General features: G+C 44.9%; 2 protein-coding genes, 2 long non-coding RNA genes and 2 pseudogenes across 6 annotated transcripts in view; 2 read left to right on the top strand and 4 right to left on the bottom strand.

Moving 5' to 3' along the window:
- Positions 1 to 118,651: 118,651 nt before the first annotated feature.
- Positions 118,652 to 119,218, bottom strand: LOC144820219 (mortality factor 4-like protein 1 pseudogene; annotated as a pseudogene).
- A 51,036-nt stretch (positions 119,219 to 170,254) lies between these two features.
- Positions 170,255 to 298,057, bottom strand: LOC144819644 (afamin-like). Its single transcript, XM_078677457.1, has 9 exons — positions 297,893 to 298,057; positions 259,252 to 259,315; positions 250,166 to 250,298; positions 219,752 to 219,969; positions 217,387 to 217,522; positions 207,046 to 207,140; positions 182,521 to 182,656; positions 181,311 to 181,510; positions 170,255 to 170,417 (listed from the first exon to the last, which is right to left on the bottom strand). The coding sequence occupies exons 1-9, from the start codon at positions 297,996 to 297,998 to the stop codon at positions 170,264 to 170,266; spliced, it is 1,242 nt and encodes a 413-aa protein (XP_078533583.1). The 5' UTR covers positions 297,999 to 298,057; the 3' UTR covers positions 170,255 to 170,263.
- On the top strand, positions 252,046 to 256,113 carry LOC144819642 (uncharacterized). 2 transcript variants are annotated; one of them, XR_013607490.1, is made up of 3 exons: positions 252,103 to 255,072; positions 255,177 to 255,248; positions 255,346 to 256,113. It is a non-coding gene; the product is annotated as an uncharacterized LOC144819642 (long non-coding RNA). The 2 variants fall into 2 exon arrangements; XR_013607491.1 differs by having other exon boundaries at positions 252,046 to 255,072; positions 255,177 to 256,113.
- On the top strand, positions 281,036 to 415,174 carry LOC144819645 (uncharacterized). The gene is made up of 3 exons (XR_013607492.1): positions 281,036 to 281,260; positions 325,125 to 325,318; positions 414,227 to 415,174. It is a non-coding gene; the product is annotated as an uncharacterized LOC144819645 (long non-coding RNA).
- Positions 415,175 to 469,715: 54,541 nt separating this feature from the next.
- On the bottom strand, positions 469,716 to 470,904 carry LOC144820218 (uncharacterized; annotated as a pseudogene).
- Positions 470,905 to 513,333: 42,429 nt separating this feature from the next.
- Positions 513,334 to 566,431, bottom strand: part of LOC144818522 (RNA-binding protein 43-like) — a 260,825-nt gene continuing 207,727 nt past the window's right edge. Inside the window, exons 2-4 of one of the 2 annotated variants that reach the window (XM_078676032.1) lie at positions 555,473 to 555,683; positions 518,024 to 518,118; positions 513,334 to 517,934 (exon numbers count right to left, since the gene is read on the bottom strand). In XM_078676032.1, the coding sequence (XP_078532158.1) occupies positions 517,149 to 517,934; positions 518,024 to 518,118; positions 555,473 to 555,683 (1,092 nt within the window). In that variant the 3' untranslated portion in view covers positions 513,334 to 517,148. The remainder of the gene's footprint in view (positions 517,935 to 518,023; positions 518,119 to 555,472; positions 555,684 to 566,431) is intronic. The other variant, XM_078676030.1, reaches the window with a different exon arrangement.

The raw sequence follows: 566,431 nt of genomic DNA, 5'->3' as shown, positions 1-566,431 counted from the left end.
CCGAAAAAGTCCCAGCAAGTCTATGCATATCCCTGAAAGTGATGGTGTTCAGGCCTTTAAGTGGCCCGAGTCAATCCAGGTCTCAGAACAGTCAGTAATTAAAAACGGACATTGAAACGGGTCCCTTTCGGGCGATATCCTAATGTCCTAAACTGTACAGGCAAAAAACACAGACCGGGTAAACAATCGCTGTAAAAACCGCTTAAGTAATCTAGGCCAGCGTTGCAGTTCCTATTTACATTTGAGATGTTTTACTTAATCCTGCATTCACCGAAAATGTTTGCTGTTTCAACAATGTTATGGTTTTGTAGTTTTTTCGTGCAGCATATTAATCTTGGATAGCGCTTACTGTGAACTGTGACGTCACTAGGACTCAGTGAGCTCTGGTTGTGAGTTGGTATTTATAATCAGCCACAAGTGGGAGCTCTGAAGTTAAGCCTGAAGGCAGTGTGAGTTACTCAATCTGCCTGTCAGTGGCTCATAAAACGAGTACAAAATGCATGCACATCCAGTCCTTGGCCTCTCTGCAAATCACACAGATTATAGGTCATGTGTGTCAAATGGAATTGTGATTCTATGCAAAAGCATGTAAAGGAGGTACACAACTGTGGCAATATTGGCAGTGAAAGTAAAACAAAACACTGCTTTCTGGTGAATGGGTACATTTTGTGTGTAGTAGTAGTGAATAGGAGACAAAAGGAAGTGCATGGATGAGAGAGTTAATAGAGAGTGTTGCAGAGGAAAGAGATGATGTGTGAGATGTGCCAATGAAAGATTCAGACAGATGTGGGGAGAAAAGGAGCATACGTGAGTAACAGGGAGCCTGCAGAAAAAAATGCTTGAGACACTTCGAAGACTACCGTCCCGTTCACAGACCTTTCAATGTTTATTTGACTCATACTTTCAAAATGAGAAAATGTTTTTCAACTCTAATAAATCCTTGTTGTTAGTCATTTATCTGATACTGGTAACAAGCATTGGCCAAGCCGATAGGTTGGCTTCTTTTAGGTGTTGCCAGGGCACAAGACCTAAAAAAAAAAGAAGTGGGGGAGACTAACCCAGTTAGGCAGTATGCAAGTGACATCACGGCGTGTGACATCACAGCGCACTATATCATGGCGCATGACACCACCAAATGACATTACAGGAATTGACATCATAGAAAGTGCCATCATAACCCACAACTTTATAGGATGTGGCACCACAAGAAGTGACATCAGATCTAAAGCCTGTACATATATGTTAAGCAGGTCTATCATGTGTTCGTTTGAGCGCATTGCGAGGATAATAGCACAGTGGGCTATGGAAGTTGATATGTGACTTCTACACCTTGTAATGCCCCAGTTTTATGCAACACATCCTGGACATTCATTTACAAATGTATATAATTTATTGTACATGTAATATGCACGTGTTGATGTAAAGCGCTGTGACGCCCTGCATTGGGGTCAGTAGGGCTATACAAGAAAAAATAGTGGTACTTAAATTATTTCAACGCCTCCTCAGGGGAAATAACCTCTATATACATGCAATTTGCTTTGTGTAAATACTGGGAAAGACCAACACATCTGATTTTCTTATAGAGCCTGCATATCTCCTAAACAGGGACTGAACGAAGTGAAAAGCCGCCTCTCTTAAGTAAATGTGAAGACCTAAGAGGGTTGAGCCTTTGTTTCCCCTCCACTTCATTTACATCCAGTGTGAGGCTCCTGACTGCTCCCAACCAAGAGACTCGAAAAAAAGAAGGCCTATGAGTTTTAAAATAAGGGTGGGCGGTGGACTCTGCTCCGCTGGCGGAGTTTGCAGATTTTTGCCACTCCGCTTTCCACAAGGAGTTCACCCAAAACCTCCAACCACCACCAACGGAGCGAAACTTACTGCTGCGAAAAAGCAGAGATGCACAAAGCCCTCCAGACAACAATATCCTTTCTGTGCGGGGACCTGGGCAGTGCACTTGTGTTGTTGCGTGTGCCTGCGCGCAGCTCTCTTAAAAAGCTGCAGTTTACCCCTCTCTGCATTGGCCCACTGCAAGTATCCGGTAGCAGCAAAGAGGAGGGAGCATGGAGCACGCACTGGGCTCTGCAGTGTACGCAAGCCGCCTGGAGCGTCAGAGAGAGGTGGGTGAACAGAGGCGTATTTCTGTGCTACACAGAGGAATAATTAATTATTTGAGCTAAAAGACGTTCTGCAGGCTTATGTGCAATGTTTAACGGCAGGCTAGAAAAATACGCTACTGCCCCAAGATGGCAGTGGGGCAATTAGAATTAGATGACAGGCTACGGCAGGTGTGTCTGTCTTTTATTTCCATTGCTGCTGGTGATCGGTGAACTGGATCACAGAGGCCTCTGCTTTTTATGTCTCGCCTAAGCCATCACGTTAGCCATGCTTTGGCGAGATATTAAGTAGGGCTTGCAAAAGTGCTCAAAAAAGGTTTTTCCAGGCCTATTGCCTACAGTGCCTGTGTGTGGGAGCGTGCACATCGCACACCATTTGGCAGCCTGTGAGCCTCTCTTCGCACTCATGCTAGTTTGCAGCCGGCACCAGACTTCAAACACTTCAAAGGAATCTGCTCCCCCGCCCCCGCTGAGCAATGCAGAGAGCTTGTTGTTTACAGACAGCACCCCTGCTGCTTTTGACCCACCATGTCCATCTCCCTGCTCTGTTGTTTCACCCAGCCCCTGCTTCAGCCATGTCCTGCGCCCTCACTCGTGTTCCCGAAGGCATTGGAGTGCTTTACATGAGCACCATGAACATTACACTGACACTTTCACTTGTCCCCTTTTTTTCCAATTGCACTGGGGAGATTAAGTGATTTGCCCAGGATCACAGCATATCGAGCCACCGCCGAGAGTTGAACCCAGTTCCAGGGGCAGCAGCTCTACCTTAGACATGCATTCGTTGTGTTAACCCACTAGCCCCTGACCCGCTTGCCGCCATGGTTTTTAACAAGCCCCCCTGCTTTTAAAACACCACCTGATCCTGCTCCCAGCAGTGGCATATCGAAATTTGAGCCCCCCCCCTTGCAAACTACGGGATCAGTGGGGGCTTATTTTCCTATCCTGTCAGCGCGTTAAGTTTCACTTTTGTTTTTAATTATCGTGTCAGGGCGTTAGGTTTCACTTTCACCGCCGCTAGTCATCCGGTAACCCTCACAAGGGAGGCGCACTGGTTTTCATTCCAGCTGCACCATTTTAAATTTGCATTCCTTGGTCCCTCCCAACGTGCGCAGCAGGGACAGGGGGTTTATAATCTGCGCATTGCCGAGAGCTTGTTGTTTACAGACAACACCCCAGCTGCTTTAGACCGACCACGTTGTTCTCCCTGCTCTGTTTTACCCAGCCCCCTGCTTCAGCCATGTCCTGCGCCCTCACTTGTTTACCCGAAGGCATTGGAGTGCTTTACATGAGCACCATGTACATTATACTGACACTTACACTTTCCCCCTTTTTTTCAATTACACTGGGGGGATTAAGTGATTTGCCCAGGATCACGGCATATCGAGCCACTGCAGAGAGTTGAACCCAGTTCCAGGGTCAGCAGCTCTACCTTAGGCATGCATTTGTTGTGTTAACCCACTAGCCCCTGACCCGCTTGCCACCATGGTTTTAAACAAGCCCCCCTGCTTTTAAAACACCACCTCATCCTGCTCCCTACAGTGGCATAAAAAAATTTGGAAACCCCCGCTTGCACACTACGGGGTCAGTGGGGGCTTATTTTCTGCCACTGGCTCTCTGTTGATTTACCCACCCCTCGTCTCAAAACATACATAAGTGATAGAAAAGAGCCTAAGCGCATAATCAGAAAGTCCATATTCCAGGAATACTCCACAATAATAGTAATACAAGCATTGATAAAGCCGATCGATCTCACATAGGGGAAAGCTAATCTAATTGTCAATGCTTCTTTTCGTATAGGACATTTTTCCATATAGGACACTTTTATACAATGTCCTACTTGCTTGTTCTAGACAAGTCCATTTCTCTGAGGTTATTGCGGGTGTTAACTTAGAGACAGTCTCTTGGCCTTAATTATTGCAAGCTGCTTTGGGCGCCCTGTTTGTTGTTAACCAATCGTGAATTTCCTTCACTCATTTAAAAACAGAATTATATTGTTTTTCCCTACAAAGGGAGAGCCTCCTTTACTTTGTAAAGAAGATATGTGTCGTCTTGTAAGCAGGTATCTAAAAAAAAAAGTGGGTGCTGCTCTCGGAGATATAAATAAATAATTAATAAATATCCACAGTTGTAAAGCGAACAATCACCCGTAAGGGTCTCCAGACGCTGGGGGACGTCGGGAAGATTAAGCAAGCTATTGCCCAGTCACATGGTGCTGGGCTAATCTGCCGCCGGTGGCAGGGATCAAACCGTGATCCCCAGATTCCGGAGTCAGTTGCCCTAGCCGCGGCGCCACACCTCTTCCTCAAGAGTTATGATACTTTCAAAATTGCTTGTACAAATTGCATGCCCTTTAGATACAGTCAGTCAGTCAGTCAAATTACTTTTATTCGATAAATTAATATCATAAAAAGACATGGTACAATTATACAACAGATTATTTACACAACATAGCCATATACACGATAAAAATATATTAGCATAAATATTTAATAGATGCATGATTAGATTGCGATGGACTCCATTAACCCTCTTGTCTGCGTTAATGCCGTGATCAGGAGAAGAAGTAAAAATCATCCTATTCCCGGTTAGCTAAGGCAGATGGCGCACAAATACTTCTGTTTCTAAATCGTACAGCAGCTACAAGAAAGCTTGCAACAGAAAATATGATACAATGTGTACTTAATTTTTGGAGAAACAGAGGGGCTGGCCTAACCTGTATGAACCCTGCCTCCCTCAGGATAGGTAACAAAAACTTTTTCCTGAAAGCAGTATAAAGGTCGCAGAACATGAGGAAATGAAGAGTGTCCTGCGTCGAGAAATTATCGCATCTACAGGGACTGGCCTTTTTTGGGGTGCACCAGTTATGAAAAAAACCTAGTGATAAATGAATCAAATTAAATCGAAATCTGGTTAAAAGATGCCTGTGAAAGGGGCGGTTCACTATTGTGAGATAAAGTTCAGGGCCAGGGGAGCTGACTAAGACATAGTTCGCTCTAACAGTAGGTTTCCAGATTTCTACCTCCTCTCTCTCTAGCGATAACAAATTCATCATGGCATTTTTAGTCTGTAGAACGTCCTTTCTTGTGATAGTCTCCGGAGAGTGAAAAAGCTTGGGACGCCCTATTTTGTTAAAGCTAGAATTAATATAGGTGAGCCAGGGAATCTTACTGACATTATCCATCAGGAGACAATCTTTAAGGATGGTATAGTTTATGGAAATTTCTTGGTTAAGCCAGGTCTTCAACCAATATGTTAATGGATCTTTAGATACAAAGCTCAGTGTGAACGATGTGGCTTGTACACACACAACCACACACACACACTCAACCTCACACACAACCACATACACACAACCACATACACACAACCTCACACACACAACCACACACACAACCACACACACACAACCACACACAACCACACACAGAACCACAAACACAACCACACACACACATGCACAACCTTACACACAACCACCCACAACCACACACACAGCCACACACCAACACCCAACCACACACACACAACCACACACACACAACCACACACACACAACCACACACACAACACACACACAACCACACGCACACACAGATAACCACACACACACACATTACCACACACAACCACACACACACACAACCCCACACACAACCCCACACACAACCACAACACACAACCACAACACACAACCACACATACAACCACACACACACAACCACACACACAACCACACATACAACCACACACAACCACACACACAACCACACACACAACCACAACCACACACACAGCCACACATACAACCACACACAACCACACACACATAAACACACACAACCACACACACAACCACGCACACAACCACACACACAACCACACACACACAACCACACACAACCACACACACACAACCAAACACCCAACCACACACAACCACACCCACACAACCACAAGCACACACACAACCACACAAGCACACACACAACCACAAACACAACACACACAACCACAACCACACACAACCACACACACAACCACACACACAACCACACACACTCAACCACACACACAACCACACACACCACACACACAACCACACACACAACCACACATACACAACCACACACACAACCACACACACAACCACACCATCAGTGCACACTTTCACCAGGCACAGACACCATCAGTCGTCAGTGCATACTTTCACTGGGCACAAACACCACCACCGTCAGTGCACGCTTCCACCAGGCACACACCACCAGACGTCAGTGCACGCTTTCACCAGGCACACACACACCACCAGCTGTCAGTGCACGCTTTCACCAAGCACACACACACCACCAGCTGTCAATGCATGCTTTTACCACGCACACACCACCAGCCGTCAGAGCACACTTTCACCAGGCACAAACACCACCAGCCGTCAGTGCACGCTTCCACCAGGCACACACACCACCAGCCGGCAGTGCACACTTCCACCAGGCACACACACCACCAGCCATCAGTGCACAATTTCTACAGGCACACACACCACCAGCCATCAGTGCACACATCAATTGTTAACGCATCCACAATTAACTATTGCAGCAATCGCAGTATGGCACACTTTACTTATTTTATAATAATATTAAAGATATTTATCTAAAGCGCAGCATGCCACCATTGCTACAAAAATGAATACACTTTTTTTGGCCTACAATTAATATACTTTTGTTGCAATTGGTGTTGCAATATTTAGCAATGCCAATAGCTCAAACAAAATAATGCGAGACCTATTGCATTGCAAATGCTTGTCTAATTTTATGTTCACCCCCAGCCGCGCCACCCCCGTTCCGAGTGACCCGCCACTGCCAGTGACTCAGGTAGAATGTACTATCTTACAGGTTAAAAGTTCAAATAACACCAGGGTCCACAGAGCTTTCCAGCCTTCTAAGATAGTAAATTGGGAGCTATTAGAACTGGTAATTTACAGCACCTAGAAATGGAAGATGAGTGAGGTGAAGCACTATAGAAGCACTATACAATAAAAACATTAGGGCGTGCCGTGTATATGGTTATTATTAATGTAATTAAACACTCCTGCATAGAATGACGTATCAGGTGTTCCTATGTAAACACATAGATCTATGCATATTCCATTAACACAAAACTTGGGAAAGTCAAAAATGCTTTCAAATCTGACTTTATTTCGCACCCACTATGAAGTGACTAGCTGTGTCTTTATTTCTGATGAGCAAAGTGTAAAGTTCCTTCTATGCTCATAAAAATTCTGGCAAAAGAAATTACTGATTGTCGATGGTTGTCCATGAAGTCAGGAATTTGTACCCAGACTGAACTGGAGAGAGGAAAAGAGTTGCATATTCACCCTGCTGCTACTCCTTGTAAGAGACATAGGCAGGAATGCGCTGTATTTAAGGCAATACAGTGCATTCCTGTCCTTTCCCCTGCGCTGGCGTACAATGGGCAGCAACGCAAGCATCCTTGCAGCATGGTGTTTTGAGAGGTCTTTTCCTCTTTCTATGTGCGCTGCAGAATGCAGAGAAGAGAAAGAGGAAAAAATGAGGAGAAATAAAGATATTTCTCCTTGTTCGCCTCTCCTGGGAAGGCAGGAATATCTTTTTGGTGTATTCCCAGGTTTATCAGTTCTTGTAAACTGGTAAAGCAATGGAGCAGTGCACTACCGGGGTATAGTGGCATTCCATAATGAAGCACTTACTTCGTTGGTACCAACTTTATTCAAATAGATCCAAATGAACAGAAAACAGACATCAGCCAACATGTTTCGTTCCAGAAGTGCCGATACGCACAGACCGCCAGGCTAAGGCTTCACACTGTCGGCCCTTATCATGGAGGCCCAAGCTACATTTTCATTGATGACTACAGATTGAGGTTGATTGGACCTTATTCTTAACCACTTGTGAAGGCTTTCGATATACACTTATTGCCCTGACGAAGTTAATTTCCTTGAACGAAACACGTTGGCTGATGTCTGTTTTCTGTGCATTTAGATCTATTTGAATAAAGATGGTACCAACGAAGTAACTGATCGTGCTTCATTATTGAATGCCACTATACCCTGGTAGTGCAACGCTCCATTGCTTTACTAGTTTTGGTTCCCGAGCAGGCGGGTTGCATCCCTCAACGGCGGTTGCAGGAGCAGGTTGTGCACATCATCTAACCAATTGATATTTGATTACAACTTGGGTGACTACACTGAGGCTTGTGCGGCACTTGCAGTCATCTGTTGGATCTTTGTTCCTATTGAGTTCTTGTAAACTGAGGAATTCTTCAAAATCCAATGATGCTACTTGGGAACACCCATGCAACACCCATGGAAATGCTTTCCTGGCATAAAGTAAAGCAAGGCTGCAATTTGCGCTGCCTTACATTATCCAAGGTTTATGAAGCCACACAGGGGTACGCAAGAAGGCCTTGCGCGGCTTCTTAAATCTAATTTTTCATTTGCGTTGCTCTTGCACCATGTTGGGTGGTTCAAGAGCGACGCAAATTGGCTCATAAATATGCCCTACAGTGACTGTGAATGAGCAGTGCCACTGCATGCATCCTGATATCAGCAAACTGTACCGGGACACTGGTGGGAGGATTTCCACTGCAAACGTAGATCCTGTTTGAGCTCAAGAACAGCAGCAGGAACTGCAATCCAGATGTTCCAACAAAGCCCACTGGGAAGTGCAGTCTGTCAAAAAACGATAGTCTGAATTTTTTGGGAGGTCCAGCTGGCCTCCTTTCAAAACAAGATTCTGAAAGTCCATAAATTAAACCTTGCCACCAAGGAGAAGTTCTTGCCTTCGTGCAAGTTCCATAATAGCACATCTGCCTGTGAAGGCGGTGATTCTCTCATCTGCACGACAGACATCCCTGTGGAAATAAGACACTGTTGTGTGATGTATTCCTATAGGTTCTGAATCGATCCCCCTATTCCTGGCCCTATTCTAGTTAAACAAACCGACAAGTTAACTAGCAGTCAGCCCATGAGGCAGAAAACCCCCATGATGCAGATACCGTTATCTGACGCAGTCACACTACGGCACAGGAACGTGTTATCTGATTAGGTCATAACGCTTGCGATCTAATTAGACAAGCGATATTCCTCCAGCCCCTGATAAGGCATACGGAGTTCTCATAACAAATCAAACCTATGACAACCTGGGCAAAACCCTGCGGCCATTGTTTTGATTTCACCGAGAACTTCAGCAAAAGAATGTGCTAACGAGCAAGTCGTATGACATCCTTATTGACGTATCTATGTCCATCCTTACGTCAATCTCGGCACCTTAAAGGTATAAATATTACTGATATTGCCCTATGCAAACACACGCGGTGGTGACGAGACGGAGCAGCCATACTTGCCGAAGCCCAGAGCAGAGCAGACCCCGCTGGCACAGCCCCGCCTTCCTGACGCGCTGAGAGCGAGACGCGCTGCTTTCTCCTGCCGAGAAATCCAGCACCGGCGCTTCCGGGTAGCCCTCGCAGGCAGCATGGAATATCGAGACCAGAGAGAGAGATACCATCCCTCATTCATCCTAACTTCCAGGTACAGAACTGAATAACCCCTCACAGAGAATTCTTTAGTTATTCACTTGGCAAAACAAACTTAACTTAAACTGTAACTTTCTATTCCCGCCCACGTATTAGGCTTAGGTCAGGTACACGGGGTAGGCGTATTTAGAAACACCAGTTGAGTACGTTTAGTCAAATGTATATGTGTATGTAATATATTTTATTCATTTTAAAACATCTTATGGCTTAGAAACCATATCAATGTTTTTACAGTATTATTTTATACTATTGCTTTTAATGTATGCACTTTACTTAGCTATAAGTATTGCAATAATATCGATCCATTTCTCTTGTATGAGAAAAGAGACTGATCAATAAATAACACCTTTTTATTGAACACGCCCGTCTCTTCCTTTTCTCTACAATCTGATGAGACTAAGAATGCACGTACTGACTGAGTAAAATAAATTGCCTTTTGTTCACACGACTCTCGAGATATACTCTTGATTAGGGTAGAGCAAAGTTGTCATGTTCTATGGTTGTCAGAAACTAAATCCCTTCTTGTCTAATCAGGGAAGTTAAGTCCTTCCTGAACATTCGAGAACGTTTCTAGTGAACTCTGAGCTAAGCTGGCAAACCCAAAACTTTAAGTCTAATATCGACAGTAGTAGACCTAGTTAACGTCCGGTCTAGGCCTTTACTGCTGAAGGTATTATTCCAATGCGCAGAGCCTATTGGGATGATAGGAACTACACTACATGGCACCCAACGCGTTTGGAAAGGGCGATAAAACTAACGTAAGACATTTAGAGTAACTCAGTCGTGCTTTCTCACTCAGACCCCTTTTCCCTTAATACTCCAAAGACGTCTGGAGTGGGTGAAAGGTTATATCCGCCAGACCTCGCAGGAGGGAACTCCTATGTATGGTTCTTGGTATAAGTCAACGTTGAAGGATACACTGTTCCAAAACATTGTGCATCTAATCTTTGTTTCCTTAAGAAACCTGACCTGCAAACAAAAGAAATAACCATCCTGTCGGTAAAATGGACAGTGATGATGAAAGAGAGACAGTTAGAATAGCAACTGAACTCGCAGCAGCTGATGCTACTATGCAAGACGCAGACCCGGATATAATACTCATTCCGGTCATCAAAAGGAAATCTATAACCATAAAACTTATAGAAAATGGACTGACACCTAGAGGTGGCACAGTCATATTCGTAATTGAGGCACACGAATATCGGCAGACAGAGGTATACTATTCATGGATACATTTTCCAGCAGCAAATGCTGTAACAAAGTACTTCCACTATTACAAAATAGAGGAACCTCCTGAAATGTACACTCCTTTCGAGGAGGTGGAAGTACCACTCAAATTTCAAGAGCACCTGCTCTTATTTGATGGCGCCCTAAAACATAATAATCACATCACCAGGCTCGGTCCTTTAGGTAGACCAGGAGCAACGTGGCCGGTCCTAGCCGGATACACACCACATCCAGACATCGACGGGATGTCTGCAGCTAACCTGTTAACACAACTAAAACAATTAATAAAAATACATAGACAATTAGTCCAGTATGTGATGCGGACTTCAACAATTCAGCCAACGATTAAACTCCCACAGCTGACCCCTCACCAGGGGAACACAAATAAAATTACACCACAGAACATCCAGTCCTGCCTAGGTAAAGTACCGGCTAAACGGGAACAAATACCATTCTGGTTGGCAAAGAAAATCACCCAAATAGAGGCGGTGTTTCCTGACACCACCCCATTAGAAAAACACAGGATTCTGACTATCTGTCTTCCAATGGGAATCGCACCACACATTGAGGACTGTGACACTTGGGGTACAGTCTTTGCTTCCATCTACACAAAAACGCACGGTGTTCCATCCATTTCGGTAATACCAGATGTGCTAAAACAAATTCAAGATGAATATGGTCCAGAACCCGCTTTAACTCTTGGTATGAAATTACTAAAAGACTTCAAGCAGGTCTCGGCTATATTATTAGCCAACATAAAAGGTGAAGCAGCAAACGTGGCGATCCGCCAGAGGTTAAAAGAGACAGATATAGCAGACCAACCAGCTGAAATTGCCAGAATCATAGAAAAATCCTATGAGGAACTAGGTAGGGATAGTTTAGGTGGAATACCAGTAAAACCACAACTGATTGAAAGTCCTGAAAAAATATTTTTTAATAATAATTCTACATCACTAAAAAAGAACTGGGATGGAAACAAACAATCCAATCCTAAAGAAAAGAAATTCCAGTCCAGAGGAAGGTCTCCTAGGCGAAGAGAAAAATCTCCAAACCAAAGACACAGGTCACCCCAAAGTGACCCCTCTGGGAAAAGATACAACCTTAGAAATAGGGATAATATAAAGAAACCTGATAGATATCAAGACATTGATACACGTCCCTCTCAATCTTTTCAGACTTCCTCGCAGAAATCGGACAGAAGAGGACGATCAGAACAAAGAGAAGAGCACACCAAGTCCAAAGACAAGAAACCTGCTCAGCTAAAAAAGAAATTACAATTTCCAAAGAAGAAGGTAGCCAGCATTAAAATAGTTAACAATGCCGAGAATTCTGAGGACACAACTGAAAAACGGGGAATGGGCTCAGACAATGCTAGACAGCGCAGCAGAAGTGAGCATAGCTCGCAAAGTCCTTATGAATCATCTGGAGACAGTGGACACGAATGAATATCTTCAAGTGGAAACTGCGGACACCAGAGTTAGCAACCCTCACAAAATATACGAAATAACATTACGTATAGAGGGGGATAAGACTAGAAAAATAAGGGGACTATTTTGGGATAATCTCTCCAAGGGCTATGACATCCTTCTAGCTGAAAAAGACTGGCCACCAGAGTTTGTCAGGGCGTGCCCTCATGGCGAAGAAGTAATTATGCCTGCCTTCTCAAATCATATCCCAATTCATAAAAAATACACACTTGCTAGAAAGTGGGCAGTAGCTCAAGCTCCTGCTTTATATAAAAATCACGTAGGATGGGATGAGGAATCTCCTCCTCACAAAATCCAGTTAAAATCACAACCTACTGCACAAAGGCAGTACCCAATTAAACAAGAAGCTAAAAAACAGGTAAATCAAATACTAGATCAGCTAGAATACCAGGGGGTGATTGAAACTTGCACCTCACAAATGAACAACCCTTTGTTTCCGGTCTCCAAACCAGACAATTCATATCGTCTAGTTTTGGATTACCGACACCTTAACACATGTTGCAAAACTTTTGCAGTGCAAAACTCACATAGTGCTGCACTAATGAATAACATAGTGCGCAAAAAATACAAAACAACATTAGACATCTCTAATGGATTCTTTTGTCAAAACATAGCACCAGAAAGCAGATATTTAACTGCATTTTCAATAAATGGCACTCAAAAACAATTCTGTAGGTTAGCCCATGGGTACAAGAACAGCCCGGGGGTATTCTCAGCGAGAGTAACAGAATTACTACAAATATATGATGATGAAGCATTATCTTATGTCGATGACATTTACTTAACAGATGATGACTTGGATACTCACTTGAAAAGAGTGAACACCATAATACTTGGGTTCGCAGCAGAGGGTTACAAATTCAACTTTAAAAAATCCAGAATTGCCCATCTGACAGTCCTGTTCGTAGGATATGAATTATCAAATATAGCCTGGCTGACAATTTTCTAGAACTAGAAGAATTAAAAAATATAGAATATGAAAAAACATATCCTCTGCCAATCGACATTCTGCCTTTACGACATTACGCCTGTGTAATTTATACAGACGGACATGCTCAACCCCCCGTTTGGGGAGAACAAGCATACAACCCCACATGTGGGATTACAAAAGAAGTGTGGCGCGGAGGTAAACTAAAACCTCTACTAACAAAAACACACTCAGTAGACACTAATTCAGAACAACAAACTGAAATATTAGCTTTGAAAATGGCGCTAGATAATGCGGATCGCGAATTCCCGACACTTATAGTGTCAGATTCATATTACTGCGTCAAATCATATAACAAAGATTTGCAGACATGGATTCTAAACGGTTACAAAGATGACACAGATGCACCAATAAAGCAGAAAATGCTCTGGGAACAAATAGCTCTTTTACAAAAAGAACTACCAAAGACTCACGTGACACACTCACTGAGTCATCAGCGTGATGGCGTTCACGTTGCAGGGAATTCATTGGCTGAGACAGCCACAGCGGTAGCTACTAAATCGGCTTCCGTAGTTCGAAAAAAGCGTACATTAAAATATATTGACGGTGAAACAGTGCTGGCAGTGAAAACGTCATCAAAAGGCGACTGCTCAGCGTTACCGATCAACTATCCAATCACTTATACATACATAATCGATGCAAACTCCGTCCCTTTTGCTCGAATCCCTGGAGTGGGGGATAGAGTGATTCCAAACATGGACAGGAGAAACTTGTTAATCGCAGACGCACATATGGGCGAGGGTCTCAGACACCTCAAACTAAAAGATTCCCTGGAAGAATTACAATCACGGTACTGGTGGCCAGGCATGAGCCTGCATCACACCATGTTTGTAAAAAACTGCCCAAACTGCAACAGAGATCGCAGTGGGGAGAGAAACAGTTTAATACCTTGTCGTTTTACTCCAGAAAAAATCAAGAGTAAAAAGGAAGGGTTGCGATTAACATATACAGGCTAGTTTCCACTTATAATGTAGATCACCAGCACTCGGCTGACGTCTGGACTGTTATACAAAGATTTGCGAGTCTAAATGGCATATACGCTAAGAGCATGCTACGTTTGACCATTGTCTTCACTCTAGCCCACCAGCCTGATGGGAAACATGGCCAAATGAGCATAGCACAGCGGGAATCTTCTCACTTCCTTCCTGAGGGATACGGGATGGTGTAAAGAAAAAACCAAGGCATAAAGCAATCTATAACGGAAAGGATATTAGGTTCGGGAGCTGGGTGGGTCAAACATCTAATAAGTGTCCAACGTAGTCTAAATAACTTGCCAAGAAATTCTCTGAAGGGATTCAGTGCGTACGAATTATTATTTGGAACTAGGATGTTGATCTCTGACATTGATAGTCAGACTTCAGTGGTGAAAGAAAAAAGCTTTGATATCAAAGACCGTTTGGCTATTTTGCAGGACTTAAACAAAACAAGAAAAGACCTGAGCAACATAAAATTGAAACAACAGCCAACAACCACTGAAGAACCACCACCTGTCCCAGCAAGACCTGTCTGGATTCCAAAAGTCGGGGATCTAGTCAGGGAAAAGATCGCGGTAAAGAAGGAATTTGGGCCTTCTTACAGAAAAGCAGTTCCTGTCTTGTCTGTCAACGGGACAAGATCAGTTGTACTACTGCCACTTGCTGGTAAAAAGGAGAACCGAGTTGTATCCATCGACCTGGTAAAACCACAATCATGTGGCCGATAACAAACAGTAGGCCAAGTGGACTCCCAATAAGTAGCAGAACACCAAGTTTTGCTACCAGTACAGAGGTCCTAACTAAGAGGCTAATCACATTCGAAACGCCTACAGAAGAACAACAAGGACTATGCAACAATGCAATGGAACTTAGACCTCTGAAAACCCAAATAAAAACATTTAGCAGAGACACACCAATCTATAATGAAGTACCAAGTGAAAATGCAAGAAACAGTAATCCCGAAGCAATTGGAACAATTGACAGAACTGCATCCGGTTACTTCATAAACTTTGATGATTCCTCTGAATGCTTCAGTGAATCAAAGACACAGCCATCATCAAAAACCTTTAAATATAAAGCTAAAGAACTTTTGAAACAACTGAAAGAAACATATCTGATTTCTCCATGGATCGAATTTTGGGTGGGTTTTGGTGCATTTATCCTCATACTTTGGCTCATCATGGTACTAACTTTGGGACGCTTCATTGAGGGAAGATATGCTAAAATTGACACAGCAAGTCAGAAAATCAACTTGATCCTCAAACCACACACATCTTCACACGTCGAGAAAAGAGAACTTTCTTCAGTCAACTTCACAGCCAATCCGATACCGGGTGGGGTAGCCTGGGACAACACTGACTATGAAATTTATGGTCCGGTCGAAATCCTGAAATATCCACACCAAATTAAGATCTCATTGAGTGACTTTGCAAAACCGAGCTCATTTGCTGATGTTTGGGACTTCGAAAGCATTAATAATATGATGTCTGACTTAGTAATGTCTGCTAAATTTACCAAACATGATTATTTGCAGGGTTCTACAAATTATGATAGTATGTACTGTTATAACCACTATGGTAACCATTTTTTACATAAATCTGCACAACCTAGAAATGTTTTAAATTATAATCAATGGGAACATTGTGCAACACCTCCAAAAGGAAGCTCAAGAACCTTCTATGACAAATATTCATACTTTTCAGGTTTTAACACAAGTAATGCTGAAGCATTTTATTTCAAATTGTCAAACAAAACAGGAACTAAGACCATGATAACAAACACAAAATTGATATATTCAGACTCATTCTTTGAAAAAATGAATACTTTTGGTTTTGATTATTGGGACAAAAATGTTGAATTGAAAAGTGTTTGGGGTACAAAAGAATGGCAAGTGCAGGGTATAGAATCTATGTTTAGAGCCTGCATGATCCCAGAACAAATGATATTTTTAAATGACACTGTTCAACAAACTACCTGTCTTGGCCTAGCCAAAATCAAAGACTTAAATAAACCGTCTATTCCAAAGCCAACAATGAGCAGCAATAGCTCTACAGATGAAGAGATAGACGTAAATTATGTATTAAACAAAAACAGAACACATCCTGATTGAAAACAGTGTTTGATCTGGCCCACAGACACTAATAACTGTCAAGACAGATTCCTGAACAAAACACAGGGGTTCAAAATGACCAGGCCAGACCCTAGATATCCTCAAAGACATCACCCAGGGATAATAACCACGTACAGTGTGGGCAAATTGTGCCTTCAATGGCTACAAACTTCCACACTGACAGAAATTAAACAACACCTAACTTTACTTACTGATGGTGCTGACTTGCGTGATTTCATTATGGGACCGCGCAAACAGCGTCAAAAACGTTTCATAGGGGAGGAGCCTAGCTCGCGACCGAGATGGCCGCGTTTTAGCTCGGCTCCGTTCAACCACCTGTTTTCTTCGATTATCCTGTATTTCTCCTGCCCCGGGAAGCCCTCCTTGCGGTGTTTCGGTACCGCGGGCACTTTGCGGACACTTACCCGTTGCTCCGGTGATCCTGGGTGCTGTCGATCCTGTGCGGTGGTCCCGCTCGGAGCCTTCGGGGCGGACTGGCCTGGACCTCCTGGCAGCGACGGGACGTGACGGAGCGCGATGGTCGGCCCTTGCTGGCGCTGTGGATCTGGTTGCGGGGGCTGTAGTGCGAATAGGCCGGCTGTGCCCGTTGGCGGACCCGACTGGCCTGGGCCTAGGGGTGCGGACGCTGCCTCCTGCGGGAGAGCCTCCTCATTTATCCGGCTTGGTCCCCCCTTTGTTCCCCGGCCCGGCCATTTTGGATTTTTCGCCCGGGCTCGGAGAACGGGGCCGGCGGCACGAGGGGGCCGCCGAACATCCTTCTTCTGGTGGGTCTCCTTCCTGCCTTGGGGCGCCCCGCCGCAGTTCGGCTGACCTCCTTTTGCTTTGGTGTTGCTCCGGCCGGGGCCCCCGGCGACCGAGGGCTTGCTGGGCTCCTAAGATGGCGGCCGACCCTGGGAGTCTCTGCCGGGCCTGGGCGAGCACTGGGGGCCCGCCACACGGCCCGGATGTCGGATCTTGTGAAGGGTTTCCTGCACTTCAAGTTGTCCTGGATGCACTATACTCCTGGCGGACTTCCGTGGCTGTGCCTGTTTCCCCTGTGGAGGCGGACCCACTTTTTGATTTATGCGGGCCCCCATCGTTGGATTTTGCTTCCTTGTTGCAGGGTACGGCTGGTGTGCTCCTGGTCTCTGTGCCTCCGGCGGAGACCGCATCCTTGAATTGGAGACTCTCCGACGCCCTTCGTCGTCCTGCTTTGTTGCCTCGGCCGCTGGTCTGCGGTCCGTTTGCATCCTGTCCAGGCCTCGATGATCCTTTCTGTTTCTCATCGCGTCGGCTCCCCGGCCGGGGCGCCTGTGCCGACCCAGCTGGGCTTGCCTCGTTGGACTTGTCCATAGAACTGTGCCTGCGGTGCGAAGATTGTACCGTAACTTTTTTATATTCTCCGTATTTTCTTTCACGTTTCTCCTCAGGACTGCCGCTGGATTTCCTCCTGAACCCTGTGTCCCTCGTCGTTTGGACTTTGTTTGTTTGGATGATTACAACCTTGGACAAAAGCGGACAGGGCTGAAATGGCTTATTATATGCGGTAGTCTTGTTTTTGATCTATGACCGACATGTGCTGTTGTGATGTTGCGTAACTTCGTGGGACTCCTGAAACTTATCCTGATGTCGTTTAACTTCCCGTGGGCTCTGCCTCTCCCCTTTTCACAGGTGGTGGGATGGTTGCAGATTATCCTGTTTTTTGCCCTCTCCCGTGTGTAATGTTCCTTCCTTTCCCTGGCCCTTCTTTTTTGCCTTTGTTTCTACCTTGTTTCTTTCTCCTATATTTCGGGTTCTATTTAGGGCGACAGGCACGCTGCTGGGGGGTTGGCCGTAGCCTTCTGCAGGGGTGTAGGGTGGGCTTGTGGGGTGGGTGGGGGGGTCTGTTGCTGTTTTTGGGGGATCTTTTTCCTCCTTTCTTCTCCCTTTTTGGTTCTATGGCCCTTGTGTATCCCTTCTTTCGGGGCTCTGTCTCGTCGTCTGTCCCCCTGGTGTCTTTCTGGGGTATTTTTCCGGTATCACGATGATTCTGATTTGCTGGGTGTGTTTTCTGTATTTTCAATGTCTATTTTGTACCGGGTTATTGTTTTCCTGTTTCGTCGCCCGGGGGCGGGTGTTTGGATAAGAGTCCCTTCCTTTCCTCCTTCTCCCTTCCTTTCCCCCCCCCCCCTTATGCGGGGTTCTTTTCTTTTATTGGGGGTCCGTTTCGTATTGTTCTTGTATTTGGGTCCTTTTCTGTGCTGTTCGGTGGGACAGGTGGTAGCTGCGGTGGGCGGGCATTGGACGATGTGTGCGATGGCCTTTCCTCATGTCTGTTGTTTTGACCGGTGCTTATTGGTCTGCCTACTTCGTATTTGTTTCTCCTGTGTTTTTTACGATCATTGTATTGCTGCCCGCCGCGGCCCCGCCCCTTTGGTTTGTCTCCCGGCCCGCCATACTCCTGTACTCCCTAACCCGTCCTTTAAAAATAAGAAAACTACCTTTTTTAATTCTTATCTCCTGTGATTGCTCTAAGATGCTTGTTATTTCTCCTGTTTCTTTGCCTTTGTGTATTGTGATACTCTGTGCATTGCTCCTGACATTCGGCTCTGTGGTGGCCAGCCCGGTGGGTTGTAGGCCCGTATTTGTGAGCTCTTTCTGTACAATAAAGGTTTTCAAAAAAAAAAAAAAAAAACGTTTCATAGCAGCCTCTGTATATGCAGCATACAATGAGGCCTGGAAGGTTACTCAAATTGAAACAGCAGAGAGAATACGGGAAATTGACCGTATTAATTTGGAAAAATCACTTTCTGTAGTGGACAATGGGTTAATGACTCTGTCCTCCAGAATTTTTTCTTTGGACAGCATTGTGTCTTCAGCAATCGACATATTATCGCAAGACTTACTGTTATTACAACACGGTCAGTCACAATTGCGTTCTATTGTACAGCTTGGCTGGACGTTACAAAATCTACGTTCAGGCTATGTGCCTTGGCGTTTAATCAACACAACGTCACTATTCCAAATCTTTAACCTTACTGATAGACAAATCAGTATGGCACACAAGGGTGCTGATTATACAATCTTGAGCATTGAAAAACTCGAAAGATTACCAGTGACAATGTCAGAACGACCTGTCAGTGAATGGATAATACATGGGATAATAAATATTCCAATCTCAACCTTCAGGTTTCAATACTGCCAAAAATATATACAGGCTGGCATGTACGAGAAATTGGGAAAGGGGTACATTAAAACAACATGGAACCTGCCCTATTCACATGCATGTGTCAGTAATAAAGGACAGAAAGTGTTTCTTAGTGGCAATAATTGTGCGATGTCACTAAGCGGCACGCTTCTGTGTAACGGAATTAGTTTGCATGGAGCCTGTGAAGGGAATTCATACAACCTTTCATGTCACCAGCAAGGCGCACCTGCAACAGAAATAGAACCATTCTTTCAAAGACTCTATAATGGGAGTTACATTCTAATTGTAGACCGCAGATGTTGTAGTCTTATGCCCGGGACTCCTTATCTCGTAACTACGACTGCGAAGGTCAAGTGCTGTGGACGCTCATTGTTCCCCAGCTCCTTTCCAGACAGGGAGGCAAGGGCATGGCCCAATTTGAAAATTACTTCTATTCGAATAGATACTTTGAGCAGAATGAAAACAGTGCTTCTTCAGACGCCTACAAGGCTCACGTCATCAAAAGAAACGTATGATCTACAAGTCGCAAGGACGACTGCAGAGATACATTCGTTGTTATCAACTAATTCCCCCATACATTTCGCAGAAATACTAAACGAAATCTTAAATATTTCTGATACCAATGGGGTCTCAAAGGTATTTAAGACAGTATTTTCGATGGCATTAACACCATTCAAAGCCATACTGGGTATTTTTCCAGATTTCGTCCATTCGATTTTTGGCGGACTTCCCCTGATCTTGGGACTAATTGCAGGAATCCTATTCTTGGTCCTTATTTTTCGTTATGGCAACCCATGTCACAGGCAAAACTCTTGCGACAAGGGAAGAAACAATCCTAGCCATTGGATACCGGGACCGGATATCAAAAATCCTGGGACTCTCCCGGCTTAGAGACCTGAACATTACTTGGTTTCTATCATTTCGACCAATGTGGCAAAGATGTGTTTTACCTGTATTGAGGTGTCTGCTATGCGGAGAAGAATGCGTGTTAGAACCTGTCTGACGCTACAATCGGATGCGCCAATGGATGCAGAAACATTGTTGAGCCCGATCAAGGTTCATGCTTTGTGCTGCCCTCAAAGGCTACCAATCCTGATGACGGCATTCGTGGAAGCTTCACCACTACGATTGATGGGTAGTGAAGTTCAAGATGAAAGCAGCATCGAACAGGTACGACCTTCTGTCAGCAATGCGAATCAGAATGTCAATGGAGACAATCATGCGCACGAATGCATGATTACACCTATTTCCGAGTTAGTGGAACTTTCCCAGGAAGCTGTTGACAGTTTTTTCGAAAGCCTAAATGATATGATGTTCTCACCAGAGCAGAAATAGAGACTTTTGAGCAAGCTCGCACACGGCGTTCCCTGAATTCGGCCTTCAACTTTAAAAATAAAGTCACATGAACAATTTTCCCTCCAGTTCACGGACAGCAATTTTTTCAGCAGCCCCAAAATATTTTTGCATATTTTTCGGGACACTATCTTCTGCTTAAAGTAAGAACTATTCTTAGAGAACTAAGGTTTCTAAATTTTAGATAGCTTATAGACATTAGCTGCCCGCTGGTATGTTCATAAATATTTATTCTGTGATGGAATGGTCTCGAACTTTTTTCTGTATTAAGAGCCATTTCATGTGTAATTCTCATATACCAAATAGCAATAATGTATACAAATGTGATTACTTTGGCATTATTCTACAGCTTGAGTGCATACAATACATATGACTGCAATTTTTCCGTATATTGGAAAATTTCAAAATGCATTTATGTATTTTGGGGTGGTAAGGTATACACTATACTCTATAGTATGTTTTACTATGCATAGATTAGTAAATATGTACATAGTTAGCGTGGAGTGAGTGTGATGTATTCCTATAGGTTCTGAATCGATCCCCCTATTCCTGGCCCTATTCTAGTTAAACAAACCGACAAGTTAACTAGCAGTCAGCCCATGAGGCAGAAAACCCCCATGATGCAGATACCGTTATCTGACGCAGTCACACTACGGCACAGGAACGTGTTATCTGATTAGGTCATAACGCTTGCGATCTAATTAGACAAGCGATATTCCTCCAGCCCCTGATAAGGCATACGGAGTTCTCATAACAAATCAAACCTATGACAACCTGGGCAAAACCCTGCGGCCATTGTTTTGATTTCACCGAGAACTTCAGCAAAAGAATGTGCTAACGAGCAAGTCGTATGACATCCTTATTGACGTATCTATGTCCATCCTTACGTCAATCTCGGCACCTTAAAGGTATAAATATTACCGATATTGCCCTATGCAAACACACGCGGTGGTGACGAGACGGAGCAGCCATACTTGCCGAAGCCCAGAGCAGAGCAGACCCCGCTGGCACAGCCCCGCCTTCCTGACGCGCTGAGAGCGAGACGCGCTGCTTTCTCCTGCCGAGAAATCCAGCACCGGCGCTTCCGGGTAGCCCTCGCAGGCAGCCTGGAATATCGAGACCAGAGAGAGAGATACCATCCCTCATTCATCCTAACTTCCAGGTACAGAACTGAATAACCCCTCACAGAGAATTCTTTAGTTATTCACTTGGCAAAACAAACTTAACTTAAACTGTAACTTTCTATTCCCGCCCACGTATTAGGCTTAGGTCAGGTACACGGGGTAGGCGTATTTAGAAACACCAGTTGAGTACGTTTAGTCAAATGTATATGTGTATGTAATATATTTTATTCATTTTAAAACATCTTATGGCTTAGAAACCATATCAATGTTTTTACAGTATTATTTTATACTATTGCTTTTAATGTATGCACTTTACTTAGCTATAAGTATTGCAATAATATCGATCCATTTCTCTTGTATGAGAAAAGAGACTGATCAATAAATAACACCTTTTTATTGAACACGCCCGTCTCTTCCTTTTCTCTACAATCTGATGAGACTAAGAATGCACGTACTGACTGAGTAAAATAAATTGCCTTTTGTTCACACGACTCTCGAGATATACTCTTGATTAGGGGAGAGCAAAGTTGTCATGTTCTATGGTTGTCAGAAACTAAATCCCTTCTTGTCTAATCAGGGAAGTTAAGTCCTTCCTGAACATTCGAGAAAGTTTCTAGTGAACTCTGAGCTAAGCTGGCAAACCCAAAACTTTAAGTCTAATATCGACAGTAGTAGACCTAGTTAATGTCCGGTCTAGGCCTTTACTGCTGAAGGTATTATTCCAATGCGCAGAGCCTATTGGGATGATAGGAACTACACTACAGTTGCACATAGGTACAAGGGGAGAAGAACTCTACCTGTGCTTTCTGTGTCACAGAAAGAAGTACTGGCCCATCCTGGCAGAGAGTGTTGAGTGAACTTGAGCAGGAACAAAGGTTTGCCATGCGTTGTAAACCCAGCGCTATTTATTTAAGAAGGCCCGGGGCACACGACAGCAAGCATGTAAAAAATTTTAAAAGCAGTTTAACACATTTAATGCAACGTTTGCATAATGTGCAGGTAGTTTTGCAATATTGCATGCAAACTATGGAGCTAATCCTTTATGGCTTTCATTAATCAATGAAAAATTGATGTGTTAGGGTGATGTTGTACTTCTAATAAAATGGAGCCATGCTCATTATAAGGGCCCCCTTTGCTGTTGGAACGTCACTTTTTGTGACGTTCCGTGGCACAGGAGCCTGCTCCATATTCACGAGTCAGCACTAAGCCACTTTTTCGGACTTAATGCTGCCTCGTAAATATGGTTCCCTTTAACACAGTTTTTTGTATTAAAGGGGCGTGCAATGGGTGTTTCTGGGTGGCGTTTCCAAGCACCATCCATGGCATTTCGGCACTGCCCCAGATTTACGTGAAATCGTAAATCTGGGGCAGCGTCAAAACTTTACGCATCCCCCTAAATCGCCTGACCATTTTGAATTGATCTTTATCAGCAGTACAATGGTGAAGAAAAACTAAAATAAAGTGACGGGTGGAAAGATAGAATAAATCTCATCCACAGATAATTACTTGGGCTGGATTCCAGGCCATCATGCTTTACTCATTATACCACTCCAGACAGAGACAAGCCATATTCAAATCACTTGGTCCTGCTCCAAGAGGAACAGATGAAGCTGAACTGCCAGGTCAGGCCAGTGTCCATAGGACACAACTGATTTAAGGCTTTTGGGCCTAATCAGTGAGGTACAACTTAAGTCCGACGTCACATTGAGCATCAAACCCATTTCTGGGCACATATGTTGCACTTAGTGAGTCTCACTCAGAAAAACAAAAAAGCAGTGGATGGAATACTTGAATTGATCTCAGTTACTGGTAATTAGTCGGGCTGTTCATCAACTTTTTTCCCACCATGCCGTTTAAGATAGAGACCAGCCACGGGCACATTTGATTTGGCCCTGCTCTGACATGAACAATCCAGCATGCAAGCCCCTATAAGAAATTGGGTCATTAGTTGAGAGGGGTGAAAGCCCCACATAAGTAATAAACTCAATGCTTGTCAGGGTGACCCAAAAAAATCACTAAATAAACATGTGCTTAGCCCTCTGGTAGCTTGGCACAGAAGCAGACAGGCTTAATTTAGATGTAAAGTGTAAAGTATTTATGCACCACTCAAGCAGCAGTAAAATTAAAACACTACATAAGTAAAATCCCAAACCAATTTAATAACATAGAGTAAAGGTTTGTAAATCAAATGACACCAACATGATAAAATTCTAATGGGTAGAACCGTAGTTATGAGTTTTTTTAAAGTTTTCAGTGAAAATAGCACCAAAATGGACAAAGCGCGACTTGTGGGTATCAGGTTGTGCTAGAAGAGGTTAAAGTCACACGTCCAGATAGACAGAGCGCGGAATAGACACAGGGACCAGGTTCATCCTGGTAAAGAGTTTACTTTCTCTGAGTCCAAGTGTACGCAAGGAGCCTCAGCTGGGGATTCGTATTGGCAAAGGCTGCGATGAGGTCATTGTTGGGGCATGCAACAAGCCGCCGCTGGTGCTTCGCATAGACAGGAAATGTGACGACCAATACTGAGGTGAGGATCCTGCTCACTGTAACAAAGAGCCACAAACGTATGGATTTTAACCTATAGTTGCAGTCATAAGTGGGAGGAGTACACTCTGATTCCAGTTAACACTCCAGGTCCTAGGAGGCACCGCTTGGGGATCAGGACTCTCTCCAGCAGGGGCCAGCAGCAGGGCTCAGGCATGTCTAGTTGTGCTGGCCAGGTGGGCAGTTGAGGGGAAGTTTCTAGATACTTGGTGTGTCCCTTTAGTTCAAACAGCTCAGCCAATTGACACATTGAGTGACTTCTGGGGATCCTGGGTTCAAGGCAAGGACGTCCAGTCTTCCTTCTTCAGACAGAAGGGTAATCCATCTTCTGAATCTCCCACAGATCCAGGAGTGTTCTGATGAGATGTAGTGAGGATGCCCCTCTTATGCCCAGTGTAACCCTGTTGGTGGGGGATGCCCCATTAGGCTCCAATCTGTCTAGCAAGTCAAAGACATGTGTGAGCTTCGTTTCTCAGTGGCAGGGCAGTCAGCCTTAGAAGTCAGGAAGTTGTTGGGCACAGCCTTTAGGCTACCCTTTGAGCTCAGGAAGGGCTAAGTACAACCCCCACTCCTACGCCATCCTGCTTAGGAAAGGTACAAGCTGCCCACACCCAAGGCCCTTTTTCCAAATGTCTGGAAGGAAGACACAGCATATCATAGGAGAACTAGTCACAGTCATAACGCAGGATACTGGCAGATAGACCCAATGGCAGTTTAAAACTGTACTACAGACTGCAGAGGAAGGCCCGGGGGCTATTTTAGTGGAAGGCAAAATGAATGCTGTAGCATTTAATTTACAGGCCCTGGGCAAATGTAGTACCATATACTAGGGACTGACAAGTCAATTAAAGTTAACAATTAGGTGTACACTAACTTTACCATGTTTGCGGGAAAGAGCACAAACACCTTACCATGGGTTAGCAATGTTAGAGTTAGCTGAATCCTACAGCCAACAAAAATGAGTTCAGTAAACAACATAGGGGAGTGAAGGTGAAAAGTCTGGGGGAATAACATACTAAGGATATAAATTCTAATAGTCCCCCTCTAGATGGGAACACAACAAACCCAGCAACAATTTCTGTGCCTCAATGCAGTGGTGCAAAGTAACAGAACAAGGCTTGCTGCACTACTCTGTCATTTCTTTCACAGTCATTGGTCTTTTTCCACTCAGATCACAGTTTTGCCAACCAGATGAATTGTTTTTGGGGGCATGACTGATTAGCCAAAGGCAGAACATGGAATCGGGTCCTCTACTTGCGAGTGTCCCCTTATTGTTACTCATCACAAGGGATCACAGAAATATTATCGACTGACAAAATATCGACTACCCAAAATATCGAGGAAAAAATATCTACAGACAAAATATCCAGTTTGTATGTACAAACAGGTAAGTACAAAAATATCGAGTACAAAATATCGTTTACAAAAATACAGTTGTAAAAAATATCGACGTTATTAAAAACAGTGTTAAATTAAATTAAAATTTAAAATTAATTACTAAAATATACTTTAAAATACTTCAATTAAATTATAATAATTAAATATTTATTTAAAGTTATAAAAAGAAATATACCAATCATATTTGGTAAAACATATATATATATTAACATAATATAATTACATAATATCCAATATTATTAACGTACAATAACAAAATGTAAAAAATACTATTCCCAATCCAGTGGGTGCAACAGTGAGGAAAGCGTTGGATAGCGTAGGGGTAAAAAATACTATTCCCACTCCAGTGGGTGCAACAGTAGGGAAAGTGTTGGATAGCGTAGGGGTTAAAATTACTATTCCCACTCCAAAGAGTGCAACAGTAGGGAAAGCGTTGGATAGCGTAGGGGTAAAAATTACTATTCCCACTCCAGTTGGTGCAACAGTAGGGAAAGCGTTGGATAGCGTAGGGGTAAAAATTACTATTCCCACTCCAGTGGGTCCAACAGTAGGGAAAGCGTTGGATAGCGTAGGGGTTAAAATTACTATTCCCACTCCAAAGAGTGCAACAGTAGGGAAAGCGTTGGATAGCGTAGGGGTAAAAATTACTATTCCCACTACAGTGGGTGCAACAATAGGGAAAGCGTTGGATAGCGTAGGGTTTTAAATTACTATTCCCACTCCAAAGAGTGCAACAGTAGGGAAAGCGTTGGATAGCGTAGGGGTTTAAATTACTATTCCCACTCCAAAGAGTACAGCAGTAGGGAAAGCATTGGATAGCGTAGAGGTAAAAATTACTATTCCCACTCCAGTGGGTGCAACAGTAGGGAAAGCGTTGGATAGCGTAGGGGTAAACATTACTATTCCCACTCCAGTGGGTGCAACAGTAGGGAAAGCGTTGGATACCGTAGGGGTAAAAATTACTATTCCCACTCCAGTGGGTGCAACAGTAGGGAAAGCGTTGGATAGCGTAGGGGTAAAAATTACTATTCCCACTCCAGTGGGTGCAACAGTAGGGAAAGCGTTGGATAGCGTAGGGGTAAAAATTACTATTCCCACTCCAGTGGGTGCAACAGTAGGGAAAGCGTTGGATAGCGTAGGGGTTTAAATTACTATTCCCACTCCAAAGAGTGCAACAGTAGGAAAAGCGTTGGATAGCGTAGGGGTTTAAATTACTATTCCCACTCCAAAGAGTGCAACAGTAGGGAAAGCATTGGATAGCGTAGGGGTTTAAATTACTATTCCCACTCCAGTGGGTGCAACAGTAGGGAAAATGTTGGATAGCGTAGGGGTTAAAATTACTATTCCCACTCCACTGAGTGCAACAGTAGGGAAAGCATTGGATAGCATAGAGGTAAAAATTACTATTCCCACTCCAGTGGGTGCAACAGTAGGGAAAGCGTTGGATAGCGTAGGGTCAAAAATGTATTAAGAGTAATTAGGAATTAAATATAATATAATAATTAATCAATTAAAATTACAAATTAATTTTAATTATTACAATTATTTAACTATTAATACAAATTAATTACAAATTAACAAATAATAATTTAAAATTTTATAATTTATTTACAATAAATTAAAATTAAATTCAATAAATTGATTTTGATTTATTTAATTATTTATAAATACATTGCTTCTCATCCTATTCCCCTATAAACCCACAACCCACTACAGAAAATTAATTATTAAATTGACATAATTAGCAATTAATCAATTAAATATAATTAATTAGCAATTCTAATTCAATTAATTACCCATAACATAATTAATTAACAATTAATTCTACAATACCAATAAATATGTTTGCATATTTAATTATTTATAAATAAATTACTTCCCAGCCAATTCCCCTATAAATCCACAACCTGCTACAGAAAATAAATTATAAAAATTAACATAATTAACAATTAATCAATTAATTTAAATTAATTGCCAAATAAATTTTTATTAATTACCAAATAAAAATTAATTAACAAATAATTAAAAATGTATAACAATAAATAAATTTACATATTTAATTAATTATTATTAAATTACTTCCCACCCTATTCCCCTATAAACCCACAACCCGCTACAGAAAATAAATTAGAAAAATTAACATAATTAACAATTAATCAATTAATTTTAATTAATTGCCAATTAAATTTTTATTAATTACCAAATAAAAATTAATTAACAAATAATTAAAAATTTATAACAATAAATAAATTTACATATTTAATTAATTATTATTAAATTACTTCCCACCCTATTCCCCTATAAACCCACAACCCGCTACAGAATTAAATAACGCAAAAATAAAAAAATACAAATGTCATTAATTATTATTATTTATAACATAAATACACACTTTTCACACATATAATAACATAAAAAAACACTATAAAAATTCAATATTATTAAAAATTAGATAATTTTAATAACCTATATTATATACTTTAATATTTTAACTGTCTATATTTTTAACAGTCGATATTACTTTACTTACCTTAAAAACGATATTTTTGCTGTCTATATTCTGTCCAGTCGATATTTTGTCCAGTCGATATTTAAAACTCGATATTATGTCCAGTCGATATTTTGAAGTCGATATTTTGACTGTGCACCCATCACAAGATGTTCTGAGTCTTTGGATTCATGATCTTAGTTGCTGTTATGTCCTCGAATTTCTTGACATACACACCTCCCTCCTTTTGCATGCTGAACCTACATTACTCTAGTACTGCGTCACACATTCCGGTCAGTGCTCCTTTCTAGGTCTGTGTTCCTTGCACCTCTTCTTGCACTGCGTGAGATTACAGCCTACTTTGCTCTCACATCATGCCTTTCTATCAGCATACATTCCTGAATTCTTACTCCTCAAGATCATTGACCTTTGTTAATTTTCTTTCCCGTGGCCATATTCCTTGCACTTCTTCTACTCAACAGGTAACTATTCCCCTCTAACTCTCTCTCTTTTCTTTGTCTGCTTGGTTTGAAATTGTGCAGCCTGACTGTTTGTCCGCTGAGAAGAGTAGGTAGAACACTAGAGTAACTGAGGAGCAATTCTTTTTTCTGTCTCTCTCACTCTCTTCTCCTTTATGTGTCCTTCTCTCTCTCTCTTCCTACCTCTTCCGACCTCCAATAGCAAATGCCCTCTGCCACCTCAGTTGGGGCCCCGTAAACATCTACCTGCCCTGTGGCTCCGATAATGGGTGATGAGAGCAGCAATCCACAGCTGGACACTGAGTTGACTCAGAACTGGCGGAAGAACAGTGGAAATGGTGAGGAACAGTGAGGAAACACTACAGAAGTACAAGAAATGGGAAATTAAATCTGAAAATTTCTAATGCCCAATGAATGCTGAGGAATATTTAGGAATACTAAGGAATTGGTAGAAACGAAGAAAGTGTGTACAAAAAAGAGAAAGGCACAGGGAAAAAAATTAAACTGTTAAACTTTCTCTGTGATGCTGCGAAACGGTAAAGCAAAGCAGAATTGTATGGGTTCTGTTTCGTTGGAGAAGAAGGCCGAGAAGCTGTCTCCTCTTGTTTCACTTTAAAATCGTAAATTGCGCTCACCCCTAATGTCTGCCCATTACAGGCAAGGACTTTAGGGGCATATTATCAAGGACGAGTGATAAAATGATCGCCGTTTTATCGGCAGGAAACTGCCGATAAAACGGCGATAATGGGCTTGATAATACGCCCTTGTCAATTCCCATAGAAGCCCATGTGATGGTGTTAACATGGGCTTCTATGGGAATTAACAAGGGCGTATTATCAAGCCCATTATCGCCATTTTATCGCAGTTTCCTGCCGATAAAATGGCGATAATTTTATCACTGGTCCTTCATAATATGCCCCTTAGACCCTTAACTATAACTATCCTCAAATTTTCCGATCTCGTTTTTTTTTTGTTTTGTTTTTTGGGGAGCACGAACTCGATGCGATGCCCGTAGAGTACTTTACATGAGCACCAGTAAAGTTACAGATGGACACATTCATTTTTGGTAGGCACATGGAGATTAAGTGATTTGCCCAGAATCAAGGGATGTTGAGCGTCCCTGCTGAGACTAGAACTTGGGGGCATATTATCAAGGACGGGTGATACATTATCGCCGCTTTTATCGGCAGGAAACTGCCGATAAAACGGTAATAATGGGCTTGATAATATGCTCTATAGAATTCCTATCGAAGCCCATGTTAGATGTGAAGACATCTAACATGGGCTTCGATAGGAATTCTATAGAGCATATTATCAAGCCTATTATCGCCGTTTTATCGGCAGTTTCCTTGATAATATGCCCCTGGGTTCCCCAGCTTCGAGGGCAACCCGCTCTAGCTGTCCAGAGTCAGACTGAGCTACAGGGCAATAAGGCAGTGCCCGATGTGCTGGTCTGACAGATCAGTACCTGTGCCGCTTCTTCAGCAGTTTTTTAGCCTGTTTTATGGCAGAGTGGGACGGTTTTTACCACAAACATCGACTGCAGCAAATACAAATCAATGCAGTCACCCTCTTTGCAGAATACCAATAGAGTGTGTCTTTACACGTTTAAAACTGGCCTAATATGCGAATTGGGGCCACTGTTTTTGCTACCGGGGGGCATATTACCAACCAATAGAGATAATTTTTGTCTCTAACTTGTTTAGAGACAAAGATTATCGCCGCAAATCGGCGATTTTTATCGCAGATAAACCTTGCTATTAGCAAGGTTTATCGCAAATGCGATAAAAAACGGCCGCAATGCATGAATATCGCTGAAAACTCAGCGATATTCATGCATTATCGAGCAAAAGCTCTTAGCCATGTTATCCACCTCCCATTGGATAACATGGCTAAGAACTGCTCCTGGGCAGGTGTTAGCTTTTGGAGATATTCGCGCTTAGCTTAATTTATCGCTAGGAGTGGGAGATACTTTTTTGAAGAAGGCTATTCAAGATCTCAGCTGTGTCACAGGTTAATATCACTTCGGGGTAAATAGTGTTCAAAGGTCAGTAAATATTTCAAGTGCTTGATGACATATAACAGACACAAGGGAAACATAAATCATTCTTACCTATGCTTCAAAACAGCATCCACATGGTAAGAAAGTTCGCAGCCGGTGTTGGTCTTTCCTGCATACAAAATATAAATATCCAAAGACATTATAACAAAATACTGCTTTTCTTCAGAAAATATCATTGCAAAAATATTAAAGTTGGAAATACATTAATAAGAAGGTAAATCACACTTAGCGCTGCATACAATTAAACGTGAACAACTTCACACTGTGGTTAACATGCCACCCGCTGAACTTTTATCACAAGTTTCCACCCAGTGTTGGTTTAAGATGTAGGCCACTGAAGGCAGCTGCTTTACAGCATCACCACAAACAGCCATAAGAGGGTATCAGGTTGCAGCACAAGTGCTAAAAAAAACATAGCTGCAGAAGGAAAGGGAGAGCCATAAACCACAATGCCAGTTGACCAGTGGTTCTGAAACTTCACACACTGGAGCTGCTTCTACCCAGAGTCAGGGTTTAAGGCAGCAGTTGTAATTAATTATGCAAACATTGTCTACTAACAGATAAATGCCCTTTTGCTTCAGAAAATCTTTTCCTAGATTAATTTTCTTCAGGGACCCTTTTATGAGTGATCACATGTAACTTGTATAGTTTTAAAACATTATGGGGTCCATTAGGAAGGCGGTCAGACTTCAGCCCGCCTAGCATCCTAGGGGTGCTGGGACCGGCCGCCAGTGGTGCGGCGGTTCTGCACCACCAATTAGGATGTGACCGCCACTCTGGCCGCCGCATCCTGCATATTCAACATTGTAGCGGGCAGTGCCGTGAGCAGCACCCGCCACAATGTAGAAAATGCATGCCGTGCATTGGCATGCACAACGTGACAGGCAACGTGAGGTGCCTGCCACCTTGTGTATGCCAATGTAGAGGGGTACCATGGATACCCCTAAGTGCAGCCCTCCACCCCCCGGGGGCCCACAATGCTCCCCCAAAGCGATTCCTGCATGCCTTTCCATGGTGGAGTCTCCGCCATGGAAAGGCATAACATCGCCCACATCTGCCCGCCATGCTAATGGGTCCCTATATGAGGAGTAAAAGTATATTTGGGGAGAACAATATTAATTATCCAAGCTCATTATTAACAGTTAATTTGAGCCTCTGCTCAACCATATTTTTTGGCCCGTTCCAAGTTCTCCAGATAGGGAGGTTAACTGGACCTGTGCTGATATCCACTCTCACAGGTTGCACCTCCTGATGCTCAGTGGAGAGCCTTTAGTTCACCAATGACAAGTGTTACCTTCTGGTTAATCCCAACCCAGGGGGCTTATGACCACAACCCAGGGAGCAAAAAAGCCAGAGAACTAATTCACCAAATACGAGATATAAAAACAATGATCTTTGAAAGGCTTTATTTTAACCCGTACACCTTGTCATGGCTAACATATTCTGCATATATTGCTGAATAAACCCCCTGACGAGGGGGTAGTCACCTGAAATGCTTCAGGGATCAGGGAGCTAATGAATAAGGAAGCTGTAACAAGAAAAGGAAATAGTGTAGAAATAAAATTAAATTATTCCCACCATTTAAAAAGAAGTGAAGTAAATAAAAAATAAAAATTAATTAATAATAAAACCAGATGAAAGTTGGAGTGAATGATTTTTTTAAATTAACAAAAATATGGTTGAAGTCAAGATTGACACTGGATGTCTTGCAAATGTAAGGGAAGACACTAATCCCTATTGGGGCATGTGCAGACTGAAGTTACTATAAGAACACGGTGATCAGTGGGCTATACCCAAACATGCACACAAAGTAAATGAAACAGATATTAGCCACATTCTGACATGTCCCATTTGAACTCACTGCCTGGTGTAAATCGTGGGCCCTTTAGTGAAGAGATAATTCTTAATACTCCAGTACAACAACAAGGTCTTACTGCCCGAGAACTTGATGATTGGTTAAGAGGTATAGATACCCCGCTAGTAGTGGAAACCCTGGAACAAGAAGAAGAGATACTCAGGTCCCAGTAAGGGAAAGAACACTAGATGTGGCTAAACTGAAATTAAAATTAGAAGAGATGATACTGGGAACTCTTGGCATGTCCAAATTAAAAGTCTATCGGGATGATGAACTATTATACATGTGTAAAAACATTACTAGACGTGCAGGACAAGCTCATGAAAAATTGTCTGAATTGGCTCACAGATATGAAATTGACTTGCAAAAATCTAAAGCCTTGATCTTGGTAACATGAGTCCATCAGGAATAAAGTTACAGGATTCATTGCCTATGTTAAAAAAGGGAGTGAGTTGAATAGATGGAAAGGAAGGTGGGCAAAGAAAAAGAAACCAAAGAAAGTTAGAGTAGAACCTCCTTTGTCTGGGACTTAGGAAGAGGATGAGGATATACACATGCTTCCCATGAGAGAAGTGCCTGGTGGGGGTTATGTCCACATATCTAGGAGCAGGACTGACCTTGCATCATTTACAAATGATTTTCAAAAACTGAGAGTGCACCCTGTGGTATTCTACAGTCAGGTTGATCGGTTTGTAAAGATATCAAAGGTTTTTTGGAATGATTTGAATACCTGATTTGAAATTGTGGTTCCAGGTGATTTGTGGGTCAAATGCTAAGTTGCTGTGGATTGGCCCGAGAGGGAGCCACTGAGATATCCAATATTGCATGTTCCATCACCAGTAGCAATGAGAAAGTATCAGCAGGTGATTATATTTTTGAAATTGAAAAATATATCTTAAAGAAAAAGAGTGGTTCAACGTTGATAGAACAACCCAAGAGTCCAACTAAATAATATATGCTTACTATGGGAGACTGTTGCAGGCATTTCAGCAGTATAGTGGGACAAAAACTATTGATTCTTAAGGCATGGGACATTTTGTGTACAGGTTTGTGCATGGATTAAAACCTGAGATTAGTTTGATGATTCAGCAACACTTGATTTAGTGGCAGAGTAAGCCCATTGATGAGATATTGAGGTAGGCAATATATTGAAGGATGAATTAGAAATGAAACATAAGAAATAGAAGCAAACAAGGTTTGAATTAACGGTTTGTTGGGAATGCTGGTCCCATGCAGGGAGTGTATCAGCAGGGAGGGAGTTTCTGTGATGCAAGGTAGTAATGAGTTTCAACCACAAGTTAGATGTTGTAGTGTTCCAATTGATCTAAGTATAGGGATCGATGTGGAGACTTTGAAAAAGTCGAATCCTTGCCACATCTGCAGCAAGTTGGGGCATTGGAAGCAGGAATGTCAATTCAATGCTGGTAACATGGAACATGTGAATCAGATTCAGAATGGTGGATTTGTACGCTCTCAAGGTAATAATATGGTTCAAACAGAGCAAGTACAGAGACCAAGAGGCCAAAACTACAGCGTACCCCAAGTTCAGGTAATGCAGGTTCCAAAAGCCCTAATGGCACAACAAAATGTGACTGTACAGAGATTTAATTCAAACCAAGTTCCCAATGTAAACATCAATCCTTTCATGAATCAGGGTACTTCTCAACAGTACTCTATGATACAGAAATATGAGGATGACAGCTCAGTGATGGGCCTGAGAGGGTAGGAGGATTGCATGCTTGGTACAACCTTAGAGGTAGACCAGAGTTTTCCATTCGTGAATGGCGAGGTGAATGGTTATCCCATTTCATTCTATATAGACACTGGAGCCACCCAATCTACTGTGAGTACCCAAACTATTTCTCTCATGAAAAAGAATCCAAGCTGTAGGAGTTGCAACCAAACAAACGACTAGCCCGTTTTAGAAGGAGTACCTGTGAAAATAGGGTTCTTCGAGGAGAATCACCAATTTGTGGTGTGTGATTCGAGTCCTGTAAATCTACTTGGACAAGACCTTCCATGCAAACTAATTTGCTCACTATACTATACTATACCCTAAATGGCATAGAATTCAAGACTCATGATGAGGACATTGTTCTTTACATTTTTAAAACAGAGGACAGAAATCGGACTTTACCCCATGTTGACAAAATATTATCAGCCCCCAGAGCTTAGAGACATCGGGGCTTATTTACAAGCCCCTTGCTCCACTCTTGCATCATTTTTAGCCGCTGAACCGCAGCGGAAATTCTGCTGCGCTGCGGCGGTTTAGCGGAGTCGGCGGGGCCACGTCAGCCAACAGACGTTCGCAGCACTACGGAGGTAGTGCTCGCAACGGCCGTTGGCCGCCAAACGCAGTGAAGGGGTTAACATGGGAAAAAGTGACATATGGGTGATGCAAGGGGCTTTCAAATAAGCCCCACAGTGTTACCTTATGTTTGGGACTATTCAGAGAAAGATATAGGTTTCATACAGGGTGTTGGAACAGTCCACATAACAGTGAAACCTTATGCTTAAAAACTTAAGAATCACACAATACAATCTGACCCCTACACCTGTTGCTGGGATTACTCCGGTTATTGACTCAATGATTGAGCAAGACATTCAGACAGAAATTATAGGGGGGTCCATGCAATCACCCATCATGGGTTTACAAAAACCCAATGGGAAATACTGCATTGTTCAAGACCTGCGAAAAGGACAAATCCATTGTTGTCTCTTGCTCTCTAGGGTACTGAATCCAGATGTGATTTTGTTTCAGATTCCATGGGAGGCAGAGTGGTTGACTGTCATTGACTTATTCCAGCCTTCTTCTCCATACCGTTGATTGAAGATAGCCAGTTCCTCTTCACATTTCGGTTCAACAGTTGTGTTTTGCCATCGTGCCAAGTCCCACAAGGGTATATGAGGAGTCCATCAATCTTTAACCAGATACTTAAGAAGAATCTGGATTCCTTGGTAATAACCTATCAAACAGTTTTGACCTATTGGTGGCATCAAATACTCAAGAGGCTTGCAAACGAGACACAATTGCTCCCTTGAACCACTTAGCTGAGAATGGACATAAAGTGTCCCCGACCACGTTGCAGTACTGTCAGAGAGAAGGCATATACTTAAGAAATCACATAGAGAAAGGAGGGAGGAAAGTGTCATATGAGAAAATATTGGCAATTTTGAAAATGAATCTGCCAACTACTCAGAAAGAAGGCAGGATGTTCTTTGGAAAGGTGGGCTATGGTCGACTATGGATTCACAAATTTTCTCTAGTGACCAATCGTATGTAGAGGCAGACCCACAGAGACGTGTCAGATCCGGTACCATGGGATATCAGCTGCATGCATGCCTTTTCAGAGCTGAGAAAATGTCTCTTTCATGCCCCGGCACTGGGAATGCATGAACATAATAAACGTTTTGCTTTGTTTTGTAGTGAGAGGGAGGGCTGCACTCTCTCATTGCTAACTCAGATGCACGGGAATGCTCTCAGACCCGCAGCCTATTTTTCAGCCACAGTTGATCCAGCAGCTGTTTCTTTGCCCAGCTGTCTCACAATTGTGGCATCCACAGGTGTCAGTATTGAGCTGTCCAGGAGCATTGTTATGAGTCACTCTTTAACCCCTTAGCTGTGGTGGCTATTCCGCCGCAGCGCTAAGGGGGAGGCGGGGCCGCGCGGCGCTCCCGTACTCATGACGGAACCGCTCCGTCACGGACCTCGGGTGAGCTGTGCTTGTGACAGAACGGTTCCGTCACGGCCCCGCCCGCTCTTTAGAATGTCAGCACAGGCGCGGAATTCGCGCCGCGCAGGCGCGGCGAGCGGGCCGTGACGGAACCGTTCCATCACCGGCACATCCCACCCGAGGCTCGTGACGGAACGGTTCCGTCACGAGCACACAAAGGGTTAACAGTCTTCAGTCCCCATTCCGTGGAAGTATTGTTAACTCGCACCAGAACCCAACACCTTACCAATAGTTGTCTCTCTAAGTATGAGCAATTATACTTGGTGCAGATAATGTCACCCTCAGGAGATGCACTGCTACTCTCTTGCCAGTACCTGGAAACAATGTTACTGAAGGTGATGTTGAGAATGACTGTTGCTGAACTATGCACCAAGTCGAGACCTGCCATTCAAGATGTCCCACTGCCTGAATCAGATTATCCGATGTTTCTTGATGGCTCCTGTTTAAGAGACCAAGAAGGAAGCCTGAGAGCTGCCTACACAGTCTGTACTGTCTCAACTGTGGTCATCCCAGCTTCAAAGAGTCATTTCTGTACAAGTAGCTGAATTGATTGCTTTTACATGGCATGCTGTGTTGGAGACCAGCTGAGAGCAACCATTTTCACTGATAGTCAGTATGGCTTTGGAGTTGTTCATGACTTTGGACAGTTAGGTCGCAACACAGATTTATTACTACTTCAGGATCACCAATTCAAAATGGTGAGAGGGTCCATAACCTGTTATAGGCATTACAACTGCCTGCCCAGATTGTGGTTGTGAAGTGCGCTCCACACTGCAATGAAACTATGTTACTGTGCGCAACAGATATGCAGACAAGACTGTTGTTCGATATAGTGCCCTGAATTTCTGTACCTTTAATGGGAAGTGTCAGAATGAAAAGCAGGATGCAAAAAATTGCAACCTGGAATTAATTACAGTTGATACTTGGAAATAGGTTCAATGGTTGCAGGAGGAAGTATCAGAAGCAGAATAGCAAGGCTGGATTACAGCAGGTTGTGTCAAAAGAGATGAAGACGGCATTTGGGTTTCAGGAGATGGAAGACCTGGGTTGCTAGATAGCTTGTTACCTCCAAAGGCGAGATATCATCATGGACCTGCACAAGTAGGGAGAGACACAATGGTGCGATTGTTCAGGCAAAAATGGTTTAATCCTAGGTTCAGATTGATGGCTGGAGGGTTGTGTCACAGATGTGTTGTGTGAAAGCAGCAGAATGTAGGCAGAAGATCAGCAGTCACACTGAATCACATAGGGAGACCAGGAGGTCCCTTCCACAGGATACAACTGGACTTTATTGAGGTGCATGTGTGCAATCAGCTGAGATATGTCCTGATGATTGTGTGTATTTTCTTGCATTGGGTTGAAGCTTACCTGATCAGAAGAAGTATTAGTCTCACAGTGGCTAAGTTGTTGCTGAGGGAGTTAATATCAAAGTTCAGTTTCCCAACTTTTCTAGAGTCTGACAAAGAAACTTGTTTTAATGATGAGATCCTGAAGTTGTTGTGCTCAGCATTACAAGTAGAACAGAGACTACATTGCAGTTACTGACGGGAAGCCTCCGCAATAGTGGAAAAGGTCAATGGGATTTTGAAATCTAGATTGCCTAAAGTGTGTGCCTCAACATCTCTGCAATGGCCTGATACTTTGTCTCTTCTGTTGATGAGCCAATGCAGTACTCCGGATAGGAGAACAGGATTGTCTCCCCATGAAATCATCCTAGGCAGAGCTATGAGACTGCCAGCTGTGCCTGCAAATGTGCTTGTGTATATTTCAAAGGACTGGCGGATGTGGTATGTTCTGTGTCTCACAGGTTGGAGGGACTAAAGTCCTGACTCACAGGAGCAGTGCAATGACGTCAGTCATGGCGACTGGGTTATGGCGAAGAAGCACATGTGCAAGTCGTGCATGGAACCTCAGTGGTGAGGTGCCTTCCAGGCAATTTGGAGATCAAAGAGAGCTAGAGTACCCTGTCAGAGATACTCCTCACCTGAATGGACATATATCTTGCTGACAAGTGTCTAGGAGAGAGCATTTTGTCCATTTTGCTATACCATTATTTCCTCTATGATGCCAATCTAGAGCTAATGCTTCAAAATTTTCCACTAACCTATGCTCACTTTTCTCTTCCGCCCTTTGAGGTGTTTTTGACTGATTTGGTGCTTTAGCCAGTTTATCTCTTTGTCTGTCTTCTTCTGAAACTATGAATTTATTTATTAAGAAACAAGTTAAAATATGTCTATGCACATAAGCTGTGTCTAATATCATGGTATGTCTAAAGAAATGTCCCACTATCTCTCAGGTTTTAGCATCAGGTTGATCATTGAAATGCTTCAACACAGAAACGTCTGAAAATACTACGTCAAGGTTTGAGTAATAATATTCAAGATGACCTTTTCCATAAAATTACCTCCGCAATAAACTACAGGTAACTCCATATGTCAAGGAGAGATGATGTTATATTATCCCCTCAGCAACTCATGCAGGAAAATTGCATGGAAGCGTAGCAATCCCTAGTATCCATAGTGTCAACATACTCATAAAGCAATTTAGAATTAGCATTCAATAAATAGTTTTCTCTACAATCATCTACTTGTAAGACTTTCTCATCTATTGCAGGTAAACAATTGTTAGTAGGAAGTGGTGTTTGAGGCCGGAAGAAGATGGCGGACTGAGGACGCTGAGGAGTGGCAGCCACACCGGAGGCTCCCTACCTACCCTACTCGGCAAAACTCATGACTATTCTGAAAGCAAAGGGATGCATTCAAGAGAACAGTGCTATTAGATACCAGATATAGAAGGACTAAGGAGTTAAAACGAGAGAAAGCAACTCACCCCTAATTTGATTTTTGTGTGCTGGTTCAACCTTTCCGGCTACCTCCGGCTACATTGTCTCCATCGAGCTGCTGCGACGGATGCTGCGGCTTTTCCGGAACCCCCTGTTGATTGCTCGTCACGCGATCCCGCGGTTAGTCTGCGAGTTGGTGCTCAGTTGGTCTGATCTGTGGCCACGGCTGTGTCTGCTTCACACTCCCGCGGTGGTGCTGGTGCTGGAGTCACCGCCTGTTTCGGAGTCCACAATTCCCCTTGCAGAATTCCTGGCGCGAGGGTCTCGAGCGCAGATGGCACCGAACAATGTGCCCAGAGCGACCCGCGCAAATAAGTACGCCGTCGCGGAGCCAACGACGGTTTCCACAACTGACCTACTCCCACTGGGTAAGCAAGTTCTTCGGCCGCCGGTACTTGTAATCTCGGACATTTCTGTTATTAAGGGTACTGTTAAGAGTGGGCCAGGTAGTTCTATCAAAAGCGGCAACCGATGTAAGTGATACAGTTGCAGCTCATCGAGGTAATAATGTAGCCGTTCCTATCAAGGCGGCATGGTCCTTTGTGATTGACACTGCAGATTCGTCACGGGGCCTGGATAGTATCTTTAAAGCTCCCCTACTAACAGATAAAGAGACTGATATTCTTGTGACTATGGGGGTTTCTGATAAAATTAAAGGTACAGGGCCAGAGGAGGGGTCGGTGTCTGAAACAATTCTCCTGGAGCCTATTAACTCAGAGGGCGAATATACCTCGACTCACATCCCGGATAGTTCAGAGATATGCGACTTTCAGGTACTAGTCCAACGGACCTTGATTCTTCCAGAGATTGTCCTGCATCACTGACGGGCTCCTCTTCCATCAATAATATACCTCCAATGCCTTCTTTAAATGCTATAAATACTATCTCACCTACGCTACCACCTGTGTTTTCTCCAGCACCCGTCGGTTCTGAGCCGACCCCACCTACAGAGGCAGTACCCTCAAGCAAGTCAATATTAAACTATACCAACTCTGCCTCTAGCTCAGTTTCTTCTACACCCCTCGTTTCATCAGTACCTATGATATCTGATCCATCAACTTCAGTTTCAGCTTCTGCCACTCTGGGAGTACAAGAGGTTATCATCTCTCCCCTTAATATCATCTTACAAACTTTAACTAGTCGCCGTCAGGAGGCTCAAGAACACTTTTTGCAGCTGCGGGAAGACAACAGCAAGCTGCAGAACTCTTTGCAAGAGATGACTCTTAAACTGGGGGGATCTCATAGGAAATTGAGGATCTACAACACAGGGTAGTTAATATAGAAGAAGGGTCCGCCCGTACAGAATTTGTTGTGAACCAACATGATGCTCAGATTATGTGCCTACAGTTGAAAGTTGAAGACTTAGAAAACCGCCAAAGACGATCAATTCTGAGACTCTTTGGTATACCCGAAGGAGCAGAAGGGTCAGATCCTAGGGCCTATGTCGTAAAATTATTTCAGAAAGCATTCCCAGATCTTTCCGATTGGGATTGGGATTCCCAACTCCAGAGAGTCCATAGATTACCTCTAGTCCAGAGGAACAAGGAAAGCAAATTCCCCCGTCCTTTCCTTATCTATTTTGGGAAATTTTTATTAAGACAAGCGGTCTCTCTGAAAGCGCGGCCTAACTCTCCTGTCATAATAGAGAATCTGTCTTTTTTTGTACGTTCTGATCTTAGCAAGGCTACGATGGATAGACGGTGGAAGTTACGTAAGCTCATTGACCCATTCAAATCTCTGGGGGGGCAAGTATTCTTACAGGAGCCTGCCCGCCTTAAAGTTATTAAGGGTGGTCACACATATTTTTTTACTGATGAGAGGAAAGCCGAGACTGCGCTCTCTAAATTTGCTTAACCAAAAGGGAAGAGAGGTTTAGGGATTTAGTCTAACCTCTAAAGAGGTCCTGTTTCTTCTCTGACCCTTGTTTTTTTTTGCTCTCCCTGTACCGATCTTCCTTTTTCTCCATTATCATCTCTTCTTTTTCCTTTTATAACTACATTCTCGGTTTCTTCTTTTGTTTATTTTCTTCTGGTTTTCTTTTTTTTCTTTTTCTCTCTTCTTTTTATTCCCTTGTAGGGTAGTAGGTTGAGCCTCAGGCAGCTTCTCTCTGCAGCTGCCTATTCAGCGGCAGCAGAACACAGAGGGGTGTTCCCTCTCGAGAGGGGAGAAGGAGCTGGGGGAGGGGGGGCGGGTTCTCTGGGGGGTGGTTGTGTGAGGGGGAATATATTTCTGAATAAAGCAACACGAGAAGGAGATCTGTTGAAATTGATAGGGGGGAGATAATTATTTGTTTTTTCGAGCAGAATGATAAAAATGACATCATCTTTTTTTAATCTTTCGGTTAAGATGTTTAGCCTGGTATGTTGCGGGTCTTATTAGCAAGAATAAAAGACGACTTGTTCAAGAAGAGTTAAGAATGTATGACCCACATCTAGTTTTTTTATCAGAGACTCATATTGCCCATAAAGATAGGAAGTTACTGGGGCAACTCGGTTTCGATGTTACAATCTGTTCTGCATTAAATGCCTCAATTAGAGGAGTTGCTATTCTCAAAGATAAACGACTTAGAGCAGGAACTGTTAAAACCGCTTTTGATAAAGGGGGAAGATGGGCTACTGTGCAGTTTTCTATTGAAAAGTGTAAATATGTATTCTGTGTGGTTTATGGGCCAAACTCTGATGACTCTACTGTCTTTGATCGACTAAATATGGAACTTCTGGATTTGGAAGGGGAACTTGTTATTAGGGAGATTTTAATTGTATAATGGATTACCAGCGAGATACTACTAGACATGGTGCTTTTCAACGTATGCGCAAATCACGTGCCTCTATTTTAGAATTAGGTTGCATTCACAATATTAGGGACATTTGGCGTAGTATCCATCCCAACACTGCCGGTTATACTTACTATTCTGCGCCCCATAAACTATGTTCCCGCATCGATATGGCCTGGGTTGCTGACAGTGTAGTGAACACTATCTCTATTGAGATATGCCCACGTGTCATTTCGGACCATTACCCTATTCTGCTCACGTTTAATACTCCACAAATCCACCAGGGTCCGAGGATGTTCTCCTTTCCCAGGCATCTATTATCAGACATAGGGTTAATTTCACAGCTTAAGTTACATCTTATAGAATTCATCAAAGTTAATCTCAATTCCACCTTATACACTACAGTTTGGGATGCCTGCAAGGCCAGCATCAGGGGGTTCACCCAACAATTTGTTTTTAGACAGAACTCTGTGCGCCGTAAAACAAACAAAATGTTGACCACCAATATTCTATCACTAGAACTGCTATTGGCTGATGCTCTACGTTTAGGCTCCCCCAATGTGGTTGAACTGGGGTTAAAGTTAGGGCACCTAAAATCAACTTTAAAATCAATATTTAGGGAAAAAAGTAGCGCGAAATTACACAAATTTCAAATTTCTCAATACGAGAGTGGAGACAAAATCGGGAAAATTCTGGCTCATAAAGTAGCGGACGATAGAGCTAATACCCTGATCAAAAGTCTAAAAGGCTCCAATAACACCACATATGATCAGCCGGCACAGATATTAGAACAATTTGTGGAGTTTTATAGTACTTTATATACTCTGGAAGACCACCCCAGCCCGGCTAGAATACAAGATTACCTGGATTGTAATATTAAAGAAAACCGAGGAATACCCGGGCTAGATCAATTGTCTGATCACATTAGCCTGTTAGAGATCAGGCAAGCCATTTTCTCCCTACCATCGGGAAAAGCGGCTGGGGAAGATACTCTACCTGTAGAGGTATACAAAATCTGTATTGATGAGCTATTACCCCTTTTTCATCAGGTCGTCAGATCTATCGGTGAAAATGGGAAAGCCCAGAGTTCCTGGAATATAGCTAAATTGGTTTTCTTTCTGAAAAAGGGTGAACCTGCTGATGAGTGTGGGTCATATAGACCCATCTCTCTAATAAACACGGACGCCAAGGTTTTTGCAAAAGTTTTGGCCACTCGACTCTCTCCATTCATACCAAAAATAGTCAATCCCCAGCAGCATGGGTTTGTAATTGGAAGGGACACTATTGCTCATATCAATATGGCTATAACCGCCTTTGATATAGCGGAGACGGATTCCACCCCACTCGGTATGATTTTGCTGGATGCTGACAAGGCTTTTGACCGAGTGGGGTGGGATTATCTCTGGTCTGTAATGTCTACTATCGGTTTCGACGGCCAATTTGTCAGATGGATCCGAGCTTTTTATGATAGTCCTATAGCGAGAATCAGCTATGCTGGCTTGACATCTTCCACTTTTGCTATATCTCGGGGCATTCGGCAGGGGTGCCCATTGTCATCCCTGCTGTTTGCTCTCTCAATAGAACCATTTCTCCATGCCCTACAGACACAGCCCCGAATAATCCCCTTTATGTCGGGCTCCAACTCCCTGAAAATTACGGCATATGCCGATGATTTTGCTATCTACTCCACTGATGTTTCAGAAGCATTACAGTGGATAACCGCAGAGGCTAGCAGATTCGGAGCCGTCTCTGGATATAAATTAAATATAAACAAAACACAAATAATGCAAATTACAAACCGGTGGCAGCAATATCAGGGATCTGTAAGATTGCCACCTAGTTGGGGGTCAAAATTTCTTCTTATTTTGGCATTCTGTAAAACCTCCTTTTTTCATCCCAAACTGTTCTTATGGGGTAATCCAGGACTTCCTGGGATTTTTAACGATGGTATGGCAAATATATGGTCTGCTCATGGCATAAAAACACTAGGGGATCTATATGGTATTCACGGCTTTTTGGATTTTGAGACACTCAAAAATGTATACAATTTGACTGAATCAATGAGATTTAAATATATTCAAATTTATGATTTTCTCATACGCAAGATGAAAATACGTGAAATCTTGGACTCTGACATTTGGAATTGTTTCTATTCACTTAAAAATAAATCTTTAAATAGTGAAGGTTATAAGTGTCTCATTGCCTATAAAATCAGTGACTGCTCTAAACTAGCGGAGAAATGGAGCACCAAGTTGGGGATTAATATAACTCCTAATAAAATTGCTTCCTCCTTATGTAATATCAACAACCTTGTTCAATCTTCGAGTCTAAGACTTCAGCAATTTAAAACCACATGTATGCTATATCATACACCTGAAAGGATCTCCAAGTGGTCTACAAATAGCTCTTTTAGTGATCGTACTAAATGCCCCAAATGTGATTTAGTTGCGGCAGATCTGGAACATATGTTGTTTTCCTGTCCGGCTCTGACTGAGTTTTGGTCAGCTCTGGACAAGATTCTGAAACTAAAATTGGTCATGTCGCCCTCTCTCATGGCATCAATAGTATTATTAGACACACACATCATCACTATCCCGCAGCAAGCCCTAGTAACCATCTTATTGTCATGTGCCACACTAGCTGTTGCCCGAGCCTGGATCTCCCCGAAGCCCCCTCACATCATGGCATGGTGGTCACTGGTCAATGAAATTTATTCTATGGAGCACGCTCTAGCAAAACTAAGAGGTGTCCGATCATTATTGAAATTTGATAAACTTTGGGGTACTTTTATATAAATGTATATAAATGTTGGTCTTAGCTCTGTAAATTAACGGGGTAAATCCCCCGCAACGTTATGGAGTAGTGTGGCTCAATGTGGAGAAGTGTGGCTCCATGGTTAGAGCGGCAGACCCTAATGCAGAGGTCTAGCCCGTGACCAGGGTTCAATTCCCCGCCTCGGCGGGTCTTGGGTTCAAAAATTCCATGGACCTGATAATTCTGGCCTTGGTGCCTATTCCAATCATGGAGTCCCACTCTGCAACTCTGGGCAATAGCTTGCTTAATCTCCACAACGGCCCCTACAATGCTAAGGATGCCTGACCTCCACCTTGGGGGTGCCCAGGAGTGGACACCTCACAGGGAAAGCCAGGATGGGTTCCACAGCGGTATTCGTACAAGCGCCTTGAGACCCTTGCGGGTGAGTAGTGCGCTATACAAGTATCAATCAATGTTTCTATTCTTATGTCTTGATTTATATAATACTGAACTGCAAAAAAATTATTTCCATTTTCATTCTGCTACATTGTTTATCTCTCCCACCTTGGTATGTTTTGTTTTGTCAAACTGTATATATATTATTTTTTTTCGTGTTGTCAATAATAAATATTTTTTTTTTTTTAAAAGGAAGTGGTGTTTGAGGTGTACCTGTAGATCTAAGCTCCTCTACATAAGAAAGCTCGGGCAAACTCAACGTTACAAGCAAAGCAATGAGTACTAATTTCACAATGAGAAATACTCCTACACATAAGCCTCTTTGTCTACCAGTATTAGGTTTAGGCTTCCTGAGGTCTCAAATGTTAGACTATTTAAATTAGAGATTGCAGCACAGTTCTTTCAGTTTGTTTCCACTTGCACAAACAACACACAAAGTTCAAGTGTCTTTTTAGCACAATATATGCAGATGATCTTCATGAGACTTCCTTAACCCTACTCCTTGATCTTCTATATGACAACCTTACACCCCTTCAGCAGATTTGGGCCTTGGTACTCTTCTTAGTAGTTTAGGAAAATCTATGACTTTCTTTCTCTAAGAAATACTCAGTTTAAACTCACTAATCATCATATCCAGGATAAATTGATTTAGTCTGTTTAGTGGCACTGCAATTTCAAAACCCAGTTCAGCCACTAAGTTTAGTTCAAGGATTCTTTATTCAATGCAAATTGGTATAGCAAAATGGCCAAAATGCTCTCTCCTAGACACTTGACAGCAAGATATGCAGCCGCGGTACGTCCATTGGGGCGTAGCCCCACTAAGCCTGGACGCACCGTGGCAAGTTGCGTTGGAAGCTATAAACATTTTCAATTAGCGCCACAGCGCAGCGCGGGACACACAGGAGGAATAATTTATTACGGTGCGTGCGCAGGGGGTGGGGGCGGGGCTGCTTGTGGTCTGCTGCTGTGAGTGACAGAATCAGTCTCTGCAGCAGGCCAGCAGCACACTGTGCGCATGAGAAATACTGGGCTGTGACTTGCCCAAGCATGCGCAGATGTGTCATCACAGTGAGGCATAATAGTAGAGAGGGTCAAAAGGGGCCGGGGTGCTGTTTGAGCCGGGCCCCGGGTTTTACAAGGTCCGCCAGGGCGAGTACACAATGTGCCCCCCTAGCCAATCCTGGTACTGCATGCAGCGCCAGGATTGGCTGGTCCACCGCGCAACATCCATTATTGGATGCCCCGCGTGGGTGGGAGCAGAGTGGCAGACACTGCAGCACTGTGGATAGATCTGGCCAATCACTGTGTGACTTCAGCATGAAGCCAGCAGTAATTGGCCATTCGTTCGGGACGCGCACGCCGTCGTGACGTTGTGTGTAAGTACTGTTTCTAGAACAGAACTACTGTACTGTCGTTGCCGCCATGTGCAGGGCCAGAGAGTGACTGTGTGACTACGTACTAGAGCCAGCAGCCGCCTGAGCCCAGCAGCAGACGTCCGACCAGGCCGACTCGTCAGACTCGTCACAGTCTCAGCTGAATCACACAGGTGGGTGCGTGCTGCGAATCATGCTTGGAGAGGAGATCGTCTCCGTCAGCGTGACGGCTGCTATGCCACATGTAAGATTGCCAGGATTTAGTAAAAGCTGACCCATTGTAGCCGCTGTCATTGCAAAAGCAGAAATCAAGTCCTTATCCAGTCCACCTAACAGCTGCAAAGTGCTCAAGGTACACACTATCCACTTTAATTCACATCTCGCTATTCCGAGATGGCCACCCTCTTTTTGACCTTCCACGCAAGCCCTGTCCTGTCAGTGCTATGTTATATACAACAACACTACGCCACCGCTTATTTCCAGTTTCGGCCACCTTTGAGTGGGTCCTTTAAATATTAATGTTTACGGTCCTTTAAATATTAATGTTTACAACTTATATAAATTTTGTAATTGAAATATATAGACAGCGAAGCTTTCGTATGTTTGGGTCTGTAAATAAAGCAGTGCAATAATTGTACAAACCATGATGGAACAGTGCGGTACTCGAAGCACCTTTAGCCACTGAAAGTTGGCCTTGCCATTCTGGTTTTAAAATGAGTTCTGTTAAATTACCCAACCAAGAAGCAGCGAGTGATTGAGCAAAATATCTGTCCTGTCCAGTTACAGGGAGCAGAAGCCGGATTATGTGGGCTCTTTGCTGAAAAATGGGGGAGACGGCGGCGCTCAGGGTCCGCGCTGTGCGCCGCTACACTTTTCAGCAGGACACGGATGAGCTATAAGATCTGCTGAGTGTGTATCCCAGAGGTGCGTCGTACTCACAAACCGGCTGTGCTGATGCCGTAGCTCGGTACATGAACAAAAAGGGGGTTCATAAATATTGAACGAGAGAAGATTGATCAGTGAGGAAAAGATGTGGGAGGGAATGTGCAACCTTTACTGCTGGCGGGTATCGTAAGTTTTTGTTTTCTTCCAGATTCGTGGTGTTCCAATACTATCTAGCTGCATCTTTGCAAAGTAGTTCCCTTTCTCGCCTTTGGAATGTAAAACTACATGTAAAAGATGATTTTGTCGGGTTGATGACATACTAAAAAGGATTATTTGGGGTGATGGTTGTGGGGACTGCTGACCGCTGGGGGGCCAGGGGTTGCTACCAGTGCACGCCGCGAGCATGCACAGAACTCACACACACCACAGAGTGCTGGTCTGGACAGGAAGTGCCGTGCCACTTCAGTCCGTTTATTTATCTCTTTCTGGCCACGCCTGGCCAGAAAGTGTTACAATGTGTGGCAGTGCTTCCGGGGCTCAAGGGAGACCCTCGGAGCACTAGAGCGCTACAATGGTGTAACAACCCTGACATAACTTTAGAAAGTAAGCTGTTCCTGGAGAGCACCGAAGTGTGAGTCCAAACGGCAGGAACATCTCTCAAATTCAGCCATTCACCCAACGTCCTACCGGCCAAACCAAAAGTATCGGGAAGGGAAGTGGGGGAGAGGAAATTACCATTGGAATTTCTATTTCATAACACCACTGTTGTACAGTGTGCTTCGGACGCAGCTTTACTCAACTCGTCAGGGCTATCTTCCCTATCTTCATCTTCCATTCTCTTGCAACCTTAACATTGTCACTCGCAGTTTGACAATCATTTGTTACTCTCTGTCACTAGTCATCTTATGTAATTAAGCTTCCTTTATTTGCTTTTACAGTTTTCCTTGGTAAGAATATTTGGAATGTCCCATTCTCCACCCTCACAGGAAGTCTTATGCGTACATCTCCTGCTCTCAACTCTGGCAGCTTTGCTCTGTATACTTGGCCATATCTCATTTTGGATTTGGTTTGTTTTGCTTCTACCCTCTTCGTTATGGGGACATAATTTTAAGATCTCATAATGTCATTTTTGTTAGGACTTTTGTTCAAAAGCCAACAAAGTTATATATCTGAGGATGGTCCCCCTCCTCTTAGCAATCTAAATGGACTGACGCCTGTCACAAAATGGACATACACAGTAAGACCACAACCTTTCCTTGATGGCCTGTTTAATTGGCAACTTGTTTCGATGGGCCAGGCAAACGCTATCTTCTAGGTAGTGGTCAAACCTCCCTGAGGCCTTTGCTCTGTGGATCATAAAGGGCCATTTTAATGTGCTTCATTGCATATGTGTTCACATTTCGGGGATTGGTCCCACAATATCGGAGGTTTTCAGTTTGAAGGAAACTTATATAACAGGTGATTGAGTGGCCTTAACATACATACATAAATGCATAGGCATGCACAGGGAGAGTTTTCCACAAACAAAATTTAGGACTAAGCCGGAGTGTAGCAACTGCTCTGTAGACATTTGCTATGCCAATGCATCAGGAGGAGCACTACAGGTTCGGGTTCTACAGGGACATAGATTCTGTAGCATTTAAACATTGCAGTACAATGTTCTATCCTATGTTTGTTTCTATGAAAGAAGAAGGTTGTACCGGAGCACATGCATGAATAGAGAAATCTAGTGACACATTTGGGTTTGTTATGAATTGGAAAGGTATGTACATTGTGATACATCTAGATACTTTGAAAAGGAGTGAATGTAATAAAAAATCGGATTTTCGGTAATGCAAATTTTTGACATTATACTCAAGCTTTGAGTGATGCACTCTGAATCTTATCACGGTAGTGAAAGACAAATTCGTCATCACGTTTTTTTTTCTTAATTCTTTCACCTAGCCACCGTCCTCCATTGTTCTGGCAAGTAAATCGAGCAGTTATTTTTGTTCAAAGAAGCCATTGTAAATGTTTAAGTTCTTCAGGGTATCTTTAATTGACTCTATAATGATAGGCTATTTTACTGACCCTGGAGAGGAATATGCCTTGGATATTTCATCTTACCAGTGGGTGTGACGTGGTCCTATGACGTGTATTGCTTACAGAGAATCAGGTTTCAGACCATTTGGTCACAAGCTCCTCTTGCTCAAATCTTCACAGATGTGTCACTTTAATAAGCAATGAAAAAATGTTTCCAGGGATCATTAGATGCAGAGTGATTAGCACTGAAGACAATGATTGCAGAGATCATTGGATGCAAAGTCTTACCCCCTGTTATCTCATTTGTCCCTTCAGTGCCTATAGTGGAGATCGTGTGGCTTAACAGCCAGAGCAGCTGACTTTGGAACTGGGGAACCACTTTAGATTCCTGGCCTTGGCTCAACATCCTGTGATTCTGAGCCAATCACGTAATCTCCCCATATGTTAAAAATATATATATATATTTATATCATGTTACTGTCATTTCTTTGCTCATGCAAAGTGCTCTGAAAGTCATTGGACCATGTTTGTTGCCCATGGATGGGATGCGAAGTGTCTTGTTCGTATCGTACTTTGAGATATTCAACAAAATCACTTTGCACCAAAGGTAGTCAAGCTCCACTACCTAGATGAATTCTTATTTGAATGAGAACCAGATCTGGCCCAGTGCAGCGGCCTAGCAAGTTGAGCCTAAGCACCAGAAGCAGTCAATCCCTCACCCCCTGGAGGATTGACAAGAAGGACCAGTATTATGGTAAAGGTTTGCTGTACATTACAAAAAATGCGCTGTCCCACCTGTGGATGAAGTGTTTTAATAAACGTTAATAAACTGTGGCCTTATATTCCTAAAATTAGTTTCTTTTTGGTCACTGGTACTAATGCAATCCTAGATGGGAATGGCTCCAGTGCAGGGTCATGCGGGCTGCACTGAAGATGCTGGACCAGTCAAGCGACTACATTTTGTCGAAGCGCAGGCAGCCATTGTTTTTTATTCACTCCTCTGTCAGTCCATGCACGCTTGTAGCAGTTTCCACCAGTGCCACCACTCCTCCTTCAGTGTTCTCGTCATGATAGCTCCACCCCTATGACTCACCTTCTGAAGAAAAATAAAATGATAACAAAATAGTTTTATTATTTATTTTATTTTTCGTGTTTGCAGCTGCTAGCAGCGGTGGCACCGCTCCTCTGCCATAACGGAGGAGCCGCCACCGATAACAGGTCAGGAATAGCACGATTTCCTAATGCATAGGTGCAGGACTAGTTTTCATTTTGCATATGTGCAACATCACATTTGAATGATGTGCGTTTTTAGAGAACATTTCACATATCATGAATGGAGCAACACCACTGAATCTATGTTTTAGTGTTAAGAATGGAAATGAAGGCTGTTTCCCAACTGCTGTGCAACTTCTTCTACTCTTAGAGCTGAGATTTTCATGAGAGTCTTATAGACTGAATTAAGCAGCGTAATAGGAAGGAATGTATGCAGCTCTGTGGTTATACTGAATAAGCAGCTACCTATGTTATGTCATCTATTAATGTAATAACTGCACTTTCACAATTGCAAACCCCCCTTTTGGGGTTCAGGCTCGCTTGCTTCGCTCGCTCGCTACGGTGCTGTATGCAAATTACTTTGCGCCCACCACTTTCAAATGTCACCCACCGTCCCTGTGTATGTCCACTCTCTCCCTTTGAGCAACAAAGGCAGAGCAGCGACTTTCCTTGCTGCTTTGCATCCAAGTTTAGTAAATGTAGGCCTTCCTGTCACGGAGCACTGTTTAACTCCACACTCAACAAGGGTCCGGGCTTGAATGTCAGCCGCAGTCTGCAATTCTGAGATGTGGTTGAAAGGTACATCAGTGCTTCTAAAACGGCATGCTCTTTAATGGAAAAACAGTACAGCAGTAACAGGTCGCCATCTTGTGGAGAAATTCCAATATTCATCCTAAAAAAAGGCCCTTCGTAAAGAACATTTCCAAAACAATTCAGCACCCAGTGACCATACATTTTCTCTATGATCCTACTGTAGGTATCAACGAAGGACTTATATTTAAGGCAAGAAAGAGCCGCGCTATTTAGAAAAACTCATGCATCAAGGCAAGAAGAAATGGCTTTTGCTTTCTGATTTTTTTGTCGAGTGAATATTCAATAGCCTTCATCATGTATTTTGTAGGAGATAGTGGATCAGAACGTAACTCGATGCAGAATTTATAAAGTCCTGAGGAAAGTGAAAAAGTGATGTGTAGAATGTTTGAATGCCTCTGGTAATTACTCAAGCATAATCCAATACATTGTTTATTGCCCACCATGCCACCTCAGAAAGGAGCTAGCCATATGCGAGGTAAATTCTTTCCAATTAACTACTTCCGGTGTACACTCTATAGCCTTAATCCCTCCCAACCAATGAGAAGGAATAATTCGAACAATAAAAAAAAGACTTCGAGATGAGACGGGTTCCCAGCTTTTATAAGCAACAACGTCCTTAATCTTGAGATGCCTTCCATGTACCTGTGTTCTAAGTTTCTGCTTGGGATGTTATGTACCTACGTTCTGGAAGTTCTCATTTTAATATATTTTAAGAAAGGAAACGGGATTTCCTGGTAACTGTAGAATGATAGTATTGGTGGACATTGTGGGCTACATATTCTGTAAACACCTGTAACTGCACTGGAAGCCTAGTCAGAGGAAAATGGATATTGTTGAATAAAAAAATTGTATTGAGAAAGAGACATTCTAAAATTAATGATTGCCATATATTACACCAGTTGGTGAATATTTATAAATTGAGGAAAAAACATTCAGCAAATGTGTCTTGTGTTGGTCTTACCACAACCTTTGACCTCGTGGATATGGGTAGACTCTAGGCATAGATGCAAGTATAATTGGCAGTGCCAATATATTTATTAAAATTAAGAGTGTAACTCAAAAAGATTCATTAATTTAATTGAGAAAGATTGGAGTACTGTTCAGACACCATGACCCAGGATAAGCTCAAACAGGGATTCATTGGTGCCCCAATACTCTTTCCTTTGCAAACTGCTGAAGCACTAACTGTGTTTGAACAAATTAGGGTATTCCCCTACTCCCCTCAAGCTAGTTCAGGATGAAATCCATAGCGTATACTACATGGAATACCCTATATTATGTGATCCCACTCCCGTAGGTGTAAGCGGTCTCTGAACCAACTGAATTTGTACTGTGGATATACACACCTATACATTAAAAAATAAGAGCAAGATAATGAAAAGTAGACCAACCCAAGACGGTAATGGTACTTGATAAGTGAGACAGTAGACTTTGGATGGGAGACAACCACTACGATGCAGACATAACAACTCAATGCCTTTACAAAGCATCCATTACAACGCAGACACTATTACATTGCATGCCATTACAACGCATATACCTTTAGAACGCGTACTATTACAATGCATGCTATTACAGCGCATGCCATTACAATGCATTGGTAAGTATAGCATGGCAAGTATTTCTTAGGTTGTGTTACTCAATTTTAAATAATATTATAATTATTTATAGTATTTTTATAAATATTATTATTATTATTATAGTTTATATTTATTAAAAGGGAGATTTATATTATATAAATAGTAAATTATATATAAAAAGGTTTCAGTTAAAAAATAAAACTCAGGTAATAATATTAATACTGGAGTATGTGTAACAAATAATTAATTTAAAAGTTTGTGATATTTTAATATTAAAAGGGAGATGTGTATTATTTTAATATTAAATAATGTAAAGAATGGTCATATTAATTTTTTTTAAACTCGGGTTTGAAACTGAATACTAGAGTAACTTAAAAAAAATATGAGATTTAAAGGTTTGTAAGAATAGTGATAATAAAAGAGATAAATATTATATTTAAATTAAATAATCTAAAATAAGGTGGTGGTAATTTGTTTAATACTAAAGTATTACAATTAATACTAGAATATATAAAAAATATATAATTAGAAGTTTGCGATAATGTTAGTGAAAATTATAAATAATTAATGAAATTAATTATACTTGGATAGGAATTGATATTCAGATTTTTAATAAAAAGAGTAAATAAAAGGTAAAATCGTTTTTGAAAAATTATGGAGTTAAAAATATAAAAATGTATAATTTTTAAAAATAGTAATAAATGAGTAAACATTTTAAATATAATGTAAATAGAATATAATAAAATCAGATATTTTAAATAGAAAAAAGAAAGACCAGAGATGTGAATTAGTATTTTATGAATTGTATTGACATTTATATAAAAGTTTTGTATTCAAAATAAAATATACATAAATATTGAAAAAATACTTTAATATTTCTCATATCATACACAAATAAACATAGATATTTGTATGTATATTAACATTTTAAAAACATTTTTAATACTTTTCCCACATTTTTCTATTGAAGTCAATGGGAGATAATGTCCTTTTTTAATTCTTTCAGTAAGACATGGTGTTACCGCATAAACATAACTTTTGTCATAACGAGGATCGTCGCATTACAGATCAGATGCAAGGGAGAGCTCCGTCAAGGTAAGACAAATTTAAATTAATAAAATACATTACTGGTAATGTTTACTGTAAGGAGAGAGGTGGGAGGTAGATAGATATAGTAAATGTGTTTTTGGTAGTTTTAATGTGTGTTAACCAACTAATTCATTCCATAACAGGTTATAGTATTAGGCCCACGTCGGGTTTAATTCTTTCGTAACATGTTTTGTTAATTAAAGTTAATAAAAATATATATATATAATAAAAACTTTAATAAACAAAACAGATTCAAAAGGTATCTTTTTTACTTTTTGCGATTTGTTTTACAAAAAATACATGCGTCATCGCGGTTAGGTGTATTTTTAAAATTATCAAAAAGTAACATCTTCTTTTTGAGAAATAAGAAGATCGATTTCTTATTATGTTTTTTTGGGAGTTTTTGAAAGTACCACTTAAATTTTTTCGAGATGGAGTTTCGGGGAAGGATTTTGGAACTTTGAAAGGATTTGGAATAGTTTTTTAAATAGAATGGATTGCTTTATTGGACTTTGTTGCGTTTTTTGCCGACAAAAACACTTTTTCAGGATTTTTTTGGGGGTGCGTTTTTTTTTAGGGATGCACAGACATTAATTTTTAAAGTAATGTGCACATTTTAAAAGATTAATTTGGGTCGTGGAGTTTCAAAAAAGAATGTGGATTATTTGTAATGGATTCAAAAAAGACTAAGGACTATTGGTGAAAAATTGGATACTTCGTAAGTCCAAGAGTTGAAAAAAGAAGACACCTCAAGGTAAAAGAAACATTTTTTTTAGGGCACAACAGGCAAGTAAGAAGATAGTGTAGGTTAGAGGATGTGTGCAACATTATCAAGGTAGTCTGAAGCCACCATCAACGAAAAATGTTGAATTGCACCCAATAGTCTCTCGGAGATTTCCTTTGTTCTTTTTGATATACGTGGGTTCAGACTACCTGTTAATGAATCTTACCTTGTTTTGAAGAGTTTTCTTGAGGTTTTTAGTTTTGTAGACCAGTTTGATTTATATTGTGGTCTGAAACAGTTTTTAAAAAAAATTATTAGATGTTGGTGATTTTTGGTTATGGAAGAACAGGTGTAAGTTTTGCGCTTTTACAATAGTTGTTGGGCCACATGTTTCACACTTAGGAATTGTGATTACTAAATTGTGATTTTTAAGAAATCGCAATTTAAGAATCACAATTCCTTACACATTCCTTATTTGCGACTCGCAAATCGTGGGTCGCAAAAAAGGAAAGGCTTTCCATAGGATTTAATGGAAATTGCATGTGCATTCCAGTACCAAATGTGTACTCGAAATCGCGTATGCAATTTCAATGGTGCAAGGGTGTCAAGCATTTAAATGCTTGGCACCCATGCACCCTTGAAATTGCGATTCCAAAACATTTCTTTGCTACTCCTAAACTGAGAAGAATCCTAACTTTACGACTTTCGGTATTCACGAAAGGCATTTAGGACTAGTAAAGTTAGTAATCCTAACTTTACTACTCTTAAATGCCTTTTGTGAACACCGAAAGCCTTAAAGTTAGGATTTTGTCTCAGTTTTGGAGTAGTACCACTCCTAAATGCCTCTTGTGAATACCGAAAGTAGTAAAGTTAGGATTTTGTCTCCAATTACTTTTGTGAATTGGGCCCATTATTTATATATTGAATGACTGTGTTGTGAAGTGTGTTTTTATCAGGTCTTTTTTAAATTTCGAAAATGCTGGAAAATAATTAAATTGTATTTGTTCATTAATTTAAGGATATGTTTTACCTTTTTACTTGGAACTGTAGCTAGTAGTGTTTGAGTTGGAGAATTTATTGGCAGGCAAAACGCATGTGGTCTCTGTAGAAGTTTTACCACTGTTTTCAAAATGCTGGTCGGCTGCTTTTATATGTTTTTTTTAGTTGAACGATAATTTTTTTGAAAATATGTTTTGTGCATATTTTTTTTAAATGTTTTTAATGCTGACAAAATGTGTAGTTATTTTTAGCATTTTCTAAATCTACATTTAAAAAAAAAAGATTTCTTGTCTGCCATTTTGGCGACCTGCGGGTCAGGGTGCATTCATAGAAAGCGTTGTAGGACTTTCGTTTAGGTGTAAAGTAAAATGGTGGTTTATTTGTTATGCTGATGTTTATTGTCATTTTTTTTTATAATATCTTTTTTTATAGTTTTTTTGTTATGTTTAATTGTGTTAAGAATTCTTTTTAGGTGTACTCTTTAATAAAAATATGTTGCCAAATTGTTTATGATTTGTATTTTATTAAATTGAACATTTTTTATAATATTGTGTTGAAATTAGTATTGTTTTAATGCATTTTATTATTAATGAATCTAATATTTAAATATTAAATCATTTAATAATTAGTTGGATATAAATATATTTAGGTGATTTCCGTAGCTTTTTTTATGCTCGAATATTTATATTAAGAGTCAGATATTAATTTGATACTCAGGTATTAATTTTAAATACCCGTGAATGAATACACTACCCCAGCCAAAGCCCATATTTTTCCTGCATCCCACCCCAGAGGGAAGTACATATTTTTAACATAAATGTATAGAAGTATTTATTTTAATACTCAAATAGTAAGTTTAATACTCAGGCATTAATTTTATATACCCGTCTTTTAATACACTACCCCACCCAAAACCCCTATTTTCCCTGCATCCCGTCCCAGGGGTTATTACGGATGTATGATGTTACAACGCATACTTTTACATCGCATGCCTTTACAACGCGGTATTTACAATGAATACCATTACAACGCATAGTGCTTTTAGGCGCTGGATAGTGATTTATTTAATTTACTATTCCAACTCCAGTCCCCGTGGATAGTAGGGAAGGTGTTGGATAGTAAATTAAATATATACCCTATCCTAGAGCGCCCCCCAGCGCAATGTGTTGTAATGGTTTGCGTTGTAAAAGTTGCGTCGTAAAGGCACTGCGTGGAAAAAGTTGGTTGTAAAGGTTGTACATCGTTATTACACTTTAAAAAAATGTGTTGTAATGGTATGCAATGTACAAGTATACGTTGTAAATGTATGCGTTGTAATAGAAGTTTTAGTTCATTAGTACTATTTTTCGTTGTAAAGGTATGCGTTGTAAAAATCTGCAAATTAATGATAGCTGCGTAGTAAAATCTGTGTTGTAAAATCATGCGTTGTAATGGCTTGCGTTGTAACGTCATATATTACTTTGGATACTTAAATTGCTGTTTGTGCATCTACCCCGCAAGTACCCCACAACAACCACACTCTCTGCCCCCACCAACCACCTCAGCCACCCATGGTATGTCTGTACTCCTTCAGAAAAGAATACTTTTGTACCAGGTATGTGTAAAACAAATGTTGAATCCGGTCATTACTTTTCTGCCACAATCTAATGGGCTTTCATCGGTCACTATCACTTCCACCAGTCAGAAAACATCAAACACACACAGTAAAAACATTATTATTATGTAATGAAATTTGAAGACTTTCCTCTGCCTACAAAGCTGGCAGGTTATTTGTAAAAAAATTCTGTGCTGGTGAAATGAAATTACTACTTGTGATGATTTAATGATTGCCAAGCATATGCAATTAAATTGTTAAAATGTAGTTAACATGTTTCGTATGACCAATTAAATAGCATCTACCAAAACTTAAACACAAACTTCTAAAGTACTTCATCTGGATTATGGGAGACTCAACTTGCCACTCAAGATGACCAAATTAGAATGCACAATCTGATCGCAATATATGAGTTAAAGAACCCCCAGCCATACATTATAAAGATATTGGAAGTCACCAAGGCATTGACCATACAGAGGCATGCGATTAACGATCATGGAACTCTAAGGTGACTTGCAATATCTTTATAATGTACAGCAGTGGGTACTTTGTTAATAATATATGGTCACACTATCACCTTTCCCAAAAAACACTAAGGGGCTCATTTGTCCGCGTGCCATAGCCCCGGGAAATGGGACCGCCTGCAATGCATGCGGCGGTCCCGCAACTACAATTAGGATGCGCCCGCCACACTGGTGGGCGCATCCCACATTTTTAACATTGCAGCAGGCGGTGCTTAAAGCCTGCCACGCTGTACATTGAAATGCAGGGGGGTACCATAGGTACCCCCCATGTGCACCCCCATCCCCCAGAATCCCTAGGGGCCCACTACGGGCCCCCAATGTCGCAAACCGCATGCCTTTCCGTGGCGGCAACGCAAAACCCCACATGTATCTTAATATGGATGGCGGTGTCTATCAGACACCGCCACCATATTAACAGCTTTTCCGCCCGGTCGACAACCGCCCGGTCGACAACCGGCAGACGGTCTTTCCATCCGCCGGGGTCCCCCCGCCATAGTAATATGGCGGGGGAATTTGCATGCAGGCCGGAGGAAATGCGGGCGGATCCGCCTTGTGGGCGGTGGCGATCCACCTGACATACTAATGGGCCCCTAAATACTTGCTACGTTGCTCTTTTCTGAAAGAGACAGCATGTTTCCAGAACTTGAACCTTGAAGTAAAACGTAGAATCTCTAGTGCAAGATTAAACACACCTAAAAAGCAGTTTGGTATTTTTTGCAAAAAAGATATTAATATCAGGCTAATACAAGTCATAGTTTAAAAAGGGTACTGTAGCTTGGAATTTGTAGAAGCATACTGAGATATTCCGTCTTTTCTAGAATTACCTAAAGAGTGCAAAAAATAAATATGCTGCCATAATTCTATTCATTCTGCTTATAACTGTTCACCACAAAAAAACAGAGCAGAGAAGGTAAACCACGTTCCATTTTTTTAAACTGCAACTTTAATTATGCTCCATGTCCTGTCTCTGTTACCTTCAGGGATTAGGGGGCATCTGTATGAACATCCCTTTTGCGAATCCCAAACAGTGATATTTTGCAATTTGCATTTTGAGATTCGCAAATCATACATCCCGTATTTAAAAAATCGCTAATGTTTAGAGATTTCCTAAAAATCGCTAATTATTCTCAGAAACATGTTTTGCGATTCCTTAATTGCGAAATTTGCAAATTTAGAAATCGCAAAAGCGGGAATCTGCAATACAGGTGCAGCCAGATGACATCACAACCAGGAAGTGGGAGTGATTTGCTGTGCCTGATTGCCTGAGCCACAGTCAGAGGCTGTTTGGAGAGTGTGAGGAGTCAGCACAGCAGAGAAACCACCCCAATGGAGTCCCAGAAGCAACTTGAGGGGAAGGAGGGTGAAAAGAGGATGAGAAAACGCCAATTCTCTGACAAGGAGCAGGAGGTGCTCATAGAGGAGATGGTGTGTAGCCATGAGCTCATCTTTGGGAAAAAGGCACTGCGAGTCCTTGAGTCTAGGAAAAGAAAAATTTGGCTGGACATTCAAGAAAAAAGTCAATGCTGTGGATGTGACTCATCGCACTGTGGAAGAACTTCGAAAGAGGTGGTATGACATGCAGCAAAGGTCAAAGGAGAGGATGGCAGCCAGAATGAAGGAGGCGAACAAGACCGGTGGAGGATCATCCACAGCAGAACAGCCAACACCCCATAAGGAGTTGGTAGAGTCAACCCTTCTGCCTGAAAGCGTCAGTGGTGTGGCTTAGATCGACAGCTCCGACCCTGCAACCAGCACCCAAGGTAAGATGCATGCCAAACATATCTGCACAGATCCCCATCTCATGCACACTTTCGAGATTGCGCAAAACAGAAACAACACATGTCACTCCGGTCCACTTCTTACGGCACACCCAGCAATGCATCATGGGAGACGTAGTCAGATGTACGATAGTGTGTCCATGACACATAGGAAATCAAATGCAGCATGTGGTTCACTCATGGGGGAATAAGACAGTGTCAGAAGTTCGCCAAGACAAATTGTAGAAACTTTATTGAGTGCAAAATGCAGACAATGACACAAACTCATGCATTCCCCTTTACACCCACAGCACAATCCAGGGCACTTGATGACAGCGCAGAGGGAGATGACTTTGCAAATCCTGAGGACCAGGCTGATGATGGGGACACAAGTAGAGAGACAGAGGACACAACAATCATGCACAGGAAGTGCACACATGTGCCCCCACTACCTCCATTTGAGGATAACATAGAGGCCACAGGGGAGGAGAGTGAGCAGAGAGATGCAAGGCAGGGTGTGTCACACATGCATGGGTAGGAAACCCCACAAATGAGTGTGCCAGGAATAGAAAGACACAGGTCAAGGCCCAGCACCAGCACTGACACCGATGAGGAGCACACAGTCTTTGCAGGTCTTGAAAACAGCATGCTGCAGGTAAAGCGCCTACAACAGAAATCATTGTGCTCCATTAACAGGCAGCTCAACACACTCAACAAAAATCAGCGCTACATGGGGAAGGGCATCATGGCCATGGCAGGTGTCATACATGACCTCTGTGACACTCTGAAGCATAACCAAGACGCCAGGGAGAGGGCTGCCCAACGTGCCAATGCACGGCTGCATAATTACACAAAGGCGGTGAACCGCCTGTGCACCACCACCAGCAACTTGACCCGTCGCAGTATTACCATGCAGGTGGAAATGTCACACTGCTGAAAGGATATTGCAAGAGGCCTGGAACAGATCACCAGTGCAGTTGAGCAAATGCAGATGGCTAACTCCGGTGGCACAGCACTCATGGTCTCTGGGGAGAGTGAGGAGACATCAAGTAGGAGTAGCAACACTCCAACATTGCCGGGAGCCGGGCGGACGCTGATCGTCTCGGCTCCCGGCTCGCGAGTTGCTCGGGCCCGGCCCTGGGCGGATGCAGCTCTTCTTTTCGACCACTCACTTCGCCAACAAGAAGCGGAGCGAGTGGGGCAGGTGCGGAGAGACAGCGATCGCACCTGGGCTGGCGGACGGGCTCGATCTTCCGAGTTGGAGGAGGAGAGAGCGAGGCTCTCAAAATGGCGTACGGCACTACGCCGGGGGACTCCCCTGACTGCTGCGGCCGCTGGAGGTAGGATTGCGTCCTGCGCTACCCCGGCTTGTCGAGACTCTCACCGCAGCAGCTGGCATAATTTCCACTAGTTTTCATTTCAGTGGAGACCCCCACCGAGGGAATCCTCCCAGCGCCTGCCAGACTCTAAGATGGCGGTCGGCGGCGATTCTCGGATGGCGATCGCCGCTTCCACTGGCTCGCCCCAACTTCTCCCTGGCCTCCTGCTAATCCTGCGGCCCCCTCTTGGATTTTTGGCCTGCCTCCTGACCTGCTGCCAGTTTGGGGCCACTGCCAGTGCTGGATTGCCTTGTGGCCCTGCAACACAGGCCAGATCCCCGGACCACTCACCCCTCCCCCCCCACAGGGCACCAGGGTTCTGAATGTTTCCGGGAGCCGCTGCTCCCGGAATCCACACTGCTTGCGATTGAATCCACACACAACCCACCGGCTACCGTGCAGCGCCTCACGGCCAACGCGTGACCGCACCAACAGCGTCAACATGGCCTTCACCACCTGGCGCACTCTCACCCCCACCGTGACGGCTGACTGCAAGCTCTCCAAGATGGTGACGCGCCTGCGACTGGCCTCCAGCTTCATCTCCCACCTTCACTCCTGGACTTCTTGACTTTTTGCTTTGTCCTGACCGACACTTTGTTGCTGTTTTCGGACAGTTTCTCTGGACTCTAGCCCTCCTCCCATTCCCCCGTCCTTTTACCCTTTTCCCCGTGGATGTTCCTCAAATGTTCCCTCCCTTTTCTGCTTCCCCCTCTCTCCATACCCTTCCACCCCTCCCACCCTCCCTTTATGCTGTGACTGTATACACACTTATGGAACTCTGCTTTTTGACTTATTGTAATAACTCTAATCAATGGTATTTACTTTAGACCTTGCACCGTATACCATTCCTATGTGACCCTTAGAGTTTTTACAGTCATATCCCCTCCCTATGTATATAGAGATAACTCTAATCACTAGTATATGCAGTAGACCTTTGTATTCTCTACCATTCCTATGTGACCATTAGAGTATATCCGGTCTTATCCCTTCCTATGTATATAGAGATAACTCTAATGACTAGTCTCCTATGTGACTTTTAGAGTATATCCATGTGTATCCCTTCCCTATGTATAGAGAGATAACTCTAATCACTGGAACATGCAGTAGTCCGCTATGCTCTCTTCCATTCCTATGTGACTTTTAGAGTATATCCAGTCATACCCCTTCCCTATGTATATAGAGATAACTCTAATCACTAGTTTATGCAGGAGTCCGCTTTGCTCTCTACCATTCCTTTGTGACTCTTAGAGTATATCCATGTGTATCCCCTCCCTAAGTAGATAGAGATATCACTAGTATATGCCTAGAGTTTATCCATTTGTATCTCCTCCTTGTGTGACCTTATCTCTTGTACATTTGCAATTTTTTTCTGTTTGTACCTTTTTATAACGCATGTAATCCTAAGTCCGTATGTTTTCAACTGGTTCTTATGTAAGTCAAAAATTTTGCAAATTTGTTCTTCCGATTGTAACCTTCAGTTCTTATGGTTGTAACTGGGTCCTATGTAAAGCGCTCTGACACCTTCGGGTAAAGTTCGCGCTATATAAAATTGCATAAATAAATAAATAAAAATAAAGAAGCAAGAAGGCGCAGTGGCAGGCACGGTGCAGTACCTTGGCACCCAACAGAGGGCATTCAGCCTGGAGACCGACCAGCACCAATCCGTCACCGGAGGAGGTGAGCTGCACAGTGAAACAGTTGCGTCAATGGGAGATGCAACCCAATAATACATATTGAATGCTTTTTGGTGAACTACCTGCACTATGTGCATAACATGTGCTGGGTACAGCAACAGTAAATGTGTGAGAACCATGAATAAACAGAGCACTGATTTCAAACAATATTTTGCCCCATGTCATCATTACTCACCTAAAAGTAGTTTTGTGTGATCTCAGTCTGTCTCTAACGTCCGGCAGCTGCCCCAACTCCTGATGCTGGTCTGACAGGGGGGTACAAAAGGGGGTGGTGATGGACGGAGCATCCGAACCAATCATACACTCACACCCAGTCAAAAGATCTGGGTTTGATCCATCACCGTTCTTTAGCCCACTCCGCCACCCCAGTTCAGACATGGCTATATGCAAATCAGTCTGACCCTGTGCCTCATGGGAACAGTCCAGCCCGAACTGCCAAGCCATGCCTTCCCTGGACCGGAAACAAGCTTCCGAGGACCGGTTTCCGGCATTACATCCGTCTTCAGCCCGGCTTGCTTGAATCCAGTGGCAAAGTGAGCAAGGGACTCACGTCTGAGCATACCCTGCCACACTTATGGTGGCCAAAACGGTACAAAAGGGGGTGGTGATGGATGGAGCATCCGAACCAAAAAAACACTCACACCCAGTCAAAAGATCTGGGTTTGATCCATCACCGTTCTTTAGCCCACTCCGCCACCCCAGTTCAGACATGGCTATATGCAAATCAGTCTGACCCTGTGCCTCATGGGAACAGTCCAGCCCGAACTGCCAAGCCATGCCTTCCCTGGACCGGAAACAAGCTTCCGAAGACCGGTTTCCGGCATTACAGCCATCTTCAGCCCGGCTTGCTTGAATCCAGTGGCAAAGTGAGCAAGGGACTCACGTCTGAGCATACCCTGCCACACTTATGGCGGCCAAAGCGGTACAAAAGGGGGTGGTGATGGACGGAGCATCCGAACCAATCAAACACTCACACCCAGTCAAAAGATCTGGGTTTGATCCATCACCGTTCTTTAGCCCACTCCGCCACCCCAGTTCAGACATGGCTATATGCAAATCAGTTTGACCCTGTGCCTCATGGGAACAGTCCAGCCCGAACTGCCAAGCCATGCCTTCCCTGGACCGGAAACAAGCTTCCGAGGACCGGTTTCCGGCATTACATCCGTCTTCAGCCCGGCTTGCTTGAATCCAGTGGCAAAGTGAGCAAGGGACTCACGTCTGAGCATACCCTGCCACACTTATGGCGGCCAAAGCGGTACAAAAGGGGGTGGTGATGGACGGAGCATCCGAACCAATCAAACACTCACACCCAGTCAAAAGATCTGGGTGTGATCGATCACCGTTCTTTAGCCCACTCCGCCACCCCAGTTCAGACATGGCTATGTACGATCGGTGTACGAGCCGTACCCCATGTATGATCGGTGTACGAGCCGTAACCCCATTGTACGATCGGTGTACAAGCTGTACGAGCCATCCCCCATTGTACGATGGGTGTACGGCTGTAACACCGATCGTACATGGGGTACGGCTCGTACACCGATCGTACAATGGGGGTACGGCTCGTACACCGATCGTACAATGGGGGTACGGCTCGTACACTGATCGTACATGGGGTACGGCTCGTACACCGATCGTACAATGGGGGTACAGCTTGTACACCCCATGATCGCAGGGGTACGGTGCGTATCCCTGCGATTATGGGGGGTACGGACCGTACGGTGTGTATGTGTTTGTGTGCTTTTCCGTACGACTCGCCCTTACCTGACGTGGACCGTACCAATTGTGTCCTCATACCCCGGTCCGGATCGCACTCGTCGGGTAGTACGGCATGTGTACGAGTCGTACGGTATTTGTACGAGTCGTACAGCTCATGGTTTCAGCCTTGCAATACATACGGATCGCGAAGATTCGGACGGATTCACGGAATACGGATCGTACTTTGCGACTCGGACGGACGGGTACGATTCGTACAGAGAGGGCTCCGGATACAAATCGTACGGACGGTTTTTATCCCGAATCGGAATCGACCCCAAGGTGTCAGGTTGGATGTACAGTGGAAGAGGTGTTGTGCCACGGCTAGGGTGACTGACTCCGGAATCTGAGAATCACGGTTCGATCCCTGGCACCGGCGGCATATTAGCCCAGCACCATGTGACTCTGGGCAATAGCTTGCTTAATCTTCCCGACGGCCCCCAGCGCCTAGAGACCCTTACGGGTGATTGTGCGCTTTACAAATGTGGATTATTATATTATTATTACCCTTACCCCATGGGTGTGTTTCTGTAATATAGTATGGACTGTATACGTTGAAGAAAGTGATTACTTACACCAGGCGCAATATTTGTAAATTTGACACCGCACTCAGCGCGGCCCCTGTATAGCTTACTAAGACACTCATGTACCTACTCAAAGATCCCCTAGAGACTCACACACCCAGTCAGACACTTATGCACCCACTCACTGACCCACTCAGACACTCTTGCGCCCACTCACAGGTGCAGTCAGACTCTCATGCACCCACTCAGGCCCATTCAGACACCAATGCATCCACTTCAAATACACAATGAGACACTCTCGCACCCACTCAGAGACACACGCATTCATAGACCTACTCAGACACTCATGTACCTGGTCACAGATCCACTCAGAGACTCATGTACCAACTCACAGACTCACTGAGAGGCTCACACACACACTCACACAACCAGTCAGAGACTTACATAGCCTCTCACAGACCCACTGATAAACTCATGCATCCACTTAAAGATGAAATCAGAGACTCATGCATGCACTCATAGACCAACTCAGAGACTCATGCATACACTCACAGGCCCTCTTAGACACTCATGCACCCACTCACAGACCCAGTCAGACACTCTTGTACCCACTGACAAACTCACTGAGACATGCAAACTCACTCATTGACAAAGTCATACGCTCATGTACCCACTCACAGTACTGAGACACTTACGTACCCACTCACAGATGCAACCACACACTCTGACACTCTCTCACAGACCCACGCAGATACTTATGTGTCCACTCAGACACTCACTCATTGACCCACCCAGACATTCATGCACCGAGTCATAGACTCAGTTAGATACTCATGCGCTCACTCACAGAGCCACTTAGACACTCATGCACCTACTCTCAAACTCAATGAGACACATATGCACCCACTCACAGATCCACAGAGACTCATATGCCTACTCACAGATCTACTTAGAGACTCATGCACCCATTCACAGACCCACTCAGAGACTCATGTATTCACTCACAGGCCCACTCAGACACTGATTCACCTATTCACAAAACCACTCAGACACTCATGCATCCACTCACATACCCACTCAGGCACTCATGAACCCACTCATAGACCCCTACAAACATTACGCATCCAGTCAGAGATCCAGTCAGAGTCTCATGCACTCACTTACAAACCCACTCAGAGACTCATGCACCCCCTCAGTGACTCACCTAACTACTCAGACATTCATACACCCACACACAGACCCACTCAGACACTCATAAATGACCTCACAGACCCACTGAAAGACTCATGTTTGAGAGGCACAGTGAGACACTTATGCACTCACTTACAGACCCACTCGAACACTCATAGACCCACTCACAGACACACTCTGGGACTCATGCAGGTAATTATATAGTAATTTAGATACTTATATTCCCAGTGTGATGCACAGACTCACTTGTTTAAACAATGAATTTTGAATGTGCTGGTGTCTCTTGAATTCTTGGGTTTGTTTTGCGTATTAACAGGGGATTTGTGAATTTTAAAAAAAGAAATATGATATTTTAAAGGAAAATGGACAACATTTGGGGGAATTAGGGTGGCTCTGAGGTGAGCCCTTGTGTTGAATGTGTGTATATGACAGCTACACATAAGACAGGATGCAGAGTTTCAAGTTGCTGAGAAACACCCTGTTACCTTCATCTGTGAAGTGAGCTCCATCACTTCTGTACATTCCTTGCATGTCAAAACAAAAATTGTTGTTGTAGATAGAGCCCATATTATGGTCTCTGAGAAATTCAGAAACAGTTTTATTAACATGTTTCCTGGGTTTGAAAATCTGTGGACAAAACTGATTAGACCACTTCCATTTCTGCCTTTGGCATATGTTGGAGTACACCAAGGCAGTGTGAGGGAAAAGTGTCATTAATTGTGCAAAGGTTTCCTTCATTAGGATTTCAGGGCTAACCCAGTCAGTGTGCCTAGGTAATTGCCATCACAGTGCACAATCATAAGGTCAGGGGGTTAGCAATACACAATGCTGTCAACCAAAGGTAGTAATTGATGCCACTTTAACCCTCTCTGGCCAATACAAGAAATGTTCACATTAGGCAAACCCAAGTCCCTGTCAATGCCACTCTTTCTAGCAGACTCTCTATCCCAAAATATACAGCTGTGGCCTACAATCCACACTCTAACAATTTTTATTTCAAGCAGCAATAGCAGTAATAACAGACAGGAGAAGGCTGGAACTGAATGAGGCAGTTTCCGAAAAGAAAGGCAGTTAAAATGGAGGTGAGCTTCTGGTTAAAAAAATGATTAGATGCTGTGATGATGCAGGTGAATATAATTAGCTAGTGTTTTGAAGGAATAAGTCAGTAGGTCTGTGATTGGTTCTAATAAAAAAAAATGGTAATGCAGATTTGAGTATGCTTTTAATTCTGTACTTTAAACCACAGCTGCTGCAGATAATTTTGTAACTAAAATGGTCCTTCCAGAATGTGCGTCAAACTTATGACCTATTGATTCTAGTGGGTTGCTATGGAGACTCTACTAAGAGAGTTTTCCAGGGGAAGGGTCTTAACGAGAGTGTTGTCTGTTTTTTTAAATTAGATATGTGTTGATTTATTTTTGAAGAATAAAGGTTTGTTTCTGACTGAAAGCTTTCTTATAAATTGTAGTGTAGTTTTAAAGTCCTAAAACTACCAAGCTGTTTTTGGACATAGTTTTTCATGAATTCATTGCAACGATCATGAATTATTCACAAATATGCACAAACATCCTTCCATGCTGGGCTTCTCTATAAAAGTGCATGAAGGGTTAGCGCATACTAATCATTCAGAAGTGGAGTAACAAGAGTAAATTATGAAAAGCATGTTTTTATTTGATGCCTTCCGCAGTATCAGAGAGTGCGAAGTTGAAAAGCTTGTCATTAATGGTAGCTTTGTATGAGAGTGCAGTGCCATTCTGATGTTTAGTTTTCACATTTTCTGTTTAATTGAGTATTTAATGTATCTAATAAGTGCAAAACAAGCTATTTGACCAACTGACTCAATTCTCAGGTATGTAAATAATATTAAAGTTTGAAAAAAACATTTAATTGAAAAGGTAAATGTGTATGTGATGTTGATAAGAGTCAGTATGATATATGGTAAATAGTGTTAAGTTTATGAAGCGATGTATATATGGTTGTGTTAGTGTTTTTATATTTGTATTAATGGGTGAGTAAGTCTGTTTGTAGGTGTGTGAGTATATGACTGTTTGTCTAAGGCACAAACTAGCTGTGTAACAAGTTGCCTAACAATCTGTTGCGCTGGAACTGTATATTGCACGTGTTGTTTTACTGCATGCTGTAGTTGGTATAAAAACTGTTTGCTAAGCTTTAAACTTATACTTAATATGTTCTACAAGGTCTGCAACATTTTAGATGTTCATATATAATATGCTGCTCAAATAGAATATTTACTTTTGAACTCTGGGGCTTGTAGTGTTTAGTTCATCTTAAAAGAGCAGTACAAGTCACTAAATTGAAAGTGAAAAACTTGCACTGGAGCAGTACATAATGCATGAATCATATGAAACTTGGCAGCTATCTATTAGATACCCTTCAGGGTGGGTGTTGGTAAGTTAAAGGGCAGGTTTGTAGGTGCTTGGATAGTTAGACATGCCGTCTAAAGTAACAATGAGTCACATGTGTAGTTTGAGACTCCTAGGCATAGTTAAATATGCAGTGTTTCACATATAGTTCAGGTTTTATACATATGTAGGAATACATTATTGCTCATCTAGTCTGTGAGAGAGAGTCACAGGTATGTAGATAGTCAGTGGCATACCTATACAGAACTTATGTATGTCGCAGTTATTACATGTAGCTGATTTGAATGGTAAGCTTTATGTGGACTGAAGGACAGAGTGCTTTCTACTTGCATGTAGTTCAGTTCAGGTCAGTTCATAATCTTTATTTCGATCACCAGGATCAGAAAAGGCTTTCATAATAATATATAAAACATTTTGTTATAAAAATAAGCACCCATTTGACCGTAATACATAGCTATGTAAAGCTGTTACCGTTTAGAGCATAAAATGAATTAAAAGTTGATTATGTGAGGGGAAACCTTAAAGCCATTATGTTCACAAATATAAAACTTTTATTTCTATTTTAGTTTCAATAACATTTAAAATATGACTTTCATCAAAGATGTCATAAAAATATACAAATCATTGTCTTTAAAAAACAAAAAGTATGTTGAGCTCATTCAGACTTGTGGGAAACTACAAGATTTTGTTCATTATTAACGGTCTCTATCGAGTACCCAGCAGCATATACAACACTGGGTGTCTGTGGTCAGCATAGAGTGCTACCCGCACGGGTAGCACTCTATGCTGACAACATCCTGATATATACGTCGGACCCAGATCGATCTTTTCCCATGGTTATTAAAAGGGCGGAGGAGTTTGGGCGGATTTCGGGGTACGAAATCAACTCAAGCAAAACGGAAGCAATCACCTGGAACATCGCTAATACACAGCTAGTAGTGACTCCCGCTATGCGTTTTCTGGGAATACGGATCACTCAAGAAGTTGGAAACATTGTACAGACCTACCTAGATTGGGTTTTTAATGAATGTCGGAAGTTATTAAAATCTTGGACTTTTCTTCCACTTACCATACTAGGGAGAGTGAATTTAATAAAGATGTCCATTCTTCCTAAATTTACATTCATTTTAACACCATTCCCCTGGCCGTTGATCCTAAACAGCTGGACAAATGTCAGTGTGAAATTAACTCATTTGTATGGAACTATAAGGCGACTAGGCTGGCCTGGAAGAAGTTGAGAAGGAGGAGAGAAAAGGGAGGGCTGGCACTACCAGATTTACAATACTACGCTTGGGCGTTTCAGATGTCCCATTCTAGAATGCTCCTGAAAACACCAACAAGCTCCTCTACAGGGTCAATGTATAGGGCCATGTTAGTAGGGGCGGACCTGCCAATTGATGGATTCTTATTTAAATTTGGGGACCAGATGTTTTTTAAGAAGGTGAGGCTAAAGATTTTACAATCTTTGGCAAGAGCCTGGGCGCAGATTAAAAAGAGAATAGGGCTTTCCTACTTCTCAAATGTTGCCCCCCTCCTGTGGGATTCCCCAGGACTTCCACCATGTTTGAAGGACAGTTTCGCAATCCCCTTGAAAGATGCAGGGATTGTAAGATGGGGTGAGCTATTACCAGGGGGGTCAATGGTAGAATGGGATGAACTGCGTGACAGGGTAGGTCCGGCCCTGTCCAGATTTAAACATATGCAGCTCAACAGCTGGGCAAGGGCTATGGGTAGGAAGGGTGTTCAATTGGGGGTAATTAGCAACTTGGAACAACAGCTGGTAGAAAGGCAAGAAGGAGGCAAAGAGGTGGCCATTTGGTATTGGAATATTTTGGAGGAGGAGGACGGAGAGTTTACCCTTCCTGACAAGTTGTGGGGAGGCGACTTAGGTTTTCAATGCGAGGAGTTATGGATAAGATCTTTTATTCTTCTGTATAAAACCGTTATACGAGCTTGGCTGAGGCGTAGCCACCTCTTCACACTACATCGTGCCTACCTCTCCCCTCTAAGGTTATCAAAGTTCCAGCCAGGAAAGTGTTGCAACAAATGTAATCTCCCTGAAGCATCCAATCTTCATATGTTTAAAGATTGCCCTTCTATTAGTTTATTTTGGGAAGAAGTAAAGTCCTCACTAGAGTCTATCCTTAATACTACAGTGTCTATTACTCTGCCATTGATAATTTTTCGGATAGACGAAAGTATCACCGGTCAAGCAAAGTCTCTCCTTTTTTACGCAATCCTCCTGGCAAGACGGCAAATTTGTAAGTTTTGGGTTGATACCACGCCACCATCGCATGCAGGCTGGTGGACGTCACTGTACGAAACATCCATGGTGGACTTGACCAGATGCTGCAGTAAACAAAATCTGTCTTTCTGGGACTTGCTGGTTCAATGAAGATAGGATTTCCGTTTTTTTTTTCCCGGGTCCTATGTTTATGCCTACTATACTCCATGGACCTAGGGTTGTTGGTTTCCCCGGATAGAGTAACTTGTTCAACAGGTTGAAATATACCTAGATGGAGTAATTGCTGGTCCACACCCCCCTTTCCTCCCTCCTAGTGTCTTCCGGTTTCGTCTCCCGCCATCATGGTAATCGTGTCCGGGATGGGAGAGGACTAAGATCTCACATGTCTCTCAAAGTAGGACAGGCAAGGTGGTTGGCATTTCTTGGAAAGAGGGTAAGGCAAATGAGGACAAAAAAAAAACACTGGGTGTCCGTGGGCCTAATCTTTTTCATTTCACAGCCTGTTTCAGTGGTAAATTCGTATTTGGGCACCAACATTAACCTTCTAGATGGCAACTGCCGTGGGAGCTGTAATCAACTTAATCATTTTATCCCTGATTGTCCACATCCAGCTTAAAGATTTGGCAGTTGCAATAACACACAGTTCATCAGTATTTGTCTGCAATGTTCTCAGAGCAATAATGCTGGACCTAGTGCCCAAATTTCTACTCATGTTTTTAATCATTTTTCTCGTGGGGCCTTATAGGCAGGGCAGACAAATAAAATGTGTGAGTAAGTCTCCTCATGTTCTACACATACACTGCTTCTGCTATCGTTTGTGTTGTGCCATTTATGGGTGAATGATTTTAATGGTAAAGACCCCAGCCAAAATTGGAAGTATAGGCCTCTGTCTATTGGCTTGGATATGACATCCAGTATGGTTCATATTAGGAGCTGGGCTTAAACTCTAGGAATTTGCCTGTCAGTGATGAACTCTCAATGGTGTGTATGCTATTCACTGCAATCATGGACCATTAGAGCTCCTTCATTGTTTTTTTGAGGGGAACCGTTGGCCCACTGGGTCTTCCCATAGATGTCTCAGACCCATGTTGACCAGTGTGCTTCTCACCCTTTGCAACCAAAATATCTTGCGGGAGGTGTCGGTTTCCCAAACATCTTTAAGTGCACTAGCACACTTGTAACAGCTCAGAGGTAGTCCATAGCCTATACCAGAATGCTAACGGGTGATATCTTGCTATCTCGTCTATTCATTTGCATCCTAGGTCATAATAAATGGGCTTGAGTGGTGTGTTTTGTGGGAGTCCAGTGATTCCTCTCATGAATTTGTTTTGAACTAAGACTAATGGTTCCAAATTGCCAAAGCCCCATAATTCAGCTCCATTTAGTACACACTCTGTAACTTTGGTTCATATATCTTCAAGGCTGGGCTTATGGGCTTGGTATGGGAGGTCTTATGTTCTCTTAGTAGCACAACTGCCAATTAGGAGTACTTTAAATCTATAGTTTCTATCTAGTGTTTCCAGTTCAGTTTTTTTCCTTGGTAATTCCTAGGTAATTAAAAACATCAGTCTGGTCAAGGTGCTCATTGTTTATGTGAATACTACCCTTAATTGCCCGATGCTTGTTAAAAACCATAAATTTTGTTTTGCTCGTGTTTATCACAAGACCACAGGCCTTGCAAAATTATTCAAAGCGGTTTAGTGCCCATTGGAGGCCACTCACTGTTTTCGAGATGACGAATGTGTCATCTGCGAACATGAGTATGGGTATTCTAGTGCCTGCCAATGAAGGTGCATCTGTCGGGTAGGAGGAAAAGAAGTTGACAACCCCATTTAAAAACAATAAAAATAGTGTGGGGGCCAGAACACACCCTTGGCGAACTCCTTTGGATACATAGAATCGATTTGTATTGTTGCCCTGTGTGCCCCATCGCACCTGTGCGAAATTGTCTTTGTGGAGTCTCATAACTGTAGACAGTAGACCTAGTGGCATCCCTGGGTCACTTGGGTCTCTCCAGAGTTTATTTTGCAGGACCAAATTAAATGCAGATTTACGATCCACAAATGCGGCATAGATTAGTCTGCCAGCAATTACTACAACACGTCAATAAATTAATACAAAGCGGAAAACCTGATCAATCGTGCTCACATGGGCACGAAATCCTGCCTGTAACAATGTTAGTATTCGAGTCAACACCAATCTTGGCTTTATCTTTTGGATGGAGTCAATTAGGTTTATACGCCTATAGTTGCTGGGGCTGGATCAATCGCCTTTTTTATAGATCCGTAAAATGTCTGCCCCCCGCCTGGACTCGGGAATAGAAGCTCCACTGGCTATTGCGTTTGCAAACAGCAATATGTATGTTTGCGAGATAGCTCTATAATGCAAAAATTAATCTGCGGCGATGCTGTCAGGACCCTACACTATTCCTCCAGTGAATGCACCCAGCGCTGTTTCCACCTCACCTATGTTAAATTGCACAACTGGATCGTGTCGGAATTTGAAGTAACTCATCAGCTTCTCCTTTTACATCTTCTGCAAATTGTGATGGGTAGTGTGAGACCCACTTATCTGGGGCTACATGATTATGCAGGGACGGTGCTTGCCCTCCTCTACCCCATTTTACCATTTGCCAGGATTTTTGGAGGTGTTTCCCTGTATTGGCTAAGGAGAGATCTTGCCATCTCTGCTCATCCCAGCCCTTTTTGGCTTTCAGTTGTGTTGCTTTGTACCTCTTACGTGTTTGTCCAATACTAGCTAGATCTTTTGATTTGATTCCTACCGCTAATGACTTGTATGCCTCTCTGCCGGTCTTATTGTACCAATTGTCTTGTGTCGCTTTCTGCTTACTAGGGTCACTAAGAGGTTTTAGAAAATAAGTCTTAATTTTTCCAAACAGGTCTTCGTGTACTCTGGTTATAGTATTATTCAATTGTACTTGAGTGGGGGCGGATTCCAACACTGCCAGGGTGTTATTAACATCTGACCTTATTAATGAGAGCAGTTGTTCGTTTTCCATTATTTTATTCCATTTAACCCCCCTCATATCATTACAGAAGAGGGGGATTTTAGTCATACACTGCATAATCTGGATTTGGACCCTCATTTGCGCTGGGGCCTTCATTTTTAATACTAGGGGATTGTGGTCACTTTCTACTCTTTCTTAAACCTCCATGTCGATGAGGGAAGGCCACTGTTCCAAGTTGATAAAGATGTAATCAAAATGACTCATACTTTACCCATTGTTAAAGGTGTTTAACCCTGATCCATCTGATGGCATTCTCCCATTTACTGCCCTGACACCCCTTTCCATACACAATACTTTAAGTTGTATTGCGGCCTCCGTCCATTACTTGATCAGGGGTAGCTCTAGAGAGGGGATGTTCCATTGAGCATCTTCCTCTTCAGTGAGTTTGGCATCATCTTGATCCAGGGGTTCAAATCTAGTATTGAAATCACCTGCAATTACAATACTGGCAAATCCAGACTTACATTCCAAGGAATCCTCCAGATGGGAAAATGTGCTAGACAGTCTTCCCCTTGCATATACATTAAGGACTATGATTTGATCAGGGGAGCTTGTCTGTAAACAGATGGCCAAGATATCCGAGCTATCAATATACACTTCCTGGATCCTAAAACGTATATCCTGCTTTACCCAGATTGTTAGGCCACCTGATGGTCTACCCCTCTGTCCTCGGATTGACGGTTTGTAAAAATTAACATAGCCTGTGTGATGGATAAGGCTTGTAGACCAGGTTTCCTGGAATCTGCAGATGTCCTTGGATTCGATTAATTCGGACCAGTCCAAGGAATCTAGCTTTGACTGCAAACCTGCAATAGTCCATGAAATATATGATATCTGGGCTTCTTCCGAAGGAAGTGCCGAGTCTATGAGCCCATTAGGTTCATATAGGCTACCTTCCTTATTATCAGTGTTCGGCTGTGCTACATAGTCAAAAAATGACGGCTCTATGAGCCCTTTTGGTACAACTACACTGTCTTCCTCACTCTCCATTTGGGGGGCTGTGTAAGCAACTAAGGGCCAGATGTAGGTAACCAAATACCGGTCGGTAAAGGCCGTAAATACTAAATTTCGGCCTTTACCGACCTGTATTTGGCTATTGAGATGTAGGGGACTCAAAAACATCCGAATCGGTAAATTTACAGAATCGGTACATTTACTGAATCGGTAAAGTTTCCGAATCGGTAAATTCACCGATTCGGTAAATTTACCGAATCGATAAAGTTTCCGAATCGGTAGATTTGGCGATTCGGTAAATTTACCGAATCGGAAATTAAGAAATGGTAAAAATGACAAATGAGATGTAGGTGACCTCTTAAATACCGAATTTGCATGAAATTCGGTATTTAAGAGTCGGTATTTACCATGGATTGAAATCAGGTGGTAACCAGGTGCAGGCTATAAAAAAGGCCCCAAAATGCAACAGTTTCACCAGAATGGCGGCATTCTACGTGATTGCGAGGCGGCTACGGCTACAGGCAGAAGAAGAGAGGATCTGGAGGAGGGAGGAGCAGGTGTACAGGCAGAGGATCACCCTATTCCAGCTAACTGAGCCAGAGATCCTACAAAGGTACAGGCTAGACCCCCAAACCATCCTGGACCTTATCAGGGACCTCCACCCACTGTTAGACCATCCAACCCCAAGGGCGCACGCCATCCCACCCCATGTGCAGGTGCTGTGCAGCCTACACCTGCTTGCATCTGGGAGTTACCAGAGTGTGGTTGCTGCGGTAGGTGGGCTGTCCCAGAGCTGCCTGTCCCGTTTCTTTAAGAAATTCCTAGACGCCATGTTACAGAGAATGCATTACTACATCAGCATTCCTGCAACGCATGCAGAACTGCTCAGGACCAAGACAGACTTTTATCAGATGGCGCATTTCCCAGCATCATTGGCTGCATTGAGGGCACCCACATACCAATATGTCCACCTACTGCCACAGAGTACATTTATAGGAACAGGAAGTCCACCCACACCATAAATGTACAGGTGATCTGTGATTCCAAGTACATTATCACGGACATAGTAGCCAAATTTCCCAGGAGTACCCACGACTCTTACATCTTCCAAAACAGAGGGATCTACGCACGCCTGACAGTGGGGGAATTTGGCGAAGGATACTTGCTAGGTAACACACCGTGTGTAACTCCCTTGATACATACTGCAGGTGGATGTGTTTGTGTGCATGTGAGTAATGTTTTTCCTTGTTACAAATAGGGGACAGTGCATATGCCCTCCGGTCCTTCATCCTCACACCCTACCTCAACCCTTCAACACTCAGCCACAGGAGGTACAACAGGGCACACAAATCAACCAGAAACATTGTGGAGCGCACCTTTGGTCTGTGGAAAAGCAGGTTTCGCTGCCTACATAAAAGCGGAGGGGCACGCCAGTACACACCAGTCACCTGCTGCAAGATGATTGCAGCCTGTGCAATGTTGCACAACCTTGCGGTTAAGAAGGGCACTGAAGTTGATATCTCTGATTATGAGGACCATGATGACGAGCAACCAGTGCCTGAACCACACACAGCTGGAGTTGCCACACCAACTGATGGCAGACACAGACGGGAAGAGATCACACGCAACTTTTTTTAAGTAAGCAAAGAGACACAGACAGGTGTAGTATGCACCCAACGTAGTTTAATTGTGTCAATACGAAGGATTCTAAAGCACAAATGTGCAACACAAATTATTTACATACGATGATGTGAGTCCTGGGTCACTTCCCCATGAACTGAAATAATCATTTGCGTCCACGCTTACCAGTGCCAGTTGTTTGGTGCTCACTGGGCTCACTTTGCGTTTGGGCTGTAGCCTCAGCATGGCGCCTGCTGCTCCTCCTTGTCTCTGCGACAAGAGAGCTTGCCATGCTGCTCCTACTTGTGCTCTCTTCACTCTCTGGCACATCTAGTGCAGCAGTTTGTGCTGTTTGTGCATTTAACAGCGCCTCAAGAGCACTGGTCATCCTGGCCATGACCCTAGTGACATCATTACTGTTTTGGGTTAGTCCCTCCTGCATGTTTATGCACCCTGGCTACGCTGGACTCTGCTTCTCTTCTGTTCTAGTGTGTACAGTCTTTTTTTTCCTCCTCAGTTAGTTGTTACTATTTAAAAAAAAAAGGAAAATAAGAATATAGTTTAGTGCCTATTTTCTCTTTACCTACACTCTCTCAATATGACCTAATAATGTAGTGCACTCACTTCACTAACTAGAAGAGTTGTCTTTAAGTGGGGTTCTGGTGTCTCACTCTTGTCCTTTTAAAACTGCTTATGAATCTGCGACCAATTCTCCTGAATCTGTTCTTTTATTACTTTTCAGGTTTTTTGAAGAATGAAGGGAAGCAAGACGTTTTCAAGGGTGAGAATTACCAGTTATTTACATATGCAATACTCTTAACTCATCTCTCAGGTTAACCTCATCAGGTTCTTGACACCTTCTTATTTCTTATTATCTTTTGTCTTTCAGCTTGCAAGAATTCTGTAGCGTTATATTTATCAGGTAAGTTTGTTTTTAGCTTGTCACAATTAACCAAGACGTTTTTGTACTTAGCTCTGTTTTCTATGTAATCGGCTCCTCTGCACGAGCGGAACTCTCTCTCTCTCCTCGGACAAACAGATGGCTGCGTTAATCTTCAGCTGACAGGAAACGCGCACGACTTTTCCTGAAGCCGTCACTGCTTCTGAAAACTCTGCCGCTTCAGACTCGCGCTTGGATAACGCGCCGAGTCTCTGACTTAAATGCCGAATTTCGTTTCTTGTCAAACGAAATTGAAATAACAGGGAAACACTGGGGATTTTTCTGATTGACTGGGGGTTTACCAAGGACGTCTTCTCTGGCGGTTAAACTCTGGTGAAGTGCGCAGATGGCAGTGCGCTCGCGGCTCACCTCACCTTCTCAACAGCTTCGCTCAAGAGACTAGACCGCTATTCCCTTCTGGGGCACGGGCATCTTGGCAGCCATCTTAGTTCTCCTCAGATTCACTAATTTGGACCAAGTATTTACACCATATGTCCCTGGGCACGTTTTGGTCGAGTTTACACAACAGAGTCCATGAGTGGGTCTTAGGGTCCTGACAGTACCCCCCAACAAGGCAGGTTCTCTCTCCCTGGGTTTCATGGGAAATCGCTGGTGAAATGACTTGATTAATCTAGGAGCATGAACATCCTCCTTCAGCTCCCAAGATCGCTCCTCTGGACCATAACCCTTCCAGTCGATTAGATAATACAATCTTCCTCTGGATCTCTTTGAATCTAAAATTTCTTTTACTTCAAACTCAGTTCCTGTCTCTAACTGAATTGGTTTTGGGGGCGATTGAATTCTCAAATCCGTGGAAACCTTCTTTAATAAGGAAACATGAAAAACTGGATGAATTCTCAACTTATTGGGTAACTTCAATCGATAGGTGACCTGGTTAATCTTTTCTTTCACCAGGTATGGGCCAATAAAACGAGGTTGAAACTTTCGGTTCCCTTTTAATCTTAAGTTCTTTGTGCTTAGCCAAACTCGATCTCCTGTAGTCAAAAAAGGCCCTTCTCTTCTTTTTCGATCTGCGTTACTTTTGTACTTTTCTTTAGCTATCTTGAGATTGTCTCCCGCCTTTTGCTGTATTTGACGTAAGTGTGAAACTACCTCTTTCACTGCTGGGACTGATATATCCGATTGTCGAATGGTAGCATTCGGATGTCTGCCATAATTTAAGTAAAAGGGGGAGTAACCTGTTGAGCTATTCTTTGCATTATTGCGGGCAAATTCCGCAGTCCACAGATAATCCGACTAATTACCCTCCTCTTTAAAAAGAATCAGTCGCAGATATTGTTCTAATTCTTGGTTTACCCTCTCTGTCTGCCCATCGGTCTCGGGGTGGTAGCTGGTGGAGAATCTAACCTCGGTACCTAATCCTTCCAAAAAGGCCCTCCAAAAATGTGACACAAACTGAGTACCTTTGTCTGATATTACAATCTTGGGTATCCCATGTATCCTGACTATCTGGGAACTGAAATGAGTAGCTAACTGCTTGGCAGAAGGAACCCCCTCTAATGCTGTAAAATGGGCCATCTTTTAAAAGGCATCTACTACTACAAGGATGGTATCAAAGCCTTGACTATTGGGTAATTCGGTGATAAGATCGAGGGTTACAGTATGCCATGGATAAGGTGGTGTGGGTAAGGGTTGCAATAGGCCTTTTGGGACCTGTCATTCTGATTTTCCCTGAGGGCAGATCTCACATGACTTAACATACCTCTCAATATCCGAAGACATCTTGGGCCACCAATAGTGTCTCTTAATCAATTCCTCTGTCTTGGCTTCTCCTTTATGCCCAGCCATCTTATCATCATGGCACTCGCGCATCACTTGTAGTTGTAACTCTGTAGTGGGGATATACAAGGCATCATGGTAATAGGGCAGTTGCTGAATGATCTTCCTGTTCACATCCTCTTTTGCACACTCCTGCATAGCTTCTGGACTCATGCTGTCAGCGATATCTCTTTCCACATTGATTGAAGTCGTGACTCCAATTATCTTTTCGCTAGGAATGATTGGTTGGTTCTCTGTGAAAGTTTTCTGAGCCTCAGTGCCTATTCGAGATAATGTATCTGCCTTTCCATTCTGGGCTCCAGGACGATACGTAATCACGAAATCGTAGTCTGCAAAATACAAGGACCACCTCAATTGTCTGGGTGTAAGGGTTCTGGCAGTTTTTAAGAATTTCAAGTTGCGATGATCAGTAAACACTGTTACTTGATGTTGGGCTCCCATCAGATAATGTCGCCATTCTTTAAAGGCATCTTTAATGGCCAACAACTCCTTCTCGGTGATGGTGTAGTTGATTTCTGCCTGAGTCAGTTTTCTGGATCGGTAGGCAACTGGATGTAACTGGCCTGTGGTTTTGTGTCGTTGAGATAGTACTCCACCCACGGCTTGGTCCGACGCATCCGTCTCCACATAGAAGGGTTCAGTAGGATCCGCGTGTAGCAGGACGGGTGCAGTGGTGAAATCCTTTTTCAAGGCCTGAAAGGCTTCCTCCGACTCCTTTAGCCATTCAAACTTGGTTCCTTTCTTCAGCAGTTTAGTAAGTGGAAGGATCTTTCGGGAGAATTCCTTAATAAATCTCTGATAAAAATTAGCAAATCCGATGAAACCTTGGACTTCTTTTACACTCGTTGGAGACTCCCAGTTTGTAACAGCTTCCACTTTTCGCTGGTCCATTAGTATTCCAGTAGGTGAAATGACAAAACCTAAGAACTCCACCTGAGAAACATCGAAGGCACATTTTTCCAATTTGACAAACAATTTATTTTCTTGCAGCTTTCTCAAAACTCTCTTAACTTGTTCGTGGTGCCTTGCGACGTCAGGTGAGTAGATCAAGATGTCATCTATATAGACGATAGCGCACTGATCAATAAACTCTTTTAAGACGTCATTGATGAAGTGCTGAAAAGCAGCTGGCGCATTGCATAATCCATAGGGCATTACCTGGTATTCGAAAAGGCCAAATCTTGTCCGAAATGCCGTCTTCCACTCATCGCCTTCACGCATTCGAACTAGATGGTATGCACCCCTCAAATCCAATTTAGTGTAGACTTGGGCGCCTTTTACTTGATCTAGGAGAACAGAGATCAATGGTAAGGGATATCGGTTCTTTTTGGTGATCTTGTTGATGGCCCTGTAGTCGATACACGTCCGCAAGTCTTCTTCTTTCTTTGGCACGAAAAATAGCGGAGATGAGACCGGGGACTGCGACGGCCGGATAAACCCGTTGGCTAAATATTTGTCCAAATACTCTTTTAAGTGATGATGTTCCTTCTCCGTCAATGCATAAACCCGGCTACAGGGTAGATTCGCTCCTGGCTCCAATTCTATCTTGCAGTCATAAGCCTGGTGCGGAGGTAGTTGTTCAGCTTCCACTTCATTGAATACTTCTTTAAACTCCTTGTACTCTTCAGGAATTTCTTGGACGTTTATCACACACATGGAGTGCCCATTCGAACACAGAGATAAGGCTGGATTGTTTTCCAAAGGTTTCTCCCCGACACCAAAACAATTTTCATGACAATAATGTGAGTCCATTACAATGGTCCTAGAACTCCAGTCGATCGTAGGGTTGTGTTCAGTAAGCCACGGGAGACCAAGAATTAGTTGAAACTGTGGAGCATCTATTAAGTTAAACTGGATCTTCTCTGTATGTCCACCACTCGAAATCAATTGAATGGGCTCCGTGTGACTTACAATTGGTCCTGACGATAGATTGGTTCCGTCCACTGCCCGGACTGGCTCACTTCTTACCTTCTGGATGGCCTGGAGGCCCACCTTGGCCGCAAATCTCAAATCGCAAAAGTTTCCAGTGGCTCCTGAGTCAATCATGACCGATACGTCCGTTAGAGTTGTTTGTCTGAATCTCGCTTCCATGGACAGATTCAAATGTGGAGCCGCTGATTGCAGCGTATTCGCTATCTGATGTTCCTGTGGAGTCTTTTCTAAGATCGCACCCACCTGTTCAACTCCTTACACAGGTGGTGCTATTAGTTTCTTCGGGCAATTTCGAACAAAATGCCCACTGGATCCGCAATACATACATAAGTTACTAGCTCTTCTCTTATCCTTCTCTTCTTTGGATAAAGGCCCTCTTATTGTTCCAATCTGCATTGGTTCTGTTCCAGATTGGGTGTCTGAATTTCTTGCACTTTCGGGTCGAATTCTATCAAACCTAGGGGTTATTGTCCTAAAGTCCTTTTTCTTTTCGCCTCTTCTTTCTCCCTGGCGGAAATCTATTTCTAAGACCAAGTCTATTAAAGCTGAAACTTCAGTGGGTCGGTTCGGAATTTGGGCCAAAATGTCTTTTAATTCATCTCTTAAACCCCGATAAAACACTGCCGCTCTCTTACTTTCTGGCCAGTTAGTTTCCACGACCAGCTTATTGAACTGGGCCAGATACGCAATTAGATCTCGATTCCCTTGCCGCAGGTCGAGTAGCTCGTTATCCACTACTTAAGATATTCTTCGTCGGTCAAATATTCGAAGAAATTCTTAAATTCCTCGAAGTTTCTCAGTAAAGGATCATCTCGGGTAACTAGAGGCATTGACCATGAAGCTGCATCCCCACTCAGATATGAGAGAAAGAAAGCCACTTTAGACTGCGCATCAGGGAATATCGAAGGGCGGCACATGAAGTGTAAGGAGCATTGGGAGAGAAATATTTGCGCCTTCTGCGGGTCTCCGTTAAATCTTTCTGGAGGCGCTAATGGAATAACTGGGGATAGAGAATGTATGACTTGTGTGGTTGTTCTATTTGTGGCTTCTAATACTGGGTACATCGCCTCTCTCTCTAAGCTACTAGACTGCCTCAATCTTATCGCTAATTCTGCAGTCTCTTTCCTCACGCTGACTACCTCTTGTCTAAGATTACGATTTTCTTCTCTGACTGCTCCTAATTCCTTTTGTATTGCATCAAGAATGGTTCCTAAGGATTGTACATCAATTCCCTCCGCCATCTCTGTTCAGGTGCGAAGGCAACTTGGGCACTTCACTCTGTCAGAACTCAAAGCATAAAATCTCGTTGGCTTACCTGTTATTGCACGGGAACAGAGATGCTAGGTCCCTAATCCCTCTTAGCAATGCCTGGGGGTCTTTCTTTAGAAACTCCCAGTCATTACCTTAAGGGACGGGGGAATTGGATAAAATAATAAACAAAGAAAAAACAGGTCCAGACTTGGTTCCTTCGTCAGCTTCTTGCCCAAAACGTTCTCTTTTTCCTCCTCAGTTAGTTGTTACTATTTTAAAAAAAAGGAAAATAAGAATATAGTTTAGTGCCTATTTTCTCTTTACCTACACTCTCTCAATATGACCTAATAATGTAGTGCACTCACTTCACTAACTAGAAGAGTTGTCTTTAAGTGGGGTTCTGGTGTCTCACTCTTGTCCTTTTAAAACTGCTTATGAATCTGCGACCAATTCTCCTGAATCTGTTCTTTTATTACTTTTCAGGTTTTTTGAAGAATGAAGGGAAGCAAGACGTTTTCAAGGGTGAGAATTAACAGTTATTTACATATGCAATACTCTTAACTCATCTCTCAGGTTAACCTCATCAGGTTCTTGACACCTTCTTATTTCTTATTATCTTTTGTCTTTCAGCTTGCAAGAATTCTATAGCGTTATATTTATCAGGTAAGTTCGTTTTTAGCTTGTCACAATTAACCAAGACATTTTTGTACTTAGCTCTGTTTTCTATGTAATCGGCTCCTCTGCACGAGCGGAACTCTCTCTCTCTCCTCGGACAAACAGATGGCTGCGTTAATCTTCAGCTGACAGGAAACGCGCACGACTTTTCCTGAAGCCGTCACTGCTTCTGAAAACTCTGCCGCTTCAGACTCGCGCTTGGATAACGCGCCGAGTCTCTGACTTAAATGCCGAATTTCGTTTCTTGTCAAACGAAATTGAAATAACAGGGAAACACTGGGGATTTTTCTTCAATGACTGGGGGTTTACCAAGGACGTCTTCTCTGGCGGTTAAACTCTGGTGAAGTGCGCAGATGGCAGTGCGCTCGTGGCTCACCTCACCTTCTCAACAGCTTCGCTCAAGAGACTAGACCGCTATTCCCTTCTGGGGCACGGGCATCTTGGCAGCCATCTTAGTTCTCCTCAGATTCACTAATTTGGACCAAGTGTTTACACCATATGTCCCTGGGCACGTTTTGGTCGAGTTTACACAACAGAGTCCATGAGTGGGTCTTAGAGTCCTGACACATACTTATTATTGCATGACAATTGCTGGAGGCAAGGAACGTTGTAGCTTTTAAAACAATAATATACCTGCAAACTCGGCATTCACCCGCCCACACCTCCCAAAGTCAGCAGCTGGTAAAGTGGCACTGGTCACACTGCCCTAGAGCCGGTGCTGGCCCCTTGGCTGAATCCTACTAACCCAAGAAATGCAGCAAGTCTAACAGGGACATCTTAAGGATTTTGGGGTCCCTGGGCCAAACCTCTTTTGGGGGGCCCCTGTTCAGAACAGGCTTGAATTTATGATTGCATTTCAGCTCTTTCATGCTCTCTTAGGCCAGATCACTGACAGTATACAGGCGCAATTGTCAGAATTCTAAATGTGTTTACATCTTATGTTCAATGATAGTGATGTGTGTTATCAATGTTGTAACACATCATCAGTTCCCTAATATTACTGCAAATAATATCTGTGATGCACTCCCATTTCTCATATGTTTAGTCCTATTGCGAGCTAAAAGAAACCTTTTTCTGGATGTTGCATGAAAAATAAACATTTCTCTGCAGAAAGGCTATAGTAGACTCTCACACATCACCCACCTTAAAAATAAATTGAGGGATTATGCATTCAAAACAATCAGTTTAGTAATTATTCAAGGTCATCACAGCAAGACTATTAGGAGGCTCCCCTCAAAGGCTGGGGCCCTGGGCTAGTGCCCACTTTAGCTTTACCTTAAATTGTCTCTGAAGTCTCAACCCTGCCAAGTACCACGCATCAGGTGTTAGACTAACGCATTTCAGTGTGGTGGTCCGCATCACTGCACTAAAATGCACAGTCACGCATAATTGTGGGTCCTCAGGAGCGCTAGTAATCATGCACTCATACTGACTGATTGATTTTCACTGACTAACTTTTACTCCTGTACTTATTTTAACTGACTGACTTTAACTCCTGTGCGCTTATTTCTGTTTTCTACTGATTGCTCCCTCCAAGCAAAACAAAGCTGAGTCAGAATCGTAACTTTCATTAGATACAGGTGGGGCTAGGTAGTGGGTGTGGTTAACTTTAGCGCGGCAAGAGGGGGCAAAGCCATAATGGCTGAAGGCTGGAGTAGGTACATTAACTCCCTAACCAAGCGGTGTAGAAGCATTGATGGTCCATGCTGTCAAAGGCAACCTGGTGGTAATTTCTGAGTGACTGAGGGGGAATTGCGTGGAATGATACGGGATAAAGTTCATGCGCCCTGGGCAAGTATGACTTGATGGAATGGTGGAGCCGCCTATCGCCGTGGAGTCAAGTGTGCGACAGATGGGTTGAATATGTGACTGCTAGCCATGCGCCTCCTTAACCTGTTTCACACCGCGTCTACTAGGCCTCTTTTGGATTAGAATATTTACTTTCTACAAGAGGGCAAGTCGGCATATAATTGACAGAGCCGAGCCGTACATCCTGGTTGTGTGTTTGGTTTCCACATTGAAAAACATACCGGCCGCTTGTACAGTTTTCTTTAGGGGCCAAAGTGTGTCCCTTGCTCACTTTGCCACTGGATTCAAGCAAGCCGGGCTGAAGAAGGCTGTAATGCCAGAAACCGGTCCTCGGAAGCTTGTTTCCGGTCCAGGGAAGGCATGGCTTGGCAGTTTGGGCTGGGATGTACCCTTGAGGCACAGGGTCAGACTGATTTGCATATAGCCATGTCTGAACTGGGGTGGCAGAGTGGGCTAAAGAACGGTGATGGATTAAACCCAGATCTCTCGACTGGGTGTGAGTGTTTGATTGGTTCAGATGCTCCGTCCATCATCACCCCCTTTTGTACCAGTTGCATGGTGGCTGCCTCTGCCGTGGGAGATGCTTGTGTGCAGGGTGCTGGAGGTGTTGCTGTGCTGGGCTTCTTCCTCACTCCTCTCCCTTTGGGGTGGCCTTTTCTCCCTCTCCTGCATTGTCATGCCGGAAGTCTCTCCTGTGGACAGATATGGACAGTGGCTTAGTGGTGCTTTCACCGTGAATTCCTATAATAAATCACATTTAATTTGCACAGTTTCCTGGTCCTCCCCTTTTGTCTAATTGTATTGCGTACATGCCTGACATTCTTTCATGTTGCCTGCTCTGATATGAATACTTAATACTACAACTACCATCATGCATTGCAGGTGGATACAAAAGCCTGTACTGGAGTACCTCAACACACAGTCACATTAGGGGAGGGAGACAGGCAGGGGGTGGGGAATGATGGACATGTCCCTTACCTTTCTTTGATGCAGCTCGGGCTGAGCTGTCTGCATCACCACTTCCTACAACGCACTCTGGCTCCAGTGTGGACTCCACGAGGTCTTCAAGATCCGCGAGAGCAGGTGCCCTGTTCTTTCCACCACCAGTGGCATTGGCCTCTTTCCTTCTTGCTGCCAATTTCTTTTTGGTTGTGATCCTCAGATCGTACCATCTCTTCTTCAGATCGTCCACTTCCCTGGTTGTCACTCCTACTGCATTCACTTTGGTCTGGATCCCCAGCCAGGTGTTCCTCTTCACAGCCTCTGCTACCTGCAGAGACTGCTTTCCAAAAATCTTGGAGTAGTGCTTAACAACCTCCTCCACCAACACCTGGAGTTCACCTGTGCTGAACTTCATCTTCCTCTTCCTCTCTGCACCTTCCCTCTGGGAGTCCTGGGATTCCATTTCTTAGTCCTGCACAGCTCAGCTTCACAACAGCCTGTCAGTGTCTAACTGCTCTCCTGGGTGATCAGTTTCTCTGCACCTGCATGGGTGTGGCCACTTCCTGGTTGTGGGGTGGGGTGGATGCACAGGATTGGTTGCTTGCTCTGTTGGTTGGCTGAGGGGCGGGTGGAGGCACCTGATTGGTTGGGGGCTCAACTGCTTGCTTTTTTGTATCCCCGAGTCGGTATTTACCGATTCGGTATACCGATTCGGTAAATCCCATTCATTCCTATGGGCATCCAGGCCCATAGGAATGAATGGGATTTACCGAATCGGTATTTGCCGATTCGGTAAATACCGACTCGGGGATTCTGATTTTTACCGAATCGAAATTTTTTACCGATTTTTTACCTACATCTCATTTACCTTTTCTAAAATACCGAATCGGTAAAATTCTGTATTTTATAATTTGTAAAAATGAATTACCTACATCTGGCCCCTAATCTCCCAATAGCACCTTTCTGACAAACATTTAATTTTTTATAGCGCTAGTCATAGTTTACTCACACTCAGTTCTGTGATCTGGATGGTACACGCTCTTTGTAGCAGGCACATTAACCATCTGCGCTGTGTGGGTGGCAGGAGAGCCCATGTGAGTGCATGATGAGCAATACAACGGTGTGAGAGTAGGGTAAGAGGAGTGACTGCATGGTGAGTGAAGTGACCATATGAATGTGGGTGCTGATGTTAGTGCAGAGTGCGACGAATGAATGCATGGTTAGTTTGGGTTTGAGTGAGATTGCAGATTGAGCGCTAAGGGGGACAGGTGAGTGAAGTGTCACATGAGAGCAGGTTGAGTAGTGTGCTCGTGTGACTGCAGGGTGAGAAACAGGGTGAACAGCACAAGTGCATTGTGAGTGCAGAGTGATCACTGTGAGTGCAGGGTAAGCGAGTGAATGGTGGAATGCATGGTGATCAGTGTGAGTGCATTATGATCAGTGTGAGTGCAAGATGATCTTGAAAGTGAAGGGCGAGAATGAGGAGTGAGTTGTCTGAACACATGGTGCATTTCCAGACACTTGAAGTAACTCAGCATGTTATTGACGATGGCATAGGGTTTCAGATACAAGTTAAACTATTGCTATTATGGCGTTAATTAGGGATCGAGGGCTGAGGAAATAAATAATGTGCTGCTCCTGCAACAAACTTCCAGTCTTAGGATTAGGGTTGCCAGGTCATTATTTTGATGTCCAGACAGTACAAAAATAAACAGTCACCTAAAGCCATATTTTCAGCAAATATGAATAAAAAGCACTTTTAATTGTGTTCTAGGGCTGCCTGAATGATCCATGACTGATTTAAAGGGAACAAAGACAGAATAATACTTAGTCAAATTACAAATCAATGCATATTTTTTTATTTATAACGATATTTAGGGTCAAGACGAGGTCTTTGTAGGCTCTTTAAACAACACATGGCTGGCATTTTTCTTTTGATAACCCTACTTTATATTCCTTTTCACCACGAAGGAATAAGCAGAGTGGGGCCCAGGGGGTACTGGAACCAAAAACAAATGTAAGCCTCAGTAACCAGTTTACAAACGTGTGTAGGCGTGCTGCTTGGCAGCGGTGGGGAATGCAGCCTGGACCCCTTCTTCTGCCCATCAATGAATTAGAGGGCCCTTGCGAGCTGTGCGGGCCCCCGGTCTTTCGGGCACTGCTTTGTGTGTCCTCAGGTCTGTAAAGGAGGTGGAGCGGCCGCTCCATGAGCTGCACAGTGGAGGTGAAGAGAAGCAGTGGTATACGAGAGAGGCTGGCTCTCCCACTGAGAGCGACTTTCCCATCACGGGCACCACTATCTGTCTTCTCTCTTCCTCTACCCTTCCTTTTGACGTACCTGTCCCACCCAATACTCCTTCTCAAGAGGTACATTAACATCACACTTAGAGTGGTGCTTTTAGTCCAGAGATTGTCTCATACGCTCTCATCCCAACCTCTCCATAAGAAACCAACACGGCTGCTACCCTCTTGTACGTTCCATTTCAAATCCTTTCCCTCGCGATACTGCCACATACAAGACTGATTCCTCTCAGGGATACCTGTACTTGAAGCCTCCACCCCATCTGACCACAAAGCCCAAATTGCAGGACTGCACTTCCTATTCCAAGCACAGGACCTCCCCCTCCCCTGTAGCCACTGTGAAGTCACTGCCAGCCCCTCACCCCCCACCATCTGTGACTGTGTTGGAACTCTCTACCAGGCCCCCCTCCCCCGGCACCCCCAACCCTTTGAATTCATGTGGCTTATGTCATGAGTCCGGATGGCTGCTCCCATGTGAAGAGCTTTAAGGTGGAGAACGGGAAGCAGAACCTGCAAGTTATCTACCTGTGCTTTATGTGGAGCGGCATGAAACAAAAAGAAATGTGTGTAAATATGCAAATAGTCTTAAAAGACCTGTAATAAACTCGGGCGTGCTGGAGATAAGACTCCAGACACTGCAAAGCCGAGCCCACAACATTATCTGCCCCTCTCTATTCACAAATGAAATGCAGCAAGTCTACATGCACAAAGTGCTTCTAGACTTTCTGCCTTTCATTTGTTAATAGGGCACAACTGCAGGTCAGATTGTATGCCTTTGTTAAAGTAATCATTTTAATTGCAGGGCATGACGGGTGCTGCGATTAACATGATTACTTACAAAAATTTACAGAATCTGACAGTTATCGTGCCTCACGCATTTTAAAAGTGGCGGCTCGAAGGTCCTCAGTTGCCTGTGCGCTCTTTACATTTTTAAATGCACGCTATGGGAGACATAGATGTGCGCGCACCCAGGCGCGCACCGTAGAGGGCACAGTAGTCATAAAGCACAGTGGTGTTTGCTCAAAAGATGAGGGGTGTCCTTTTGATTATCAATAAGTTAGTTGTACACTTGTACATGCCTGTGCCAAGTACTACATAGAGTATACCACCCATAATGCATCTGAAATAAATATTCTCAAAAGCATAGATACTCTCACTCACTCAGTCAAACAGCGACAGATAGACTAATGATTCACCACATACTCAGAAAGCCCTTGTTTATGCAGCAGAATCAAAATCAGTTATAGACACACTTACATACCCCTCTATTTCCTAACACAGGCACTGAGGTATTTGTTCAGGCACTTACATACACATTTGCAGAGCCTTAGACTTAGTAACACAGAGAGTATATCATATATCGGCATGCTTACTTAAACATGTCATAGCAAGGCTACAGGTGGTTAACTGCACTCACTCAGATAAGTACCCAAGTACTGACACAACCTATTCTTCAATTCAGACAAATATTCCTTTAAAGAAGGGCCAGGTTTACTAGTGCAGAGCCTGTCTGTGCACTCTCACTGCGAGCTTGACTTGGCATGAAAAACCCATTCACCAAGTCTTAAACCCACCTTTTAGTACACATAGTTCATCTCTGAGATGAGCTGTATGTATACCATAATGCACAATGGTTTGTGTTTAAATGGTAAGAGATGTTCTTGTTGGTTTCTCTAAGTTACACGTGCACTTGTAGACTCGTATGTCCAATTAAACATTAAGATTCCCAATCATAGTGCGATTTTATATATCTGTTGACAAATACATACAGGCACTTACACACCCAGTCAGACAGTGACAGAGGGACTTACACATTCACTGACCCACCCACATAGCATTTACGTATCCAGCAGTAACAGAGACAGTTGCAGACAGAGTTGCATACCCCAAAACTCACAAAGTCAGCCAGTAATGAATCCATACAGCCACTTACAAACACATTTACAAACCCATAGACTTACTAAGACAACCAGTAATATAGCGACATAGTTACTTACTCATCCTGTAACACACTCACAAAAGATCTGATACAGTCACTCAGAAAAGTACTCAAGTAGTGAAAGTCCTAGTCACCCATGCAGACATGGATAAGGTAGTAAACCCAGTGAGACAGTAATGCATACCATGACGCAGACAGAGATGCAGAGACATAATCATGAAAATTAATAGAGTATGTTAGCTATATTATATTAAGACAACTGTTTATGTTGGTAGTTAGATACTTAAAATAGATAATCTGATAGTATATAATGAAAAAGTCAATGTACTAATTTTCTTTCTCTTCAGGCATCGATTTCTAGTGAAAGCAGATAGCTACAATGCCATCAAAATGTGAGAGAAGAAAGAAACATAGGAAATGATACTATCTTCTCACACCTGACAAACAAAAAGGGCAAAATACAGAGAAAGTGGTGAAAGAGAAAAGAGCTACTGGTAAAAGAACCAAGACATTTTTTTAAATAGTGTGTGGACAACTGGAAACTCAGCGACGTCAACTAAATAAAAAACTAAATTTGAGGTCAACTAAGAAAGGAGAAAAAGTTCATGATACAAAGACTAAAAAATGGTCGATCCAACAAAGCAGAGTGTTTAACCAGAGGACAGAGGCAGTTTAAGGAAATCAGAGTTAGAATGCTCCGTAATTTCAGAATCCAATAAGAACTATGAAGAAGTAAAAAAGAAAAATAGAAGCAGTCAGCCACAAGAATGTGTTCAGCCTATAGTTGATGAATCCTTTTCTCTCAAGAGGAAGCTATTTATTTTGATTCTAAGCAGAATGAGGACACTGAATAAATAGTTTTGTCTATGAGGAAAAGAAGCTTTGAATTACAGAGTTGAATGGAGACATGCTTCTAGTACTGAGCCTTTCTTTAATGAAGAAAGCTACTTCCAAGAGAATATTAGTCCATGCAGATTATTTGAGATGAAGGATGGTTGTCCTATTTCAAAAGAGGTGATGGTAGCTAAGAATGTTGATGAAGTGATAGCTGAATGAGGTACAGGGAAGGCGTAGACAAGTCCCTGTATTTTAATGGCACTGCATTCAGCAGGAATTTGCTGATATATTGAGAAGTTTCCTACATACCTTTCCATGCAAAAATCTGAAACAAAAAATAGGGATTTTTCAAGGATTAGATCCATGCTAAGTAAGGAACTACACTAATTTACAAGGACATTCACTAGTATGTATCTCAAAGAAAGTGTGCACAAGCAGCTTTCATCATTTCAGAATGTTAGCTATTCATCACACAAAAATGCGAACTTTAGCTAGGAAACTTTACTATGTCAAAACTCCTGCTCTGTGTTTAGGAGAAATGAATAGCACTCTTTTGCATAGTACAGTAGCAGAGGTAGAAAAAGTCTGTAAATATGTTCAGTTTTGTTTCTGAACAGGAGTGTAGGTAAAATGAGGACTTCGTTATCTGCAAGTGTTGTGGAACAGTGCACAGCTATTACTGTTGATTGTTCCACACGGCAAATTATATCTAAGTAGTGTTATGATGATAATAAAATGCCAGCTAAAGCAGTCCAGAGCAAGTTAAAATTAGTTTCAATCCCACAAGAACTTCAATATTTAAATGTTTGTGAATCAATTGTAATACAATTGTTACATCCATTCCGAGCTATTGTTTGTATGGAGCCAAAGACAAGAAAGTTAGCTCCAACAGAGTTACTGAAAGGTCTTAAAGGTAGAGTTGTGTAGTTGCCATTAGAATTCATGCCACATATTGAAAATGTAGGGGTGCAGAAAGATTTTGAAGAATCACTTATTATTCTAGTTAAAGGGGTCCATACCAATAGCAAAAACATATGGCAAGAGTTAGTGGATCTTAGTAAACTAAAAAAGCAACATTACACTTGGTACAAAAGTATATTTTTTATAAAGATGTAGATGTTCTTCAAAATGTAACACATATGGGGGATGACACTCATCATCAAGAGGTCAGATTGAAAAAGTGGATGGATCGAGATGAGAAGAAATTTAGAAACACTACAGTATTCATCCTCTGCATTCTAAAGAGAATATTGGTGATGCTATTGATCTCTTTCAAATGAAAAAAGCAGAAGGAGCTCCCTTGAGTGTGTGGAAGAAAAGTTGAGAAGCTCACTGTTTTCCACATCGGTTTTCTATTGGAGTAGGTGGTAGATATGATGATCGGCCTGTATAAATAACAGCAGCCGAGTACAGATCAACTAGACTATATTCAGAGCATACTAGATGTTGCCAGTGTATTCCCTATATATGTCATTTACTATTTGGGAGTGACTTGCCAGGACTTTTTTATGCAGTAATCCACATTTTTAAAACAGGAGTTAATCTACAAAATCTCACAGCAAGGGAATTTGTTGACAAAGTTCAAGGAAAGATGAAAATCTGTAATACAACTTGATTAATTTGATGGCGTGCCAACCTGGCACCAACGAGTATTGGTATATTCAACATGGTGAACTGAACTGCATGTTCAGAAACCTAGGTGTACCTACTTGGTTTCTAACACTCTGTTGTGCTGGGTATGCATGGGATGACCTGCTTGAATTCTTGCAAGAAGCAAACTTAAACACATAGGACTTCAAAGTGAAGACAGCTGGAGAAGTTTGCTCATTGGATCCTGCAAACATTTGCAGATATTTTAACCACAGGTTTCAAGCCATGATATCTTACATTTGTAACATAAGAAATACTCCTCTTAGTGAAGTAACTGATTTATTTTGGCGTAATGAGTACAAAGCTAGAGGTGCTCCACATATTCATATGCTGTTATGGGTAAAAGATGCACCCAAACAGACAGTGATCAGTCTGTCCTGTGTTTGATAGAACAGTATGCGACATACGCAATCCAAAAGACGGTGGTGGAAAGAACTTGAGACAAGTTCTACATTTTCAAACTCATAGATGTGGGAAGTATTTTTGTCGAAAATACAGATGCAAAAAGACAATTTTACATGAGATATTGTTTTGGATTCCCATGACCTGTTATTCTCAGCACTTTCTCTATTTTACATTGCCAGATTCCAAACTGTGCCTTTTGACAAATTGTTTAAGAAGGCTAACCAAAATAGGACTTACATCAAAATGCACATCAGACGTTATGTCCACATTGATTCTAGTAACAACTGGAAAATACTTTATAGCAATGCTACAACGATGCAGAACAGATGGTTCTAAATTGGAAACTCAAATTACAAACTTTAGATCTGGACAAATATCAATTTTGGGAAGAACTTTTACAACTTTGTCAATCATCTTTCACAAAGGAATTAACATAACATGTATATTTGTAAAGTGCACATTCACCTGTAGTCATCTTAGTGCTGAATAACAGGTGTTTATTGTTACCCAACTCAATGATACTAATTTCATCAACTTCAGAAATATGAAAGGCTGAGTGGACCCACCAGAATTTGAACCTGTGACCATGAGGTCAAACGCAGACACCGATAGTTGACACATTAGTCCACTAAGCCACCAGGCCCAGCCTCTAATTTAACCTCTGGACACTACAGTATTTAAAGAGCAGAATTGGATGGACAGAATGCAATGACAGCAACCTAAAATACAAACCAAAACTTCCATTCTAACTACCAAACTCTTATCTTTTCTTACTTCAACCATAGTTCTAAGGAGGAATTCTCGGAAAAAAACTGATGTACAGTATTTCTTCTACATGGTTCATCTGTCCTTTAGACATTTTTTAGCCTAGTGGGAGTCTTTAAAAGGTTCTTCAAAGTTCAAAAGTCCTTTTATCTTCCAGAAAGGAGTTAATACTACATCTACATACCACACTTTCTAACTAAAGTCTGAAACTGGATGGACACAATGCAATTAAAGCAATCTTAAGTAGAAACTAAAAACTGCCTTTGTAACTAAAGAATTACCCCTTTTGTTTCATCAACCAAGCTTCTATGTACTATTTGTGGAAAAAACTACAGAATGGGACTTTTTGTATATGGATCATCAGCATTTTAAACATCATTTGGCCTACCAGGGGTGATGTTTTCAAAAAAGGATCTACAACATTCAAAAGTCCTTTATATTTATGTGTAGTATTGTACCAGATTTATAAATTTAAGAAATATTTTTAACATAGGTTTGTTTAGATTAGTGTAGTAACTCCAGAAAAAGCAACTGATTAATGAATTGTAATGAGTGCAATCCATAGTGTCACTTATTTATAGAGATTTACTTTGCAGCTTCGTTTCTTTTTACAATCCATTGATTGCTTCTTCACCACTATTAAAGAATGAGGCTCTAATGTTTATGGTGAAGAATTATGAAAGCTGAGACAAGAAAAAAAGGAAACATTTTATTTTTACTCTATGGTGCTACAGTGTTACAGTATAACCAATGTGTATTGTTATGTTGCTGTAAAATTGAAAATGAATACTAATGTATCTTTGTGTTCTTTTTCGTTTTCAATAGCGGCTGCAGTTAAACATCTTTAGATGTCTCAAAACACTTCTTCTACTACAGAAATATTGCTTAGTGATATTCATGGAGAGTGTATTTAAACATAAAGTGCTTGCCCTCACTTTGTTTTGCCTATTTTATAATTAAATCATAATTATAATATAATAATATATATATAATCTTCTAGCAGTCGCCATAGGTCAATAAGTCAACGCCATCTCATCCTCTTGCTTCAACACCCTGCGCATGCTCCGAAAGATCTTTCGGTGGATCCCCACAGAAACCAGAAAGACGGTCACGCAGGCCCTCGTCACCAGCTGACTGGACTACGGGAACGCCCTTCACGCAGGAACCACAGCCAAATTTCAGAATCGACTGCAGCGCATACAGAACGCCTCCGCACAACTCATCCTCAACATCCCTCGCCACAGCCACATATTGGCACACCTGAAAAACCTGCACTGGCTCCCCGTCAGCAAGAGGATCACGTTCAGGCTCCTCACCCACGCACACAAAGCACTCCACGACATGGGCCCCGACTATCTCAAACACTGCCTCTCGTTCTACTCTCCTACCCACCAGCTCTGCTCCGCCAGCCTCGCCCTCGCGACCGTACCACGAATCCGCAGAGCCACCACCGGAGGAAGGTCGTTCTCCTACGTGGCCGCCAAGACATGGAACTCCCTCCCCGCTCACCTACGACTGACCCAGGACCATCTCACCTTCAGGAAACACCTCAAGACCTGGCTATTCAAGCAGTAGCGCCCCCCTCCTCTCCCTTCAGCGCTGTGAGACCCTCGCGGGTGAGTAGCGCGCTCTATAAATGTATTGATTGATTGATTTGATAGGTAGTTATAGTTAGGACTAAAGTTTCCATAGAAAAAGTATTTTTGTTTTGCCAATAACTTTGGCACAGCTTGACGAATCTTCACTAAATTTGTTTAAAACATGTCCCTTTTTGGTACAGCTGCTGTGCTCAAAGGTTGGGGTGATCCGTCAAGCGGGCCGACAAAACAGGGGGTCCCAAAACGTGTTTTTCCATGTTATGTATGTAGGGATTTTTAATTTTTTGAACATGACTACAGCCTGAACCACTGAACAGAATTACACCAAATTTGGCAGAAGCTAGATGTTGGTCCAAAAAGCGTGTGTTTTGTGATTTGTTGTAAATCCTTTCAGTAGTTTCATAGAAATTTAAGTTTAAGAAATATAGATATCTGTGGACACGAGTCCTTGCAGTGGACTTGCGGGTCCTACTGAAATTTGGATGGCTACCAACACTTCAACCAGGAAGTGTTGGAAGCCATCTTGGGACTCAGCTTGAAGCATAGTCCCACAAAAAAATGCAAAAAATAAAGAAATGGGGGCAGGGTAGGAACACCCTGAATTCCAAGATATGGTGGGGGGTCCCACAGGACACCACTGGGGGTTGAAAGCATTTTTTGTATTCAATTTTGCTGTGAATTCCTAGGTTGACAGGCAGATCCACGGCACAATTACAGACACGCGATGTCCTGCGCATCTTTTTCAGGAAGCCCCCGGGTTGGACAAATACCAGGAGCATGTGGGTATATTATAATCAAGGAAAGAGGCTCATAGGGCCCCCCCTAGGCTTTTGAAAAGCCCTAGGGACCACCACCTCCCCGGGGCTTTGAACTATACAGATGTGGGGGCCTGCCCAGCCCCCCATAGCCTCAGGGACCACAACCTTCATGGGGCAATAAACTATACAAATGCGGGGGAGCCGCACAGCTCCCCACAGGCCAGGGGACTGCCATTTCCCCAGGACTCAAATAATATAATGTAGGCGGTCCGTTGCAGACCACCAGGGACCGGAAACAACCGTTACAACGCAACTTTTACAATGTTACCCCTACACTATCCAATACTTACCAAACATGCAATGTAATGTTATGCGTTGTAATGGTATGCATTGTAAAGGTATTATGCTTTGTAATGGAATGCGTTGTAAATGTAGTTTTTAAAATGTAGTTGTAATGTCATGCGTTGTAATGGAATGCGTTGTAATGGATGTTGCGTTGTAAAAAATGTGTTGTAAAGGTATGCGTTGTAAAACTGTGCGTTGTAACGTCATACATCCCCAGGGACCACTACCTCTCCGGGGCAAATTCTAAAAATAGCCAAAGATGGCCCTGGGGACTGTTACCCCCCAGGGCTGGCTCCTGCTATGTGCCTGAGTTCCCACCCCAGGACATAGCTGTTTGCTATGGCTTGGTGGGAGCTTTACCACTCCAGCTAAGCCTTAGCAGACTGTGCTCCACTTCGATCAAGCACGAGCATTTTGCTCTCGCTTGCTGGAAGCAGAGCACAATTGCTTTGACACGTCGCAGAGTCCAGCGCCAACGCATCGAGGGGCCGCGGCAGAAGAGGATCAATGCTGCGCTGCGCATCGCCGCTGCACCGAAGATTGTCACCGCCCCGAGGATCATCAAATCGTGCCTGTGCAAGGAGCTTCCTACCAGAGAACTTGCACCCCAGAATCCATACAAGGTATCGCATCGCTTCCCATACAGACCGGATTCGTCGCAACATGCCCGCTGTGTGCAGCGGGGTTGTCGCATTACCTCCCCAGGGTCTCAGGAGTGACACATCGCTTGTTTTTCTACACTGCAGTTGCCGCTAGGAACTTTTGTCGCATCTACAGGTACTTTGGGCTAAAACTGACGCCACTGTGGATTATATTGATGCAAACCCTAGAACTCTTTTAAAATCACATTCTTTTTTTTTTTTTTAAACATTTTTATTTGCATTTTATTATAACTCAACAATACAATCATGTTATCATCAGCGCGCACTTCCCGGTCTCCCACCCTTCACTCTCCCCACCATACATCTCTAGTAAGTTCCGTGTCAATCCGACCCAGTATCCGAAGTGCTGTGGTGCAATAGTCTCTTGCTTCCGGTCTTTGATGCCTCCGCAGTGGAAGCATACACTGTCCTAACTCTGTTCTATTCTTGCAATCTTCATAGCCCCCATCCAACCCGTGATATTTTCTCCATTTGCCCCAGACCTTACGGAACTTCTTCAGGCATCCCCTCGCTTTGTAAGTGACCCTTTCAGCGGCCATGTAAAGGTCTAGCCCTCTCCTCCATTCTTCCAAGCCTGGCAGTTCTGGTGCACCCCAATACTTAGCTATGTCCCTCTTTGCCATCACCAACGCCAAAACCAGAAAGGTCAGTAGGGGACGTGCTAAGTCTACGTCATTCGTCATGCCTAGAAGGGCCAACTTGGGCTCAGGGCATAGAGAGGTCTCCAACACCCCGCTCATCTCTGTAAAAACCTTTCCCCAATAATCTTGGATCGTACGGCATGCCCATATAATGTGGTAGAAGTCCCCTCCCACTTCCTTGCATCTAAGGCACCTTGTGTCTTCCGCCCTGCCCATTTTATGTAGCCGCACTCTGTCATAGTACGATCTATGCAGCACGTTAAATTGGATGAGTTGCAGCCGGGACTTAATGGCCACTTCCCTGGGATGCATCAACACTATTTCCCAATCAATATCCTCCATGTCTCCCACCTCATTCTCCCATGTTCTCCTAAGTTTACCCAAGTCACCTAGCATATTGTTTGTTAGTGTCCTATATGTAAGTGATACCGCTTTTTCCCGTATCTGTTCCTGCAGGAGCCTTCCCTCCAGAGGTGCATAGTCCGGGAGCTCGTCTAGCTGAATCTTTTCTGCTCGACAGGCATGTCTTAACTGCGCATATTTGAAAAACTGTGTGCGGTGCAGTCCGAAATCCGACCTCAGGGCCGCAAATGATTTCAGGTCACCCTTGGTCACTATGTCTCCCAAGGTGGAGATACCTATATAGTCCCATCTCTGGAAGCTTTTTAACTTATTCAGTTCTGTTAGCCACACACAGTGCCAGATCGGCGTCTGTCGGGTGGGTTTCTTTCCCCAGCCCGTGCGGCTCATCGCCTTGTTCCACAGCTGTAGAGTAATACCCGTAGCAGGGAGAAGCTGTCCCCGTCTAGCACCCCCATATAGGTAGTACAGCAATGACCTGGTTGACATCCTATGTCTCTCAAGAGCATAAGTGGGGTGATCTGCCTGCGCATGTAGCCAATCATTGATTGGGGCTATATGTTCCACCCAGTAGTATGCCTCCAGATTCCGGAGCGAGATCCCTCCGCTATATTGATGGCGCTGGAGGGTGTTCAGTGCTACTCTGGATTGTTTACCCAACCATAGGAAGGACCTAAGTTCCGCATGTATTCTCTCAAATACTTTTTTCGGGAGTGGATAGTACTCATTCTGTAGGGCATATAAAAATGTGGGTAATGTGATCATCTTGAACATAGCCGCCCGTCCCAATATGGTGAGCGGGAGCTGCCTCCAGCGAGTCGCGTCCTCTAGGAAGTTCAATATTATCCGTTCTAAGTTCTGGTGGTAGGACTGTTTGCGATCCAGGGTATTTAAACCCCGCCACTGTTGTCAACAACCTTCCCGGGAGGTCCGGACAGCTTCCCCGCCCCTTAGGATCATAGAGGATCGACTTGTGCCAGTTTATCTGGTAACCCGCGTATCTGCCATACCGTTCCAGTTCCAAAAACATCTCCGGTATAGTGGTCTCTGGCTGCATAATGTACAGTAGGATGACATCCGCATAAAGCGATATTTTTTCCTCTGCGGAATCCATCGCCCCCTTCTGAATCCCCTAATGGCTACATTCTGGTGCACCCTAGCTGCCAGCACCTCTATCGTGAGGGCGAACAGGAGGGGGGGCAACGGGCAACCCTGTCGGGTCCCCCTCCAGACTGGGAATTCCCACGACATAGTCCCATTCACTCTCACCTTGGCTCTAGCTTCTGTGTAGAGCAGCTGTACCCACTTCCAAAATTTGGGGCCAAAACCGAATTTCTGTAGGACACCCTCAAGAAATGGCCAATGGACAGCGTTGAATGCTTTCTCGGCGTCGAGAGATAGAAACCAGTGTGGATCCTCTCTCCCTCGTACCTCTTCCAACCAGTTATGAGTGTCCCGGAGATTTAACCTAGTGGCCCTATCTGGGAGGAACCCTGTTTGGTCTAGATGTATTAGATCCGATATCACCGATCGAAGCCGTAATGCTAGGATAGTCGCCAGCAGTTTCGCCTCTATATTCAAGAGGGAGATGGGGCGGTATGACTCACAGTCGTTGTGCGGTTTCCCCTCCTTATGTATTGGAATTATTATCGCCATTCTCAAATCTGGGGGGAGTTTACCCTCTTGTAATGCCTCCTCGAATAGTCCCTTCAGGTGGCTTGTCAGGAGGTCCGCCGTGCGCTTAAAAAACTCCGCCGGGAACCCGTTGGGGCCCGGGGATTTACCCAGTCGCAGCCTGGTCAGGGCCTCGGAAATATCGTCTAGAGCATGGGTACTCACAAACTTTCTCTCGGGGGTCAAATTTCCCTCTGTCTCCCTCTCCCCCCTCCCTCTGTCTCCATCCCTTTCCCTCCCTCGGTCTCCCTCCCTTTCCCTCCCACCCTTGCTCTCCCTCCCTCTCCCTGCCTTTCCCTCCCTCTGTCTCCCTCTCCCCCTCCCTCTGTCTCCATCCCTTTCCCTCCCTCGGTCTCCCTCCCTTTCCCTCCCACCCTTGCTCTCCCTCCCTCTCCCTGCCTTTCCCTCCCTCCTTCTCGCTCTCCCTCCCTCTCCTTCCCTTTCCCTCCCTCCCTCCCTCACTTTCCCTCCCTTGCTCTCCCTCCCTCCCTCTCCCTCCCTTTCCCTCCCTCCCTCGCTCTCCCTCTGTCTCCCTCCCTTTCCCTCCCTCCTTTTCCCTCTCCCTCCCTTTGTCTCCTTCCCTCTGTCTGCCTCCCTTTCCTACCCTCCCTCTCCCTCCATTTCCCTCCCCCGCTCTCCCTCCCTCTCCCTCCCTCTCCCTCTCCCTCTCCCTCTCCTTCCCTTTCCCTCCCTCTGTCTCCCTCCCTCCTTCTCCCTCCCTCTGTCTCCCTCCCTCTGACTGCCTCCGTTTCCCTCCCTCCCTCGCTCACCCTCCCTTTCCCTCCCTCCCTCTGTCACCTCACCCTGCCTGTGTGTGCCCGGGCTGTGACAGCTTCCAGGCGCAGGCGCACACACACAGCCGCACCAGAGCACTTCGCAGGTCTTTTAAAGACCATTGGCATGTTAATGAGGCCTTCTTCACCTCTCAGCGCCCTTGCAACCCACTCTGACTATGGCAGGAATCGCCCGGCCCCCGCAGAGCAGCAGAGTCTCTGAGTCGCGCTCTGGTTGCTGACACTCTTAAAAAAAAAAAAAAAAACTGGGGTACAATGTCTGCAAGGTCCGCGGGCCACCGGGGAAGGCTTGCCGGGCCACCAGCGGCCCGCGGGCCGTACTATGAGTACCTCTGCTATGGAGGAACAAGGCCAAAGGCCAAGTTCCTTCATATGGTCTTGGTACTCTGGGGTGCCTTGCAATATCCTTTTAATGCAAATCACAGGGTACTTTATTTCTTATAATACATGGTCACTCCTGTACCCTTCCCACACACTGCTTAAAGTCCTTGGGTTGTTGCACTTTCATATGAAATCGATAGTATGTTTGCTGACAAGATGAATAAAAGTCAGACCTGTACCACAAAATTAAACACACCAAAGGGCAGTTAGACTTTTTTGCAAAAAGATATTGGAATCAGTTTAATACATGTCAGATTTTTTTTAAATGTTGTAGCGCAGAATGCAGAAGAAATATGCATGGACAGAAACAGAGATGATATATTTTTCTATAATTTCCTAATGCATGGATGCAAAAAATATATATATGTTGCCATAAATGTCTCCGTTCTGCAGATCATCGTTCATTCAGAAAATGCGAGGTTTCGTTTTTGCATGTTTAAATTGCAGCTTTAATGATGCTCCATATCCTCCCTTTCACCTTTGCCGCTGGCTCTGGCAGCAGGCGTGATGATGTCAGAGCTCAGCTGTAATAAGGCATTACAGTTGATCAGCTATGTCAGTTCTTTTTCACAGGCGACTAGAGACGTCACAAGTCGCCTACAGTACCGAAATCAGAGACACGCTTTAATAAAGGGATTCCAGGCTCTCCTATATTATAAATGCCCTTTTAATGTTATACTACTGTTGGACAAAATGAGCGTGCGCATTAAAATCCAAGCCCCCCACCCTTGAAATCGGCTCATCATAAATAAAGTGCAGGTTCTGAAATGCGGCTGGTGAGTTATTATTCAACATTAAATGTGCTCCTGAAAATGCTGCCTGATTTGATCGGAAAGTGGGCCTTGTCACAAAGATAGCACCAAGTAGAACCACTGACCTTTTGCAGGAATACACTCCCTTCTTTGTAGGGTACTGCAGTGGGTCTACATCAGCCAGTGCACAGAGGGTGCACAACTCCAGCCAATGGTGAGTGGGGTTGCGTCACGGCTGGCAGGCTGAAGTACTTCAATGTGTATGAGAGAAAATCTATTTGCGTACCTAAACCCCAATTTTGTGGGTTATAGACGTGGCTTAACGCTAGACAAAAAGGTTACTTTGCTTGTAAGCTGAACTTAAATGCTAAAACATCCTTAAGCATCAGATTAGGCAAGCACTAGTTAACGAACTGGTGGTTGAGTATAATGCAAAAATACCCAAGGGCAACAACAGTACTCTCTCGCTCCAACAGATGTTTCAACAACTGCTCTTATTTTTCAGGAGTAAGGTTCAGAGCTTCATCTCTGCTAACAGCTCTCTCCAAAAATTGAAGAGGAATTGTAATGACACCAAATGCAAAGGGCGAGCTGTCCCCATAGACAGCCATCCATCACACCACAGATTTCCCCAGGGACACATAGAGAGGTCAAACATTGGTCACGGGCCTTACTCTGTCCCAGGTGGGACAGTGGCACCACATTACTGAAAATGCTGAAATAGCATTGGGCAGGGTCGGCTTTAGCGTTAGTGGCCTCCCAGTGCGAGAGCCTTTGTTGCCCCTCTTCCCGCCTTCTCTAAGGATGCCTTCACTATTTCCTTTCAGTGCTTCCCCTCATTTCTTTATAGCCACCCTTTCGCAATGAATTGTTATTATTGCGATGCCCATTCTAATGTAGGGTCACAGAGCGCTTTACATAAAACGCACATTATTCAGAATCGATGAATCCTACAAGAGAGTAAATCCTTCTCCCTCCCTTTCCCTCCCTCTCGCTCTCCCTCCCTCTGTCTGCCTCCCTTTCTCTCCTTCCCTCCCTCCCTCCCTTTCCCTCCCTCCCTCTGTCACCTCACCCTGCCTGTGTGTGCCCGGGCTGTGACAGCTTCCAGGCGCAGGCCCACACACACACAGGCGCACCCAAGCACTTCACAGTTCTTTAATAGACCATTGGCATGTTAATGAGGCCTTGATCACCTCTCAGCGCCCATGCAGGCCCACTCCGACTATGGCGGGAATCGCCCGCCCCCCACAGAGCAGCAGAGTCTCCGAGTCGCGCTCTGGTTGCAGACAAGCTTTTAAAAAAAAAAAACTCGGGTACGATATCTGCAAGGTCCGCGGGCCGCCAGGGAAGGCTTGCCGGGCCGCCAGCGGCCCGCGGACCGTACTATGAGTACCCCTGGTTTAGAGTGATGTCAGCCTCCAGGCCTTGATGGGCCTCAGAGGGCATGGTCGGTAGTTCAATTGTTTCCATGTACTGTAGCGCCCCCTCACAGTTCCCTAAGTCTCTAGCTCGGTAGAAGATTTCATAGTGGACGGCAAACGCTTCCGCTATGTGAGCATCTGATCTAATCATCGACCCCGTGGGGTCTCTGAGTTGCTCCACCCATTTAGCTGCGTGCTCATTTTTACTTAGCCATGCCATTAATTTGCCCGACTTATCCCCCACATCATATAGACGGTGCAACGTAACTAATGCCTGGGTTTTGGCCTCTCCCGTGACCAACTCTCGATACTGTTTCTGCATGTCTGTCAGCCACCTGTCCCCGTCTCCTTCGTGATCTGGTATTTCCTCTCTAGGTCTAGAATGTTCACCTCCAGTGCTACTGTTTCAGCACAGAGCTTTCTCCTCTCATCCGCTAATCTGTTTTGTGCCCTGTCTCGCATTACCGTTTTTAGTGCCTCCCAGAATGTTACCTTTGACTGGGCCGTCTCTTCATTTTCGGCTACATAAACCTTCACGTCTGCTCCCAGACCCTTCAATACACTCACATTTTGTAAATCCCAGGCTGTCAGTCTCCAGGACCCTCTGCTCCTATCCCTTACCATTCCCACTCTTGCTAGCAGTGGGGAGTGATCAGAAATCCCTTGGCTTTATAATCCGCTGTGTCGTCTACTGCCAAGTTTTGCCTGGACATGAAGATGTAATCCAGCCTCGAGTATTCTTTATGTGAGCCCGAGAAGAAGGAGTAGGTCTTCTGATCGGGGTGTAGCCACCTCCACACATCTTTGAATCCCATGTTTGTAGTCATTTGGAGTAGGGGGGTCCGGGTCCGATCTCTGGACACCGTTCCCGTCCGGTCCAGCCCTGGGTCCATCACATCATTAAAATACCCCCCAAGGATCTGTATAGTGTCAGCTCTGTCTAGGAGTATATTTACCACTCTCTTAAGTGTGTTGGCCTGCAGTTTTGGCGGACATACACTGAAAATATTGTGTACTCACGTCTATTCCACGTCCCCTTCACCCCCACATACGTCCCCTGTGCATCCATCCATGTTTGAGCTACGTAAAACGGTGTGGTCTTCTTTACAATTATGGCTACCCCTCTCGAGCTCGTGGTGTATCCTGCATGTGCCAATACCTTATACTGTCCCCTAGCTAGGAAGGCACAATTTGTCCCCTTGAGAATCGTTTCCTGCAGCAGTGTTATGTCAGGGTTCAGCCTTTTAATATAAGAATTCACCAGCCCTCTCTTAATCTTACTGCCAAGCCCGTTGACATTCCATGTTAGTACACTGAATACCCCATGGTCTCTGTGATTTTTCATGTGGTCACCCGACAGTCTGATGTGTGAGCTGCATAGTATAGTCGGTCTCCTGCGTGAAGGTGTCTTTTGGAGTACTTGAGTGTGCGGCTAGCATTACAGGATGTTCCCCCCCTTCCCTCCCCAACTCCCCCCCTCATCCCCAATTCCCCAACCCCTCCCCCCTCTTCTGTCTACAACCCATCCATTCCGATTCATTGAACAGCCCCAACTTTTCCCCGCTCCCCCACCCCACCTTCCTCCCCCTTCAGTCCCACCATCTACCTCCCTCTGTGATAGGACTTATTGGCAGGAAAAGGTCTGTGGCCCCCCTGATGACCCTCTTCTCGGCTGACCTACCCCAACTTGTCAGTCAAACAATAACTAGTAAGGATACGTTCCCGCAAAGTCCACAGTTCTGTGTGGTGTTTCGTTATTGGAAAAGAAAGATACAATGACAATCAAAGAACACTTATATAATAATAAAAGTTAGGTGGCGTGTGAGTCACTTGCGTGCTGCCAGTCAGTCTAGCCGATATCTCGTCCATCCAGCTTCTTTCCTGCTCAGGTATTGAGGTCCTTACTCTCGCCCTGTACTGGAGCACTGTCCGTAGCAGGATCCCTCTCCAACTCATTGATGGCAGACACCAACGGGTGGAGGGACTGGTCCTCTTCCCCATCGCTTCCTGTCGTGGCACCTCCTGTGTCGTCCTCCTCCCCAGAGCGTTCCTTGGCGCAAAGGACACGAAATCCGGATCCTGCTTGACTGTTCTGCCGTGGGGAGGCAGTGTTCTGTTGCCTCCTAGAGGTCCTGTTCTGCAGGGGGCACAGCGTCGTTTGTGTCTTCCTCGTCCCCCATAGTCTGCGTCTTCTCTGTGGCTTCACCATCTCTCAGAGGTTTCCAGTTGTGGGGCCCTCCGTCCCCGTAGTTAGCTCACCCTCCTCACGTCTCCGGATTGGCGGGCGTTCCTCTAACCACTGCCATGCGTCATCCGGGTGGATGAAGAAGTACGTCTTTTCTTTATATATTACTTTGAGTTTAGCTGGGAAGAGGAGCATATATTGTACCTTTAGGTCTCTAAGTTTAGCCTTTACCGTGTCAAAGGAGCGTCTCATCTTCTGAACCTCTTGGCTGTAATCTGGGAAAATCATTATTTGCGAGTTTTCGACCCTTATCTCGCCCCGCTTCCTGCTTCTCGTAGGATTAGATCTCTGTCGGCAAAGTTGAGAAACCTCGCTATGATCGGCCTAGGCCGTCCCCCACCAGTGGTTTAGCCATGAGTGCTCTGTGGGCCCTCTCAATGATAAAGCAATTGTAGAATGTCGCTTGGGGCAGTGTTTCGAGTAGCCATGTGCGCAAGAACTTCGCCATATTGGACCCTTCGATTCCTTCCCTAAATCCCACAAAGCGGAGGTTGTTACGCCGCTCCCTGTTTTCTGCATCGTCCACCTTCCACTGCAATTGTGTGTGGGAGTCCGTCAGTTCTTTAACATCTTTCTGCAGGGCATGTATGACATCCTCCTCTTCGCTCAGCCTCGTTTCCGCTGTGGTGACTCTCTCCGTGAGGTTTCGGAAGTCCTGTCGCAGTAGGTTGACCTCCACTCCCACTTTTCCTATCTTCACCTCTAGGGCCGCTCGAGAAGCCTGAATATCCTCCCTAGACGCCTGTATTGCTCCCATCAGAAAGACCGTGTCCGAGCTCGCTCCTGTTTTCCGCCATAGCGGTTGTGTGTGGGGCCACCGCAAATTTATCTATGGGGCCCTGTTTTGGGGCCTTAGGGACCGCGTCTTTCTTCCCATGCCGGACCGGTCCCGCAGGCGGGGGGAGAGGGAGGGCGAGGTCTGTGTTCTTTGCGGCGTTCCGGCCTCCACTCCGGCCCTCGCCCGCGCCGTTTCTCTATTGGCCCTGTCTGGTGTTATAGGGGCCGACCCTGCCCACCGTACCCTGCAGCCGTGGGTGTCTAGGATTTCACACTTCTGGAGTTTTCCTCGGTGTTGTAGGGCTCTCCGCCACGTCAAGGCCGCGAGACACGGCATGGGCGACACGTGGTTAATGTACCACCAGTGTAGGGAGGATGAGCAGCGTGAATATGACCGTATCCCATCCCTGACCTGGTGTTGCCAGTAGTCTCCGTGGATCGGTGGCCGCTATTCCGGGAATAGCGGCCGCCGATCCACGCCGCCTCCCCAGCTTCTGCAGTCCTCCGATGTGCCGCTATGTCCTCAGTGGCAGGGGGGAGCACACCCAGGTTCTTACTCTCTCCACGGGCGTTGTCTCCGGGCCGCCGCACCCTTCTGTCCGTGGCCTGCCGTGGGGGGTGCACGCGTCCCAGTCCTGCTGTGTCTTCTCGTTGCGTGCACCGTCCCCGATTTCCAGGGCAGGCTGCCCGCGGCTCACTCACTGTCCGCAGGGCTCCAGGCACTGTGGGACCGCTGTCTCTATCCCCTCCGGACGATCGCCTGTCCCGGCTTCCAGTTCTGTTTACTCCGCATTGGGCGCCGCCATCTTGGATCCTGCTCCGGCTCTGTGCACTTGGACTTTTCCGACGTCTTCTGTCCCCGTACCGGCCCCCGAAAGTTGTCAGGAGCGGTCGCTAGGGTCTATGATCTGCCCACTACCATTTCTGTAGGTTTTAGGGGCTGCTGGATGGGGTAAGTAGTGTCGGATGTTGTCGGCTTGCCGGAGCTGCGGTGAAGTGCGGCTCACTCGGCCATGTTGCTGGCCACGCCCCCTTAAAATCACATTCTTGAACTGTGTATGTTTGATTTCTGTTGTTTGGTCTTGTGTAGTTAGATAAAGATACTTTATTTTTCTAAACGGATGTGGAGTCCAGTTGTGGTATTTTCACTGTGTTACTTTGAGTGTTTGTACAAATACTTTACACATTGCCTTTGATAAGCCTGTCTGCTCGTGCCAAGCTACCAAGGGGGTGAGCAGGGGTTATACAAAGAGTGTATCCCCTTTACCCTGACTAGAAGCAAGGGTCCCTATTTGGACATTGGTACCTACCTCTGCCAACTAGAGACCCCCAGATCTAACATTGGCGGTCAGCGGTGAGGATGTGAACTTGTATTTGTACTTGACCCACAGTAATTGGTGTACATCACTAGTCTAGTACAGACCACTACGCAACCACATACAGTGTTTTTATTTTTAATTCTATTTTTGAGTAACTCTTCAAAAGCATCATGTCTCAGAAGGCAGCAAGTGAAAGGGCAGAATTAGCGTTTCACATTGAGGATCTGTATTCTTACAAGGTTGAGGAGCTTAAACAATTCTGCAAAAATCTTGGTTGCCCTGTGAAAAGCAGCTCTAGGAAGGATGAGCAGCAGAGAGCCTTGAAGGCCTGGTGGGAGGCCTGGGAAGAAAATGATGCAAGTGGGAGGAATGGTTTTCCACCCCAAAATCTGTCCGTGAGCAGACCAGGCTCAAGGTCTGGCAGCAAATATTCCGGTAGGGGTCCCACTCCAGAAGAGTTAGAGGAGAATCAAAGTGTGAGAGATCACGAATTGGAAGTCATGGAAATCAAAATGAAGCAATTGGAAGTAGAGAAAGAAAGGATGGCAGAGGAGAGCAAGAATGCCCGTGCCCGGAAAGAAAATAAATAGCTTTTGGCTCATGAGTTGAGCATGAGGGAGCTGGATATCAAGGCCAAACAGGCAGAGTCTGGTTCAAATGGTGGCAGCGCACAGTCAGTGCAGGGGGGAAAAGTATATATCCCCAAGGATTTGGTACAGAATTATATTAGGAGTGAGGATATCTATACCTGGTTTACCTCTGGGGGGTTGGTAGAAGCTTTCCTGGCCTGTAATGTTCTCCCTGTTAAGGAAGAACACATGGACCAGATTCAACCACCAATGGCACGCACATTGTGGGAACATTTTATGTAAATAATTTTACACATAAATGGAAGTGTCACCAAACTACTTCCCTGAATTGTGATACCTGGAAAAACACCATTGAGGATGTTATACTTTTTTGTCCTGCCCAGGCAGAGATGGATTAAACTGCTGTGTACTCTTTGGGTGTGAGGCCATACCGTGTGGCTTACCGTATTCTGAAATGGGACAGCAGCCAGGTAGTGGCATTTGGTCATACTTTATACCTCTATATAGTGTGGCTATGTAGGAAAATGCAGGGGGTATTGTTTTAATTGGATTACACTTGTTTTTATTATTGATTAATTCTTTTACACATGTTCCACGATGCCCATAGGTCGACCATGTATTTGTTACTGCAGCACTGTACCTTTTAATGGAAACATGCTAGCTACTATATTTATATATTTTTTTAAGATAAAGCCCCTTTTATGGTCAATTACCTGTTTAGTAGTGATGGGCTGTGTTTGGAAAAAAAAATCCTTTTATCTGTTTTAATTGATTTTTCTGTTTGTGAAAATGTTTTTTTATCCTAATTATTTTAACAAATTAACATTTTATCTGGCAAATGTCATTGATCGTTTGTCTATAATGTTTTTACGAGCTTTTATGGGTTAAAGAACTGAAATAAAGACAACTAACTATATATATATATATATATATATATATATATATATATATATATACACACACATATATATATATATATGTATATATATATATATATATATATATATACATACATATACATATATATATATCTATAGGCTGGGGAATGGAACTTTTACGATCCTGTGCAGCGTGGCACACCTGAAAAGCAAATAAGAGTGCCTTGAAACTTGGGACCTTACTAAAAGCTAAAATAAGTTTTAATGTTGTTTGCGCATGGAACATTATGCTCTCGAAAGGACTACATGTCCCAGTATGCAAATTTAAGTAATCACGCACTGAGCGCAGCCCGCACGGGGCCGGAAATCAATTAAAAAATGCTGAAAATGCAGTGTAATCGAGAGTCTTTCATGGTGCAAACTGAGCAGCCTTTGAAGAAGGGGAAAACAGCCCTGAAACGCGTCGGCAATGAGATAATTACACCTGAGGGACGAGGCATGCTGAAATATATAGCCGGATGGTTGGTGAGCCACTGAGTTCCCCCTTGATGCTTTGGGCAATTTGTGTAAACATATATATATATATATATATATTTTCACCAAAACGATCCTTAAGCAATAAGAGCGCTCGACAGTGTGTGCTTGCCCGAGGGATGGATCAAAGCCCGAATTTCAATTATAAACACAATAAGGGGCAGCACAACCGGATACTTTTAAGAAGCTTTATTTCTCTAAAAGAGAAATAAAGCTTCTTAAAAGTATCCGGTTGTGCTGCCCCTTATTGTGTTTATAATATATATATATATAGGGAACTTTTGACGAAACAGGATTGAAATGAACTCTCCCGCTACATCAAGCTATCCAAGCTGTTTGTGTGTGGAATAAAGCCTTGCTCAAAGCAGCCCCGCGAGTTTGGCATGTGTTCTTTCACACGCGAGCCTTCATATATATATATATATATATATATATATATATATATCCAACGCCTCCTCCAAAGTAGGAAAAAGCACGGCACACTCCGGGGTTGAAGGTAAGGGCTTTATTAAAATTCAATGCGCGCAGTGCTGGCAGTCCCTCGAAACGCTAAGGCAGACGCATTTCAAGCCTTGCAATGGCGCTCATCAGTGCCTGTTCAAAGGGCTCCGCGCTCTCTGCGGATGGTAAAACAGGTGCAGGTGAATGGAAACCGCTCCCTTTATGACGATGTTATGCTCCTCCTCCAGTGGATGTTGTACTGGCCACTCGTGCTTTCCTCCTGCCAGGCAGATGCATGCTGGTACTTGCAGTCCAAATGGGGTGTCTGTACAGTGACTATGCACTCTCCACACCTAGTGGTGTCCCAACAATCTGGAAATGGGTCGCACTCCAGCTTGAGTGCCCAGCAGGACGACCAAAAGCCTTTACCCCAACTCCTTACTCAGGTGAATACTATCGCCTCCTCTCTCCCAATTACAGCCATATCTCGCCTTGGTGGCAGTCCACTCCGCTAGGGGGGGCTCCGTGGTATTTGCAGTTTGTGCAAGAAATCCAAAGGGGTTGCTGGTCTTCACACGGTGCACCAGACCGAGAGGGTGTACCGTTGGTCAGCGACCTGCATGCCGATGTAACATAGAACCAACGCCTCCTCCAAAGTAGGATAGGAAAAAGCACGGCACACTCCGGGGTTGAAGGTAAGGGCTTTATTAAAATTCAATGCGCGTAGTGCTGGCAGTCCCTCAAAACGCTAAGGCAGACGTGTTTCAAGCCTTCCAATGGCTCTCATCAGTGCCTGTTCCAGGGGCTCCGCGCTCTCTGCTGATGGTAAAACAGGTGCAGGTGAATGGAAACCGCTCCCTTTATGACGATGTTATGCCCCTCCTCCAGTGGATGTTGTACTGGCCACTCGCGCTTTCCTCCTGCCAGGTAGATGCATGCTGGTACTTGCAGTCCAAATGGGGTGTCTGTACAGTGACTAGGCACTCTCCACACCTAGTGGTGTCCCAACAATCTGGAAATGGGCCGCACTCCAGCTTGAGTGCCCAGCAGGACGACCAAAAGCCTTTACCCCAACTCCTTACTCAGGTGAATACCACCGCCTCCTTTCTCCCCATTGCAGCCAAATCTCGCCTTGGTGGCAGTCCATGCCGCTAGGGGGGGCTCCGTGGTATTTGCAGTCCGTGCAAGAAATACAAGGGGGTTGCTGGTCTTCACACGGTGCACCAGACTGAGAGGGTGTACCGTTGGTCAGCGACCTGCATGCCGACGTAACATAGAAACAACGCCTCCTCCAAAGTAGGAAAAAGCACGGCACACTCCGGGGTTGAAGGTAAGGGCTTTATTAAAATTCAATGCGCGTAGTGCTGGCAGTCCCTCGAAACGCTAAGGCAGACGCGTTTCAAGCTTTCCAATGGCTCTCATCAGTGCCTGTTCCAGGGGCGCCGCGCTCTCTGCTGATGGTAAAACAGGTGCAGGTGAATGGAAACCGCTCCCTTTATGACGATGTTATGCTTCTCCTCCAGTGGATGTTGTACTGGCCTAATGGTGGTCACCAGTAGGTAGTTATAGTTAGGTGCTAGTTTCCATATGAAAATCATTTTTTGCTTTCCCAATAACTTTGATGCCGGTTGACGAATCTTCGCGAAAGTTTCAAAACTAATGGGGCGCTCCGGTCCGCTCCTATCTTGTAAATTTTGGGGTGATTTGGCAAGCGGGGGCTAAGAAAAAAGGGGGGTCTCAAAACGTGTTTTCTCCATGTTTGCAGATTTTTCGGAGAAATAAAGCACTGAGAATCTAAATCATCGCGCTTCTGTGGTCTTTACCTGATTTAACTTCTGGATATGCACTGTGGTTCAGGACTGTTGGTTTCATTCAAATTTGGTGGAACGCGGCCGTTTCCACCATTACAGACCCTACTCTCGCATCGGGCTGACTTGTTGTGCGGCCGATCTCGCAGCTGCGACTATTCAATTAACCCGGAAGGAGTAAACGAGCAGCCATCCCCCCGCAGGAGAAAGAAACTTGGAGAACACATTTGGCGGTGGACTTGGAGTTGCCCTAGGAGAACCCAGCCGGAGTCGGAGGACCCCCGCGGGAACACCAGGAAGTCTTTGGGGTAAGCCGTCATTGCTCGGAGATCGAGTATTACTGTGGGTGAGAGCATTTGTGCATTAAGAGTGGGAGACAGCCGGGGCATACCAGCATCGGTGTCTCGAGTGCGTGTATATATTTATTTCTCCGTTGAAAATGTCTACATCAGCGGAGACGCTTCGGAATTGTGAAGCAGTAGCGGACGCTTTGTTTCTTAACCTCCTCACAACAAATGACAATATGAAGGTCACAAACTCTGAAAACAGCTCTCCAAATGACCTTAAAACTATGCTCAGAAAATTGGAAAAACTCCTACATACGGAGATCACAAAGTGGTGGGAGAAACACTCCCTGGAAAAGTATAAGGAAGTAGGACGGGTGCCACGGGGGTTGAGGGTTCTCATCGCACCATCATTTGAGAACCCTATCCCCCTAATGTTAAAAGAATGGGCAACTAATAATTTGGATGCCTCAATGAACATGATTTGCATATTAATAAAATATGCGGAAATAGATCGCAATGAAATTTTGAAAGAAATTGAACAACTTAATGGTGATCTGGAACAACATGAAAATAAAGAGTTTATAAAAAAATATAGAGATGAAATAGATGGACGTTTATTAAAGCATGAGGAAACAATAAGGACACGCAAGCAGTTCAAATTTGCACGTGACAAACGTGATTATGAAACAGGAAGAATTTTCACGTTTGCACACAAAGTTGACACAGCGAAAAGACAAGCGTTGGTACCCAAAGGCCCGGTACAGTCTGCTATGGATACACCTACTACAGAAATCTCAGAATCCGAATTAAGTTCAGCAACCAGTAGTGTTGACTCGGATGGGGGTAATCCTGGGTCATCAAATCAAGCACTGGTACCTACAAAATACTCTCCCTCTGAAGAATTGGGTTTTTGAATTGAGGCCAGACGCAGCACGCTCCAACCGCGGATCCAGCAACAGCAGAAGAAAAACGTGGAAGAAACAACAAAAGACGCAAAGAAAGGAGGAAATGTAAGAGGGCGAGGTTTTGCAAAGAGAGGCAGGGAAAGAAGCGGTAACCGGGCCTCATACAATTACTGTGGCTGATAATACAGTGGTCAATCTATCAGACACTGTACTCTCCAAAGCGGAATCACAATTGCTGTCCCTGGGCCTATCATTTTGTCTGAAGAACTCTTTCAACTATGTGCAAACCCGCGTTGACGTTTTTAAATTTATATGCAAACTCAAGTTGAAAAAGCATTTAAAATTGGCCAATGTCCAGGACCAGGCATCAAAATGACCAGTAGTTTGCAACCCACAAGTAAGTTCCAAGTAGCTGACATCAATGCTCTGAGGACAATACATGCGCTGGCAACCAATGATGATGAAGAGGGAAGGTCAACACAAGAAGATTTGCAAGCCATGGGTATAAGCAGTAACCTCCTGTGTTATAGCCATTTTAAACCACCATCCACATTTATACCACTAATGCCTAAAGACGAAATAGATGCTTTCAATGATATTGTAGTTGAAGAGTTTAAAGAGCTGCAATGTATTACATCCAGGAAAATGAAACTCCATAGGTATATGTAAAAACAGTATGCAACCCTTATGAAAAAACTCAGGAATAACTCCAACTTAATCATTAACAAAGCAGAAAAGGGTGGTAATATTGTGATCTGGCCCCGAACATTGTATATGGAGGAAGCAGAACGACATCTGAAGGATAATTTGTGTTCTAAAAAGGGATCTTTTAATGACATTAAATGCCTTAAAGAAACTGTGCATAAAGAATTGAATCAATGGAAAATGGAGGGGTTACTTAGCAAGCAAGAATATAACTTTCTTAGAAATAATTTTCTGGTGACCCCTACCCTTTACTTGATTCCAAAAATTCACAAGCAGATCACCCCAGTACCAGGGCGACCCATCATTTCTGCTCAGAAAAGTGTCCTGGAAGCAGTTTCTAAGTATGTGGATCACTTTCTTCATGATTCAGTAGAAAATGATTCTTCATATATAAAGGACACCGGACATTTTTTGTCTGAACTTAACAAGATCAAATGGGAAGAGGATTATGTTTTGAGAGCTCTGGATATTTGTACCCTTCATACTAGCATCAAGCATGCTGATGGTCTCAATGCAGTTAAATATTTCTTGGACCAACGTAATATTAACTACAGACAGCACAATGTAATGATTGTAAAAATGATACAGCTGTGTTTGGAGAATAACTTCTTTCTTTTCAACAAAGACATTTATCAACAGCAGAGGGGAGTCGGTATGGGGCATGTTTCTCCCCAACTTATGCATGTTTACGTGAAGGGTAGTGGGAGGAACATATCCTCAGGGGGACTCATAAGGTGCTGTTTGACTCCAATGTAGGTCAATTCTGGAGATTTATTGATGACATCTGTAGGTTATGGAGGGGCACAGAAGAGTCAGCTAGGAATTTTGTGGATGTCATTAACAATAATGATTTAAATTTGCAATTCATGGCAGACATAAGCAAATGTAATATTCAATTCCTTGATGTTGAGATCTATGTGACAAATAATGAAATCCAAACCATGTTGCATAGAAAGAAAACTGCAGGAAATGCCATTCTGTATGCCAGTAGCGCACACCCCGGACATTTGATTAAAAGTATACCGTACAGGGAATTTCTGAGAATGCGGAGAATCTGCAGTTCAAAAATAGACCTAGAGATATGCCAGATGGAGGCCCATGAAAGATTCCTAGCACGTGGGTATTGCCCAAAGGAACTAGAGCTAGCTAGAAGTAAAGCCAACAGTCATACTAGAGGTGAGTGTTTAAACACTACTGCCAAATCGAAAAAGAGAGATGTGAAAAACTTAGATCCCAGTACTAATCAAGCACAGATCAGACTTATCACTATGTTTAGTACGGAAGAAAGGTAAGTCAGGGGGATCATCAAAAAACATTGGCCACTATTAAAAACAGATATTACTCTAGCTCATTTACAACCTGAAGAACCATCAATCACTTTGAGAAGGGCTCCCTCTATGAGGGATGCCCTTGTGAAATCAAGTCCAGAGTTGGTAAGCTCTAAGAATTGGTTATCTAACAAAACTGGGTTCCACAAGTGCATCTCATGCAGATCCTGCAAGCTTGGTGTCAAAACCAGAGAATTTTATTTAGTGCATTTGATTCAAGACCGATCAAAATACAAGGTCTCTATACGTGCCGCACAGACTATGCGGTTTACGTACTAGAATGTACTTGCAAGCTAAGATATATTGGCAGCTCTAAACTACAAGCATTCAACCGCATTCTGCAGCACTTAAGGGAAATAGTTAATTCAGATGACAGTTACCCGGTAGCCCGTCACTTCAAATTGGTTCATAACAAAAATTTGAATGACTTGAGCTATTTCATAATTGATTCAGTTCCCAAGAATGTAAGGGGCGGCAACAGAGAGAGGCAACTAAGGCAGTTAGAAACCAAGTACATTCTATTATTAGACACTAGGATTCCTAAGGGGTTGAACACAGGGGAAAACTTTCACACTTTCCTTTAGAAAAAAAGTAGGAAACTTTACCCCCTGACCACATTTGTAGGTAACCCTGTATGAGTATGGAAGGTAAATTGCAGGTCCCTCAATGTAGTGTTGTATATCCATTGAGACTAGCTAAGGAGTTTCTGACTGCCCTGACGATATGATTAATTCCCCTCTATTACATCTTTAGGTAACTGTACATATTGTGTCCAGCTATTTATGAAAAGCAGTCCAGAGGTCTGTTTCAAAAACTGTATCTTGAAATATTTATATTGGTAATTTTGAGTGACCGTCACTATGATGTATAATGGTTTATAAGGATCAAAAGATTTTTTGATACTTAATGCACTTGCACTTAAATGTTGGGGTTTAGTTTTGATTCAAGAAGAGAATAAGAAATAGGGAAGTAAAATATCAAATTGTGTCTGCCTAATATCATTAAGCTTCCGCTACCTTAGCTTTCATGTTTTATTGACTTTTTTATCCTGGAACGTTTTGATAGGACATTTTAATATCAAGTGCTCCGTGATATTTTGCACTTTGCACTGTTTTGCACATTAGGAATTCTTTGCACTAGCACTTTATTATTCTTAGGATCCACCTTATGGGATATAGGCAAGGTATTAAGCCACTTGGCTTATAGGATAATGTGAACTAGTGTGCTGATCCAGTATTTTATAAACAGATGTAACATAGTCCTATTTATTTTGCTGCTTTGCTAATAATTACAAGTTTAACTTTGAAATAATATTTTTTACTTATTCTGTGTAAGGTTTGTATATTTATAAGATTTTAATTATTTATGTACCAATTACATTGTTTGGTGAGATCCATTCAATTATACTGACATTTGAAGTATTTTGTCTAGCTCTATTTCATACGCCGTGTAATCTGTTCAGCCAGGAAGTCACTATTTAAGCACCAATTTATTTCCGGGGGGTCATGTGATCAAGGCTGCAGTGACGCAGCCGAAACGCGTCATGCTGATTTTTCGGAGAAATTTAAATAAAAAGCAGATTTTTCGGAGAAATAAAGCACTAAGAATCTAAATCGTTGCGCTTCTGTGGTCTGTACCTGATTTAACTGCTGGATATACGCTGTGGTTCAGGACTGTTGGTGTCATATATATATATATATATATATATATATATATATATATATATACACATTACCCAATGGCGGTCGCCAGTAGGTAGTTAAAGTTAGGATCTAGTTTCCATAGGAAAAGCGTTTTTTGTTTTCCCAATAACTTTGACGCCAGTTGACGATCTAACTAATGGGGTGCTCCGGTCCACTCCTATCTTGTAAATTTCGGGGTGATTCGGCAAGCGGGTGCTGAGTAAAAAGGGGGGGTCCCAAAACGTGTTTTCTCCATGTTAATTCCCATAGGAAACTGTAGACACGGCTACAGCCCGAACTGCTAAACGGAATTACAACAAATTTGGCAAAAAGGTAGCCTTTGGTTCAGAAAGAACTCTTTTTGTTAAATGGTGTAAATCCGTTCAGTAGTTCCTACGAAATTTTTAAAAAAGAGGTCAAAAAATAAATTCCCATAGGAAACTTTAGACACTGTCACAGCTCGAACTGCTGAACAGAATTACACCAAATTTGGCATAAAGGTAGTCCTTGCCTTAGAAAGAAGTATTTTTCTTAAACAGTGTAAATCCATTCAGTAGTTGCTGAGAAAATCAAAACAAGAAAATATGATATATAGAGGCGCGGTGGATCCGCGCACCCTCCAGATCACGAGCTTCATGCTAATTGGCTGTCAACACTCCAAACCAGGAAGTGTTGGCAGCCATCTTGTGCCTCGGTAACCGAGGCATAAGAAAACAGAAAAACTAAGGCGCAAAACAAGAAAAGGGGGAAGGGTAGGAACACCCTCACCCCCTAGGCCTGCTCAGGGGGTCCCACAAGGACCCCCAGGGCCCCAAAAAGCATTTTTGTTTTTAAAAAAATTGGGCAAATTCACGTGGCATGTGAAAATTTGATAGCGGCCCCAGGGACCACCACCCCCGGGGCTTTTCATAAATATTCGCGGGTTCCGGTGCCCCCCCTAGCAGCCGGGGACTGCCACCCCTGGGGCTTTTATTAATAATTTGGCGGGGGCACACGGCCCCCCTGCTGCCCTGTGGACCGCCACCCCCTGTTTTTTTTAAAAGCAAAACACCTTTGTGGGGGGCATGAGCCCCCCCGCATGCCCCGGGGACCGCCACCTCTTCGGAGCACTAAGTATGTAAGTTCGGGGGTCCGTTATGGACCCCGAGCCCCGGGGACCACCACCTCCCCGGGGTTTCAAGATACGTTGGGAGGGGGGCTGTGTGGCTCCCCTCCTGGAGCCAGTGATGGATTTGGGGACCACCACCCCCAGGACCGGCTCCTGCATTGTCCCGATGTGCCCACCCCGGGACACTGCTGTTTGAAATGACCTGTCATTGCACACTGCTTTGCTTTATTGAAGCGAGAGCAGGCAAACCTGCTCTCGCTTCAATTAAGCAATGCAGATTGCTTTTCCATAAGGGGAGCTGCATGTCAACAGCTCCCCTTGTGGAAAAGCAATTCTGGCTCCGGTGGGACGGGGGAGCCGGCAGGGGCATAGCTAGAGCTTGTGGCCCCCGGGGCTATCCCTCAGGTTGCCGCCCCTTGGGGAGGGAGGGGGGGTGCTGGGGAAAAAGGCCGATGAGCACTTGAAAGATGTCCGAGAGACACGTAGTATTGCTGCTAATAGTTACCTCGATCATGCGAGTTACATGCACATACATGAGGGATTTTAATTTTTTCCCCTGAGAAAGTGTGACTTCTAGACGTTGAAATGTCACTCATAATTACAATGAAATTCTGAAAGTGCCACACATAGCAATCTGAAACCTTGGCAGCTATCATGGATGAGCCACAGACTCAGCCACCCACCCCTCTGAATCTGCTGCTGCTCACCTCTTACCTCACTCGCTCCAAGCAGGGTCTATGGCAGGCAGGGGTGGGTCCAGGAGATGCAACTTCATAGTTACCTGTGCTGAACAATACTAGCGCATTCTTTGCAAGGTACTTCAGAAAATCATGCAAATAGTTCAATAATAAAGCCAGACTCTTCTCATCCAGAGGTGTGTAGGCAAGCATTGCACCAATACGGACAAACAGTCCTAAAAGGTGAGGTGCTCCATAGACGTGTGACATCTGTGCATCTGGATGATCAGCCTGAATTTCTGCATACTGTGGCCCCTCAAACTTGTACAGCAGCTGTGTGCCGAGCATCACGTTAAAGTATTCCTTAATTCCAGCAACCACTTTGTTCACTGCATACTCCTTGTTATCTGTGTTGCCTCGCGATTTCTTGTAATTTGCATGATCCTGAAAAATGGCATCAACACTTTTTTTAGCAGGGAGATAGAGCTGCTTTTGCCTAGTTATCAAGTCCCAGCCATAAAACAGACACGGTTTGAGCTCCTCAGGAATCTTTATTTTCACTTCAACTCTGTTTATAAACGTTTCCTCATTTGTGCTCATATGTCTGTGTGCATGCGTGCACAAAGGTCTGTGTGTACATGTGAGCATATGACTGTATGTACATCTGTGTGTACTTGTGTGCACAGGTCTGTGTGTAAGTGTGTGCATATGTCTATGTGCCCGTGTGCCTACAGGTCTCTGTGCATGTGTGCGCACAGGTCTGTGTGTAATTGTGCGCATATGTCTGTGTGCATGTGTATTCACAGGTCTGCGTGTATGAGTGTGCACAGGTCACTGTGTATGTGTGCGCATATGTCTGTGTGCATGTATGCGCACAGGTCTGTGTGTACATGGGTACATATGTCTGTGTGTACATGTGTGCATATGACTGTATGCACATCTGTGTGTACTTGTGTGCACAGGTCGGTGTGTAAGTGTGCGCATATGTCTAGGTGTAGTTGTGTGCACAGGTCTCTGTGTAAGTGTGCGCATATGTCTATGTGTACGCGTGTGCACAGGTCTGTGAGTATGTGTGCGCACAGGTCTACGTGTAGGTGTGCTCATATATCTGAATGTATGTGTGTTCGCTGGTCTATGTGTACATGTGTGCATATGACTGTATGTACATCTGTGTGTACTTGTGTGCACAGGTCTGTGTGTAAGTGTGTGCATATGTCTATGTGCACATGTGCGTACAGGTCTCTGTGCATGTGTGCGCACAGGTCTGTGTGTAAGTGTGCGCATATGTCTGTGTGCATGTGTACGTACATGTCTGCGTGTATGAGTGTGCACAGGTCACTGTGTATGTGTGCTCATATATCTGAATGTATGTGTGTTCGCTGGTCTATGTGTACTCGTGTGCAGAGAGCATTTAGCTCTCCATGACACGCCTCTATTTACAATCGGGCCTGGAAGGTAAACCCAAGCCGCAGCACATCCTGGTCGCTGACTTTTCTGTCCCCTCTCGAAGAATGGCGGGAGAGGTCGAGGGCGCGTGTGAAGGAAGCAGAATCCCTTGCTATGATAGGATCTATTAGTCGTACTTTGGGTTGTCTATTTATATACACATTTGATTATTGCCTCTCTTTTTAGTTTGAAATGTTTCTAAGGTATAGCTAATGAGCAGCTGGCCTTTAGGGGTGGGCATTTGGGTTATATTGTTACAGTGACTTCTCCACGTGGTGCGGCATTGGGTCCCCTGGCTGCCATAGCATGTATGTTTAGTAGTTTCCACTTTACAACTGCCCTTTCTCAAGCTTCTCTTCATACGTTCCTTGCAGAAACTGGTGAGATGTGTTTTTTTATTAATACCTGTATCAGATGTGTCTTTGCATTTCGTTTGTATTGGGCAAAAAGAGCACGCCCGCTGTTTGGTGCACAGTGGCAGGCAGTGTATGTCACAGTTCATTGTCATCTTTTAATGACGCTGCTGCTGCTTTCAGCTCTGGACCAATCCTCAGCATTACAGCAGAATAGTGCATAATCTATGAGGCAGACCCGACAAAGCATGCTGTATGAGTCGTTTGACAATAAAGCCTATGCGTGTCTTGGTTCTGCAGGTGACAAGGAGAAAAGCTCCAGGGCGTTCTGTTTCCATTTCAGTTATGTTTTTTTTTGCATAGCTTTAAAGTTGACAGTCGGACTTGTCAAATTCTGGAGAACCAGGAAATTTAGCGGTCACGGTGTGTCCAGTATCCCACAGTTAACCAAGTGTAGAAGTCAGGACTAATTAACTAATTTCTGGACTTAGCTGCTAGGCGACACCTCTGTCATTTCACCGGCCTGGATTAGTTTCAGTGGTTTGTGGCCGCAAAGGGCCTCCCGTGCCACGGCCGCCTGAGAAATGGTGCCGCCTGGGGCGGACCGCCCCCCTCGCCCCCCCTAGCTACGCCGGTGGGAGCCGGTGGGGCCGTGGGAGGATTGGGGACCTCCCCACGGTGCCCAATGGATTGGGCCGGTCCTGGGGGATGGGGTCCCCGGGCCAAAATAAAAGGTTTTAAAAAACGGCATTGTGCTGGAAGCAATGCCCCCTCCATGCAGCACTCTACAAATGCCTTCCTGGCTTGTTGTAAGATGGGGAACTAATTCCCTTTGAATTCTGGGGGTCCCTGGGAGCCAACTAGCCCACCATGAACCTCCAGTATGCGCCAGGGAGCTGCGTTGCAGAGAGGTGTTCAGAGGCCACGCCCCTTGACACCTTACTGGAGGTACCTGGTGAGCTAGTTGGACCCCAGGGACCCTCAGGATTCAAGGGGACTTTATCTCCCAACTTAAAACGCGCCACAGGTCACGTTTGCACAGTGGTGAAGGGAGGGGGCGGGGCTGATGTGACATGTGTGCAAACCACAGTGCAAATACGCCTCGTAGTGCATTTTAAGAGATAGTTTTAATCCCCCTGCCCTATTATGTACTAGAGCCTTACAGAGGAGGTCACGCTAATCACAGGGGTACCCCAACGTATATTGTTCCATATTGTATGTAGGTGTTTTCACTGTATTCTAAGTGTATTTTACCCTAGCACTGGCTCTAGGCCTGGTTAGTCAGAGTCAGTTACCACCAGTACCCGTCTGAAAAAGTTGTGAGCACAGGATGATTTTGCAACAAGGCCTCTTTCTGCTCCTCTGTTGGTTTTTGCTGCATGTCTTGCTTCTTTCTGCACTTTTCTTCGTCTTTGTGGAATTCTGTTTCATCTTTCTGCATTTCTTTTGCTTTTTTCTGCGTGTTTTTTCTTCTTTCTTCACATGTCCTAGCTCTGTAGTCATAGTTAGAAACTAACATTTGAAAAACCATTGAAATTCACTGAAAAAAACATAGGTTTCAGGCACGTTATAGTTAGAAATTAGCATTTAAAAAACCTTAGAAATTCACTGAAAAAACCATAGGTTTCAGGCACGTTATAGTTAGAAATTAGCGTTTAAAAAACCTTAGAAATTCCCTGAAAAAAACAAAGGTTTTAGGGAAAGTTATAGTTAGTTGGACATTTCACTCATACAAAACCATAGAAATTCACCGGAATAGTTAGTTCAGCTAACTATAACTCGCGCCCCCGAAATGCACTGCTGATGATGTCACATATTACATGACTCATGACATGGTCAGTGACATCACTGATGACATCTCAAATGACATCACTGATGACATCATCCTTAAGATATTTTGATGCATCTTCTCACACCCTAATAAAACCTTTGATACACCCACTCTAAATTACAGACTGCATTCTCAAAACCATATACACTCCGACACCAATAACTACATACACACTCACTGATTCTTAGGTTTACACACACATCCACTCACTCACCCGTACAGTCACTCGTACTTATAGTCACTCAATACAGGACTATCATATGCACTCTTAAACCTATATAGACATTCACACATCGCCACTCATCCATAGAGGTACTCACACACCTAGTCAGTCATGAAATAATTAATCACACTGCCATTTTCTCACCTATACAGTATACACACACAAGCTCAATCACTCATACAAATACTAGCACATTCTTACGCTCTTATACAATCACTGATACAAGCACACACTCATCTATACAGCCACTCTCACAATCACACTCTCACGTATAGCCATTTACATACTCCAACACACATAAATACTGCCTTTCACATATGTAGTTACTCACACATGCACCATTGAGATTTACATTCACTCACTAACACATCCATACACACACTCACCCACCCACCCATACAGTACATCACAGATGCACTCTTGAAAACATGCACCCAGTGAATCACCCGCTCACACATCTAAGCACAGAGTCACACACACCCCACCCACACAAACACTCAGGCACCCATACAGATACTCAGACAACCAATCAATAACCCATATAGACACTAATGTAGCTATTCACAAACCCATGGAGCCGCTTACACACCAACAGACAGACGGATACAGACATTCACACAGTTTAGTCACTAACCCATGCATTCAGTAAGATACGTTTAATCACTCACTTATAGAGTCAGTCACGCACCTACTAAATCATCCATTCAGACACGTATACACCCACTCATTCTTCAATACACCTTGCCCTATATATATGAAACATATTTAAACTTTACAGAAACACACTCCTCCCCAATATATTTTATGTATTACAAAAAAATAATTTTACTCAGGCCTAGTGGGATGAGGTTCACTAAGATTCCTCAATCAATGCCAACGTTTTCAGCAAAACAAGAAATCAATTTCCCAAAGAAACTGGGTCCTAACTATAAATACCCAGTTTTTTTTTTTTGTGTGTGTGTGTGTGTGTGTGTGTGTGTGTGTGTGTGTGCGTGCGTGTGTGTGTGTGTGTGTGTGTGTGTGTGTGTGTGTGTGTGTGTGTGTGTGTGTGTGTGTTGTGTGTGTGTGTGTGTGTGTGTGTTAGTTAGTGTTTGTGTGTGTTAGTGTTTATGTGTGTTAGTGTTTGTGTGTGTTAGTGTAGAGCCAACAGTTAACTTTGTGAATAATTCCTTACTTAATGTACTACCAATATAAAAGTAGTACAATTTAGCTACGATGTAATGACTCCTGATATAAGACCAGGAATGCAATTGATGGAGCAAGGTTTCACACGTAAAGTGACTTGCTCGTACTCAACCCTCTCAATAATAATATTAATGTACTAACTAACATGTTTTGTCTTATTAATATTGCATTACACATCATATTAGATATCTAAGGGAAGCTTGTCAATGTGCTTTTACTAACTATAATCCGCTGGCACTAATATGGGTGCTGCTACGTTTCATGCTTGGTGGGAAAACCTTTGCTTCTGCGCAATAGAACTAAGATGGTTGTTATGTGTCCTAATGTGTAAGAAGCTTGCATCGCTGCTTTGCTAAGCTGTTTGTTTTTGCTTAATATCTAACTCAATAGTTAAAATAAAATAATGGGAATAGAGTAGAAAGAAATAGTATACAGTGCATTCATTTATTCTGTGTTTCTAAAACTGTTTCTTTTTCATTTTTTCATGTTACCAAAAATTACGGGCCTAAACGCTTTGCTGAACTCCATCTTTGGAGAAACTGCGCCTGTGCGACAAACGTCCGGAAGCCACAGAAGCGGTAGCCTTGAATCATGGCCAAGACGGACATAGAAGGCAGAGAAGAGTGCACTCCTTGCCTTGCTGAAGGAAGCTGAATTGATAAAATTGTTTTAAAATAATCATTGATACATTTCACTACCGGGAGGAATAAAGAACATGGGTAGATAAAGTTATGGGAGGGAACGACTTGAATACATGATTGACAAGTTGCTTCTATAAAAGTATGGTGTGATGGCTACTCCTCGTTCTTTGTCCAATAAAATTGTGGGATTCACACATTTGCAACATTTGGGGGTGGTACACTGACCTAAAAAATAGTATAACTAGGGTAGGCTTAGCTAGCTAGATTGGCCGACTTGTCTGAATAGCTGACCTGTCACTGACCTAACGCACTCAATAGGTGATCGGGAGCAGAGTTGCTGGCGGAGCACTCTGTCAGAAGATTCGATAACCCAATTGGGGTTCTGGGGAGGAGATCGTTGACCTAATCGGGGTTCGACTGTTAGCTGCAGAGAGGGTTTACAATGCTGGCATTTTGAACTTTAACTGTGGTGCTGGTCTTAGCCTGTGGTGGTCCTATCCTGATCCGATTTGGTCCGTAACCTGTCCTGATTCTGGCTTGCACCTGTTAATTTCTGCTGGCACCTGAACTTTGGGATTCTATTTCTTTGACTCAGCCTATGACCAGGGTTGGTCATCACACCGAAATAGGTAACTATTAAGTGTGGGTTTGTGGTAACTATTAAGTGTGGGTTTGTAGTAACTATTAAGTGTGGGATTGTCATTGTACTGTTTTCCTTTCTTTTACCCACCCTCTTTTTAAATGCTTAACGACATTTTCTCTCCAAATCATTTGAAATGCTTATGTTTTAAAATTCTGCATTAGTCTAAACAGAATAAGAAATTAATTTGAGTTTTCATGTTTTGAATTTTTCAAAAGATTTTTACTTAGATAAAGATTTTAAACCTTTCCCGAGTTTGTGGTTATTTATGAAATGTTAAATGTTATTATTGCTACCTATTTTCTCTCTAACTCCTTTGATCCTTTAGGACTTTAGGTATCGGTGACTTGGATTGGTAAGATAAATGGTATAAAATCCAAATGGTAAAAACCCCAATTGATTGAGTGTAGGTTTACCTGTTTAATGTATATAGAGATATATGAGCCCAGGTGAGTATGTTCAGCAGGTGAGCCTGCGCTCTTTCACAATGATTTCTGATGTATAGCCTGCGAAGTAATGACAGCATACCCTCTCAGGTATTCAAGCAATCTCTCAGGGTCACCTACTCATTTTACGTACTGTAGTCAACGCCATTTTGCCAGACTGTTGAAACATATTGTGGGTTTAACAGGCATTGTGTGTAATAATTGTGCTCTGTAATATAATTAAGGGAAAAAAGCATTAGATTAAACAATTGCATGAACAATTTCCTTTCTGTGCAGTCCTATAAGAGATGGATAAAAGTTATTTTCAAACTTACATGTTTGATACTTTTTATCACACCAATCCTTGATTTCAGCAAAGGGTGCCACTTAGAATTATGACCAGCTGCTCCTACAATTCAAACTCATAAATGGACCCCAGCCCTTTGTTTCCCTTCAAAACAGTCTAATGATGAGGAGGGCTGCAAGAAAAACTAAGGGGACACTGGTATTTACAAAGCCTTTGCCATTGCGTCACGCAAATGCGAGCAAGGCAATTCAAGGGGCTTAGTGAGATTGACTAAGCCAAGCAAGGTCACCTTGCATGGCTCTGCACAGAGTAATGCAAGGCAGCACAAGTTGCTGCCTTGCATTACTTGCTTTACTTTGCCGTGGAAAGGCATTCAATGGGTGGAGTGTGGGTGTTCCCAAGCATCCACCCATGGATTTTGGTGCATTCCCAGATGCACTAAGACTAGTAAAGCTGGGAATGCATTAAAATACTACGCCTTCCCAGGTGATGTCTAATGAGGAAAAGTATGCTTATTTCTCTCGTTTGTTCCTCTTTCCAGAAAGAGGAAAAAGCCTCAGAGGATTGTTTTCGTGCAGGAAGGTGTACCTTCCTGCACACAAACAATCCTGGCTGTAACGGAGGCACCCTTGCACTATGGCGCATATCTTAGTCTTTGTGGTGCATTCCTGCACTCTCCCTGTCACGCAACACAATGCGTTGCCTTGCTGCATTGCGTTAAGTGTCTTGTTAGTAAATCTGTCTCTGGATGTCTACTGCTTGAATCACATTTCTAAAGGGAGGAAGCTGTTCATAGTAGAAACTGAATAACATTAACAGAACAGGAACTCCCCTGAAGTGAGAAAGAACATGAATTTGCATGGTTGATGGGAAGTTATAGTCTGGAATAAGTCTTTTACTTTCAAAGGAGCTTCTGTTTTAAGTGAACTGGATTGTCTTGTGAATGTGTTCATTAAAGGAGAATAAAGAGTCAGTAGAGTAATCTACAGTCTTGATAAGAGGGCAAAGAAAGGGAACAAAGCCGTTTGGTTGTATGGCTTTGATCAAGGTTGTGTTCTGAGATTGCAGTTTTCCAAAATTAATGAGAATAATTTCCACATTTAGGTAGCCCACAAACTTACAGTCTGGATGATGTGTACGCAGTGTCTCAATAAGTCTACCAAAAAAGTTGATGACACTTTGTACACAAACGCTATCATACTGCTTTAATGCCAAGAAAAATTTGAAAAAATAAGATCATTATAGGCATATCTGTCCATCACTGGCATATTGGTGAAGTGAATGTGCTATTGGGTGAGCCATGTTCCAGGAACTCAATGCAAAAGTTAAATAGCATGCAGATCTTTAAAGGTCTCCATGTTTGAATGGCAGTGGTAGTACCGGGAGGAGACCATCTCACACATTGGTGTTTGTTGGTCAGACTTTAGTCAGCTGGACCTTGATCTTTGTCCTTCTGGTCAGGGAATTGATCTTCTCCACTCACCAAGAAGGACTGCTTCCTCTTCACTTAGGGTAGGTCATAACAATGTATCCTCTCTAGAGTCCTGTTACTGGCCTTGGGGGAAACAGCAACATCTCTCTGTTGTGATAAACGAAATCTCATTCAAAAATCCAGATGAAGGAGATCCTACAGTCTGAATGGGATCAGCTAGCCCCTCTTTGGGGGTAGCTGTACTTAGTTAGAAAGGAATGTTACAACTCTATTTATTATAAACCACATCTTGCCAAGCTTTTCTACCTTCTTAGTGAGCATTGTGGAAACCAGAAGAGGAGGTGGCTACAATGGGTCAATGGAATGTGGATTGAACTCAGATTCCCATAATCAAGGCCTGCTAGTTGACAGACTCAGCACAAATAGTGGGCCTTTGGTACTAAGACAGCTAGAACAACAGGGAAGCAGAGGCATACTTTTACAACTTGACAGATGTCTTTAGGGTGTCTACTCCAAGGGCATCAGTATGCCGGCTGTCATATATAAGTTCATGAACAACGAGAACTTGAAGACAAGCCACAAATTTGTGCACGTGCTTTCTCAATCACACACCACTTTTGTAACATGATGCCACCCACATAGCACCCTTCATAGGTATATGGAGGGAAGGTAAGGATCACTGTTATTTAGGACAACACATTGTAAAAGAAAAGAGCTGTAGGTTGCTTGACGCCAGCTTGTAGGTACAAAAGAAGGCCCTCTCAAAACTGCAGCCAACACAGGAAAGCTGGCCTATAGACTATGAAATCGTCCATAGAATTGTTTAGGCTAATCCTATATTTTTCTTCACAATATTACAGAGCACAATTGTCCCACACAATGCAACACCTGATAAGCCCACAATATGCTTCAACCAGAAAGCTAATAGTTACTATTGACTATACACTGTGGATTTGTCTATTGCACGTAGAACCTTGTTCTTTGCTCTTAAATATCCCAAAATATGGAGCACCTTCAGTGGACTCCGTGTTACGTAAGTCCACCGCTGGAAGAGCATAGGACAGGCCAGAAAAGAACATAAACAGGAACAGGGTAGCGCGACTTTTCTTGTCATACAAAGTCTCTCGCCCATAGACCTCTGCCGCTTACAGAAACAATGCAATCTCCAAATCATACAACATAATGCCTAGATTAAAAAAAACACTGCAATTCCCTAAGCCTATGATGGCTGTTTGCATGCCAAACTGTATGTTATTGGCATAAACTTGGCAGCCCAGTTTGTTCCATAAAACAGGTTGAGAAAATTCCACAGTGAAATGGCCAACGCACGCTACATACTATACTGCCCATGAAAAAATGCATAATTTAGTATAAAAAAAAGTGGTATATAAGATATCAACCTTCATTTTCACGGTCTGGCCACTGTATAAAAATATTTAACCCTACACACCCAGCTGGAAAGTAAAGTAAAGGGAATTATCCAGGTTAATTGAAGCAGGTGAAACAAATAAGCTTATTTTGACACCCACTAGCAGTATGTTCTAAGATGCAACTGAAACGAACTGAAATTATACTACAGACCGGATCCAGTGAAAACCGGTTTTAACAGGAAAACGGGACTAGCCAATGAGATTGGTTGTTTGCCTGGGTAATCCCTGGACAACATGCACAGAAAACAAATGGTCCTTAGCTCTACCTACCTATGTGCTGCCCATACCACTGTTCAGGCTTGAAACTCTCGGGTGCTGCGATCTGTGACAGCAAAATAGGACAGAGAAAAGGAAGAAGGGTCCTCATGCTGGACATTTCTGCATAAGATTGTAGTCATTAACATTTTGAACTGCGTCAATAACTACAATAACACAGCTGCATTTATATGTGTTCTGTAACTCATTGATTGTGTTACTTTATGGCGTGTCAGTAATTGGAGGCTGCTGCTCAAACCTCTAACATTCAAAGGGAAATACACTGAAGGTAAATAATGTTTAACCTTGCCTCCTGGCCCTAACTTGTCTGCCAAGGCAACCATCACGAGAACCGAAAGACCTGGGGCACTGCAACCTCGCTGCCACAAAGTAAACAGAAGTGTGAGTCTCTCACCTTTCATGCGGTGGAAATAAGCCAGCAGACTGGAAAATGTTCGAATTAATATGAAAAGCAGGATTTTCTAGTAAATAATTAAATGTTCCTTCCCATTGAATTCTTAGTGGGCCTAAATGAGATATATTGGTACAAATGCTGAGTCTATCTACCTACTTGAATAACTTCAATCAGTGACTACAAGAGAAATAGTCGTTGCTCATTTTTATAGGGCCCTGTACATTGCACAGGTGCTAATGAACATGCACAGTCAAATGAATGCATGCAATTTACATCACAGTGGTGGGAATATATTCAGATAGTTAAATCTTATTCCCCATAAGAAGGTACTTCATATACTTGTTGCCCATGTTCTATAGGGTTATTGCGCAGGCCATGCTGCACCTCCTTCAGGAGCTGAGCCCTAAAAGGCTTCGGTGATCTGGGTGCAAGATCTATACAGGGTTGGGGGGTTGCTGTGTGTTTAGGGAATGCGTTTAGCATAGAACTCCCACCCTAACTGCTTAACACGTGCTGGTGATTGGAGATTGGGAGCAGTGGCACTCGTTGGGCATTGGGACATATGTTTCATTGTCAGAGTTTGACCTAGCGCAAGAGAGCTAAAGGCAGAAAAGTGAGAAAGGATGAGGAAGAGGAAGGCAGGAAAGTAAATGCAAAGGGAGAAAAGATAAAAAAGAACCTGCAAGTGGTGTGGCTCACTGGTTAGAGGCGGCAGACCCGTAAGCAGAGGACGCCCCGGGACCAGGGTTTGATTCCCGACGCGGCAGGGTCGTGGACCAGGGTCAGCGGGCTCGATAATTCTCGCCTCGGTGCCTACTCCAGTCAGGGACCACACTCGGCAACTCTGGGCATTAGCTTGCCTCATCTTCACAACGGCCCCCCAGACCGCCGGGGATGCTTGGTCGCACCTTAGAGATACCCATTAGGGACCATCTCTCAGGGTGAGCCAGGACGGGTTCCCCAGCGGTCGAAGCGCGGAAATACTCCTCCGGGAGTTGATTCTAGCGCTATATAAACCTACAATTAAATTAAATTAAATTAAAGAGAGCTAAAGGCCTAAAAGGGAGAAAGAATGAGGAAGAGAAAGGCATGAAAGTAAATGCAAACGCATAAAAGATAAAAAGAACCTGAAAAAGTGAGATAAAGATACAAGAAGTGAAGGGCGGTGGGGTACAGAGGCAGTGGGTGGGATCAGGACTAGGCATCCCTGGTATTCAGCAACCCAAGCATTAAGCCAGCCAGGCTGGGTGTGGGGCCCTAAGAAAAACTTTGGGGCCCCAGATATATTTCTGTACAAATCAAATACTGTCCTGGATATAGAGAAAACAAGATGCTGTGACAGACGCCCCTCTCTTGGGCCGATAAAGGAGGCTCTGGCAGGCGTGCTCCACTATACTACGCATCATTTGACTGGCTGGTAGGTGTGCCTCTCAGGGAAACGGAAGTGACTGAAAAGGTATGTTCCTCCCCTCTCTCCAGGAAGAACTGGGCAGTAGGCCCCAGTATCCGAGGATGCTATATAGCAGCCCCGTGTATACTGTTAGCAATGGTGTAGGATAGGCAAACAACCATGATTTGTGCCTAAAAAAGAGGAAATACAAATAAAGAATAACATATAACTCTAGCTAATGCTATATGCAAATATGCTGGCAACAAAACTGCAGACTGTGACCTCGTATACCGAATCCACCCCCACCCACCCGTCGGGAAATGTTATCCAGAGTGAATATACACACTCCAACAAAATGGGTCCCATGATGAGGCAGTGAACTTGCTAATAATAAATTGTTATTCATATATGTCACTTCATGAAATAATTCTATTGCTTCTAACAACTATTAATAAGAGATGTTTTTATGCTTTCTAATTAAATGGTATTCCAGTTACTGATTTTGGAAGGATGGAATGCTGACTCAGAACCGGCAGGCCACCCCATAGCTCAGTGATGAGGGTTTAATTCACTGACCCATCCTGTCTGAATAGTTGTGATGGTTACGAGGTGTTGCTTCTTCTTGGGACAAAGCAAATGAACCAGGACGGAAACTAACTTCACTCTGGTGATGAGGGATAGAGTACTTTGGGTGACACTAGGATCCCACTGCTACCTGGTGCCACGGGCACCGACTCCCCAACTGAAGAGAGGTAGACACTCAGGGTCACAGGTATGTACTGTAAAATACCACACAGCTTGGTAAATAACCTGGAGGAATGATGCAGAACGCCCAGAGAGTAAAGAGCAGGAATTCAGTCATTATTGTAGTTACTGCCCTAAGCACAAGGACTAGATTTCAAATATTGAGGCATTCACTTAATAGTTGGCAAATGTAGGGCATCTGGCAAACATTAGTACATGCCCCTTCCACCACCTTCATTTAGAGGTTGGGGAGGGGCAGGGTTTCAACAGTAGAGCCTCAGCTAGCTCCACCACTAGAAACATCTGGCTTCATCATCAAAAACCCTTGATGTGACAGCCCGTCCGGACCTGGGCCAGCAGGTTTATTTGCTACAACATGGCTACCACACTGGATTTCCCTGCTCTGGACTACTGTGCTAAGGAATGACGGTCCTGGGTAGGAAAATCAATCATTGGCCAAGTTGCCCAGGGACAAACAGCCTGATTCATGAAGCGAAATAGCGCCCGCAATGGCTGCGAAAACGCAATTGCGGGTGCAAAACACGGAATCGGCATTCAAGTACGAAATAGCGAAATCGCTAAAAAATAATAGCGAGCGGAATAGCGATTACGCTGTAATAGTCGCAGACTCCGGGAAGTCGAGCATTAGCGATACTGAAATAGCGACCAACCACGGAATCTGCGAATTGAATAGCGAAACGCAATATTGTCTCAATCGGCATTCATGAAAGAAATACATTAGCGAAAAAGCGCTAAATCGCACGTTTGCGCGGCGCAATTTAAGGACAACTCAAAGCAGGTGGTAACCATAAAAGCCATGATTAACCAAAATTTGAAAAACTGTTAGCCAATCACCAACAGGTCCAGGCCTGACCAATCACACATAAGGACATTCAGCAGCAGCAATAGGCGTTCCACAATGCCTGGGATGTACATGGTGGTGAGGCGGCGAAGGCTACAGCGAGCAGCACGGAGGAGACGCATGAGGCAGGCAAGGATTTACCGGCAGCGGGTCACCTTGCTGGGGCAAACCAGAGAACAGATTTATGCTAAATACAGGCTGAATGGGGAAATGATCACCTGGCTGATACAAGAACTCGACCCCATCATGCAGCACCCAACAAGGCGAAACAATTCTGTGCCCACACATGTGCAGGTATTGTGCAGCCTGCACCTCCTGGCATCCGGCAGTTTCCAGGGCATAGTAGCCGCTGCTGGGGGGATATCCCAGCCCACCATGTCACGCTGCCTCCACACTTTTGTTGACGCCATGCTCAGCCAGCTCCACCGGCACATCACCTTTCCCACGAGCCAACAGGATTTGGACCTCACAAAACTACAATTTTATAATGTTGCCCATTTTCCCCATGTCCTTGGCTGCATAGACTGTACCCACGTCGCCATCTGCCCACCAGCTGGCACGGAGTATATGTACCGCAACAGGAAGTCGTACCACTCCCTCAACATACAGATGGTCTGCAATGCCAAGACCATCATCACTGACATTGTGGCCCAGTACCCAGGGAGTACCCATGACTCCTTTATCTTCAGGCACAGCGGACTCCACACACGACTGATCAGGGGAGAGTTTGGGGAAGGACACCTACTTGGTAAGTACACTTTGTCGACAATGTTACATTGCTATGAAGTAACTGCGCTGCACAGGCAATCAACATCTGCTCCTCTCATTCAGGTGACAGTGGCTACGCCCTACGGGAATACCTCCTGACCCCTTACCTCAACCCTGCCACACCTCAGCAACGCCGCTACAATGTTGTGCACATCCGGACAAGGAACTGTATTGAAAGGACATTTGGCCTGCTCAAGAGCAGGTTCCGTATACTGCACAAGACAGGTGGGGCCATGTATTACAGTCCTGCAGCGTGCTGCCGCATTGTGGCTGTCTGTGCAATGCTTCATAACATTGCAACCAAGCGCCGGATACCAGTTGACATCTCAGGCAGTGAATCTGAGGGGGACGACCGGCCACCAGCACATGCGCACCATGCACGCGGGGAGAACCCAGCTGAAGGCCACAGACGTCGCAACCACATCACAGCTAACAATTTCTAGCCCACCCCCTTCCCCCACCCCACATATCACAATTGCATGCAAACTGTAATGATTACACAAGGCGTATGTGTGCAGCAAAATAAATGTATTTGTTTGAATCACAAGAAAAAAGGGTCATGGTAACAACTATTTACAAAATGCAGTATTCATGCATACTGCATGAGACGGTTCATGGCAGGCTTAGCTTCAGCCTGCGCCTGTGTCCCTGACACAATGTCATTGGCGCCTCCGGCGCACAATTCCCAGGCGCCTGTGAGGCTCTTCCTCATCCTGGGCAGCTGTACCAGGCGTAGCCCTGGTGCTGCGCCTAGGTGGGGGGGCCTGCGTGGCAGAGTGGCTGCTGACACTGGAGGCACCCTCACTCGCATCATCTCCCCCCACAATGGCCGGTAGCACAGGTGCATGCAGTGCGGTGACGGCGGTGGTCAAGTGCTCCAGCACCCGGGTAATGTCCTCGCAGCACTGGACCAGTTGGTGCTGCTGGGTCAACGAGCGCCGCGCAAGCTGGGTGGTGGCATTTGCTGACACATAATTGGAGCGACTATAGGTGGACAGCCGGCTCAGCAGCTGGTGGTGGCGCCTGCTTGCAACACTGCGGTGCTTCACCAGCGCTGCAGTGTTGTCCTCCATAGCCGCCGTCATGCGGTCCATGGCCGCCGTCATGCGGTCCATCCGCTCGCCGACTCCCGCCACATTGCGGCCTATCTTATGCAGCTGGAGCTGGATGGCTCCTTGCTGCTGCGACTGGCGCTGGTGTATGCGGAGCATGCGCCGGTCCACGCTCATGCAGGCATGGAGATGCCCATTGCCCCGCCTGCTGTTGGGCCGCTGTGTAGCGGATGTGGCTGGCCCAGATCTTGTTGGACGTGCTGCAGGTGTTGTAGCAGCTGGTGTTGCAGGTGCGGCAGGCACTGGAGGCACATTGGTGGGGTGCCTGGCTCTGGCAGCCGGTGGGCCTGCAGATGTTGCAGCAGCAGAGGCGGGGGGCCTGGCCTTGGCAGCCGGTGGGCCTGCAGATGTTGCAGCAGCAGAGGCGGGGGGCCTGGCCTTGGCAGCCGGTGGGCCTGCAGATGTTGCAGCAGGTAAGGTGGGGGGCCTGGCTGCTGGTGTTGGCGCTGCCGCAGGGGCTGGTGGCTGGGTATCAGGTAGGGATTCCTCCTCCTGGGCCTCCTCATCGATCAGCAGCCTCTCGCTGTCACTGCTATCACCCGCACCTGTGAGGGTAAGTGGATACTCATTAGGTGCATGTGACTGTCAGACGTGCAGATGTTACATGCATGCTGGGTGTCATTCCCTGGGTGGCTGTGTATTTGCGCACTTTGGAACCTTTCTGGCCGCATTGTGGTACTACTACATTGTGGACATACTACGTCTCCCACAATGCTTCAGGGCATTTCCTGATGCACAACATAGGCATGACTAAGGGCCAATGAGTGAGCCTATTTGGTCAGGGGCGGTCATAGGGGACAGGGTCGCAGTCGCATGCCACTTACCTTGGGTGTCTTGGGTGGGGCGGGAGGAGTCCAGAGGGGTCACGCCAACACACGCCTCCCTCTCCAAGGTGTCCTCTACCTGGTCCTCCAGGGGGGTGTTGGGTGGGACAGTCGGTCCACCACCTCCGGTGCCTGATGCCTCACCAAGGCGCTCCGCCACCCTCTCCTTGGCACGCCCTCGGAGGTCGTACCACCGCTTTTTCAGCTCCTCCAGAGACCTGTCCGCAACGCCCACAGAGTTGACGCTGGAGGCAATCCCCACCCAGATCCTCCTCTTCTCCTGCTCTGGGACCCTCCGGGAGTTGGCACCAAACAGCTGGTCGTGGTTGGCCACCACCCCTTCTATAAGGTTCTCCAGCTCCTGCTCGGAGAATTTCAGTTTGCGCTTGCGGCCAGCGCTGTTGCTGCGGCCTGGCTGGGGTTCGTCGGACATGGCGGTCGCTATTTCGGCGGGGTCGGGAGTCGCTAACGGCGGTTTAGCGGCAGCTTTCGGTCGTGAACACTCGACTGATAGCGTCACTGTGGTGTTTGGGGGTGGGATTTGGCTGCTTCCTGGTTGTGATGTCATCACGGTGCTCGAAATGCGTCTTCCCGTTTTCCAGTTCCCGCGAGATTGCGACTCGCATTCCCGATCGCACGGGATTGCGAGTCGCTATCCCGTGCGATCGGGATTGCGAGTCGCTATCCCGTGCGATCGGGATTGCGAGTCGCTATCCCGGTCGCAGGTAGCCGGAAATAGCGATTTTTCTGCGTTTTTTGTAGGTCGCTAACGGCTTTAGCGCCCGCGTGCGAGTCGCTATTTTTTCCCCGAAAAGTACATGAATGCCGTTTTGCGTTTCCTCAATAGCGAGTCGCTATTAATCGCTATTAGGGACACGCAAAACGGCCCGTACATGAATCAGGCTGTAAGCTCCCTGAGCATCAGCGCCATTGCTTTTATATTTATGTGAATCCAACTCCTTCTTTGGGAATTGGTTTTAGAAAATTCCTATTCATGGTGGGGCCAAACAAACAATATGCCCACTCAACTTACTCTTCTGCGTTCAGTGCAACGGCCGGCCACACTAGCAGGTTCTCATGGAAAGTAAAGGGCCCTCTGCCATGGGATGAATGTGAGGGCTTATGTTGATTTTGAAGAGTTGTATGGAACACCGGTGGTTCCTTGTCACACTGCTAACAGAAAGCATGTATCTTCCAGAGCTGCCAGAGAAAGACCATTGAGTAGGGAGAAACCCCTTTCATAGTTGACAGCTCTATTAAAATACAAAGCAGAATAACTACACATAGAAAACCTTGCGATAAAAAGACCATTATATGTTATATATGTTATGTAAAGAGGGAAATACAATGTATTCATAACAATAAGGCACTGTACATAATTCTTGCAACAGCACAATAACAGTGATTATGGCAAGACATCAAGCCATGTTCTTAGATACTTTCTTCTTCAAAGCATACATAAACTCAATTTATGCTACTACTGAAATAATATTTAGCATTTGCAAGACTGCTTCTAAATTCCTTTCCCCATTCTGGTGTGTTATCGCTACTCAAGTGTAATATTAAAAATGCAACACCACTCTAACGCTTTAAGTTATTATTGTAGGAAAGTGGAGTATTATGCAGTGATTTTGGTTAGGCTTCTGTTGGACTTGGCCCTTTTCACAGAAATGTTTTGCTTTTTGCTTCCCCTAATTCAGGATGTCCCCCCTTGTAATGTAGTTGTATAGGCCCTGTGAGGTTAAAATGCCCTGGGTAATGTTAAAATTAATGCTAGGTGCAGGTGCCCTCTACACTCAACATGGCTGCCCCTGACCCCTGTTACTGCAGTGTGGTCTTGTTAAGGCGCATTCTAGTTGCCAGGAGCTGGCTGAGTCCCCATTCATTGTTGCCATTCCAGCCTGCCTTGCCTGCCCACAGTTAGAGTAGGGAAGCTCCTGGCACCTTCTAGAATAGGGGCGGAGCTTAGTTTTGCCGCCTTAGAGGGTGGTCACCTGACCTGGGCCTATAAAAGGAAAGGGAGGGAAACTTTCCAGTCAGTTGGGGCATCACTGACCTGGGGAACCCACGCAGGAGATTTAGGTGGTAGGGCCTAGTCAGGGACTTATGCCACTGGGAGTGACGGGACTTAGGTGCTGCCTCTTAAGTTGAGTGAGGTACCCTGAGCTAGCCCACTGATCTGGCCCGGCGGGAGGGGAACCCAGGGACCATCTACAGTGACCTGCAGAGGAATCCTGCCTGCAGCCCTCAACTCAACCCCCCTTCAAGTAACAAGTAACAAGAAACTGCTATTTACAAGGGCGCCAGAACCATCAAGCGCCAAGAAGAAAACCTAACTATCACAGGACTGCGGGAATTCAACCAGGTACCGGACTCTGCTACATGGCCCTGTCCTGCCTAGCTCCCCCTTGACTAAACTGCCTGAATTGCTGTTAGGCGCTCCCTTCTAAGCGCTAGAACTGTGAATTGCCCGGACTGTTAATTGTCCTGCCACTGTCGTGTGGCCTGTCCTGCCTTGCCTGGACTGCTAGACTGCCTAAACTGCCTTCCCACCGCTCTTCTGCTGTGCCCCTGTGAAGCGCTGGGTCTTTAGAGACAGTTGCTGCCCTGAGCGCTATACCCACTCAGCGCTGCGTGTGTGCCCAGGAGCGCTGCCACTTCGAAGCGCTTGTGCCCCCAAAGCGCCGTTCTGCCCTGGAAGCGGCTGCCCGACTTACCGCTGTTTCGCAGGAGCCTCGGTGCCTTCTTGTGCCCCCCTCAGCGGCCCTCGGTGCCAGGAGAGGGCCGCCGCCGCTTCACTGAGGGACGAGATCACCTCCGCAGCCCAGTGGCTCTCAAGGCCTTGTGCCTGGCGCTACGGCCCGGCGCTCTCTCGTGGTGCCGGTGCCGCTTTTATGACCCCCACGGCGGCCCCCGGTGTGAGGAGAGGGCCGCCGGAATACGAAGTGGGCCGCGCTAGGCCCGAAGAAGCCGTCCTGCCAGCCTCACGTGACGGGGGCGCGTCAAGCCACGCCCCCGCCGCGTATTGATTGGCTGCTGGGCCGAGCCCCTTCCAAGCGAGCCTCGGATTGGCTCTGGGGCTCGGCGCATGCTAATGCTGCCCCGCCATTGGTAGGAGTCACCGCTCCTTCCCCGTAGCTGTGCCTGATTGGCTCTGGGCCGGCCCGGAGCTCGGGAGGACCAATACCATCGACGAGGGGGCCCTGGAAGGAGAGCACGGGCCCTCGTCTAATCACCAGCTACCGGAGCCGCCGCGTGAGGCCTACCAGAGGGCCGGAGCCCTCCCCACCAGCTGAAACCTCCGCAAGGGCTCCCCGAGGAGCTGAGGAACCAAGGTAAACCCCCAGGGAGGAGGGCTGAAGGTCGCAGGAGGACCCGAGTCCGCCCCTCCCCGGGGGAACTCTGTTGTTGGGCCCCGTTGGCCCTATTTACCCACAGAAGGCCCCTGAGCTGGGCCGGAACATGGACTAAGCCCATTAGGGACAGTTGGGCTTGAGTGAAGTAGGTCCTTAGGCCCAAAGTTTATATAGATTTAAGTGAAGGTATCCCTGCTTGAGGAGAGCATTGGAATATTTCTACCTGCGCTAAGAGCTGATTATTCCCCTCGAAGGGAATGTTTCTCCCTGATCATTAAACTGCTATTCCTACTGGGAGTGATTCGGGCAGTGTTTATTCCTGTGAAAGCGACCTGCTTTCTTCTGTCTACTAAGCCTGCATAATGGGATGGTTAGCCCGGTTCGAGGAGAATGTTTATTTTGGGCTAAAGGAATGTTGCTTTACCTGATACCAAGGGTTATTACTGGGGGAAGTGGTTACCCCTGCGCAAGGTGATTACTGAAGGGTTTACTTCAGATACTGAGCTGTTCACCCCAGCCTCAGGAAATGTTTATGCTCCCTTGATGAAATGTTTAATGGGTCATTACTATTAAAAGAAATGTTTCTATTGATATAACGGGATGTTCATTCCTGCCTGATCGTGATAAACTGTTATTTTTCTGATCCTTACTGGAAGTGGTTCCTCAAATGTTATTCTGGCCCCAAGGAAATGCTTCATATGCCTAACCCAAGTTTATATGTTTAAGGCTATGCTGATTTATAACGTGATGAGGTGATCATGTTACTGCAGGCCCTGTTCCTTACTGCCTTAATGAAATTCCCATATTGCCGTAGGCACTGTTTATTTCTGCCTTGAGGGAATGGCTTTGAATTCCTGTTAAAAGGGTGGCCTGTTGCCCTGTCTATTTCAGCCCTACGTAAACGAGCGGTTCCAGGTTATAGGCCTCAATTCATAAGAAAGTTAATCTCTGATTAGGGGCTGTTATGAAATGCTATACCTTCAATGTAATGATTACTCCTGGTCAGTGCCATCTTTCCTAAAAGCCCACAGTTACCTACTGACAGGGTTAGTGCTGTGTCAGGAAACGTTATTTCTTCCATGACAGGGTCACTGCGTTATGCTGTGTGATTAAGGAATCACCCCCCTTTACTCCTGCTGTGAAATGACTATTGAAATATGATGCATTGATGATGAATGTTTTTCGTTTGCCCTCAGGAAATGCTCCTGATTAATTGGGGGAATGCACTGCTTATTCAGGCATCAGGTAATGTGATGGTATTTAATGCCTAATGAAATGCTTTACATCTAATGAAAGGTTTTATCCTCATTTAATGCACTGTTTATTCCTGCTAAAGAGTTTATGTAATGTTCACCCTTGCTTGGTGAGACGTTAATTGATTTGCCGACTGAACAGGTTACTCACCTGAAGCCCTGTGGACTCTTGCTACAGGATATGCTCATCCTTGCCTGATGAGCTGGTTGTCCAGGCTAATTCTTTCATGAAATGTTCTATTCTGGTTTAAGCCATGCTGATTTCTAATGCAATGAAATGTTTGTTGTGAAGTAATGGAATGCTAATTCTCCAATGAAATGTTATTGCAACATGTTAAATTGATTATTGAACTGCTCCCTTTACTCCCCTCTAATGAAATGCTTTGATGAGTAATAGATACTGTGATTTTCCACTCCTGAACCTTAATCTTATATAAAAGTTATTTGATTTTTAATCAAACTCACTGGAGTGGCGTCAGTCATTGCGTACCTTTTATTGTCTCAGTGGATGCGTGTGCTGTGTAGTCACTTAACACCAAAGCTTTTGGGTGCCTAACTGCTCGTGCCAGGCTACCCCCGGGGAACTGGTGACCCCAGTTCCTACAGCTTCAATATGCAATAATCTGACAATACCCCAAAATAGGTCCTGTGGATTCACAATAATACACCCCTAGCTCTTTCTTGGTAGTGTGGCACCGAGGCAGGTTTTACTACAAGAACATTGGTTTGGCATTTCAGAGTGCCAACATGGATGATAAGTAATTGACATGACTCAAAATAAATCTGTCACCAATTTATAAAAATAATTCAGATTTTCATATACATTTAGACACCAAAACAAACACTATTGGATTAGTTGGATTGGAGTTATGGATTTCAGAAGGAAAAATAAATCAGTACAATTCACTACTGCAAAACCTTAAAGCTGCGGTCAATGGAGAAAATATCCAGTGACACCCGGTCACTTGCAGGTTGATTGCAGAGGTACCATTGGGAGGAGGGAGTGGGTGGGTTAGTTGATACAGGTCCCAGGACCAGGCCAAGAAAGTCCATTAAATGTTACCTGGCTCATCGGGCCTGGGTGCAGAGTTGGCCTTGCGGTTCCTACTGCTGAAGCAGGAGCCGCAGGGGAGCTGGTTTTACTGCTTAGACTGTGCTGGTGAGAAAACGGATGCACAAAAACTACACCGGGGCCACTGAGATGGTGAGTTGAAGATGCCTCGGATTAGTAGTAGCCGGACTGACTACCAACAAGCCTTGGCAGTGGCAAGCTCAGCCTTGAGTTATTTCGACGTCCTAGAGTCCGGGGCAGAATGGCAGACACCTGAAACTTGATGGAGGTCAGGGCTATGCTTCCCACAATGCAATAGCCCATTTCGTTTTGGGTGATCCCTCAGTGGGCCCAATGGCCAGTAATTATTTGGTTCCAGGAGCATGCTTTATCTGCGGACTGCAAGGGACTCGTGCGACTAATCCAAGGCAGTTCTGAAGTAGCCTTTGGCTCTTACAGGTGTCCGTCTATCTGGGGGAACTGGTCTTTTGTCTGGGATGAGTTGCAGTTGTGCATTTGCAGGGTGGTTGCCACAGGTCAGGTAGTTGCGCCTTTTCTTTGTGCAGGTCTTGAAGTCGCAAACTCGGGTTTCTTATTTGTCCATTATGCAAGTCAAATCAGATCTGAGGTTCTGGTGTCAGGGCTGCCCCTTAAATCCTATATTTAGGGGTTTTAGGTAAGTGGGTGCAAGTAGCCAATTGGCTACTATCCCCAGTAGATAATCTGACCCTTAGGTGTGCCACCTTTGCTAAGCAGAACCCTCTATTCTGCAACTTTTCAAACCTTCCTTGGGTGTATAGGCCAGGTAGCCCACCCTAGGGGTGTGGCTAGCCTTCTGGGGGTGAACACCTCCTGACTTCCTAATTTTATCACCTGCCCCTGGGCAAATGTGCCTGTGGTAGGGGGTGGTTGTTTCCTCCTTTGGGAGGCAGCCTGGATTCATATCAGAGACAGCGTAAGCTTGATGTGCCACTTTACTAGCCATCCTGTCAGGGAGGGAGGTGCCACCTCCTCCCCAGGCAGGCCTTTATTTTTGACTTCAGGGTGTGTTCACAGTTCTTGGTCTTGGTGGTAGCAGCTGCAGGTTGTGAACCAGGTCACAGGAAAGGCTGAAGCAACAAGGTGGGCATGCCACATTAAATCTGACTCTGTGAAGAAGTCGAATTTGATAAGATGAGTTTTTAAAGCGACTTCTATCTATCCCCAATAGTTCCCCAAATATCTTCTGTCACACAGAGGTGGGTTTACATCCTGTGAAGGACAGAATTTATGTGTCCCCTTTGCTATTCTGGGGGAAAATATGGACCTCTGAGGATTTGTCGTTCTCAAAAGAAATTTTAAAGGATTGCATGAATCTCGACAAGGCCATGAATACCTTGGTTGCGTTATGTGAAGGAAACTTTCTATAAAATAGGTTTAGGACGTTTTTATGATAATCCTGACTCTATTAACTTGAACATGAAGAAGGTCATCAAGAATGCCTATCATACTGTTGTAGGATCGCTTAGGCAAGATACACCCACATCTATTTAAATGGCTATATTACAACAACAGTTTTATTTCTCTTTTACCACACACACGCAATGGCATTTTTATTTGACCAGATTTCGGTTGAAAATATTGCACTTTTTGGCTGCTTTTCCTAAGCAAGGTGGTTGGTGTGAGAGGCTGCCCCCTTGCCCATGTAATAGTGTAGCCCAACAATGCACAGTACACTTTGTTCTCTTCTGTTCACTTTACAAAGCCCCAAGAGATCGCTTTATTAAACCCCTTTTGAGGGATATTAGACCTTGCACATACACGGAAGGCTTTGAGTACCTGAGATCATTGTCAACTGCTGCTATATCTAGCTCTATGCTTAGTTTTATTAGATCTGCACTCTTGATTAGGAATCGCTATGAATTATGAACTTGTTTTTATGGATTTTATGTTTTTAATATGATATTGTGTATTTTGCTATGATCCCTTTGTGTGAATATGAAATAATATTAGTGATCTAGAGATGAGAAATTCACCTTAATGCACTGCACTTTCTAGATTCTTTCAATAATTATAGGGGGTTAGTGTGAGAGACTACACCCCGGCTTATTTAACGATCTAGTCCATCAATGTATAGTGTCATATCCTTTTGCTAAGATATAATTTACTCCCTTTGAACTGTCTTTTGTCCAAATGGCATGGTGGTTCAGATACTTATGATCTTTGTAATTTTAATCCCCAGGATTTATACCATGTTGTTTTTGTTTGTCCAGCCCTTATGGCACATAGGCGCAAATGGTTAAAACCCTTGTGCCTTCAATTGGGTATTTTTACTGCTTTTGATTTTATTGCAGCAATGCTTAATCCCCCAAACGAAATGTTTTGTTTTAAATTGTTTTATTTCTTTAAATGTTTTCTAACATTATATTGAATCTTCATTTATTTTTATGTAATCTTGTTGTTTTTTTTCTGTTAAACTGTTATGTGGATCTCAATAGAGTTCCGTTATCATAAATAAAATAAATTGAAAATTGTGTCATGACTTTTTGTATATTGTTCATTGTCTGTGAATCTTGGAATTTTAAATATGATCTGTGAAATACCATTTGTGATTTATATGTACGATATTTGATATTTGATAATTTTATTAGTATACTTTTATGATTCTCATCGAATCGAATAAAGTTATTTGAACTGAGTTGTTTGATACTTAAACATGACACTTTTCAATGGGACCAAAATCGAGCTGGCAACCTCGAGTGCTTAGATGTCAGCCCATGTTAGCCTATGGCTCCTTGAACACTGATAGTAGCCTTTAATGGAGAGAGGCTGATAGAGGAATATATATAAGCTTACACTTATATGTCCACACCCTTAATATAATGTACCCTGCCTCCACGGATCAGGACCCTACATAAGGGGCAACCAACATATATTATAAATTGTGTTGTGACCTTGCCAATCATGGTGAGGGCAAAGTTGAGCTTGAGCATTTTGTACTGCTCCTGCAGTCTGCAATTTAAGGACTGTTGTCATCTGTTTCCTTGGGTCACTCAGGGTGGCACAATAAGTACGTTAGGCCCTGGTGTCCTCTTGCAACTAAATATTTTTCTTTTAAATGAAAAAATTGATTACACTTGCATTGTAACATAGATGTATATTGGTGATGTGAGATTTTGCATTCTTAATTTGCAAGGATGGATCCCACAATGTGAAAATTCATTATCTTGCTACATTAAAGAACAATTCACTGATAAAATCTGGCTTTAACTCCTGGTAGCTGTGGACCAAAGCAGTGACTTTAGTCCAGAGAAATGTGTGTTAGTTAATTGAACAGATAAAAAATAATATTAAAGTCACAAAACAACATAATAAAATTCCCAAATGAATGTAGTAAGATGGAGGAAAATGTAATAGACAAAGTGACAGAAAAATTATCAAGATCAGATTAAGGGAACAGGAGGTCTGATTTTTTTGCGTTTTATGGCAAAAGCCCCAAGAAAACATAAAGCATCCATGCAAGTGAACAGTTGTGATTAACCAGGACCCAGGTGCCCTTTCGCTCTGACTGTAATAGAGTGTGAGTTGGGTAAGCCTAGAGGGCCATACCTTTCAAAAGTTTTACCTTGGAACTTATGGCCTCATTTAGAGATTCATGGGATGGGAGCACTACCATAAAATGGTGTTGCTCCTGCTGTGCCAAACTTGTGCTTACCCCATCGCAATTAGAGTCAGTGGAACTGCAGAATTTCCAACAGTGAAGCCTGAGCTGGCTCTACTGTTGAAAGCCTTTGACCAGAGGGTCCTTTTGCCACTGGGCTACCAGGTCATAGTGACTGACAGTCTGCTCCACTTATATCCCCCAAAGGCAGGTTTGGATCTCCAATTATGATGCTTTTTTCTGCAAGGGGAGTGACAGCAGTGCCTCTACCAAAACATGAAAGAGTACCTTCATCATATTTCTGAAAGTCAGCCTCCTCCCGTGCGCACTGTAGCCAGCTAGTTTCCCTTAAAGTCAGATATTTTGAATCCAGGTTCTTGCTAAAACCTTCAGTTTTGGCACCAAAAGCTCAAAGGGTACAACGCTGGATTCTGTAGCTGCCAATGTCTCTTTGCTGCCTTATCTAAAGTCCAAGTTTTACCTTTGGGCCAAAAAGGGGGGCAGCACAGACCACAGACTAGCTTGTTCGTATGAAAAAGGCCGCTTTCTTGGAAACAGGTGCACCTTACATACAAGTTCCCTTGGCCTGTGCCGTACAAAACTAAAACCTCACTAAATATTGTCGTCCTACTTTATCCCCCACCCTCTCCCCTAAACATGTTCCCCCCTGCAATAATTATAAACATAACTTGCAATTTCCTAACCTTTCTACAACTACCTAATTAGGTAAACTTCTTATGTTCTTTCATAACTGTAACTATACATTATTCTACCACAACTGACCTAGGAAGAACACCACAAAGAAACATAGCGCACCACACCAGCACCTGTTCCAGCGACAACGCCAATACAAAATTCCTCCCCGATGCACCTGCTCCCAAGAAAACTACTTAGCTGAAAAAGTAATAAGCTATCCAACAACAAACCCCGCAAAAACCAGCCGGAAGCTCGTTCTCTAAGGAGGGAGGGCGGGACAAAGCTAAACTGCTTTGTGTCCTCCCCGACCGGCTGTTGTGTCACAAACACCAAAATGGTGGCTTGTGACACAAGATGGCCGGTTATTAAACCCTCAAGCCTAAAACTAGCCCAACCCAATCCCAACGCCAGCCCAATGGAACGCAACCAGCCCAATGGGCTCTGGCTGCCAAGCCCAAAACTAGCTCAACCCAAGCTCAACAGCAGCCCATTGGAGCCCAACCAGCCCAATGGGTTCTGGCTGCCAAGCCCAAAGCTAGCACAGCCCAAGCCCACTGCCAGCCCAATGGAGCCTAACTGGCCCAATGGGCTGTGGCTATCTCCCGGGCTCAAAAATCCCCGGGGGGGCAGGCCTCCCGCTGGTCGGCCGCCCCCCAAGCCCTATTGGGCCAAAAAGGGGGGCAGCACAGACCACAGACTAGCTTGTTGGTGTGAAAAAGACCGCTTTATTGGAAACAGGTGCACCTTACATACAAGTTCCCTTGGCCTGTGCCGTACAAAACTAAAACCTCACTAAATATTGTCTTCCTACTTTACCCAAAACCCCCTCCCTTAAACATGTTCCCCCTGCAACAATTATAAACACAACTTGCAATTTCCTAACCTTTCTACAACTACCTAACTAGGTAAACTTCTTATGTTCTTTCATAACTGTAACAATACATCATTACACCACAACTGACCTAGGAAAAACGCACTCGGAAAGTCGACCACCGCCGCTTTCCGACCCCCCCGCTAGGACTCCTGGTGCGTAGGGTATCTGCACACCCCTATCGCCCTGTCCAAAGCCTCCTTCAACTGTACTATATACAATTCCATGCCGTAGCGGGACAGAAGCACCCCATCTTCCCTGAAGAAATACACTACCACATAGCGCAGCTCCGGATGTTCCATCCTTCCAAACCCTTCTTTGTCGCAAAAAACTCTCATGTCACCATTAATCTTCTTCCGCGCCCTATCTATGGCCGCCGGTCATTCAGCCCCTCTCCAACATCTCCTCGGTATAAACTCAGACCATATCACATGACATACAATTCAAAAGGAGGGAGTGGAGAGGGTGTGTCCACCTGGACACTGGGGGAGGATTCAGTCTCCCCAAGTACAGTTAAGGAAACAAAGAGAATCCACCCACATGTACAACAGGTGAAAAGTAAGCAGGCCCCCAGAATGGCGAGTGCCCCCCACACTGGTGGGAAGCACTTAGTGTTTTTTAAATACCCCTCACACATCATAAGGGCCCTTGGTGTCCTACTTCATCATAGGGGTCTTCGTGTCCCTCTACGGAACGCGGCGTGCTACTAACCAACGGATACGCGGAAGCACTGATGTAACCACTATGTGTGGTTTGTGAGGTTGGTGAGTGGTAGGGTCAGAAGTTAATGGTTCAAGTGAGTGTTAAAAAATACCTGGCGTGGGAGGACTAAAACAGTTTTAATAAGCCTCCGTGCTGGTATTATTAAAAAAGGTGTGATGGAGGTTGTAAGTGTATTTAATGTGCACAACCTCCTGTGTGCGTCAACATGTTTCAAAGTGTAAAGCTTTTTCTTCAGTATGGGTGCACAGATCCCTACCCTACTCACATGTGGCAGACGTACGCTGTCTCTACATAAGTAATATTATGTGTGTAAAAAAAGCCAAATGTGCCTATTTTGGTAGAACTGGCCTGAAAGTAAGTGTTGCCTTTAGTAAAAATGTGTTTAAATGAAGTCACATTGCATCATGAGCCTGCGAAGGTGTTTTGTGCTTAATAGCACTAAAGTGAGGAGGTACTGCCTGCCTGACAAACGCTCTTCTCGCAGCTTCCCACCAATCTAGGAAACACTCGCCACTCCAAAATCCCGCTTCCCCCTCGCCCACCACACATGTGGGCGGATTATCCCCGCCTCTCCAACATATCACATTACAACCAGATCACTGCCGCTGAATCGCCAGCAAATCCCGCTTCATTTGTTTCAGCAACACCAAGCCTTTGCATTGCACCAGATCATTTTCCCCTAAATGAATAACCAGGACATCCGGGCAAACTCCCCCCTTAACTACCTACTCAGCGCTGGAATTAACTCATGCCACCTCATGCCCCTCTTCCCTTGCCAATAACAATGAAAAAGCCTAGGATCCAATTATAGATTCAAATTCTTGGTCTTGTCCCATTCATATCGCTCCACTCGTTTCACGAAAGAGTGTCCTAAGATGAGGATGGACAATCCAGCTACGGTCGGTCCCGCCACCGCACCTGAAGAGACACATATGTGAGACAAGCGACAACAAATCAAGCCTCCTCCTCCCCGAAACCCCACATCCTGATGTATGTCTTATAAGAGTTCGATTTCCAACGCCCCAGTCGCATCAAATCCTCCCTCCCTAACCCTTCTTCGCTGTGTCTGTTGCTGCCCCTATACGAAAGGAGTGCGTCCCAAACAGTCTGGGGTTCTCACTCATAGCGCAAAGGGCGTGCCGCAGAACCCAAAGTAGTTGCGCCACTGACACCCGGCTACCCTCGGCCCGTCGAAAAACCTCACCCACCTCATCACTCGCCCTGGATGCCAGCATGTCACCCCACACCGCGGGGCACACTGCCTGATCCGGCACGGGTCCCATGACAACCCACTTCACCACTCCCCGTTGATCAGTCTTCGAAGGCCGCAAAAGAACCGCCACCTCCCTGGTCCGCAACTCCACCTCCCCCACCGTACCCCCTTTTTCCCTCTTGTCCCCATGAGCTCTGACACCAGAAAAGCCCCGAAATACATCCACAACATTAGCGTGGAAAACAGAATACCTTCCTCTCTGTTGCGCCAAATCTCCGGCATGAGCCTTATCAAGCCGACAAGAATCCCTGCCGTTACGAGGCGGCACTGCGAGGCATTGGTGCCTCGTTCCCACGCCCATCCTTCCAATAAATGTGCACCCAGTTCACCCGCTGATGGGGCATAGCCCCACCACAATTTTCCCATGAATGCTATGGCTGACAGCTTGCCAGCGATCGTCACCTTGGACATTCCTTTGTCCATCATTGCCAAAGTGAAGTGCACCACCTGCTCATCCCTCACCCAATGACTGTTGTGCCGCATCGCCCCACTGTCCAAAAAGTCCTGCCAAGCCTGCTCGTATGCCCTCCACGTTGAAACAGCCACTGACCCTCTTACCAGTTGAACGACCCTTTCTCTCCTACTGACTACATCCCTGTCGGCACCGGCGTCTTGCATTCATCCGCCTCTGTGGCTAGCCCATGGAACCTCTGCCACTGTGAACGAGACAAAGCATCCGCAAAATCATTGTCCACATGCCGGGCTTGAAACAAAATGTCATGTTCCAAACATTGCAGCACAAATACCCTCAACAACTTGAGCACCTGTGGGTCCCTGGCCGACTGCTTATTCACGACCTGTACCACCGACATGTTATCCACCTTGAAAATCATCACCTTTTTGTGTGCCAACTCCTCTGCCCACACCGTCACCGCCACCACCAGGGGAAACAGCTCCAAAAATGCAATGCTCCTCCCCCCGTTCTGCCATTATGGGGGCCAAACCTCAGCGCACCCCTTCCCCTGTCAATACAGTCCAACACCACCCACCCCCGCCACGTCCGAGGAGATGGTCGCGTCCCATTCCCACTCCTCCGGGGGGGCCATGGGAATACCTTTAAATCGTTCCAAGAACACCAGCCACATGAGCAAGTCTTCCTTCGTACCCGCCGACAGGTGCAGATGATGGTGCGGTAGTGTCAAACCGGACAGGGACACACCCAGACGTCTGCAAAAGGTTTGCCCGGCTCGCACCTCCCGGCACGCAAATTTCAGGTGCCCTAGGAGAACCTGCACCTCCCATACTGTCACCTTCTGCTTAGCCGACATGGTGTTGATCAACAGCAGCATGTGCACCTTCTTATCTCCCGGCAAATGGGCCTCCATGGCTACCGAGTCTAGTTCTATACCCAGAAATGACAGCACCGTGCTGGGACCTTGTGTCTTCTCTGGCGCCAGGGGCACACCCAGGTTGCCCATGAGCTCTGTAAAACTGTCCAGCTGCAGCTGGCAGTCCGCCAAACCAGGCAGTCCCACCAGGAAAAAGTCATCCAGGTAGTGCGTCACCGTCTCTTTGCCTGTGTGCCACGGAAAAACCCACTGCAAGAAGGCGCTGAACCGCTCAAACAAAGAGCAAGAGATGGAACACCCCATGGGCAAAGCTTGGACCACGAAGATGGATCCCCCGAACTGAATCCCCAATAGTTGAAAATCCTCCGGGTGTACCGGGAACAGCCAAAAAGCTGACTTGATGCCGCATTTTGCCATGAGGGCGCCTGTCCCCACCGTCGTGACCACCCGACGTGCCACGTCCACGGAGGAGTAAGAAACCGACGACAGATCGGCCGCTATATAATCATTGACAGACGCCCCCTCTGGTCATGACAGATGCTGAATCAGCGGATACTGTCCGGGCTCCTTCTTCGACACCACTCCGAGAGGGGAGATAATCAGGTCCTGAATAGGGGTTACTTGAAAAGGCCCCGCCATCCGCCCTTCCCGGACTTCCTTTCCCAGTTTATCCCGTACCACCGCCCCGTGTGTGCTGGCAGATTTTAGATTATCGGCCCATCTGGAAGCTTTCGTACCCTCATACCCAAGCCAGAAACCCTCCCGAAACCCCTGCCGGAGCAGTCCCGCATCTTCGGTCCGTGGATAAGACGCCAAGAAGGTTTCCAGCCGGTCCGGCGTATGAGCCTTTCCCCAGAAACCCCTGTCCTCCCCTACCTCCCCTGCCCCCGACTGTTGCCCCGCCGGCGCGGACTGCTGACCCTGACTGCCACCTCCCGTCCCCCAGCATTACACCACCGGGTGCCGCCCCGGCCGCCCTGCGCATTTGGAGCATTCGTGCCAGAACCTGCAATGTTGTCTCACACAAGCACCCTTGCTGTAGTCCCAACACGCTCCCACTATGGCACCAACGGTATTCCCTCCCTGCCCCACCCCACCGCGGGTGGGGCGGGTTTGAAAGGGGCGAGTCGCGAGCGGTAAACTGCTGGCCGTGTGTATCGTTTTGCCAAACTTTGCCCCCCCCCCCATGGTCTGCTGGTATGGATCTAAATCGATTTCCCCCCATTTTGCCTCCGGGTCCCAGGCCAAGCGTGCTCTAAACTCTTCGTCATAGTGCGACCAAGCGTAGCCCCCGTACTTGACCTGCGCCCACTGGATCACGTCCATGTTTTTAAGGGCGCAACAGACCGGTCTGTGTACTTTTCGCAGTATACACTGGCAAAGAACAAGAAACCCGCCAACCAATTTTCAATGTTCAGGGGCACCATTGGCCGCATAGCCAACTCCAGCTCCTCCTCCTTAGACCCCTCCTTTGCCGTCAGCTCATGATGCAGGAGCTTTAAGATATCCATGTACTCTCCTTTCCATATCATCTCCTTGGTGGCCAATGACAAGTGTGTCCCCAAGGGCTTCATAATGCTCATATACAGCAGCTTGCGCACCGGGACCTCATGACTCTCCTTACCCTCCTTGCCCTCCTTGGGTATCCCCCCTTCCGCCTTTCCACCCATCACCCCGATCGCACCTGGACCCGTCTCCTCCGGCCCCATCCGTGTCCCACACGTACGTTCCTTTATTCAAATGCACCCCCTCTTCCTCCCCCCTTGCATGTGTGCCGTCCGAGACCTTGTCCTGTGGGGCCGAGTCTGACCCGCTCCCCACCCTGTCCCGTGCCTTACCTGGCGTCAAGGTAGGCGTCCGCACTGGATCCCGCCGCCTAACCAGTTGAGCAGGGGGTCATCACTCTCTCAGCCTTCGGTCTCTTTCACTCACCCTGCAAGAAATTAGGAACAGCATTACTCTGATCCCCCCCATCCTGACCCTCCCCCGCCTCTGCTCCAATAAGTCTCCTTCCTCCACACTCTCCTCATCGTAATCCAACTGTGACGCGCCGTCCACCTCAGACTCCAGCCCCATGCGTTCTTGCCACAGGCCGCCCTCCGCGGGCACCAGCCTGCTCAGCCCTGCCCTTTCCCTACATGTGCGGAGCAGGTCACCCAAATCCAAACTCTCTCTCCTCTGCCCTGTGTGCCACTGTCTGGGTCCTGATCTGAACTGACGGACCTACGTCCCCGTCCCCCGGTAGCCGCATCGACCCATCGGGGAGGGGCTGGCAGGGACTTACTGCCCCGCCTCCTGTAGGATGCTACCGTCAGGTCCCTCGTGGGAGCGCGACCGCCCGCATGAGGCAGAGCCGGCCCATCCTCTCGGTGGATTGGAGCCGCATGCTGCTCTCCCGAGCACCTCGCCATGGTGTCTTGCTGAGTCCAACATGTCAGGGTTAAACCTGTTCCCCAAGCTGCCAAACCCACCAGTGCCCCACCGGGAGCCCCCCACCGCACCGGACGAATGGCCGCGATGGGGTAGACCGCCTGGCCCCAGGCCCCAGTCCCCTGCCCTGAGCACCCCACCCCCCTCCCCACAACCACCTGCACTTCCCTCCCCGTCACACCATACCAAGGACTCCAGCTCCTGGCGGACCGCGCCTCCCCCCCGGGTCCCCCGGCACCCCCGACACCCGACAATCCTGCCGGCTCCACCAGGCCCCAGCGGCCTGCCACCGATTGCACTGGTCCTCAGGCGCGTCCACCACCACTCCACCCCTGTTCTGGGACTACCGCACCACTCTTATTGCCCCGTTTCTGCTTGTGGGTGCCACCCCCACACACCCGCTTCACCCCCGCATCCCCTGCCCCTCCCTGGGCTCTGCCGCCCCCTCCTAAAACACCAAGGTAGGCCGCGGGGCAGCACCCCACTTCCCACCCTGCGGGCATTTGACAGGCGCGGCCGAGTTCACCTTGCAGCCACGCCCCCTGCCTCCGCTGTCACAATCTTCTGCGCTCGCGACGGCTCGCAGGTGATTACCCCCGCTGCAACGCCACTCGCTGCGCGCCTAGGAGGCCTCACCTTCACGTCGGGCCACAGCATGTCAGTGCGGCCCGCATCCTCTAAGAGGCGGATGGCCGCTAGGACACGCGGATCCTCCAAGCGCACCATCCCTCTCCGCCAATGGGCCCATGCAGAAAAGCTCCTCAGATCTCCTCGCTGACACCGCACACCGTCCCTCGCAGCTGGTGACCAAAGGCTCCCGCTGCCACTATCCTGGGATTTCCGGTTGGCTAAGGCTGGCGCCAAAACCAGGCAGAAATCACCACTCTAGTCAGAGCAAGGGAGTTACACGCCAAGATAACCCCTGCTCACCCCCTTGGTAGCGTGACACGAGCAGTAAGGCTTACCCCAGAGGCAATGTAAGTTAAGTATTTGCGCACGCACCCACCAACAACAACATCCAATGCCCCCCACAAAAGGAACTAAACACAAGGTTATATAAAAATAGCCTTTGTATTATACCAAACACATTAGATAATGAACACACACTTTACAATGTGCCATAGCCACAAGCAGAATTTACAGGGGATTATATACATGGGACAGGGCCACATGGACCACTGTCAGGAATAAGCACTTTTAGAACTAGCACTTGGCAGAATTAGCACTTTGTAGAAATAGCACATAGCACATATAATAACTATAACGCCAAATAGCAACTGTAGACCACAACCAGTAACCACTGGCAAAAGTTAAGTACCACCTATGCAATCCTAAACACTTTAGGCAAATATCACGCAGGGAACCATGAACACACTAGTATAACCCACACTAGATAAAACAACCTCCTAAGCATAAACATATGTCTAGAGGTATCAGAACAGAGTGCGCAAAACATTCTACACACAGTACATTTCCTAGCACCCTAAGAGGCACCTAAATCACATTTAGCGCAGAAATCACATCTAGCACATAACTCACATCAAAGTCCAGGCTGCGCCACTGCGCCAATACCTAAACGTAGCAGCTGCCCACTACTTACTGGGCAGCTGAGGACAATAGCAAGGGGCCTAAACGCTGCAACTGGCACTAAGTGCTGCGCAGCTGGGGAAGGCCAAAGTAGGGATGAAGGAGTGCGACTCACTCCTGAGTCCAGAGAACAAGTCCCTAGAAAAAAGGTCCTCAATGGCGCAGCTGGCCACTAATTGCTGGGCAGCTGTGAAGCAAATCTGCGACAGGGGCCCTCACTGGCCCTTGGAAACAAAACTGTTCCAAGCATTGGGGAGCCCTCTAGGCTCTGAATAAATCATGTGCATTTTGGGGGAGCCCTCTAGGCTATGAACAAATCATGCCCCAATAGTGGAGCCTCCGGGGGTCCTAAACACACCAATGCCCCTGGGAGCCTCGTGGGCTTTGTAAATAAACATTGCCATCACTGTTGGAGCCCGCAGGCTCAGAACGAACATACTGCACATGTGTGAGCCCTCGGGCTCGGAGAATCACTGGGGCTTGACACTGCCCCAGGGAATCGTTACTACAACGTGGGGGCGGCCCACTGCCACCTGGGGCCTCCCTAGATGCACCCCCTGCCCCGGTGCCTTTCAACATCAGCCGCTCCGGAGCCCCCCCAGCCCTCCCTGACTCACCGGCTGCTTCTCTGGGGGGCTCCTCTCCCAGGACTGGTGCTACTCCTGTGGCGCGGCGGGGGCATTCTCTGGCGGCTGCGGGGCTCTCCCTCAGTCATAGGAGCCCCGCCCACGTAGCTGCCAGTCTTCACCCGGTCCCCCATCTCGGGACCGGGACTTCGTGTGTGGAGCCTTCGTGGCTCCAAGGCAGAAAGTATTTTTCTCCCGGCAGGGCGCTTGGCCAATCCCAGGGCAGCGGCGGGCGGGACTTCCTTCGCAAACCGGAAGTCCCGCCCAGAGTCAGGCACTACGGTGCCTGACTTCCTATTTTGCGGCGCGAGGACCGCGGCGGTGAACATTTTCTTGGAGGCAAAGAGAGGGGTAGGCACCCTCGAGTTTAAGAGCAAACAGCGGGGTGGGCACCCGCTCTGGGGCACATCAAAACAGGGTGGGCACCCGTAATAATAAATAAGCAGGGCATAACGCAGGGTAGGCTCCTGCGAATTGAGGATACACGAGTAGCGGCCATGATGAAGGCAGGGTGAATCCTTCCACACACTGCAGGGTAAAAGTAAGGCGCTCCTAGGGCGCTAAAAGGAGCAGCAAGGTCCTGTAGTGTCCAAAAGTACAGCAGACAGAGTTTCAGGGCAAGGAAAGGGAGAAGGCAGCTCCCAGCAAAGCAAGTCCCCCTGTCATCCAGCATCCAGGGGCTGGGCAGGGCCCAGGGAGGGAAGCCTTCCCCTGGGCCCCAGCAGCAGCACGCCCCTGGTAGATTCAAGTCAGGAACAAGAACATTTTCATGGGGTCAAAGCCCCTTTTTTATACAGAGAAATCTTTTGTCTACAAAGGTGCAGGCAAGGGGTGAACCAGATACAACTGGTTCCTGAGCACTTTGTTTTGCTCAGCCCCTCTGCCTATTCACAGGATGGGTCAGGGACATCAGACACACCACAGGGGGTGGAGCCAGCATTGTGAGGGGAAAGCCCAGCCCTATTCAGGTCCCAGGTGCACTCCTCCCCGGCCATCAACATGCAGATCTCCCATTCACCACTGGGGCAGACCCATCCTGACTCCTGGAGCCAGGCACACCAGCCAGCTCCAGTCCATCACAAGCCAGACAGACACTGCACAGACAGGACAACTTCTAGAAGTGGCACTTCCACACTAGACACAATAACGCCGCACACATCATCACGCAGCATTTAATCACACGAGTCCGCACATACCGAACTCGCACCTGCACTCCCCATGCATCAGGAACTACCAGGGACACATACATTCCCCATGCATTCCTATGGGAGGGTAGGCCAATCTCACACATGCACTCAGAGCGCACGCACTTTACACTGCGCCACAGTGCTAAAGTGCGCGAAGACCAGAAATCATTATAATTATGTAACACTAAAAGGCAAAAAGTTCAGGGGTGAACCTGCCAGAAGGGCCAAGTACAACACCAGCGAAACACACAACAGAACGCCACCACACCCACCACAAAGCTACACAAAGCTAAAGTCAACAAAGCTAAACTGCCCAGTGTCCTCCATGACCGGCTGTTGTGTCACAAACACCAAAATGGTGGTTTGTGACACAAGATGGCTGGGTATAATACCCCCCAAGCCCAAAACTAGCCTAACCCAAGCCCAATGCCAGCCCAATGGAGCCCAACCAGCCCCATGGGCTCTAGCTGCCAAGCCCAAAATTAGCCCAACCCAAGCCCAACAACCCCAACACCAGCCCAATGGAGCCCAACCAGCCCAATGGGCTCTGGCTGCCCACCCCGGCCCAAAAACCCCCGGGGGCAGACCTCCCGCTGGTCGGCCGCCCCCGCCAAAGCCCTATTGGACTTAGTCACCTATTTGTATTTTCAAATGTCCCTGCAGAGCAAGGCAGAAACTTGTAACAGGGCACAGCTGCATAAGGTTTGACATCTTCAGGGGGAGTTTCCTCTGTAGTCTTTTACTTCACAGTAAAAGGTCTGAATGGACCAAATCTGGAACTAGTGCTATCAAAGCATGATTTGATAAACACTCTTAGGCACACGATTCTTGGAGAGCAAAGCATTTTATTCCAGCTGAAAGTGCATGATAAGTCAGAGTTGGCTAATGCATGTCTAACAGTTCTTCAATAAGCATAGGCAGATTTACCTTCCTCAAGTAATGAACATTTCCAGGCAGAGCATACAGACAAACAATAAACATTAATTAGTAGTACATGATAGCTCATCCTGGCACAATTGAAAAAGCAAATAATAAAGAAATATCCTTCCCACTATGGATTCAACCTTGATGCACACCAAGTCTGAGACAAGAACACTGTGGGGATCATTCCTAATAATTCTCCCAGCACAGGAAAGTCAAGATCTGCAAATTACCAATTTGCTTTTTCTAATGTTAACCCTGCTGTATGCTTGAGTACTATAGTGGTGCGGGCACGTAATCTAAACAAGATTGAGTCGGCTAGGTTGCCTAAATTCCACCCTAGATGTCCACAGTGCCAGCCAATGTTGTGCCTTTCCTGGGTAGCTGTAAGGAAGCAGGTCAGAAGGCATGCCTTACCGCCAATGCTTTAGCGAGTGCGGAGATACACTACACCAAATCCACTTGTGTGGAGTTTTCTTTAAGCACTAAAATATTAGCCATGTTCAAGGAGTATATCTGTGCAGCCTGGCAAAAGTCTTCATACTTGTTGAGGGCGGATCATGCAATGGCACCAAGCAACAGAATTATTATAAATCCCAAGAATCCTTGAAGTCTGAAGGTGAATATTGGATATAATTTTGCTCATTTTACAGCATCCCTGCTAGGCAATCATGCTACAATGTTGCAGTGGCCAGGACTCTGCAATTTGTATTCGTGACTCACTTTGGAAGAAGAGTTACTTTGTTGAAAGGTTGCTGAAGGACAGTGTGAATACAGGGAGGTGTTCTGGAAATCAAGTTGTGTATTTAAAATAAACTTTAAACAATTGATTGAACATTTGGTCTTTTTAGTTTAAGACCTTTAGGATCACTAACAGTTTGCGAACGTAGGTTTTTTTCAACATGAATATGAACAAAATAGCATCAAGATTGTGTTTACTTTTGATATGTATATATGAATCTGCACACAAGCTACAGGTATCAAGCAAGTGATACATTTGTTGTTTAGAATAAGTCTCATTGAATTTAATGAAAGTCAAATACTTTTCAGAGACAAGTTGGAATCAGCAACAGAAAGTGTATATCATGAAGTCCGAGGTAGTTTTCTCAGGTGCGCTTATGGTGATGAATTTATTTTTATCCTTCACTGTCAGGTAGTCAGATACATTTCAAGAGCACAAAGAGGTAGTAACACACGTTTATCCTTTTACTGTTAAGGTTAGATGCAGAGGGCCTCATTTATGAAAAGGGACGCATCGCTGCGTGAAAACAGCAACGTGTCACTTTTCACTGCGCCCTCCTTGCGACACCAATGATGCGCCATGTTTACAGTATGGCGCATCATTGCGCAAGGAGTTACAGATACGTCAGTATTTCTGACGTATCTGTATGGCGCAAAAGTGACGCATTGCTGGAGTGTGTCACAAAAGTGACGCAACTCCAGCAATGTATCCTTTCACATGAGGCAAGCCCCATGTGAAAGGGCCTGCGTCAGTCTTACGCCTGCTGTGAGGCAGGCGTAAGAAATTGACGCATTTGTGTCCTAGAAGTGGCGCAGTGAAATCTTATAGATTTCACTGTGGCATTTCTATGACCCTTTCTTGCGTCAGAACGCCCCCCCCTACATACATTATACCTGGCGTAGGTATAATGTAGCACAGGGGTTTACAAAGTGACGCATCTACCTAGATGCGTCACTTTGTAAATATGGTGCAACAAGGCACATTTTTTACGCTGCTGGTGCGTCACAAAAAGTGACGCACCGGCGGCATAAAAGTGACGCACAGCCTCATAAATGAGGCCCAGAATATTTATTGCAGATTATGAACATATATTCTGTTGGATTTAGAAACACTTTCTGACCTGCAGACATAATTACACTGCAGTGACGAGTGAGAGTGAATATATCTATTGTTTCTATTTTCTCTCTCATCACAGCCTCCTATCACCGTTTCCAGTATTGTTCAAGATATTATATTGTATGTGGTCACTGGTGGCTGTGGGGAGGGTTGTAAGAGTGAATCACTCTGGTTGGATTCAGAATATGAGATTATTGCTTCCTGGCCGTAACATTTTTCCAATCCTCCAAATTTTCAATGCTGACTAACACCCTTATCACAAGTACAGCGGTCCACAGGACCAGCGTACTTGCGGTGGCAGTCCAACCACCGCGAGTGAGCCACATTACGAGTGTGGTGATCAGACTGCCACAGGACCACTGCATCCACCGGGATCCTGCAATGGTGGTGCAGTGGTCAGGCATAGCAATATGTTGGAAGTGCCACTGCGGTACCACTGAGCATATTGCGAGTTGCCTGTTCACCACTTTTTTTAATGATGATGAGCCCACAATGGAAAGTGTGGCAGAGAGGCAGCAAAGGGGGCGCTAACAGCCCCCCTGCCAGCCCAGAGCCTAACAGTGCATACAGAGGGGCACATGTTGTGCCCCCTGTAAATTGGCAGTCCAGTTCCTGCATGGTGCAGCATGCACCAGATGGTGCATGCCGCAAAGTGTAGGAACATGCTGTGGCGGTGTCACAGTGGGGCCGGTCAAAGGCTCTCCTATGAGCCTTAGACAGGCACCACTGTAACACTGCCGCAGCACCAGCTGCCCACCAAGGATTCAACTCTGAATCCACCGGCCGGTGTGACCACAGCTTTGACGGACCTCCTGTGCAGCGCCGCCGTGGCGGCCCACAGGAGTACCTTCACACTCATAATTAGGCCCTAACTCTTTACTTTTTTCATATGCTGAAAAACCTCCTCTTAGTCACTCTTTTAGCTGTCAGACTTTTAGGGGAGACTCATGGTCCAATCGTACTCCAACAAGGATTACAACAGCATGCAGTGCAGCCCACTCCCAGCTGGATTCCTGGATCTTCAACATGATGGGTCTTTCTTCAGCTTTTCTTTGACCTTTTCCTTCCCTGGGGTTAAAAGAAGGCCAGCCAACTGGCCCCTCGATAGCACTTACAGTCTCTTGCTACAAGTGGAGAGCAGGTCACACCTCAGTGTTCCATTCAGGCAGATCCAGGTAGGACTTCTTTCTTCAGTTTCTTCATCAGGTCCAGTAACGTTCTATGGGGCTGGTGGGGAGTAGACAGTTTTCCAAAGCACATTAGCAATCGATTGGTCACGACTTTAACCTAATTACTAACAAAACCCCACAGTCCATCGTGGCTTCTTTCTCAGCAGCTCCTGTTTGCTTTCCAGAATTTTATTCCAATGTTCCCTTCTCTGAGGTCTCTTGTAAAGCAGGAAACTTGTCCCATATTTCAGAGCTCCAAAACCCCAACTCCATAAGAAACTGCCTTATTGAATTGAGGATCAACCCCTGTCACACCTTCCCTGCTGGTTCCTGAAACAGACTCCCTCCAACTATGAACAAAGACTGGATGAAAAGGTGCAATTTTTTCAGAAGCAACAAGAAAGTGTTTAAAGCCCCATACCAATTATGCCCTAATTGGTTAAAGTGAGGAAAAGCCAGTACTTGACCAATCAGGTGTTCTTCAGATGCCATAGGCATCCAAAGCCGCTCTCACATAACGTGACAAAGCAGCAAATGATCCTCTATAATAATACATGTGGGATATCAGTGTAGGCCCACTCATTGGGGTCAGCCCCCTCCAGTAAAAGCTCTGATCCCAGCAAAATGCATTATTGGTGCACAGTTTTAAACACTTTCTTGTTGGTCCCAGTGGTGCTGGATTAATTTTCATAGTGGGTGCTGTCTCAATGTTACATCACCAAAATCATAGGGATTGTGAAAAATCCAAGCGTCCACAAGGAACAAGTGTAGCAAATGAGTCACATCCATTAAGTAGGGATAGGGCAAAGGGGGTGATATGGAGCTGATGGTGTATTTTGGAGCATGCTGTTACAAATACATTACTAAAGCATGGTGTGACAGCACAATGTTGTTTACAGGCAGCATGTTTCCCACAAAATGTCTACGAAATTTGCACTGACATGCTGTTTTACTGATAAAACTATGACACAAACAACAGATAATGTGTGGGCTTTCAGTAAATATTTATCATTTACAAATCACCAAATAAAGTGTCTTGGCTTGTTTTGATCATATTCTAACCCTTGTTTCCATCACACTTGAGAATTACAAAAAAAGTGTTTCTTTTGGGTTTTCCTACCTGCTGATATTTTTTAAATTATTTATAGAGTACATTTACAGGAATTACATTTTCCCTTAGACATCCTTCATCTTTTCCTTTCTTACTCCCTATACACCTACCAGAATGTTATATGGTTCAGTTCACAAAGTCCTCTCTTTTTGAAGTCAGAAAAAGAAAAGTAAACACTAATCTCCATGTTCAAAGAATAAGCAGCAATTTGTCAAAAGTCTTAGCCTGACAATTGACCTCTGCCACTGAACACACAGCAAATGTGACAACATAGAATGAAAATATAAAGGCATCATTATTGCTCACTACCCAGCACCCCTACTTCCAGAGCCTATGGTAGCACTGAAGAAAGGATATTTGCACCTTTTCAGTAGGGCACATTATAGAACTGAAACATGTGGACCTCTTTACCAGGGTTAATTATTCATCAAGTTTTTTTAAATATACACTTTAGGCGACAATAATAAAGGATACCTTGCCCCCTAAGATAGCCCCCTTGTGAGTGTTTACAAGAGGACTACTCCACCTCATTTTTTGCATTCTTATAACACCCATATGTACTTCTACCCATAGCGCTCCCTTATACAAGATCCAAAGAGCTCAACTGCCACTCAGAGTTTAGCCCACTCCTCAGGGCATAAGAAGTAGCCCTGTGATGAAGCATGCCCCCATGTCAGTGGGTAATGGCTTTCGTCCTTAATAAAGGGAACCACTGAGCCAAGTAGTAGATCGGTAACTCACATTAGTCCACATTCAGTCATATTTTTTACTTGCGAAGGATTCCCTTTGGGCTCTCTTAGCTCCATAACAATTATCAACATCAGACCCAAGATTGAGATATTTATTTAAGCAATAAAAAGCAAGCCAAAATTATTAGACTTGCAAAAGTGAATGTACAAAGGTATGTGTTGACGCTTCACCCTCTTTATGATCTTCCGTGCACAAAATAAAAGGAAAGTTGAGAATTTTTGCTTCTAGTAATGACATATGGTACAACAGCCTCGAACAGGTAGCAATTGTCTATGACTCGAGTGACCCCCAGTAGTTGCTTATGGTACTGGTGCCTACTACAGAAAGCACTTGTCTGTCACTCAAGGCACCTCTAAGAATGGCTTAAGGTACTTTATCCTGTACTGGAAATAGTGTTTGTTGCTTTACAAGGGCATGTGAAAAAGGTATTTTAAAAAAGCATGACAAATTGCATTTGTCAATGCTTGTGTTTTCTTCCCCAATGCAAAGTTTCTGTAATGTGGCCCCACTCTCTAAATATAATCTATTCTAATTATGGAATTCAGAAAAGGTAAATGGTAAACAGGTATGTATTATAATGCTCAAAGAAAAAAACAATGTTCTTAACTTCACCTTGTGACGTCCTACTGCCCCCTTCCCTCCAGCCTCCCTCCCCAATAATTGTTTCTTAGTGTTCCTTGACATATTCATGTAAACTGTTCTTTCTTAAGCGCCTAAATACCTGTCCGGTGACAAGGAGCTATATAGACATTTCTAATAAATAAAAAGAGAAATATCACTACAAATGAATATAAGTTTTAATGCTCACAGACGATAAATAGGATAGGGTAACCTTTGTGAGTTCCTTGACCAACCTAAAAAAAGTAGATGCCCAGGTTCTTTTAGGAGTTCACAGAAATCCATGGTGACCTGCAGTATGCATATAACATGGAGTATGAGGAGTTTTTTGTCCTTATAATGTATGGTCACACTATCGTACTTGCCAAGAACAACATGCAGCTCCTTTGTCTCCCATCTCATCTGATGAAACAGTGCTTCATTTTGCAGACTTGGAGAAAATATGTTTAAGTGACAGCTGATGCTCTGCTCAGGACTTTTCTACCATTTCACAGTGCCTGCTGGTTGAGAAAGGAGGCAATGTGATATCACTTTGATATGAGAAATTATAGTTAACTCATCATGTCACTTTCACTTACAGGTGGGTAGTGATGCTGAACTAGACTGTAATTAGAAAACTAGAGGCAGTTTCTATACAGGGTTTGTGAGTTTCTTTGTATTGAGTATTGAAATAGGAATAGGATAATGTTTTTTTGCCACAGAATGGTTCCCAGTTGAGTAACGCTTGAGTGTCCATGTTATCTCCCGGGAGCTTTGCAGGTGGCTGGCTCTTTATGCAGTGTACCAAAACAAGGCACTCCATCTAAAAAGTCCAGACAACCCTTATTGGATTACCGAGTTTAAATTAATAATCCCAAATGAACTATTTTGTGGAAGTGTGGGAGAGCAGTTTAAGCTTATCAGAGGGTAGGGGTAAGCATTTGTTTTACACACAGAGCCAATAAATGAGACACACACTCAAGAAGAAATTTGAGACCAATTTAGAAAAATAGCATATTTTTACAGAATTTTAGACACCAAGAACTTTGTAATCAGGTAAGTACTTTAGCCGTTATCAATTTTTACAGTAGAAACATTAGAAAAGGACAGCTGTTAGATTTGAGGCATGAGCCTAAAATGTGGTAATGTTATCCTATGGAAGAAACATTCACTGCATATGGTCACTTCCAAACGACTTCCAGGACAGTCCTTCTGGGCTTAAGGTGAGTCCAAGAAAGCATCAAGAGTGAAGTTTTACCTGCCCTGGGGTGTTCGGGTGCCGAGGTGCTTTTAGCAGTGTTAGCCTCGGATACTATATGCTGTAGTCAATGGAAAAAGTACCTGTGAGAAAGAAACTGCAACAGGAGATTGGGGGACCAGTTCGACAGAACCCAAAGGGAGGCTCCACTCTTAGGGGTCTCAGGGCCACAGAGATACGGTCGGTTTCAATTGACACGAGGTGGTGGACTCTAAGGCATAGGTGTTTTGTCTGGCGGGTGGTCGAGTTTGAACCTCCCACGATTCTTGGTGCATCTGCAGAAGAGGGAGAAGAAGCACAGCAAGACAACTTCAGGCAGTGAGCTGGTCTCTGGTGAAGTCTTTCAATGTGCAGGATGGTTTTGGCAATGGGGGTGTTCAGCCTGAATCCAAACAAGCCTTGATGCGTTCAACAGGCTCTGGTACCTCGGGTATTGGTTTAGAGTGGCTCCTGGGGTTCCTGGCATCTCCAAGGTTGGTGAGGAGGGGATCCAACCTCCTGGAGCATGATGCCCTCTTCCTGCATGTCTTTTGGGTCAGTGGACCCGTGGTCAGCAGATCGATGTACAGGGCATCATGGTCGGTGCCTGCAGGCTGCAGAGAAGTGGCTCCTCCACTTCAAGAGAGATGCTGGCTCATGGATGAAGTGCTGGCCGCCTTCCAAGGCTTTTGGGTGATGCACAGCTGCAGGACAAGTCAGGTCCAGGTGATTGTCGGTACAGGAGCGAACAAGCAGAGTTTGCGCCAAAGTCCACAGCTAGTCCTCTGTTCTTGCATTCTTTGGCTCTTTTTGTCCTTCTTCCTTTGGAGTCAGATGAATCTGAGTTTCTGGTGTCAGGGGATTTCCTAAATGCTGAATTTAGGAGGCATTAAGGGCAGTGCAAGGTAGTAGACAATGGGCTATTTACCCTTAGGGTCACAACCCCCCCGATATCACAACATCCTGTGGGGAGTAGGCATAACCTTGTCCTGGAGTTCCTAATTCTACCAAAAACAAGATGGTGTGGAATCTTTTTTTCATGGAGCACATCAGGCAGCCCACCTTAGAGGTGTGACTGGCCTGGTATTGCAACATGCCTACTTCTATATCTAGTTTCCCGACATTCCTGCCTTAGGACAGGGGGTGGCATCTCCCAGGTCTGGGGGAAGCCGGGGTTGCATATCAAAGGCAGCAGGGGCTTTGATGCCCCTGGCCTTGACATGCTAAATGACTAGCCATCCTGCTGGAGGTGGTGTGAACACCTTCTCCTGGCCTCAGAGAGCGTGGGCTCTCATCTGGAGGGGTCAGAAACATGTCTGTGGTGGCAGGCTGGACAATTCTAGTCAGCCAACACTAGATAATAATAATAAATAAAAATAAAAGACATTTATTAGGCGCACAGCTACCCCAAACCGGGAGTCCCGGCGCTAAAGCAGACAGAGAGCGGGGCGAGAAGATGTGCAAGGGCTAGTTATTCCGACTAAAAAGCCAAGTTTTCAAGGACTTATGGAACTCTTATTCAGACTGAAGCAGACATAAATGGGAGGGTAATTTGTTCCAATATGTGGTAGCGCCCACCTCAAAAGATCTGTCTCCCATTCTAGTTTTTGAAAACTGTGGGGTGACAAGGAAGTGTTTGTTGTTAGATCTTAATGATCTGGATTGTTGATAGGGTCAGAGTCTCCTTCTAAGATAAGCCGGCCATCTTACTTTATCTGCCCGAAAAGCGAATGTCAGGGCCTTAAATTCAATTTGCTTTGCAATTGGCAGCCAGTGAAGTTGGAGATAAGGAGAGATGATGTGACGGAGTGGTGGGACACCGCAGACTAATCAGGCTGCGGCGTTTTGAACAATCTGGAATCTACAGAGCAGACCCAGTGGGAGACCCAGATATAGACCATTCCCATAATCAAGGTGGGAAGTTATCAACGCATGGACCACGGTTTTGCGAGTTGCATTAGGCAGATAGTTGATGAATTTCCTAAGGATTTTGATTTTCCCAAAGCAGGCGGCCGAAACTATTTGAACCTGCGTCGAGAGGGATAAATGTTTGTCCCATCTATCGCCCAAATTCTTGACCGAGTCCTTAGGTGAAGGGGCATTGCCTAATTCATCAGGCCACCATAGATTTGACAGGAGAGGTGAGGGTTGATTAAAAAACAAGACCTCGGTCCTATCCGCATTAAGTTTTAAAAGGTTGCGGTCCATCCAGGTGGCTGTGTTCTTGAGGCACTCTTTAAGTGCTAGGATTTTCAGGGGACACTTCTAGGGTGCCCTTTGGGTGCATGTCTTAATAGATCCACGACTGGCATTAGTATAGATGTGTTAAGACAAGGTGTTTGATACCAAACTCCATGGGTTTTCAGTAAAGCCATCATATAGTTGCGGAACTTGTAATGGCCAGTGCCCAGTACCAATACTTAAGATGGGTTCCCTATCCACTTGTACTATCTACTAGTTAAACTAGACAGCACAGGGGCAAATCTGCACATGCCCATACTTCTGTCATCACATGTAATATAATGCACTCTGCCTTAGGGCTATAAGGCCTGCTGTAGAGGAGGCTTACATATATTGCATGCAGTGTCTGTGGGCAAGGCATAGAGGGTAGGCGCCATGTCATGTTTTCTCACTTGTTTGCACCATTTTGTGCAGCCTGAAATGTGAGGCTAAATGAGTTTTGTTGTGAGTTCCTTAGGGTGACACAAACATGCTGCAGCCCTTAGGGAACCTCTTTAGTACCCATGCCCTAGGTACCAAGGGTACCATTTACTAGGGACCTACAGAGGTGCTAAATGTCTTGCCAATTGGGTACAATTGAACAGTTACCTTGTTTTAGGGAAAAAGCACTGACACTTTGGACCTGATTGGCAGGAACCTAGTGCACTTCAGTCAAAATATCAGGCAAAGAGTGGGAAGGACCATGTTAAAAAGAGGCACTTTTCTACAAGCTATACGTAGAAAACCCCTTGTTAGTGACATCTTCCCATCCATACATTTTTGTTGTGTATCTCTTCATGCCAAAACCACCCCTTCTACAAGTTGATTGCAAGAAGTAAGTTTGCTGTAGAGTTTTGTAGATAAAATGTGATGGACCTTAAGGGCCTGTCAAGATCTACTCTGACCCTGTCTCTTTCTAGGCTTCTCCGCCTGGAGACGCATTATACAAAGTGCCCCTGGGCGCATGGGCATATGCCCCTGGGGCACTTTTGCATTACAAAAAGGCCCGCAGATGCTTGTGCGGCCCTTTCTGTAATATAGATAGTACATATAGCGCTGGCACTATTACTAGAGGGTATTCCCTTATGTGCTTGCGGGCATGGCCCATGCAAATGAGGGAATCTCTTAGCCTCTGCGCCCATGTTATAGTATAGATGTGGGCTCAGAGACAAAGAAGCTGTCAGGAGGCGCACTGACAGTAAGTCACCTCAAACGTGGCGCACTGTCAGTGGGCACCCTGATAGGAGCCCTCTAGAGGGAGAAAGGGGGTTATATGGCCCCCCAGACATCCCCTCCCTTGCAGGCAGGTGCAGTCACTCACTGAACCCCCCTTCAAGGGGATCTCTAATGTAATCTAATCTCAAAACTTCACTAAAATGCGCTGCCAACAGGGCAGCACGAGTTAGCGGCTGCCCTGTGGGCAGCGCATTCAACATATTACGGCACATTCTTCTTGTTAGTGCCCAGTGTACCTTTTGAAAGGTGCACTCAGCGCTAACAAGGAGAGTGCACCTTATTTTATAATACGGCCCATGGTCTACAATGTTCTAGATAGAAATTTGTGACAGTTATTTGTGGATATAAATTAATAACTGAGGGACTTTCCCAGGACTTCCCACAATTGTTGCATTTCTAAACTTCCACTTTCTGCCACATTGTCAAATTCTTTGTCATCAGAGTTGAAAAGCCTCTGGCAATTGTTTGTGAAAACATGGTAGTGCATAGGCTGGGGAGATGTACTCTCCAGACCCTTATGGGAATGAAACTTCAGGACAATACATTGCAGAACATATGTCAGACCCTAGCTCAGTTTAAATGGCTAAATAACTTTTGATTTGTGTTCTGGAAATTGGTTTGCTAAACCCAATGTACTCCCTAATTCCTTTTGTAGTTCTCATGTGTTAAATCCATTCTTTGTTTAAAGGTTATTAGAGGTATTAGCTGCCTGAAATCTATCTTCTGGGTTGTCCCAAAGCTGCATGAGACGCCTTTGCTGACAACCCCTGTTAGGCAACCTTACACTAACGGTCAATCTTGAACATCTAAACTGTTGGAACTCTTGGCAGCCAATTTTGCGATAAAATATCAGGCACAGAGAACAGCACAACAAATTGGAAAGCTTTGCTTCTCCACCCTGGCTAATACTACAACTGAGAAATACCAACTACTCCCTGCAAATGCTGAAGCAGAAGTCTCCTCATGTTCATTATAAAGTGTGGCTCATAGGATTAATTGCAAAGTAAAGTGGGATCCAATTTCAATGCCTGTAATGTGACATTTCACAGGAAAGTGAGTGAGGACAGCTTCCACAGGCAGCAGATGTTTATTACCTGCATTTCTGTGGCTGGAGGATGGAGATCCAAAGAAAGATTTGAGCAGGAAGGTGACAGGGCTACTGTTAGAAACTCCATTCGGGACTTTGTGAGCAAGAGGCTGCTGTTTATACTTCCTAAAACACTGCCTTTTGATAGATGGTAGGGGTGAGGGGTGGAACAGCAGATTCTGAAGTGCAAGGCAAAGGGGACCCTTTAGGTGAGACCCAGCGTGTTGTCTTCCTTGATCCCACTGCATGTTGTATAAACCTTGCTTGGGTTGTGCCAATGGTCACAAAATGTTCTGTCTAATGTGTCCTGTGGTATATTTATGCGTGTCATGACTTGATGGTGACTTGATAGTCCTTTATAAAGCATATTTGTGCTGTGGTGGGTAAATGTGTATTGTTCTATTTAACGTATAATACTGTATGTTGGCTTTTTTGGTGGGAACAAACCAGAGAAAGCAAACTTTGCCAGATTTGTGCATCGAGTCATACATCAGATTACTACTTCAGAATACAGTGGGGCATATTTACAAGCCCCTATTGCCACCACAATGTCACTTTCAGTGACGTTGTGTTGGCGATAGGGACTACGCCTTATTTACAAGGCTGCGTTGAGCCACTTAACGTGGCTTATCGGTGCCTTGTAAATAAGGCACCTTTAAACGCTCTACTCAGTGTGAAAGTGGCAGGCAGTGTATGTTGTAGTGGGCGTTTCATCATAACACCCATTGATTTTGAACCTGCCCCTTATTTACAAGAGCAGCATAAATAGGAGGCAGCACCAAAATTAAAACATGGCAAAACCTGTTCTAAAACAGCAAAACGCCAATGATTGTTTATGTGCAGGAAGGTGCCCCTTCCCGCACATAAACAATAATTTAAAAAGAAATGCTGCTTTGCAACTTCTGTGTGTGCAGCATTAAGCAGCACACATAGAATTTAGAAAACAGCATTTAAAGATTTTTTGTGTGAAAGGGTGCCTGCGTTGGCGCTAGGCACCTAAATGTAGCGCTAGTGCAGCGGGACACGCAGGGTTGCACCATATTCTAGTAAATATGGTGCAGCCCTGTGTTTCTAAATGGAAGAAGCGTGCCGTTAGCCTTCTTGGCCTAACAACACCCTTCCCAACTTTCTTGTGTATATGCCCAACTATATCATTGAAAGTACTTGTGACCAGCCAGGATACCAAAATTACACAAGCACTGAAATAATACTTCACTGACATTTTCACAACAGCAAAGCAACAACCATATTAGGAGTGAAACATGTATAAGCTAATAATAAACTTGATCTTTGTGTCAACAGATTTACCATTGAGCAACGTGTGACTTTGTCTGCTTCATGGTCACAGAAGCAAATAATTGAAGGGTTTGATAACTTTGAAGTCTGAGTAGAGTTAGTGCAGTCAGTTTCAGAAAGATCTCAAACTTTACACCTTCTTATGCAGAGTGGGGTAGGAAGGCACGAGTCCACACCTCATTACTCACATGTAAGCATTCTGAAATGCAAATGTAGTTGCCAGCATGACTGGCAGGGAAGAGCTTGGTGCGGCCAACAAATAACATAGCGTACCACTGATGGGCATCGCCTATCATCATTTTAACATGCAATATCATCTACGATCAGAATCCTCTCAGCCTGCTAGACATGCATAAAAATAGTGTTGTAAAGGATCCAAAGGTAGTGAATTGGTAACAAGGTACAAATCAATTGGAACCAAAACCCTGACCTGAAAATTCTGTACAGCATAGCCTTGCAATAGGTTAGATCAGGGGGCTCCAATCTTTTGTGTAATAAGAGCTTCTAATTATGTTCAATTATAATCACTGTGAGCTCCAACAATTCACCCAAAATGAGCTTACATTTATTTTGGAAATTCAACCATTTTTTCTGCAAAAACATCAGCGTAAGCGTTCTGAAGATATATACATTTTTGTCTTGAATATACAATTTTGCGATATGTATGTTAATTCAACCAAGCAATTGGTTCCAATTTAGTAGGCTTGGACACAGAGGAGAGCTATTTGCAGTTAGGTGAAGAGGTACCAGTAGCTCATGAGCTACTCATAGAAGAAGCTTTGGTTAGATGAAGCATCATAAAACATATTGGACCGTGCACTGGTGAAAAATGTTACCACATCTGCTTCGCACCATTTTTGTTGCTTGCGGAATTGCAATCAGTGCGAGCAGATTATGCTAAAAAATGAGTCCAACGATTCACATTTTAATATTGCAGATGTGTATTTGTTTTCGTTGCTGTGGGGTGACCAGAAACCAATTCACTCAATTTTTGTCCTGTTGCGAAACTTTACTTTAAAGGGAAAACCCATTTGCTCCTTTCACTATATAGCAAACTTCAAAAATTTTGCACTATACATTTGTTCGATTATTTTATCCCAATGCCAACAGTTATGTGACAGAGCCCAATGTGCATACCAAATACCTCCCAGTGGCCCATGCTTGACATTTCAATATAAACCCAGTGTGAGAACATCAAATCAAGAAGACTTTAGGATTTAGAACAGGCGTCTCCAACGTGTAGATCGTGTACCTCTCCAGCTACCTGTGAGTAGATCACCTGTGTGCATCTCAAACCACTAATGTGAAATCCTTTGCTTGGTTATATTATTATTTGTATGTGTGAATTTGTATGTGTGAATTTTCAGAAGTCATAAACTGATGATTGGAGAAAAATGGTTCAATTTCCAAAATAAATGTAAAGCTCATATTTGAGCAGGAGACATTCATAACTCATTTTATTACCTTGGTGCCAGGGAATAGTAGCTATGGCTGTCATTTATTACCCATGTAAATGCATTCCAAAAGTATCATTTTTTTTTTTTAAATGTTGCTGCAGGCAACCCTGCCTAATGCACTGGTGTGATCACTGCTGGCGGTCTTGAATGAACTATCACACCACTTACAGTGGCTCAGGATAATTTTCATTGAATATAAGTAGCTCTTATTACATAAAAGATTTGAAATCCCTGATTTAGAACTTCAAAAATGTAATCATAGATTCAACAGTTCAGATTTCACACGTGACCGGTTGTAACTGGAACATGAAGTGCAACTAGTTAGATTAGGTTAAATATACAATGGACAAAGAGGCCTAGACTTTCATTAGATGTAAAGCTTTATAAGGTGGTTGTACATCAAATCACTGTGATATGCAAGTCAGGAATATTGAAAACAGCTCAATCAAGGAACATTGGTGACACTTGAAGAGAACAAGCCTGTGAATCCTTAGATGCACAACACTGATTGGCTGTGTTGCTAATAAAAGAGCAGTGACTCAGAATGATGTTGATGCTCTTATCTGTGTGTCTCCGTGAATATTCATAAGTACTCCTGAAACAGGAAAATACATTCGATTAATAACAATTTAATTACGATTTAAAGTAAATATTTGCATTGATCATCACAAGCTGAATCAGGTTTCAGTGACTCATGGTGAGCCCAGAGTCATGATGAAATTGACTGGGCCGCTGAAAGGGAAACAAGGCCATATCGGTAGCAGAATATGCACTAAACAGTTGTCAGTACCATTATTTTATATCTTCATACCTCCCAAAGGCTGCATTGGAAATTCTGCTTTTTCCTACTCTCTGTCTTTGAGGAAGACTTTCAGCCTTAAAGCACAAAGAAAAAGATGGGTTGCGTTGCGCTATATTAAAACCTGGAGAAATAAATAAATAAAGATCTACAATTACATTTTTTCATCTCACTTTGCAGGGTGAATCTGTTTTCAGTGAGGCAGAACCAGAAGTTGCCTTGGACAGGAAATGCCCGTTCAGGAAGGGGCGTTTCCTAATATTTTCTATTTTAAAGGCCTTTCGTTAGAGGTGAGAGGAGGTTGTCCAGTTGAGTTGCTTGAACTACGTGCTAAGGTGCAGAATAAGTGTACACATTCTGAGCTACTGATTACCATTTTCAATAGCGCCAAGAAGCGTCTCTAAGTTGTATTTGGTGTTGGTAAAATACCTTTAAAAATTAAAGTGAAAGTAAAAACCATAAAGTGGAGGATGTTTTCAGCAGTTCTTAAAACGAGAAGTCACCGTATGAGACTGGAGCGAGTATGAGATGAGGGTGTGGCTCAGAAGTAGAAGAAACATTGGGCCTCATTTATGAGGCCTTGCGTCAGTTTTGCGCTTCCGATGCGTCACTTTTTGTGACGCATCGGCAGCGTAAAACATGCCTCCTGTTGCGCACTATTTACAAAGTGACACATCTAAGCAGATGCGTCACTTTGTAAACCCCTGCGCTACATTATACCTGCGTCAGGTATAATGTATGCAGAGGGGGCGTTCCCCTGCAAAAAGCCTCGTAATAGTGACGCAGTGAAATCTATGAGATTTCACTGCGTCACTTTTAGGATGCTGTTACGTCAAAATCTTGCTGACGCAAGCCCTTTCTCATGGGGCTTTCCCCATGTGAAAGGATGCATTGCTGGAGTTGCATCGCTTTTGTGACACACTCCAGCAATGCGTCACTTTTGAGCTTACAGATACGTCAGAAATACTGACGTATCTGTAACTCCTTGCGCAATGATGGGTCATATTGTAAATATGACGCTTCATTGGGGTCGCAAGGAGGGCGCAATGAAAAGTGACACATCGCTTTTTTCTCGCAGCGATGCGTCACTTTTCATAAATGAGGCCCATTACGTTTTTAACTGTGACTATCTCTAGTACTTGAAAATCTGATACTGTTTCCAAAGTAACGTGTTTCTAATTGGCCGGCCTGAGTCTACTGTCTACCAGCCGCGGCCCGTGGAGGGAGTTATGGTGGGGCAGGGAGGCGGGGAGGGGGAGGGGCAGGGTGGAGGGTGCTAAAAACCAGCATATGGATAATTGCAGGTAAGTACACAATTTATTTAATAAAACTAAATTCGTAGCGTGCACAGCATCGCATTTTGCGATGCAGTGCGCGCTACGATAGCCGCCGCAGCGATGTGGTTAAAGGAAAAACTAATACCGAAGGGGGGTTATGGACTTTATAAAAACAGAAGAAGCAATGAAAACAACGAAAATGGTATATATTTGTGTTTTTTACAATTACAGCCATCATGTATAACAACACTCCTCAGACTAAACAGATTTAAATTCAATTCAATTCTATCTTTAATTACACAAACTGACATAAAAGCCCAATTTAAAATATACATTCATAAAAAAAATAAGTCAAAACTAAATACATTGTAGCAAAATCTTACATCATTATAAAACATTTATTAAAATCCCGTTCATTCATAATAACGCAGTTTAATACACATCCATAAAAACGAGGTTATCCTGTCCACCTCAATCAGATAAAAGAGCTAAGTGCTTCTAGAAGGTCAGGGTCAAAGGGGGAAATGCTGCCTCCGTAGTGTCTCGGACAGCTATCTGCTGACTGGTCTTTTGCCTGATCCTCCACATGAGAAACAGATAGTGTGAGATAGCAAAAACAATACTTTTCCTCACGCCAGATTTCCATGCCAGATTTCAAAATTCGTAGGGCCTCTGCATATTTTCTGACAACTATGTTCAGGCAGACCGGAAGTAACTATTTCCATCTTCCAATCAGCAGGTACATCTTAAGGATTTTGGAGGGGATGGGCCAAATGTATTTTGGGGGAATTTATGACATTACAACGCATACATTTACAATGCATGCCTTTATAACGCAGTTTTTACATCGCAACATCCTTTACAACGCATTCTTCTACATAGCATGCCATTACATCGCATTTTCAGAAACTACCTTTACAACACATTCCCTTACATCGCGTTATACCTTTACAACGCATACCATTACAATGCATACTATTACATTGCATTTAAGGTAAGTGTTGGATAGTATAGGAGTAATAATTACTATTCCAACTTCAGTGAGTGCAACAGTAGGGTAAGTGTTGGATAGTGTAAGGGTACTATGAGTTATAATGGTATGCGTTGTAATAACTTGCGATGTAATGCCTGCGTTGTAGTGACATGCTTTGTAATGACATGCATTGTAGTGACATGCAATGTAATGGCTGCGTTGTAATGACATACGATGTAAAGGTAGTGCGATGTAATGACTGCGTTGTAAAGGTTGTTTCCCATTTGGGGTCCCCGGTTCGGAACAACATTTGTTTTATGATCCGATTTCATCTGTTTCTTAGCTTCTTTGGCCAGGTAAAGGACAGTGCACAGGCACACTCGTCCAAATTCTAGATGTATGTACATTTAATATCCTGGGATAGTGATGTGTGTTTTCAGTATTGTAACACAGCAGCAGCTCACTAATATTACTGCAAATAATCTCTGTGACCTCCTCCCATTTCTCGTATGTGAGGTCCTGTTTAGATCTTTAAAAAAAATGTAAAAAAAGCTTTTCATGGTTGTTGCATCAAAACAACATTTATAACAATCTATTAAACAATTACAGAAGGTAATCAGGGCAAGGCTCTGCAGAACAGAGTGGGCTCTATTAGCGGGCCCCCTGAATAGCTGGGGCCCTGGGCCAGAGCCCACTTTTCCCATACCTTAAACCATCACTGCCAATCAGGTAGGCTGGGCAAAACACAGAGCATGCCCTGACCCCACAAGAAGGCAAAAGAAGACTGACCCTGCAATAGGCTAATTGTATACTACCCATAGTTTTCCTTCATAGTTTATTAATTGATTAGGGGGCTACCAGCAGATCATCTCATAAATTCTGGTTCCCCATCTTTTTCAAAGGCTCTCTAACGTACTTGATCCAAGGTATACTGCCTGAACCCGTAATACCTAAAACTTCCTCCAGCCCCTGTCGATAAGAGTGGAGCTCAGGGGTCACCCATAGCCTTCTCCAATAAAGGATTTGTCTCACTCCAATCCCATCAGGGATTAACCTGAGCCGCAAAAAAATATATATATATATCTAGCCTCAGGGGCAGCAGCAGGGTACTAGTAGTGGATAACCCTGTAAACTGACTCATAATTCGATTTTATGCTGCTACCAGGGTGGCCACATGCTTGTCGCCCCAAAGCTCCACGCCATAGAGGGCTGCTCCGAGGGCCTGCAGTTCGTATACTTGGCTCACCGGGGTGATTGGGCAAAAATGGGAACCACGTTGCACTTTAACCAACCCCCCCCCCCCCAGTATGTTGCTCTAGTTTGAGTCTGCACCTTTCAATGTGATGCTGCCAATCTAGCTGCTCTGTAAGATTCAGCCGGAGGTATTCAAAGGTGTGCACACCTTCCAGGGAGGTCCCATTAGGCTTGGATTTCGGTCTTGTGGAGTGACAAGGGTCTAGGACCTTCTATTTGGTTTTCGCCACATTAATTTCCAGACTCTTCTGTCTGCGAAAATTGTCAAAACAATCAAATATTTTCTGTAGCCCCATGAGTGATTTAGATAGTAGGAGGGTATTGTTAGCAAACATCAAGGTGGGTACCTTGATGCTTGCCAACCAAAGGGCATCAACTTCACATTGGTTCAAGCAAGCTATCAGATCATTGAAGTAAAGAGTGAAGAGGGTGGGAGCAAGGACGCAACCTTGTCTGACCCCTCTATTTACAGGGAATGGCTCAGACATCTTGCCCAATTGTCCAAATCTAACCTGGGCATAATTACGTCCATGAAGCCTCATTTAAATGAACAGAAGATGGTTCGGAACTCCCATATCAGCCAGCACCTGTGCAGCATGGATCTGGGGACCAGGTCAAATGCAAGCCGTACAGCTTTCAGTGCTGGAGTTTTTCTTGTTATGAAACACTGCTCCTCTCTCCAGTTAAGGTCTGATCACAAGTCTCCATGGTAAATAAAACCCCTGCTGATTCTGAGTCCTTTGGTCTCACTGCAAACGTAAATATTGGTTGCAGTGATAACGGGAACAATTACAACCTACCAAAACCAGGTGGACCTCATGTCCAGAAAACGGCCTTGATAATGGGAAGGCATGATAGAGATATATTTTATACTGAGAGGATTTCATTCATATTGTCATTAATATGTAACATATAAATGTACTATGCATTTAGATTGACCATAACTAGCGTGCCCCTGCATTTTAAAATGGCAAACGTTTAAATGCCATCCTGCTTCACATTAACACGTCTTCCTTTTCGAGGAAAAAACGAATTCCATCTGTATTATCTTGATGTGCCCTTGGTTTTCAATTCTCATAAGAAAATTTTTCTTTTGCTCAATCCTTGTATAATGTGCTAACGAGCTGTTGTGATGCACTTACAGAGTACAGCTTGGCCCAATGTATCTCATTATGTTGCAGGTAACTGTAAGTTTGCTTTCAGTAATCCATTCAACCGTTGAACTAACTGTAGGTATAGCGACGGAACAATCTTCAATCCCTGCTACTGCGGCATTCCTACATTCTTGTAACAGTAATGGACTGGGTGAGGGTAAGCAAATTTTGTGGAACATTGCTGGCTTGCGCTCCAGTCTGGATTTTCCAGAATGGTTAACATTCATCAATGATATTGATGTATGTATCTTCCAGGAGACCTGGCTGTGTGAACACCATTTTGCCCAGGGTTATTTAAACTATTTTGTTCCGGCTATCAAAGGGACGAAGGGACGACCGATGGGAGGTCTGGTTATTTGGGCCTGCCAGAGTCTAGCACTTACGATTAAGGAGGTATCCACCAGAAGTAATGACATCCAGCTCATTAGAGCGGATTTGGGTTCTCCGGGATGGTTGGACATTTACAATATTTATGCCAGGGGCAATAAGGGTGGCAGGTCTAAAGTTATAGCGGATTTGGATCAGCTCCTAGAAATGAATTCTGCAGATAACAATATACTTATAGCTGGCGACTTAAATTTAACCTTTGAACCCTTGGTTGCCCACAACCAATATCCTGGGGACGAGGAAGACAGGCTTACTGGGATACTGAAGTGGCAGACAGGGATCTAATAGTGGATTGTTCGCCTACAAGTCTGCTCTCAAATGATCTTCGTAGGCTCAAATGGGTGCATGTCATGGAGAATCAAGAGGCCTTGAATAACATTGGGGAAGAGACTGATAAAGTCATACAGGCCCTTGAGGAAATGAATAAATCAGCAGAAGGTCTGATTGAAGTAACCAAACTTCACGATAACCTCTTTTCGGTTATCAGGGATAATTTTCTGAAACCAGTAAGGAGGAATAGTGTTGCAACCCCCAAAACATTCAAATGGTATAACACTGAGAGTAGGAACGCCAGACTTGCTCTAGGCACTGCTATTAAAGGTAGGCATATGGAGGCCATTCGCACTGCCAGAAAGGAGTATAATAGGTTCATAGTAAGGGCCAAAAAGCTGTGGGATGATCGGCACTGGCAAGATTTAAAGGAAGCCAGTGACAGTAAAGACTCCAGGAAATTTTGGAACATAGTTAAGTGGGGCAAGGGGGCCTATCAGAAGCTCCTGAAAATAATGTTTCACAGGAGGACTGGTTGAATTATTTTAAACCACAATATGCCTGTAATCAGTTGGACAATTCATTAGTAGATCCTAGGCCAGTTTTTTACAAAGGTAACTTTTTTAATATCGACGAAGTTCTAATGGCCCATAGCACAGTGGCAAGTGGTAGAGCACCAGGACTAGATGGGGTCCCTGCTGATGTTTTTCTTAATAACAAAGAGCGTTGGGGCAAGTATATTTTGCTTCTTGCTAATGCTGTGGCCTTGGGAGCACCAGTTCCAGATTCATGGCAGGGAGCTGTTATAATACCAGTTTTTAAGAAAGGCGACAAATCGCAATCTGGCAATTATAGGCCCATACGCCTTATCGACACCATCCAAAAGGTGGTGGGGAGGATGGTCGTGAATAGGGTTCTTGATTGGGCAGGGGAGACTAGTGCCTTGTCACCCTTCCAGGCAGGGTTCCGAAAGTTCACTAGTACGATAGACCAAGTCTTCCGATTTACCCTTCTGCAATGGAAGACTGTGTTGCTGGGCAAAGGCAGTTTGTATGCGGCATTTGTTGATTTACATGCTGGTTTTTTCCAAGTTCCAAGATCTCGGTTGTGGGCAGTTTTAAAAAATCTGGACCTACCCTTATATCTGCTAACACTATTGATGAGGTTGCACGAAGCAAACTTTGCCAGGATTCAGTGGGGAGGGCAGGGATTGGTTACCTCTGACTTCCCTGTGCAGCGAGGGGTTCGTCAGGGCTGCTCGATGGCACCCACGCTTTTTACGTTATATATTAATTAATGGGGTGTACCCAAATTAGATCTGAAACCTGTAACTAGATGGACTGAGGATGTCATATGCTTAAATGCGATTTGTTGTGAAAGGGGATTAAGGGCACTAAACGGTAGAACCCCAAGTGACAAGATCGGGGCTAACACCTTTGACAACGGGAGATATAGCAGCAGGATTGACTATGTCATATGTAATATGAAGTTGTGGAAACTCGTAGATGATATGGAGGTTAAGGGACGAATCGAAAGTGACCACAATCCTTTGTGTGTGACCCACAAATGGTGGGATACTGAAGTGGCAGACAGGGATCTAATAGTGGATTGTTTACCTACAAGTCTGCTCTCAAATGATCTTCGTAGGCTCAAATGGGTGCATGTCATGGAGAATCAAGAGGCCTTGAATAACATTGGGGAAGAGACTGATAAAGTCATACAGGCCCTTGAGGAAATGAATAAATCAGCAGAAGGTCTGATTGAAGTAACCAAACTTCACGATAACCTCTTTTCGGTTATCAGGGATAATTTTCTGAAACCAGTAAGGAGGAATAGTGTTGCAACCCCCAAAACGTTCAAATGGTATAACACTGAGAGTAGGAACGCCAGACTTGCCTTAGGCACTGCTATTAAAGGTAGGCATATGGAGGCCATTCGCACTGCCAGAAAGGAGTATAATAGGTCCATAGTAAGGGCCAAAAAGCTGTGGGATGATCGGCACTGGCAAGATTTAAAGGAAGCCAGTGACAGTAAAGACTCCAGGAAATTTTGGAACATAGTTAAGTGGGGCAGGGGGGCCTATCAGAAGCTCCTGAAAATAATGTTTCACAGGAGGACTGGTTGAATTATTTTAAACCACAATATGCCTGTAATCAGTTGGACAATTCATTAGTAGATCCTAGGCCAGTTTTATACAAAGGTAACTTTTTTAATATCGACGAAGTTCTAATGGCCCTTAGCACAGTGGCAAGTGGTAGAGCACCAGGACTAGATGGGGTCCCTGCTGATGTTTTTCTTAATAACAAAGAGCGTTGGGGCAAGTATATTTTGCTTCTTGCTAATGCTGTGGCCTTGGGAGCACCAGTTCCAGATTCATGGCAGGGAGCTGTTATAAAACCAGTTTTTAAGAAAGGCGACAAATCGCAACCTGGCAATTATAGGCCCATAAGCCTTATCGACACCATCCAAAAGGTGGTGGGGAGGATGGTCGTAAATAGGGTTCTTGATTGGGCTGAGGAGACTAGTGCCTTGTCACCCTTCCAGGCAGGGTTCCGAAAGTTCACTAGTACGATAGACCAAGTCTTCCGATTTACCCTTCTGCAATGGAAGACTGTGTTGCTGGGCAAAGGCAGTTTGTATGCGGCATTTGTCGATTTACGTGCTGCTTTTGACCAAGTTCCAAGATCTCAGTTGTGGGCAGTTTTAAAAAATCTGGGCCTACCCTTATATCTGCTAACACTATTGATGAGGTTGCACGAAGCAAACTTTGCCAGGATTCAGTGGGGAGGGCAGGGATTGGTTACCTCTGACTTCCCGGTGCAGCGAGGGGTTCGTCAGGGATGCTCGATGGCACCACCGCTTTTTACGTTATATATTAATGGTGTTGTCACGCTTATGTCATCTGCAAACACTGATGCTCCTACCTTGGCTGGCATTAAGACACCAATTCTAATGTTTGCAGACGACACTCTGATTTTATCAAAGACCCCGAGTGGACTGCAGCATGTCCTATCTATTTTTGATAAATTTTGTGTGGACTATGGTCTGGAAGTTAACGTAGCCAAAACCAAGCTCATGGTATTTAATCCCCACCGTAGCTTCAAAAGCAAGATCATCATGAATGGGCATCCACTAGAGGTGGTCAATGCTTTTACGTATTTAGGGATTCTTGTGGCAAAGGACAGCAGATGGACACAACACATAGATTTGGCGGTACTAAGGCACAGGCAACTTGCAGGAGCCCTTAATTTGGAGCATAAACGATCCTTAACGAAGCCAATAAAACCCGTACTCCAGGTGTACGAGGCTAAGGCTCTCAGCTCAGCGCTATATGGCGCTGAGTTGTGGGGGTATGAGAAACTGAAGCCCCAGATAATATCGGAAAACAAGTTTTTCCGATGTATCACTGGACTTCCTGTGAGTACTCCCTTGCTTCCTTTGAGGTACGACCTTGGAAGGAAGTCTATTCTGGATCTAGCAAGGCTCCGTCCGATTCTATATTGGCGGAGGCTCTGGACCACTCCAGAGCCCTTTCATTATGCGGCAGATTTCCTGGACATTATTAAATCTGATGTTTCTCACAAAATAAGTTGGCTGAATGAACTTAGAGACACCTTAGTTGGCCTAGGTCTGCAAAAGTTATGGGAAACTTCGGAGACCGCACAATTTCCATCAAAAACGATTATAAAGGAAATTTACTGGGAGAAGGTGGCTCTCCGAAACTGGAACGGTGTTGACTCCTCTACTATGGCTGGAGGATTCCTAGAGGCAAAATTTACTCCACGTCTAGAGCCTTACTGGGATGTAATTACTAAACCAGGGGACAGGAAGCTTTTTTTCCAACTTAGAGCTGGTTCCCTTCCCCTTAGGTCTCTGACTGGTAGGTGGGGCAACCGAACTAGTAGTAATTGCCCTGCATGCAGAGATCATAAAGAGACTACTGGCCATTTTTTATTTGCCTGCCCGGCCTATGAATCACCAAGGCGAGCATGGCTAACTCCTTTGTGTAAGTCCTTAGGTACTACCAGCAGTTCTGAAGCTCTAAGAATTATACGCACTAGCACTTTAACTTCGATTTCAGTAGCTACTGCCAAATTCTTAGGTTGGGCATAGGTGGTTAGATTAAAGCTTTTAGATACTGATTGTTGATTGTCTTTGTTTGTAATGAAATATTAGATTTGTTAGTCAATGTTTTAAATGAGCAATCATAATTTAGAAGTCACATGTAAATAGCAATTGAGATGAATTTTTAACTTTTGGACTGTGTTTTAACCTGTTTTGTAATTAATTTTTAATCTCATTTTTAAATTTGTATTCTTGAAATATATGTTAATCTCAATGCTTTTATGAGTGAACCTCGAATAAAGCTGAATTTGACTTTGACTTTGACTTTGACTTTGTAAGTTTGATGGATGCCTAGAGTTGGCTCATTGCACAGTTGCTGAGAAAATAAAGAGCTTAGTTATCTACTTGTGCCTTAACTCTGATTAGTCTGTTAATGGTGAACCATATGTAAGTTTACCAAATGTCAGAATTGTGTAATTGAAACTAATACAATGTACAGGAGAATTCAGAATCTCTATTTCCTGACTTATGAGACGATCCTCTGTCAGCTTCATTGCCTGGATTTTAGTAGACGCCTTTCTTCCTGGCTTTTTACCAGACCCTTTTCCCCAACATAGCATAGGAGGGTGCTTCCTTTATGGTAGAATCTATCTTGTTCAACTTTCCTTTTAAGACAAATTTATAATAGTTTGTCTTTGCCTTTATGTCTTTGAATTGCTTTGAACTAAACATTGACTACTGTATTTATGTATTGAGGATTGATTTATAACTAATTTGATGATTTGGATTTGTAACTTTGGTAATACTTTAAGAAAAGTTTGTGGTTTGAAACTTAGCTTCACGTTATTGAAATATATTGAAATCTGATGTTTAAACTTAGTCTGGACTAAGGATTCCTCAGAGACTGCTACATGAACCTGAATTTGCACAAGAATTTGCATGAAGCAAAGTGCTCAATGAGACATGCATAAACAAGCTGGTAAGTCTGTGTATGCAGTCATTTCCTCTTATAAGTTCCTTATCTTGTAGATTTTTGGTAACAATGACGAGATACTGCATGGTACCAGTATTTCTAGATGCAGAGTTATCACCCCAAAATTACTGTGCCATTTGTGATCAGCCCTAATAGTGGTTTGTCCTGTTTCGGCCATGCAACAGCCTTCATGATATAAGTCGTACTCAGGATATAATGAAAGTTCAACAGAAAATACCTCTATCATCTTTATAAATATGTATCTTTACATCTGAGCGATGAATTTAACTTCAAATGTGCCATTGTTTTCTTCTAAGCAAAGAGCCATAGTCTTACCAGCTAAAAACCTCCAGTTGACCTTCCCTGCTGAGGTCACAGAGGAGATCGAAGTTGAGGGAAGTGTTCAATATCGTCCTGGATTCTTGAGATGCTAATTGAGACAAACAACCTGGTTTCTCAGACTCCCTTTTGAGACAGCAGTCTCTGTGGGGTCCATTTGTAGAATTTGCACAGAAGTGATCGTAAAGAACATCTGACTAAAAAGAGAAAAACAAAAGAAAATGAAATAATTTCAGAAATTAAATATAAAAGCAATATTCTTTTAAGTGAATCTATTTAGCAGATTCCTACCGGTTTCGAGTGGAACACTTAGGTGAATGTGTGGGAGGGAGACGTCCTGCCTATGGTGAGGCTGGCTGGATGTCTCACCCATGCCAAAAAGGGATCAGCTATGATTTTCTTGATGGGAGAGTAAAATAATATCAGCTAAGACCTCAAGCTCTAACTGTGCTGAATGAGCACTGATCCAGCTGCAAGCACATCTGCCAAGTCTCCAATAGAAAGTCGGCTTTCCTTTTTGGAATGGAAATCTTTCTGTACCATCCTCAGCACTAGCGGTCTAGGTGCAGAAGCCCTAAGCACTTTGCTTCTCATGTCAGCATTTTTTGATCTGGTAATGCTTTCTTGCACAAGGGCAATGGACGAGCCCATCCTAGCCTTTGCCATTGGGAATCTTAACTATATTTTCTGGTGTATATATTGAAAGTGCATCGGCATACGATGGTGTGGTGGATGTACCTGTCTGTATAGGAGGGACATCCTATTTCTTTCTCACTGTTTGTTTCAGCAAAGTTAAAGGTTGAAATAGTATTTGGCCAGTTGAGGACAAATGCTCATTGAATTAACTCTGTCACAGCCTTGGCTATATACATATTTCAAATATGTCTCATTCATTCATCCACCCACCCACTGTCATAATCCTACCCAATTCATTCATCCAAACATTCATTTATTCATGCAGCCATTTATTCTTGCCCTCGCTCATTTATCTCTCCATCTGTGCACTCAAACACTGACTCACCCGTGCTCTCACCAAACCATGTTAGTCCAACCATTGACTCATTTACACATTCTTCCTCCCACCCATCCATACAGGTACAAACCCAAACCTACCAATTGAGGAAAAATAACTTTTATTTTTAAAACAGCCATATCTTTTGGTTTTGCATAAGCTTGTTTAAATATATTTTTAAGTTTTTAAAAATACCTGTTTGCGAAAGCAATCTGAAGTCATAAATTCGGGTCTACAGCAGTTAGAAGCAAATCTGGCATAGGCTTCACCAAAGTTCATTGCTTGTTTCCATGAGTCACTTGGCTTTTTCTGAGCATAAAATAAAACAGCCCTGAAAAACAATATATGCAATAAATGCCATGAGATTCTGAGACTAAAAAAACTTTGCAATTTGATGGAATCTCAAAAATGCACCTTAGGTATTTCTTTTTTTATCAACCTAAAAAATATGTTTTCAAGTTAAAGAATTTCCTCCATCGCATTACATAACTGTTATTTTTGTGGGATAGAGAATTTCGCAATTTTGTGGTACCATTAGTAAGTGTGAAAATCTGGAGAGGAAACACCACTTGTGAAACCTTCACAGCGTTCACCACCTCGCCCTTCCTCCCTGGCTATCCCCTTGGAATCAGGCCTGGACTGGGATTACAATCCAACCCTGGCAATTAAACCCAACTGCCCCCGGGGAGGGGGGAAATGATGGTGCAGGCGGGGAAACCGCTTCTGCGTGCGCTTTTGTTCCAAGGGACCGATTTCGCAGCACTACAGAAAGACCGGCCACTGCTAACAAAAAACGCACCCCCATTGGTCCAAAACCGGCAACCGGCCCCCACCCTTCCAGCCCACAGGGAAACACCCAGTGCCTGCTACAGCCAGTCTGGCCCTGCTTGGAATACTTTTGTTTCCATCTGTAACCCTAGACGTGTTACTATGGAAATTCCTCCACCATGGTAGATTTTAGGAGTCATATGTTTCATCTGTTGACATAGATTTTCACAAATCCTGATTCTATGAGTCATGAGCTGTCATTTGCACCCACATATGGCATGATTTGGATACCTACGTTCCCAAAAAGTATTTTGAACCTGGCCCAGTAAGACTAACACAAGCCTCAGGTATGCTCTTGCTGCTAGTAACCATCTACTATAAATGAAGACATTGGCAACTGGTTCCCATTTCTACTTGTGGGAGCAGAATAGTGGCCAAGTGTTGGTCTACGCTAGTCTGCCTAGTATTGCCAAAGAATCTTCAGTCTGCAACAACAGAAGGTAGCAGGGGAGCGGAGGTGATGGTCTCTGCTGGTAGGCTAGTGGGCTGGCCACCAGTCTCTCAATCAACCTGTTTGTTGTATGTATGTTTTATTTATTTGTTTTATTTAATGCATTTTTATATAGCGCAGACTTTACCCGAAGGTGTCAGAGCACCACTGTACAATAGAACCAGTTACTTTCACAGCTATCGCGCATATTGCAGCAGCGTTTTTAAACTTTTGTGGTGTGTTTTTTTTTAAACTCGGCGCTATTGGCATTGCGCTTGCATTTAACCTACCTTAACTTCCTGGACTTTGTCGCTCCTTAGGCCGGGGAACAGTCAGGCTCACTGGCATTATAATTGTACTCCACCCGCATTCGGCGGGACATAGGTAGTATTAGCGGGTCCGACCGCCATCTTGGGTGGGTTCTGAGGCGAGAGGCACTTCGGGCGCCATCTTGCGTAGGGAAGGGGCTCAGGAGGCGGACTTCCGCATTTTGGTGAGCTTACTTAAGCCACCCTGCTGAGGTCAGTGCAGATTTTATAGCTATCGCGCATATTGCAGCAGCGCTTTTAAACTTGCGTGGTGTGTTTTTTTTTAACTCGGCGCTATTGGCATTGCGCTTGCATTTAACCTACCTTAACTTCCTGGACTTTGTCGCTCCTTAGGCCGGGGAACAGTCAGGCTCACTGGCATTATAATTGTACTCCACCCGCATTCGGCGGGACATAGGTAGTATTAGCGGGTCCGACCGCCATCTTGGGTGGGTTCTGAGGCGAGAGGCACTTCGGGCCCCATCGTGCGTAGGGAAGGGGCTCAGGAGGCGGACTTCCGCATTTTGGTGAGCTTACTTAAGCCACCCTGCTGAGGTCAGTGCAGATTTCACAGCTATCGCGCATATTGCAGCAGCGTTTTTAAACTTGTGTGGTGTGTTTTTTTTTAACTCGGCGCTATTGGCATTGCGCTTGCATTTAACCTACCTTAACTTCTTGGACTTTGTCGCTCCTTAGGCCGGGGAACAGTCAGGCTCACTGGCATTATAATTGTACTCCACCCGCATTCGGCGGGACATAGGTAGTATTAGCGGGTCCGACCGACATCTTGGGTGGGTTCTGAGGCGAGAGGCACTTCGGGTGCCATCTTGCGTAGGGAAGGGGCTCAGGAGGCGGACTTCCGCATTTTGGTGAGCTTACTTAAGCCACCCTGCTGAGGTCAGTGCAGATTTCACAGCTATCGCGCATATTGCAGCAGCGTTTTTAAACTTGTGTGGTGTGGTTTTTTTTAACTCGGCGCTATTGGCATTGCGCTTGCATTTAACCTACCTTAACTTCCTGGATTTTGTCGCTCCTTAGGCCGGGGAACAGTCAGGCTCACTGGCATTATAATTGTACTCCACCCGCATTCGGCGGGACATAGGTAGTATTAGCGGGTCCGACCGCCATAATGGGTGGGTTCTGAGGCGAGAGGCACTTCGGGCACCATCTTGCGTAGGGAAGGGGCTCAGGAGGCGGACTTCCGCTCGGCGTAATATACAAAAGGATGGACTCACAGGCGCGCAGCGTCCACGCGCAGTGGGCGCGACGTAGGCGCGCCGGAGGTGCGCCAGAGGTAAGCCCGTTTGCGCCCGTTCGCGCTACGGGCGCGCTTAGGGCCGCTACCTCCGGCCCCTCGCATCCTCAACGCATAGTCTATTCTCGGTCTGATCTATTAGAGTGCAGACCAAGTCAAGCGCCCGTCGGTCGGCAGGCCACTATTTTTAAGCCTAACCCTATCTCATGTGGATTGCTTAATGTTCGTTCTTTGTGTAAGCACCACACTGAGATTGCTCTTCTTATTGAGTCCACGGGGCTTGATATTTTATTTCTAACGGAAACCTGGACCCGGGAGGACTGCGAGGTCGAGCTGGGCTTGGCCTGTCCTCCAGGCTACAAAATCATCCATACCCCTCGTGTGAAGAACCGGGGTGGTGGGATTGGCTGTATTTTCAGAGAGACGTTAGCTCTCTCCCAACTCAGGATTAGAGAGGTACAGGCTTCAAGTTGATGGGGTTTGTCTTTATAGGCCATGAGAAGACACGCTGCTCAGGGATCTTGTGCTACCGTCCGCCGGGCAGTGCACCCTCCCTACCCGACTTTATTGATCTGATTTATGATCTCTCGAATACCCACTCTAAGTTGGTGGTTTTAGGAGATTTCAATTTGTGGCCGGGCGGTCCATTGGACAATGCCTTTACTACTCTGTGCCAAGCCTGCAATGATATTCAGCTGCAACAGCTTGTTTGCTCTGCCACTCATCGGAAGGGTCATGCCTTGGATCTGATATTTGCTGATGCTCTACTGGTGACGGTGAATGACATCATCTGCCAGTGCTGGACGGACCACTCACTGGTCGTCTTCTCCCTTTATGTGGAGGACTGTGTTTCGGCGGAGGCTGAGACCAGACAGGCCAAGTCGAGCAGGCCCTGGTCACGCCTGTTAAAATCTTTGCCCTTACCAAACCTATTATCGGACAACTTCAGTCTGAGTGACTCGGTTGGGGAGAGCTATACTGGCTTTTGCCGATCCATTTCGAACTCCTTGGATAAGGTGGCACCATTCCGCAGGTCTAGGGGTAGACTGAATCGGGCCTGCCCCTGGTATACGGACGATTTGCGGCAGTTAAAACTGAGCTGTAAACGCGCCGAAAGGGCGTGGAGGAAGCAGTATTCTGACTCGTTGAAGGTCATCTTTAAACAGTCGCTGCAGGTATATAAGGCACAGATCAAGGTGGCTAAGCGTCCTATTTAGAAGCCACCTTGAATCAGGCTTCCAACAAGTCGCAAGCATTGTTTAAAATTGTTAGGGACCTGACCCACCCTTTATGTGCGACTAATAATGTACCTACGTCGCAGGCCCTATGTGACTCCTTGGCGAATGCCTTCGAAGAAAAGATTGCTAAAATCTTGGAAGGCTTACAGAGTCCAACACCCATTCCCTTTGAGTTGGAAGTTTCGGAGGAGGCATCTAGCCGACCTCAGCCGAATGGCCATGCTCCTAGTTTGGGAGCTCCAGTGGTCTCATCCAGTTGACCCCAGCTGAATGGTTCTGCTCTCAGTTTGGGAGCTCCGGACGGCTTGCCCAGTCGACCCCAGCTGAGTGGCACTGCACTCCGTTCGGGAGCTCCGGACAGCTCGCCCAGTCGACCCCAGCTGAATGGTACTGCCTTTGGTTTGGGAGCTCCGGATGAGTCACCTAGTCGACCCCGAAGGAATGGGCCGATTTCTGGTCTGGGAGCTCCGGCCACTCCGCCCAGTCGACCCCAGCTGAGTGGATGTCCCCTCAGTTTGGGAGCTCCGGACGCTGTGCCCAGTCGACCCCAGCTGAGTCGGTTCCCTACCCCCTCCTTTGAGGAGTTTTGTAGAGTGGCACAAATGGTTTCATCTGGCTCGCCTCTTGACCCATTGCCACCAAAATTTTGGAAAATATTCCAAGGCGAACTCTTTCAGCCTCTGTATTCCATCTGCCTCCAGTCGTTTGACACAGCAACGGTTCCGGAGCGTTGGAAATTGGCAGTGGTGTCCCCTCTCCTGAAGAAATCCACCTTGGACCCCGCCTGCCTATCCAACTACAGGCCGATTTCCTTGCTCCCCTACCCTATTAAGATCATGGAGAAGCTAGTGACCCGCTCTCTTTCTGGCTTCCTGGAAGATAACACCTGGTTCGATGAGGTACAGTTTGGTTTCCGCCCAGCACACGGGACGGAATCGGTGCTGGTGACCGTGCTTGACAACCTACGTTCGCGGGTCGACAGTGGACGGGCATCCTTCCTGGTGCTGCTCGACATGTCGGCCGCGTTCGACACGGTCTGCCATCGTACCCTCGTCAGGAGACTGGAAGAGTGCGGGATCACGGCGGGTGCAAGGGACTGGCTGATCTCTTATCTGAAAGATCGGCAGCAGGTGGTGGCGCTGCCTCCATTCAGCTCGGAGGCGCGGAGAGTAGGGCAGGGGGTACCACAGGGCTCGGCCATCAGCCCGATACTCTTCAATCTCTCCCTCCGTCCTCTGGTCCAACTAATTAAATCATTTGGCATCTCCGCATGTAACTATGCGGATGATACCCAGTTGGTCTTCTCGCTGGAAGGAAAGGACGCAATTCCGCTGGAGGTCTTTCACCGATGTATGTCGGCCACAGCTGAGTGGCTCCAGTCCAATTCTTTGCAGTTTAACAGCACTAAGACCGAGGTGCTGTACTGTTCTATTGACCGGATTCCTCGGGTACTCCCGGAGCATTTTTGGCCCCCAACCTTTCCTGAGACAGTGGCTGCGGCTGAGTCGGCACGTAACTTGGGGGTGATCTTTGGCCCCAACTTGCAGCTAGATATGCACGTGAATAAGACCATATCCACGTGCATGATGCTGCTTCGTATGCTGCGCAAAGTTCTGCCCCTTCTTCCCGAGCAGGCCAGGCCCGAAGTAGTGCGTGGTACCATCTTGAGTCGTCTTGACTACTGTAACGCGCTACTTCTGGAGGCTCCAAAGACACTGCTGGGGAAGTTGCAGCGGGTACAGAACTTGGCTGCTAAGCTAGCTCTTTCCCGCCCCACTCACAGTTCTTCAACAGCAGCCCTACGAGACCTACACTGGCTGCCAGTGCACCTTCAGGTATGCTATAAAGCAGCCTGCTTAGTATTCAGGGCAGTGCATGGTCAAGGACCGGTTCCACTACAGAACATGTTTGTCTGGTATTCCCCGGCGCGTTCTTTACGCTCCTCTTCGGATCATCTGCTGGTGGTACCGAGATTCCAGAGAGTGTGGATGGGGGGCCGCTCGTTCAGTGTCGTGGCGGCCAAACTCTGGAACTCGCTTCCACCATCTTTAAGAAGCCAAAGGGACTTCTTTCCGTTTAGAAAAGCCCCGAAAACACATCTTTTCCCCAGGGCTGTCTGAGCAGCGTATGCAGTGATACTGTCGATTTCAAGCGCCAGGATGCCCTTGGGGTGACAGGACTGCGCTATAAAAGTACACCTACATACATACATACATACATACTTTACATGAGAGGAAAGGTACAAAATAGAACATTACAAAAATAAAAACACATATAGGCAATAACACAATATCAAACACAGTAATCAAGGGTGGGGAATAAACAAGAAAATATTACAAATTTACAATAACACAATAGCAAACACAGCAATCAAGGGTGGGGAATGAACAAGAAAATATTACAAATTTACAATGATGAACTAAGGGTGGTGGTAGCACTCGCGAAGGCCCGCTTGTGCATTTTCAGGACAGATTGCGATAGGGTAGCAGCGCGCAGCTCTTCCTCTGTCTCCCAATTTTAAACTGGTATTTTATCTTTGTGTCAGCGTGGACTCGTAGCGCTTCTCATATTTTTTTATCTACTTTGCACTTACCTCATCGTATGGCCTGACTTATCCGGGTAGCACTGCGGGTGATTTAATACCTGCCTCCTCCCTTGGGTGTGCCTCCCTGCCCCGGTCCATCACGGCTTACGTGCCGCTTGTAGTAGAGGGCAGGCGCCATCTTTGGTGAGGGCCTGGATCCCGGCGCTGCCGCTTGCCTGCGGTCTAGCTGGGGGTGGGGCTATCCCATAAATTGCAATGGCCACCCGGACGCGCAGCAGACGAGCGCAGCGGGCGCGACAGAGGCGTGCGGAAGTCGCGCCTAAGTCAAGCCCGTCTACGCCCGTCCGCGGCCGGCCGGGCCTAGGGGCACCCCACCACGCCCAGATTGCACAATACTCCTCTGTGCAGCTCTGCAACCTTCAAGGTTCGTGGCCTTTGTCCGACTCTGTGATCTCACACATCGGCAGGCTGGGTTTGACACCTTCTTGTCCACTCCCTTACCTCCCGTCCCTTCCCTCCCCTCCTTCTCCCCCCACCGGTCCGTCTTGCGATGTTCCTGTCTCTCCTTTGCTTGCTGCCCTATCCATTTACTATCTTAACACTAGGTCAGCGGTAAAGCACTCTCATGAACTCTTTGTTTTATTGGACTTGCACAAGCCGGATCTCCTATTTCTTACGGAGACCTGGTTCTGTGACACCTCCCTCCCTTCCCTCCTGGCTGCCCTTCCTGATTCATATTATGCTTTGCGCGCCGACCGACCCTCCGGCAAGCCTGGCGGCGGCGTTGCCTTGATTGCTCGTACTAACCTTTCCTTTCAGTCTATAACTTCCTCTTCTATTGGACTGTCAGACTTTTTAGTTGTCCGCTCTCTGTCTTTTAGAGCTCCCCTAACTTGCCTGCTTATGTATCGGCCCCCGCAACCCTCCCAATATTTTCTCTCTGAATTCCTAGATTTGTTGGCCACCTTAGCGGTCAACAATTCTTCTATCCTGGTAGTGGGCGATTTTAACTTTTGGCCTTCAGACCCTGCAGAATGCTCAACTTCCAAAGAATTTTCGGATACCCTTCGTTCTTTTAATTTTGTTTCCCACGTTCATTCCCCCACTCACATTCAGGGTCACACCCTTGACCAGGTTTAGTCCCTTAATTGTCCAGTTACTTCCCTGTCCATTTCTCCCTGCACATGGTCCGATCACTTCCTGATCTCCTTTTCCCTCCATCTCAGTCTAGCCACCAAGCCCCTCCCTCCCAAAAACATCTGGGCACGCTCCTGGAATCAGGTGGATGTGGCTTCTCTATCTGCCACACTCTCTGTATCCAGTCCTAAACTCCACGGTCTGTTGTCCTCCGCACAAGCTGACTCCATTAGCTCCTGGCTTTTGACAGGCTGTGAATCGGTCACCCCCTCAGGCGGGTATCCTCCAGGCGTGCGAACGACGCAAACCACTGGTTTAATGAGGAATTGAAGACCATAAAATTAACTGTGCGCCACGCAGAGCGGGCTTGGAGGCGAGAGTACTGCCCTTACCTCAAAACTCAATACATTACTCTCCTTTCTCAATACAAAAAATCTATTTTGGGTGCTAAGACTGCCTACTTTTCTTCAAAAATCTTGGTGACCGAAAATCAGCCTAGAGAAATCTTTTCAATTGTGCACAATCTTGCTTTTTCTGACAGAATCACTTTAAAACCCTCCCCTTCCCAGGCCTTATGTGACTCCCTCAACACTTATTTTTTGGACAAAATTTCCAATATTAAAGCCAATATCCCTCCCCCTTCCCCCTCCTTTGTTGACCCTCAGTGTCCGCCAGTCGGGGCACGTCTTGATTCGTTCCCCCTCTTGACGGAAGAATCTTTTCTATCCCTTCTCCCCACGGTTAAATCAGGCTCCCCTTTAGACATTTGCCCTGCCCATATCCTTAAGCACATTTACTCGGTCTGCATCCAGCCCCCTCTCAATTTCCTTAATAGCTCACTGTCTCAGGGCATTGTGATTCAACCACTTAAATCGGCCATCATTGTCCCCATTCTTAAGAATTGAGGTTGAGTATGAGGCGATAGGTAGTATTCATATCTCACCCTTTTATATTACATGTTAAACTGCAATGCAACAAGAAGATATAAATAAAGTAAGAGTAGTATCTTGCTGCGCAGTTTTGTGTGTGTTATATGTTGAACGTTGTTAGTCCGTGTCACATATATGTTGTTTGTACACTGCACCATTCACTGTTACTTTCCTTACTTTGGGTTTTGGACACGTTTTCGTTAAGCTATTTGACACCGATGATGAGAACAGGGCCGACCTGGTGAGTACCAACCAGGGGCCCCATTGGTGGTGCGCCCGTGAGGTGTCATCTAGCTATTCACACCTTTTTCCTAAATGTTGTCCCTCTAGTGAATGTCTGTACTGTGTTGGACGGTTTTCTGTTTATCAGAGATGGGCTCATTTTTTAACGTTGGCAACAGCCTGAAACAGTGTTATAATCTCTATGAATAGAGATATAATTAGAGTGCTCTTTGGACGATCTAGAACTGTTTACAGCCCTACTTATTTCTGTGTTGCCTTGAGGACTGGGTCATTTTTTGATTAGTGTTGGATTGAGTGGAGGGCGATCCAGTCCTTTCTGCCCCTCTTGACTCCTAGTAGTTGAATACCCATTCTTAAGAAGCCTGGCGCGGACCCTTCCGCTCTTGTTAACTACCGCCCTATTTCTTTGTTGCCTTTCCTAGGGAAGGTACTGGGGCGTCATGTGACCAGATCGCTTAGTACTTTTGTGGAGGAGAATGGCATTTTAGCCCCCCGTCAGGCTGGCTTTCGCCCCGCCCTCTCTACGGAGTCCGTGGTGTTATCGGTCCTTGACAACCTCAGGGAGGGTATGGATACTAACCATCCCCAGGCCCTGGTCCTCCTCGACCTCTCCGCCGCCTTTGACCCGGTTGACTATTCCATCTTACTTTCCCGTGTCAGGACGGCGGGGATTGGAGGTACGGCCTTGGTCTGGTTGTCCTCCTTCCTGAGGGACCGCACCCAGGCAGTGCGCCTGGGCGACTTCTCGGCGAACGTCCGGAAGGTACAATGCGGGGTCCCTCAGGCTTCCTCTCTCTCCCCCCTTTTATTTAATTTGTATATTGCCCCTCTTATTTTTGCTCTCCAACAAATGGAGGTCTCCGTCTATAATTATGCGGATGACCTTTAGCTGATTTTTAATTTGTCCCCATCCCCTGATTCAATGTTTAAGTTTCAGTCTGTTATGATTTTTATCCGGGACTGGATGAATTACAACCACCTGAAGTTAAATCCAGACAAAACTGAGCTGGTTTTGACAGGTGGTTGCTCCAGTCCCTGGATCCCCTTCTTTTGGCCCCCTTCCCTGGGTCCCCCCCTCCCCATCTTCCTCTGTGAAAACTCTTGGGATTAAGTTGAACGACCAACTCACTCTGCACTCTCAGGTTAGTTCAGTGGTGTCCTCCTCCTTCCTTTCACTTCGCACTATCCGTAAAGTTTCTCGTTTTTTTTCATTTTCTGCTTTAAAACTCATAGTCCTGGCGACGGTAATCTCTCGCCTTGATTATGGTAACGCACTATATTGTGGTATGCCCGATTACAGCTGGTCCAAAACCAGGCCGTTCGCCTGGTTTATAATCTTGCCAAGTTCCATCATGTCACCCCTCTCCTTAAGTCCTTGCACTGGCTCCCTATTCGAGAGCGAGCACAGTTCAAGATGGGCTGTATCACCTTTCAGGCTCGGATTGGCACAGCCCCTGTCTTCATTTCTTCGGAAATTAAAATCTATGCCCCCGTCAGGGAGCTGCGCTCTTCCTCCCAGCATCTGTTGGCAGTTCCCCGCTCTAGGCGAAAAAAGTGGGGGGGCACTAAATTCTCTACACTTGCCCCGGTTTTCTGGAACTCTCTCCCTGTCCACCTCAGATCCTCCACTCAATATTCGCATTTCCGAAAGGCGTTAAAAACTTTTCTTTTTGCACCAGCCTTTTCACTGTAATTGTTTTGTTCTGCCCGTTCCCCCTTCACTTTTTGTTTCCTGGATTCTGTACACTATAGCGCCATGAAACCGCCAGGTGTACGTGCGCTTTATAAATGTTTTAAACTCAAACTCAAACTCTAACTTCCTAGAGGGGTCTGGGAATGAGGCTATTAGTTCTGAAAGTGCCTTTGGAAGAGAAGAGATTTGAGGTCAGCTTTGAAGATCTGGATGGAGGTGGTGGCATGGAGCAATGGTGGGAGCAAGTTCCAGATTCTCACAGAATTACCTGAGAATGATTGAGCCATCGATCTTTCCCTTTTGAAGGAGTGGGGTTCAAGCAGAAACTTTTCTGCATTCTGAGAAAGTCGTGAACCTCCTGACATTTTTAGTTTGTTCGCCAGGTAACGAGGGGAGGAAGTGTGCAAGGCTTTATGGGTGATGCAGGCAGTTTTGTTAATAGATCTTGCCTCGATGGGAAGCCATTGAAGAGAAGACAGGATAGAAGTGATGTGGTCACTTTGTTTGGACCCTGAAATAAAGCTATCTGCTGAATGGAGGACAGATTTGATGGAGACTATGTGAGATTTAGGTAAGCCAGTCAGAAGAGAATTGCAGTAATGCAGTCTAGAGAGAACTAGCGATTGGACCAATGTTTTTAGGTCCTTTTCCGGGAAAAACCGACGGATCCCCGACAGAAAGCGCAGCTGTTAACATGCGTTCTTAGCAATGGAGTTGATGTGAGAGATTAGGTTGAGTCTTTTGTCAAGTATGACACCTAGGGATTTAGCGCTGTCAACAATGATGGGTTTGTTGTTGAGAAAATTCAGCTGATCCATCCAGGATTGAACCAGAGGAGGGGAGGGAGAGGTAGATAGGAGGAGGAATTCAGTTTTGGTGGGATTGAGAATGAGTTGGTGAACTAACATCCAGTTGTGAATAGAGTTGAGAGTAAAGTTGAGTAGTGAGAGATCGTGTGCGGAAGAAAACTTGAGGTAGATTTGAGTGTCATCCGGGTAGAGATGGTAGATTTACTTAGGAGGTTACCTAATGGTTCCAGATAGAGATTAAACAAAGTGGGTGCAAGGATAGAACCTTGAGGTACGCATTGACCTACCGCCAATGGAGACGGAAGACTGTTCGCTATCTTGATTATTTGGGATCTGTCCGAGAGGAATTGGGTCAAACCATTTAAGCCCTGTGCCTTCAACACCCATTCTTTGTTGAAGAGTGTTAAGGAGGGTGTTGTGATTAACAGTGTCAAAGGCTGCAGAGAGGTCAAGAAGAATTTGAAGGCACGATTCTCCAGAATCGAGTATATGCAGTGCATCATCAATCACTTGCAGCAGGGCTGTTTCAGTGCTGCAATTTTGAATGAAGCCAGATGGGAAAGTTGTTTCACAACACATTTTTCTGTGATTTTAGAAAGAAAAGGGAGGTTGGTGAGGGGGCGGAAGTTGTTGACGTTGTTCGCATCTGCAGAGGGTTTTTTAGGAAGAGGGGAAACCTGTCCTGGTTTGAGGGCAGCTGGGAGGGAGCCTTGACTAAGGAAGAGGTTAACTAGTCTGGTCCAGCAAGAGAGAGCATTGGTGTAGAAATCAATGGTGATGCCACTAGGGATAGGGTCAGAGGAATGGTTGGAGGGTTTGGTTTCAAGGATGCACTTGAGGGGGTCATTTTCCGAGATAGCGGCAAAGTTCTGTCAAGAGACTAAGGATTTTCGCTCCGTGAGGAGACCTGATCCATTAGTGATTTTACCTTTTCACCACAGAATATAGCACATTCTGCTGCTTTCTTTGAAGAATCCTCAGGCCTGATGGTTTGGGGTGAGCAGGTTGGGTTTTTGATAAGGTCAAAAGTTTTTGGGGTCTGTTTTTGGCTGAGCCGAGGAGGGATCTGAAATGTGATGCTTTTTCATGGAAGATGTGCTTGTGGTATTTGGATCTTACCGAACGTAAGTGAGAGAGGTTGGTGGTGGAAGGAGATTGTCTTCACTGTTTCTCCAAGATTCTAAGGTTTTTCCTTTCCTCATAGAGAGCTTTATTGAACCAAGGAGCAGAGGGGGTGGGTCTTTTCCTTATTGCTTTGGATTGGAGCGACTTTATCGATTTCGACCGCTAGGACTGAGAGGCGATGGGAGCTGAGATCATTGACGTCCACGTTAGGGTCTAGTCTAGGAAGTGATTGCAAAGCAGAGTCACACAGAGTGTCAAGATCAATGTTTTAGTGTTGCGGAACCAGGTAGGTGCCCTCTTGGGTTGGCCGAAAGTTATAACGTGCGATAGGTGAAAACGGAAGGGAATGAGGAAGTGGTCTAACCAGTCTACAATGACAGGGGGAGTAATAGTGAGCAGGTCTGCTTTCTATAAAACAAGGTCCAGAATTGAGCCCTTATAGTGTGTAATTTCCAAGCAGTGTTGGAAACGATCATTGGCTGACAGAAAGGTGGCAAGCTTGTTGGCAGGAGAGTCTTCCAAAGAGCCCCAGTGTAGATTAAAGTCACCCGGGTAGATCTGTCTGTCACTTTGAGACAGTTGGTCACTGATGAAGTCGGTGAGTTCCTCCAAAAAGGGAGAGCAGTTACCGGGTGGATGGTAGATGACATGGAACTTGAAAGGTGAGCCGGGATGTACTTGTATGTATCTATCAATATCTATTTTTTTTGTTTGCTTTGATTTTGTTTTTATATTTTTTGTAGGCTGGATTGGCTTGTATTTTACCAATACAAAAATACACTACTGAGCCTTGAGTGGTAAAAATCTTTTGCCATTTTCCAGCTGGGCGTTAATGGCACTTACTAATCCTCTGCTTAAAGACTTGCTGTAAAAATGGGCAAAGGCTTTGTCACTTTCTAGCACAGCATCAAGCGCACTGTGCTTAGCCTATGCTTAAAAACTCTGCTAGAGAAACAGAAATTTGAGGTGAGCAGATTCAGAGTATCAACAGTGTTGTAGGGCGCTCCATAGAAAGGAGCTGTACTCCACTTACGCTGGGGAACTACCCTGAGTCCTTATTGCTTTTTTTGCTTGTTTTTTTTTTGTGAGGTATATATATATATATATATACCTCGCAAGGTACACAGATGTGGAGTTATGAGTAGTATATATATATATATATATATATATATATATATATAGATAGATAGATAGATAGATAGATAGATAGATAGATAGATAGATAGATAGATAGATAGATAGATAGATAGATAGATAGATAGATAGCTAGATAGATAGATAGATAGATAGATATATGGATACATGTATATACTTATCTGTATGCCGTTGCTTTAACGATTCAATGAAAATCAATATTCTACAGATGAAAATATTTTTGTAGGTAGATATTTTAGACTTTGTTATTCCAGCTTACAACCACTTAAGCAAACTAAAACTCGGATCCGATCGGAACAGAGATTAAGAACGAAACTTGTCCTTGCTAGAAGCGCCTCATATGAATATGAATATAGACCAGATCAAATCAAAACGTAAGACCTGTTTAATAGTAGTTGATCCTCTTAAACGTTTCTGTCCTGTACTACATAAATTGCCCACACTTACAAACAAATGTTGATACTGCTGCCTGCTCACTTATCTGTGGAGCTGACTCATATACAGCAACCACATGGTTCACGGTTCTCGAATATTCATGGTTACAGGTAATATGCAATTCTGTAGCTGCAGGGCTTTCCTCTTAATTATAGAGGTACGCTATTGCCACATATTCGAACATCTGCTACATAATCTGCAGATTTCAACGAACAAATATTTCTCACAAAACAGAATCGTGAGTACCTAATAAATAAGCATAACATTTGGTGACAGTCGCCGACCCATTGCAAGGATTAACTGATCAATGTTTAGGTGAATATTGCTATATTCAGGTGGCAAACTAGTACAAATAATGAGATTAAACGGGGCGTGGCCAGCGACATGGAAGAGTAAGACGTGCCTTAGCTCGGCTCCCTGGATACTGCATAAATCCAACGTTCGAAACACACCATTAACCTCTGAAACCTCGATAATTTGAAGCCTGAGAGACTCCAACAGCATTGCAGCCTGACTCTCTTGGAATCCTGCCGAGGAAGAGCTGAAATCGGCACTGAGAGGGGAGCGCCGGCAGGTGCAGCGGACCTGCAGCAAGATGGCGACCGGACCGACGCCTTCAGCCTGAGGGAGACGAAGCCCGAGCCCCAGACACACGGCCCTTGGGCCCACCGCGTCTGTGAGACCTGCTTCATGGCCCGGCCGAGGGAGAGGCGAGCATTCCCCTTCTTCCACGCCCGGAGGCTGAGGTGAGGAGATCCGGCTCGGTAGACACCTGCAAGGGCTGACGGAGGCCGGGACAGAGGCTTGCCGCCCGACCGGAGCCGGGGAGAGTGGAGGGCGGCGGCGGGGGTGGAGCGGCAACTGTGGTGCCCGATACAGACTGTTGTCCGGGTGAAGAGGGGGGCCGAATTGAGCAGGAGGCCTCGGCGCTGGACACCCCCTCTCCTCCCCTCCCCCTCCCGGGGCCGAGACTCGATCCACCGAGACGCCTGCCGGCAGCTCTGACACGCTTGCGGCCGGCTGGCCGGAATCCTGTCCTCCCCCACTCCGTGTCCCTGTACCTCTGCCAACACGGTGCAGGAGGGCCTGAGTCCCCGAGCTGCACAGCGGGAGACCCACGGCCTAGGCGGCCGTCGAGAGAGGGGGGGAAAGTCGTCCAGAAAGGGCGCCATAGGTGGGACTGGAGAGGGCCGGCGCTGCCTGCATCAGGATCTAGCTCGGGCCCCTCTCCCAGAGAGATGAGTACCGCCAGAGAGGAGTTGGGGCGCTGGGGACCCCCGCCGGGTCTGTCATCCGCCCTGGAGTACATTGCGAGGTCACCAACCGCCACCGCTTCCAAGAGGAGGACCCAGCTGCCGACGGAGGACCCGGGGGAAGGTGGGGGCATATTTCCGATCTAACGGGGAACTGTGAACACAAGCCTGGGTGCCTCTTCGCCTCCGCCCCACCGCCCTACCCTCTCCTCACAGGCTGAGAATTGCTAGAGAGGTGCACTGATCTGAGAGAGACCGGACCGGAGTGTTTTTTCTCACTACCTCCTCCATTGACTTTCTGGCTGCACCGAGAGGCTCCTGCACAAGACCAGGATTTGACATGGGGAAAAGAGACCCAGCCCCAAGGCCGGCCAGGCAGGAAACCATTGATAACTATACTACGACGCCGTCCCAGAGAGAGACGGCTCCGGCGACACTCGGCGCACGCACGGACACGACCATAATTATGGAGGCGATCCAGGCCTCAAGGGCAGATATTCAAAACTCTAGAATGGCGCTTGAGACGAAAATTGGTGAGGTGGGTTCAGAAGTCCTCCTGTTGCGCCAGGACTTCCGCAATTTGACGGAGAGAGTGACTGCCACTGAGACCAGAATTGGCGAGGCGAAGGATTCCCTTACTACACTTAAGAAAGATATGGCGGAGCTACAGGCATCACACAAGCAGCTGCTGTGGAGAGTGGACGATGCCGAAAACAGGGTAAGGCGGAACAACCTCCGCTTTGTAGGTTTTAGAGAGGGCATTGAGAAGACCGACGTGGCGACATTTCTCCGTGATTGGCTGACATCGACATTCCCACAGGCCCAATTTTCGAATTGCTTTATTATTGAAAGGGCGCACAGGGCTCTGCTCATAAAACCTCCGGAGGGGGCAAGACCACGTCCGATCATTGCCCGCTTCCTTAACTTTGCGGACAGGGACCTCATCCTGAGAGAGGCAAGGAAAAAAGGGGAACTCAGACTGGAAAATGCAAGTATCATGATCTTCCCAGATTATAGCCAAGATGTGCAGAAACAACGCCGTTCTTATGACTCAGTTAAGGCAAAACTGCGGGAAATGCATATATCCTACATGTTGCTCTTTCCAGCAAAATTGAAGGTGTTATATAAGGGTAGATCACACTTCTTCAATCGCCCTGAAGAGGCCTGGCAGTGGCTGGAGGAACGACCTATGCTTCATGAAGCAGAGGAGGAGGGACGCAGGATCCGCTTCGAAATGGCGGCAGCTAACTTCCAGAGAAGCCCGCCTAAGACGCAACGGTCCCACATTCCGAGGATAAAATGCCACACATTCTCGCCACCGGGCTCTGTACGCCCTGCGACAGCCAGTGGAGAACAGACCCGAAATGCAACCGTGGAGGAGAATCCGATGCCGGGGTCCAGATTCAGCAGCCTAGCTCACCACACGATTGAAGAGATGGAGAACGCCGAAACTGAACATTCGTCGGACTTGGAGGAATCGACAGATCGCTCACTGCACCCTTTAGTTGTGGCGATCCGAGAGATGGAACAGGGAGCGACTGGAGGAATGGAAGAGCAAGACCTGGACACACAAGGTTCCCACTCGTAAGGAGTTATGGAGTGGATATCCGAGACGGCAGTACACCGTTGCCGAGGGCACGCAAGTTACAATCGCTACTTTTTGAGTGCTACCTGACACTGCTATTGTTTAATTGACTAGTTGTCACCTTTTGTGGCCTGCAGGGCAGGGGAACCCGTCCTGCAGATGGCTGAACAGTTGAGCTGGTGACAACATTGGCTGAAGCCCTAGTGTTCTCATAGTTGGGGTGGTTAATGGGAGGGCGACAGACCTTTACCGCCCGAAAGTCCTGTGAACTGTTGGTTATAAGTATAGGACGGAAGGGAGGGGAAGGTGGGGAGGGGGTGGCGGGGATCTGGGAAGTTCGAACAGTTTGCGGGGGGGGACTTTGGGGGGAGGTGGGAGGGAAACAGTTGGTAGTTCACAGTCATGTCCATTGTTGCAACACTCCACACTCAAGCACCGGGGATCACCCACTCTACTTTGTTAATACCTCAGAATGGCAAGTGCATTAGCTACACCACTGATTGACCAATCCAGCCTTAGCGTCCTGACCTGGAATTTGAACGGTCTTGGTAACAAGATTAAGAGGGGACTAGTAAATGCATACATTAAAAGGATAGGACCGGATATAATTTTCCTACAGGAAACACACCTTAAGGGATCTAATTGCTCCTTCATAACCATAACCATAAAGTACTGGCCCACGCGGGATACACCACAGATTCTAGAGGAGTAGCCATTATTCTAAAGACCACTACCCCATTCCGCATTACACGCACATGGGTAGATCCACAGGGGACATATGTTGGGGTTCAGGGGACGTGGCGTAGATGCACTTACACGCTAATTTCGGTATACGCACCCCCCAAACTGCAGGCAAATACACTCAAGACACTGGCAAACATACTTCTTGAATCGGCTGACACCGTTCAATTGGTGGGCGGAGACTTCAATGATGTTATGGATAGGAAGATCGACCACTCAGGGACACCACCCACTAAAGTTACCCAGACCCCTCTCGCCCAGATGATTACTACTATCGGACTTACTGATGTCTGGCGGTGGCTGCACCCGGGTCAGCTCGCATACTCCTTTTACTCAGCCTCACATAAGGTATTCTTGCGGCTGGACTACCTCTTTATGTCCCGGCAGGATCTGACCACCGACACTACCGCAGACTACAGGGCGAGAGGGATATCAGATCACTCGCCTCTGCTGATCAAAGTGGGTCAGAGACGGACAGCGGCAGGGGCCACCTGGCGACTAGACGCTTGGGAACTTAAAAATCCAATGGTCCTGAAGGGGTTTCGGGCAGATGTACGAGTATACTTAGCCGAAAATGAGGGGTCGGTGGACTCAGGGATAACCCTCTGGGAAGCCTTGAAAACAGTCATGAGAGACAGGATAATGGGTAGACTAGGAGAGCAAAGAAAAAAACTCCAGGGGGTGGTAGCGGCGGCTGAACAGGCCATATTAGACCTAGAGAGGGAGCATTTGACTACAAAATCCCCCACTACCCTACGGAAACTGGTAGATACACAGCGCCACTACAGAGAGCTAGTAACGGACGAGGCTAAAACTCAGAACCTGGCCACCCTCCACCGTCTATACGACGTAGGGGACAAATCCGGCCGACTCCTGGCATGGCTCAGTAGGAAAGAGCGAGCAGCACGATGGATAGAACACGTCCAGGATGCAGACGGCAGTCTCGTCTGCACAGAGACACACATTGCTGAGACTTTCGCTTCTCACTATGAGCGATTTTACACCGCCAGGGACTTGGGCTCTTGCGATGATGCTCTTAGATATATGAGCCAGGTTGAGATTCCCTCTTTGGACCCTGAAATCGTTAAGACCCTTGAGGCCGACATCACGATTGACGATGTCTCTTCAGCTATTGCTAGACTGAGATCTGGAAAGACTCCGGGACCCAATGGTTTCCCAACAGAATTTTTCAAATGCACGGCGGACATCCTGGCTCCACACTTGAGAAATCTCTTCTTAGGTGCATACCGGGAGGGGAGACTCCCCAATGACCTTTCCACGACTATCATTGTTCCAATTTACAAAGAGGGCAAACCACGGGAGGACTGCGCGTCCTACAGACCCATATCCCTCCTGAATACCGAGGTGAAACTCCTGGCGACTGTCTTGGCACTCCGATTACGATCGGTGATACCGGATCTGATACATTTGGATCAGACCGGCTTTCTGCCTGACAGGGCCACTAAATTTAACCTTAGGCGCACACACAACTGGCTACAAGAGGTGAGGGACAGAGAATCACCACACTGGTTCCTCTCCCTCGATGCAGAGAAAGCCTTTGATGCGGTTCACTGGCTGTTTTTGGAGGGGGTACTAGAGAAATTTGGATTTGGCCCGAAGTTTCAGGCCTGGGTTCGACTACTCTACACTGCGCCACGAGCTAGAGTGCGGGTGAATGGAACTCTATCTCGGGAATTCCAGATTCAGAGGGGAACCCGACAGGGCTGCCCTTTGTCGCCCCTTCTGTTCACGCTCACCATTGAGATCCTGGCGGCCCGGGTTCGACAGAACCCGACAATCAGCAGTTTTAGAATAACAAACAAGGATACCGCCCAGGAGAAGTTGTCCCTCTATGCGGATGATGTCCTCATATACATCACTAACCCGGCGACAACCATCCCGGAGCTCTTCCGAGAGCTGGAAACCTATGGAAAACACTCTGGTTATACAATTAACTGCCACAAATCAATCCTATACGACCCTGGAGGTGGTGACCGTTGGACGGAGTTACCCCAACAACTAATAACTACCACGGAGGGTTTTCAATACCTAGGGATTTACATCACCCTTGATAAGACACTATCACTTCAGAGATATATAGAAAGGGTCTTGTTGCACTCGGCCGCGGACATGGAGAGGTGGAGACGCCTGCCACTCACACTCTTGGGACGTGCGCCATGTATAAAATGATCGTTCTTCCCAAGTACCTATACGCCCTACAAAATGAATATTATTCCCTACCAGGCACACTACTCCACAAGATCCATTCGGATCTCCGAACCTTCCTCTGGTTAGGAAAACGACCTAGGATAGCGTTGACCACACTTCAAAGACACCAATATAGCGGTGGGATCTCACTCCCGAATCTGGAAGCCTACTATTGGGCGGAACACTTGTCCCCAATTAATGAACGGCTACACATGCCGGCAGACCATCCCACATATGAAATATCATTTGTCATGCGCAACTATGCCCAATGGGCGTCAAGGCGCCTAAACCAAATAAAAGCTGTTAGCAGACAGAAACAGAGCCTACTGGTATGCCTTAATAAAGAGCCAAGTTTTCAGTGACTTCCTAAAGAGGTCGAGGGAAGGAAGTAGTTTGATTTCAAGGGGGAGGGAATTCCACATCAAAGGTGCCAGTATGGAGAAAGCTTTACTCCCCCATCTAGCCTTCTTGGCTCTGGGAATTACCAGTTGATTAAGCTCGCTGGATCGTAAACATCTGCTCGGAACATATCTGGTGAGTAATGAACCAAGGGCATCAGCCGAGCCTGCAATTAGAGCCTTATATGTAAGGCAAAGAAGTTTAAAAGTGATCCTTGAGGGGATGGGGAGCCAGTGGAGGTTCTTCCTCGCTAAGGTCATAGATGCCAACCAGGGCAAAGCGAGAGCAAACCGCGCTGCAGCGTTCTGTATAACCTGCAAACGCTGAAGCAGGCCCTTGTTGGCCCCGGCGTATACTGAGTTACAGTAGTCAAGCCTTGAGCCAACAAGGGCAATCACCACCTGTTTCCGTGCCTGTGGGGACAGATAGTGCACGATCCTTTTGAGGGTCTTAATGACACCCCAGCAGGTAGCCACCGTTCTATTAACCTGAAACTCCATGGAGAGCTGGGTGTCAAAGATGACGCCTAGGTTCCTGGCAGATTGTGTAGGTATAGGGCAGCTACCTAACGAAGGAGGCCACCAATCACCTGACCACATGTCCTGGTCCTTGCCAAAGACCAGGACCTCTGTCTTGTCCCCGTTCAACTTTAGGGAGTTAGAAACCATCCACTCTGCAACAAGTTGCATGCAGGCCCTAAAGTTAGAAGCAGTTTCACTTACAGAGTGGGTCAGGGATACCATAATCTGCGTGTCGTCAGCATACGACACTACCTCCATCCCCTGAGATCTTACTAGTCTTGCAAGGGGGGCCACGTAGATGTTAAACAGGGTCGGACTCAATGCCGACCCCTGTGGCACCCCACATTGCAAAGACTTAGCAGGGGAGAGGTATTCACCTAGCATGACACGCTGCTCTCGTTGATGTAAAAAGGAGCTCAGGAGGCTGAGCGCCGGTCCATCCACCCCTGCCTCCCTTAACCTAGATGTTAAAGTCAGGGGAGACAGGGTGTCAAATGCTGCTGAAAGATCTAGCAGCACTAGTACAGTGGTGAGACCCAAATCTACTTTTCTGCGGATGTTATCCATGACTTTCGTCAAGGCAGACTCCGTGCTATGTATTGGAAAGACATACCCTATCCACGCACAACTTATTGCACTACCTATATGGCGGCCCCGCACGTCGCACACTGCTCCCGGCAACTCTTATAACACTACATGCCTGGAACAAGGCCATGAAACGCACAGGATGGGACAGGACTCCCACCCGACAGACACCACTCTGGCACTGTGCGTGGCTCCGTGAGTTACACAAACTAAAAGGGTTCAAGAGATGGGACGACATTGGCATATCCACCATCGGTGATGTGATAGCCAAGGGGGATTTGAAATCCTTTCAGGCCCAGAGAGCCGACTTCGGACTACAGCATTCACAATTCTTTTAGTATACCCAGTTCCGACACGCTTGGAAGGCACAACATATACCCCTGTCAGGGATAGCAGAATATGCACCATTAGAGGGGAGGCTTCTGCAAGAACAGATTCAGGGGAAAGCAGTCTCACTCACTTACAAAACATTGACCAATAACATGCTAGGGGACCTGGCGAAGCTTAGAAGCACTTTGGAGATTGAAGTAGGAACTCTTGATGACTTAGACATGGTGTTACTACATCCCCGTGAGGTTGCGATTAAATACAGATTACGCCTCATTCAATACAATGTGCTACACAGAACTTATTACGACAGGGCACGACTCTATAAGATGGGGAAAATAGAGAACGATATATGCCTTCGATGCCACAGGGCAAACAGAGATTTTTATCATATTTTATGGTCTTGCACAGTCATTCAAACCTACTGGACCCACATCTTTTCAGAACTACAGGAAATACTGGGAGTATCACTGACACAGGAGCCTAGGCTGGCTCTATTAGGGATGTCCAATGATGTAGATCTTCCTCGCCCACTTATAATTTTCCAGGTTTTGGCATTGGTGGTGGCCAAGAGAGACATTGCGAAACGATGGGGGTCCCCGACTCCTCCTGACCTGGAGGAATGGAGAAGTGGGTTGGACCTATATATGGCGGCTGAGAGGGTGACCTACAAATCCAGGGGATGCCCTAGGAAGTTCCGCAAGATTTGGTCCAAGTGGAGGCACTATCATGGACTCGATGGGGGGTTGGGGGACGGTTGAACCTCTGCTTATTTTACCACTTCACACGTGGGAGGCGAGAGGGGTTGGAGAGGGGAGCTAGAGGAAGCTTACTCATTGCTCAGTTTGCTCCTACAATGTATGCCTACAGACTGCGATGGTGGGGTGGCGGGATGGGAAATAGGGGGAAGGCGGTTGCTAAATGCATGACTGTACTGTTGAGTTTTACACAAAATGCAAACCAAAACGTTTATAAAAAAAAAAAAAAAGAGTTAGACACAGATGCCCTTTGCTCTTCAGAAGAGCTTTGACCGAAGGTTTTTAAAAGCAAAAGTAATATTTCAATTTTATTTTGCATTCTGTTAAATAGTGTGTTGCAGGATCCATCTTCCTAATCAAAAGCAGGTATTGTAGAAACTATGAAATATGATGAAGCTAACACCATGGTAAAAACAGGTTATCATAAGTCTACTACATTTAAAATTGTGAATAAAGGCAAACTTATAACCTTTCTTCCAAGAAAAAAATAAATAAATAAATAAAATAATGAGATTAAACATGTGCCCACATAGCATAGGTGCGTGTGCAATACCAAAAGAGTTGGATGATCTTCCACCACTGCATAATTCCAGTGGCCCTGCCAATACTACTTTAATTGCACTGCTTCTTAGTAACATTTTGCATCCACTTTAACAGCACCGCCATATCAAATCAACCAGCTAGCATGGTTTTTCAAACTTTTTATGAAGGTTGTTATATTTTCCTTTTCAAGAACAGCACCTTATTTAGAGTTTGGTGGACAGGGTACTCCATCAAAAAAGTGATAGATTACCCTGTCTGACAACACTCGGTCCATCCACCCTATTTCCAGTTGGCTGGGCCGTCAGTTTTCCATCACCAGTGCCACTGTTGGCTCAGTCGAAAGAAAGCTTACGCTGGTGGTCGGAAACTTTGAATTATTGCCCCCACACCCAGGAAAAAACCTTCCAGGCTATGGGTGTCATTAGTTATTTGTTTATAAAAAACAAACTTCCAGGGGCCTTATTATAGAAGTGCCCTGGGGGCACCCACTTTGTGCGCCCCTGGGCCAATTTAGTATAACAGAAGGCGTTGTAGATGCTTGTGCGTCCCCTTCTGTAATACTAAAAGCACTGGTGCACATACAGTGCCAGTGTTTCCTCAAGAGGGTGCTCCCTCATTTGCATGGGGGCATGGCCCCATGCAAATGAGGGAATCCCTTTACCTCTGCACCTGCGCTGTATTACAGACGCGGGCGGAGAGGCAAAGAAGCTCTCAGGAGGTGCACTGACAGTGCACCACCTGAGGTGGTGCACTGACAGTGTGCTCCCTGATTGCAGCCCTCTTGAGGGGGGAAAGGGAGTCCCATGGACCCCCCAGACATCCCTTTGCCAGGTGGGTGTAGTCACTCACTGCATCTGCCCGCAAGAGGATCTCTAATTCCCTTTAAAGTGCAGGCAGGTGCCACCTGCACTGTGAAAAGCCTTTAAAAATAAAGGTTGGTGGATTGATGTAAAAATTAACATAAGCTGTCTACCAAACTTTTGGTACCTTCAAAGGAACCGCTGTGACAGTGGTTCCTCTGAAGATTCTGAGATTATCACTGGGTCAGCCGTAATCTCCAAGTACATAATATTTCTGTCGTTAGGATGGCGGAGTGTCAGGGTGGCAGACGTAATGTCCTCCGCCACACTGACAGACCAAGTAAAGGCCGGGATACCCAAGTCCGACAGTGTAGTGACACCACTTCCACCACTTTCAGTCAATTTGCCACACTCCACTGGGGAAACCCATCAAAATTTTCTTCCAAACTCACTGAAGTTTAAACCTGTGCATTTGAGAAATAATGTACTAGTAAGAGCTGGTTAGTGAAGCTATCAATTCTAAGATGCATTTTCTCCTTAGCTCCTTCCACATCGCCACATCATGGAACCCACTACCAGCGATTGAAGGCCCAAAGTATTTTTCATCCATGAAAGAAGCACAAAATATACTTCTTCATCCTCAACTGCCTTGAATCATAAATGTGTTTTTCTCAATTACAGAAAAAACCATCCTTCTTTCCCAAATAAGCCTCTAATTTATGTCTATTCTTTGTACTACACTAGGATTTCTTTGTGAGTGACATGACCACCCCGGGGAAGAGAAACATAATATAAACCGCGCAATAAATACAAATAAATACAAATATAGCTAATGACATAAGTTTCACATTGTTATATGAAAGTACTTACACAATAGTGTTGTTAGCTGCTCCATATTTGCTTTGCCAGCATATCTTATTTTCATTCTCAATTTCATTCTTAATCTGCATCATAAACTCTTCTTTCTGTCATTACAAAAATACAATGATATCCATGTCATGGTGTTTCTCTGTAACTGCATCTTGAAAATATTGAGAACTGCTCGCTCATGTTTTTTTCATTTTTTGGGCAAATATTAAGCATAGATTGAAATGGGGGTGGGGTCGCACACTACTCACACACCGGCGGTGTCGCCCCTAAGGACTCTGGTCAATGTAGTAAAGTGTTCGCGATGCATCATCTTTCGATCTTCTGCTATCTTCGCTGTCTTCGCCATCCCTGGACACGTGTTTCGGGGTATTACCCCTCATCAGCAGGGATAGGCCGTGTACTGGGGTTGCCGAAGAATATAAATGATCATTTAACAATTTCTTGAAATAGGCTTACTGGAGAAGCTGGCTCTATATGTAGTGAAAGAAACAATTGATGGACGGAATGCTGGACAATGCAAACATTCACCCACAGTCTCAAGGATCTGGGTTTCATACATCATTCTTTTGCTCACCACACCACCCCAGTTTAGACCCAGCCATATACAAATCAGTCTTGACCCTGTTTCTTGTTTTTTATTTTTATTTATTTTTTTTATTTAAAAAGTTTTATATAGCGCTGGCTAGACCCGGAGGTATCAGAGCGCTTTACATGAGCATCAGAACATAGTTACAGGTTACATCATTACAAAGGTTACACAGTTCTTAGAGAATGGCAACATAGTTACATGTAAGGTCGAGATAAACAATAAGCACAAATATGTAAGGGGAAAAGCAGGCAAGGTGAGAGATTCCGGGGAGGGGGGGTTGGAGCACGGGAAGTAGACAGATAATGAGGGCGGGAAAGGGGAGGGGCGGGTGAGAGACACAGCATGGGAAGAGGAGAGGAAGGGTGATGGGGACACAAACCGGTAGACGAGTCAAGGCAACGTCCAAAGTCCAGTAAGGTGTGATCCCAGGGCAGACAAGGGGAGAGATTCAGGGGAGAGAGGATAGGAGCTAGGGAAGAGACAATAAGGAGAGACGGAAAGAAGTCTGCCTAAAGACCGACTGGGTAGGTGACGACCAAGGAGGGAATCCACGGCCCATCTCCTCTATAGCTAAACCAAGTAGCTCCCTCGGGCGTCAGACAAAATAGTTCAGTCTCAATACATTGAGAGAGGTGGGAAGGAGAGACATAAATAGAGGGAGGATGCGGTCGGAGACGACAGGAGAGACGAAAGGAAGTGTAACTATGTGGTTCAACAATAAACCAGAAAAGATCAACAAGTAAACATTATATCAAACAATCAGCAATACAATTAGGGGAGGAGAGAAAGGAGAGAGAAAGTAGTGGGGGGTAGAGGAGGAGGGAAAGTGAGGATAAGGGAAGAGACAACCGTAGAGACGCGAGGAAGTCTGTCCAAAGACCGACTGGGTAGGTGACGACCAAGGAGGGAATCCATGGCCCATCTTCTCTATAGCTAAACCAGGTACCGCCATCGGGCATCAGACAAAATGGTTTGGTCTCAATACATTGAGAGAGGAGGGAAGGAGAGACAAAAATAGAGGGAGGATGCGGGAGGAGACGACAGGAGAGACGAAAGGAAGTGCAACAATGTGGTTCGACAATATACCAGAAAAAGAGCAACAAGTAAACATTAAATAGAACAGTCAGCATTACATTAGGGGAGGAGAGAAAGGAGAGATAAAGTAGTGGGGGGTAGGGGAGGAGAGAGAGTGAGGATAAGGGAAGAGACAACCGTAGAGACGAAAGGAAGTCTGTCTAAAAACCGACTGGGTAGGTGACGACCAAGGAGGGGATCCACGGCCCATCTCCCCTATAGCTAAAACCAGGTAGCTCCATCGGGCATCATACAAAATAGTTCAGTCTCAGGTGGCGAGGGAAGAGGTTCACAGAAAAACAGGGTGGGGACAAGAGGCGCAAGTGAGGGCAGAGGACAGAAGCTGGAAAGAGTAGGAGCGGAGGGGGGGAGGGTTGGGGGAAGTGGGAGCACATATTGTCAGCAGCCGCAGGTTCATTTCTTTTATATAGCGCTGGCTAGACCCGGAGGTATCAGAGCGCTTTACACGAGAATCAACAATGAAACAGAAAAAGTTCAACAATTACACAAAGCATTCAAAGCATAAGCAATACAATTAGGAGAGGAGAGAAGAGAGAGGAGAGAGAAAAGTAGTGGAGGGGGCAGGGGAGGTGAGAAAGGGAAGATAAGGAAAGAGACAATAAGAAGAGACAAAAAGAGGTCTGTCAAAAGATCGACTGGGTAGGTGACGACCAAGGAGGGAATTCACGGCCCATCTTCCCTATAGCTAAACCAAGTAGCTCCATCGGGCATCAGACAAAATAGTTCAGTCTCAAATAAATTGAGAGAGGAGAGAAGGAGAGATATAGATAGAGGGAGGATGCGGGAGGAGCCGACTGGAGAGACGAAAGGAGGTGCAACAATGTGGTTCAATAATATACCAGAAAAAGATCAACAAGTAAACATAATATCAAACAATCAGTAATACATTAGGAGAAGAGAGAAAGGAGAGAGAAAGTAGTGGGGGGAAGGAGAGGTGAGAAAGTGAGGATAAGGGAAGACACAACTATAGAGACGAAAGGAAGTCTGGCTAAGGACCGACTGGGTAGGTGACGACCAAGGAGGGAATCCACGGCCTGTCTCCCCTATAGCTAAACCAAGTAGCTCCATTGGGTATCAGACAAAATAGTTCAGTCTCAATACATTGCGAGAGGAGAGAAGGAGAGACATAGAGGGAGGATGCGGGCGGAGCCGACAGGAGAGACGAAAGGAGGTGCAACAATGTGGTTCAACCATATATCAGAAAAAGATCAGCCAGTAAACATAATATCAAACAATCAGCAATACATTAGGAGAGGAGAGAAAGGAGAGAAAAAGTAGAGGGGGGTAGGGGAGGTGAGAAAGTGAGGATAAGGGAAGAGACAACCTTAGAGACGAAAGGAAGTCTGTCTAAGGACCGACTGGGTAGGTGACGACCACGGAGGGAATCCACGGCCCATCTCCCCTATAGCTAAACCAAGTAGCTCCATCGGGCATCAGACAAAATATTTAGGTCTCAAGTGGCGGGGGAAGAGGTTCGCAGAAAAACAGGGTGGGGACAAAGGGCAAGGACAGGTGAGGGTAGAGGACAGAAGCTGGAAAGGATAGGAGCGGAGAGGGGGAGGGTAGGGGGAAGGGAGAGAGGGAAGATAAGGTCAGTAGAGACGCAGAAGCGTTTGCCCGAAGTCCGGCTGAGTAGGTGATAGTCAAAATAGGGAGCCAAAAGTCAGTCTCCCCTATAGCTCGCGGGGTAGTTCCGCCGTGCATTATACAGAAGTAGCTAGGTCTCAGCTTTCAAGGGTAGGGGAGGAATGAAAACATCATAGAGGGTCCCGCTCCTCTGCTCGTGGGACGGGTGTTGGCTCAGCAATGCACGCAGGAGTTCTTAGTAGGGGAGAGTATGGAGACCGCAGGATGTCAACTGTCTCAAGCGGTGAGCTGACCAAGCTCGTTACGCAGCTCAGACTTGAAGTCCTTGAGCATAGATTGGAGGTCCGCCTTAGAAAGTGCCATGGTCGACTTATCTGAGTCCCCCCTGAGCACCGGACGCGAATCAGCGGAAGTAAGGAAATCCGATATCTTGCCCGTGCCTTTGTTTGTGCTTTTCTTTGGAGGCATAAGGGAGTGGGTTCAGGTCCGCAGGCGACCCAGAGCTTTTCAGGGGCATCCCTGATGGATAGATGGAGTCACGGGGGAGCCAGTGATGAGGCTAGAGGTCGCGTCGCTCGGTCTCTCAGCGCGTCACCAAACGTGGTGCCTACAGCCACCTCTCCAGGCGACTGCATGCACGTCTCCACTCCCTCGCAAGACCGCAGGCAGGAGATCTCTCTAGATGCACGGCCACTTGCTCGCCGCCTCGACAGGTCCCTCCAGCCGTCTTGTGGGAACAGTACAGCCCGAACTGCCCAGCCAGGTCTTCCCTGGACCGGAAACAAGCATCCTGGGACCGGTTTTAGGTCATCACCCTTCATCAGCCAGGCTAGCTTGAATCCAGTGGTGTAGTGAGTACAGGACACACGTCTGGGCATACCCTTCCCACTTAAGGTGACACACGCAAAAGAAACAATTGATGTACGGAATGCTGGACAATGCAAACATTCACCCCCAGTCACAAGGATCTGGGTGTAGTCCATCATTCTTTTGCTCACCACACCACCCCAGTTTAGACCCAGCCATATGCAAATCAGTCTTGACCCTGTTCCTTGTGGGAACAGTCCAGCCCAAACTACCATTCTGCCCATCAATAGTTCTTTTTGTTTTTGTCACCACGAGTGGGACGGGTATGCCCAGACTTGGGTCCCTTGCTCTCAATGCCACTGGAGTCAAGCTAATCTGGCTGAGGAGGGCTGAAAATCCGAAAGCGGTCCTAGGATGCTTATTTCCAGTCCAGGGAGGACCTGGCCTGGCAGTTCGGGCTGGACTGTTCCCATTGGGGGGCAGGGTCAAGACTGATTTGCACATGGCTGGGTCCAAACTGGAATGGCAAGGTGAGCAACAAAATTATGGATTTATGCCCAAATCTCTCTACTGGGGTGAATGTATGACATTGTTCTGCATTCTGTTCATCAATTGTTCTTTTTGCAGTTGTCACCCCGAGTGGAACGGGTATGCCCAGACGTGGGTCCTGTGCCCTCCATGCCACTGGAGTCAAGATAATCTGACTGATGAGGGCTGATAGCCCGAACCCAGTCCTAGGATGCTTGTTTCCAGTCCAGGGAGGACCTGGCCTGTCAGTTCGGGCTGGACTGTTCCCATTGGGCGCAGGGTCAAGACTGATTTGTATATGGCTGGGTCCAAACTGGAATGTCATGGTGAGCAAAAAAATTATGGATTTAGGCTCAAATCTCTGTACTGGGGTGAATGTATGACATTGTTCCGCATTCTATCCATCAGTTGTTCTTTTTGCATTTGTCTATATGTAGTGAACTAAAATGAAGTACACTGTGCAGAGAGTCCAGTAGATCCCCAATAGGTGAGCAGATGTAAAAGCAGATCATTCTAAAGTTCTTCTTGTTGTAGTGTGGGTGAGCAGTTAGGCTTATTGACGGGTAGTGCTAAGCATTTGTTGTCACACACAGAGGCAATAAATGAGAAACACACTCAAGAATAAATTCGAGACCAATTAGGAAAAATAAACTTGCATCTTCATATATATTTTTAGAAGCCATAAACTTCATTCAGTTGATAAATGCTTTGTCAATTTTTAACCAAATGCAGTTCAAGACACAAATGCTTAAAGATTTTTAAGCAACAGCACTCTATATCGTCAGGCAGAGACCGTTGCGGTCAAAGGGAAGAAGAGCATAGGGTTAGATAGTGGAGTACCGCCAACACATTTACCATCGCTGTCAATGGAAGCAACACTCCACCACAGAGTTTTGGGGGACACCAGTTGCCCAGAGTTCAGGGGAAGTTCTATTCCAGGGGAGTCTGAGTTTTGGAGGTCCCAGGACTCGGGCACAGGAGGCAGTTCTGGGTTACCAGGATCAGAGGTGCAGGAGATCTTGCGGTACAGAATTAATTTTTCTCTGGTGGTGTCCAGCTACAGGTGCGGTGACGGAGGTCGTGCCCAAGTTGAAGCTTTCATGCAGTCGAAGCCACCCGGAAGTGGGTTCAGGCTCACATGACCGGGGCTCTTTCCAACGCCGGTCACAGGCACTGTGAGGAACCCTCAGGCTGGTGGATGCATTGAAGGGGTCAGATACCGGGCTGGTGACCAACAGGCCTTGGCTGCTGCAACTTTTGGGTGATGAGGTGAATCACATGAACACAGTCCGTGACAGTCTTCACCTGGTGGTGGATTTTACTGGCAGTGTGCCGGGACCAGTACCACTAGTCCAAAGGGAGGTCCCAGGCAATTGCCGAAGGCTGGCAGGGCTCTGGGGTTCTTGGAGGCTACACATGTGTCAGGTTGGACGGCAGACCACAGTTGTCAGGTCCTTTCGCAGTTGGCAGGGTTTAGCGCCGGTTTCTTCTGCAGCAGGACTCAGTTCCTGGATCAGCAGCACATCTTCTTACTTTATCTTCTTTAGGTCTGTGGAATCTAAAGTCAAGGTCTCGGGGAGCCACCTAAATAATGAATTTAGGGGTGTTACATGGTGAGACAGGTAGTAGCCAATGGGCTACTCACCTTTAGGGTGTCCACACCCTTTAGTGACTACTTCCTGTGAGAAGAGGCACTACCCTAGCCCAGATTGGAGGATTTCTCACCATCTCAAGATGGTGGAATTTCAGAACAGGTGTTGACCTCGCCTACCCATCCCTTGGGTTGTGTAGGCTGAGGGGGCACCCCTCCTCATCTAACTAATTTTCCTGCCTTTGCTCCTGCCAAAAGTGGAGCAGGGAAGGGGGCTCGGCATCCCCCCAACCTGGAGATTCATGGGTGGGATTTCAAAGGTGGCATCACCTTTGAAACTTCCTTCCCGGGAAGACCATCCTGTCCTAGAGGAAGTGTGCAGGTATTGTTTCTGGGTTCTGAAAGCGCTGGCTGTCACCCCATGAGATCAGAAACATGTCTTGTGGTGGCAGGCTGTTGAAAACTGGCCAGAGACCCCACTAGTGTTTGGTTAGGTTTTCAGGTGACCCTCTAAAAGGGTCTCCTATGTGAATGTATTAATAAATCCACCACTGGCATCAGTGAGGATTTATTAAGACAAGATATTTGGGACCAAACACCTTAGAAATCAGTGGAGCCATCATGGAGCTGGGAAACTCATGTTTTAAAGTACCCAGCTCATGTACTCTTTATGGCTTCCCTGGTCACTTACAACTTCACAGAATAGGCTGGTCATTGTAGGGGCCTATCTACTCCTGCAGATAGGCCCACACATAGGACACAGTGCACCCTGCCTTACGACTGAAGGTCTGCGGTAGGGGTTGCTTACTCATATAACTTATTCAGTACATGGAAGGTATGGCACACAGAGCTGTGTAGCATGCAGACTCTTCAGATTTTCTTGCACATGCAGCCTGCAGTGGTAGAGTGCATAGCCTTGTTGAGGGTGCTTTGCGGGTGGCATAATCAGTTCTGCTGCCCCAGAGGATCCTCTTCAGTACCCAAGCCCTAGGTACCAAGGGTACCATTTACTAGGGACTTACAGGGGTGGCTGAAGTTGTGTCAATCATGGTGCAGTTTTTGGGGAAAGAGATCTGACACTGGGAACCCAGTTACCATGAACCCAGTGCACTTACAGTTCGGATCACATCAGGCATCAGGCAAAAAGTGGGGATAGCAATGCAAAAAGAGGCACTTTCCTACACATACCTACTTAAACAATGCAGGACCTTACAGACTCTAGATGCAATAAGAAGACTAGCCACTAGGCTCGGCACCCAGTATCTTAAGTTAAATGCTTGGAAATAGTCTGCCAAACACTGTAGCAGAGTATCCTGGATGTTAATTAATAACCATTACATGGACACTGTTATTGATTTGTAGTGTAGTTCCTATATTCCCAATAGGCTCTGCGCATTGGAATAATATATCCTATAGTTTTGACGTAGGACTGAGGTCTACTAGGTTTCTATCGAATATACTAGTCTTAATTGTGAGTGCCAGCTAGCTCAGAGATCACTAGAAACTTTCTTGACTACACAGGAAGGGATTCGTTTCTGATAACTGCATAAACATGACAACTTTGTTTCCCAAGAATAAGAAATGTATCTCTAGAGTCGCGGAAACAATAGATAGATATTTCACTTAGTCAATCGTGCATGCTTCGTTTCACCAGAGGTGCAGAGAAATAGAGAGACGGGCGTTTTCAATAAAAAGGTATTTATTGAACAGTCTTCTTTCTCATGCAGAGGAAATGAACTGCTACAATCGTAATACTGGTAGCAAAGTACAATGCGTACAATATGAAGAGTATTATGAAATAATACTGTAAAAGCATGATATGGTTTCTAAGCCATAAAATACATAGAATACATACATTAATAAATGAAGACTAAAAGTACTCAACTGGTGCTTCTAAAATACGCCTACCCCGGTGTACCTAACCTAGGTCTAGTACAAGGGAAGAAGTAAGTGAGGTGTAGCTTAGTTTTAGTATTCTATGCCAAGAATCTTTCCAAGAATTCTCTACGAGTCTAATCAGCTCCGTACCTTGGTTTAGAATGAAGGAGGTCTGGTATCTCTCTCTAAGGACTCGATTTCCCAGAAACCTGCAAGGGTAGCCTGGAAATACTGGAGCTGGATTTCTCGGCAGGAGAAAAGACAGCGTCTCTCTCAGTGCGTCTGCTGGAGGGTCGGCTTCCTTCGGCACTTGCTGTAGCGAGATGTGTCGGGCAAGTAGATAGTCGAACTGCTCCAAACCACTGTGTGTTTGCTTGTACAAGTGTGAGCATATTTATACCTTGAAGGTGCCTGGTTTGAAGTAAGGTTGGATATAATAACGTCATCAAAGACTCAGTTCTTTAAAAACTCCATGAGTTCTTGGATAAATCAATATTCAAGCAAGGGGAAGTCGCTGACTGCTGAAGGTGGGTTTTTCAAAGAAATCGTTGTGGATTTCCGGAACTAGTGGAAGTAGCCCTGCCGTATTTGGACTGCGTAGGCTAAGTCTAAATATGGTTATGATTTCTATGCCTATATAAGGATAGGGTGATTTATACCTATATATGGGCATGAATCGGGGAAATTACACTAGGGTCCTAAATTCTTATACAACAGATTGTCTCCACTAAATATCTAGCAGTGACTGGTGTTAAGGCAGACACCTCCAACCTTCATTGCCTTTGGGAGCACGTCATAAGAATCATTATCCTCGCCAAACAAGTTCCCATGGCCCCACTTCTAAGTCCTATGAGGCAATACCCTGTGTTAAGGACCTGCGCCCAGCAAGTGTTTTAATTCAGTGCGTTTATGATTTATATGCATTCACTTTGAACTAACGGCCTCTTCTGGAATTACTATCCATCCTACCGGCAGAATAAATGAATTTGACTGTCTTGTCTATTAAAGTTTTGCACATTTACCTTCCATGCCCGGTCACGAGCCACCCCTTGACACTTGTAAAAGTATTACCTTTCTTCAGTATTTATGACATGATAGTTCTTTCATACCTTTGCCTAAATCAACAACTTCTTCCCCTGAAGAAGCGATTCATAGACAAGTTTGACGGCGCAAGCTTAAGTCCTCGATTTTTCAAATTCTTGTCCCATTTTTTTATTTTCTATGGTGTCTCCAACTCACAGGGCTCTACCACCAAGGTCCCATTTTTAAATAGGTGGTCGCTTGAATAAAAAAGCTACTATGAATTGTGACGTATCTTTCCTCCAGAGAGACTTAGATCCAGTGAAACAGTAGCATTGGTGTTCTTTCCATGCATCGTTCCATCAAGGTAACTACATTAGCTATACCTCATGCTACCATCAGGAGTTACTCATAGGAGGCCTCATACTAATGTGCTTTCATCGGCCAAGAAGCACTCATAAATCTCTTTCCTCATGAATCTCTTTCCTCGAAATCTCACAGTGCAATGTTGTGTTCCTTCCTCGTTTGGTGTAATGCTATAGGATTTACGCACCCAATGAGAATAGAAAAGCAACCAGGACATAGAGGTAAGATAAGGCCAATTTTATGGTGAATACAGTATTTCTAATCCTAGAACTCTCATCTATCACCAACACCTGTACTCCTATGCCTCATCTATTAGCCACTTCCAATCAATTATTTATTATTATTTATGCAACTTATGAAGCGCGCAAATACCCTTGGGTGTAAATTTATCTGGCTAGTCGGAAGGAAGTTGTGTGGAGGGCAGCTATGCAGGGCAACATATGTAGAACTGGACCAAGTAATTTCAGATGTGCATTTTTTCCCAATTCAATGTCCAGAACCTGTGGTGCCCGGTAACTGAAGGCTGGGAGTACAATATCGTCTGGAATTGGTAATGCCAGCCACGGTATCTCCCCCTGTAACACACTGATCATGAGAAGCCTAGGATTAAAAGTAACAGTTTTTCTCTGAATATTATTTTATTTTATTTTCTATTCCAGTAAAACATAAGCTGTTGTAGTTCTTAATTACATATCAGGAGTCCCCAAACACAATTTAATTTTCTGAAGCTGCAATAACATTAAAACAGCCAGTAATAAATGGATCATATAGGGTCAAAAGTTTACATTGTCACCACAGAAGATCAGAAACAAGTCACATTCATTAAACAAATAAGGAAACAAACGTGCAAATAGACGTGAGGATGAATGTATAAACTTACTTTAAAAGAGAAGCATTCTTTCGGATTGTCAACCTGTGCACAGCATGTGATGTATAGCAAAATGTATGCATAGAATATCCTGGACATCATTTGTGGAGAAAACGCTGTTAGTCTTCTGGCCAAGCCATGGATATAGCTAAAAAATGATATAGTAGATTTTAAAATGCACATCCCTTGAATTGGGTTTGCTTATATGATAATACTTTATTAGAATCCTCAATCGCCAAGAATGAATTGAATTGCCGTGATTAAAGCATTGGTGTCAAACTACAAACTTAATTTTATTTCACGTTGAGATTTAACAAATTGCATATTGTAGTGGGCTGGCTAGCCAGCTGGTAACAGAGCCCAAAATCCCTCAAAACTTACCAGAAGTCAATGACCTACAGTTTATGGCATGTCAGTTACGATAAATGTGGCCCTATAATATACTTTATTAAGAGCAACTGTACTAATTGACATACTTTCCCACATGTACTAGTATAGTGTAAAGGTCACATTACATGCTATTACATAGAACAGCAAAATAAACATGAGAAAAACACTGTTTACTAACTTGACGATTACTTATTGCCATGACTTTACAAAGGGAGATAATTGTTGGAAGTCAGGAGGCCTCTTCAATGTGACTTTACTTGATGGCAAAAATTAAAGTCCTTGTATCCAGATTTTGGTTAAAAAATACTTTTTTAAACAGATACACAAGAAAACACCATGCCATAAATCACATATGCAGATGTGTAGAGTGCAGTATGCTATTTAATAAGGTTGTCGAGGAAGAGGAGGGGCAGCATGAACCACTCTACACTTCAGCTCTTGAGTCTTTGCCCTTCCCACACTCACCAATGGTATTCAATAACAGATCATACTCTGAGCATCTGCTTGTACACTGTTTTTGCTATGGTAGATGAGCATTCTTGTGGCCCAATAACACATGCTATTTAGAGCAACTGCACTAGCAAACACACATGTATTACCACAATACGAAGGTCAAATTGCAGTATATTGCTACAGTAGAGTAAACTTGACTTGAGGAAAACGCTGTTTACTGCCTCAAACATTGCATATTAAAATTACTTTACACACCAAAATAATTCTTCCAATGGCGACATGGACGTATCAATAAGATTTTATCATACTGCACAAAATTAACTCCTCGCATCCTGGGTTTTGAGTTACATATCTTTTTTTTAAAACAAATAAATACATATATTCAGATACACAGAATGTAATATACATTTTATTACCACTGTTGAGGGAGGGGCGGGGCATCATCAACTACACGGGTTTTTACATGTGGTGAGTCATGGCTCCTCCCCACACTCAACTAAGGCAATGAATAGCATGGGCCTCATTTATGAGGCTGTGCGTCACTTTTACGCCAACGGTGCGTCACTTTTTGTGACGCACCAGTGGCGTAAAAAATGCGCCTTGGTACTCCATATTTACAAAGTGACGCATCTAGGTAGATGCGTCACTTTGTAAACCCCTGCGCCACATTATACCTGCGCCAGGTATAATGTTTGCAAGGGGGGCATATTGACGCCAGAAAGGGTCGTAGAAGTGACGCCGTGAAATCTATGTGATTTCACTGCGCCACTTCTAGGACACAAATGCGTCAATTTCTTACGCCTGCCTGACAGCAGGCGTAAGACTGACGCAGGTCCTTTCACATGGGGCTTGCCCCATGTGAAAGGATACATAGCTAGAGTTGCGTCACTTTTGTGACACCCTGCAGCAATGCGTCACTTTTGCGCCATATAGATACGTCAGAAATACTGACGTATCTGTAACTCCTTGCGCAATGATGCATCATACTGTAAATATGATGCATCATTGGTGTCGCAAGGAGGGCGCAGTGAAAAGTGACACATCGCTGTTTTCACGCAGCGATGCGTCACTTTTCATAAATGAGGCCCCATATACTCTGGGTATCTGCTTATATACTGTGTATGCAATAGGTTAATATCAAGGGGTTTGTTTGCAAGCCTAAGAGTCAAACACATCTAGATGGCAGTTATTAGTTAACACAATAGTGGTGGCCAAAATATTAACACACATGTGGCAAGTACCACAACATCAAAATACAGCGACATGTTTCTAAGTTTATGGGCGGGAGTTTATTAACCTCTGCCCAAGGGACACTGTGATAAGAATCTTCAAACATGTCTGGATCCCGTTTAAGGCTGTGCACCCCTTAAACGATTCATCACACAAAGCTTTTGAAAGTATCTTAAAAGCTCGACAGTGAACACATACAACATCCTCACACTGCCGGCGATAATGCTTGAAATGCGAGAACCATTCGCGTGTTGTAGCATTCATTGACAGGGTGACGCTGGCTGACATTGTTAGGGGGCTATACCTCTCTACTATCAGGTTTGTGTTCGCTGCGAAGGCAAGGCATTCTTCGTCCTGGCTGAAATGGCTGCTGATCGCAGGCAGATGAACGGGAGGCCTGTTCTGCAAAGTCTTAAAGCACAGTTCTCGGTCCAGGTGCTTCATTCCACAGCAACGGTACGCCTCTCTGTTCTTAGACAGCGAGATATTGTCTGCGCATATTCTGCCCAGGAAAATAGCACTCTAGAAAAAATATGAGACAGCACGTAACAAGTGATGCTATTGTCAACTCGTTTTTGATCACCCATTAAGCAATCAAAATTAGAGGTTCTGCATTCATAGATACATTTTTTTTGTTTACAAAGTTTTATATAGGCGAACTTGACCCGAACTGGGTATCAGAGTGCTTTACATAGCACCAGTTGCATTACCTGAGGACACATTCATTTTGTTAGGCACGGGGCCTATTCACAGAACTAACTTAAGACAAAATCCTAAACTTACTACCATTTTCGTATTCACAGAAGGCACTTACTCATTTTGGTATTCACAGAAGACACTTACTCATTTCGGTATTCACAGAAGTTAGGAGTCCTAACTTTAGAACTCCTAAATGCCATCTGTGAATATCAAAAGTCCTAAAGTTAGGATTTTTCTCAGTTTAAGAGTAATAAAGTTAAGACTGCTAACTTTAGGACTCCTAAATGCCTTCTGTGAATACAGAAAGTCTTAAAATTAGGATTTTTCACAATTTAGTAGTAGTAAAGTTAGGACTCCTAACTTTAGGACTCCTAAATTCCTTATGTGAATACCGAAAGTCTTAAAATTAGGAATTTTCTCAGTTTAGTAGTAGTAAAGTTGAGAAAAATTCGAATTTTAAGACTTTCAGCATTCACAGAAGACATTTAGGAGTCCTAAAGTAAGGAGTCCTAACTTTACTACTACTAAATTGAGAAGAATCCTAACTTTAAGACTTTCGGTATTCACAGAAGGCATTTAAGAGTCCTAAAGTTAGGACTCCTAACTTCTGTGAATACTGAAACGAGTAAGTGCCTTCTGTGAATACCAAAATGAGTAAGTGCCTTCTGTGAATACCAAAATGGTAGTAAGTTTAGTATTTTGTCTTAAGTTAGTTCTGTGAATCGGGCCCGGGGAGATTAAGTGATGTGCCCAGAATCAAAGGATGTTGGCGTTCTAGCCGAGACTCGAACCCAGTTCCCCAGATTCGAGGTCGACTGCCTAGCCCTTAGGCCAGCTACTCTCCCCACCTATGCTATTGACTAAGGAAAAGAAATGTTTACAAAATAAAACCAGAGATTTAATGGAAAGATATTTTCTTTAATGGAAAACACGTTCTGGAGGCAAATTTTTCTGCAAAAAGTATTTAATCAGTCATGGGTTGTTTTAGTAATTGTTACCCATCAGTGCTTAATTTGTGAAAAGAACTAGAGTGGTTCAAAGTTTTTTCTTAGGATCCTACTGCCAGCACTACAGAGTGCTAGAGTTGAGGGATACCAGAGCTGTCTGGTCTTGATTCTGTCTCACGCCTTTATCTTCCATCGCCCTCACGTCCTATCTCTTTATCTCACTCTTGCTGGTTCCTTTTCATCCATTCTTTCCCCAGTTATGCATTTCTTTATTTTAACAGTTGTATGTGGTATTCTGTCACTTGAAAAGTTTGTTGACACTTTGCACATCAGCAGCTATTACAATATCAACTTATCCATTGAACGTTAAGTCCAGAGACAACATATAGAGTGGTGAAAATGAGGACACAAGAGAGTAGAGTTAAAACAGTGATGGACTAGAGCCTAGGATAACTAATTCTCAAGGGGAAAGTCCAGTAATCCCAATAAATTAGACAAATAATAGTTTGCTCACATATAAAATAGGATTCATCAATTATTAATGGCATATAATGTATAGCCACCGTTCATCTGCAGAAGAGAGACAGCCAGTGATGCTTTATTTAATAAAGTCTGAAAAGAAGTGTTTTCAGATGCTACCAGAACAACAGCACTGGTAGAAGACTCAATGAAAGAGTGACACCTCCAAGGAAAGATTGCAGTTATTGGATAAGTAAGAGGGTGTGTTGACATGTAGTACTTTCTAGGCTAAACAACTCAATTTGGATCTTATTCTGGCAATTGGAAGCTAAGCTGATGAGACTGAGGGTCATGTGATCAAACTTACCGTCAATGATAGCAGTCTGGTTGAGGAGTGGCTAGTAGTTTTGAGATCATTGAGGGTAAAGTGTGGCAGTCCGTGAAGGAAAGCCTAAACGTGACAGTATAAAGTAGAAGAGAGAAAAGGTTTGATTTTTTTTGAGTGGCAGTAGGCTGTTTTATTGATTTTATTGATGTGTGGGATCATGAAGAGGGAAGGGGCCACTGTAAAACCAAGTGAGGTTACATTGCATTCACTGAGAAAAAGAGAAGTCTGAAATTTTAGTTCCTTGAGCAGCTCAAGATACAGATTGCCTTCATGCGTCGGCAGAGTAATATGAATTCAGCCTTTTGAGGGTTGAGTTTGAGGAAATATTCACAGTAGCGGCTGCTACCAGACTGGAGTGGTAGGGCAGGGGAGGAAAAGAAAAAAAACACTTACCTCAGTCGGCTGCCTTCTCACCTCCTTTCTCTTCTTCCTGTCTCTGCTGACAGCAGGAAGTACCTGGCTCCTCATCGCCAATCACAATGCAGCATTGTGATTGGTCTGAGTGCCATGGTTTGGTGCTCAGACAGGGACTAGGAGACTTTGCATGTTCATCACCAGGTTGTGTAAAGCAAACCTGGTCTGGAAGATGCAAAGTGCGCAGGCATGTTTGACTGGCCCGAGAGGGCCAGCCAAGCAATCATGCACACTTTAGGAGTGCAAACCACTCCTCTTCATGCTCTGGCCAGCCACGCCACGCCCAAGAGCCACTGACTTCAATTGGAAAAATAAAATGATAAAAACAATACATTATTATCTTTTTATTTTTCCTTTTGAGCAGTGGGGAGACGCTCCTTCGCCTTAGTGGATGAGTCGCCACTGAATATTCATCCTTGTACTTTTATAAGAACTGAACAGATGGTGAGGATGTTATGTATTTAGTAGGTTTTCAAGTATATTTGTTTCATCAACATCGAATTTTGACATTTGGTCCCTCACACAACTTAATGGCTTCATGACTTGGGCATTGCAACCAGCTTTCATTATTTAAGATTGATGGTGAGAAGAAAGGAGAACCAGTCATCATGTGATATGCTGGTATAAAGAGAAGGAGTTCATGGTCGATCATGTGCAATGTTTTCACAAAAGAGAAGACCCCACTAAGTTCCAGGGAACAGGGTACTGTCGACAATGTGAGTCAAAAAGGAATCCCTGGACTAAATATGCTTTCCTCCACACTCTTATCTTTCATACACCCAACTCTCAAGAACAACACGGTTTTTAAGTATGTATCAAACCAACACAAAAAATGACGTTTACACTCTCTGTATTTTATTAATTAGTGTTTTTCTCATTTAAAATTCAGATCACTTTCTGAAAGGCATTATTTAAAAACATACATAATATTATCACGTTTGAACCAATTGATCACAATATTACATAAAAAATACACTGTTAAAAAACAAAATCATATAAAAAACACATAATTATTACTACTAAGCTTCCAAAGTTTCCAAGTACAGAATAAATCACAATTGACAAACCCTCCTAACCTGTAGGTACAAATATTCCTACTACCATACTTTCCTGACCCAATAACCTCATACAATTTTAGGGTAATTTAGAAAATGCAGTATCCAAAATTGTGGTATATCTGTTATCTTGTTGGGTTTTTATTGGGTTCTATTTATCCAAGCGTCGACGCGCTTCGGTGTTATTTTATTGATATGGTAACACCTTCTTCAGGACAGCAAAATTCATAGGGTCATCGTTTATAAATTTCCTTTATGTATGTATAAAACAGTAATAAATTGCAATTAGAGAGGAGCTTTCTACAACATTCTCTTATTCTTACATTCTAAATTCTAATTCATGTCTTTCATCTGACGGTACATTTAAAACTTATTTCTACCCTATATATGTTCTATTATAATCCTCCACATTATAGCTATTGCTAAAGAAAAACATTTTCTCAGTCAGAAAACTTTTCTGTAATTTTTTATTGAAAATAAAGAGCATATTTACATGGTACTGGGTGGAGAACACATGGGGAAAGAGGAAGAAGAAAAAACGCACGGGGGGTGGGGGGGTTGTCAAGCATTGTATACATTGGCTTTAATTAGTTTGGCTCTTGACAGTTCATTCTGCAATTTGTTACATCTTCTTCACTCCATTCTTGCACGTTCCAGTTTCCCCCGTGTCCCTTGCCACCGGCATGGTTATCTTTCTGCCCCCCTGGTGGCGTGAGGAGATAGAAGATCAAAAAGATGAAGAGAGACGTAGGCATGTTATGTTGTTGAGTAGGGTGCATGTGTGCGTTCGGTAGTATTGTCTGGCCTGAGTGTCTAGGGTGGCTTGTGAGAGGACAAGTAGTTGTCTAGTGACAGCCATAACTCGCTCTTTTTCCCTGAGTCCCGTTGGCTGTTAGACGTTATGGTGTCGGCTCCCCTTAGGAAAATGACCCAGTTGAACCAGGCCTTAAAGGTGGCTTTTGCTGTGTCCTTCCAGTTATTCAACACCGTCTTGACTGCTGCTGTAAGCAGGAGATCAATCAGGTCTCTGTCATTTTCGGATGTTATGGAAGGGTCCGTGTATCCCAGTATTAGGTGGTGGAAGTCCATTGATAGTGTGGCTCCTGTCATGTCATTGATTAGAGTGATTATGGAGTGCCAGAACTTCTTTGTTTTGGCGCAGTGGAATAGGAGGTGTGCTAGGTCTCCCTTCTGCCTGTTGCAGTTCCAGCAGGAGTCAGTCTCTCTGATGCCTATGTTGGCGAGACGAACTGGGGTCCAGTAGGCCCTGTGTACTAGCCAGAATTTTGTCTGATCCAGGGTCGTTGTCACTTTCCTCCTTGATGTGGAGGACCATAAATCTGCCCCATCCTTCTCGCTTAGCTCTCTCCCTGCTGCTTCTTCCCATTGGCTTACAGTTCTGTTGTTCAATTTGGACGTTTTGGGGGTCATGGCTCTGTATATGTGTGCTACCTGGTGTCCCGTAATGTTCAGGCTATTGGCGTATTGTGTTATTGATGGGGCGAGCGTGTTTATGTTGGCTTTGGCTATTGCTACTCTTATTTTAAGGAAGTTATAGAGCTCTATGTTGTCGAAGTTGTATTGTTGTCTGAGTTCGTCAAATGATGTCTGATTCCCTGTCTCCTTCAGCTGGCTCACCGTCGTTATGCCCTGCCTGTACCAGGTGTGCATGTCTAGTGTTTTATTCCTGTACTTAATTCTGGGGTTGTGCCATAGCGACTCTAGCTGAGATTGTCTGACGCTGGTGTCTAGCAGTTTGTCTAATTTTAGTAGGGCCAGTCGCGTGTTCCTGAGGATTGTGTTCTGTTTAATCGTGGGGTGTTTTGTCGGTGTGAGTAGTGCCACGGGTTCCATTCCTCCTAGAAGTCTCCGCTCTAGGGAGAGCCAGGCCGGGGTGTAATCATTCTTTGGTGATATCCAGTGTAGGCCCTGTGCTGCCAAGCAGGCTGTTTGGAAGGTTCTGAAGTTCGTTATGTTCAGACCTCCTAGAGCCCTGGGTAGTCTGAGTTTCTGAAGGCTGATTCTCGGCTTCTTCCCCCTCCATAGGAATGTGTTTAGTAGTTTGTCAAGTTTTTTGTGGAAGTCAGGTGTGCTAGTTAGTGGTAGCATGTTGAGCATGTAGTTGATCATAGGGGTGACCATCATTTTGATGGTCTCCACCCTTCCCCACCATGTGGTAAATCTTGGTGACCATCCCTCTAGCTTCTCTCTTATTTTGTGCAAGATTGCTTTTTCGTTCTGGTCTACTGTGGTCCGCAAGTCTCTCTCGAACAGGAGGCCCAGGTACTTGATGGCTTTCTTCTGCCATGCTAGACCCGAGGTCCCCAGTACTGTCTTGTTGGTATGTACGTTCAGTGGTTTGCATTCAGATTTCTCTCTGTTGAGTTTGTATCCTGACACTTGCGCAAACTGGTCTATGGTTCCCATTAGTGCTTTAATGGAACTTCCCGGGTTCTCCGTTACTATGAGGACATCGTCTGCATATGCTGCCAATTTGAAAGATTCACCCTCTATAGGTATGCCCCTAATGTCAGGGTTTGAGCGGATCATGCACAGTAGGGGTTCAATCGCTAGTAGGAAGAGGCCTGGGGATAAAGGGCATCCCTGCCTCGTCCCTCGTTTAAGGTCTAGTAGCTCCGATGTGCCTCCATTCACAACCACACGGGCTCTGGGCTCGTTGTACAGTGCCATTACCATCTTCCTATACTGTTGGCCCAGTCCAAAGTTTTGCATACATAGCTCTAAATAGGGCCATGACACTCTGTCGAAAGCTTTTTCGGCATCTAGGGCGATCATGACTGCCGCGTTGTTGCTTTTGGCTGCGTGGTTGATTACGTGGCATAGCAGTCTTGTATTATCTTGGGACATCCTATTCTTCAGGTATCCCACTTGTGCGCAATGTATGAGGGATGGAAGGTAGGTGTTGAGCCTGGTGGCTAGGATCTTGGCATATATTTTGCAGTCAACATTGATAAGTGATATTGGTCTGTAGTTCCCTGGGTGTTGTGCGTCTTTGCCTTCTTTGGGGATCACTATAATGTTTGCTTCCGCCATTGACGGCGTCATGCGGCCTTTGTGTATGCAGTTCGCAAAGACTGCTGTCATTTCTGGCCTTAGTGCTTTGATGTAGTGTTTGTAGAACTTGGCTGTGAAGCCGTCTGGCCCAGGGGCTTTTTTATCTTTCAGGCTGTTGACTGCTCTCTCTATCTCGTCTCCAGTTATTTCTGAGTCTAGTCTGTCCTTCTGTGTTTCCGTCAGGGTTGGAGTCGTGACACTCCCTAGTAGTTCCTTTCCTCCATCTGCTCTAAGCGTATCGTCTTTTTTGTATAGCTGTGCATTGAAATCTCTGAAAGTGTCCAGTATTCCTTTGTTCGATGTGTGTGATTTGTTCTTGCCATCTCTGACTGCTGCTATTGTGTGCTGTCTCTGCTTGCCCTTGAGGTATGCCGCAAGTGCTTTCCCTGCCCTGTTGGCCGAGCATAAATTTATTGCTCTATACTTGTTAATCCAGGTGCCTGCCCTTTCACTAAGGATCCTGTTTAATTCGTACTTTTTCTTTGTTAGTGTTGTTAGGGTGTTCCTGTCTTCTAGATTTATTATGTGACCTGCCTCTAGTCTCTTTATTTCGTTTTCTAAGTCAGATATCTTCTTGTTTCTTTCCCTGTTCTGTCTACCTTTGATGTTCATTATTGTCCCTCTCACAGTAGCTTTCATTGCGTCCCATAGTGTATCTCTTCCTACGTCTGGTGTGTCATTGTTCGCCAGGTACTCCTTGAGTGCAACTTCTATTTCAGTACTGTAGCTGTTGTTTTTGAGGAGGTCATCGTCAAACCTCCATCGTCGTGTGGGTTGCTCGTTGTGTCTGCCCGTCAGAGTGAGGCAGATGTGGGAGTGGTCTGATATCGCTCTTGGGCCTATCTCTGTGTGTTCTATCAGGTGTGTGTGAGTGTCTGATATCAGTATATAGTCGATCCTACTGTATGAGTTGTGTGGATTTGAGTAGAAGGTGTATTCCCTCTCATCTGGGTTTTGTAGTCTCCACGGGTCTGCTAGTCTAAGTCTTGCGCAGAGGTCTTGTAGTGGGTTGCCTCTCTGTGTGTTCAGGCTCTGTCTTTGTGGGTGTCTGTCTATGGCAGGATCCAGAACTTGGTTCATGTCGCCCGCTACTATTAGCAGTTCATCCAAAGGTAGCGCGTCTAGTTCTTTGCCTGTCTGTTCCCAGAATGCCTTATCCTCTGTGTTGGGTCCATATATGTTTACCACATGTATAAGCTCCTCACCCCTGAGCACGCTAGTGATTAATAATCTCCCCTCCTCGTCCCTCTTAGTTTTGACTGGTGATAGTTTTGACTTTTTGCTTAGTATAGTGATGACTCCGTTTTTTTTGTTCCTTGCGGGGGTCCCTATTACGTGTCCTATCCATCCTGCTTTTAGTCGGTCTATGTCTTCCTCGGCTAGCCTGGTCTCCTGCAGCACATAAATGTCACTTTTCAGTCTGAAAAGGTGATCTAGGATTTTCCTTCTCTTAACAGGGTGGTTAAGGCCCTTTACATTCATTGATACTACTCTTATGTCCGCTTCGAGATTATGATTCATGTTGTGTGTCATTTTCGCTCCTTCCTGGCTGGCTTCTTTGCTGGCTTCCTACTTGTCCTAGTTCTGTGTTTGGTTCTCCTGTCTACTCTCTCTTGAAGAATGAAAAGGGTGTAGAAAGATAGGGAAAGATAAGAAAGTATTGTCAGCCCATGTGCATGTACCCCGCACCCCCCTCCCCTCCCCCTGCCCCCCTCCCCTCCCTCCCCCCACCCCCCCCCTCCCCCCACCCCCCCTTACTTGCATATTGGGTGTGCGACAACAAAGTTCCTTGTCCGCAACTCCCTGAGATAGATCGGTCGTCGCTCTGCAATGTTTTTCTTCTTGTTATAAGTTCTGCTGTTTCTCTCTGTCAAGTTCCTTCATTGTTCTGGGTAGTGTCTTATTAAGTCTCTTCATTCGAGCTGTGAGGTAGCTCTGAGGTGGCCTTGAGGTAGATTTCGGTGTAGTGTTCTTGGCTTGGTCTTTTGGTGTTGATGTTGAGGTGTTCCTTGTGCATTCCTTGTGCTTCTTTCTTCCTGGGGCCGGCTCAATCAGCTTTCCCATCTTCGGATGGTGATGCGCTGCTTTTTGGAGTGCTTTGGCTGTGTCCGCTTGCTTCCATCTCCTCGGTCGGTGGACCTGCTAGGTAGCGTCTTAGTTCTCTTGGATCCTCGAACGCGATGGATCGCCAGTTGTCTGTGACCTTGAATCGGGATGGTCCCGTGAATGAATATGTGAGGTTCCTTTTCCGCAGTTCTTCTCTCATGGCTAGAAAGCCTTTCCTGGCTTCCACTGTGGTCTTTGAGTAGTCTTGCGTGATCACAATCTTGTTGCTCGCCCAGGTGAGGTTTTGGTTTCTTCTAGCAAAGGCGAAAATCGCGTCTGTATGTTCTGCTCGGAGTGGGGAGCATATTATAGCCCTTGGGGGCTTGCCCAACGCAGGCTTCCCTGCTGGTACTCTGTATGCTTTGTTGACTTCAAACTGTCTCTCAAAAGTTAGGCCGGTGAGCTTAGGGAGCATGTCTTCGAGCATTGCAGCACAGGATTTCTCCTTATCTTCCAGGCCTTCTGCTACGCCTAGGATTCTGATGTTCCCCTTTCTTGCTCTGTCGTCTTGTTCCGCCAGCTGCTTCTGCATCGCTTTGGCCATCTTTGCGTGTTCTTCCGTGGCCTTGATGTTCTTCTTAGTTGCATCTTCCACCTCGCCTATTTTGTTCTCTGCTTTCTCCAGTCTGGTGTTAGTGCTATGCTGGTCCGCTCGAATCGCTGCCAGCTCTAGTTGCATGTTGTCTATCGATTTTTTGGTTTCTCTCGCCATGACCTTGACTTCGTTAATACTTTTCAGCACTGTCTCTAGTGTTGCATTCTCTGTTCTATGCTTCCCGGGTGATTCCAGTATCTCTTTCCTTAGTTTCTTCTGGTCGTTAGTGTCTTTCAGCTCGGCCATCTTCCTTAATTGTGATCCGCTCCCACTGCTTAGAGTGCCTGTAATCCTTTCCTTGGCTTGCTGTTTATCCTGTGTGGTTGCTAATGTTTTTATTGTGGTGCTATAGCGGAAGCGGCTTGGAACCTTGTTTTGCCTGGTCTTTGTTTTTATTCTTGCCCCCTCCAGCGTTTACTTGTCTCGTACGACCCTGTGTGGGTCTTGTTGTGCACTTCAATGGCCTTGACACTGCGTTTGTCCTGTAGCTCCACCTCTCTCCCTTGATTGTGGCGCCGAGTGCTGAGGGAGATAGCTCCACCGTTCCTCAGCTCCCTTTTCCTCGATGGCCGTGGGTGTGTTGAGGGAGTTTAGCTGCTCTGCACTGCTGTGGCTTTGGGTTTGGTGCCGTCCCCCCTGTAGGTGTCACAGAGGATGTATCTGCACACCCCCCTTGCTTGCTGCTACAAGCTGCCCCAATATTGCTTTGCGGATGAGGGCTGGGGCGCCGTGTGCCTTCTGCTCGCTTCTTTTCGTTTCCCCACGTTTTGTTCTTTCCGATATAGAGGGCGGGGGCGGGGCGCACTCGTTCGTGCCTCTTTAGCTGTTTCAGGTTGCGTGTGACCAGACCGGGTGGCGGGGTCGACTTGACTGGTTGTGAGCCGTTACTTTAACGAGAGCAGAGAAACTGCTGGAGCTGCGTTTACCGCGCCGCTTCTCGCGCCTGCACTCGCTCCCCTTCACTGCTTTCGCTGTGGATGGCGGGGGGGGCGTGTTCAGGCGGGCAGCCTCGGAGCAGCGCGCTCCGCGCCCGGTGTCCCGCGCTCTCCGGTAGGGGCTACCCGTCGGCTCCGGTTGTCCTCGTGGTTTTGGAGGTAGCGCCTTTAGTTAGAAGGCTCACAGGCGTGGTCCGGGGGCTCGCTTTGGCCACCGTGTCGGTCCTCCTGGCAAGGGCACTCAGTGGGCTTACTTAGTTATGGTGAGCATGGGCATGCGCAGACCGGGCGCTCTGCCCTGTTTTGCTTCCGGGTCACTGGCTGACGAGTGTTTCCGCTTCCTCTCTCTCTCTGGTTCCGGTTGGCCGCCTTCTTCTTCCGCCTCCTACCTCCTCTGATGGCCGCCTTCGTCTGGTACTTCCGGTTTGCTTTGCTTGGTACCTACAATCCAGTGGTCCCTGCTGTCGCACCACGGGTCCTGTGGTCACTGCTGGTGGTGCGTCCTTTTGGTTGGTGAGCACTCCGGAGGTGTCTCTGCGCTGCAGGGTCTCTCTGCTTCTGTTCTTTACCTCATTCCGCTACAATTTTACTTTAGCAGTTCTGGCTCCCTGGTCAGACTCTGGTCGCCAGACCGCTGAGTGCACTTATGCTCGCCTGCGCCCGCTTGTGCTTTAGCGTTCGTAGGGGGGGGGGTCCAGGCTTAGTTGCAAACTGGGGCTTCTGCGCTTACTCTGAGGATCGGTCGCTTTATTCCCTTGTAGCTCTTCACTTCAATCAGTCTGCCCAAGGATCGGACCGGTTTATCTCCTCCTTGCTCTCCTTGCGGCACGGTTGCTGGTACTGGTCTAGAGTCGGTCTATTGTGGCACAGTCGCCATCTTGCCTTCCCCCTCACTTCTTAGTTCCCCTCTTTTGAGGGCTCTTTTCTTCTTTGTTGTGCCTTCCGAGTGCTTCCTCCGGGCTCACCTTGTAGCTCTTCTGTTCATATATCGTTGGATTCTTTTCCGAGGTTCAGACCATCGGGTTTGGCTGCTCAGAATCGCCTTAGTTGCTCAGGGTTTGCGGAGCTACCGGACCTAGACGACCATCTCCTTTGTCGTCCAAGCCATGCCCCCCCCAGTCAGAAAACTTTATTGTAACATAGTCACACCAGGTTTTTTTAATTATTCAAAGAAAACAAGTGAGATTTCCCTCCGGTATATTTCAGTGTTGGACTTCACATATCTACAATCCCCCATTCATTCTGCTCATTCACTCAAGTCTGTTTACTCGCCTTACTTACAAAATGAAAGGGTAGCAATGCTTGTTTCCCTCCTTTTCCCACTCAGGAATTCGTTATGATCTTAAGGGATTTTAATTCCACTCACGGTGTTGAGTTCCTATTTTGTAAATCTCCCTGTTGGATCAATGTACAGTATTTAAAGTAGTTAACTTTTTAACAATCCCTTGTTCTACTTTATAATGTTTACAAAGGATTACCTTTTCTTAATCAAGTCAAAGTAGGCAGAGAGAGAACTGTGTAGAGCAGGCCGATGTTCCTGTCACACTCTTATCTTCGATCTTGCAATTCTATGGTTAACCTAGGAGATTAGAAGTATAGTTGGAAATCACTTCTCTATGCTGTGTCTATTGTTACAGTCTTGCTCTCACTCGCATATGTTTGATTTACCTTATGACGACCTGACCAAGAAATGTACGGTTTTCTGTTATCCGTTATCGATTCCTGTGTACTCTTCTGATCTTTGTTCCAGTAGCTATCATCTGTAAAGGATATTTGACAGAATATCACCTATATATCCCCCTTTCCCAGGTTTTAGTTAGGTTTTCTACGCTAGGCGGGTTCTTACCTGATATTGAGTTAAGATTCTCCAAACGAGGTATAGCGTATTATTTCTATATTGCAGTGAACCGGATATGTTCTGTAGGGCAATGTTAATAATATTCCGCATTAATGATCTGTTTTTTCAATGTTATGGTGCATGCATTGTATATATATATTACGCTTATAGCTAATGGTCATTCGCAATTTAGGGCTCGTTTATTTAAATCTCGCATGCATTTAGAAATGTATGGGCACCCATTGCGGCGGTAGCCTTTCTGGTCCCGGGTTTTACCTACACCCACCACCCTTCTCATGGCTGGCGGGGTTTCGAATCACCCGATAACGTGAACGGTTTAGTAATAGCCGTAGCTCTTTGTGACAAACAAAACTGTTTAAACTATGAAGTTTAAAAAGGATTTCTCAAGGAGAAAGGTTATCCAGCATTCTCGAGAATTTATGCGTTTCAGGCCGTACCTGCGTAGCATTTTGAAACTAACCACCATTCTTATGATCGGCGGTATTCCAAATCACCCGCTAGCGTGAATGGTCTAATGATAACCGTAGCTTTTTATGACAAACAAAAGTATTTATAATATAGAGTTTAAAAAGTATTTCTCAAGGGGAAAGTTTATCCAGCATTCTCGAGAAATTATGCGTTTCAGGCAGTGCCCGCGTAACCTTTAAACCTAAGCGCATCAAAAGCTGTTATGTTAGAGCGATTTAATTTTTACTTTTAAACACAAGTTGGCCCCAAAGTTTGTCATATGATATAAGTAGAAATTCTAATCCTAATTATAGGTTGTACGTCTTCCTATTCACGCAATCTGTCTGAGACACTTACCAGAGTTTCTTTCCAAGCGCGCGTCTACCTCGTTTCTTCGTTGTGGTGTAGGGCTACCTATCGCGCCCTTTTTAACATGTACCCAGACATCACTTACGACTTGCAGGTGTGTGGTAACTCATTAGCCCACGCATGCTCACATCTTGACAATTTCTGGGTTAGCAGCACCGCCATCACCGAATTTCTCCGTATTATTCTTGATGGCTGCGTGTTCAGGATGTACCTCTCTTTGACTATTTTTATTATTGATATTCACCCGTAAATCGTGTTGTCACTCTACTCAAGCCACTAAGTATTCTGCATATCATTAAATTCTTCGGTTATAGATCTTTACCCAAGATGTTTTCTCCCTTAGATTGAAATAATCTATATAATTAACCGGATGTATGTCATTACAACGCATGCTTTTACATCGCATGCTTTTACATCGCAGTTTTTACAACGCATACAATTACAATGCATAGCGCTTTGGGGTGCTGGATAGTGAATAGTTTAATTTACTATTCCAACTCCAGTCCCCGTGGACACTAGGGAAGGTGTTGGATAGTAAATTAAATCTATTCCCTATCCTAGAGCGCCCCCCAGCGCAATGCGTTGTTATGGTTTGCGTTGTAAAAGTTGCGATGAAAAAGCACTGCGTGGTAAAAGTTGCGTTGTAAAGGATGTTTCCCTAATTAACCATATTAGATGCTAGTTGTTGTGTGTCTTAGAGTCAGGAACAACGGGCTAAGTCATTGATTTACCGTTTGCACACACCTCTTGTTTTTATGTTTTGGCAAGGTATTATTATATTCTATTATTTTTTCACTCATCATCCATTTTTTTGTCCTTCTATTGACACAGGCTACTGGTTCCTTTATTTTCCCGCTCAGATGAGTGTTTCCCGGTCCTCTTTTGAATTCAGGTCCAGTTTTATGGTATTAAACGTAACTATATACCACTGTTCCTGCAGTTTTCGCCTCATTTTACTGTCGCCCATCCTCGTCTGTTCTTTTATTTTCTCTAGAATGACCCACCGAATGTCCTCAATATTGTGTCCCTTTTCTCTCCAGTGGTTTACAAGTGGGGCATTTTCCTTATTAGTTCTTATTGCAGATTTGTGTTCTCCTATTCTAAGTCTTAGTTCCCTACCTGTTTTGCCAATATATCCGCTGCCACACGGGCAGAGGATCAGATAAACCACATTTTTACTTTTACAATTATTAAGTGTGGTGATTCTGTGTTTAACTGAGTTTAGGACAACTTCTTTGGTTACCAGGCACAGATCACAGATGCTGCAGGAGCCACACTTGTGATTCCCTGTGGCCTTTTCTCCCAACATGTTTCTTTGGGTTTCCACCTTGTCCTCCCTATAGGTATGGACAAGGCTTGAACGTAGGTTTTTGTTCTTTCTGTAGGCGTACATGGGACGCGGTATACTGATTTCTTTGCCATCATTTAGAATTTTCCAGTTTCGATTAATGCTGGACAATTGGCTTACCATCACTATCTTGTCCATATCCTTTTTTCTAACTCTCTCCTTGTCCAACAGGCAGGCCCTATCATAGTACCGGGCTCTTTTTAGAGAGTGGCTTATCAGTTTTTTTGGATAGCCTCTCTCATGGAATTTTTGTTTCATTTCTTCTGCATGTTTATAGTAGTCCTTTATTGTTGTACAATTTCTTCTTAGCCGAAGAAATTCACCAAAAGGAATACTGACCTTTTGGCTAGTTGGGTGGTAGCTATTACAGTGTAAGACCGTATTCGGTCTGACTCTTTTTTAAAAAGCTCTACCATTAGTTGGTTATCCTCAACTTTGATACAGATATCTAAGAAATTCACTTTGGAGTTGCTGTAAGATGCTGTAAACTTCAGATTCTCATCTTCTAGGTTGATCCAGGTTAGAAAGTCTTTCAAGTCATTTTCTGTTCCTACCCAGATGAAGAAAATATCATCTATAAATCTGGTCTAATTTCTGATGTTTTCATAATATGGGCTGACCTCATTATAGATGTGTTTTAAAGGTTACGCGGGCACTGCCTGAAACGCATAATTTCTCGAGAATGCTGGATAAACTTTCCCCTTGAGAAATACTTTTTAAACTCTATATTATAAACACTTTTGTTTGGCATAAAAAGCTACGGTTATCATTAGACCATTCACGCTAGCGGGTGATTTGGAATACCGCCGATCATAAGAATAGTGGTAAGTTTCAAAATGCTACGCAGGTACGGCCTGAAACGCATACATTCTCGAGAATGCTGGATAACCTTTCTCCTTGAGAAATCCTTTTTAAAGTTCATAGTTTAAACAGTTTTGTTTGTCACAAAGAGCTACGGCTATTACTAGACCGTTCACGTTATCGGGTGATTCGAAACCCCGCCAGCCATGAGAAGGGTGTTGGGTGTAGGTAAAACCCGGGACCAGAAAGGCTACCGCCGCAACGGGTGCCCATAAATTTCTAAATGCATGCGAGATTTAAATAAACGAGCCCTAAATTGCAAATGACCATTAGCTATAAGCGTAATATATATATATACAATACATGCACCATAACATTGAAAAAACAGATCATTAATGCGGAATATTATTAACATTGCCCTACAGAACATATCCGGTTCACTGCAATATAGAAATAAGACGCTATACCTCGTTTGGAGAATTTTAACTCAATATAAGGTAAGAACCCGCCTAGCGTAGAAAGCCTAACACCTGGGAAAGGGGGATATATAAGTGATATTCTGTCAAATATCCTTTACAGATGATAGCTACTGGAACAAAGATCAGAAGAGTACACAGGAATCGATAACGGATAACAGAAAACCGTACATTTCTTGGTCAGGTCGTCATAAGGTAAATCAAACATATGCGAGTGAGAGCAAGACTGTAACAATAGACACAGCATAGAGAAGTGATTTCCAACTATACTTCTAATCTCCTAGGTTAACCATAGAATTGCAAGATCGAAGATAAGAGTGTGACAGGAACATCGGCCTGCTCTACACAGTTCTCTCTCTGCCTACTTTGACTTGATTAAGAAAAGGTAATCCTTTGTAAACATTATAAAGTAGAACAAGGGATCGTTAAAAAGTTAACTACTTTAAATACTGTACATTGATCCAACAGGGAGATTTACAAAATAGGAACTCAACACCGTGAGTGGAATTAAAATCCCTTAAGATCATAACGAATTCCTGAGTGGGAAAAGGAGGGAAACAAGCATTGCTACCCTTTCATTTTGTAAGTAAGGCGAGTAAACAGACTTGAGTGAATGAGCAGAATGAATGGGGGATTGTAGATATGTGAAGTCCAACACTGAAATATACCGGAGGGAAATCTCACTTGTTTTCTTTGAATAATTAAAAAAACCTGGTGTGACTATGTTACAATAAAGTTTTCTGACTGAGAAAATGTTTTTCTTTAGCAATAGCTATAATGTGGAGTATTATAATAGAACATATATAGGGTAGAAATAAGTTTTAAATGTACCGTCAGATGAAAGACATGAATTAGAATTTAGAATGTAAGAATAAGAGAATGTTGTAGAAAGCTCCTCTCTAATTGCAATTTATTACTGTTTTATACATACATAAAGGAAATTTATAAACGATGACCCTATGAATTTTGCTGTCCTGAAGAAGGTGTTACCATATCAATAAAATAACACCAAAACGCGTCGACGCTTGTATAAATAGAACCCAATAAAAACCCAACAAGATAACAGATATACCACAATTTTGGATACTGCATTTTCTAAATTACCCTAAAATTGTATGAGGTTATTGGGTCAGGAAAGTATGGTAGTAGGAATTTTTGTACCTACAGGTTAGGAGGGTTTGTCAATTGTGATTTATTCTGTACTTGGAAACTTTGGAAGCTTAGTAGTAATAATTCTGTGTTTTTTATATGATTTTGTTTTTAAACAGTGTATTTTTTATGTAATATTGTGATCAATTGGTTCAAACGTGATAATATTATGTATGTTTTTAAATAATGCCGTTCAGAAAGTGATCTGAATTTTAAATGAAAAAAACACTAATTAATAAAATACAGAGAGTGTAAACGTCATATTTTCATATTGGTTTGATACATACTTAAAAACCGTGTTGTTCTTGAGAGTTGGGTGTATGAAAGATAAGAGTGTGGAGAAAAGCATATTTAGTCCAGGGATTCCTTTTTGACTTACACAATCATGTAAAATGCCTCAGAGATTGAGAATCTCTACAAAGGCATCAATCAGCCTGATCAAATATCAGATGGGTGTTGTATTGATGTGTTAATGTGGCTGTTTCAATGCTTCAACCTACCCTGGATGGCCCTCTGAGCTGATGAAAAATAGTCATTCATATGAGATGCATCCTTCTACGGCTCTACCAAACCACAGGAGATTCTTTACCAGTCAGTAGCAGGGGCAATTTCAGGTTAATGTTTGGTGTCTTTAAAAATTTAATTCTTTGTCCACATTGCAGCATTTCAGGAAAGATTCCTTGTTCAAAGGATGCATAAAGGACTAAAAAGGGAAATAATGTATTTGCTTTGACAATACCCATTGCGTGGGTGCCTGTGCAACGGGGTGGGCTTGAGATATTTGATGCTTAATATATGTTCTTCAGCGCTTATGGGTTGGAAGTGGTTCCACATAATCAGAGTTTTTTATCTTATCGTTCTTGATGAGATAGTCTTGGATGAGTTATCTTTTCTGATGAGAGAATCTTGTTCATGAAATAATCTAAAAATGTGTTTGATTTGTTAGCAACTCTACCTGGGGCGCCTTCGGTAGCAGGTAAGATGTTAAAGTGAATACAATTAAATAATGTTTTGGCTGGATTGGAGGAGATGCCTATTTGTAGATAATGTACCCTGACCATTGAGATTGAGACGTATTTCGTCATAAAGAAGGGTTATTGTTCAAGTGATGTGAGTCTGTTATGCTTCCTCTTCTGACAACAGCTGTATTTGCTTGGTTTTGTGTTCTCCCTTTTACTGTCTTTATATTACACATCATATGAAAACCCAATTTATTTGATTTAAAGGGCTGAGAAACATTGACTTAGAGAGATGAGTGTGCCTTTTAATTTTCAAAACAATATTTGTATTCTCACGCTTATCCTGATCAACATATCCCCCCTTTCTTGGCTTTGCCAATGACAGATGGGTGTGTAGTTCAATCTTACCTTCGGATGAGGTAATACAAACCAACAACTGCCTTATCCATACTGTTTATTAAACATTGTACTATTGAATGTTATTTTCAGTATGTGGTCTGCACATATTTTAAATAAATGTAATGTTGTTTCTACTTTCAATACTTAGAGGTGTGTTTTGGGTTCAGTACCAGAACAATCACAAACACTTTTATGCATAGCAAACACAGCAAAAATGTTTACAAATAATCTCCAGTACAGGGAAACACAATTGGAAAATAATTGTGCTTATGTGAAGCATACTTAATATGTCAGCAACCAAAAGTATGTAATTGTCATGACGCTCAGACTGCATGTTGGAAATACTTGATAGTCTTTCAATTACATAAACAGGGAATATGGGTAAAATAAACTTTCCTGCACATGTGACTATACGAACTGCTCTAAAACAGGATATGTGAGGCTTGTGAAAGTGGTCTTATTAAGATATTGACAGGAGTGACACGTGCTCAGTATCCATAAGCCACTATAGGCAATAATAATTTTAGAGGAAAAAGTGTAATGGCAAGATTACCACTGGCTCTCTCTTCGCCCTTCATGAAAATACGTAAGTGCTGCACCATGATTGCTGATCTGCAATATTGTGTGTGTTGGTAGGGGGTCACAATTACTGAGATAAGTTTCCTACTTTTCTATCCATCTTCCCCTAACCGAAGCCTTTCCTTTTACCTTTTAACGTTAAACTTTCTTTACTATGTACTTTAACTATTATTGAACATATGTATCATGGATCCAGGACCTGGGAGGTACATGGGTGCTTTACAGTGATCCGGAAACTAAAAATAAGAAAGTGGATTACAATAAACAGGAGCAGGAAGTAGTGGTAAAGCATTAAAGATAAGTTTCCAATACATATTGGCATCTGTCATTTAGCATCAGTTAACAATGAACTAGTCTATCAGATCATACGTATGAAAGTGTGACTTTAGTTCAGGAATTCTTTTTTTTGATAATCACATTTTTATTGTTTTTAAAACACATAAAACAATTCAGCAGATACACGAAAATCATTAGTTTGAATCCATTCATAAAAGCAATGTACCCCCCAATCACAAACCCCATAAAACTTACACAGACGGGATGTGAAACCAGGTTAATCCCGACCCTCCACATTCCCCAACCACTTCCCCCACACTCTACGGTATTTCTTAAAACACCCCTTGGCCTTGTAAAGGGCTTTCTCCTGGGTCGCGCACCAGTCCACTCGTCTACGCCACTTCTCCAGGTAAGGTGAGTCGGGACTTTTCCAAGCCGCCGCTATGTCCCGCTTGGCCACCATCATAGCTGTATTAAAAATTAACTTTTCGCTTCTAGGAAATTTTTAATAATCCAGCTTTACTTTGTTTCTTGAAAGCCATACATTGTGTTAATCTCCTCGAGTTTTTCGGATGTAAATTCCAGGCTGAGGCCACTGCCACAAGACGATTGGTTACAAGCCAATGTATTTTTTAATTTAGATACTTCCAGAAAAATTGAACATTTCCTTCTCAGGTTTATAGATCCACCTGCAATAGTCAGGATTGAGGTGAAATTTGAGGTAAGAGAGACGTCGGAATGAACGTTTGGAATTTGAACATGATCTTGGCTAGAATGGGAAGTCACTGATGGTAAATACAATACCGACACGCACTACCGTAGTTGAACTTATTTTCTCAACGTGGAACTAGGTGTGGCGTGCTACTGAGGCTTCACTTTCTGTTCCACCAAGTGTTCCTAAGAGATCAACAATGTGGCAGCTCCTACAGCGGAGCTGTCCCCCAGTGCACAGAGCAAAAGACCATGAAAAGGTTCAGTCTTATAAATCAAATTGATGGTCCCAGAAACTTGTACAGCAGTTTGTAGGTATGTATTTAATGCCCGTTAGATATCACGATTCTGTAGTCCTTTTTTCATGTCAATACATGTTCAAAACATAGTCCATCATAAGAGTCTTTGGTGGCTTGACAACCAAAATGTCAATAAATCAAATAAACATCCATCCCATATTGATATCCATCCCAATGCATTTCGGGCATCGTCTGTGCTATTCGTCAGGGGAAAGTTCTGAAAAATGAAAGAGATGTATACAATCCTTAGAGGAAGACCTTCAATCCAAAAATCTAGGAACATGTGTGTTTAACATGTATAAGAAATCTCCGTGGATGTTAAAACATGATAATACAATGTGCCCGTGATTTAGTATGAAGTGTGAAGAAAAATGGCTCAAGTCATGCTGAAACATGTATTAAACCCGAAGTTGAAAGAAACAAGCCTGTGCTCCAGACTAGTCGTTAAAAACGAGTAGTGCAAACAGAAGTGGAAACCCCGTAGCAAGGAAAACAGAATCTACCACGTAAAGAAAAAAGTGCCTAAAAGTAGCGTGTATTTAAAAAACAAGTAGTGCAATAAGAAGTCGGACACCCGGTAACAAGTAAATAGCATGAAGAAAAATAGTGCATGAAGGTGGCAAGTGTTAAAAAAAGAAAAGTGGAAATATATTCTTACAATAACAGCGATCCTAGTGGGAACGTTGTTTGTCTGAAAAAAGTTCAAAGAACAGCGGTGTAAATGAGACGCTGCGGGTAGCAGTGAATCACCGGATATATTAGTCCTCATAGCAAGGTACTTACTGGAATGGTGAAAGAGAACGTGTAAATCATTAGTCAGGTCTGTTCATTCTGAGTGCAATCCAGTTAGTAAACCCGAAAAGTGAACCCGGTGTGTAATAAATCTCGTGAGAGGCCGGAAACGTCCCGGGCGCAAACACAAATAAAGGACTAAAAAACATAAGTGTAAGCGCCATATTACAACGGTCATACACTTATATCGAGAGGACTAACGTAAGAGAAAGATAGGAAGCGACGAAAAGGTGTCGGTAAAATAAGTGTGTGCATGGAACAACAATACATTACTGTGATTATTACATAGAGAACATCCACTATAAGCCTGTTGAAAGTCATCAATGTACAAAAAATATATATAATGACTATAATATGATTTAAAAAACGATAGTACTCTCTGAAGGAATCAACTAAAGGTAACAAACAAATTCCATTCTGTCATTAAGCCCATGGGGCTGCATTGTGCGCAAGAAACGTATCCAGTGATTCTCTCTTTGTAAGAGTTTGTTTTTATTATTTCCTCCTTCTGTTTTGTTTATCACTTCTAGAACCAGAAATTTAAGTTGGCAGATGTTATGTTTTTCTCCACAAAGTGCATAGCCACTGTTGATTTAGGATTCCTGGTTCTGATGTTGCTCTTGTGTTCCAAGATCAGTCTATGGATCTTCCTCTCTGTGTGACCCGCGTAACCTAGGCCATACGGACATTTAAGTAAATAAATTATGTTGGTCGTGTTGTATGTAGTGTTCACTCGAAGCTTGATTTATTTTCGTACCTTTCATGTGGTGATTTATAGTGTTACCTGGTATAGAGTTGTGGCAATTGCTACAATTGTAGCACAGTTGTAAACCTTTGTAAATGGTAGTTTCAGCAGTGTTTGATGTTCTGGTGAGCAAATCTTGCAGGTTTGGACCTCGAGTATACGCAAAGATGGGTTTATTTTCAAAAAGACCTTTGAAATCTGGTTCCATACTCAGTAATGGCCAGCGTTTCATGATGATGTTACGATAATGATTGCTTGTTGTAGAGTATTTAGACACAACTACCATGCGGTTGGTATCTTTCTTTTTCTTCACCGTCAGTAGATCTTGTCTATTCAAAGTGCCACATCTGGTTTTAGCTTTGTGTAGAATCTCTTCCAGATATCCTCGTTCTTTGAATCCGAGGAGCTCAATTTGTTTTGTACATTCTGTTGAGTCTGATACTATGCGCTTGACTCTGAGAAGCTGAGAAAGTGGCAGGTTGTTTTTCAATCCAGGTCTGTGGAAACTGTTGTAATGAAGTATACTGTTACGGTCTGTATCTTTGAGGTATAGGTTTGTGAGCAGAAGTGTATGCCCGCCTCCGACAAAATCGACCTTATAACCCTAAGAGACAGAAACATCGTCATCAGAGAGTGAACCACGCCCTCAAATACCCCGTGCAACGGGGGGTGTCAACAGGCCTACAGACAACATAGCAACAACATCTACACCTGCGGATACATTTTTAGAAGAGAGCCAGGGAGATCAGGATGACCCAGGCGGGGCAAAAAACACAGACAAGGAAAAGGAGCCAACAGGATTGAAAAACAAAAAGAGCAGGAGGAAGTAACAGATTTCAATAATCTAGTCATCAACATTTCTTCGTATGAATTGTCGCATCATGAAACACGAACACTACAAAAAGGACAATCCTTTGTACCAACTACCACTACTAACACCCTGGAATTGGAAATGAGTCTCTTCAAATTAATGTGAAATCTCAGATTAAGAAATTACTTCCAAAATGTGATACGAGTTACTGAAAATGAAGATGAATCTTTATTGAAGGGACTACGTCCCCGTAGTACTTTTCTGGCTCCCGTGAGCCATAAAACATTAGACATCTTTGAGAACCTGGTGAAACGTGAGATTACAGAGCTCACATTCCAGCAGAAATCTAGGCACTCCAACCTCACCGTGAAAGACAGAAGCATCCTCAAAAAACTTGATCACAACAGATCTATAGTATGTAGAAACGCGGATAAAGGTGGCGCCTTGGTCATCATGAACAGCATGTTTTATCATGAACAAGTGACAGCACACGTTTCTGATATCAACACATATGCTCTATTGAATCACAATCCGACTCAAGAATTCGCTACCATACTGATGAATATTGTTCAGAAAGCAGTAGATAATGGTACCATAACAGACAGAATTAAAAGATTTCTAATCTAAGACAATCCTCGATCACCTTCACTTTATATGCTTCCCAAAGTACACAAAAACTTACAGAAGCCACCATTCAGACCAATCGTCTCTACCAGAAACAGCATTCATGAGCCGGTAGGGAAATTCATTGACAAACATCTTCAGCCCTTAATGACTAATATCAGCACCTACATCCGTGATACCACAGATTTCATCATGAAAATTAACCAATTGCAAACATCCCCAGAAGAGGAGTTATTGTTGTGTACAGTGGACGTTAAATCACTGTACACCTCAATCCCACATGATTTAGGAAGTGAAGGAATAGAACGTGTGTTGCTTGTTCCTCACTGTATCTCAACCTTCAAGTATTCATTATGGAATTATTGATGTTTACGCTTTATCAAAGCTACTTTAAGTGGAATGACAACTGGTATTTGCAGCTAAGTGGTACTTCCATGGGCAATTGTGCTGCTCCATCCTATGCAAATTTGTTTATGCACCACTTCAAGGAACAACATATTCTCAATAAGCCCATATGGCTTGAACATGGAAAGATTTTCCTTCACTTTATTGATGACATCTTCATCTTGTGATCCGGCACATTTAACACTCTAAAAGACTCTCTAGAACAACTTAACGATATCGATGAGCGCATTCAGTTTACATGGGAGGTACAAAAACAGCAGAACAACTTTAGATGTACAAATACATATCGATCAAGACAAATTATTAACAAACCTATACCGCAAAGATACAGACCGTAACAGTATACTTCATTACAACAGTTTCCACAGATCGGGATTGAAAAACAACCTGCCACTTTCTCAGCTTCTCAGAGTCAAGCGCATAGTATCAAACTCCACAGAATGTACAAAACAAATTGAAAACATGCTCCTCAGATTCAAAGAATGAGGATATCCAGACGAGATTCTACACAAAGCTAAAACAGATGTGGCACTTTGAATAGACAAGATCTACTGACGGTGAAGAAAAAGAAAGATACCAACCGCATGGTAGTTGTGTCTAAATACTCTACAACAAGCAATTGTTATCGTAACATCATCATGAAACACTGGCCATTACTGAGTATGGAACCAGATTTCAAAGGTCTGTTTGAAAATAAACCCATCTTTTTGTATACTCGAGGTCCAAACCTGCAAGATTTGCTCACCAGAACATCGAACACTGCTGAAACTACCATTTACAAAGGTTTACAAACGTGCCACAATTGTAGCAATTGCCACAACTCTATACCAGGTAACACTATAAATCACCCCATGAAAGGTACGAAAATCAAGCTTCAGTTAAACGCTACATGCAACACAACCAATGTAATTTATTTACTTAAATGTCCGTGTGGCCTAGGTTACGCGGGTCACACAGAGAGGAAGATCCGCACACGGATCTTGGAACACAAGAGCAACATCAGAACCAGGAATCCTAAATCAACTGTGGCTATGCACTTTGTGAAGAAAAAACATAACATTTGCCAACTTAAATTTCTGGTTCTAAAAGTGATAAACAAAACAGAAGGAGGAAATAGTCAAAACAAACTCTTACAAAGAGAGAATTACTGGATACGTTTCTTGTGCACGATGCTTAATGACAGAATGGAATTTGTTTGTTACCTTTCATTGATTCCTTCAGAGAGTACTATCGTTTTTTTCATCATAATGTAGTCATATATATATTTTTGTACATTGATGACTTTTAACAGGCTTATAGTGGATGTTTTCTATGTAATAATCATGGATTCACAGTAATGTATGGTTGTTCCATGCACACACTTTTTTTACCGACACCTGTTTGTCTCTTCCCATCTTTCCCCCACGTTAGTCCTCTCGATACAAGTCTATGACCGTTGTAATATGGCGCTTACCCTTTCACTTACGTTTTTTAGTCCTTTATTTGTGTTTGCGACTGGGACGTTTCCGGCCCCTCACGAGATTTACTACACACCGCGTTCACTTTTTGGGTTTACTAAATGGATTGCACTTGGAATGAACAGACCTGACTAACGATTTACGCGTTCACTTTCACCATTCCAGTAAGTACCTTGCTATGAGGACTAATATATCCGGTGATTCACTGCTACCCACAGCGTCTCATTTACACTGCTATTCTTTGAACTTTTTTCAGACAAACAACGTTCCCGTTGTGATCACTGTTATTGTAAGAATATATTTCCCCCCTTTCTTTTTTTAACACTTGCCACCTTTATGCACTATTTTTCTTCATGCTATTTTCTCGTTACCGGGTGTCCGATTTCTTATTGCACTACTTTTTTTTTAATTACATTCTACTTCTAGGCACTTTTTTCTTTACATGGTAGATTCTGTTTTCCTTGCTACGGGGTTTCCACTTCTGTTTGCACTACTCGTTTTTAACGACTAGTCTAGAGCACAGACTTGTTTCTTTAAACTTCGGGTTTAATACTTGTTTCAGCATGACTTGAGCCGTTTTGCTTTACACTTTATACTAAATAACGGGCACATTGTATTATCTTATCGCGTTTTAACATCCACGAAGATTTCTTATACATGTTAAACACACATGTTACCAGATTTTTATATTGAAGGTCTTCCTGTAAGCATTGTATATATCTCTTTCATTTTTCAGAACATTCCCCTGATGAAGGGCACAGACGATGCCCGAAATGCATTGGGATGGATATCAATATGGGATGGATGTTTATTTGATTTATTGATGTTTTGGTTGTCAAGCCACCAAAGACTTTTATGATGAACTATGTTTTGAACATGTATTGACATGAAAAAAGGACTACAGACTCGTGATATCTAACGGGCATTAAATGCATACCTACAAACTGCTGTACAAGTTTCTGGGACCTTTAATTTGATTTATAAGACTGTACCTTTTCATGGTCTTTTGCGCTGTTGCCTGGGGGACAGCTCCTCTGTAGGAGCTGCGACATTGTTAAGTCACTGATGGTCTCAGAAGATGTGGTTGCTTTTTGTTCTAGATGGACTAATTTGACAGCAAAGTGAACCATGCCTTTGTGAGGGAACAGGTGAGATAGGGGATTCCTGCCACAATGGCATTTCCTTAATCAAGTCTTAAGAAGGTTAGGACATGCTCTGTTGTTTTATAAAGAATAGAGGATTGATTTTCTTTATTCAACAGAGATGAACATTTTGAGTATTTAATACTTTATTTATGTGTTGACAACATGATAGATTTTGCCAATAATTTAAACAAAGTCATTTGGCTGGACAGATAGGAGAATGGTAGTAACTATTACGGTTGAGCGGGTTTGATAGTGAGAAGTCCTACTTGTTTGTTGCTGATGGAAATCATTGGAACTCAGATGTCTCTTAATTAATTCATTCCGTGCTCATGACGGCTCCCGGCCATCATGGGTCACGGTAGTCGTGTGCTTACGATGACCAGGAGCCATCCGAACGTTGCCGCGCCGCCCACGCGTGATTAATTCCCCTCCTGTGCGGGCGAATTAACCAGTGGGCTGAGTTCGGACAGCTTCCGGCCGTCATGAGCGCCTACTGTGACTCATGACGGCCGGGAGCCGTCATGAGCACTGCGGCGCCGCGCCCACTTCCCCCCCTTCACATCGTGGCAAAATTAACACCGCAGCGAAGGGGTTAAGGAGAAAACTTCTGTTTAGCTAAGTTTGAGACTGGAAAAGAGTTGCAATATTTTGCAAATTGGTTAATATTAAGTACAGCTGAGTGTCATCAGCGTACTGATGTATGATCACATTATTATGTACCAGTAATAATCCAAGCATTTCCATGTAAATGTTAAATAGATTTGGGTGTGAGGATCGATCTTTGGGGAACCCCCATGGTAAATCAACTGGTTCAGCTGTGTGGTCTGACATTTTTTAAAGGTAGGAGAACAAACAGTTTAGGACATTTCCTTTGAAGCCTATGCAGTGTTCAACATTTGTTAGTATTCTGTTGTGATATATTGTGTCAAATGCCACAGTTAGGTCAATGAGCACCAATTGACAGGTGTCTCCCTTGTTGCGGATGTGGTGAACATCGTCCAGTACTTTGAGTCAATACTGTGTCCCGTCCAGATTGCTGAGTGTCTAAAATACCATTCATGCTCTAGAATTATTTAATAAAGTATTTAAAATTAAAACAATAATAAATCTAAAACTCACGAAATGTTATATTTAAATAAACTGATCAACCAAATCATAAAAAAACAACATATAATTAAAATATGAATTCATCAATCAACATAATCATCATAAACATCATTAGCTGAATTAACAAAAAATTGTTAAAAACAAGATTTTATATTTTAAATAAGTTCCTCTCTATTCCCTACAAACCCACGAACCTGTTACTAAATAAAAAATTGCGAGTTAAATTTGGAAAACATTATATTGTACATTCACAATTACAAACTATACTGCAAAAAATAAAACACAAACAATATAATAATATTACTGCCTTGCAATAATACAATAACTAAAATAAATGAATTACAAAATTATATTTTATACAACTATATTAAAGAAAAGCATATTACATACAAAAGTATTTTTAAAAATAATATAATGTACCTAAAAAACTACATTCTCACCTTCTATATCGTGGGATACGGTATTTTGAGTTGACAACACTTTTGACATGATATTCTTGTATCATAAGTTTTTTTCCACTGTATTTTGGCGAATACTACTGTGGCTAACACTTCAAAGGGGTATAGGGAAGTAAGAATTATAGCACATTAACTTGACCTCTGCACATAACACATCGCAATAATGCGATCACAATCAAAGTAAAGATGTCATTATTAAAGACACAAACATAAAGAACTGCATCATTAAAGCTCATTGCAATGATGTTCATAAAAAACATAGGGGCATATTTACAACAGAATGGAGAAGAATGGCGTTGAGCAAACATTGCTAATGGCACGCTTCTCCATTCTGAAAATGAAGAGATGCGCCATATTCACAAGAATGTGGCTCACCCCTGAGTTTTTCCTGCCGCTGGCGCTGAGCTCAGCTACCTAGCGCCAACGCAGGCACCCTTGCATCAAAGTGCAAGGGTTTCTGCGTTGGGGGGAATTATTGTTTATGTGCAGGAAGGTCTCCTTTACTGCACATAAATAATCATTCATGGCATTTTGAAACTTCTATGTGTGTTGCTTAATGCAGCACACACAGAAGTTGCAAAACGGCATTTTTTGAGGGGGATTGCTTATGTGCAGGAAGGGTCACTTTCCTGCACATACACCATCAATGCCAATTTGCTGTTTTTGGGTGCTGCACAAGACAGCACACATAGAAACAGCAAAACAAGGAGAACAAAGCATTTCTCCTCGTTGCGCAAAGTCCAGTTACCTGAGTAAAGCGTGAAAGGGAGCCTTAATTACAAGGCAGCGTTAAGCCACATTAAGGGTAACGGCCGAAAATACCGATCTTCGGCCATTACCGACCGGTATTTGGATACTGAGATGTAGGGCATCTCAAAATACAGATTCGGTAATTTTACCGAATCGGTAAAATTACCGAATCTGTATTTTGAGATGTAGGTAGCACTGTAAACAGTGCAACAGGGCTTTAAGGATTTGTTATTTACCACCAACTATTAGTTGGTGGTAAACAATGAATTCCTATGTAAATGCAAATATGTGCATTTACACCTGTGCCATGTGGCACACATACATGCCCTTAGGGCCCTTAGGGCATGTATGTGTGCCACATGGCACACAAGCACTAATCAGGGGTGCAACAGGGTGTCAAAGTGACACCCTGCCACCCTTGACTTTTTCGGTATTTACCGAATTCGGTAATTACCGATTCGGTAATTGACATTCATTCCTATAGGCCTCCAGGCCCATAGGAATGAATGGCAAAAACCGAATCGGTAATTACCGATTCGGTAAATACCGAATCTTACCGATTCTGTATTTTTTGCCGAATTATTATCTACATCCCAAATACCGATTCTGAAATACTGAATTGGTAAAATTCGGTTTTTTAGAATCGGTGTTTTCGGATTACCTACATCTAGCCCTAAGTGGCTTAACACTGCCTTGTAAATAAGGCGAAGCCCCTATCGCCATCACACCGCTCAATGGGACGTCGTGGTGGCGATAGGGGCTTGTAAATATGCCCCAAAGTGTGTAAACAAAATCTTCACAATAGTTAAGAATGTTTGAAAATTATGTCAGAACAGCGGGGAAAATTCTCAACTGTTGTTCAGTCAACAGTGGCAGCTCGTCCGCTAACGCAGAGGAGCATCACCCCACTGCTCAAAAGGGAAAATAAAATGATAATAACATATCGTTATTATAATATTATTTTATCTCTTGAAGTCAGTGGTGGGCCGGTGTGGGACTGGCCTGTGCACTCCCAAAGTGCACATGAACTATTTGGTCGGCAATCTTGGGTGTTCCTACCAGGCTCCATTACATAGCATGGTCAGGAACATGTTCCAGGCTGAGCGCCGATACACGGTGCTCAGACCAATCACAACACCCAGCGTAGTGATTGGGTCATGGGAGACGGAGGAGAGGCGACGTCCGGCTGTTCAAAGTAATTCCTTTTTTTGTGTTGTATTTCCCCCCCTCACTCCCCACTCCACCACCCCCGTCCAGTAGCAGCAGGTACTAATTACAAAATGTGAAAGAAGAGCTTGCATGCAAGGGCCAGAGTAACAGATGCTTCCAAATGCACATACCAATTCACGACATCACACCAGAAAACAGAGATAATGGGAACTTTTTTCTGCAGGTCACTGCAGAGGTCAGCATTACTTCTATCAGTGGGGAAAAGGGACAGAAGAGAAACTTTGGAACAATTTAAAGTAGGGGTGTTCAATGGTGGTCCACATGAGTGAAACCCATGTCAGATTTTCAGGGTGTCCAAATGAGATACATTGGAAAGCAATGAATCAAAATGGAAGTCATTTCCAGAGCAAGTGGCTGTCCTCGAAATCTGGAATTGATCCAGATAAAATCGACTGAGGATGAACACCCCTGGTTTAATGGATTCAGCATTTAACTCCATATCAACCCAAAATACCCTGTTGATTTACCACATGGGTCAAAAACATCCACATCTTTCTTTCAATAAATGTCTCCACTGGGTGATAAGTTGATGTAAAACTAGCTCTTGGAAAAAAACAAAAGAACTACATAAAATGTCAATGGTATACTCTATTATTTTACTCCTTTGTTTATTGCTGTTTGAAGCCTCATACAACTGTACATGCTGTTTGTCTTGATTTGTTTGCTGTCGTTCATGTCACTTGAACCTATGAAAAGCTATCTGTTATCCATCAGGTCTTAGCTGCGCTTTATAAAAATGAAAAATAAATAAATATAGGTCAGTATGAAGTTTATAGAGACTGAAGCTATCATGTTTTAGATGCTTGTTTCACCAGTCATTGAGTTGTGCAATGATGTTTTGTATACTTACCTCACTCATAAAGCATTCAGGAATAGCCTTCTCAAAACAGCATCCTGACATAAAGACCAGAAGCCGATTCCGCAATCTAGTTATATCTTTAAGGCTGTTAAAGATCAATTTTTGACTATAATCCACAAGGGATCTGCAAAAAAGACAGAAAAATTGAGCTAGCAACCCTGTTACCAAGAATGCTACAATTAAAAGTACCTTTTGAAGGAACATGCATATGATGAAACTTGTTTCCGGGCCCAATGTCCATGCACTTTATAAGCAATGAATAGAATAGAATAGAATAGAATGGAGTTTTTTTTTATTCAAGCCCAAGACTAGAACCAGGAAAAGCATGCAACCATGTCTAATGTACAAGATGATAATAGTCCAAATGAGAAGGGTCATTTTTGAGTCATCCCGTCTTTTCTGATTGATTTTAGCTAGTATTTTCAGTCTGTGAACTGTCACATTGCTATTTAGCCTAACAATGCTTGCGCTCTGATCCTAAAACATGAGGTAACATTAGTGACACTCAATGATTATTTAACACTTAAGTAAGGCCACAGTAAGTTGCCACATGAAAGTGCACCAGTGGCATAAAACTTTAATGTCAAACATGTGCTATGGTGTAGACTACACTACCTATAAGTGTAACTTTTCAATCTTGGCTTCAAGCCTTTCAATTTGACCTGAATGGTTGTAGTTTACAACCGAGCAGTACCATAAGTGAGAAATAAACTGTTTTTGGCATGTAGTAATACCTACCTTTATATATCATCTAAGTCTCACCTAAGTGTGCCTTGTTGACCACAAGACTGAGAGCTTAAAGCTACATATTGGGCCCAATTCACAGAACTAACTTAAGACAAAATCCTAAACGTACTACCATTTTCGTATTCACAGAAGGCACTTACTCATTTTGGTATTCACAGAAGACACTTACTCATATCGGTATTCACAGAAGTTAGAAGTCCTAACTTTAGGACTCCTAAATGCCTTCTGTGAATACCGAAAGTCCTAAAGTTAGGATTTTTCTCAGTTTAGGAGTAGTAAAGTTAGGACTCCTAACTTTAGGACTCCCAAATGCCTTCTGTGAATACCGAAAGTCCTAAAGTTAGGATTTTTCTCAGTTTAGGAGTAGTAAAGTTAGGACTCCTAACTGTAGGACTCCTAAATGCCTTCTGTGAATACCGAAAGTCTTACAATTAGGATTTTTCTCAATTTAGTAGTACTAAAGTTAGGACTCCTAACTTTAGGACTCCTTAAATGCCTTCTGTGAATACCGAAAGTCTTAAAATTAGGATTTTTCTCAGTTTAGTAGTAGTAAAGATGATAAAAATCCAAATTTTAAGACTTTCGGTATTCACAGAAGGCATTTAGGAGTCCGAAAGTTAGGACTCCTAACTTCTGTGAATACCGAAATGAGTAAGTGCCTTCTGTGAATACCAAAATGGGAGTAAGTTTAGGATTTTGTCTTAAGTTAGTTCTGTGAATCTGGCCCATTATGTATGGTATGCACCTACAGGAAGTAGCCACAAAGTGTTATTTCTAGGTAAATGTTGTTTTTCCTATAGAAAGGCCCATTTGTGATGAACATGTAATTCAAAGATTGTTATTAATATTTATCAAAAATGAATTTTCATGGATAAAGTAGATTCTCGATAAATATACCAGAAAGGTAAGTTTGTTAAGCCATATTTGGTGCTGCCTGAAAGTTTTAACAGTAATTAAGTCAGTTCTGCTGTATTTCCTTTCTGATAGTGATTAGGGATTGATGGGAAGTTGAAAGGTCTTCATGCAAGGGTATAATAGAATTGCGCCTATAAACAGGTATGCTGGGAGGAGCTGGCCATTTATCCTCGAATATCACAGTAAGATGTGGACAGAAACAGGGGGCATCACAAAAGGCCATAGGTGAAGCCTAGCTGTTGACATGTTTATATAAAAAATGGGTTATTGTGAAGGAAGTATTTCAATGGGTGATCCCTCTCAGACTTCTGTCTCTAAACTCCATTGGTGGAAATCCTGAATCCACAAAAGTATAAAGAAGTTTGACATAGACAGATCTTAATTTCTATAGGGTGGATCCTGGTGGAGTTTGAGAGCTCTGGGCAGTGGAGCAAAGGCCCTGCCATCTAGACTAAAAGCTTCTGGGATAATTTGCAGGCAGGCAAACGGGAACTGCTCCAATAGTGTGATGGCTGGACTGTGTGATTGGAGCAGGTATTATCAATAATCCCTGGCAAGTGTAGAGAGTAAAACTGTTATCTCTCCACCAGCTCATCAGAACACAATTCGACTTTGGAAGATATTTCAAGGACGAGAGAGGACGTCTGCATGCTGACTGCTGTCTGCATGGAAGAGGACAAGACCTGCTACCACCTGTACTCAATCCTCTAAGAGTGCTTACAATGGTTTGGAAAGCTGGTCTCCTCTTAGGGGCCTATTGCGATGTCGGTTGTTCGGAACACAAAAAATACTGAAAAAGGACTGCAGTGAAGAGCAACACACTGAGCAATTGGAATGGACTGCTTTAGACCTTGTTTGGAAACCTGCCTGTAGAAAGTAGTTGAGACAGACACCCACTGTTGAACTTTGCCAATAACTACAATCCTTGTCAGGGTGAACCACAAAAGTCACTAAATTAGCCTGTGATTAACCCTCTGGTAGCTTGTCACAAAGTAGTCAGGCTTAGCATTGAGGAAAAGTGCTAAGTATTTATGCAGCTCATAAAAACATAACACAACAAAAATCTCAAACCAATTTAGAAACACAGAATGCATTTTAATAAACACAATTAATCTAAACAACAAAAATTCAATCAGTAGAACCGGAGATATGCAATTTCAAAGTTTTATGTAAGTATAGCCCCTAAAGTGCAAATAGGCACTCACTCGCAGTCATCTGGTCATGCTAGACCAAGAGAAAGTTACAAGTTCAGCCCAACTACGATGGAGTTCAAGTCAGATACAGGGATCAAGTCAGTCCAGCTGAAAAAGTCACTTTTTCAAAGTCCTGCATGAAAAGTTCCGTTTGCAGTGGAGGAGGCAACCAGGATTAGGGAGAGTGAAGAGCAGGCCATGTGTCATGCACAGTTGTTGCTGGAGCTTAGCATTAGCAGTCATCATGGGTTGTTACTGTAGCATTAAGTGCAGATCTCATGTTCCTGGTCATCACTGGCGGTTGCTGTAACATTATTCAGGTTCACCGGAGCTTTATGTTGGCAGTTGTCAAGAGTGTCAGAGTCCCGTTCATGGTTGTGAACGGACCAAAACTTCAGGATTTTAGCTTTTCTTGTAGAGGTGTGCACACTGATGCCAGCCAAGGGTCAAGTACCCTGGAGAGGTACCTCTTGGCGATCAGGGACTCACTCTAGAAGAGGCAGGAGGGGTCAGACAGGTCCAGGCAGGTCTAGGGTGGCAGGTCAGGTGGGTAGTTGCACGGAGCCCTCTGGAGCTTGTTGTGTCCCTGTAGCTCAGAACAGGACATATAGATTGCCTAACAAACAGCTTCAAGAAAATATATGACTTATAACAACCATTCTGTAGGACATTCAGCTCCACAAACTAATAAAGATGATATGATGAACATAGGTTCCACATAGGAAGGTGAAGGGTATATAGACATTCAACCCCATAACTGATTAATTGCAGGCACACTCAGTCTGTATTTTATTCCATATAGTAAAACGTGTACATAGGAAGGTGAAGGGTATATAGACATCCACCTCCATAACTGATTAATTGCAGGCACACTCGGTCTGTATTTTATTCCATATAGTATAACGTGGACAGAACGAGTTTATTTAGAAACGTCATGAGTGAGATGGAGTTCAAGTTTTAATAGAGTCGAGTGGCTAATAGTGACGTTATTATACAGTTCATGTACACAGGGTCATTATAATCCAGTGAGAGGAATCGATCTCTAGATCTCGCGATACTTTGACAATGAAACTACTCCAGAATTCCGGGATTAAGTAATGGCCACGTGACACGATAGGAGAGCGATTTTGTAACAGACTAAAATGCCGGATAAATATAACGCTAAATCACTACGTTTATAAAGAGGATAGTAACTAGATTCTATTAAAATATATAGTGAGTATTTCTCACGATAAACCCGGGTTAGGGGCCTTTTTGGAAAAACTACCCGTGTAGTTCCGATTTCTAGGGGACGCACAGGATATGATGCGGTAATCAGAGTTAATTAACTGCAGTGGAGGGCGTCTTTAGATATAAAAACACTCCGATTTATCGCTCTTAATATACTCCAAAATAAAGAGACACAAGAGGAGCAGGGAGGCCGACGTACAAATAAAAGGTGAGAGGGGCCGTATGGTTATTTAGATCGAGGATGACATCCACTTAAACGCGAATGTAGCAGAGAGAGATAGAGTATCACCAATGTGAAAAGCTATTCTTAACGCGCAATACAAGATGGGATATCTTAGCACAAGGAGAACATATCTCGCTAGGGGCATAGAAACCTCTTTTTAGATTAAGATTAACAATATCTTGAACACGAGGCTAGCAGAGAGAAACACCGCATTCTCAATGCGGTAATATACATTAGAAAACTAAACTAGGTTTGTCTATTAGCAAGGTAAGGGAAATGTCTGCTATAAACAGTATGCTTATTTAACGAATGGCGGGATAACAAACTAAATATATCTACCTACGGGAAAATAGAGATAGCGTCTTTTTAATATAAATGAGGAGATTGAGTTATTTTAAACACGACTGTCTAAATAACATTGAGGTTGATGGAATAAAACTTCTCTCTTCTAGAGCGTGATAATTGATAAAATCAGTTCTTGATGAATTGGAAGAAGGTCGCGCTAATTAACCAGAGCGCTGCTCGAACGGCACAAGTATCAAGGCATCCAGCCACGCGCTGTGTTTTTGCCCCTTTTCCCATATTAGTGGGTAAGTGGCGATTCTGTTTCTTTTTAGAGCCATGTATTAAAACAAGTATCGGATATCAAATTCTAAGGAACAACCCTCCTTTTTTTCTGTGTTGTCTCCATTAGGATACCCTTTGGCTATCTACAAAAAAATCGGTGGCTCCCTTGACTCTTAAAAGAATATTCCGAACTTATAAGGTAAATCGAGCTTCGCTAAGTGGTGCAGATTTAGGCAACCAACTTAGATAACACTGCTATCACTAAAATTAATCCCCCCTTTTTTTTGGGAATTTAGAATCGTGCACTATTCGTGAAATAAATAGCGTACTACTACTCAAGAAGGTGTCTGGTTCACTATCGACTAAAGTGGTGGTGACCCCTGGACTAACCATAAGACACAGATATTCCAAGGTAAAGATAGCTTGAATAACAGGTGTAAAGCAAGGAAACCAGTTTTGAGAACACTCTCAATGTTAACACCATACCTTCCTTTGAACTATTTAGATGTGTTCTACTATCCAGTGACACTGCACCATTCCATAAGGAGGTGTTCTATAATATCCAGGAAGAATCCTATAATTGAATATTAAGGATCGATTACAACCCTCTTCCTATATAAGGTACAATCAATTGAATAAAGATGTGGCTTTTGCAAGAACTTTTTATAACAACGTTAATCCCTAGCGAGAGCACTTTACCCCCCCCTTCTTCTCATACCCAAACCTGGCATACCACATGTCTAATAAATTAAAAGAGGATGAAATTGTGCCATCTAAGTTTAGCGATTGTTTCAATTGTTTTTCCTATTAATGTTACTGATGTACTCTGTATAAAAGAAAAAAATAGTGACTGTACCTAATTGTATGTTTCTTTCTAAATTAGAACCTTGTCCTGATGAAGGTCGTATCATAACACCGAAACGCTGCGTCGACAACTTTGTTAAAAATCTTTTTAACTGTTCTTCATGTGGATCGACACATTTTTAACTGTTTTAATTGGCACTGAAAGAATATTTTATGAATGTATTATCTTTTGAATAAATTGTACAATTTTTTATATATCATTTTATTTGTTTTTTATCTCATTTCCTCTATTGTTGTGAATTATTATACATGTGGTTTTATTTATTATTTATTTATTTAATGATTTATAGAGCGCCTGGTGACCCGGAGGCATCCCGCGCTGAAAGGACTTGTGATGACCGGGGGGGAAGGAGGTCCTATTTAGGGAACAAAAGAGTTTTCAATTTTTTGCGGAAAAGAAGGTGGCAGGGTTCCAACCGCAGGCTCCGTGGGAGTGAGTTCCAGCCTGAGGATGCTTTCACTGTGAAGCGTCGACCGCCGGCGCGAACCTTCCTGAATCTTGGGACGTTGGCCAGACGCTCCTTATCCGAGCGCAAGAGTCTTGGTGCTTTGAAGGGAGTGACCATGTCTCTCAAGATCGAAGGGCCTAGGCCGTTGAGGAGTTTGTGGGCGATACACATAGCCTTAAATTCTATCCTCTGTCGCATTGGGAGCCAGTGTAGGGCCTTAAGCGCTGGTCTAGCAGAGGTTCTGTTGGGAAGGTTCATTAGTAGCCGAGCAGCCGCGTTTTGAGTGCGCTGAAGTTTTGCCAGGGTAGATTCGGGGGCTCCTAGATAGACGGCGTTACTGTAGTCCAGACATGAGAGGATCAAGCCTTGGACCAGAAGCTTCTTCGATGGAGGGGGGAGCAGCGGAAGGATCTTCCGGATGGAGCGCATAAGTCCAAAGCAAGTACCTGCTGTTTTAGCTGCCTGGGTCTTCATGGTGAGTTCGGGTTCGAGCCAGACTCCTAAGGTCTTAATTTCCTTCTTCGGGGTGGGAATCTCGCCAAAGACATCAGGCCAAACCGAAGGAGGAATAGTCGCCCATTTCTTGCCCATAAGCATGACTTCGGTTTTGGAACCGTTGAGCTTAAGTGATGAATCACTCATCCAGTGGTGGATTTCCTGGAGGCAGTTCAACAGATTGTCTGGGCAGTGGTCAAGATGTGAGAGTGAGACGACCAGTTGCGTGTCGTCCGCGTAGCTCACTATCTTGATCCCAAATGGGGCAACTACATCCTCCAGCGGGGCCATGTAGGCGTTAAACAAAGTGGGGCTTAGCGAAGACCCCTGGGGGACTCCGCTAGAAAGAGGGAGTAAGGCTGAGCGAGAGTTGCCGTCCCAAACCTGGAACGAGCGGCCTGATAGGAAAGATTCTATCCAGGCAAGCGCGGTGCCCCTGAGTCCTGCCCTGGCCAGCCGATGGATCAAGACACGGTGGTTCACCATATCAAAGGCTGCACTAAGGTCCAGGAGGATCACTGCCACTGACCCCCCTGAATCTAAAATGCACCTTGCCTCCTCGATGACTGCGAGGAGGGCGGTGTCCATGCCGTGGCCAGGACGAAACCCAGTCTGGGACTGACGCAGGAGGTTGTTGGACTCAAGGAACTGGGACAGTTGGGCGTTGACCAGTTTTTCGGCCATCTTGCTAATGCCCGGGAGGAGCGAGATTGGCCTGTAGTTTGCCAGGTCGGAGGGGTCCAGTTGAGGTTTTTTAAGAAGAGCTTTGACTACTGCTTCCTTCCAGCTCAGGGGGACAGAGCCTTTGGACAGCGAGGTGTTAATCAGCTCTGTGATAGGGGACACGATGGCATCAAAGGGTTTGTGAGTTCTTCCTTCTGCATTATCTTGTGGATGTGTCTTCCCAATTTTCTGGCAAGTCAGGGACTCCTGTGTATTTCTATTCTAGCTCAGAACAGGAGGTCATCCAACTGACTCTTGGTGAAACAAAGGTAGCCAGGGAGGAAGGGAGCAGTTCCAGTCTTCCTTCTCAGAAAACAAGGCAGTCATAAAGCAACAGGGAGGTTCTCTGGTAACAGCAGGGCAGTCCTTTGGTGAACAAGGCAGGCATCAAGTAGAAGAGCAGTCCTCTGGGGAAAAGGCAGTCCATCATTTGTAATGTCCATGGTTTCAAGACTGTACTGAAGAGTAGCTCTGGAGATCCGATATTTATGCCTGGCAGCAGTCTTTGAAGTGGGGGAATTTCCCCTCACTACCCCAACATCTGGATCTGGAAAGTTCTTAACTTCTCCTGTCAAGGCTCTAAGAAGTCTTGGGTGACATAAGACTAGTATCGGGTTCCTTTGTGTGTGCTGGAGGCAAAGCCCTTTGAAAGGCTTATAGAGCTCCACCCCCAACTATCCTCGCAGCATGGCCCACCCTGCCCACACCTAATCCCTATTGTGTCACTGTCTGGAAGAAATACACAAACTCCAACAGCAGAGCTAATCATGGTCATATGATCCAGAACACTGGCAGAAGGCACAAATGGTTAGGATAAGAAAATGAAACCTTTCTAAAATGTAACATATTTAGAATTGTGACTCTCACTTTACTATTAAAGAGGATTTTAAATTACAATTCATTTGAGTGCAAACACCATATTTCTATCTGCTCCCATTTAAAGGTTATTGTTTATTAAATGTAATAAGGTAATCTCATGTTAATCAATGGGAGAGATAGGCCTTACAGTGGTGAAAGATGACTTTAGGAGTTTTTCATTATCAGGACATGTACATCTTTAACCCAACTTTCCTACTTTTTAAATACAAAGCACCATGCTTTGTGAGCCTTTAGGGGTTAGCTTAGGGATAACTTATAAGTATTAAAAAGGAAGGTTTAGGCTGGGAAAAAGGTTTATTTTGCCAGGTCGAAATGGCAGTTTTAACTGTTCTACAGGCTGCATTGGCAGGCCTGAAACATGTTTTAAAACGTGTTTTAGTGGGTGGCACAAGGAGTGCTGCAGGCCCACTAGACGCATTTCATTTACAAGCCCTAGGTACATGTGGTATAATTTACTAAGGACATATAAGTAAATTAAATGTATCAATCAGATAGATGCCAATTATATCATGTTTTAGCGAAAGAGCACAAACAATTTACCATTGGTTAACATAGGAAAAAGTGCAATGCCTTTAAAAACAGGTTCAGCAATAAAAGGCAAAAATCTGGGTGAAACCCTGTAAAAAGGGCCACATCCAACCCTGGCCACTTAAGTGCATGTGTTTACAAGTAAATTACAAATCACATTCATAATTTTTTCAGCCGGGGATTGCCAATGACTTTGGAGTTTCAAAACTCTCAGTGCAATTGTGAAATTAACCACAAATATTTTTTTCAAACGGGATAACGTACCGTATTTTGAAAGAAGCATCAACTTTGAGTGAGAGGTCACATCCAGTGTTTCCTGGGTTTTCTCCTGAGAAGACCAGAGAGGGTTATTAATGTTTTAATTAGAAAACATTTCAGAAAAGAATTTGGCTTTGGCACTGTATTTAATACAAGCGTTTGGTAAATGTTCAAAGTAGTTACACAGTTAGTGCACACATGCTTTGCACGAATGGAAGAACGAGAGTCGCTCTGTGATCATGTTTTCATATGTAGACTTCCCTGCATGTTTGCAGGGAATGGTCAGGGCAACATGCCTGCTGGTTTCATCAGTGGTGATTCATATGTGACTATTGAAACACTCCAATGCAAAGCATCTTTATCACCCTGGTGGAACCAAGGAGGTTTCATGGAGATGGTGCACAGTACACAGCTGATTAAAGCTCTACAGATTTGAAATGGTCCTTGTTTGATCATTGATACACCTTGGGTTAATATTCTGTCCTACTCCAAGAGTCATCTGATACAACTTATGAATGTATGTGTTCTATAAAGGAAGCAGTTGGAAACCTTGTGAACTAGGTGCACCTACAGCTAGCTTTCATAGTGGTCACTGCACATCTGGTGCTTTCGTCACACACAAGTGTTCTTTTAACTTGCCTCTGCAATGCCTTTGTGGTTATTTTTCTACTTTCTCTTTCTCTGCTCTGTCCCCCATGCAAGAATGGGTACTTACCTTCTCGTACTGCGTCCACCCATTCCTGACCAAGCCTTCCCCCAATACACTGTATTCAACCCACTCCCCCCGGTGTCATTTCTCCCTCCCCCGCTACATTTTCGCACTCCTGTCACTCCCTCCCTGCCTTGCCCTATTACCCTCACTCAGCCACTGGTTGTCTTCAAAATGCATTTTAGTGCAAAATCACTTAAAATGCATTAAATTCACTCATATTGTCAATACCATTGAGACTTTCCCGTTGGTGACAATCTCTTGGTGAATTCATTATACACAGTGACTTTGCACCAGGATGCTCTGGGCAGCAGCACATATCACATTGGTCTGCATTACTGTATTGAGGCATACAACTGTAGTCATGCTTAAACTGGGCTCCCAGGAACCAGCAAGGTCTTGAGTGTCAAGTGCTCATGAAGTGGTAGTGTAAAAGAATAGTAGCCATTGACCTATGCACAGAAGGCCACCCCAGCCCTTCCCCACTGCAGAATGAGCCTTAACGCGTTTTAACTATACAAGTGTATGCTAAGGTTTACGTAATAGTGTGATGGTTAAGGCAAAGTGTGTGGCCCTGATGAACATGAAAACAGCTCAATCAACCCCACAGCTGGTATTTTTGTCTCCACTTGCGATGATACGTTGCTAACAAGTTTAGCCAGCATGACCACCTGAGAGCCGGTAAAAATTACGGCACAAATGAAAATTGTACACATCCTCTCTTTATTCTATTTGATATTAGTCTCCGATATTTTACTCTTTTAATATGCATGTCTACATTAACAACCTTGGTACGTCCCACTTCTATAAGAGGGCATATTAAGATTAAATCCTGACCTCTAGTGGTCGTCTTCCTCTGGGCCCTGGGAATTTTGAACTGGGAATTCATACTGGAGTCTTTTGTCGCTAAGATTGCCTTTTCTACTCATCCATGATCTTGAGTTCTAAAAAGAGGCCTTCTGTCTGAGTTAAATTATTGACTTCTCTACCGCTTCCCACCCCCAGAAAAAATAAAACTCCAGGGTGCCTGCTTATATAATCTAGCAGTTACGTTGAAATACATTAATTGAGAGAGGGGAACAACCCAGCAGACACTCACTGGGGAGAGCAACTATGGTCACTAGCTAAAGAATAGTGCGATGGCCCCCCATGGCTCCTTGAGTCAGTCGGCATTGGTAAGTGTCTTCAACACTTTCCACAAATGTCCCTTTCAATACCTCTGAACTGAACTACCTATAGTCCTCTGTCTCTAACACAGCCTTAGACACCATCAGTTGTTGCCAATCACTTCTCATGCTGCCTCATACTCCATTTCCACTCAAAAAGAACAAGGGGGCAGATTTACAAATTCTGCCGCATCTCTGCTAATCAGCAGAGATGCGCCAGAACAGTTGCGACACGCCAAACCACCCGTGCGCCACCACTGATGTGCCGCATTTACAATGCGGCGCACCGTGACGCTCGGATAGGCTGATGCGTGTCGCATCCCCCGGTGGAAAGACGGCACATTGCTAGAGTTGTGTCGCAAGAGCGACGCAGCTCCAGCAAGGCTCGGGTGCCCCTATGCCTAACATGCTGCGTCAATCCTTACGCCTGCCCCAAGCAGGCGCAGGGTTTTGACGTAGCATGGCCATAAAAGTGACTGAGTGAAATCTTGTAGATTCTTGCCACTTTTCCGAGGCGTTCCTCAGCCGGAACGCCCCCCCCCCCCCCCCCTGTGCCGGAACGCCCACATGTGGCGCAGAGCTTTACAACATGACGCATCTCCCAGATGGATCACGTTGTAAATACCCCGCAGCATGGCGCTGGCTTTGCGCCACCGCTGCATCACAAAAGTAACGCAACGGTGGCGCAAATGTGGCGTACGGGGCTTGTAAATCTGCCCCTACATTACTATCACGCTTTAGCCAACTGTACATCATTTCATCTCACTCTTTAGCCTCTCAGAATTCACTCTACATTTCTCGCACATTTGCTGGGACATCCAGTCACCTCAGAACTTTTAACCAAATCCACTCACATTTCGTGGTTGTGGGGAAATACTCACTGCTAATGTAAGGATGTCCTATAGGAACTCTGTTGTTTCCTCCATACTTAATGTGATCTTATTCCTTTGGTCTCAGCCCGGTGCCTCGGTAGTGGAAACAGTACCCTGGCTATGTACAAGAAAAATCCTTACTTTACAAAAGCTGTCAAGATTGAATAAAAAGCAGATGCCCGATCCGAAACAATGGAAGCAGGGTAAGTCACCTTTCACCATACTAACTCTGTTTTCACCTGAAATACCTCTCCCTACTAGTACTTAAAAGTGGACGCTTTTGCTGTCAGTGCAGCAACTACCAAGTGCTTCGTATCTCACCCATGCATGTGCCAGGCACCAGTCTGGTGAGAGTCTGAGCCACATCACAACTAGGGCTCCCTCAGCTGTGGCTGGTCTGTCTTTGGGTGTCTTGTGGCACACAAGAGGAGCTGGGGACCTGAACCTCTACTCAAAATGATGGTCTCCTCCAGCCTAGCAGAAGGACATGGAATCTGCACCTTTTAAAGATTATCTAGCTTATGCTTAGATTCCCAGCCTCGATTGCTCTTCCACTGCTTTTTCCGCTCATGAGCAATATGTAGTATCACTGTCTTTACAAAGTCCGCGCCTACTGCACATGTTACCAACTTTTAATCTTGTCCATCTGGCATAATTGTACTAGTTTGGCAGCATCTCAGCCTTTCACACTATGAGGAAATGGGGGTTATTACATGGTGTGGTGGTGCGGCCTCACTGTGTAATACTCTTACCAACCTCTTCAGGTTCACTAGGTTTCGACTGCAAAAAACTTCAGCTCAATCCTGGGTAGCTGTGGCACTGAGCAGGAAGGCTTACACAGAGGAACACATGTAAAGCATTTAAGCAGCATCAAAACAATTGAAGAAGAAATCAACACAACACTCAAGAAATCCAACACCAATGTATAAACATAAACTGTATTTTTATAAGAATTTAGACACTAAAATGAAAAAGATCCTTCAGAGGGTTCCGGAGATATTTTTTTATGAGCACTAATTATTCAAAGCAATTTCACTCAACTGCGAACAAGCCTTGGCAACATCAATGAATTATACACTTAGGGCCAGATGTAGGTAATCTCAATTTACCTATTCTTAAATACCCAATTTTACCGATTCGGTATTTAAGAATAGGTAAATGGGATGTAGAATTTTCGGTAAAAATTACTGAATCTGTAAGATTCGGTATTTACCGAATCGGTATTTACCGATTCGGTAGTTGCCATCCATTCCTATGGGTCTAGAGGCCACTAGGAATTAATGGCAATTACCGAATCGGTAAATACCGATTCGGTAAAATGGAGGAAACATTCAAGGGTGCCAGGGTGTCACTTTGACACCCTGTTGCACCCCTGAATCGTGCTTGTGTGCAGATGTGGCACACATACATGCCCTAAGGGCATGTATGTCTGCCACATGGTACAGTTGAAAATGCACAGATTTGCATTTTCAAAGGTATTCGTTATTTACCACCAACTTATAGTTGGTGGTAAATAATGAATCCTTGCAGGTGAAAAGCACTCACTTGAGTGCTTCCTACATTTCAGATTCGGTAATTTACCGAATCGATATTTAAGAATTCGGTAATTTACCGAATTCTTAAATACCGATTCGGTAAATTACCGAATCTGAAATGTAGCCACCTACATCCCAAATGCCTAATACCGGTCGTTAACGGCCGAAATTCGGTAATTTCGGCTGTTATAGGGTTCCTATATCTGGCCCTTAGAAACTTTTTCAAGGGAAACTTAGATACGTGTCAATGCGGTCAGTTACAAGTATTTGGGGTGACCAACTCCGGCAGGGAGCTAGCCAGGGGGGGCAGGAAGTTCCTAAAAACAGCTACATTTACAGAAGAAGCAGTCCTTCAGCAGTTCCAGGCACTTTGTCTACATTAAATTGGATTCCTATGTAGTGGTTCTGATGCAAGGGAGGAAGGATGTTGAAGATGCTCCAAGGATGCTGTGGATACGACGTGTTTGATGGAGGTCTTCCTGTAGAGATTCCTACATCCACAAAGAGTTTATGGGGTCCTTGTTGCAGGGTCAATGTTGCACGAAGTCCTTTCTACTGCCAGTTGCCCGTTGTCACACGCACATCCTTTCTGGGTTGATAACTCGCCTTCTGAGGGTCCCAGCAAGAGTCCGACATCACTCCCAGTCTCAGCAAACACAGGGGCAACTCTGTGCAGTGGGTCTTGGTCCTCATGCTGCTGAGCGGCGGTGGTAGCTGCTTGAAGGATTTAGGCTACCAACTTGATCCAGCAGGCTTCTCCAGCCACAGTGCTTCGGTGCTACAAATTGAAGGCCAGTCAGCTGGCCCTTGGTGTTCTCTTGGCTTTACTGGAGTCTTGGAGGTGAATTCTCCTTAAGCAGGACACTGCAGGCAAAGGGAATCTCTTCGTTAGCCACCAGGTGGAGTCCTAGTTGATGCAGCCTTCCTTTGCTGGTCCCTCAGTGCAGCAGGGCATTCCTTCTTCGGTCCTTCTTCCAAGTCAGTCAAAATCTGAGGTCTGAGTGCCAGGGGTGCCACCTTTACCCTGAAAAGTGTCCTCAGGGCAGGATGTGATTGGTAGCCAATAGGCTACCAGGTTCCCTCCCACCTAGTGACCACTTCCTGTAGAGAAGAGGTCTTCAAACTGGTGGGCGGACCCCCTTGGGGGTGCCTTAAGTGATTTCAGGGGTGCACTAGTGTCTAGCCAAGAGAATCATCATGTTTTGTTTTAAGTGTTAAAAGCATAAGCGGCAGTAAGCCACCTTGTAATGGGACATGGCTAACAACTTTTGTCATTTATTTCCTGACTGGGAGTATGTGTAATAAGGAGTAACAGAGCATGGCTGCAAAGTTTAAATATGTTTAGACATATTTAAACACTGCCAGTTTAGCAGTATAATTGTGAAAAAATTGAGGGGGCTGAGGACTTTTATTTTTTTTACAAGCCGGGGCGCAGCATTAAGAAATTTGAAGACCACTAGTGTAGAGTGTGGCATTTGGCTATCCTTGAATGCACCATTCTGCCTACTCCCAAGATGGTGAGACGCTCTCTCAGTGTTCTCCCTTCCCTAGGCCACCCCCAGGATGTGTCCATCTCAAGGCTATACTCCCCTGGAAAAACCAGTTTGGCAAATGGTCTTTCCCCTATGCTCCCTGTGCCAGCCAGACTACCTCAACAATGGGGCAGCCTCCCCCCTGGTGTTCCACATCTGCCCTTCAAAGGCGTCTTCAACTTTGAATCCTGCTTTTTGGGGTACACAACTAAATGGCTTCCTGCAAGAGGAAAGGGACACCTCCCTGGCCAGCAATCCCTCATTGTTTTCCTTCCCGAGAGTATTTGGAACGTCTCTCCATAAGGGCAGAAAGCTGTCTTGTGAAAAAGGCTTCATGAGTGCCCGGAAAGGCACTGGAGTTTTAAAGGCAACAAAGTGGCAGCTTTACAAAAGCTGCACACTACAACACGTTACATTAATTTAGACTTGAGATACAAGTCGGACTTTATGTAACTAATTTTTTGATACCTTGAAATGCCCACTTTGGACCCACCGGTAAGGATTTAGTACAGCTGAGTAGTCACTGAGTAACCCTTTATTCGTAGATTGGGCGACCAAGTCTTTTCACAGTAAAACTGTAGTTTAGTGTGTTTTACTGTCAGGACATGTAAAGTAAATGTTCTGTCTGTGTCACATGTTGCACCCTACCTTCAGGACTCTGTAGGCCTGCCAGAGTAGTGACTTGCATAGATGTACAGGGAAAGTGGTGCTTTGCCCTTTCTTTCAATGGCAAAGTCGATGTAGCAGTGCTGGACTGCGCTACCTGTCTGAAGTGGCGGACTGGGGACTCGTTTTACTTTGGGGGACCTCCAGGGTGGCACTACCAGTGCTGGTAGCCCTGGGATACTCCTCTAACATACATGCCCTGGGCACCAGGTACCATGTACTAGGGGCTTAAAGGTAATTTAGCCATTTCCAATTGGGTACAGCCAATTCAACATACACTTTAGGGTCAGGGCACTGCCACTGAGGTCTGATTAGCAGGGCGATTTGACCACCATTGCACCATTGCACCCGCCAGGGATCCTAGATCTCTGGCAGTGGCGCAGTGTTCTTGAGGCCTCAATATGCTTGGCGGGACCGCTGAAATCCTGTCAAGTGTATTACGAGTTGCGTCTCTGCCACGTTTTCATAGCGGTTCCTACTCCATTAAAACCTTGACAGAGAGAAAATAAAGGGGGCCATAGGCAGTCACAATATTAAATGGCTGCAGCCAGAAATTTGATGCCTGGGGGAGGAACTCAAAGAATCATCTCCTGGAATTGACATAAACTTACTGGATACAGAGAAGCATTCTAGGATAATACTTATAATCAAGGAATTAGACTTTGATATTTACATACAATTTCAGGAGTCATCCTTCCAAGGATTATAAACCCTAACTTTGCACTTGGTATTCTATGAGAGGAACAAAACAAATCCTCATCTTGTACAGACTTTAGGGCTTAGCTAGAATCTGGACAACAGGGCATTCTATTTAGAGTTGGGCGAATCATCATGTTTCTGCCGGTGGAGCCAGCTTAGACAACAGAAATCTTAAACCGATCGTCCAATTAAATTTGGGCAGTTGATCTTAATTCTTCAAACCATCTACCCTATTTAGAGCGGGTGGTCTGACTTTCTTTTTGTTAGTATTCAGGACCACCAGGCAAACCCTGGGATCTCGAAAGAAAAAACCCCAAAATAACCCCCACATTCCAGGGAGGAAGGTCCCACGATGTAGGGCCATTATCCTTTTGATTTACAAAAAAAAACTCCAAATTTGAGAGCTTGTTTTTGGCCATCAGCATGAAACATGGTGGCTATTCAAATGATTTTGACTGCTTTGAAACCATTCGCCCTAATGGCAGGTACTCTGCAAGTTCAGAGACATATGCTAAGCATGCAATAAATATAGTGGGCAGTAGTTTGCCACAGTAACAGACGTTATCACCGCCACACCTCCGGCTGATGGTGGGCTCTAAATGCGTACCATTGTTTTCCTTCCGTTTGAGTCACGTATGGTATGAAGGGTTTGCTACAGGATGGTAAGTGATAATTTAATGTGAGGAGAACAGTTTTAATTCTAGTGTCAATTTATTATGGTGTATCTTATAAACTTGTTAATCGTGCAAATTACAGACAGAGTTTGCCAAATTCAGAAAGTTATTATCTGTAGGTGAATGTGTATTACAGGTCAGGTTATTTCTTGCAAATATTATAAAGGTTCTATTTAAATCCAGCTCTGGGAAGTGCCAGAGTTTTTTATCTGTTTCAGACTGGACTGCAAACACAATCTCGGCTTACTTACAGTAACATTTTGTGAAATTGAGGGAAATAGAGTGAATGCTTAAAAGTAGATTTGCTAGAGCAACTCACAAGATGCTTCCTCAGAAACTAAAGTAAGAAAAAAGTGAAAATGTTTAATTAGAGAATTATATTTTCAGAACGTTACTGCAATCAGAAGCCCAGCTTAACCCCTTCGACGCTCATGACGAGCTCAGCTCGTCATGAGGTACACCTCTCGTACGCTCATGACGAGCTGAGCTCGTCATGAACCGCGGGTTTTTGCAAACTTCAGCGAACCGCGGAAATCTGCACCGCACGCATGGTGTTAATGAAAATGCTGGCATGATCAATAAACTGGCCCGTACAGATCCCATACATAATTAGAATGTGCTTTTCCCCCAAACGTTTTACCTTCATCCCTCTTGTTGCTAAAATATGTTTTTTATTGATTTTAGGACTCTGTTCACTTTACCACTGCTAACCAGTGCTAAAGTGCTTGTGGGCACACCTTAAAACATGGTAACTATTCCTTACACCTGATTGTCACATTTAATATACGTATACGTCCCTAGTAAAGTGGTACAACATATAGCAAGGGCCTGTAAATTAAAGCTACACATGGGTCTGCAGCACGTTTTGTGCCACCGACTTAAGTAGCCCTACAAAACATGTTTCAGGCCTGCCATTGCAATTTATGTGCAGTTTTAAACCTCCAATTCGACCTGGCAAAATAAAGTTCTTGCCAGGCCCAAACTCTACTTTATAATACATATAAGTCACGGCAAGGTAGGCCCTAAAGACCAATAGGGCAGGGCGCAGTGTATTTAGAACATTATGCATGTACTTTTAAGTTTTATAAGACCTGGTAGTGAAAGACTAACAAATTAATTTTTCACTACTGTGAGCCCTGCCACTCCCAATAGTTAACATTGGGTTACCTTATTGCATTTAATAAGTGCTAAATGTTGATAAGTAACAGGTAGCAATGTCATGTTTGCTCCAAAAGAAATTGTAATTTGAAATTCTCTTTACGGTAAAGTTGGATTTTAAGACACAGTTCTGAAAATGCCATTTTTAGAAAGTTTGCATTTTGTTAACCTGTTCATTTGGTGCCTGCTGCCTGCGGCCTGTGTCACATGGCTGTGAATAATTGGAAGTTGGCCTTTGTATATTCGCCCCAGACTGTGAGACAAAGGGGGAATGGGTGTTGGCAGGATGGGCTCTCCTGCCAGAATGGAAGGGGTGGAGCTGTTCTCTGTCCCACTTACATTTCAAGGAGGCTGGCTCAGGCACACTAACAAAGAACTTTATACCACCCTTTTGTCACCTTTGACCTCTTGGAGCCTGGGCTGGGGAGGAAGGAAAATTCTAGAACCAAAGTAGGGGAGTTTCTCCCATTTCAAAGGTATAAAGGTATAAATATTGGACCCTCAGACCAACTCCTGGACCTACAGAGAACCCCCATATGGACTGCCTTGTACTTCAGAATACTGTCCTGCTGATTGAGGCCTGCTTTTTACCCCAGATGACTGCCCTGTTGCTATCAGAGAACTGCCCTGGAGCTTGAAGCCTGCCTTCTACCATCAGCGTACTGTTCTGCTGCTTGAGGCATGCCTTCTGCTTGATTCCAGGACTACCAGAGTAATTTCAAGGTTTAATTGGCTGGCCTCCCATGTGAGCTACAGGTACACAGCAAGCTCCAACAACTTTTAACCTGGACTCAGCCTAATGTGAGTCCCGCCCTCCAAGTGATGCTTGAAACCGAAACCATGGGAAATTTTCAACCAAAAAGAGGCCTGAGAACCGGCAGAAGACCACGACCTACCTGCTCATCGATCTGCCCAAGGTGCATTGCCGATTGGCCTGGCTTCATGATAGCTCTTGCTATGTTATTCTATGCAGAAGCAAATCCCATTCAGCAGCTCCTCTTTGGAAGGCGATCCAGCCTTGTGGAGCCCCCTATGGCGACAGCCTGCAGCTTTGTCCCACTGGAGATTTTCGAATTCCAAAATACCGGCGTGTCCTCCTCAGACACCGCCAGCTGTCTTACCTCGCTGATCGTTACCTTCCCAGATAATTTTCTTCAAAAATTCTACTAGATTAAAGGTAAGCTGAGACCGGGCCGGATCCACTCCATTGTGGTCGGCGATAGCTTTTAACTTTTCCCCACGACTAGATATCAGAGGTTGTAGCTTTCATCTTTTAGCCACTATTATTCACTAAAAAATCAAAAATTCATATCTCCAGTTCTACTGATTGAATTTAACTAATTGGGGTGTCATTTTATTTGCTACAATGTTCTCTTTTTCTATATTGGTGTAGGATTTTTCTTGTGTGGTGTTTTTACTATATTACTGTTTGAGTGCTGCATAAATACTTTACACATTGCCTCTAAGTTAAGACTGACTGCTTTTGTGGCAAGCTACTACAGGGTTATACACAGGTTAATTTAGTGACCTTTTGTAGCTAACCCGGGCAGGGATTGTGGTTGTTGCTTGAGAAAGGTCTTCACCATCCTCAATCATATTTGGTAAAAATAGCACTAGTATGTTCAATGGCTTTCATAATCAGAAAATTGACATACTTACAGCCTTGATAGAACCTGAACCATAACCTAATAAAACTACTTGCATAATCAGAGAAGCTGTTACAAGAACTTTGCTAGAATGAGAATGCTGCCATTATCTCGCACGTCTCTATATGGCATCAAATGACAAAAGTTCATTTAGTATTGGACAGTTCGATTTTGGAAGCATTTTTTCATCTGTACAAGTAGATATTTTATAAAATTTTATAAAATGACACACCTTGCATTAAAATGAACTACCCAAAAAGGTACTGAACATTTGAAGTAGAGCATAAGACAATCGACTTTCTATATGCAATGTTTTGTCAACCTTTTGACTGAGGCCATTGAACGGCGCCACCCGATCCTAGAGGCGTGGCGCCCTTAGTGGCATCCGGGGCGGGAGCCAGCAGGGACGTCTCCAAGGCGGAAACAAGGACAGGGAAGAGCCGGCACACGTCATCAAGAAGGCAGGGCCGACCTTCCCTCCCCGAGGGTACAAAAGCCTCGGGGGAGACTGAACTAACCCTCTTTGTCCTCTCCCAACAGCTCCGGCGGCAGCAGACCAGCAAAGAATTACAACGGTAGCTGGTTTTACTGCACGTGGAGGAAAGGAGAGGGCCTCACAGCGTAGTCATTTAGGGTGAGTGTTAAGAGATGTCTGTGCTGATCAGGCCGAGTGCTCACCGAGCTCAAGTCGTGCTACATGTCGCAGTAGTGCGAGATTCCTTGCTAAACGATCCTTCCATTTTCTTTTCTTCGAGGAAAAGCGCCGTTGAATGAACGCAGTCGTGGAGAATTTCCAGACCCGGAGCAGGAGCCTAGCCGGTAATGAAGCAGGGGACGCGGAAAAATCCTCAGCGTGGCAGGCAATGGCGGAAGCCTCATGGTTTGTGCACAATGGGTATGGAATGGTAATCAGGCATTTCCGGCCAAGTTTTTAAACGCACGGATCTTGCAAATAATGTTACGTGATAGTGCGGATGATTTATGTATTTGGGGAACACTGCATGTGTGCGCTTCTTACACTATATCGTTCTTTTTCGTCCAACATCATCTCCTTTAAAGTTTTAGAACTTCGAAATATCACCGTGGCAGAGTATCTTTGTTGAGCCTTTATACGGTTTTTGGCTCCGATTTAGTGCAGTGCAGCGAATTAAGCTGCAGACTCGTGAGCTAAGGACCCGATTTCGAGTCACAGGAGGCTAGTGTCCTCACGGATAAAAATTTAATTGGGGGAAACAGTGCACGTTCAGCAGCTATCCTGTTGGACCAGCAGATTTGAGTGGTTTAGTCCCCCAGTTATTTTCTTTGCTTATCGCTCAAGCGAGCCCGCCTAATTATTTACGGTCGCGGGCCCGCATGACTTTATTAGGCTTGCAAGCTGCACCCGTATCGAGTGTCACAAATATTCACACGTATCCCAGATAATTCAGTTGCTTGGGTCAAAGCCCTGCTAGCAAAGCATGAATACTGCTTCTTAAAGTCCATTTCATTCCCTAATCTTAAGAGGCGAGGCATCTGTTTACTTATTGCCTTGGAGAATGAGGGGGCCACGGGGCTGTACTGTCACTTCGAATTCACACACAATGATTGCTGCATTTTCATTTCCAACATTCATTTCTACAGTGCATAAGGGATTCTTGAACTAAAATGGGAACATGAACGGCCATGAAGAAAATTCATTTGGCAGAGTCAGTGTAAAGAGACGTCCAGAGGGCGATCACTATGTATTCGCTAACAATGGTGATCCGCAGAAAGAAGGGGGGGGGAGGTTTCGGGCAGAAAAATAATAAGTATTTCTATGAAACTGAATTATTCCAAGCAGGAGCAAACTACGAGGAAACAAGAAGAACCATGATTTACTGACAGAGGTATTTAAGACCACACCGAGACCAATTATTGCATGCATAAGTAGGCATTTTGTTTTCTCGCCTCCCGTAGGGCATTTCGTTTCTCGCGGCTGTATGAAGCTCATTGCGAGATTATTAGTTGTCCCAGGCCACAGAATTTTTCGTAATGCCGCGCTCATCCCCACTGCGGTGCTGTTGACACTTTAACATCCGGCAGTATTTCTATCACAATAAAACGTGTAACTAGACGCTCTCAACAATACAACCCTTAATGCGACGTGTTCAATATAATAGGAAAATTACTAAACTAACCTTAACATGATTAACAATAGGATTGCAAAATAGCCTCTTCGGTAAGATAATTATACATTATAAAAAGCACACGTTCACATTTGAAGTAATCTAATGACATCGCTGCAGGTGGCACTTGGCGCCTGCTGTTTTTATGTGCTTCTGTCAACGTATTGGCTTTCGGCAGCCTTTGAGCAATAGGCCTAAAGAAGGCGGCGAAAACATAATTGCAACTTCACCGGAGAATGAATGTATTACAATTAACAAAAACTGCAAAAGCTGCACTCATGCTCGCTTTTGGTTTTTCATTTCGAGCCCTTCAAGATGCTACTGATATTACTTCACAAGAGGGCTGTGACTGGGTTAAAAAATGCTAGAACTGGTAACCTTCCTTCTTTAGATGAAGCCGAGTTCTCCTGCTGTGCTCATAAATATTCCACATAGTTTTACTTTGTACGCGTTGTGTCATCCCCCTATCAATTCTATGAAGGGTTGCGGATAGTTAATTGTAATTCATCAGACCTTCATGATTCAGTCGATCTGCAAAATGGATAAGGTCAGCAGAAGGGGCATGTCAATAGCTTTAATTCCCTTTAACAACACATTTTTGACACTGGAAATATTCAATTCTCCGGTTTCGGCATTTTCCCACATAATTATAGATTTGCCCCATAATCCTCCATCTGCTGCATAATTTGAATAATTTAAAAACATGATATTGGTTTCTATGTCAAATGGATCAGAAGTTACTAAAAAATGTGTCGCTTATGATGACATTAGGTGGCAAAACATTATCAAAGATTAAATGGTCACCTTTGAGTTGCTGATTGTTGCTGAGTTCTAATGCTGTGCTTCTACTAATGAAGTTAAACATTTGGCCAGACAGAATATGTGTGTCTTAAAAAGGACAGAAGAGCAATGTAATTCTACCACAAAATGTGCCACATTACCCTACATAATGTGCTTTTTCTTACTACGTAATTTAGTTAACTCTGTCACATAATTTGGTCCTCCATTGCATCACTATTTACGTTGTTCCTACATATGATGGACCTCTTCTTTCACCCTTCTTTGGACATTTGTCCCTCAACAGCTTCCAATTTTCTGCTGAGGCAATGGCAGAGCAGAAACTACAGAAAGTAAGCATAATTTTAACACCTCTTACATTTGTGGTCCGGCCTTCTTACGTTCGTGGTCCTGCCATCAAGATACTAAGATGAAAGGTTGCAGGGGCATGCCAGGAGTAGAGAAGTGCTTGTCACCTGTAGCAGCATCTATTACCATTGCTGTTTTTAATCGTTATACATTTGTGTATCAGGGGAAACAAGCAGATAAAACAACGAGGAAAAGCAAGAAGTATGAAAACAAGGCTTTCACAACTAGGCGATCGGTACATTATTACACCAAATTTCCTAAAGGATAAAATATGCTTTTCTTCTGCGTTATGACTCTGGGACACATGACTAGTTAAATGTCGTCTGGAAAAGGATGATTTCTTTAATGCAACTGCGGTTTAAGGCAAAAATAATAATTTCAATCACTGTGTGAAATGAACATTAAGGTAGCTAAAAAACACCTATTATTTTATTTGTGTACTTAATGGTGTTTTTTCTAATTTTGTAAAATCGGAATGCAACATCAATATGCCCCCAGACTGAACCGGCTTGAACAGTATGTTCTGTACTGTATTAATTCAAAGGAACATCAGTCAGGCAGGAGTGTCCATAGCTGATGAATGTTATTACATTTATAAAAATCAAGCATAGATAACATTTAAATTCATGAATTAGCAACTATGCGCTTATTTAAAAATCTCAGCAGGACTACTGAAACTACAGAAAGTAAGCATGAATTTGGAAACCTCTTACATTCGTGGTCCTGCCTTCTTACCTTCGTGGTCCTGCCTTCAAGATACTAAGATGAAAGGTAGCAGGGGCATGCCAGGAGTAGAGAAGTGCTTGTCACTTGTAGCAGCATCTATTACCATTGCTGCGTTTAATCGTTATACATTTGTGTATCTGGGGAATCAGGCAGATAAAACAACGAGGAAAAGCAAGAGGTATGAAAACAAGGCTTTCACAACCAGGTGATCTGTACAATTTACACCAAATTTCCTAAATGATAAAATATGCTCTTCTTCTGCGTTATGATTCTGGGACATATTCTAAGGAACATTAGTCAGGCAGGAGTGTCCATAGCTGACGAATGTTTTTACATTCATAAAAATCAAGCATAGATAACATTTAAATTCATGAATTATCAACTTTGCGCTTATTTAAAAATTCAGCAGGACTATACTTTGGAAGAGCTATTAATACAAGAAGGTTTTGAGATAGCTCAATCCATGCAACGAATGTGAACATAAATTTCAGATAATCTGCCACTGACCAGGAACAAACCCAATCATCAACATTTAGGGCCCGATGTAGGTAGCCCTTTACCGATCGGAATCGGCCGAAAATACCGATTTTCGTCCGTTTCCGATCGGTAAAGGGCCATGGAGATGTAGGGGCACATTTTCGGTAATTTTACCGATTCGTTATCATTACCGAATAGGTAAATTTACCGAGTCGGTAATATTTACCGATTCGGTAATGATAACGATTCGGTAAAATTACCGAAAATGTGATGTAGGTAGCCTATGTTCCGGCAGCACATGGCTTACAGAATCGGTATTTTACCATGGAATACAAATCCATGGTAAAAAACCGATTCCTGTGTACATGCACATCTGTGCATGTACACATGTGCCATGTGACAGACAGACGTGCTCTTAGGGCATGTCTGTGTGCCACATTGCACACATGGCCGTTTTGGGGGTGCTAGAGGGTGTCAAAGTGACACCCCCTGCACCCTTGTGAATTCCTTAAATACCGATTGGGTAAATACCGAATCGGTAATGCCTAATCATTCCTATGGGCTTCAAAGCCCATAGGAAAGAATGGGCATTACCGATTCGGTATTTACCCAATCGGTAATTAATGAATTGTTAAGGATTCGGTAACGAATCCAGATGTTGGGACCTACATCCCATTTACCGATTTTAAAATACCGAATCGGTAGGATTCGGTATTTCAAAATCGGTAAATGGGATTTACCTACATCGGGCCCTAAATTCTCAGACCTCAAGCCACTATAAAAGAGAGTAAAGGGCAAATTTTATAAGTTTACAATCTTAAAGAAGCTCAAGAAATGATGCAATCTATCTATTCCCTGGGAGTTTAAGTCAAAGAACCAAACAAGTGAAATTTGACAATTAATGAAGAACCCATTACATTTAATCAAAAAGCAGATATTTGGTATGTCAGGGCTGGCCCTTCTTTAATGCAATCCCTACACCAAGAGGATCAACATTGCCAGACAATATATGTTTGCTCCTAGTATATATTCTGAACGTGTGATTTTCATTCTAAGTTCCTCTCGTAACTGGGGAATTTAGCACAAAAAGCATAATATGTTGGAACCTCGCATAGCGATGTCATCATCATGAATATTTTATTTTTTGTTAATTTGCCATTTTATCAGAGCAGGCCGTGAATGTGTACAAATATAGCCTGTAAAACAGTGTTCCAGTTATAGGGTCATTTTTAAGGCATTCACATTTCCCATTGAGAGGGTAAGAATTTTGAACTCATTTTTCATATGAAGACGTCTTTATAGTGACCGCCTGTAGTTAATTTATGGGTCACATTGTACATATTTCTGCAATACTTCATTAGCTAAGATTAGGCTCTATCAGCTGCGGTGAATACTTCGTATTGTCTATACTCTGCATTATATTTCCTCGGGCTTCGCTTTGTCAGGCATCATATTTACAATGAGTGAAGTAGCCTTCAAGAACATAGAATCTCCAGATGTTCCCCAGGCTGGCAATCATCAAAGTGTATTTTATCCAGAGGATCATTACTGCCAGGTAGCTTGACAAGGAATGCATGTTGCTTTCAGCCTGCTAGTTAATTTATTAACTTTCTACCTTCTACGGTAGAACTGGCAGCCACAGGTCAGCTAGTAACCAGCAAGTGAGGAAAGCCACCCTGCAATTATGGGAGGTTTCCAAGGTCCCAGAGATGGGTTTCTTGGGTTAGTCCCATTCAACCCACTATGGTGCATTTGTCTTGATCAGGCCTCAACATAAGCATCAGGAGGGATGGGGTGTCACCGATGGGAGGCCCAGCGTGCCATCAGCTGTGAATTCATACATGAACAGGGAGTGGTGCAGAGGTGGCACCCAGCAGCGAAGGCTGTTAGGTCGGGGGGAGGGCGAGCGCGCCAGTAAGCTACTCGCCCTGTGGCAGGGTCCCAGGCAAGAAAAGGGTGTGGACTTCCCCTTTTGGTATGGACTGGCTGCCCATGGAAAGGGCAAGCAGTCATTGTGGGGCTCTGAGCTGGCGGGAGAGGGGGGACTGACCTGCTGGTGGTCCTGACCACTCCTGCCCTACCCGTATGACGGGGTGTCGGTTTATAAACATTGGAGGGGGTATACCCCGATATGTTTGTTACAAGTAGTGGCAGATTATTTACCTGCGGCTCTGTTGACCGGAGGGCGGTCAACTTAAGGAGAGCAGGCTATCTTGGTTGTGGCCTGCTGGCACAGCCCGAAGGACAAGCAAAAAGGCCCCTTGGAGAGCAGGGCGTAAATATAATGACAATCTATAACTTTGAGATTATTTAATGCTATTGTGTTAATAAGCAAGTAATTTTAAAGATTTACCTTAAACCTTAATCAAGATGAATAAAGGATTAATGACACTGCTTGAAGTTTTTAATAAAAGACTACGCGGTGAACGACAACAACCTGCTTCATGTCTTTTATGGGTGGGGGGGCGACTCGCACCCGGTATGCACACTATGAACGGCGCCATCCGATCCTAGAGGCGTGGCGCCCTTAGTGGCATCCGGGGGCGGGAGCCAGCAGGGACGTCTCCAAGGCGGAAACAAGGACAGGGAAGAGCCAGCACACGTCATCAAGAAGGCAGGGCCGACCTTCCCTCCCCCGAGGGTACAAAAGCCTCGGGGGAGGCTGAACTAACCCTCTTTGTCCTCTCCCAACAGCTCCGGCGGCAGCAGAGCAGCAAAGAATTACCCACCCACCCATCCCTGCAACAAGGAAGAGATTGGCGGGGTCCCAGGCAAGAAAAGGGTGTGGACTTCCCATTTTGGTATGGACTGGCTGCCCATGGAAAGGGCAAGCAGTCATTGTGGGACTCTGAGCTGGCGGGAGAGGGGGGACTGACCTGCTGGTGGTCCTGACCACTCCTGCCCCACCCGTATGACGGGGTGTCGGCTTATAAACATTGGAGGGGGTATACCCCGGTATGTTTGTTACAAGTAGTGGCAGATTATTTACCTGCGGCTCTGTTGACCGGAGGGCGGTCAACTTAAGGAGAGCAGGCTATCTTGGTTGTGGCCTGCTGGCACAGCCCGAAGGACAAGCAAAAAGGCCCCTTGGAGAGCGGGGCGTAAATATAATGACAATCTATAACTATGAGATTATTTAAGGCTGTTGTGTTGATAAGCAAGTAATTCTAAAGATTTACCTTAAACCTTAATCAAGATGAATAAAGGATTAATGACATTGCTTGAAGTTTTTAATAAAAGACTACGCGGTGAACGACAACAACCTGCTTCATGTCTTTTATGGGTGGGGGGCGACTCGCACCCGGTATGCACACTATTCACTTCCTCTTCTCCTCCCTTAAACCTTTTATTCACTTTACCTATTTACCCATAGAAATGCCAACTCACAAAGGCATGTAAGAGAAGTCTCGTAATAGTACATCCGGGTGTACAGATGTCTGTTTCTGTAGGTGTCTGTTAAACAGCATATTATCTTCCATGGCTGTATTCTTCTGTTTGAATAAGCATAATCTATCTACCATTTTCCAGGATGTCTATACCTCCACACAGCCCACACTGCAAGATATTCTGCTTAACAGAATATATTTTATTTTACTATTTATTGTATTGATTATTTTTATGTAGCACACACCTTGCCATATTCTGAAAGAGCACTGCACAGCGTACACAAATTCTTCTGACCAAGAATAAATGTCTTCTGCCTCTGTTGGGAATTTAAAATTGTCAACTACAGATGTGATTGTCTGTGAAATAACAGAATGAGACCAGTAAGCAAATACGCTCTTATTCCCAGAGATGTAAGGGCAAGATACACCAGAGACATTTGCCAGAAAGAGGAGTTAATTGTCATGATCTGTGGCCTGAACTTAACTTTCAACGCTCTGGAGGCGCACAAGCACAATACTCTGAACTAGCAGGTCACGTGCGCATTCAGAGGCAGGATAGGTTGGTAGTTCACTTAGAGAAATGGCCCGCTTGGAGAGAGGCATTGCATCTTTGAAGAATGCACTACACATGTTGCCTGAGTGTAATTCAAGAAACAACATTTCCCAAGATACCACAGAATACTCATGAGGTTGCAAATGGCGGCTCTCATTTTGTAGTTATCAAGTATAAGTTCCTCGCGGTGCAGAGCATCCTGGCTAGACAATCGATGCACACCGATGCTGCTGCATGGCCCTTCTTAAGCGAACTTGGGAAATGTTGGAGAGTGTTTGTTAACATTTTGGAAATGTGTTTGAAGTTCAAGCTGAATTCAGGAAAATGTACTTATGAATCCAGTCACATTAAGGAAACAAACTTTCATTGTTAAAGTACTTTGGCGATCTTAACCACGGATATCTGCTCACAAAACATACCTTTACAACGAAATTGCTTAGTAAAGGCATGCGTGGTAAAGGAATGCGTGGTTAAGATGCATTTGTGGGGGGCGTGGATTGCGCGCCGGTGGCAGAGGACGGCTTTCCCGCGAGCTCCGCTATGGGCTTAATCACGGATGCCGTGAGGACCTTTTCTGCCGTTTTTTGAACAGCGCTTTCAGCACACAACAACGTCGGAAGGTGGGCAGACAATAATGGTGCACTTCTGCGGGTTATTTAAGCAGCGGAACGCCAAAGTTTTAAATCGGTAATTTTAGCTTGTCTCCTCATCACGGATGGCCGCCATTTTGTTTGTTTACATCGTGAATGCCTTCCTACATCGTTTTTTCAGCATTGCTTCTATACTCAGGCACTAATGACTCAGGAAATAGTGTTCTGTCACTTTTTTCAATCTAGACTCGTTTTTAAGTGCTCTGTATGGGTCAAATGCACTGTATCTGTCGAGTCCAGCTTTCATTGCAGTTCCTCTGAGGAATTTTGGCCGCCATTTTAGAACACCTCCATGTGAAGAGCTCTGTTTCTTTTTGTTTACCCTAAAAATTAACACGCTCTGGAGAGGTTACTTGAATGTATTTGCTGGCATGCAGAAATCGCCTCTTATCTTCTGGTGTTTCCTACTGACATTTTGTTGCTGTTTTTGCGTATTATATCTGAGGAGACCCTAATGCCTTTTTGAGTCCTGCTGGGTTTTGATCTAAATTTTGCCTCTTTCGACGCTAATACCATCAATGTGACATTGCCTTCGCCTTAACACCTTATTTGTGGACTGGCATTGGTAGACGCACCTTTTTTGTGCAGTGTGGCTTGTATCACCAATATGTCATATGTCTTCTTCTTGCCCTTTCCAATCCAATGAAGACATCAGCACTCAAGTGTAGTGCATGCTTTTGACTGTTCTCTATTTGCCGCCTCATTTCTGCCGCACATGGTTTGCACCTCTTACTAACCAGCGTCTCTAAGCCAGTGGATGTTCATATTTTTATTGTGACCTGCTGTTTAGGGTGGTGCCCTCATACGTTATTCGTACTACTGTGTGGATCCCTGACAGGTGTTCAATATCATGACAAATGTCTCTACTTCACCAAAAATGTCACAGACTGGAGCTCAACCTAAGAGGCCTAAGAATAACCCGCCTTCCCCCATTAACTCTTCGTCTAATCCTGTCCTGGATTCCATCCTTGAGGTGCGGGGTCTCCAACCTTTTATGACTGCTACTAATGCAAAATTACAGCAAATTGAGGAGCGTTGGGTGGTCATGGAGGGTAAGGTTTTGAGTCTGGAACAGCGTGTGAGCAATATCCAGAATGTATCCACTAAAATTCCATTGTTGGAACAAGAGATCCATAAACTCAAGCTTCATACCGAGGATTTGGAAAATCGTAATCGAAGAAATAATCTACGCATTTATGGTGTTCCGGAAAATTTGGAGGGTGTGGACATGGTATCCTTTATGCGGAAATTTCTTCAGGAAATTTTGGACCTTCAACCATCGTCACATCCTCTTAATATCCGAAGAGCCCATCGTCTTGGCCGTATGAACTCCAATTCCTCCAAACCACGTGGCATCATCATGCTGTTCCTGGAATTCACGGAGTTGATGACTGTCCTGAAGGCCGCCAGGATCAAACGTCGTCTTCAGTGGTCTGGTCATAACATCTTTATTTCACAGGATCTTTCATCGGCTACGAATGCTCGGTGCAAGGAATTCTTGAATCTTCGACCGTTGATGAGACAGCTGAACATTCAATATGGAATTCTGCATCCCTGCTTCTGCAAGATCACGCATGGTGGCCGTACCAGATCTTATGATGATCCGCAGAAACTTCATGATTATCTCCTGAGTGTCTCTCCTCCCACTATGGACACTTCTAACTTATGTTTTTTCTCCATGTTTTACTCTCTATCGTTGTTTTTATTTTTTCTACTCTTTCTGACCTCTTCTGATCCTTTCCTCTCTTCCTGACCTCCTTTTTGAGGTATTATCCTCACATCCTTGTGTCTTTTCTATCTGTAAAAGTCCTTTTCTTTGGTAGCTCGTGGGTTACGTTCTCTCTCTGGTGTATCCTCGCCTCAGATGTTTTGGTTGCTCTCTTTTTCTCCGATCAGGCCTTCGTGCCTTGATCTGTTCATTCTCTCTCTTTCTGTCCTTATCTATTTTTCCTCTTTTTTTCTTCTCTTTCTCCCTCTCTCTTTTTGGTTTCTTTACTCTGTTTCCCAGTCTCAATGCTATTCTAGTCCTAAACGATCTCTACCTCTGTTTTTGTTTTTCGTAATGTCATCTCTCTTATTTATGGGTCTATTTGGTCTAGATATTGTGAGCGTTTTAGCAATCCACTTTCTCACTGGTATTTTTTGTCTTCCCTTTTGTAGTGATCTCCTTGCCATGTGTCTGATCCATTTGTTGCCCATCCTCCCCTCCTTCCAACATGTGTAACTTTGTCTCTTGGAACGTTCGAGGTCTTGGTCATCCTGTCAACCGTCAAAAGGTATTGTCTCACTTATCCAAATTTCATTCGCAGGTTGTATTTCTTCAAGAAACACATTGTTCTGATGTTGAATCTCTTAAGCTCAAAAGACATTGGGTGGGTCAGGTTGTGTTTTCACCTGCTGTTCACAAAAAAGGAGGGGTTGCTATATTGTTTCATAAAGCCTTAAATGTTCAGATAATTTCTTCTCAAAGTGATAGTGAAGGGCGTCGGGCAATGGCTAAGGTTGTTATTCATAACAAGACAATAGTATTGCTTAATATATATGGTCCAGTCCGTCCGGATCCAAAATTTTGGAAAGATATCAAAGTTCTAATTGCTTCCATAGATTGCCCAGATTTCATCATTGCTGGTGATTTTAATCAATGGATAGACCCTTTTTCAGATTGATTATCCTCCAGTAAGTTTCAACCGGACAAGTCTCATAAGAGTTTTCAATCTGCCATTGCTTCTCGCCCTTTATATGATTCATGGAAAGTATGTAATCCTGATTTATTAGAATATACTTTTTTTTCCAATGTTCATCACACACGTTCGAGAATTGATTACATCATGGTTAGTAAGTCTCTTTTGCACTCCATTCAAAAATCAGATATTGGTTCTATTTTTATTTCTGATCACGCCCCTGTCTATACTACCCTGGATCTTTCTCTTATTTCCTCTAAATTTAGTCGTTGGAAATTTAATTCTTTTCTTTTATCTGATACCATTTTTATGAAAAAAAGTGCAGAGTTTTCCAATGAATATTTCTCCTTTAATAATCCCGTGGACACCTCTATTCCATTCACTTGGGATGCTTTTAAGGCTTCTTTTCGAGCTTTTACTATATCCTATGTTGCTTCCAAAAAGAAGCTTAATAAACAAAAATATGAGGACCAGCTCGAAAAAATTAAAAACCTTGAACACTCCTATTTTACTTCTAAATCCTCCTCTGCCCTTCAGGGATTAATTCTTGCCAAAACTGATCTTAATAAAATTATTACCAATGAAGCTTATCACACCCTTCTCAAAATCAAATCTAAATTCCATGGTGGCCAGAACAAAGCAGGGAAAATGTTGGCAAATTATTTAAAAATAAAATCAGAACGTAAAACTGTTGCTCCCATCTTCAATGACTATCAATAAGTTAGTCACTTCTGATGAAGATATTGCTGAAGTATTTCACAATTATTACCAAACCTTATATTCTGATGATACTCATCCCTCGGAATCGAACTTAAAAACATTTTTTGAGGGCCTTCCGTCTCCCCCTTCCCTTCCGGTAGACTTTGCTCTCCTGGAGCGGGAAATTACTCTCCAGGAAATTACTACAGCCATTAACTCTCTTAAAAAGTCAAAAGCCCCTGGTCCTGATGGTTTACCTGTTGAGTTTTACTCCTCTTTTCATTCTTTTTTTGCACCTAAACTTCTTCAACTATTTAATTAATTTATTTCAGATGCCAAAGCCTCTGGATCCTTTTTGGATGCTCTCATTGTCATTATCCCCAAACCTGACAAAGACCACTCACAGTGTAAAAACTACCGCCCCATATCTTTAATTAATTATGATTGTAAAATTTTTGCTAAAATACTTGCCTCTCGTCTTGATTCAGTTATCCCCCGTTTAATCAATACAGATCAAGTGGGATTTGTGAAGGGTAGACTTGCTGCTGATAATGCTCGCCTCTTCTCTAATGTCATTGCTCATAGTAAAAATTTTAATGTTCCATTGGCAGCCTTATCTCTAGATGCTGAAAAAGCTTTTGATCGCATTAATTGGCAATATATGTTTCATACCCTCAAGTGGTTTGGTTTTGGCCCATTTTTTATATCCTTGGTTAAACTCCTTTATTCCTCCCCTCGTGTCAGTATATTTGTTAACAACCAATTTTCCAGATTTTTTTCATTAAATAGAGGCACAAGACAGGGTTGTCCCCTTTCCCCTTTGGTATTTATTTTATGTCTTGAACCTTTTTTAGAACGTATTCGTTCCAACCCTGGTATTAATGGAATAAAACTTTCCTCTGTAGAAACTAAGTTATCTGCATATGCTGATGATGTCCTCATTTACATGTCCAACCCAGAATCATCCCTCCCACATTTTCGCGATGAAGTGCATCTGTATTCCTCCATATCAGGTTATAAGCTTAATCTATCTAAAACAGAAGTTCTTCCCCTTAATCCAATTTGTTTTCAATACATGTTTAATAATACTGATTTTGCATGGTGCCCCTCCAAAATCAAATACCTCGGTATTTGGTTTTCCTCCTCTCTAAAAGATACCCTCAAATTGACATTCGATTCTCTAACTAAGAAAATTCAATCCCTTCTTCAAATTTGGTCCCCCTTATTCCTTTCCTGGTGGGGTAGATTGGATACCATCAAAATGATGATTACCCCTCATGTTCTCTACACTGTTTCCATGCTTCCGTTTAAAATTCCTAAATCTTATTTTGCACGTATTAATTCTCTGTGTATAAAATTCCTTTGGAATAACAAACATCCACGAATTGCGTTACATAAGTTAATTCGACCCAAAAATGAAGGTGGTGTTCGATTTCCCAACTTTAATTAGTACCATTCGGCCTTTTTGATTAAACAATCCTTCTCCTTGGCATATGACTTCATGGATAATCCGATTCCTAAGTGGGTTCTTGTGGAACGCTCCCTTTTGAAAGACTTTTCATTCCAGCATGTTACTTTCATGTCAAATTGTACGTTTTTATCTAAATACCCTATTTTGAAATACACCCAAGCTTTATTACAAAATGTCTTTTTCTCTACTCTATCCCCTCTTCAATGTTTTCTATCCTCTGTGGTGTGGTACAACAAATTTCTTAGATACAAAGGCAAATCTTTTTACTTTAAACACTGGAAAGAAAAGGGTATCCTCTTTGTACATCAATTTTTTATTGGTTCCTCCCTCATTTCCTTTCCAGTATTGCAAAATATGTTTCATTTGCCTGCATCGTGTCTCACTGAATATACTATTATAACTTCTGCAATTCAATCTTATTTGTCTTCCCTTTCTTCTACTGAGCCTTTCTCCTCCTTCACCCCTACCACTCCATTGTATCCCCTATTTTCTACTCAATTGCCTAAAGCTGCTCTAGTTTATTTAACTTTGTTATCTACTATCTCAGATCGTCCTAAATCTAATGTAGAGACTGTTTGGGAGACTGACCTTGATGTCTCCTTATCTTATTTATTTATTTATTTATTTACGTGATTTTTAAAGCGCTAACAAATACCCGGAGGTGTCTCGGCGCTGTAGAGCAACTAGAATCCGTCATCCTACCATCCTCTTACTGGTTGAACAGCCATGTTTTCAAAAGCCTGCGAAAACTCATCAGGTTCGGGGCAGCTTTAATGGCAAGTGGCAAAAGATTCCAAAGTTTTGGAGTGGCCACAAGAAAACGCCTGTCTCCCCAGGTGACCGACCTTGTGCGTGGCACACGGAGGAGACTGGCATTGGCCGATCTTAGTTGCCTTCCAGGAGTATAAGGCTGAAAGGCTTCAGTCAAGAACCGAGGTCCTGTGCCATGTACGGCCTTATACGCAATGCAAAGGGCCTTAAATTTAACACGGCTCTCAACTCTCAGCCAGTGAAGCTGACGAATTCCAAGAGTGGTGGATTTGCGGCGAGGGATGTTAAGAAGAATCCTAGCTGCCGCGTTTTGAATGGATTGCAGCTTCATTATGACACGCTTCTGGGTGTGTAAAAAGAGAGCGTTCCCGTAGTCTATTTTTGAGAAGACTAAGGTGGAAACCAGAGTCTTCCCAGCTGAGGCAGGGAGGTAAGGCAGTAGCTTCTTAATTTTCTTCAAAATGAAAAATGAAGACGACACAACCTTATTAGTATGGAGGTCGAAAGCCAGCTTACTATCAAAAATCACTCCCAAGTTTCTGGCTTTTTCCACCGGGGCAGGTGGATGGCCAAGGGTTTCCGGCCACCAACTGGGAGACCATTCGGGAGAGAGTTTTCCAAAGGTCATAACCTCGGTCTTGTCCGAGTTAAGCCTAAGACAGTTTGAGGCCATCCAGATGCTGACCTCGAGCATGGCTTTCTGGAAATTGGCCGCTACAGTAAGTCCATCTTTATGGATGCCCAGCACTAGCTGGGTATCATCTGCATACGTTGTCAATTGTATCCCATAGGCCTTTATTATCCTCGCTAAGTCCGCTACATAGATGTTGAAGAGCATGGGACTTAGCGAGGAGCCTTGTGGGACTCCACAAGGGAGTGCAGAGATTGGAGAATAAAAATCTCCCAACCTTACTGTCTGAGTACGGTCTGCCAGGAAAGAGGAGATAAGATCCTTGGCCAAATCGTTTATCCCCAGGGCTATGACACGGTCGACCAGAGTGGCATGGTCGACCGTGTCAAAGGCTGCTGACAAATCCAAGAGGATAAGGACCGCCGCCCCTCCTTGGTCCATAATTGCCCTAATTTCATCAGAGGCCTTTATCAAAGCAGTCTCTGTTCCATGCCCTTTCCTGAAGCCAAACTGCGTTTCGTCGAGAAGTTGGTGGGTCTCGACAAACTCTGAAAGCTGTCTGTTCATCAGGTATTCGCATACTTTGGCAGGAAAGGGCAGGCAGGCAATTGGTCTGTAACTTGCGACGGCTGTAGGGTCTAAGGTAGGCTTTTTTAAAAGGGGTTTTATAACAGCCTTCTTCCATATGTTGGGGAATTGGCCAGTCAAAAATGAATTGTTACAGATCTCCATAAGAGGACAGGAGATCACTTCTGTGAGTTTTAGCATCACAGATGGAGGGCAGGGGTCGAGCGGAGATCCTGATTTAATGATGGAAATGATTTTGATCACATCATCATGTGAGGTGGGTAGAAAACATGAGAAAGAGTCATGGTTGTACTGGGACGTTGCTCCTCTCCCATTGCCAACACTATGTTCAGTTCTGGCGTCATTTCCAAATGAGGCATAGATATCTGCTACCTTAGTGGTAAAAAAAATGGCTAGTTCATCACAAAAGGTCTGTGAGGGCTCAGCTCCAGGGCCAGAGGGGGGGGTGGACAGGGTGGTAACAACAGAAAACAGTTCTCTAGGAGAGTTAACAGCATTCTCAATTTGTGCTGAAAAAATTGCATTGTGGGATCGATTATGGTCTAAACTTTTTAAAGTGTCTGTTGCTGCACGCGTTACGCAATCTTTACTCTTTATATATCATAGAGTTGTTATTACCCCGGTTAGTATTCATAAATTCTCTCTTGCTTCTTCACCTTTATGTTGGTCTTGCTCCAAGGAACTGGGTACCCTTAAATACCAATTATATGATTGTACCCCTGTTTTATCTTTTTGGACTGAAATATGGAATATTTGCATGCCAATGTTTTCTTGTTCTTCTCAATTATCTTTTTTTAATATATTTTTAGGTTCTTTATCAGATGAGATGAATATTGATGTATCTTCTTCTGCTAAATTATTAGACCTGTTTATTGCTCTTGCATTTAAAGTTATTTTATCGTATTGGAAAGATAATTCTAAACTCTCTATCCATACTTGGTGGAACTATATTTGTGATGAACATAGAATTGCTATTGCATCCTCTACCTCTGTCCCTCTAAAAATTAAGTCTGATCTATTATGGCTCCCTTTCACTTCTTATCTTTCCTCCAATCCTTCTCCCCTAACTCGTACTATTAATCCCACATGATATTTCCTTCTCTTTTCTTTTTCCTTCTTGTTTTCCCTCTCCTCTTCTCCCTCTTTCTTTCCTTTTCTTTTCCTTTTTCCTTCTTCCTTCTTTACTGTCCTTTTCCCCCTTTTATCTTTTCTCATATACTTATTTTGATATGGTCATGGCTTTTCACATTACTTTCTTATGTATTTTTACCTAATTACTTATGCCATGTTTCTATACTACTTTTAAATTGCCTAATAAAAATTTCCTGAACAAAAAAAAAAAAGATACATTTGTGGTTCGGTCTGCATTGTAGAGGCATGCGTGGTTTAGCCATGTTTGCCTCTGTCATACAACCATTATTTGATATTAATGCAAACTAAATATTTCTGATTAATGTTTGTTATATTACAGCTTTAGAAAAAACCTTGATTATATATTCGGACCAGAGAGCGTGTTCTCATGAATTAAAGATAGTTGGCTTTATTACAGAAGGGACTTAGACAATTCCACAACTTTTATTGCTGTTCATTGCATTAATATTATTATATTTCCAGGAAGTTATGGCCATGCACAAGCCAAGGACAAAACTGGGCAGTTGCGGCCTTGCCCAGGGCAAGGCCGATGTTCTGCAGTAGTGTCTATTTGCCGGTCGGTCAGCTAGAGCAGGTATGGGCAAGCACAGTCCTCTTACGCTGGCCGTTGCTGCCTGCACAGACCGGGTTGGACACCCATTCACAGCTCCGATTGGGGCTTGGGAATAATGGTCACGATGAGCGGGGTTCTCACCAGGAACCATTTTTGAGAGACTGCAGCCCCGTCAACAGCAGAGTATTCAGATCACACTCCTCAGTCCCTCCCTTCTGGGAACTCCACATATTCCTGGGACAAGCTGCATGTCATTCTTCGAGGATAGACACATCTACTGCAGGGTTAACAGGCTCAGTCCCTCTCTGAGCAGACAGACAGGCAGGTATGCAGGCAGTGTTCTAGGCAATTGGGAAAGGCATACAGCTCCTCCAGCAAGAGATCCAGACTCAGGTGGTGTCCCCTCATCATTGGGACACTGACTGTCCTGCAAACACGAACCCTGCTTGCACAGTAGTCCTCTGAATACTCTGCGAAGCACTCCTCTCTTTCACTCTAGAGGACTTAGAACTAGAACCATAAGTGGGGTAGTGGGTTCTACTTGTATACACCAAAACCATACAGGAAATGTGCATCCACTGTCTGATACTGTAGAACCATTTAAGGGTGCTTCTCTTCTCAGTATCCTTTCCAGGCTTTATTATAGACACAGCCTTTGAGTAGAGTGATGCTTCTCACAACAGGGGAGGCTTCAGCTTGGTGCACCCACAGCAGAAGCACACTTAATGAGTACCATCTACTACATTCATGAAAAATTAATCAGCAGCTCCATTCTCGTAAACAGTCTAATTGAATGTCTAAAGTAGCCTTATCTCCACATTCCTCATTTCAGTGTCAAAGGGCCCTTATTCTGAGTTGGTGGGTACATTATGTCCCAAGCGTAGACCAGTTTGCACATGGGTCAGAATTACGAGCTGGTAGGTGCTTAACACATCCAATAATTATCAGGTGTGCTAAATACCTCAACCTTCATTAAATTTCGGCAGGTCAAACCTGCTGAAATTTAACGGGGAAAAGCATACGGTATTTACAATATCATGTGGATTTTGGTGCATTAAACACAAAAATCCGCAAGGTGATATTACCCACCAACAGTAATAGGTGTTATTTATTGAACCTGAAAAATAACGTACCCTGTGGCATTGTTATTTATCAGGTGCGATAAACAGCATTTAAACTCGTAATCGGACCTAGGTTCCCTCCCTGCTGCTTCAGGAATGTAAGCAATACACTAATCACTGTCTGGTAACACAACCTCAAATCCATCTTGTGCAAAGGCCAGGCCTGGAGTATCCAAAATGAATCTATGGGCTTCCATCACTCTGTCTCACGCAGACATACAATGCATGTACCACGAGGCTGCATGCATAAGAATGCACAACATACACTTAGGGTATGCATAAGAATCCACAGCAAACTGTACACTGCCACTGCATCTCCATGACCAGGGACAGTAGGCCACTATGTGTCAAAGCTGGCATGCTTGGTCAGCCCTTCCAGGACCATGCAGTGGACAGTATTGTATCAATCAATCAATCAGAACATTTGTAAAGCACATTACTCACCCGTGAGGGTCTCAAGGCACTGGGTGGGGGAGGGAGCTGCTACTGCTCGAACAGCCAGGTATTGAGTAGTCTCCTAAAGGTCAGCAGGTCCTGGGTCTGCCGTAGGAGGATGGGGAGGGTGTTCCAGGTCTTGGCGGCGAGGTGGGAGAATGATCTGCCGCAGGAGGTCGCTCTTCAGATGCGGAGGACAGTGGCGAGGGCGAGTTCGGCGGAGCAGAGCTGGCGGTTGGGGGTGTAGAAGGTGAGTCATCTGTTGAGGTATGCTGGTCCAGTGTTGTGGAGTGCCTTGTGTGCATGGGTGAGGAGCTTGAAGGTGATCCTCTTGTTGACGGGATGCCAGTGCAGGTCACTCAGGTGGGGTGTGATGTTGCTGCGGTGAGGGATGTCAAGGATCAGGCGTGCAGAGGCGTTCTGTATGCATTGAAGTTGTTTCAGGAGTTTGGCCGAGGCTCCAACGTAGAGGGTGTGTCTGTAGTCCAACCTGCTGTTGACGAGTGCCTGGGTGACCGTTCTTCTTGTTTCGGTGGGGATCCACCTGTAGATCTTTCGGAGCCTGCGGAGGTTGTTGAATCAGGAGGACAAGACGGCATTGACCTGCTTTGTCATGGAGAGATTAGAGTCGAAGATGAACCCCAGGTTGATTGCGTGGTCGGTGGGTGTTGGTGCAGTTCCCAGTGCTGTCGACCACCAGGAGTCGTCCCAGGCCGAGGGGGTGGAGCCGAGGATGAGGACTTCTGTCTTGTCCGAGTTCAGCTTCAGACAGTTGTTCCTCATCCACTTGGCGACTGCTTTCATTTCTTCATGGAGGTTAGTTTTGGCGGTGAGGGGGTCCTTGGTGAGGCAGAGGAACAGCTGGGTGTCGTTGGCATAGGAGATGATGTTGAGGTCGTGCAGTCGGATGACGTGGGTGAGCAGTGCCATGTAGATGTTGAACAATGTCAGGCTAAGGGATGAACCCTGGGGTAAGCCACAGATGATCTCAGTGGCTTCGGAATGGAAACTGGGGAGGCGGACGCTCTGAGATTCGCCGGAGAGGAAGGAGGTGGTCCATTCCAGAGCCTTGTCTCAGATCCTAGCGTCCAGGAGGCGTGTGCCTAGGGTGCGGTGGCAGACAGTGTCGAAGACGGCTGACAGGTCCAGGAGGATGAGGGCTGCGCTTTTGCCGTTGTCCAGCAGAGCCCTGATTTCATCGGTGGCTGCGATGAGGGCAGTTTCGTTGCTGTAGTTGTTGCGGAACACGGACTGGGATGGGTCCAGAATGCTGTTCTCCTCGAGGTAGCGGGTCAGTTGTCTGTTGACGGTCTTCTCGATGACCTTCCCCGAGAACGGGAGCAGGGAGATGGGTAGGAAGTTCTTGAGGTCCTTTGGATCAACCTTGGGTTTTTTGAGTAAAGTGTTGATCTCGGCATGCTTCCAGCTCTCTGGGCCAGTGGCATAACAAAACTCCGCCTCCTGCAAAGTACATGGAAGCCCCCCTCGCCCCCTAAACCCATTTAGGAGCTCCCGGGCCAGGGTCCCCCCGCACCACAGAAGCAAATGTTACACCACTGACTGTACCCTTAAAAGTCAGCACTGCTCCCAGCCAAAACTAAATTTATCAAAGAATGTGGTAATGCTTCTTGATAATCTAGTGAGACTGAAGAATGTCACCTCATAGCAGTCTGTTGTAATGCACTACTATAATTCAGCAAAGATGGCAGACTGCACAGCCCCTGTGTGGTTCTGCAAACCTATTAATCTGGAGCTGGTTATACAGTAAATAGTGGTTCTTTGAGGTTGAAGGATTCCCCAGAATGCAGTAGTCAGTGGTTGAAGTGAAAGAATCACTAGTGGAACCATTGAGGGGGCCTTTGAGTGGGAAGAGAGGGGTAGTGAGGGGGGGTAGAATGGCACAAACGTTTGTAAGAACTATAACATGACAAAAAAAATGCTGAAAATACCTATCAGCAGATAACAACATGAGGTACCTTAAAGGCCAGAGATATGTAGGAGAGTAAAACACTACCAGGACCACGAAGAGCTTAGCACAATATACAGGCGCTACCCTGTATTGAATCTGAAGATAAAGTTGACGTTGTTACATAGAAAATAGGAGTAGTAAACATTGGTAACCACTGTTAAAGAAAAAGAATAACCCTGACGAAGGCTCTGCTGAAATGCTAACCACTGTTAAAGAATAACCCTGACGAAGGCTCTGCCGAAACGCGTTGGTAGACGACTATCTTGACCAATGTTTAGAGATTGGATTTTATGATATCATCTTGCTTTCAACTCTTGTATCTACATATCACATTGTATTGTGTGCTTAATATTTTATAATTATAATTTAAGTATGGTTGTAGATTTAAGTAGGGTCTCTTGTTGTATATTATTCGGTGGTTAGATTTTTTTAGGTATAATCATGTTCTGATCCAATATTGTGCACATACTGTTTTATCTTATGTAGTCAAGTCAAGTCAAACATACTTTATTCGATTAAATAAAAATCATAAAAGTATACTATGCAAATACATAAAAACATCATACAGAGCTGTTAATAACTGTACATTTAAAATTCATTAGCAATACATAAGAGTTGTGTGACACACAGGATTTACACCAAATATCAACAATGTTTCACAATTTATTATAGAGCATATATAAAATGAAGCAGAACCTGGAAATTTAATAATACTATCAGGCATAAGGCAAATAATCAGCTATACTCGACTGGAGTCTCTTCCGTCTCGCGCGAATTGATGCAATCAAAAAATTCGCTACACAGAACATGACCCGATGATTTTCCATTATTTGAAGAAACAACAATGCAGGTTTTAATTGTAAAAAACCCATTTCTCTTAGGAGGGGCTTAATATATTTTGCCCTACCTTCCGAATAGAAGGGGCAAAAGAATACGAAATGTATCAAATCCTGATCAGAGAAATTGTCACATTCACATGGCACATTATCCATTGGGACACACCATTTCTCGTAAATACCCAGCAAAAAATGTGCCTGATTAAATCTAAATTTGGTCAGCAACCAGCGATGATATGGGCGTGTGACAATAGTCAGATATGGTTGCACTGATATTGAAGTAATCAGCATAAAATGTGACCTTACTGTGGGTTTAGAGATTTCAGTCGACTCTCTTTCCATTTCTCGGATCTTAATAAAGTTCAGTTTTACCCAGTTGATGTCTTCTTTATTCAAGTTTTTCGGGTCTAGGTATAGTTCCGGTCGACCTAAAAGTGCTGAAGTTTTTTTAATATAGGCCAGCCATTTAATATCAGCCACTTTGTCCCGCCCCAGACAATCAGTAAGAATCTTATGATTCAGTGTAAGTTTGGTGTTAAGCCAGGTTCTAATCCATAATAAAAGCGGTGCCATGTTTAGGATGTCCGCGATATATCCCATTCCCAGCTCAGAGTGAACCGCAAAAGATGATGTGGATTGGGGAAGGCCCAGAAGGGATCGTAAAAATTTGTTTTCCTCTCTCTGTAACACAGTTAAATCTTTGTAGCCCCAGATTGCTGCCCCATACCTGGCTATGGCTATTGTTTTGGCTCTGTATATCGCCAAAATTGCCTCAGGGGGTTTCCCACCCAATCTTTTAGCAAAGCCTAGGATAGCGGCCGATGATCTTTTTACTGCCACTCTTTTATTGGAAACTTGGGGAACCCAACTTCCCAGATCATCAAACACTACCCCAAGGTATGTAAAGATTTTTACTTTTGATATTACTGAGTCATTGCAAGAGAGGGTCTTGATCTTATTTCTGCCTTTCCCAACGAACATCACATGCGATTTTTCTACATTAATCACAAGGTCTAGATTTCGCATAAAGTTCCCAAAGGAATTTAAAAGACGTTGTAAGCCTATGGGTGTCCTCGCCAGTAGTACTGTATCATCAGCATACAGTAAGACTGGCAATGGGGTACCCCCCATGCACGGGACATCAACAGACGTTGCAGTCAGATTTGCACCCAAAGAATTAATATATAATGAAAATAACATTGGGGCCAAAATACAGCCCTGGCATACTCCCCTCCCGGACTTAAAATCAGCCGTACACTTCCCGTCCTGTGACATGCGTATGGCCGCTGTCAGATCTCTATGCAAGTCAGCCAGGAAGTACACCAATGCCTGATCTAACCCCATATCCAGCAGCATGGTCCACAGCTTTGACCTATTGACTAGGTCAAAAGCTGTGGACAAGTCCATAAATGCCAAATAGATTGATCCCTTTTGGGCCACAGTGTATTTACTGACTATTAGATGTAAATTGAGGCACTGATCTTCAGTGCCTCTGCCAGGTCTAAAACCATACTGTGCATCGCACAAGATGTCATTGTTGGTTGCCCATGTAGAGATCTTGGCTAGGATCACCTTCCCTAGTATTTTAAAGGACGAGTCCAACAGTGATATCGGCCTATAACATCTTGCGTCCCCTCTCTGGCCCTTCTTAAAAATTGGGACTATTATAGACCGTGACCAGGTTTTAGGCAATCTCCTTTTGTCAATACTTGCTATATTAAAGATATTTGCGAGGACAATTGACCATGTAGTTGAGTTGGATTTGTACATGTCTGCTGGTACCCCGTCAGGGCCCGGGGCCTTATGAGCAGTTGTGTCCTCTATAGCCTTTTGGACTTCTTTAATGGTGAATTTCAAAGGTAACACTAATTGTTCACTTACTACTGGTACAAATGGTTCTATCTGGAGGTTGCTACCATATATCTTTTCAAAATGGTTCAGCCATTCCTTTTCAGATATGTTCAATTCCAACGGGGAGTTATCCTTATCACTAAACAATGGTGTATTTACAATTTCCCAAAATTTGGTGCTGTCCCTCAATGTGGCCCTATCATAGAGCGAGACCCAAGCGTTTTCCTTGATCTCCTTCTTACGGGATTCTACTATGATTTTATAGTTTTTCCGTAGTCTGGCCACTGCTTGTTTATCCCGGGGAGACCTTTTTAATTCTGCCAGTAAATCTTTATGAGCCTCAGAGCATTTTTTATCGAACCACCCAAACAGCTTTTGCTCCTTGGGTTTCGTCTTGGACGTTAAAATCGACGCTACTTGCTGGCAGATAGTTTCAAAGGAAGTAATGATATCACCCCCGAACCTATGCGGGTCCATACAGATGTTAATTTCATCTCCCACCTCCTCGGTAAGTTTAGGGAAAAATTCTTCTGGGATAACTTTACTCCACTTGACCCGTCTCCCCTGATCTTTGACAACTAACTCCATGCGTGGAGCAGTCCTTGTGTTTGCAGATAGTATTGCTAGGTTTTTATTACATAATTCCATAACCACTAGGTTATGGTCACTAAAAGTTGTTTGCACAGCATTATAAAAAATTACATTCTGTAGCAAACCTGTTGATATAAATATAAAGTCTATGATAGTATTTGCATCCCTTGCACTAAATGTGGCTACTCGGTCATTGGTGTCGATGAACTCTGGTTCCGATAAATCGACATCTGCCAACAATTCTTCTAGTGCAGCCCCCTTTATAGAATGTTCAAAGTGAGAGTGAGGGAGACAATCCATATCTGCATACACCCTATATTGACAGTTTAGCTGACACAAATGTATGTTAAAATCTCCAAACAAAATCAAATGAACGAAAGTGGTTTGACTCTCCTTATAAGTGGTTAAAAATTTTGCTAAATCGCAAATATTTACATTACAGTGCGTACCATGAGGGGCATTATAGAAGTTAACGTAAAGGAATTTGACTTTATTAGGTAAAGTTATTTCGCAGGCCAAAATGTTATGGGATGTTGTGCTTACAATTTGCGCCACTCCCCTATGTTTAACAGAGATCAGAAACATGAGCCCGCCTCGATCTCTCCCTGAACTGGAACCCTCGGCAGCTTTAAAATAAGAAGAATACCCGTCCAGCCAGAAATTACATTCCCTATCCCAGGTTTCTTGAAGCGCTACTACCTCATAGCCCTTTAATTGTTCCAACCATATTGCATCGTCTCTTTTAGAGCGGAGACCTGCAATATTCCAGCTTGCCATTTTAACAGTCTCCCTATTTTCCCTAGCAATGGTGGTAGTACAATGAGTCTGTTCTAAATCAGCAATATTACCAGGGAGTCAATCATTTGCCTCTAAGTGAGACAGTGCAGTGAATCTATTTGTTAATTCCAGAGTAGCCCTATATGTGGGTCTGGTGGGTACAATATGACTAGCAGTAAAATTTGGTGTTTGCAGTGCCCAAGCTGACAGCCCAGTACCCCCTCTGATGGCCCCTTGCTGCTTTTCATTGCCTGGTGGTAAATTGGTGATGGTTGGCCGTGGATAAAAATAACCAAGTGGAACAGCTCGTATCCTTCCAACCTTTATATCCGTAGCATCCCAGAATAAATGGGCAGCCTCATGGGGTCTGTTAAAATTAACAATAATGCAATCACCAGGAAGATTTTTTAACGTGTACCCCAACCAATCAACTCGTCTCCCCATAGTGATGTGGGTGGATATGTCCCTTGGCCCTGAACAGTTTTCATCACACCATGCTTTTATATTTGCTAATAGGGTATACTGAGACTCCACCTCCCCTGGGTTCAAGTGTGGAATGTTTACAAGGACAGCAACAAAGGGGGTTGCCTCAGGTGGTAGATTGGTACGGGGCTTCCCCCGCAATCTCCTTGCTCCCTGTAATTGATCACTTGAATGTACGTTGATTTGCCCGACTACAGTGTTGACCTTATCCCCCACAAGGGTCAGCGGCGAAGGGTTAGTGTGCCCGGCCGAATTGATGGTAGATTTTAGATTTATTGGCTCAGGGGGAATTGGGGGGGAGATTGGGACAGGCATGGTGACTGACTCTATCCCTTCCATTGATGGATCATATTGGACAATAGGGGCAAGCGTAGCCGGAGGAGGCAATGTTGCGCAATCAGGTACTTTATGACATATCAACGTGCTTAACCTATCACCTTTCCCCACTATTTCCGAGACACAATCTTTCAAAGTCTCTACAATGTCATTAGCAATCTGTATAAGGGTACTTTCGATTTTATCTGTGAACACTTTTTCAATCAAGTCTCTAATGCCTTTTTCAAGTCTCCTAGGCGCATAGCGCAATGTGGGAGCCGGCTGCGTAAAAAACCTTTTTGATCTCTTTACGCGCTTTTTGGTACGCTTAATAACTGGGGTTGCAGCGTCTTGTGCACAACTTGGAAAATCAACAGTGCCCAACGAGTTGAGTTCATCAGGAGCCATTGCAGTACATTGGGGTAGTAATGTCAGATCCTTGGTGGTGATGATCTGGACAGTGGGCTCTAAAGGTATAGCTTGTCTCCCAGACAGTGGGGGCACCGGGTTATTCAATAGAGGTGTGTCTAGCCCCAGTTCACGTTCTGTTGCTGCAATCTCCTGGTTCAATTTCCCCACAGCAGACGTGAGATAGGACATAATGCTTGCTGAGCCCAGAGCTTTACGGGGAACCTTCGATTTGCCAGCCCCACCAGTGAGTGATGTTTGGAGTTTGCGCTTACCCATGTTGAAGTTGGAGGCTTTAGGGGGGTACCCGTCCCGTCCCTCTTCGTCCCTAGACGGCCACAGACGGCCCGCCCTCTGCCCGGGCTCCGCCCGGCGTCGCCCGCGCGCATCCCGCGAGGCGGGAGGGACTTCCGGTCTTTATGCGCCTCCGTGCGCTGTGTTGGGCGTGTCACCGCCGAGGATGCTGGGGGCTGTAGTTCCCCTGCCGCGTGGTGGTCGAGCGGCGGGCGTGCAGCCCAGGAACCAGCCCAGCGCCTCCCCAAGTGTGCAGGCAAGTGTCAGAATGCACCGTAGAGACCCCCGCTCGCCTGCAGGGACCTCCGGTCTTTATGCGCCTCCGTGCGCTGTGTTGGGCGTGTCACCGCCGAGGATGCTGGGGGCTGTAGTTCCCCTGCCGCGTGGTGGTCGAGCGGCGGGCGTGCAGCCCAGGAACCAGCCCAGCGCCTCCCCAAGTGTGCAGGCAAGTGTCAGAATGCGCCGTAGAGACCCCCGCTCGCCTGCAGGGACCTCCGGTCTTTATGCGCCTCCGTGCGCTGTGTTGGGCGTGTCACCGCCGAGGATGCTGGGGGCTGTAGTTCCCCTGCCGCGTGGTGGTCGAGCGGCGGGCGTGCAGCCCAGGAACCAGCCCAGCGCCTCCCCAAGTGTGCAGGCAAGTGTCAGAATGCGCCGTAGAGACCCCCGCTCGCCTGCAGGGACCTCCGGTCTTTATGCGCCTCCGTGCGCTGTGTTGGGCGTGTCACCGCCGAAGATGCTGGGAGCTGTAGTTCCCCTGCCGCGTGGTGGTCGAGCGGCGGGCGTGCAGCCCAGGAACCAGCCCAGCGCCTCCCCAAGTGTGCAGGCAAGTGTCAGAATGCGCCGTAGAGACCCCCCCTCTTATGTAAATAATTGTTTTTGTATGTCAAATGTTTTGAAAATGAATTCAATAAGATATAAAAATAATAAATCAAAAATATATTCTTTATAATTTGTTCTGTGTATTTCGATTGAAAAATAGGTCGCCAGGTCATGAGTTTCAGCTAAATATTTACAGCACTGAACCCGGTGCAGCTTGTTTTCCAATAATACTGTTTTCCTTGACAGGGTTGTATCCATTAGTCAGGGGCCCCGTTGCCTTTTCCAAAGTAAAGCTACACTGTATTGAACCAGTTATGTTCCTTCTTTAGTGTTTCATTTATAAATGATATATCTAAAATGTACCGTAGATATTAACTAAACATTCTTTGAAATAGTCAACAACATTTGTGAGATTACAATTCAGGACTGCATGTGATGTCATAAAGGTAGAGGGATGTCTTACCACCACTTCTAGGGTATCTGTCACCTCTGTGCGTTTGGCAGAAGCTCCTGAAAAATAAGATGACGAACATGAACAGTAGCACAGCTATACAGGTGGACGTCTTCATGATTCCAACAAAGAGTTTCTTCGACAGACCTTTTGCTGGTGCACTGTTACTTCTGAAAGGCACGCTTCTCATTGTGTACCCAGCTGTTAATGATTGAAGAGAAGATGGAGTGGGGCGAATTGATTAGCTTTTGCTGAAATCCCTGACATAGGCAGTGCTAAGGAATAGCAAAAAATCAATTCCCTTAGAGGCAATCTTTTACTAACATAAATTAGGATTCCTGACACAATATCGAAACCATAAATATCGTAATACCAAAATATCATGTCAAAAATATCGATCACAAAAATACAGGTTTTTTATACATATAATGGTAAGTACAAAAATATCGACAAAAAATATTGTTGTACACTAATATCGAAAAATCTGTACAGAATACAGACTTTTACTATATAATTAGTTTAAATAAATAAAACATAAATATTTTAACATATAACATTAATATAATGTAAATTAAATATGTTTAAATAATAATTAAAAATCGAGATCAATATTTACTTATTTAAACAAACACACCCCTATATGAAAGTGTGTATGTTTATATACACATATTTAATATAAAGTATTTTAAAAATATTAATTTTTACTTTTATTATATTTTTTATAATGATTTTATATTTACTAATATAACAACTATGCATATATCAATATTCACTGAAAAAAACATAGGTTTCAGGGGGCATTATACTTAGTTGGACATTTCTCTCGTACAAAACCATAGAAATTCCCCCGTTATAGTTAGTTCAGCTAACTATAACTCGCGCGCCCACAATGCACTGCTGAGACGTCACATATTACATCACTCGTGACATGGTCAGTGACATCACTTATGACATCACTGATGACATATCAAATGACATCACTGATATCACTGATAACATCATCCTTGTGATAGAGTGGCAGACCTCCTCTCACCCTAATATAACCTTGGATACACACACTCAAAAATAGAAACTTAGGGGTCCATTAGGATGGCGGGCGGACTCCTATCGGTCATTGGGACCACCCGCCATAAGGGCGGGGGTCCCGTGGGGGGTATTAGGATGCGCCCGCCACCGTGGCGGGCACATCCTGCATTTTTAGCATTGTGGCGGGCGGTGCTCCCAGCACCGCCCTCCACAATGCTAAATATGCACGAATGCATTTGCAGTAACAAAGCGGCAGCACCGCGCGGTGCCTGCTGATTTGTTAATGCCAATGCAGGGGGGTACCACAGGTACCCCCTGTGTGCACCCCCCACCTGTCCTTCACTCCGGGGGCCCGCAGGGGGCCCCTGAAGTGAAGACCGCATGCCGCCACGGAAAGGCATTGCTTTAAGTCTATCCTAATATGGCTGGCGGTGTCTGATAGACACCGCCACCATATAAACCCTTTTCCGCCCCGGCCGCAAGGCGACTGTGTTTCCGTCCATAGTAATATGGCGGGGGTAAATGGGTGGCGGGCGGGCATGGATGTCGGGCGGATCGCCACCGCCCCCATGGCGGTGGCGATCCGCCCGACATCATAATGGGCCCCTAACATTTTCAAAACAATGGACATACCAATACCAGTTACAGCACAGCTATTCAGTAATTTCAAGATCTACAAAAATTTGCATAGTTAGTGCCCCGGGGAGGTGGCGGTCCCCGGGGCGTGTGGGGGGGTTCGAGCCCCCGTACAAAGGTCGCTTTTTTTTTAAAACAAGCCCCGGTGGTGATGGTCCGCGGGGGGCCATGTGCCAATCCACAAATATGTAAAGAAAGCTCGGGGTGGCGGTCCCTGGGGCTTGAGGGGCCTTGGAGGCCCCCCACCCATTTAAAATACAAGCCCTGGGAGGTGGTGGTCCCCGGGGCTGTGGGGGGGGCTGTGGGCCCCCCACAAATATTTATATAAAACACCGGGGGTGGCGGTCCCTGGAGCTGCGGGGGTCCCTCTGGGCCCCCGCAAATATATTTGTGGCATGCTCCCGGGACTTGGCCCTCCCGGGGGCTAATTATTAACAAAGCACGGGAGCCCGCGCTTTGTTTTTTTTATTTTTGCGTCCGGATCCACGGATCCTCAGCACAGCTCGCGATTTTAAAAAAAAATGCTTTTTTTGGCCCTGGGGGTCCTTGTGGGACCCCCTGAGCAGGCTTAGGGGGTCAGGGTGTTTCCACCCTGCTCCCTTTTCTTTTTTTCGCCTTTGTTTTTCTCTTTTCTTGTGCCTCGATTCTACCGAGGCACAAGATGGCTGCCAACACCTCCTGGTTTGAAGTGTTGACAGCCAAAAAGAGTGAAGCTCGTGATCGGCAGGGTGCGCGGATCCACCCCGCCTCTATATATCAATATATTGGGGGGGTATTTTCTCAGCAACTACTGAACCGATTTACACTATTTAAGAAAAATAGTTATTTTTAAGGCAAGGACTACCTTTATCCAAATTAGGTGTAATTCCATTCAGCAGTTCGAGCTGTAGCCGTGTCTAAAGTTTCCTATGGGAAATTAATTTTTTCACCTCTTTTTCTTGAATCTCTCAGGAACTACTGAACGTATTTACACCATTTAAGAAAAAGAGTTCTTTCTGAAACAAGGGCTACCTTTTTGCAAAATTTGGTGTAATTCGGTTCAGTAGTTCGTGCTGTAGCGGTGTCTAAAGTTTCTTATGGGAATTAATATGGGGAAAACACGTTTTGGGACCTCCTTTTTTTCTCGGCCCCTGCTTGCCGAATTACCCCGAAATGTTCAACATAGGAGCTGACCGGAGCGGGCCATAAGTTTTGAAAATTTCGTGAAGATTCGTCAACCGGCACCAAAGTTATTGAGAAAAGAATGTTACGTTTTTCCTATGGATAATAGGTCCTAACTATACCTACCTACTGGCGACCACCAGTAGGTAATATGTATATATATATATATTTGACAACTTTACATTTTTTTCAAAAATGTTAAAACGATAAGTACAGGTTATGCAGTGTATTTCAGTCCGTGTGTATATAAAATATAAAAATGATCATGGACTAAAAACAAAATACTTTGCATCAACAAGCCAATACAGAGCTGGTATAGGACCTAGGAAAACGTCAGCATGTTTTCTATGTTTATGAATGACCATGTGACTCACCAAGGAGGTGGAACACCAGAGCAACACTAAAAAAAGTATTTAAAACATAAAGCTGACCGGGTGCACGGTGTGTGAACAAGAGCACGTGGATGCTCGAAACGCGTCGCCCATTGAAAGATTGAAATAAATCTTACCTTGCTGAAGCCGTGGGGTCCATCTCTTCATTTAGCCGCGATTGTGGAGGTTGTGAAGAGTGCTGGTATATATATAAATAGGACTCCACAAAACAATGTGTGGGTATATATCAAAATAAGTTTTACAAAAAATATCTTAAAAAGTACATACATTTATATATATATATATATATATATATATATATATATATATCAAATATATAATTAAATACCCAAACTCTTTTTTTTTAAATTTTATTAGTTTTATTTCAGCAAACAGTCAAACAACAAACATACCTCACAGCTTTATCATCATATAAACAGTGCTCTACTAGTTGTTCATAATTTGTTTATAAAAACAAAAGTATTTAACATTTTAGAAGCATTACGAAATTAAATCCAGCTGGTGATGGGCACCCAAATTTTTGGTCCAAACTCCTTTCTTTTAGAACCCTTATGCTTGTAGATAGCCATTTGAAATTGGAAGATAGATAACAGTTTGACTTGCCAGTTATGAAACACTGGAGGTTCGATATCTAGCCAGCATGAGGTAATACAAAAACGATACGCAGACATACAAATAAATAGGAACGCTTCTTCAGCTGCCGACCTTGTTTCTATCTGATCCATTTCTAAACCCATAATAACCATTTCAGCAGACAATTTTACGGTGACCCCCAAACTATTATTCAAAAAAAATTCAATGTCAGAGATATATTGAAGAAGTTTATGCCATCTAAAGAACATGTGGATAGAGTCAGCGGCTGTTTTGTCACAGCGTTTGCACATGTGATTATTGCTGTTTTTCCATTTAGCCATCTTTATCAGAGAATAATAGAGATCATAGATTGCCATAAAGTGCTGGCTTTGTAGCGAACTATTAAACAATAGTCTGATCGATAATTGAATAGACCTTGTAATATCAATGTTAACCATTGCAAGTTTCCTTTGCCATTTATTTTCGATGATAGTTAAATCATCATCCATCAGATTAATAACCATCTGATAGATGGGTCCAATTTTATTTGAGCTTCTACTAGCTTCTAAAATCTTGTTTTTACTCATACAGATATGCTGAATGAGGCCCTTTGAGTCCAAAAAACTGTGTATCTGAAGGTATTTAAAAAAATCTTTTCTAGGAAGATTATATTTAGTTTGTAGATTAGAAAAAGGGGCAAATAAAGTATCAGAATAAAGATCTCCCAATTTACAAATGCCTGCAATATGCCATCTCTTCATGATTTAATCTTTGAAGATTTCGGGAAGCATATGATTATTTAAGATTGGAGAATAATAATTCAAGTTGTTTAATCGGATAACTTTTTTTTTTGATCTGGCGCCATATTGATATTGCTGTTGGTATAATTTTAAATTTAGTCTTCTTATAATAGCTGGGTTCTATAATTTTAATTAGACATTGGGAGACTTCCTCCCCTAACAACATCCCGTAAATCCAGGCTAATATCGGGAAATATTAATATGCCCATATTTTTTAGAGATATAAGCCAGTAATATAGACGGAAATTGGGAATCCCCCATCCACCCTTCAATCTCGGGAGGGAGCACCATCTTAAAGCACGCCTAGATCGTCGATAGCCCTATAAAAACCTAGAGACCATTCTATCTATTTTAGCAAAATAAGATGCTGAAAACAAGAGGGGGATTGTTCGAAATAAATATAGAAATTTAGGAAAGATCAGCATCTTTAAAATATTTGCACGGTTATAGAGAGAAAAGTGTATGTTATTCAATCTTTCCAACGTGGTATTAGAAGATTTCAGCACTGGCTCGATATTAAGAGGAACAATTTCCTCGATCTTAGGGGAGATGGTAATCCCAAGATATTGGGCTTCTGGGACAAAATCCAATTCATTAGGGCGGCCAGTTTCAGAATGGATCAGCTGGGTTTTTGCTAAATTTAATTTAAAAACTAATTTTTGGCAGTGCCAGACTGATGTCAGAGGTAGGAATAGCGACATCATCTGCGTACGCAAATATTTTAAATTTATTTTGTCCAACCATAACCGGGATGATATTATCCTCTGTTGATAATTTACGGAGAAAAGGTTCGAGATAAATAGCAAATAGCAAAGGGGAACAGGGGCAGCCTTGCCTAGTTCCCCTTTCTATCCTAAAAGGCTTTGATAGTGTATTTGAAATCCTTATAACAGCTTTTGGGTGATGATATAATGCCTTAACTGCTTCAATACTTGACTTGGGTAATCCCGTCCAGGCCATAACAGCCCATAAGAAGTCCCAGGCGACCCTGTCGAACGCTTTTTCAGCGTCCAACAGGGCCACTGCAACTGGGGATTTTGAAGCCTGCCCCCAATCCAATAAAGCTATAATCTTTTTAATGTGGTCCGTGGTGTCTCTTTTGGATATAAACCCATGTTGCATAATAGAAACCAAGGAGGGCATCAAATCATTTAATCGGTTAGCAAGAATTTTAGAAAAAATCTTACTGTCAGCTGAAATGAGGGAGATAGGTCTATAAGATCCAAGCATTTCTCCATCCTTTCCTTTCTTTTTAAAAATTACGATAGTAGCTAGAGCCCACGAATCGGGAGGATTGCCTACGGAAGCTTGCTGAAATAGCTTAATCAGTTCTGGTTTTAGCATTCTCCTGAACACCCGGTAAAATTCTAGGGGGATACTATCAGGTCCCATTGCCTTACCGATAGCTAGGCCCGTATTAGCTGCTACAATTTCTTCCCAAACAATTGGGGCGCTTAATATCTCTTTCTGATCTTCAGAGAGTTCAGTTTTATTAATACTTGCCAAGTATTGTGCTGTCTTATCTCCCAAATCTACCCCACTATGGGTCTGGTGATATAAGTTTTGGTAGAATTCGTTAAAGGCTCCTGATATATCCTCTCTAGAGGTCTTAACATCTCCCCTGATATCACGGATTTTCAGGATTTCGTTAGATATTGTTTTTTGGCGTAGTCTTTGCGCGAGAATTTTCCCTGTTTGTTCGTTTAATTCGTAGCTTTTAGTTCTGTGTTGTCTAAACTCAGATGCAACTCGATCAGCAATATGAGAATATACTATGCTGCGCTTGACTGATAGATCAATTTGCGATTCTTCAATGTGCTTATTAGCCTTGATGCTTTCAGCTAGCTTTTTTTCCGCCTTTAAAACCATTGCACAATCACTTAGAAATTTCTCACGTTTACTTTTATTTAGAAAATTAAAATATTTTAGGGTTTCCCCTCTCACTACGGATTTAAATGTATCCCATACAATTGGAATAAAAGCGGTTTCATTATTGATAAGAAAAAAATCCTGAATAACTTTAGTCATAAATTGTATATAGTCCTCATCAAATAATAAATTCCTCTGATATGACCAAATTGTTTTGGGGACTTCCCCGACCGATGATAAACTAAAATTTAGAATTAATGGATTATGGTCCGATAATAATTTGGGAAGAATTTCCATCGCTATTGTTTTAATAAAAATTGAGATACAAAAAAATAATCTAAGCGTACATATTTCCGGTGTGGAGCAGAGAAAAAGCTGAACCCGGGATCTTTGGCATGAAGATTATGCCAAACATCCAAAAGCCCATTATCAACCACTAAATTCTTCAAAGCTCCAAACGTTCGTGGTTTAGATCCCTTGTATTTATTATTATTTTGTCTTATTTCAAAGTCTGAGTCAAGATTAATATTGAAGTCCCCACATATGATGATGGGAAAGCTACACAGTGCGAGCTCTAGATTTACAAAATTAAACAATTCGGAGTCATCTAAGTTAGGACCATATACCGTGTATATCATGATTTTTTGTTGATACAATAAAAGTTCTGCGGAGGCCCACCTCCCCCATTTATCAGAGGTGGTTTTAAGGCATAAGCCTAGATTTCGTCGCATTAAAAATAGCGACTCCTCTCTTGATCCCGGTTTGTTTAGTGCATACTAACAGATCTAATCCAAGATTTTTTAAAGATACCCGTTTATCCCATGCAACATGGGTTTCTTGTAGGCAAAGTATATCGATTTGCAACAAGTATATCATTTTAGCCAAAATCCCCCTTTTCTTAATATCATTAAGGCCATTAATGTTTAGTGTACACACCTTTATTTTCTTAGCCATTTAAGAAGAAGTAAGAAATCAGATAAAGGCAACCATGCACATATAATAGCAAAGCTTGTTTTTCTAATCCTGTCTGAAAATATCAAAGTACATATATCGTCTTTATAATGACCATTGTACTTCGTAAAGCTATTCACATTCCAATTTAATAACACAAATTGATTAACGTTCACTATATCTGTTTCTTGCATAATTTTGACAGTTTTTATTTTTATTTTATTTTTTATGTCCTCATTTGCCTCTCTTCACCCTTCTCTCTTACGGTTGCGCCACAGGGTGTTTTCATCTCATATAATAAGAAATTCTTTTACCCTTTTGGGAGGGAGTACACTCCCTTATCTAGCCTTCGTAGAGCAAAATTTCCACTGACTGTTGCTGAATTATACACCCCCCACCACCACCAAAACCCCCAAAACCCTTCCCCTAAAACCCCTTGACCCAGACAACCAACCCTCCCCCCACCCAAACCCACCTTATGAGGCACAGGGACTGACAGTCCCTGGGAACACAGAGAAATACCCAAACTCATAATAAAAAAATAAAAAATAAAAATAATAATAATAATAATAGATAGATTTAAGCAATATTGAAAAAAAGATGAACTTTAAAAAAAAGTAATATACTATTCCCACTACAATGTATACAACAGTAGCGAACACGTTAAACTCAGGAGAGTTAAAATTTACTATTCTCACTCCAGTCGGAGTAACGGTAGGGAAAGCGTTCGGCTCAGGAGTGGTAAAATTTACAATTTCCACTCCAGTCAGTGCAACAGTAGGGAAAGCATTGGACTCAGGAGCGGTAAAATGTATTATTCCTACTCCAGTCTGTGCAACAGTAGGGAAAGAGTTGGACTCAGGAGGGATCAAATGTACTATTCCCACTCCAGTCTGTGCAACAGTAGAAGAAGTGTTGGACTCGGGAGGGGTAAAATGTACCACTCCCACTCCAGTCTTTGTAACAGGAGGGAAAGAGTTGGACTCAGGAGGGGTAAAATATACTATTCCCACTATAGTCGGTGCAATAGTCGAGAGAGAGTAGGGTAAATATTTAAATGTAAAATTATGTTTCTAAATGTTAACAAAAATTAAACAAATTACATAATTATTACAATGTTTAATAATTATCATCAACTAAAAAACAATATTAATGCAATTAAAATCTCACAAAATATTCTCACAATCATAACAACCAAGAAATAAAATGTAATTGAAATTAAAAAATATAACACAGTTAACATAAAACATAATAAATAACACCATTTTTAATAAATGAATACATAATTGTAAATGTATTTATCACTTAAATAATGTCCCACCCCATATCCCTACAAACAAAACAACACATCTAAAATATAACATAACAAATATGATAATTTCAGAATTTACAAAATTATCAATTAAATAATTAATAACGATTTAATAATGATTTATCAATACATTATTTCTTAATTAACTTCTCCAACCTGGCCCCCTAAAAATGCAACATCCCACACTTAAAATGCATCTAAACAATTAACATAATTGCACAAGTACATAATTAATTATCAACTAAATAATTAATATTAATTAACTGATAATGAATTAACTATATTTAACTATCCACCCCTACAAACCCAACAACCCGCACCTGATATATAACTTAAAAAATAGTGTACTTACACAATTTGCATAATTAATTATCAATTAAACACTAAACATGAACTATCAGTTCATTATCATTAATTTCCCACCTGTACCCCTACAAACCCCACAATCCGCTACAACACTAAAAATTACAATAAACCATTAAATTAAATTTAAAAACAACTACAAATTTGCCAACTTTATTTAAATCATTAGCAATAATTATAGAAACAATTTATAACATATACAATTAAAACACATGCAAAAATACATTAAAATAATGAAAAAAGATATTATTAACAACGTAATTTTTGTAAATGATATTAATAACATAGGTATTTTTAACAATGATATTAACAACGTCGATATTTTTGTAAACAATATTAAAAATATTTTTGACATTGATATTACTTACCTTTGAAAATCAATAGTTTTGTCAATGATATGCCTGCATCATGATATTTGTGGATCACAATATTAAAAACTTGATATTTCTGCATCCCAATATTTTTTACTCAATATTTTGTCCGTACATTCTAAAGCGATTTAAGCAAAAATGTTGCTGTGTATATCTTTCCCCATTTGTTTGCCATAATGTCATTTACCTGACAGAAAAAAGCAGTTTCTGCTGAAAGGTTGTTAAATGGCTCATTGGAATAATGCACCTTCCGTTTCTGTTTCTGCCGATAGTTAGTAGCCTAAACGGTCTGGGGCATTCTTCAGGGCTGATGAATCCCTAAGACTAATTACTGTGACAATGCTAGCCACTGATACACAATGCTAAAAGAGTGTGCGCTACCTTATAAACCTGGTGAATCCTACCTGGGGCTGGACAAGGATATCTAGACTCCCTAAATTTTAGGGGATACCGGTTTTCTGGTCACAGAGGGGGTGGTGTCCTTTGTATTCGCACATTCACGAAAAAAGGTACAGCACTCGTGGGTACCTAAATCAAGGCCGCTCGGGACTGCTGGTACCAGCCATTCAGGCTACTAACTATAGGCAGAAACATATTGGCAAATAGGAGATGGGTCTGAACCATTAGCCTCAATATACCTGTCCAAGTTTGGTTTTTTAAATAGACCCAGTGTCCTTCTGAATAAAGGTGGTAACCCGAGAACACAGAGGTATTTTTAGCGTAACCTGGATCCCTTTCTTTTTGTCCAGTGGATTTTATTTAATAACTCCCTCCTTCCAGTCCCGTCTTCGAGTAGGTCAAGTCCGCCATTCTGACATTATTCTACCAGGGTGGGGAGAGGGTGCTGATGACGAAATATGTACTATTATGTTCAAGTGGTTTCCTCTTCCATAAAGGATGACTTTCCTCAGAAAAGGATGCATTTCTTCAGAACTATTCAAAATGTGGAGTCCTGTACTGTAACACAATTTTGGGATACATCACTTTACTTGCTTTGTTCTAATATCCACTGAATCCTTGTTTGTGATCAGTTTGACCTTTTGAAGGGATGTACGGTGACTTACCCTTCTCCTCTCCTTCTGATGTTTTATGAATCAAAATATAATTATTCCTCCTAATGTCCACAGTGGTAATCTGTATATAGTTTAATCCTTCACCAAAGCTACCAGAGGAATATCCCAGCAAACCCTCAATACCCTTAAGTAATCCTCAATGTTTAGTAGTTAATTACATTATAACATAGCCATAAGACTGGCTTGCTTTTTCTTGTAATATCTGTGAGAAATTGGATTATTAGTTGAGATGGATGATAGTCCACCACAAGTAATAATGTCACTATTCTTGTCAGGTCCAGTAAAGGTTTCAGTAATTTAAACCTGAGCTCAGTCCTGGTAGCTATGGCACGGGGCAGATAGGCTTAATTTGGAAAGATGTTTAAAGCATTTAAAAATGCCAAAACAGTTAAAAAGTTGAAAACACAACAAAATAAAAATTCCACTCCAATTTAGGAAAATAGAGAACATTTTAATGAACAAAAAAAGAAATAAAAAATCCTTAAAAGGGAACAAGAGGTATGAATGTTTAAAGGTTTCAATAAAAATAGCAACAAAAACCACAAAGTGCCAACACCAGACAGGAACAAGGGTAAAGATTAAGGACAGCCTCTATGGAGCACGGGTCAGATACAGAGACCAGGTTTGTAATCTTCAGAGATTTTATCTTCTGATTTAGGGCCTGATTATGCACTTGGCCGACAGGGCTACTCCATCACAAACGTCACGATATCCCGTCCGCCAAATTACAATCTCATTATATGCTATGTACTTGTATTAGCGGACAGGATATCCGTCATGTTTGTGACAGAGTATCCCATCTGCAAAACTCATAATCAGGCCCTTAGTCACTAAAATGAAAAATCCTCAGAAGGGCAAGGCAGCAGGTTGCTGTGGAGATGGGTTCCACTAGGAAGAATAGCCGTCAGACGGGAAAGTTCAGAATGGGAGTAATTCAAGATTTGCACCCAAGGAAGGTCCCTCGCCGGTCAAATTCTTTTGCCGCCTTCAGACGTAGGGGCTAATTACGAGTTTGGCGATGCAGCTGGCACCGCACCGGCGGCCTGACTGCTGTATCTCGAGTTTGGTGATCAGTCCGCCATGGGACCGTTGCTACCGCCAGGGATCCGCGATCCCTGGTGGTCTTGCAGCGGTCTGAGGCCCGCAATATGCTGGCAGTACCACTGCGACACTGCTAAGCTTATAACAAGTTTCCTCACTAACACAGTTTTCATGAGGGTGAGCCCGCCATGAAAAGTGTGATGCGGACTAACCTAAGGAGGCCCTCAGGGACCCCTTTTGCCTCAGGGCCAGGGGATGCATGGACGGAGACACAAGTTGTGCCCCCATTTCTACATGCACCCCCAGTTCTGCATAGCATGGACTTCACTGTCCAATGCCTTGCAGGATCGTGCTGTGGTGCTCCCATTGCGGTGTCTTTCTAAGGCTCAGATATGAGCCTTTGAAAGGCACTGCCCTGGGATCGCTGCCTCTAGTCTGCAAAACCTATATTCCAATCTAATACGGTGGGCTGTCAGATTGCAAGTTTGGCGGTCTTGAAGCGGAGCGCTGGCATGGTGGTTCAATCCAAGACCGCCAAACTCGTAATCAGGCCCTTAGTCTCTTTTTTGGAGCCCGGATTCCTCAAGCGCAGCAGGGCCACATTCTGTAATCAAACAGGCCTCCATGAAACTGTAAACCTTATTCACAATGAACCCCTGAAATGGATTGGCTGTTGTAGAAGAGCGCGGAGCAGGAGCAACGTGAATCTTTGGCCTAACAGCAACCCACCTTCGTCAGTTTACTGGCAGGTTGGTCCCGACCTTCTGTCGGTTCTAAAGGAAAAAACCCCTTTAAAACATTTCTAACACAGTTCTTAGGGCTGTGAAGGAGTAGTACACTCTGACACTTATCTGAGGGCTCAAGACCTTAGGTACACCACTTTGAGGTCAGGGCTCATTCGAGGAGAAACTACCAGCAGGGTTCTGGCCAGATCCGGTTAGAACTTGTCAGCTGGACTTTTCATGAAAGCTGACTTCTTGCAGGTTCTATGTTCTTGTAGCTCAACAGGAGGTCAGCCAAATGACCCTTGGAGTCCTCTTCCTATTCCTGGGTACATATGGGACCAGGTTCAGTCCTTAGGGTTCTCCTCACAGGTCACAACAGCAAGTGCAGTCCTCTTCCACAGGGCCTTTGAAATGAGTGCTAAAATAATTTTTTAGGTAAACTCAAAATGAAGTTCTGCATTTGATGGAGTTATGTAACCTAGTGCCTTTCTATGGGTGACTGTTTAACAATAAAGGGTATAGCTCACAATCAGTACGGCCGAGCACTTTGAACCAAACAACAAGGAAAATGCCAATACTAATCCCCTATTTAGATCATTTCAACTGAGGGTGCAAGAACCATAAAGCAATACACCCGTAAGCGCTTTAGTAGCTTTTATTTCAATAGCACAAAATCTTTTCAATTTTTTTCATAAGGGAACACATAACTAAATGTCACGAACGAAAATATATTGTGAATAAAATTCAGCACAAAAAATAATAATAAATCCACTTACATTCACATAATTCCAAACAAACCCATTCACTCCTCACAAAACCATACATAGTCAACCTCCTTAGTGCAAAAGGGTGGAACAAATACTCCGCCTGGTATGCACCTGAAATGCCAAACAAAGCTGTGGTTAACTTACAAAGGATTTGTTTCATATATATGCACCCTGTACAATATTTACACCAATGTACATCCAATGAAATATTTACATTAATCGGGCACAACACAAACAAGCCTACAAAAAACGTGGTCTACGCGTTTCAAATCCCTTTGTTCATGGGATTCTCTTCTGGGCCAGAAACCACTGAAAAACAAAAAAAGGAAAAATATGACTGTTTCCTATTTGAATCAAGATAGCGTTCACATCTCCTGCATCACCTCAGCTCCTCCTTACCTATTCTGACAAAGCCACAAGATCAGTTGTTCAAAGAAGTAGAGCTGTCGAAAGTAGCTGTGATTCAAACAGGAGGACGGGGGGAAGAAAGAAGAAGGGGAAAACCCATGAATTTGTCATACCGTAAGTTAACCACAGCTTTGTTTGGCATTTCAGGTGCATACCAGGTGGAGTATTTGTTCCACCCTTTTGCACTAAGGAGGTTGAATGTGTATGGTTTTGTGAAGAGTGAATGGGTTTGTTTGGGAGTATGTGAAATTAAGTGGATTTATTATTATTTTTTGTGCTGAATTTTATTCACAATTTATCTTCGTTCATCACATCTAGTTATGTGTTCCCTTTTGAAAAAATTGAAAAGATTTTGTGTTATTGAAATAAAAGCTACTAAAGAGCTTACTGGTGTATTGCTTTATGGTTCTTGCACCCTCAGTTGAAATTATCTAAATAGGGGATCAGTATTGGCATTCTCCTTGTGGTTTGGTTTCTATGGGTGAGTCACCCTTAACACAGTGAAAAATTAATTTGGACATTTTTCCCTTCCAGGGCATATAAAACCTAGGTGCACATGTCCTACATTTTAAATATGATGCAGCCTATCGATGGACATGTAGGGCCTACTTTAGGAGTGATTTCTAAGTATTACAAAGAAAGTTTAGGACTAGAAAAATGTTCCTTTTGCCAGGTCAAATTGGCAGTTTTAAGACCGCCTACCCAGGCTGCAGGGGCAGGCCTGGAGACATGTTTTGCATGCTCACTTTAGTGGAGACACAATATGAGATACAGTCCACTCGTCACATTTAGCTCGCAGGTCCTTTTGCACGATAGACTAGGGACGTATCAGTAAGTTAAAAATGCAAATCAGGAGTTTAGTCGATTTCATGTTTTAGAGGTCGTATCACATGCACTGGGGCCTGGTTAGAACTGTCTCAGTCCAGAGTCAAAATACCAGCAGTATTAGTCCAGAAACAAATAGGGATGACCATCCTAAAAGATACATTTACCTACAATACATCATACCTGTGCGTAATTACATTTCACCCTTTCTCTCTTCTATCTTTTTATCATCCCTGGGACACACCTAAGTGCGCTATAATCATAAGCATGCCAAAAATACTTATTTGTTTACATAAATAAAAATAAAATTCTGAGATATATCTTTTATATGTGAATGACACTTATAAAAGATATATCTCAGAATTTTATTTTCACAAAAATGCAGAAATCCTATTCCTGCATTTCTGCAAAGACAAAATGGTAAACGGTGAGCAAGTCTGCTTGGAGCCTCTCTTTGGTAGAATTGTGGTTTCAGCTAGGATTCTCATGCATTGCGGGATACCAGGTTAAAATTGTTAAATAAGAAAGTCAAAACAAGTCCCAGTGTCATACCTTCAAATTACATTACTCAATATCATTTCAAAAGTCTATCATAAGCTGATTTTATTGCAGATTGAGGAATGACCAACATATTATCCTGTTATTCCATGCAGTGGTCGAAGTGGGGAAAAAAAAGTAGGGGAACTGTGGGCGGAGCATCAGGAGGTGGGAATAACAGAGGATTGGGTCAGTGGGCGGAGTCAGAGGTGTGGCTAAAAAGAGCAAAACATACCAATTTTTAATATGTTTATTATGTTTGGCATTTCACTGACCAGTTACATCTTATAACGAACGATATTTAATACAACCAATAGATACACGTTTATTTGAGGTTTAATATATGCGTTAATGACATTGAGACAGCTCCAGCTGCCATGCATGGAGAGTGACAGAAATTAAAGATTGTCCCAAGCCGCTTGTCATGAGTTCCTCCTGTTGAGACCTCAGAAGACATCAGAGATAGCAGAACAGAAAAACAGTGAATCTGCAAGCCAATGCATGGGAGACCTTGTGTTTCTGCTGCACACCAATCAAAGTGGAGGGAAGTTCAAACCACATTTTGAACCCTAACCATGGTATGTTTCAGATCAAAGGTACCATAGTAACGGCAACTCAAGGGGATGCCAATATACTTGCATAATCTCCCACATCAAAAGAATCCTAGTACAAGCAGCACAGAAGCGTTTGCCTGCCACTATGCATAGAGAAATAACACCACAATAGCTAGACAAGAAGGCTGAGGCCTATGTTTCCTTCCTGCTCTCGAGCTGAGAAAAGAGTTGGGGCAGAGGGGTTGAGAGAAACAGGGGTGATGAGAGATGGGTTAGAGATGAGGAAAAGATAAAGACAATTTAGAGAAGAGGACTGGAGGGATCGTAAGAAGGAGGTAGTAAAGGCTGGAAACAAAGAGGGAGCCAGAGGAGAATGTGAGATAACTGTAGGGGGGTGCCACGAGAGATTGAAAAGCAAAGGAACCAGCAGGGTGGAATAAAAAGAGTGAGAAATTAGGGATTAAATAGAAGAATGATGGGAGGGGGAGAACGAAGATAAAGCGAAAAAGTATAGAGAAGAGGTGATATACAAAGGGGAAAGGAAGTTGGAAGAAGGTGAGACAGTCTGGAAGAAAAGGGAAGAGAAAGTTGGCGAAACAAGAGGACAGACAAGGAGCTGGAAACAGAGACCAGGAAGGGAGAGATACAAGAGCGAAGGCAGCGTAATGACTAAATGGCGGTAATTTAAAAAAAAGAGGCGCAATTCGAGTGACAGAAAGAGCAAGTTTCGGAGGGACAGAAAGCGAAAGTAAACTCAAGAGACAATGTTGTAAAATAAACAGATTTTGTTTTTTAAATGTGGAGCCAGTGTTACAAAACTCAACTTTTCCTTGCCTGCTCACCACAGATTGCTGCAATCTCTGCCGCACAGACTCTGCTGGGCAAGAAGAGGGTCGGATATGTCTTTCAGTCTGTGTTCTCAAACACGTTTATTGCTAATTTCTACAACATGTTCGAGTGCGATTGGTTAATGCGTTGATGATCTTTACAGTACACAAATCCGTGACCTCTCTGGCACCGTATCTATGCCCTTCACATACGCAAGTTATACAGTTGGGGGGGGGTGCTTGAAGAGAGATATGCGCATGCCACGCCTCTTATTTTTTAAAGGTTTTATACAGCGCTGGCTAGACCCAGAGGTATCAGAGCGCTTTACATGAGCATCAGATCATAGTTACAGGTTACATAGTTACAAAGGTTACACAGTTATTAGAGCATGGCAACATAGTTACTTGTAAGGTCAAGATAAACAATAAGCACACATACGAAAGGGGGAAAGATTCAGGGGAGTGGGGAAGGAGCTGGGGAAGTAGACAGGTAATGAAGGCGGGAAAGAGGAGGGGAGGGTGAAGGACATCGCATGGAAAGAGGAGGGGAAAGGCGACAGGGACACAAACCGGTAGACGAGTCAAAGCAATGTCCAAAGTCCAGTAACCTGTGATCCCAGGGGAAGTGGTATCACTTCCCTATCTCTGTTGCGGGAGGCTCCCTTTACGCAGTGGACTCTCTCAGAGGGTTCTCTGAGACTCCAAAGCCTACATACTGGATCCTTCCCCAAAAAGGGGAGAGGGAGTGCTTTGGCAAGGGGTGCCATACCATACCTCAGCTGAGAGTGGCTCCCTTGGCACAGTGGACTCTCTCAGCGGTTACGCTGAGACTCCAGAGTATAAATATTGGATCTTTCCCCAACAAGGGGAGAAGGAGTGCTTAGTCAAAGGGCACAAAGGACAGGGGGCTAGGCAGACTAGCAGGCAAGGTGAGAGATTCAAGGGAGAGTGGATAGGAGCTAGGAGCTAGGGAGGTAGACAAAGGGAGAAAGAGTACTAAATGGGAACAAATGTAATTAATGAGTTATTATATAGCGCTGGCTAGACCTGATGGAATCAGAGCGCTTTACATGAGGGACAATAATGTTGCAAATCACATCAGTTAAAAGTTACATAAGTATCAAGAAAAGCATTTAAAGAACATAGGGGACAAGGTGAATGGAGCAGGAAGGGTAAGGGGATAGGGTAAAGGGGTAGGAGAAAGACAGGACGTAGAAACAAGGGGAAAATAGTTACAAAAGATACCAGAAAAAACTTTTTAGGAGCATAGAAGAAAAGGGAAATGGGGTGAGGAATGGAAAGGGGGTGAGGGCAAAAGGGGTAGTGTATAGATATAGTGGAGAGACGAAGGGAAAGTTTGTCCAAGGTCCGGCTGGGTAGGTGACAGCCGAGGGGGAATCCTCGGCCCATCTTCTCTTCAGTTCATCATAGACTTATTGTTGAAGGTGTAACTCTCTATCAGGTTGGAAACAATCGCCTTGAGGGGGTACCCGAGAACGCTCTATAATCCATGCTATTGAAACCTAGTTGTTCTAGAATGCAGTGACAACAACTAATAAAAGGCATCAGCAACAACAGAACTACCTCTTTTAAATGGAACGAAGCAACAAAAGTTCATAAGGTTGAGATGCAAATTGGTCTTGAGAGCGAAGAAAATACGGAATTCGGAGGAAGGAAACAAAGAGAGGAGGATTAGAGGAGATGAGGACAATCCATTAGGTTGAGTTATATCTGGTGAGCCTCTCTACAAGAACTGGTGAAGCTGGGAAGGCCAGCCATTTTTACTAACCCAAGTTCTGTAACTAAAACTGACTTGACCTGGATAAGTCTAGGATGAAAACTAGCAGGTAGGAATTAGAATTAAGTCAACCAACTGTTAGGGAGTATTTGGACTTGCAGTTTGTTAAACCTGGAACCATGTTTAGTATGGATCGATGGGGCCTGGGATAGACTACTATGAACCAGGTTTTGGTTTGGATTTGTGAGGTGGCATCTCAGGTTTCCCCTTGGTCAATTTGACACATCTAAAGATGTAATATGCCCCTGTGATGAATCCTCCCCACAAAGGATGCTGCAATTGACCTTTTCAGCCCATTTTTAACTTGTTTTTTACTAAAAGTTTTTTAATGCCTATTATTAATTTGCATGTAATCAGAAGTTCCAGACTAGCTTTAGACCATCAGCAGCAAATAAATTATCCAATCCAACTGTATCAACATTTGTGCCTTTCTAAAATGTGCCCAAAATAGAAGGAAATCATTGGTTTTTAGGTCTCCCCTACGCAGAGACCTAAATGGGCTGAAACATTTCAGGGGGAGCTTTCGATATTTTCGGTTTTGTAAAAAAAATGGTGGCAGTTAATCCCTAATGAATTGTGTGAGCTGGTTGAGTATGTGGCTTTCTCTATGGCTTGCTTACTATAACTTTTCTGTTATTCGATTTTAAGAATTTTTTCTGTAACCACGGCTTAGGCAAGAATGACAGAAAGTGATGTGCCTCTCTTACTGGTATATGGCCGAACAGTGGTGGTATATTCATGTGAATTAGTCTTGTTAGCCCCGACTGTAATGTACAAGGCTCTGTCAAATGTTTGTTTTTAGGACCTGGGTTTGCATTTGTTTTATTTTTATGTGCCTTTAAGGCACTTTTCTGTAACTGAAATAAAGTGATTTGATTGACTGATTGATTAAACACGGTCACTGTGAGTCCTGCCTGCCCGGTTTATTAGGTAGATAGAAAAGGACTAAAATAGTGCATTTTCCGCGTTATAAGCAACTGCACCTGGGAGAGGTAAGAGAATATGAATATCAGTGGATGCTGGAGAGAGCAGCTTGCTCTGACCCAGTGTTTAGGTCTGATCACTTGGTAAAGTCAGTGGCAGGAGCAGTGCTCAGTCTGCAGGTCGGAGCATACCCATACACAGGGGATTTCATCCCACGCTCCGGTTCCTTTTTTTCTGTTAATTCACTGTACTTGCTAAGTACTCCTTTAGATGTCACCTATAGACAAGTTCAACGGCTTTTCTAAGTGTCCAGGTGACTATTAAAAACACAAAATCTAGACGGAGTAGGGGGGTACATCTACACAAATAATATATTTGGGCCATCTGTAATTATAAAAAGAGGAAGCGAAAAGTTGTCAATCTAGATTTCGGACTGCTTTTTAATTATACATTTTTAAGACATAGCATGAATTGCTGTCATTTTATTCCATCGTTACATGTTACGTCACTGAAACTTAACGGCAGCATCGTCAGTGCCTTCATCTGCATAAACAAATCTCCCTAGACAGCAAGGGGGTGACCAGATATTCTGGGCCTGTGCCTGGTTCCTTACTCTATGGTAAGTAAACTGTTTCCTGTTGATAAAAAAAAACAATCTCTCTCTAACAAAATAGAGGTAGTTGAGAAGACTGCACATTTCCTATCCTGCATTTTATGGAAAATACCACGAAGTGAAATCCCCCCCAAGCCTCACTTCGTGATAAGAGCCCAGGGCGGCGTGGGAGGGTGTTCAGGAGGCCTGGTACTTCTCACTCACTTCACAGCCAGGGGGCCTCGTCACTAAATGAGGTGTAAATCACTGCTGATTGATTACTCCTACTGTGAAACGCTTCTCCTACAGTGTGGCCTCAGATACAGAGGGGAAGGGGGAGGAGGTCGTGGCGACTTCAGAGGCCTTCCTTAATCTGCATCAAACAGGGCTAAAGCATCGCGCAATACTTTTTACATTTAGACCATCCCTGCCGTCCTGGGACGCCTTTTTAAAATAAGGAAGTAGGGGAACGGACTGAGTTAAATTGAAAAAGTAGGGGCATGCCGTGCCCTTCCGTCCCCGCCCACTTCCACCACTGATTCCATGGGAATCGGATGAGTGAAAGTTGGGTACAACGCATTGGACCATGCCTTCATTTTCCCGTATTTGATCTGGTGGTTCACATATGAAGCAGCGTATTTATGCTGCTGCCTTGTGGATGTCAGTGCAGCAATCAACTGTGTAGATTGGAAAGTTTACCAGAGGGATTGCAGTCGCTTATCAAGTGTTTGCATCCCTATGATTGGGTGCTAGTCAAAGTAAATGGAGCAGGAAAGTTAGCAAAGTATATTCATTTTTTTTTCAATGGGATAAAGCACAGATGCATGTTGGTCCCACACTGGTAAACCTATTGTTTGGCCAATCTCCCATGTACACTTGCAAAGGCAGTCTGCTTTTCAGTTAAAACTGAGATTTGCTACATCGAAGCACTGTTTGCAACACTAGTAGATTAATACTTGATCTACATCCATCATCCTCCACTTCCCAATTAACATCTTAGCTGAGTATTTTATTGATAATAAATTAAGGAGAAACACTGAAAAAAACAAAATAGTAGTATTTGGAAAATGGAAAACAGTGTTTTACGGTAGCTGGAAAGACCAGCTGTCTATAAGTAGCTATGGATTGTTTTCTCCCAGATACTTTTCTTGAAATCCATTCTGTAAGTACTCTGAACCTGATTATGACTTTTGCGGTTTCACTGCCAGCCCACTGCACCAGCGGTTCAGGAAAGGCTGCCTTGCCAGCTGCATCCCACCCACCGGGTCAAGAGTTCAATGCAGGGCAGCTGATGTCCTGGGGCGGCATGCTTCCGTTCTGGAAAAAAGCCAGAAGCCAATTCCATTCCTACTGCGGTGCCTACAGCCAGTTGGGCTCACCGATCTCTTGCATCATGTTTTGCAAGTTTAACAATGCAATGGTGGCATTAGAGGCCACTTCATTGGCACCAGCTACATTACACAATGGCACAATCGACCTAGAGCCAGTTATTTGGCTCCTTACCTGTCCCCGCCATGAAAAGGTTGGTGGAAAGGCAGGTCTTAATCAGGATGGTGGTGCAGGGGTGGGGACTGCCTCCATTGACCACCTCTGCCTCTCTTGCCACTGCAGGATCAAGAATCTTGGTGGTGGCGGCCTAGAGGCGTTCTCACCGTCCCGCATCATAATCCAGCGGTCAGACTGACAAGGAAATGGACTGTCGGACCACCAGAAAGCGATAGGGGTTCCCTGACCTCCAGGATTGTAATCGGTCCCTCTGTCTCTAGGTCTTTGCATGAATATTTGGGTTGCATGTCAAGAGAGCTCCTTCTCAAATCTTAAAAAGCTATGGTTGTCACGCTTGTCTCATATGAAAGTGGGAGTTTTGAGTTTATACAGTTTGCCTCCCTTAAATGTTTAGAAGAGATATGTTGAAACCTAATTTGGGACTTAAAACTGATGCTTTGATTCAGGTGATTTGGCTAGAACTGGGTATCTCATCTCTGACCAGAACGAATAGCCCCACTTTTAACCCCTTTTGTAAGAGGGATCTCAAGGATATATGTCACTACAGCATGGTTGAAATATTGACCTGCAAAAATATTGCATTGACTAAATCGACTACCATAAGACTGTCAAGGTAAGCATATATATATTCACTGAAAAAACCATAGGTATCAGGGACGTTATAGTTAGTTGGACATTTCACTCGAACAAAACCATAGAAATTCCGCCGTTATAGTTATTTGAGCTAACTATAACTTGTGCCCCTGCAATGCTGCAACCGATGGTCTTTTCAGTGAATTTCAAAGGTTTTTTTTAAATGCTAATTTCTAACTATAACGTCCCTGAAACCTATAGTTTTTTCAGTGAATTTCTAAGGTTTTCTTTTAAATGCTAATTTCTAACTATAATGTGCCTGAAACCTGTGTTTTTTTCAGTGAAATTTCAAACGTTTTTTAAATGCTAATTTCGAATTATATGTTCATTAAACCTATGTTTTTTTCAGTGATTTTAAATAATGATTCCATTCTCAACCTAGTGAAAACAGCCGATATCGCCAGTTTTCCAGCAATAGCTTCTGCAAAAAAAATCGCCACAAATGAGACCGACAACTAACGCTAATAATATGCAGAGTAGGCGTTCCCGTGCATAAATAACATGAAAACACCGCTTCCCGATATTTTAAACGAGCAGCCAAATCTGGGGTGCGATCCAAAAACAGGCGATAAGCTGCGTTAGCAGAAGGCATTTAACATCTGCCTTTTACTGGTGTAAAACAGGACGACTACCTATAGTATGAAAGGGAGCCCAGCCCAGAATCACATCTAAAGACCAATACATGTCATAGAGTTACTGCTCATGCAGCTCCAACACCCACGAAGGCCACAACACCCACTGCCACGCGGACCTTCTAAAAATGACATGGTCCCTCAGCCACACAATAGCTGAATGTTGGGAGATGTGGCAACCAAGTATGTGTGAAGGACGCAAGTCACCCATCAATAATAATACACACAATACCAAGTGTAGCGGTAATGGGCTGGACAGACCTCACTATGCAGAGCACAAACCTCTCCATGTGGACATATACTGCTGGTGCTTGTAGTGTTGTGGACAATAGACGCAACCATGTTACCTCAGGCAGTGGGGAAAATCTCGGTTATGTGGTTGTGTTTTCCCCCCCTGAAAGAGGAAGAGGAGTGGGCTGGTCCAACGTACGCCACTCCAGCGTAGGAATATGAATAAATATGCTGGGGCTCTGGCCGTTGTTCACTTGTGGGAAGGCCAAAGCATGTGCCCGGATGGCAGCCATCACCATGCCACGAGGCCTCCGCAGTGACCGCCGGCCTCCTCGACACAGGCCCCCTGCGAACCCAGAGGCACAGCACCACAGACTTATGTCTGTACAGACTACTGCCTTCGATCTACACTGTGGACAGCAGGGCTCACAACTCAGATCGAGTCGCGATTGCAGATGACACAGTCCAGTAGGCAAGAGACATTGCTCCCAGTGTGGCCCGTCTGTACCACGCATCATCACAGACTGCACACACATACTGAGTGCCTCAGGTGCCACTAACTCAGTGCACCACAAGTCAATGCCACATGGACTTATTAAGGCAAAATTCATTAGGCAAAATACATTGCTACCAGTGTAGCCCGCCCAGACCACTCATCATCACAGGCTACACACACGCTGGTTGCTTCAGGTGACACTAACTGTGCAGCTCAACTCAACGCCATGTGGCTGTTGGCCCTTGCTGACTGCTGCCTCCGGCCTACACTGCGGTCATCAGGGCTCACATTTAAAATTGACTCTTGGTTCATTAATTGTAGAGTCCAGTAGGCAACTAAGTATTACGCCCCTAAACCCTACATAATATCCTTTTAGTATCCTTGCTTCAAGAACTTGTTTTGTATCACTTATAGCTTTAGTACAATTACCAAATTCATTTTGCAAGTCCAGAGGAACACTGAATGGCACTCTACACTGTGGACAGCAGAGCTCACAATTTGAATTCAGTCTTCATTTATTAATTGCAGACAGAATTGTACTCTATGTCCTCGGATTTTGTCAAGAGGAAGTGACAAAAAACATTCCTTGATGTCTGTGCTGACTACTGCCTTTGATCTACACTGCGGACAGCAGGGATCACAATTCAGATCGAGTCACGATTGCAAATGACTCAGTCCAGTAGGCAAGAGACATTGCATCATCGCTGGCTGCGCACACGCTGAGCGCCACACCTACCACTAACTCAATGCAGCTCAAGTCAACGCCACATGGCTGTGGGCCTTTCCTGACCGCTGCCTCCGGCCTACACTGTGGTCAGCAGGGCTCACAATTCAGATCGAGTCGCGATTGCAGATGAATGCTTCTGATGCCCGTATCTCAGTGGAGGAGCCTTGCAACCGGGGCGGAAAAGGTCTAACATGGTGGCAGTGTCTATTAGACACCGCCAGTCATATTAGGATGGGCCAGAACAGATGCCTTTCCGTGGCGGTCTTCACTTCGGGGGCCCCCTGCGGGCCCCCGGAGTGAAGGAGAGGTGGGGGGTGCACACGGGGGTAACTGTGGTACCCCCCTGCATTTGCATTAACAAAGCCGCAGGCACCACGCGGTGCCTGCCGCTTTGTTCATGCAAATGCATTCGTGCATTTTTAGCATTGTGGCAGGCTGTGCTGAGTGTACCGCCTGCCACAATGCTAAAAATGCAGGATGCGCCCGCCACTGTGGCTAATACCCCCCACGGGACCCTCGCCTTTATGGCGGGCAGTCCCAATGACCGATAGGATAGTGGGCAGACCGCCATACTAATGGACCCCGTATATTTTTTTTATTTCTCAGCAACTTCTGAACGGATTTACACCATTTTAAAAAAAGGTTGCTTTCTGAACTAAGCTCTACCTTTTTGCCAAATTTGGGGTAATTTTGTTCAGCAGTTCGGGCTGTAGCCCGTCTCAAAATTACCTATGGAAATTAACATGGGGGAAAACGCGTTTTGAGACCCCTCTTTTTTAACAGCCCCGCCTTGACAAATCACTTTCACAATAGGAGCTGACTTAGATCGACTTTTTTTTGGGAGAATTTCGCCAAAGTTATTAGCAAATCAAAAAATGCTTTTCCTATGGAAACTAGGGGGCCGATTAGGATGGCGGTTTTTCCGCATCCTCCGGGCCGGCGGAAGTGTCCGCCGGCCTGGAGGATGCGGAAAAACCGCGGCGGAGACTCCAAAGACCCACCGCCAAATTAGGATGGCTGGTGGGTCTGGAATTCCGTCCGCCGCTTTTCCGCCGCGGTCGGCTTCCGACCGCGGCGGAAAAGCTATAACATGGCAGGCGGTGTCTATGAGACACCGTCCGCCATATTATGATGTTGGTGTAAGTATGCTTTTCCACGGCGGCTTTTCCGCCATGGAAAAGCATACGGACATTCACTTTGGGGGCCCGTTGCGGGCCCCCTGGGTGAATGGGGGGTGGGGGGTGCACATGGGGGGTACCTATGGTACCCCCCTGCATTTGCGTACACAAAGCAGCAGGCACCGTGCGGTGCCTGCCGCTTTGTGCATGTAAATGCAACACATGCATTTTTAACATTGCGGCGGGTGCAGCTTGAAGCTGCACCCGCCGCAATGTTAAAAATAGAGGATGTGACCGCCACCCTGGCGGTCACATCCTAATTGCCATGGAGGGACCGCCGCTGCCCATGCGGACGGTCCCTCCTACTCAGGGGTGGCGGACGGACGCAAGTCCGTCCGCCATCCTAATCGGCCCCTAGGTTCTAACTATAACTTCCTACTGGCGATCGCCAGTAGGTAATTTATATACATATGATAGATAGATATAGATATAGATATAGATAGCTTTGGGAGATTAGTGGGTGCAATATTTTTGCAGGTCAATGTTTCATCCACGATCAATTGGGAGAACACAGATCTCAAGCATAGCACAATGCTTGATGCCCTACACATTAATCATGGGGGCACAAGCTTTTTATGATAGTTAATGGACCGCCTTTTCTCAATTATATTGGAAAATTGTTATATCTGAAATAAGTATGTCAAGGAACGTGGCCTTTTTGGAAGAGAAATCATTATTACAAGTTTTTATTGCCTATCAGGAAATAGAAAAGCCATTCAGGTATTTGAGAGATTTTCCTGATCCAAAGTAATTTACCAAAAAATCAAATTCAAGGCAGGTGATAAGTGAAGAGACAAAAGGCAGCAGTTGGTGGAAGAAACAGTAAATACCCATGCAAGCTAAATCTCTTAATTATATTTTTCAGATATAGAACTATGACAAATCCACAATACACTAAATGTATTTTTATGTGGAAATTATGTTTATAACTTAGGGCCTAATTATGAGTTTGGTGGTCCAAAGGACCAGTAAACTCACGGTGAAGGTGCGGTGGCGGTCGGGGATTGCATCACCAGTGGTCCAACCGCTGTATTACAACTATGGTAGTCTGACCATCATAGGTGCAATGGTCTAAGGGACACAATATGCTGGTGGTGCTGCTGGCAGAGAGGAAACCCCTCCTTTTCCCTCATGTCCTGAGGATGCATGCAGGGGGTCACATGGCGCGCCTCCCTGTCTGCATGCACTCCCTTTCCTACACAGCATGGACTGCACAGTCCATGTCATGAAGCAACATCAAAGGACCACCCACAAGACCACATGAAAACTAATAGGGCTGGATTACGAGGGCGCCAGTATTCTGACTACCTCACTCACAATGGGGCAGCAGTGGCGGACCACCATCTGCCAAATTGCAACTCTCACCATTGTACCGGCGGTGTTCCACTAGAAATGGCGGAGCTGTGCCACAATGTAAAATGCTCAGCAGGGCTGCCCCAGTCCCTCTGAGCATATTATGAGTTCCTGCACCTCCAAGCATTTCATGACGGGGACCCACCATGAAGACGCTGGTGGTGCAGGAACAAAGGGGGCCCTACAGGACCCCCAAACCATGGGGATGCATTCAGAGGGGCTGTATGCTTGCAACCCAGTTCCAGCACGACATGGGTGATACCATTCATGCCATGCTGGAAAATGGTTCAACTTGTAATAGGGCCGGCGGACCCTGCGCGGCTTTGGGGCAGCCATGCCAGCGGAGATCCGGCGCAACTTTGCCAAAATCGTAATCAGACCCTTAATCTGGCAGGCAGTCGGCAGTGAGGTTTGGCAGGGTGGGAGCGGGGCAGTGACATGCCGCCCTGCCCCCACACCGCCAAATTCATAATCAGATCCTTAGTACTTTTTCGACAATCTGAGAATTCAACTTTTATGTCAATTTTTTCCCTTTTAAAATCTGTACAAGGCAAGAAGCTCTCAATTCACTTCTATGTCAGGAAAACTGTGTGACTGCTATTCAATTAGGTTGCTGCTGAATGCATGTAACCATGCAAAATTGTACACTGATTTGCTACTATGCCAGATTATATTAGAATATGTAATTTAATGTATGTTTAACCACTGTTTTACTTAATTGTAATTTGGTGATTATTTTATCGGCTTTGCCTTTTCAGTAATAACAATAATAATAAGAATAATTATCATCATCATCGTCGTCACCATAAAAACATCCACAAAGCTAATCACTGGCTTTCACACAACGTATGACAAATGCAAGCTTACCACAGGGTTGATAAAGCACAAGTGAGTTAAATGAGGTGGAATACTAATTACACACGTGAAATTTAAATAATGAAATGTTTAATTCCCATCTCATAGGTGTATACACCAAAAAGGAAATACTAACCTTAGAAGAGAAACCATATGAATAATAATTGGCACAGCAGTTGCGGCAACGACTGAGACTGAGAACCAAAGCCACCTGCTTTAAAGCTGGGCTATGCTTCCAATGAAGATACAGCTCTGCTTTTTGTATTACAGGAAAGTCCTGGAAGTATTTTCAGGTCATAGAGGTGAGTAAGACTGAGTGAAACTGAGTGACTGTAAAGTTTTTTTTCTTCAGGCCTCATACAGTCAGTGGTTACTGGGCAGTATCATGTGTGGAAAATGTCTTGATCGCTATTGTTTGTAGATCACAATATCAATTTACTCTGACTGAATAACCATAAACTTCCATATAGAACTTGACTGTCTCTGGGTTTTACATTATATTATTATTATTATTTTAAACAAAATTCAATTTAGTACTATAAAAAGCATATATATGAACATATATAAATATATATTCATATATTTATCTATCTATATATTACCTACTGGCGGTCGCCAGTAGGTATATATAGTTAGGATTTTTTTCTCTATGGGTTTTTTGAAAATTCTATGTCTAATAACTTTGGCGTTTGTGGACGGAATTGGCTGAAATTTTCAGGAAAATGGCACATTTTGTTTCTGAGCAGCCCCTGAAAATTGGGGGGGGGGTTCGTCCAGGGGGGGTCGAGAAAAAAGGGGGGTCCCAAAACGTGTTTTTAACATTGAGTTTTCCATAGGGCGGTTGGCCTCACTTTTAGCCCGAACGGCTGAATGGATTTGCACGAAACTTGGCAAAATTGTAGGGACTGGTAGCCCGATGTGCCTTTTGTAGGTCTCAATATATGTGCTACAGTGGATTTTGAGAAATTAACGTTTAAAAAAAGATATATATCTGTAACAGCGGACCGGGCAGCGCTCCAGGACGCGTACTTTTCGCGCAACGGAGCTTTGTGAAGCGAAGCTGATTGGTTCTCCGGCGTCTGTCAACATTCCAAACAGTCCGTAGCGGCCGCCATCTTGTCTCTCGGTAGGATCGAGAGACAAGAGGAGGCCAAAGCGAAGGGGCAAATGACCATAAGGGGGAATAGTAGATCCTCGCTGACCCCCTAGGTTTGATGTGGAGGTTTTAAAAGGGCCCCGCGGGGCAAAAAAAAAAAAAAATAATAATAATCGAACGGCTGAATGGATTTGCACGAAACTTGGCAAAATTGTAGGGACTGGTAGCCCGATGTGCCTTTGCTAGGTCTCAATATATGTGCTTCAGTGGATTTTGAGAAATTAACGTTCAAAAAAAGATATATATCTGTAACAGCGCACCGCTTCGCGTACTTTTCGCGTTACGGAGCTTTGCGAAGCGAAGCTGATTGGCTCTCCGGTGTCTGTAAACATTCCAAACAGTACGTAGCGGCCGCCATCTTGTCTCTCGGTAGGATCGAGAGACAAGAGGAGGCCAAAGCGAAGGGGCAAATGACCATAAGGGGGCATAGTAGATCCTCGCTGACCCCCTAGGTTTGATGTGGAGGTTTTAAAAGGGCCCCGCGGGGCAAAAAAAAAAAATAATAATAATAATCGAACGGCTGAATGGATTTGCACGAAACTTGGCAAAATTGTAGGGACTGGTAGCCCGATGTGCCTTTGCTAGGTCTCAATATATGTGCTTCAGTGCATTTTGAGAAATTAACGTTCAAAAACAAGATATATATCTGTAACAGCGCTCCGCTTCGCGGAGATAAAATTATATCTGTATTACCTAGCTGTTGCTAACACCAGTTAGCGACGGCTAGTAGGAGATAGCGACCATCTTGGGCCCCACTTTGCATGTGAGTGATATTTATCACTAATGACATGCAAAGTGGGCATGCCAAGATGTTAGCGACTGGAAACAGTCGCTAACATCGCTATCTCCTATTATCAACTTTTGGAAATATTCGAGATAAGCGCGAATATCTCCAAAAAGTAACAGCTGCCCTGAGCAGTTCTTAGCCATGTTATCCAATGGGAGGTGGATAACATGGCTAAGAGCATTAGCTCGGTAATGCATGAATATCGCTGAGTTTTCAGCGATATTAATGCATTGCGGTCGTTTTTTATCGTATTTGCGATAAACCTTGATAATAGCAAGGTTTATCTGCGATAATTTCTGACGGTAAAAAAATCTTTGCAATGCATCGTTAGGGATAAATATCGCTTAACTTTGGTAATATGCCCCAACGTCTGTTAACGTTCGATTCGAAGGAAATCAGGAAGTGTTGAAAAACATTGTCTGCGCCATCTTGTCTTTTTTCAAATGCCACACTTTTGTCGTGCACGGCAGCCATTTTAGATGCCTTGACCAGACCCACTCTGTGCACGCTGTCGATCCTTAGCATGGCTCCCCACCCTCGCAAGCATCTCACCCAGGCAGTGGTCACCCCCGCTCTCTGTCTTATGCATGGGTAATAAACCTCCCCCCATCTGCGCTGCTCTTCCCTGAGAATCACACCCTGTGCCCGCCCGACACCTCCCTTTCGCCCTATTCACTACCGCACCCTCTGACACTTCTTTTCCTCTGTGTCCGATTGTCCAGGCCGGTCCTAGGCTATCAGCTAGCCCTGCAGATGTAGTTTATGGCCACAGCTGTAAAGAATCACCCCTCTTCAAAGGAGTTATAGTAGATCAAGGCCCACACTCGATGAGATCCGTCACAGCAGAAGCGTTGCTATTATCTGAAAACCATCCTGTATTGTGATTGGGGAGGGGACCGAGCGTGAAGCGGAAGATTCCAGGGATGACTCTTTGTACATCAAAGTTTTTACAATTATGTGTCACATTAAAAATATATAGCACTCCGACAAAGTAGTAAGATTATAAAACTTTAATAATTTATAAATATATACAAGAAAACAAAAATAGTAATAACATATAAACATTTTTAGGGAAAAACAACGAAGTAGCGGTCGGCTGTGCGAATAGTCCCAACGCAGCACAACGTCCAGATTTCCGGCGTGGGGCGTCGCGGGGGGTGGGTCATCAGTAGCAAACTGTTGTGCGAATAGTTCCAAGGCAGCAGAACGCGCCGAAATCTAGATGACACGAAAGTGATGTCTAGTAAGTTGCCACCCAGCAAATAACGGCGTGGGGCGTCGCGGGGGGTGGGTCATCAGTAGCAAACTGTTGTGCGAATAGTTCCAAGGCAGCAGAACGATGGCACCAAGGTGATGTCCAGTAAGTTGCCGCACTGGTTTTGGTATCCTACAATGCTGCTCCGAATAACGGCGTGGGGCGCCCCGGGGGAGGCGGCGTGAACGGGCCTCTCCAGGTGGAGTGTCATCTGTTGTAGTGGGGCGCCCCTTTACCGTTTCAGTTGCCATTCCGTCCGTTTTTGGTCCACTGTGTCAAAAGCCGCAATTCAGCTGAGTTGCGCCCACTCTTGCGGTGCAGCGATAGGCGGCTGTCACAGGACTCTCAAAATGGCGGCAGGCTCTTTCCTTTTTGGGCCTGGTCCACTGAAATGGCCCTGGGACACCTTGGAAATCGGACGCTTGTCTGCTAGGTCTTGGACCCCATTCTCGAAAGCGTCCCCTCCGCCTTGAGAATTCATCAAAAGTTTTGGGGGCCCCGACTCCTGCAGGCTTCTGGTGGGGAGCGGCTGCCATGATTGCTCGCGGAATGACCACGACGGAGCTACGAGATGGTGGTGCTCTCATGCTGACGCCAGTTTAGTCTGAAACATCCAGAAACAAGGTGGGGCTTTCATCGTTTGGGAAAAAAAAAAAGTTTTCATCCAATGAAAAGTGTTGTTTTTAGGTCATATGATCAAGCCTTCCATCATTAGGAAACCAAAAGTAAAATGAACCAATGAAAAGTTTTATAAACAAGTCACATGACCTGTTATGCGGCATAGGGTATAAAATGCGTAGAAAATACGTTGGCACGTGAGGCGGCGTCAGTAGCGGACCGATGTGCGAATAGGCCGAAGGCAATACAACGCGCCAAGATCCGGATGGCACCGAGGTGGTGTCCAGCAAGTTGCAGCACTGGTGTGGCCATCCTACAATGCTGAAAGTCGGCGTGGGGTGCCCCGTTGGCCTGTGAGTTTGCGTCAGTAGCGGACCGATGTGCGAATAGGCCGAAGGCAGCACAACGCGCCAAGATCCGGATGGCACCGAGGTGGTGTCTAGTAAGTTACCGCACTGGTGTGGCCATCCAACAATGCTGAAAGTCGGCGTGGGGCGCCCCGTTGGCCTGTGAGATGGCGTCAGTAGCGGACCGATGTGCGAATAGGCCGAAGGCAGCACAACGCGCCAAGATCCGGATGGCACCGAGGTGGTGTCTAGTAAGTTGTCGCACTTCTGTGGCCATCCTACAATGTTGAAAGTCGGCGTGGGGCGCCCCGTTGGCCTGTGAGATGGCGTCAGTAGCGGACCGATGTGCGAATGGGGCCAAAGGCAGCGCAACAATATTTTCTGACTGACACCACAAGGCGCTGAGATGCCAAGATCCGGATGGCACCGAGGTGATGTCTAAGTTGCGGACTGATGTGCGAATGGGGCCAAAGGCAGCGTAACAATATTTTTTGTATGGAAGATACCACTAGGCGTTGAGATGCCAAGATTCGGATGGCACCGAGGTGATGTCTAGCAAGTTGCTGTACTGGTGTGGTCATCCTACAATGCTGAAACTCGGCGTGGGTCGCCCCATTAGCCTGTGAGATGGCGTCAGTAGCGGACCGATGTGCGAATAGGCCGAAGGCAGCACAACGCGCCAAGATCCGGATGTCACCGTGGTGGTTTCATAGTTGAGAGGCACTTCATCTGCAGTGGGGCGCCGAGATCCGGATGGCACCGAGGTGATGTCTAGCAAGTTGCTGTACTGGTGTGGTCATTCTACAATGCTGAAAGTCGGCGTGGGGCGCCCCATTAGCCTGTGAGATGGCGTCAGTAGCGGACTGATGTGCGAATGGGGCCAAAGGCAGCGCAACAATATTTTCTGAAGAGAAGACACCAAAAGGTGCTGACATTCCAAGATCCGGATGGCACCGAGGTGGTGTCTAGCAAGCTATGCAGTTGAGTTGTGTGCGCACTTGCGGCGAATAGGTCGAAGGCAGCATAACAATGTTTTTTGAATAGAAGACACCACAAGGCGTTGAGATTCGGTTACCACCGAGGTGATGTCTAGCAAGTTGCCGCACTGGTGTGGCCATCCTACAATACTGCTCCGAATAACGGCGTGGGGTGCCCGAAGGGGGGGGGAGCCGGCGTGAATGGGCCTTCCTAGGTGGAGGCTCGTCTGCTGTAGTGGGGCGCCCCTTTACCGTTTCAGTTGCCATTCAGCTGAGTTTCGGCTGCTCTTGATGCTACAGCGACAGGCGGCTGCAAGAGGACTCTCAAAATGGCGGCCTGTTCTTTGGATTTGGGCCTGGTCCACTAAAATGGCCCTGGGACACCTTAGAACTCGGACGCTCAATTTTTTTTCCTTTCCTGTACATGCAAAAAAAGGTAAATGCCCGGTACGTTACACGCTTCATCTGCCACGATGAACTCTCCAGAGGAACCGAAAAAAAATATAGTTGTGGTAACTATACCATGCATCGTCATATGGAGAGGTGGCACCAATTAATTATAGTGCTGCATAAAAGAGAGATTTGGAGGAGAACCCCTGACCTGCTAGTACATTCATCAAAGAAGTGGCACTGAGAGCTTCAGAGGCAAGGGAAACGGTCCCAAATATTTAGAAGAACTTTGGAAAGATTAAAATGACATGTTTAGATTGTGGCAAATTAATTTCATGTGGACAGATGAGTGTTACTCTAATAAATACAGCATATGAACATCATCATAGTCGATGGTTGGTAGAGACATTTTGACTATATCCTGGACCTGCCCGTCCTCGCCCAAAATGGCGCCGGAATAAATGGGACTCGTAACTCCTTGTTGTGTACTGGTTGCAGAACCTTGAAATCACGAGATACGTATGCAGTTTTGAAGCACATGGCGGGCGGGGACGAGAATTGATTGACTATTTCGACATCCCTATTGATATTAAGTTCTGATGTGTTATTGATTACTGTACTGTTGAAAGTTCGAATTAACGTCACCCATGGTACTTGCCCGCAAATGTATATCTAGATAATTTTATTGTAACTGGCTCTGTCGTATTTTAATTATAAAATGTACGTCCACCGATTCCGTAACTGTTAGACACCTTAGTTCTTGCAACCTAATGGCCCGCCCGTTACGTTCCTCTACAGTGTAAATGTCTATTCATCATATACGATTACAGTTTGCTCTGTGGCAGGCCCACGTGGTTATAGGCTCGTATTTGTATAATGACATTTTCACAATAAAGGTTTTTAAAAGAAAACATGGTAGTAGTATATACATTGGTAAAGTTTTTAATAATAGTGACTGTTTTAGAATCATTAAAAGGCAAGTGAAATAAAGCAGACCAATTACATGAAGGGTAAAAGGTATAATACGAAGGAACGCAGTAAAGATAAATGGTCAAGGGCTGTTGTGTTTTCTATTCCTGCAACATAAAGTGATCGATAAGAATCTCATATTCAGGCGTATCGGCGACTAAGACAGCAGGTCGACCCTCTTTTGCTCAACGGCTCCGTCATGGGACGAAGAAACGCTCTTTTTCTCGAAAAAAGAATATATTTTACTTGCAGGACAGTTGTAAAATTTCCGGGAAAGTACATTAGCCTGGAACATTATAACATATATTTAAGAAAAAATAATGTTCGGAAGTAATGAAAAGCGTAATTTTTAGGTCATATGACCAAGCCTTTCATCATTACAATAAGAAAAGTAAAATGAACCAATGAAAAGTTTTATTAACAAGTCACATGACTTGTTATGCTTACGTTACGCGCTGCGCGCCCCGGATGACTTCCGGATGCGCTAACGCGGCGCGTCATATGACGCATTACGCGACAACGCAGGTACAGAATATAGTCAAAATGTCTCCACCAACCAGCGGTCGGAACACAACCCCTTTCAGCAGGCTAAATAGTTCTGTTAAATGGCAACAGAAGGGACAGGCAACAAGAACCATCAGTCAAAGAGGGGAGGGCTAGTTCTTCTCTACCGGGTTACATTGGGGCGCTACCGGAACTGATCGAATTGGTAGTCTACAGTGTTTCTGGATGTTTCAGACTGAAGCTGGGGTTAGCATGAGAGCAGCACCATTTCGTAGCTCCGTCGTGGTCATTCCGCAACCAATCATGGCAGCCGTTCTTTATCGTTATTTTGGGCGGGGTGGGTGGCGGAGCCGAGCTGTTTTGCAGCCATCATTGTGTGGAGTTCAGTTCATCTCACTAGTTTTGTATTTGTCATGAGGGGTTGTTCCTAATGTTTCTATTTTAGCGAGGTCAAAAAGAGATCCCATTAGTGGCCTACTGATTTTGCTCGATTCCTTTTCTTTTTTTTACACGATTTTTCGTTATCTGCAAAGACTAAACAGAGTATTGCGACTCTGTGTTTGTTTGTAAATAGAGAATGAACCAAAGAGAACTAATTCTAAAACAGTAAATACTTGGATAACAATCAATCAAATGGAGAGAGAAGCAGGCACGACGGATTACAACGGGGGCAAACGCCTGCGTTAACTACCTTTCACTATCTGCAAAGAGAGAGTACTCCTAATAGAAATGAGGGGGGGGCACCATTCAAAGCAGATCAGTGTGCATAAACACGAAAATGTTTTCACTTACCACGTACTTGACATTCGACAGCTTATGATATTTGCTATTAAAAAACCATTGAAATTCACTGAAAAAACCATAGGTTATAGACCATATATAGTTAGGAATTAGCATTTACAAAACCTTGAAAATTCACTGAAAAAACCATAGGTTATAGACCATATATAGTTAGGAATTAGCATTTAAAAAACCTTATTTTACTCACACAAAACCATTGAAATTCCATATATAGTTAGTTGCACTAACTATATATCGCGCACCCGCAATCCACTGCTGATCATGTCACATATTACATCATTCATGACATGGTCAGTGACATCACTGATGACATCACTGATGACATCTCAAATGACATCACTGATGACATCACTGATGACATCTCATTTGACATCATTCTTGTGCTAATACGATAAACCTCTTCAGACTCTAATATAACCTTAGATACACTCAGTGTATACAGACACTCACACACTGCCACTCATCCATGGAGTTACTCACACACCCAGTCAGTCATGCAAAGAAACAATCTCACCTCCATTTCTTCAACTATACAGTTAAACACACCTTACTTATTGAAACATATACTAACACATATTTACTCTCTTATACAATCCCTGATACAAGTTCACAATGATCGATACAACCACTCACTCATTCAGTGGCTCTCATGCACAGTTATTTATATATGCCAACTCTCACATGTACTGTGTTTTACATATGTACTTACTATGACATGTAGCATTGAGATATCCATTCACTCATCAATACACTCATGCACACAGTCAACTGCCCATGTAGCTGTTTCCACATGCACTCTTGAACTCATACACCTAGTGAATAAACTGCTCACACATCTATGCATAGAGTCACACACCTTCCAGCCACCCCCACACAAACTCAATCTCCCATAGAAATACTTGGGCAACCAATTAATAACACATATAGCCTCTCGTATAGCTAATGATCAACACATGCAGCAGTTTACAGAACAACAGACATAATGATGCACAAATTAAGACAGTTTAGTCACTAACCCATGCATTCAGTGAGACACATTTAATCACTCACTCATACAGTCAGTCACGCACCTACTAAATCCTTCATCCAGACACTTATACATCCACTCATTCTTCAATATGTAAGACATATTTTAACTTTACAGAAACATACAGTCACTGGATGTTGTCATCAGTGATGTCATCAGTGATGTCATTTGAGATGTCATCAGTGATGTCATCAGTGATGTCACTGACCATGTCATGAATGATGTAATATGTGACATGATCAGCAGTGGATTGCGGGTGCGCGATATATAGTTAGTGCAACTAACTATATATGGAATTTCAATGGTTTTGTGTGAGTAAAATAAGGTTTTTTAAATGCTAATTCCTAACTATATATGGTCTATAACCTATGGTTTTTTCAGTGAATATATATATATATATGCACACACATGTATTCATCTATATATAATATACAAAATACATGCACAAATAAAAACGACATGAAAAATATAACCAATTCAATAACATATATTAATTATTTCACCAATATATGAATCAGAAAAATATTAAAGACCAAAAAATACATTTATTAAAAATAATATAAACATAAAAAAATTAAATATAAAAAAACTAATAATGTAAATTCCATTTCACTATTAAAAGGAAAAGTGTTGGACTCCAGGAACATTCGATAAACTATTCCTAATGCAAATTAGGCAACAGTAGGGAAAATACTGAACTTTGGAGGAGTTTACATTTACTAACCCCACTCTGATCTGAACAACAGTAGAGAAAGCGTTGGATTTCGGAGGAATTAGATTTACTATTCCCACTCCAAAATAAACAACAATAGGGAAAGTGTTGGACCTCAGAGGGGTTAGATTTACTATTCTTACTCCAGTCTAATCAATAGTACGGAAAGTGCTGGACTGGGAGAGGTACATTTACTATTTTCATTTCAGTTTAAGCAATAATAGGGAATGTGTTAGTCTTCGGAGGAGTTAGATTTACTAGTCCTACTCCAACCTAAGCAACAGTTGGACTTTGGAGGGATTGGATTTACTATTCCCACTCCAGCCTAAGCAACAATAAGGAAAGTGTTTGACTTCAAAAGAACTACATTTATGAATACGAGTCCTATTAACATAGTAAACAAAATTGAACACTTAATATAACACTATTTTATTTTTTTTTTATTTTTTTTTTAAAACCTTTATTGACATCAAAAGGAGAGACAAGTCGAGGCCTACAACCAAGCCGGCCGGCCGCAATGTGCAAAATAATCAGGAGTCACCAGGCAAATATTACATAATCAATCAATACAAAGCAGAGGCCGTAGAATCGCAGAAGGGGAGAAGAGATACAGTAACCAAAGGGCTAAAACACAGGAGTAAATAAGGCTTAATTTTATAATATGGGGAGAAGACATATGACAGGCTCACGTTCAATACGGAGGCATCCGATATCCCAAACCAACCTCAACATTAATAAGGGGGCATTGGGGCAAAATATCGGGGGGATAATACAACGCATTCAAGAAAATCAGGATACGTGAGACACAATCAGCCCCTGAGCATTATCCTCGTAACATGCCCGCCACCCAAGACACTACCAAGCCAGAACAGAGGGATCGGAAAAACAATGCATCAAAACCAGCCCGTCATAGTAACCTCTGGGACACAGGAAGGAAAAAAAAAAAAAAAGGGGGGGGGGGGGGACGAAGTGGGGAAGGGGAAGAGGAAGGGAAAGGAAAATGGAGGGAAGACAAAATAAAACAATAAAAAGAAAATAAGAAAATATGAAAAACGAAAGGAAGAAGACACGCCGACACAGGCCCCCCGTGGCGGGAAGACAGGAGACAAAAGGAGTAGCGGCCCAAGTGGGGGTATGGCGATTGGGGAGAAAGACAGCCGAAACATAGCAGGAGGATTAACGACGCCACACCCCCCACCCGAAACACACCATAGGAGGTCGGGACAGACGCGGCCTCACGAAAAAGAGATACAAAAGGGCCATAGAACCAGAAGACAAACAAAAAATAGAACCCAACCCACCCGTCCCACCCTGCACCCCTGTAGAAGGCTATGGCCCACCCTTCAAACAGCGTGCCTGTCGCCCTAAACCAGAACCCGAAATATAGCGAGAAGTAAGAAAGAAGAAAGAGACAAAAAGGGCAACAAAAGCAGAGAAAAGAAGGGAGGGAGGAGCAGAATAACCATAATCCGAACGGGCGGCCGCAGCCCTCCGCCCAACCAGACAAGCACAGTCAAAAACAGACCAGGACGACACCCCATCACGCGCCACAAAACATTAGGTGAAGGGGACCTCCCACCTTTCTACGATTAAAAACAATTATGCTACTAAATCGTATACCGGGAATCAAACGGAAGTCGTACATTTCACCCCCAACCCTTTCGAGCGACAAACCCCACCCACCACATGGCAATGTAAAACCACATACTAAATACGAAATCAGCATATAATCGAGTGGAATGGTGACTAGCATAGTTACGTGGGGGGTAGATAGATCCACAAGGGAGCAATAGTCCAAACAGAAAATATCGATGCATCAAATATCGCAGCACGAGCAATGAAAAACAGGAGTCAAGTTGCGCCACTGGAGCGGGCGAGGTGGCCCCAATTATAGACACAGGCAAAGTCATCGAAGCAGGCACAGGAGGCAGTCCACCAATAGTTTCAGGCAACAATGTCGAACAGGGTCGCAGTACAGCATCCAAGTCCCCGGGGTCCGAACCTTGAAAAGCAGGGCGCCCCAAAGTCACCGACACACTACACGATCTCCGATCAGTGGCGGCGACACTCAAGTCAATCGAGGGGGGCGAGGCAATGAAGTCTTCGAAACAAGAGGGCGACAAGAAGAAATGGCCGCCCAAAATGGCGGCAGATCGTGGCGTACCCACCGAGACACCCAGGGCCAGGGAAGCGTGCAGGGATCTCAGGGCTTCCAGGATATCTCTGACCGTCGGCTCACGCCCACCAGATCCGCTCCCCACACCAATAGGCAACACGGGCCCGCCGCCACAGGGTGATTCTCGCTTCAGAGGGTCGGCCGCCATTTCGTGAATCAGCCCAATCGCCGCTCACCACGACCCCCGGAAAGAACAGTTCTCAAATGTAGGACTTTACAAGCTCCGGGGGTCCCAGCAAGGGCGGCCTCGATGCCAAAAGGATGTCCGCCCAAGACGGGTCTCCGCCAGCACCAGCACCGGTGCCCCAATCAAGCGGAGTCCGGGCCCCGAGGACCAGGGCCGCCGGACAAAGCAGCGGCGGGGAGAGACCCCTTCACAGACTCAGGTCCCCGGGCCTCTCACCCACGTCGGCCGCGCGGCCACCAGGGCAGGCCCGGGTCAGGATCGCCGGGATCTTCGCACATCGGCTCCCAACACTGGTTCTCACTCTCGGCCGGGGCCGAGAGCCGTCGGATCCCACCGGCCAGGTCCCGGTCCAAGTCTCGCAGAGGCCCCGATCTCTCAGAGGCCACAACTCCGGAGCCACTGCACACCGAGACCCCGGGGTCGGATGGTAAGTACAAACAAGCCGTTATGTTTCCAATGCCCCAAAAATGTGTCGTCCCCGGACAGGATAGAAGACAGGATAGGCAATCAGGACGGAGGGCTGCGGGAGCCGAGCTAAAGGGCGACCATTACGGCCGCGAGCTAGGCTCCTCCCCCCAATATAACACTATTAGATGGTATGAAAAAAATATTTTTTTTTTAAATAAAAATCACAATATTTTAATATATATTTAAAAAAGAAAGGGAAAATTAAAATGACATATAATAATATCAACTTCTGTAACTACCCAAAAAAATAGCAAAATTGTGAAATAATTGTTTAGTTTCAATTAATACATCAAACACAAATATCATTGCACAAACTAAATTTCACAGATGCCATTAAATCAAACAAATTATAAATATGAATTTATAAAAAAATTAATGACCAATTAGTAAATTAAGTATACATATCAATTAATAAAAAAATATGATATATTTACTTTCTACCTAACCTGCTCACAAATACCACAGTTTAATAAACTTATAAAACAAAAACATATAAAATGAAATAAAACAGTACGATTACACAATAAATAATAATTTAAGAAAATTACATAATTCATTCCAATATCATTTAGGCTGAAAATAGCACTAAATTAAGATACATGTAACTTTATTTAACTTCCTACCCTCTTCCCCTACAACCTTAGCAACCAGCAACTAAAATGTAATTTAAATAAATCAGTATTAAACTACATAATTATAAAACAATGACATTTTTAATTAACAAGTAAAAAATAACTAACAATACTTTTAAATTATTTATAGCTCGATTAAATTCCCAACATATACTGCGACAAGTCCAACAACCTGCTACCAAATATAACTTATTATTAATAATAATAAATTTAAAGTAACAATTAACATTTCAATGTTAAATACAAAATATAAGAGAACACTTAAAAATTACATAATTCATAATCAAATTTAAAAAGCAATTAATATTAAATACAAATATTTCTGAAGCCGCATCGGGCCATGGTACATCCTCGCCTCACCCCGGAGTGCTAATTGCCCTACCGAGGTGGGTGACTATTCTGCTGGCCGACTGCGGGTAGCTGCTGCAAAGCGGGTGAGGCCGAGCAATGCCTGAGGCGGGCTTGTGTGGTGGCGGTGTGCCCTTGTGGGGCGAGCCTGCTGCGCTGCTGCACTGCTGCCGTTGGAGATGCGCGGTGAGCACGTGAAGGGGACCGGGTCTGACTCGGCGGTCAATTTGGGGCGCAGCGCGCCGGCATCCACCTCAAGTGACCTTGGGTGGTGAAGTGGCTGATGCATTGCCGCCCTGAGGTTGACCAATAAAATGGACCAGAGATCGTTGCAGGGCACACTTAACCTGCTGTGAGTGATGCTGAGCCCCGGTGCTGGGATCGCTGCAGATACCATCTTGGGGGACCGGCTTTGAGGTGAGCCGAAGACACTGCTGTGTGCTGCTGTGCCCGTGTTGCTGGGATCCCGCGCCTAGGTCGGGCCTTCTGTGTGGTCAGCCTCATTTGAGCCCTGGGCACCAGTGGATGTGCTCTGGCGTCCCCAGGGGGGGATAGTTTGCACATGGGCTCATCGTCTGGTACTGGGCCCCTACCTCAATGGTTCCTCCCTGCTTGTGGGGTTGGTGTGCTGTGACTTGACGGGTCCTGTCCGTCCCCCCGATCTCTCTCTGGTGATTTATTCGGACTATCCATCCAGTGACTGTCTAGTTGGGGTTGCCTGCAGCATAGATCATTTTCTGCAACATGTTTTGTTGTATATGAATTTAGGATCTTAGTGTAATTTTCCCGATTCATGCCCATATATAAGTATAAATCACCCTATCCTTATATAGGCATAGAAATCATAACCATATTTAGGCTTAGCCCATGCAGTCCAAATATGGCATAGCTACTTCAACTAGTTCCGAAAATCCACAACGATTTCTTGGAAAAACCCGCCTTTAGCAGTCAGGGACTTCCCCTTGCTTGAATATTGATTTATCCAAGAACTTTCAAAGGACTGAGTCCTTGATGACGTTATTATGTCCAACCTTACGTCAAACTAGGCACCTTCAAGGTATAAATATGCCCACACTTGCCCAGGCAAACACACAGTGGTTTGGAGCAGTTCGACTATCTACTTGCCCGACGCCCTGCTACAGCAAGTGCAGAAGGAAGCCAACCCTCCAGCAGACGCACTGAGAGAGACGCTGTCTTTTCTCTTGCCAAGAAATCCAGCTCCATTGTTTCCAACCTACCCTTGCGGGTTGTTGGGAAATCAAGTCTTGAGAGAGAGATACCAGACATCCTTCATTCTAAACCAAGGTACGGAGCTGATTAGACCCTTAGAGAATTCTTGGATAAGATTCTTGGCAAAAGAATACTGAAACTAAGCTACACCTCACTTACTTCTTCCCTTGTACTAGACCGAGGTTAGGTACACCGGGGTAGGCGTATTTTAGAAGCACCAGTTGAGTACTTTTAGTCTATATTTATCAATGTATGTATTCTATGTATTTTATGGCTTAGAAACCATATCATGCTTTTACAGTATTATTTTATAATACTCTGTACTGTACGCATTGTACTTTGCAACCAGTATTACGATTGTAGCAGTTCATTTCCTCTGCATGAGAAAGAAGACTGTTCAATAAATCCTTTTATTGAAAACGCCTGTCTCTCTATTTCTCTGCACCTCTGGTGAAACGAAGCATGCATGATTGACTGAGTAAAATAACTATCTATTGTTTCCGCGACTCTAGAGATACATTTCTTATTCTTGGGAAACAAAGTTGTCATGTTTATGCGGTTGTCAGAAACTAATCCCTTCTTGTTTATTCGAGAAAGTTTCTAGTGACCTCTGAGCTAGCTGGCACTCACAATTAAGTCTAGTATATTCGATAGAGACCTAGTAGACCTCAGTCCTACGTCACATCTATAGGATATGTGCAGACCCTATTGGGAATATAGGAACTACAATACAGTTTAGAGATAAAAACTCCGACCCGGCAGAGAACCATAGATAAGTGTACAGGCGGAACTGAGAATGCCCCTGCTCCAGGTGGCCCACAGTCAGCCATGCCAGATAACGGCACCATATTGGCCCCCATCACACAATCACGGGACATTCTGGAGAACAAGATTGGAGCAGTAGGATCTGATGTAATGCCCCTCAGGCAGGACCTTCGAAACACAGTGCAGCGCATCACTGAGACCGAGTCTCGGATATCGACGGTGGAGGACTCGGTCACGACACTCCAGAAGAAGGTCTCTACCTTGGAATCCAATGCCAAAGGATTGGCAATGCGGGTGGAAGACGAGGAGGGGCGCGCCCGCCACCATAACCTTTGCTTAGTGTGGTTTCCTAAAGGGTGCAATGGCAGTGATGTAGGCAACGTTCTGGCCAAATGGCTGGCAGGCTGGCTTCCCCCAGGTCTCATGTCTCCCTGCTTTGTTATTGAATGCCCTCATCGATCCCTGCTGCAGAAGCCACTGCCGGGCGCAAGACCGAGACCCTTGATTGCAAGATTCCTAAACTTTAAAGACAGGGATATCATCCTACCGCAAGCTAGTCTTAAGGATTCCCTGCAGTTCTCCTCGCAAAAGATCATGATATTCCCAGACTACATTAGACTGGTCCAGCAGCGCCGGCATTCTTTCACCGAGGCGAAGGCCAAATTGCGACATCTTAAGATTCAATATTCCCTGCTGTTCCCGGTCAGGTTCCGAATATCATACAAAGAGCGGACATACTTCTTTGACTCCCCTGAGGAGGTCTTCGCGTGGACAGACGAAAATATTAAACTTCAACCGCATACCCCGCCCATACTGGACTGAGACTTCTCATCTGGGGGGCCAAGCCGGGGACCAATCCAGGCCCCTGGTGAGCAACGCCGGCAGTCCTGATGAAAGAAACGCTCCAAATTTCGGAATAAACCACAAGTATGATCCATATGGACTGTCACATGAAAGCTACTCTACTCTGTCGCTCATTGCGTGAGTGACCTAGATTCTATAGTTGATGGCATATTAATATGGGCAGCACCTCTTAATGCTCTCCCTGGACCTTGAAGCATTGCTGTATCTAGGGGTGTCAATTGAGGGATTCATTGGCTGGGAGCTGCGCCAGACCCCCTTTGGGGCCCAGGGACCTCTCATGCTGCGACAGATGCTTCTACTTTTTTGAGGTATTGGGGTTGGGGAGGGGGTGATGTTGGGGAATGTTCTTGTTTTTTGTTTCTCAGTGTCATACATATGTTCAGTCTGTAGCTGTAGCTAAGCCTATGAGTATCAAATGTCGTCCCCTGCATATATTCATTGATGTCTGCCCTGATTTCCAATATGTCTAGGTTGGTGGAGAGACGTCTTTGAGTGGTAAGTTGGAATGTCCGAGGGTTACTATATAAGGTTACGATAGGGGCTGTTTTGCGCCAGGCTAAACGTTATGGCACATTTTACTTTTGCAAGAGACGCACCTGCTTGGCAATAGACTTCTATGCTTAGCAAGATTTGGTTTTGTACAGGTCTCCCACTCCGGATTCACTAGGGGCTTGCACGGCCAGCAATACTGATCCACTGCAGAGTCCCCTTCGTACATGAGAAAACATGGACCGATCCCCAGGGTTACTATGTGGTTGTTTCAGGCTCGATTTATGGCAGGCTGCTCATTTTGGGAAGTGTATACGCCCCTCCGCCCCTCACATGGAACCTTATGGAACGCTTGAGACGGTTGTGGGTGGGGAATCCCCCAGGGCCTGACTCTGTTTGGGGGCGTCTGGAATGACACAATATGCCCATCTATTGAAGGGTGGCATCGTACAGGTAATCCAGTCGAGCCCCGTGAGGCCAAACTTGGGTTCATGATGCAGGGTTTGGATTGGGTGGATTCTTGGAGACTACTTCACCCCACTGAACAGGGCTACACCTATTTCTCCAGCGTACACGGATCCTTTTCCTGCATAGATCACATTTTTCTATCAGCAGTGCACATACATAGATTAGTAGCGGCCAAAATACTGCCCCGGTGCCTTTCAGATCCCTCTCCACTACAGCTGGATCTGCGACTGGATACTGAGCGTCGACACTCTTCCGCTGGAGCCTCTCACTGTGGCTCCTACTGTATGATAAATATAGGTCACATATACACACCACCCTTACAGAATAGTTCCTGCCCAATATTGGGTCGGTTGGATTGCCTGCGGTTGTGTGGGAGGCGATGAAGCCTACGCTGTGCCTACTGCACAGCGCAGTGTAAATTACATCGGGAAAAGCTGATACTCCTGAAGGCCCAGATAATGGCTGCAGAGCTCGTGGGCCTGAGAGGCAAATGGGCACAATTTGCATAGACAACTACTTTATACCCAGCAGGTTTACGCCAGGGAACTGATGGATGAGGCTCACGTTGCCTGGTTGGCTACCCGAAGTAGAATATACCAGTGGGGCAACAAGACGAGCGCCTTGCCACACCTCTTGTGTCAAAGGGCACTCCGCCCTATCTCCATATCGTGCCTGCGCGATCCCTATGGGAGTGTTCTCACAGACCCTTTTCAGATAGCCACAAGTTTAGCGAATTATTATAAAGTGCTGTACGCCCCTTACGTGACTATCACCCCACAGTTAGTCCAGCAATTCATTGATGATTTGCCCCCACGTGCCCTCACGAACCTGACAAGGGATGCACGTGATTCCCCGATAACAGCTGAGGAAGTACAGGAGGCACAGTCTGGGATGCACTCGGGCAAGGCTCCTGGCCAAATGGTTTTCCATGCGAATATTATAAGAAATATCAATCCCTACTCACTGCTCCCTATCTCAACGCACTTCAGGCTGCGCTTGACGACCGGTCTCTTCCAGTGGATTGACGACTTGTAGAGCTAGTGATATTTCCGAAGCCGGGCCGACTCACTGAACTCCACTCGTCCTATCATCTGATATCTCTCTTCAATGTGGAGGCAAAACTCCTTGCCAAGATCATATCTCACCGCAAAGTTCCACACACTGCGGATCTGGTTCACTCGGACCAGGCTGGCTTAATGCCGGGCCGCACCACGCAGCATAATATCCGACGTGCCCACAACACCATCGCATCAGTGGATCGTCTGGGTGTACCTGCTGCTCTGCTGTTGGCAGACATAGATAGGGCTTTTGACTCTTTGAGTTGGGCTTATCTCCTAGCGCTACTTAGTCATTTTAATATCGGTCCCCGTCTCCTGAGATACATTGAACTCTTATATACGGATATCACGGCGTGTGGCTGACACCATTTCTCAAACTTTCTCTATTGGATGAGGCACCCCTCAGGGCTGCCCCCTCTCTCCATATCTATTCGCACTTGCTATAGAGTCGCTTGCGGCGTGGGTGCGGATGGATGCTCAGTTTCGGGTATTTGAGCGGCCGGGGACAATGTCAGATCGCATAGCATGATATGCTGATGACGTGTTATTTTTTCTTATACGACCGGACTGTTCGAGACCCAGACTCCTCAGGATCATGCAGATCTTTAGTGTAACATCTGGGCTATATATGAACGCCCGTAAATCCTACTTATGGCCTATATGCAATGTAGGCCCTCTGGGCTCATGGTCCGAGGAGGTTACGGTGGTGCAAGAATGGCTTTAAGTACCTCTGGGTCTTTCTGGTTGCCTCACAGCCCCTGTAATGGGAAAGAAACGTAGCTCAACTGTTGATGCACATCAAGGAGCAGACTCGAACATGGTCGCATCTACCGCTCTCTTTATTTGGTAGAGCTGCCATTTTGAAGATGGTCTCCATACCCCGTTTATTGTATCAACTTCAAAACCACCCATACTTGAAAGCACCTAATTGGTTTACGCAACTAAATGCTACTCTCTGGCATTTACTTTGGGGGGCGGCTCTGCTCGGGTTTGTTTTGAGCACATGTTTTCAGGCAACCTATTGCGGTGGGTTGGCAACACCGGATATTCAGGCATACTATGCGGCATCGCACCTACTCATTTAAAATGATTTGTGGTGCGGCAATAGGTCGGACACCACCTATGTGGTCAAGCGGTGGCTGATGGGTACCACATCTTTACATTCAGTCCTGTATGCTGGTCTGACCCTGGGGCGTTGCCTCCGGTGACTGCCACGGTCTTTCGGCTCTGGAGGCGCACACTCCGGCAGCTGGGGTGGTGGGGCAGAATAACAAAAGAGGCTCCTCTTTGGCATAATGGCCACATGCCACAGCTGGCTGGCCTTCTTGGCTTCTCAGATTGGGAGACAATAGGAATTTCTACTGTGGGGATGTCCTTCATGGCCAGACACTGAAGTCCTTTCAGGAATTACAGCAAGAATATGCGATGCCCCAATTGCAATTTTACAAATACCTTCAATTCGCCATGCCTTCTCTCCATTTTTAGCACTCCATGAGACCATACCCGATTTTAGTCCTCTTGAAGCCAAAGTATTTATGGGAGAATTAGGGGAACATAAGATCGCCAAAATCTACAGCACATTTGTCACAAATAGCCCCACAACGCTGTCTAAAACACGGGAGGCCTGGCAGTCTGACCTGGGCCCATTGGATGATTATGACTGGACTAAGGCGCTGGCATCCCCACAAGGTGCCGCCATAGCGACTAGACTACGATACATATAGTTCAAGTACCTACACCGGGTGTATTACACGAGATATCCGCTCTGGTGGGCAGGGATCATCACATCTCTGCTTTGCTTGAGATGCCGAGCGGCCGAGGGTACAATTATACACACAGTATGGTTATGCACATCACTTTCAGGGTTCTGGCATGGGGTTATTACATGCATGTTGCGGGTTTTGGGTTGAAATTTTGTTGTGAAAAAAATATATACATATATTTCTAATTTGAATAGCATCCCACCCTATCCCCTACAAACCTAACAACCAGCTACGACACTGTAAAATTACTCATAACATTTAAAAAATACTAATGGCCTGATTATGAATTTGGCAATGATCGTCTCGCCGTCGCAGCGGTGTCAGATTCCTTGCCTGCCAACTGGCGGTCTGCCCGCCAAATTATGATGTTGGCGGGTTGCTGGAGGGAAGATCGCTGGAGTACCAACGCTGCTGCCAGCCATTACCAGACCACAGCTATGGTGGCAGGGGTAAAGCAGCTGTCACAGGGCAGTATAGACAAGATAACCACTGCCCAAATTACGAGTTGCCTTTCCGTTAAGCCGACTGTGGCGGTGAGACCGCCTGCTCCTAGTTGGCAGAAACCAAAGAGATGGGGTGCAAACTCACTCATTTCCATTTTTTCCGTTCAGTCTTCCACATGGAACCCTTCCTACAGGGCCCCCATGCACAGTAGCAACTTGATCCCAACAAAAATGACCCTGTCGGCTTCAAAATCTTGGTAAGTCCGTTTCACTCTTGTCACCCGACTGGACTGGCACATATGGCCCAGACTCCAGCAGTGGCAAAGTACCTGTACTAAGTATTTTTACACATGTCATGCATATGTGTACAATTAACACTTGTGCAGTCAAAATGTATGCACATGCTTCAACGCATATGAAAAAATATTCCCTACTGTCAGAAACACCACCGCTAGACCAGCGGGAACATCATAATTCAGCGGCTGAGAAACCACCAATTTGATGGTGCACTTGAGACTGCCACCGTCGTAGTATGGCGGTAAGACCCCCAAATGTGTAATCAGGCCCTAAATCACTTAAAATTACAATCTATATTTTATAAAAAAAAGTAATAAGGATTATACCAACAATACTAAACCTAAAATTAATATATTAACTAACACACAATAAAATAATGTACAAATTATATTACTTAAACTGATATTCAAAACAATATTCTTGCACACAATATTATTTACCAAAAAAACGATATTCTTGTCAACAATATCATACACCACAGTATTTTTGAATCACAGTATTTTTTCCGATATTTATGTTTTCCAATATATTAAACTCAGTATTTTGTCCAAACACCGCATATTAGGCACTAACTTTTCTATAATACAGGCCTTATGGCCTAAAATGTATTATGGGGTGAGCTCAATCAACTTGGGGACCCTCGCAATTCAATGGGGCTCTTACTTTTTTATAAGCACACTTTGCTGCAAAGCTTTTGGAGTAGGGTAAGGGATTAAGATGCTGTGATCCTGGACCTTTTCTGATACTGGTTCATTCTTGCGTACCAGGCTGGACAACTCAGAGGGCTGAATTCTCAGTTGCTGAGTTTTCAGCACCACAGGAAACAAGTCAGTGACTGATGGGACTGACCCATAACCTCTATTTTGTTTGAAAGTTATATTGTGTGCTGTGCAGACATCATATCAGGCAGACAACTAATCTTGTATTTAGATAAATCTAATGATAGGTGGATGGGAAGATCTTCTTACCTCTAATACGTCCTGCCAATTGTTGGGAAGGAACCTGAAGAATGGCAGTAGTAATGAGGGAATTAAAACGAAAAAGGTTTTTGATGTTTGGCTTGGCTTGGGTCACATGTCTGTGGAGGTGCCTGAACCTCATTAGGTCAGGAATGGTACAAAAAAGGCTTTGAGAGGTTACTGCAGTGCAACTGGCCAGGCAACAGGGAGTTCAATAAAGGTGAAGGAGAAAACCAGGCTCATACAAGGAGTTACACCAAGTTAAGGAGAAAGTAGTGCTGGTTGCTTTAATTTTACCATTCACTAAGTTCTGAATCTATACAAACCTGCTTGGCTTTATACCACTCTGCTTTATGAAAAGTTTCAAATCATTACACTATAGTTATGCAGAAATTGTTGTGGATATATTTACACATGGTGGTCAAAAACCTATGAACCGAAACCCAATAGGATCCAATCACACCATACAGGGCTGGCTTAAGGACTGTGCAAATAGTGCAGTTGCACCTGCCACTGAGCTCGGGCACTGTGTTTAGAAGTAACTTATGGGTCTAAAAGTGCCTGCTGCTGAGTTCCTTGTGTATCTAGTAGTTTTAGCCAACAATAAAAATGTGAAGATACTTCTGGTGATTAATGTTCCTGCTGAAGAGAGATCAGAGTTTTTTCAAGCAGCAGTTTTGACTCATCATAAAGTAGCACAGAGAGTTAATATGCATGCTGCAATGAAGGTGTTCCATGCATATTATAAAACTATACTTATGTGGATAGCTCAGGGGGTTACTGCTTTTGGTACAGATATTTTTTTGTTACTTGCAGTTCATAGGTTGCAATTCTAATAGAGCCCAGTGATATAATAACTGTCATCAAAGAGTTGCATGCAAACCGCATGGTATAGGTTAGAAAGTTATGTTTTTCCCCAGACGTTCATTATCCTAATGTTGCTAAAAAGGGTTTGTTTGGTTAGAAATACCTTCTTATTAGTACAACCAACCTCATCCACTGTGGTACGTCATACATCCTGAATTTGTGCTTCTCGAGATTAAATACTCCTAAAATATACTGCCAAACAGTAAGGATGACGTGTGACTCCTACACCCTGCAATCCTCATTGTCTTATGTAACATTTTTTATATACTGATTTACACACATATGATTCAATGTCATTGTATAATATGTGTTTTATATAAAGGGCTTTGACACCCTACACTGGTCTGAGTAGCGCTATAAAACAAGTTAAATGCATTTGGGAGTGCGGCTATAAAGAGATTAGGTTCACAGTTGGAAGGGGTAGTCAGGGAATCCACGGAGACGGAGATCATTGAGGGAGTGCCAAAAAAGATTGTTGCAACAGGCACCACCAGCGCTAAAGCTGGCCCTGACTCCATATATTCCCATTTATTCAGCACAAATTGTGGTGGCCAGGTCATAGGGAATGCAAACAAGACTATGGGGCATATTACCAAGAAGTGTGTTAGTAAACACACAACGTACATCCCCATATCGCCGGCTATTGCCGGATTTCATCGCCGTTTTAGCGCGCAATTATCAATGCGCATCACGTAGGCGAATTGAAATCCGGCGATAGTCGGCGATATGGCACATTAGCGCATGAAAACAAACGTTGTTTTCATGTGCTAATGTGTGCCTTGATAATATGGGGGGGTGGATTCAGCGTTATGATCCACTCCCCCATGTTATCAATGCCCTAACACCTGGTCAGAGCAGGTGTTGGGAGACCTTAGTCAGGCGTTGGCAGACCTGCGATAAACAAGTTTATCGCAGGTCTCCCTCTCTCAACGCCTGCCTAGGTAATAGGGTGTTCCCACCTCCAACCACATTTTACATGTGGTTGGACGTGGGAACGCCCACTTTGCATGTCATTAGCGATGTTAATCGCCGACATGCAAAGTGGGCTTGCGCCAGGCTTTAAAATGCCCTTGTTAATAGGGCTCTAGCAGTATCGCCGCTTTCTCGGCACAATTCGCCGAAAAAGCGGCGATACTTGCCCTTGGTAATATGCCCCTATGTTTGCAAGATGTTTACATTTGAAAGCATCACTAAAAAAAACACAGCACAATAGGGTCACTTTCGGCTACCCCATTTTTAGGTCTGGCATTCGCAAGACAAAAAATAAATCTAGTGAAATTATACACATAAATTACTAATAGGGGTTTTCAAACAGCCCTCTTCATCAATTGATCAGTTGTTGTGTCATTCACATTCCGCCCCAAATCTTCTCCACCCACGACCATAACTGACAGCATACACCATGAGGCAGTGGGTCAGCCCACTTCAGCCACTGGCTAACTTTACTGTGAGTGACAGCATTCAGCTCTTTCACAAAGTGTATTTGAAGTCACAAAGTAGTTCTATTTGGTGCCAAGAACTGTCAAGTATTTTTGATTTTAGCTATTTTTATTAATATTTGTGGCAAGCAGTTCTTCCAACAATAACATTTTATGAAAAGCATGATAAAATAAGCGTTGAGAAAGAAAAAAAAAGCCGGAATTCAGCCACAGACCTACTGAATTTCCCAATGCTTTTTTGAGTGTGAGATTCAGCCAGTTCTGGCTTTCCATCCAACAGCACTATGAATGGGATGGCCAATAAAGTCTCAGCATGCGTACTGCTCTTGGCTGAAAATAGCAAGACGGGGGCCGCAGTTTGTTTGGGCAACCTGTCAGTTGTGGTACAAGGAAGTGGGAATGGCAAAAAAAGAGTTACATCGGTTACTCTTTAGAATCAACTGATATTGAAATTACAACGACTCGATTTAATATATGTCGTAATATTCAATTTGTCCGCTAGATGGCAGAAACATTCCATAGTTTAAAATTGTACACTTAAGTGTTAATAGGTGCAAGCTTAGATCAGAGAAAAATAACCAGTAAGAGTAAAAACAAGCATTTGCAATGCAGTCGGTCTCGCATTTACGTGTGGTTGAGCTATTGGCATTGTAAATGACAATGCCTTTTATTTATGTTTAGGATTTTCAAAACATAAATAAAAGGCATTGTCATTTACAATACTATTAGCTTAAATTCTCGCAAATGCGAGACCTATTGCATTACAAATGCTTGTTATAGCAAGGCAGCTCAGTGGAACCTTTAAGTGAGAAACAGATTTCTACATTCCTAAACCGGAGTACTTTGACCTTCCCACAGGGTGACAACAAACAGATGCTTATTTGTATGTTAACCAAAATCGGAAAACGCAGTGCATCGGAACTTGGGTTACTGTGAATACATCATTTATTTTTGTGAAAAAGCTGTGAGAAAAAGAAAGCAAACTATATTTTGTGGCTTAACATGTATTAAAGGGCTGCAGGGAAATGTAATGTTTATTTTTGCCGGAGAGAGCACGCTTTATCTTTCACTCCTCTGACCAGCACTGTGCAGTGCCAGTCTTCACTTATTCAGGCAACCCTCGTGTGGCATTCTCAGCTAAGTAATGATTGTGTAGAACCGCGGAGTGTGGCCACTGTTATGTGGTGTAGGGAGCTGGGCCCCTATGGAACGAAGATCAGAGACAGCGTAGGACTGCTAAACAAGTACTTTGGGGCATATTTACAATAACTGGCGCATCCCTGCAAATCAGCAGGGATGTGCCAGTTATTGTGCGCCACAGCTCCGCCATCATGGTGCAAAAAAAGTGACGCATTGCTGGATTTGCGTCGCAAGCGCGACACAGCTCCAGCAATGCTCTGGGGGCCCTATCTAGTTAATGCTGCGTCAATCCCTACACCTGCTTCAGGCATGCGCAGGGTTTTGACGCAGCATGGGCCTAAAAGTGACTGAGTGAAATCTTGTAGAATTCACTCAGCCACTTTTAGGAGGCGTTCCTGCGCCGGAACGCCCCCCCCGCCTGCACAGGAACACCTACATGTGGCGCAGGCCATTACAACGTGACACATCTCCCAGATGCGTCACGTTGTAAGTACCCCTGCACCATGGAGCAGGATTTGCGCCGCCGCTGCGTCACAAAAGTGACTCAACGGCGGCGTAAATGAGGCGCAAGGGGCTTGTAAATCTGCCCCTTTATTTCTCTTTAGAAGGGGAGAGCCGGACTGCTCATTTCAACACCGCGGTCAGAATGGCCGCCGGCGTCACATCACTCCTGCAATGCCTTGCCACAGGTCACGTGACTGCCGGGAGGCTAGACCGCGACACTACATTTTATATGTTTACATTTTTAATGCCGAATGCTATCACCACCTATGGCAGTTTCCCTACAGACAGGCCGAGGGAGAAGCAACACGAAAGCCGAAGATTTCTAAAGACGGATAATGTTAATGTCCGTCTATCACAGCACTCCCAGGTCTTCCCCGCCCTCTTCTGCTCCAGGGTGAGGTCAGAGGCGAAGTGCCTAGAGCAAGCCTGGATTACATGGACAGCAGTGGTGCAGGTAGTGCTGCCTAAAGTGTGTGAGGAGTGGGCTGGGAGGAGTGGAACACGACACTCAATGAAAACATTACCGCCATGTAGTTGACTGATTTGCATATGGCTGGGTCCAAACTGGAATGGCATAGTGAATTAAAAAACAATGGATTTAGGCCCAGATCTCTGTACTAGGGTGAATGTATGACATTGTTCTGCATTCTGTCCATCAATAGTTCTTTTTGCATTTGTCACCCGAGTGGGACGGGTATGCTCAGACGTGAGTCCCATGCTCTCCATGCCACAGGAATCAAGCTATCCTGGCTGAAGAGGGGTGAAACCCCGAAACCGGTCCTAGGATGCTTGTTTCCAGTCCAAGAAGGACCTGGCCTGGCAGTTCGGGCTGGACTGTTCACATTGGGCATAGGGTCAAGACTGATTTGCATATTGCTGGGTCCAAACTGGAATGGCATGGTGAGCAGAAAAAAGATGGATTTAGACCCAGATCTCTGTACTGGGGTGAATGTATGACATTGTTCTGCATTCTGTCCATCAATAGTTCTTTTTGCCTGTAGTATACCTTTAAGCGCTGCAAAACGCTGCACTGCCTAGCAGTGCGGAGATTCTCCCAGAGCATCTCTGTATCTGAAGCTGCCTCGTGAAAGGTGAAGCTTGTGGCGCACAGGAAACAGGAGCTGGACCAGCTCAGTTCAGCAAAGAGATCTCATGACCTCAGAGTAAAGTGAGCTAATTAGAAAACAAGAGAATTGCGCTGCCCCCTTATTACAAGACACAGCTCTGCATGCTGTGCTGCAATAAGTGCAAGTGGCTATCGCTACGTAACCGCTGACCAAACAAGCCCACAGCAACTCAGAACACAAGCGCTAGTGTTCCAAGCATAAACAAATGTTAAAAAAAGAGTGCTCCCCAAATAGGCACTTGACTGAAGCGAACTGACCCATGTAACAGGGCCAGTCGGCATGGGCGTGAGAAAGTACCCAAAGTCTTCCATCTATCTTAGGAACGAACTGCCAGGTGTTAGGTAAATTAGTAAACATTCTTGTAGACCTCTATTAGTTTGTGGATTTAGAAACATTGAGAATAAATTCATCTCTCTTTTCTTGCAGGTCTCATTCCTCACTGTTCCCTTCCCAATAATCTTTGCCTCAATTGAGTGCCCTAAAAGTCTGTGCTTTTATGGTATGCAGATTTGGGGATATCAAGAGATGGACTCAATTTGCATGTTGCACTGATCCTGAGGAGCGTTCACGCAACAGAGAATCCTGACACAAGGTGCATCGTCGGTCGGCCTGACTTCATGGCTGTTCTCACTACGTTCTTCTCTGAAGCAGCAAATCTGGTTCAGCAGGTCGGCCTGACTTCATGGCTGTTCTTTCTACGTTCTTCTCCACAGCAGCAAATCCAGTTCAGCTGTCCCTCTCCAAAGGGGTATCCAAGCCCCCAGAACTGTCTTCGGCTACATCCTCCTGTCTCGTCCAACTGGAGATTTTCGACTTCCTTAAAAAGGTCCAAGGTGTCTATTTACGAACTTGTTTGCATTGATCTTGCACCACACAACATGGTGCAGGAATAATGCAAACCTTAAATCAGATTTATGAAGACATGCAAGGCCACTTTGTGTGGCCCTGAGTGGGTCAATAAATCTGGAGTAAGGCAATGCAATGCAAATCACTGTGTTGCCTTACTCTGCCCTCGGAAGGCATTCTTTGGGCGTTGCATGGGTGTTCCTACGCAACTCAAAACACAGAAATGGCGTAATGTGCTCCTAGCATGCATAGGGAATGGTCTCACTAGCTCTAGTTGTGTTTTCCTACTTACCTACTGCTAGTATCCCTACAGAAAAAAGGGCAATTCCAAGGCGTGGACGAGGTGTACTCACTCACGTAATGTGACATGCTTCAATATTGGCCACCTCGTCCCACCCTGGTGAGATAGTACTTCCAGGACAGACTCAACCTCAGGTGGCGTGCTAACCTAAGGGAGTTCTTAGACATTATTTTTTTCTCTGGATAAAATTCCCTGATCCAGTTTATATCTAAAAAAACCTTAGGGTATACCACAAAGTATCTTTTATTCAGGTGGTTCCTTAGGCTTAAATACAAAAAATACCATAAGGTAGTCTCAGAGGACGTACATTGTTACTATAACCTTTACGTACGGCTGAGTCGTTATCCCAACATGTTTCTGCCCTTCTAATAGAGCCTAAAAGAGGTCCTGGGCACTCACCAGGGCTAAGGGCTTATATCCCTAGACTTTATTAATTATATAAAACACAACTAGAGCTAGGGAGACAATCCCTATGCATGCTAGGAGGGTATAACCGCATTTCTGTGTTTTAAGTGTTTACCAAGAGGCAGGCGTAGGCCCATTGTATCACCTCTTTTTCTCTCTTTGGTGTTTATTGTGTTCCTAAGCAACTCTCAAGGTTTTTGACGCATTCCCAGATTGACCAGAACTGGTAAACCTGGGAATGCTCCAAAAAGATACGCCTTCCAGGCGAGTCGTAACAAGGAGAAATATCTTTATTTCTCTTCATTGCTTCCTCTTTCTATGTGTGCAGCATTCTGCAGCACACATTGAAAGAGGAAAATGCCTCTCAAGATTGTTTTTGCGCATGAAGGTGTTCCTTCCAAACACAATCCTGCATGCAATGGTTCTAGGCTGCCAAAAGGACGCTAGCGCAGGGGAAAAGGCAGTAGTGGGTGTATTGACTTAAATACAACACATTCCTGCCCTTTCCCTGTCACGCACTGCAGCGCAGCAAGAAGCCTTGCTGTGCTGTGTGCCAAGTTTGTAAATAGGCCCCTAGTCTGAACATAGAAAACTTCACCGCAGCTTTGACACAAGGATCCTTGACAACGACGCTTCCTCCTCGGACACCACCCGCAGTCTTACCCCGTTGAACTTTACCTTCTCAGAACATTTTCTCAAAATATCTTATAAGTCTGGAGATAAGAGCTAACCTGGTCCAATTCCCTTCTTGTATCCAACCCGTGCTCCATTAAGGTCGGCCATATTTTTCAACTTTGACCCGGTCTCGCTTGACTAGATAGCCGCGGTTGGCGCTTTGAATCTTTTAGATGCTAGTTTTTACTAAAAACGTATACAATTCATAACTCCAGTCCAGTGCCGGACTGGCTACCGGGCAGTTTGGAATGCTGCTGAGTTGGGGGCTGAATTCGTTGATGGGGACCTGCGTGTACTAAACAAAATTCGTTTTGCTTTCATTATTTCGAAGCACTCGCAGGTCTCCATGAACGAAATCCCCCCCCCCCCACTGCAATTAAATCAGCCCCCAGCTCGGCAGCATTCCAAACTGCCCGGTAGTCAGTCCGGCCCTGCTCCAGTCCTACTGATTGGATTTTGGTATTTTTGGTATCAAAACGTTTATTAAAATTTGTGCTATTTTTCTCCATTTATGTGGGAATTTTCTTATGTTGAGTTTTCACTTTATTACTATTTGTGTGCTGCATACATACTTTACACATTACCTCTAAATTAAGCCTGGCTGCTTTTTGTGCCAAGCTTCCCAGATTAAGCACAGATTAATTTAGTGACTTTCTGTGGTTCCCCCTGCAAGGGATTGTGGCTGTTGCTTGACCAGGGTTCACATCTCAGTCAACCACAAACCAAATTTCTCACAGTTGGTATTTATAATTGCTATCTGATTTTTCTGACTTTTTAAGATGAGAAATGTGAGAGAAAATGACGTTGAGTAATGGTCAAAGCTGCCGACTTTGGAACTGGAGAGCCGGGGGCGAGTCTTGGCGTTGCTCAACTTCATGTGATTCTTGGCAATCAGTTAATCTCCCAGTGCCTAGGGAAAACAAAAATGAATGTGTCCTTGTGTAATGTAACTGGTAATTGCCCTAGGTGGGAACCAAATAGTCGCTGGTCTTGTATACGCCAATGCGGTGCTCACGGCACGTACTGCTGTGGGTCTGCAGTAATTTGTGGATAAGCCTGTCTCCTTTATGGACAGTTTTGATCTTGCAGTCAACTTTGCAAAATCATAAATTATGGTAGCTGGCCCTCGGTCCACCAGTTCCAAAACCTTTAAGGTGGGGGATAACACCCTGACTAAAGTTCCAGATTTTTCCTATCTTTGGGTGTTATTTAACATTAATATGAGCTGCAAACCCCTAGTTAAGGAAAACAGATGTGATCTGGTCAAGACCACTGGGGGAGTAGCTAGTTTTGCACAGAGGTTGGGATCATGGTCACCGGGCACGTTAGTTAAGCTTTATCATTCCAAGTGCATTTCTAAGGGGCTATATGGCAGTGAGGTATGGGGATTCATAAAAGTTGATAAGATTCAGTTTACCTAAGACGATCCTGTAGGTCCTGCATAGTACCACTGCCTTTTTCTGTTCACGAGGAGCTTGGTGTAAGAGATATTGGCCACCTCGTTGCTCTCAGGCCCTGTCTGTGCTGGACCAAGAAATGAACCGGGGAGGGTGCCCAACTGAACAGACTGATCCTGTCTGATTGTTTGTCCCTTGATCACGTGCAGAAAATCCCCTGGATTGCCTATGTGAAGGCAGCTTTTACCAGCATAGGCAAGGCTGGTATATCCCATAACCACTACTCCCTGTGTCCTTGAAGCTTAAAAGGATGACAGACTTCTTTTTTGAATGTGTTAAACTGCAACATGAACACACAGAGCTGGTGAAATCCATGGCATGGGGGCATATGTTATCAAAAACTGTTAAAGCTATGAAGCCCTATCTATCGCTTTTATCCAATGAGAAGGTTAGATTTGTGGTGGTGAGATTCAGTTTCAATTTGCTGCACCATCTTTTTGCCTCTCTCAGTGGATATTCTCATTCAGGTGCTCTGGGGCCCTGTGGCTGTGACAATATGTCTCTATTGGATATCTTAGATTGTGTGCTGCTTTGTAAATATTTTAGATTGCCCATGAAGTGATTCCTTCTCCCATTATTGAAAGTCCTGGATTTCTCACAAGCTAGCCCAGCGCGTATGTATCTGCAGCTCCTGCCGAACGAGCATGTTTTATTTGCTGTTTCATGCTTTTTACATGCAGCATTGAGACCGAGGTGATCTAGACACCGATTAACCCCGCTGTGGTACACGAGTAATTTTAAATGTAATGGATTGTCAATTCAATCTCATCTTTTTACATTTTTTATGTTGTTGTAAGAATGAATGCCTACTTTATCTTACAGTTTTATGAAGTGTGTGTTTTATGATTGTATGCTCTTTTATGGTTGTATATATATATAACAGAATAAAGAGTTGTATGATCTTTTCTTATTTTGTGTTGACACTTTAGTACTGTTTGTGTGCTGCATAATCACTTTACATATTATCTCTAAGTTAAGCCTGACTGTTTTTGTGCCAAGCTACCCAGGTTTAAGCATAGGTTAATTTAGTGACTTTTTTTAGTTCAGCCTGCAAAGGATTATGGCTGTTGCTTGACCAAGGTTCACCCCCCAGTCAACCAGCAACCCAATTTCTCACAGTTAGGGGAATATTTACAAGGAAGTAGCAGAGCGCGGCGTTAGCCTCCTTGACTTAACGCCATGCTCCACCATTTTGGAAACGCAGGGCTGCAACGCATTTACAAGAATATGTTGCAGCCTTACATTTCCCCCTGAAATGGAGCTAATTTAGCTGCCTAGCGCCAACGCAGGCACCCCTGCACCATAGTGCGAGTTTGCCAGCATTTAGGGGAATGATTATTTATGTGCAGGAAGGTGTCCCTTCCTGCACATAAATGGCATTTTGAAATTTCTATGTGTGCTGCTTAATGCACCACACATAGAAGTTGCAAAACATTTTTTTTTTGTAATGATTGTTTATGTGCAGGAAGGGATACCAATAATCAATGGCGTTTTGCTGTTTCTATGTGTGCTGCACAACGCAGCACACATAGAAACAGCAAAAAATAAAGCATTGCTCATCCTTTTGCCAGAGTAAGACCAGGTTTCCCTGGTCTTAATTTTGGCGCTTCTGCATATTTAGGCCACCCTTGCAAATATGGGGCAGCATCAAAATCAATGGGAGTTGCTATGGAACGCCCACCACAACACCCATTGCCCACCCCTTTCAATCTAAGTATTGCGTGAAAGGGTGCCTTATTTACAAGTCAGAGTTAAGCCATGTTGAGTGGCTTAATGCTGCCTTGTAAATAAGGCAAAGCCCATATCACCACAGGAACGTCACTTAAAGTGATGTTCCTGTGGCGATAGGGGCTTGTAAATATGCCCCTTAGAATTTTTAATTACTATCTGATCTTTCTGACTTTTTAAGATGAGAAACGTGAGAGGAGAGGATGTCGGGTAATGGTCATATTTGCCGACTTTGCAACTGGGGAGCCATCTCCTCATGCCTAGAAAAAGCAAAAAATAAATGTATGTCCTTGTGTAATGTAAATGGTGCTCATGTAAAGTGCTCCAGTACCTTCGGATCGAGATTGAGCTATATAAACTATTAAAAAAAAAAGTGTGATGCAAACACTAGGCTTGAAAATACATGTACTTGTAAATTAGTTAATATTTAGGACTTGTGCCTTTAAATGCTCCAGAAATACTTTAAACAGTGCTTCAGTCTAAGCTCCTAGGCAAGACTTTTGTTCTGCATTAACTTTGTTGATCGAATAGGAGATCATACATTGAACATCAAATTATTATTTTAACAAAAGAGCTATTGAAATGCATCAGAAGTCTTTATTGGAAGCGAAACAACTAGTTTATCATAGCTGTGTCAATAACCTGATACACATAATTTCTCTAATTTAAGAAGTCAATCTACAGTCTTAAATCAAAATCTTGGCCTAAAAGTCGCAGAGCAGGTTAGGCAATACCTGTACATTAATCAGATTGGATATCCTTTCCATGAATCGACTCTTGTGCAATTAAATATCTGAATACTAGCATCTTTGTTCATGAGACCGGAAAATGAAAGCTGTGGTAAGAGGCCCACAGACAAAGAACAATACAAAATAAATAAATAAATGAAAATCACAGCAGTGCTTTGGTTTAGCTGCATATGAATAGGACCTGAACAGTGGATAGGAGAAACGTATTGTGGCAAAGCTTGACACAGCTTTCACAACCAGTGCCTGATTCTACTACTAGTATGTGTTGACTGAAAAAACTAAAGGAAAAAGTAACATGATATTTAGGTGAAATTTTCAGCTTTAAACTTTAAAAAAACACTTAAATTCACCAGCTATAGTTAAAGTTATCTCAAGCAATTATAACTTGCGTCCTAAGGTAACATAAAAAGAAACTATAGCTCGCTCCCTCGCCATGCACAGTGACAATAACAATGATGTCAAAAAAGATGTCATGAGCAATGTAATATGTAGGGTAATTAGCAGTGCATGGCGAGGGCACCAGCTATTGTTATCTTAGGGCATTAGGCCGGCCCTCCAGCAAATCTCCTGCATTCAGCTAACCCTTAGTCGCCCACAGCCTTTGGCTGTATGCGATGGGAGGTTGGCCACAAGGCCTAGCCTACGGCCAGGTCCTGTAGCCAACACCCCCAAAGACAGTAACCACACACCGCACATGGTCTTTGTCCTTGTGCGGCGGGAGGGTTGGTCACAAGGCCTGGCCCTGGGGAGCCCAAGGCGATTTTCTTTAAGAGGAAGGGGCTGCATGGCCCCCCTCCACGGGCTGATTTTGTCCAAGGGACCCCATCGCCCTGGGCCCGGTACCATATTCATGGGGGAGGGGGCCACCCGCCCAGCTCCAGGGGCCGATTCTGCCCGGGGGGCCCAACCCCAGAGACCAGGCCAACAAAAGGTGGGTGTCTTGGTCCCCCCCCCCCCCCCCCCCGGGAACCCACCACATTATTGTTAGGAGCTGCGGCTGAGCCTCAAGGCCCCTGCAGGGCCAGTCCACTCCCCGCATCCAGCAGGAGCCAGCATTGCTCCAGGCCACAGGGAGCAGCTAATAATGCTGCTCCCTGCAGTAAGGAGCAATTTTTAGATCATTTTCCCTACCTGCACCTTTACAGATGCGGACAGACCTCAGGGGATGTAGTTCCCAAGGTCGAAATCAGCCCTGGGAGGGGGGCTACATGCCTGTCCTCCTTTTTTAATACAGGGGGACCTGGGGGGTGGGCACCCCAGGGTCAAAATCAGTCCAAGGAGAGGGGCTGCGTGTCCCCTCCCCCTTTCCTACACAGCTGGGCCCTGGGGAATGGCATCCTCGGGCCAAAAAATGGCTCAGAGAGAGGGGCCACACGTGACCCCCGTCCCCAAAATACAAATATGTTTCCCCCGGGACCAAGCCCACCTGGGGGTTTTAAAACCCACAAGTGCGGGAGACCGCACTTGTTTTTTTTCTTAATTTTGCCATGAACTCGATGCAAAAATGTAAATAAACGTTTTTGGCCTCTGGAATCTTACCACCAGGCCTTGGGGGTCAGGCTATTCCTACCCTGTCTTCCTGTGTTTTTATTGCATTCGGTTAGGACTCGGGACTGAGCCATGAGTCCTAAGGTGGCTGCCACCATTTCCTTGTTGAGGTGATAGCAGCCAATCAAATCTCAGTTTATTATGGGTCGGAATACGCGGAGACTCAATGTCCCTAGATGCTCAAAGTCTTAGCATTAATTGCTCAAAAACTGCTGCATGGATTTTCACCAAAACGCAGAAAGCACTCTTTCTGTACCTACATTTAGCTTTCTGCCAAAAATGGTGTAAATCCATTCAGGGGTTTAGGCTGTAGCTGTATCTAAATATACAATGGGAGAATGAATAGAGAAAATGCGTTTTAGGAACCCCTTTTTTTCTTGACCGGATCACCCTGAAACTTTCCATTAACAAACTGGGCATAAAGGGGCACTTTTTTAAAATAGAAAATATATTTAAAAAAATATATATATAGATATATATATGTATATAGCGCTCAACAACTCCAGGTAGATCCCCAGGAATGAAAAGACAGCACTCGGGAGGTTCCTTCTCACGCAGTAGTTTATTAACTACAGGCTAAACCACAGACGCGTTTCGGCGATTTGCCTTCGTCAGTGTGTGTATCCACACGCACAAACCGGTACTTTTATAAAAATAGCATTTAACATCATGCAAGGGTTACACCCCTTAATTGGCATTGACAGAGGACTAGAAACCTCACTACAAGCGCGAGCTCCATTTTGTAATGGTCAAATATTAACATTTGTTTAACTCAATGCTCATGATAGATGTAATAAGCAAATTAAACCTACGGATAGGTAAGCGCGCTATGTTTGGAGGTACACAAATTAATCAGTTGTGCTACAATTGCACTATTAAATACAGCCGTGGATCGGCAACAGTCCCCTGGGGATATACAGAGCCAATAGATGATGTGTCCCCCTCTTGCACTAAAGATACTATATCATAATTGAAAAACAGGCTAAGTCATCCTGTATAAACTGATGGAACTATCAGAGAAGAAACAAGCAAAAGAAGGAGAAGAGGAGAAGAAGGAAAGAAACGAGAAAGTATCAGGTATACATCTTATTTTAAATATAAGCATCCTATTCTACTAGGATTCAAAGAGCCCTTTGAACCTATAGTTAATCCTAATACATAATAATACAGTCCATAGATTGGCATACAAGTGCGAAATTTATACATGGTTAATGGATATATTATCCTAGATTGATCCATACTTTCAATTTAACCATTGTGCATAGCACCTGAAATAGATGTCTACAGTTAATGCAGTAATGCGCAGGATTCAACAGTTAGAGATACATTCTGTACAGTGAAAATTTCAGACAACACCTACATCATTTGCCTAAATGAAATATCATTTCCTCACCACTATTTAACCCTCGAGGCCATTTCGTTGAGAGGTCTATTATGTAGCGTGATTCCAACCTGCGTAATCGTCGTAGGTGGTCCCCTCCGCTAATGGACTTTTTGATGGTGTCAAGGCCAAAATACTGCAGCTGGTTACGGTCCCTCTTGTGTTTCTCGGCAAAATGCCGAGCGACTGGATAGGCTGGATCAGCTTTATCAATCGCTCTTAGATGTTCAAGGATCCGTAGTTTGAGCATGTTGATAGTACTCCCTATATAGCGGAGGCCACACGGGCAGGTTAAACAATAAACCGCTAAGGGTGTGCTGCATGTAATGAACTGCTTAATTTGCAGTTTCTTGCCAGTGTCAGGTACCTCAATGGAGAGCACCCTTCTACTCTCAGCACATGCCTTGCATTTACCACACGGTAGAAACCACTCATGGTTCTTAAGGTGTTACTTTTTGGTAGTGGTTTCTCCAAATGACTAGCCACCAAATGGTCCCTTAGGGATCTGGCTCTGTTGAAGGTTATAAGTGGGTGGGTAGGTAGGTCATCTTTGAGTGTGTTATCTGTTTTGAGAATATGCCAATTTTTTCGGAGCATAGTTCTTAGGTCATCAGCTCCAGTGGAAAAGGGAGTTATTAATCTAAACTTTCCTTTACCCACAGGTGCTGTCTTGGGGTCATTCCTTTCAGTCGGTTTTGTTATCAGCAGGGAGTCTCTAGGGATAGCCCTTACTCTTTTCAAGGTCTTATTAAGGAGGGCTTCTCCATACCCCCTGGCCAGGAACCTACATACACAATCCCTTGCTGCCACCTCAAAGTCCTCCAGTCTCGAGCAGTTCCTCCTGAGTCGGAGTAACTCTCCGTATGGAATACTCTTGATGAGTTGCGGGGGGTGGCTGCTGCTGGCAAATAGTGTGGAATTACCCGCAGTAGTTTTTATATGTAGGGCTGTGTGAATCTGTTCGTTTTCTGAAAATACTCTTAGGTCAAGGTAGTCCGCAGTTATCGGACTTACCGTCCCTGAAAAGTGCAGATTGCAATTGTTCTCATTGAGTAGGTTAATGTAGGCATGTGCTGTATTAGGTGGGCCACGCCAGAAAATAAACAGATCATCAATATACCTAAACCAACCCTCAATCTTTCCCTCCGAACCATCCGCCAAGCAGCTCCTGGGTACCTGCTCCTCCCACCAGCCAACGAAAAGGTTTGCATAGCTGGGAGCGAAGCAGGTACCCATCGCTGTTCCAGACACCTGCCTGAACAATTGTTCCTCAAATAAAAAAATATTGTTGTATAAACAAAATTCAATAAATTCGAGGATCATAGTGTTATGTTTAGTGAATCTTAGTTGTCTTAAGTTCAGGAAGTGTTGGATGGCCTCTAGGCCCTGCTGGTGGTTTATAACTGTGTATAGGCTTGTAATGTCCAACACAATTAACTGGCAGTCATTGTCCCAGTTCACGTTACGGATTTTGTTCAAAAAGTCCTTGGTATCTTGGACGTATGAAGATAGAGTGAGTACCAGGGGAAATAAAAATGTATCGATGAAGCGGGACATATTTTCGGTAAGACTGCCAACAGATGACACAATCGGACGGCCCGGTGGGTGGACATTGTCTTTGTGTAATTTAGGCAGATGGTAGAATGTCGGTGTTAGTGGTTGACTGTTCCGGAGAAAGAGAAATTCATCCTTGCTCAGCATGTTACGGTCGTGCCATTTCCCTATAAGTTTATCATAGTTCCGGATACTCTCTTGATATACGTCATTCGTGCACTTAACATAAAAGTTGGTATCAGAAAGCTGGCGTAGTGCTTCATGTCTGTAATAGTCTCTGGTCAATAGCACCACATTCCCCCCTTTATCCGAAAGTTTAATGATAATATTCTCATCTTTCATAAGGTCATGTAGAACAAGTTTTTGTTGCTCTGTGATGTTAGATTTCACTGGATGATTAGCTTTTCTGTACTGCAGGAGTTCTTGGGACATTGCCTCAGTGAAACCTTTGTCTTTTCCATCACATCCGGAGACTACAACACCTCAACAGGCACCTAAGATACTACCTTTATCTACGAGTAGCAATTTATCTCCAGTCTCCTAGAAAATAGTGTGATTAAGGAGTGAGGTTGACTGAAGGCCTTTTATGATAAGGGAGAAAGCACTCTTTCTGTACCTACATTTAGCTTTCTGCCAAAAATGGTGTAAATCCATTCAGGGGTTTAGGCTGTAGCTGTATCTAAATATACAATGGGAGAATGAATAGAGAAAATGCGTTTTAGGAACCCCTTTTTTTCTTGACCGGATCACCCTGAAACTTTCCATTAACAAACTGGGCATAAAGGGGCACTTTTTTAAAATAGAAAATATATTTAAAAAAAAAAAATATATATATATATATATATATATATATATATATATATATATACATACATACACACATATATATCCTTAATATATATGTATATATATATATATATATATATACACATATGTATATGTATACATATATATATATATATATCCAAGATAGTTAGGGTCCTTCTGAGACCATTACTCCCATAGTCAGGTGGCGTATTACTACGGCGAACCCAAAGCCGTTAGTATTTTCAATTTTCCAAGTTGCTAAGTCCAGCAAATACGCACTCAGAGACAGATGTATGAAGAAAAAGGGTGTTTATTCCCAAATTACGCTACGCGTTCCAACACAATGCTGTGTCTTGTTCACACGAATTGCTTCGACATTTACAGCATATTTAAAAGAGACCAACGACATAGACAAAGGCATGTTTGTATGTAAAAGTCATATGATCACACGTGTGAATGGATCCGCCATTTCTAAGTGGTATAAAAGAAGATAAACTGCATATCTAATTACATCAGCGCATATACCTTTGCTCTGTTAGAAGACATAAAGTCATTCAGTTTAGCACATATATATGTATATATGTTGAGACAATAAACATTCAAGTTCTCATTGCAGTCTGTTTGTATCAAAACATGTTACGACTCTCTTGATTATTTTCTTAATTATTTTCAGCAACCTGGAGTGTTGACCCCATATCATATGATTTTACAATTTCTAGTAAATCACATTTAATTTGGTATAGTACCTATGAATACAGTGGGATCTTCCCAGGAGTTTACAAAAAAAGCTAGTTGTATTGAAATAGAGCAGTCGAAGACATGTATAGACACATATAGATATACTATTACTTCAAAATGTAATTATACCAACACTGTCTAAGGCAAACCCTCCTTATATTTCTATGTAGTGCCTCATATGCCGAATTTCTTCCGAAGACTAGTGCTTGAAAAAGTGCAGAGTTTAAACTTGCAAGAAGTGTCTTCAATCCCCCATAGATTAAAAGAAGAAGAGAGAGAATTCAAAAATAGGAAAACCAGTGTTGTGCCCGGGATAGTGACTAGGAAGTCCCTCTCGTGTCCTAAAAAAACAATAATACAATATAATGTTAAAATCTTATTGCACTAAAATATACAGTGATCACATTTAGAACAATAGAATTGCAGGATATATCACCATATCATATCAATCACGTTGTAATTTGTTAAACATTTTTTACACATTACACCTTTATATGTACACTTTTACTTTTCATTTTGTTACCATGTACCTCCTGATTTATTCATGTAAGTGGGTTGCCAGTTCCTCGTCGAGGTTATGGCCTCCCGGAAATCTTGTCTCGAGGTCTAAAATCCACCTTGATTCCCGTTTCCTAAGTGCCAGTAATCGATTCCCCCCTCTTTCCCAGATGTTTACTTGTTCTACTACAAAGAATCTCAACAGGGGGTTATTCGATTGGTGGCACTCTTGGAAGTGTCTTGCGATGGGATATCGAACATCTGTATGGGTAATAGCTCTGAGATGTTCTTGTACTCTTTTCTTTGCCATACAGATTGTACTTCCCACATATTTCTTGTGGCAAGGACATTCCTGGCGCCTGTGGTGTTGATGGAAGACCATATGTTCTTCCGGACCTGGAGGGGGGGTGGCTGCGAAACCTTGGCGGACCTGTACCCGAATGACTCCTTTGTGACCTTTGAGGGGGCTACGGAGGCCTTTGGACTGACGGAGGGGCACTACCTCCATTATAGGGGGCTGCAGGACATGGCGCGGGTGACCTGGCCACAGTTCCCGGAGGCGCCTCCGATGTCACACACCCTTAACATCCTCCTTTCCTGTGGCAGAGGCCGTCGGCTGATCACGCTGTTGTATTCGGCCATGCGGAAGGACTCGGATCCACCGGTTTCCCCGGCTTGGGCTGCATGGGAGGCGGATCTCGGTGTCGTCCTAGAGCCTGGCCAGCGCAAACGAATCGGGGCATTGACCCGTACAGTGTCATGTAATGCGCGGTTCAAGCTCATTCATTTAAATTTTATGCAACGCACCTATATGACCCCGGTATCCTTACACCGCATCTCACACGGCAGGCGGGACGACTGCCCTAGATGTGGACTGGGTGGAGCGGGATTTTTCCATCTGGCCTTGGAGTGCCCGCCGGTAGCTGCCTTCTGGCGGCAGGTGGTAGAGCGCATCCGAAGATCACGGGTCTCCGGATCGCCTTGGACCCACTACATTGCTTGTTGGCCCTGGTACCCAAGCCTAAAAAGAGAAAGTTATCCTATAAGCTGTTGCAGCTACTATTGGTGCTGGCAAGGCGCAGGGTGGCCATCACTTGGATGGGGAGTAGAGCCCCGGAGCTGTCGTTCTGGCTTAGAGACTTTAGGGAATGGTCCCTGGCGGAGGAAACACATATGCAACACACACGTAGGGATGAGAAGCTGCAAGAGGACCTGCTAGCGTGGCGCAGGATGTGTGCTGTGGGGACTGTAGATAGCGACTCAGATGCCACCAGTGTTGAGCTGTTCACCCCGCAGGGGTCGGACTGCGGGGATGAGGGGGGTGGGAGAGGGAATGATGGGGCTGCTATGGGCTAGTGTCTTGCCAGTACCGCGCGCATAATCTCTGTAACTATGTGATTTGCTCTGAGTCCCGAATAGATCTGCGTTTGATTTTGATTTTGATACCTGTGCCCGGATGGGCCCTGATGACCTGAACGGATTGTATATGCCTGTGTCCTCACTGATGCCGAGTTTGTGGAGAGGGGAAGTTTTTGTTATTCTTGAATTTTATTGAAGTTTTTATTTGTCAAGTATTTCCCAAAAAAAAAAAGTGATGATGTACTTTCACCTGGCTGTTTCAACGGCATGTTTATCGCTTTATCATGACTACGGAGTCCGTGTTTCTGATATCATACTGCTGCCCGGCCCCCGGGATGTGGGCTGAATGGCTGTGTTTTGTTGGTCAACGTCCAGGTCTTCGGATCGAGGATGAGCCACGTACTGATTTACTCCGATGTCTGTCCTTGCATCACAATCAAAATAAAGTATTTTTTTTTTAAAGTGTGTAAATCAGTGGATCAGTGAGTAGTTTTGTGAGTGGCTTTATGAGTGAATGAGTAGGGGTGTGAGTGACTGTATGAGTGAGTGAGAGGCTGCATGATTTGCTATATGGGCAAGTGGGAGGGTAGATGAGTGGCTGTATGGGTGAATGAATGGCTGTGTGAGTGGCTGCATGGGTGTGTGACAGGGTGTGTGAATGCTTGGATGAGTGACTGCATGACTGGCTGTATGAGTGAGTGAGAGGGTGCATGAGTGCCTGTATGTGTGACTTAGTGAGTGGGTGTTGGGTGGCTATATAGGTGAGTGAGTGGGTGTGTGAGTGATTGTATGAGTAAATGACGGGGTACATGTCTGGCTGCATGAGTGAGTGAGTGTGTGAGTGAGTACCTCTATGGGGAGTTAGTGGCTGTATCTGTGATTGGCTGTATGACTGTTGTATGGGCGATTGAGTGGGTGCATGAGTAGCTATATAAGTGAGTAAGAGGGGACATGACTGGTTGCATGGATAAGTGAGTAAGTGTGTGAACAGCTCTATGGGTGAGTGGCTGTGTGACCCTAATAGGCCGTATAATGTTGCGAATGATGATGAGCCATTTAGATGAAATACAATACACTACTTATTTTATAAAGACATAGTTAATACAAGTTTGGTTGAAGAAACAAGAGGTTTTGATGTTAGTTGAAGGTTGCTGTGATTCCATTGTGTCCATCCTGTTGTAGCATTTTATTGGAGAGTGTAGCGTCCACATGCTATATTAACTGCTTTGTGGAAAACAAAAGGACTGTTGAATTTTGGAGAACTTTTTCAAGACATCACCCCTGATAGGCCAAATGGTGTCTAAAACATTGATGATCCACGTACAAGAAACGCTGTCTATTACTTCTCCTCAAAAATGCTCTTTGAACTTTGTTTGAAGAAACAAGAGGTAAGAATTTGTTATGAACCCGATGTACCCCAATGTAGGCCTAGTTAGTTTTATTAAATATATATTGTTGCAAAAGCAAGCTCCCACTCGACCTCTATTGCTTTCCCACTTGCTGCTTAGATCTCAAAACCTGGGGCAAATATAGGAACTGTTCTCCACACATGAACTTCTGTACTTATTTTTTCATTTTTTATTTAGAAAAAGGTTTTTTTTATATACATTTTTAACTTTGTAATTTTGTACATAAATATTATGAAAAACACATTTGCAAAATTCACAATTGATTTAGACAAAACATTTCATTTTATACAGTAGTCGCAATACACATTGTAATTTACTTTTCAAGTAAGTATTGATTAAAATAAGTAAACGCAAAAACTGACAGCTGCAGACCCCTGCACTCATACCTCATTCAAAAACTCCACAATCATACACTATACTCTCACTATCATTCTACCCCCAGACCAACACTGCATACACAGATGAAAAAATTTAGGGGTGGCAACCTCCACCCTCTTAAGCTGTGCTGGAGTCTGGGGTATCACACACTCTGGCCAGAAAGCAATAGAGGTCGAGTGGGAGCTTGCTTTTGCAACAATATATATTTAATAAATGTTTCCCCCTTCTCCCAGACCTATGCAATAGGGGGTTACCTTTTCTATATGGAGGCCTAGGTAGTTGTACAACTTTTGCCTTAATTTTCCCTACCTTGCTCTACATAACGGTTCTGGCACTGACCTTTTACCTAGTTAGGTGCCAAATAAATGTTGTGCGGTTTTCTCCGAAAACTATCCTAATTTATTATGCATGAGGATTCTTAGTATCACAGCAGGCTTACCATCTTCTGCATAATAACTCTGTACAAAAGTCACCGCTATCGTTATCCTTGGCTGACATGACCACAGTACCATGACACATCTAGGTTGAACCCCTGAGGGTACCTTTTGGTGTATAAGTACCACATCTGCGCTGGGCAAGCCAGAGGAGAAGCTTCCATGCAGACACGAGATGCTGAAGTCCCTGCAGGCAGACACTCCAGCACACAGTGGTCTGACATCCCTTGTGGGGTGTCCAACTCGAGACCGAGACAGGGTCCTTCATTCGCTCCCATCAGGTAATGGGTTTGTCTCTTTCCTAGGTGGATTCTTAGCTATACACCTACATTCATGCTAGGTACACTTAGGTACATCTAGTTAGGGTTTGCTTCGGAGGAGTACTCATAATTACTGCCATGCATCTATATGCCTGCATATATCCACTGTTTTAGCACCATGGTAGAATTCTACATTTTATTTACTTTATTGGTGCTTGTAATCGTATATATCTGTTTCTGTCTCATGCTTGTTGCAGCACACGTATTTTATACTAGGATGACACTGGTTCAAAAAAAGCTTATTGAAAATGTCCCCACCATTTATTCTGTGTATCTATCTGAGACAAAATGAGCATGAATGACTGAGCAAAGAGTACTGTTATGTTTCCATGATCCCTGAGAGGTCAGGGTTGTTATGTTCGATAGTTGCCAGAAACTATTCTCTCCTTGGCAAGGGGGGCTTATAGTGGTACTGTGAGCTAGCTGGTCTACATGTCCTTTGGGGTGTCTGGAATCAATCTGAACACCAATCCCTTAGTTTATGTTGTCTACGCATTCAGATCCTATATTTGTAGGAACTACACGACAAATTTTGTAGTTTGAAAGGCAGTTTTGGTTTGAATTTAAGGTTCCTGTCACTGAATTCTGTCCATCCACTTTCACTCTATAAATAGACAGTGTAGTTTCCTGATGTTATATTAACTCCATCTTGAAAGATGGTACCTATAGTACTTTAAGTTCTTCCACAAATTGATATTTGTCCAGCTCTGAAGTTTGTAATTTCGGTTTCCAGTTTAGATCCATCTGCCCTAAATTGTTGTAATATTAATCTAAGGTATTTCCCAGTTCGGAGTAAATGCAACATAGGCATAACATCTGATTTACAATTCGGGCAGGACATATTTTGGTTTGCATTTTTAATCAACCTATCAAAAGGCACGGTTTTGCAATCCGGTAGTCTTAAGTAAAGAAATCGCTCAGAATTTATTTGAGTGGTGGATGTAAATTAGCAATCTTCACAGTCATGATTCCATTTGTAACTCTGTCCAAATAAGTGATCAATATCTACTTCTTCTTCTTCTAAAACTCCAAGCATGACCGTTATAAATTCTGGTGTGTCTTGTTGACTATTCAGAGTAAATATTAGTGATTCACTACATATATCTTAAAGGTCTCGAATACCTGAATCAGAATGTATTACAGATATGACACTGAGTAAACGTTGGAGCAAATGATACAGTGCAGAACACAATCTCTTATCAGGGTTCTTGTTCAGTTTGATCTGTGGTAAATGAAAAAGTACATTTAGAACAACATTTGCATAGCAATTGACAACTGAACTGTTTTCCAACTGGTATCCTACAATATCGCCCTCATTTTCTAGTTTTTTCTTCTTAACGCTCTCTAGCTTCTCCTGGTTTCTTTTCTTTTTTTGAATATCCGTCAAATCTTTTGTCAGCTTCCGTTGCAGACAGATTACTCGTTTCTCATAAATAAGGCACTGACCTACATGAGGATCATATAGACTTATTAACCGATTGTACTCTCTTACACAGCTAGCATCAGCACTAACTTTCTTATCATCAAATTCCCAATAAAAACAAACCAGACTATGTTCAAACTCTGGATAATGCTACATACCTTCTTTAAATACTGTCCTTTCTATATCTTAATAAAAGGTGCGTCTACACTTAAACCTTGAGATTTGTGTATCGTTACAGCATATGCTAGAGATACTGGAAATTGTTGCAGCCGCACATATAAGTCCCTCACAAGCAAAAAACACAAAATACATCAGCCAATCTGCTTCACTCCATCAATCTGATCACATTTTATGGCTAAGTACTCAACCTTATCCCTATATGGAAAATTAATGAAATCAATACCTTTGCCCATTTTACTGTTTACTAACCTTTCCTGTACATTTAAGTTATGCCGCAAAAATTTTCAGCACTTCTTGCACACCCGTAAACACTTTTCTAATCCTGCAATCCTTGACACAGACTTCTTCAAATAGTCCAATTTTGCTTCTAGTTTCTCAGTCAGTGGTATTGTTACTCCCTGATACAATTTCCAAAATATCTTCTTTCCCCAGTTTTAGTAATTGTTTGTTGAAGTTACACCATTCTTGAAGTGAAGGCATTAAACAGACCATGGATTTGTCGTTTTCAATGAAAGTGTGCACTAGTTGTCCTGCTGTGCTATCAGATGAAAATAGTTTCTTGATATGTTTACTTTTCAAAGCACGTTTTCCCAACTTTGTCAGAACTCCTACTCAAATGTTCTTAAGGATATGTCAATATTCAACATCGGATGCTTGAAGCATATTCTTCACTAGTTCCTTGTATTTAAAGTTTAACCAAATATTTACATTGCCAATACTTCTCAAAGAATTTCATGTTTTTTTATGGAGAAGTACCTTGATAAAGGCTGTCCTTTCGTGGGGGTGAGTTGCAGTAGGTCACCAAAGACTATTAAATGCTTTCTTCCAAACAGCACATCATAGTCTGTTTTTAAAATCTGCTTCATTCTTGAATGTACGAAGGCAAGCATTACGCTCGAAACCATGCTCACCTCATTAATGATTAAAATCTGCAGTTTCTTCAATACTCTTGGCGCCTCATGATAAGCTTCACCAGATAACTTCTGGTATTTCAGTTTATTGTCATTTTTAACAGGTAGCATAAGTAGTCAGTGTAATGTAATTCCTTTATTGTTGTGTGCTGCTAATCCAGTTGGTGCTGTTACTACAAATTATACATTTGATTCTGTAGTCTTCTGTAGATAAGTAGTGAGAGCTTTAATTAAAAAGCGTTTCTCAGTACCAGCTTGATCACTGCTGTATAGCAGAATTGGCTTAAATGAAGGGCAATCACATTCTTACTTCTCGTGCAGAAATCCATGCTCTATTTCATCTTTTACTTTGATATGAATGTCTTTCTGTTCATCGTACAGTTGTGCTACTAAGTGTTCAAATTCTACTCTTTCCTCTCTTGCATGTTGCATTGCAGTCTCCACCTCACACATGGCTATGTCTGCTTCATTTTGAATATTTTGTTGTCCAAGTGGATATTGACTCAGTGGTGCAGAACTTTGGCTTTTTTGTGAACTCTCCTTAGCTTCTTCAGCAGCAATGGTTTCTTCCTGTTCAAAATCATCTTTCAACATTTGCAAGTAGTTTGAAAAGACTGGACACTGAATACTCTCTTTTACATCATTGAAAGTCTTCATTGTAGTCATACTGTCCAAAGTGAAATGAATAAATACATTTTAGTACATATTGAAAACATGGGTTGATGCATATATCAAAGTATTTGTTGGTAGTCTGTCATATCTGGGAACGACCAGGAAAACACAGGGGGAAAAACATTAATTACATTGACTTTATGTGGCTAATGTCAAGTGATTTTGAAGCACCTCAGATGCAAGTTCTTACTAAGTCATAGTCTAGCCAAGTGGGTAAATTCTAAAACATGTGTTATATAACTTTGTTAGGTATTTTCACCCACTTTGAAGTCACTGTCACAGTGTCATATTATTGTCATGAAATCCATCACCTAGCCCAGTAACTCAATCCACATGAATGTTAAGTACATAAATGAATGGTGACATTTGAAGTACATGTTTAATGTTGGTTTATTTTCTTTATCTTGCCTATCAAAGGAGACAGGTACTCTGCAACAGCCGTTCTGTGCTTACATGCTTCATAATTTAAACAGGGGAAGAAGCCCTTGACATCGTTATCAGTGCTGCTCATTCTTTTCACAATACCATTCTTAGTGAGTTTATCTTTAAGCGTGAAACTCTTTCTGAAGGTTACTCTGGGATTTTCATCTATGTATCCTTCAAGACTGTTCTCTACTGACAATATGGGCCAGTATAAGTTTAGTGGAAAATGGTCTTGGTTAGTGAAAGACCTAAAAATAAAACCTGTGTCACAGGCAGGGTTACCATGTTGTTTCACTTTTGTCACTGATGAACAAATGTTTGTGCATCGTTGTAGTATATTTATTTATAGAAGTTTATTCAAGTGTCGTGATTCACAACTACATCCTCTAGTATAGGTGAACTTGTTAACTGAAAAGAAATTCAAAACTGGAAACCAGATGTTGAGTGGCACAGAATGACAAGGTCCAAGTAAGAGTGGCAATCACAAGCCAGCTCGGTTTATTCATTCAGAAAGTGAAGTTTTGTACTGAAATATGTAAACATTAATTTAAGGAAATTACAACTTTTGCAGAATCAATACCACTTTTTATACCCACCGTATTTTTTACTCTGGACTGCACTGTGCCCTGCTGACTAGGGCCCAGTGCATGTGCTCTGACCCTTAAAGTGCATCTACAGTTGGTGGAACCCTGATTAGCATATTTAACTTACCTATAAGACTCTAGTATATGGCACAAAGTGTCACCATGGCTAGTAAGTTAAATATCACTAGTGCTAGTGACATGTAGCATTTATTGTGTCATTGCTGCAGTGACAATCTGAAAACATGGCCTGGCAGTGAAAACTCAAAATTGTGCTTTTCACTATAGTTAGACTGGTAATCCCATTGGCTATCGAGCAGTTTCATTAGTTCATGCGCTAAGTGGTAACTTTAATTTGGGACTACCAAATATCGTACTTCAAGGTATCAAATTAATTGTTACATTAAGCCCGACTTATTGTTGAAGTCAGATTTAAAGTAATTTTTAATATTAAGGTGACATGAGAAAGTCACCACTTTCCTGCCCCAAAGTTCTGGTTGGCTGTGCTAATTAAATACAGCAGTTGTCACCTGAGAAATCCTGCTTCCTTCCTGCCCAGAGGTGGGAAGCTCCAGGAAAAGGAACAAAAGGTCTGATAGTGGTAGAAGGTGTGACCTCCTCCAGCAGGATGGTAAGAGGGCTGTGGCCACAGATGGCCCAGCTTCAAAGAGGGTACCACTTCTGATAGGCAAATGCAAGTCACACTGCAACCTACCCAATCCTTTGAGTAGGTATGCAGGCAGTCATCTCTCCCAAAGGGGGTAAAACCTGCTGCAGTACTGGTTTACCAGGAGCCTTGGCTAATTATACCAGACACACATCGGGTGTGTGCCCATAGCTCTGACTCAGGGAAGAAAGGTCTCCACATCTTGGATTGGGACTGAGAGGTGCACTGTAGGATTGTTTAGTGCCAACCCCACAGGAAATAATGTAAAAGTGGGCATGGTTGTTCTATTGGAATTGTAACCACATTGAAGTATTTTGGTTTCAGATTGCCTTTCTATTGGAACACGCTAAAGACTGACCATAAATATGAAAGTCTGCTTTGTGCTATATAATTCCCTTCTTATATATATGTATGTATTCTACTCAATTGGAACTATATTTAAACTACTAGCCCTTGATTTATCCAATCTTCAAAACTGCTGATATACTATTTCACTATTATCTACCATATTGTTTTCTGGCCCTACCTTGCCATGAGGTCACTCATATACCTTGGGACTGTAGACCCTACACAAAACTGCTAACAAAGAAATTAATAGAGAAATTCAGGGAAGTGTGGACACGGGCATAAGGATACATTAGTAAAACTGTGAATGTGGGATAGTAAGGTTTGATGATTTTAGCATTGTCTGATAAGACAGAGATAGTCTTGGGTGGAGGCACACAAGACTTATAGAACTTCAATTTTTGGCCCGCTGTAATAGGCACCCCCTCAGCCAAAGAACTCAGTTGAGATTCTTGGAGTTCTTGTTGACAACAACCTTTATATGAAGCCTCAAGTAGGGGCAAGAGTTTAATCCTGCTTTCTTCAGCTCTGGAAAATTTGGTAGATGTCTCACCCTGGAAGTCCTCATTCGGGTTGTCTTCGCATTAGTAATTTCACGAAGAGAATATGCGAATTTGCTCTACCTTGGCCTCCCTGAGAACTAGATAAAGGGATTACAACTGATACACAATCAGGCAGCTAGGCTAATTCACTGACAGCCTAGGAGGTGCCACATCACCCCTCCGATCAGGAAACTACATTGGCTGCCAGTGAAACAGCTCTCAGCTTTTAAGACTGGATGCATCATCTTTAAATCCTTTCACAGCAACAGTACTGAGTTTATCTACTCCCAAATTCAAAAGTACATACCTTTCTCAAAACTTGAGGTCATCCCATCTTAACCTTCTGGTTATCCCTCCGTTTAAGAAGAAGAGACTAGGTGGCTCTAGATGTTCTGTGTTAGCCCCGCAGCTCTGGAATTCTCTCCCACCTAACATCAGAAAGACTGCCTGTTATTTCAGATTTAGAAAACTTCTGAAAACATGGCTTTTTACACAAGCATACAAATTAGAGACTAAACTCCAAGTTATGTTCCTATTCTCAGTGCCAAGAACTGGCTGGTGAACACAAGCTATATAAATATCTTTAACATAACATAGGGAGCTGAAGATGATTCACATGTTTAAATCTGTTAATGACGTTAGTGATCTCGAACTGAATGAGGAAGTGTTGCAGAAAAAAGTATTCAGTTGTAAATCATGTACATAGCCATCACTTTAAAAAAAAATTGTTTTCAGGTTTGTAAAATTGTACCAATATTAAAATACATGCAGCCAGCAAATATGTTAGACCAACTAAGTCTAGAGATGGTTCAGCTTCCCTAAAAAATGAATTAACCATAAAAACTTGCCCAGTCAAAATTTAAATTGTCTCTCGCCATCAAATATATTACATGAGCTACAATGAAGAGATGAAGGAGTTTTTCAAACAATTGAGTCATCAAAATCCTATACAATCTACATTTTAGTCAGTATATCACTTGGGCTCTGTGTTCCACTAGTCCTACCCAACCATTGTATCCTCAAGACCCTAAACACTTCCATGTTTGATAACTTTGTTATTAGGAATGACATTTCAGAATCAAAGGTGTCCTTGATACTTCAGACCAAGGTTGGAAGTGTTGGAGAGGGCCTGGGGGCATGGAGGAGCAATCAGTCAGATCAGAGTACAGTCCCTTGGCCAAGTGTGTGCATCTTGGTTTTTGAACTCTTGAGGCAGAGCAAATGTTAACCCATGTATTCTTACCCTTGTAATAGCCAATCAATAACAATCCATCCATATCTTGTAATGCACGCCCCAACTTTTTGCCTTCCTCCTCAATTTCTTCTGACTTTGTTTTTGCTGGCCTTAGGACTTTGAGCACTTAACCACTGCTAACCTCTGAAGATGGTAATACTGGCATTTACCTAAATGGCATATTTATTTTACTTATAAGTCCCTAGTAAAGTGGTACAATATGTACCTAGGGCAGATAAATTAGATGCTACTTGTGGGCCTGCCGCTCTGATCGTACCACCTACTTATGTAGCAACTTAAACATGTCTCAGGCCTGCCATTGCAAAGCCTATGGGTGCAGTTTAAACTGCCATTTTGACCTGGCAAAATAAACCTATAGCCAGGCCAATATCTTCCTTTTTAATACATATAAGTCACCCCTAGGGTAGCCCATGGAAAGTCCACACAGCAGGGTGCATTGTATTTAAAAGGCGGGGCATGTACTTTGAAGTTTTACATGTCCTGGTAGTGGAAACCTCTTAAATATGTTTTTCACTACTGCAAAGCTTGTCTCTCCCATAGGATAACATTGAAGTTGTCTTATTACATTTTATAAGTGTCTCTGGAATCACAATTTAAAATTCTAACCTATGGTAAAGTCAGATTTTAAATTGGCATTCTAAAAAATCCACTTTTAGGAAGTTGAATATTACTAGGGCAAAACAGTCCTAGATAGAGTATGCACTACCGAATGCACTAAGATCTAGTGTGTTATCAAATTACTGTGGAAACGATGGATGAAGGCACTGTTTCTTTTGATTTGTAAACGCATTGAAAGTATTTTTTGTCTGTATTGGATTAAGTGTTTCTAAATTACATTACTATTGATGAGTAATTTGATAACACACTCGTTCTGAGTGCATTCGGTAGTGCACACTCTATCTAGGACTGTTTTGCCCTAGTAATTTTCTTCTTTTTGAATTGGTGGTAGGGTGGAACCACCTCAGAGGGTACACACCAACATTGATTAATTTGGAGTCTGATGTATATTTTGTTAAGGGTTTGAAATAGAGTGCATCAGAGCTGGGGGTTTTTCAACTTTTAGAAAGGTGCCATTTGGTGCCTGAAGCTTTCTCTGGTCACATGACTTGATGTATCTGGCAGTTGGGGTTTGTGTATTCCCCCTAGACAGCCACACACAATGGGAGCTTAGGTGTGACTGGATAGGCCATCACAAGCAGGGTGGAAACGAGGAGCTGGGCCCAGCCTCACTTACACCTGAGCAGCCTGTGTCTAGTCTCCACACAAAGGCCTACATACCCCCTGTAGTTAGTCTGGAACCCGGACATGGATGGCAGGATGCCCGGGGAACTTCAAAGGAGAACCTCTAGAAGCTTCTCCACCACTTCAAAGGCACAACTGGGTCTAAATACTGGACCTCAGACACCACCACTTCAGTACACTTCTGGACTGCTGTGCTGCTGAAGGACTGCCACTCCGCTGGACTACACTCTGCTGGACTCTAGCTTTGCTGGGCTGACCTGCTGCCTGCTGCCCTCTTGCCTAGGTGAGAAAGACTGGACCTGCATCTCTTGAACCCAGAAGCATACAGAACAGTGATGGATGGAATGCTAGAACGAATCTCTCCAACTGATAATCACTTGGGCCGAATTACAATACTTTGGTATTTTGCACATCATTCCACCTCAGTGTGGACCCAGCTATATGCAATTCAGTTGTGACCCTGCTCCAATAGGAAAAGTCCAGCCCGAACTGGCAAGCCAGATCATCTGCGAACCCGAACACAAGCAACCCAGGACCAGTTTCACCCTAGTTATGGGCTCATCAGCGATGTACAGCTTGGTTCCAGTAGCACAGTGTGCGTAGAACCAACATCTCAGCATACCCATCCTACTTAGGGTGACATATAAGTATACAAAACATTGATGGATGGAATGCTTGATTTAATTTCAGCCACTGGTAATCACTTCGGCCCCATCCAATTCTATCGTTATTTTGCATCGCCTTCGGAACCGCCACTGCATGATGCATTCTCAGCGCAGGCACTCACATCTCTCGTCTATGGCGGCCTCAAAGACGGACTCCACATCACAGCCTCACAGCTCTTCGGAACCGCCACATCACCCCAACTGACCATCGCATTCCCGATGCCGGACTTTGCATCGCAAGCCCCATTGTCAGGATGATCGACGTCGACGCAACAGCACCTCACATCTCAGCCTCGCCGCATCTCGAAACTGACACATTGTTTCTGCTGTGCAGCATAATCCTTGGCACAGATCCTTGCAATGCTCCGCACTAGGATTTAAGGTACTTTGTTCAACGGGCCTAACTGGGTCAGGCCTGCACTCCATCACGGTTGGCCTCAACTTGTGACTTTGTCCCAGCCTGGCGTGAGTAGATATCCACAGTTGGCACTTTGTGCTTTTGGAGCTAATTTGTCTACAAACTTCAAAGTGCAATAGCTCAGGTTCTACCAATTGAGCTTTTAGCATTTTCTTACACTGGTGTTCAGCGGTGAGGACTGGACTTGTGTTTGAGCAGTGCCATACATAAATTTTGTGTTTACACTACCACCCCACATTTAAGACCAATTTGTTTTTTTAATTCTCCTTGATTGGCTTCTTTGTTTTTCCAAATCTACCCTCATTCCTACTAATGGACTGTCTAAGACCATTTGTGCAGGAATGGAGTTCGGGCTGGTCAATCTGGAAAACTACTCAGTGGCTGAGATAATCAGTTCTGCCTGGAAAAGGGACTACAAATGAAGAAAGGTACCAAAATGTTGGAGCTACAGAAAGATCTGAGGGCCTGAACAGAGGTTCACGATTTGATGGCAACCACAGATGAGCAGGAGGATGAGGATGACATCGAGGATCAGCATCAAGACAAGGAAAACAGCCCTGGAATGCAGTCTTCAGGGGAGCGAGAAAACTTATTCCCAGAGTTGACCCCCCCCTGCTAGAGTAGGAAGCAGTGTTTCATCTTATGGCCTATGGCCTTTCCCCAGAGGAACTGGCAGACAGGAAGGCAGAGAGGGAGTTTCAAGTACAAATGGCAACATTTAAAAAGGAGGAGAAGAAGGCTAAGAGGGCCTTGGAGGAGAAAACGTTGTTACTGGCCCATGAAGTGATACTTGAGGATCTGAACATCAAGGCCAGACAGGCAGAGTGTCTGAAGGAGAAAAAAAAGTCTGCATTCCCAAAGATCTGGTAACCAGTTACGTGGTGGGGGATAATATTGACAAATTGTTTTCTGCTTGAATTGTTGGGTGCAGGACTGCAAGGTTAATGATTACAATGGATTGTACAACCTGATTTTCAGGAAGAACATGCTCAGTATTTGTTTCCCAGAGCTGCCCCAGCACTTAGTTGACAGCAAGCTGACTGACCACAGGAAGTTTGCTGTGGAGGTGACCCGCTGGGTCAGAACCAGAGTGTCCAAAAAGGTATCTAAGGGGGGACTCAAAATGCCCGCAAAGCAATTCCCAAGGGAAAAGTGGTAACCAGTCCCGCCGGTCTGAGCCTAAAAAGAAGTGTTTTTTTGGCAAGCACACAGGGAGGTTTGTATTCCAATGCACAGAGTGCAACAAGTATGGACACTCCAAAGGCAACTCCAAATGTCCCAAGAGGGAACAGGCCCTCACTGGTGGGCAGACACTTGGTTTGGCAAGTGTAGCACTCGGGAGGAGGTAGTCCCAGTTAGCTTTGGGGCGCAGATGGAGGTGACCCTAGTTTCCATGGGGGATAAGAAGATGGCGCCAGAAGCCCATATGTCCTCTAACAATTCTAAGTACAGGCAGTGGGTCACCATCAATTGGCAATGGGTGAAGGCTCTAAGGTACGCAGGGGCATGGCCCTCTCTAACACAGTCCACCAAGTCATATTTGCCGAAAATTGTGATAGTCACCAAACGGTGGCTCTGGTTTCCTTTGAGTGGGGGGTATCAGGGCCTCTAAATGTAGCTGTGAGCCCTGTTGTGCCTGTAGATTGTCTGTTGGGCAACAACCTGGAGCAAACTATCTGGAGGGAAGTAGAGCTCAGGTCACATTTGGAGATGTTGGGATTGCCTGAATGGGTCTGTAAGACCACAAGGTCCATGTCTGCCCAAGAAGGGAGTCGAGGGCATCTGCAGCATGGAACAATGGCCTAGACAGCTGCCAAGAAGGAGAGGGGAAAGAGACACAGGAAACCAGCCCCTGAAGTTCCCACAGTCGAGGTTGATGGGCACCTGAGAAGGATGCCCCCGAGCCACCTGGGGCGGACGTTACCACCCTGGATGAGCTGCTTGAGCTTGCTAGTTGGCAAGTTGAGGGTTGGCCCACCAGGGAAGAATTCTGCAAAGGGTAGAAGGAGTGCCCCACTCTAGATGACTTAAGGAGGCAAGCTGAGACCCAAGCAGCAGGCAACACCTCTGGAGATCACCTGTTCTACTGGGAGAATTACATCCTATATAGCGAGCCTAAGGCTCCTAGACCTGGTGCAGCCCAGGTCATGACATACCCCTGGCAGGACATCTAGGGCAAGACAAGACCTTCACTAGGCTTATTGCCCATTTCTAGCGGTCCCAGAAAAAGACAGCCTCATACGTATTCTGTAGGTCGTATTCCACCTGCCAGGCCAGTGGGAAATCAAGGAAAATGCTCAAGGCTCCCTTGACCCTATTACCTGTCGTTGGTACTCCCTTTGATAGGGTTGGCAATAAATATTGGACCCTTGGAACCCAAGACAACTTTAGGCAACAGGTTGATCCTGGTCTTGGTGGACCACGCCACTCACTGCAGAGAGGCCATCCCTTTGAGGTCGGTTATTGCACTTGCAGTGGCCAGAACCTTGATGGGGATTTTTAGCCATGTGGGGTTCCACAAATAGGCAGTGTCGGATAGAGGCACTGTTGGACTTGGTCCTTTTGGCAGGTTCACCCCTGAACTTTTTGCCTTTTAATAATGACATGATGTTAGTTGATTTCTGATCTCTGTGCACTTTAGCACTGTGGCTGAGTGTAGAGTGCGTGCACTCTCGGAGTGTGTGGTGAGTTTGGCCTGCCCTCCCGTAGGAATGCATGGGGGATATGTGTGTCTATGGTAGTTCCTGATGGGTGGGGAGTGCAGGGTCGAGTTTGGTATGTGCGAACTCGTTAGATTAAATGCTGCGCAATGATGTGCGCAGATTTATTGTGTCTAATGGAGAAGTGCCACTTTTAGAAGTTGGCATGTCTGTGCAGTGAATGTGAATTGACTGTCTGGCTTGTGATTGGCTAGAGCTGGCTGGTGTGCCTGGCTCCAGGAGTCAGGATGGGTCTGCCCGGTGGTGAATGGGGAGATCTGCATGTTGATGGCAGGGAGGAGTTGCACCTGGGACCTGAATAGGGCTGGGCCTTCCCTCCACAATGCTGGCTCCACCCCCTGTGGTGTGTCTGATGTCCCTGGCCTGTCCTGTGAATAGGAAGAGGGGTTGAGCAAAACAAAGTGCTCAAGAACCAGTTGCATCTGGTTCGCCCCTTGTCTGCACCGTCTGGCTGCGGGCCGCTCCAGCAGGGAGCAGGTGTTCATTACCGAGCCTACATGGTTCCAATGAGGCCCCAGTTATTTTGAGAGCCAGATGGCTCCCTCAGGGGGCATGTGTATTTTAAGAGCCCCGTGTGGCTCCAACCCAGGGCATATTTGTTTTCCGAGCCAGATGGTTCCAGCAGGGGCAATGTTAGTTTAAAGAGCCCCCAGCAGGGCCCAGAGGGCACAGTAGTGCCAGGGCCCTGCAGTTCATTAGGGGACACATCTTTATTCACAGAGCCCCGTGTGGCTCCAGCCTTTACATAGTGATTCCAGAGCCTAGATGGCTCTAACGCGGTGCCTCATGATTTCTAGAGCCCAGGTGGCTCCAACCTTTGGCGCAGTTCGTTCTGAGGGCAAGTGAGGCCCATGCCGCAGTTTACAGCTCACAGCTGCCCAGCAAGTAATGGGCAGCTGCACCGTTTAGGCATTTCTTTCAGGGGACATGAGCTTTTAAACCCAGGAGTGAGTCACACTCCTTCGCCCTACCTTGGCCTGCACAGCTGCGCAGCACTTAGTGCAAGCTGCGGTGTTTAGGCCTCCCAGTTCTTGTTCTCCGCTGCCCAGCATGTATTGGGCAGCTGCAACGTTTAGGTTTGCGCAGATGGCGCACCCCTGACTGGCGCTGCATTGGCAGCGCACCCTGACATTCTGGACACAGGGCATTTGAGCCCCTTTGGAGGTGGCCAGTTAGCCAGGGGGACTGGTAGATGTATAGGGTGCAAGGCCCTAATGTGATTAATGTGCTCATGAAAAGTGGTGCAAGGAAATGTATTGTGTATAGTATGTTTTGCGCACCCTGTGTTCGATACCTCTAGATATGGCTTGGGCTTATGAGGTTGTTTTACCTATTTAGGTTTGTGTTAGTGAGATTATACTTCACTGTGATTTACGCCCCTAATGTGAGTTATACTTAGGAGGTAGGGTCCAATGTGCTTAGACTAGTGAGAGATTGCATAATCTGTTTATGCTGCAGAGGTTGGCGCAGGATGTAATTCGCGCCTGATGTGACTGTGCATAATGTAGTTTATGTTACAGGTTGAGGTGGAGTACAGTGATTACCAGTGGTTACTGGTTGTATGTTTATGACCTATGTTACTTTTACCAAGTTCGCTTTGTGATGGTTCTGACAGTGGCCCACGTGGCCCTGTCCTGTGTAAATAATCCCATGTGAATATTGCCCATGCCAGTTGGCACAGTGTATGTTATGTGTTTACTATTCTAATGTGTTACGAGAGTACAAAGGCTATTTTCATATAACCTTGTGTGGAGTTCTTTTTGTGGTGTGCCTGGGATGTTGTTGCTGTGTGCGTGCGCAAATGCTTTACACATTGCCTCCGGGATAAGCCTGACTGCTCGTGCCAAGCTACCAAGGGGGTGAGCAGGGGTTATCTTTGGCGTGTAACTCCCTTGCCCTGACTAGAGTGGTGGTTTCTGCCTGGCTTTGGCGCAAGCCTCAGCCAACCAGAAATCCCAGTTCTAACAAGCACTAACTTCATGTCAGCATACATGGTGTCCATGTGGGGTGTAGCATATAAGTTCTCCACATCCTATAACTAACAAACCTACAATCCTGTAGAGAGAGTCAATAAGACCTTTAAGGGCATGGACCTGGGCCCAGCCTCATTTGCACCTGAATAGGCTGCGTCCTGTCTCGACACACAGGGTTGTACACCCCCTGTAGTTATGCTGGAGCCAGGACAGGGCAGGCAGGATGGTGAGTGACTTCAAAGGGGAACCTCTAGCATCTTCTACCTCACTTCAAAGGCACAACTTGATATAAATACTAGACCTCAGACACCAACACTTCAGTACACTTCTGGACCTGTGAATACTCTGCTAGGAAGAAGGACTGATGTGGTGCTGAAGGACTGCCACTCTGCTGGACTGCACTATGCTAGACTCCTGCTTTTCTGTGCTGACCTGCTGTCTGCTACCCTCTTGCCTGGGTGAAAAAGACTGAACCTGCATTTCATGAACCGAGAACCCAGGGTGACTTTAAAGGTTAGATGGCTGGCCTCCTGTTCTACAACCTCAGGGACATAAAGGGCTTCCAAAAACCTTAGATCCGCGTCTGGACTCTGCTCATCTGTGAGTCTACCCTGCCAAGTGGTGCCACCCTAGTCCTGGACCCGTGATAGTGGGTTTAAGGTTCTTTACCAGCCTCTGCGGACCACGCGGAACTGAAGCATTGTCTCTGCTTTGCAGCACATCCCCAGACAGAACCGATGCATCTCTACTACTGCAGGATTGTACCTGTCGCAATGACTTGCTTCGCCACCACAACCCGGATCGCCTTTAAACCGCTGCTGCAGATGCATCCTCAACATAGACAGCAGCCTCAATGAATGGCTCCGGATTGTAGCCTCGCAGCTCTTCAGAGCCAACGCATCACCCCGATTGTGAACCACATCCCCGATGTCAGACTTCACATAGCAAGCCCTGTTGACAGGATCATCGACGTTGACACAAAAGGACCTCACACAGTAAACGTGCCGCTTCTCGGAACTGACGCATCGCTATGCGGTACGTCCTCAACAAGGATCCTCGCAACACTCTGCAAGTAGGATTTAAGGAACTTTGTTCAGCGGGCCTAATTGGGTCCCTGCAGCTGGCCCATGTTCCATCATGTTCGGCCTGAACTTAACACTTTGCCCCAAATCGGCACAACCAGATATCCACAGTTGGCACTTTGTGCTTTTAGGTGCTATTTTCTCTAAAAAGTTCAAAATTCAATATCTCCAGTTCTACTAATTAGATTTTTATCATTTATGTGGGCTCCTTTTGTGGTGTATGTTAGAAAGGCGACCCCGGGGGAGGCAGAAGATGTCTGACTGACTGACCACCCCTAGGTCCACCTCTCCGTTGAGAAGTAGCCGAGAGTTTACTGAGAGGCCTCCGGGGTGAGGGCCCTCTCCGAGGATCGTACAGCAGAGTAACCACACACCACAAATGGACACCACACCAGAGGTCGAGTTCGTAAGCTTTATCAGGAAGTAAAGGCCGCTGGTTCCCAGCGATATGTACAAGTAGACCGAGGGGTCTGTAAAGTCTTGAAAAAGGGGGGTCAGGGGAGCGGGACAGTCTCGGTTAGGGGGTGTGAAGGGATACCCTGCGCACAGCTCTCAATCCTCGAGCCGGGGGTTCCGAGAGGTTGAGCCGCGGCAGCGCCAGCAGGCTCCCAAGATGGTTCGGCAAAAGGTGGGCCGCGCCAGCAGGCTCTCAAGATGGTTCGGCAAAAGGTGGGCCGCGGCAGCGCCAGCAGGCTCCCAAGATAGTTCGGCAAAAGGTGGGCCGCGGCAGCGCCAGCAGGCTCTCAAGATGGTTCGGCAAAAGGTGGGCCGCGGCAGCGCCAGCAGGCTCTCAAGATGGTTCGGCAAAGGTGGGCCGCGGCAGCGCCAGCAGGCTCTCAAGATGGTTCGGCAAAGGTGGGCCGCGGCAGCGCCAGCAGGCCCTCAAGTTCTCTTCAGGTTCCAGGAAAATGAGTTCTTCTGGGGTCGGCCGTGACAGCGTCAGCAGGGCTTTCCAGTCCAGGATACAACTGACGTCCTAATCCAGGGCTGGCCCAGATATAGGACTGGAGTCCTTTGATGTCCGGACCCTCGCGCCTGGGGGTCAGAGGGGCCGGGATGATGGTGTCCAGACACCCAGCAGGGGGGTGGAGCCAGCGCCCAGGGAGGCCGGAGGGCGATCGAAACCAGGCGTCCGGGGCGGCTGGAGGGCCATCGAAACACCCTTTCCTCCGGGATCTGTCGAGTGGCCACTCGACCACCTGGGTGGATCTTGGTGCCTCGATGTCTGGGCGGTGCTGAGGCCTGGGCCGGGACCGAGGCCACGTGGTCGTGGCGTGGTGGGCCCAAGATGGAGTCGGGCGCAGCCTCGTGCTTCGGTCATGAGGGGCCCACGCTGGAGCCAGGTCGGTAGTGGGGGGTCCGGGATGGTGGCCGGACCAGCAATGTTGGGGCGTGCAGTGTCGGGCAAAAGGGCTGCCCGATGCTGGGTGGAGGGCCGATGTCGTCCTGGACCCACCATGCGGGAGGGGTAGGACCACGCCATGAGGCCGGGTCCAACACGCGTCCCCCCCAGCTGAAGGCAGGGGAGAGTCACCCATCTTCTTGGGGATTCTCCTCGCCGAGGCGGAAGAATCTGGAGAGGCCGTCAGCATTGGCGTGGTCGTTGCCGGGGCGATGCTCCACAGTGAAGTCCATCCCTTGCAGGGAGATGGACCATCGCAACAGTTTTGGGTTCTCACCCCGCATCTGCATCAACCACCGCAGGGGCCGGTGGTCGGTCTGGACCCGGAAGTGGGTGCCGAAGAGGTAGGGCCGGAGCTTCTTTAGGGCCCACACGACGGTGCAGGCTTCCCTCTCGATGGTGCTCCATTATTGTTCTCTGGCCAGCAGCCGCCGGCTGATGAAGGCAACGGGAAGGTTGACTTCCTCAGGGTTTACTTGGGATAGGACCGCCCCAATGCCGTGCTCCGAGGCATCGGTTTGGACCACAAACTCTCGGCTGTAGTCGGGGGCCTGGAGCACCGGGGCGGTGCACATGGCAGTTTTTAGAGTCTCGAAGGCTGCTTGGCACTCTGGGGTCCAGCACACCTTCTGGGGTAGCTTCTTGGACGTCAGTTCTGTGAGGGGCCCCACAATGCTTCCATAGTCTTTGATGAAGCGCCGATAGTATCCTGTGAGCCCCAGGAAGGCTCGGACGGCTGTTTGGGTGATTGGGGGCTCCCAGGCCCAGATGGCGTCAATCTTTGGCTGGAGGGGAGCCACCCGGCCGCTTCCCACCTGGTGTCCCAGATACGTCACGGACCCTTGGCCGATCTGGCACTTGCTGGCCTTTATGGTTAGTCCGGCCCGTCGGAAGGCCGACAGGACCTCCCGGAGGTGGGTTAGGTGGGCATCCCAGCGTAGGCTGTACACTGCAATGTCGTCTAGGTAGGCGGCACTGAACTCTTCTAGCCCGGCCAGCACTCTATTCACGAATCTCTGGAAGGTGGCCGGGGCGTTTTTCATGCCGCAGGGCATCACCTTGAAGTGGTAGTGGCCATCAGGGGTCGAGAAGGATGATCGCTCTTGCGCCCCAGGGGTGAGGCCGATCTGCCAATATCCGGCCGTGAGATCGAAGGTGCTGAGATACTTCACGGCCCCCAGGCGATCGATCAGTTCATCCGCCCGGGGGATGGGATGGGCATCGGTCCTGGTGACGGCATTCAGCCCCCGGTAGTCCACACAGAACCGGAGCTCCGGGGGCGTGCCAGGGGCGGCGGCTATAGGGACCAGTACAACTGGGCTGGCCCACGGACTGTCGGAGGGTTCGACAACCCCCAGCGCTAGCATCTTGGCCACCTCGGACTGGATGCAGGCCCGAACTCGATCGGGCACTCGGAAAGCTCGGTGTCTTACAGGCGGGCTGTCTCCGGTGTCTACATCGTGGACACACCACCGGGTGACTCCAGGGGTGAGGGAAAACAGATCTGCGAACTGCCCCAGCAGCTGCCGGCAGTCATGGTGCTGCTCCGGGGTCAGGGTGGAGGAGAGCATGACCCCTTCGATGGAGCCGTCCTTCTCAGTGGTGCTCATGAGATCTGGCAGCGGTTCGGAGTCGTCTTCAGCTCCTTCATCGGTCGCTAACAGCAGGCTTAGTTCAGTGCGGGCAAAGTGCGGCTTGAGCCGGTTAGCGTGTAGAACCCGGAGGGGGTTCCTGGGGGACTCCATGTCCACCAGATAGGTGACGGGACTCTTGCGCTCCACCACTCTGAAGGGCCCCGTCCACTTGTCTTGGAGGGCACAAGGTTCAACCGGGGACATGACCCAGACCTGCTGGCCCGGTTCGAATTCGATGGACGAGGCGTTCTGGTCATACCAGCGTTTCATCTCCTCCTGACTGGCTTCAAGGTTGGCTTCGGCAAGTTCCCGGAACTTCCGAGTCTGGTTGCGGAGGGTCAGGAGGTACTGGTAGACATCTGGTGGAGCACCTCGGGCAGCCGTCTCCCAGCCTTCTTTGACCAGGCTGAGGGGGCCCCGGACCGGGTGCCCATACAATAGTTCGAAGGGGCTGAACCCCAGGGACTTCTGGGGTACTTCGCGGTACGCAAACAGGAGGCAAGGCAGCAGAACATCCCATTTGCGTCGTAGGGGCTCCTCGAGGCCCTTGATCATTCCCTTCAGTGTTCGGTTAAACCGCTCCACAAGTCCATTTCCTTGGGGGTGATACGGGGTGGTGAACTTATATGTGACCCCGCACTGTTGCCACAGGGATCGCATATACTTGGAAATAAAGTTTGTGCCCGATCACTCACGACTTCTCGGGGGAAGCCGACTCTGGAGAAGATCCCCATTAGGGCTCGGCCTACTACTGGGGCCGTGATGGTTCGGAGGGGGATGGCTTCCGGATATCGGGTGGCATGGTCCACCAGCACGAGGATGAAGCGGTGTCCTTGAGGGGTGCGGGGGTCCAGGGGCCCCACGATGTCTATCCCCACTCGCTCGAAGGGGGTGGTGACCACGGGAAACGGCTGGAGCGGGGCTTTGACTTTCCCCCCGCTCTTCCCACTGGCTTGACAGGTCGGGCAGGATCTGCAGTGATTGTGCACATCGTTGCGCATTCTTGGCCAGTAGAAATGAGTCACCAGGCGGCTGTAAGTTTTGTCCTGCCCCAGGTGCCCGGCGAGGGGCACATCATGTGCTAAGTTCAAGAGGAAGTCTCGGAATCGGAGGGGGACGACCAGCACCCGGCTGGCCCCTAGTTCGGCAATCTTCTGTTCACTGTAGAGAAGGTCGTTGTCCCAATAGACCCAGTGGGACCCCGCAGGGCCTCCCGCGGCTTGAGTGGCGGCTTGTCGTCGAATTCCCCCGAGGGAGGGACAGGTGCTCTGTTCTTGTCGGAATTGTTCGCGGGTGGGGCCACCTTCTTGGCGCCATTGAGCTAGTTCTGGAAGGTGGCCGAGCTCGGTGATTTCCTCATGGCTGGTCCCCGGGGGGCCGGGTTCAGGGTCGGTATCCTCAGGGACGGCGGGCGGTGGAGGTGCGGGCCACTCCGGCTCCTCGATCGGGGCTTCCTCCGTGGGGGGGGGGGCCCGGGCGGACATGGAGCCGGTGGTCGCACAAACCCACTCGGGAAGGCCTAGCATTCCCAGATGCTCTCTCCTCTCTACGCCGGCCCAGAGGGAACTCTCCAGGTCGTTCCCGAGGAGGCAGTCCACGGGGGAATCGTCTCGGACAGTTACTTCCAGCATGCCCGACACCCCTCCCCATTCGAAGGGGATGCGGGCCATCTGGCACAAACTTTCAGAGTTGTCAGCCGACCGCACTGGGCACAAGACGTTGGGGAGAATTTGTTCTGGTGTCACCAAGTGGCAGCGGACCGCCGTCACGCTGGCTCCAGTATCCCGGAGGGCTTCGGCCCGGCGTCCATTGATGGTGACCCATTGGCGGTATTTCTGGGTGTTACCTGGGATCGGGTCTCGGGGGATCATGTCTCGATCACCCAGGCATGCTAAGATCATGGCTGCGGGCTCCCACTCGGCCTGCTCGGTGTCGTCGCCTTCTTCTTCGCCTCCCTCGGCACTCAGGGCGGCGGCCGCGATCTGGCGGCCCGGGGGACCGGTGGTGCCGGGTCGCTGGTTCATCGGGCAGAGAGGGTCGTTCGCATAATGGCCCTGTCGCTGGCATCTGTGGCACGTAACATTCGGGCGGGGCCCGGGCCTGGCTGGGGGGCCTCCCCTCCAACCCAGGGATGGCGACGGGGAGGTAGGGGATGACCCCGCGGGGGTGTCTCGGCCCCTGCTCTGGCCTCCTCTGCCGCCTCGGGGTCGGTGGTTCCCCGGGGATCCCCGGCCGCAGTCTCCCATCGGACTCCGGGGAACTCGGTTGCTCACCCATCTATCCGCCTCGACAGCGAGTTTTCGTGGCTCTGTCAATTTGCTGTCGAGGAGGTGCTGCCGGAGTTCGACGAAGCAATTATTGGAAAGATGCTCCCATAGGATGAGGTCGACCAACTGCTGGTAGGTGGTGACCTGGCAGCCTCTGATCCACCCTTCGAAGGCTCTGCTGTAAAAGTTCACGTACTCCACCCAAGTGGTACCGGGGATTTTTTTACAGTCTCGAAATCGCTGCCGGTACATTTCGGGGGTGAGTCCGTAGCGAGTGAGGAGGGCGGTCTTCATGTGTTCGTACGAGGTCATCTCGGCATCGGGGAGCTCTAGCAGGGCGTCTCTCCCCTCGTTGATGAACTTTCCCCATAAGCCGGCGCCCCAGTCTTTGAGGGGTACTCGATGGGCGGTCATGGGGACCTCGTAGGCTTTGAACCACTGTTGGATGTCGTCGTTCTTATAGTATTCTTTGACGACCTCCTTGGGTATGTGCACCTTCGTGTCCCCCGGCGGGGGTGAGGCCTTACCCCCGGCGGTGCCGGTTTCTGTTGTCTTGGCCTGGATTTCCAGTGCTTTGAGGCCGCGCTCATGCTCGAGCACGAGTTTCTTTTCTTCGAGGTCTCGTTGTCTTCTCCTTTCCTCTAGGTCTCCTTCCAGCCGTAGTTGCTCGAGGGCTAATTTCCTTTCTGCCAGCTGTATCTCTCCTTCTTGTCGGAGTCGGGCGAGCTCCAACTCGTGGAGCCGGTTCCTCTCTCGTTCTCGGGCGTCTCCGTGGGGGAGGCCCGTGTCTAGGTCTGCGGTTCTTTCCCCCGCTGGGTTTGCGTCGGTCTCCGGGCGTCCATTCGGGCCCGGGTTAACTTCATTCTGGGGCGGCGCGTTATCGGCGTCCGCCCAGGCTTGCAGGGCTGATTTAAAATCTTCTTTGGTGTTGAGGCCCGTGGTAGCAATGCCTAGGTCCTTGCAAAATTGTTTTAATTCCTTGTGGCTGTAATCTTCCATCTTTTCTTTCTGGAATTCCGCTGTCGGTCTGGTTTCCTGAGTAGTCATGGTCGCGGTGTGTTTTTCTCGGTAGTGAGTGAATTACTCTCTGTGCGATCTGCGTCGGCTCGGATCCCGTCGCCTGCCACCAATGTTAGAAAGGCGACCCCGGGGGAGGCAGAAGATGTCTGACTGACCACCCCTAGGTCCACCTCTCCGTTGAGAAGTAGCCGAGCGTTTACTGAGAGGCCTCCGGGGTGAGGGCCCTCTCCGAGGATCGTACAGCAGAGTAACCACACACCACAAATGGACACCACACCAGAGGTCGAGTTCGTAAGCTTTATCAGGAAGTAAAGGCCGCTGGTTCCCAGCGATATGTACAAGTAGACCGAGGGGTCTGTAAAGTCTTGAAAAAGGGGGGTCAGGGGAGCGGGACAGTCTCGGTTAGGGGGTGTGAAGGGATACCCTGTGCACAGCTCTCAATCCTCGAGCCGGGGGTTCCGAGAGGTTGAGCCGCGGCAGCGCCAGCAGGCTCCCAAGATGGTTCGACAAAAGGTGGGCCGCAGCAGCGCCAGCAGGCTCTCAAGACGGTTCGGCAAAAGGTGGGCCGCGGCAGCGCCAGCAGGCTCCCAAGATGGTTCGGCAAAAGGTGGGCCGCGGCAGTGCCAGCAGGCTCTCAAGATGGTTCGGCAAAAGGTGGGCCGCGGCAGCGCCAGCAGGCTCTCAAGATGGTTCGGCAAAGGTGAGCCGCGGCAGCGCCAGCAGGCTCTCAAGATGGTTTGGCAAAGGTGGGCCGCGGCAGCGCCAGCAGGCCCTCAAGTTCTCTTCAGGTTCCAGGAAAATGAGTTCTTCTGGGGTCGGCCGTGACAGCGTCAGCAGGGCTTTCCAGTCCAGGATACAACTGACGTCCTAATCCAGGGCAGGCCCAGATATAGGACTGGAGTCCTTTGATGTCCGGACCCTCGCGCCTGGGGGTCAGAGGGGCCGGGATGATGGTGTCCAGACACCCAGCAGGGGGGTGGAGCCAGCGCCCAGGGAGGCCGGAGGGCGATCGAAACCAGGCGTCCGGGGACGGCTGGAGGGCCATCGAAACACCCTTTCCTCCGGGATCTGTCGAGTGGCCACTCGACCACCTGGGTGGATCTTGGTGCCTCGATGTCTGGGCGGTGCTGAGGCCTGGGCCGGGATCGAGGCCACGTGGTCGTGGCGTGGTGGGCCCAAGATGGAGTCGGGCGCAGCCTCGTGCTTCGGTCGTGAGGGGCCCACGCTGGAGCCAGGTCGGTAGTGGGGGGTCCGGGATGGTGGCCGGACCAGCAATGTTGGGGCGTGCAGTGTCGGGCAAAAGGGCTGCCCGATGCTGGGTGGAGGGCCGATGTCATCCTGGACCCACCATGCGGGAGGGGTAGGACCACGCCATGAGACCGGGTCCAACAGTGTATATTCACTGTTACTGTTTGAAGTATTGCACAAATACTTTACACATTGCCTCTTTGCCAAGCCACCGGAGGGGGGGCTTGGGGGTGGAGGAGGGGTCGAAACAGGTTATCTTAGGGTTTACTTGAACCTTGCCCTGACTAGGATTGTGGTTGCTGTTTGACCAGGGCTAACACTCCTAACCAACAACCTAATTTCTGAAAGGAGACAATATCAACCAGGCATAGAAGCCATTTGTCTAATAATTAACAAGTAAAATATCGTAAAACTCAATGAGTAACATCAAAAACATCAAATGTTTACCTAAGAAAGAAGCAACTGCTAAGCAAAAAAAATATTTCCACTGACTGAACCTTTGCCTCTTGAATATATATTTTAATGCTGCAAAACACCAACACCCAAGTAGCAATAATTATATAAAGATAATGTATTATTGTAACTGTGGAGACCTTTAGAGGGGGCATTGATAATTTGCCAATCTTGAATTACGGTGTGTTTTGCAGAATGGAATATCGACAAGCAGGCGCTTACCTAAATAAGCATTTACAATGCAGCGGTCTCGCCTTTGCAAAAGTTAGAGCTGTTGGCATTGTAAATGACAACATTTTTATTTATGTGTTGGTTTTGAAAACAGATAAATAAATGGCATTGTCATTTACAATGCCAATAGCTTAATCTGTCGCAAATGCTAGACCTATTGCATTTGCACCGACACACACACACACAGAGATCCACACATACACACAGAGCCATACACAGAGCCACACACACACACAGCCACACACACAGAGCCACACACACACACACACACAGAGCCACACACACACACAGAGTCACACACACACATACAGAGCCACACACACACACACAGAGCCACACACACACACACACACAGAGCCACACACACACAGAGCCACACACACAGAGCCACACACACGCAGAGCCACACACACGCAGAGCCACACACACAAGAGCCACACACACACAGAGCCACACACACATAGAACCACATACACACAGAGAATCCTTTTTTCTTAGCGCCGTAAATCTTTCAAACATCCCTCAGGAATGGCCTGCAATAAAACAAAACATGACCAAGCGACAGCTGAATATGCTTTTTTTTCAAGGGCCATCTCCTTTGGGACAAACACAGGGTTGAGCTGTGAACGGTATTGAGTTTTGTTGTTTATTTGTGTAGCGCACTGAGCTACGCAGAGGGCGCCTAAGAACGCTCAGGGAAAGGGGAGGGATGTAAAGAGAGACCGATAGCAAGAAGGCGGTAAGTGGGTCGAGATCTGTCCCCAAAACGCTAGCATTTCACTGGACCCAGCCGTGCAAATCCTTCTTTCAGTGTGAAGTTGTTTTGAAACAGGACGGTTTTCATTTTCATTGTTAGGGGGGGTTTATATAGCGCGAACTAGACCCAAAGGTATCAGTCAGGGCTCTTTACACGAGCACCAGTGGCGTTACAGAGGGACACATTATTTTTTTGTGTTAGGCACGGGCAGATTATCGATTTCCCCAGAATCACAAGATGTTGCGCGTCCCTGCCAAGACTCGAACTCGGCTCCACAGCTGCGAGGACTTTCATTATGAACCAGATAAACAGCTTTGTTTTCGTACATTGCCCTATTTGACTGGGTCGGGGAATACTTGCAGTGTGCTTGATTCTAGAATCTAGATGGATGTGGCTGCAAGGCAAACACGCATCCATGTGCGCATCCCGCCCCATACATGCAAAGGAAGCCCCTCGCGTGTCAGGCCGCCTGGGATGCAAGCACACTTCTGTCTGGGTGCCGGTGGGTGTGCGGCTCGGAGAGTGGCACATGCGTGCACGTGTACAGCCGGGACCCGTGCCGCACGCTGTGTGCTCGTGGTGGAATGCCAAAAACAAGAAGAAATGTGAACCAAGGGCAACAGCACGTCTAATGGGATGCAAAAAACAAAAATAAACTCCCTGGCAGGAATAGCCCCGGAGCAGCGGAAAGGCCTGGGACTGAGGCGGCGGCGAGACGAGGCAGGTGACCCTGGCACCCTAGTCTGTCAGTACACGCACAGCCGCTTCCCAAGTAGTTTAGGGCTAATTCGATCAGTGCACGTAAAATGTAAATCAATAAACAGATTATAAAACTAAATTATAAAGGGATTAAAAAAGAACGGTATGGGTGATCTTAATTCGCGTGTGACTCTCTTGCTCACATATATATATATGCCGACATCTTGAACAGGGTAGACCGCGTTATACATTTTGCCGCTTGCACTCGATGCTAGCAGGAACATTGTTTGGGTATTAACTTCTCGGACGTCAAACGGCATTGGTGCCCCAGCCCCTTCCATAACCTGGGGTCTGGAACAGGCCCTCTTTGGAGCGGGAGCTGGGAGAGTGCGAAGCCAACAGACACGGGAATATTTGCCGTGTTTACATCCAAGGGAAGCCGCAGTGGCCACGTTCAGACCAGGAAAGAGACGTGCAAACTTTCTCCCGATATGGCGCCTGTTCTACCACAAGATCTTTCAGCCTCCGGCTCATAATCACTGTGGCGAGGGAAGGGTGGGCAGGCGAGAAGACGGGAGGGGGGGGAGGGAAGAGGATGGCAGAGAGAGGGAAAGCACTGCCTTTAATCTTTTAGCCCCTTCCCTTTCAGACTGGGCGCCCGGCCTACCTGCTGGCATAAAAGGCTTCCTAATCTTCTTTATGGGGCCATCTGGACCCATAAAGAAGATAGGAAACCTTTTACTTCAGCAGTAAGTCAAGGATCCCAATCTGAAAAGGACGGGGCTTAAAGAGAAAGAAGAACGTCACTAGGACCTCTTCTCCAATGGTGGACGCCGTTTAGGAGTTCAGGCAATGGAGAAGAGGGGGGGCTTAACCTCGCTAGTGATGTTCTCTCTATCTCATTAAATCTCGCCAGCGAGACTGCTCAAGCGCAGCCATCGCAGGCTGAGACCTAAAAAGGATATTCAGCATTTGGCCAGTGAATTTTGAAAGAGTGCCCAATTGGTGCATTGATGGAGAAGACTGTGCTATAGCATTAAAAAATTCTCTGGGTTGGTATATCTAGTCTAATAGGGAAGCCATAGACCTTCAGACTAATAGACAATGGTATGAATCCTGACTTGATCAAATTGTGACATTTGTTGTAAATCACCCTATGATTAATTTCCTCAATTCACAGAAAAAGATTTACCGTAATACTTCTGGCTCAACCAGACATCATATTTTGATCTTTTCAGTCAAGCTTTCGACCTCATCCCTATTGCCCACACCCCATCACCAGTGACCCCATCAATAGTATCTGCCCATATCCTCGGATCAAAGATCAGAGGTCATTTGCTATCCATTCTGTTTGGCTTGACAATGGTCAACAAGGTACAAGAAATGTTGTGATAACATAGGAAGGGCATCAAGTCAGATGAGATTGTCAGGAAACATGTGTCGACAGCAGACCCTGAAGTGTGCAGGCCTTAAGCATCACAGATAAAACTGATAAGAGTTGCACTCTATCTGTGTTTTGAAAGGAGACAGCATGAATTTAAGGGCAGCTGGAGATCACCCACTGTGACCCACTCATCTTCAGGTACTTCATATTATGCTTATTGCAGAAGTAACAGTGTACTTAGAGAAGTGCAGAAAGTGGCACAGGGCAAAAGGCTGAAGATTAAGACTAGATTCCTCTCCTCTCCTTTCTTTGGTGAGTACTGTGAATATGTTTTTGCACAGTCACAATAATTTACAGATGCTAGTAGCACCTTCAGAACCTACAGAAGGAGCTTAGTGGTTCCACTGGTGCAAATTCCATCCTCAGCACACCTACTAATACACAGTTCCTTTAAAGTAGTGAATTTTGGGAAATGGAAACCTCCTGAGATCATACTACCTAGATTTATGTCAAAATATTATCGCCTTGAGAGTGCAGACAAGGATTTATCAGATACAGTTAAAGTAAACACTATGCTACCCACACTGGTCTGAAAAATGGTATTGGCTACTGAGCATATCACCTTGGTGAATTGAGTGAATATAAAGTTTTATAGAACTTTGAAAATAAAAGACTCCCAGTCATTATATGCAGCACTCTCTGTGAGAAGGCTGACTGTTTTGACATTCTATTTGACATGAAACACCCAGAGGAACTATTGTCTGACATGGTGTCTGATAGTTCCTTTGATACTATAATTGTAGCTGCTCTAACAGGAGGTGTAGCTGTAGCAGTCAGGAGAAATATACAGGTCAGAGACTATACCGCAGAGTCCCATCAGAAGAACCTCTTGATGCATATGCGATTCTTGGAACCCAAACTGGTTGTCCAAATACTCCATTTGGAATTGGGAAATGAGGGATGCCTAACCTGCTTTCAACACAAAGCATGAACAAGTACATCAAAGTGTTAGACTTGGCTTTTTCTGCGGGTTTACCCACAAACGTTTTGCTTTTTGGCCTCAAACGTTTTGCTTTTTGGCCTCTTGTTTTTGACCTATTTTTAGTTGGTTTTAGGACTCAGGGCACTTTACCACTGCTAATCAGTGCTAAAGTGCATATGCTCTCCATGTAAATTGTGTTATGATTGGTTTCCATGATTGGGGTTATTTGATTTACTATTAAGTTCCTAGTACTGGACACATCCTGAGACGAACGGAGGACTCTAATAATGTGTTCAATTTGTATGGAAATAACCCAGAGGGTGAGTCTCTGCCCCCTATTTGCGGGCTGGGAGTAAAAAAGCGTGATGTATTGCATGTATGTTGATAACACTGTATTCATATGTGACGAATATACATTCGCGAATATAGTTTTGAAAAAAAAAAAGTTCCTAGTACTGTACACTGTGTGTGCCCAGGGCCTGCAAATCAAATGCTGCTAGTGGGCCACCCACACAAGTATCATGTCAGGGGGTTCTCAGACCTGCTACTGCAGCGTCTGCATGCAGTTTTTGACTGCCATGTCGACCAGGCAAGTGCACCCACTGTCCAGGTCCTAACGTCCATTTTCTTACATAAAAGACACCCCTAAGGTATGCCCCAGGTACCCCTGGGCAGGGTGCAGTGTGGGGGAAAGGTAGGACATGTACTGGTGCTTATTACATGTCTTGATAGTGAAATACTGTGCATTTCGTGTTTCACTATTGCAAGGATAACTGTCCCATAGGCTAACATGGGAGTTGCTTTGCAACATCTTACAAGCATAAATTCCATTGGGACAAGATAGGGAAATGGAATTTAGGCTTCCTAAACTTTTTAAAGATATGTTTTTTAGTAAAGATGTTTTTTATATTATGGGTTTGAAAATGCCACTTTATAAAAAGTGGGCATTTACTTGCTTAACCATCCTGTGTGCCTCTATCTTTTGGGGGTTCCCTCACATTGGACAGACACAAGTGGGGGGGGGGAGTTGAGGTGTGTCCTGGCTTTCCTGGGTGACTCATAGCCAGGCCGAATAGACCTGGATGTGTTTAAAGTAGTGGGAGGAGTTTATGCTTGCACCTCAATGGACTGTGTCTGACTCTCATAAAGCTGTCTCTACCTCCTGTGGAGAACCTGGCCTGAACCAGGCTGAACTAGTTTATGTGAGCCTGAATAACTCTGTTTGTACTAACTTCAAAGGAAAATGCGGTATAAATATTGGGACCCTGACCCCAGAACTTTAGATTACTGCTGGACTAAGGAACCTGCCAGGAAGAAGAGCTGGAAGGAGGAGTACTGACTCTTTGCTGTTGTGCTTTGTTGGGTTGGCCTGCAGTTGCTGCTTCTGTCTTGGGCAGTGAAAGGACAGGACTGTGCTTTCTACATCCTAAGTATCTCCAAAAACTTGATGTGGAGCTTGCCTCCTGTTGGAAGTCTCAGGGAAATCAAATACTTCAACATCTTCTGGGTACTGGCATCTGGAACTGAATGATTCAGCAACCACAAAAAAGAAAAAAAGCTAACCTGTCATCATCAACAACGCCGCTGCCAGCTCCATTACCTGAAGACACTACAGAGGGCACCGCCGCACTTTGCACCGCAACCCTGGTCTCACCAGCGACGCCGTCTGGCGACGCCGTCTGACGATGCCACAGTGCTGCTGCTTGCACCATGACCTACGGGCACCACACTCCGCACTGCCTTACTTCACACCGGTGCCCTGGTATCCCTGACGAGACAGCAATGCCGTCACCAACACCGCTGCCTGCACCTTGACCTATGGACACCGCTCATGGAGAACATAGAGTGTCGTCTGCTTTCGTACCGCAGCCCTAGTCTCACTGACGATGCCGCTCCAAGCTGACATCGACAGTGCTGCCTGCATCGTGGATTGGGGGCACCGCTCATAAGTTACACAGTGCACTGCCCTGTCCCACACCGCAGCCTTGGCCCACCAACGCCAGTACCATCAACTCCAGTTTGTCAACCGACGCTACTGCCTGCACCACGACCTGTGGGCCCCACACACAGCATTACCTCATCTCGCACCGCAGCCTTGGGTCTACCGACAACAACGCTTCAGCAAAGACGATGACCCTGCTTGCACAATTACCTGTTAGCACCGTGACCTGTTAACACTGCAACAAGCATCTACCCACTACGCACCACAGCCCTGGTCTCGCCGACGACGCTCAGCGACAATCACAGAGCTGCTGCCTGCACCATGACCTGTGGGCACCGTACGTCGCACCACTCTGCTTCACAACACAGCCCCGACATCTGCCAATGTCAATGTTCCTGACTTCAAACTGAAGGAGTTCGACCTGCAACATGTGTGACTTTAAGGGCCCGATGACTCCTATACCGAGTCACGGAACCGATGACACTGGAGCTCACAGCAAGGTCCGTTGTCCTGCACCTCCTAAGGTACTGTTTTAAGGGTCTCCCGACAACATAGCTGGCCCGCGGCGGTCGGCCAGAACTGTTAGATTTGTTTGCTCACGACTCTGTGATAACTTCAACGAAGCTATTGACTTCAAAGAACAGTTTTTAAAGTCTATGTTTGCTTTATTGGCATTTTGGATTACTGTATATTAGGGGCCAGATGTAGGTAATCTCAATTTACCTACTCTTAAATACAGAATCATACCTATTCCTATGGGCCTGGAGGCCCATAGGAATGAATGCCAATTACCGAATCGGTAAATAACGATTCGGTAAAAGGGGGAAACATTGAAGGGTGGCAGGGTGTCCCTTTGACACCCTGTTGCACCCCTTAATTGTGTATGGGTGCACATGTGGCACACATACATGCCCTAAGGGCATGTATGTCTGCCACATCGCACTGTTGGAAAAGCAAAAAAAATGCTTTTTCAAAGGTTTTCATTATTTACCACCAACTTGTAGTTAGTGGTAAATAACAAATCCTTAACTGAGGAATGCACCAACTTGAGTGCTCCCTACATCCTGGATTCGGTAATGTACTGAATCGGTATGTTAAGAATTCGGTATTTTACTGAATCCTTAAATTACCGATTCGGTAAAATACTGAATCCTTAAAAAAGCCCACCTACATCTAAAAAGACCAATACCGGTCGGTAACGGCCGAAATTCGGTAATTTCGGCCGTTACCGACCGGTATTGGCCGACCTACATCTGGCCCTAGATTTCTATAGTTTTGATCTTGTTTTACACAGATAAATATTGGATATGTTTTCCTAAAACTGGTGTGGTGTCCCTTTTGTAGTGTTTTCACCGTAATACTGTTTGTTATGTGCAAATGCTTTACACATTGCCTCTGGGATAAGCCTGACTGCTCATGCCGAGCTACCAAGGGCGTGAGCAGGGGTTATTTTAGATGTGTAATCCCCTTATCCTGACTAGAGTGGTGGATTCTGCCTGGCTTGGGTGCATACTCCAGTCGACCAGAAAACCTGTTTCGAACACCAGGCATTAGCATCCTGATCACAGTTATATCAAACATCGCAAAAGCTTTCAAGTGGACAAAAGATGCAAGGATCAATATTATCATTCAGCACTTCAAGATCGAGTTTACAAACCCTTTCTGGAAAGCCAACACATCCAGGGTAGGCACATACATTCTTTCAGTGGAGATGCTGGACTTATGCAGGATGTATGAGCGACAGCAAGCCTGGTGGTGGTTGATTCTGAGATGTATAAGTTCTTTAAGTGGGGGAAGGATACTAGATCCAGTTTCCGAGGACACCGTGGTCATCTGTATGATTGTAACTCCTTGGCCCCAATAGAAGGCCAAGAAATCAATAGTGTAAGAGATCATATTGTATCTCCTGAGGATGAGATCCAATAGTGATCATTTCTATAACCCTCAGAGTCTAGAAGTCATTTTAGGAGTTTCCTTTGATTGGCACTGAATTTAAAGCCTAAATACAAGATTGTACACCTATGGTCTCTTAACATGTGTGTATGAGCAAATAGGTAGTGCCTCTCGCAAACTAAATACTACAAGAAGAAATTATTAGCTAGGGAAGACATCCCTTAAGGATAAGAACCCTCACTCACCCGAAGGTGACATGCTTCATCATATGGGTCCTCCTTACCAGTGTTGAAACCTAGTCAACACTGGGAGCTACTACTTCGGTGTTTAAGGAAGGAGCTCAGAGATGTTTTGAAAAAGATAAGGATGGTAATCCCATACGTGAGATGATGGATGTAGTGAGGTGTGCAGCGCTGTAATAAGGAGTGAGTGGGTGAGATTAAAACTGACTAAGTAGAATCACTACATAACTTTATTAATGTGCTCTACTTGACAGGGTTAAAATGAAACAGCACAGTGGTATGGATATAAAACCACTGTCACTTGATGGTCGACATGTTTCAGCCTATTGATCTATTCCAAAGTATCAGCGGCTTTCTTCAGGACCAGATGTGTTATGTGCTAATGCTGCTGCAAAAGGTGAGAAATTATACTGTATGAAAAATAATACTGTATGAAAAAATAAAGTATTATACAACCAGTATTCCTGTGTTTCATTTGTCTGTCAGGTAATACTCAGGTATCTAAAAATAAACACAAGAAATAGAGAGAAGAAGAGAAACACAAACAAATCGCTAAGTTATCACATGTAATGCTATGCATACTAAGTGCATTAGTCACTGTATTGCAAGTTATAGTGCTGTGGAGATAGCCATACATAACATGGACTTACCCTCAATTGTAGGATAATCCTGCCTCACCTCTACCTGGCTGGCTGCTCTGGAGGGAGGCCCCGCTCTACGGGAAATGATAATAGTGGCTAAATAAATACACTATTATCTAATCTCAGCAACATTGTAGCTTATGTCAAAAGGGGAGAGCAAAAATACTCCTGAGTGTAACAGGATAGTGAGGTCCCACATGTACTTCAGATAATAACTATGGTGATACAGGTAAAAAATACAAGATTTTAAGCTTCCAAATTGAAGTAAAATACACTGTTAAGTTATAACACCCATAGTGACATGTCAAAAAGGTTTCCTAAGGTCCATAGCAGTTCAGTGTCTTACCTGTCCGTCGGTACCTCGATGCCCACTAGAGCTCGCCCCGGGAGGTACCGAACGGGAGGTAGACTACTGGATTTATAGTTGCCCTCTCATTGATTGCAGCTGTGCGCCGAAGGAGTGGGGCCTAATGGTAGGTGGTCTCACCAGGCGCCTGTATTACGAAGGCGCATGCACCGAGAGAAAGCTCTTCCACAATGCACATGCGCGACCGATACACTATTCCTTCGCGCATGCGCAGTAAAAAGAGGAAGTGTTTCAATACACGATGGCTAGACACAGGATACGCTAGTGTTCTTAGCGCTCCTGGTGGTCTAAAGCGGCCAGATTATAGCTGTTTGTTAAGCATGGATAAGTTCTTAAAGCCCCAGTGAAATGAAGACGACATGGAAGTTTAAGTTCTTGGATTGATTTTATGGTAATATGCATGGAAAGCATTACCAGACATATGTGATATTGCGACATATGATAGTACCAGATGTTACTGATATCGCCACATTAATAGCCAAATACCCAAAAATGGGGAAAATGGGGAAAAGGAAAGGCTTGTCTAAAGCGGCCAGATTATAGCTGTTTGTTAAGCATGGATAGGTTCTTAAAGCCCCGGTGAAATGAAGACGACATGGAGATATAAGTTCTTGGATTGCATTACCAGACATATGTGATATTGCGACATATGATAGTACCAGATGTTACTGATATCGTCACATTAATAGCCAAATACCCAAAAATGGGAAAAATGGGGAAAAGGAAAGGCTTGTGTAGTTAGTATATCGTTTTTTAAAAAATTATTTAATTTTTGTTGTATACATGGACCTCATGTATAAAGATAGACAGTGGTCTTAAATGTTTGGTAATCATACAGATGGTGTCAGTAGCATCATGCAAATAGCCAAATAGGGAATGACAGAGGTTCATACTATTGGTGTGGTGCCCCACGTACGAACAGGATTTTTTGATTTCTGGGGAATGTGTGCTGCACCACCCACAGGCTCCTGCACCCGAAGGGAATGACAGAGGTTCATACTATTGGTGTGGTGCCCCACGTACGAACAGGATTTTTGATTTCTGGGGAATGTGTGCTGCACCACCCACAGGCTCCTGCACCCGAAAGGATAATATTAGTAACTGAGAATAAGTGAATGGTCCAACTTAATAACTCACTTTTCTATACGGGGGGGGGGAAGAAGCAGGAGGGGAAGAACCACCTCTATTCTCAAAGCATTAAAGTGGTTTATATGGAAACCCAGGGTATATCATCATTTAGGCCCACCGCATCAGTTTTAAGTTTGTACACCCACTGTTGTTCTTTGCGAAAGGGAAAATGTGTGGGGTCTGCCAAATGTGGTGGAATCCAGGGTTTTTCCAATACTACCCAGTGAAGGTCAGTGTCAGCATGTCCTTTGTCAATGAAATGGTTGGTCAATTTGGTTGACCGTTTGCCGCATCTTATTGTACTCTTGTGTTCTTGGATGCGGATCTTAATTTTCCTAGTGGTCATTCCCACATAGCGCAATTGACACGGACACCATATCAAATAGATCAAACGATCACTATTACAATTCGTGTGTTTGTCGATTTTCCATGGTCGTGTAGTGCCTATATCTATTTCGAAAGTTTTCTCAGTTTGAGGACAAACTGTGCATGTCCCACACGGAAAATGACCAACTACCTGGGGCATATTCCACAATGTGGTCTGAGACTCTATGGGCCCGATGTAGATAAAATAGATTTACCGATTTTTAATTACCGAATCATACCGATTCGGTAATTAAAAATCGGTAAATCTAAGGGGTGGAGATGTAGGAACATCCAGATGTTCCTTTTACCGAATCGGTAAATATCTGTATTTACCGATTCGGTAAATACCGACCGGTAATGCCCCATTCATTCCTATGGGCTTTGAAGCACATAGGAATGAATGGGGCATTACCGGTCGGTATTTACCGAATCGGTAAATACAGATTTTGACAAGGGTGCAGGGGGTGTCACTTTGACACCCTCTAGCACCCCCAAAAAAGATTCGGGGGCCATGTGGCAGGCATACCTGCCCTAAGGGCAGGTCTGCCTGTCATATGGCACAGGTGTGCATGCACACATGTGCATGCACACCTGAATCGGTATTTTACCATCAAATATATTTGATGGTAAAATACCGAATCGGTAAGGGTTGTGGGACTCAGAAGAGTCCCACCTACATAGCAAAAATACCGAATAGGTATGAATACCGATTCGGTATTTTACAGATTTGGTAAATTTACCGATCGGTAAATTTACCGAATCTGTAAAATTCTGGGCCCTACATACCAAATCTTATTTACCGGTCGGTAACGGCCGAAAATACCGATTTTCGGCCGTTACCGACCGACCTACATCTGGCCCCAAATTCTTAAAACCACGTGGTCGGGTATGAACCAATTTGTCCCGAAGGTTAGCACTCCGTTTGTAGGCAAAAAGGGGCCTTGGGAGGGTATTGTTTGTTAAGTTCAGCACCCCCCAGTGTTTGTTGATACTCTTTTTCACAGAGTAAGAGAAGCTAGAGAAGGTGTTGACAAATGTTAGTCTCTCGTTTGTTGCTCTAATTGTGCTTTTCTCTAGCAACGCTTCTCTATTATTATTTGCTGCTCTTTTCTTGGATTTTCGAATTAATTGTGTGGGATATTTCTTTTCTTTGAGGTCAAGTGACAGTGCTCTGGCATGTTTTTCATATTGTGCCATTTCCGTGCAATTACGCCTTATTCGCAAAAATTGCCCAAACGGCAAATTTTCACGAAGGGCTCGTGGATGATAACTCTGGAAAGGCAACAGAGAATTGCATGAGGTGGGTTTTCTATACAGTTCTGTCTCTAGAGTTCCATTACTAGGATTTATTAGTAAATCTTGAAACGGCAGCTTAGTTCTAGAATATTCAAGAGTGAACCGTAGGAAATCATCCTGTTGGTTCAACCATTCGTGGAACAGTTTGAGTGTCTCTTCGTCTCCTCGCCAAATGACAAAAATGTCGTCTATGTACCTTTTCTAGGTACATAGATGGTTGGAGAACGGGTTGCTAGGTGTTAGTATAGTCTCCTGTTCTACTTTATGGACATATAGGTTTGCCAGGCTCGGGGCACATACACTGCCCATACACGTGCCCGAGATTTGGAGGTACAATTGATCCTCAAATTTGAAAAAGTTTTACTTAAGCACCTTTCTGGCACAGAACATCACAAAATCTATTGGTGTTATGCTTTCCCAGTTGAGGTTCTCAAGCATGGTTTTGATTGTGGCCAGTGTCTCATCCTGTGGAATACAGGTATAAAGAGATTCCACGTCAAAGGATACCAGCCAGTCCTTTTCTGTATCAAATGATAGCCCTTGAATTTCTGTGAGCAGATGCTTGGTATCCTGGACAAAAGTAGGCATCTGTGATACCATAGGGCGAAGAAAGGAATCCACAAAAGTGGAAAGTGGTTCAAGAAGAGAGCCGATCCCGAAACGATCGGTCTCCCTGGTGGTGGTCTAGTGGCTTTATGTATCTTAGGCAGAACATAAAAGTACGGTGTTATTGGAGTCGTCACTACCAGATAGAGTGCCTCATGGTCCGTGATCCATTTTTTCTCCTTCGCTTCTTCCACTTTGCTGCTGATTTCTTTAATCAAACGTTTTGTAGGATCCAGTTGTAGTTTCAGGTAAGAGTTATGGTCGTTAAGCTGACGTAAACACTCATCTCTATAGGTCTCTTTGTTTAGAAGAACATTCGCTCCCCCTTTGTCAGCGGGTTTGATAATTAGATCTGAGTTCTTAGCCAAATTGCATAGAGAGGTTTTTTCCATGCGGGTAAGGTTTTGATATTGGTTCCTTTTACTGCTCGTGATGTTCTCAAAATCATGGAGTACAGCTTCTTCAAAAGCAATAATGCGTGCTGGAATCATGTGCGTAGGAGGATTAAATGTTGATTTTGGCCGTAATCCAGTATTAGAAATGTTTATCTCTCCTTGTTCTTTGTCTTTAAAAAAGGCATTGAGCCGAATTTTTCTGAAGAATGCTGCTAACTCTTGACGTGCTTGGAACGCATCCCCGTTATATGTAGGCACAAAGCTCCAGCCGACCAGAAAACCTGTTTCGAACACCAGGCATTACCATCCTGATCACAGTTATATCAAACATCGCAAAAGCTTTCAAGTGGACAAAAGATGCAAGGATCAATATTATCATTCAGCACTTCAAGATCGAGTTTACAAACCCTTTCTGGAAAGCCAACACATCCAGGGTGGGCACATACATTCTTTCAGTGGAGATGCTGGACTTATGCAGGATGTATGAGCGACAGCAAGCCTGGTGGTGGTTGATTCTGAGATGTATAAGTTCTTTAAGTGGGGGAAGGATACTAGATCCAGTTTCCGAGGACACCGTGGTCATCTGTATGATTGTAACTCCTTGGCCCCAATAGAAGGCCAAGAAATCAGTAGTGTAAGAGATCATATTGTATCTCCTGAGGATGAGATCCAATAGTGATCATTTCTATAACCCTCAGAGTCTAGAAGTCATTTTAGGAGTTTCCTTTGATTGGCACTGAATTTAAAGCACCTCGCCAAATGGATAAATCGACCTGCTTCAAATCGACAACAAAGCAATATTTTTTTTTAAATTTATTTTAGTGATTTATAGAGCGCCTGGTGACCCGTAGGCATCCCCGCGCTGTAAGGACTTGTAATGACCAGGAGGGGGAAGGAGGGTCTATTTGGGGAACAGGAGGGTTTTTAATTTTTTGCGGAAAAGAAGGTGGCAGGGTTCCAGCCGCAAGCTCCGTGGGAGCGAGTTCCAGCCTGAGGAAGCTTTCACTGTGAAGCGTCGACCGCCGGTGCGGGCCTTCTTGAATTTAGGAACGTTGGCCAAACGCTCATTGTCTGAGCGCAGGAGTCTAGGGGCTTTGTAGGGAGTGACCATGTCGCTCAGGATCGAGGGGCCTCGACCATTGAGAAGTTTGTGGGCGATGCACATGGCCTTAAATTCTATCCTCTGTCGCATTGGGAGCCAGTGTAGAGCCTTGAGAGCTGGTCTAGCAGAGGTTCTATTGGGGAGGTTCATTAGTAGCCGGGCAGCAGCGTTTTGAGTGCGCTGGAGTTTTGCCAGGGTAGATTCGGGGGCTCCTAGATAGACGGCGTTACTGTAGTCCAGACGCAAGAGGACCAAGCCTTGTATCAGAAGCTTATAATTCAATAATTTCCTGACATCACTCTATCTGCAACATGCCTATCACGATGTTCCTATCCGGCATCTTTACCCGAAACATCAGCTCATCAATTCTAATTAATCATCATATCCTTTGACATCAAGGCACCACTGTGGCTACTCCACACAAAGATGGCACCAGAGGTAGAGCACTTGAATACCGAAGGCATACACTTGTACCTATTTTAATTTGTAGCTATTAGGCCGATAAGTGCACCATCATTCCAGCAGTCTGTGGGCTATATAGAGAGTATGTGAATATTACCAAATATATAATACCTTCAACCAACTCAGACAACCGTCAGCAGCTTTTCCAACAAAGAGTAGCACCAGCGGTCTCATGGCTCAATGCACAGGGGCTTTATAGGAGACAGGCATAACGCATACCTGCTATCCTGTCAGATAAAATACCATTAAAACGAAAATTACCTTGTGGGGAGACCTTAGTCGGAAAAATTTGGTTCTTTTAATACCCTCAAACGTGATCTCGCACAACCGTACATCGAATGTTTTGTAAAGGAACACCAAGGAAAATGAAATGGGAAAAATCCCAAGTTATCTTGAAATTGTAGGTTTATAAGAAGTGTATATATTTTGTAGGTGTCCAGGGATGCCCATTTGTAGCATTAGACACCTAAGTGATCATTTAGTTGTGTAGAGAGATGGCTCAAAAGTCCTGCTCATAATGTGTAACTCGTTCACTGGTGCGTGCACAGCAGTATTAGTAATTCATTTCTTCCACACTTTAAACACGGTGCAGGATCCCACTATTTAGTGAGGAAACAATGCTCAAGAATATAGATGCATTCCGATTTTCAGCTTAAATGGATGAAAATAATTTCGATCCCTTGGGCATCATTGCAGGTGTCTTCGCCAGTATAAGGGAGTTTCAACAAAGATTATATACTTTGTCTGGTTGCCCCGTGGGGTACCAACCTACAGGTGATTAATAAAAGTAGGGTGGTGCGAAAAAAGGTCTTAGCTCTAAAGAAGCCCTTTGTACCAATGAAAATTCTACATACCTAATAATGAATAAATCACAGAATGCAGGGGCATATTATCAAGACAGGAGATACAATTATCGCCGCTTTATCGGTAGAAAACTGCAGATAAAGCGACCATAATGGGCTTGATAATATGCTCTATGGAATTCCAATCGAAGCCCTGTTAGATGTCTTCAGTCAAACTTGGCGGATATTCTAAGTGAAACAGTCCTGGGTCAACGATGGTGACCACAGAACACCTCTAATAAGTGAAGGATGGTGTGCTACACAGACATGGCCTTGGCTCCTGCTTTCTCCAATTGGTCAAACTCTTGTACACCAACCCCACAGACAGGGTACAAATTGGTTGCCACATATCAGGCCCTCTTACCACACAAAGAGGAACTTACCATTGTTGTGCATTATCACCTCTTCTATTCTCTCTGGTACTTGAACCCCTGGCGCACTACCTGCATGCCCAGGGCCAGCACGGGGAGATCCCATTCGGAGATGATACGTGCTCAGTTTCGCTCTATGCAGACTATATGCTTTTCTACCCCAGAGACATTAGAGCAGTTCCCCCCACCAATGCAACTCTGGTTACTGACTTTGCAGCCATCTCTGGCCTTGGGGTTAGCTGGACCAAGCCATGCCTCTACCCCTTTACTAAACACACCACAAACCCCCAATATAGGGTGAACAGCACTGCACTGGAATGGCAGAGTGCAACATTCCGCTACTTGAGGATCCGAATATACTGCATACAGGTAGACCTACTGGAGGGCAACCTAGTTTGTGCGGTCTCTGCGGTACGTGCACGGATGTCATTCTAGCAGCCCTGCCGCTATCCGCGATGAGGCGTGTGGCCCTAATTAAAATGGTGGTTCTACTGCGACTGCTCTATTACTTTGCCAACTTTCCCCTTTTCAGACACCGGCCTTTTGTCCACTCTCTGGAATGCATGATAGGTGACTTTATCTGGCATGACACGCACCACAGGATAGCACTGCTCAAACTTTGGCTTTCAACAGACAGTGGTGGACTTAACATCCCCAATTTTCAACACTATTACTTGTGCTTGCAACTCCAATGGGTATCACGTTGGTTTGTGGGCACAAATATTGCTGCCACTGCCACATTACTTCCCTTTTAGGACCGGGAGCATGCATTGAACTTATTCCACCCACTCACTAAGGTCCCAACCAACCATTCCTCTGCTTAACATCGCGCACAGATGCTATCACGGGGTGTTATTCCTTACCTGCTCTACCACGCCATATGCCCCCTCATTGCCCCTTCTTGGCATGCCGCATGGCCAAGTATATCATACCTTTAAGGAGCTGACACAATGGCATGCAGTAGGCTTGCACAGCATAGGTGACCTATATAGCGACGGCTCTCTCCTGTCTATATGTGACTTAACAGCTAGTAACAAACTCAGACCAGGTCAGTTTTTATTACAAGCCTCCATCATTGACGTTCTGACTCAATCACGAGCTAAAGTGCAGGAGGGACCTCAGCAACACATAGTCCTGCAATACTTGCACGTACTAGGCATGGGCGGACACCAGACCCGGTGGATCTCACACATGGCAGTGGTCACTGGGCCACAGACCTTGGGCATTCCTGTACAGAGAGTGACTGAGTGGTCATACTGTCACATCCTTCCTTGGTCTCCCGCAACGCACGCTTCATTCAAATTGATCCAACTTTATATCCTACATCGCGCTAACTAGACCTATTGCAAGATCAACTGATATTTATACCACTCCGACGCTGCCTGCCCCCGCTGTATGGCCTTAAATGCAGATATAGTTCATATGCTCTGGTCATGCCCTTTCCTGGCCAAATACTGGCATGATGTCACACTCTTAACCTACTGCATTGATTCTGTGCTCACATATACCTGGGAGGGCTGTCTCATAGGGCTTAATTGATGCACCAAAAAGTACAGTGCGGTGGCGCGATTCGCCAACCCAACCCTCCTCCTGGCAAAGCACACGATCAAACGGAAATGGAAGGCGGTGACTCCCCCTACAGCTTCCGCATGGGTCCTTTCCAGGCGCACAACACCCATTGGATTCAAAGGGCTTCAGGGAATTATTCTAAATAGCTAAATAAGTGGAGGATGGTAAAGATTAACCACTGTCAGCCCACCGATATGCTAGGCATCTATTATGTCAAGGATAATTATAAGTATGTAAAATATAGTCACCATTAGCTGTTGCCAGGGTACAATTATGCCAGAGAAAGCCACAATGGTGTCCAATACAGCCCCAGTTTGTTAAGAATGAGCTCTATAAGGGGTTGTGGCAGCATCAAGACCTGTTGTATACTGGCTTCTTCAATGGGCCCCCATTTTTGCCAGAATCCTGCACTTGCTGACAGATTACTCTGTGAGACTGGGTTTCCAATCTCTGGGAGTGTGGAGCCCTGAGCTCAACATCACATTCTCACCCAGGGATGGCATGAAAGAGGCAAAGCACTACAGCTGCTGGACCACTCCACGTGTGGTCCAAGAAAGAGCAGGCCTCGAGGGGAGATGCGCCGCGCTGAGTTTGGATGCTGATGGAACTGCTATGGGGAATGTGCATCTCATGGAATGTATTTATTTATGCATTTTTATATAGTGCAAACTTTACCCAGACGTGTCAAAGCGCTTTACAATGGAACATAGTAAATTAGAAAAGGAATGAGAATAGCATGGAAGTAGGTGCAACTACTTATAGGTGCTCGTGGTGATAGTTACAAAAACAACAAGTTACGGATACATTCAAGATTATAAGATACGAAAAGGTAGAGTGTGAGAAAGTGTAGTCTTTCTTGCATGGTATGCCCCCACTTTTTGCTGAATTGCTGATGTACTTTGACTGAGTGTGCCCTGGGTTCCTGCCAATCAGGTACCCAGGTCATGTGTTCCTTCCCTAAAACTGCATTGAAGCCTAAACCCAATTGGCATCTCTGGCCACAGGTCAGCCCCTGGTAAATGGTACTCTAGGTACCCAGGGCACTGTGACCAGAGAAGGTCCCTAAGGGCTGCAGCACTTATTGTGCCACCCTTAGAGGCCCTATACTCTGACACACACCCACTGTCTTTGCAGGGTGAGTGTCTTGGTGCAGAACTAAACAGAGAGTCGACATGGCACACATCCCTGTGTGCCATGCCCACAAACACACTGCCTTGGCATACCTCAATCACCCCTCTAGCTGGGTGCACTATGCCAGTAGTGTGGGCATAGGTGCATGAGCCCTGTGCCCCTACAGTACCCAGGGCCATTCCTGGGCACTGTAAGTGCAGTGATGCCATTAATAGTATATGGTGCTGGGAGGTTGTCATTCTGAACTCCACAGCACCATAAGGGCTACACTGCAGACTGAGAAGTTTGGTATCAAACTTCTCAGCACATTAAACCCGCACTGATGCCAGTGTGGGATTTAATGTAAAATGCACCTCAGAGAGCATCTTAGAGATGCCCCCTGAAACCTAACCAACTCCCAGTGTCCTGTCTGCATGGCTACCGAGACTTCCACCACCAGACATGTTTCTGGACCCCAGGGTTGAGAGCTCACCGCTCTCGGGGGCCTGAAACAATGCACATCCTGGGACAAGGTGCAAAGCCTCCTCCCCCAGGATGGGTAGGGAAGCTTCAAAGTCATGCCACTTTTTGTGGTCTTCTCCAGGCCACTTGCTGAACTCAGAAATGGGTCCCCACTGGTTCTGACCCCCACTGTGGCGAGAAGACAGGCGGGAAACCCTAAGTGAGGAAAGGGGCTGTGCCAGCCTCTGCCAACCCCATCCCTCAGGTGGGAAAGGTGAGGTAAAGCATAACTCCAGGCTCCCGCCATCTTGAGGATGGGGAGCCCTACTCAATCAGAGACAGGCTCCTTCCCCCCTCCCACAGGAGAGGAGCAGGATAGGGGGTGTATTCACCCCAGTGAAGGGACCCATTGGTCCCTGACCTTCCCATAATTGTAACACCCCTAAATTTAGTATTTAGGGGCGCCCTTAACCTTCCGTCCTCAGATCCTGTTTTTGAAACAAGAAGAAAGAAGACCTGCCATGCAGCTGCTAACAAGAGGACAACACCAACCGACTTGGCATCAGCCCTACCGTCCTGTTGATCCTTGAACCTGCTCCTGCTAAATCACGGCATCTCCTGTGGTCAGCAACCTCAAAACCACCGGTGGACCTGACTGCCTTGCTCATCTAAAGACTGGGGCTCCCATGAGCAGTGGTTCTGCTCAAACAGCAACAACCCCTGGTGCCAGCCAGGAACCGCAAATCTAGCACACTCTGCACCCGCCGAGCCCGGCCCGTGCCTGAGTGAACAAAGACCAAGAGGACATCCCCCGCAACTGTGACCCAGAATCCAGCGATCCTATTATTGGTCATACGTTTCAACGTAGACCAAGAATAACATACAGAAAAGGCCGCAGTCTGAGAGATATTCTTGTTCACAATGATATAACACCAAATTTGGTAAAAAATTAACTGTTAGATTTGGGGGTCTTTGGTTGGCACAGGTAAGTACTTGTGACAAGCAGGGACCCTCTCCTCTAGTCAGGACAAGGAGATTACCCTCTAAAATAACCCCTGCTCACCCTCTAGGTAGTGTGGCGCGAGCAGACAAGGCTTATCTAAAAGCGGTATAGGTTAAGCATTTGTGAACACATACAGTAACTCAGTGACACCACAGATGGACACCACACTAGACATATCAAAAATATGTATATTTTATGTAAAGGCTTAGCACAAGACCAAATAATGTAAGAAATAGGCCACCATACTGTTAGCAATGCAATTCTTGGTTAAAAATGCGTAGTTTTAAGTTCTGTGCATTTCGCACTGTCTGTGCGGCTCTCCCGGGGATGAAACGTACTTTAGAAAGAGCCAAATTGGCGCAGCGGACTCTCTGGTCTGGTGCGCACACCACCGCAGTGCGAGGCGTACAGTTACCTTGGATCGTAGCGTCCAACACGGACGATGCGCTGTAGAATTGGAGGCGAACCAGGAGCGTTGTCGGACCCTCTGCGGTGCGAGCCCCGGCTCGTTGTAGGCGTCTTGTGTGAGGCGTAGAGCGGGCGCCACAGGGAGCGAGGCGGAGGGTCCTGGCTTTCCGGCAGCCACGTACAGTGCGGAGTGCGAGTCGTACCTTCAAGAGCGGAGGTGACTTTTAGTCCTGGGCGGCGTGGTGCAAGGCGCCGGTATGCTGGAACTTGAACGGCGGCAGCAGGGGTACGGTGAGCAGTGCGACTCAAAGGGGGAGGGTGAACCAGTGTGCGGTGCGGCCCTTATCCTTTTGGTGCGAGCTACGGTTCGTAGAGGGGGCGGAGTCACATGGTTCGGAGCGGCAACTGGCATGGGGCTTCACAGTGGTCAGGTCTTCGAGGCGCACTTAGATCGCGGCTCCAGCGGCACGGGGAATTTGGCAATTTCCAGCAGCTCTTGTGAAGGCGGTGGGAGTCCAATAGTCCTGGGACTCCGTTCAGGGGGCAAGCTCACCCACAAGCCCTTGGAGATCTTTTCAAACACAAGTTGAGCAAAAGTCTTTTCCAGTCTTTTACCTCTCCTCTCGCAGCAAGGCAACCACTGCAGGCCAATCCCCCAGGTCAGGGACAGTACTCCTCCTTACAGCTTTCCCAGTTCCTTCTCAGAGGTTCTTCTTGTTTCAGCAGGATCTAAATTCTTGGGAGCAGGGCCCCAATATTTATACCACAATTCTTTTGTTCTTTGAGGCCGGGGGCCTTTGCCTAGTTCAGTCCAGTTCTTGAGCACTTTGTTGATATGACTCTGGCTTGTCTTTTCAGGGTGCAGGGCAGAGACATCAGACGCTACACAGGAGGTGGAGCCAGCATTGCGGTGGCAGAGCACAGCCCTATTCAGAGTCCAGGTGCACTCCTCCCACCCATCTGGATGTAATCTTCCTATTCACCACCTGGCTGCCCCAGCCTGTCTCCTGAAATTCCCTAGCCCTGTCACTCGCAGAAACCAGACAGCAGATACACATCCTAGCAGAGGCGGGCTGAAAAGGCTAGGCAAGCAAATACCAACTTTCTAAAAGTGGTATTTGCAAACTCAGAATATTAAAAAAAACTTTACTAAAAGATGTATTTTATTATTCTGAGTTCAGGCATACTAAACTCGAATTTCTACCATGTCCCCTGAGTCTATTGGGATCATAGAATGTAACAATACTAACAGCCCATACTGGTCTATGAGAACAGACAAGGCTTATCTCAGAGCGTTATAGGCCTTTCAATAGTGAAAAACGAAAATAGTTTTAACTCACTATTAGGACATGCCACACACATCAGGGCTTGTCCTACCTTATACTTACAATGCACCCTGCCCTTGGGCCTACCATAGGGGTGACTAATATGAAGTTAAGGGAAGGTTTAGGGACTGGCAAGTAGGTGCACTTGCCCAGTCAGCATGACAGTACCAGACTGCACGCAGGTGCTGCAATGGCAGACCTTAGACATATTTTACAAGGCTGCTTCTGTGGGTGGCACAACCAGTGCTGCAAGACCACTAGCAGAATTTGGATTTACAAGCCGTGGGCACTCCTGGTGCACTTTACAGGGGACTGACAGTAAATAAAATAAGCCAATCATGGAATTCAATCAAAATACATGTTATACAGGGAGCACTTGCACTGTGGCACTGATTGGCAGTGGCACAGTGCTCTGAGCAGCTAACACCAGCAAAAACACATGAGGCAACAGCAGCAAAATGGAAGGGAGACCCACGCCAATGGTGCCAGGTCTAACATGAACATAATCTCAAAGGCTTCTATCCCTGTGGCCACTGTAAAGCTTGTCGAAACAGCAATCTGACTAAATCAGTCGCTGTTCCAGGCTATCGTGTGCCCAAAACTATTAATCAATTTATAACTTGCAGTACTACATATTGCGTTTATGTGCTGGTATGTCCTTGCAAAATGTGGTATGTTGGCAGCACCACATTAATGACAAAAAAGAGAGTGCTCGAACACGTGTGCGATAAATAAAAAAGACAGTCATTACCCTATTTGCAGACATTTTGACCTTTTCCATCTATCTAATAGCTCGCTACTGAGCTACTTTTTGTTAGAAAAAGTCCCCACTGGCTCTAGAGGAGGTAATAGGACCTTACTACTGCGTAAAAGAGAATCCAGGTAGATAATTGAGCTTGAAACGAAGAATCCCAAAGGTCATAATCTGGATGAGGAATTAAGTACGCATCTACGTTGTGAATGATGTCTTTTCTTGTAGCTGGTCATTTCCTTATAGTATGCTCCCGTGACTGAAATGTCTATTGTATATATATATCATGCTGTTAACTTTGTTTTAATAAGTGGATATTACTATGAAGCAATAGTATAACCATGTTTGGTTTAAAATCTCATTTCTTCTTTTTTCATTCTTTGCTTTTTCTCTACACAGGGAGAAAGGCAGGGTCGCCAAACAAGCGGACTGTCTCATCCGTTCCGGTTTCCCTACCCTTTTCTTCCTGGTTCTGAGGGTCTACTCCAGCTAAGACTTATCTTTTATAAATTTTTTATTATAAATACCAATAACTTTCAGGCACTTTCTTTTTCTTTTCACAAAGAGGCATTCAGGACTTGTTGCTATGCTGGCAAGCCTATCATGCTACAATGACCATATGATGCATAGTATTTTATTGTGTAATGTGTGCATATAATTATACCACTATGGTGATAGTATATTTTCAAAATTAATATTTTATTGCCGATTGCCAAAATGAAATCTGTAAGAAAACTTTATTGTGCACACAATGACACCACTATGGTGAAAGTATAACATTTTGTAATATGGTTTTGCAATGTAATTAGTCGATATGAATTATGCATATCAAGTGTGCTGTGCAACCCTTTGGGTGTGTTCATAATAGTTTCCCTGAATGCTACTGTTTTTCTGCATAGGCATAATATTTAGCACCGTGTGAAAAAACTTGATTGAGTATCATGTCTGAGATGAGGACTTACTTGTCAAGGGCGCTTTAACATTTACACCGCTTTAACTAGAATCGTGTATTTGAATCTGCACTTGCATATATCTAGCACGGTAGCAATGTTTATGCACACGTTCTTGTGTTTATTCTGAATTCTGTGTTTACTTTTTCAACTATTTTCTTGTAATGACAACGTAAATACATTGGTTTATTTGCATTTTGCACATTCTAATATGGCCGCCGTGGTTTAGTTACCATCTGTCAATCACTTGACAGCACGCTAGTCTGCTTTCACTGTCAACAACTATGTATATGCCTCGATTTTGCGGTATCACTTTGTGTAAACAAGTCAGACGAAACACGTAACCTGATCATTAAATTCACTGGTTTACTTCTGAGTGCGGATCCTTCTGATAAGACTGTTGTGTGCATATATATATATATATATATATATATATATATATATATATATATATATATATATATATATATATATATATATATGAGAAGAACTCCGTTGTGCCCCAAATGCCGCTTCGGAACAAAAACGAAAACCGGACCCAGATGGAAAATTGCAATTTTTTTTAATTTATTCAATCCTTGTGCAAAAACACACGCCGCCATGACGCGTTTCGGGACCTCAGCCCCTTGATCACATGACATGGTCAGGCATTCCACCAATCAATTTAAAGTGCAAGTGCGTCATCTGCTGACCCCTCAGCCTGTGGATATAAAAAACAGACTTCAGCCTGGTTTTAGGAAGAAATGCACTGTACATTACATGTAAAATTTCAGCGCATACAAATATCACTCATAGTCCATCTGTGCTGATTAATAACATGTATAGATAAGAGTTCAAACATTTAAAAAAATATATTACTTTTTCAATACGTGTTGACTCTTCAACCTCCTATCGTCCTTCGGTATGTTCCCATTAATTAAATTGATTCAAATATAAAATCAATTAAGAGAATAAATTACTATTGTATAATACATGTTAAAATCATGACCATAAAATATACATTTCATAAATTCTGTGCAAATTCGCTATGTACTGTGCAAATATTGCAAATGGGAAAAACCAAGAAGTATTTTGATGAAGAATACATGTTAAAGGACCATTACTCAAAATATATATATATATAGTAGGCAGGCCAGACAGATTAGATCTATTGTAACCAAGAGATGGCCAGTCCTCAAAACTGATCCTGTTCTCAAACCTCAACTTGCAGATGTCCCTTTGGTGACTTTCAGGAAGGGCCCTTCACTGAAGTCCCATATTTGCCATGACTTTCCTGAACTTAGGAAAAAACAGGAATGGATGAAATTGAGATCAGGCTTTACACGTTGCACCTCCTGCAGGGCTTGCAAATTTGGCAAAAGTACACGGCAGTATTACACGCCTTTCAGTCCTGACCCAATCCAGATCAAGGGTCAATACAACTGTAAAACGGAATTTGCTATCTATGTTCTCACTTGTACATGCTCATTGAGATATGTCGGTAGTACACGGCAACCTGTACATGTGAGAATCCTCCAGCATTTACGAGCGATCGTAAATAATGACCCAGCCTACCCGGTGGCCAGGCACTTCAAGGCCGTTCATAATAACAATTTGGAGTGCCTGTTCTACTTTGTTATCTCCGCAATAGAGAAACCAAGAAGGGGCGGAGATAGGGAGAAGATGTTAAGGAGGTTGGAATCCCAATATATTCTTGAGTTAGATAGCAGATCCCCCAATGGACTGAATAATACAGACGATCTACATGTGTTTCTGTAATTTAATTCTGTACTGTTTTGTCCGTATAAGTATTTTACATTGGAGCTGCATCGGGCTGCCGCCCACCCTCACACACTATGTTAAATCTCCTTAGTTGGGTTTTGCACTTAAATCTCTTTTTTTATCTTTTAGTGTGTTTCATGGTGATTTATTATTATACAATTGTATTATTTTTGCATTTTTATTTTCTTTGGGATTAGCACTCTCTATTTTTGAGGACTTAGACAATAGGCTGTTTGGTTTATCCACAATATATTCTATATTTGCAATAATCATGAATTGTGACTTTCTATACTATGCAGTCCTTGCCCTATTATTATGCTGCTATGAGTCATATGTTTACATATAGCGTTAATTTGCACATATTATGACGGAATGTAATAAGTAATGTTTACAAAATTGCGTATTTTGCACATGCATATCTTTGCACATACATCTGTTATTATATTGTCTTTATATGGATATTTTAAATCATGCATCAAGCTCTTTATTGCGTAGTTTGCACATCGATATATGCTAGGGCAGTATCTGCTAGTATTGGATATGATGGAATGCATGCATTTTAGGCTTTAAATTTTCTTCCATCATTCCTTTTGAATTGTATATATGTATATATTTATAGATGTATGTATCTTTTTAAATGTCACAATTTGCGTGGATTTTATCCTTGTATTTTACCTTCAAATTAGGCTAAATAATTTGCAAATGTTTGGAAAACAGACCATACAATGCAGTATTGATAGTTTGTCCTCTATGTCAGTCATCACGTGGTACTGAATAGAAAAAAATGCACTTTCACTGTGGGGCTAAGTATATTTAAATGTGGCCATTCCCAACACTGACTGTCTGTGAGCAAGGGCGGATGCCCGAAACGCGTCAGATTGTTTGGTTCAGCTCGTGAATAAACTTGTGCCTACTACAAAGCTGTTTTGGATCCGCGTGATTTTCCTGGTCGCTACGGTTGGAGCCTGGGAGGTTGCATTTGTTTGAATATATATATATATATATATATATATATATATATATATATATATATATATATATATATATATATATATATATATATATATATATAGTTGTTTTTCAGTTAATATCTCTAAAAACTATTGAATGTATTCACACCAAATCACTAAAAGCATGATAAACAGAATCTACCTTTTTGCCAAATTTAGTGTAATTCCGTCCAGTGGTTTGGGCTGTAGTCATGTTCAAAACTCCTATGGGAGTTAACATTGTGAAAGCTCATTTTGGAACCCCCCTTTTTCTAGGGCCCTGCTTGACAGGCCATCCCGAAACTCTCCAGAAAGCAGCTGCAGAGAGCGTAGAATTTTTAGGGGAAATTTTGTCAAGATTCGTCAACCTACACCAAAGATATAGGCAAGTTAAAAAATGCTTTACCTATGGAAACTAGGTCCTAACTATAACTAACTACTGGTGACTGCCAGTAGGTAATATATATTCACTGAAAAAAAAACAAAAGTTACAGGGACGTTATAGTAAGGCTCATATTTCCCTCATACAAAACCAATGAAATTCATCAGTTATAGTTAGCAAAGCTAAATATATCTTACACACCCGTAATGCACTACTTATGACCTCATATATTACATCACAAATGGCATCACTGATGACATCATCCAGTGACTGTGATTGTTTTAATGAAGTTTATGAGTGTTAAATATATATACACACCAAGGTGTCTTGGTGAATCAGTGGATGTATAAGTGCCTGTATGGATGATTCAGTGGGTGTATGACTGAATGTATAAGTGAGTGATTAGGTGTCTCTGTGAATGTATGGCTGAGTGACTGGTTGTGTGAATTTCTGTATCAGTCTGTCAGGGTTTCTGTTGTTTTATTTCCCTGGTGTTGCTGCCCGTCACAGACCTTGCTGAGAAAAACGCCACCTTGCTGCAAATAACATCGACCTCTCACGGCCCCCGCTGCGCGGGGACCGTTCGCCCTGAGGTCAACGAGGGAGGACTTATCACTCGCTGGACACTGAGCCCCTGAGCCAACTCTGGACTGCGAGGACCAGCATCCACAGTGGCGCTGACATGCCGCAGCTGGTCCTCTTCCTGACCCCGCCCCTCATTATTTAAACATTTCTCAGAACGCGCACGCGGGACGCGCGCGGGTCGGAGTCCGGGTCGAAGCCCGGGCAAAGGGCGGGCCGTCTACGGCCGTACAAGGCCGAACTAGGCTAGGCTGGGCCCATTCTCTTTCAAGTTTGTCATTTTACATTAATTTTTAGCTTTAGTTAACTTATATAAATATATTGTGTTTTAGATTTGTGGGGCACACAGTGTGAGTAACCGTGAAGATGGCTGAAAGGGAGAGTAGAAGTAAAACTGCGAAAGGGGCCAAGCAGCTAACAGGTACTCTGGACGATTTTATTATCAGGTCTAATTCCGTAATAGAAATTCGGAATAAGTTTAATGGAACAGAGAGTATCTCTGGATTTAGCAGCTGCAAGAATGTCCCAAGACCCTGCAATGAGTAAAAAATCTTCTCTGGGTAATATTGCATCAGCCAAAACTCCAGAACGAACAAATGGTCCTATTCCCATTATAGTACAGGTTGATGTTCATGAGGATATAGACCGAAATGCACATGCAATGTCTAGTACCCAAGTGCCACCTGAACATGTAATTGACATTACAAATACTAGTATGCTAGTTGAAGCTGGGTTAAGCACTGATGTAACTTTCGATCAGGAGGTTAATGGGGATGAAACCACCCAAAGACAACTTCGAGGCAGGCGGGAGGGTGCAGTCTCAAAAAGGAAACGTCCCAATACCACTGCACAAGCAAGGGAAAAGTTTATAGCTAGTAAAGCAAAGGGTAGTAGGGAAAATATTAATTTAGCAAGAAATGAGAGAGAAAGTGGTAATACTAACTTAGTATGTAATGGGAATGAGGTGGCTCCACAAGAATTACAGAGTGTACAAGGAGAGACTACAAGTAATGTTGATGCAGAGGTACAAGAGAATCAGCGAGATATATCTGCCTCTTGCACATCTGCCTCTTGTAATTTGGGTGAATTGGGGGTAGAATGTGTGCTGGAAGGAAGTGAGATCTTGTTAAAAAACATTGGGGGAATCATAAAAACATGTTTACGTCCCCTTGAAAATAGGATAATGTCCATGGAAAATCAATTGATCGAGGTTGAGAAAAGCCTCCTAACACTTACAAGTCTTGGTGTAGTGGGCTCCTTGTGTAATCACACTGCAGCAGCTCCCCAAGTATCAATGCCAATCACAGTATCTAGTAGTAACCAACCTCTGGCTCCTCTACCACAGAAAAGTAACACTAGTAGTAATAAAAATGTCACTAGCACTAACGCTAAAGCAAATAAACCAATTCCAGTAGTCGCCAATGCTGCGGTAAAAGAAACTCCAGCTCAGAACACTGTTCAATCAGTTAAAAGAAACACCAATCATGTTAGTAGCGGTACTAAGACAAACCAGCAACGTGCTGGATTTCAATTAGAGAGGAAACCCATAGGAGGCTATATTAACCTTCCACCAGATGCTAGCCCTTATGTAGTTGTAATAATTGGGGTCCCCGAGCTAAGTAACCCCCATGTGGAAACCTTTTTTTACTTAAAAATAAGGTTTCCCAATGGTTAAACGAAAAAAGACCACTACCAAATTGGATAAAGAGTCCTATTTTAATGGTTCGTAGAGTACCATGGATAGGTCCGACAACGAAATCTATAACTGGTGACTGTGTGGTTGTCACGTTTGAGGACCAACGTACTGTTCACCATATCTGCACATGGAACTCATAGGGGGGGAAATCTTCCATTGAAACGAGACCTCTTTCTTTTTTGTACCCACCCAGAATTCGACCAGAGGGGGGGGGTAGATTGGTCAATGTTTGGCCAAATATCACAGCGTGATTTCAGTGGTTGGGGGCCAGTTAATTCAAGGTCACTCAACTCAAGGCCAGTTACCCCAAGACAATGGATGGGGGCACCGACATACAATAGATTTAGTTGCTTAGAGTCAGTAGACTGACTATTGACCAATACGGGTAGCACCGATACAAGGGAATGAAGTGTGGAGAATAATGGAGAAGTATTACTACCAGTAGCTGATCAAGTAGAATTGGTAAAGGAGTACGGTCCATTAGCAACTAGGTCGCAGATCTTAGGCAATGCTCCCATAGATGGGGGGACTGCCTATATTAATACTTATATTAACAACATCAATGATAATGCGATCTCTTCGGATGAACAACTTACAGGGTCAGTAGCTTTAAAGGTGAGGTCTCCATGCCTTGAGTCATCACCAGCAATTGGTAGTAATGGCAAAACTCTGAACCTAGTCTCATGGAATATAGCTGGTGTGGCCAAGAACTTGAGGTATACAGAATGGGCAAAATATATAGATTCCAACGACTTTTGTCTCCTTCAAGAAACATGGCTAGTTGATACCCCACACAGGGTAGGGTATAAGTCATTTGGTATTGGAGCTGTCCCTTCCCCACGGGGGAGACCGTCAGGTGGATTAATTACTTGGGTCAAGGTAACCTTAAGGATCTGGGTTGACACAATAGATACTGGTACACCAGACATTCTAGCTCTGAAAATTACAGCTAGCAATGAGAAGTTGGTATATCTTATTAATATATATAATAGACCAGGACCTTCAACTAAGGAATCACCTACTATGGTTAAATTAGATTCCCTTCTAAATAATATAATTGGGAAAGAGGCGGTCATCATAGCAGGTGACCTAAATTGCAATTACGAACCTGTTATAGGACTGAGCGAGGTATTCGAGGAAGAAGATCAAGGTAATAATATACCCTTGTTAGACACCGTGAAACCTGCCAATTGTTCAGTTTTGGCAGTCCAATTTTTAAGGTTAACAGCCGAGCATGGTCTTAGGGCCTGTAATGGGCGCCTCCCTTCGGATATTAAGAAAAAACCTACCTTTTTTAGACATAATAGTAAAAGCAACCTAGATTTTGTAATTGTTTCAATCTCCCTCTGGCAGTATATGGTTGATTTGGATGTGGGAAATAGGACTGAGAGTGACCATTATCCGCTGAACCTGGTAATTAAAGAGCACTTGTTTGTCGGGCAAGTGAATAAAACTACATCTAATTTAGGGGTGTCCCTAGGAGATGATCTGCTGGTAAGCAACAATAGACGAGCACTCAAGTGGCCCCGTATCCTGGAGCATGAGGAAACTCTTACAGAAATCTATTCCCAATTTGGGAGTTCCTTTGGAGCTCTTATAGAGTTCCCGTCTGAGACTAATAACTGTTCAGATTTTTTGGCCCTCCATAACGAGCTTTTTCAAAAAATAAAAACCTTAGTGACTAAAATGCCAAAAAAAGGCACAAAATTCATTTAACCAGTCCCATAGTAAATCTTGGTATGGGAAGTCATGCAGGGAATCAAAGTTGAATCTCTTGCTGGCAATAAAAAATAAAGGTCCATTTGAAGTAAAAGCAGCAAGAGTAACTTATAAGCAGGCTCAGTTAATCGCAAAGAAGGAGTGGGAAGAGATTAGTTGGGCAGATATGTTGGCAGCCGCAAAAACTAGAGATACCGTAGGATTTTGGAGTTTGGTTGCCAACGGAACTCGTGTAGGGAGGGTCGTTAAGGATGTATATCTGGATGAACTCACTTGGGTGAACCACTTCACGACCCTATATAAAAAGTATGAAGGGAATGCTATCAATATAACTGATGAAGTACCATGGCAAAGGCATCCTAGGACCAAGCTAGAGTTTTCAATTAAGGAAACAGAGGTGGCAATTAATGCTGTGAAACGGGGGAAAGCGCCAGGCTTAGACAAAATACCGGGGGACTTGTATAAGCACGATCTTTTGGTATGGGTTCCGTACATAAATTATTTATGCAATTCGCTCGGCTGCAGCTTAGACTTTCCCGATAGTTGGCGAGGAGCCGAAATAGTTTTAATCTTTAAAAAGGGCGATCGGTCGGTGCCATCCAATTACCGGCCTATTAGCCTGATGGACATTCTCCAAAAAATGTACTCAAGACATATTTTGTCTCGAGTAAATGAGTGGCTAGAAGAGAAGATGGTCCACATGAACCTTCAAGCAGGGATCAGAAGCAAAGTGAGTACCATCGACCAAGTATTTAGATTCTGCTGTCTATATTGGAAATATGTCCGTGTTAAAAAGGGCCATTTATACGTCGCCTTTGTAGATCTAAGGGCGGCGTTTGATTTAGTGCCACGTGAGCTGCTCTGGAGATCCCTCTATCAGTTAGGGTTACCTAGCTGTTTGTTGGTTCAAATAATTGAGCTTCATGCTGGGAACTATGCTAAAGTGAGGTGGGGCCCAAATGGCGAACTAACAGAAAATATACCCATTGAGCGTGGCGTTCGCCAAGGTTGTGTTTTGGCACCTACTTCGTTTTCCCTCTTTGTAAATGATATTCCCACGCACCTAGAGGGATGCCAGAATGATTCACCTAAATTAAACGGTAAAAGGGTTCCCGCATTACTTTTTGCGGATGATACCATTCTGATTTCACAGACTAAAAAAGGTTTACAGGCACTTTTATGTTCTTTCAGTGACTATTGTACCAATAAAGGATTGGAAATTAATGCTATAAAAACAAAGTGCATGGCCCTAAATCCAACTAAACCTGATAAATAAACCCTTACACTACATGGCCATAAACTGGAATTCGTTGATCACTTTTCCTATTTGGGGGTCTCATTGGACTCTAATTTTACATGGAGGCCTCAAATTGAAAAAAGTAAGATAATATTTGCACAGAATTCCAAGCCAATTCTTAATAAACATAGCCTAAGTACTAGTAAAGCAGTGACACCCGCAGTCGAATTATTTAAATTCAAAGTCCAACCAGCAGCTCTTTATGGCGCTGAGATTTGGGGTCCCATGTCAAAAGATGTTTTTTCAACTATGGATAATAACTTTATGCGTAGTTTGGTAAGGGTCCCGAAAGGCACCCCTTTGGTGCCCCTTCAGTTGGACATGAATTTTAAAAGGACAGATCATTATACTATTGTCCGGCCTTTATTGTTCTGGGTAAGACTTTGGCAGACACCAGAACTGTGCGACTACAGGGATGGACTGAAAGAAATTCAGTGCTTGGATGTGTCGAAATCCAATCTATGGCTTAGACACATCAAAGTATGGCTCACTAATATAGGTTTGGTCCATTTATGGGAGAACCCAGAAAGGTTGCCTCCGAACTCAAAAACCCTGGTAAAAAAGGCATTTTGGGGCTTCATATGGGATTCATTGACTAGCGGAAAGAGTGGTGAGTCCTTAGTTCGTAATTTCTTAAGCTTCAAGGACCTGCCCTTATTCGAGGTTTTTCTTGATGAGATAGAGCCACCACTTGCCAAAACTTTATTTATGAAGTTAAGATATGGCAATCTTATGACCAATTCAACTGTGGCACGTTGGTCCAGGAAAAACAATTGTGATAACGTTATTGTCAATGATATTTGTACTATGTGTGCTGGAAACCTGAAGGAAGATGATATGCACATACTCTTCTTCTGTCCTGCCTATAGGCTGGCGAGAATGAGGTGGATTAAACCATTGTGTAATTTCCTAGGAATAAGGTCCTGTACTAATGCACTTAGAATAATCAAAACAGATACAACGCAAACAATAGTATTCAGTGCTAGTAGATTTTTACATTCCATTTATTTCATTCGAAGGAAGAAAGGATTAAAGCTGTAATAAGGAAGGGAGTGTAAATTGTGTACAAAGGACTCATACCTTATTTGATATTTGATATTTTATAAGACAAAGTTGATAGATAGTAAGCAATGGTGTAAAATCGTTTCAACATTTACTGATTGTAATTATGTTTTGAAATGTTTCTTCTATTATCGTATGGTTTAATCTGTAAATCTTTTATGGCTTTGGTAGCCGAAATAAAGATATAATGAATGAAGTATCAGTCTGTCAGTTGGTGTCTAAGTGGCAGCATGAGTGCATGAGTGGGTACGAGAGTGGTTATGTTAGCGAGAATTGGTTGTCTGAGTACGTACCTGTATGGTTGTCTGGGTGTCTGGGTGGGTGAGAGGGTGTGTGACTGCCTGTATGGATGAGTCAGTGGGTGAGTCAGGGGCTTTATGGGATAATGAGTGTGTGTATGATGGGCTATATGAGTGAGTTTTTATATGGCTGTGTGGGTAAGTGGATGTGTAAGTGGTATATGGGTGAGTAACTGGGTATGTGAAAGGCAGTATAGATGAGTGATGGGGGTATATGAGTGACTGAATGGGTGAGTGAGTGACTGAAAGTGGCTGTATGGGTGAGTTATCAAGGTACTTAACAAATTTAGTTCACACAATAAAACCTATCTGCAGGATAAGAGACTTAAATCCCACTGTACACATATTTGTTACCCTTTTTCGCATACTCTTTCATATTTCCCTTTCTTATTTACAGTGGTATAACAAGGATGCAATGGGCCCTAGAGCAAGCCAGTAAAATGCCCCCTTTGACTGCTGTTGGGGTTGTACACTAGAGCAGTGTTTCCCAAACTGTGGTCCGCGGACCCCCAGGGGTCCCTGACACATTCCCAGGGGGTCCGCAGGCAGCAGTTTTAAAAGCACTGCAAAGTATCTTGTTTAGTTAGCAGTTTTCAAAGAACATTAAAAGTGTCAAGATAACACCAGTGATTAATGTCCCTGCTGGAAAGACATGAGAGTTTTGTCCAGTGGCAGCTTTGACTTATCTAATGTAGCACATAGGGTTAATATGCCTACTGCAAAGAACAGTGTACCATGCATTTTATAAAACAGTATTTTATATGCATAGGTCAGTGGGTTACTGCTTTTGTCAGAGAGATTCTTGTGTTACAGTGCAGTTCATAAGTGACAATCGTAATCTAGCACAGTGACCTATACACTGTCATCACCAACAACTGCTTGCAAACTGCAAGGTACAAGTTGGTGACTTATGTTTTTTCTAGTCTTTCATTATCCTGATGCTGCTAAAAAGGTTTATGTCGGTGGAAATACATTGTTATTGTTAAAGTCAATGCTAACCATTGTGTTATATTCTGTATCCTGAGGTTGTGCTTCTCCAGACCAAGCACTGTTTAAAAATGCCTACCAGTATGAATGACAAGTGAATGCTACTCCTTATAGTCCCCTTTGCCTTATGTAACATTATCTATACACTGATTTACAAGTATGATTCACTGTCTCTATATGTGTGATGTAAAGTGCTCTGACATCCTACAATGGTATGAGAGATGCTGTAAAAAATTAAATACACGTGACAGAGGAGCTATGGGGGGATGAGAAACACTGTTAGAGGGTGATAGTGGGGGAATCATTGAAGAAACCCCAGAAAAATTGTCATATTCTTGTGCATAGTCAGGTCTTCATTTACTATTCTTTAAAAGCTAATACAATTCAAGATATAATGATAAATGTGTTGTATGCTGCACCATTGTTTCCTAATTTTCTTGGGGGGGAGAGCCTCCCAAAGCCCCCTTTGTAGTGGTCAGGCTCACTCACTGCACATGGTGTGCACCGTATGGGGACTGGTCTGAAATCATTTGCCAGGGCTGCTTTGGGTTTCCAGTCTGGCACTGGCAGGAGTAGGAGCCTCGTACTGCGAAATAAAACCAACCATCGAAAAGTTAGTCACGGAGATGCAGCACCAACCTTTCCATCAACTTTTTTTGTTTTCTTGCAAATTCTTTCAATATAAAATACAACAGAAGTGGCGGAGAGTGTTGTTAGCCTCCTTGGCTTAACAACACACTCCGCCACTTCAGAAACGCAGGGCTGCACCATATTTACAAGAATATGGTGCAGCCCTGTGTTTCCCATGCGCTGGCGCTACACTTAACAGGGGAAGATTGTTTATGTACAGGAAGGTCCCCCTTCCTGCACATAAACAATCTTGAAATGTCTTTTTGTCACTATGTGTGCTGCTTAATGCAGCACAGATGGAAGTTACAAAATGTCATTTTTGGTTTAAACATTGTTGATGAACAATCCAAGGCATTTTGCAAAAACAAGGAGAAATGAAGCATTTCTCCTTGTTTCGCCAACCAGGTTTTCCCTGGTCTTAATTTTGGCGCTGCCTTCCATTTACGCTGCCCTTGTAAATAGGGGGCAGAGTCAAAATCAATGGGTGTTGCAGGGGAAACACCCATCGCAACACCCACTGCCCACCCCTTTCACGCTTAGCATTGGGTGAAAGGGGATCTTATTTACAAGGCACCATTAAGCCACGTTAAGTGGCTTAATGTTGCCTTGTAAATAGGGCGAAGCCCCTATTACCACGGGAACGTCTCAAAAAGTGATGTTCCCATGGCGATGGGGGCTTGTAAATATGCTCCTAAAATCATTAGTAATTCGAGTATTTATTTTGTGTGCACACCTGTGTTAATTTTTTCTGAATTACTGTTTTAATGTTTGAAATTGAAATCCTACAAATTGCTTGGGGGTCCCCCGCTTCCATTGGTGACTCAATGGGGTCCTCAGGAGTCAAAAGTTTGGGAACCACTGCACTAGAGCAATTATCAGGCTTCCGTTGGCCCCTCTGGGCTCTCGTTCCTGTGCCACTGATACTTCTGCACCAATGGTAGCTACGCGCCTGCCTACTTGAGGCACTGTGTCATGCTAGCCGTGACGCAGCTGGAACACTTCTCCTAATCTAATGCATAGGATCAAAATAACATCAAACGAGCCCTCCACCAACCATGTGTAACAAACTGAGTAGCTACTTACGAGGAGAGAAGGAAACCCTCAATCCAAATCCTTCAATACAACACAGTATGTTTTCTTGAAACTGTGCACGCCAAGTGGCCCTTGCACACACGTATATCCGCAGATACTGTATTATTTCATCTCATTACCATGACACCTGCAAGCCTTGCCGTTTAATACTTTGAAACCCCAAATTACAGCAATGTTCCACTTTCTTCTGCACACTGCATAACAAAGGTCCTCCTTTTCCAGCATTCGTTAGCTTAGCTGTTTAACAAGAGGACGTGTTTACACTTAAGACCTTAAACGAGACCCTTTGTAATACTCTCTCAAATTGAACATAACATTAATTTCTTTATTAAAAGTACAAACCAGCTGAGAGCTTTATGGTGTGCAGGCAAGTGGAGTCAGACCAACTTTCCCTTTCAAGGCATTACTTTGCACTCATTCTAAGACTGTCAAAAATAAGTGTATTCTCGCAGCAGCAGAAGATTCCCAGTCCCCTTGTATGAATGTCGTCTGACCTAGCCTTTGTTTTTTAGGTCTTGCCTAGCGAACGCAGCGCATGCGCTGCTTCACCTTGGTGAGACTATTGTTGCCGGTTTGGTGCGCGAAGAGAGACAAACCATGTGCGCGCACGGACAGGCGATGTGCACGCGCATGGCATCTCCTCTCTGCCTCACATGCTCCCACCGTACGCTTGTTAGCTCTCTTGTGGGCATGGCAGCAGAAAGTGCTGCTCCGCCTCTGCAAAATCACCATGTACAGGAGGGGAAGAGAGCTCTGGGAAGAGAGGCGGCACAAACAGAGACTGTCAATGTGCGCCCCCAAAGAGATCTCAGACTCTGAGATCTGCAGTGGGCGTCTCACACCCACCGCTGAAGAAAGCCATCTTTCAGACAAGCCATAAGCATCTCACACCCACCTCGTGGTACCGCCAATGAGACCGTCTGTGAGATCTGCAATGTGCGTCTCACATCCACCTCGTGGCACCTCTAAGAGGCAGTCTGTGAGGTCTGCAATTTGCGTCTCACACCCACCTCATAGCAACGCCAGAAAGACAGACTGGTCTGTGCCTCACACCCACCTCTGAGAAGCCAGTCTTGTCACCCCCGGGTCATGTGTTTCTCACACCCGCAGCTGAAGAGAGTGCATGAATCCGAGACCAGCCATGTGCTCTGCACAATCACCTTTAAAGAGACAGTCCATCCCTGCGCTTCACATCCAGCTACAAAGAGACGTCCGCAACTGAGACCGGCCATTTGCTTTGCCTCACACTCGCATCCGAAGAGCCAAGCATTCCCTGAACCCAGCATCCCGCCTTGAGGCCGTCCATGGGCTCCTCACTCCAAAAGAGGCAGCCCATCCCCAAACAGGCCATTTGCTTTTCACACTCACCTCTGAGACAGTCCATCCCTGAGACCTGCCACGTGCGCCTCACACCTGCCCATCCCAGACATGTATTTCACATTCCCAAAACCCGCAGCCTAGGAAACAGCCTGACCCTAACACCGGCCCGGTGCACCTCACACCCTTCAGCCCAACACCCCCTCCCGCAAAGAGACTGTACAATTCGTACACCACCCACGTGCGTCTCTCACCCACCCCCGAAGAGTCAGTCCGACCCTAAGACCGGCCCTGTGCACCTCACACCCTTCTGCCCCAACACTCCATCTTCCGCGAAGAGGCTTTCCGATTCTGACACCGGCCACGTGCACCTCTCACCCACCCCAGAAGAGACAGTCTGACCATTAGACCGGTTACGTGCACTGCACACCCTCCCCCAAAGAGAGAGCCCGAACCTGAGACCCATTATGTGTGCCTTACAACCATCCCCAAGAGGAAGCCCAATCCTGAGACTAGCTACTTGCGCCTCACACCCACACCGAAGACACAGCCCGATCCTGAGACCACCCACGTGCGCCTCACTCCCCCTCCACCTGCCCCAAACAAGGGACAGCCCGACCCTGACACATTATGTAAACAGTGCCCATAGTCATACTGTTAGCACTTTACTTGTTTTTTCCTTTTCCCCAACTCTGCTTTTTTCGCTCACTCCAATTTTTTTATCGCGCCATTTCTGTCTATCTGTCCCTTCTCTCCCCATCTGTCCCTTCTCTATTCCTACGCTAACCCCACTCTTCTTCCTCCGCCCCCTCAGCCCCTTCACCCCAGTATTGCAGCACAGACAGCTTCAGGTCTCTGGTGCCTTCTCGTTTTCGGCCCTTGGGGGTTGGTGGGGGGAGCCCCCCCCCCCAAGTGGATCACATTATCAGCCGATTATGAACCTCTCTTTACCAACAAACACGAGCGGTCTCAGGTGACAGCTGATGCGGGAAGGGATCTGCTCTCAGCCCCGGCAGGGCCTGTGGAGAGGGGGCGTTACCTTACACTAGGAGAGGAGGTGAAAGTGATACCACCCCCTCCCCTCCCTCTGTCTCTCCTCACCTCTGTTTTGCCTTACCTCCACTTCGGACTACCTTCCACCTCTGTCTCTCCTCACCCTCCACCTTGGTCTCTTCTCACCTCCACCCCTGTCTCTCCTCACCTCCACCTCTGTCTGCCCCTCTCCACCACTGTCTCTCCCCATCCTCCACCTCTGTCTACCCTCACCCTCCACCACTGTCTCTTCCCATCCTCCACCTCTGTCTCTCCTCACCTCCACATCTGTCTGGCCTCACCTCCACCTTGATCTCTCCCCACCCCCCACCTCTGTCTCTCCTCACCCTCCACCTCACCTCTCTTCACCTCCACCTCGCCTCACCTCTACCTCTACTCACCTCCACCTTTGTTTCTCCTTACCCTCCACCTCTGTCTCTCCTCACCCCCACCCCGGTCTTGCCTCACCCTCCACCTGTCTCTCCTCACCCTCCACCTCTGTCTCCCCTCACCTCCACCTCACCTCGCCTCACCTCCACCTCACCTCGCCTCACCTCCACCTCTGTCTCGCCTCACACTCATCTCTGTCTCGCCTCACCTCCACCTCGCCTCACCTCCACCTCTGTCTCTCCTCACCCTACACAGCGGTCTCTCCTCACCCTCCAACTCTCCTCACCCTTCATCTCTTCTCACCCTCCACCTCTGTTTCTCCTGTTAGCATCCACAGCTGGGTCCTGACTGGGACTGAATTACTCTGCAAGTGGCTCATCCACCTACGTCTGGGCAATGCTAGTCAGTAACAAGCATTGGCAAAGCCAACTAGTCTCGCCTAGACAAGATTAATTGGCTTTTGTCAATGTGATTTTCATCCATGTTGCACAGCGGCTGATCTAAAAGTTTGTTTAAACTTTTTTTGTGACGTGGAGCATTGTTGCATCAAAGCGCTTTTTAAAATCACTTTCAGACATGTTTCATAGCTGCTACTGTACAACATGGCAAAACAAGCATTAAAAATGCAATAGGTCTCTCCTTTAATAAAGTTAAAGGCATTTGCTCTGCTATACAACACCATTAGCAAAGCAAATGGCTTTAACTTAATCAAAGGGGAGACCTATTGCATTTTCAATGCTTGTTCTACTTTCTATGATGAAATAATCTAGGTGAAATGAAGACGGCTCAAGGAGACACAGGAACACAAACACCTCTGTGCAGCTTAGTTTCATAAACAGGTTAGGCGTGTTTGCTTATTCCTTTCAGGCAGAAAAAATGTTCACGCCTCCATTTTCAGCACAGACTGATGCAAAACAATAACGACAAATCCCTCCAATACGCAAACAAGATTGAGCGAAAGTACTCCAGGCCAACAAAAGTATCAGCATCCCCACAGGTACTGATACCTGCACAACACTTTCGTCTGGAGTCCCTCTCCTCTGAGAGTGCGAGGCCGGCCGTCAGTATCAGAGCAGTTGGATTTCTCTATGTCTACAATGTGTTGCACTTAGACATCTCCCACCCACCCCCTGCCCGCCTTCCCCCCATTAAGCAGTGAGCCAAATAGGCAGGTGCTATCAGGTACTTATTATCTGCACCTTTTCATTTGGAAAGGACAGTACCAGCACTTCTCAACACTGCTCCATTCCTTTTAATTGAAGAGTACCAGGACTTCTCAGCAGCAAACAGGTACCCTGAAACAAGGAGTATCCGCTCTCCTATATTTCCATTTTAAGCATTGTCATTAAGAGAACATTCTGGAAGCAATCTTGCTTTTTCCCAAACCTGACCTATGACCGGTCTGTCATATAGAAACCTGATGAACCAGCTCTGAAAAGTACCACCAACATCTGTTGAGTAACACTTTAAAGGCCAAAACCCACATTACCACATGGTCTGAAATTGTCCACTGGCTCCGTCCCACATGTAAAAAAAAGTGGCTATCCACATAAGACCCAGACTAGGTTCCTGTTTCACATCAGCGCTAGGATACCCACCAGTGTAAAATGTGTGCTAAGTACACCTACCATAACTTAGCACACGAATTAGCTGAGCAGAAAAGCTACGGTTTAACCCCTCCCAGATGTGCGAGGGACCCCCTCCACCAGCCTCGGATTGGTAACGGGGGCACTCGGGCAATGGCCGAGGGGCCGGTATCCGAATTTCAGCCATGGGCTGCTTTTTTGGGCAGCCTGGGGGGCCGATTTGGGCAGTGTCTGTGTTGCTCAGGCCGAAAGAGGCCCAGTGGGTGCCTGAGTGGCCTTTCTGTAGGTAGATGCTTCAATTACCTCCCTTTTATCAACAGGCAGTGAGTGGTGTCATCCCTTTCTCTTGCTGGGCTGGCCCGTTAATATATGCATTTTGAGTGGGGGCAGGGGGCCTGGGCAAAAGTGGCCACACTTGTTTTCATGTGTATTTCACCAGTGTAGACTGGTCCCGAAATTTTTTTTAACACCCTCCCCCCCCCCTTTTTAATACAATTTTGCCGAAACAGTGTTTTGCGGAAAGGCGATATGCAAATGTGGGCCACTTTTTTTTAGCGTACCCGGGCCGATTTTTAATCCCAATCCAACCCTGCCCTCCACCTGCGGCCTTCTTCATGCAACCTTAGCTAGCCCCACCCATACCAGGTAATCAGATTCGGAGTCTTAGCTGGTGCATAACGCCCGCAGTTTATTTGAAAGCATGAGACATAAACATCATATTTTCCATGGTCATTCGTACACTCCATGATTTCAACACTGCACCACATCTATAAAATTATCACTCTCTGATGCATTGCTCTTTACACTCCTTACAGCACTTCCAGCACAGCCCCCTGTGTGAAGGCCCTCCTCCCTTAGTGTCTAGCGCTTGCGGTCTCCAGGTTATCCTTGTTACCGGTGATCCGAATGGGTGGCCGCCAGGCCCGACCCCGGGTGCAAGTGCTGGACCGCCTGCTGCTGACCCCAAGCCGACCATTCACCTGCTCCCCCAGTGACCCTGCTGAAAGGCATCCCAAGGACACTGGTGTTTAATTAGTTCTTTATTGCTTGATTAACAAAAATCATTGAATTAAAACATTAAAATCCTGAATAAAAGACACAATTTCCTGTTTCTCGAACAATGTACACCTGTACTAATAGAATGTATTATTGGTTACATGCCGTACCAGAACATTGATACCAAATATAAATATCTTTTATAATTGTCACACTTTAATCATAAACTTAATAACATATTATGGATACATTTCCATGACTATACAATTTAAAATATACACATTATGCAACATTGTGCAAATATACCATAAAGTGCCTAGGTGCAAAATCTGTAAACATTATGAACCATTGTACAAATGAGCAATAAAGTGTCTCTATATGATGTGAGGCCTGTTGTCTGAAATTACCTGAGAGCCAAAGTTTATACAGTGTATGCCATTGTGCAAATAGGCAATAAAAGTGCTTCAGTCTTTTCATATATTCTTTAAAATCTGATTACAACTTTAATTAGTAATCCATTGAAACGACCCTTAGGTTGCAGACACCAGCAATTTTCCAGCATTTGCTAAAAATTTTATCGTTTGACATACCAATGGAATCGACTTGCACGTTGTGGAAAAGTCAGCCCATAATGCACCTGATGCCCAGGCTGCTGGCGCAGGACGCCTCTGAGTTCCCATCTTGAACAATTACCAAATAAAGAGACGGGCGCTGGAGGCAGGAAAACAAGAACAGAGTTTTATTTCTCATGAGGAGAGCCTGTCATTTCGGACACTCTCATAGTGTCTTCAGGAGGTGCTCTAACAAGTTTCTCTGAGGCTTCGTCTTTTATACACATGTTTATGGCACACAAACATCCTTCATTACAATCAAGACATTGTGAAGTATGAAGATATTCCAACACGTGGCTACAGTAGGGGTCCTTACCCTCCATACAATAGGAGGGGGCTGTCACGCAGCTGAGTGTTCTGCTGATTCCTTTGGAATGTGTGCGCCTGATCGAATCTCAGGGGGTGGGGAGGTCATGATCAATAGTAGCTCCCTTTGAAGAGGGGCGAGTGCATGCAGTAGTGGGCAATAAACTGTATCCTCAGGCTGAGGGATGACCAGCGGTCCGTGCAGACAATCAGGCTCAGAGGAAGGGGTCATCAAAGGAGGGGTATTCATGGTAGAAAAGGAGGTGTTGGTCAGGCGCGGGGTGTGATTCCCAGAGACAGAGTCATGTGGGAGGGGAGGGTTCATGACTTGTGCATGTGAGAGCGGGGGCGGTCAGGGTGCATGGGGGATGCTTGCAGGGTCAGGGAAGGGCGCTGATGATCGATCGCGAACAGGGAGACCGTGGCACCTAAAATGGCTGTTGTATATATGTGCGCATGGGTCTATGCTGGCGGGATAACACAGTCAGTGTTTTGCAATATCCGTTCTGCTTACGACAAGAGGTACAGTGAACACAAATGAACGCCGCTTATGTGCATATACATTGCTATTTTCAACAGTCGCCGCTTTTTAACGTAAGCTAGTTCTTTTGTGTTTACCCTAACTGACGGAGTGTACATATAGCCATGTGTGGCCAATGAAATAACGTTCGTCAATGCTAGCAGATTGAGTATAACCATATGTAGTCACAACGATTGGCGAAATGTGGTACGTATGAATTTACATTTGTTGGGTTATTCATGCAAGTCTAGAGATCGGCATAATACTTTAGTCGGGGTCAATCAAGGAAAAATGTTCCGACACATTATAAAATCAAGTTCTTATTTTCTCTCCAGTGACATCAACATACAGTAAAAAGTGCTATATGAGACTTTTGGACTTGAGTGACCGATGAAACATTTTTGAAAGCAATAAAAAAATAGTTGAGGGAGGAATTCAGTTCGATGTAAGCAACTAGTCAAGGTGTGGGTAGAAAGTTCAGGAAGGGGGGTCTTAGTGAAAATGTCTTTTCAACGATGAGCCACCACTGGTAGACTCTGGTAGTCCGTTTTCTTTTCGTTGGCGCTTTTGAGCACCGGCGGTGGAGCTATAAGTCCAGCTCGGAATCATCCTTACGCGTTGCAGGGTGCGATCAGTCCTCTGCTGTTAGATCACAGTCCTGTTTCCTAACTGATCTTCTTAGGGGTGCCTTATGCTGGGCACCTGCGTGTCTTTCTTCTTCCGTGACAAAACCTTATTCTATAGTCAAAACTTATGTGGAAAAGGGTGAGTTTGTTGAATAATCGAGGGAAGAGAGGGCGGAGTGGGGCCAGATCTTTGAACACACCAAGGGACCAAGGGAGCAAAGGACAACGAGCAGGCAGGCCCATCAGTCGGACTCAAAAGGGGACGGGGACTTCAGGCACGAGTGGGTCAGCAAGTCGAGGGCTTCAAGGCAGCCCTTCATTCCTTCATCTGCCGAGTTTGAGAGTTGTGCCTCGTCCCGCGTCTCGTTGCTCTGCGGCTCCACCTTTGGTTGCGGTCACATGTGCTTCATGACCTGTGGCCAGGCTGTGCGTCACGTCCAGCTCCTCTCCTCCGGTAATTGTATCTTTGAATGGGTAGAAAACAAGTTTTAGAAAAACTGGCAGGAGAAGACATTTATACATCTCAATTCCGTCCCCAATCCTATGTAGGTGGGGGATAAGTTCATCGGTCACAGTCAGAAATCGTCACTTATGGAGTCTGTAGGAGTGCATTGCTATTGAATTCATAAACCTGTTTGGCGTTCATTCGCGACGTATGGTGAGAGAAATTGGACTTTTATACATGGTGTATTATATCAAACTCAAAATCGAGTCCTTATGTAGAGACTCGCCCTTTTTCTTTTTTAACCCAAGTACTGACAATCTTACATTTCCCTTCGGAGTCGGCTAACTCTTGCAAGCAGGGGCGTTATCGTCATGAAGAAGGGGGAGGGGGGCAGATGTAAAACATGCGTTTCTTGGGGAATGACCGTTAATCAAGGTCATCAATTACGCTTCGAGGGTAGCTGACATGAAGCTGGGATTAATCGGGGGAAGTGGGGACGCTTTGGACAGGGAGCTGGGGTCAATCGGGAGAAGCGGGGACACTTTGGACATCCGCACTTAAGTGCAGAGGGGTGAGGTAATCTGTGCATTGGGAATTGAATTTCTGGCGAACTGAAAAACCGAAGGCCATTGACGTTATAGTCCCCCTATAAAAGGCCGGATTAGGGGACATCAGTCGTTTTACCTGTCCCTTCCTTCATTACCAACTCGGGTTCTATCGTTTGGCAGAAAAGAGAGGTAGTAATATGGCAAGTTACAATCGTTTTAGTTCCTGTCGATTTTGCCGAACACCTTTGTGTTCGAAGAGACCCAATTATGTTTGTGCCGGGGAGGCACGACGTTACCGTACAAGGAAGGAGGGAACAGGGGGGGGGGCCTTGAGAGAGAGAGAGAGAGAGAGAGAGAGAGAGAGAGAGAGAGAGTCCGCACTCTAAACGGTCCATTCGGTACACGTATGACGTGGAGAGAGAGAGAGAGAGAGACGTGTACAATAATGGGCCATTCAGTGCACACATAACACAGAACAGCAGGGGTTAAGTAATACGGAAATACGGGCAGGGGAACAACGTAGATCCACACATTTACATTCACACAAACTCAGGCGGGGAAGATAGCACATGTGTTATTTAGAAAAGAATCCAAGACAAGACATATAACCGTTATTGGCCATAATGATCTCTTCCTGTATGCTGCGCATCCTTAGCATCTAATCTCTTTTTACCCTTTTTTTCTTTTTTTTTAAATCTTTTTTCTTTCTTTTTATTGTCGGTTGCCTTTACTGGTAGTTTTGGTCGTACACACTTACGCCTTTGGCAATTGGTCAAGAACTAACCTGGTCGGGCTAATGTGTTTCCAGGCTGAGGCAACAGTGGGTGTCAGTTGGAAGAACAATGGGGTAGCTCTAAGTTTCATATCTATGAGAGTGCGAAAAGGATGTAGTCAATATTAAACACTGGCAACATTCCTAGTCCTCCAAGCGGAGGGTACTAGGGTAAACCTCACCTCAGAATATTCTTTAAACTTTCCCTATTTAGTTAAGTGTAGGATGCTTAATCACAAGTGCCCGTCATTTTTAGTTGTATTATTCGGTGTGCCAAGCGAAGCCACATTTCGTATTTTCCGCTTCAGGCTGTCCTCTCAAGCGCTAAGTTCAGGGCATTTGTTTGATCATCGCGTGTAGGCACCATAATTGAACCCCTTTTTCCCATCTCTTCGTCCGCTAGAGCACCATTTTCGTTTTCGTATTTTAATCGTCGTTCCAATGTGACCTGCAGAAAGAGGGAAAAAGAAGGGGGGCGGGGGCAGCATTTAAAAATACATCAGTGCGCATAAAACCCAAAAAGGCTTTTACTTACTATATACTCGGTCTATCTCCACGGAACGTGGTCCTTGTTAGCTCGGCATTTTAAGCCCAGATGAACCTTTTAGGGTGGGAGAGACGATTATCGGAAGCCGGTGGATAGCATAGGTCACCCAAGTGTGGGATTACGGATCGTATGTAGGGAGGCCAGGTGGCATTCCTTCGGGGCGACTTAGGGGTATTTTTTAGCACAATTTTCCTGATACAGGTAGCATATAAAGTATAGGCTGAATTCCAGGGTCTTTTTAGCAGTTGCTTTAGGCTATATAAAAATGTGCAAAGTACATACAACAGAAACCCAGACCATTTATTATTTGCAAGATTTCTGCGTGATATACCTTCTAACCCTTAACTAATCGAGCTGAGCCATTTCACCTGTAATTCAGTTATATCGGAAACAGTGGTCATTTATTCGAAACGTACCAATTTACACGTGACAACTACGTAGCTTTTCAAAAATCTTTAATAAAAATGTCAGTGCATAAATACGGGCCTACAACCCAGGGGGGCTGGCCAGAACCGTACATGTGGGAATACTTATTAGTGGAAAACCTAATGGAGTCGGTGGTCGTTGATTTCATACTAAAAGTGCGACAAGTACAATAAAGTCATATCAAAACTTCAGTGCGAGCAAGTATCATAAGCGTTGAAATTCGAACTTTCAATAATCATGATGCGCCAAAACTTAACAACAATTCATTGTCCGAATGTTCAATCGGTACCCATCTCATGTCAATTCATTGTCCTTCATTGTCCGAACACATAATCAGTACCCATCCCATATCAATTCATTGTCCAAACTGATAGTACACATCCTATATCAATCCATTGTCCGAACATATAATCAGTACACATCCTATATCAATCCATATGTTTAAAAACGACATACATATCCCATGACACCAAGGCTGAGCAATCGGGGTACAACAAGGAGTTGAAAGTTTTATTTGTACCGGCGCCATTTTCGGTGCAACCAGGCAGATCCAGGCATAGTCTAAATCTCCACTAACTCGTGGTTGGCCCAGAGCCTCTTTCGGTAGTCCAAAAGTTCCGTTAAAGGGCAAAAGAAAGGATCGGTGGTCTGAACCATCAGTCAAAGGGGGAGGGAGGCAACAATTTTCCTACCGGGTCATACTGGGGTTTCACCGGAACTGATCCGAACTGCCGTCTGCAGGATTTTAGTCATTCAAACTGAGGCTGGCGCCAGCATGGGAGCGCCGACGTCTCGCGGCTACATTTTCATCGTTCCGCGAGCAATCATGGCAGTCATTCCCCATCGGGGGTGTCTGCGGGGGTCGGGGACCTCCGCGGCTCCTATAGAATCTTCAAGGTCGAGGAGAACTTTTAAGATGGTGGAACTCGTTTCTTAATCAACAAGCAGCCGGGCCATCTCTTCACCCCGGGCCCGCTCCAGCAGGATCGTCCGCCATTTTACGAGCGGGCGAACCCATGTCGGGTGAGTGGAGCGTTGGGGTTGCTGCTGGGGGCCTCCACCTGGGGAGGTGGGAGAGGCCCGTTCGCGCCATCTCTCCCTCCCAGCGCACCCCACGCTGTTTTCCGCGGCGCTAATATACATGATGGCCGGACCAGGCGATGAGAGAGGGGGGGGTCGGAGGCATAGGCAAGACTTCCCCCCCCCCCCGGGCCGGGCCTCCAGTTGATGGCGGCCGGACGCTCTTCGCCACGGCCCCAGGAACGAGTCCCGTGGTTCATCCCGGGAACAGACCTTGGCGCGTGGTGCCGCCTTCGGGCTATTCGCGTAGTGGCCTCTCCACCCCCAGGCCTCTTATGGAAGCCGGCCCAGGCTGTCTGAGAGAGGGGGGGTCGGGGCATGGACATTCCCCCCTCCAACTCTCCAGTGTTGTCGCATCCGCCACCGCGGCCGGATCCCGTCGGCCCCGGCCTCTCCTCAGGCCCACCTCATGCGATGACCTCCGGCCGACGGCTGGCAGCAGGACCCGCCCTACATGTGTTGAAGATCTCGTCTTCCGGCTGGGCGTAGCCGCAAACCTGTTGCACTTTGGGAGTTTCCAGAATGGGGGCGGATGTCTGCTGACTTGTATCTTTCCCAGGTTGCCGTTATTGGGGCGTGGCAGGCGGTGGGACAGACATGTTTGGAGCAGTGAGGGGCGATGAAGCCTCGTTGCCTCGTGGCCGTCGCAATGTCAAGCTTGGCTTCTCTTATCATTTTCATGTTTCTTATTACGGGCTTATTTCTAACGTTTCTTGTTTCTAGGACAATCATATGTTTTATCATTAAGTATTGTTATCGTTTCCTTATTCGTTATTTAATAAAAATTTCATCAGTGGCCTACTGATTTCGTTTTCATATTCCTTTCTTTCTAGTTTGTTTCATGCTAAAGTTTCTGTTAACAGGATACAGTGATCACTTCGTTATTATTGCGTATGTCCTTTTCACTAGGGTGCTCTCTGGTCGGGCCAGATGACCTACCTCTAGTAAATGGTCCGGGTGGAACTGGTTTATCAATCAGTGGGGAGTAGATAGGCATGACAGATTACAACGGGGGACAAAGGTCCGCATTACCTACCCTTCACTACTTGCAAAGACTAGACAGAGTATTTCTTTTCTATGTTATTTGCAAACAGAGAATACCTCCAAAAAGAACAAATTCCAAACAGTCAATGTTCGGACAACCAATCAATCAATGAGGAACGAAATAGGCACGACGGGTTACAACGGGGGCAAAAGCCTGCATTACCTACCCTTCACTATCTGCAAAGGGAGAGAGAATATTCCTATTCTTCCCCGTTTGTAGGCAGAGAAGATCCTTAAGAGAACCAACTTCGAACAATTCAATGTTCGATCAAACAATCAATCAATGGGGGAGAAAAATAGGTATGACGGATTACAATGGGGGACAAAAGTCCGCTTTACCTATCCTTCACTATTTGCAAAGAGAGAGAGACGTTCCTATCTGTCGCTGTTTGCAAACAGAGAATGTCTCCAAGAGAACCAATACTTCAAGTAGCACCTAAGGCTAAATGAACCAATCAATGAACAATACCAGTATCTAAATACCGTTTCCAATATCAATAATCAATCAATCAATCAGATGGATAAAGCCATCCTACCAATTAGACGTAAAGACGTCCTACTTAACCTTACCCGGACCGGACCGTGTGGGCAATTCTTCACCTTCCTTTCTCCAGCGCCCGATCGTTCTCTTTCTCCATGTTTTTACCGCAGCATTCCTGTGGGATTCCAGTCAGGACAATAGGTCACTTGAGAGAGGTCCGTTCGGAATCGGTGAAGTTCATTCAATCGGCAGCCGGACGAGGGCCCTCTCAAGGCAGGTATACTCCAATCATTTAGATGTTCACCCCATCGTCTGGACCTCTCTTACCGGACCTTATGTCGCTGATGGACCCCGCGTTGGGACGCCAATTGTGGAAAAGTCAGCCCATAATGCACCTGATGCCCAGGCTGCTGGCGCAGGACGCCTCTGAGTTCCCATCTTGAACAATTACCAAATAAAGAGACGGGCGCTGGAGGCAGGAAAACAAGAACAGAGTTTTATTTCTCATGAGGAGAGCCTGTCATTTCGGACACTCTCATGGTGTCTTCAGGAGGTGCTCTAACAAGTTTCTCTGAGGCTTCGTCTTTTATACACATGTTTATGGCACACAAACATCCTTCATTACAATCAAGACATTGTGAAGTATGAAGATATTCCAACACGTGGCTACAGTAGGGGTCCTTACCCTCCATACAATAGGAGGGGGCTGTCACGCAGCTGAGTGTTCTGCTGATTCCTTTGGAATGTGTGCGCCTGATCGAATCTCAGGGGGTGGGGAGGTCATGATCAATAGTAGCTCCCTTTGAAGAGGGGCGAGTGCATGCAGTAGTGGGCAATAAACTGTATCCTCAGGCTGAGGGATGACCAGCGGTCCGTGCAGACAATCAGGCTCAGAGGAAGGGGTCATCAAAGGAGGGGTATTCATGGTAGAAAAGGAGGTGTTGGTCAGGCGCGGGGTGTGATTCCCAGAGACAGAGTCATGTGGGAGGGGAGGGTTCATGACTTGTGCATGTGAGAGCGGGGGCGGTCAGGGTGCATGGGGGATGCTTGCAGGGTCAGGGAAGGGCGCTGATGATCGATCGCGAACAGGGAGACCATGGCACCTAAAATGGCTGTTGTATATATGTGCGCATGGGTCTATGCTGGCGGGATAACGCAGTCAGTGTTTTGCAATATCCGTTCTGCTTACGACAAGAGGTACAGTGAACACAAATGAACGCCGCTTATGTGCATATACATTGCTATTTTCAACAACGTAATACATAAACTAAGAGCCTGGCAGGCTGATTTTACCCCAGTCTTAAGGAATAAAGATTTTAAACGCATGTAGCCCATTTTAAGCAGTTTGGGACATGCACATACTATGTGCAATAAGGTTTCACGTGTCCACCCACACAGTCTACATTTAGTACTTGGCCATTGTTGAATCCAAGTCAGTATGCCCTCCTTAGTTGGATTCATTCCCAGTCTTATTTTAACCGCATCGCTGCGGCGGCTATTCCGCCGCAGCACCAAGGGGGCGGGGCGGCCGCACAGCGGCCGCATGCTGGTGACGGAACCGCTCCGTCATCAGCCGCGGTTGGGCTGTGCTCATGACAGAGCGGTTCCGTCATGGCCCCGCCCGCTCAATAGAACGCGCCGCGCAGGCGCGGCGGCCGGGCCATGACGGAACCGCTCCGTCATCAGCACAGCCCAACCGCAGCTGATGACGGAGCGGTTCCGTCATCATTATGGAAAGGGTTAAAGAATGTTTCTTTCATTTGTACTGAGAGTTGGGCATTCAGATAAGGCTGGATTCGCAGGGACAGGTGTGAGTTAATCACAGACCATGCATGGGTTTTTGCCACTAAGGCTGTCTTATCCGAATTTAATGAGTATGTTTTAATTTGTTTAAGACCGGACATTGTCAATTCTCAGAGCCCTATCGGCAGATCAAAACTCTGGAGGCAGGTTAAAATGCGGGATTGCCAGGTATCTGTGTAGACAGAACTCATTATTTCATGCCAGCAGGTGTTAGCTAAGGAATCAGGGTCAGATGAGAACAAAGAGTACATACATTTCAGAAATGACCCTTGCGACACCATGGACTGTCTTTGCAGGCCAAACTCGAATCTAATTTCAGCTTGGCCAATTGACCTGGGGATCCCAAAAATTGATTTATAGGCGTTGATTACTAATAGGTCCAATTATTTTGCATCTTTCCCCCCGGGAATAGGTGAGACATATGTATTAGTTGACTGTAACAAAGCCGACCCCAGGAGGAGCTCAGCCATGATCAAGCATGACACATTCACTGGTGTGTGAGGGCACTGCTTCATAGTAAGGAAGATCCCCCCTTACCACATACCCAACCTGAGACTAAGCCAGTGATACGCAAAGTACTGCCCGGGGTGCTTGCGGCCCTCCTGACCTTTCCATGTGGCCCCTTGTTGAACAGCAGCACTAGTCTGTTGTTTACTTGACTCAGCACTAACATTCAGAATGCATCTTACTAAGATGTCCTGCACCCCTTAACACTTAACTTTAGAAACACCTTCATTTTATAAAGACATCTTACAGCAAATGTGTAAAAATATGATAAAGTATTTTCAAATTTCAAAAGCATGTATTTCACACTTGGATGCTAAGGCACTTGCACTCTTCTCCTCTAATTTCCATTGAAATGAATGGGCACTCCATGACGAGTTACCCTTGTCATTAGCATCCAAGTGGTTAACATGCATAGCCTTTTCTCCTTACTATATCTGATTATATCACTGTACTGAGAGGTCTTTGTATTTTTTTACATGATAATTTTCAGACATGAATAAAGAAACATTTGTTCGTACACTGACCCTGACAACAATGCCAATAGTGAACTAAGAGGCAAGTTACTTGTCATGCGCACCCTCTGAGTGACCTGGGATGCTATTATAAAAGGACAAAATCATATTTTATTAAATTAAACAAAAGAGAAGGAAAAGGAGGTAAAGTGAAGGAAAAAACAATTGCCTGGGATCACACAGTTTGGTCAAATGGGGAAGCTAAGATTGAACACAAGTTTTCTGGTTTCGCATTGTCCAATTCAGCCACTATATGTACATGCTTCGCTTTCCCTACACCCATCTTACAAACCTGATATCACCCGATCACCACCCTGCTGGCATCAGTGCGGCTCTCAGTCACACCACAGACCATACTTTGTGGCCCTTGGGAAAATATTTGAGAGTACCCATGGACTGAGCACCACAGGAACAGTTACGCCTCATTGCTGTCATATTAGAACATTCCGCCACTAGAGGGCAGAATGTTCTAACAAATAAAACAAAGGCTTCAGTGAGCCGAGGGGATTGAAATCCCTTTGAGCTCCATGAAACCTTTCTTCACAGCAACAGTTGTGAACAGCAGCATTGGAATGTTGGAGCTCCAGGCTTTTACCATCCATTAGAAGCCCTGAGCACTCCATTATCTTCAAAGGATAGCCCAACATTCCAATGTTCTAATTACATTTATACAATTTAACATACTTAACAGAGCCTTCTTAAGCCCCAGTAAAATCGGACAAATCTATCCTGGGACTTCCTCGCGTTGCGCATGATGTAGTACTGCTGGGGCAAACTTTGTTTGGCTTGCAGGGCACTCACGTCCAATTGGGCTGGGGTTACTGCAGTATTAACCCAAATCACAGGATGAGGGGAGCTCAATACTATAGAGTCCTGTAAAACGGATCTTTTCTCACGCCCTAGGGTGGATGAAGCTGCGGAGATAATGAGTACTCTTGGCAAAGCGCAATGTCACAATGATCTGGAAAAGAAACAATTCACCCCATTTAAAAAATGGCGTAATGTATCCATAACTTGGATGGATCTAGAAAATAAGCATGTGCATAGTAAGAACGGGTGGGACTGCGACATTTTTATTGTACAGAGATCGGATGCAATGCTTGAAACCCTGATGACGGATACTAAAGATGATGAACACCTTCCATGGATTCCCCTGGTTTTCTAACACACGTGTTGACTACGTTGACTCCTATCATATACAAACTATCACACATTTCCTGGAATGGTTCAATGACCCACCTATGAGTGTATTTGTGAGGTGGGGCTATTATGAAAGACTAGAATTAGTTCTAATTTACCTTTGAATGACATACTAGGGTGGATGGTTGTTATCTCATGGTTGTTTACAATGAACGGAGTAAGGGGAGAGTTCCAATATAGTGGTTATTTAAAACTTTAAAGAAAAGGACCAAAAAGTCTAACTTTTATGAATACTGATCTTTAAAGATTTGGCCACAAATGTTGTAATGCAAACTGCTTATTCATTGTATAAACCAATAATGTGCCGGTCGTTGTGGATACTGAGCTAAACTAATACATTTTTTTCTTTTTTTTAAACAGGTCCGGTGTTGCTTGCTTCTGTGTGGAGGGGACCTCGCCTGGCAGTTTGGGCTACACTCTTCCCATTTGGAGCAGGGCAAATTGATTAGCATATGGCTTATCTCAGTCTGAAGTGAGATAGTGGGGAAAGTACGATGGACTGGAATGCGGCCCAAGCAAACCCAAGTGGATGAGGTTAATTCGAGCATTACTTACGTCACTGCTTTGTGTGTTGCATTGGAGAATTCTGCATCACTGAGCACATACAAATATGTTCCTCTGGTAAATGTACTATTACACCATGGTTAATGTTTTATCAATCAGTAAATAAATCAAAATGTCACCCTCAACCCTGCTTATACCTAATAAAATAGCAGACACGGTGTTATTGCTGTGCCACCACTTGAAATATTAATCTCTGGGGTACTAAAGTAGTATATTACAATACTAGGAAATTCCTTTTTTGTATTCCTGCGGGTACAAGGAGGGCATTCTAGTTATCTATTATCAAAGACATCCAGGGCATGGAGCAAGAAGTTTAGATTATTTGCTTGTACATTGTGGTTCATATATATATATATATATATATATATATATATATATATATATATATATATACATATATATATATATATATATATATATATATACATATATACATATATATATATATATATATATATATATATATATATATATATATATATATATATATATATATATATATATATATATATATATATATATATATATATATGTCTATTTTGCACATCGTTTGGGAAGCATGCAAAATTTGAGCTAGAATAATATATATTCTTGTCAATCCGTTAAACACCTTCCCCAAAGTTGACCATAATATATAAGTGTGTCTATTGCAGCACTAATGCATACATAGTGCCACCAGTGAGTGTATAATAAAATAAATAGGTACAGAGATGCAGCTGCGTGTACATTAAAGCTATTGGGTACCATTACACATATGGTCAGACAATATCAACTATTTTGTACAATAAAGTCTACCATTATAGAAACATCAAGTAGAAGAAAAAAAATCTATCGTTCGCAAAATGATTAAAATGTTGCGTTTACATCTTCAGTGATCTGGTTCGCGACATAAGATCTTGGCATGGGCAACTCTGCTTTCAGCCTTCTGAGATCGGAAAAATAATGCAGAATTACACTGGTTAATAATACAACATGTTACTTACAAACGGCAGCACTAACACATTGTTTTTCTATAAGTACTAACTAGATCAACTCCCCGGCAAACACTCCCTAGAATGAAAACCAAGGCCTCAATAGTGGGTTTGGTAGTTTCGATGGTAAAGAACATAAAAGAGGGGGTTGGAAGGCTCAGACGGGGTAAAACACCCCAAAACCAATTCCCATTCACAAAACCGAAGGGAAGTTCTGCTTAGCTGCCACAAAGAACACAACTCCTTTCTCCCATCCACTCTCTCTTCAGGACCCAGTTCCAACTCCATGCAGGACTGCGCTACTCAGCTCATTTCTCCTAAATAAGAGCAGGTATTTAAGGGGGTCTGCTTCCTCCGGGTCTAAGATAGACAATAATTAAGAACGGGTTTGAAAGTCGGGTACCTATCGGGCTCCATAGCCCTGTTATTTAAAAAAAAAAAAAAGGGTAAAAATACTGATCAATTTCTGAACTACGAATGTAAAAACGTTTAGGTAGTCCATATCATCAATTTAGTTCGTTTATATTTTAGGTGTTTTATTTACTTCGACATCCCCTTCGATAGTTAGCTATTTCCAGGAGGTTGTGTTTCTGTATTTTATTTTTTCGTGTAGCATATTGCTTTTGTATAGAAGGTGCTTTGAACTGAGTCGCCTTCAGGGGATAATTATGGGCCACTATTGAATGCTCAGGAGTTGGGGTTGAAGGCCGTGCGAGTTTCCCACATTGCCTGTCAGTGGGTCAACAAAGTGTTCAGAATTCATCAACATCCAATCCTTGGCCTCTCCGCAGAGCAATGGTCACGTATTCCAGTTTCAGCAATTGTGATACTGTGCAAATGTGAGTGAAAGAAGGTGTTCAAATATCAACAAGGTGAAAGCAAATGAAAATGCAGTAGTTACAGGAAAGTGGGTGCGTTGTGTATTTGGAGGATGGTGAAGTGAAAGACAGGCGAAGAAGTGCAATCAGCAATCAGGAGAGAGTAAAATGAGCGGTGCAGAAGAGGAAAGAGAATAGATGTAAAATATGCAGATGGAGATGGGGCGAGAAAAAGGATATATGCATATCTAACAGGGTGAGCATAAGGGGAGTGATTGAGACACTAAGGAGGCCACTACCCTTTCCATTGGCCTCTGTCATGTTTAATACACATTCTCACAATTTGAGAAGGAAAACATTTTCAATATTAACAAAGCCATTGTTGTTTCTCATTTATCTTAAACAACTAACAACCATCATCAAATCCAATAATCTTGGGTTGCTTTAAATGGATGTGAATTGTTTTGTGATGTATCCGGATAAAATCATGGAAAGCTCAGATAGGAACCAAAATACCGGTGTGGTTGCACACTGTAGAATCACAGAAATGTTGCCTGCATGTATAATGCCACACCCTTTATTACATAGGCCAAACCCCTTTTAAAGGCCCCACACTTTTTCAACCCACTGAAAGCCCGGAATAGAGACATTATAAAAAAGTTTAGCACCACAGAGACAGCCTGTGTACATTATCATCCACCGGTGACAATATTAACTCTCATGAAACAAAATGTGGAGTTACCAACGAGACCCACTTTTTGATTCATAGAGCAAGGTCTCTCTAAAAGATGGAGTCACCTTTACAGTAAAGCCTCTGTAAACGTACAGAGCTTCCGGTCACCCTGCTGTTGCAGAGCTTCCGGACACCCTGCTGTTGCAGAGCTTCCAGTCACCCTTCTGTTACAGAGCTTCCAGTCACCCTGCTGTTACAGAGCTTCCGGTCACCCTGCTGTTACAGAGATTCCTGTCACCCTGCTGTTACAGAGCTTCAGGTCACCCTGCTATTACACAGCTTCCGGTCACCCTGCTGTTACAGAGCTTTGGGTCACCCTGCTGTTACAGAGCTTCCTGTCAACCTACTGTTACTGAGCTTCCTGTCACTTCCTGTCACCCTGCTGTTACAGTGCTTCCTGTCGCTTCCTGTCATCCTGCTGTTACAGAGCTTCCTGTCACCCTGCTGATACAGAGCTTCCTGTCACTTCCTGTCACCCTGCTGTTATCGAGCTTCCTGTCACTTCCTGTCACCCTGCTGTTATCGAGCTTCCAGTCACCCTGCTGATGCAGAGCTTCTGGTCACCCTGCTGTTACAGAGCTTCTGGTCACCCTGTTGTTACAGAGCTTCCTGTCACCCTGCTGTTACAGAGATTCCTGTCACCCTGCTGTTACAGAGATTCCTGTCACCCTGCTGTTACAGAGCTTCCTGCCACCCTGTTGTTACAGCGCTTCCGGTCACCCTGCTGTTACAGAGCTTCCGGTCACCCTGCTGTAACAGAGATTCCTGTCACCCTGCTGTTACAGAGATTCCTGTCACCCTGTTGTTACAGAGCTTCCTGTCACCTTGCTGTTACAGAGCTTCCTGTCACCCTGCTGTTACAGAGCTTCCTGTCACCCTGTTGTTACAGCGCTTCCGGTCACCCTGCAGTTACAGAACTTCCGGTCACCCTGCTGTAACAGAGATTCCTGTCACCCTGTTGTTACAGAGATTCCTGTCACCCTGTTGTTACAGAGCTTCTGGTCACCCTGTTGTTACAGAGCTTCCTGTCACCCTGCTGTTACAGAGATTCCTGTCACCCTGCTGTTACAGAGATTCCTGTCACCCTGTTGTTACAGAGCTTCTAGTCACCCTGTTGTTACAGAGATTCCTGTCACCCTGTTGTTACAGAGATTCCTGTCACCCTGTTGTTACAGAGCTTCTGGTCACCCTGTTGTTACAGAGCTTCCTGTCACCCTGCTGTTACAGAGATTCCTGTCACCCTGCTGTTACAGAGATTCCTGTCACCCTGCTGTTACAGAGCTTCCTGTCACCCTGTTGTTACAGCGCTTCCGGTCACCCTGCTGTTACAGAGCTTCCGGTCACCCTGCTGTTACAGAGCTTCCGGTCACCCTGGTGTTACAGAGTTTCCGGACACCCTGCTGTAACAGAGATTCATGTCACCCTGCTGTTACAGAGCTTCCGGTCACCCTGCTGTTACAGAGATTCCGGTCACCCTGCTGTTACAGAGCTTCCTGTCACCCTGCTGTTACAGAGCTTCCTGTCACCCTACTGTTAAAGAGCTTCTGTTACAGAGCTTCCTGTCAACCTGCTCTTACAGAGCTTCCTGTCACCCTGCTGATACAGAGCTTCCAGTCACGCTGCTGTTACAGAGATTCTGGTCACCCTACTGTTACAGAGCTTCCGGTCAACCTGCTGTTACAGAGCTTCCAGTCACCTTGCTGTTACAGAGCTTCCGGTCACCCTGCTGTTACAGAGCTTCCGGTCACCCTGCTGTTACAGAGATTCTTGTCACCCTGCTGTTACAGAGATTCCTGTCACCCTGCTGTTACAGAGCTTCCGGTCACCCTGCTGTTACAGAGCTTCCAGTCACCCTGCTGTTACAGAGCTTCCGTTACAGAGCTTCCGGTCACCCTGCTGTTACAAAGCTTCCAGTCACCCTGCTGTTACAGAGATTCCTTTCACCCTGCTGATTTTAAAGGTTTGCCACCGACTGCTCATACTTCCTCAGAGTTGGCTCTTATTACTCTCTGCAGAGCCAAATTTGCGACCAAACCGCTATCAACACAATTGCCTGTGGCCCCAGAATCCAACATAACCAGTACTTGATGAACCTGATCTTGGTTCTCTAAGGTCATAGGAAGCAAAATATGTGATTCATTGTCCTGCAAGCCCATTACTGAGACGGAAGGAAGTTTCCAATTCCTGGCTACCTCACCTTCTTTAGATGATTCAACAGGATCCGGTCGTTGCTATATAGGGGTCCACCTCCAGATGTTACCAACACCCTGAAGTATAATAACAGGGTGTTCGAACCATCAGGCGAGGGAAGGAAGGGGAAGGGAACTGCAGGGAAAAAAGGATCTGAAATGACATAAGCAAAACAGTTATACATAAACCATCCCTGAAGTGCTACTCTCAAATGATCTCACTATAAAGAATTGTACCTGTAATGTGTCAAAGGACCTCTTAAACGTCAGAGTATCCTAGATAGATTCTGTATTCTGAACCATATCGGCAAACATAGAAGACAGCCATAAGTTCCACTTATACTCATTCATTGAACTCTATTATACTTAATAGATGCCCCAAAATTCCACATACCACATTGGATACTCGGATACACCAAGAGTGCTTCCAAGAGGGAAAGTAGTTTATATTTATAGCCTTGTCTGAGTGCAGTTCTCTTCACTAAATCAAAAGAATAAATGATATCAAAATGAAAGTCTTTATCCTGAGTTCCCACAAGACTCCATAAGCTCCAAAGGTTACTGCAAGTCAAATGCTCCAGGAAACCAAAATACAACGTAGGACTGTGGTTGCAGGTTCACCACAATGCTCTAGTCCCTTTCCCAATGTGTAAATATGGCACACGGTAGCTCGTAGTTACTTCACCACTGAGCTCCGCTGCCTGAGATACCTCCAAAGAGGTATTAATTAAATATTCAAAATATCGTGTAGAACAAACGGCAGTGTGTGGCCTCATGACACACCGTGCTCCGCTATAAGTAATGAGGCTTTATGAACAGAAACGACACGGTAGCGCGTGGCGGACAACACACAACGCTCCGCAGCGTAAGATAGTCAGGCACAGAGAAACCCAGTGTACGGTAACGTGTGGTCGGCCGACACACTCCGTCCCGCACTCAAATGCCTCTGAAGTAATTGCGCAGCAGTGCGACTCAGGAACTCTCCACTCTCCTTCAAGAATCTGAAGGAAGGAACCGCCAAACACCACCACTTTCCAGCCAAAGAGTGGGGATCAGCAAGACGTGAAGAATGGAAATTAAGGACGCGAAAGGAAACAGGAACAGCAACAGAATTGCGCGCATCCGCTCTAGCGCGTCTAGCCATTAAGTACCTCCCCCTCCAACAAGGAATCATGGGAGATGTAGTTCTTTACTTAGGTAGGCGCTTAGACCACGGATTCTGACACACTGGGTGTCATGCCTCGCCATTGCCAGTTTTCTTTCCAGGTACAGTGGCAATTCCTCTGACACCTTTGCACACACAAAGGGCAGATAAAGAGGGACATTAAACTAGAAAGCAACAGGTCAGTGATAGTGAACTGCTTATATGACACACCAAAACATTGTCCTTAATTTTAGTGCATCGGAACACACCAAGGGCCCGATGTAGGTAATCTCGATTTACCACTCTTAAATACCGAATCATACCGAGTCGGTATTTAAGAGTAGGTAAATGGGATGTAGGCAATTTCTATTTTTAAATTACCGAATCGGTAAAATTCGGTAATTACCAAATCTGTATTTACGGATTCGGCTATTGCCATTGAATCCTTGGGCCTTGAGGCCCATAGGAATCAATGCCAATTACCGAATCGGTAAATACCGATTCGGTAAAATTACCGAATTTGCAAGGGGGACAGGATGTCACTTTGACACCCTGTTGCACCCCTCAATTGTGCATGGGTGCACATGTTGCTGACATACATGCCCTTAGGGCATGTATGTCTGCAACATGGCACAAATTTTAAAGCAAACAAAATGCTTTTGGAAGGGTTTTTATTATTTACCACCAACTTCTAGTTGGTGGTAAATAACGAATTCTTAAACCCTTGTAGCACTTATTACAGTGCTACCTACATGTTAAATTACAGATTTGGTAATTTCACTGATTACAGAATCGGTAAAATTACCGATTCTGTAATTTGATATGCCCCTACATCTCAATATACAAATACCGGTCGGAAACGGACGAAAATCGGTATTTTCGGCCGTTTCCGACCGGTATTTGCCTACCTACATCGGGCCCCTAGTGCTCTTTTAATACAATTGTATTTTGTGTATACATTTAAGAATATAGTTTTCAGAATACACGATTTTGGTTGCGATGAAGTGCACCGCTGGGCTCAAATCATTCTCTGGGCTTGTGCGGAAACTGTAGGCCTGGACTTGCACGTGTGGTTAGTATAGCACCTGGAGCATGGAATGTGTCCCACATGGCTCGGGTTAGTTGAGTGTTGGATGTTCTGACAGGTGGTCGCAACGTGGCACTACGAGCAGGTATGATTGAGCTGGGATGCGTGAAGTGACAGACTTGTGTCATGTCTATGCTGTAGTACAGACGACACAGACAGACACTGCAATAATCCGTATCAGGGAGCATTATTGAACTCTTTCTCCCTTCATACCCAGACTTAATTCCCCTCCCTAGTACTGCCCCTTCCGCTATCGCGTTTCCGCTTTCTCCTCTTTACTTTCCCTTTCGCAGGTCCTTTCGCAGGTCCTAGCGGCCCTTGCTTTTAAGTCTGCTACAACATTACAACTCCCCTCTCCTTACACAACTTGGACTGAGTTTTCAATAAACAGTAGAACAAAACAAGAACATAGTTACAGTTCTTCAATAAGACGTGTAAGCCTCCGATGAGTACTCTGTGGCCGGTGGGCAGCTTCTTGATCTAATCTTTCCTTTTCAGCAGAGGGAAAGGGAGATGTGTGCTCACTTCCCATCACATGGGAGTCCTCCTTCATTTTACTTTCTGGTGCATTCAATGTCTCTGTTGTGGTTGGCGTGCATCTACGAAAGTGTGCAACGTTCCTTGTTATTCTCTTGTCATCTGAGGCAGCCGTGATCATAGTCCCCGTTTGTTTGGTTACTAGCAGTGGGTAAGCATGATATTGACTATCGGATTTCCTTTGTTCCTCTTGCCGGACAAGCATCCAGTCTCCTTCTTTGATGGAGGATGGTTTGGCTTTCCGACGAGTGTCCGTGTATTCTTTCATCTTGGCTTTTCTGGATCTATCTATTGCTGCTAACTCTTTGTGTTCTGAGTTTTGACGAGTACAGCCAGTTGATTCTTCCCAAGCCGGTATTCTTGTGCACATCATGCAGCCCAGCATCAAGGTTGCTGGACATCTGTCCGTAGTACTGTGTGATGTGGTTTGATATGCTCGCAGCACATCGTTTAGTGCTCTTTGAACATCTCGCATAGACAGTTCCGCTTGCTGTATGGCCTTCTTCAGAGTAGCCATAAACCTCTCTACCGTCACATTGGCCTGTGGCTACATAGGAGTGATCTTCCAATGTCGAAAATTTAGATGGTTATCAAATGCGGCAAACTCTTGTCCGTTAAATGGAGGGCTATTGTCTGCCTTGACTACTTTAGGTATTCCCCAGGCTGCGAAGACAACATGAAACACTGGTATGGTGATGGTTGCGCTGGTTGATGATATCAGGTGCGCAATTGGGAAGTGGGAGTATCCCTCCATTAAAACAAGAATGTATTTATTGGATTGTAATGGACCAAAGAAGTCTACTGCAACATGTTGTCAAATGCCCTTCGGCAGTTCTGACATTTGTAGAGGTGAAGGTGACTCTTCTCGACTAACTAGTTGACACTGGGTACTGTCTTTCAGTGTGACTTCGACCATCTGATCGAGAGACGGGAACCAGACCCGTTCACACAATGCTGTCTTCGTGGCAACGATAACTCTGCGCCCTTCATGTGCCAAATTGATGACTCCTTGATGCAGCTGCTTTGGAATGACAATCCTTTTATCTCTTAGCAGGAGGCCATCTTTGGCAATGGACAAATCATCTTTTACATGCCGGAAAGAGTTTAGTTCATGGCTGTCAACATGTCTATTGTGACAGGGCTCTTCTATATGTCTCCAGCTATTTGTCTGAATGCAGTGTCTTACATCCTGGAAGGTGACATCTGCAGCCGTGGCTTCAATAATGGCTTCAAGAGGGACTGCAGATGGTTTAACTTGAGCCACAACAAAGTGTATATACTACTCCGATAACGACAGGTTTGAGCTTGAAGATGTCTTGAGGTGTTGCGACATGTAGTCAGCTAGATTTGCTGCTTTTCCAGGTTTGTGAATGATTGTATAGGTATATTCTTGAAGACAAATTCCCCAGCGCTCTATTCTAGGTGGCATTTTTGCCCAGGGATTTCCGAATATGGTTGTCAGAGCTTGGTGGTCCGTGGTGAGTGTAAAATGTTTCCCATAGATAAAAATGTGAACGTGCTCACAGGCCCGCACCACGACAAGACTTTCCTTTTCCGGCTGGGAGTATGCCCTCTCAGTTTCACTCAGGCTGCGGCTGGCATAGGCTACTATATGACGTTGATCACTTTCCTTGTCGTACTGAGACAATATGGCTCAAAGTTCCACAGGGCTGGCATCCACGGTTATTTCAGTCTTACGATGAGGGTTGAAGTAAGCCAGATTTTGACCGACTCGACAGATGCTTTGTTCGAGTGAAATGCTTGATCACATCTGGTTGTCCAGTTGAATGCATGCCCTTCTTTGGTTAATTTCCTCAGTGAATAGCTGATGGTGGTGTAATCCTTGCTATAACACGCCCAGTAGCAGGCCATTCCTATAAATGATTGCACGTCTCCAGCATCTCGAGGTCGAGGGGTATCATTCAGCGATGCAATATTTTCAGGGTCTGTTCTCATTCCTGTGCCTGAGAAAATGTGTCCATACAGTTTCAATGTTGATTTGTGAAATTCACATCTGTCTTTGTTGAGTGTTAAGTTTGCTTCCAGCAGTGCGTGACATACTTGATCCAGTGCTTTGTCGTGTCCCTGTACAGTTGCTCCAAACACGAGAATGTCATCACTGTAATTAAGGGTGTTAGGGATATGATGAATGATCTTTCTGATCGCCTCTTGGAAGATCTAAGCAGCAGAAGAGACTCCGAAGCTGAGCCTTTTGTATCTAAATAGGCCTTGATGAGTTGAGAAGGTGGTGATATATCTCGACCTTTAGTGGTGAAGTTCAAGCTGGTGATAGCCCTTGTTAAAATCCAGCTTGGAAAACATTTGTGCACCATACAATGAAGTGATCATGTCACTGATGTGGGGTCCAGGATGTCTTTCCCTTTCAATGGCAGTATTGGGTGCTCTCATGTCAACACAAAGACGGACTTTGCCTTCCGATCCTTTTTTTGGTACTATGACCACTGGAGATACCTAAGGAGTAGGTGTAGGAGTAAGTGCACTACTAGATGTCTGACTCCTTATTGGTGGGGTGGTAACCAGACAAAAATAGATATGGAGTAACGCCCTAGTAGACTTATACTGGGCGGTAGCAAAAGACCTTTAGTAAAGAGGTCTTCAGCCTGACGGGGAAGGTAACAGAGCATGTAGTTGCTCTGTAGGGCTCTGCAGACAGCAACTAGCTGTGATCCTACCCTCACTCTGGGCCCAGAACGAGGGTAGGATCACGGCTAGTTGCTAGTCTATTTTTCTCTGGTTACCACCCCACCAATAAGGAGCCAGACATCTAGTAGTGCACCACACTATTTACTTAGGTCCTGATGAGGTGCCATAGAAGCAACAGAGGCAAGAAACATGTAGACCCTTTTCACAGAGATGGCCCTCTAAGAACATTACATTCACATAGGGCATCCATGTACTTTTAATCAAGCTGGAACTTCCTTGAACATTAAAATAGTTTTGATTGGGACTGCTCCAGACTTATTTTAACTTCCACCTTCCTTGCACTACCCTTGCCCTCTTACCCGCACACACCCTACGGCTTCTTCAATAAAAGATCTCCGCCAAAGAGCCCCGTTTACGGTGAGCCCATCTGCCATTGCAGCACAGGCCCAACAAGGAGCAAAGCCCAATGATGAAGCATGACATCCTTCGGGGTGTGTGAGGGCATCACGAAGAAAGACTTGTCTTCCCCGTCCCCCCTAGGAACTGCATACCCCTTGTAGCACAGATTACTAGGAGCCCTGTATGCAGGACCTGTTTAAATAACGGCTCCCGGACCCAAACCCCCTCCTTTTTGATACCCATTTTAGCAATATCATGGTGCTTGGGCCCAGGAAATCCAGAATCTGAGATTTTGTTTCTCCTCAGTATGATGGAATGTGTTCAAGGTAGGTGACAGACTAAGTAGTAGAAAGGCTAGTACCCCATTTTGGCCATCAGAGAAGTTAAGGTTTCGGAGATGGAGATGAGCAAGTGCCTGGGGTGGAATCCAGTCTGGACATCTGCCAGGAGACCCTTGATTCTAATGAATTAGGAAACTTGTTTACAGCCTGTATCACTTGCCCATCAAGGAACACCAGACGATGCAGTAAGCTGGTTTGGAGGGATTCAGTTCTGGCTTCTTCAGGAGCAGTTTGACATTGACCATCCAAAGGTCACTTGTAAAGTAAGAGAGCAGGGGGAGGTTTAAGAACATATTGTCAGGGACAGAGATTGTTACTAGGATGTCCTTAAACACACCAGGTGGGTAATTTTCAGCAGGAGAAACTGACCTGCTGCATAATTTAACAAGGTCAGAATTATCCAGCTGTGAATGGTAAAAGTACAGAAGCTGGCATCATGGCAATCAAGGTTGGGCCAGGTGTTGCCTCCAAGTAAAGTTTCTATTGATGCTTTTGTTCAGATGTAAGTATGCTAGACAAATGCTTTGGTGAACTGTGTTTCATGAGAGTAACAGAGTGGCTGCAAGTCAGTGATGTCAATAGAGATGGCATCAGAGTTTCATACTTCAACAATATTACTGTAGGGCTCCTTCAAATGGCAGGCCGATTAAGAGGTATTGGTTGAGACCTACAATTTCTTTGTTTTTTAATGGTTGCCTAAAAAAAGTAGACTATCTTCAGAGACACATCTTCACTTTGTCACATCACTTTTTTCCTTCATCTGTTAAGTGCCCTATTTGTTGATGATGACATTGAGATCCTTGGAGAACCATGATTCCAATATCCTATAGGGCTGCCCTTCCATGTGAGGTATGAGTGCACTAAGGGGATAGTCAGCCATATTCTAAGAACTAAAGTCAAGGGGCAGAGAGCAAAGCTTCCTTAAGTAGAACATTTAACTCATTCGAAGATATACGCTCAGATGAGCGGCCTGGAATTGGGTTTCAAAAGGAGCTCCAGCTTTTGAGGGATGCTGTAGGGGCAGAAGATATGATGGTTACTGTAGATTACCTTTTTCTTGAAGGTAATACTTGTGGGAGGAGAAGACTGCATCCAGAAACTGATGTGAAGTGTAAAACTGCACCAAGTTCTGCACGCCATCTGAGACAAATCACTTTTACCACACCAAGTGAGTGCCCAGAGTATGCAGAGGGGCAGTGGTGATCTGGGCAGTGAATGGCTATTAAATAAAAAAAAAATCACCTGAAAAATGAAAGACTGTGTTGGAGGGTACATGCACGCAGAGGAGGTTGAAGAATCAAACTGAGGGGTGTGATATCAAGCATCTGATCTATAGAGATTCAATGTTTGTTGGTTTGATGTTCAGCATGATAGGCATGGATGTTTTGTAGAAGAGATCACTCTTTCCCCAGTTTCCTTAATTGTTTATTTCTGCATAAGAACGAGGTGCCCTGTAGACAAAGCCCCATGGAAGATGGGTGATGTGTGTTCTTCCAGCTACAAGTCCCTTCCAGGTAGGGATTAGTAGAAAGATACAGTACCGGTCTTGCTGATGGACCATGCATTAACGAAGGAGCATGTTCAAATGCAAAACGTACGTGGGGGTGAAAGGAAGGCTAGACGTTAATGCTGTGGGTGTGTAAATGTAAAGGGGAGCAGAGAGGTGGGATGTGAGAAAATCAAAAGGCTCCGGTACTGTGAGGAGGAAGGGCACAGCCTGGTGTTTATTCAGGGAGCAGGGGTAATGATATATGGGAGCAAGGAGAAGGTGGCAGCTCTGGCAGAGGAGCGCTTGGGCTTGGTGGTAAGGCAGAACACAGAGAAAATGGTAAATGACAGGGAAGAAGAAACATCTAGCAGTGGCTGAGAAGCACAGGCTGGAGTGAAGGTCTGTGGATGATGAGTCTAGAAAGGATGTTCTGAAAGCATCATATCTGGACTGCTACGAGTATAAATCAAAAGGGATGCTTATAAACAAGTATATATTGTCATGTTTTTCTTACCACTATATAGCCCCTTTTACGCATGGCATCTCACACTTTCAAATGAAAGTTGGATAAATAATTGCTGCTTCAAGCCAGCAGTTTGTAGATCATCTGGACATCAGAGAGAACCTGTGTGACTCTAGAACCTAGAACTCCAAATCCAGACCCCAAACTCTTAAATCAAGTTCTCAGTTTGAATTGGTGAAGACATGATTTTAATGATGTAAGAAAGTGGCTCTGTATATACTGGACCACAGTAAGGTACAGTGTGCACAGAGTCCACAGTCCCCAGAGGTTTGGCAGAGGCTAAAGTTATATATACCCTTACTCTCTAAAGTAGTAGCTTGAGCAGTAAGGCAGAATCAGAGGACAGTGTAAAGCATTTGTTGTACACACTCAGTCAGCAAATGGTCTCACACACTCAAGAACTGAACTCTAGGCCAATTGTTTTGTATCAAAAGATATAGTTGTTTTATTTTAGAACCAACAAGGTATCAAAATATATTTTTCAGAATGAGTTACTTTAGTTAAATACTTTTCAAATAGGCAATAGACTTTTTGATTACAATAGCTACAGTTGTTGCAATAGGCAACACAATTTCAAACACAATGCAACATTGACCTCAATGGGAATTTCTAGTTAAATGCAATTAGTTACTTGTAGATTACTTTTCTAACCTCAGGACTTGATCCTAGATTCAGTCCTGGGACATGTCATGTAAACAGTTAAATAAAAGCATTTTGGTTACAGTAGTGATTTTTAAGGAATATTATTGTATTTTAAAAGTTGACAAAAACTTTTCTAGGTGAAATTACCAATGTTATCCTATGGTAGGAAATTCAGTTTGCAGGTATGTTTACGTTACTTTTGTAATCCAGTGCTGGGCTCCTAGGTTAAGCACTGGGACATCCATCTAAAATAGGCAAGTAATTACGTTTTTATCGTTGTCGCCATTTTTAAAGAATATTTGTACGTTTAAAAAAATCGACACAGGGGCAGCCGGGTGCAGAGGTAGTTAGTCCCAATGTTATCCAATGAGAGGCAGGGGGCCTTCGGTTGGTGGCTGCTGGCAAGCAGGCCACGCGGCTGTGGGAGCTCGGCTCCTGGTCACGTGCTCAGGGCAAATGGGGGAGTAGATTAGGACAATCCTAAGTAGATTGGGTTGTGGGTGGTTGTGGGTCAGGGTGGTTTTGTAGCTGAAGTGAACACAGCTGTGGTCCGTCCAATGGAGAACTGTGGTGCGATCGAAGGAGATGTGCTTGCTGGAGGTGAAGATTGGGTCGAGCGTGTGTCCGGCTATATGGGTGGGGGTGTCAACAAGTTGTTTGAGTCCGAGATTGGCCAGGTTGTCCAGAAGGGTGGTGGTGTTGCAGTCGTGTTTGTTATCGAGGTGGTAGTTGAGGTCTCCTAGGAGAATGTAGTTCTCGGAGGCGAGGGCCTGAGAGCTGACGAAATCAGTGATGTCATCGCTGAATTGGGTGCGGGTACCTGGAGGTCTGTAGATGAGGGTGCCTCTAAGTGTGGTCCTAGGGTCGGTGTGGATCTGAAAGTGGAGATGTTCGGCGGTTGCAAGGTAATCGTCGGAGCTGGTCGTGATTTTGATGGTGTTCCTGTGGATGATGGCGATGCCTCCTCCTGTTTGATTGGTGCGGTCTTTCCGGATAATCTTGTAGGCGTCCGGTATGGCTATGGCGATGTCGGGTGCTGATGATGTGTTCATCCAAGTTTCTGTAAGGAAGGGGATGTCCGGTGCCGCAGTGTCGAGTAGGTCCCAGAGTTCAGTTGCGTGTCTGTGGTGTGAGCGGGTGTTCAGCAGGATGCACTTCAGGCGGTTGGAGTCGGAGCTGTGTATGGAGGAATTGGATTTGGTGAGGGTCCTGAAGCAGTTGAACTTGCAGGAGAGGCAGGCGAATGGGCCGTGGATGCGTCCTGGGGTGGCTTCGCAGCATTGTGGTGTGCGTCCGGGGTTGAGGGCGAGGAGAGTTGCGGCGTCATATGTGGAGAAGTGTGGCTCACTGGTTAGAAGCGGCAGACCCTGAAGCAGAGGTCGGCCCGGGACCAGGGTTCAAGTCCTGTCGCGGCAGGGTCTTTGGTCAATGTCCGTGGACTCGATAGTTCTCGCCTAGGTGCCTAAGCTAACCATGGGTCCCACTCTGCAACTCTGGGCAATAGCTTGCTTAATCTCCACAACGGCCCTATCAGCGCCGGGGATGCCTGGCTTCACCTTGGGGGAGCCCAGGAGGGACCATCTCACAGGGAAAGCCAGGACGGGTTCCCCAGCGGTATACAGCGCCAGGACACTGCGAGATGGAGTAACAGTGCGCTTTACAAGTATACATTTACATTTACATATGTGAATCTAGTGGGTTGGGTGCGGCGGGGACCAGGGGGTCTGGCGCTGGGCGCGGTCCAGGCGCGGACGGGCGTAGACGGGCTTACCTTTGGCGCACCTTCGGCGCGCATGGGGCGCGACCGCTGCGCGTGAACGCTGCGCGTATTTGCACCTGTCATATGTGGGTAGTGGAAGGGGAGGGGCGAGGGAGGGTCAGCAGGGAGGCGGGGTGGAGATCAGGGGACGGAGGCAGGACCACAATAAACAAAATGGCAGCAAGCAGTCGATCTGCAAACAACACTGGGGCACAAAGAAGGCGATCGCGATGTTAATGGCGGTCAGGCAAGTACAGACTATAATAACTGGCGCTGATACAATTACAGGCAGAGATGTACACAATTACAGTCTTACAAGCGCACTAAAGTCGTCAAGCGTAACGATTCAGATGGACTCGGCAAATATAAACAATGCTGCGCGGCGGGCGGGGCAATGTAGCGCTACGCTCTAGCTACAATAAAGTTGCAATGTGCAGCTTCTTAGAGGTAACGATACCGCTTCTAGGAGGCTGGGAGCAGCGTGTGGAGCGGCTGCTTCTGCTGAAAGCAGGACGGTCACAGCGCGATCGAGGAGGGGCTGCGAGGTCAGTATCAGTGGGAGGGAGGGTCAGCAGGGAGGCGGGGTGGAGATCAGGGGACGGAGGCAGGACCACAACAAACAAAATGGCAGCAAGCAGTCGATCTGCAAACAACACTGGGGCACAAAGAAGGCGATCGCGATGTTAATGGCGGTCAGGCAAGTACAGACTATGATAACTGGCGCTGATACAATTACAGGCAGAGATGTACACAATTACAGTCTTACAAGCACACTAAAGTCGTCAAGCGTAACGATTCAGATGGACTCGGCAAATATAAACAATGCTGCGCGGCGGGTGGGGCAATGTAGCGCTACGCTCTAGCTACAATAAAGTTGCAATGTGCAGGTTCTTAGAGGTAACGATACCGCTTCTAGGAGGCTGGGAGCAGCGTGTGGAGCGGCCGCTTCTGCTGAAAGCACAACACTTGCCTCATTCAAGAGACTAAAAAAAGTTGGGTCTGATACTGGTCTTTGAATCTAGCTCCAAACGGTCACCAGCACCCTGATGGCCACTGAACTGGACTCAACACTATTGGCACACTAAAAATACATACCTCAATTGACTCTGTACTGTACCAAGACCCTCGTTTGATGCATAGCAATAATGTTTTTCCTTTCTTTTTTAAATGAAAACTCAGCAAGTGAAGCTTCAACCCACAGAGTTGTCCAGTGCTGAACTCCGAGACCATTGATACAGGGTAGCAGACATATCATAGCAACATCGTCTTGTTTGACACCCCTATATCGGTGCTTGATCTTTGTTATTAAACATAACTCCGAACACAAAGAGACCAGAGGTCCCCCCAGTGCTGTTCCAGAAGACAGTATTGAAAATCTAGCATGTAACTGTCACAAAATGGCGGGAAGTCTTTCCTCAGTTTAGAAGCTTCTATGCACACCTTCTGGTTTTCTTGTTGTATTAAATTTAGAACTGCTCTTTTTATTTAGATATAAATAAAACACGCGTTTTCCTTAGAAGACAGCAGTGGCTGGACATAGAGCTTATTGTTGTTATTCACTGCCATATCTGAGTTTGTAACACTTCCCACTGTAAGCTATGATTATTCAAATACGGTACTGCTGGAGAGTAAAATGTTGTTGATGTTCCAAGCAGTTAGAGGTGCCGGGGTTCCAATGGTAAACACACATGCCCACACAGGATACAACCCAGTAACCAATGTCTGCCCAAGACCCCAATAAAAGGCTGCATAAACAACTAACATTTTACTTAAGGAATATTCTCAAACATTTACATGGACCTCCCAACCAGGTAGCAAATTAACAGGGAACAGTTTTCAGGGTGGTAAAAGGTATACAACCCTATATTCTTTAAGAGGGTGCAATGAAATGAGTCTTGCCAGCATAAACAATCATCTCTACATGGAAACAAAAGATTGGCATGTGCTAATATGCGCCATGCGGTTTATCCACAGGAGTAAGTGTAGGGAATAAGTATGCATGCCAATCTATGAATTACATGTATTTTCTGTGTACTGATGGGGATTTCTGTGAGTTCTCTAAATGTCAGAAATGTTGAGTAAATTCTAGAAGGAAAGCTACAATGTGTAGATTTCTATTATTTCAAAAATGTTAGGGTGATTCAGAGTTTGGCGGACAGGATACGCCATGACAAACATGACGAATAGCCTGTCTGCCGTATTCCAAGTTCATTATACCCTATGGCATTTTGTAAAAGGGATGGCAGATATCTGCCACGTTTGTGACAGAGTAACCTACCTGTGGAAGTCTAATTTAGTGCCCTTGGTAAAAAGGGCCCACTGGTAGCAGTAGTGTTATAAAAAGTGTCTTAAAGTATTCAATATGTTCTTAAAATGAGATTCACAAAAACGTGTTACGTTCATAATATTTTTATATTTTTACAACAGACACAAGAGTACAAAGAAGGGCTGTATAAATAAGACAGAGGAAACATTTCATAAGCCAGCAGGATTGCTCGGTGGATGTGACACTCACTGCTGATACAAGTGGTGATCTACAGTTACGAGTTTTTTTTGTTTTTTTAAAAATTTTTATTGAAATTAAACAGACATACAAAAACCAAACAAAACTTCACGAGGCAAAGGCACAGCGAAACATTACCATGAGGTCATGCGAGCAGAGCTCCAAAAGTACAGAAATACATAATTATCAATGAAGACGGGGATAGGGGCGGACAAGGAAACCAACAGAATCAACAGCAATAAGTAAAGGGTGAATGTCAATTAGGGGGACGAAGACGTATCAATGGTGACATCATGTGGAGGGGTACATATATTGCCACAATAGGCATTCCATTGGGACCAGATTCTGCCCCACTTCTTGGGCCGTCCCCGGGAAAGGTAGACAGTCTTCTCCCGGAACATGCACCAGTCCATGTTTTCTTTCCACTTGGATAAGGTGGGCGACCTATGTGAACCCCAGAGCTGGGCAATGTCTCGTTTCGCGATCATATTACCAAGGGTCGCCCATACAATCTGAGCTGAGCTGTAGTCATTCGGCTCCCACACATTCAACAGACAGCGCCTGGCCTCGGGCAGCAGGGACACACCCGTGACACCTTCCATAATAGCATGCACTCGGGACCAGAACGCAACCATCTCCGGGCATTCCCACAGAATGTGAAGAAAGGTACCAGACATACCACAGCCACGCTTACATAGCCCATCCAATGAAAACCCCATTCGAACCAGACGAGGCCCGGTGACATATACTCGGTGGAGTATTTTAAGCTGAACGAACCGCAAAGGAGCAGGAATGGCGACTTCCTTAGGCGAGGACAGAGCAGCCTGCCAGTCCTCGTCATCCAATTCCAGGCCGTTAGCACACCACAAGGCCCTGAGGCGAACCAACAAATCAGCTCTGTTGTTGATAAGTTTTTTGTAGATCAATGAAATAGTGCTGTCGGGCACGTGGCCATCTAAGATACGGTCCTCCAGAGGGGAAGACTCAGGAATGTCATCACCCACAGTAAATACAGACAACAGAGCATGACGGACCTGGGCGTACCGGAAGAATTCATTGTCACCAAGCTCATACTCCACTCTCAACGCGGCAAAGTGCTTGACATTACCCTTCGACCAAAGATCGCCCACTCTGCTGATACCAATCATATCCCATTTATCAAATCCTTTCGATCTCCACAGGCAGCCCAAACATTCCGAATCATACAAGGGGGTGGCTCGAGTGAACCTTCCACACCAACCCAGTGCCGCATTCGCATCACGCCACACTTTCACTGCAATTTTAGTGGGACCGGTCAGTGCTTCAGGGAGTCTCCCAGAGTACAACGCCCTGTTGAAGGTCCCACCTGGCAGAATAAATTTATCCATAGAGAACGCCGGGGCAGGGCCTGGCGCGTAGGTCGCATGATTAATAGCACTCAACTGGGACGCCCAGTAGTAACGCCTGATGTCCGGGAGGGCTATACCGCCATCATACCACGGAAGCGTGAGTTTAGAAAGAGCAATACGGGCACGCCCGTCCCAGACCAGTTGTCTCTGTAGGCTCTCAACTGCACGAAAGTAGCCCGAGGCGATCGGGTCAAAGGAGTTCTGAAGAGCGTACAAAAAACGGGGTAGAGACATCATTTTGAAAAGCGCCGCTCTACCGAGGGGCGACAGAGGCAACCTACGCCAGCGAGCTACATCGAGCGTGAGCCGCTAAAGGGGGGGTAACAAGTTAAGCTCGTAGCGCCTAGAGGGGTCAAGGGAAACATAGATCCCCAAGTACTTGAAACCGGTCTCAGCCACATGAATCGGAAATCTACGCGGCAATGGAGGGAGCTCTCCAGCCAAAACGTAGACGCAGGATTTAGCCCAATTAATGACAAGACCGGAATTCTTACCGAAGGAGGTCAGAACATCAAAAAGTACGTTAAGGGACTTTTTAGGGGAAGTTAGATAGAGGAGGATATCAGCCGCGTATAGCGAAACACGATCCTCGAAACCAGGAGACCACCGGATGCCCCGCATAGAAGGTTCCCAACGGAGCCACTCCGCCAAGGGTTCCAGAGCGAGAGCAAACAGCAAAAGAGACAGCGGACAGCCCTGCCGGGTACCCCATCCGAGCGAAAAAACGCAAGCCACTCTGCGATTAACGACTACCTGGGCCAGGGGAGTCTCATAAAGGAGTTTCACCCAGGCTATGAAGCCCGGCCCAAACCCGAACTTCGAGAGGGCCGCCCAGAGGTAGGGCCATTCGATAGTGTCGAAGGCCATGGTAGCGTCAAGAGAGGCCAAAATGGCGGGTTCAGTAAGTGTCCCGGCTCTCGCGAGAACTCCGTGGAGTCTACGCAGATTCAAAGCAGTGTTGCGGTGCGGGATAAAACCAGATTGATCCGGATAGATCAGGTCCCTGATCACAGTCACCAGGCGGTTAGCCAGTAACTTGACCAAAATTTGGGGTTCGGCGTTAAGTAGAGAAATCGGTCTGTAAGAAGTACAACGATCCCGTGGCTTACCCTCTTTGGGAATGACAACAATAGTAGCGAGTCGTTGATCCAAGGGGAGGGAGCCAGACTCCAAAGCCTCAAGAAACATGTCCCTGAGATAGGGCGCCATTTTGTTGGGTCGCAGCTTGTACAGTTCAATGGGCAAACCATTAGGGCCCATCGCCTTACCTGAACGTAGGGAACGAATAGCCACCGCAACTTCATCCACTGTGAGCGGAGCATCCATGAGATCTCTGTCCGCGTCAGGAAGACGGGGCAAAGCAATATCACGCAACAACAGTCGAGAGTCCTCCTCATCCCTGTCACAAACAGAGGTGTACACCATCTCGAAGTGGTCCGCAAAGCACTGAACGATCCCGGCTGGATCCGTGACACACTCACCCTCAGGCCGTTCGATCACAGGGACCACACGATTGACTCTCTCTTTCTTGTCCAACCACGCAAGCAATTTACCAGCTTTGTCACCCACATCATACAGTCGTCCCTGCTGCTCCCTATACATCACTTTTGCAGCGTCAGTCACCAGAGCCTTATAGTCAGCTTGTTTCAGAGCAAGGGAGTGCAATTTCTCACCAGAAACGCCCAACTGGAGATCATCCTCCAGAGCAGCTATCTCAGATTCCAATCGAACAATCTCCACATGTGCAGTCTTCTTAGCAGCAGCAATCAAGGATAGGGACTGACCACGAATGACAGTTTTAAATGCTTCCCATAGCGAAACAGCAGAAGAAACAGACCCCACATTGTCAGCAAAATAATGCTCAATAGCTTTCACAAGTTCCGAGCGGGTCTTGGGGTTGCGAAAGTGAAATGGATTGATAGGAGCAACTCTTCCCTCATCGCCCTCCCGGAACTCATACTGGAGCCACAGTGGGGAGTGATCAGAAATACCCCTAGGGAGATGACGGATTTCTCTGATAGAAGAGGATTGAACCGCTGGCATTAAGAAATAGTCCAACCTAGAAAGACTGCCATGTGCCCCAGAATGGAAGGTATACTGCAACTGGGTAGGGTGCAGCAGTCTCCAGGCATCCACTAGTCCAAAGGTCTCCAGCAAGTCACTCAACCACATTTGTGCCCTGGGTAGATCTCTAGGAGGATGACGATCAGATGCGCCAGAAACAACTGAATTCAGATCCCCACCCAAATTCAGGAGGCCTTCGGGAAGGTCCAACAGGACACTACAGAGGTCTGCGAAGGTTAGAGCTTGCAGACCCGGGGGGACATAAACAGATAGTATGGATAGCCCCCTACCCTCCCACCTACCGGTGAGCACCGCATAGCGCCCCCTGCCATCGAGTTTCACCTCGTCAATTGCAAAAGGGAGAGAGGACCGAATGAGAATACCAGCCCCCCTGGACCCAGAGGTAAACCCAGCGTGTGCCACCAGTCGATAACCACGCCTGTTCATAGCCTGACAGGCATTGCCTATTAAATGCGTCTCCTGCAGAAGCACAATATCGTGAGAATGACGCCTAAGGAATTGCAAAACAATACTTCGCTTAATTCTGTCCCCTAACCCATTGACATTCCAGGATAACAGTCTCAACTCGCCACCCCCCATCCCCGAAAAGCAGACGGAGCAGGACCCACACAGACCCCTCGCGAGTAAACAAAGAAACACACACACACCCCCACACCCCCCAAATCGAACATGTTGCACCCCCACCCTGCACCCCTGCACCCCTGGATACGACTAATAAGCCACCCCAACTTGCAGTGTGCCTGTCGCCCCATTTCTAAACTAAGCTACGAAAAGAACCCAGGAGGAAGAAGAGTCCCTGTTCACCCCCCGCCGCCCCCAGGCTAATATAGGCCTAACAAAGACCCAAGTCCAGACTCAGCTGAAACAGGAGAATAAAAGGTCAGACGCCAGGGTGCACAGGTACAGTCCTCACTCCACCAGGCTTCCGTCGGCGCCCCCGGAGTGCCCAGCACGCTCATCTCTTCGAGGTAGGGAATCAAGCCAGTCACTGACACTTTCAGGTCGATCGAAAAAGAAAGCACGGTCACGATACTCAATCCAGAGCCTAGTAGGGAATAACAAGGCGTATTTGAGACCCAGGTCCCGCAGACGCTTCTTCACTCCCTGAAATCCAAGTCTTTGTTTTTGAACAAGCGGTGAAAAGTCAGGGTAGAAAGAAACGGAAGCATTTTCAAAGTTCACTGGGCCTTTATCCCGTGAGGCCTGAAGAACCGCATCCCGGTCTCGGATATGGAACAACCTGGCAATGATGGGCCGTGGAGGGGCACCCGGCTTAGCCTTCCCACCAGGGACACGATGGGCGCGCTCAACAGCAAAGAACTTGCTGAGTCCAGTGGGAGAAAGGTAGTTGGTAATCAAGTCCTCCACCAAGAGGTCGACCCCCAAGATCTCGGGATTCTCCGGGACACCAATAAGGCGCACGTTGTTGCGGCGGGCCCTGTTTTCGTAGTCATCGAGACGACGAGCCATCAGGTCATGGAAAGAACGCAGATTGCCAATTTCAGTCTGGGCCTCTGCAACATCTGCGGTGAGACTAGAAGTCTTCAAGCCCAAGGACTCGACTCTCTCATTGGTCTTCGCTAGGTCCGCTCTAATCAGCGTGATGTCAACGGCCACCGTGTCGATCTTAGAGATCAGGGCATCGTACTGCTGTCCCATAGAGACCTGCATGTTGGCAATGGCAATCATAACGTCTTGCAATGATGGTTCCGTAGACGCGGAGGAGACAGTCTTAGAAGGATCCGCGGCGCGGCCAGCAGTGCCAGGCGACCCCCTGGCCTGCGAATAGTGATCCATAATGTTAGTCTGGGTCTGGCCGCCACGGAGAGGTGTCTTGGTCTTACGCTTCTCATGCGGCGGTCCGGTGGCCATATTGGAAAAGGGACCCCGAAGGGGTCCCCTCGACCTGGTGAAAATGGTCGGTCGTGAAATGGCCAGCAGACAACAGTAGCAAAGCAGCCGGTCGTAGGCACAAAAAAGGCCGGGCCTCGGGTGATCCGTCAGGCCAGTTCCAAACAGAAGGGAGACAGCCAGCCGAAGGGGGATCAAGGCTAAGCCTCGGCCAACAAGAGCCGGGAGCAGAAAACGAAACCGAAAGTCAGGAAGGGTCGACCAGGGTGGACCCCTACTGCCGCTGTTGATCAACTACTCCACGGCCTGCCAAGCAACCGAGCCCCCGGTTCGCCTCGGGGTAGGCCGCAAAAAGCAAAGACGATGCAAAAGTGGACCCCAGCGTCCAAATTCGAATTTTCAAAGAGCATTTAGATCAGCAAGGATGTACGATCAAAGGCCCATCGTCGAAATCAGAATGTATTCAGGATATCCGTAAAGGGCAGCGCGGATCCGGGGAGCTCTGTGCTCACGCGACCATCTTGGATGCCCGCGAAGCTCCTCCTGACAGTTACGAGTTTGAATCTCTGCTAAACCAAACAGCGCTTCACCCAAATTAGGGTGACCACCTGGCATAGGTGCAAACTCAGGATGGTGAGTGTACAAATTCAGAAAAAAGACTCAACATTCAGGCCAAAAAATCAGGAGCGAAGGTCAAAATTCGGGACAAATGGTAGGTTTTACAGTCACATCAAAGGAGCTTGTGCAATAGTATATAAGTTGATAGACAACCAACATACGTTTATATTAAGTTAAAAAGTAGTAAAGCACACCAATCAAAATTTGGCACTGATGTGACAGGTATCAGAGGATGTTGCCCCCTTAATATTGCAGTACATGGACAGTAGCAATATTAGTTTTTGTGATTGGTTTTTGAAATTTTACTTTTTCTCACAACTAGCAGACTTCTGATGTTTTTAGTTCCTAAGAGAAAATGGATAAAAATTGTGCACAAATGTTTCATACTTACCTGGATCTGCAATCCGCCTTAACAAACTCAACATCATACCTATTTCATATGTCTGTCCAGGTGAACTTCAATTGAGAAAAAATCCTCTCAGTAGGTGCATTGCTGCTTGGCAAGGTAAGTATAAATGACATTACTTTTTTATGCTGGGAACATCACAAGGCAAGTTTGACAAAACATTCAGCCATTTCTGTGCACATGGTAAGTTGGTGCCTGCCACAGCTCGCAAATCAGGAACAATTATACTGTATTCATTGAATAAGTATTGCCATTTCAGATAATGGGTCAAGTTAACCACAACAGCAGCTTTGCGGAGCTGCTGAAAGGTGAGCATTTCTCTTAAGCAGCATGGTTCTAGTGTCGACAAGTAATTGTTCTCTGAAAAAGTAAAAATAAAATTCTATATAGGTAAAGGAGCGCTCCAAAAAATTAAAAAAATCTCTCTGTATGCCTGTGCTCAACTTGGAGTCATGGGACTTTAAATAATTCAGCACTTGGAACCCAAAGAACTGATTTTCCACTCTGTCCTTTAAGTAGTACCGCAATATCCTGAAGATGTCTGCTACCTCAAGGGCGCTTAGCTCATCCTTCTGAAGCTGCAAGATGAACTAATTGAAAATTATCAAAATGTTGTGAACAAAGAAAAAGTAAGCTTCGCCTTGTGACATGGTGGGCTCCCCAGTTTGAAGCCCTAGAAAATCCCATATTGCTCTGGCTGTTTTTTCTTACCCGAGAGAAAGGAAATAGGATTTCAGTGCTGCCCAGCACTTCAAAAGTCGATCGATAGCTGGAAACAAAGGCTGCAACCGTGTTGGGACATGCCGAACCAAAGGCTGCCACTCTAGGTCCACCAAAGAAAACAATTCTCTCAACTCAGCTGTTCACTTAGCTGAAGAAGCGATATGGTTGTAAGGATTCTACATTCATAAAAAGTCCATTAATGGCTTGTTTATCACAGCTGTGTAGGATGTGTGCAGGACAGTTTGCAGTTAGAATGTCTTCATTTGTTCCCTTCAAAAGTTGAAATATAGAGTGATGTGTCCATAGTTGACACTTGCGCTGCTTCCACAGTATGCAGCAACATGCTCAACTTCCAACCCATGCTCTTTAATTTGGTTATGATCTGCTGTGCAATTACAGTAGAAGTCTCAGCTGCATCGTCATGGAAACCCAATAAAGTGTAGGTCACACCGGAAGTGAAATTAAAGTACTGCAACAAAAGTGGATGTGGTTTGACGTTTTCTTTGTTTGAGGCATCGCTGCAGACAGAGAAATATCCATCTTGTAAGTCTTCATTTGCTTGCTGCAATGATAGAGGTGCATGCACATTTTTAGTGATACTTGATGCCTTTGTGCGCCCACAAGATGCTTTCATCGCAACAGGATGAGTCGGGATAAATTACTTTGGACAGCTTGAAGCCAATATCCAGGGAGCGGTAGGTGATGTGATGCTTGAAAGCATGGTACACCTTTGTCACCTTTGCAGCTGGGACTTAAAATTTAAAAGAAGAACATACAAAGGTATAAGCAGCAAGCAGAGAAATTCTCCACTGGTAAAGAAAATAGTGGTCACAAAGGGGCTTAGAACTGCAAATTTAAAGCGTCAGCTGCCAACCCAAACGCAATTATAATCTGCTCTTGGTATGAACAGCATGAGAAAAGCATATCCAAGGCAACCTGACTTGGTAAACACTGCTGCACACTTAAAGAGAGTAATAGAAAATTGCAAGATAGCTGGCATAATCAACAGGGGAGTCTAAAAAAAAGAGTGTGACAAAGCAAGGAGTGTACACAAATTATATGCAGCAGATTACATTATGACAAAGCAAGCAATGACTTACTTTAGCTACTTCCGACTGGAAGCTTGGTTGCAGAAATGCCGGAGGCATTTTTCTAATGCTGTGATCCTGCCTCATGCGTTTCTATATCCTGCTCTCTTTCGTGGGCAATGGAAAAGTTTTTAGTACAGAGGCTGCACTTGGCTGTGTACACATCTTTTGAAGACTTTAAGATGTGGGTGTGTAAATTCCCATTCTAGTCTGTAATTCACAAAGAGCTTGTTTGCCTTTTTCTTAGGTGACTCTGGCAAGGAGTCTGCATGCGAGGTCAATGTTGCATCCGAATATGCCTCAAAATGCCTATGTGATCTATGCCTCTGCAGCACCTTCACCTGGCTCATAATCCGACATTGTGTTTTTTTCTGGAAGTAGACTGTAAAATAGCCAACAATCTTGAGATGTAGATGCATACTGTAGTCAATGAATAAATAAAAGGTATCAGGCACTTACTTTCCTCTCTCTTACTGGACTGGCTTACCTACCACTGCCTCCTCACGCTCATACATTCTGCCTAGAGTGGAACAGAAGGTTTTTTATACAGGCCTATAATTCTTAAAGGCCTGGCAGTGAAGACACCGGATTGATTAATTTCCAATCATGCTAGCACAGACATCTCTGAACACTTCTAAATGCAGCAATAAAGCAGAGGGACAAAGAAAACCATAGTCCACGTTAGTCTGTGTATATCATAATGGTGGTGGTGAGGAGGTGGAGTAGGCCTGGGCAGCCTATGGGGGGAGAGATGAGGGCGGCTAACAGTATGTTGTCTTTGTTTTTTGATCCTATGTGAGAAGTGTTTCCATGCTGTGTGTGATGACCATTGAGGTGTGGATATTATGTTAGGAGGCCAAGCAACTTGCAATGTGGTGAAGAGGTGTGAGAGACAAACATGCACTTCACATTTTTTGGTATGCTGGCAGCTTTGAGCAGCTGGGAAGGTCTTTCTGTGGTATTTCAAATGATCATAGTCTATTTATATGGCCACTGCACTGGGTTGTCCAATCTGATATTTTGTTTACAGTTCATGGTCCTGAGCGGGCATGTTTGGAAAGAGAAGTGGTCAGGAAGATCTGCTGGGATGGACTTTGTTACTAGCATCATATATCTGAGTGACATTGTGAGAAGCAAAGAAGTGCTCATAAAATGTAGTTAATTGGGACTTGCAGAGGTGGTGACTAGAGTGGAGTTTTCCGATTGCCATGCTTTATGTGTCAGATCACTTCAGGTACTCCATGTCTGTTCAATTGGTGATGACTGGCTTAGGGGCTGGTACAGTACTGTGTGATGGAAAAGACCAATAGCAATAGGTCTTGTATGAGGATCATAGTATTAAGCAGGAAAAATAAATGAGCTATTAACCAGCCTGCATGGGCTATAATTGGCCGCTGAGTGTTATGGTATTATTGTGGGCCAGAATAGTTAGATAGGAGTTGACATTACAATATAATGCCCTGGCTAGCCATATATCAGCCCTCCTTATTTTACCAGTATATGGGAAATAGTATATTGAATGGAATGTTTAATTTCTGTGACCTGTAAACTGTCTCACTGATGCACATAAGTGTGCTGCAGACTAACAAGTGTATACACTGTTGAGGCATTATTGGAGGTCAGAAGGAGGCACTGCCTTTTACTTAAGAACATTTTCCACTGAGATAGCGATAAAAAGCCAACATGCAGTTTTACTGCTAAACATATTGTTGTAAATAGATGCTGGAGCCTGGTATCATGTAGGTTACTTTATTCATGTCTTCAAGATGGTAAGTTAAGTTACAGAGAAGACCCACCAGGAGTGACTAGCTTGCCACTCAGCCTGCCTGGTTCCAACTGCCAGTTGTCACCAGGTCAAGCCCCAAACACTCCATGATGTCACCCAAGGTTCTAGTGGTGACATCATGTGAGTGACCATGAAATCCCCAGAGGTAGAAAGAAGACAGGCTAAATATAACACATCTCCTTTCTTTAGGGAAATCAACAAGATGGAAATACAATAGATAAAATTAGCTTGTGTGTACACATCCATATGAAAGTACACATAGCATCCATTCCACAGATGGAGAACAAACACATCCCAAACAGTTACAAACACAAGTTAACGACAACATATCCCAAATATAACTAGTCCCAAGTCCCATCCCCTTTCCTTGGGAAACACAAACACAAACTAAATTAGACGAAAAATTAATGGAGACCACTTTGCTCCGTAACGGGGTACAACCCTCCCCGTGAACTACACCTTGGAGTAGCTATTTCTCCGTCCCCAAATTCCTAAATGGGGTACACACCACCCTTAAATTTTAAGAATAAACTCTACATCGTAACGGGGTACAGCTCTCCCCGTGAACTATAACTGGGATACAATCATAACCCCAAAACCACAAAAGAGACAGGGTACACATCTTTAAAATAGGAGTATAAGTTTATAACTCCCAACACTCAACCACATATGGAAATCATGTATACAGATTCCAAGAACAACTCCTCCTATAATAAACTGTACAGGGAGGAGGAGCTTAGCGCGCACCCAAGATGGTCGCGTGAGCTCAGAGCTCCCGGACCCTCGCCACCTCCACCGATTATCCTGCACCTTATCCTGATTTGGACGACGGGCTTTTGTGGTCGTGACCCTGCTGATCATTTCCTCGTTTCCGCATTTCGTCTAGGCTCCCGGGAGCCGGAAATATGGACTTTTGACCATTTTTGGCCTGCTCCATGGAACTGCCCCGGGCTTGCTTTCCCTGCCAGCCGGGTGGTAATTGAATAACAACGGCACGTGTGACTCTCCCCTGCCCGGTCTCCAACTTTCGGTTTCGGTTCCGGTGCCTCCACCTCATGGACTCTGCCTCGGTCGCCTAGGTGATTTGATCCTCTCACCTGGCCCGCAGGCGCTTGGCGATCCTGGTTCCCCCTGCTTCTTGACTGGTGGCTGGCCTTTACCGATTCTCCGACTTGCTGAGGGCACTTCGAGTGTAGCCATTTTCACTAGGTCTCAGAGTACCCCTCGGGGCGCACGACCCAAAATGGCCACCAAGCCCGAGGGAGAAAGACGCAAGACCAGACCGGCAGCTCGAGGAGGCTCTGTGCAGTCCAACGTCATGGATCGATACACCCTCACTAAGGGCTCTCCGGGTGGACCGAGCAAACCCCCTGCCAACCTTGGGGACGACTCCCTGTTGGATGGAGATCTGTCGTTGAAAGACGTCATGGGCGCCATTAATGGGATGAAGGCCACGCTAGGACAGCAATACGAGGCCCTGACCCATAAGCTGGACACAGTTGCCATAGATGTAACCCTGATCAGGGCGGACCTTGCGAAGACTAACGAGAAGGTCAAATCCCTAGATCTGAAGACATCTAGCCTTATTACCGACGTCTCCGAATTACAGACTGAAGTCGGTAACCTGAGGTCCGCCCGTGACTACCTCTCTCGACGCCTGGATGATTTTGAAGGCCACGCTCGACGGAACAACGTCCTACTGGTCAGGGTACCGGAGACGACGGACTCGTCATCGGTGGATCTACTAGTGGAGGACCTTGTCCTGAATCACTTAGCGCCCAAAGTCCTTAGCAAGTTTTTTGCAGTAGAACGGGCCCACCGTATCCCGGGTGGCCCGCCTAAGCTTGGAGCTCCCCCGCGGCCCATCATTGCACGGATCTTTAACTTTCGTGACAGAGACGTGATCCTCCAGGCTTTCCGCACATCGGGCCCTACAGCTTATGAGAATGCTTCGGTTAACTTCTACCCGGACTTCACCCAGCAGGTCCAGAAGCAGCGCCTTGGATTTCAGGGGGTGAAGAGGAGACTGCGGGACAGAGACATGAAATATGCCATGATTTTCCCGGCTCGCCTGCGTGTGGTCTACAATGATAGGACATTTTTCTTTGATCATCCTGGAGCAGCCAGCGACTGGCTGGACTCACTGCCCCCTCGAGAACAATTTGACCGTCCTGATCACTCCGGTGGTGCGGGGGACGGCCCGGTGGAGCAGGAATGAGGAGCGAACTCGGCTCCCGGGCCGCCATGTTGACTTTCGGCAGTGGTTTGATGCTACGCAACTATTGTTTGCTATTGTGTTGTCAGAACGGGGTGTGGGCGGGGGTCGGGTGAATCTTCCTCCTCTGGGGTTCTTTTCGTAGATTAGTTGTATATTAGGGCGACAGGCACACTGCAAGTTGGGGTGGCTCTTGAGTCTTACGCAGGGGTGCGGGGTGGGGGGTATGATGATGTTTTGGGGGGTTGAGGGGTTTCGATTTTTGTTTCTCTGTTTTCTTCAAGGCACTGTACTGATGATCTTCTGTATTTACGTGTTGCGTTGGGGGTGGGGGGGGCCTTGGGGTGGCCTGTGGGATGGGGGATAGGGGACTACGTATACTGTGTTGGAACGTCAATGGGTTGGGTGATAGAATTAAGAGGGGGGTGGTTTTGCAGATGCTGCGACGCTTGTCTCTGGATGTGGTTTTGCTTCAGGAGACGCATCTGCTCGGCAACACGTGCCATGCACTGAATAGGCGTGGCTATCGTCTCATTGCACACTCAGGTTTCACTTCTGGCTCCAGGGGGGTGGGTATTATGGTTCGGACCTCCCTCCCTCTCGCTGTAGACGATATTATACTTGATGATAGAGGGCGGTACGCCGCCATTGTTGGGCGCTGGGAGGGGAAGGTGCTCACTATGTTTTCGGTCTATATACCTCCGGGCCTCCAAACTACGACTTATGCCGATCTGGGAAGAGTGATTCTGGGGGTCCCCGAAGGTTTGCTGGTGGTTGGGGGGGATTTTAATTCGGTAGTGTCTGAGACATTTGACCGTTACCCTCCCCGTGTTATCGCACAATCTCAATCCTGGTTGGGGGACTTCCTGGAGGCGCTGGGGCTGGCTGATTGCTGGCGTTTACATCATCCTGGGCAACGCCAGTATACCTTCCACTCTGGGGCCCACGGTAGCCTTTCGAGACTTGATTATGTACTGATGCCCTCCTCTCAGGCTTCCCTTATAGGGGAGGTTAAACATCTAGCCAGGGGTATCTCGGATCATTCCCCGTTGTGGTTGGTTGTGAACGCACATCTGGGCTCGGAGGGTCGTCTCGCCCCGATTAACCCGTGGTACCTCCGCGATCCTAAGATCAGGAAGGAACTCCTTGCAGCGATCAATCACTACTTTACTGACAACGTTGGTTCAGTGACTTCTTCTGTTTCTCTATGGGAAGCGTACAAAACTGTAATTCGAGGCCAGGCCCTCTCATCGATTGGCCATGTTAAGAGATGTAGGCGGGAGGAGGTTGTCCGTCTTGAGTCTGACATTTCCGCCCTTGAAGGGGAGTTGGATTCTGGGGTCTCCCCTGAGAAGCTGCACCTTCTAAACCTGAAACAGCTTGAATATAGAGCGCTGGTGACTGATGCTGCGAAAGAGATGGGTCGTGAACGGCAGGGGCGGCTGTATGATGTGGGTGATAAGGCTGGGAAATTGCTGGCTTGGTTGGATAGGAGAGAATGCGCGAGTCGAGTAGTTCCCGTTGTGGTGGATGAAAATGGTGTGGATGTCACTGATCCAGCTGGAATCGTGACGCGCTTTGCTGACTATTTTTGGGTGGTGTACTCCTCGGTGTCCGATCGGCCGGAGCGGGACTCCCACTTGCTTCTACGTCATATCTCGCTCCCATGCCTGTCTGATCAAGAGAGGGATCTGCTGGAAGCTCCGCCCACTGCGGATGAGATTGCGACCGCTATCCGCTCGATTCGCTCGGGGCGGGCCGCGGGCCCGAATGGGCTCCCCATTGAACTTTATAAGCTTTGTCCGGATGTACTGGCGCCGTATCTCCGATCGATGTTCTTGGAGTCACTGGAAGAGGGGTTTCTTCCTCCTGACCAGAGACTGGCCTCCATAGTAGTTATCCATAAGGAGGGTAAGCCGCGTGACCGTTGTGAATCCTTTAGACCTATTTCCCTGATCAATGCTGAACCTAAGATCCTAGCCAAAGTCCTTGCTAATCGTCTGGTGTCTGTTATAGGCGATCTGGTTCACCCGGACCAGTCCGGCTTTATACCGCACCGAAACACGGCACTTAACCTTCGGCGACTGCATGGAGTCCTCGCGAGAGCGGGGACTCTGCGGGAGCCGGCCATCTTGGCGTCCTTGGACGCCACCATGGCGTTTGACATGATCGAGTGGCCTTATCTTTGGGCGGTCCTCAGTAAATTCGGTTTTGGACCCGCCTTTATTCGCTGGGTGCAATTGCTCTATGCTGACCCCTTAGCCAGGGTGGTGGTGAATGGGCGGGCCTCGACCCCCTTTGCTCTTGGTAGGGGGACACGCCAGGGTTGTCCTTTGTCCCCGCTCTTGTTTGCCCTAGCTCTGGAACCACTGGCGGCTTGGTTGAGGTGGGAACCGTCCTTGAGGGGAATTAGATGGTCCCCGGACTTTGAGGATCGGATATCTCTGTACGCTGACGATATACTCTTGTACCTTACGTCACCTCGTAAGTCGTTAATCGTCCTTTTTGATGTTTTGACTTCCTTTCATAAAAATTCCGGTCTAGTTATCAACTGGTCAAAATCCTGTATTTATGTTCTTTCCGGTGACGCTCCACTTTTGCCACTTGGCTGTCCCATCTCGGTGGCGCTGGAGGGTTTTAGGTATCTGGGGATCTTTATTACCTTGGACCCCGCACTTCGATATAAACGCAATTTGCTGCCCCCCCCTCCAGCGCCTCTGTGCGGATGTTGGAACGTGGAGTCGGCTTCCTCTCTCTCCTCTGGGACGAGCAGCGTTGTTTAAGATGATGTCGCTCCCCCGATTTCTCTATGCGCTTCAGAATACGCTCGATGTTGTACCGGCTAGCTATTTTCGGGAGATTGAGGGCCTCCAAAGGCAGTTGCTATGGGGGGGCCAGTCTCGCATTGCCCTTTCGAAGCTTACACTCCCGTGGTACGATGGCGGCATCGCTCTCTCTGACATCCGTCGCTACTACTGGGCCTCTCAGCTGGGGGCCATCAATCATGGCACCTACACTCCTTCGCCAAATCCGGTCTTTGCGATGGATAAATGGTTGTTGCCCGGTGGTGACTACAACAGGGCTCTGAATGCGAAGTTGACCGTCGGGTCACTTACGGGGCCCACTAAAACAGTCGTGCAGGTGTGGCATCGGGCCACGTCTGCTACAGGCTGGGCTGATAAGTTGACCCGTGCCACGCCGCTTTATGCCTCGGATAAACTCGGCTCCCTCTGGCGGTCGAAGGGATTTGATCGATGGGACATGATTGGGATCAGCAAGGTTGATGATGTATGGATCAAGGGTAGGATCAAGTCGTTTGATGAAATGAAAGTTGAATATGGGCTGAATGATAGAGAATCTTTTAGATATGCGCAGGTCTGACACGCGGTCCTGTCTCTTTTCCCCCTGGGCTCGGATGTTCCGGAAGCGTCCCCGCTTGAGGATCGGATACTGGATGGGCATGTCCCTGATAGCACGATCTCCCTCATTTATAAAAAGTTAATCAATATTAGGATTGATCTATTGGATAGCCTTCGGGAGTTGTGGACTAGTGATGGTCTGGAGCTGGATGATGAGGACTGGCAGGCTGCGCTCTCTTCTCCTAAGGAGGTAGCTATTCCGGCACGCCTTCGATTTGTCCAGCTCAAAATTCTTCATAGGGTATATGTGACTGGTCCGCGTCTGGTGCGCATGGGATTCTCGGCGGATGGATTGTGCAGACGTGGTTGGGGTATGGTGGCCACGTTCCTACATATCATTTGGGAATGCCCTGCTGTACTACACTATTGGAATCGCGTGCATGATGTAATGAGTGAGGTTATGGGTGTGCTGTTGAAGCCTGAAGCGCGGAGATGCTTGTTGAATGTTTGGGAACCGAATGATTGTACCCAAGCGCAGCTTCGATGGGTGACACTGGGTAACATGATAGCCAAGCGTGACATTGCCCAGCTTTGGGGCGCTCAGAGGCCTCCTACGGTTCTGGCATGGCAACAGAACATGGACTGGTCCATGTTTCGTGAAAAGACTGTGTATGTCTCCCGGGGCAGACCTGGCAAGTGGGGGAAGATTTGGACTCAATGGAACGCGTATCGTGGAGATATATGTACCCCCCCCCTTTCGGAATTTGATACCGACTTGTCTTCCTCCCAAACGGATGTTTCCTCCGCAGAAGTATAGATATATTGATTGTTTCTGTTCTCCTTCTCTTCCCCCCCATCCCACAGTATATTTTGAATGCGATACTGTTAGCTTTACGTTTGTACCCCCCCCCGCATAACCACATGATGACATGCTTGTACTGGACTGCCTTGTTTTCTTTTGTTTTTCTATTTTCTTGTTCTTTACATTCAATAAAAAAGTTTTTAAAAAAACAAAAAAAAAAACTGTACAGGGCCCTCCTGACCCCATGAAAAAAAAACAACAAGCCATAAATGCACACCACCCTGTAGATGTACTATAATACGACACTCTTGCCACTCACACGCCATTCATGACACCTGAAAATACTCCACATGGCTCACAGCAGTCCAAACGCAACACTACGCAGGTACTCACTGTACACGCCATTAACTTGTAACTAACCAAAAAAAAACACACTCTTCCCTGAAACATACACTCACCAATCACCACTCCCAGAAAGCACGAGACAAACACTACAAATGACCAGCAAAAATAATGTTAAGTAAAGTCCCATGCTCCGGTGAGCGGTCTCTCACCCGAGTTCTCCTCAAAGTTCTCTTCAGTAGTAGGAAATGCTGTAAATACGGCAAGATTCGCGACGTCTTCCATAAAAACAAACAGCATTCCGATAATACTCCCCTCATCGTCAGGGCTTAACTCCCACGTCACATCCAGGATGTTTGTGCCAGCCTTTAATAAAATCGACCATCAAGAGTTCTTTCTATTCCCCTGAATAGTAGTTGCACAAGAGTTTACACTTTCTTACTGTGTAAAATTGTCCTGTGATGTGACACACACACTGCCATGTTAACCATAATGCAAAACGGCAAATAATCTCTCTTCACCTGTCTTAAGAACGTGTGTTCCAAGAGTCGTTTCCATGGTGACGATATGAAGACTCGGTGTAATGTTTCTAAACAAAGACAGCGCTAAAATGGAGGCACGCAAACTGTGTAGCGCTGGGTGGCTCTGGGCACGTCGTTGCTTTAAACGTGCAAGTGCTGCATAAAAAGAAAACTCCCTTACGTCATAAAGAACTTCACCACGAAGGTAAGCTTCACGCGTATCTCTGATTTTCAAAACACAAAAAAACAAAAACAGTTAAAGTGTCTGTGGCGCATTTCAAATCGTGCATTTCCCATCGCGCAGTATGAGTAATGTTGATGGAAAACATTCCCAAAGTATGTGTAAGTATGTGTAGACACTTTCCGCATGACTGCGTTCAGTTTCCAAATACATGCGCTGCGTGTTCTTCACTTTGAAAAGTTCCAGGCACACAATGTGACAGTTCAAATTGCTTAAAAGATACATCCGCTGCGTGTAATTTTTTCTACACTCGATGTGACATCTCAGACAGTTTTAAAATGCATCTGCTGCGTGTTGTTCATTTTGATTCTTTCTGTCTCACGATGTGAAACTGAAATCTTTCCTCATTCCTCCGGCGCTTTTCCACTCATCAGAGATAACAGCTCTGAATAGTACTCCCAAGCGCTATCAATAGTGTCACAGGCGCTCGATCACAATTAGCACGCTTGCTGAATTAAGTTAAACAACAGCCTTCCAATGGTGATATGCAGATAATGTTGATTACTGCTTTTCCACACATAAGTGAACTTCACCAAGTCTCACACAATTTTATGCAGAATTACACCCTGGGTTTGCAGGCCGTCCGATTACACAGGACACTGGTGGGACTTACCAGGGTGGATGTCTTGTCTTTTGCTTTAAATTCTCTTTAATTTATAAGTTGTTTCAACACACAGTCTCAAGTAATTTTGAACAGTTCCTTAATACTTGCTTTTACTTTGCGCTGAGGGTACTTTTCTTCTTGTTCCCGTTGTCTGCACCTTGTAAATACGCTCCAAAATTTCTCAAAGTCGCCAAAAATGTTGTAAATAGATGCTGAAGCCTGGTATCATGTAGGTTACTTTATTCATGTCTTCAAGATGGTAAGTTAAGTTACAGAGAAGACCCACCAGGAGTGACTAGCTTGCCACTCAGCCTGCCTGGTTCCAACTGCCAGTTGTCACCAGGTCAAGCCCCAAACACTCCATGATGTCACCCAAGGTTCTAGTGGTGACATCATGTGAGTGACCATGAAATCCCCAGAGGTAGAAAGAAAACAGGCTAAATATAACACATATATAGCACACAAACAATGTGTGGAAATAAGGTTTCAGGAAATATGTATCATTTGAACACCACCAAGTAAAGTGTCTTGATTGTTTTCACCCTATTAAAAACTCTGTTTCCATAGAATTACAAACACGTGGTCCATTTGTGCTTTCATAATTGCTGTTTTGAAACATTTACACAGTTCATTTACTGGTATTTAACAGTTGTGTGTTACAAAAAAAACTAACAGCCTTTGTTTTCACGTGCCCTTTACCACCACAACATCAATATTGTTAACTAGTCCACTTTACTATTCTGTCTTTGACTGCAAAGTTAGAAAATTTTGTAAACACCATTCCACATGTTAAAGGATAGGAGGAAATTTGTCAGAAGACACAGCCTGACATTTGTCCGCTAATCTTGAACACACAGCACTTGTGACAGGCTGAAAACAAAATTCAGAGGCATCTTTAGTGCCCATTCACCTTCTCAACTGAAACTCATGATAAGGCTAGGATGTATGTGTGATAGTTTGCTAGACTTTGTGAACATGGTTCTATGCTAGTTGTGCAAGGGTGTGAAGTTGGTACATTTAGGGTGTTATTGTGCATGGTGCTGTAGAGGAGATACATGGTGTTCGGTTGTTCATCAGCTCATTAATTCTGTTAAAGAGGAACATCTTGCCATTATCAGTATCCAATTTTTTGACATAGGAAGGGTGAAGGCCAAAGGTGGCATTACCGGGAGTGATACACATGTCCTACATCGCGACTCAGTGAATTCAGTACATGGTGGCAGAGGTGGAGGGGGACTTACTGGATGGAAGTATGTGACCAAGTTTATATGGCTCTATAAATAAATCAAATTATCTTGGCTTGTCTTGAGTGGGCCTACAGGTGAATCAGAACGTTGATATCCTCCGTTAAGGGCATTAACCACCATCGGCAAGAAAGTGAATGGCAAATTTCTGATGTGCCTCATATCTCCAATTTAAACATTCAGATACCTTTTTTTCCAAAGTTCATCCTACTATACAATCATGTTTGAATGGGAAGGTAGATTGGTTTAAACCTGGGGAGATTAGCACAAACACTAAAAGTTATTTTGATATGAAAGATACAAAGAGAGAGAGAATCCTGTAGACAAATTTCAATATACTGGAAATAAACACACATGTAAAAGTAAGAAACATGAAAAGCACTTGGATTCAATTTACCCTTCCAGAAGTTGATTGCAGGGGGTGAGGCGGGGGCGGTAATGAAGCCTGTGGCTGACTCGGTGGTCTGGCTCTTCTGGGAATGAGCAAGTCTACAGGCACATGACGTTGCTCTTGCAAAAGTGCAGGACACTAGGTATGAAAAGACCGAAAGCGTACTCAACACGTCCTAAAGTGACTCAAGGCTGGATAACCTAAAGCTGTTCTCATTAACCCTGCAGCATCAAGGTCAATGAGATCAGTCCTGCAGTGGAGCAGCGAGCACTCGGACTGGCTGATGGCTTTCAAGTTGATCCTAGGTAGCTTTATAGGTTCTCCACACAACGATCTGGGCGACCTTTGGAGGTGAAACACGCTACATCATTTGTGGTCACCCCAAATCATTACAATTACGTACAAACGGTGTCCATTAAAGAAATTATCACAGACAACAGATAGAAGGCGAAAATGACTGTTCGTGAAAATGACAGATGGTTGGTCACCCTAACCCAAACGTGCCATGTATTCATAAAGTTGATAGGGCACACAGGTCACCCGACTCGGTTTTACCATACTCACCTGGGCCCATAAAACAACATATGATGAGTTTTAATCAGGTAACCTGTGCACTTTCCTCTAATGCACAAGTTACTTACCTTCGGTAACAATATATCTGTAAGAAACAGTATTAGATTCCTTACCGTAGAATATCCCCAGGCGTCAGACTGGATCCGGAAACTTTTGCGTAGGAGTACCCTTGCGCGTCGGTAGGCGTTGTCTCCGGCTCCGCCAGAGTACTTAGACGCCGCCCTCGCGCGCTGACGTCACTTCTTATACACAGCTTTTCCTTGCCAGAAAACGCAGAGCCATGATAAAAACCAACACTGGTGCCATAAAAACTAGGGCCCTGAAAGGGATGACCTTAACCCTAGATATCGGTTCGCAGAACGGGGAGGATGGGTGGGGAGCAGGAATCTAATACTAACTACTGTTTCTTACAGATATATCGTTACCGAAGGTAAGTAACTTGTGCATCTGAAAAAAACAGGTTAGTATTAGATTTCTTACCTTAGAATGGATACCCCAGCAATACCAACCCCGGTGGTGGGTCTGCGAACCAATGATCACACCAGAAAGTCCTGGCGAATGGAACGGCCGAAAAAGCCATCTCTCCGGACTTGGCTGTCCAGGCAGTACTGTCTTGCGAACGTGTGCAGCGAGGCCCACGTAGCTGCCTGACAGATGTCCTGCAGAGGGACTCCCCGTCCCAGGGCAGTAGTAGCCGCTGTGGCCCATGTGGAATGGGCAAGAAGCCCCACAGGAGGCTCCTTTCGAGTCAAAGAGTAACAAGCCTTGATGCACAAGACGACCCATCGATAAATGGTTAGTTTGTGCACCGCCCTTCCCTTCTTAGCGCCCACGTAACCAACAAAGAGTTGGTCATCCACCCGGAACTGGCGTGTGCGATCCAAGTAGAAAGAGAGCTCACGTTTTGGGTCCAGATGGTGGAGCCTTTCTTCCTCTTTCGAGGGATGCGGAGGTGGAAAGAAGGTGGGCAAGGTGATGGACTGCCCGATGTGGAAGGCTGTGACTACCTTGGGCAGGAAAGAGGGTTGTGTCTGCAACACAACTTTGTCCGGATGGACTGAAAGAAAAGGAGGCTTAGAAGAAAGGGCCTGGAGCTCACTCACTCTCCTGGCAGAGGTGATGACAACCAGGAAAGCGGTCTTCAGAGTAAGAAGACGAAGAGGACAGTTATGAAGCGGCTCAAAGGGTGCGCACATCACAAAAGTTAGAACAAGGTTCAAGACCCACTGAGGCATCACGAAAGGAACTGGTGGAAGTATATGAGGGATGCCCTTCAAAAACCTATTACAACCGGGGACTTGAACAAAGAGGGCTGATCAGGTAGCCTTAAGAAGGCGGAAATGGCCGAGAGGTAGCCCTTCAGAGTGCCCAGAGCAGAGCCCTGCTGGGCAAAGAAAGAAAAAAGAGGAGAACCTCTGAAAGAGGGGCAGAAAGGGGATCCACAGCCTTTGCTGTGCACCATGCCACAAACTTGTTCCACCTGCAGGCGTATACCGATTTTGTGGAGGGACGCCAGGCTGCCAGAATGACATTACAGACTTCAGGAGGCAAGTCAAATGGCCTCAACTGCCGCTGCTCAATCTTCACGCATGTAAGTGGAGACTGGACAGGTTCGGGTGGAGGACCGTCCCCTGCTGCTGCAACAGAAGGTCTTCCTGAAGGGGCAGACGAATCGGGGAATCGACAGACATGCTGAGTAGCTCGGGATACCAGAACCTCCGTGCCCGGTCCGAAGCCACAAGGATGTCTTTGGCCCGGTCGCGCCTGATCTTCTTCAGCACTCTGGGCAGAAGTGGTATAGGCGGAAAGGCGTACAACAGACCGCAACTCCACCCGCGACGAAAAGCGTCTCCGAGCGAGTGCCGCCTTGGAAATTCCAACGTGCAGAACTGAAGACATTGCGCGTTCTCTTCTGTGGCGAATAGATCTAACCAAGGCTCTCCCCACTGCTGAAAGAGGCATTGCGCCACGTCCAAGTTCAGACGCCATTCGTGATCCATCATGCACCGACGGCTGAGTTCGTCCACCCTGGCCTTCAGGGAACCTGCCAGGTGTTGAACCACCAGGGTCACGCACTGATGTTCCAGCCACTGCCAGAGGCGCAGAGCCTCCTGGCATAGGGTCCACGACCCGACCCCACCCCACCCTGTTTGTTGCAGTACCACATGGCGGTGTTGTTGTCCGTGAACACCTGCACTACACTCCCTCGGACAGAGGGGAGGAATGCCTTCAGTGCAAGTCGGATCGCCGGCAGCTCCAGAAGGTTGATATGGAGCTGGGACTCCGCCGGAGACCAGAGGCCTCTGATCTCAGCTTCTCCCATGTGGCCTCCCCAGCCCTGAAGGGACGCGTCCGTCACAACTACGTGTTCCGGTTGGGGTAGGGAGAGGGATCTAACGCTGACCCAATCGCGGTCCGTGAGCCACAACTGCAACTGTCTTGCAGTGCCCTCCGAGATCAAGACATTGTCGGACAAGTTGCCCTGATGCTGGGCCCACTGAAACTTCAGGTCCCACTGCAGAGCCTGCATCTGCCACCGGACATGATGCACCAGAAGGATGCAGGAAGCCATCAGCCCCAGAAGCCGCAGCATCAACCTGACCGAGACTCGGGATAAAGGCTGAAAGATCGGAATCAGAGCCTGAATATCCCGAACCCGCTGTTCTGGAGGATAAACCTGAAACTGCGCTGAGTCTAGAACCGCTCCGATGAAGAGGAGCTTCTGAGAGGGACACAGGTGCAACTTCGGCACATTGATGGAGAACCCCAGCAGGTGCAGGAGGTCGCCGTAGTCTGGAGGTGGCTGACGACTGTCTGGGGCAAGCCCGCCTTTAACAACCAGTCGTCGAGGTAGGGGAAGACTGAAACCCCTAACCTGCGCAGATGAGCTGCGACCACCGCCATCACTTTCGTGAACACCCATGGGGCGCTGGTAAGGCCGAAGGGGAGCACGGTAAACTGAAAGTGCTTGTGGCCTACCGTGAACCGCAGGTAGTGATGGTGGGCTGGCAGGACGGGGATGTGGAAATAAGCGTCCTGCAAGTCCAACGCTACCATCCAGTCTCCTGGGTCCAGGGCAGCTAAGACCTGAGCCAGTGTCAGCATCTTGAACCTCTCCTTCCGGAGGAAGCCGTTGACGTTTTGCAGGTCCAAGATAGGGCGTAGGCCCCCTTTGCCCGTCTTGGGAACCAGAAAGAAGTGGGAGTAAAAACCACACCCTACTTCTGGCCCAGGAACGCGCTCGATGGCCCCCTTGGCCAAGAGGGCCGTAACTTCCTCTCGCAGAAGATTCAAGTGATCCCCGACACACGGTGGTACTGCGGTAGTATGGCTGGAGGGGTCGCCTCTAAGGGGAGAGAGTAGCCCCTTCGGACGATTTGCAGCACCCACCTGTCCGATGGGATGTCGCGCCAGTGGAGGAAGTGATGGCAAACCCTGCTCCACACTGGCGTCTCGTGGGCCTGAAAGCCACGGTAGGAGGGGAGACAAAACCAGTGTCTGGCGAAGTGTCAAGACCACTGGCGTCCCCTAGCTCACCTGCCCAGTCCTGATAAGGCTGGCACTCACATGCCAGAGGGTCCTCAGACCCCCCCCAATCCGCCTCGCCACCCATCTCCTGGTACTCAGGATCAAATAATGGGGCAGGATCATAGAAGAAAAAATCTCCCATCGGCGACGAATGCGCGGCGTCGGAACCGGACTGAGGGGGGGACTGGGGACGTCGTCGTCCGTGGTCGGTGCTGGGGGCGACACCCTAGGAGCCGGCGCCAGCGAGGTCATAAGGTCGACCGATGACGACCCGGATCCGGCGGAGCCCTGCGGCGTCGGGACAGAAGTCGCCGACGGCACCGGGGCCGAAGCACCCGACGGCGCCAGGGCCGAAGACTTTGGGGTCGCCGGGCACAAAGGCGCCGCGGAACCCGACAGAGGAGTGAGCGACCTCATGGCCGTGAGGAAGGCGTCGATCTCCTCCGGCATCGCGTTCTGCCCAGGGACCGGCGGGTATGGGACAGGCCGCTACGCCTGCGGCTCCGGCGGAGCCGCATGAGCAGTGTCACCCAAACCCCCGGCCGTGTCACGCGAGCGTCGGGGGGAGTCGGAAGAGCGATGTCGCCTCTTCGACTTCTTGTGCCTCTTACCTGAGGACTTGGAGCTCGAGGAGTGGTGTTGATCCTCCGAGCCGTGATGACTCCGCCCCCGCGACCTCATTCCGGACCAAGACCTCGAACGGCGCGGGGCCAACTGCCGGAGCTCGAGGTGCATGTGGGACTACTCCCGCCTAGCCTTCGACGTCAAGGCCCGGCAGTAGGGGCACGACTTGTCATCGTGGTCGGGCCCCAGGCACTGAAGACACCGGCGATGGGGGTCGGTAACCGACATCAGTCGGTTGCAGTCGATGCAGGGCTTAAACCCGGGCATCCCTACCGGCACCGTCGGAGTCGTTCGACTTCGAAAAAATGATCAAAAGAGATCGAAAAGTTTAGTCAAAAAATGACTAAAGCGTTCCACTGTTCCCAAAACGTCGCTTGCTGGCGTGAAAAAAATAGGAACTGATGTCAGCGCGCGAGGGCGGCGTCTAAGTACTCCGGCGACGTCAGCCCGGCGCCAACTACGCCGACGACGGTCGCGGAGCCGCAGACGACGCCTACCGATGCGCAAGGGTACTGATACGCAAAAGTTTCCGGATCCAGTCTGACGCCTGGGGATATTCTAAGGTAAGGAATCTAATACTAACCGGTTTCTTTCAGATCAGTGATTTATATAAATACGTTTTCAGGACCTATACCATTGACTTACCAATCCTTGTCACCGGTACCTAAAAGTCCTAAAGGATCAGGGAGTTAGCAAGAAAATAGGTAAAAAATAACATTTGCACTCATATAATAACTACAAACTCGGAAAAAGTTTAAACTCTTTATCTAAAATTCTTTAAAAGTCATAATCCAAACATTTGTGACCAGAACACTTTCGATCAGGAAAATAACGATTAGAATGAGAATATGCAAAGATTTTATAAGGCAGTCTTTACGTATTTGACATTAGGGTGGGAAGAGAGAAGGAAACAATACAATGACATACCCACATAGAATATTTACCCAGAATGGTGTGAAGAACTAACCCTGGCCACGGGTCAGTTAGAGGATAGAACCCCAAAAGTGCAAGTGCCAGCAAGACAACAGGTGTCGACCAGAAATCAGGACAGGTGCAGCCAAATTTGGATCACGACAGGACCACCACAGGCTAAGACCGACACCTACAATTAAAGTTGCTACGCCAGCGCTACAACCCTCTCTGCAGCTAACAGCCTAACCCCAAGTGCTTCGCCGGCACCTCTGCTCTCGATCACCTATTGAGTGCGTTGGGTCAGTGACAGGTCAGCTATTCGGACAAGTCGGACAAATTAGCTAACTAAGCCTACCCTAGTTATACTATTTTCCAGGTCAGTGTACCACCCCCAATGTTGCAAGTGTAAGGATCCCCAATTTTGATTGGACAAGACGAGAGGAGAGGTCATCACACCATACCAAAATGAAACTTTTCTTGATGATATTAAAATTAACGTTCCCGCCCATAACTTTATTTTCCCATGTACTTTTATTCCACCCGGCAATGAATGTATCAATCAGTAACAATAGCGTTCAGTATTGTACAGTCCAGCTTCCTCTCCTGGGGTTGAAAGTTCACGCTCCCAGGCACATCTTCTCGCAAGTATGGACTTGGCTTCCATTCAATGCCAATGACTCTTGAGCTTTTGGAGTCTTATGCGCATGTTCAAAATGGGTGCAGCGGGGTTTCATCAGGCCCAAAATGTTACATGTAGAAAATAAAAAACAAACAGTTTTAGAACAAAGAATACATGAATGTTCTGTATACCACCTATCATTACTCTATTCCCATTATTTTATTTTAACTATTGCATTAGAAATAGGCAGAACGAACAGTTTAGCAAAAGCAGCTATGCAAGCTTCTTGCACGGTAATAACACCTAGCAGCCATCTTAGTTCTAGTGCGCAGAAGCAAAAGTTTCCCTCCAAGCAGAATAATACGTCATGTCACGTGAGTGTGACAGATGCCTGCGCAGTAAGAAATCCCGCGTAGCAGCAGCCATTTTAGTGCAAGCGGATTATGGTTATTAAAAGCACATAGACAAGCTTCCTCTAGATACCTAATATGTTGTGTAAAGCAATATTAATAAGACAAAACATGTTAGTTAGTACATTATGAGTTATTAGAGAGGGTTGAACACAAGAAAGTCGCTTTACATGCGCAACCTTGCTCCATCACAGTAATAACAGCAACCAGTAGGATGCACCGCCCCAGCTCTAACTTTATTGCACATAGAAAGCATAGCAGGTCCCTCTACTAAGTGGTCCATTCATACCATTAAATCAGGACGCAGTCCTGATATAAAAGGCATTTAAAAACAGCAAAAGTGCAGTATGAAGTGCTATAGGAAATAAGTTGTGATTTTAAATTGTGGTTATGAAAACAATTACATGTGATCACATCTGTACACAATACCTTTCAATCTTATGTCATTATAGAAGTTATCTTTTTTTCTGAACATTTCTCACACCCCTTGCCCCCGCCGATTAGTCGCAGAGCAAAAACCAAATTTATAGCCAATTTTTACACCACAGAACATTATAGGGATAGTGTAGGAAAGTAGGATCTGCTTTCATGGCTACCTCCACCCAGTAGCTCGTGAGCTACTGTAGCTCTCCAGCTACCCCTGAGTAGCTCACCTGTGCAGCCCAGCTTATTAAATTAGAAAGCTTTTGCTTTGATTGAATTACTATACATTTAACAAAATTAAAATTATACAATACTAATAATATTAGTAGCTCTCAATGCATTTCATTGAACATAAGTAGTTCTTAATACAGAAAAGGTTGGTGATCCCTGTATGGGATCCTGCTAATCAGGACCACAGTCTGTGCTTTCTCCCTTAAATTGGTTATGGTGGATACTTGGGTACCTCCCCGATTGGCTAGTGGTGTAACCTAGTACATGGTCCTGAGGTGACCATGGGCTGAAGCATGTATTATGCCACTCATGGGAGACCACTCAAACTGTGACTACAATCCTGCCATTGCTGCCTGTGTAAGCTGGTGCTAGCATCACTTACGACAGATATAGGTTTTTCTCAGTATCTAAAGTCACTGCACTTAAAATCTATAAGTCACTCCAAAGGTAGGCCTTTAAATCCTGAAGGCAGGGTGCTTGGTTCTAAGTGTGAGGGTGCCCCTGCATGAGCAGGATACCTTTACAACCTACGGAGTCCAGTCTCCTGGGTTGTAGGTGCATCAGCCATATAACATATAGACGGGCCATGCATCATTACGCGATGACCATCTCTAAACTGACTGTAACAAAGCTTGTCATGTTTGGTATCATACCCCCACACCATAAACAGTGTGGGAGGTATAATTCCATGCACTGTAAAGCTCCTTGGGGAGGCCCTTGGTGCTCCCGGTACCAGTCTTACAGAACCGGACAGCAAGCTAGGGCTGCTGCCAACCAGAGACATGTTTCTGACCTCCTGCTGCTGAGCAAAGCTCGAGCACGGGAAGGCAGAACAATAGATATCCTGCCACAGGGAGGTGTGACCACCTCCCAGATAGGGTTTAGTGTATTGGGGCAGGGTGGGGGTGCTTGCCAGCGCCACTGAGATTGCTGGAAGGGCACACTTGGTGCCCTCCTTTCCTTGCATACTCCAGTTCAGGGAGCTGTTGGCTCCTGCTCTGACACAAAACTGGACAAAGGACATGGGAGTATCCTCCCCACTGTCCAGCCCCTCCTCTGTGATGGACCCCTGAATCGTCCCAACCCTCTCCTTAGGGTATTTAAGGACTTACCTGTGGGTGGGTTCCTAGATTCGTCGTGGGACAAGATTCATATCAAGACACCACTTCATCGTCGACCGTCTGGGCACTCTGGTATTCGCTGGACTTTCCTCTGGGCACCTAGACTGCAACTGGTAAGACTTCTGCTGCTCCTGGTGTAGTGTAGTTCCTATATTCCCAATAGGCTCTGTGCATTGCAATAATATACCCTATAGATATGATATAGGACTGAGGTCAGTATGTCTCTATTGAATATACTAGACTGAATTGTGAGTGCCAGCTAGCTCAGAGGTCACTAGAAACTTTCTCAAATACACAAGAAGGGATTAGTTTCTGACAACCGCATAAACGTGACAACTTTGTTTCCCTAGGACTTGAACAAATATCTTCAGTCGTAGAAACAATAGATAACTATTTCACTCAGTCAGTCGTGCATGCTTCATTTCTACAGAGTTGCAGAGAAAGAGTGAGACGGGCGTTTTCAATAAAAAGGGTTTATTGAACAGTCTTCTTTCTCATGCAAGAGAGGTGAACTGCTACAATCGTTAGACAGAATTCAAAGTATAATGCGTACAGCGAGAATAGTATTATAAAATAATACTGTAATGGCATTGTCTGTTGCTACGACATGTAAAAATACATACATAAATAACATAGGCTAATAGCATTGGGGCACGGGCCTCTCAGAGCCGCCAACAAGTGGAGCGTGCCAGTATGTGGTGATGGCGGCGGGAACGTATAAAGCGGTCACGTGCTTATATAAACGCATGTTAGAAGAGGGGCTGAGCCCATTGCAGAAGCTACGTGAGTGATGGGAGGCAGACTTAGATAAAGAAATACCCGACACGGCCTGGGCACAAATACTTCAAAGAGCGTGGAAAGGCACCAGGAATGCTAGGTTCCAATTGATCCAATTTTTTATACTTCACAGGGCGTACCTTACGCCGGCTAAAATTAACCAGTCTTTCCAGGTAGACACTGCATTATGCCCCCGTTGCAGATTACAGGACGCGGATTTGCGGCACATGCTGTGGGATTGCCCACAGTTGGGCACATTCTGGGAAGAGGTAACTGGTCTGCTCTGTAGAGTAACCGAACAACTCTTACACTGGTTTCCACATACTAGCAAAACTAAGTTGTCCAGCAAATTTATAGACCTAGGATTCTTACTGGCCAAGAGGGAAATTACATCCCACTGGGAAGGCAGCGACAGGCCCTAGCTACGCTAGATGGAGGGCGGCCTTGCTGATGTGGGCTGGTAGCGAGAGTTCAGTTACACTGCAGCAGGCTTATAGATCCCGTAATGACAAAGCGCTGGAGGCGGCGCGAGCTTGGTAGGCCCTGGTGACAGAGCTCCGGACATCGGATTTAGACACTGACTCAGAGTCCAGCGCGCTGACTGAGGACGAAAACTGATAAAGTATTCTCTAGGCGTTGGGGGATAGTAAGTGAGGAGATTCCCGACCTCCATGGTCTTTCAAATGATTTTTGGTATTGTTGAAATGATGACATCTGTGTACTCTATATGTTAGGGTAACCTTATTTGAATTTTTCCCTTTTCCTTTTCTTTTGGTCGCAGCGCTGGCAGCAGAGGTGGGCGGGGGGCGTGGTTAGGCGGAGAGGATGGACCTACCTATGGAACTGAATGATAACTTAATGCCCAATATTTCCATCGTAGTAGTATGATGTAGGGGGAGGGGCTTGACATCACAGCGATGGGTCTGGTACAGGGACCCTGCACCACTGGTCAATTCCGCATACTTGATTTGCTTGATCGTTGGAATAATGTCAAAGCTCCCCCTTCTTACTGAATGCCGGGTTCTATGTACCTGTGATGATCCATCCTTACGTCTGTTTGTGTTTATAACAATAAAAAGATTTAAAATAAAATTAAAATAAATAAATAACATAGGCTAAAATACTCAACTGGTGCTTCAAAAATACGCCTACCCCAATGTACCTAACCTAGGTCTAGTACGAGGGAAGAAGTAAGTGCTGTTTTAGCATAGGTTTTAGTTCTGCCAAGAATTGCCAAAGGTTTCTCTAGGTTCTAATCAGCTCCATACATTAGAATGAAAGACGTTGGTATCTCTGTCTCGGGACTCAATTTCCCAACACCCCGCAAGGGGAGTCAGAAACACTGGAGCTGGATTCTCGGCAGGAGGATGTCAGCTTCTTGTCAGTGCGCCAGCTGGAGAGTCGGCTTCCTTCAACACTTGCTGTAGCAAGCTGCGTCGGGCAAGTAGGTAGTCGAACTGCACTGAACCACACCATGCTTGGCCATAGCAAGTGAAGGTATATCTATACCTTGAAGGTGTTTAGGAATGCCAGCTTTGACGTAAAGTCGGGCATATGAACTTCATGGATGAACCCCTAAGGAATAGTTGTTCATGCATAATAAATGAGTTCTTGGAGAAATCAATATTCAAGCAAGGGGAAGTCCCTAACGGCTTAAGAGTCTGGTTTTCCAAGAAATCGTTGTGACGTAGATGAATGGATGGAAGTAGCCATGCCTGTATTTGGGTAGCATGGGCTATGCCTAAATAAGGATTGGATTTCTATGCCTATATAAGGGCAATGCGAATTGTACCTATAAAAGGGTATGAATTGGGAAAATTCATTCGGAATCTAAAACGACATACAACACCCACTCCACTTTATGTACGATGTTACTAAAATTCTAAACAGGTTTAACATATCTAAAACATAGCTACACATGAAGTGTGAAAAACCCACCCGAAATACATAAAAATGCATTTGAACTAGTTTGTAAACATAAAAGATGCATTGGTGCTGTACGCATTTAAGCAATGTTTCATTCTAAGCATACAGGTTGACATTTGGATGCTGAATGAATGAATCATGAAAACATACATTTATGAAATGGCTCGTAAATACGGAAGAAAAAAAGTCAAAACCATTGCATGTCAGATTACATAAAACTGATTGTATGTGGACAAGGTCAAATATTGTCTCTGGAAGTATTCAAATAATTCTTGTTCTCTATGAATAGTTCTACTTTAAGTAGATTACTTGTGCCAAGAATGAAAAATACAAATTTGGAAGAAAAAAATTAATCATAGGAAAAAGAGTCCCAAAGTTAGAACTTTGTTTTGAAAAAATGAAGGTCGAATTCAAAGTCTCTCAGAACACTGTGTGCCAAAATCAAAAGTCAGTGTTAGTGTTTGGAGAAAACATCAAATCTTGTAAGTCTGAAAAAAGTTGTCTATCATTGTAGGTGACAGTTGGATTACCTCATTTGGAAGATTAACCACACAGAGATGTGAAGCATCGGCGTCAGTATTGGTTGCATTAGCAATGTTCGTAATGGATGGTACCTACGCGCCTGTTTCCTCTCGTAACTCACCGTCAGCATTTTGCGTCTGTGATATCTCAATGAATGCCGCCACCAGGATTGGTAGCCGCTGGGGACCACACAGTGCATGGGCCTTACTAGTTCAAGGAAAGTATCAACATCCGTTGGCATGACTGATGGAAGTGTGAGACATGAGTCTAACACGCATTCTTCTCCGCATAGCAGGCAGCGTAGAACAGGTAAGATGCAATCTTGCCAAATTGGTCTGAATGACAGAAACCATGTGGTATTTAATTCTCGTAGACGAGGTAGTCCCAAAATTTGGACGATGCGCTCACGACACTTCATCGCCAGTAGAGTTGTCTCCATGAAGAACTGGGTTTCGCTGGTGAATTGGCTTGCCATATCGCAGCAGTAGGAGCAAAAATAGTATCCCTGCAGCGAGTCCCAAAATGAGGGGCAGTCCGCCAAACCCGGAGTGCACAAAGTTTGGAAATATTCCTAGAACTGCTTCAAAAGGTGCTAACAATCCAGAAAATACGGACTTAAATACATGTACAATACCGCTAGCATCAGACATGTTCAAGAGACGACTTAACATTTCTGAGAAATGTATAGGGCACTTTGTTGTTAAGAGGGCATGTATCTCGGCAGAAGTCCTTGTGCTTGCAGATCATAGCTCTCTTTGGCCGAGGTCAGTGGCACAGTTTTTTGCAAAAAAATGGCCTTCATTCTGCTTAAAGTATCAATTTGTATAGAAGAGATGTTCAGTGAATGCCATAAAGGCGACTCCCTGTCTGTCTCGGTTTTAGGAAACAATACTTGCATAAAGCAAGTGACCCTGGCTGACACAGTTACTAGATAAGGTATGCCTGGCAACACGCCACAGCAGCTGTGATCGTCAACATGAGGTAACTTCCATTTGAAAGTTGTCCAAAGATTAGATCAATCACTGCAGCTGGTGAACCTTGCAGGTGGCAAGATAAATTGTTAGAGGAACCTTCGCAGGCCCCGTGTAAGTTTATACCCTGACAAAGGAGAGAACCGCTTAGTGCCTTTTCACAGTTGTTCCCGCTAATAAACACGTCACGCCCCTCACTCCAACATCTGTGTGTGTATGGTAATTCCCAGGATGTCTTGATGTATTCTTTACCCAACCTTTCATTTGTGCCTGCTGGTATGTGTTGTAGGCAATACTGAAAATGGAATATTGTAACAAGCAGAGTGATTGTTCCATGTATAATCCATTCAGTAGCTGGTTTTTCAGCGACTGTATATGGCAATCTTTCCAGTTTTTCAATGTTCAGCACCGTATAGTCTGCTCCCCTTTGTGCCAATTTGATCTGTTTATCAGTGAGATTGAATTCTGAAAACAGTGATGTAGTATTGATTAAACGCCAAGGCACATAGCCTGAACGAAGGTTTTGCAACGTCCAGCCTAATAGCATGATAGAACGTAATTGCGACTGGCCCTGTTGCAACATGACCAAGTCCTGTTCCATGATGTCTATGGCAGAAGATACTATGCTGTCCAATGAATATATCCTGGACGACAGAGTCGTTAACCCATTGTCAACTACAGAGAGAGTTCTTCTCTAAATTAATATGATCAATTTCCCGTATTCTTTCTGTAATCGCTGCTTGCGTTATCTTCCATGCTTCATTATAAGCAGCATAGATACCGGCATATATAAAACGTTTATGACGCGGTTTTCTTGGTCCTACAAAAATTCCCTAAGATCAGCGCCATCTTTAAGTAAATATAAGTGTTGCTTTACATCCTTAAGTGTAGATCTCTGTAGCCCATCAAGGCAAAGATTCCCTAAACTATATGTTGTTACTATTACAGGATGCTGTCTTTGAAAATATCTTGGGTCTGGCCCATTGAATGTGAAACCCTGTGTTTTGATCAGGAATCTATCTTGACAGTTGTTTGTGTCTGTGAGCCAGATCAACCATTTGTTCCAATCTGGATCTGTTCGGTTGTGATGCAAAATAGTATGTGCGTCAACCTCACCCCCTGTAGTGTCTTCACTATCAGGTGTAGGTGTAAACGGGTTGTTCATGTCTTTGATCCTGGCTAACACAAGGCAAGACGTCTGTTGGACAGTGTCATTCAAAAACATAATTTGCTCAGGGATTATACAGGCTCTAAACAAAGCTTCTATACCCCGAACTTGCCAATCTGTTGTACCCCAGACAGCTTTTGTCTCAATTTTGTCTTTCCAAAAGTCGAAACCTAGTTTAGACACTTGGGCATAAAATGCAGCAGAATAAATCTGTTTGGTATTTGTCAACATACTTTTCATTCCTGTTTTGTTCACATTTCTAAAGTAAAATGATTCTGGATTGGATACATTGAACCCTGAAAAGTACAGAAACTTATTGGCGAAAGTTTTTGAGCTACCCTTTGGTGGTGTAGGACAATGTTCCCATTGATTATACATTAATACATTTCTAGGCATTGGAGAAGTGTGGCTCACTGACTAGAGCGGCAGACTCTTAAGCAGAAATCAGGCCCGGGACCAGGGTTCAAGTCCCTACGTGGCAGGGTCTTGAGCTCAATGTCCGCGGACTCGATAATTCTCGCCTCGGCGCCTACTCTAATCATGGTTCCCACGCTGCAACTCTGGGCAATAGCTTGCTTAATCTCCACAATGGCCCCTACAACACTGGGATGCCTGGCTTCACCTTGGGGGTGCCCAGGAGGAGCTTCTCACAGGGAGAGCCAGGAAGGGTTCCACAGCATTATACAGCGCCGGGACGCCCCGTTGGGTCAGCTGTGCGCTTTACAAAATACACTACAAGCATTGTTGATTTGTGCAAGAAATGGGGAACATAATGATTATACCAATACATATGTTCATAGTCTGATGAACCTTCTAAGTATTCATGATTTGTAAACACTGCAGACATTTCGAAGTCTGACATCATATTATTAACAGTCTCGAAGTTCCAATCATCAGAAAAGGTACTTGATGAAACAAAGTCACTTAATGAAATCTTGAATAAGTGTGGAATCTTCAACAGCTCCGACGGGCCAAAAATGTCATATTCTGTTTTGTCCCAAGCTATACCACCTGGTATAGGAACGGCTGTGATGTTCACTGCTGACAAGTCTCTTTGTTCACAATGAGATGATTTGTATGGCTTGAGGAGTAAGTTGATGTTCTTACTTTCTGTGTCCATTTTGACATATCTTCCGTTTATCAGCATTCCCAAAGTTATTACCAGAGTCAGCCAAAGTAGAAGAAAAAATACACCCAACACAATCCAAAGTTCAATCCATGGTGACACCAGATAAGTCTTTTCCAGGTGATGAAAAAGGTCTGTTGCTAGTTCTTTGAAAGTTCTTTCTGCTGGTGTTGTTTCAGGTTCGCTGGGATCCTCAGAAAACATCAAAGTTAATTAAATAGCCAGAGGCAGTTCTGTCAATTGTAGGATTTATTGAAATTGCTGGAACCACTTGATCACTTGTTACTTTTGTGTAGTCAGATGCTACTTCATTGTAGACAGGCGTTTTTTGACGAACTGTTATTTGGGTCTCAAGAGGTACAAGTTCCATAGCTTTGTTGGCTAGTCCGTTTTTCCCCCCTGCAGATTCTTCAAAGGTGATGAGTCTCTCAGTTTGAACTTCTTGGATAGTAGCTAGATTAGGGCATCTGCTACATTGGCGGAGTCCACTTGGCCTACTGCTTATTATCGGCCACATGATGTGGTTTGACCAGGTCGATTGACACAAACCTGTTCTCCTTTTTACCAGCAAGGGGTGGCAGTAATACTGTTCTTGATCCGTAGATTGCTAGGACAGGACTGTTTGTCTGTAAGAAGGCCCAAATTCCTGCTTGTCCGCGATATTTTCTCTGACCAGATCCCCAGGCTTTGGGATCCAAACAGGCCTTGCTGGGACGGTCGGTTTTTCTTCAGTGGTGGTTGGCTTCAGGAACAGGTTGCTTTGTTTCGTTATTATTTCATTTAAGTCCTGTAAAACAACCAAACGTTCTTTGATAGCAAAAGGTTTTTGGTATACCACTGCAGTCTGACAAGCGAGGTCCGCTACTAACATTCTGGTCCCAAAAAGGACTTCATATGTAGTGATACCCCCTAGAGAACTTCTTGGCAGATTGTTAAGACTACATTAGACTTTTATTAGATGTTTGACCCACCCGTCACCCGAGCCTAATACCCTAGCTGTTATAGATCGCTTTATGTCCCGTTTTTTTCTCTCCACAACCGAATTTCCCTCAGGATGGAACAGACTAAAATACCGCAATGCAACGCCCAATTTGGCCATGGCCTCCTTGTAAGCTCGAGAGCTAAACGCAGGACCCTGGTCAGAATGTAGCGTGCCAACTGCGTTTGTGCCGATAAAGACTCCCAAAACTTTTATAACAGTTCAAGTGTCAGCCGAGCGCTGAGGCCACATCCAAATGAACCTTGAACACGAATCCACTGCAACCATGATATATTTATAGTTACCATCCCTCTGTAAGGGAACGCAGTGGTCCAGGTAAACACAAGCTAAGGGTTTATCTGAGATAAGCAGAGGTGTCTGCGCAGGACGTTTCACAGTGGATACTTTCATTTTTTGGCATATTTCACATTCCAAAACATAATTTCAAAGTTTGTTTCCTCACGCGTGGCCACCAGTATCTCTGTTTTAATAATGACACTGTGGCGGAAAGACCTGCATGTGCAGGCGCTAGCCCTTCATGTGCTGCTAGGATCAGTCTTAATCTATTTATTTATTTATAAGGTTTTATATAGCGCGAACAAGATCCCGAAGTATATCAGAGCGCTTTACAAAAATGATGGAAGAAAGGACATAAAAGCAATGACGACATCGAGTAAGAATAAAAAATAAAAACCAATGGAAAAAAACAAGGAATAATCACATAATTGCAAGGCAAAGAAGACAGGATGAGTAATAAACAGGTATATAGCAGGCTACGCAGGAAGGCACACTATGCAGGAAGGAAGAACAGCATCAAATGTTTGTACGATGAATGTAGGATCACGAGCTTCGAGCAGGAGAAACCTAGCCCAATTCTGGTAAAAATGTATTCATTAGGACTCTTTTGGCTTCCAGTTAGAAAGCAGTCATTGAGGATATTCTGCAAATTTCCAGTGGAAGAGAGGGCCATACCATCAAGAAAGGGCGACACACCACCCCCGCTTCCATCGGCAGGAAACCGCCACCAAAGCTGTGACAATGGGCTCGACAACATGCCCCCGCGAACTCCCATAGAAGCCCAGGTTAACACCAGAACCGGGGCTTCCATGGGAATCCACAAGGGCATACCATCAAGCCCACCATCGCCGCCCCAGCGGCAGCCCCCTTCCGACAAAAGCGGCGACAATGCATCGCCCCTTCTTGACAACATGGCCCAGAGTTCCATATCTTTGGGGCCGCCCCAGAGAAGGTTCGGTGACAATTTTTCTTTTTGCTAAAGATGAGTGGTTTCAGGAGGAAAGTGTTAGCGCTTCTTGAGGCTCAGTTATTGGCTCTTGCAACTCAATTGTTGGCACTGGGTACCTTGGGTTCTTAGAGAACTATTAAATCTAGCATAGACATACATGTGAGTCACTGGAAGATGGAAGTAGCTTAATTTAAATACCACAGGGTACACCTCAGCCACAGTTGTCAGTTCATCAACTGCTGTTCTCTCGTGCCTCCGGGGAGCTCAAAGTAGAGAGCCCTGGCACCAACATTCCAATTGCATCACCGGACCCCATAGGCAATGGGTGCTCTGGCCAAACCATTAAAACCAAAGGAGAGGGGACAGGGGAAAGGAATTAAATTGGAAAGCGCTACTAAAGAAGATACCACACATCCCCCTTCTTTTTAACTTTAAACTTCCCTCCTTTAGGAAATGTGGAAAAGGAGAAGATTGACAGTGACAGTGATGACATTATTTAAACATATACAGTCTCAAGAAGGAAAGCTTGAACAGTAAGTTTCAGGTGGTAGTGACTACAAAGTCTTTAGGAAAACACGGATGGCATGTTCTCATCCCAGATGACCTAATGGGATTTCCAACCATTTGTTAGTTGTGACTGGTGTGCTGACTCGCTTGCCCACATAATTTTTTGTCACCTTTCTTTGTGGTCACACATTTCTCAGGAGTGGTGCTTCTCGCAACCCTTCCCCAGTTACAAATTCTCCCATCTTGGTTTTTCACCACATTTTTGAAGAGTTTCACAATTTCATTGGTTCAGTAAACTCTGACCATTTTGCCCTCCCAGTGGTGGCTTTGACCCAGACTAGATCACCTATTTTGAAATTCATCTCTTTGGCTCCATGTATTTTGTTCTATCTTGTTTTCCTTTCAACTTGTAACGTATGTTCCCTTCCTCTCTGTTTTGTGTTTCTAGCAAAGTTTACCACCCCCTTATGTAATTGTATCCACCCTGGTACCAACCTAGAACTGGGTATCCTCTCTTTCATCAAGTCAAAAGGTGCTTTGTTGGTTGTTTGGTGTGGTGTTAAACGATACTCTTCCAAAAGCTTCACAACCTCTTCTCTCCAATCAAGCCCCCTGGCCTTGGCAAGCTGGATAACCTCCTTGAAGGTTCTATTCAACCTTTCTACCATCCTGTTGGCCTCTGGGTGTGCACTCAACTTGTGACATATCCAATTACAATGCAGGCACCCGAGAACAGAATTGAACCCTGTTTGTTTGTATGGAGCTGGGAAAACCCTCTCTCAGAAATACTTCTACCAGAAAACCTAACACTGTCTTGGTGTTGGACTCTGAGTCAAACGTCAGTTCAGGCCAATGATATAAAAGGTCCACTAGCACAAGGATATACAGAGAATGTTTCTCATCTGACAATGGACCTATTATGTCCAACACTATATCTAACCAGGGGCTTTCCGGTGGTGATCTCCAATGCATGGATGACGTGAAGCTTGAGTACTTTGTCACTGGAGGTGCACGGTAAGAAATGCGTTACTTACCTGTAACTGCAGTTATCCAGTATTGGTGTCTTTCATAGATTCACATGCCTGAATCATTCCCCGTCGTCGAGACGGGAGTCTCCGGTACGTAGAAAAGTAATGTCCTATAGACATACATAGAGAAATATAGGCCTAAGGGCATCACCTTAGTAGCCTATCCATGTCCTTTTGTAAAAAGGACCGAACTCTGGAAGAGAGCCAATCAGTTAACACCTCCCTCTAGAACCTTCCTGTCAGGAGCCTTATTCTCTCAGATTTTCGTACGCACCAAGCTAAGTAGGCGTAGCACTGATAGAGAGATAGGTGAGCATTTCCAAGGGAGGCGGGAGGGTTGCATGTGAATCTATGAAAGACACCAATACTGGATAACTGCGGTTACAGGAAAGTAACGCATTTCTTATCCAGTATTATGGGTGTCTTTCATAGATTCACATGCCTGAATCAGAGTAGCAAGCAATACCTTGTGCACATTTCTGATGTAGCATCATACATAAGTCATTAGATAATACATATCACGCGACTATGAACCATCAAAAGACATCAATAAGAAACAGTAATAGGGAAATGTGCATACCAGAAAAGGATGGAGGGATGGAGGAAGGCTCACCTTATTGGAATAGATGGCGTAGCACTGCTTGTCCCACTGCGGCATCCTTCATCAGCTCTGTATCCAGGCAGTAGTGTCTGGTGAAGGTATGCAGCGACTTCCACGTTGCCGCCCTGCAGATGTCAAGAACTGGCACTCCTGAAAACAGTGCCATAGAAGTGGACATGGCTCTTGTAGAATGTAGAATTGTAGAATGTGCCCTGATTTTAGAGTGCAATGGCTGCCCGGATCTGTCGTGGCAGAAGGCAATTGCCGAAGAGATCCATCTGGAGACCTTTCTAGGTCTACTGAAGGCAATGAAGAGCTGGTTAGATTTTCTGAAATGTTTGGTTTTATCAATATAAAATTTTAGACATCTTTTAAGATCCAATGAGTGCAGCGATCTCTCAGCTGCAGTGCTGGGATTTGGAAAGAATGATCTGAGAATCACAGGCTCGTTCAAGTGGAAGTCCGAGGGGACCTTAGGAATAAACCTAGGATTGGTCCTTAAAATTACTCTGTCATCCCTAAACTGCAGGAAGGGGTCTTGGATGGAAAGAGCCTGCAGTTCACTGACCCTCCTTGCTGATGTAAGTGCCAGGAGTAGAGCCGTCTTCCACGAAATGTATTTCAAGTCTGCCCTGTGGATGGGTTCGAAAGGGTGTTTCATCAGTTGGTTAAGAACCACAATTAGATGCCATGTTGGAGGAACCATCCGTGGTCGAGGAAAAGATCTATAGAGACCTTTAATGAATTGCTTTATCAGTCTACTAGACCAGAGAGAGGGCTCTTTAGGTGTCCTTTTAAACCGTGAGATAGCCGCCAAATGTATCTTTATGGAGGAGTGGGCTAGGCCCGACTGCGCCAGATGAAGCAAGTATGGTAATATTTGTTCTGGGGAGGCGGCGAAAGGACGTAAACCTTTGTCCGCACACCAGATGCAGAAGCGTTTCCACTTCAGGGAATAAGCCTTATTAGTGCTGTCCGCTCGTGCCCTGGCTAGAACATCCTTACAATCCTGCGGGATGTTTAATGTGCTGAACTTTCGGTACTCAGGAGCCAAGCCGATAACCTGAGAGATTTCAGATCCGGGTGTAGAACCTGTTTGTTGCTCATCGTGAGTAGAGATGGATGCTGACGTAGACGGATTGGCGGCTGCAGTGAGAGGCGATGGAGGTCCGTGAACCAATGTTGCCTCGGCCAGAATGGGGCTATCAGGATTAAAGTGCAAGGCTCCGCCTTCATCTTTCTGAGGGCTCTGGGTATCACTGGAAATGGCGGAAATGCGTACGCAAAGACGTTGCGCCATGCAATGGAAAATGCATATCCGAGAGACCCTGGTTGGGGATGCCAGCTTGCGAAGTATTGGCATTTGGCGTTCTCCCTGGTTGCGAACAGGTCGATTTGCGGTGTTCCCCACCTTGAGAAGACCTGAGCAGCGGTCGCCATATCTAGCTCCCATTCGTGTAATGAAGACTTCTGCCTGCTTAGGGTGTCTGCGATGACATTGTCCTTGCCTGGGACGTACTCCGCTCTCAACGATACTTTGTGGAGAATGAGCCAGTTCCAGATCTTCTGCGATTCGCAAGAGAGTGTTAGCGAACCCGTTCCTCCCTGTTTATTCAGGTAGTGCATCGTCGTAGTGTTGTCGGTTCTGACGAGCACTAGGGAGTTCTTGATCCTTGGCAAGAAGGACTGCAAGGCTAGGAAGACTGCCCTCAACTCCAATAGGTTGATATGGAGCTGTGTCTCCTGCGGTGACCATCTGCCGCTGATCCGCAATTCCTGCAGGACTGCTCCCCAACCCTCCAGAGAGGCGTCCGTTGTAATGACATGGGGCGCCGCCGGAAGCAGGAACGGTAGACCTTGCGAGAGGTTCTTGAGCGATCTCCACCACTGTAATGTCTCGACGATCTGCCTTGTGATCTTTATGCGGTCGTCGAACGATCCAATGCATTGTGTCCACTGCCTGGACAAAGCTTCCTGGAGCGGACGCATCCGTAGTCTACAGTGTGGTATGAGTAGAATACATCAGGACATCATTCCCAAGAGGGCTTTGAAGGTCCGGACTGTCAAAGTCTTCTTCGAAGACACTGATGCGGCCAGAGAGATAAGCTAGCGTTTTCTCTCCTGAGAAGGGAAAGCCTTCGCAGCTGTTGTATCTAGTGTCGCTCCGAGGAAGATAATGACTCGAGAGGGATGCAAGGTGGATTTGTCTTGATTGAGTGTAAGACCCAAATGTTTGAAGAGATTGAGACAGGCGTTGGAGGATTTGATCGCGCCCGACAAGGATGGCGCCTTCACCAGCCAGTCGTCCAAATACGGGAAGACTTGATGGCCATGCTGTCTGCGGAATGCTGCCACCGGGGAGAGACACTTGGTGAAGATCCGGGGCGCAGACTTGAGACCAAAAGGGAGGACACAGAACTGATAGTGTTGGCCTGCCACTGCAAATCGTAGGAATTTCCTGTGATTCTTGTGGATTGGGACGTGAAAGTATGCGTCCTGTATGTCCAAAGACGTCATGAAGTCTCCCTCCTCCAGTAGGCCCAAGATCTCTTGAATCGTGACCATGCGGAACGATTGCTTCTTTAAGAATGCGTTGAGCGCCCTGAGGTCTAGAATGGGCCTCCATTTCTTCTACTTCTTTTGAAAGAGGAAGATGCGGGAGTAAAATCCTCTTCCCTTGTGGGCTGATGGTACTCTCTCTATAGCCCCTTTTTGAAGCATGATTGAGATTTCTTGAAGGAGCAATCGTAGGTGTTTGTGGGGCATAGGGCGAGGAGGGGTTGTAGGAGGGATAATTTCGAATTCCAGAGAATGGCCGAATTGAATTAACTGGAGGAACCACCGGTCCGTTGTTATTCTCCTCCAGTTGTTGAGAAAATGGGTCAGTTTTCCTCCAAGTTTAAAAGAAGGAGGTGAGGGATGGACTGGCTGTAGCAATAGGTCATTGGCGTCCGCCAGCGGGTTTTCGCTGGGACTTTCCACGAAAGTTGGACCTTACAAAAGAGGACTGCCTGCTCTGTGTTGTTGGCGTGGCTGGTATTGAAACTTGCCTTGTCCATACGAATACGAGGACCTATTTTGATAATTGCCTCTGTAAGAGGATTGTCCTCTGCCCCTGTTCCCACGAAAGGACTGGTTTTTAAATTGCAGCGTGCCGAGTGCTCTCGCTGTGTCTGTGTCCTTCTTTATTGTTTGTAGCGCTTCATCAATCTTAGCGCCAAACAGTTGTTGTCCATCGTATGGCATGTCCAGGACCTTAGATTGTACCTCTTGTCTGAAAGAGGTAGACTTGAGCCATCCCTGCCTTCACAATACAGCTGCTCCTGCTAGTTGTCTGAAACCAGTCATTGCAACGTCTAGAGCACAGTCTATTAATTCAGAGGCCGAAGACTGACCTTATAGAAGCAGAGCTTGAACCTCTTCCTTTCTGTCTTCCGGCAGTTCAGAAAGGTAAGGAGCAATGTCTGCCCATAATTGTCTGTTATATCTCCCTAGCAGCGCTATTGAATTTACCGCTTTTATTGTCATTGCCGATGTGGTTGAGAATCGCTTTCCGATATTGTCCAGTTTCCTGCCTTCCTTATCTGGCGAGGCTGTTAACGGTGAGGAGGGATTTCTGGAATTTTTCTGTGCCGCTTGTGTAACCACAGAGTCTGGTTTGGGGTGTCCTGTAAGGCAGGCAGGCGCTGATGCCGGGGCCTTGTATTTTTTGTCCAGTCTTGGAACCACCGCTGAAACTGAGGCTGGTGTCTGCATTAACTGAAGACCCTCATTCCAAATGTATTCGATGATCGGAATTAATTTGGTTGTCTTTCTAAGTGGCTCCTTTAAATCATAAAGGAAACAATCCGTTTCCTGAGACTCCATCTTTATGTGGAACCTTTTGGCTGTTCTCTCCATCAAATTTTGGAACCCTCCTATGTCCGCCGGTGGAGAACCTGATGTTGTGGGCTCCGGGGACGCTGGAGAAGAAATAATATAATCATCTCCGTCATCATGATGGGAGTCGTCGTCTTGAATCTCCCCCTCTTCATGTGGTTCTTCCTCCTCCTCAGATGATGGAGGATCTTGAACTTGCTCCCTTTCCTGATGAAGCACCAATGGCGGTGGTCTGGACCGTGGAGATGCAGTCGTCCTTGTTGCTGGAGGAGCTTGCCTATCCGCTGGAGCCGAGGACTCAGGGAATCGTTGTTTATAGTCCTGTATTACGAATCTCAAATCAGACACTATAGACGCTGGTAAACATACCATGGGCGTAATTTGAGTCTGAACATTATGCTCCTGGGTAATTTCAACATCATGGTCATCCTCATCCGTACTTTGGCACTTGACCACTAGATGAGATGGACGTGTAGCCTGCCAGCCATCCTCTTCATCCGACTCCTCATCTTGTAAAAGACGAGCCGGAGGCAGTTTTTGTACCCTACTTGGGGACGTCAATTCAGGTGTAATTTCCCTGGAAGGACTCGACGATGACAGGATTCTAGGTGATTCATCGTCTACGGAACGTAGGTCTTGTGCCTGTCCCGTCGACGGTGGAATCGTCGGTGACTGTTTCCATAGTGGCGCCGACGACGTCTTCGTCGACGGTGTAGCTGACGACGGTATGCCCATTGTCGTCGTTGCTTTCGTCGTCGGCGTTGGCATCGACGATGACTTCGTCGACGCTTGCACAGTCGACGGTATCTTCTTCGTCGACGAGTCCTTCGTCGACGGTACACTCGTCGACTGCGATGTTTTGACGATGGTGCACCCGTCAACGACGGCGTCTCCGTCGACGGCACGGGCGTCGACAGCGCTGGTTTCGTCTTTGACACTGACGACGACACCGTCGTTGACGATGACGATTTTTTGATAATGATAATCGACGACAAAGGCTTACCCGCCGTCGAAGAAGGTGTTGTCGTCGATGAGGAAAATGCTGACAATGCTGATGTCGTCGATACTGTCGTCGTCGACGTCGAGACATAGACGTGAGACACAGTCTACTTTTGCGCAGATGAAGGCGTCGACGGTGTCGACGACTGCGCAGGCTTTTTGAAGGTGGGAACCTTCTTCTCAGACGCTGATGACTTGACCTCTGAAGACTTTTTCGCAGTCTTCTTTGGAGGAGCGTCTGTAGGGCTAGGGGAAGCCACCCTTGGCCTTTTCAAAGACAGTTGTGAGGAGACCGAGGAGTACTCATCCTCCTCCGAAGACTCCAGATTTTCTCTGGTTTTGAGCTTGCTCAGCCAAAGTAAAAGACGACCTTCTCTGTCTTTCAGCGTTTTTGTAGAAAAAGTTCAACAAATTTTGCAGTCTTTTGCTGAATGGTCCGGGTATAAGCAATACAAGCATGTCTGGTGCTGGTCTTCAACATGTAATCTCTCCTTTCCGCATGAAGTACATGCTCTGAAGAGCCCCTTCTTCTTCTGAGCATCAGCCATAGTCAAAAGTGAAGAAAAGTAATCCAAATCTTTGAGAAATAAGCTATAGTAAGGAAAACCTGAGGAGAACTCAGGTGGAGACTCCCTAGCACAACGTGCGGTAGAAAATCTGAGAGACTGAGGCTCCTGACAGGAAGGTTCTAGAGCAGTGTTCTTCAATCTGTGGGGGGCGCCCCCCTGGGGGGGAGCGACACCTTCCCAGTGGGGGCACGACCTCCTCAGCAATCTGCCCTTTGTTCCCTCCGTGGACTCCGGTATGTGGAAGGTGGAGGGAGGGGAGATCCATGGGGCAGGAGGTGCCCGTCCTTTTGTCTGGGTATTAACTCTCCCAGGAGGGGGTTAATTCACGGAGCTGTTAGCTTCAGCTAAAGTGTGAGGCAAGGAGTCACCTCTGCTAAAAACGAAAGCAAACAAACAGACATGCTTTCGGTTTTAGCAGAGGAGACCCCTCGCCTCCCACTGCAGCTGAAGCATTTCAGCTCTATGAATTAACCCCCTCCTGGGAGAGTTAGCTCTTCCCAGAACGGAGACAGTTTCCAGAGTTCGAGTCTCGGCATTGAAGCTGAACATCCTGTGATTCTGGGCAAATCACTTAATCTCCCCGTGCCTAACAAAGGAAATGAATATGTCCTCATGTAATGCAACTGGTGCTATGTAAAGCGCTCTGATACCTGATTCAGGTCAAGTTCACACTATATAAAACTCAGTAAAAAAACAAAAAGTAGGCTCTGGCCCAGGGCCCCAGCCTTTCAAAGGGGGTGAGAGTGTGTGTGTGGGGGGGAGGGGTGGGGCGGGGACCTTGAATCATTTTAAAAGACAATGTTGTAAATAGCGTTTTTCAATCATTCATTTTCAATGTGTATAAGTCTATTACATACATTTTGCAGACAAAATGTGTTGATGCATCATGTGACATCCATATAAAAAGTTTATTTTAGATCAATACATGACCTCACATATGAGAAATAGAAGGGTGTGACAGATTATTTGCAGTAATATTAGTGAATTGCTGTTGTTACATACTGAAAACACACATCACTATCCCTGAATATCCGATGTACACACATTTATTAGTATTTGACCAAAGAAGGCATGAAAGAGCTGAGACTAGATCATAAAATCAAAGCTGGTCTGAACAGGGGCCCCAAAAATACATTTGGCCCACAGGCCACAAAATCCTTAAAACGTCCCTGAAAGTTTCTTTTAAAATTACACAGGCAGGCGTGCAAAATGCCAGTCAACCAACCATGTGTTTAAACATCTTGCAAATTGCTAAATATAGTTATAAATAAGTATGTATTCATTTGTAATGTTAACGAGCTCCCGGTCCCCCCTTCTTTTTGTCGATTCATTTGTAATGTGACTTTTTCTTATCTTTGCTCCCTTTTATTATCAGTCATTGATCATTCAGGCAGCCCTAGAAAACAAGTGGTGTTTTGAGCTGTGTAATAAGCCTCTGTCATTTCACCACACCCACCCACTCACAAACCTGCAGTTTACTAAACACTCTTATTGTACTGAATGGTATTCGCTGAATATGCCCGGAATGTGCGCGTAGCGGTCGAGTCCAGAAATTTCTGTCAGGTGATGGGGGGGCCCAACATCTAAAAAAATTCAGCTGGGGGGGCTCAACCTACAAAAGTTTGAAGACCTCTGTTCTAGAGGGAGGTGTTAGCTGATTGGCGCTCTTCCAGAGTTCGGTCCTTTTTACAAAAGGACATGGATAGGCTACTAAGGTGATGCCCTTAGGCCTATTTTTCTCTATGTATGTCTATAGGACATTACTTTTCTATGTACCGGAGATTCCCGTCTCGACGACGGGGAATGATTCAGGCATGTGAATCTATGAAAGACACCCATAATACTGGATAAACACTGCTGTATCTTCCTTTCAATATCTAAATCCATCTAAGGCCACCAAAAATCTAAGTGTAGTCTCCGCTTTGTCTTAGCAATCCCCAAATGTCCTTCACGGGCTACGTTGACAAGTTTGTCTTTCAAAGATTTTGGAGGAATTAACTTTGTGCCCCTGAAGAGACACCCATCCATCATGGACAGTTCCTTTCTTACCATCCAAATTGGTTTGAGCTGTTCGTCATGTCTTTCCCGACGTGCCCACCCCTTTTGTGTGTTCTCACAGACCCTCTGCAACAGTATGTCTGACTCTAATCCTGCCTTCCTTCCACTGTGTCTCTTCTACTGCCCCTTGAGTGACACAACACATTCCTTCCCATTGGAAGTCAAAATCTTCCTTGAGTTGACACTTCCTCCTCGTACTTTGAGTTCTCAACAAGGCAAGAGAAACAATCTATCGCATAAATTCTCACTCCTGGGACATATTCCACCCTAAATGTATATTCTTGAAGACCAACCACCCACCACCTGTTTCTACTTGAGATGGAATCTAAACCTTTTTTAGTGAACTCTTCCGTGAGGGACTTGAGGTCAGTTCTTACAGAGATTCTTGTCCCCAAATGACATTTCTGAACGTATTAATTACCCAGTGTACAGCCAGTGCCTCTTTTTTATCACTGAATAATTGTTTTCAGCTTGCTTTAAGGATCAAGAAGCAAAGGCAAGGTTCTCTTCACCCTTCTGTCCTATTTGTACCATTACCGCACCAAGGTCTTTTGAAGTGGTATCAGTTTTTAGTACAGTTTGTCTGCCTGGTATGAACAACTTTAAATTGGGAGCTGTAGCTAATGCTGCCAGACCCTTTTTACTCCAATCAAATTGTACCCCATTTTTCAGTAAGGCATGAATATGATACGTTCATTTAGCGAAATTATGGACAAGCTTGCTGTATAATTCTAACATCCACAGAAACAACCTAATCTCTTCTTTAGTTTTGAGGGTAGTCAGATTCATGATGGTGTCTTTAAGCTCAGCCTTGGGTAGAATGCCTTCCGCTGTAATCTTGTGTCCCAAATAATCTTATTTCCTGGCAGGAAATTTTGCACTTTTGCCTTTATACCGTAAGTCTCTGCTCACTGAACCTCCTCAACACTTGTTTGATTCTGAGGTCGTATTGTTCCTTGTTGTTCCCAAAAATCAATATGTTCTCCTGGTAGGAGAACTGTGATCTCTTGGAGCATACTGCTCATTATTCTTTGGAACACAGCGGCTGCTGACCCTTGTCCAAACATCATGCGGTTGAAGTTGTATGCCCCTTTGAGAATAATGAATGCTGTTAGTTCTTGGGACTTTGGGTGTAGTCTGACCTGGTCATAACTGAACTACTTGTTCCCAAAGCATTTAATGCTTGATTGTGCCACCTTTTGCATCTTTGAAACCGTTTTAAAGCCAATTCTGTAAATATTCATTGTAAGATTGGACACAATATGAATCGCACACTATGAGTGTCCGGTATTCACGATCCGTATTCTCAAGTGCCATCTTGAATGCTTGTAGTTCAGCTCGCTGAGCTGTACAATCTCCAAGAGATTGTGTTTTAGTGACCATTGGTCAGAATTTGCCATCGCGCCAACGACCTTTAACGATCGCACACGCCGCACTATAGGCTTGTTTACCCTCCGTAGCGGGTTGAGCTGATCCGTCAGTATAAATTATAGTCATACTGCTCTAGAGGCAGAATTTCAGTGGGCAGAGGACATTCTTGTTCGTATTGTAAAAATGCTTGTGTTTTTAAATAAGGATCAAAAACGTATTCAACGTCTGTCGCAGCAAGAGAATTAACCCATTGTATCCATATATATATATATATATATATATATATATAATGTGGTTTTATATTTTTTACGCACAATGTTATTGATTAATTCTGTACTGTGTGCATTTTGCACTGCAAATGTTTTGCAACAAGAGTTTAGATGTCTGTAATCCAATACTAGACGATATGTATTGTCTGGTTTGGAGACAGGAAACAAAGGATTGTTCATTGACAAGGTGCATGTTTCAATCACCCCTTGGTATTCAAGTTGATCTAAGATCTCCCTGACCTGTTTTTTTTTTAGCTTCTTGCTTAACTGCTGCCTTTGTGCAGTTGGTTGATTTTTTAATTGGATTTTATGGTGAGGAGAATCCTCATCCCATCCTACATGATTTTTGTATAATACAGGAGCCTGGGCAACTGCCCATTTCCTGGCATAGGTATATTTTAAATGAATTGGAATGTGGTTGGAGAAGGCTAGCATGGTGTCTTCGCCAAGTGGGCACTCCCTGACAAATTCTGGTGGCCAGTCTTGTTCAGCTAGAAGAATGTCATAAGTCGCTCCCAAAAGAGTGCTCTTATCTTTCTTGGTATGTCTCCCTCCATCCGGAGTGTTATTTCATGTAAATTATGTGGAGAACTAACCCTGGTATCTGCATTTTCAACTTGAACGAATTCATTGAAGTCCACTGTCTCCAGATGATCCTTCAAGTTTTTGCGAGCTATGGTGACTTCTGCTGCGCTGTCCAACATTGTCTGAGCCCATTCCCCGTTCTTGAGTTGTGTCCGCAAGATCCTCAGCATGTCTGATTTTTAGACCTGCTACCTTCTTTTTGGTGAATTGAGGTTTCTTGTTTTTCTGATTGTGTTGATCGTCTTTGGACTTTACGCGTTCTTCCTTGTTTTCTGACCGTCCTCTTCTTTCGGATTTCTGTGACGAAGTCTGAAAGGTACGAGAGGAACGTGTATCAGTATCTTGATATCTGTCAGGTTTTCTCAAATTATCCCTATTCCTGAGGTTGTACCTCCTTTCAGAGGGATCCTTTTGAGGAGACCTACCTCTGGACAGAGAACGATTCTCTTTAGAAGTTTGTTTGCTATTTTCCCATTTCTTTTTAGAAGGAGTAGGAGTGTTTTTAGCAAAGATCTTTTTAGGACTTTCAGACAGTTGTGGTTTAACTGGTTTATCACCCAAACTGTCTCTACCTAATTCTTCATAGGATTTTTCTATTATTCTGGCTAGCTCCTGTGGTTGCTCAGTTACATCAAATTCCCTTAATTTTTGGCGAATCGCCACTGATGCTGCTTCACCTTTAATATTAGCTTATATTATTGCTGAGACCTGTTTGAAATTTTTCAGTAGTTTCATACCTAAATTTAAAGCAGGCTCTGCCCCATATTCATTTTTAATCTGTTTCAGGATGTCGGGTATTACCGCCATGGACGGAACACCATGTGTTTTAGTGTAGATAGCAGCGAAGACTGTACCCCAAGTGTTGCAGCCTCCAGATGTGGTGCGATCCCCATTGGTAAACAAATTGTTAAAATTCTGCATTTCTCATGAGGGGTAGTATTAGGAAATACTGCTTCGATTCGAGTAATATTTTTAGCTATGCAGAATGGAATTTGTTCCCTCTTTGCAGGTAACTTACCAATGACTGAGTGTAAAGTCTGTGATGTTATTTTTAGTGTATTCCCCTGGTGAGATGTATGTTGAGGAATCACTATTGCAGGTTGAACAATAAGAGTCCGCATGACATATTAAACCAATTGTCTATAGATTTTTATCAACTAGTTGAGTTCGTAATTCTACATCTGTCATTTCGTTAATGTCAGTGTGTGGTGTATAGCTGGCTAAGAGCGGCCATGTTGCTCCTGGTCTACCTAGGTGACCAAGCCTGGTAATGTGATTTAAATGTTTTAGGGCGCCTTTAAACCAGAGCTCATGCTCCTGGTATGTGAGTAGAATTTCAATATCCTCAAAAGAAATATATTCCTCTGGTGGTTCATCTTCTTCATAGAAGTGAAACATTTGTGTTACTGGATTTGCTTCAGGGAAGATTATCCATGAATAGAATACCTCTGTCTGGTGATATTCATGTGCCTCTATCACAAAAACTATCCTACCACCTCTCGATGTTAGGCCATTTTTTATAAGTTTTATAGTGATGGCTTTCCTTAAATTCATAGGAATGCATATAGGATCCTCGTCAGTTTCATTAAAACCTGTTATGTTAAAAGCTGCTGGATCAGCCGCAGCTCCACCGTTCTCGGTGTTGTGTACCATTATTCGACATTGTTGACTGAAAGCTTGCAGAGCAAGTTTCAAGGAAACAAAGATAAGGTGCCTAAAAATTTGGAACACTGTATCATAGCCTTCAACGTTGAAAAAAATACCCAAAAAGCTAATACATAGGATTTTCGTCCTACTCGGCTATGGCGGATATTATCCCTTTACCCACTCCAGACGTCTATTGGAGTATTTATGGGAAAATGGGTCTCTGAGAAAAGCACGACTGAGTTACTTTAGTATCTAGTGTTAAATTAGTGCCTTACCAAACGTTGGGCGCCATGTAGTGTAGTTCCTATATTCCCAATAGGCTTTGCGGATTGGAATAATATACCCTATAGATACGACATAGGACTGAGGTCAGTATGTCTCGATCAAATACACTAGACTTAATTGTGAGTGCCAGCTAGCTCAGAGGTCACTAGAAACTTTCTCGAAAACACAAGAAGGGATTAGTTTCTGACAAACGCATAAACATGACAACTTTGTTTCCCTAGGACTGGAACAAATATCTTCAGAGTCGTGGAAACAATAGACAACTATTTCACTCAGTCAATCGTGCATGCTTCGTTTCTACAGAGTTACAGAGAAAGAGTGAGACTGGCGTTTTCAATAAAAGGGTTTATTGAACATTCTTCTTTCTCATGCAAGAGAGGTGAACTGCTACAATCCTTAGAATGCAAAGTATAATGCGTACAGCGAGAATAGTATTATAAAATAATCCCGTAATAGCATTGCCTGTTGCTATGACATGTAAAAATACATACATAAATAACATAGGCAGAAATACTCAACTGGTGCTTCTAAAATACGCCTACCCCAAGGAACCTAACCTAGGTCTAGTATGAGGGAAGAAGTAAGTGCTGTTTTATCATAGGTTTTAGTTCTGCCAAGAATTGCCAAAGGTTTATCTAGGTTCTAATCAGCTACATACTTTAGAATGAAAGAGGTTGGTATCTCTGTCTCGGGACTCGATTTCCCAACACCCCGCAAGGGGAGTCAGAAATACTGGAGCTGGATTATCGGCAGGAGGATGTCAGCTTCTTGTCAGTGCATCAGCTTGAGAGTCGGCTTCCTTCGGCACTTGCTGTAGCGAGCTGCGTCGGGCAAGTAGGTAGTCGAACTGCACCGAACCACACTGTGCTTTGCCATAGCAAGTGAAGGTATATTTATACATTGAAGGTGTTTAGGAATGCCAGTTTTGACGTAAAGTCGGGCATATGAACGTCATGGATGAACCCCTAAGGAATAGTTGTTCATGCATAATAAATGAGTTCTTGGAGAAATCAATATTCAAGCAAGGGGAAGTCTCTAACGGCTTATGAGTCTGGTTTTCCAAGAAATCGTTGTGACTTAGATGAACGGATGGAAGTAGCCATGCCTGTATTTGGTTAGCATGGGCTATGCCTAAATAAGGATTGGATTTCTATGCCTATATAAGGGCAACGGGAATTGTACCTATAGAAGGGCACGAGTCAGGAAAATTAATTTGGAATCTAAAACGACATACAACACTGATCTCGTCATCCTGCTCGTCCGCTGCAACATCTGTGCCCGTGTTCCAAACAGTATCCTTCCAAGGCATGTGGGCATCCATGACACCTGAACCTCCCTTGAAGTGAAGAAGTCACTTCCCTGAAACTGCAGGCACTGCAACCAAGCTGACCGGACTGCTGCTCCTGGGCTCCCACGGACTCCGAAAGGCTCAGTAACACAGGTGGTGGTTCTACAACTCCATTGAGGCCTTCACTGTCTTCTCACCGAGTTTGAGGCCAGTATCCCTCGTCGGAACTGCAGGAACCAAACCCCTGTGCACAGCGTTGACTTGCCATGGCAAAGGCTTGTTGGCTCTCTTCCTCAAAGATCTTCGGGCTCCAAGTAGCCCCATCCTCAAGCACCTTCTGTGACCAAGATCTTCGTCCTCACCGCATCTCGTGCATCGTGGGCCTGAATCTTTGGTGAGCTGCTCAAGGTCCTCTTGCGACTCCAATGCCTCCGGCCTGTGGGTCCTCTCGAGCGTCTGCTTTTGCTTTAGTGGGATCCCCTGATTGCTCGGGGCCTACTCTAATTCCCCTGCTTGTGGTGAGTCCCTTGGACCTTGCTGGACCAGACACTGCACTTTGTTCACTTGCCACGTTGTTTACAGTTGCCAAGGCTTGGAGGTGCTACCGACGTACACCGACCCTTTAACTCTCAACATCGGATGTGGGACAGCTCGTGAATGGCTCCCGGTCCTCCACAGCATCGCCTGGTCCCCACAGCTGCAGCTTCAAGGTCACTGTCACCTCACCAGCAACACCCGACATCGGTGGGCATTGGTCTTCTGTGCCTCCTGGTCACTCCTGTGTGGCATAGACTCTGTCCCCTTTGCTTGCAGGTACTTCTCATCGTGAATCCACCGGACACTTTCACCTTCTAGGCTGGCGGCATCTTCCCGTAGTCCTCCATTGAGTTCGACGGCGGTTTCTGACGCCACTTCGCATCTACGTCCCCGGCTTCCCTGGTGTAGGTATCCCGGTTCCTAGTGTATCCATGGGAGGGGTGGCTCTCCAACCTTCTGTCTTCCACTGGGTGTCTTCAGGGTCCACTGGGAAGGGTCCTTCTTTAAAATTGGAACCATGACATACCTATTGACTTGAATTTAGCACGTGGTCCTTTTTCCCACTCTGCACACGGCCTCCGTGGAGTTCCTGGGTACTTATCACAGGTGGTTCCTTGGGTCCCCAGCACTTCTGCATCTTCTGGGTATAGTCTTGGCTTGGGTCATGGTTTGCATACCATTATTTTAGTATATGGTTTGGTCTCCCTCTGGTGATCACTGTGTATATCGTGCTACTTACCTGTTTTCTTTGCAAAAGTATTGTGTGCATTGTGTAAATCTCCAGGTAGGAGATATCTCTATGTGTTAGTGAGTGTCTTATAATAAATACCTACTTTTATAAATACATTGTGTGGCTCTTTTTCACTTAACCTTTACCAATACGATTACGATCAGGTAAAACAAGCTGCTTTACACTCCTTCTGGACTAAGCCTGAATGCTGCTCTCCACAGCTACCACTTAGAGGGCCTTTCTATGGTTGTCTAAGACGACTAAAATCACCACAAGGGTTGTCTGGATTAGTACAGGGTGCTACACTTACATATATGAGCACCATATACGAAGCCAGCCTCCTACAGATAGTAACCTGTAGATCACATGAAGACCAATTGATGTTCAGCTTACAACAAAATAGCCTAGTGGGTGTAGAGACACTCCAAGCATCTCTACCAATAACATCCTATCAATAAGGTCATCTAGGATGATGTTCACTTGGAGCTTTGTGAAAAGTCTGATTCTGGATGCACCTTGCCTTCATCTTTACCTTTCTGTACAACACTTGTTTTACAATGATATTCTTCAAAATACACATGCTGTTTATTCTTTCAAGAAGTACAAACACAATTCCACTTCTCCATTACTGTATTTCTTTACACTTTAATCACGTACCTACAATTTTTCTTCAAACAGGCACCTCACACAGCAATCACGAAACCATTTAAAACATATGAATAAATATAATTTAAAATGACTAGCAAACTAACCATTGCTTATCAGTAACAGTATATTGACCCAATATCAAACATAAGAACCTTCACAAATGTTGTCTGGCATTCCTTACAGTAACTGAATGAAAAAGCTCTGCAGTGCCCCTACTTACAAAAAGAAAAGTAACACCTAGGAAGACATGATAATGCGCAGGACTTTACGCTGGAGTTGAGAGAGTGGACAACTAAATGACCATAGGTGACACAGGTCGGGGTGAAGTGGTTATGAGAAACTTTATGCAACAAGAATAACTGCCCACTCTGTGGACCCTGGATAAATAATTGCTCAATTCTGTTTGATGCAAAATGTTAACAGTAGTTTGGAGCCCGAGGTATGCATTTCTGGCGGCGGGAAGCTCTCAACAAAGGTTTGCAAGTAGTAAGAAATCCTAATCCCTTTCAGAATTGTTGGGCCCGCACACATCATCTTGTATTCCCTGGAGTCAATGTTTGCGGTAATACTGGATTTGAATGATCTCTATGCAACAGAAATGTGACCACCAATGGGCACTAATTAATATTACACATGATAATCATCATCCTTCTTTGTGCATCAATTTGATTAGCAGAGAGAGTAGGGAATAGCAGGATGGATGCCATGTGCATTGTAACAGGACAATATTATTCAATATTATATTCTAGCTCTGAAAAGCATCTAAGAAACATTATTTATTTGATATTCAGGTCTACTTAGGACACTGCTCTTTTGAGATATTGCCTTTAGTTAACTTCTGTTAATATCTTAATACACATAACAGTAATCATGTATATCAACTACCCAAAAAGAATTCAGAATTCTAACTCCAACATCATAATATCGCTGCTCTAACTATGGTCACCTGCGGGTCCTGTTCAGTGGCATATCCTGGCCTTTGTATAAACTCCTTTCGGTCAAAGCTTGCATAAAAAAAGAAATATCAGAGGCACGCCCTATTACGTCAATATATATTCCACATGGAATAACAAGAACTTCAGAAAACTGATGTTTTAACGTATTACACTCATCAATGATATGGCTCTCATTTTGTTTGTCATCAAGATAAATTCTCTCTTTACGCAGTAGAGGTTGTAGACTTTGATACAAAATCTGTATGTCCATTTTGGCATATTCAACTTGCCTAGGATCAGTGCCTGCACCAACAGGTTTTAAACGTAGCATAGTAATATCAGCATCTTTCGTCATATCACATACAACACTATACGTGTTTAAACATTTATCAAAGTCTTTCCTACAAATATCCGTCATGAAAAGGCATACATCCGTATCAAGAAAGAGACTTGAGCTCTCAATATTATTCTCTTCTCTGAATGATAAAGAAGAATCCAAACGAAGTTTCAACTCTTGTGTTGTGCTAGCCGTTGGGATCGCTTCTGAGCTTTCCCCAACTCTTGAAGGCAGATGAGCCCTGCCTTTTTCTGCAACAGAGTTTATGTGCACAAGAAATTCTCTAAGTTGTCTGATAGCTGGGAAGGATCCTTCTACTGTGACTTTTCCATCTGATGTCAATGAACTAAAGAATAGGTCAGGGACATTTTTCTTCAGTTCTTCTACAAGATCTTCTAGAAGCCATTGTTCACAAAAAAGGGACAAATCAAGGATAGCAGAGGCAAATGTAAAGACCTAAAAAGAAAAAAGAGCAAAAGGTCAGTGAACTACAGAAATGATAATGAAACAGTCAGGAGCATTGTGTGTGCAGTGAAAAAACTCACATGTTCACCATAGCGGACTACTTTCAGAGGGACTGAGTTAGGAAGACGACGATCAGTTAGAATATGTCCATCTTTCTGAAGAACATTTTCAGCCACTAAAATGATACAGTAAAGTCAATGAGATCTTTAATCCATACAAGACGTGCATTTCTTACAGGTACAAAATGGATTTCCACACGTTCTAGAGATGAAGATCATGTACTTGAATCAGAATGAAAATGGCACAGTGCGGTACATACATTTTGAACTGGCATAGACAGACTGTAACCATGCAGACTCCATAAATCTTGTGGCAGGAATATTAAACTATTCCTGGGTGGAGGACACATATTGGACCAGAACATTAGCACCAACATCACGGAAGTGGTACGTTCATGTTGAAAATCAGGAACTTTCTATAATGTCAGAAATGAGGAAGACATGCTTACAACAGAATGGTTACGGAAGAGTAAAATTTGGGAGGCAGAGGAAGAACTTTGGAAGAGCACTGCACTATAGTAAATCAGACAATGGTTGAAAGTAAATAAAAGTAGGGGATTTAAGAGTCGCAAGAGAGCTGTAAAAGAAACATGCGGAAAAGACCATCTGAAAGCCCTGGCAAAAATATTACTGGCCAATGAAAACCTTGATATTCTTTCCGTGAAGGTAAACTATCCAACAAGGAGAACATTCATAAGGGAGAAAGTCTACTAGCATACACGTGAACACCCCGTCCCTCCCAAAAAATATTCCATGGTACCATAACAGCTGTTTATGCACCGAAAATGAGACTACAAATAAATCATTGCAACAATATTAGCATTCACTGCATAGTCTAAGAAACTGGCCCAGACATTATCAACCAGAGTGGTTTATTAGTGTCCAGGATTTACCCTACCTTTGGGCGCAAAATGAATCACCAAGTACCTTCTTTAGCACTTGACTCTCAGGGCAGTTGAGACTAACAATCCAGAGCTCACTCAGGGAGGTGGTGGGGGAATTTCTGGACTCATCTAGCCACCAAGACAAGTCAGTAACAGACTGTCCAATCAGTGTGTGTACCGAAGTACTTTCCTGTTAAATCACTCACACACAATACTATGCATAAGACTTCAGAAGTATCATATTAGTATGGGATTTATCATAACCCTGAAAGGAAACAGTTCATGGTGAGAGTGGTATGTACCAGCTTCGTGGGAATCAACTTTCCCAGGTGCTCTTGAGCTACTGTCTCTGGGATTCCCCTGGGTCATGAAAGAGAGCTCGAGAAATCGTAATGGTATGGATGGAATCACACCCTAGTTCTCAGTTATCGAGAGGGTCGGGTCTCGCACTGTTCCCCCTTAGCCCCCGTATCTCTAATTGTGGTTTCTACTGTATTTCGCTTCACCTTCGAAGCTGTCAATAATTACAGCACAGACATTGCCATGCGTTGTGTTCGGCGCTACTTGCAGGGAGTGGCTAGGATTGACAGATTAACAAATTTATAGAGGGCAATCGACATCTTCAGGAAGGAAATGTCCTGGCACTGAACAGAAAGAGACAGCTATAAATAACCACAACACAGGTGATTCCCCAGATGTTATCTACCATTAGTGATGAAGAAAGTCTGCAGGTGCTGTCTAAAAACAGATAGATTTGAACTGAAAAAATAGTGCCTGAGAATTCCAGGCTGTATCACCACTGTGAGGGAGCGGCCACACGTTATAGTTATTTTTTAAATTTCTAGACCTTTACCTGACAGACAGACTGAGATGTGATAAAGACAAGAGGGCTGCTACCAGGAATATAGTGAGGCCATATAAGGCATCTGTCCACCATTTTAGATGGTTTTGTGGTCAAGCACAAAGCTTTAAACAGACATCTTTTGTGGACAAGCAGCCAATGTAGCTTCTTGAGCTCACTGGAAATTGATGAAGATTTCTGCAGACCCAAAATCAGTCAGCCGCCTCATTCTGAAGCATCTGCACTCTGTTTAAAAGACTTAGCCTTTTGCTGCACTGCTGCATTGCACAGGAGGGGGCAGGAGAACCAAAGGCCCCAGAGTGTGTTGCGGCAAAGCCGCCGCCCACGTTGCTGGTCGGGTGTACCGCTGCGTGCGCCCGTCTGCGCCCGCCAGCGGACGGGCAACACCTCTTAGTTCACCCAAAGGACAAAAGGTACTGTTTTTGTCAAATCCCTTGGCACTTTGAAGGTGGCTTTGTTTAGACTGGATGAGTGCTTTGCCCTCTCTTATCTTTTTTAATAGCACTGCATAGCTTGAAGTCTGGGCGGGTCATCCAGCCAATCTAGGAAAACAAGGCTCACTCTCTGGTGCAATATACGTCATCTCTCTATGACACCCTATTCTCTACCATAAGTGAGCAAGGTTTGCAACAATGGGCAAAAGGAAAATGGCCGCTGGGGAAGCAGCGGGGATACTGTAACCACCATAGACTCTTTTCTAATAAGGGCAGCTGGTCGCATCTCTAAAGAGAAAGCCCTGACTGAGAGGAGGCTTTCCCTGGAAACTGAGAAAATTACTCCGGATTCTATACCCTTGGTACCCTTGGATAATCATGAGGAAGCAGGGGAAGTATCTGGTTCTTTGCCCTCAGCAATATTATCTACTATGATCATGAATGACAAGGCTGGGGAGGGAACAGCAGAAGAGTACATCTCAAAAGGAAGAAGGCTGGGGGAAAAAGAGTAACCCAGAATCTATCACAGAATAAGGCTTCCCAGTCAGCCAAAATTGACTTGGAGCAATTTTCAGACAATCTATTTCCTAGGTTGGAATACTCGTTAAAAGCACTGTATGCTCCCATTTTGTTACGGCTTGAAGGTATAGAGGCCAAGCTCAGTTCTTTTTCCCTGCTTGCCGCTGGGGCTCAAACCCACAATACAAAGCCTGTGGCTGTGGGGATAAGTTGTGGGGCTGGGCTTACACCCACAGGATTGCTTAGCACAGGGAATCCATCCGATGAGCCCAGTCGTCTAAACCAGGAGAGTCAAATCAGTATATTATCCACTCAGGGGGAGAGCCAAGGGACCGGGATCATCCGTGCCACCGATATCCTGGACACTACTGCTCAGGTGGATCCCCTGCAAGGGGGTAAATCCTGAAATGGGAGCAAAACTCACACATCCAACACAAATAGATCCATAACAGGCCTGAGTGGTAATTCTGACATCCTTAAAGCTGCCCCCAGAATCTGCACCTCTTGTGGCCATCTTATTGGGAGTTTCACCAAATACGCAAGGATCGAAAGAATCGACGTTAGATCTAATGCATAAGGTCAATTATTTGGTGCGACAGTAATATAGTAAATTGGCAATATTCCCCGCCCCCCCTCATGTTATAATGGTCAGAAGAGTGGGTTGGGTGGGTCATTGGGTGAGGAAAAACGTTGAGGGGGACTGTGTCATAGTTAATGTAAGACACCCTGTACATGCTAAAGAGCTGGTTGAGAGTAACCTCATGCAAGTCTCTAAAACGACAATCAAGGTTATTCCCCTTCAACACTTATCCCACTAACTCTTTTCTTCTTGATTGCCATAGACGGTCTGTTTTCAGTCTAGCGAGGATCACTCAGGGCGATAGTGGTAGGATCGTACTTCCACTAGCCAACAGATTCAAACCCTTGCTAAGTTTAGATGGGCTAGTTGGCAACAGTTGACTATTACCTGCCTAGGCAGATTTGTTGGGCCCAAGGTCCGCAGGCCAGGTGAGTAATGCATTTATTTCATCACCCAAGCCAGAATCTATTACTCCTGTTCCCTCTTGTATGAAGATTATGTCTTGGAATATAGCGGGACTGAGGTCTAAAAGAGATGATGCATTATGGTGGAGTTCCCTTGCATGTTGCCACATAATTGCTTTAGAGGTAGCATGGGATACTAAGGAGACTTTTTTTCTTGAATGGCTTTTCCTCTTTTTTCAAATGTGCTCCCCCCCCTCCAGTGGGCCGAGCTAAGGGTGGTCGAATTCTTCTGATCTCACTCAAATTAACTTGTACTACCAGAGTCGTAGACTGTCCCTCACTCCACTTGTTAGCAGTAGAGCTGTTGTTCAATAAACCATCCCCCCCTGTTGGTTGTAAATTTTGACAATTCTATTTGTAGAAATTTTGATATTGAACATATTACAGTACTAGTGGGGTTTCTTAAACAATATGGGGAGAGGAAACGTTCTTACTATGAGGCCATAATCGTAGGTGATTTTAACACACATCAATGTCAGCTTGATTGTATTTCTGTAAAGAGCCATGCGAACACTTTACCGCTGGTGTCCCATTTTGAACACTCGGAATCAGGCCTTCTTATAGAAGAACTCCTCGCAGGTAATAATCTGCTTTGCTTAGAACAGACTGGAGTGGATGCTCCCGTTCCCACCTAAACAGGCAAAGTTTCCTCGAGCATTATTGACTTTATAATGCTCTCCGCCCCTTTAGTGTCTGCAGTTCATAAACTGAGTGTCTCCTGGAGTAGTTATAATGATCATAAACCCTTAACGCTCGAGCTGGTTCATTCCTTTGGCTCACACAGAGGGGAGGGAAGGAGCGTTCTAATTTCTGCTATCATCATAAAAGACCAAGCGTGTAGGTTAAAATGGGAGAAGGTGATACCGGAGACTTTTTTTTAGATAATCTGTATGTAGAATGTGCAGTCGAGATTTCAATCTGTTTGGACATGGGAACGCAGGAAAGAATTGTTCTAGATTCTTTTAACAAACTAAGCAGATAGCCGATAACCTTACCACCAACTGCAGGTACAAAGGAGTTAAGGAGAAAAAATGGTTTGATGGCACCTGCTCTAAGGCTCTCAGGAATTTAATGCTCGCCCTTAAGCAAATTCCGAGCAATGAGGTTGGGGTCAGGTCTTGTAGGAGGGCCTACAAAATCGCAATCCAGCAGAGGAAGAAGGCTATCAGGAAACGGGCGTAGGAGGCCCTGGGTCAGGCAAGTGTGTTGACCAAGTTCTGGGAAGTGGTCAATAGTCCCTTTTTTCAGATACAGCAGACTCTAGAATACCACCATTTTGAACGTACATAAGGCCATCCTGGCCACAGCCAGGGGGAAAGTGCTGGGTCCGGATGGGGTTCCTTCGGACCTGTATAAAGCGAACCATTCGGCGTGGGCCAAGATATTGACTTGGGTTTTTAACGCGGCCTGTCTGTGTGGCTTCCCCTCATCTTGGTCACAGGCCATTTTTTTTTTTTTAAAGAAGGCTCAAGGCACCACCCAACATGTTATCGACCGATTTGCCTCGTAGATTCAGCTGCACAAATTATGGGAAAGGTGATCCTGGAGCGTTTAACCTCCTGGTTAGCGAATTTCAATGTCATTTCAGACTTACAGTACAGTTTCAGGCAGGGCAGATGGACGTTAGATCAATGTATTAATTTACACATAGTGGTGGGGAAATACACAATAGTTAAGAGGGGATCCTTGCATATGGCATTTATGGATCTAACTTCGGCATTCAACCGTGTCACCATATCCAAGTTGTGGTCTACTCTCTTGGATCTGGGTGTGGACGTAGATTTGGTGGCTTTCCTACATTCCGCCCATATTAACATTACTGCTGCAGTGAGCTACAATGAGGACATCTTGTTGTCTGCCTCTTGGGAGGTCAAGAGAGGGGTTATGCAGGGATGTATTTAGGCCCCCTTGCTGTTTACGCTTTATATCAACAAGCTGGGTTATGTCCTCTCGGCAACCAGTAAAGACATCCCGAGAGCCGGCTCCAAACTTATTCCTGCACTTCTATACACAGATGCCATGGTGTTGTTTGCTAGGTCTGTTGTAGGCCTTCAAATACTCCTAAATGCTTTTATAGTTTTATGGACTCGCTCGAAGTATGACGACCGGTAACCAGAAGGCTGTTAGGCGTACGTTCTTCTGTAGGGGAGTAGAACTAACTAAAGTATCAACGTTCCCTTTCTTGGGTATGATGTTTGATGGTAGAGGGTCGTGGGTTGCGCAAAGAGCACACAAAAAGAATGTTTTGGCAAGGGCAGTGGGGGCAACCATGGACTTCGCCAAGAGACTAGGGGCAAAGCCTGTACCCGCCCTGTTAAATGTGTATAGATAGCGATAAATGTATTCCAATGGCTAGTTATGGATGTGATGTGTGGAGGTACAAGAATGTGAAAGACTTGCAAGTGATGGAAAACAAAATTATGCGTAGACTCCCCCCCCCTTTACTCCTGCCTTCATGTTGTACGAGGAGCTTGGCTCTGGGATTCATCTCTGATCATATCGCAGTTGTGCCTTTAATGCGCTGGATGAGAATCTGGTCAAGTCCAGCACCCACTTTAAATCAACTTGTAATAGCGGATTGTACTGCACTTGAGGAGGCCTTACCTATTCCTTGGTTAAGGTATCTTGTAGCAGATGAGGCGGCTAGGCTGTCCTGATTTGTATACAAACCCTAGGACTTTACGCCCAAGTGACATTAGGAACATTAAACATCTGTTACTGGCTAGGCTGCCGGGGCAAAGGGAGGGTAGGGAATTGGTAAGCCTTCGGAGAGAAAATATATCACACGAAGTTCAAGCCCACAGGAGCAGCCCTATTTGTCACTTGTTAACAATGCTCACCATCGCTTCCAGTAAACCAGATCTAGATTTAATCTCATACACTAGTAATTAGCCTTTCTTAAATGCTTCTCGAAGCTTGGTGCCTCAAAGCCATGTTCATGTGAAAATTTCTTTGATCAGGATACCCTGCATTTTACATTCTTTTGTGAATGCTATGACCCCCTGCAGAAAAAATTCATCCTTTCGCTCCTTCGATCTGGCCAATTTGTCCAAGTAAAGCCAGCATTATTGTATCTACAAATGATTTCCTCTCCTATGGTTTTCTTCAGGGTCGCAAGTTTCTTTTCGGCGGCTTTAAGACTCAGGAAGTAGATGCTCATGGTCTAGTAAACCTGAATCTGGTTAGCGTTCCTTGGGCATTACTTGTGCTTATCTAATGACGGCATATTGTATGGTTTGAACCTGTTGCTTTCTGATTACGCCAATGTAAAAATGTACATGTAAATCCAGTACTTGTATAGCCCATTTCTCACCCCATAGGGGTATCCCGGCTCTGGAGGCCATTGGGAAGATTAAGCGAGCGATTGCCCAGAGTCGCATGGTGCTGGGCAGACCCCTGCCACCGGAGCCAGGGATCGAACCGTGATCCCCAGCGTCCGGCGTAGGGTTGCCCTAGCCGCGCGCCACACCTCTTCCACATACTGTACTGTCACACTTGCACTTTATCTGTTGAATTTTACATTTCGAGCTCCCTTTACTCCTACTTGTTTGTATAAATAGTCTTAGATATGTTATTCACGTTAATCGGATCTCCTATGTATTTATGATCTCTTTTTAAGCCTTTGTATTCATAAGTGTCTTTGGTACAACTGTTTTTATTTGAGTGCTTTTATGGCCTTTACTGGCCAAATAAAGAATCTTTAACTGACTGATATTTTGGTAGTCCTACAAGTAGAAAGTTGCAATAGTCAATCCTATATGAAATGCATGCTTGAATCACGTATTTTCTAGCCGACAAGGGGAGGAAGGGAAGTTTTTGTTTTATTCTGCTTAGAAAAAGAAGGGGGCAATGTACTGCCCCAATGCAGAAGGAGCAGCAATCATTTCCACAGCCAGATTGGATGTAGAAGCAGTATTTCTGCGCAGAGCAAGGTTGAGAGACAATGTCACCACCAGTTGGAGAGGGGAAGTGCTTGCAAAAAAAAATAAAAAATCAGGCTCTTGTAAGGACTTCCTCAGGCCCACACACAAATCCAACAACCACACAGCTATGTGCCCACCCCAGATCAGTTATTGTTAGTTGCTGCCAACCTCTGTATCACAGTAAGTTGGCTTCTTAGTGATGTTTACTGTGGACAGTGGACAGGGACAGGGAAGCCCCCCTTCCAAAAACAAAGAGTTGTGCCAATCTCCCACCTGGCCCAACATAGGGGCTTATTTTTGAAAAGTGCGGGAGCCTGTTCTGTATTCATACTTTGTTTAAACAGGACTGCCGTTTGTCCGCTGTCCCTGATACCGTAAAAAAATACATTTGTTTTTGGAACCGAGGTAGGTCCCACCAGGCCTAGAGGGGCAGGGCATACCTACCCTGCTCTCCTGTATATTTTTCTAAATAATTTTACAGGACGGGGACACCTTTGATAATGTGGTGGCAGCCCATCAGATCATATCTATCAATCTGTGGGATCCACGGATCCTCTGCGGCATGATATATACATACATTTTGAACGTTCATTTCTCAAAAGCTACCGAACAGATTAACACCACATCACAAAAAGCACGTTTTCTATTCCAAGATCTAGCTTTCTGCTCAAATTTGGTGTAATTCCCTTCAGTCGTTTTGGCTGTAGCTGTGTCTAATTTACCTATGGATATATTGCATGGGGAAAACACCCCCACCCCCAAATTTTCTCTGCCCCTGCTTGATGGATTACCTTGAAATCTTCTAGTAAGAAGCTGAGGTAGATGAGAATTGTTTGGAAAGTTTTGTGAAAATTTATCAAACGAAGTCAAAGTTATTAGACAACCAAAAAATCCATTCTATATGGAAACATGGTCCTAACTATAACTAACAAGTGGCGACTGCCACTTGGTATTATATATATTTGATTTTATTTAACTTTAGTTCCTATGAGGTGTTATTTAATTCCCTTAATTTATTAATTCCTATAGGAGTGTATATGCCATTTGTGATGCTTACTTTCTTCAAAGCCGGTCTGGAGTACATTTACACCTGTTTTGATGCCTTTAGGACTGTAGTAACTTTAGATTGATAGTTTTTGAATAGCAACCCTCTCACCCTTTCGTAGGTTTGTGCTTGCATTAGAATGTTCCTCCCTAAAGCTCTCCCATTTAGTAATAGATATTCAACATTTTTCCACAATTCCCTAGACCATCCCACATTTGTTACTATAGCGTACATCTATGTGTGCAGACATTTCTGCGCAGAAAAGAGAGGAAGAGAGCGAAGGCAACAGCTTTGTGAAATGCATTTTGTAGTATGTGATTAGAACTACTGTAGTTCTACTTTATGTACTAAGAAATGCAGTTTGTGAATTGGGCCTATTTAGTTAACAGAAGGTTTCAACCTACTGGTTATCTTCTGATATGTTAATAATATATCTATAGTATATAACAGGCCTAAGACAAAAATGTTTTCCAGTAACAACAAACAGCCACGGAAGATGGCCGCCGAACAGGAGCTCTAGAAAAGAGCTCCGGCGGGATTAGGGATCACCAAATCTGGTAATAATCCCTGCAAAAACCCTCTCTGCGACCTGGAACCTAGCATGAACAGTAGAAAAAGGGAGAAGAAAAGAAAATACGAAATACAACATACCGGGACCATATATAGACGGCTGGCTCTCCAGGACGGACTTCAGGGCAGAGATATATGGTGGACGGGAGCTGGACACGAAGAGTCCACAGCCAGCGCTCACAATGGTGGACACGAGAGAGACATCGGCAGCACCAGCAGTACAGCTCTTGTCACCTTGAGCTGCGCTGGTCCGGCCCGCTACAGGAGGAGCTGGAAACAGCGTCGGGAGCATCGTGAGGACTACGGGCATGGTCTGGACACTGCAGACGTGGAGGGCAGATTGAGGCAGGAAGAGCGGGGTTTACGCGAGTAAAGGTATGAGCATCCTTACCCCTCCAGCGTGCCCCCCACCCCCTCCTTTGGATCATCCGATGAGGAGAGCTTAAGTAAACCGGAGATAAAGACTGATCCGATCCGCCCCGCCTGATCTAACAATGGCGGCGAAAGCGGACAAATAAACTTTATATAGTCCGCGATCACGGAATCGGCACGAGGGACTAGGTTCTACCAGCCCCAGCCAAGCAGCGCAAGATTGGATGCTCTAAATAAGTAAAGAGTCACCGGTTAGTTAAACGGAGGGAAGTAAGGTCCGGCTTGCCTGACCTTAAAATGGCGGCCGTTACCGACATCGTCAGTCCTGGAACAAAGACTGCACCCAAATCAGCACATCAGGCATAAGGAAAACATAAGAGGACAAAGAGGTGAAAGTGAAAAGGGACTTGGATTGCAACAACAACAAAAGAAAGACAACTGAGAGAGGACTTTCAAGCAAGTGAAAGGGAGAAGAGACTTCTGCTCTCACTCAGACAGAGAAACAAACGGCCATCTTGGAACTGGGAGCAACTTTGTCAATAACAAAATATCCTCACACAAGACACACCTGCAAACAAGGAAAGAAAAAGAGGACAAAGCGTGGCAAGAAAGAAAAAGGGCTAAGATAGTAGCAGCATACGAAGAGAAATAAAAAGAGGACAGGCAAGACAGTGGAAAGAGTAAAGAGATCACAGCTATAAATTAAGAAAGATAATAAGGTGGTCTTAGTGAAACCCGGAAGGATAGAAACGAGAAAAACTTAAAGATCTACACGAACTAAAGAACCATTATGTCGGTCATGTACACAGAGCGTGAAGGCATGAACGCGCAAGTCATAACATACCCCCCCAAGATTTCCAAGAACGCGGCCAAAAAGGTCAAACACAACTTATTGAAGAAAAACCCGGAACAACTGTTCTTGGACCCCTCATTTAACACAGATAGAGGCATTATCATAAATGACCTGATATTCTTCACTAGAAGAACGGCGACCTGGCGTAATGTCGTGACAAAAAGGCTAAATATTGAAAATATAACCAACATCCCACACGGCACAAAAATTAGGAGCAAACCATCAACATGGTGCAGAGCTGTCCTAAACATAACTATATACAAAAACGGAATTGTACTCATCCAAGCAGCTGACAGAGAGTTAGTAAAATTTGACAAAGTATTCTCAACCTTAAAAATAGAAGCAGAAAACACAAGATCCCAGCCACCTCGAACCCAACGAGAAATCAATATAGTACAGAACAGTTCTTCCAATATTGATGGCTTACCAAACATAAACCTTCAAGATCCACTACAACCAACACACCAAGGAATCATACCAAGAACAGGAAGAATTCAATCCGGGAATATCTCAGGAAGAACCGGGATGAGCACACAATATACAATCACCACACAGGAAGGTCTGATAGAAGACCCTTTGCTGCCTCCTAATATTAGGAAGGACTCTGACAGTAGTGGAAGTTGGCATTTGGTTCCATTTATTTGTGATGATAGTAAATATCATCAAAGAGGGGATTGATGAAGCAAAGCTTCGCATATTTTGCGATCTTGCCGAAGTCATGAACCTCGTTTATGTGTAACAAGGTAATAAGTGTACGTCTTACTAACGTTTATATTTAGTTTGAATAAGGATTAAGAAGCTTGCCTATGTGTATTCCTAATGATGTTAATCCGTGTCTGTAAAATATGGCCGCCGCTTGTATTTAGTTACTGCGCATGCGTCAGTCACACTCACGTGTCCTGACGTGTCTGCAGAGTTGGAGGGAAATTTATGCGCATGCGTAGTACATAGCTTTGCCAGTAACGTGGTACTGCTCGTGCCACTGCTCTTGTGTTTGTTTATATGTAGCTAACCTTTAGGTTGCATAAGTATATTTTATAGTGATAAGTTGAAAGTACAAACCCTGTGATGTGTTTTCATAATGTTATTTCTATGTATTAATTTGTTTTCGCTTACTTTTCATGTACCGCGGGGAATGGGGGTCTAACTGCACCAAAAGCCATCTTGGAGGTCCCTTCTACGCATGTGCGACTTTCTGGGGCACCGACAACCTTGGCTGATGGAACACCGCCAGTTGGCAGTGATGGGCAAGATGCTCCTGAGAACTGACCTGCAACCCTAGCAGGACGGAATCACATGTCCTTATTCCGAAACAATGTAATATCTCTATTGTATTTCTATGCAGTTTCTCATGGGAACCCCAATCTCGCTAGGCGGTACCCAGATATGTAAATGAAGCATCCAAATAGTGTGTTATGATTGGTGTATTACCCAAATCCTACCTTAGGACCAATCGTAATTGGGGATTCTGACACTTTGCAACACTTGAGGGGTGGTACCCTGTCCCAAAACAGTATATCTACCCTGGGTTCACCTAGGGAAATTGTCCGACTTGTCTGGTTTAGCTGACCTGTCACTGACCCATCGTACTCAATAGGTGACTGAAGATACAGAGCGCTGCGGAGCACTCTGTCCGAAATTGACCATAGACTAAGGTTCTACTGAACCTTAAAGTGCTGGCGAAGCACTTTGCTGGGAGTTTGCTGACCCAATCGGGGTCTTGATCGATAGCTGCAGAGAGGGTGGAGCGCAGGCGTTGCTTCCAAACTGCGGGTGCGGTCCTGTCCTGAGCGGTCCTGTCCTGAGGGTTTGCTGTCCTGTCCTGAGGTCCTGTCCTGATTCCTAATCTGAGGGTATCCTGTCCTGTCCTGGGTGTCCATTCTGCACCTGCTGTCCTTTGAGGGGTATCCTTCCTTGAGGGTTTCCTGTCCTTAAACTGACCCGTGGCCAGGGTTTGGTTTCCACACCAGTCTAGGTAAATACTGCTCTAAGTTCTTTAAACTTGCACCTTTCTATTTTCCTGTCTTTGCTTTAATAAAGTGACATCTTGCACATGTTGATTTTTCCATGCTTTTGCCGCAAACTATTGAATCATAAAGTCCATTGCATATTTTCTTAACTTGGTCCTATGTTATCCTACCTTTTAGAAATCATATTTTGCATTGCAGTTTGTCATTTTCTGATATGGTCTAGAACGGCCTTACTTAAATTGTCTAAAGGATTTCTGCCTTAAATTCATAGCGGTTTTCTGTTTGCATCTCACTTTAGCATTTAAATGGTTACCCTGACTTTATTTCTCTATAGTTATGTACTTTTCATTATCTTGGTTATTGATTGCCTTATTCTTGTAAGTTTGATGCTTGATGAAAACGAACTTTAGATAAACATTTTAAAACTTCCAGTTGTCCGTGGTCATTTTACAACAGTATTGAATGTCATTTGAATTTGCATTTGCTGCCTTTCCTTTTACAGCTAGGCCCCTGATCCATTGAGGTCATAGGTACCCGTGTCGGTGGATGGTAAGTCAGGTACACTGAGTGATAACAGTAGGGAACACACACAATTGGTAGCAGCCCGTGAAGTCGCCCTGTCAATGAATAGTGTGAATTGAAAGTATATGGGCCCTGAAGCCGGAAACGGCGGAATCATTGGCTGGGTGACCTCGCGCGCTCTATCAGTTTTCTGGTAGATCAGAGGATGGTTAGGGACTAGCTAAAGGTTAGGCAGGATTAGTTAGGCTAGTTAAGTCGGTAGCTGCTAGTACATTAATGCTGCTATAAGAGCGGCTGTTCCGAGGGACCCGATCACTCTCTTGTGAATACGCTGCTGAAATCAATGAACTGTTTTTTCATTATTATTCTTGTTCTTATATTGTTATATGTATTAATCCATGCATTTGTAAACCGTCTCGTATTGTGTTGTCCGAACTCCCCGGGGAATTGAAAGGGCAAGTGGTGAATAGAATCCATTGTCCTGAGGTCACAGGCTTAAGGAAAGTTAGGTGCAGGTTAGGATAACCGGGAAGCACTAACTAGGGTTTTCTGAATACATGTGTGAATAAATGTCAGTAACGAGGTTCATTGGCAAAATTCCCATAGTGGCGTAACCTAGTAAGGGTCACATCGGAAGAGTAGCAGGTTCCTCGGAGCTAGGGTGAAAGCAGAGGGGTCCGCTGGGAAACCTTAGACTCAGATATATCCCGGAGAAGTGGATGAGTTTAGGGGAATAACAGGTTCACCGATGCTAGAGTGAAGGGTAGGCGGAAGAGATCTACCCGCAGCACGTGAAAAGTAAATGGAAGTAGTTTAGACACTTGAGCACTGTGGCGAATGTGTATTTGTTGTAAAATAACCAAGCACTGAGCACTTTAAAAGGAAAGAAAGTTTCCGTTACCTTGTAAAGGGAGGGAGTCAGTCGCGAAGCGCCTCTGACGTCACTCCGTGCCGCGCTGGGATTGGTAGAAGCAGCGGGCGGGTAGCGGGGCTGGAATTGTAAAGGAGGGGTGAAGCGCCGGAGCGTGAGAACAGTCTCACGAAGGGGCCGCGCACCCATTGGCCGAAAATATTTGAACGCGTGCACCTCATTGGTCGCACGGAATTGCAAGACGCGTTCTGATTGGAGGTGACTTTGTAAACAGAGTTAAGCGTAGAAATTGTATGTGGCACTCGTATTGTCCAGAGACTAGACCCGATCCAAGAAACCAAGGGTTTGAAAGGGATCAGTGGAAAGCTAATAGATACGATATTATGTACGGAGCTAAGAGAAAGATGTCCCTTGTAAATAGGGTAAAGAATTATTTCAAAACGGACAAACCGATTAAGTCTAGAGAGGGCGTTACTATCCCGCCACCGAATACTCCCGCCTCATTCATGATGTTTGACCGGGGGTACAATACCTGTGTGTGGTTGGAAAATTGGGTAAAGTACACAAAAGATGACGGAATATTGGCTTTTCCGTTAGACGGTACTTTCAATGGTAGGATTTTATTTAATTTGAGAACCCGAATGAATGAATTGCATCCCAGACCGAGACTAACGCAGTATGAGGCATTAGAGGAATGGGAGATTGAGGCTTTTGAAAGAGAGAAACCCCGGATGGACAAAGGTCTGACCAAGTGGTACCCAAGGCTGAAACAGGAGACTAGGGACAAGAGGATGAAACAGTGGAGACAGAGCATGATTGTTGAGGGTCTGTTTCCCATGATGCCAGCAGGTAACCCTTCTGTGGGAGAGAAAAGGACAGAAAAAAGTAAGCATTGGGGGGCCCTTGGGGAGTCAGACGATGAATTGTTAGATGACATCTTTACGAGAAGTCCGCCCCCTTATAATGAGGGAGCCCGACCTACCAGTGCAGGAGACAATCCCCAGCGTCCATCTATTAAGGAGGAGGACAGATCCCTATGTAGGGGGGGAGGTGGCCAGGTGTTGCCCTATTTTGAGAACCCCGGACCCGCAGAGGTACGCGGTATATATCCTAGAATGCCCGTGAGCTCAGAGGAAAAATATTCCCGTGAAAGAACGTTTTTCCCCAGACCTCTGTATGAAAACGAAGAAAAGCCAGTAGGTTCAGGAGTACCCTTTTTGCAGCCTCCATATGGGGAAGAGCGCAGGTCATTTGGTGCAGGAACTTTGTTCCCAAAACCAAATTATGGTGGAGGACCGAGTGAAACGCATCCTACTGCCCCGAGTTTTACTCCTCACCTGACCCCACAGATAATGCCTGAACGAACATTAGGAAGGATACTGGAAGAGAGGGAGCAAGAAGTTCTAGCTAGACAGAGGACAGAAATAATTCAGAAAATCTCCCAGTTAAACACTAGTCCTGAAGCTTTGACTATTCCGGTAACGATCGGACCAGTAGTCCCGTTGTATGGGAATAGTCAAGGAAGTCCGAACCCTCCAGTTATGAACCCGATAATGGCCCCGCCGAGGCAAGAGCCCCTACTGATAGACGATCAGTCCAGTGAGTGCGAGTCCGAAGTTGTGTTCTTGGATCTGCCAAACAAACAGACCGGGAAAGGAGTGCAGAAGAGGCATAATCCTTTTGATGCGAAAGAAATTAAATTAGAATCAGCAACAGGGACTAGGAGTGTTTCCTTGGTAACTCCGGAAGAGATTGAAAGTTGGAGTCGTGATTTAGAAAAACAGGCTCCGCAAACGAAACCTTTAGACCTCTACAAGCTGAGGGTAGAAATAGAGGAATTGATGGCAGGAAATGTGGGTTTAGACAGATTAAACACCTATTCTGAAGAAGAGTTGCTGTTTATGTGTAAAAGCCTTACCAGAAGTACCAGGGTGCTCCACGAAAAGCTGACAGACACCGCAGCTAGTATGGGGGTAGATATTTCAAGATCAAAGCCCTTACAAAAGCCTTACAGAGCTGAATTCTCAGACAAGGATTTAGAGAACCTGAATGTGTCAGGGAAGAAGGTGCAGATTAAAGAGTTGCTTGCAGTTTTGCAAAAATGGGGAGATGTGGAAAGGTGGAGAAGCAGGTGGGCAAGGAAGAAAGATGAGGCTCGATCCAGACAAGCTACCCCTGAGTTCCCTTTAAGAGAAGTAGACAAGCCTGAAACATTATGCCCCATGCGTGAAGTGCCAGGTGGGAGGTATGTGCACGTTCCATGGTCCAGACAGGAAATTGTGTCCTTTACTAACGATTTCCCGAAGTTGCGCGAAAAGCCAGTTGACTGGTACCGGCAAGTGGAAAGGTTCGTAAAGGTGCAAAAATGCCTGTGGAAAGACCTGGATGGGTTTTTCAACATTGTGGTCCCAGTCGATCTATGGACCGAGTGTAAAATAGCCATAGCCTGGCCTAGTGAAGAGTACCCGAGGGACTCTACCACAGGGGAGCCGTCAATTGAAGTGATGAAAAAATATGAACAGGTGATTCAGCATTTGAAAAATAAGGTGCCAGCAAAGGAAACTGATTGGACCAGGATAGATAGAACAACGCAGGAAAGAGAGGAGACAGTGCACTCCTATTATGAAAGGCTGTTGCAGGTGTTTAAAACATACAGTGGTATAGATAACATCGAGATGAAGGATATGACGCATTTCATTTACAGGTTTGTAAACGGTTTAAGGCCTGAAATTTGTCAGTGGATAAAAGATAATAAAATTTGTTGGCATACCAAAAAGGTAGATGAGGTCCTGCGGTACGCAAAGTACTGCGAGGACGAAATGGCAGAAAAGAAAAAGGCTCTCAAGGAGAAGGTGATGTGGGCTCAGGTGAAGCTCGCAGAACAGCAGGAAAAACAGTTGAGTAACATGGTCAAAAACAGTCAGAACCAAAGTCCTGGGGGTGGGGGAGGAGGTAAGCCCCGGCCCAAAATGAGCAGGGAGGAGGCTATGAAGAAATTTCCCTGTCACCAGTGCGGAGAAATTGGACACTGGCGTAACGAGTGTCCTTATTTGCCGGATGATAACCCCAAAACACCTGATTTAACTCCACAGACGCAGAAAGAAAGGCCAAGAAAGACTCAACCACAGGTAAAGTCGGTTCAGGTGCCCCGAGCTCCTAAGCCAGTACATAGGGGGAAAGCGGCAGAGGGGGATGAGATAGAAGTCTGGGAAAGCAATGAGAACAGAAATGCAGCAACTTCGCAGTATCTATTGAATGATACCTTCCTTTGTGATGACCAGTACTGACGGGGCCTGAGAGGGGAGGACGAGGAGTGCGTACTTGGCGCCTCCTTGCCGGTAGACCAGTCCGGACCATACATTGAAGGAAAGGTTGACGGAAATGATGTCACCTTTCTGTTGGACACTGGCGCTACCCGTTCTATTGTGAGAACAGTGGACGTTCCAAACCTACCCCTCTCGGGAGAAGCCATCCAAGTAGTGGGGGTATCTAATCAATTGATTAGTACTCCTGTTACCAAGCCCATGGAGATCTCAATTGGAAACTTTAAGGAAATGCATAGATTTGTCGTTTGCGACACCAGTCCAGTGAACTTGCTGGGACGTGATTTGCTGTGCAAAATGAACTGTACCATCTTTTGCACACCAAAGGGTGTTGAAATTCAGACCCCAGATGAAGACGGCATTTATAAATTAATGTTAGTCCGCCCTGACTCGGAAATTAAACGAATGACCATGCAGGATTTACCCAAAGAACTCCAAGAAGCAGTGAAGCCAGACGTGTGGGACTTTACTGGGAAAGATGTAGGGTTAATGAAGAATGTGGATCCCATACAGATAGCCATCAAGGACAATGCAGTATACCCCAATACTAAACCCTACAGAATGAATGCAGAAGTGAAAGCTGGTGTTACACTGGAAATACAGAAATTGCTAGAAGGAAACATCATACAGGAAGTAATGAGTAGCCCATGTAACTCCCCGATTATGGGCATTAAGAAGCCTAGCGGCAAGTACAGGGTAGTGCAGGACCTGCGAAAAGTCAACAAGATAGTGGTCCCCTGTTGCCCTATTGTCCCGAACCCAGCAGTGATTCTGTATCAGATTCCCTGGGATGCTGAGTGGTTCACTGTGATAGACCTGTGTCATGCATTCTTTTCCATTCCCTTGCATCCAGATAGCAAATTTCTTTTCTCATTTGCCTTCAATGGTCACGTGTATGTCTGGAACAGGGTCCCTCAAGGGTACACAGAGAGCCCCTCTATCTTTAATCAGATCTTGAAAAAATGTTTGGAAACTTTGGTCTTGCCTGGGAACTCTGTCCTAGTGCAATACATAGACGACCTCTTGGTGGCGTCTAAGAGTCATAGGGATTGTGTGATTGACACCATTGCCCTCCTGAATCACCTGAGTGAGAAGGGACATAAAGTGGCCCCTGACAAATTACAGTTTTGTGCAAAATCAGTGAAATATCTGGGACACCAGATAGAGAAAGGTGTCAGGAAAGTGACATCAGAAAGAGTGAGAATAATACAAAAAATGCAGTTACCCCGTACTCAGAAAGAGATCAGAATGTTCCTGGGTGTGATAGGATACTGCAGACAGTGGATTCTGGGATTTGCAGTCCTAGCTAGGCCCTTGATAAAAATGACCAAGAGAGGAACACCAGATGTTGTAGAATGGGATGATGAAAGCTTAACAGCCTTCACCAAACTGCGAGATTGTCTGTGTACAGCCCCTGCATTGGGAATGCCAGACTATTCCAAAGAATTTGCCCTATTCTGTGACACTCGTGATAATTGTGCATTATCAGTCCTGACACAAGATCATGGCACAACGAGAAGGCCTGTGGCATATTTCTCTGCCACCCTGGATCCAGTGGCTGCTGGATTACCAGGTTGTCTGAAAGCAGTAGCTGCTACCTGCGCAAGTTTAGAGCAGAGTGAGTCCATTGTCATGGGACATCCGGTAACTGTGTATGTCCCACATGGAGTGGTAATTTTACTGACCAGAACAAAGACTCAGTATCTCACCCCTAGTCGGCTGACTAAATACGAGAGGATTCTGGTGGGTGCTGCAAACGTAAACATTGTTAGGTGCAGTATTTTGAACCCTGCCACCTTACTCCCCGACCCAATGGATATGGAAGGTGGGGTGGATGATGAGTGTTAGAACCGGGAGTCTCTGGTTGGCAAAGGTAAGTACCTTGGCCCAAGTAGGGACCCCTAGCTCCGGTCAGGGCGACGGAATAACCCTCTGAGATAACCCCTGCTCACCCTCTAGGTAGCATGGCGCGAGCAGTCTAGGCTAAACTCGGAGACAATGTGGATAACATTTGCACTTAACACAACAATAATTCCCAATCCACCACATACTGAGACCACACAGGTAAGTATATTCAAAATATAACTTTATCTAGTTTCAGCAAGGTAAATCAAGCAGTTGCACGATAAACACTTCATTTAGAAAAATGTTGCACTTAATTCTTAATGGTTCTTGTAAATAGGCAGTTCTCAGAATCAAAACAAAAATAGTCTCTAGTCTCTTAAATCAGCACTTTAGAAAATATGGCCACTGATTTGTACCTGTGATGCTCTCAACATGAGCACAGAAAACAAGGAAAGCAAGGCCCACGTGTACCTATATCTATGGGCTCCCAGCGCTGTTGCAACTCCCTCGCGAGGCCCAGGGACTCTTTCTCGTCCCCGGGGCAGCCTCGCGTCTTCCTGGGATTCAGGCGCACCACTGCGCACCAGCCGTGCAGACTGCACGCGTCCCCGCCCCGGCCGGTCCCCTTTCCTCTCCCGCCCGCTCTCGACAATCCAACGAGCGGTGGGGGAGGCGGTGAAGCTCACCTGCTGGAGGGACGGCGGGCCAGGGGTGCGGGACGCTTCCAGGTCCCTCGGCGGGGTCAGAGCTCTTCCCCGGTCCCGGCGGTGATTTTGGGCAATCCTTCGGCACCTCCCGCAGCTTCAGCGGAGGCAGCCAATCCGGTCGCGGCCCTCAGTCGAGCCCCTCTAAGCGCGAGGCCGCCAACCAATGGCAGCGCGGCCTCGCCGATGACGCTCCGCAGGCTCAGCCAATCACGGCACACCACAGCTGATGACGCTGCGCCGCGCGGGCCAATCCCGTCGCGGCGTTAGTGAGGGGGCTCGGCTCCCTCAGCCAATGGGGTCGCGGCGGCTTCGTTCTTCGCCGCGGCCGCTCCTGGTCACGAACAGCAACTTCCAGGGGTGATCCTGGCCCCGGGCTGCGACGGTGATTTGGCGGCAAAGGGTTTTAAAGGGCGCTGGTCAGAGCTAGACCCCCCTCTCGACCTTGCCACCACCTGGGAGCAGATTTCACGAGGGGAGGCTCCACAAGCCTCCAACCCTCACGATTAATGTGCCGATGAGCACACCGATCTCCTCCTCACGCTCCGCAGTCCAGCACCACGCGTCCCGGGTCCCAACAGCACGATTTTGCAGCTGTTTCCTGGGATAGCTTTAGGAACCTTTAGCCCTGGGTTCCAAGCAGGAGGCCAGCTCTTCTCAGGCCCTTGGAGATTCAGATGTAGACACAGCACACAGCAGAGTCTTGGCAGTTTCAAGTAGGCAGGGTCACAGCACACAGCAAAGTCCCTTTCTTCTCCTTAGCTTCCAGGTGGACAGCAGAACAAGTCAGCCCTTAGAGCACACAGCAAGGCAGTCTTCCTTCAGTTCTCTAGCTGTCCTCCTTCCAGCGATGGTTCCTTCTTGCTTGCAGAATTTCAGAATCTAATTCTCTGCAGACAGGGGTCCTTTCCTTATACCCCCCAATGTCTTTGAAGTTCTTTGTGCATGGAGGCCCTGGGTCCAGTCTAAACCAGTTCTGGGGGTTGCGGAGCACTGAGGTGTCTCTGGCTTTCTTCTTCCTGTCAGCTTCAGGGCCAGTGGGGTCAGTTGACCACCAGGAGAGAGCTAATGTGGGGGAGGTAGGCAGGCACAGCCCAGCACTTATCTGGCATTCCTTCCTCCCTCCTCCCAAGCAGGCAGATGTGCCCTTTCATCCCCGGGATGGCTCCGACCCTCTCCTCTGGGGCTCTGCAGCCCCTTCCTGTCACATCCAGACCAGGCAGACATTCCACAAACCCAGGCACACAGAAAGGTTTAGACAAGAGAACAGCCACTTTCTAAAAGCGCTATTCTCCAACACAGGATTTAAAAACACCCTTCACTAAAAGATGTGTCATTAAATTCTGAGTCCAGGGATATCTTTCACTTATGTCCCATCTTGTTCCTATGGGGAGATAGGCTGGTATCACATGGGCCTAGCCCCCCTCCATGTTACTCTATGGAGCAAGATAGCCTTACAGCGGTGAGCACACAAAATGGCTGTAGCCCACTACCAGAGCATAGTACCTGCACTAGCACATGCTCTACCTTATCCATACACTGCACCCTGCCCAGGGGGGTACCTTGAGCCTCCCATAGGGGTGACTAATGTGCACAGACAGGGAAGGATTAGGCCTAGCCAGTGGGGACACTGGCCAGGCTTACATGGCAGTCACTGACTGCACACAGGCCCTGCGCTGGCAGGCCTGAGTCACCTTTTTAAAGCTACTCATGTGGGTGGCGCAATCTGCGCTGCAGGCCCACTAGTAGCATTTGTCATCACCAGCCCTGGCACACACAGTGCCCTCTACTAGGGACTTCGTGGTGATACAAATATGCCAATTAGGTATACTCAATCAATATCACCATTTACAGAAGGAGCACTTACACTCTGACACTGATCAGCAGTGGCAGAGTGTCCAAAACATCTAAATCAGCAAAAACGAAATCCAGCACAGCATCAGAACACATGAGTCAGAGGCAAAAAGATGGGGGAAGAACCACGCCAAAAGGTGTCAGGTCTAACACGTGTCCCCTCCAGCTGAAAGTGGGGAGAACTACCCAACCTCTTGGGAGTCCTCATCACTAAGGCGGAAGAATCTGGACAGACCGTCAGCGTTGGCGTGTTCTGTACCAGGGCGGTGCTCCACCGTAAAGTCCATCCCCTGTAGGGAAATGGACCACCTCAACAATTTTGGATTCTCACCCCTCATCTGCATTAGCCATCTGAGGGGCCTGTGGTCGGTCTGAACACGGAAGTGAGTCCCAAACAGGTAGGGCCTCAGCTTCTTCAGAGCCCAGACCACAGCGAAAGCTTCTCTTTCAATGGCACTCCATTTTTGTTCCCTGGGGATTAGCCTCCGGCTAATGAAAGCCACAGGTTGGTCTCCTCCCTCATCATTGATCTGTGAGAGCACTGCTCCCACGCCTTGCTCTGAAGCGTCAGTTTGCACAATGAACTCACTTGAAAAGTCAGGTGCCTTAAGCACCGGTGCTGTGCACATGGCAGTTTTGAGGGTGTCAAAAGCAGTTTGACAGGCCTCAGTCCAATTCACTTTCCTGGGCTGATTCCTAGATGTCAGCTCTGTCAAAGGGGCCACAATGGTGCCATAGCCTTTGACAAACCGTCTGTAATACCCGGTGAGACCTAGAAAGGCTCTCACCTCAGTCTGGGTCTTGGGGGGTTCCCAAGCCAGAATGGTATCAATTTTTGCCTGTAGGGGCGCCACCTTGCCGCTCCCCACCTGGTGTCCCAAGTACACCACAGATCCCTGCCCTATCTGGCATTTACTGGCCTTGATAGTGAGGCCTGCCTTCTGCAGAGCCTTCAACACTTCAGTGAGGTGTTGCAGGTGCTCCTCCCAAGTGGAGCTGAACACCGCAATGTCATCCAGGTAGGCTGCGCTGAATTGCTCCAGCCCTGCCAGTACCTGGTTGACCAATCTCTGAAATGTGGCGGGGGCATTTTTCAACCCAAAGGGCATGACACGAAACTGGAAGTGTCCTTCTGGCGTTGAAAATGCTGACCTCTCCTTTGCCCCGTCAGTTAAGGCAATCTGCCAGTACCCTGAAGTCAAATCAAAAGTACTCAGGTACTGGGCAGCTCCCAACCGATCCACCAGCTCATCAGCTCTGGGGATGGGGTGCGCGTCAGTCTTCGTGACCGCATTGAGCCCACGGTAGTCCACGCAGAACCGAAGTTCTGGGGTGCCACCGGGGGTAGCAGCTTTCTTAGGCACTAAGACCACTGGGCTAGCCCAGGGGCTGCTGGAGGGCTCAATAACCCCAAGCGCCAACATCTTGGAAACTTCTTCCTTGATGCTAGCTCTGACCTTGTCAGCCACCCTGTAAAACTTCTGTTTCACAGGCATGCTGTCTCCAGTGTCCACGTCGTGGACGCACCACTTGGTGACACCTGGGGTCAGGGAGAACAGTGGGGCGAACTGACCCAAGACTTGGCGACAGTCCTCCTGCTGTCCTGGGGTCAGGGTGGGGGAGAGGACCACACCATCCACTGACCCATCTTGCTCCTTGACTGCCAGGAGGTCAGGGAGAGGATCACTATCCTCCTCCCCTCCAACATCTGTAGCCATGAGCATAGTCACTTCAGTCCTTTCAAAGTGGGGTTTGAGGCGGTTCACATGTAGCACTCTCAGGGGCTGCCTGGGAGTCTTCAGGTTAACCAAATAGGTAACCTCGCTCTTGCGCTCCACCACCTCATATGGGCCAGACCACTTGTCACGGAGCGCACAAGGCTCCACTGGCGCCATCACCCACACCTTCTGACCAGGTTGGAACTCAACCAGAGAAGTGTTCTGGTCATACCACCTCTTCATTTCCTCCTGGCTAGCCTCCAGGTTCTCCTGAGCGAGCTTCCTGAAGCGCTTGGTCTGGTTGCGGATGGCCAGCACATAGCTGAACACATCCTGAGGGGTTTTCCCACGGGATTTCTCCCACCCCTCCTTCACCAGAGCCAGAGGCCCTCTGACAGGGTGGCCATACAGCAACTCAAAGGGACTGAACCCTAAGGATTTCTGAGGCACCTCCCTGTAGGCAAACAACAGGCATGGCAACAAGACATCCCATTTCCGCCTCATGGGCTCCTCCAGGCCCATGATCATGCCCTTCAATGTGCGGTTGAATCTCTCAACCAAACCATTTCCTTGAGGGTGGTAAGGAGTGGTGAATTTGTATGTCACCCCACACTCACTCCACAGGGACTTCATATATTTAGAAATGAAGTTTGTCCCGCGGTCCGAAACGACCTCCTTGGCCATTGTTCCAGGCTCCAGCTCTGTTAGACCGCCCTCTCTTGCTGTCATTGCACGGGTGGACACACAGATCCACGCAGGCAAACCCAACATCTCCAAGTGAGTCCGGTGCTTCACCTCCTTCCATGGGGAGCTCTCCAGGTCATTACCTAATAGACAATCTACAGGCAAGGCATCACTTACAACAATCTCCAAAATACCGGAGACTCCTCCCCATTCAAATGGAACTTTCGCCAGCCTGCAGTAGCGCACTGAACTGTCAGCTGCCACCACAGGCCGGAGTACCTGGGGAACAATTTGCTCTTCAGACACCCACTGACACCTAACAGATGTCACGCTGGCCCCTGTGTCTCTCAGAGCCTCCACCACCTGTCCATTGATGGTCACCTTCTGCCCGTATTTCTTAGTGTTTTGGGGCAGCAAGGTTTCCTGGGCCATCTCTTGGTCTCCTAGAGAGACAAGGGTCATCAATGCTAACCCCTCCTCCCCACTAGAAATCAAATCCCCTCCCAAAGCTACACTGGCTATCGCCGGAGCTGGAGCTGGAGCACCAGTGGGTGCAGATTTCTTCTTTGGACAGTTTGGAGCAATGTGCCCCACCTCCCTACATGCATAGCAAGTGAGGGTCTTCTTGTCCTGCGGGCCCTTATGGGGCCAGGACTTCTTAGACTTGGGGGGTTGAGACACCTTCTCTTGGGAACTACTTTGGGGCCCTTTAGAAGACTCCTTTTGATTACCCGTGTCCCCCCCACTCTTCTGCTGGGGACCCTGTCCACCTTTGGCTGGGGTACTTACCACCCCCTTGTGGACCCTGGTGCTAGTCCACCGGTCCGCCTCTTTAGCAAGCTCACTGGGATCAGTTAACTTACTATCCAAAAGATGCTGGCGCAGCTCTGGGACACACAAACTACTTAAGTGCTCCCTACTAATCAAGTGACACAACCCCACATAATCAGTAACTTTGCTGCCCTTCATCCAACCTTCCAGTGCACGCGTGTACATACTCACACACTCCACCCAAGTACTTGAATCAAGCTTCTTGAAGTTCCTAAACTTCTGGCGGTACTGTTCAGCAGTGAGCCCATACCTGAGGCACAAAGCCTCCTTCATGGCGGAGTAGGACAAAGCATCCTTTGCTTCTAAGGGTGCCAAAACATCCCTCCCAGAGGCCTCAAAATGCTTCCACAATCCTGCTCCCCAATTCTTCTCAGGCACCTCATTCATCTTTAAGGCAAGTTCATACGCTCTGAACCACGCATAAATATCCTCACCCCTCTGATAATTCTGTACCAGATCCTTTGGTATGTATACCTTACCCGCCTGTACTGGTTGTGCGCTGCCACCATTAGAACTGGACCCCCTCTCTTTATATTTGAAATCCAATTCCTTCATGCTCCTCTCATGAGCCAATTGGAGCTTCTTCTCCTCTAGAGCGAGCGCCTGCCTTCTCTCCTGCGCCGCTCTCTCCTGCGCCTCTTTCTCAACTTCCAGGCGCAGTCTCTTCTCATCGGCTTCCGCCCTGAGCTTCAAAAGCTCAATCTCATGGGCCCTGACTCGCTGATTCTCCTCTATTTCCTCTGGAGACATAACCCTACTGGAGTGGTCGCTGCCGGTCCTAGACCCTGGCTTCCTCACTGGCAATTCACTGGGCAAAAACCCGTTTTCCGGTGTGTCTCCCTCTCCAGTAGCAGCTTCCAGGTCACCATGTTTGGCCTCCCACCAGGCCCTCAGAGCTGTCTGTAGCTCTTCCTTATTTGCGCCGCCCCTTACTGGGCATTCAAGCTGTCTGCAGAATTTTCTCAGTTGCTCCTTGTTATAGGTGAGCAACTCCTGGATTTCAAATTCCACTTCCCCTTCTGCATTCATGCTTTGCGCGTTCTGAGACATGGTACCCCCTACCCTTTTTCAACTAAAAAGGTTTCACCAAAAAGAAAAAATCCTGCGCAACCTGTTCCGCTAAACTAGACTAGTGATGTACAAGAAATCACTGCAGGTCAAGTGCAATCATTAGTTCAAAATCCGCACCGCGAGCCACCAATGTTAGAACCGGGAGTCTCTGGTTGGCAAAGGTAAGTACCTTGGCCCAAGTAGGGACCCCTAGCTCCGGTCAGGGCGACGGAATAACCCTCTGAGATAACCCCTGCTCACCCTCTAGGTAGCATGGCGCGAGCAGTCTAGGCTAAACTCGGAGACAATGTGGATAACATTTGCACTTAACACAACAATAATTCCCAATCCACCACAAACTGAGACCACACAGGTAAGTATATTCAAAATATAACTTTATCTAGTTTCAGCAAGGTAAATCAAGCAGTTGCACGATAAACACTTCATTTAGAAAAATGTTGCACTTAATTCTTAATGGTTCTTGTAAATAGGCAGTTCTCAGAATCAAAACAAAAATAGTCTCTAGTCTCTTAAATCAGCACTTTAGAAAATATGGCCACTGATTTGTACCTGTGATGCTCTCAACATGAGCACAGAAAACAAGGAAAGCAAGGCCCACGTGTACCTATATCTATGGGCTCCCAGCGCTGTTGCAACTCCCTCGCGAGGCCCAGGGACTCTTTCTCGTCCCCGGGGCAGCCTCGCGTCTTCCTGGGATTCAGGCGCACCACTGCGCACCAGCCGTGCAGACTGCACGCGTCCCCGCCCCGGCCGGTCCCCTTTCCTCTCCCGCCCGCTCTCGACAATCCAACGAGCGGCGGGGGAGGCGGTGAAGCTCACCTGCTGGAGGGACGGCGGGCCAGGGGTGCGGGACGCTTCCAGGTCCCTCGGCGGGGTCAGAGCTCTTCCCCGGTCCCGGCGGTGATTTTGGGCAATCCTTCGGCACCTCCCGCAGCTTCAGCGGAGGCAGCCAATCCGGTCGCGGCCCTCAGTCGAGCCCCTCTAAGCGCGAGGCCGCCAACCAATGGCAGCGCGGCCTCGCCGATGACGCTCCGCAGGCTCAGCCAATCACGGCACACCACAGCTGATGACGCTGCGCCGCGCGGGCCAATCCCGTCGCGGCGTTAGTGAGGGGGCTCGGCTCCCTCAGCCAATGGGGTCGCGGCGGCTTCGTTCTTCGCCGCGGCCGCTCCTGGTCACGAACAGCAACTTCCAGGGGTGATCCTGGCCCCAGGCTGCGACGGTGATTTGGCGGCAAAGGGTTTTAAAGGGCGCTGGTCAGAGCTAGACCCCCCTCTCGACCTTGCCACCACCTGGGAGCAGATTTCACGAGGGGAGGCTCCACAAGCCTCCAACCCTCACGATTAATGTGCCGATGAGCACACCGATCTCCTCCTCACGCTCCGCAGTCCAGCACCACGCGTCCCGGGTCCCAACAGCACGATTTTGCAGCTGTTTCCTGGGATAGCTTTAGGAACCTTTAGCCCTGGGTTCCAAGCAGGAGGCCAGCTCTTCTCAGGCCCTTGGAGATTCAGATGTAGACACAGCACACAGCAGAGTCTTGGCAGTTTCAAGTAGGCAGGGTCACAGCACACAGCAAAGTCCCTTTCTTCTCCTTAGCTTCCAGGTGGACAGCAGAACAAGTCAGCCCTTAGAGCACACAGCAAGGCAGTCTTCCTTCAGTTCTCTAGCTGTCCTCCTTCCAGCGATGGTTCCTTCTTGCTTGCAGAATTTCAGAATCTAATTCTCTGCAGACAGGGGTCCTTTCCTTATACCCCCCAATGTCTTTGAAGTTCTTTGTGCATGGAGGCCCTGGGTCCAGTCTAAACCAGTTCTGGGGGTTGCGGAGCACTGAGGTGTCTCTGGCTTTCTTCTTCCTGTCAGCTTCAGGGCCAGTGGGGTCAGTTGACCACCAGGAGAGAGCTAATGTGGGGGAGGTAGGCAGGCACAGCCCAGCACTTATCTGGCATTCCTTCCTCCCTCCTCCCAAGCAGGCAGATGTGCCCTTTCATCCCCGGGATGGCTCCGACCCTCTCCTCTGGGGCTCTGCAGCCCCTTCCTGTCACATCCAGACCAGGCAGACATTCCACAAACCCAGGCACACAGAAAGGTTTAGACAAGAGAACAGCCACTTTCTAAAAGCGCTATTCTCCAACACAGGATTTAAAAACACCCTTCACTAAAAGATGTGTCATTAAATTCTGAGTCCAGGGATATCTTTCACTTATGTCCCATCTTGTTCCTATGGGGAGATAGGCTGGTATCACATGGGCCTAGCCCCCCTCCATGTTACTCTATGGAGCAAGATAGCCTTACAGCGGTGAGCACACAAAATGGCTGTAGCCCACTACCAGAGCATAGTACCTGCACTAGCACATGCTCTACCTTATCCATACACTGCACCCTGCCCAGGGGGGTACCTTGAGCCTTCCATAGGGGTGACTAATGTGCACAGACAGGGAAGGATTAGGCCTAGCCAGTGGGGACACTGGCCAGGCTGACATGGCAGTCACTGACTGCACACAGGCCCTGCACTGGCAGGCCTGAGTCACCTTTTTAAAGCTACTCATGTGGGTGGCGCAATCTGCGCTGCAGGCCCACTAGTAGCATTTGTCATCACCAGCCCTGGCACACACAGTGCCCTCTACTAGGGACTTCGTGGTGATACAAATATGCCAATTAGGTATACTCAATCAATATCACCATTTACAGAAGGAGCACTTACACTCTGACACTGATCAGCAGTGGCAGAGTGTCCAAAACATCTAAATCAGCAAAAACGAAATCCAGCACAGCATCAGAACACATGAGTCAGAGGCAAAAAGATGGGGGAAGAACCACGCCAAAAGGTGTCAGGTCTAACAATGAGCATGATTGCATCGATTTAACAGAATTCAATACCAAGCCACGTCCAGACATTAAAGAAACACCATTGCCTGTGCATGACAAGGAATTATTTGTGGATGGTTCATGTCTGAGACATGAACAAGGAGGCCTGAGTGCTGCCTATGCGGTAGTTTCCTTAACCAAAATTGAAGAAGCAGGTTATTTATATCACATAAAGTCTGCACAAGTAGCTGAATTGATTGCTATGATAAAAGCTTGCCAAATTGGGAAGAACCTACGCATAACAGTGTATACTGACAGTCAGTACTGTTATGGGGTTGTGCATGACTTTGGCCAGTTGTGGCTACAGAGGGAGTTCCTGACTTCATCAGGTACCCCAATTCGAAATGGAAAAGTTGTTCAAGACCTTTTAGAGGCAATCCAGTTACCAAAGGAACTGGCAGTGGTAAAGTGTGTCGCCCATAAGAAGGACATGGACACTGTATCAATGGGAAATGATTTTGCTGATCGCGTGGCCCAATGGTGCGCCAGAGATCGGTATATCGTAAATCCAAAACGAGGGGGGCCAGGAACCAGCTGCCAACTTCAGGTGCTTGAAGAAGTGCCTACATGGGATGAAGTGAAAGAGTGGCAGCAGTCGGCACCTTGGCAAGAAAGAGAGAAGTGGAAGGAAGATGGGTGTCGACCAAGACGTGTGGATGGTGTCATTTTGGGCCCAACTGGTATGCCTGTGTTACCTAGGCACTTACTTAGCACAATGGCGAGATTGATACATGAAGGATCACACATTGGTAGGGACACCATGATTCTAGTGTTCCAACAGACTTGGTACAGTAAAAAGTTCAGGAAAGTAGCAGAGTCCCTCTGCCAGAGGTGCCTGTCATGTCAAAAGATGAACCCAGGGAAGAAGACTGTGGTTGAACTGGGAAAAATTGGGAGGTCAGGGGGTCCCTTTGTGAGAATACAGGTTGATTTCATCACCATGCCCCGTTGTGAAGGGAAGCGGTATGTCCTTGTCATGGTCTGTTTATTTTCAAAGTGGGTGGAAGCTTTCCCTACTCCCCAAAATGACGCAAAAACAGTAGCTAAGTGTTTATTAAAAGAACTGATACCTAGGTTCGGGGTTCCAGTCACTATTGAATCAGATCAAGGCTCACATTTTCATAATGAGGTGATCGACGAACTCTGTAAGGCCTTTGGAATTTCACAAAAGCTTCACTGTGCCTACCGTCCAGAGGCTTCTGGAGTAGTGGAACAAATAAATGGAACTATCAAAAACAGACTAGCAAAACTGTGTGATGCATCTAAATTGACCTGGGTGAAGGCCCTGCCCTTGGTCCTGATGGGACTCAGAAGTGTTCCTGATCGCAAAACAGGCCTAAGTCCCCATGAAATCATTATGGGAAGAGTGATGAGACAAGCATGGGTGCCTGGAAGCAAACTGTTGAGTATTACTGATGATTTGGTGCTTGAATACTGCAAGAGATTGGGTGACCAAGTGCGTTCTATCTCTCGCCAGATCGGAGAAGACGCCATCCTCAATCCAACGACTCCTCTCCACAAACTAGTCCCGGGGGACTGGGTGAAGATAAAGAAGCATACTCGGAAGAGCTGCCTGGAGCCAAGGTGGGGAGAAAAACGTCAGGTGATCCTGGTAACTACCACAGCAGTAAAGTGTGCAGGAGTTCCACGCTGGGTACACGCCAGCCACACCCAGAAGGTACCACCAGACGAGGTGCCTGAAGCAGAAGGACGTCCCGCAGAGGACTCTGCAGGAGCCAGACCAGAAGTAGCTGACGACGTACAGCCCAGTACCAGTCGAGCTACAGAATCAGCAGACGTTGGCCCAAGAATAGTTGACAACGAACTACCAGGAGCCCAGCCTGCTGAAGGGGTCAAAGAAGCTGAGCCAGAAGTAGCTGAAGACGAGCTGCCGAGCATATGGCCAGAGGAGTGGATTCCCTTGATTGATCTCACCGAAGACCCCATTCGAACAAGTGAACGACTTTGGGAAGGTAGAGAGTGGACTAGAGAGGAAAAGCAAGGCACAGGCGAAGAACCTCAGACTCTTGAGATTCACATCAAAACTGAGGAAGGAGAAGGTCAGACAGGGACAGAGCACGTGGTTGATACAGAACAAGTGAATGCTGCAGAGCCGGTGCCCGATACTGAACAAGTGAAGGATCCTGAACCAGTGAGGAATACAGAGCAAGTGATTGATACTCCTCCACTGACACCTGATATCGGGAAGGGACAGACTAGACATAGTGTAATAGTTCGAGCAGAAGAAAGTTCAGAGATCGAAGTGCTTAAACAGGATCAGATAGAATTAGAAGAACGTGTTCAGGAAACAGAGTCAGAGACACTTGAAGAGCAAACACTCAATTCACCTGAACCAGGCCAGATTAGTACCCAGGCAGAAGAAACAGATACTAGCCCTGGAATTAGTCAGATAGAAGAAGAAGAAACTGAAACAGAATTGCCAACAGTTAATGAGAACAAAAGGGCAAGAGAAGGGAACGAAGTTCAAGTACCAACCAAAAGACTTAAGAAAAGAAAGCATCTTGAGCCTAGATACATAAAGAAATTGAGACTGAGAATAAAAACAGTAGAAGAAAAATGTGCAGAAGAAAGGAGAAGTGCTCGCATAGCAGAACAACCAGAAGACACTTCCAAAAGAAGGAGTGATCGGATAAAGAGACAAAACAAAAAGTACAAGTCACCTGAATGGACACTTGTGTTGGAAGAACTTGAAGATCTTGATATAACTGACGTAAGCGACGGAGAGCCCGTCCCTGAGTACTCTGACGAAGAAGAAGAAGAGCCACCGTGAATTTGCACAAAGTAAGATACTCGTGTAAAGTCACAAAGAGGGGTCGAAAAAACTTCTTCTGAGCCAAAATGTCTGATTCAAACGTGAATGGTAGACCTAGTCTCAGCTGTTGCAAAACATGCTGCAAGGTATGTGTCTGTAGTGTAGTTGTCCTGATATTAGTTTGGATAGGACTAACAATTTTCATTCCCTTTGCTGTAAGCAAAGATACTAATATTGTCCCTACGGAAATTGTAAATACTGACAGTGAAGAGCTGACAACACAGAGTGTAGCCTGACATGAGAGAGCACTGAGACAAACAAAACAAGACTTAGAAGCATCAGATGAGGGAGAACTACATTATCATGGAATTAAAAACAGGACACGCTTAAATGTTTTCGCAAACTTATTAATACACTATGTAGAGACTATGGAAATTGAAGATTGCTATGTCTGCATGAAGCTACCTACCTCTGTAGCTGAAGGCGTGACATACCATCACTTGCCGCTGACATACGGAATCTCCTGTAGCATTTTAGCTAGTTTATTTTACAAAAGAGGACCGTTACAGTACTATTACTCTAATAATGACGTGATCTTTTCTGAGCTTCCTATACGTGGGAACTTGAATCCTGTACATACCAAAAGCGACGTAATACGATATATGGGAGACTATTTTCTGACTATTGGTGATATTGACATAGGTGACGCACACAGAGATAACTTGACTTGCTCTTTGCGTGAGCAGGAAAAGATGTTCCTGAACATGGCAGAGAAAAGGAGAATTAAAATACAAAAGAAAGAAAATGACGAAAGTCAGAAAAGACCAAGGTGGGCAGAGAACATGGAAGGCACCTCAACTGGTGGGGCGGGTCCTGCTCTGTTGCTGGATTTTGAAAAGAAAGCCAAGCTATGTCTTCACCGCGAGAAGACTAGCTATTATAATAACATTTTCATTGGTTCCAGTGAATGCGAACATAATTACAAGGTAATTGGAGGTTGGGGTTTCAAAAATGGGTCAGAGCCTGTGTTTCCTGGAATTTATTATATTTGTGGGGACAAGGCTTATTTCAAATTGCCGGATCACTGGTATGGAAGCTGCTATTTTGGCATTGTCTTCCCGAAAATATACCATGTGAATGGAGTTGCTGGAAGCAGTGAAAATACTAATGGCTTAGTGCGTAGTAAAAGAGAAAGCATAGGTGAAATAATGGGTAGTATTTTCAGTGCACTGATACCTGGAGTGGGAGTGATTCTGAACACTCACAGAATTTGCAAATTGTCCACTATAGTGGATGTGTTGTCGACTGAGACAGCTCATGGATTTCTGTTGGTCAATACTGAAATGGTTGCGATCAGATCAATGGTTTTGCAGAATCGACTTGCTCTTGATACCTTATTGGCGAAAGAGGGCGGAGTCTGCCGGATGTTGAAGGCGCAACATTGTTGCACTTATATTCCGGACAAAAGTGTGCAGCTCAAAAGATATGTGAGAAACATTACTAATTTGGCAAAGGAACTCAGACCACTCGAGGTTGATAGTGCCTGGAAGAGACTGGTAGATGGTCTCTCAAATGTAGGTCATTGGTTTGCTAGCATAGGTAAAGGCTTATTGTTTAAAGTACTGATGCCAATTGGAATTATAGGTCTCATCCTATTTTTCATATTCGTCTGTTGCAAATGCCGTAAGCACACCAGAAAGCATGAAGTGAATGCAAGAGGGGTGAAACGAAGTGTGGATGAGCTAGAATTGGAGGAAGTGAATAATCAGATCTATAAAAAGGTGAAGAATTCTCACCCTACCAAAACTGAAAGGGAAAAGCTGGAGAAATTGCTGGAAGAGATAGAGTTGTACAAAGTGTGAAAGAAAGTTGGCATCTGGTTCCATTAAAATTTTGTGATGATAGTAAATATCATCAAAGAGGGGATTGATGAAGCAAAGCTTCGCATATTTTGCGACTTGCCGAAGTCATGAACCTCGTTTATGTGTAACAAGGTAATCACATGTATGTTTTACAAACGATATTTTATGTTTAAACGAGGTTTCTGGATGCTTGCATATGTGTTTTACTAAAATAATTCACTCGAGTCATTTAACATGGCCGCCGCTTGTATTTAGTTACTGCGCATGCGTCAGTCACACTCACGTGTCCTGACGTGTCTGCAGAGTTGGAGGGAAATTTATGCGCATGCGTAATACATAGCTTTGCCAGTAACGTGGTACTGCTCGTGCCACTACTCTTGTGTTTGTTTATATGTAGCTAACCTTTAGGTTGCATAAGTATATTTTATAGTGATAAGTTGAAAGTACAAACCCTGTGATGTGTTTTCATAATGTTATTTCTATGTATTAATTTGTTTTCGCTTACTTTTCATGTACCGCGGGGAATGGGGGTCTAACTGCACCAAAAGCCATCTTGGAGGTCCCTTCTACGCATGTGCGACTTTCTGGGGCACCGACAACCTTGGCTGATGGAACACCGCCAGTTGGCAGTGATGGGCAAGATGCTCCTGAGAACTGACCTGCAACCCTAGCAGGACGGAATCACATGTCCTTATTCCGAAACAATGTAATATCTCTATTGTATTTCTATGCAGTTTCTCATGGGAACCCCAATCTCGCTAGGCGGTACCCAGATATGTAAATGAAGCATCCAAATAGTGTGTTATGATTGGTGTATTACCCAAATCCTACCTTAGGACCAATCGAAATTGGGGATTCTGACACTTTGCAACACTTGAGGGGTGGTACCCTGTCCCAAAACAGTATATCTACCCTGGGTTCACCTAGGGAAATTGTCCGACTTGTCTGGTTTAGCTGACCTGTCACTGACCCATCGTACTCAATAGGTGACTGAAGATACAGAGCGCTGCGGAGCACTCTGTCCGAAATTGACCATAGACTAAGGTTCTACTGAACCTTAAAGTGCTGGCGAAGCACTTTGCTGGGAGTTCGCTGACCCAATCGGGGTCTTGATCGATAGCTGCAGAGAGGGTGGAGCGCAGGCGTTGCTTCCAAACTGCGGGTGCGGTCCTGTCCTGAGCGGTCCTGTCCTGAGGGTTTGCTGTCCTGTCCTGAGGTCCTGTCCTGATTCCTAATCTGATGGTATCCTGTCCTGTCCTGGGTGTCCATTCTGCACCTGCTGTCCTTTGAGGGGTATCCTTCCTTGAGGGTTTCCTGTCCTTAAACTGACCCGTGGCCAGGGTTTGGTTTCCACACCAGTCTAGGTAAATACTGCTCTAAGTTCTTTAAACTTGCACCTTTCTATTTTCCTGTCTTTGCTTTAATAAAGTGACATCTTGCACATGTTGATTTTTCCATGCTTTTGCCGCAAACTATTGAATCATAAAGTCCATTGCATATTTTCTTAACTTGGTCCTATGTTATCCTACCTTTTAGAAATCATATTTTGCATTGCAGTTTGTCATTTTCTGATATGGTCTAGAACGGCCTTACTTAAATTGTCTAAAGGATTTCTGCCTTAAATTCATAGCGGTTTTCTGTTTGCATCTCACTTTAGCATTTAAATGGTTACCCTGACTTTATTTCTCTATAGTTATGTACTTTTCATTATCTTGGTTATTGATTGCCTTATTCTTGTAAGTTTGATGCTTGATGAAAACGAACTTTAGATAAACATTTTAAAACTTCCAGTTGTCCGTGGTCATTTTACAACAGTATTGAATGTCATTTGAATTTGCATTTGCTGCCTTTCCTTTTACAACTAGGCCCCTGATCCATTGAGGTCATAGGTACCTGTGTCGGTGGATGGTAAGTCAGGTACACTGAGTGATAACAGTAGGGAACACACACAATTGGTAGCAGCCCGTGAAGTCGCCCTGTCAATGAATAGTGTGAATTGAAAGTATATGGGCCCTGAATCCGGAAACGGCGGAATCATTGGCTGGGTGACCTCGCGCGCTCTATCACTTCAAGACACTGGACCAAAACACCATCGCCAAAACACTGTCGGACATCAAACCCAACAACCACTATAACGATCCACTCCCATCAAAGTGCGTCAAAGAAATAAATCATATTGTGATTCCCATATGGACGAAAATAATAAACGCCTCCCTATCCCAAGGAACCATGCCAGATTGCCTAAAAACGGGTCAAGTCGTTCCCATCATCAAAAAACCCACAGCGGACCCAGCAGATCCAAATAACTTTCGCCCTGTGACCAACATCCCTATTCTTGCTAAACTAATTGAAAAATGTGTCCAAAACCAATTAAGCCAACACATCACGAACTTCTCACTACTAGACGATTGTCAGTCAGGATTCAGAACAGGACATAGCACAGAGACAGCGATCCTACATATTGTCGATGATGCACTACAGGCGTTAGACCTTAATCAGACATGTCTTCTTATCCTCCTAGACCTATCATCAGCATTTGATACAGTAAATCATGAAAAATTACTGAACAGGCTTCATAACAGGATGGGATTGGCAGGAAATGTGCTAAAATGGTTTGAATCTTTCCTTCAGAATAGAACACAAAGATTCCTGTTCAATCAGTCACTCTCAACATCAAGCCCTAATTCAATTGGAGTCCCGCAAGGCTCTACGCTATCTCCATCACTATTTAACCTATACATTGAACCTCTCACAGAAATCCTTCGAAATTCAAAGATATCCTATCACATGTATGCGGATGATACGCAGATTTACATCAAGATAACATCCATGGAGGACGTCAAGAGAATGAATGAAGCCTTAAAAATATTGTTACAATGGCTAGCAGATAATCATTTGAAGCTAAATGCACAAAAAACAGAATTTCTATTAATCACACCACCAAATAAACACACAGAAGGGAAAGAATGGTGCAATATGATCACAGCGTTAAACTGCACCCCTACACTAGTTAAATCTGCAAAATCATTAGGAATCACACTTGATGAGAACCTAAACATGAAAGACCACATCAAAGCTATGGCAAAAAGCGCACGCTATCACCTGAACTACATCAGAAAAATGAAACCATTCATATCCACGACCGATCTTAAAATGGCAGTACAATCACTAGTCATTTCAAGGATTGAATATGGATGTACAACGCTAGCAGGGCTCCCAAAAATTTCAACAGCACCACTAAAGGCATGTCTCAATGCAGCTGCAAGACTGATAACCGGATCGAGAAAATTTGACCACATATCACCACACCTGAAAGCATTAAACTGGCTACCTTACGAAGCCAGAATCCAGTTGAAAATGGCATGCATAACCCACAAAGCGCTACACCACAACACACCTAAGTACCTGGCTCAGAAAATTAAAATCTCCGGAGGAAGCAGACCGGCCAGGAGTGCAAAGGAGATGCTACTGAGACCAGCCATCTTCAAGAAGAAGAAATCGTACGACAGAGCATTCTCAGGAGCAGCACCAAGGATCTGGAATTCACTTCCGCCAAGCATAAGAAAAATTACAGACACTACATCCTTCAAGAGGGAAAGGAAAAGCTTCCTAATAAATAAGTTCCTTCCATAGGTCGGACCGAGGTCAAAGAACATTTGATAAAGGAGTGAAAACAAAAGCTACACAAACTATAAGCATTTGGGAATCAATGATTCTAGACCATTCATTTTTAGCCATATTCAAACATATATAATATCTATTATATATTACATATATAAGTATTAATGTAAACATCGGAATATGACATACCATGTATATACTTCCTGTATAACGTCTAATGTATAATGTCTATCTTTTGCTTTTAAATGTACCTACCTCTTTACATTGAACGAATTTACAAACTCTTGTCTTTAACTACCTCATGTAATGTAAAGCGCTCTGATACCTAAGGGTCTTGTTCGCGCTATAGAAAACTTTAAAATAAATAAATAAATAAATAGAAAACAATACATTTTTGCTTAACACATGTAATGTTTTGCAATCTAACAATGGGTTGTACACAAATACCTTTAACATCTTCAAATGTTACAAATGCGACTCCTTTTGCTGTTGTTGGGTAGGTAACCTTTTCCACATCTCCACCGCCATTTTTCACCTTTTGAAAATGGATCGTCAGTAGGTCTTGAATGACTTCATCTTCAAGTACTCCACTCGGGATTCCATGAACACTTACGGTTCGTATTGCCGCTATAACATTTTCTACACTTGATCCAGCAGCCTAGCGGGAGAAGGCACGACAATAATAAAGACAAATGGCTAACAAAAACCGATAACTGGTATTTTACACACAGCAGCCCTATCAAAATGGAAACTGCAAACTGAATTCCAGTCTGTAACAGGCCTGAGCCAGTAGGGCGTGAATGTGCCTCTCAGTCTAAATAGCCTATGGTATTTCCTGCTACAACTGGATGGGGCACAAATGTGCTGGATAGATATTGATTGTGTAAAAAATGGCTGTAGTATACGGTTGGTACCAAATATTACAAGTATATAATCACGCTCGTTTGGGCCATTTTAATTCATTATATTTGGCAAGACTTGTGAGAGAACCAGGAGGTGACCAATCTCTGTTCATGATAGATTAGTGTCGGGCAGTGAGAATGGCAATCTTTGATGTTGTATACAAAGACACAGGATGACTCCCAGGAATGACAATCCTCTAGAAGCCACAGTCCAGAGGGCCAAAGTTTCAAATGCGGAGTAAGGAGAGAAAGTTCTAGGATTTCAGGTTCTAAGACTATCAGCTATGTCTTTCATCACTGTATAGAAGGGAGATTAGAAAGTCCTCAGCTTTTCACAAGCTTCAAACAAGTCACATTATCACATCCCCAACCTGCTGAAGAGAGGCCCACAAGCAAGCATATTTGAAAGTAGATTATCACCAGTCATATGCTATCATTCATGCCAATTATTGATCCAGGAATTCAACATGTTCTTGAGATGAAGGAACACCTCACCCTCTTCTTCTGACAATGAGATATGTGAAGTGTATTTTGGACTTCTTGGTTTCTCCTGCATTTTAAACTGTTAATATATCTGAAACTTAAATAATTAACTTGCTAGAATTTCTAACGAACTAAAACATTTGATTTATTTTTCTTAAGCAAACTTTACCTTCAGACACTTGTGATCCATTAACTTTGTTTTGGAACAAATAGAGCAATATTACTTGCTCTTTAAGCGGTATTGAAATCAGAAAAAACTCAAAACATAGGTAAAGAACTCATTCTTCTTGCACGTAGGCTAAAAAATCAAATTCAAAAAGTCTCTGCAGGTGCATAAACTTTATGATATAAGCAGCATAAACATAAGGTTGCTATCTTATCACGTCAGCTTAAACCAAAATGAATCACTTATCAAATTGCAAACCTTGTGGACTTAAACCCAAGAAAATATAATTCCTATGTCCAAGATTGATAGAAAAAAACTGAACACCTGAACAGTTAGGACTACTTTTATACTCTTGCTGTGAACAGCTCGGCTGATAATGTCATTTAGGCAACATATTTTATCTATGTATATTGAATTTAGATATAAATAATCTTCCCTTTCGAATAAACAAGTGTCTTAGGAAAGTTCTAGAAGGACTTTTTGGAACTCTGAATTCAGAATGCTTTAGAATTTTTGAGTGTTACTTTGTGCAATAGCATAACATTTCTACAGTTATTTTAACTGTACACATATGCAGGAGCCAACTGTTTCCCCCAGAATGAAGGTGAAATCAATGCACACTTTACATTTTGCAATATCACGCAACCCAGAACGTTACACAAAAACCCCACAGGGTTATTAGATGCTACTTATGTATTTATGTTTCTTGCTGTGAGAGCTTGCAAAGAAGGACTATCGAATTATAATAAATGCCACTTGTGAGTTCATATACTCACCTGAAGTAAGAAGTTCTGTGAGGGAGACTTATCTCTCTACCCGACTCACGCAGCCTTCTGCGTTCCTCAGACCTTATCTCTCCTAACTCTTCTTACTCAGACACCCAACCTGTCTCGTTGAGTCTATTGATCTCATCTTCCACTTCGTTAAGTCAGTCCTACCCTCATTCATGCTTTTGCTTCCTTAACCTCTTCGCTGCGGCGGCTATTCCGCCGCAGCGCTAAGGGGGAGGCGGGGCCGCATGGCGTTCCCGTGCTCGTGACGGAACCGCTCCGTTACGGCCCTCGGGTGAGCTGTGCTTGTGACGGAACGGTTCCGTCACGGACCCGCCCGCCCATTAGAACGTCAGCGCAGGTGCGGAATTCGCGCCGCGGGCCGTGACAGAACCGTTCTCTCACCAGCACAGCCCACCCGAGGCTCGTGACGGAACGGTTCCGTCACGAGCATGGGAGGGGTTAATATCAAGCAGCCTCCTCTTGCCACCTACTATTGTCTCCAACGGGTTCAGTCTTTCACCAAGTAATAAAGCTGTATACGCAAGTAAACTTATATATATATATATATATATATTCACTCGAAAAACTATAAGTTTTAGTGGTGTTATAGTTAGCTGGACATTTTATTCATACAAAACCATTGAAATTGCTCCTATATAGTTAGTTGTACTAACTATATTTTCAGGTAAGTTACAGTGTTTCACCTATAGTAGGCTTCCTTTTTGCTGTACATTAAAAGCAATTAAATAACCTGCAGTAGGTCGGCTGGTAGTTCTGTGTGTCTTGATTTAGCCATGGGACAAAGTTCCTTCAGAGCGGAGATGGTCTCCTCCCCAGACTTTCACCTTGGAAATGGTGCTCGAGCCTGTTACCGCGGCTCGGGCAGCCGCGTACAATGTTTGTCTCACAAACGCCCTTGCGCTCAGGCGGGCACTCCCAATGCCCCTACAGTGTTTTCCTCGAGGCGACACTCGTTCTCGCAGCCTCCAGTGATTGCCATGTCATGTCCGACGCGTTTCGAGGACCCCGCCTCTTAATCATGGACTGCTTGCAGCAATAAGGAAAGGCTCACCTGTGTTAGTAGTTCGTTATTTATTTACCACAGTGGGCGTGGCTCACATTGTTGGCCACTTATGCATTCTGGTACTTGCAGTTGCATTCAGGTAAGTTACAGTGTTTCACCTATAGTAGGCTTCCTTTTTGCTGTACATTAAAAGCAATTAAATAACCTGCAGTAGGTCGGCTGGTAGTTCTGTGTGTCTTGATTTAGCCATGGGACAAAGTTCCTTCAGAGCGGAGATGGTCTCCTCCCCAGACTTTCACCTTGGAAATGGTGCTCGAGCCTGTTACCGCGGCTCGGGCAGCCGCGTACAATGTTTGTCTCACAAACGCCCTTGCGCTCAGGCGGGCACTCCCAATGCCCCTACAGTGTTTTCCTCGAGGCGACACTCGTTCTCGCAGCCTCCAGTGATTGCCATGTCATGTCCGACGCGTTTCGAGGACCCCGCCTCTTAATCATGGACTGCTTGCAGCAATAAGGAAAGGCTCACCTGTGTTAGTAGTTCGTTATTTATTTACCACAGTGGGCGTGGCTCACATTGTTGGCCACTTATGCATTCTGGTACTTGCAGTTGCATTCAGGTAAGTTACAGTGTTTCACCTATAGTAGGCTTCCTTTTTCGGGCACTTTGGATGACAATTACTAACGCGGCAGCCCTGTCGCGGAAAGCAGCACCGTCCACATACCTTGAAGGGGGCCGTGTTCGGAACAGGATCCGGACTACACGGTTTGGTGAACTGCGGCGTAAATTGCTCGCTCTGAATTTGGGCCCACTATGGGTGAAGATAATGCTTATAAATCACGACACGAAAGCAGGACCTACTATAGGAGTGACTACGTTTCTGGATAGGACTACGAAAACCAGCATGCAATTTTGAACATTGAGCAGCCCACTGAGGGCGTGGCATGACAATAATCAATTAAAAGAAACCAGAAAACTGCCTGCACGAGTCTTTTCATTAAGCGACCTCTGATGATTGGCAGCAGCCATGAAACGCGTCAGGTCTAACAAGAAATAATCCAAGTAACTTCAGCGCCAGCTTCAGCCTTGAGAAAAATTACCGGAAGGTTCAGCTTGCCAAGTGTGCGCCTTCAAAAGCTTTCGGGCACTTTGGATGACAATTACTAACGCGGCAGCCCTGTCGCGGAAAGCAGCACCGTCCACATACCTTGAAGGGGGCCGTGTTCGGAACAGGATCCGGACTACACGGTTTGGTGAACTGCGGCGTAAATTGCTCGCTCTGAATTTGGGCCCACTATGGGTGAAGATAATGCTTATAAATCACGACACGAAAGCAGGACCTACTATAGGAGTGACTACGTTTCTGGATAGGACTACGAAAACCAGCATGCAATTTTGAACATTGAGCAGCCCACTGAGGGCGTGGCATGACAATAATCAATTAAAAGAAACCAGAAAACTGCCTGCACGAGTCTTTTCATTAAGCGACCTCTGATGATTGGCAGCAGCCATGAAACGCGTCAGGTCTAACAAGAAATAATCCAAGTAACTTCAGCGCCAGCTTCAGCCTTGAGAAAAATTACCGGAAGGTTCAGCTTGCCAAGTGTGCGCCTTCAAAAGCTTTCGGGCACTTTGGATGATATATATATATATCTCTCACCACTCCTGCGCCATCTTTCTAAAAAGGCAACGACATGGCTGGGATAGGCTCAAATGCGTTTCAGTAGTTTGCACCACCTTGCTCACATAATGTAGACGCCGTTTAGATCTGCTATATATACTGTCATGGAAACCATGTGTATCGGCATGAACACAGTAGAAACACTCTGGTTATTTTTTTCACATTTCGTTATGACAACATGTTCAATGCTTAATACTTGCATATGTTTATCAGCTTAAATTGCAATGAGAATTTCATTTGATTCAGTCCATGTTTCCCTCCATTTACTTGACCTCTTAATCTCAAATGTCATAAAAATAAAATAGTTAATCCTTTGTTCAATTTTATGTTTAATTCTAAAATGGGCATAAACAAAATGTATGCAATCTCAGCATTTACATACAATCACAATGATTTTTAACATCATTGCCTCCTTAACATGATGTGTTCTCTATTCCATACAATTTCAATTCCTGTCGCTACTACTTTCAGAGTAGGAAATTATATGAGCTGGGGTGCCCTAATTTTAACTTTGTATTGAGAAGAATAGAGAGGTTCTTTAGTGAGAAAAATATTGAACCTAGTGGGTATTTTCACATTCCCTTTAATAACCTCCAAAGTTGATTAATTTCCAGACAGATACCATATCCCCAGTGGGCCTAGATACTCAGAGTCGGTATCTGCTTCTCCTATCCTCCCCACTGCACCGCATATATTGTTGCCTTAGCCCAACAACAGGAGAGAACCACTTTCATTAATATGCACACTTTAAAGAAAGATTCAATATAAACTAAAAGAAATTTTTGCAGTGTGTTCTCATATAACATGATTCCAATTCTTCATATTCAAACAAACTACTCTTGGCTGCTGTAAAAGAATGGGAGTTATCAGTAATGATTAATCATAAATGAACTTACAATTATTCGTCCGAATTTAAACCATTAGGTAGTCTGCTGTTCAAGATGATTATGTAGTGAAATTCTAACCTCCTTAATTGAAGTTCCCTGTTGCCCCCTCTAGTTTTTTGGGGGATTGCGTCTATAACATAAACCAAACTGGTTGCATTACCCACATGTCTCATGGAAGTGGCAGGCAACTGGGTAGCTCTCATCTTTATTGGTTACGGCTCTTAGGTGTTGCAGTATCCAGACATAAAATATGTGTATTGTGCTTCCTACGTAGGTTTTTGGACATTACATATATCTTCACAAATGACTGTTCCCACCATAAGAAACAGACTCCTGAATACTGTCCCACCGAGGCTCAGACACTGCTGGGAGACTTGGGTAAGGGGGGGGGGGGAGGGGGGCTCCAGTATCTACCACCCCCTTGTTAATAACACTCCCACATCCCTGGATAACTTGAGGGACCAATGGGTGGAGTGGGTGGGCCTACTTGATGATGTAGACTGGCGCGACGCCCTTATGGCCCCCAGAATAGTCACTGTCTCTGCCAAACTCAAGCTGGTTCAATTGTACTATCTGCACACTGCGTACCTCAGTGCCCTGCGACTGCAGCGAGCTGGTCTGTATCCAGACGCGTTGTGTGCAAGATGTAAACATGCCCCGTCTGATTTCTTTTACATGGTTTGGTCATGTTCCCGCTTGAAGCAGTTTTGGGGATCCATTGAAGTGGAGCTAACGGAGGTATTGGGCTGGGAGGTTCCTCACGATCCACGCCACTCCTTGGTGGGGATCACTGACAGGCTGGACGGGTCCAGGAATGATAAGCGGTTTTGCAGCACAGCTAATATGGTGGCCAAGCGGGACATTGCGGCGGCTTGGATATGTATAAAGCTAAAGAGCGTGTTAAGAACTATCGTAAAGTGCGGGGGAAATGGCTGGGGGCTGTGGAGGGTCCGGATTAATTGGACTTGTGTTTCGTCTGGGTTATTTTATGGGGATCGTGATTAGGGGTTATGGTGATGGTGTGAATGAACTAATATTTGTGATTTCCGTGCATTGGCTGATTTGCTTCTATGTTTTTAAATCAATAAAATGTGCTTATCAAAAAAAAGAAACAGACTCCAGCACACTCAGGATTGCTCAATAGGGATTTATTTTCAAACCACGCTCAACCACGTCACGCGTTTCAACTGCACAAGCAGTCTTTCTCAAAATATATATATCCATCCATCCAGGTAGTGTGTGGAAGGAGGCAGAGAGCAAGCCTTCACCATAGGTTTCTGAAGGTGATACAAACTATTACAAAGCCATGCAGGTGTGTCAACCTCTCTCTGGATTTGTCTGATAGAAGTGTCATTTCTCAATAGATGAGAATGTAAGTTTTGGTGATCAAATGAGAATGACACCACCTATCCACAGCATCAGTTATTCTGTGTGTCTTTTTCTACGCATTTGGAGATTAACTCAGGAAAAAGCCTAAAATCTGGCTAAAACGTCAACCTGGCTGTTAATCGAGTAAAAAAGATGTTAAAAGTCCACAATCCTTGCAATTTCAGTCAACCGCTTGTCTGGGGTTGATTCAACATGTTGTCTTCAGTGACTTAGAATGCAGAGCTGAGTCACAGCTAATGATGTCACCCTCCTATTGACATGGTAAGTTAATCTGTTAATGTCCTAAATGTCGTGCCATAAGACCAGGACTTAGTCAGAACTATATCAAATATACTGAAATTGGCCTATCTAGTTCATATCGTTCTGCAGTCAGACTGAATGGGAGGACAGTCCTATAGAATATGGAATAAGCCCACATCTCTCTTGGGTACATCTCCAATATCTGGAATGATCAAGAAACCCTACCCTTGGCAAACACTGTAGTGACCTGTACAAATTAGTTAAGATTTTAAAGTATAATACATTTACCCTAGTTTCTCTGAGAAATGTATCATGTGGCCCTAGGAGCTGTAACCAGTCTTGAGGATGGGAGGCCCTTTAGTGTTGGAGCTTCCACTAAAGCCTTAATGCATTCAATGAGCTTAGAGAATTATTCAGTCATAAGGACATTATGTAGCCCAAACAGTGTGGCTCTGGAGAATGACGTATAGGGGATTCCTGTAAGATGATCATAGTGGGTCTCCTGCAAAGAGTCAAGCAGTTTATTAATTGGTTATATTTCTAAATACATCGATAGCCCAAACAAAAATCAGCCTAAAGTGTTGGAAAGGTACATAGCCTCCCCTCAGAAAAAGGATGATCTATTCATAACATCCCTACATTTGACCATGTGGCCCAGTGAACTGGAGCGCCACCTATTCGGAGTGCTGTGATGTGCCAAAGCCTGGATGTAATTTAAGATTCAAAAGACGAAATTGCCAGATCGGAAGCATATTGTCCATAATCAGCAGTATAAGGAAGAGTGGGAATGATGTCTACAAATAGACTGGTATACTATCAGCCATACACTGGAGTAGGGAAGGCGATGAACTTGTTCATATGAAAAGTATATAATTTGGGATAGCTGTGGAGTCTGATAATAAGAGGTCATATGGGAAGGTCTGAGGCCTCTATATAAGTTGTGATTAATCAGGGATCTGTTGACGCCTGGCCAACCATTACACCTATTAAGGGGGCCCACCACTGCTTTTATTTTAAATATTAGAAAGACTAATACATTATATCTACACAAAAAAGAAAAATTGAAATCGACATTTTTAAACATTCTGTAAATGTGAAGGAATTTAAAATTAGAAGCTAACAATTTAGTTGATAGTTTTAGCTTGATTCATGAGAGCAGTTCAAGTACACCAAACAGGAGTATGGACGAATGGTGATCTCAATTAAAGCACTAATATGCACTGACAAAATGCATACATTAGGAGCAAAAGAGGCAAAGAAGTGATCTAAAGCCTATCATATTGCTTTGTCTTTTTGAAATAAATCCACATTTTCAAACGCTCCAACCGTCCCATTAAAATTATCAATAAATCAATCAGGGTGCAGCTCGGGTAAGTCGGAGTGCCAGGCCTTGAGGTTCTTCCTGAAGATGTGCTGGGTAGGGGAGTGTCTGATGTTAACAGGGAGATCGTTCCAGCCCTTGGCTGCGGTAGGAGAAGGTCTCTGCCAGGGCGAGGTCGGCGGAGCGGAGGTTTCTCTTGGGTACATGGAAAGAGACTCTCTAGTTGGGGTATTTGGGTCCGATGTTGTGGAGGGATTTGTAGGCGTGGGTGAGCAATGTGAACGTTACTCTCTTCTCGACGGGGAGCCAGTGGAGGTCTCGTAGGTGTTGGGTCATGTGTTCGTGCCGTGGGGTCCCGAGGACAAGTCTGGCTGCGGTGTTCTGTGTGGTTTGGAGCTTGTGTAGAGTTCTGTTAATTCCGGCGTAGAGGGAGTTGCCATAGTCCAGTCTACTGGTTATGAATGCGTGGGTGACCGTTTTCCTGCCTTCGGGGCGGAGTATCTCTTTGAAGGTCTTGCGGAGGATGCGAAGGCAGTTGAAAGTGGTGAAGCGAAGGAGTTGATCTGGAGGGACATGATGAGGGTGAAGTCGAGGATGATACCGAGGTTCTGAGCGTGGTCAGTAGCGGTGGGTGGACTACCAAGGGTGGAGGGCCACCAGGCGTCCTCCCAAGCGGAGGTGGAAGGTCCGAGGATGAGGACCTCCGTCTTCTCTGAGTTGAGCTTCAGGCAGCTATTTTTCATCCAGGCTGCGACGTGCATTTAGTTTGCTTATTTAACAAAATATTTAACAAATTATGTATTTGTTAATGTAAAATTGTTTCTGTAGTTTTGTGTAATGTTTCGAGGTACAAATCACAGAAATAGGTTAGGTGACGGTCCGGAGTGCCCAGTAGTCTTTCACTGGGGTCCCAAGAAGTCAAAAAGTTAAGAACCACTGTCGTAGATGATGTGTGCATCCAGAGTTTAGATGGTTACAGCCTGGGATGTTCACTCTCCCACATATATGATTCTCGATCAGGGTAGATCTAGAAGAGCGGTGATCTGCGTATCAGGATAAGGAGCATACCAAAACAATACTGCCAGTATGTATCCTGCCACCAAATACAGAGAATAAGGTGTGACCAACGCACCAAAATCGTTCTTGGTACGAATTATGAGAGGTAATGTATTGTTCTTGGCCATCTTCTCAAGTCATTTGTTCATATAAATGCCTAAATATTTAATAGCTTTAGAAAGCCAATGCATCACTTTAGCCACTTAGGTTGGCCTTTGTGATGACACTTGACACAGGGAGAAATTCAAATTACCAGTAATTCATTTTAGAACACAAGAACTGTGAAAAACATTGAATCTACACTACCAAGTCTGGCAGTATTGTGAAAAGGATATCATCAGCTTATGAAAAGGCCTTGATGGGATCAGATGATTGGGTTGGAATACCCTTTACAGATTCTGCCTGTCTTTTTATGGCAGAGAGTGGTATACATTAATTAGATTTCATGTGCACTCCTAAGACGGACAACAAACCACAAAACCTGCACGATTTGCAAAACACAGAAATCTTCCCACTGGCAAAACAATTAAAAGAAACAAAAGTCTTTAAATGCGTTTCACCTTAAAACTCTGTTTTAAATAGTTATATATCAGATAAGCACCTTTGGCTGAAGGACGAAATAAAACAAGCTTGAGTCAGAATAGATTTTGGAGTCTTTTAACTTACAAACATCCTTTTCATGTACAGAAATAAAATCAGGGACAGGCAGGTAAACAACACGTATCCTAACTCTTGCACCCCTCCCCTTTTTAACAGGCAGGCTCGAGCATGATAACTTAAACCTTCCTAGTTTCACATGCAGGGTCTTAACGGAAAAGTAATTGTTAGTAGGTGTAAAAAGAATAAGCACAGTTTATTGTTAATTAAACATAGAAAATGCATTTGCTTTCGTTTTACGGTAGCAGCATTTTCAGAAGCACAGGTTCAGGTCAAACTTGGTTCATTCCCATATATGGGCGTTCATATCATACGAAATCAACAGGCCACTTGGCATGCAAATATTGCCCCAATCTTCAGGCGCACATGCTCCGATTGAGATTTGTGGGTTTCAGTTCTGCCTACAATTTATGGTAGAGAAGTGCTTCATAAAATGCTGGTCCTTCCCAATTTCCTTTGCATGTTGCAAAACTACCCCTACATATATTAACTACAATTTCAAGACCTACAACCTGTGTTTTAGAAGTCCCTAAAGGCAGACAAACCCCCTAGGATCTCAGGTCAAATGTACTGCCCCAGTGTACGGGGGTGGCGTATGGGTCCCTGCTCTTCGACGTTGTTACTGGGCAGCACAGATGACATCACTGGGGGATTGGATTTTTGGGGATAGACGCGACACCTCGCGGAGACTGGAGGTGGCAGCCCTTGAGAAGCTGGGGACATTATGGGAGGGCGCCCCACTTCCTCCCTCCTGCAGGTTTCAAAAGAGCTTATCTTGTGCTGGCGTGCGGCCTAGCCTTACATTAAGTGGCTTTATGAACCCAATGCA

The sequence above is a fragment of the Lissotriton helveticus genome, chromosome 2_1 (assembly GCF_964261635.1).
Source record: "Lissotriton helveticus chromosome 2_1, aLisHel1.1, whole genome shotgun sequence".
Taxonomy (NCBI): domain Eukaryota; kingdom Metazoa; phylum Chordata; class Amphibia; order Caudata; family Salamandridae; genus Lissotriton; species Lissotriton helveticus.
The sequence above is the reverse complement of the archived record's forward strand: the minus strand, read 5'-3'. Positions and strand labels throughout refer to the sequence as shown.

What these genes read in the sequence shown, in the direction of transcription:
- LOC144819644 (XM_078677457.1), bottom strand. Translation starts at nt 297,998, where the DNA reads ATGAAGACGTCCACCTGTATAGCTGTGCTACTGTTCATGTTCGTCATC. An exon ending in ACAAACCTGATAGTAGAGAG is followed by an intron (nt 217,523 to 219,751) that starts GTATAGCCCCCT and finishes ATCATTTTTTAG; the next exon opens with CTATATCCATGGCTTGGCCA. An exon ending in GCAGCTAACAACACTATTGT is followed by an intron (nt 182,657 to 207,045) that starts GTAAGTACTTTC and finishes ATTGTTTTTCAG; the next exon opens with GGCTGTTTTATTTTATGCTC.